Genomic DNA, 458,286 nt, shown 5'->3' on the forward strand with positions numbered 1-458,286 from the left:
TACCCTGCCAACCATTTCCACCGTTCTATCTTGAAATACCCTGGCTGTTAAATTGTACCTAGTATTGCTCTCTCTAATGTCTCGAATATAGCAAGAGCCATCCGTGAATGAATCAATATTTCTCAGCATCGTAGTTAACAAAACTAGCCAATTCATTTTAGATGATGTATTGGAGGATTTGATATGTAAATACTTTCTTTTGGGGTGTAGCTTTGTTCTTTTTAAGTCGCGAATCATTCTGGCTTATTATGCACTTTGCCTGTATAAAGGAATGGAGGAGCGAAATGAGAGATTATCTAGAGAATTTGTCTGTATCGGCGATTCTGTCGTGATTCTCCTTCACCGGCTTTGGCTGGTTTCCATGGGTTATTAATAGGAGGCACGTGACATTTCGTCTAAGCCACATTGAGAGGAGTCTGTGCAAGACATCAAGATCCCATCATCCCTTTGCAACTCATTTGCACGCCCTTTGCACCAATCTTCCATTTTCAACGCTCGTTCTATCCTTACCACTCGCTTTCATTCATAATTTCTATACCAGTGAGAGACCTCATAACCCCCGTCTCTTTTTTGGTGCTGTTAGGCTCTGTCGCTAGGAAAGGGAAAGGGACAGGGACGGGAAGGGCCTTCGTGCGACGACGACGACGGAGCGGGCCAGGTCAAGGTGTTGCGGAAACCAGGAATAGCCGCCAAACGACGACCCGAATATATGTGAAGCACAACAACACCGTTTTACCTCGACTACATCTACATGCGGCTGGGAACTATTGCTCTGAGCTATTAGCAAGGAACCCAATCTAACTCTGAACACTTCATCGACCTTCCTTCTCGTTGATGATTGTGGCGGCTTGAATTGATTTGCAGCTGATCAACAACAACATCAACCACCTCCACTTCTCGATTCAGCCCTCGACTCTTTTCGCTGCAACAACCACACTTGGAGTCAAGTCGGATCTAACTTCTGCCTTCGATCTCGTACTTGGTGTACCTATATTGGACGGATACGGGCGCTTGATACCAAACATCTACAAATATGAGATTCCTGCGATCGCCGCTCCTGGCGGCCGTTGCGGTGTCCTTGCTCGCGATGACCGCTTCTGCAGCGGATACACCTCTCCCCAACCTCTCGACCGATGTAGATACCAAAGCAGATCCTACCCCGACGAACAAGGCGCCCAGTACGAACAAGGCACCCGAGACGAGCAAGGACGCGACGGACAAGGCGGAGACGACCAAGGCACCGGATACTAAAAAGGCTAGCAACACGGCGGCCCCAAAGACGGACGAAAAGACGACGGCAACCACCGACAAACCTACGACGGCTGTCATCACCGGATCCGAGACGCAGGCAACGGACACTAAGCCAATCCCAACCATCACTGGTGATGAGACAACAGGTACAGATGGAGGCCCTCTCCCCACGAATATGCCGAAGCTCGAGGGCGCATTTACAATCGTCCCGGCCTCTGTTCCGCCAACCCATGATGCCCCTTATATGCAGGCTTCAACTCTCCCTGAAGGCACGGTCTTCATTGCCGTTGGTGCCATTCTAGGCTTCATGGCCATGAGCGTGCTGCTATGGCGTGGTCTAGTAGCATGGTCGCTTCACCGATCAGTGAAGCGCGCTGCGCAACAACAGAACATGTCCGACACCAAAGCTTTGTTTAGTACTCCTGCTGCACCCTTCTACAAAGACTACCATGACAGAGAGTCCACCATTTCCCTATCAGGACTCGGGCATCGTCCAAGAAAAGGAAACCGGCCACCAACTTCCAATGGACCTGCGCCCACGAGTTCACTCTTCTTCTCTCCTACTGCTGGGGCGGCCGCTGCTGGGGGACTCGCTAACCAGGGCAATCGGGGCTCAGCCTATCTCCCAGCGGGATACTATGCTGCTGGGGCTGCATCGCCTGGAAACGCCCAATCCCATGTGTCAATTGGTCAGGGTCCTGCTATTTCGATGTCAAATCTTGGACCGGGTGCACCAGGCTACGCTCGAAGGAGTATGGTTAACCCTTCTCCGCCAGATAGCCCTTCATTGCTCGGAAACCGTGGGAACATGGCGAGTAGCAGTACCTTGAACTTGACCTCGGGATACGGAGGGGATCAGCGGGCGCCAAGTGCTGTTTTGGATGATCTATTTGATGCTGAAGGAGCACCACCAGTGCCTGGACACCAACGAGTTCCAAGTGGTGGCCACCACCGATACTAGACTTAATTCATGTAGAAGAGGCTCTTGGACTACATACGACACAGCTCTGGCCTAGAAAGTAGGGGAAGAAATGCATTGTTTATTAGTGAGGTGTTGGTTTTAATTCGGGTTTTCTTGTACACAGCATTTTCTTTTGTAGGTGGATGGATGGATGGCGTTCTTATCCTTGTGAAGAAGTAGGCGAGAAAGACGCAACATTGTATATAATACCTCAAGTGAAGAAAATGGAACACTATTCTAGAAGCCCTCTGTTTCCTCTGCTATTGTGTTTTGCTATCCTATGCCATATGACGATAGGCTTATGGAATCATCACAATCTGCCAAGTGGCCAAATGGTAGCATTATAACAAGTGTTGGTATGAGCCCTAGCCTATCCACCAACCTTCATCGTGGGTTCTCCTAGGAAAGCAGAAAATGAAGAGGAGGGTTATGTTTCGCCTTACTTACCAAGTTATGCATACCCACCCCCACAGCTAGGCCAAAGTCTATTTAAGTGGCGATAGCGAGCAATTGATTTAGCTCTATGAGCACTGTTTCCCCGTAACACGCTTGTATGTAATATTGTAAAATGTGGTACCTTGCAATGCTTATGATTACAAAAACCTGTCGCTGCGATGACTACCAAGAGCTTGGCGTCTTCCCATCCTCCCTCCTGCTGTACTGCAAGAGCTAAGACTGCGGACACCGTATCTTGTTTTAGGATTTGGCTTATACACCATTAGTAGTGATTCTTGAATGCTCAGTGTAGCATCAAGAACACAACCATCCTAGATATTATGCAGTCCTTGATGACATCGGAGTAGTGGAACTCTTACGTGGTGGCTCAGCTGAAGCAAATACTATAAGGACTGAGAAGGCTTTGGCATCCTCGACAACTAGCGGTGACTGTTTCCCTTTGCCGCTCACTGCCGGCCGGCACAACCTAGCTACTATAAAGCGGTAGGTATATATCTTTTAATAAGAAAAGTGCATTTAACGACAACCTAGCTCTTTAAGATGCTCCCCCCAAGCATCACACGACAACTCATATCGGAGAGAAATATAACTAGGTCTAGCGACAACTACGAAACGGCAGAGATTAGTTGGCTGTGGGCAATGAACTCTTTTGCCATTTGAGTTTTTGGCGGGGGCTGCATTTCTTGTTTTGATTTCTTTTCTTTTTTAGATTGTTTTGAAGACCCCTCTTTAGCGAGCGCTGGTCTTAAGTATGGCTTTTTGTGTTGCGAGGCAATTTTATACTGTAGTGAGTGTATTTTCCACAGCTACCAAGTTTCGGCTCTCGGGATTGAAAGCTGATTTTCAGATCTCTATATTCTGGTCGAACACTCCAACTCTGGCGTTTTCAGATGTATCATGGAGCTATCCAGTTGTTGAGAAAGGCGCAACGGTACTTGTTTCAAGCCGAAGTCTTTCAAACTTCCCCCAAAGTCCCATGAATTGTCCTCTTGCCATCGACAACCAATTCTGAACCCTTCCCCAAAGCGACCGAACCACGCACCTCCAAATCTCCTTTAACATAAAGCCTCCCTACAATTTTCAAATTTCCCTTGACTAGGAAGTTCTTCCTAAAATCGCGCATTAGCTCATATTCCATTTTCTGGATCAAAGACAAAGTCAATAAAAAAAAATACTTACTCTGCAATCACATGGCCTTCGATCACGGCGCCATTCCGGCCAGAAACCTTACCCCCAAACCTAACAGTGCCCTCGTCTTGAGACATTGTAGCAGAAACGATATTGAACTTCCCACTGACAGTAACGTCCCCTTCAATCTCTACATTGCCTCGGATGTCCAGATTAGAACTAGTATCGACTTTCCCTTGAACCGATACCGCACCATGGACACCCTGGACACCCTTCTCTTCATCCACGCCGGTCCCATCGAAAGTCAAAGGTCCAGACGCATCAATCTTCCCGCCTATCCAAACACCTCCGTTCCCGCCGATGATATCTATACTACTAGAGCCATCTATTTTCCCTTCAACTCTCACCCCGTCCCGAAGCAGTATTTTACTTGAGGAGTCAATTTTGCCTTGGATGGTGATGTTGTCACTGAGTGTGACGCTGGAGGAGGAACTGCATTTCCCCTGTACAACGATACGGCTTTTGAGGGTGATGGATGAGGACGCGGTGATGGAGCCTTGGACTTCGAGGGGCCCAGTCAGGTTGACTGAGGTTCGGGCGGAGATGGCCTTGGATTGTGGGATGTCGGGGTTTTCTGGTGCTGAAGACGAGGACGAGGCCTCGGGGAGCGGAGTATAAGCTGGTGGTGGTACGCCTAGTACGTCCTCATGGGGATTCGAAGACGAGGCTTCAGCCTCTTTGGATTCTGGCGGCACGACACCCATGGCTGTTTTCAGATATCACTTAGTACAATAATTTCTTCTCTTTGATGATTCTTCGTGGTCGGACTATTTCTGGCTTTTGTGGTGCTTCGGGGAGGTTCGGGGATTGCGGGAATCAGTAGTAATAGTTAAAAGCCGAGCCAAAACTATGCTACTAGGACAGGACAATTGTGAGAAAGAAATCGTTCGAGAAATAATATATATATGGCGTTATTCGTAAGCTTGACAAAGTTACGCGGCAAACGGTCTAGGTGACGTATGTCTCTCTCGTCAGCTTTATATCTCGGATTGCGTACTGTAGTTAGGCTTTCGCTCAGGCCGCGACGAACAAGAAACTCTAAGGACCGTAAGAAACGCGTCAGAGTCTCGAAGGAATCAAAGGAATCGAGCTGACTGTAAGGGCGGGGTAATCTCGCACCGCTGACGACTAGTCACGTGGAAGCTGATATATTAATCCCCCTTAATTATCCAACCGAGAATTGGATTCAAATTATCTATACTGTTTTGGCCCCTTAAACTTTGAATCGCCTAGCTTTTTAGGCAGGGTATTCTACATATTTGTTTTTTAATCGATGTTGTGATAATATAAACTTCTCTTCACACACTTCTTTCTAGTAAGGGTATATTTCATACCGAAAATGGTATATACAAATAAAATGATATGCTGATCTTGACCCAAAACTCCACAGCTAATATGCAATCAGGAACAAAGTATACAGGGAATAAAGACCTCTTATATACACCGCACTATCGAGAACTCCCAAATCCATGAGGGGAGCCATGGTCGCTCGTCGGACTAACCAACGCTCTCGGATCAATTGGTTCTCGACGCTGCTTATTACCAGGCCAAGTTCTCAGGGGTGGGGTTTCAGGAATGGGATCAAGCTCGTCATCCCAAGGGGAGCCCTGGACTTCATAATCATTAAAGCTGCAGGGCGGTTTACTTGCGCTCCTAGTCTTATTCCCACTGCCCATTTCCTTCTCCTCGCTTTCGAAGATGAAGGCTTCTGAGCCGTATAGCTCGGCTGGTGGAGATTTTTCGGCTGGGATTTCCATGTGCTTTGAGGAACTATGTAATTCTCTCTGATCCTTAGGTGGAACCGCCGGTCTGTGGGGTTCATTTGTTGACTTTAGACCTAGGGCGTCATTCCATGTGCCGATATGTGATTCGCTATTTGTAGTACCGAGATTGTCGGAACAGCTGCTATTCGAATTGTTCTTGCGATCGTATGTATAATCGTTGGTAACCCCCCTTTCCTTTTGAGCCGCCGACCGGCGCTTGTATTGCCAGCAGAAGACAAATATTATCGATAGAAGTAGGAACGATCCGGCGACGCTTGAAGTTATGACGCCAATTTTGACTGCTTGGCTGAGGCCGGGTTTACTACTTGAGGTAGGTGAAGAGCTACCTTGGGAGATGGCATTTTGTTGAAAGGTCGTAAACGGCTGGGTGTATATTGGATTGAGTGCGAAGACCATGCCATTGCCACATTCGCCTGATTGTTGCGAGAAGAACCCTGGAAGTGAATGGTCAGCTAGAGGGATTTGATCCGTATTTGTGGACAGTAAACATACATGATGGCCCGATACCGTTCACTTTAAGGGTAAATACGTCGGCGATGTCCCCATGGCCGCCCATGTACCCCGAATCAAACCCTCCTAGAAGTTTCTCGCATGGCTTATCATACGTAGACTGCGTGATCGTGTGGTTGCCGGCTAAGAATTTAAAAATGACTTCATCTCCGATATTGGCGTTTACAGAACTTGGAACGAACGATGGACTAGCTGCCACCATTACCTATAGATTTTAAGAAGCTATCATAGTAAAGAGTCTCGTGAACTCACTGTATGGGCTGAGCAAACAATTGTACCGTTGGGGCCAGGCAAAATACCTGGTGTAGGTCTGACGCCTGGCGCAGCTATTATGCCTGTAGTAGGGGCGCTCGTCACTTGAGCCCCTCCATAAGCGTAGCCATCCAACGGATTTGCATATGCTTTGGCGTTGGTCACAGTCGCTTGGAATGTGGTTATAGTTGCAACGCCTTCATGTCCATAGGAAGTAGCTGTAAAGGGAACCCCCGACGGGAGTGGTGTATAACACGTTCCTCCATATGCCGGCCGATCAGGAAACTGGGTGGTAGTTGGTTGAGCCCAAGTATATCCGCTGTGAAAATCGATATTAATTTTCTCCTGGTATAGAAGTCCATGCCATTCACTTACCTCGGACAACACGCGATGTAATTTGATGCAAATGCCCCCACAGTAGAGTAGTTTTCCGGACAGACGAGTGGATTAAACGCGGGTTGAATAGTGCTGCTTGCAGCTAGGAGATAGCTGGACATAAACTGCGTGGGATAACAATCCGAAAAGGTAGTTCCTGACACTGGAATAGGCGCATTCATCCATATCTCGTTCGATTTATCTGGCAAGATCGTTAAGTGGTTCTCTGTACATGTTGACGCCTTCGGAATGAATGTCGTAGTCAGAGCTGGTGTGGCCATCGCAGACGGAGGCACCGTTGCTACCGACATAGTTGGAGGTGAGGCTGTCACCGACAGTAGAACTGCATTTTCAGATGCGCAAGGAGAGGGGGGCGGTCCACCAGCGGTTCCTGGGCAGAGGGGGAGGAGGAGCTATATCAGCTCCTTCCCTGGCCACGGACGCGAGTAAGGCGCCCATAAAAAGCCCAACAGGAGCCATAGCAGGACTAAGATTCTCCAAAGCTGTGGGGGGACAAGATTAGCCGCACCCAGAAGCCCACTGTTGTACCACTCCGCAGATATAGCTGGAGTAAGTACTTGAGTCGAGCTTGGCGGCCGCGTCTGTGCCTTGTAGGCTTTACGGCTGCTTCTAACATGCGGCGCAGTACTTAGGTCAAGGGCGGAAAGCTCAAAGGAAGGCATGGAGGAGGTAGATGAAGACAAGTTCGGCCATGCCTAACTTCAAGAACGTCCCAATTCTAGATAGCATGAGCACTTTAATACGATATAGCAAAACGGAAATAATGTTTTGCAAGGCAAGAGATAAAATATTAAGACGAAGAGATCCAAAAAAACTAGAGATGGTGACTACACCGATAATGATCCTGATTGCTGGGCATATCGTCTCACACAACTGTATGGAGGATGTAGGTCGCATCGCAGAGAGTGTACGTCAGCTCCGGATTTAGCTGCCGTGCCTGTCGCGCGCGCTTGCCGTGCTTAGATAGGATCGCAGATGTTTCATATGAATCGCCCCCGGATGGTGATTCGCAGAGGGGCGATGAAGCGAGTGGAACGATCCTTTGAAACAGCGCGGCAGTGAGTGCTGCGCAATCCTTCAAATCCTTTTGGACTGTTGGTGTAGGCGTGTCGGGCATATACGGACTGCAGAAGCCATCCTCTACAGCAGCCATTAATTACCCATCACGCCATGGCAATAGGTCGAGATCGAATGTGGCGCATCTGTGGCGATGTAGGAATTAGTTGAAGATGTGAAGGGGAAGTGGTCGTGAATCGTGCTACATAATGGAGGATCTCAGGACGAATGAAGGTTTCGGTTAGGGACACTAAGGGCGGGCGGGCCGCTCTGGTCCGACCATTGTAGCGCTGAGCTGGGCGCCAAAATAGCTTTGCGTCTAATTCTCCCCTTTTTATTTGCACTTGTCCCTTGGTATCCCTCGTCCTTTTTATAAGCTATGTTTCTTATATTTACGTTATTTGCGGCTCCTTCCTAGCGCCGACAATAAATTAATCATGATGCATCTCATTACAACCTTTCAGCCACTGGGACACCGCTCTTCTCATTCTCAACCACAGTGACATCGCTTTTCTCTATACCTTTGTCACTCTCACTGTCCGTGGTATGGTCGCCACTGAAGATATCTAGCTCGGTAGTACGGAAATCGCGTGCGGCGATACCACGTTCGAAGAGAACGTCCATCTCAGCATAGGTGCGCCCCTTGGGCTCGGGCAGTCGGAAATAGACCCAGATGATGCACAGGAAGCAGCTTCCAGCCCAAAAGAAGGCTGACTTGGCGCCCCAGCCCCAGCCGGTCGGAGTGGGAGTGAGTTGGTATGTTGTGAGGATATTGACGACTATTCCGCCAATATTGTACAGGTTTCGCGCAAGCACCACCGTCTTTGCCTTAAGGCGCGTGGAAGAGACTTCGGCAACAAGAGCGTAGCAGATTGGCCCAACTGTCAAGTCATAGATGAAGGTGAAGATCAACAGCATTGATCCAATTGCCCAACGAGAGGGTACGTTCGACGCCGGTGCAATGGCAGTAAATCCGATGATGAGCAGCAGTACGAACAAGACAATAGAACCTCGGAGATATATGGTTCGTCGGCCGGCTCGCGACATCAAGAACCAGCTTCCCACAGTACCGACCATTCCCAATGCGTACTAGTAATACTTGTCAGAGATTTGAACCGTGGCTTGGAGAAATGTTACTTACCTGGCCCATAGATAAGTCAAAGGCGGAGGTGGTTGGCAGGCCGGCTTGTTGGTAGAAATATGTCGAGTAGCCCATGAACGTTGATCCGCACAAGGTCTGAACAAGCCAAGTGATACAGGCAACTTCGGTACGACGGAGATCGATCCCTTTAAAGCAATCAAGGTAAGATGTTCCCTCAGAGATCTGCTTCTCAATTTCATTGGTATGTGTCATCATAGCAATGGTGGCGTCCGCATTGAAAGTAGGGTCCCCGCGAGTGGTAAGACGGAGGAGGGCTTTCTTAGCTTCTTCAGTGCGGTTGTTTCGCACCAGCCACCAAGGAGACTCTGGGGCAAAGATAACACCGATGAGGATGGGAACAGGCCACATCCATTGGAGGGCAAATGGAATACTGGAGTAAATCAGAATCTAAGGCTATATTGGAAAGATGGCATAAAGAACGGCTAAAAGGGATGGAGGGCGATACATACCGGTAAGCCCATTGGTCTTCGCGAGACAAGACTCCACGAAGCACGCCGGAGGCAATAAATTGGCCGATAACCCAGCAAAGGTTAACATATGTGCAAAGATAAGCGCGGAGCGCAACGGGGCACACTTCTGAAGCGTATGCAGTGGTAAGTGTTTGGAAGACACCCCTAGTGGATGTTAGTAAGCTCATAGGGAAATATTGGCCAGTTGTTCGTACCATGGGATACCACAGAGAATCTCTCCAGCAAGCAGTGTTTGAATGTTCTGGGAGAAGAAAGGAATGAAGATGACTGCTATCATCATGGCGAGGGAAGCAATCATGGTCTTGCGGTAGCCATATTTTTCGGAAATGATACCGTTGATAAAAAGACCCAAGATTTCGCCGCAGAGAGCGCCGTTGGATAGGCCCGATTTCCATGGGGCTGGGACGGTATATGTGCCATCGTCCGCGAGAACGCCATATTTCTCGTTGAACTGGGGAAGAGCGTAGAACGAGCCAAGTAGGACGACATCATACCCTTCCATGATGATGGCGGTTGAAAGAAGCATCGACCACCCGACAGCCTTTGGATATAGCTTGAGGGCTTGGATAAAGCCCATATCGTGCTCGTTAGAGGTGGCATCTCGGGCTTCAGCTGAGATACCAGCGAAGCCTGCTACCGCAACTGATGCCTTTCGGATATCGCTGTCTTCAGGATGGGCGGTCTTCTCGGCCACCTTAACTTCCTCAGTGACGGCCATGGTACCGATGGTGATGGCAGTGGGAAATCGGTAGGAAAGACAAAGATGAGAGCTGAGAAAATGTCTCTCTACGATGGCATTGTCTGCGACTGGGGAGGAGTTGGGTTCTTTATATATCGTGGCCGGGGGGAAGTACTTGCACAGGACCAACTATAACTTCCAAAGGTCCAGGGGTCGTAACCTGCGAGCAATTGCTTTAGTTAGGCTTCGATCCTATGGTAGGCAGGCATGTGCTCTCGGAGGAGGGTCCGAGGTTGGCAGGGGTTCCATAGCCTTTGGATTTGGATATGTGGCTGTTGAGAACAGACATAATTGTACAAAAAATTTCTTGTACAGACCGAAGTAACCATTCATAGACCCCGGATGACATGGGGAAGCCCACTAGCCTCAAATCCTCCAGTTCTCTTCGCTGAATCCATAACTTAATACGGTGGAGCTGCACTATACCTTGACGGCTATCCTAGTCTGGGGATGGGAAGGGCAGCCAGCAACTGGGACTAGGAAGACAAAGACATGAAGCACACGCCAACCGGCCCTGGATGCGAACGAGGACATATACTGGGTAGCAAGCAGCAAAGTGTTGCACGGTAATGAGTTGCAGATGGTCTATCCAGAGAGGATGTGACGGACTGTTGTTTGCGGGAACAAGAACGAATCATGGAAAGGCCTATGAGATAGAGCTGTGACGCTGAGAGTTTGGATCATAAATTTTATGGGGAATATCCTTTCCCTCCTTTGTGGTAGGTACGACGTAGAATCATCTCGCTGATGGGATGTCAGGGATGCAATGACTGGGGGTTATCATGGTAACCTTATTGCCATCGCGACAACCGTGGGACGGCCAAATAAAATGCGGCTTCAGCAAGAGTGACCGCGAAGGGATTAGCGGTTGGAGTCCAATACTGTATCGGGTTAGAATTGGAATTGCCAAGGGGGCGAAAGACTGCTGAACTCTGTGTTCGCCAGTTATCGATGACAATCGATGACGTCCCAAGTACTACGAAGTAGAAGCCGTATTCCCCGTGCGGAGCAGAATGGAGCAGTACATATGGAGTACAAAGAGCATGAGGACTTGCACACAGCGAGTTACCACAGCGACCCCCCAGCATCGTGCCAAGGTACGTCGAAGACGCGAAGAATGGGCGAAGAAGCTGCTTAATTTGACCCCAGGGAGCTGTCACTGCTTGGTGGTCTGCAATCCAAAGGCAAAGCAGATGCTGTAGAGCCACACTAGGCCAAACTGTTTATCTGGGATAGATCCTAAAGATTCATGGGCTTTCCCGCCATAATACTACCTTTGGGGGATTGGAGCCCTGGAAGCAGACGGCATAACCATGGAAAGATGGCGAGTCCGTAGCAATCATGCTTTGCGTCCTCCCAGCGACCTAGCGTGCCATAGTATTTCACGGCACGGCAAAATTCTGGGAGAGCAGCGCGCTGGTGGTAATAACGGGATCTTGAAGGATTCGCCGAGCCAGAGATAGCTCGTTGAATACGCTCCGTATCCCCTATCTATACCCCAGATTTCTTGGGTAGGTTTCTGGCCTCTTCCGCTTCAGTGCTTTGCTCTGGGTCTAGACTTTAGACTCTAAACTCTAGAATGTGATTTAACTTCATCCTTCGCCTCTCTCTTTGCGGCGTTGGTCTCTACCCACGTTGCAGGGGATTCGGAAGCGCAGTGTTGGCACGAAGTATTGTTCAGATGCACTTCAAACTGCATTCAGGGGGGAAACAGTTCGTGCTAATTGCGACAATACTGCTGGTACGCCGTCGGCGTAACAAGCAGGCAGTACTTCGAAATATGAATGACTTCGTTCTGATCATTTGGGGAGATTGAGACGTAAAATCGCCAGCACAATGCCGCAATTTGTTTCGCAGGTGGATTGAGAAAGGATGTAGATTATTATTGGGGGATGCGATGCCCAGCTCCCCTCGCTTATCTTATCAGTACTCGCCTGTACGCACTGCAGTACAGTACAGTACGTGCTCGGCTGAGCACGAGATTTTTAGATATAGGATAATAGGACTCTTGGACAGGCGTTTTCACTCTTGGCTATGTCATACCCCTAGTGGTTTACTTCCTACGTCCTGATTGCCCTCCCTCTCCTTTGGGCCCCTGGCCTCTTTGACTGAAGTGGCCAATACTACCACTTTAGCTCTTGGTTGGTAGTTCAATCTCATATAATTGTTTCCTGACTCGTTAATTGGCCTACCGTCATTCTCTTTGGTATGTGTGGCCGTTCATTTCTCGCGAAGTATCTCGTTGAAAATATGTCATCCGCTCTATTTGCCATCCGATCTCATACTTCCAGCATATTTGCTATTTATGAACACAATCACGAAATAGCCGCATTATCACATTCGTTGGTCTTGCAATGCTCTATAACAACCATCCACGGCTCTTGTCCAGGGTCGCATTCTCTGCGAGCATCCTTCTTTACTCATCCTGGGTGTCATAACTATTCCTCAAATATATATGGTGGAAATATGGCATTGCGGAATTATATACCAGGCAAACCCGCCTGGTACAAATATTCCAACGATGGCCTGGACGATATCCCCCGCATCATCCCGAGAACAAACTGCATCAAAGCGATAAATATTGACATTATATGGCTTTCCGCATATGTCAGTCTTCTCAGCATGGCATGGGATACGATATCTCCAATGACGAGTAGCGCATGCACCCTATAGCACGGTTGTGGACATGGAAATATCAGCTGAGGCATGCCACCCTTAGGGAATGGGTGCAATTCCCGACCTCGTCATCAACCATACTCGTATGAGCGAGCCTGGTTCAGGGAATCTCGGAAGTGGAAAGTCCATCCGAAGACGAATTGGGACATATGGTAGCCTGCAGGATGGGCTGCCAATGGGGTATGGATTCTTCCGAGAAGCTGGCGACTTTTCTTCAGTGGCAGCGCGTGGGCGTGGGAGTAGGACGAACAAACGCAAAAATACCATCACTATCTTTTCTCCCACGCCCCCAAACAAACAGCCAGGTCTGAACTAGGATAGCCGTGTCACCCACACCGTCCACAATACTGCCACATTCTGGCCCGGGAACGGGTTCATAGTTGACGCCATAAACGTGTATTCTGATGGAGCCAAGTTGAAAGCTATATCAATCATCGACTACATGCATATCCGGATGGCCTACTTCGGGTCTATTCGGTGATCGACCACGAATTTCTCCGTGAGATAAGCAACAAAATGCGGTTCGAATATGATACCATGACCTGCATATGCAACCCGGGAAGATACTCGCGACAGTGATGTGCGCCTCGGAAGGCCGCTTGTTTCCCCTCACCAGGTCACCAAGCATTCTGATGAGCCGAATATTGATGCACCGGTGGTGTAACCTGGCGGTCCAATGGCAACCTGCCAGTTGTGTGAGCGGTTGGGTGCGTTCATGTCGTCCCAATGAAGAAGTGCCCATTAGATGCTATCGGGGATGCATGAACCCGCCTCAACTTCCAACAGTATTTTGGCACCAGGAACAGCAAACGCTGTGTCAAAACCATCTTGAATGATTAAATCCATGATCCCACAACTGAGGCCGACAAAAATACGATCCCCTGGTCTCATACCAACCAGCGTGGGCAATCAATCAATCAATAAATCCGATCGACGATCATCGAGGCATTCCTTGAGCCACCCCCTTACTCTTCACATTTTCCCGGCACCTAGTTTTCTGATACTCGTATTTTCGAAACTTTATCTTCACCTCCATGCTTTATCTCAACCCGGTCCTACGTTTTTGATAATCATGTACGAAGTTCCCCCGAGACCTCCACGAATTACCATCACGTGGAAGAGCTCTTCGACAAACCTTGTGCTTCGTCGTACATTTCTCGCCTTCTGTACCACTTTACACCTCATCCCTGATCATACCATGATTAGAAACACGTTTTCTAGCGTGTCTAGCTCCAGCTCCAGGACCGGCATCAGCGGAGGAGCCAAAAGTCCGGAACCTTCCGACTCAGCATCTCAGCCGAGCTGTGAGCAGGAAGACTGAGATGCATGGCCGTCACCCAAGTGGAACTTGTGTTCCTTATCTCTACATGCCCTCTCGTCAGATATCGATGACAATGAGGCAGACGTGCCGAAGCTCAAATTACTAGGCATATTGTCTATCAGTTCGGCGGGTCCATCATTACCTCCTTCTAATATTTTCATATGGGAGACGAATTGCAAAGTAACAATAGCATCGGAATGCGGAAAATGGATTTGTAGGCCTAGAGAATCCTGGATCACAGGCAGATACAGAGGGTATTGATATATTTATGGCAGAAGGTACTAGCCCCGAAATATTCTCCTTCTATGTCATCTTTCTGACCCTCATTGGCATAGAGCCCTCAAATGCCTCCGAACCGACCGAAGACGAACCTAGAGAGGAGTCTGCATTACTCATTGCGAAGTCTCTCATCCATCACGAGACAATTGAGTAACTGCACTCATGATTCATGCAACCAAAGTCCAAACTAGCTTGATGATCTCAGTTTGGGGCCGAAACAAATTCTAGAACGTGACAAGACTTCCCATCGGGCTACCCTCAAATTTGCGGAGAAGATAACTGATAAAGATCCCGCTCTGAGCGATTATTGGACCGACAAAGACGAGCTCGCGAGACGACGTCCTCTCACAGCAATACGGGATACAATCGGTGTCTTTTGGATCTACCTCAGACATCGAAAGACGCCTCCATATTCACCATGGAACTTGAACCGAATTACTTATCGACTAACTTGTTTTATACAATCTAGGACGACAAGAAAGAGTATGCTGAGGAGGCATTCAATATGGTTAGCATCTATGCCAACTCTACGCATGCCATTATAGCAGCACCTTCCGGTTCCGATCACAGTGGATTCCTGGACATGGAGGTGGGGGTGCCGCTGCTGTTAGATACCTCGAATGGACCTGGTCCAGAGGCTTGTCTCTATACGCTGCTCCGTAAAATCACTGGCTTCTTTGACTATCCACCAACTCCCAGTGATCTGATAGGTGGCAGATAATGGATGCTCCAGGAATAACACCTCTCTGTCAGATGTGTCGAATTTACATTTTACGACTGACACTGGAAATTTCGGGAGAAAACGGCCTGGGTCTGCGGCCAGACTACATTCAACGACTCCCGCAACGATTCGATTATGTATCACCCTACGATCGTCAAGTTCTACGAATCTTTATTTCCATATCGCCTAGGCACCGATGGCTCAATATCATAGCGAACCATTCCCGTACGAAGCTTCTTAGAATAATTGACATATTATCAACCCTATCGGGTGTTCGCGAGTGGCTTAGGTGTATACTGCAGGACTTTGGAGGTAGGACCTTCCTACAAATCAAAGAGATCCCGATCTCTTATAGTTTTGCGTTGGACCAAACAACCTTCCCCAGGACTAGATTGCTCCAAGTTTCTTATCGACCTCTGTGAGCGGCTCCAGGATGTTTATGCGATGGGAAATTAGTGGGCTTGACTGCAGCGAGGCCGGCTGCAAGATAGAACCGGAGCTATCAGATGAATTAGGTACCATCGCTAGGGAACTCCTCAAGCTCCATGGGCCCTGATCAAGTGCGGTGGAAGCTCCATGTGAGGGAACGGCACTCTAGCCGCCATCCAACAGAATTTACATCTCAAAATCATACTCAACCACCTGGATTGTCCATTGGCCAACTCCCAGGACGCTCGAGAGGCGCCCCATAAAGCAATGCCATCGTCCCACCAGAGTCTATCGATCCGAGCCTCACCGGCGCACACTAGCACCCACTCAAACTTGGAACAGATCAACAACATATCTATTCATGTCCGGCGCTGGCATGATATCCCAGGCCGGGGAATTGTCCGTAGCATAGTAACATACAGAAGTGCACCACCTGCTTTCTTGGACAGTGATGCCATTAGTCTAGCATCACAGAATATGTTGGCACGTCACTTTAACGTCGGCAGGTTTATCGCATCCACGAAGGAGTGACGGTTGCTACAATGTTGTCTCCTACGAGGATGTAATCGCCCACAGTCAACTTGAATGTGGCCAGTTCGTCATTCATAGATCTATACATCACCGACCGTTTAATGCCACGGACACACATGTGGCCCTCTTATTCAAAGGCAAGGGCAAGAGCGGCTGTTTCGGGAGACTCCTGTTGGACAACAGGAAAACAGTCAGGGCTACGCGAGGATTTAGTTACTCGAAATCGGAGTCGTAGAGGATGTTTAGCAGAAGGACCTCTTAAAGCATTATCGCGGTGCCTAAATTTCTGGGTGACCTGTGTCAAGGTCGTCAAAAGATGTCGAGGGCTATTAGGAGGTGGTAGACCGCAATATTAGTGTTGACTAATACGATGGGATTGATCCCATGAGGAGTATTGGTGATGAATGTCAGCATTCAGCATCTGAAGCAACGCAAACCTAGAAGATCCTCACACCCTTTGCAGGGTCTATCACGGAATGGGGCCTATATAGCTTTTCAGGTTGTGGTTCAGAGTTAGCCCAGCTGGCCACGAGACCGAAGGGTGAGTGGCAGCTATCGACTATTCGGAGATTACCGAACCACCATGTAGCTATCCTAAAACGTTGGACAGAGTCTTAAAGCCAAACAAGGCTTGTATGGACCAAAACAAGCTCCACGAACCTGGTACCTAAAGCTTCGTCCACGATTAGAAAACCTTGGGTGGAGAATGACTACCTTCGATCAATCTGTGTTCTTTCATGACAAGGATCAACTCTACATTACGATATATGTAGACGACATTAATTTCTTTGGAGCGGACGAAAAGAAAAGATTGATAAAGAATAGTTTGAGGTGTGAAGCTTCGGAGAATGCTCTTGCTACCTTGGAGTGCAAGTCAAGAGGAACGAGCATGTCTCTGTTCTGTTTCATCAGTCAAGCCTTCTGAAATTCTACAGAGATCGATCAAATAGCTGTAACTACAGCCCTTTCTTCACTCCAAGATCCTGGGAGGCGTTCTTGTCCAATTATCTCATGGATTTGGTGTCGAAAATGATCAAATCAAGCCAAACTGGAACACCAAGACAGGAGATCGACATTTTGTCTGCCTCTTGGGCCGATCTCTGTAGGGCTCAAACAATCTCCCGGAAACAGGCAGCTTGAGATCAGATCAAATATGGCAAAGCTTGGCTATACTTGATTAGGGCTTGACCGATGACGGGGTCTCTAAGGGTTTTGGATGCATACGCCATTATAATTGGGGCTCCGCTAATGGGCGGGTAGGTCATATCGACCTGGTGGGTGTTATGTAGCTGGGGACCCAGGCCTAACGCTTTAATTGCACGACATAAAGCAAGTTAGCGGTACGTGGGTTTGAACAAACCTACGAAATTGAATGCTCTTGCTACCTTTTCTGCCTTGCCACCGTGCAAGGAGGCTGGCTGCCTTCAAATAAAGCCCGAGGATATCAACAGCATTCTTAACCCTGCTTTATACCAAGAAATCAATATCCTGAGCTAAGGATCATTTCTGGCCCTTTACCTTAAATCCAAGGTTAAGGGAAAGGGAGCTTCCCTTCAGTAGATTAATTGACGTTCGATAAGATCTAGTTTGAGAAATGCCCTGAGATACTTGGTAGGCATGTCGAGCACATTTAATGTGGGGGTGACATTGGACGAGGCGTTACCAATAATCCTCCTGGAGCCAGATTTCAAGTTTGCGAATGAGCTTCAGCTGTTTTATCGGCATGATCGGCCCGGGAATAAAAACGACCCAGTGTACTGTATTCGGATTTTCGATAAAGACTAGACAAGTCGCCAAAAAGACTTGTTTCAACCTCCCAGTCAGAAACAGCCTAGTTTCCCCTATGGCTACAGATGCATCTTTATGCTAAAATCGGCACAAAAAGGACTACAGAACCTCCGGGTACCTTCCTTGTTGCTTTATGTCTCTCATCAGGTTCGGAGTTTATTCTAGGGGTGCTAGTGTGGGTGATTCTGGTTAAAGATGATAAGACGAGTCAGAATAAAATACGGGATCGACATGACGAAAAATGTACCCGTTCGAATCTCAGCTGAAGGGACAGAAATCTAATATTAAAGACTCGAATCCTCGGTAATTATTACTCGATTCTCCGCTGCTAAGGATCGCAAATTTCTGTTGCCCATGGAGATCAGGCTCGAGACCAACATCAGAAAGGTCTTTGAGACATTGGACAATCTGAATGCCCAGGAGGTCGAGCTTGTAACCTCGGGGGCAATTGTGCCTTTCGACCCAACCATCCTTCCTAGCCGCACCAAGCCAACTCGAATTGTGCAGCTCAATTGGCTTATGACCATGCAACAAGTGCTCACCGCGAATGACAATGAACATTTCCCGGTTCGGGACGGCGACAAGGAGTATCATGGCTACACCGCGGAAACTGGCACCGCGCTCTGCTATTCGCAAGGTACCACATGAGGGAAAGGGAGGGAGCCGGGCCAAAGGCAAAGATGGTGCCAAGACCCGCAAGGTTACCGCCGCCAAAGACTCACCCTGGATCCCACTATGGATCAGTTCCGGGGCACAGGACGTGCAGGTTGCCGACCAGGAGGTGGATCTCGAGAAAGGCGAAATGACCCAGGCCGGCTTTGACTTTTTCGATGCTCGTGACCGGCTGGAGCATATTCCAGAATAATATCAGAGAGTGGAAAGGATTTCAACCCCCTTAATATGATATCCCTGGTGGCCACCAACCCAGCCTGGTACGAGGAATCACCGAGATCGCCATGAAAATGGCGTGGCTGTTGGATCTCGACAAAACAATTACGACGAAATACGCCAGTGATGGCGCCCTTCACTGGGAATGAGAATACAATCTTGGTACTTTCCACCTTAAAGGCGTATGCACTTTTATTGGTTCACAAGTACTTGATAGGGCAGGCATTTGGTCATTGTTGTGCTTTGCAGATAAATACATCGAGCATCGAATTATGACTGAACGTTGCATTGCTTACCTTCGCCATGGCTCTACGGTGGAGGATAGCTGGACCGCCGTATTTCCTCTACAGGACTATGGATGAAGAAAGTCCGTGGTCCATACTTGTTCAACCACCTAATGCCGTCGACCCCCAAATTAAGGGCAAAAATCCTGCTAGCGGGATGTATATACCTGAGCTGGACCCAACACCTACACGCCACAGCCCTAAAAGGTGCCATCCAAGGATACGGTCAAACTATCCCCATGAGCACCACAATGAGGAACGTAACAACCCCCCGTACTAAAATTATGATCCACTATATCGTCAGTGTGGCAGATCACAGAGTCTAGTTACCCCCACGAGCCAAGGATCGCGAGCATCTCTTTTCCGAGGAAGAGTTGGAAGCACTAGGCGGCGAATATTTATTCGAGTACCCCATCCGTCCGGAGGGAGCTGGGCGGTTTGATACACACACGGAATGGGATGCTACGAGTCAGTTAAGCCTTTATACCTCACTTCCTTCCAAAAATTCAGTCACCAAAGAGAAAGGATACAGACGTCCTTGTTCCTCAAGAGCCATCTCATAGGCTGCTTCTCCAGTCAGGACTGATTAAACTGAAAAATGGCACTGCTAGAGGAATAGACGTCCTTCTGAATGACTCCTTCGGCTTCAACCGAAGAGGTCCGAGCCAGTCACAGAAAACTAGAAGTGCCAATTATTAGTTGTCTAGGAGACTGCATAAGGGATGGAAACGATACCATGCCTGCCTCTGTACTAGTTGTTCTTGAATCCGCAGTCCCTCAAGCGATTACGAAACTCGACTGGGAAGACCCACCCGCTGTGGAAGAAGTTGCCCTTTGGATAAAGGAAGGTAGTGAATATGGAAAAGTTTGGTTCAAGAACACTATGCAAACTATTCGCTTGAGGAGCACACTACACATCGAAATACTGATATTATGCTTTGGGAAGATACAGATCTTCTAGTATACGCCCTCAAGACATTACCCAGCGTCCACAAAACTAGAAATTTTCACGCCTCGCTATTTAACAATAATTTTTTAACTAGAGTATACAAGCAGTATTTCGACAGCTGCATAGCCAATCTAGGCAAATAACTCGGGGATATCCTATAAGCTACGGGGGCAGCCAACTTGCCTATTCGACACCTTGAGCGTTAGTGCCTCCCGCCGGCTTTCTTCTAGCGTGATAGTACGGGTACGAGTAAATATCCCCCGTATTTTCGCGATATCCAGACAGCTATAGGGAGTCTGACCTCACTCTACCTAACGATAAATGAGTATATTAGTATTCCCACTTTTTGATCGGAGCCTACATCAGGCGATTATTCTGTCACCTAATAGAGTCAGCTCCCGACCTGGAAAACCTCTCTCTGGATTTCAAGATAGGTTATTATTTAGGGTTGGCGCTATTCACTGAGGTCCTACCAACCAGAATGCATAAGTTGCACACACTTTTAATACACTTGCCGTACCTGATCACTGGTAACCTACTTCCATACATTCGGGACCATTGAGTGGGTCCTTGGACTCAACACAAGAGAGATGGATCTTTACTAAGTCCAAAGCTACTTTCCACGGCAGGTACAAGGAATCCCTTACGAATCAGAACCGAATACAGGTCCTAGAACTCTCACTCTTCCTTCGGAGCTGAAGAATCCTACATTTACTCGGTCCTGCCATGTCCTGTGCGGAGGACAAACCAACCTAGCCTTGATAGCTACAGCTCCGTCCACCGCACCTATATCACAGACGAGATCAAGAAGATTATATCTACAGAGTGGACTAAGGCTAAGGGTGCTATTGTTATAGCGGATCGAATGATATTGGTGTTTGCAACACCCAGTGGAGTTTTCTTTGCTTGCGGCATACTCATTGTTGCTGTGGGGTTGGTTTAATCGGATCACCAGGATGAACGCCTGTGCAATTGGTATCTTGTGCTTTGTGCGCAGTATACCTACGTCGTGTCGACCTGGGCTATGAGAACGCGTAAATAATATTGGATAGGGGCGGCGCGTCAGGCGCTTGGACCTACAGTAAACAAAACAACGCGAGATCTCGTGTGTACTTCGTACTTCGTAGTGCTAACAAAAAGCATTTCCTTATTTCATTTCTATGTAACGCAGCGCTAAGGTATCATTCGTAATAACATATGCAAAAGGAGCTCGTGAATTCATCTTGGTCGCCGCCCCGCCGTAACAAATTGTGCATGCATATCCCATCTATGTTCCGCGGAACAAAAACTGCATATCCTCGACTGTTAAACTTTCCATTGCAGACTCATCACCATTGATCGTGGAATTGATCATATTGGCCTTTTTTTCCTGCAACAACACCATCCTGCTCTCAATAGAGTCTTCAATACACAGCCGTGTGATGGAACAAGGCCGCGATTGCCCAATTCGGTGACAGCGATCAGCACTTTGCCATTCAGCTGCGGGATTCCACCAGGGGTCGACGATAAACACACGGGAGGCTTCTGTAAGATTAAGAGCCACTCCACCGGCCTTCAGGGAAACCAGAAAACATTCGACGTTTATGTCGGTCATGAAGTGATTAACAGATGCTTGGCGCTGAGCGGGAGTCATAGATCCATCGAGCATGACGGTTGTGATTCCAACGCGGCGGAGTCGCCACTCGACTAATTGCAACATTGTAGTGAATTGGCTGAAAATGATGCATTTATGAGAGCTGTTCATTGATCTGAGTTGCCAGATATCCTGCACGAGCGCTTCGATTTTCGAACTACTCGTCCATTTTTCCATTTTAATCCTGTTGATGATGGAAGATTTCTTGACTTGTTGTTCGTCTTGGTCAATCTCTGGCTGCTCGAGGTCGATGGAGAGCGGAATATGGCAGCGTGGGCAATCGGGGGTCTCTGAGAAAGGTCAGTATCTTTAGATAGAGTCGAGAATAAGACGACATACCCGAGGCTCGGAGATAGTTCTTCGCACAATCACGGCAAAAGTCGTGGTGACAGGAAGACTTAATACCCTCTTCTGCGGTGTCATCGCAAATGCAACAGATTAGTACGTTCTGGCCGCCCTCACTGTTCTTCTTTAGAATTAGGTCTGGATGGTCGGCGGCCTGGCGCATCTGCATAATAAGGCCGAATATGTTTGCGTAATTGTTAAGAAGCACGCCTTGGGCAACATACGTCTCGAACCTCCGAGTGGAGCTATTCATGACGCTCGAAGCAAAATCGTTTTCTACTTCACCGAAGTATTCACGGTCCACCATTATCTCCTTTGACGGGAGTTCCATGGCGCCGGAGTGGTCGACTTTCACTCGGCGAAGCATAACACGATTTGTTAAAAGCCGGAGTTTCCGGAATGCTTCTACTCCCGGGCCCGCATTGCCGAACTTCTGAATAGGATTCAGTAGCTCGTGGTTAAACAGCGAGATATGCTGCATGCCATTGTGTTTGCAACCTCTGCAGCGGTTATCTGCGTCCATGTCCCAGTTGAGACAGGAGCAGGAGCACATCTTGCAGAGGTAGTAGGCAAAAGGACGGATATCGAGAAAGCGAATCAACGAGAAGAATTCACCTATACGGTTCTGAAGGGGCGTACCAGACAAACACCACCTATATTTTGCATTGAGTGCAAAGCAAGCTTTCGCAGACCCGCTGGAACGTTGCTGCAAATGTTAGTTACGAAAACATTTGAACAAAGAGAACATACCTTGATACAGTGTGCTTCATCAAGGATGACACGATGGAATGTTGTCTGATGCATAATACTCGCCTCCTTGTGAGTACCATTCTTGCGTTTGAATCCCTTTTCCTGTTTGCGATACATAGATTCGAGGCTGTTGTAGGACATGAGGATCACATTGTATTTTTGGAGGTCTTTCGCGGTGACGCCTTTGGTTTTCGCATTGGTACCGTGGTAGACAAATGTCTTCAAAGTCCCATCAGTATAAGCGGCGATTTCTTGTTGCCATTGCATTAGAGCCACAGGAGGAACCAAGACGAGTGATGGTTCAGCGGCTGGGAAATCAGACATGATGAGGGCCACAGCTTGAATGGTTTTACCCATACCCATCTCATCACCCAGTAAGCCTCCACGAAATTTAGTTTGTTCCATTTCCATCATCCACGCTACGCCTTCAAGCTGGAACGGCTTGAGTTCACGAGTGATATTCGTCGGCTGCTTTATTTTCAAGGAGCCTATCTCTGGCAGGTTCTCAAGCGTATCCCACATCGTATCGATGCTGGCGTGATTATCTAGAAGACGATTATGGTTCGTTGTACGTACTTTGGTATAGCGCGCTGTCTCCCGGTCGTTCGCTATGTGGCCACCAGCACGACGTACGGAAGCACGTGAAGCGCGTGAAGCACCTACAGAACCAACAGGGGCTGCAGAGGCATCAGAGTCAGCATCAGAACCGGCAGCAGAACCGACATCAGAGTCGGTATCAGAATCATCAAATTCGCTATCGGTGGTGGCTTTAGGCACAATCTTGCGGGATCGTGAACTGTCGGAGCCTCCAAAACCTAAATCTTCCGAGTCGGGTGGCTCAGTAAGGATATCAGAATCGTCGGTCTCCATAACGATATCGGACTCCGGCGCTGGGGAAAATTTAACAGCATTCGAGCCGTTCGAGGAAAGTTCAACGTTGGGTCTCTTGCGACGTGGGACAGTTACCATGTCGACATCGTCGTCGTCGTCAATTTCGCCATCATCAACACTCAAACCGGCCGAGGGAACGTTGTTTGGTAGTTTGGCTCTCAGAAGGATTTTGCGTGGGAGGGGCTTGCGTGGGGCAACCCTGAGTGAAATTCGTGGGCGTGTAGCTCTAGAACTGGAAGAGGGGGACTCGCTATCCATACCGGTCATACCAGTCATGCTGGTATCTGCCGCATCTTCTTGTTGTTGAAGTGCACGAGCAAGCTGAGCGTCGGGAGTGTTGTCTTCGTCAGCATCCTCATCATCCGAATCAGGGACTCGTTTTCGTTTGCTTTTCAACGAGTATTTGCTGTTACGGAGAGCTGCTGCCCTAGCCACGAGGTTGACCTCGGAGCCGGTCGTGGCCATGACTCTAGAGCGTCCTCGGCGAGGGGCTGAGCTAGCTGACAATGACAGAGCCCCTGGAGTTGCAGAGTTGCTCGTTGCTGGGGTTGAATGGTCACTGCTCTCATTGTAGTCAACGGAGGTTGATGCAGACGACAATGAGGCGCGACTCATCGCAATTTGTGCCGCCATTGTGCTGGGATATTCGGCGACCAGCGAAGGGGTTAGAAAGTGGGAGGTGGAGATAGGGGGAGGAGCATCGTCGCCGATAATTGACGAGGGGGCTGAGGTGTTGCTAGTTGTGGCAGAGAGTGAGAGGGCACCCATGGAAAGGCGGGTTGATCTCCTCCTACCGGCGGCTGCATCTAAGCTTGTTAGATGTATGGCTGGCAAACGTACAGCAGATGAACTGTACCCGAGGAGGAATTTACTTACCAGGTGGAGCCGAGTTCGCGGCACCAGTGCTTGGGCTTGAGTCGTCAGCCATTCTGGAAGCACGTCTCGGTCGGCTGGTGGGAGCCATCCCGATATCTCAAGGGAATGGATTTGATAGATGGCTTGCTTGACTAGATCGTAGGCGACAAAGCGTCTATCGAGAGAGGGCGAGAGAGATCGCGCGCGCTGAGGTAATAATCGACAAGAGCGAGGATGAGGGAGATGAGAGGGAGGTATTGTTTGATGAAGGGAGTCAGAGCTTCTGAGGACAGGGTGCTTGGTCGAGAGGGTGGATGAGGGTATGGAGTGCTCGAATGGTATCAAGCGGACGGCGAGCGACAATAGCTAGCCTTTGCTGCGATGGGGTGGTTGATGCTCGTCTGGAGGTCGTGGTCGGCGTATGAGAGTCGATATGCACGATTAAGGGGGGATCAGGGGATGAAGGGGTGGTAGCGGAAATGGGAGATGGTAAATAGGGGTTGAAGGTTGGAGTGGAAGTAGGAGTGGAAGTTGGTGTTGAAGGTTGGAGGATGGAAGATGGAGGTTGAAGGTTGGAGGATGAAGGATGGAGGATGGAAGTTGGAGATGGAGGTCGAGGTCAAGGTCGAGGTAGAAATAGAAAGTTGGCGGCGAGAGGGGGCGGTGAATATTGAGGTTGTAGAAAAGATTGAATAGGATTGTTTATGTTTTCCCTCGAGACACCGCCGGCGTCGTTGAAGATATTCGGACATTCACCTCAATCACCTCGGGGGACGCGTCTGGAAAAACTCGAGCGCGACATCACGTGAGCAGCTGAAGTTTAATTGAAATTTGCGGCGATCAGGCAGCAGCAGGCAGCAACACCCCAGCACAACCGCTATATCGCAACCATGTTTCGCTATTTTGCGCTTGATTGTAGCAACACTTCCTCGGTTTTTCTGTATTCCTTGTATATCTTCGCTACATCCCCCCCTATCCACGCTACGCAGCGCCCACCGACCCCGCCCGCCAATTTCTCCCCCCCGCTCAGCGCGTCTCCCCGAGTCGCCGCCAGACACAACCAGCGGCAGTATTTTATTGCTTCTCTCTGCGCCTTGACGGAGTACTTTGACCTCTTCTTCGTATCCACCACAACCACAATCTCCACCACAACAACACCAACCTCAACCACATCATATAGTCGCATCACAGCAGCGCCGATACTTGACTCACTGCTTACTGCTTACCTGGTAAGGCGAGGGAGACCCGTACGGAATCCTCGGTCACCTGTGCACTCAATAAGTACCTAGGTACCTAAAGGCTCTCGAGGACTCGGATCGTGGACAGCCAGGTCCCAGGAGCACTTCTCGTTTTTGACCCCAAAACAAACCAAAGATCTCAACGCAACAACCACGCAACGCAAAGATGTGAGATCCCCCAGAATACGCAGTTGAAGAACCCCTATAATCTAACTTGGTACCAGGAATCCGCCCAACCAACCCAATCAGCAGCCAAATCCTCCTCTAGGGCCAGGTGCACCCAATGGAGTGAATCCGCCAAATGTGAACCCGCTGCCGAACGCGAACCAGCCGCCGCCGCCTCGCCGAAGGGGACGGTAAGTATCAATCTAAGATTCTATATATGCACACTGCTAATACCACAGTTCACAGCCAGTCTGCTTTGTCCGGCTTTTTAAGTGTATGTTTCTGAATCCACCTCCATGTGTACTACTCCTGTTACTAACGCATCCTTTCTAGACACTACCATCGAATACAACCATAATGCGTAACCAGAATAACGCTAGGAGAGCTGCTGCAGCTGCCGCTTCCCGACCTGCACCGCAAACAGGAGAGGCCACAAGTAATACGTCAGAGGCTGCTTCAGAGCCTGAGACGACCTCAGAGTCGGAGTCTGCTCCAGCCAGGATGGGGGAAACCAAGGCGCAAACGGAGAAACGTCTAAAGCAGGAGGCGGTATGTTATTATATTCTTATTTCTTGTCATTCTGTTCCCACACTACGCCTCGTCGCCGCTCTATAGGCTCTCCTAAGTTCTTACCTTTACCCCGCCCCTTTTGCTCTATCGTATTCCTAAGTATTAACTTAATAAAACCAACAGAAATCTATCGCCAAGATTAAGGCCTCGAGGTCGTTTAAACGCCGTCGCAGACTCCAACACGGTGTGGAGGAGGATGAGGATGATGATGCAAGAGCAGTCTTCCTCGAAACCGTGGCGCCACTGCCAGACCAGACAGCAAACTGCGCAGTTTGTGAGAAGAGATTTGCGGTCACCCCATATACCCGTGCGTCTAAAGAGGGTGGGCTTATATGCCCCAAGTGTGCCAAGGACCTCGACAAAGAAGAGGGCCCAGCCAAAAGGCAAAAGCGGAACAACACAGGTCGCCGACGTAAGGTGCAGAGCGACCTTCTCGATGGCGTGTATCCAGGGATCAAGAACCTAGTGACACTATGTGTGGAAACACTCGCCAAAAACGCTGATGATGCTGAGGAGCTAGGAGATCTGCCAGCTACCATGATTAACAAGGTGGCTGCTATACTTTCGAAGAAGCGGCTCGTGACTTCGGAGACATTGAATATCTTCCTTCGAGCTGGGTCTGACAGTCTAACTGTTTATGATGGTGCGAAGCTCTCATCAAACGACTACATCCGAGTCTTCCAATATATGCCTGTTCTCAAGCATCTCCGCTTTAGGAATGGGATCCAATTCAACAATGTTGTCATGGACCATTTACTCGCTACCACCGTCAACTTGGAAACGTTCAGTATCCACGGGTCCAACTTGGTCACTGATGATAGATGGGATCGTTTCCTTGTGGAGAAGGGATCGCACCTGAAAGCCCTGCAAGTGTACTGGACTGACAACTATTTCGGCAACGAGCAGCTTGCACTCCTGGAGAAGACATCCCCGGGACTTAAGAAGCTTAAGGTGTCTCATAACCAGAAAGTTACGGATGAAGGGCTCGCTCACATTTCTAAACTGCCCAACCTTGAACACATCACACTCCAAATATACCGGCAAACGACCTCACCGCCGTATGTTGAGATCCTAAACTCTGTTGGTACCAACTTAAGAACCTTCTGCCTGAGCGCTGTCCATGTTATTGATGATAGCGTCCTCAACGCTATTCACGATAACTGCCGAAGCCTCAACAAGTTCCGGATTACAGACAACGAGGCGTTAACCGACGCTGGCTTCGTTTCTCTCTTCACCAACTGGGACAATCCCCCGCTTACTTACATCGACCTGCATAAATGCCGGCTTATGGATGCGAGAGATCCGAGTATAAATCCGGAAAACGTCGGCCTCTGCTCCCTTGGTTTCGAAGCCCTGATGCACCACTCAGGCAAGAGCTTGAAATACCTGGACGTTGCCTCCTGTCGCCACATCTCCCGCGATTCATTCTCCCGGGCTTTCGAACCCGGCAAGCTCTATCTCGAGTTGGAGAAGGTTAATGTTAGCTTCTGTCACGGCGTTGATGACTCTGTTGTTGGCTGCATTTTCAAAACCTGTCCCAATCTGAAGATACTTGTTGTATTTGGCAACTTCGACGTTAGAGATGTTCGGGTTCCCAAGGGAAAGATCCTTATCGGGGTTCCCAATGCGCACGGCATACAGATTGAGGGGACGGAGGATGGCGTGGGGAGGGTGGTCTAAATTGTTCTTTGGGGCGGAGGCGTTGGTATGGCGGATATTGTGATACGAGCGTTGGCGTTGAGAATGGGGTGGATCGAAAGCCGCTGCCTTTTGTTTCGTTTTCTTCCTTTTACTTTTTTGTTTTTCTTTTCTGGGCGTTTTCTTCTACGGAAGGAAAAAATGGAGTGTTACGGTGGGGGAAGAAATTTGCAACGCTGACCCATGAAACACGAATCACGATGAAGCGTGTACGATACGAAATGGTAACTGAAGGGGCACATGGCATACAACCACATAGGTTGAGGGGACGATGACAGCCGCCCTTTCTACTCCTAGAGAGAATGAATTAATGCGAGATTTACATGAAGATCTTGCTACTCGCCCGTGAAGAACTACATCTGTCTTGCCCACTCTCTAGATGTAGCTTTTATACTGGCCTACAGCGCAATAAATTAAAAGCTGGCTGTGAAGATTTAGGAGCCGTCGTCACGTTTTGGCAAGGCAAGGGCGTCTCAATCCATCATGTGGAGTGCAAAATCATGAATTGTATGATAGGGTATCATAATTCCATTGGACCACATTATGTACGGGTGTAGTAGCTATGCATGTCTCTACTAAGTATACAACTGCACATCCTCATTCTCGACCACACCATTTCCTCCACATCTAGCAAATACCAAAAGCGCCTGTCCATTTTATTTTCCATCCCACCTCACCAGTCCCCTTCATTATCCCTGGGGTTCGGGTTCGCCCTAATCTCCTTAATCGTCTGCCTGACATGATTATTATTCTCGAAACTAAGATTAATCAAATCCACGACCTCGTCGACCGTGAAATAATAGCTGAGCTCACTCTCGTTCCAGAGGAACTTGATATCCGCCAGGTTGCTCTGCAGGATCTGGTTCAGATAGTTCATCCGGAGCCATTTTTCGACGAATTGGGCTGCGAGGGAAACTTTAGTGGATGCTTCGTCGCGGGAGTGACTGGAGTCGGAGGATTTGGGGTCCGTAGGTTTGATAAAAAGGTCGTCGAGTTCTTCGACTTTGGTGAGAACTGTGGCGATGCTTTCGGCGTCGTCGACGCCGATTGTGGGGAGGTCGAAGATGTCAGCGATGAGTTTTGTGGCGATTGTGTTGACGAGGGACCCCACGGCAGAAGCACAGGCAGACCATGTTAGAATTTGGGACCAAGCTCTGGCTTTGTCGCGGGTTTGTTGGACGATATCACTGATACCGAGAATGATCTCTCTTTTATCTTGCTGGAGGAAGTTCTGAGTATCTGGAAGATTATGTTAGAATTGTACTATGGACAAAGATACGCATCCAGCACTTACCACCTAGCAGATCTATTAATACAGTTCGCTGGTTGATCAACTCGTTGGTATAAGCTCGCTTGCCAAAGCTTTCCAATTTTTTTATCTCTGGGTCTAGCTTGACCAAACCATAAGCACGCTCGGTAAGATCTTTGCGCTGTTTCCACTCGGAGGAAAAATCTCGGAGCCGATCTGCCAGCCACATGGCGTCGTTGTAGAGGTACCTGAAAACAAAAAGTTAATTTCAATATCTCCACGAGTATGAGGTTTCTTACATGTTGCCATTTGGATCACTTGCGTAGTAGTACGGGGATACCGCACGATACATAGCAAGTATAAGGGTTGGAAGATTAAACAGGCCAGGGGCCGCAGGAGCCACAGGTAGCTGTTCGTTCCTGCAATAAATCAGTCAGGCGATTCTCTCATACTCGCACAGGAAGCAGAAAACGAACTCTGGTTTTGTTAACGTGGCGCAATCATCATAGAGCCCAATTACCGTTTGTAGTACAGGCTGTGGTATGGATGATGTCGAGTATTTTTCTGACAACGTCATTTCTCGGACATCTGCTGTGAGCTTTTCATCTGGCAGCCCTCGGCTTGCTACAGCTGGCTCATTCTCAGACTTTGGTGAAATTGGGTTGTTATCGGGAACAGGCTCGGCTTCTGTGGTATCATCGTCGCCCCAACCCCAGGCATCGGCTGCATCGTCGTCGTCATCTTGAGGTTCCTCAAGATTAATATGGGTAGCTATTACGGAATTTCGTCGCTCCTCTTCTACAGAACTGCGGTTTTTACTCAGTTCTGGGCGTCCTGTATCCTCTTCACGAGCTGCCTCCTCTTGCTCGCTATCCCAGGCTGCATCCCAGTCTTCAGTAGCGACAGTCCCCGTTGCAGCTATGTGCTGACCCTCATCCCGTGGTACCATGCGTTTCTCGATTCGCTCTGCGGATCGAGGGGCACCGACTCCTGTAAGAGTTGCGCTGTTAGTATGAGATGCGGTAGGGCCGCTAGGCCATCATAGGAATCCTCTGCTGGGGTGGGGCAAGTTTGGCGGCGGGACTAAAAGGGCATAGAAGAGACTATAAGATACAATTTAATAAGTAGAAAGTTCGCATACCTAATGATAGTTGATGCCTCGTCCAATCTAACGCGGTCTCTCTCCTTTTATTAAGCCATATCTTCGAAACATTGGCGACCCAATCGTGGAAAACACTTGTCCCCGGCCATTGGATATCATCCAGCTTATTGGCAAATTCGCTTACTTGCAGTAGCGCTTTCTGGTAATCAACCATATCATCAAGCGATGATGGCACCGCTGTATCGAGCCATAGCTCTTTGATTCTAGTAGACAGAGTGGGCATCATCACATCCGAGAGTGATTTAATGAGCTCGGGTGGAAGATTGTCGATCAGAAAGCGAATAACCTTTTCAAGGTCAAAGAATAGAGATTTTATTGTGGTATCGGAGTGGTTTTGATTGGCACTGATGGTATTCTAAGGATCTGTTAGCATGCAGATTGAGAGTGTAATTGAATGCATTAAACATGCCTGTTCGATTTGGATGCTGAGTAAGTTGCCAACGTGAAGCTCTGAGCGGGGTTTTAGTATCGCCTGGTCTAGATCCTCCCAGAGCTTTTTAGCTACAGCATCAATTTCTTTATAAGTCTTTAGACCAATCATAGCTTGTTCTAAATTCATCACTTCATCTGTAGACTGTTAGCTAGGCTATAAACCGACTTGATAAAAGATAGCTTGTAGCCTATACCTGGAAGAGTTTTGTTGATTGTCAATACCCGTTTTTCCATGTCAACATGAATTAACAAGTTCCAGACATCTCTGACCTGCTCATGTATCAAACCACGGAGGTCGGCCCATTTCGAATCCAGTATCCTCCAAGCTCGCACCATATTATCGGCAGGAATGGTTGAAATCGCGGCGTAGGAATCTACCCATTTCTTAGCGTGATACTCTTTCGTTGAATGGTTCCCTCGAGCTACCTTCAAGCACCATCATGGCCTGGATAAAGTTCCTCTCCCCGGCAAGTTCTAAGGCCTTATCTAGCTGATCTTTTACTTGCTGTATTGACCGGAGCGTGTCATCAAGTCTCTGATTGAATGCGGCCTCCTTCATCAAAAAAGTCACATAGTTCTCTTGCTCTTCCAACGCCTCCAGCCGCTGCTCATTTGCCTCTGCTTGCCGCACAATACTATTGGCAAGCCGTCTCGACTTTTCGATATCGTCTTGGATGGTCTTTGCATGGGCGATCCATTGTTCGACATCGGGGGCAGCCTCGCGGCTGATCTGTCGGATCTCGGTCTATAATTGGCATTAGACAGCTTCGCATATAGTTCTCGGCGGCCAGACACTCACCTCCAACGCGGATTGAACATCACTCAGGGCTGTCAAAGCACCAGGTAAAACCGAGTCATCAGCATAAGCCGCAGACACCAGCTCATCATCGGGGAATTGGGCATCCCTAGAGAAACCAACTAATGCTTGCCCAAGGGAAGCTTGGATGTCGGAAGAGGCCATGTTGACCGAACTGTCTCTTACTGGAACTTATTAAATGTGATAGAGTCGACAATTACCCAGAGATAGACACCGCATCTTGTGGGCAATGATACATATCACTGGCATGGATTGTAAGTTGAGTAGAGAGTCTGGGATAAGCTATCACTACCACGTAGTACAGATGACAGCTAAACAAACAGCTATACTGCTTACCTAAGGTGCCAAGGGTAGCTGCCCGCCTTGCGCGAGAACGGACGTCTATGCGGCACGTGATCTGGTGACGCTGACTGAAGTTTTCGCGTAGCGCAGCGCAGACACTGTTAATCAGAAAGGCTGTGTGTGTGTTGGCCCGCATCTTCACCTGTCCACCGTTTGTTACTAGGAACTTCATACGTCTCCGGCTTTTGAAAACATCTCAACTGCTAGTACTATCTGCCTGGCACCCGCTCATCCACCGTGAACGGCTTTAGCTGTGGCCTTCCCTATTTTCTTGTGTAACCAGAAAGCTGAAGATCCCTGGATCCTTCGCGAGGCTACAATCTGCCTCGGTTTCTACCTTGAGGTATGTATATGGAAGCTGCAGTCTTACATTTATAATACACGACAACATTCTTCTCCGTCGTGGTTACCCATATCATTTCTACTATTACTACCACCCTTATCTATATTATTCCAACTACTATCCTCATCATATCCTCGCTGTCATCATCCCACTCTCTTAATGTTCATCACTTCTCGCTTTGAGCGGTGACGCTCTTCTAGAATCAGAATCCGCACCATGGCCGGGTTTCCGTCGATCCGTCGGTTTATTTCGCCCGCTATTGTGGTCGGGATCCTCGCTATGCTTTTGTACCAAGTGGTATATCCCAAATGGTACGCCCATATCCTTCTTTGCCCTCGCCCGGCCCTGTCAGCACAGAATGAATAACCCTCCTGTTAATCACGTGATGATTTCACTCGTGCGGTGTCCCCAATCCATTCTGATGGAATTGCACTGTTCGCTGTTTATTCTATCTATCTTGTGTATAGTTAATATGTAATGTACAAGTACCTATCCACTAATACTATCGAAACTTCTCCCTAGGCCTCGATTCTTTTCAGCATTAAAGAAGTCAAAGTTCTTTTACAGCCATACAGCACATCTGTTGCCCACCATGTCTAACCAGACCAAGAAAACCCATTTCCGGACAGTTCAGCGCTTCCAAACGGAGTATGCACCTGTATCTATCTCTCAGTATGTATCTGAGCGAACTGGAATGCATGTTGTCGTTGCAGACCAGAAAGGGCCTAAGGTCGAAGGGTATTTCACTCTAGCCACTGAGATCTTTGACGATTCCGGTTCTCCCCACACTCTAGAGCATCTGATCTTTATGGGTTCCAAAAGCTATCAGTATAAGGGGCTTCTGGATAAACTTGCTTCGCGAGCGTATTCGAATACCAATGCCTGGACTGCAACTGACCATACTGCCTACACTCTGGATACTGCAGGCTGGGAAGGGTTCGCTCAAATCCTCCCCGTTTATCTGGAACACGTCATCCTTCCGACATTAACAGATGAAGCCTGTTATACAGAAGTACATCATATTGACGGTGACGGCAATGACGCCGGTGTGGTTTATTCCGAGATGCAAGGCGTTCAGAACAATGGCGGTGAGATTATGGACATTAGGGCTCGGCGCCTGCTATATCCGGAGAATGTTGGTTTCCGGTATGAGACAGGAGGCTTGATGGAAAATTTAAGGGTTCTAACAGCGGACCGAATCCGGGAGTTTCACAAGGAAATGTATCAGCCCAAGAACTTGTGCTTGGTACTTGTAGGCGAAGTAGACCAAGAAAACCTTCTCCAGATACTGGATGAATTTGAGGACGGTATTCTTAATGACATCCCATCGCCAGATACTCCTTTCAAGCGGTAGGTCCCTTTTTCCACATATAGAACTTTCCTAACTTCAGCAGTCCATGGGTTGAATCCCCGCAACCACCAGTGCTAAAACAAACGATTGTAGAGCCTATTGAATTCCCCGAGGAAGACGAATCTACTGGAGAAATCTCAATCGCCTTTTTAGGCCCCAACTGCAATAATCCTGTTGACACGGCAGCTTTGAACGTCCTTCTCACCTACCTTGCCGGTTCTTCAGTCTCTGTTCTGGAGAATATTATGGTGGAGAAAGAAGCCCTCGCTAGCTCTGTAATCCACCAGGTCGATTGGAGGCCGAACTCGATTATCTGGCTTCAGCCGTCCGGTGTTGCGACCGAGAAGTTGGCCCATGTCGAGCAGCGATTATTCGAAATTCTCAAAGACGTCGCTTCTAACCCCCTTGATATGAGTTATATGTTGGATTGTGTCAAGAGAGAACGCAGACGGATCAAATTTCAAGCCGAAAGCTCTGGAGGCTTCTATGTCGGGGCGATCATCAATGATTTCCTCTTCGGGAAAAGGGACGGCTCGACACTGAAAGACATGTCCACCCTCGCGGAGTACACTCTTCTGGAGAAGTGGACCGATGGACAATGGAGGGAGTTTTTGAGGAAATGGATATCCGATGCCCCTCATATCTCACTCCTTGGTACTCCATCGAAAGAAATGGCCAAGAAGATTACCGAGACCGAGGAGAAACGCATTGCAGCAAGAAAAGAAGAATTAGGGCCCGAAGGTTTAGCGAAGCTAACTGAACAACTAAAGGCTGCCATCGCAAAGAACGACATTGAAATTCCAACTTCACTTCTTCAGAAATGGCCTGTGCCTAGTGTTGAATCTATTCATTTCATCGAATCAAAAACCGCGAGATCTGGCCTTGCAAGAGATTTAGGCACGCCGTCGAATAATATCCAGGACATTATTGGAAAACCAAACCCCGACGTCCCACTCTTCGTCCAATTTGAGCATGTGCCAACCAACTTCGTGCACATTACCATCCTCTTAGGGACCTCCCAGATTGCGACGGAACACCGGCCATTGCTTCCATTGTTCATTGATAATTTCTTCAACACCCCAATTATGCGCGATGGAAAGCAAGTAGGGTTCGAAGAGGTTGTCACACAATTAGAACAAGATACCATTAGTTACTCAATGAATGGCGGAGGCCGTGTCAGCGATGCTGAGGGCCTCGTAATTCAGTTTCAGGTCGAGCCTGAGAAGTATGCCGCTGCGATTGAGTGGATTCGGGCATTGATGTTCGACAGTATCTTCGACGAGACCCGGCTTACAGCAGGCATTGCGAAGATTCTTGCCGACATCCCGGAATCTAAGCGCAGTGGCAACAGCATGATGTATGCCGTGGATTCTATGATCCACTTAGATAATGAGTCGAACGTCAAAGCAAGAGGGACGTTAGTCAAGGCGATCTATATGAAGAGACTTAGGTCACTCCTCATGAAAAACCCCAAGTTGGTGATTTCTTGGCTTGAGGCACTGCGCAAATCGCTCTTCGCTTTCGAGAACATGCGGACGCTAGTTATTGCTAATATAGAGTCGCTTCCTAATCCAGTTGACGCATGGAAGCCCCTCATCGCGAATCTAGGTACTACAAAGCCTCTTTCACCCCTTGTTAAACTCGACCAACGGCTTAGTCCCGATGGGGAAACCCCAGGCAACTACGGTGCAGTCATAGTCCCAATGGCAACCATCGACTCCTCGTTCCTATTAGCCTCCGAAAAGGGGCCAAACTCATACACTGACCCCATACTTCCTGCCCTCATGGTGGCACTATCCTTCCTCGATGCGGTTGAAGGTCCAGTCTGGACCGCTGTCCGCGGAACAGGGCTTGCATATGGTGCAAGCTTCAGAAGGGATATAGATGGGGGCTTTGTGCAGCTTAGCATATACCGATCACCCGATGCGTATAGAGCGTTCGCAGCTACCAAAGCGGTTTTGGAGTCTTATATCGACGGCACTGCGAAATTTGAGCAATATGCTCTTGAGGGCGCTGTGAGCCAGATTGTCACCGGATTTGCGGATGAGCAACCGACAATGGCAGCTGCGGGGCAATTTCACTTTGTTGACGGTGTGGTTCGAGGCGTCGCAGACGACTATAACCAGAAAATGCTGAAGCAGGTCAGAGCTATCACTGTGGACCAGATCAGGGCGGTCATGAAGGATGTTCTGATGCCGATCTTTGTGCCTGGAAAGTCGAATATAGTGGTTACGTGTGCACCAATCATGGAAGAGGTATGTATCAAACCGGTCTTAATCCGAGTAGTTGTGCTACGATAGGTACTGACATTTGATATCAGGGACTTGTGAAGGACTTCACAGACATGGGGTTCAAGACGCAGACGCAACCCCTATCTAGCTTCCACGAGAGCTATGGCCTTGAAGCGGGTGAAGGTGAGGAGGATGACGAAGACAGCGATGGCTCTGATGAGGGAGATGCTGAAATGAGTGACGGGGATGGGTCTGAGTGATTTTGTTGAATATGGCACTTTTTAACTCAAACTAGGTATGAGCCGTAGGCCCCGAATGTGCTAGGAAGACGCACATGCTACACAATATTAAATTGATGAAATACCTATGCTTTGGAAGCCAAGTTGACTGATCCGATATCTGTGCGTCCTATCAAACGAACAAGCCCCAGAAATGGCGAGTTGCTCAACAAGATAGGGGGGCCAGTGGCAAGCGACATGAGGCAGCCTGTCCAAACCCTACCTAGTCCTAGTGTTATGCCTCTAGAATAGTCTCCCTGTAAAATTTCCCTACTTAGCTTCAAACCACTATCACCATGACNCCTCCCCCACCCTGGCCAGAAGTTGTTCCAGCGAAATTGATTGAGGGACAAGCTTGATCGTGAATGATATGACAAAGGAGTGCAGAATGAAAGGTGGGCATCTAATTACTCCTTGAATAAATACACAGAATTAGTGAAAATAACAGTACAGCATTTAAATAACAGGCCCCACCCACACTTAACAAACTACCACTAACTTGACAATAATAGGTTTTTACTTAAACTTGATATATAAGCAAAGAATTTCACAGACTAGGTATTAATTATCTATTACAAGAATAGTACTATGGCGTTATTGAAATTGTTACAAAGACAAGACAGTACATGACAGACACACCAGGACGGCGGCATAGCGGCGATGATTCCAACATTGCATTGTTAGTGGTTTAGAAAGGTTCCTGGAAAGGAGGTCGGCTTTTATACGTCAAATCCTGGACCCACCGGTAGGTGAAACTGTCATAAAATCAAATGAGCCTAGAAATTTGAGATTGACCTTGTTTTCACAAAATGTAACAGTAATGCGGAGGGATGGATGGATATGTACAGCTCACATAGAGCCAGGAGAATTTGGGTATCAAACGATATATTCATCACAGGCTACGAACTATCAGCCCGAGTCACTCCTCTCCCCATATTTATTTGTACCCTCTTATCTTCCCCTCCGCTGACGATTCCAACCTCCTTATCCCAAGCAACTCCGAATACCTTAATACCTTCTCCGGCCACCGGCCGTCTTGACCCTCCTTTTTCAGTTTCTCTCTCAACTACATAGACGGCCTCGCCAACCAATCCGCCTCCTTCATCCTTCGTGCCTTGTCTTGTACTCCTCAGATCCCAAACGCGGCACGTGCCGTCATGACTTCCTGATACAAGTCCGTAATTGCTTTCTGGATCTGGAGATAATGATACAATTTTGTTCGTGTGTCCACGGAGTGTTAAGATTTGTGTCGATAATGCGGATATTCGAGGATCTAAAAGAGTGATATGCCGGGCGCTTGTGCCTGCGGCGAGTAATTGGGTGCTTATGCCAGGTAGCGCAGTGAGAGACAGTAGCGGATGCGACGTTGTCCGGGTATCGACCACGGCCGATGTCGTAAGGTCGATTGTACGGATGGTATGATCTTGGGATGCTGAATATGCCACAGTTGAATCTAGAGGGTTGAAGATTGCGGCCGTGACTGGCGCTGTATGGGAGGAAATAAGGGATAAGGGACCCCGCTGCGGGGTTGAGGTCTGGGTCGTAAGTTTCCTTCGTTTCGCGATTGGAGCAGACATGATAAGAGAAGACGAAGCAGCTGGTGCTAGGGATTTTTGCGTTGTCCACAAGCCAACGGTACCGTCCGACGATGCGGAAAGGACACGGTGTGACGGGCCGTGGACATCGATTGAGTCTATGCTTCCCTTGTGTCCATAAAGCTCTAGACTTGGCCTGAGCTCACCAGAAAACCCATCTGCAGCTTCCGCGTACTTCCATACCCGAATCGTGCGGTCCAGACCCGAAGATGCAATTTGCGTAGGAGAAACGAATTTTGCCGATTTGATACTCGATGTATGTCCACCACCACTTGCCGAGGTTGAAGTCGCAATTGTCTGTCCAGATTTATTCCAAATTCGCAATAACCCGTCATATGAGCCGGATAGTACGCGCTCCTGTCCCGCAGACACTTCGTTGCCATTCCAAGTCCCCGCTATCGAGCTTGCCGAGAGGACGTCCACGCAACTGACCCAGTCATCGTGTTCAAAGCTGGCTTCGTAGAGCGGTGGTATTAAACTTCGCACATACTGCAAAGTCAAGGTAGTTTCGGCGGAAAGTCCTTGTGCAATCAGGTACTCGTCGAGAGTAGTGCGGAGGAACGTGCCGTTAATTAAAAAATCGAATGGAATGGGCGCAGAAGTATCGAGCATAGACTCCGAATTGAGGATTTGCGAGAGGCCATATCTTCGAACGGCTGTGAAAAGTTAGAGATTTGCACTACCAAAAACTCCGGATCTCCGGGAGTATATTCTACTTACAAGTAGGAACACGCAGCTGACGTTTCTCCTCTGGAAGCTCTATGTCAGGAGATGTGGTGGTGAAGTACACTTGCACTTGGCCCTGCCCGGTCGACTGGACCGTAATCTCGTCCATGGCGGATATTGGAGGTGGCAATATCTGTAAGCCAATTGACCAGTTATCAAAATTCGAGATTGAATTTTGATTTTGGGGAGAAGTAGCAGTGAGCGGTGTGTTTTGGAAGTTTCACAGGTGGGAAGTGAGTGATGTTTTCCCACTCGAGGTTCTTCGGCGAAAAAATAAATTTACGGTGGACCACACAGACCAACTGTTCCGCCCTTCACTCCTTCAGCCTCGTGGAACCACGGATTAGTAAGCAAGAGGAACTACGAAGTACAAGTATTGGTGGTGTTCACTTGTTCGCTGTGAACATCCACTTGTACTCAACCACAGTCTTCATGTACAGACGTACACTCCTCAATGTACTTGCCTAGTTAGCGCTACAGCACTATCGTCCTACTGGCACTTTGCCAGATTCTGCAGCTCCCGGCTTCATTGTACCAGTCACCACTTTAGGCCTAAGGTAGGTACTTGTGCTACAAGCTTTTGCAAGCACAACCCGAGTGCAATCATGGACTGTGGCAGTCTTCCAACGGAGCATAATAACATTATGTACCTAGGTACATAGTATAGTTCAGATATCTAGAAAAGAATTCTCCGGATAAATTGGCCAGCGCGCTTGCCCACCGACCGAGCAAAGAAGTTGGGACTAGGGATCTTGCGATGGCTTCCTACAACCGCTACTACAGAGTGCAATTCGAAGAAAGGCTCTCGACGCAATTGTTCGGTTCGCTACACACGGCGAGGTTAGCTTTTTCCTAAAAAGAAGGTTGACATAGCGGTCTCAACTATAAAATTCATCTCTCACAACACCTGAATACCAACCTAGGTACTTTATCCCACGGTCCTGGGAACTGGCAATTACGCAGTGGTCCCTTTACATTGTCATAACTTCCGTTGAGGGGAAGCCTCTATCACAATATCGCACCGCTCCATCGGCTAAGACGGAAGAGATATGTTGGACCCGAATATTAGTAAATTCGATATTGAGAAGAGCTCATCGTGGATTGGCGGGAATATTGATTGAGTTATCGAAATGCCAGTTCAGTTCTCCCGCATTGGAGCCATCACTCAGGACGAATCTGGACTGTGGTCCATCAACAGACGGGCGCCGACCTTTAATATGAATGATTTGGTTGCGTTAGGAAACTATCCTCCTAACGACCTTCCCAAGCAAACTTACTCAACCACCACCGATTCACTTGCAACCCGCCGTGGTGGCTATTATTAGCATTCCCGGGCGGCTGGGAAAGCGAGCTAGCTCGCTTCTTCACTACCTATCTTTCACGGCTTAGGATCTTTCTAGAAGTCCTACGAGAGTGCGAAGATGAAGCAATAGCAAAGGGAACACTTCCCGAGCCCCTTTGCAGAAGCAGGCTTGAGGCGACTACGGGCCCAAACCAGCCGCGTCAGATGCTGAGTAGGACACGCGTCGCCAATCTCTTTGACAGCATCCTTGACGTCCTGGCCGAAGTCCACGACGGGACCCATTGTGGCCAGTCAACATGGCAGTCTTATCTGTAGTATCATTACGAAGTACTGACAAGCAGATTAACTATCATCGTGCGACCGTAGACATCCTGAAGCAAGCCTTTTCCTGTACCATGTGACCCTAGGAGGGCAATTCTTGACTAGAATATAGGTCTTCTCAGGAAATACGTCACTAACCCATGCCGCCTTTGAATTACTCCGGATGCTGCAGAGCTTTCCCAGCTTAGTGGTTTTTGTACTCGTTCAGCTAGTATTTGGACCGCAACATGAAATCCCACGCGAAGTATAGGGTCGGGTTTACGTTTGGCGGATTTCCCCATGCTTCTAGATAGCAGTAATTCGAGTTAGTAAGTGGATGATAACATATAGAAGTGAGCATTTGAATTTAAAGTGCTTACTTCACAACCCTGGCAAGAGCTCAGGATAGGGGCTCGCGGAAGCCATGTTGATATCACGTGTTAGAGGTTGTCGTTGAAGCTTGAATGTCGAATTTAGGATATCTGGAGGCCTATATTTTGCTTGAAGTATTGGGAGACACTTCAAGGTAAGAAGAGGGTAGGACCAGCTTTGAAGAGACTAAGTAGTGACGTTTAATAGTTATTATTGTTGATCTTTCCTGGTCACCGTGTGTTTTGCCACGTGACATGGGCAAACACCGGAGGGGGGAAGCAGGGGAAGCGGGTCCTTGTTCCTGGCCCGAGCTCAGGGAGCTAAGCTCATTTGACCGCCTGGGCGAAACACAAAACACGGCGAGAATATTCGTGGACTTCTTTTGACCTGTCCTTAAGATTCACCGCTTGAACCCTCAAAAACTCCTATTCCGAGTTCAATTGAGGAGAGGCCGATAATGTCGTCAAAACCGCCCGGCCCCAGTGGCATAGAGAGCCAATTCGAGTTCATTGAGACTCCGAAAGCTCCTGCTGCTACTTTTCAGACTCCCGAACCTTGTGGTGTGAGGACAACATCTGTAAGTCACCACATCCCGATCCCTTACGCCATCATATGTTACATATTGTCCGTCGTATCAATCCAATTGTCTGACTCTTTTTAGTATCCATCGATCAAGAATGCTCCTCTCCCTGCTGATGGTGCGGGCGCCGATAGCTTCTCCAATGTTGCTCTCATCGCCATCATCGCAATCGTACCAACATACATGGCATGGAAAATGGGTGGGGGTCTAAAGACCTCCATCTTTTTTGGCCTCATCACGACAGTGCCGATCCTAATGGCTTTCTTTACCTTGTCGTCGATGTTCAGTCCTCGCAAGAACGAGAAGGCTAAATTACCAGGACGCCCAGTTGAACACTACCTTACATTCAAAAACGAAGCCGATAGACTTAAGTACAGCGGAAGGAACAAGATTCCAATGGAGACATTCCATAACATGTACTTCGGTGGCGAAGTTGATTTCAATGGGGATTGTTTGGAGGCCCTGGAGTACAGACATGACTGGGCCAGCTTTACCTTCACCCTCAGCTTGTTCAAATTCATCTTTTTTAGCTTTGCACCAGAAGTTATCATGCACACCCGCTCGCAAGGTACGTGTGCGTCTTCTTGGATACGTGGCCTCTCTAATTAACTGGCCGCAGATGAGGAACAAGTACGCGACCATTACGATCGCGGTGATGACTTTTATGGATGGTTCCTCGGGCCACGTATGATCTACACATCTGGCATCATTTCCGATGTCAACAAGGAAGAAACTCTTGAGGAGCTTCAAGACAACAAGCTCGCTGTCGTCTGCGAAAAGATCGATCTTCAACCTGGCGAGAATCTGTTGGACATTGGTTGTGGTTGGGGTACACTTACCAAGTTTGCCAGTGTCAACTACGGTGCCAAAGCTACCGGTGTTACACTTGGCCGCAACCAGACAGCCTGGGGTAACAATGGGCTTAGAAAAGTTGGCATCCCCGAAGAGCAAAGCAAAATCCTCTGCATGGATTACCGTGACATTCCTATTCCCGAGGGCAATTATGACAAGATCACCTGCCTTGAGATGGCAGAGCACGTCGGCATTCGGCACTTGACTGGCTTCATGAGACAAGTCTATGAGATGCTGAATGATGATGGTGTCTTCTTTATCCAAGTCGCTGGTTTGAGAAAACCTTGGCAATATGAGGATCTCATGTGGGGGCTTTTCATGAACAAGTATATCTTCCCCGGTGCGGATGCCTCCACACCTCTGGGCTTCTACATTGGCTCGTTGGAAGCTGCTGGTTTCGAAGTCAAGAGCATCGATACTATTGGTGTTCATTACTCAGCGACGCTCTGGAGATGGTACCGCAATTGGCTCGGCAACCACGAGAAGGTTGTTGCCAAATATGGCACCAGATGGTATAGAGTAAGTTCACTCCACTGCGCCAATTCAGTCGTTCCGCTGCTAATCATTGTAGATTTGGGAGTTCTTCCTTGCTTACTCCACGATCATCTCTCGTCAAGGTGGCGCAACATGTTATCAAATCACTCTTGTGAAGAACATGAACTCCACTCACCGTGCTGATGGCATCCCAACCCAGTTCGCCCTTTCCAGCGCACTTAATGCAAGCAAGGCCGCTGGCAAGGCCGCCTTCCCAAAGAATGTGCAGTAGAAGCTGGATAGGTGCCAGACAAATCATGGCGTGAGATGTGTTGGGCTATTGGATTGCTTGGTGGGGAGATGATACTAATATATGTAGGATTGGTACATGAAGCGCTTAAAGCGAGATATAAGTAGCCTTGCAAATATGTTCAATTGCGGATTGCTTGAGAACGAGGGTCTGTTCATGTAGCTGTTATGGACTTGTTATGGAAAAGCGGTGCCGACGCGTGGGCACTTTTAGCCACCGGCGTCAAAAATTAGATATTGGGTTCATAACTTTGCCTTTAATAAATGAGCAAACTTTAAATATATCGTTCATTCACGTTCCTCTTTTTAACGACTTAACACCCCGGATTTCTAAATAGGGACCGCCTCGACCACCAAAGCCTCACTTCGCTAAAGCCTGGTATTGGTTTAGCGTCATCATTCTGCCGTATCCACGCGTTACAGCACCAGCACCGACAATAACCTGTTTCCATCACGTCCATCTATTCGCATCTTTTCACATCGAGGTTTTTTAACACACAGAGACAAACCCGACCATGTTCTCCGGGTCGAATTCGTACCTGGGAGGACAGAGTGGTCGGCCTGCCGGAGCGCCGCAGTATGGTTCATTTCAACAGCCTCAGCAGCCGCAACAGCAGCAACAGCAACCTCAAGCTGGCTATCTCAACAGCAATCCAACAGGCTATGGAGCAGCTCCATTGCAGCCAAATTTCACGGGGTATCCCATGCAAAGTCAGCCGACCGGATTCCAGCCTCAGCAGTTGCAACAGCAGCAGACCGGCTTTCCTGGGCAGCAGAACCCATCCCCTTTCAACAATGCTCAAGCTCCGCAACAGCAAAACTTCCAGACTGGAGCCCCCCCGATGCCGCAGATTCCTCAGCAGTTCCAGAATCAAAGCCAACAGCCTCAATCTGCGCCAGTCCAGAATGCGCAACCGACGGGATTTGCTCAGATGGCCGACAGCTTCAAGGCAGCACCGTCCACAGGTTCGGCTAGAGGACGCCGGGCGTCAAAAGCGAAGACTGGCACAAAGATTCCAAGTATAAGGCTCTCTTTCATTACTGTGCAGGACCAGGCGAAGTTTGAGACTCTGTTCAAATCCGCGGTTGGAGACGGGATCACAATTTCTGGCGACAAATCCCGAGATTTGTTGCTCCGATCTAAGCTCGATGGCAATTCGCTGTCCCAAATATGGTGGGTTTGGCAATATTGATTTGGTGTCTAGAGTAGCATGCTGATATTGATGCTAGGTCTTTGGCAGATACTACAAGATCGGGCCAGCTACATTTCCCCGAATTTGCGCTGGCCATGTACCTGTGCAATCTAAAACTTGTTGGCAAGCAGTTGCCCTCTGTCCTCCCAGACAACATAAAGAATGAAGTATCCAGTATGGTGGACATAATTAACTTTGGGGTGGCTGATGATGGACCCGAATCTGCGCCCCAGACAAATGCTCCAGACTTCAATGTTAGAACAAATGCTGCATCACCGCCTACAATTCAACAACCTCAACCAATGCAATCGAACTCGACTCTTTTGACCCAGCAGATGACGGGATTCCCTGGGCAACAAAACTCCTTTTCGGGGGGGTTTCAGGGGCAGCAACCAATGCAAACTGGCTTCAACCAAAATCAACAAGGCGGCCTACAGGCTAACCCGACCGGATTCCAGAACATGTCGAATTTGTCGGCTTCTGGATATACGGGTCCACGCCCTCCCATGCCTCCCATGCCTACTGGGTTCAATCAGAATCAAGGTCTTTCCCCCTCTCAGACCGGAATGGGAGGCATGGCTGCACCGCTGAACACCCAACCTACTGGCAGACCGGGGCAGTGGGGCTTGGTGAATGCTCCTGCGAGCGGCCTACCTAATATTGATTTGCTACAGTCAAGAATGATGCCCCAGCAAGGACGCGAACAAGGTTCTTTTACCACATCTGGATTGCAAGGCAATGCCGTAATCCCTTGGGCTGTTACAAAAGATGAGAAGCAAAGATATGATTCTATATTCAAGGCCTGGGATGGCCTCAACAAAGGTTTCATGAGTGGTGATGTTGCGATTGAAGTTTTCGGGCAAAGCGGTCTGGACAAGCCAGATCTGGAGCGTGTCTGGACACTGGCCGACAATGGCAACAAAGGCCGACTTAATATGGATGAATTTGCGGTTGCTATGCATTTGATTTATCGAAAGCTAAATAATTATCCCCTACCAGCTCAATTGCCCCCCGAGCTTGTGCCGCCATCTACGCGGAATTTCAACGACTCGATCGGTGCCGTTAAATCTCTCCTCCATCAGGAATCAGACTTCCGCAAAAACTCTGGTGCAACTCTATTGCCACAGAAAACTGGAGTTAGCTATCTCAAGAACCATTCATTCAGAGGCGACTCGGGCACGGCACGCGCCGGGCGAAAAGATGCCACAGTTTTCAAGAACAATGATGATGATGTTGGATATAAATCTAGCGCTCGGCGGAGGCTAGGTGGCACCAGTTCCCCACGCCCCTCATCCCCATCCTCCACAACCTCAAATGACGAATTATCGCTCGACCAACTGAGGAAGAAAATCCGAGAGAAACAAATACTCCTTGATGCAATTGACTTCAAGGACGAGAATGCTGCCGAGGAGGATGACGCCCTTGATCGGCGGGATCGCCGCGAAGCCGAGGACTTATACCATCGTATTCGTCGTATTCAGGAGGACATCGATAGCCATCCAGATGCAGCTCTGCGTAACGTCGATTCTGGTGCTGAAACACGTGCTCTCAAACGACAGTTGCAAACCCTGACTGACAAGCTTCCTGAGCTCGCGTCCCAAGTCCGCAGAACGGAACGCAGCATTGCTGATTCTCGACTAGAGTTGTTCCGGCTTAAGGACGCAAAAGCTCATCCAGGAAGCGCCTCAAGCGTTGTTGGGACGGGTCCCGGCGGGGCTGTCACCGAGTCAGATCGCCTAAAGGCAAGAGCAAAAGCAATGATGCAACAACGCACCGCTGCTCTCACTGGCAGGAAAATCGAGACAAATGATGATGACCATGCTGCCCCGAAACGCTTGGAAGAGGAGAATACCCGAATAAGAAACGAGAAAGAAAACAATGAACGGATGGTTAAAGATGTTGAAGATAGCGTACGTGAATTTGCTCGGGGATTGGAGGATAACCTTAAAGAAGGTGGCGAGGACTCAACAAGCGAGCACGAGAGGCGGAGATGGGAAGATGGACTTGGCGTGGAAGATGAGGTCAAAGATTTCATATTTGACCTCCAGAGATCTAGCAGAGCTGCAAGGATCAGAACGGAGGACCGGCGTAATACTCGCGATTCGCCTCGGGCAGATTCATCACGTCGTGAGAGTCCAGCAAGCTCCCTCAGAAACGAAGCGCCTCCTCCCAAGCCTACAGCAGCACCAGCTTCTGGTGGGACATATTCGCAGTACCAAACCGCTGAAGAGCGAGCTACGTATATCAAACAACAGGCTGAGCAGCGCATGGCTGAGCGTCTCGCGAAACTTGGAATCAAAGCACCATCCAAGCCTGGCGAAACTACTCAACAGAGACTGGAACGTGAGAAGAATGAACGGGCAGCTAAATTACGTCAGGCCGAAGAAGAAGATGCTAGACGCGAGGGTGAGAGGCAAGCTAGGATCAATGAAGAGCAAGGTGTTCCACCTCCTCCGCCAGCTGCAGCTGCGAAAAGGCCGCCGCCACCACCTTCCCGGAAAGCAGCCAGGAGCGATGCAAGTGAGCGTAAGGCTGCAGAGGAGCAACGGGTACTAGAAGAGCAGAAAGCACAAATTCTTGCCACGCAGGATCTTGAGTAAGTAACCAGATCCTACATATCTTTCAACATGCTAACCCCAATAGGGATGATGCCAAGGTCCAGGAGGCCGAGCTTGCTAGAGAGCGTGAAGAATCTCAAGCCCGGTTGAAAGCCCTTGAGGAGCAGGTCCAGGCTGGTAAGATTAAGAAAGAAGAGGAGAAGCGAAGAAAGAGAGCCGCCCAAGCTGAGGCAAAGGCGAAGGAAGCCAGGTTGGCTGCTCAGCGTGCGGAGATCGAAGCTGCACAGGCCCGGGAGAGAGAGTTGCAGCGCCAGTTGGAGGCCATCGATGACGAGGATTCATCAGATGACGAAGGTCCGGAACAAGTAACACCACAAGCTTCGACACCAACCCTAGGTAGCCAGGAGCTGGAGAGAAAGGAGCTATCGCCTCCACCTCCACCAGTGCCCGTTGTTGTGCCACCAGCCCCTCCACAGGCCACAACAACTACCCTCCCGGTTACAACCCCACCAACAGATACGGAGACGAGGAACCCATTCTTGAAGAAACTTGCACAAGCTGGAACTGAGGGAACCCCGTCCTCCTCTCAGTCCAATAACCCATTCCACCGACTACCTCAGGAACCTGCGAAGTTGCCAGAGCCTATTGTGACGCAGCCTACCGGCAACAGGCCCTCTCGTGTCCGCCCAGAAGAGGATGAATGGTCCGTAGTGGGCTCCGATAACGAGGATGATTCCTCTGATGAAGAGGGTCCTGGTGCGGGCAACGCTCGCCAACTTGCATCTATTCTCTTTGGCACCATGGCTCCTCCACGTCCTCTGTCGGCTGGTGGCCCCGGATCTACACCAACCAGCCCCGCCCCAGCCAGAGACTCTCCTTCAGCACCCCCACCACCACCACCTATGCCCCAGGGCGGAGCTCCCCCTCCCCCTCCCATGCCAAACATGGCCCCAGGGCCCCCTCCACCGCCAATGCCTCCTTTCGGTGGCCCTGCTCCTCCACCGCCCCCAATGCCTGCCGCCAATGCAGGTGCTCCAGCTGGGGCTGCTCGACCCTCAGCATTGTTGGGTGAGATCCAGATGGGCAGACAACTGAAGAAGACCCAGACAAAAGATAAGAGTGGAGCTGCGGTTGCCGGGCGCGTGCTTGGCTGAGCGACTTTTGACGCCTGATTAGTAGTTCCCGGGAAACGGGCAGATTAATAAGGCCCTTTGACTGTAATGAGGTGCATGAGGACACGATGAGTACGGTGGTGTATTATATTCGTAGTGAGGGAACCGCTAGTGGTTTCCAGATATTCAAATTGATGTTGAACATATTTAGTCTTCTTGAGGATGCTTCATTTTTTACAAAGTATAGCCCCTATCGTATTCAATAAGTGCATGTATCTCAACTATCTTCCTTTTCATTGTTTCCTTATATTCCATTGCTTTAATCACACGGTCTAGTCATGCGTCATTAATACCTCCTGCTACAGTCCACCTAAATTCGCCCTTGGCAACCTCGCCACAGCTGAAAACCAAACTATCTGGATATCTTTAGCTACCTAGTAAAAAGCTACTGAGGTGAGGTACCTAGCAGGTCAACTATCCGATAAATAAAAAGATTGCGGCTTCTTCCGAGATCTTTACTTTCTAGCCAATTACAATTCATCTAACCTATCAGCTTGTCAGTTGGACTCCGCATTTAGCTCGGTTAAGCTTATCCCACACATATATTTCATTAAGCGAAATTTCTTCAATAAAAAGGCAGAGTGCCAGAGTGGTTAATGGGTACGCCTCGAATTTCTTCACGTAAGCGTATGGTTTCGGCCGCGCAGGTTCAAATCCTGCCTCTGTCGGTTATTACTTTTTGGTGATTTTTCACCTTTCTTTTTTTCCTTCCTTTTTTTTGCCCTCGTGTTCAAGCTATGGTAATTACGATCGGCAAGTCTAACGATTGTCGATCGTGGTATGATTGAATTCCTTGGTTTTCTTTTGGTAGCACCAGCGCACCTCATTTGGTTATTTCAAACCCCCCTTTTTGCTTCCAGCTCGCTACACATTTTGCACCTACGGTTCATCCATTGATGTTTGTAACCAAGTACTCGGACCCAAGTCTGCAGAATAGTCTTCAAATTCTAGTATCTGATTCCTTATTTATAAGATTAGATTATCCTGTTCATTTTATCCGTAATTTAATTCATGTTCTATTACTCCTAGGATATTTAAGTGTCTTTGCTAATTGAGGCCTATCAAACTAGAGCACTGGATTGTCTCACGGGCTCCTACTCACAAATATAACCTAGCACTCTTGATCTTTCATGCCTTTCCTCTCGTTTATTCAGGATCAAATAATATTCACAGCTCCAATTCTAGTTAAGGTTTCCCCCAATTTTCGTTGTTACAGAGAGCTTATTCAAAGTCCATTAAGCTCATCTTGTTTTAAGCGTGAGAAGTCATCTCTCGAGATCTCCTTGCCCGTATCGAGGACCGTCAGTAGTAACAATGAAATTAGACTTGTTGAGGTCTCCATGAACGACACCGAAGGAGTAATATGTTGGGGCCAAACGGTCGAAGATTAAAAGCGAGGTCTAGCGGTTTCTGCTCTATAGTTGGTCTGATTTATAACCTCCAAAAACTAGGAGTGATGGTTCCTCTGGACGGAGCAAAAAGTGATCAAGGGCTACTGTGCCGGTAGGGCGCTTTAAACTGTGGCATTTCAAATCAACCGATAAATCAATAACTCTGGGTAGCTGGGTAGCTGGCAATTTCAAAGACACTTGGGGATTTACTTAGTCGAACATCTATAAAATAAGCAATAAAATGAGAATATTTTGCAGTAATGTATTGATCCATCTGAGCATTAATAGATTGGATACTCCAACAAAAAGCTTCAAACATATTCCGACTAGCCAGAGTAGATAGCGAAACCCTTCGTGATCCGCAACATATCAAAATATGAGCCAATGTGTTAGACCCTATAAATCTGCCACTGGGGCTTGTTGAATTCTATGATACAGTCATGATTTGAATAGTCAACTTGGCTAAACCAAACTAGGAGATGGCTAATTTGAATAGCATTTTTGAAATAATTCCCATTGTATAGAAGGGTCACTTTGCTTAAAACCACTCATCGTGGCTACCTGGGTACACGATTTTCCGTAGAAGCTGCCACCTTGCTTTGGTATACTTAGCATTAGGCTTCTAATGTAACATCGTCGCTTACAACAAAGAGAGGAATCATCAGGTTTTACACATCCCCTGGTGCAAGAATATCTTTGTCCCCATGGGATTCACTGGAAAATGTCAATGCCCTTTTCAAATCCCCGGGGAATGCCTCTATCACTCTTCAAAAATAAGTTCCTTTCCCCTGATTTATAGTATTGTGTTATTAAATTAAAATGGCCGCTCTAGTATAACATCTGATGACATTGTGCAACTAAGTAACAAATTGAATCCGTACTTGTACCTGTCCATTTCTAGGATGAGTTGAGAGGTCTAACTTTAGCATGATTGCTAGGACACTGGCTTGTGCCAGACAGCGCCCGGAGGCCGTTTTAATACATTGCAAGCATTCTAGACTACAGAGGCAACTGTTTGTTTCTGACTCCGGCATTGAGGCTATGTCTAGGACATGTTGTGGCCATATTGGCTGCCAGGAAGTATTTGCATTCTTGCTCAAATCAGTGAATCAAATCAATGAAAACTAGGAGACATATGCAGGCTACAACATGCCGCCCTTATATCTAATGATTGGATCATTCTTCAACACTCGTCGAATATAAGGGCGGTATAGAAACCACTGGGAAAATTTGCCAAAGGTGCGTTTGTTGCCTTGGATACAGGCGGTGTCAAAAGCGGCAGCTTTTCGATGGCCAGAATCGCGTTCGACGTCCTTAAATATCTCGCTTCCTCTCTCCTCTCCTCGCTTCCTTTCTCCTACGACAACACCTTATATCACTTGCTTTGGCGGACAGGATACCGTGAAAGACTAGTCCGTAAGACTACATCTCAAGCTCCAGGTAACATCTCTTCTCCCCAACCAACTGTAACTTAACACACAACGACATAAGCTCATAACCTGTTGATAGATCTGTGCCTCTTCTTTCACCACAACGCGTCGAACCAAAGCCAAGCGTGAACGGCTGAAACTGTCATTCAACATGGCGCCTCAGACAGTGAATCTCCATGAGCTACTGAAAGGTAAGTCAAGATCGCCGTGACGCCGGTCATATACTAACATACATACCTACCTAAGCTGCATGCATTCGTATTCTTGAGGGCGATCAGCCATTTATGAGAGGTACCGGCGTCGCTAAAGAGCTTGAGTCCATGGGTCTTGATGAAATTATGAAGGGTAGGTTCAGATCGATATACATGATGGTGATTTATGCTGACATACACCTAAGAGGCATGGGCCAGCATCAAAGGCGACAAACGTTGGGTTGAAGTAATCAAGGCCAATTGCAACATTGGTGACCCCACTATGCCAATCGTTCTCCTCGGCTTGAACGTGTATTTCGACTTTCCGGATCCGGATACAGGAAAGATGGTCCGGAGCAACCAGGGAATCGGCGTTAACGACCAAGGCGTCTCGCCTTTTGGCTTCGAAGGAACAGGCATCACAACCCAGCAGTATCTGACAATGTTGAGAAACGGAGACATCATGGTACTCAGGGACCCGAACGTGTCGGCAGCTGTTGGACCTCTTGGACGTGTTGGACGCGGTAGACGATCGTCAGATTTCCCCGGCATCGAAGCTACTCTGCGTGGCGATACCACCAATCTAGGGCAGGTCACAGCTGGATCACTGGAGGATGAGTTCGATGACCTTGAAGCACCGACCAAGAGAAGTGGTGTTTACGAGATCATGGTAATGCGGTCTGCAGACTACGTTCCCATGGGTTCCGAGGCTTCATCCAAGGCGTCGTCCGAGACTTCGACCACTTGCCATGTGGGTTCCGAGCGTTAAAGCACGAAAGAGGTCGAGTGGAGGACGGCTTAGTGCTCAATGGGGCGCACTTGGTGACGGTACAGAATGTCCGCTCACTCCTCTAACGGCAAGCTGCTTTTTCTTTTGTCTTGCGTGCAGAATTGAGCTGAGCCAGTGGGCTACCAACAGGTTCATCTCTCGATTGCAGGAGGGAAACATACAGGTCATGCTTGCTTTTAGAATATTAGGGGTTACGGAATAATTCATAAAAACACTGCTGCAGGAATCTTGCTCGACTGTGATACTGATATGTGATGAATATAGCGAGCGCTCTCGGGTCATTCGACTGCGAACCCAAATGTAGAGTGCATACCACAAATGTAGAATCCAAGTCCCAAGGAACTACCTCAGTCTTCGGTATCCATCCCCATCGCTTGAACCACGGGATCTTCCACAATCGACTACTGTCGTTCATACAAAATAGTAGATCGAACCCAAAAAGCAACGAGATGGCAACCAGCCGCCATGTACAAATATGCAGCCACTTACTGAACAGCAGCAATAGCGCCTTTAACTAGACCAATAAATATAAATACCACCCCTACACCGTCTCTGCTATTCACATTTTGTTGCACATCGCAAAATCTCGTTCTCGTTCCGACGTATTTTACTAAACGTGAAGAGCATGAGATGTCCAAAGCGAGCCAGCAAGAGAACCCGCCAAGCCCCTTGCACCCTTCATAAACCCCACAGCGACGACGTAGATCTACGTATATACGTAAATACGAAAATACGAAAATACGACGATGCTAGATCCGTATATCGATCCACGTCCTCCCTGACTCGTTCCTAATGCGCGCATATAGACGTGGGGCTGATATACTTCGTACTGGGAGCGATGCGGTGCATATGGCCCCATAGACAAGCATTCTCGCGCAGCCGACCCCACCGCAACACAGCGGTTAAATATCACGAACGATGAACGATGAACGATGAACGATGAACGAGATATACGGAGCTGCCGACGTACCGACGCCACTGCCGAACACGAGAGCGAGAGCGAGGAAGTCCGGCGTGCAACAAAACTTCAATTTCGCCCAATCTGGTGCAGGTGCTTGCGTCCTATTCGTGCAATGGAATTGGGAGGGTTACGTCCACGTGAGTTCTCCTTGGGATTCGAGCAGCGTGTACTTCGTTGCACTGCAGACTCGTTGCAGAGCCGTGCAGCGGTGGATTCATTCGGTGGAGGCGTGGAAACAAAGAGCGGATCGCGACGAAATTAGCGAGGCGGTAACGACCTGATGGGGTCGGATCCGGGACGGGGATAATATAAGATAGTTCAAGGGCTTGCTTTCATCGGAGTTAATGTCCTCCTATTCGAAATAGTATATGCAAACAGCACGAGTAGACAATCCCCACTTGGCATGCTGCTATAAACACTATATGTCGAGAGCTCTGCATGGAAATACTCTCATATACCCGGCATCTATATTCATAATCATGACAATTCTCTTCTATATGCTCAATTTTGCGTCTCTCGTGCACTACGATACGACGCTTTGCAGCCTATCAACCACAATCCAAACAATATGACTACCTCCTCCTATCCCTCTCTCTATAATCCCGCTCTCGCTCTCGCTCCCTCTCCCCTCTATACCCCCCACCACCCCTCTCCTCCCTCCTTTCATCCCTCCTCTCCTTCTCGCTCTTATACTCCGAAACCTTCGGCCGCCTCTCCCTCTCAGCACCACCGCCCCTCCTCTCCTTAAGCCTCTTAGTATCGCTTTTCTGCACCCAGGCTCCTAATTCCTCCGCATCTTTCAACTCCTTAGCTCCAAGCCCAAGTAAATTCTGTCTCCGCTTAACATCCCTCACTTGTCCCTTCTTCTCGCCCTTCCAGCCCATGCCGCGTAACAGTGCAGCCCCGAATTCCTCCACAGGCACGCGTTCATAGTCTTCGAGGGTGGAGGCATCGGGCGCGGCGGCGATGGCGCGTCGGTATGCGTCTGCTTCTGAGAGTGGCTCCTCTACGGTGGAGGTGGCGACTGGAATAACGAGATCGGGGCCCTTCTTCTCGTCCCTATTTCCTAATAATGCAGCGAGGGCTTCTTCATCCGCAGTTTTCGGCTTCTCCTCCGTTGCTTCGGCAGCTTGATCCGTTTTCGCAACCTCCCCAGGTCTCTCAGCAGCCTCCTCAGCGGATCGAGGAACCTCTTCGTTTGCCTCAACCTTAACTTCCCGTTTCCTCACAGTAAGACCCCACTTGATCTCGCCGTCCTTAGAATTAACAACATCCACGCCCTCGGTCTTCACTCCCTCTCCACCATTCCTCCTCCTAGCATCATCCTCCATTTGCCTCTGTACTTCTGGCGGCAATAAATTCTTCTTCCCCTTCTTAGCCTTGATCTCCCCCCTCCAATCCCTATTCGCAATCTTAGGAATCACCAAATCCACAGGCTCCTTCCTTTGTTCATCCCTCCGAGAAATCGCACCGCCCTCCGCGAAGCCAGTTACGACCTCGTGTCTGCCACGGCCGGAATCGCCCTCCAAATCACTTCCACTATCATCGTTGTAGTGGTCTTGGAACGTCGACCGCGGGCGCTTGCCTAGAGAACTTGAGGGTGGCGGTTTGGGTTTTGCGCTTGATTTCGCGGATAGGGAAAACCCTTTTATTGCGAGTTTTGGGCCGGACGACCCTGGTGCGGGTTCCGCTTTTGATGGGGTCATTGAGAGGGTGTGTTTTGGGAGGTCGGAGGGTGTGGAAGAGGATTTGTGAGTGATAGCCAGTTGAGCGTTAAGGCAAGTCGAAGAGTCAACTTTCGGCGCCTTTGCGATGCATAGTGTGCCTTAAATTTCAAGGTTTAAAGGTCTCCACAGTCACATGACGCGCTACCTCCCCCCTTAACTTGCGTACCTTGCTTGGGTCTACTATATCTAAAGCGGATAAATAATTACAATGGGCGTCTGCACAAAGCGCACCAAGTAATGTTTTAACAAGTGGTAATTATTATGTATTTAATGTCTATCTTCTTCACTTGTAGAAGACAGCTATCATTGCAACTCACGGTTGAGCTGCGTAAATCTACTCTATCGTGTAATTCATTTCAGCAATCCCCCCGCATGACCCAAACGCCACACCAGAGTATGTATATCACGCTCTTCCCATCATATCACCGCTACGCCCGAGTAACCCCTACTTCGAACTCTGTACGCTCCCCGAGCTATTTCTATGTGCGTGACCCTGACCCTGTTGGCCATTGCTTGTCACCCCGCCACTTTGAGCTTGAGCTACCGCCATGATATTTGCTGCCTGCCTTGCCTGCTCTGCTTTCTGCTGATTCTCCTGCTGTTGCCGTAACATTTGAGCGTATAATTGTGGACTACTTTCAACTCCAACTGGCATCCTCGGACCTTGTCCATTCATGCCACCCATGGGGGTTCCGGCACCTGCCGCCGCATTCATTGCACTCTGTGCCAGTCCTTGCTTGCTCTGCACGTTCCTCTTCAAAGCATCAGTCATCAGAGCCATGATTTGATCCTGGGTTGCATTCGGATATTGTTTCTTAAAATGTGCCTCCAGACGAGCGATGTGGGTATTTTGAGATTCCTGGGAGTGTGGATGCTGCTGACCTATCCTTGGAGAACCCGCTTGGCCATGGCCTTGATTGGATGATGGGACCACACCGTTGATTGGGGGAGTGGGTATGCCATTTGCGTTTGCGTTGAAGGCCATCATATTTTGCATCTGGAAACCCGGCTGCGGCATTCCATTCATGCGGGGAGGAGAATTGTGGATTTGAGGGGATTGTCCGGGGAGCTTTCCTTGTTGCTGCATTTGAATCATCGCACGCTGCTCTTCGGCCGTGCGAGCTGCCTGGTTGATAAGCCCGACGCTGACAGCTGGATTAGGCATTGGCATTTGGCCTTGCATCGCTTGCATCGGAGAAGGTGACATGCCATTCATCGGGAGTTGAGGTACTCGCAAACCATTAGGCATAGGTTGGCCCATCTGGGGCATAGGACGAGGCTGCCTGTTTTGGCCAGGTACGGTAAGATTTTGCCCAGGTACATTAGGCGTTCCGTTTGGCGCCATTGGGCCGCCGGCAGATGGCATACCACGCGCTTGAGGTCCTCCGGGAGGAATTCCTCCTTGCTGTGGATTTTGGGCAGCATTCCTCTGTGCCTAAATGGTATTAGTAAGAAAGCAATATTTAGATGGAATTTCTGTGGAGGTCACTCATACCCGTTTTTGAGCCTCCTGCCGCTGTTGCATCAGCATCATTCGTTCCCTGAGCTGTTCTTCACGCTCATGCTTGATGCGACTGAAGTCCTGTGGTGTATGGATGGGGCCTCGTTGTGGAGTATGGTTGTTCTCATTAGCCTTCCGTAGCGCAGCCATGCCTGCAGCTTGGGCTTGCTTCTGGATACTAGTCTCACGCTTCTTGGCGAGCTTTCTCATTGCATCAACCAAGGTTAGATGCTTTTGATTACGGCGGCGCTCAACCCTCACGCTGCCAGTCGTCCGCCGTTTTGGCGGCGGCTGAATTTGACCATTTGCGCCGGCTTGGGGTGCTGTGGCTTGGGCGTGAGCTTGAGCCTGAGCCGTAACATTTCGATTGGCTGCTTCGATGCGAGTTGTATACGCCCGGAAATAGTGAGTCTTCTGCATGTCAGGCGGCAAGCCCTCCAGGTGAATCCAGCGCTCAAAGCATTCCCAAGGTGTGCGACGTTCCGCACCGGACGAAAACATAGACTTGCTTGTCAGCATACTTGAAATAAGCGACCAGTTATATGAGTATTCCCGCACGAGGGTCTGGAGCTCGTTGTCTTCGTCCCAGGTCCATTGTGAGGCAACTCTAGTCTCAAAGAAACTCTGAAGCGGCATTGGAAATTCGGATGGGGGCCGGAACTGATGCAATGAGTGCATGCGGTCTAGGATATGTTTATGCTCCGGGTTAAACAATGCAACATCGGTCTGCTCTGGTGGAAGTATGGGCCGCTTATGTCCAGGCTGCCCGAAAACAACCTCGTCATCATCGTCCTCTTCGTCGTCGTACTCGAAACGGCTCCTCTTCTTTGGAGGTGGCTCGGATTTCAGTTCCATTCGGCCTTCGACATATTTGCTTAAGGGAAGAGCAGGTCTCCTCCAGAAGCGATCAGGATCAAGATCCGAAGTCGGCAACTCCGATTGTGGAACTACAAGCGGGGCGCCATACATTGGCAATTCCTCCAGTAACTTGTCAGCCATCGGTGATCTTCGTAGTGCGAAGACCACATCGTCATCCTGCAGACCAAATATTGCTGTTGGGTTCACAGTTTCCATAAGATCCAGGCGAGGTTCCTCATCAAAATCATCTAGTGAAGAGTCGTTTTCTCCTGAATGGATGAGGTCAGGGGTCAAACGGGAAGCGTCTTGACTCGAAGAATTACCCCTTTCGGTGTCTTTTGAAGTGTCTTCTGGTAGAGGTAACTCCGTTGGTGGAGCAGCCTTGACCTGGAGGAATAAACGATCCTCGGGGCTGGCTGAAACCCATTCTGCACAAGCGGATGCCAAGTTGCTAGCCACAGTCATCTTCCATTTCCGCTCCTCTCTAAAATCCGTTCGCATCCATTTCGCTTCTTGTAGCAGAACATCCCAATGTGTGGTGGGTCTGTTCGGTTCAATGGTGCGCTTAGGTTGCCGCAGGGACCATTTATTTGATGACTGCAAGTTGTATATGCGCTTGAGAACCTTTGTTGTTTGGCTTTCAAGTATAGGGACGTAAGCATTAGACGTTGTAATGGTTTTGTGAGCCGAGCCTAATAAGCTGTCCAGAGCTGGGATACCCCTCTTGTCAGTCGTGGCGGTAGCAATAAAAAGCGGCTTTAAATAATCCTCCTTTGGGGCTTTCGCGGCCTGGGAGCCGGCTGGCATCAACGCCGTATCATTTGAACCTGGCTTAAGAGGACGACGAGAGAAAGTCACCGTTGAGAGTTTGCTTCGCTCTCGTTCCTTTGCCTTGTCAATCAGGGTCCGTATCCGAGCTCCTGGGGACTGTGGTGTTGAGCTTCGTGATGGAGATGTAGAATATTCAGTCAAAGCAGAGTCGGTGGCACCTTTTGCGAGGCTCCGGCCCGAAATAGAAGCGGTATTTGGTCTTGGTATTTCTCCCAAAATCTCAGACACGGATTTGTGCCTCATAGCACCTGAGGAAACTCTCGTGGTCATGCGTTCCACGGTAGGAGTTGCACTAGGTGTGGAAGACGCTTTTCGAGGCATGGAAGTAGGTAAGGTATCGGAAGGGATGTTCGAATCAACGACTGGTTTTTCAACTGTTTCAATCTGCTCAGGGGCAGCCGGCGAAGTTGAAGTCTTACTCTCAATGGCTTCACTGCTCTCAAACGAATCTTTGACCGTTGTAGCATCGACTTCTATAGCTTCGGCGGGCATCTGGCTTGCAGCGTCTGAATCGGGTACCTCGGGCTCTTTAGCTTCTGGCTGTTTGGCCTCTGGCTCATTGGGCTCCCCGCTAGGCACCTCCACCCCAGACATAACTACGTCGACATCAGCCGGGGTGTCAGCAGCGGGAGCCGTATCTTCAACAACATCCCGTACAACCTCAGCCGCATCCTTGGTGAGCATATCCGTAGTCTCATGGGCTACCACGGGTTCCGCATCTCCTAGAGCCTCATCTCTCTGCTCATCTGCTGCATTTAGTGATGCAGCATGCTCCTCCATCCGCAACTGGTTATCAGCAGCGGTTGGACTACTGGCAAGAATGTCAGCACGCGCGATCTCAATCTGAGCATCGAGAATTCTGTCGTGTTCCTCTTTTTCGGCAACTTCCTTGGCGGTGGGTTTCAATTCGGGCGGCGTCTGAGGTTCCTCTGCTTTCTCAAGCCTGTCCACATCATACCGGGAGCTCTCATTGTCCGGGCTCGTATCCGTCGAAGCATCATGCAATGCGGGTGTTGTAGCCGACTGTGCCCCGACAGTAGAACCTGGTGAAGACAGAAGTTCAGGTGGTCGGGCACCATCCGGGGAGACATTGATTGCCAGCCTTGCGCGTGCTTTCTCCTTTTCATGGCGAGCCTTTTCCGCATCATTGAGGCGTCGTTCTTGTACTTCCTTTGGAGGGAGATGGGCTGTTACAGCCTTGTGGTTTGGATCAAGAGGTGTTATTCCATTAACAGGCGCCAATAACTGTGCGGAATCATCCGTGGAAATGGGCATCGCTTTCCTGGGGTCAACGCCTGGACTATTAGGTCCGCTCTCCAACACGTCCCGAATTCGATCACTCTCCAGGTCCTTTGGTGACATGACCGTATCTGGCATTTCCGGTTGGGGTTGCTTTGCCTCCTCGAATGTCTCCTCAACAATTTCGTCCAGCACTACAGATGATTCGGCAGGGAGTTCGGTTTGCGAGCCCTTCGAGGCCGATCTCTCCATCGGAGTCTGCATCTCTGCCAGAGCCTTTGCACTCGAATCGATCTCGACTACCGGCGTGGTTCGACCTCCATCACTCCTCGCACCCGGTGTGGAGGCCCGGCTCTTCCTCACCCTAGATCCATCGCGCGATGCTTTCGCCTTCCGCGTCGTCGTGATGGTGCGCCCATCCGGGCTGGGTTTGCGGGAGGGGGATTTTGATTTTTGCTTCAGGGTGTTGGAGCGTAATTGTCGACGCGTAGGGAGGTTCGACTCGTCAAAAAGGCGATCTCTACAGGGCACCGGGTCAGTAAAACAACACGACGTGCACCCTCACCAACCATTTTATCGAATGAAATCGCGATACGCAGATAGATGCAACGTACTTTAATATGTCGCTGACATCGAGGAAGCGCTCCTCAGCGGGGGTGGCGGGGGGCGCGTCGAGATTCAAGCCAGTGAGTTGGGGCAGCGGTCCTTCGGTGTCGCAAACCGCAAAGAACTCGCGAAGCTTCCTCTTGCGCGACGTAACAATTCCACTACCCAAGTTAGCAATGTGCAAATGGCATGCATCGATGCGCGGCTCCGCGCGCATTCGATCGATATAAGTGACAGAATTGATGTACCTGAGTTCGGTGCGTTTTGATCGCAAAAGGCGGGAGCGGTCGGCAGCCCCAACCTCACTCATAATAAAGCGACCGCGACATCCGTTTTTCGAGAAAACGGATGCGAAACCGGGGTTAACGGGTCTGCTGGAGATGGATCCAGCACGGAAATTGATGGAAAGTCGTGGTGTTGTGGTGCAATAATTGAAAATATCAGTTTTGTCGTGCTCAGAGTGGCGGGCTGTTGGACTGCTCTCCCACACAAACGTGCTGCTGGTGGTGCTTGTGCTGGTGCTGGTGGTGCTGGGTTCGCTGTTTTGCCAGGTGCGCGGTCGGCAGGTCGGGGGGTCGGTAGTCGTAGTCGTAGTCGTAGTCGAGGGCGAAGGCGACGCTGGGCGGTGGGAGCGCTGCTAGGCTGCTTCGGGGCGGGCATGGCATGGGCGACGAGGAATTGATTATTACGCAGGGAGAGGGAGAGGGAGAGGGAGAACAGATAGGCATCATATCATCAACTGAACAATGCGAAAATAGTGCCTCTACAATCAAATACTAGCGATAAGAGAGGAGCCACCATTATTACGACATTGATGGACTGGACATAGCGGTGCTTGGATTTACTGGAACTTGTACGTAGCACCGTAGGACTGTCGCCCCTTTTTCAGGTTCCACCTCCACCTCCCTACACCGTAGATAGATACACTGGCAGCCCTGCCGGTGTTTGTCATCGTTCTTTGTTCTGGCCACTCTGTCGATATTAATACTACGTACTAGGTACATGTCTAGTACATAGTTCACTACGTAGCACCCAACCGATGTCGTACAAAGCCCACCACCGGCATCTGGGTTTTGACTTTGCGCATCGGGCCATTGGGCCAACTATCAACGAACCACAATCGACAAGCCCCATTCCAGCTTTCAGCTTCAGCTTCACCTTTAAGAGCCGCGCAATACCTCAATTTCCACTCAAACTGAGTATAATACTTCGTCGCTGCTACCAGGTCGTAATTAGTAGCTTCCCTTCTTCAGGAGCTAAGGAGCCATTTCCGGATACAAATACAATCGGTTAGGTCAGGAGGAAAATGAATAACAAAAGACTACTACAAAAAGGTGGTTAAGTATTACCGGCGAAATATTCAACCCAAAGTGTTCAAATCGATACATTAGAAATGATTTTCCAACTAAGGCTGTCCTTTCCCCTTTCCTCGGAAATCCACAATCGCGAGAAATGGCTTCCTCATTCATTCGTTACAGCTTACAACATTACATATACCGAGGTATTAGCAGAAATTCTGTGGCGGCCATCATCGGGCAATACATTAAATAAACTCTACCAAAGTACTTTAGAAATATAGATCGGTAAGTAGGCCATCTCTGTTTTGCTCTGATACAACTTGGAAGAAGGGGGCAACCGCGTCACGTGCGTCTCATCGCATGCAGGTGGTTTTGTTTTGTCGCATGACCTCATGCCTTTTTTGATTCGCTTCCCGTCGGCTTTGGCCCAGAGAAAACTTTAGTATCACGGGGTTGCTCAGGGGTTGCAACCATCACCTACTACGTCCATATTATTGAAATCAATTATTTGCCCCAGCTCTCCTTTAAGCATGCTACCTTTTAAGTGCAAACCCCTGGAATCAAAAAATCAATTAACAATCCAGGTGATGCGACCATACTTCCAGGTTCATACCACTATGTCCAGACTCCGTAGTAGGAGGTCACTGGGTACCTATTGTGCCTATTACACCCATGATAGCTAGAATGATTGAACTGTAACTTGCAAAATAGCTCCATCCGTGCCAAAAGGGTAGGCGCTTCTAGTAGAATCTGTTCACAATCTGTATCTCTTTTTTAATGAAAAATTTTCATCTCACTTAAGAGGTAAATTACCCATCTCGCTTAGCTAATAAAGGGGCTCCAGGGGGAAGCAACCTCGAGGCAACGTCAACGCAGATCGTGGTTAGGAGGGCTGTGTTAAAAAGAGGCAGCTATGGTTTATATCTAAAGTAAGAAGACAATATTTCCGATATGAATTATATTTTTAACGTGGGTACAGTTAAATAGTAGGTACTCGGATAAGAAGTAAGTTATTAATTAAATGTGGCTGAATATCTTCTAACGATATTATGTGGTGAGCGAGGTGGGTGGAAGATACTAGCATACTGGCAGATTTCGGGTACGCAACCTCTCTCGCTAATGTAACTGGACCTAGAAAAGAGAGGCAAAAATATTCCTCTACAAGCGGGAGATAAACAAGAATGGATCTTGCTCATGGTCAATTCATCTTCAAAGGCAAGCATATACTCCTAGATTACATAGCATCATCTAAGGTACTTACCTACTAGCGGTGGTGTGTCGATATGTCTTGTCAAAAAAAGCTTTTTGGGGCGATCAAACCCCCCTTAAGTATATATGGCCAAATAAGTAAATATCCCTTAACGAGTACAAGGGCGTGGCACTTGGTCAAGTGTGTTCTGGTCAAATTGTACTTTCGTTATCGCCAGGGACGACAGGGGTAAAAAAAGGGAAACAACAACAAAAAGCGACAACAATAAAAATCGACAAGAGATGTAGGCATTCAACACCGGGCCGAACTCTTTTGCTACTTTAAACCTTTTTCTTTTTTTAGAAAAATAAAATACATAGTGTAGGATTAAGTTGAATTTATCTGAGGATAACGTCTTTCTTTTTTGTTGGGGGTTGGTTTGGCGAGGATGGCGAGATAGGCAATTCGTTTGGTGGTCACCGCCTGGAAGGTGACGGTATAATGTGACGATTGTAAAATGGTACGTATCGATATATGCTTAAGTAGCTATCTTGACCAAACGTATCGATGGGTGCTATGGTTATAGACCGATTCTAGAAGTAGAAGAGTTTGGCTTGGTGTCGAATGCTTTCCATAGAGTTTCCCACCTTAACATACTCCACGGACGACTTATACAGATGCATGGCTAGCTTTTGCATTGTAAAATCCAACAAGAACTACCATCATGCACCTCCGTACAGTGTCAAAATTACCCAACCCCTTACCTAGCTCGACTCTGGGACCACCCCCCCCCTCGGAATACTGAACTTATTCACTGCACCTGGGATAACCCCGATGCTGAAGTGTTCCTCGAACACCAAGCTACACGTACAATGTCGCTCTACATTTTGTCAGTGTCCTGCCTATACTTGTGGGTGACATGTGGGCTGCACCTACTAATGGTGACATTTGCTTTACAGAGAAGCATACGTGTTGATCAAAGCTTCCCAATTATAGATTCGAATGAAACCTACGTGAATAACATAGCAAACACTTAGTTGGGATTATAGGTACGGAATCACAACCTAGGTTAAAGGCGCAGCTTGTTGTTTGCGAATGTTAGATGTACAATCCAGCAATTGCTAATTTAGCAGTTGGCGCTGAAGATCTAATTTTGATACAGAGAGTGTTAGACCGGTCGAGAGTTTGTGCCGTTGAGTTTGCAAGTTTGGATCTTGAATTTGCTCTTGTCCATAAAACTGGGGTTCCCCAGCTTGAGGGTGACATCCCTGTTGGAAAGCTAAGCGCTTCCGCAAATTTGATTAATGATATGCTATGCGATTACTAGTCGCCCGCAGCAATGCATATCGATTCTTTGACCTTGCCCAGCTTGTTCTCTGCTGCCAAAAACATCGGGTTCAACCAAGAAGATAACAGGTGGAGAAAACGGCGAATTGAATGAATCAATCAAAACCAAAATGACCCCTACTCGACCTCTAAACACGGCTGTTGTCCTTTAGCGCTATCGGTATATAAATCTGCTATACCATATTGGAAATACGTAGTAGCTTCTATGACGAAAAGGGAACTCGCTCAGGCTGCACCTCGGAAGAACGAAAACAGGTGAATACAAGTGAATCAAAGGCGCCTAAGCGAAGCAGTCACAAGTCAATACCGAAGGAGCTTGCTCTTGACTTGAGAAGTTTGCACCTCTAAGATCAATCTATCAGAATCTCCTGATTGTCAGCTTCCACAACACAATCGCCGCACCTCCTGCCGCACAAGAAGCTCGAAACAAAACAATTCAAGTCACCATGTCGAACAAATGCATCACACAAGAACGCCTGTCAAAAGATATAGCATCTCGTGGCATGGACACTTCGGCAACCACATCGCTTTTTAACATCTTAGCTTCCACAACTAGGAGCTTCCTGATGATTAGCCTGGAAATCGCCCAAAAGGCGATCATTCTTGGGGCACTGTGCTTCGCGTGGACACACAACGCGCTCTTCTTTACACTTCTGGGCGTTCCCATCGTTATCGTTTATTATGTCTGGAGCTTTCTATTTCCACAGAAAAGCAACGTGGGAGATACTCAGCTTGAAGGGATTGGAGTGGAAAGATTTGCTCCGTATATTTGCGATACGGATGACATTTCAGAGTTGGACTTGGAAATGGTTGACGATAACGGTGATAGAAGGCATTCCACGGGCCAACCAGTCTGTACGAAACCTGATATAGATTTAGGGCAAATCGACAAGAATAGCGGTGGCATCGTTAAAAAGAGTCCAAAGCGCCGAAAGAACTACAAGCGTTGCCGAAGCTGTGGGAATTTGAGCAAGAAAGCGGCAGCAATCGACAACGGTAATCCAAAGTCGCCACGGGATCATCAAAGATTGAAGACCACAGCATGCACCTCTCGTCGAGATGCCGACGTATCTGATAGCGACTTGACACCGGAGGAAGGACATCAAGAGGGTGCTCGCAAGGAAGAGAGAGTGCTTGGCGTTGGACGATGGTGAGATGGCATGCGGGATTTGGGTGAAGGACAAGATTCTGGAGTTGCTCGTTCGGAGCAGAGGGATTCTAGATAAATCTCAATGTCAAATCCGAGTCTTTTAATAGAACGCAAGGGGAAGATGAGGGTGGGGTTCAGCGAGTTGGTCGTTGTTAGATGAACGATCGCCTCACGCTATTTATAGATCAAAAGCTGTAGGCATCGTTCATCAGCCATCAATGCGCAGAAATTTCTATTCAAAGACCAGTACAGTAGCACCAGGCGGCGGTGCCTAACTCTAGCGTGCGAATACCACAGGAAAAGCCTGACAATCATAATTTGTTAATAAAATCGCGGTTAGGAGACACACGAAATAGGAGGCTGACGATATAAATATCTTCTTTTATAGTGTCGGTTTGTGTCAAAGCGTTTGGATGGTTGTCTTGTTGCCCTCTGAATGATTCGTACCACCCTACGTTTGTCCTGTTGTTCGAGGATCCACCTTCTGGGGAGGTTTCACATACGGAGTACGAGTACATACGGCTACGTCGTATAATTCTCGTCTAGTTCACGTATTCGGGATGCCATGAGTGGCCATGTTCGAGTATGCACCTTTTCTGCACTTCTTGATGTGGAGAGACAGAGACAGAGACAGGGACAGGGCGACTGAGATTTTAGCGATGGAAAGGGGCAGCAGACGACGATCATCAGGACAGGCGACCAAACTGTCATTTATCTATCCTCACAGTGTCGGTCGCACCCAGGGTTCGGATTACTCAGCCTCGGCGCCGGAGCCGAATTGCGCCGTTCTCACAGCGGAAATAACTTCGCAACTGACCACTGCAGGAAGGCACGGCGGCCAGACTTGGCAAGCCCGACGCACGGAATATCGGACCCTTGTCCCCCGTCCAGTTCCACATCACGTGCAGCACTGGCAGAACATGTGAAGACCCCACGGCCAACCAGGAGGCAGCTTTGTGCAAGGGGGGAAGTATTTGCCAGACACAGGACACCAGACTGGCACGGTCGACCTCAACACCAACCTCAACCCTATTTCTCCACCTCGCCACGATCATTTCAATTCCTTCATTCCCATACTCGGGCCTATGATCATACTTACTCTATTATTTCCACGTTTCTTGTCCTTCGCTTGTTTCCCCTCCACCTTTTGCTCTGGTCTCCCCTGTATAGCAATTCCGCTGCGCCCAACGAAAAAGCACCGCAATTTGACGAGTCCCGAGAAGAGATAGTTCTATATTTTAGACAAGAAGCTATAGTTGGTAGTTGGAAGTATCGAGGTTTCTACTGAAACGGTGGCCTCTGGAATCACTTGGGATTTGACAGAGCTTCCAAGCACTATTTCGTTCAGCAATTACAGACAGACTTAGCTCGTCACCCTGACAGGGCCGTTGAACAAAAATGTCCACCGACGACAGCAGTCCCAAAATCCACCGACCGAAGCCTCTTCGTCCCTTCGAACCTTCACTGTTGTCCCCCGCTCAACCCGATGAGACTCCCTCCCGAACTCACTCAATCCTAAACCTGACCTCCTCCACTCTCCTTGGTATATACTCCCAGACTGGCTACCAATCCGACCGCGATTATACTGAGCCCTCGACGCCCTGGGGAACCGGCGCGGAGACTCCTTCATGCAACAGCCCCGCGCTCGCTGGAATCCGCTCGAAAGTTAGAGTGCCTCCCCCTCCACCGCCTTCCCTCACCTCCACAATTTCGTCCCTGGTTGTGAGAAGCATCCTATTATTTGGGACTGGTATGGGATACGGGGCGCTGGTCCGGCATTTGCATAGCGATAGGAAATTGGCACCTTTCCAGGTACCGGACATCATCAAGCCCCGACATGATTGGAGATACCTTGTATTTTGGGGTCTTGCGGGGGTGGCATTAGGGAGTTTGTTGCCGTGGTTCGATTCATTTTGCGCATCTAGAGAATCAGAAAACTCGAATTCAGATTATTCTGCCGCTGGAGGTCGGAATGCGAGCCCTACAAAACTTGCCCAAGGAGAAGCGGAGGAGTCGAGTAGCATATTCAGTGGGGATTGGACACCGGTGATTAGAAGTGTGGGTGCTTTTGTTGGAATTGCTTTTGCTATTGTAAGCCAATTTCCTCATTCCCAGGGTTAGAAGGGCTTTTGCTAACCATGTCTCGCATCTCAGCGCAAACTCCCCTGGGCATCAAGCCTCCAAGCCTCCCTTACCCTTTTCCTCGTTAATCCAGCTCTATGGTATCTAATCGATCGCTCGACACCCGGATTTGTTCTCTCCAGCGCCGTCGGAGCAACAGGGACAGCATTACTTCTTGCCTCAAACCCAGACATGATGCCAAGCCCCGCATCTTCTCTCCACAAAACCAATACCACCGCTAACCCTAACGATATAATGGGCGGCATGATAGGAATGGGTATTGATGAATACGTCAGCAGAGAGAGCATCGAATGCGGGATATGGATTCTCAGCGTGCTGTTCTGCAGCACTGTATGTTTTGGAAATATCGGTCGCAGATTGGCGCTCAGTGGCGTGGGAGGTCGGCGAGATCGCCGTGGGTGGGGTCAAAAGTCGGCGTGATAAGTTCATCGGATGCGCAGGATTCCAATATCTAATAATTGTTTTTGTGTTGGTGCGGCTATGACGAATTAAATACCCATATAACGTTTAGCATTAATATCAGCTCTCCCCTTTCTAACCAACTCGCCTCAAATGCCTAGTGTGTATTTTATGTTTAGCGGCCTTATAGGGGTTCGTTCGACTTCACCTACCTAAGATCTTCCCGTAGTTAGTTCCAACTCACTAAACCTTCCCTTTCTAAGTAGCAACTAAAAAAACGACAACATTGTTCTGGATATGCCTATGATCATATCTAGGAAGGGCTCATTTATGAAGTTATAGTTTTACAAGTGAGAGACACTAGCCTTCCCCAAAGTGGTACGTGGGCGCTGGCGGTTTACATAGACACGTGCATGCTTTCTTAAAACTACATAAAGAGGAAACTTACTTTATGAACCGGGCATCAACGAAAGTGAAGACTTGCTAGGTGAGCAAAAAGTCGTAGGCAAAATTTTGTAATTTCTTTCTATATAACTCCTCCACCCCATCTTTTCTTCTTCCACAACTCCAAAACACCCATACACCAATTTAGGTACTCTCATCCAACTCCGCAGCCTTCCTATCCCTTCTCAAAACAAGCCACCAACTGCAGAGAATACCGCTAATAGAAACAATCAAAAAACACAAGCAGATAATGTAGGAAACATGATATGACGGTCCAAAAACCGTACTATACACATGCGGTCCCACAATACCGCTAAACTGCGCCATCGCATTGGTAAATCCAATGCCCATTCCTGCTGCGACAGTACCGTCGAGGGCGCGGATCCGTTCGGGCCAGATTACTGGGTATGCGGAGCCGGCACATGAGGTTGCTACTACGAGACATAGGTATTTTACGGTGGAGTTCGGGACTGTGATTAAGAGGATGTAGCAGATTATTGTGGTAAATTCGACTAGGGAGGTGTTAGTATGCGAAGAGAAGAGGAAAGGGTAGGAGAGCTAAGAAGGGAGAGGGGGTAAGTACTTGCAACGGCCGTTGTCCATGGCCTGATCAATCGTTTGTGCAGTAGCCAGCCTAGCGTGTTGAGGAAGAAGAAACATGCAACGAATGGAGGCTATATATCGAAATTAGTAGATGATCAATAAAGAAAGGGAGTGGTGAAACATACTATGTTCATCAACTGAGAGAGGGAAGTCGTGGTGAAGCCGAGCTCATAAATGACAGTCGGCAAAGCATACGAGACACCAAATCCACCAATTCCATGAGCAATCCAGTAAATACTGAAAGTATAGAACGTTGGATCCAAAAACAGAGGCTTAAGTGACTTCCAATCCCAGTTTCCCTTCGCGCCCGATGGCGCCGAGGCCGATAACCGCTGCACGAAGAAAATCTTCTCCTCCGGCGTAAGCATCTTTGAAGTCTGAGGATAATCCGGAAGCCCAAAAAGTGCGACGACGGATAAGAGGATGCAGGGGAGTCCCTCGAGGAGGAAGAGCCATCGCCATCCTGGAAGACCGCCAAGACCGTTCATGAAGCCGATGGCATACGCCAATAGACCGCTGAGCGCGCCAGCTACCTGGCCGATGGAATAAAAGAGCGCGATACGCCATGGCATCTCGGAAGGCCTGTACCAGAAAGACATATGGTACAACACTGCAGGGTAGTAACCAGCTTCCGCCATGCCAATTGCAAAACGTACGACCATCATCCCTTTGAAATCCTGGACGGCTGCAACGCACGCAGCACAAACGCCCCATCCGAGAATGAGGACACACATCCATACCGATGGCCGGAATTTCTTCAAGAGCAGAGTGTTGCTAGGCTCGAAGACCATATAGCTGTAGGAGAAGATGGAGAGTGTCCATGACCATTGTGACGGGGAGAAGTTGAGTTGCGTCTTGATGTTGGTTCCCTGCTCCTTGTTGATGATTGCTGCATTGGAATAGTTGGAGGAATCGATCACCCGGAAGATGTACACCAGGGAGTAGAAACCGACTAGCCAGATATCGGCTTTGCGGAGAGCTCGCTTCTCAAATGCTGCATCATACTCTTGTTCGATTGAGACGTTATCTTCACTGCTGGATACTGGCGTGGTGTCGACGTACGACTTGGCACCTTTCTCCGTCTCCGCCATGTTCTCCGGTAGTTGAAAGAAGTGGGGAAGTTAAGGGGATATGTGTACTAAATATAAAATCGTGGAGGGGAGTGTGTCTGTGACTGTGACCCACGACGAACAGAAGCATTTTGTTCTACCAACCTGTCGGTATATAAATGTATCAATATTATTGCTTCGGGTATCACGAATAAATTGCGTTCAATAACGACATATCAATCTTTGCATCTTGAGTCCATATTCGAAATCCCAATGTGAGGGTATAAGTGGGGATCCGGTATTTTCCCCATGGAGCTCTGCACTTGCATTCTCACTGCTGCTAACTCCGAGGACATGGACGGCCAAGAAACTTGATCTCGGAAGCTAGTTGCTTGCCGCTAGTAGCGTTATCCGACAAAACTGAATGAGAGCGTCGTAATCAAAGACTGGCTTCCACTTGGTTGCCTGGGCTCCAATCAGTATCCATTATGGGAAACTGGATGGAGAACTATTGAACGTGTCGAATAAGCCATCTCTGATAAGGTAGCGTCGGCTAGATGATGGCTTCCATGTGGAAAATCCGAATCAATGCAAACGCCCCTGTTCCTGCCGCCTGAGGACGTATGCTTCGTCCTGGAGAAAACGGTGTTGATATCCGAATTGGCCTGCATCCAGATAAGATATGCAAGAGCTTAAACCACCCACGTCTCCTCGTGGTCCTAGATGAAGTGTCAAGCAAGTAACTTAAGTGGTTATGCTATGTTTAGTTGGATCACGACATTGCTCGATCCACAACTAACTAACAGGAGTGGTTAGCAATGAGCAGAAGAGGGGAGGAACGGCGATTTAAATATTACCGTGTGTGCCCTGATTTCGAATCCACCATCGCGATGATCTTTTGGTTCTGTATTATATAGCTACGCTGATGCCATGTTGAGTTTCGAGCACGACATCTAACAGTCGCGAAGTTAGTAGGTGAGGTGGTTAACGAGGATGACAGGGGGGAGCTCGGCCATTAAAGTATTGCTGACAAACAAAGCACGTAATCTATGCAACAATTGAGAGATGTATCGCGAGTCGACTGAGAAATAATTCCTGATACTATGGGAAATCGAAGGTTGTCGTGGTGTAGGAGGATGGCTATTAAAGCTGGGAGGCAACCCTGCCATTTGGGCATAAAAATCTACATCATTTTCAGCCCTGCTGTGTAACTCTGGTTCAGTTAGGCGACACTCAGCTATTCTAATACCTTTTATTATACCCCTTACGTGTCACACAACTTCCACAATGGCGCCCTCAGCCACTGACACGCAGCCCCAAACCGCAACTACCGACAGAGTTCTGGTCAAGCCATGGAGCCGTCCTGCACCCACGTCCGAGGACCTGGACTGGGCGCCACTCGTTAAGATCGATCTCTCCCGCTTCGACGAGCCAGGCGGAAAGCAGGAACTTGCCAAGCAGCTCTATGATGCAGTCACCAAGGTTGGCTTCTGGGTGGTTGTTAATTCCGGTATTGAAGACGACCGTGTCCTTAAACAATTCAGCCTCGGCAACACATTTTTCAAGGAGCCTCTAGAGGAGAAGAGCAGATTCCCTTGCAACTTCCCCAAGGGAGAGTACTTCGGATACCGCGATGCTTCGCGATGGATTGGTGATACTGGTGTCAAAGAGAATATTGAAATGGTCCGTATATCCTCTTGACTGGGGTATCATATATACCATATGCTGACTGCATTAAGCTCAACATCCCCAAAGCAATCCCCGCCTATAAAGATGAGGGCAGACATGAGATCGTCAAAGCCCACTATGACGAGATCGCAAAGTTTCACCGTGATGTTTGGGAGAAGGTTGCCCGCAAGCTCTTTGTGCTCATTGCGATCATTCTGGAGCTGCCCGAAAACTATCTCGCGGATGCGCACGCATACGATGAGAACTCTGATGACCATCTCCGCTATATGATCTACAACGTAAGGACACAAGACGAATGGGACCGCGCACAGGCCTACTCGAAAGGTGGCCACACCGACTTCGGAAGTCTAACTCTACTCTTCTCGCAACATGTTGCAGGTTTGCAGATTCGCACACCAGAAGGGGCCTGGAAATGGGTCAAGCCAGTTGAAGGTGGCATTACATGCAATGCAGCGGATACCTTAACTTTCCTCACTAAGGGTGAGTGCTGCAATCCCCGGTCAATCCAATATTTGAAACTGTAGCTCATCTCTCCCACAGGTTTCGTAAAGTCTACCGTGCATCGGGTTGTGACACCACCAAAGGACCAGCTCAACATACCCCGTCTCGGTTTGCTCTACTTCAGCCGACCTGGAGATAAGACGCCGATGAAGCCCGTTCCTTCCCCTCTACTCGAGCGCCTCGGGCTCCTCACTGAAGAAGACAAGAATGACAGTACTGAGGCGGTCACCGGCACCCAGTATGTTCGGGCACGGGTCAAGGATGTTCATGACAAGAAAGTGTTGGATAAGCGTGAAGGCACTTCCTTCGAGTTTAAGGGGCTAAAGGTTCAGAATTATTACGAGTAAATGACTGCGGGATTTTGGGTTGGCGCTTGCACAACAGTGCTAGGTTGTATTATTTTAATACAAGAACGGATCAAGGTTTGGAACGCGTTCTGGTTTTTGTGTAGTATATTCGAGTGCGGTGCCCCGTACCTCGTACGGCGGCTAGCATGGGCATATGGCAGGCCACGTGGTCGCTTGGGGAAATTGTGTACATCGCTTGGCGGTTCACCAACGCCCTATTCACTCTCCTTCAAACCCTTTGCATAGCAATCAAGTACACCAATTATACCTCGTTCCTCGTTCTTGATACTGTTGATTCTATAATTTTAATTTGATAATTTGATATACAATTGTCTGAAGGTATACGATTAGGTATAGGGAGAAAGGTGCATATTTTGATATGTATCTTTCAAATCCTAGGGCGAAAATTTGACCCCCACGCCTCCTGGTTTCTCTTATTCTCTACCTTCTGTGGGGGTTTACTGCCCTTTTCTCCTATTCCTTGGCCTATTTAACTACTAATTGCTGGTCTGGAGTACAAGCTTAGGCAATTCTCTGATGAGTCTTTAGCATTGCACTACCACTTCGCGGTTGATCGATGTTAGACTCCGATAGATACCACCAAACTGAGGTTTTTACTTTTCCATGAGCCTTTTCTATAATTATAATCAGGTTAGTTAAAATCCTCAAAACCAGAACTGCTTCTAGAAGTCGCAATCCACTCATCCCCAAACCTCACGATTCCAGGGCCCGTTCCGCCGGTGTCGATCTTTGGCCGGGATCAGCCCTTGCTGCAGACTGAATCTGCCGACACCACGAAATCATATATCCTACCTGAGCCTATTTAGAAAAGCATGTACTCCGTAGTACTTGCCGAGTATAAGCCCTAGATACTTCTCGGATTTATCAACTATGTTGCTAGGGTCGTTGAATATTGACCAATTTACGACATTGGTGGACCTAAATTCCTTGCGGTACATATACGGAGTACCTTGTCAATAACCCCTGAACCCAAGGCTATTTATTACTTATTAAGGGATGATAGGTTCGGGCCCATACTTCCGTTAACCGTTATTCGTAGTAATTCTACGTACAATCCGTGGGGCAACTAACTGCGCTCCACTCTGTTAATAAAGTTGGCCGTGAAACAAGCATTACTCCGTGCTCTAGTAGCGGGCTTCTGGCGTATAACCGGAACCCAGGAGTTAACTTCATCAAAACTTGCGCATACATGCTCATCTGATCAAATCAACTCTATATTACTCAACTTGGCCTATCGAGGGTCAGAGAGCGGGGCCGGTTCGTACGGCAGCTTGACTCTTGAGGCCACTATTGTATTTGTTTTCAGTTCTTGGCGATGATGGAGGAACATCATATTGGCAATGTGTTTGCTGCAATTAGGCCAGTGCTCTTCGCAACTTCGCGATTCTTCGTGAAACTTATTAGTTGAGACACTGCATTACCCTGGGCTCTTATTTACTCTAGACTGCCGGTACTTGGGAATTAAGGCTGCAACTAAGACAACAGGAAGCTCCTGAGGATTCCAAAATGGGTGCTCCATGGCTCGACTACCCGCTCATGCTGCATTCGTCCCGGATGGACATGTGCAAATTGACTGCAGAGCAATGTGCATACCGCAAGGGACATTGGCGATACTGGTCAGTTCTACTGTTCAACATACTAGCCTCTACCAGATCGAATTAACGGATGGTTTAGGTACCAAGCTGACCATATCTACGCGCTGAACACGGTCTACTTCTTCGTTGCTTTCATCACTGTATTTGCGGCTGCTCGTCTTGCAGTGAGATTCTGCCCATCATGGCTGTCAAACAATAGATTATGGCGGAAGGCAGTGAGCGCCTTCCGATTTCTGTCATACCGAGGATTTGAAGTTAAATTTCTTCGCTGGCGGTCACAATCAATCGGGGTCATTCTAGTTGGGGTAGCTGGAGCTATCTTTTTCTTAGGTAAGTCACACTGTGTTCTTTGTGCGATGCTTATCAACGTCATAATGAAACTGATAGAATCCAATTCAATTCAGGCATGACTTTGGGACCTCAACCATACTACTGGCCCAACACCAGAACTCTGAGCTATGGAAATTCGCCACCTATCGCGACACGAACAGGATGGTTGGCTTTAGCCTGCCTCCCGTTCCTAATGTATTCCTCCTTTGACAAACGTTTTCGGAATTTTTCCTAATTGCTGTTTAGGATACTCGGAACTAAGGCCAGCATGATCGCTTCGTTGACTGGCGTATCGCACGAGAGATTAATTGTCTTCCACAATTGGGTCGGGTGGGCCATGATGTTCTTGGGCCTCATTCACACGTTCCCATTCATCATATTCCATGTTTGGAAGGGCGATATGATGCTTCAATGGAGAACAAGTGTGGTTTACTGGACCGGTGTGGTCGCCTTGATTGCTCAGGCCCACCTGACTTTCATGTCAATTCCCATGATACGGTACGATACCCTTCAGAATTGAGAGGAGCGTCAACTTACAGTTGATAGAAACCGCTTTTACGAGTTTTTCAAGACCACGCATTACATAGCGGCGATTGTATTTATGGTTTTCTTCTTTCTGCACTGCGAGTTCCGCCTGACATCTTGGTAACTTGACCCCCCCGTTTATATATACTCCTCCTAATATTTCAAACAGTGATTACTTTATTGCAACTGGCGTTCTATACACTGTATCCTTCCTTTATCGTCACCTTCGAACATATTGCGAACACGGCTTCAAACACCGCGCCCAATTATCCATGGTGTCCGAAGACACCCTCAAAATCACCATCTCAACGAATATGCGGTGGAAATCCGATCAACACATGTTCCTCCGTTTTATGACACTTGGTATCCACTCTTTCACCTCCCATCCTTTCACAATTTGCTCTCTGCCGAGCTCGAAACTGGTCTCCGAACCATCGAAATTGGTATTCCTCGTTTCACCGAGGGGAGGAACCACAGGACGACTTGCGAGCCTTGCCAGAAAACAGCCGAATATTTCTGTTCCGGTCCTGCTTGACGGGCCTTATGGAGGATTAAAAAGCAAACACCTACATGAATTTGATCAAAGTCTTGTCGTGGCTGGAGGAGGTGGTGCTGGATTTACACTACCTTTTATCCTGGATTGGCTTCGTTCCCGTAATAGGACAGTGAGTGGCGAAGACACGAAGCCGAAGAAACAAATGGATGTGGTTATCGCTACCCGGGACTCGCATCTTGTTAAATGGTTCGCCGAGGAGCTTAATGAAATCTTGACAGAATTCCCGGAACAAGCCAATACGGACGGGCTGCGGATCAATGTGTTCTTAACCGGCCCAACAGACGCTTCAGAAAGTAGCACGAATTCACTCGCCATAGAGGAAGAAAAGGGTGCAATCTCTTCAGCGAAGGATACCCCGGAGGTAACATCTCGTATACAACTCAACGTATCAACTGGACGACCAAATCTTCAGTCGATTGTGCAAACAACAACGCAAGACCCGGAGACGACTGTAGGGATATCTGTTTGTGGACCGGCATCAATGTTAGGTGAGGTGCAGAATGAAGCAGCTGCTGCGCAGCTGAGAATTCTGAACTCAAAGGAAGGCTCGAAGGAGGTTTATTTGTACTCGGAGATGTTCTCGTAAGTTCAACCTACTCGTTCTTATTGGATTCTAGCTAAATAAAAATGAATAGGTGGTAGGATATTAATCATCAAGGCCACGTTAATGAGGAGCGAAGACCAGATAATTACCACAATTCAACAACTTCTCCAGAATTTCAATCCTAGGTGAACCTGTTTTGTAAGGTTCACAATGCCGCAACCCAAATCAAGATTTCCAGTCATTGTCGAGGAAGGTTCTGATAGGAGTTCGCATGACGCTAAGTGCCTCGAACAAATTGAGACATTTGAAGCGGCCTTGTAAATCAGTGTATGTGGTAATGCTATACCTAGTTTCAGGGTTCATCTTCCCAAGTGGATGAACTACGTGTTTACATAAATTATGAAGTCTCACAAATGCAGCGTTGAGGACAAATCCATAACTTAGAATGAACCAGCATTCATGAGGGCTAATTTATAAATATAGCATTTATCCACAGTTCGAAACAACTATTCGGGTGGTCTCTCAATCCCGCCATTGTCTCACCTCAATAATCCACCACGCCATCAAATCGTCCCATCACAAAAGCCCCCAAGAATAACCCTCCAAGCACCGACAGAAAGTACCCGACGTTCATAGTCATAACCGCAATCATCCTAATACGAGCTCATTTAATCAGTCGCTCTCAAAATACTAAGGAGACCACGAGCGAAAGAACTGAACTTACAGCAAATAGCCCAAGCCCCCAATAGCAACAATCAAGGCCGCCCTTGGACCATCAATCGCCACCCTCCACGGCCTCGAGGCTCTGGCCCTCTGCAAAACCTGTCCACTTTCGCCTCCCTTCTCGGAGCTTTCCTGGCCCATAGGCGCGCAACACGACCGAGGTGACCAAACCGTAGCATCGAGGTTGCTTTTCAGAGTGATCAAGCCGAATTGAATGACCGCTAGAACGATGAGGAAGATACATGTGCCGACATACTGGCCAGTGGTGGTAGGCACCCAGGAGGAAGAGAATAGGGGAGTATACGTTGAAGTGAAGAAGACCATTTGCATGCCAGGCATGCCCATTGTCATGCCGGACATGCTGGAGGATGAGGTTGGCATTGCCATGGAAGTGCTGCCTCCGGTGGTTGTAGGCATAGGCATATCCATAGACATATCCATGATGAAGTTGGCCAAGGTTTTTGTGTTTGAGAAAGTAGTATGTGATGGTTCAAGATGGAAGACAAAACTATTATTGCGGAAACTAGAGTTGAAGCTCCCAGGACATGCCCACGAAGTATTCAAAGAGAAAATCCCAAGCCCAAGGTAAACCCATAGGCCTCCCACGGATTATACGTCTAGCTACAGTATAGCACCCCCGTGTTTGAATAATAATAAGCTCAAAATGGGGGGCCGTGTGCCGGATTCGGGATCCAATCCCCGTTTCAGCGTCGTGCCACGAACCATGTCATAAGCGCGCGCCGATTAATTATTGGTCCAACGAGATGGTTGTGAGTTTGTTTGAGGCCGTTTTTTCTACGCCTTAACATAACCTTGGCACGCATCACTACTTCGCACGCGTGGTGGGATTTTTCCCTATCTCCCTTACATAGTACCTAGGTACCTACCTAGGTATTTTGTATTTGTATAGACCTTCGTCTACTGGGCCAAGCTGCACTATCCCGCTGATTTACCAATTCTGTATCGTGGTATGCGGGAGTGACTGTGGGACTTCCCGCAGCTCATGCCGGTTGTCGGTATGAAGCATTGGCCGCGTAGCCACGTGGTAATATACCAGCTACCTTATGATGGTGTGCAAGTGCAACCTCGATTTGCCATTATTAAGTACAGTGTAGTAGTGCTTTGCATTGCGTCTTTCATAGCGATCGTAGTTGAAGAGAATTCGATCTTGAGACTCGTCTAAAGAAAGTCCCCAGTGGGGCCCGAACCGATTCCACAGCGATAAGAGAATTAGGTGGCAATTCTTCTAATAAAACTCTTCATCTGTAATGCTCGCTGCGATAAGTTTCGTCTATGAAGCACAAACAAAGAGGAGTTCAAGGGAGTTGGAATAAACCTCAAGCCCCCAAAATTGGCAGAGCCCTAACGCCGAACGGGCGAATCTCCATCTAGATTAGCCCATAAACTACGGCGGATTAAAGTGGAGTGGCTGGTGGCTCGGACCGCAGACGACCCGTAGACCACGTGATTGAGCACAGCCACGTGATTGAGCACAGCCACGTGATTGAGCACAGCCACGTGATTGTAATTTTGTCTCCTTCCAAGCTGAACTCTGCTTATGTACGCCACCACCAGTTTGCTTACGGAGGAGATACATCCCGGCGCGAAATCGACTGCGCCGTGTTATGGATGCCTATTGTGGGTGTAACCTTCGTGGGGTCCGTCTTACAGGTCTGGGTAGCGGATGCGGGGCCATTATTATTGCACATTCCTGCTGACAGCAGTAACCAACTCAGCCACTCTATTTGCTGGTTGAAGCCACCCACTCTCCCGAGTACTTTGCTTTAATTGGCTGGTCGGACCGACCGTAGTCAGCTTTTAGCATAATACTCTGTACAGAGTACGTGCTGTCTGGGGAGCTTTCACGCCATGACAACGGCACCAAACGTGTTGTTTAGATTAGAGAAGGCTGATAGTCCAAGAACATTCGAATCCAATTTGCGAAGGTTGAATAGCAAGATAATCGGTGCTCCTTTCCTGACTTAACGGTGCTTCGGGCTGGAGAGATTGGATGTATATTGCGACCGTCAGCTGAGCCTTGGTTTTCGCAGTGGTGCTTTTAGACATTTCCTTGCAACAGCAACAACAACGCGCTTCGTTGTGCTGCTGTAACCGCAATGAATTCCCCACCAACCATGCCCGGAGGCCATGATATCCCCCTACATCCGCGCGAGATGCCTTCATACTCCCCTGGAATGCCGTTCCCCGGGAGTCATACCGAGTCGGAGCCATTTATTCAGGGTGGACATCACGTTCATTACCCCAGCAAAGTCTATGAAGAGAACGCTGTAAGTACCTCCCGATCGCCACTATGTAACTCGCAGCTAATTCAGGTAACATTTGTTTAGTCTCTTAAGGCAACAATTAGAATCCTGCGATTTGCCGCACGGCTAGCAACTACGGTCATCGCAGCATTGACTGCAGAACAGGAAGCCAGAACCATCTACAATTTTGTTAAAACGCGCGATATCATCCGCGATGGGCGGGGCCCATGGTCTGCAAGCACGTCGCTATGGCCGGCGATATTGCTCCTCGCAGTATCCATCATTACATTCATCACAGGCATTTTCATAATAGGCGCCTACGCTTTCAGCGTCAAGCGCGCCAACGCCATCAGCAATGCTCACTCATGGTTCAGTTATGCAGTTGAAGCAGCTCATGTTATCACATGGATTGTGGTTGCAATTCTGTACCGAGTGGGCAAGACGGGGAATGATCTCTGGGGTTGGGCTTGCTCTCCTCTTGCTGAGCAAATCCAACCTAATTTTGAAGGTGTTGTTAATTTTACCAAAGTTTGCAAACGAGGGGTAAGTTCAGGGCCTCTTTTCCTTGTTACCTCTTCGTGGTAGCTCGTGGTCGCTATAGGTTTAGTGAGACTAACTTTTCTCAGGGCAGATCGTGGAGTCTTGCACTTGCAAGTGCTGGGACTCAACTTTTAGGTTTTGTCATTTTTATCTATATGTTTAGAAGATGGAGGCTCCAAAAGCGAATTGGAAAGCCATGAGAGGATGCGAAAACAAGGGTCTCGAGCGGAATAAGAACCGCTGAGATGGTTTATCTTATATGCAGTGTTATATGGGGGCATTGGAGTTGGGAAGGCATTTGTCGAACTAAATATGGTCGTGGCACCCATCGCTGCGCTTTGTCAGGAATTCCGCATATTAGATATTCGCCCAATGGGAGTTGTACACGTAAATGCAAAGCTCACGTAAATGTGAATTAAACCGGGATTGTTTTGCTATGATCAAAGATTCTGAGTTAGCCACATGCATTTATTAAGAAAGTCTTCGAGCTAGGTTGTCGACGGTGAATTAATTATTATGACAAATCCTGGTTACGTATTATCCTAACAACGTGGCATGGTACTACGTATAGCGGTACGTATTTCGATTACGGAGTAAGCAAAAATAGAGTTTGGTAGCAACAGTAGCAACAGTAGCAACAGTGCTTGATGGCGTGGGAAGGGAACCTTGTACTACGCCCGTATCGATATGGCGCGATACCAGAACCGTACTAATCATGGGTAATCGCCGTGTAAACCGGGCAGCCTTGGCATCGATATGCAGCCTGTTTATCGCCCTAGGAATCGATCGACCTTAATGTCTCACAACCTGTCAACCACAGCTCCTGCATATCGCATGTCGCATGTTCTTTGTTGGATGTTGACGTGACATGGCATCCCCTTGAGACTAGCGCTAGACAGAGTAAGCTCAATTTATCCGGAACAGGGAGACCAATATTACTGTGTGACTGTCGCTTTCCGAGACAATATCTCCCTTCCTCCATTCCTACAACCCATTTTCTATCGTTCCACCTCCCTCTTTAATCGGTCAACTTGCTTGACCTCCTGTACAACTCCGTTCTTTCCCTTCTTCAATTAATTCAATACTTGCCCCGTCCCACTTCCTGATACAGCAACTATGGCATCAGTCAATGGCGCAGAGAGCCTGTCTCCGCCGCAGTCGGAGATCGGGCAAAAGTCTAAGAAGTCCAAGAAGAAATCGTCCAACCCACAGCGTCCCGCAGCATCGAATACGCCCGAAACGAAACTCTTTGAACAACTGGGTCGCAATATGATTGATAATTTGATCGAGGACCTCCAGGCACCACACGACACACCAACACTGCTCGACAGACTGAGAGATCTTGGGGTTATCAGTGTCCAGTCATCCTTGACCGTCACGCCACCGATAATCAAGGCTTCAGTCGAGAAGGGATACCCCCCGGGTTTTCAGCACAACGTCTTCCAGACAGCCAACCCTGACAAAAAACGTGGGACGGTTTCCAGTCCAAAATCTGGGAGCAGCACATCCCCTTCCGTGGACCTCAAAACTCTAAACAAAACCAAAGACGGCCACAGCAATGTGTTCACGCTTGGAGACTTCGCGGCTGTGGAAGCCCTCAGCAACCTCGCCGATGGTTATGGCCGAGTATCACACATGGGAATCCTAGACGGGTCATACAGCTTCTTCGTAACCAAAGCTCTCAATGCGGCGCTCTACTTCAAAGTAAAGGACAATATCTGCCTCGTTGGTGGCGATCCGCTCTGCCCTGAAGAGCTCTATTCAGAGGTGCTGGAACAATTTGCCCAATACCGGCGGAAGCACAACTGGGGAATCATCTTTGTCGGGGCCAGTGATATATTCATCTCCTATGCAAAGGAGCATAAGTGGACGACGATACAGTTTGGCAGCGAGCGTGTGCTCAATCCGGTCACAAACCCCGTGTTGAATGAAGAGACAGCGAAGCGCATCGTCAGCCAAAACCGCCAACTCTTGAACCCGACGAAAGGAGGTGTCACGCTTGGTGTTTACAATCCATCCACGGTCAAGAATATTGAGCTCCAGCAGAAGCTCGTTGCCGTCTATGACGCCTGGCGAGATGCCCGAAACCAGTCCCAAGACCCTCAAGCCTTCATCACAGTCTATGATCCCTTTGCCATTACAGGGCTCATGACTTACGTCTATACTATGGATCGGACTGGTGTTCCTAACGGATTTGCTGCGTTGCGGAGAATTGGTGCAAATAATGGTTTCCACGTTGATCCGTGTGTGGCCGCCCCATCGGCACCCCGGGGAATTAGTGATCTTTTGATCTTTTCTTCAATGGCATTGTTAAACGCAGCCGGCTGCTCATATTTGTCTTTTGGATATGAACCTTTGACACAGTCCGGCGAGATCAGCGGTATGCCGGCATGGATGCAGAGAATAACGAGGAAAACACATAAGTCCGTCTTCGAGGGACTAAAGGTTTCAGGAAAGAAGGGATATCATGATAAGTGGTGTCCGGATGAAGAGCAAAGAACCGGCTTGCACTTGGTGTTTCCGGCTGGTGTGCCCGGACTCCAGGATATTATTGCTGTAATGCATTTTGCAAACATCAGTGTTAGAAGCCTAGCATTTGCGAGATTGAAAAAGATGCTTCGCCCACGAAAAAGGGAGAAGAAGAGCACAGAGGAGAAGGCCTCGACGGAGAAGGCAACGGTAGGGAAGGATGCCGCAGAGAAGCCAGCAAATGAAAACCCTACGAAAGTCAAGGTCCCAGGGGAGGGGAAGCCGAAGGGAAAGACCACAACAAATAATCCCGCAACGGAGAATACGCCGAAAAAGAAGAAGAAGAACAAGAAGATATCACCGATGACAGCGATGATGATGACGATGGAAGATGTGACTCACGAGAATAATGAAGGGGGGACCCCACCTGATAGGCGCAGCGAGAATGGAGTGGTAGACGCAGCACAAGATGGGGCCCAGCAGAATGGAGTGGCGGAGACAGCACAGAGCAGGACCGAGGAAAACGGCACCGCTAACGAGGTACATGAACTACCAAGTGGCGGGAACGATAAGAAGAACGGCAAACCCATCGGCAATCCTAAATCCCGAGCTCAAGATATTGAAATCCGAAGTGGCACTCCACAAACGGTTCTCAAGGAGGTGAACTGAACTGTGCTCAATAAGTTCTTGTCGAAGATGTGGCGAATAGCTGATATAATACCCGCAATCAAATAAATACGAGAGGTTACTGGGACACAATAAGATACACAAGTCTTGGGAGGAGTATGGTAATACACATAGATCTGGGTATGCATGGTTGGCTAGCAAGTAGCTTTGGTGATATGGAGTAATCAGTGGTAAGTATGGTATTCTACCTGGTGTAAGAAAAGGGTGAAGGAAAACAAATTGAGCGAATAATACAATATACCGAAAGGCACACAAAATCAGTATTAGAATGGCTGGTACCTACATTGAATTGTTTGACTTGGATAGCTTAATTTTTTGTACTCCAACGTTAAGTTGTATTTATGTTGGTGTTTTAGCGTTTTGTTTCTTGGGTTTTGAGTCCTTGAGTCCTTGAGTAGGAGGTTAGTAATTATTAGGTAGGGAGTGAGTGAGTCGGGTTGAGAGTACAATTTAATTATCTTAATATGTCAATAAAAATACCATTAATTCTACTAATTATCTTTTATAAATTATATATTTAAACGAATATCTTTAAATATTTAGTAATATTACTTTCCATAAATAAAAGTTCCACAAGAAATAAAGTATTTAAGCCTTCTATGAGTTTTTCTTTTAAAGTTATAGCTTTTAAAAAAATTTAAGTAATTACTTTTCTAATATCATAATATGCCTAAGATTTATCTGCCTTTCAAAATGGACGGCGCTTGTTGTTTGAATTAGCACGAGGCACTATCTGGGTTAAATAACTAGGATCTCGATTCGTGCTCTATCCTCGACAGTATTATTCTGAAAACCTTGTAAGTCGTCAGGTCTTTAACATAGAAGGCCCTTATCTATGTTATTTTGTTGTTGTAATTTCTAGACAACAAATTAGGGGGCATTAGCAGGACCCCGGAGGGCTTAGCCTGCGGTGCGGAAAATGGGTTGTCTTTAATCACATGATTAAATGTGAGTACTTTTTCAAAGTTTACTAAATACTTTGGGGATTATTGTTCGCTATTCAGGAAAAGAGAAAGTTGAAGCAATTAAGACTTTGCCGTTATTGAAGATTCAAATATAAACGACGAAAGTGTTTGCTAAGTCAAGGTGGCTTGAAATACTTTTCACCAATAGACGTTGGATTTGCTCATATGCTAGCATTCGCTGAAGAGAATAGGGAAATATTCCTATGTGATGTGAAGTTTGAGAACTTGGATTGTTATACTATCTAATCTAGGGTCGTGGCGGTGGTGGTGGCGGCGGTGGGCGCCAGAACTGCCGTTCGCGACGAACGTGCTGCGCATTGACGTGACTGAGGGCTGTTTGATTCGTTTCCGAAAGTTGCTGTAGCTCTTGGAGGTTCTTCCCTAAATAATCGAAAATCTCATCTCTCCAATTAACGAATAGCGCCCACCTCATTAAACTGGGCGGAAGCCAAAAACAACGCTCAAAATCTATCACGTATATCGAACCCCCTTCATACGGAAGTATAAAATTGGACTGATGGGGATCGCAATAACAAAGTTTCAAATCCTCACTGGCAAAATTAACGCCGCGGATGCCCTCCGTCTCATGTAAGCTGATTGGGGTAATAAATAAGACATAGCCAGAAGCTTACAATAGTCTCGTCAATGTAGTTTTCAAGGTCTTGTGCCGAGTTGAAATCTCTGGGTGCCATTTCTGGCTCACCATATTCCCCGAAAACCAAATGTGAAAATTTACCGCCGCCAGCAGGCCCAGGAGGCGTGTTTGGTGGTGGCTGGAAGTTGAGTAAGGTGCTAAGAGCGCAAAAAACTTGGCCCCAGAAGCGATCTTTCCTTTCCTCTGTGGTTTCTCTCTCTCGGCACTGTCGAACCGTGTCGCCATGTACATACTCCATCACAACCAACACATAGGGCGGGTCATCGCTTCGAATAATGCGTTTAACGTCGGGGACACGAATAAATTCTAACGATGCCGGTTGCTGATTAAGTGTCTCATAGACGTATGCTTGCGTGGCAGCCTCGCGCTCCAGGCCATCCGGTTCTCCGGTATATTTAACCCAAGCCACTGGCTGACCGTGCTGTAAGATAGGGAAGCCAGTCCCTATATGTGGTGTACCGATTTGCCTTTCTCGTGCGTGCTGTACAGCTGCAGCGATGATTTCGTCATCAGTAGGAAGCAGAGAGTCGTCAGACATAGTACCGGGACGTAAGAGTGTAGCTGATGTGAATGTAGATTGAGAATTGATTCTTCAAGTCGGAAGTGTAGATGGCATAGGCATTAGGATAGGATGATAAGGGAATGGAAGGGAAGTGAACTACGCCCGGGTACTTGAACAAGTTTAGTTAATGCGGATAGTTGGCTACAAAGAAGACCCCGACCTCAATGGTTTGGCTTGGCGAAACCCAGGAGGATCGGGGGGTAGACAACAAATAGGTGGATATCAGGCTGTAATAACGTATTGCTGCTACAGTAGTTATGGCGTGGAGGGACAGTGAATAATTATTGCAAGGTGGTGAGGGCGTGAGGTTGGATGAAGACGAAGACGGGAGTCGAGAAAAGCGGCGATGGGTCCGAAGTTTTCCCGGTGCTGGAAAAAAGTCCAGAAAAGTTAACGACTTTTTGTTTTCAAGACCGTAGCTTTACAAGAACAACGAAACACAGCACAATATCATAACAATGGCAAAGAGAAAGCGTAACACCAATGTCGAGCCGGCTGCAGCTACCGTAGCTCTTCCCAGCAAAAAAATCAAATCAACCCCACAACCACCTCCAAAATCTCCCGGATCTCCCACCACAATTCAGATAATCGCGGGGTCTTACGACCGAGTCCTTCACGGTCTAACAGCAGTCATATCACAGAACGACGATGTCGAATTCGCTGATACGTTTCTCTTCAATGCCCATGCCTCAGCCATCCGCTGCCTCGCCCTCTCCCCGCCCTCTGCACCTGTTCCAAAGCAAACCCAAAAGGTCATCCTCGCGAGCGGCAGCACAGATGAACGCATAAACCTCTACCATATCTCCGCCCACGCACCTTCGTACGTTACCGTCCCCGCCATCGCCGGCCTCTCAGCAAAAGCCGTCATTGAAAACCCGCAAAACAAAGAATTGGGCTCGTTGTTACATCATTCGAGCTCCGTGACTGGCCTATTCTTCCCGAATAGGAGTAAGCTCCTGAGTTCCGCGGAGGATAATACGATTGCGGTGACAAGGACGAGGGATTGGAGTTTGCTGAGCACGATTAAGGCTCCAGTTCCAAAAGCTATGGGAAGACCTAGCGGAGACACGGCGCCGCTGGGAGGCACACCTAGTGGGGTTAATGATTTTGCGGTACATCCGAGTATGAAGCTTATGATTTCCGCTGGCAAGGGAGAGAGGTGTATGCGGTTGTGGAATTTGGTTACCGGCAAGAAGGCTGGAGTGCTCAATTTCGATAGGGAGATATTGGCGGAAGTTGGAGAAGGGAAATTCACAAGCGGCGAGGGGAGAAAGGTAGCATGGGGAGCTACGGATGCAGGAGACGAATTCTGTGTTGGGTTTGATAAGGGCGCGGTGGTATTCGGGATGGACAGCAAGCCGAAGTGCAAGGTGGTTCCCCAGCCAAGGGATACAAAGCAGAAATGGACGAAGATACATCAATTATGCTACGTGCAAGTTGGCCAAGAGGAGGATATTCAGGTGTTGGCCATGTCCACAGAAGATGGCAGAATACTGTTCTATTCTACCCGGCCCGCTGATTTGGTTGCTCAACCCGCCGGGAAGGCGAAAGATGCAGCTCTTCCGGCTGCAAAGTTGATTGCCGTACTCGATGCCAAGGATATCCAAGGCGCGAAGAATGACGAGGGGAAAGGAAAGACTACGAAGTCGGAAGAAAATCTTCCCCGAATCAAAGATTTTGTAGTGCTTAATGTCGGCGAAGGGGCATCGAAATGCCTCATCATCGCAGCAGCACGCAGTGATGGCACATTGATGGTGTTCAAGCTCTCTGCCTCAGACCTGCTTCCCGAGAATGTTGTGGAAGCCAAGCCAGTTGGGAAATTACTGGGGACATATAAGACTGGGAACCGCATCACCTGTTTGAAGGCATTTGTCATGTTACCCCAGCTCAACGACGGAGAGGACTATGGTGATGAAAGTGGGTTTGAGGGCTTTGATGGTATTGAGGAGGGTGGTGAAAGTAGTAGTTCTGATAGCGAGTAAATGATACCCCGAATTACCTCGTGAAATACAGTTTCCAGCTAGCCAGTGTGCTCCGAGTTCGCGTGCATGGCCTTAAGGAAAGTGCTTAATCAATGCCAGCCATGTATAGGTGGTGAAGAAGCACTTGATAATGATAGTGACTAGGTAGATATGATATTGACTGGCCGAACAATGCATGATTTAGATAGAGTTTAATATAGAGCATAGTATACAGAAAGCTATACATCGGGACCTCGATCCCACTCCATTAGGTAAAAGGACTCTGTGTATCTTATCCCGTCCGCCTAAGCTGCGATCAAAACGCTGTGCTAGGTTGGCTGTTTCTGCTCAGTACAAGATAACCTCCAACTCATGCTATTGGCTCAGTAAGTTACATCCTTTGCAACTATAGGCCATCATAGTTCTCCCTATCGATCACTATAGCCTTAGTAGACGCAAAACTTCGGATATTTCGGAAATGGGTACCGTGAGTTTCAATGAGGGTCGAGTCCTTTCGCACCTCCGACACCTCCCACCAGACCGGGCGTGCTCTTCGGGCGACATCGTGGTCTCTGCTTCCCACATCTCAAGATACCAAGAAGCTATCCATTCAAGGGTTCGTCTTCGCTATCTTTTTATCCTCCGTCAGCGCCGTCAACTGGGCCTCCAACTCCGTAATCTCCGCTGGAAGCCAAAAATCCATTAGCATAATCCCCGAAAATTCGAATCTCCAGAAAGCAAACCTAGAGCACTAACCAGACCTCTGCGCCTTAATCTCATCCTTCTCCAGCTTCACCCACGCCCAGTATGCCAATTGATATGTGAAGGTTGCCATGAGGAGGACTTTTGCGACCGGACGGGTGAAGGTTTTGTAGAAGCTTGTCTGGCGAGATCATCAGAAAATTACATTAGGCTTTTGGCAGATAGGGGAAGAATAGGGACGAGATCCATTATATATGGACGAACGTAACGTACGGTGGGAGATGAGGGCTTAGGCTGAGAATCCGTCGAGTTCAGGCGTATGTGAGGAATTCCTCGCCTTGATGGAGTTGAGGTTGTCATGCATATTGGTGCAGCGCGGATGGACGCAGCAAACCGAGACATAGGAAGGAGCCTCATTTTCGTAGTTATTCAGGAACCGGTAGGTGAACAGAAAGTCTCGATGGGTGCCGTGAAGCTTGAAGCTGTCAGACGTGGAATTATTAACTGGCCCCCAAAACCTTAAAAAGCAAATCTAGCCTGGCGTCAGTGTCAGTCAGTGCACGGTGACCCTGGAATGATGTCGGCGCGCGCCGCCTGCAACTGCAACTCTGGCCGAATTGACACCTCCCTAGGGACACATCTTCAACTCCCATGACCGCGACGGTGTCTTGAAATAATTATAAACTCCACGTCTCTTAATAAAACCCAACCTCCATCGTCCTTCCTTCAACTTCAAATACGCCGGATCGCCGTCGCATGCTCATTAGCAAACTGCAAATACAATCATAAATCCTCTATTACTGACACCTTCACATTCACAATGGTATGCACTTGCTCTCGTGGCCCCCCTCCCGTTTCCCACCCCATCGCATACACATATCATCCCATCTATCTTTAACTACAAACAAAGCAATCTGCTAACCATCTCTCCTCCCAACAGGCCCAAACCCCCGAACAACGCAAACGCAATGCTCAATTTGTCAAGGCGCAAGACCAGAAGCGCGGCAAGCCTGCCAGTGAGATCAAGCATAAGCAAGACTTCAAGAGCCCGATCTCTACATTTTGGCTAGGTACGTTTTCCTACATGGCGGTGTAAGGGAGGGGGTTGGGGAAATATGGATGAGAAGAAATGGCAGATTATGAATATTTGGCTGACTGTGTTACCCTCTAGTCGTTCTCGGCTTTGTGGTCTTTGGTGGATTGGGATTCGAACTGCTGAGCCGCTTTTTCTCGTGAGGTATGATGGATTGAAGGAAGGGTGGAGAGGGACGTGGACGAAAAGTACATAGAGCATACATTTATGTGCTCTGGCGATGTTGAGATCGGAAGACATTGCTGAGAGCTTTGGGATAACCCCCCGTTATAGTCACAGACTAGTGTACAAGACAGAAAGTCACAAAGGGGAATAGGGAACGGAGTTTGCTTTGCTTAAGGGTTCTGTTTTTTGATTGAGGAAGACCTATAACATATGACTTGCAAGGCAAAGTAGGAATCAAACAACCATCTCAAAGTATCCCAGCCAATACGCCATCAAGTCAAGAAATTTCCTTTTCATATCTTCTCAACGCTAATAAACTCTTTTCACGCACCGAGACCGCGTCTCTTCCCCTGCCCATCATGCTTCATCTTCATACCAGCCTCATATTGCCTCTCCAACTCACTCTGGACACGTGATATCTCCTCGGCGGATTTCTTGCTCGACTTTTTGGATTTCGCGGCTTCCTCGACCACTCCATTGCTCTTGCCAGCTCCGAGAAGTCGGAGGAACTTTTCCTTGCGGGCAGCATCACCAGAGAGAGCGTCGGGGTTCCATTGTTCAGCGTTTGGCACGTGGCCATTTGTAGGTGGCTCTACAGCTTCCGACTGCCTGTGCTTCTTGCTGGATTTCTTAGTTGTCTCCACCTCCTCGTCCTCCGGTTGCTCTTTGGAGGAGCGCTTTCGCTTTTTGGATTCCTTAGGTTCCTGAGACTCTACCTCCTCCGTTTCCTCAGGTCGCCCACTACGCTTTTTAGCATCCTTGGCCTCCCTGCGCTTGATGCGTTCCGTCTCCTCCTTTGCTTGAACGGCCGCTAATGCCTCCTGGCGCTTCAGATCCTTTCTTGCCTTCTTCTGCTCTTTTATGACTCTCTTCTCAACCTCTTCTGATTTCAAGAGATCCGGTCTCACCTTGGGGACATTCCTATGCTTGTCTTTTATCTTCATCTTCTTGGCTGGGGTGGTCTCGGGTTGCGCAGCTGACTCCGTATTATCAGCCATCTCAACGTCGTCGGACTCGGACTTCGATTTCTTGCTCTTCTTGGCCTTTGGCTCGTCCTCAGCAACTTCATCTTCTGAGCGCTTGGATTTCTTAGACTCGGTAGCTTTGTCTTTGGCATCTTCCGTCTTGGATTTCTCCTTCACATCATCCTCAGAGTCTGAGCTAGAATCAGAGCCAGAGTCCGAATCGGAATCCGAGTCCGAGTCAGAGTCTGAACCAGCCTCCTCACTCATCTCGCCCAAAATTTCCTTCTTCGCCTTCTCAGGATCCCATATGACACCCTGGTTGGCAGCCTGCTTCCTCTTAATCTTCATAGCCTTGTTGAACTTCTGCTGTTCCTTCTGCTGTCTTCTCAAAGCCTTAGCTGCTTGCTTCTTTTTACCCTTAGCCGCAGATAGCCTATGTTGGACATCCTGATCACTTATGTCCCACAGAGCGATAATATTCTCCTCGCCCTCTGGCAGGTCGATACCCTCAGGAAGAACCGGCTTTGGAGGCAATGGCCTCGGTTGTAAGGAAGCCAATTTCTTCTGCTGCTTCTTGCTGATTTTCCGTTGTCCAGGCCTGGCTGGCTCGTGGCCTGTCTGTATCAAAGCTACACGATCTGGATTCACACCCTCTGCATTCATGGCCCCAGTGGGGTTTGACGGCGCTGGCTCCCTCTTCAGTTCGACCCCGGCCTCCTTCGCTTTTCTAACCTCTTCCGCCCTCTTCCAGATCTCCTTATTCTTCACCTTCCCATCTTCCAAGACAATTACCTCCCCGACATTAAATATCTTGCCGCTTGGGTCATGTTTGGCTGCCAGTCTTTCGGCTTGACGAACGGCCTCCATACGGATCTTGTAGCGCTCTTGCTCAATCGCACGGGTCGTGTTGCGGTCTTTGTTCTTCGTATACTTCTCGGGATTTTTTGTCTACAGAATTGTGTCAGTCCTTCTGTAAGTATTGTAATTGAAGAATCCCAAGCTTGGGAGGGAACTCACAGCTCGTCTGTGCATAACAGCATTTTCCTTGCGCTGTTTCTTCGCATCGGACTTGATCTTCTTTTTCTCCTTCTTCGCAGCGAGTCGGATCCGACGGGCAATCTCCTTTCTCTCCTCTATAATTCCTTAATTAGCTCTCATCGCCCGGCGCAGTCCCTGGGAGATATATATACCTTTCGTGCTCCCTACAACTTTTTGTTTTTCTCCGGTATCAAAGTAGGCCGTCTCGCCCACGGCACCAAGCGGAATGAAATTCGCATTTCCCTCCATCGTGGAGTTTCTTGGTGGTCAATTCGTGTTGGAAGGTTTAGATGTGGCTAGTCCCGCGAGAAAGTCAAATGGCGGAGGAGTTGCAAAAAATATTTCTGGAGATCCGATAAGCGATAAGAACATAGTCACGTGAGACCCCCCTAAGAAGAATCATCTATGCCGTACCACATCGTCGTATTTTAGTAGATACTTGAGAACGGTGCAATATACTGCTATCTGAACATGGCGATAGGTGAATGGAAGTCAAACGCCTGGAGTATACCTTACCGATGTAGCTCTGATACCACGTGTCGATGTCCCTTTCCCATAATATCACTTGCGCATCTGGTACGAAAAAGGCGAGCGTGAGATCTTGAATTCGTGGTTAATCGTATAGTAGATTTCTAGATTTTTCCAGCTTTCTGTATGAGAAAGTATTTCTTAAAGTCTTTACAGTATGGTGGCAAAATCACCTAGAAAAGAGATAGAAAGTATTATAGGAATTACCATGTGAGAAACAAAATAATTCCAGCAAGTGCTTTTGATTTGAAGATTTTGTTCCACCCCGAGTCCCTCCACTTTACTATACCCACGAGGACCTAAGGTTTAAGGCAAGTATACCTACTTATTTACCGTGACTACTAAGGTAAGTTGTATTATAAATGTTATAATATAGATATAACTATTGCAAAATGGGCATACTCTACTACCTCGACCTATATTTTCATGTAGTCACTTTTACTACTACAAGATGCTTGAATACTAAGAATCTAAGCTCTTGAATACGCTAAACCAATCAATCCATAATCAAGCTCTAGTCCCGTACCGTCAGCTCTAAACGCCTGAGGAGGCCATCTGGCTCCGCGACTCCCTGGCTGGCAATCGAGTCGGCGCGCTCCTGCGTGTCAGCAACAGCGTAGATGCGCAGTTCATCGGCGTTACCAGATGGACGGAAATGAGCGACATCGCCATTAGCAAAGATGATCCGAACTCCATCGGTATAGTTGATCTGGGCGACTGGAGTAAAGCCGGAATCTGCAGAGAACACAGTCTGGACGTTGCGACGAATCTGGTCAAGCTGCTCGGCGTAAGACTCCTCTGGCAGTTCGCGCGTAGCTCCATCAGCATCGCGAACCATAATAACATGGTCAGGAGAATAATGGACGTCTTGCATCCATGCTTCTGGGGGTGAAAAGCGCTGGATGATTTTCATGCTTGTTGCACGAGGGAAGTTCCGGAGCAAGGCAGCGCGGCTAAAACGGCGGGGCAGCGTCTCGAAGAGTTGGGGCAGCGTGGTCTGGCGGTTGTGGGCCGCGAACAGCGCGCAGAGGAGAGGGAGGAACGCGTCTCTTGTGGGAAGCGCGGTGAGCACGTGACCATTGCGTTCGATGTCCGCGCCTGTCAGAAAGCCGCCGTTGGCCTCCCATCCACAGACGCGCTGACGCCCATTACCAGTCGCCCGCTGCATCCCCGCGATTACATAGGGACTGCCGATTTTGGTCTTTGGTTCGGTAATGGCGGCTATCGGGCCCCGATCGATCGCATCGTTGGTGCTAATTGGGACGACGGCAGCGCCGATGCCCAGAAACTCAGCTACAATCATGCCTAAACGGTCACCGCCAAAGAAACAGAGGGCGTCTCCGTCAGGAGCAATAAGCAGTGGACGATCGCTGTCCCCATCCGTGGATACAATAGCATCGAACTTCTGGCCGGCCTGATCGCACAGCTTTTGGACGGTATCGAGCTGGGCCTGGTCGATGGCTTCGGTATCGATTGGCACGAACGTGTCGCTCCGGCCGGCAGGCGTGACCTGGGCCCCAAGCGCCTGAAAGACCTCAACTAGAAGATCACGACCAACAGCAGAGTGTTGGTATACAAGGAGCTTTACGCCCTGGAGCTGCTCTCCTGCAAAGAAATCCAGGTAGCGCTGGATATAGGCCTTTCTGCCGGCGGCCGTGACGGGGAGCAGGTCGGATTGTGCGTTACGGAAGACGCCTTGGCTATTGAACGGCGAGTCAACGTAGGCCTGTGAGAGCAGCTCTTCGCGAGTGGTTGCAACTGTGTCATTGATCGGCTGTTCGTCCTTCTTCATCAGCTCGCCTTTGGAGGTGTTTAGCTTGTAGCCATTGCGGTCGAAGGGGATGTGGCTGCCCGTGACCATAATGCTGCCCTTGCCATGCTTAAGGGCCCAGTACGTGAGGGCCGGCGTAGGGATCGCACCCAGGTTAATAGGGCGCATGCCTGTGTCCTTCAAGGCCCGCTCGACAGCTTGGCAGAGGGCGCCGCGGCCATTTTCCACGTACGCTGTAGAGCTTGGGCGAAGGTCGTACGCGTAATAAAAGTCGTCGCCGGCATTGATACCGCCTTCGGGTTGCGGGAGCGCTTGGAGGTAACGGATTTCGGCGACAACATTCGTGTAGATTTCGAGCTGAGTCAAATGGATGACTTCGCCACGGCGACCGCTGGTGCCGAATTTCAGAGGTTGTGGTTTGTAGGCAAGGTGGGAACGCAGGGCATCCGTGGCAGCAATGGCGGACATTTTTGATCTTGATCTTGGTCTGGTCACGGTTTAGGATTAGGTTGGTATAGTGGTAGAATCAACCCGACGTCTCTTGGTACCTAGGTACAATGGTACGAGCTACAGCGGCGTGGAGGGAGGATCGAGGGATATCAGTACTGGACCAGTAAAGGAGAGGGAGAGAACATCTGTGTTGATCCGTTGTTGCGGGATCGGGATGTCCGTTCGGCTAACGCTCTACTAGTATATCGCCCCCCTAGCACTTCCCGGGCGCCACAACGAGGGATGCGAGGCCATCATATTTCCCTTGAGCAGCCAGCCTCTACGCTTGGTGCAACGCTCATTATGGGCCGCCTGCTTCTAAACATTCACAAATAGATAACCCGCCTTAAAGTTTTACTCCTCACAGTGAGTAGTCCAGGCCGTAATCTTGATTGTTTTATGAGAAAAAGTGTGCTTATTAGAGCTTCTATGGGAATCTTATGCTGTTCTCATATAGCACTCCGAGCGCCAACCCAAGAGTGTACAATCGCTACAATGCCCTTACGCCGGGGATAATTTTATCCCTCTATGCTCCATTCTCCCCGCTAACAAGAGATTCCTGATGCTCAGAACCCCCCTCCTCCGGCTTAGGTTTCTTCTTCTTCTTTTTTGGTTTCACGACATCCGCCGAAATGGAAGGCTCACCTTGCCCTTCGTCAGTGGCTACCTGCTTCGATTTCTTCTTCTTTGTCGGCACCTTGCCAGCCTCAGCTTCCACAGGTTTAGACTTCTTCTTCTTCTTCTTGACCACGGTTTCAGTCGATACCCCCTGAGCTGCTTGTATCCTCTCATTCGCTCGCTGCATCTCTAACCGTAGCCTCTCCACCTCCTTCATAGCCTTTGCCATTTCCGCTTCTTCCCTCTGTTGACGCTCAAAATCCAAGGCGGAAGCGGCATGGTCGCCTTCCTCAAGGGAGATTGTACCAATATGACTGGAATCTACTTGGAGAAGTGATTTTCCTTTGAGTTTTGGCCTCTGAGGAGCATCGAGGTTGCTTTCCGAATCGTAATTTCCAGGAGACGAGCTTCCACTCACTAAAGTCTCGTCCGCGGCCACCTGAATCCGCTGGCGAGATTTTGGGATAATTGGCTTTTTGGGTGAGGATTGTCCTGTCACTGGTGTATTTGTCCTGTCGAGCTCTAGTTGCATGACTGGTATTTCATCCACGTCGAAATCCGGGCCATTGTTGCTTTGGAGGATGTTATGAAGGGGTGTTGACGATCTAGAGACTGCATCTGTCGGAGCAATGTAGAACGGATCGTCTTTATTCCTCTCCAGCCGCTCTGCACGCCGCCGAGCAAGAATGTCCGGGTCTAGATAGCTCTCCTCACCCCCTTGCTGATATGAATGGACAGCATCTTCAGAGGCACCGCCAAGACGGTTAATGGCAGGTTCACCTGCGGTGGGTGCTGCTGCTGCTGGTGGTTGGTGATAGTAAGTCTCAAAGCCGTCTTCATCTGGCTCATCTAAGGCTGTCATGTCCACAGTACGCAGTAAATTGGTTAGATTTGGATTGATCAGTTCGTCCAAATCCAAATCAGATGGCACAGGAACGTTCCTTTGTGCACCAACAGCAACGGAATTTAACTCCAGTCCGGAAAACAGTGATGGAATGGCCTGTGTAAGCAATAAGGGTGCATCTTGTTGTATCTCATCTGAAGATGGCTCCTGTCCAGACGCCGCTTCGGCGGCTAGTCTTAGAAGTTCTGTAATCTCAACAGCTCTTTCTTGGACCTCCAAATCTGGATGTATAGCCAGTGGTTCAAGCACATGGATTATGCGAGCCATGAGAAGTGACACCATAGTCTTCCTTTCTGGCGTCCATATAACCTGATCGTCACCAGCTATAAAGGCGAACGTCTTCGGTATTGCTTGCAGGAAAATAATGAGTGCCTCTGGAGGGGCCGAACTCCTCGTGATATGGAGGAGGGCTGTCAATGTGCCGTCAGGAGTCTCGAGATTTGACGCATATTCTCCAACAATCCATGCAATCGGGCGCAATGCCCCACTGGCTGGAGTAAGTGGCGATGAGTTATCATTGTATGCGGAAATCAAAATCGCCTCCGCAGCCCTCGTAGCCTGTAACCGGATAGCTCTGACCTTAACGGCCACGCTCCGTAATTCATCTCCGATTCTTCCGGAAACGTCCAAGGCAGGCTCATCTCTGGATCTCGAGTCTGAGTCGTCTAACATGGTCACCGGCCGCACAACAGGCGCCTCCCGGACTAACTGTATCAATATGTCGATATACCAATCGAAATCTACAAGATTTCCATAATTGTTGCTAGAGCACATCTCAAGTACTCGGCTGATGACATCAATCTTATATTCGTCAGGAAGGGGTGGCTCAGATGATGGCTCCCTACTAGGTCTGATAGCGATTTCAGGGGCTTCGTCGTCGGAATCCGCGGCAGGCTCGATGGCCCCTACTGCCGGCCGTTGTCCGCGTTCGTCAGTCGTTGGCGAACGAGAGTTGCGTAGTTGTCGCATTAGACGGCCCACGATAGACATCAGATTCTCGCTGCTGACCATACCCACAACTAGGTCTAAAGCTCGTAGACGGATGGATATGTCAGGGTTGTCTATACAGTCCATGATTACATCCTCCTGCTCCGCAACAAGATATGGGTGGGTTAGGACGATTTTGTTGAATGCAAGCAGAGCCACATATTTCACTATTGTCCGTTAGCCATAAGAGTAGAACTGTATATGTGGACGACTTACGATTCGGATCCCCCTCCACCATTATCATTCCACGAAGTTTACCAACACAAAGAGTCGCAATCTCCTCGCCAGCAGCAGAATCGTCACCATTACCCAAAATACCGCCTTGAATGATGCCGTTTATACACTCATACAATAGTGACATGGCAGGAGTCGTCCGAATAATAGAAGTTAGCGGAGGTAGTAGCTTCTTGACCAATCGGGGCTCCAAAGGAGTCAGTGTAGCAAACTATAATACTAGTTAGAGAAGATCCAAACGTTTCATTCAACATCCAACTGACAAGTTTGATCAGTTTGATAGCCATCCAATTATTACCGCCGTCCACTAGAAGTTCGAATAGTCTCGGCGCAAGAGGTAGGAAGTCGTGGGGTCTTCGCCAACCTAGTTCGCAGACTACATTGACAATTGCAGCCGTCACACTTGGATCCTCGCCTTCATCCATCAACCGGTCTTTAATCTTTGGCCAGGCAGGTCTCAGCGTTTCGGGGTAGACTAGGGCGAGCCTGTATAGTGTCACAATAGTCTTCTTTCGTATAGCCGGGTTCGAATGCGTGAGTCTTGGGAGCAGATCCGAAAGAACCGAGAGCGCCAACGAGGGTGTAATGACGTGCGGAAGTGTCACGATAGGGAGGGACATGGTGATCGCAGAAGTCGAGGTTAAGTCCTAGCCCAATCTCAGTATTTTATCCTTCCGCCAAATTCCCAGGAACCTTTACTTTCTTCAGCAAGTTTGTTGCCAGCATGAGGACTTCTGTGTCCTGTCTGAAACTCTGAACCGCCCCAAGATATCCGACTCGTTTTTGCAAGTATTTAGGGGAGGACATGACTTCGAGGACATGGAAGGATGCCCATGACATATCGTGGCCGAACATTTCGAGGTATATGAGCTTCATAAGCGCAGTGGCCTTCATATCTATAATATGACATCCATTCAGCATGTAACCATACCGAGTTTTGGGGGTTGATCACTAACCCATATCCTGCCCTCTGATTTCTGCTCGACATTCCTTAAGGCTGTTGTAAATATACTCCTTCTCGTTCCCCTTATGGTTCCGCAGACCTCGGATGAGGTCATAGAGAGATTTCTCAAACCTAGCAGGGCATTATTATTATTATCAGATATGGTTTCCCAAGCTCGAGGGTATCGATAGCTCTGAGGAGGGGCGTACATCGTGGCGGTGGGTGACCGAGGTCTTCATTCGCTGCTTGCCAAGGTTCAACTGCCAGCAATGTTTTACGGGTGTAGAGATGGCATGTTGTAGGAATGGACCTTAGACGTTATCATATCTGGTTCAAATATCGGAGTCTAGTGTTGCGTAGAAAGAGATGCGGTGGGCACGAGATAGATGTTTAGGACTGAACCTGGTTGTTCCCCCACTACGGTACGGTCGGTATGGCGGCGCCCGTAATATTACTAACTTATTACGACACTGGTGGTGTACGGCGAGACTTAGGGAGCAACCTTACCCCGACTCTAGACTTCTGGACTGTGGAGAGCTTTTAGATGAGGCGCATGTATTATCGCATTGGTCTCTCTACTCAATCGTTTCCTCCGCAACAACCAACCAACAAATCAACAACCAAGCAACCGCAACAGATAAAATCAATCAACATTAGTGCCCATAATCTACCATCTGTGTCGCCGCCATCATGAGCTCCTCACTGTTGCGCCCCCAGACCCATCTCCCGCCGAGCGTAGCTGTCCAGCTCTCGCAACAAGCTCCATTTATCCTCCGCAACACGCCCTCAGCCATCTCCCCATACTCCCTCAGCTCTCTCTGGTCCGCAGCCGAATCTCCAGAGCTATGGATGACTTACGAAAACCTTATGCTATCATGCCTGCGTACTGGCGATGAGCAATCTGCGCACCTATGCCTGGAAAGACTGACGGAGCGGTTTGGGGCCAGCAACGAACGGCTGATGGCACTCAGGGGGCTATTCCAGGAAGCTACAGCACAGGATGACGCGGCGCTCAAAAAGGTGCTCCAGCAGTATGAGAAGATCCTGGCAGATGACCCGAGTAATATGGTTTGTCTCCCACTTCGTGGCCCAGCTATGGCATGCCAGCTTGCTAACCATGTCAGCCTGTGTCGAAACGTCGAATTACTCTTCTGAAGTCATTGAAAAAGATCCCAGACGCTGTCACGGCCCTCACCCAACTCCTGGACGCGTCTCCCATCGATGCCGAAGCCTGGGCGGAGTTGTCCGATCTTTATTTTTCGCAGGGGATGTATCCGCAGGCGATTTTCGCTTTAGAGGAAGTGTTGTTGATCGCTCCAAATGCGTGGAATGTGAGCTCTTATCCAATTGTTCCAATTTCCGGACTTGTTCTGATACATATAGATGCATGCTCGACTCGGCGAAGTCTTATACGTGGCGGCTGCTGGTAATGAGGGCGGTGCAGACAAGCAGCTTGCAGAATCGATGAGGCGATTCTGCAGAAGCATCGAATTGTGTGACGATTATCTACGTGGATATTATGGGTTAAAGTTGGTATGTGGCCCTATTAGAAAGATGCTGATGGCTCACCTTGCTAAACGAATGGTAGACGACCAGTCGCCTCCTGACGACGCCCCCGGCGAGTTCCAGGCAGTCCAAGGCAGATACCGGGCTCCCGGCGCCAGAAGTCAAGGCGGTAGAGCGTCTGAGTGAGTTGGCCACTGCAAAATTGTCTGAAATAGTGCGACGCAACGTCAATGGGGAAGCCGGATGGGAAGGATACGACAAGGCGGACATTATTGCCGCGCAGGAATTGCTCAATCGGGAGGCGAAGCCAATTACACGGTAACATCTACCGCCGTTTTCACTCAAGAAGCATGCAAGGCACAGTTCAAACAGTATCTAATTCAACCCGATCGGTCTTTGGGCCCAGATCTTGTTCTCAGGGGGGTTGGGTCTGGCCTGTGGCAAGGCTGACGTTTCACTGGGAAATGGCAAGATTGCCCAATATGGATCCATTTTTGTGATGGACAACTGGACAGCTGGACGCCTGCCTGTCTGCGCCTTTTTTTCTTTCTTCCTTGTCATGGTTCGGCCCGCAGCTAGGTCGTGGCTCGACTTAACCACGGTGTTTTGGGGTGTCGGGGACCAATGACAACACATAGGGCGCATCATTTGCCAGGTCAGATTCCTTGGGCAGCAAGCGGGCCTCGGTGGGCTGGCACACGAGGAGCGGTCAACGATCATCAATGATGATATTTTCGGCGGCTGAAACAACGCTGGAATGACTCTTTCGTCCTGGAGGAGGACCATCATACCAGAGCATGGTTGTGGGAACAAGCCAGCCTGGGGGGGGATTGCTGGGGAACACCGTGTACGGTATTATGTATAAATGTAGATTGGCCCTCCAGCGTACAATCAGACTGCCAATTGCCCACCATCGCCTCTTGTCTCATGTTTTCGTGACCCAGCCCAGCACAGCCCAATTGCGTATCAAATGAAAGGAAACCAAGCCGAATCATATCATATCATATCGCTCCTCGCAATCAGCCGTCGCCGCATCTGCAACCGCATCCGCAAGAACCCGCATCCGCAGTCCCAGCAACAGCAACAGCACCAGTACGTACCGGACCTCCATCCAGTCCCTCCAGAAGCTCCAGTTACATACCGTGTACATACCGTACATACTTGTACCGTATTACCCCGTCAAGTCCCTTCAAGAGCATTTCGCATTTCCCCCCCGGCGCCGTGCAACAGTGTCGTAGTCATGCACCTGTACAGTCGCCGCAACAACAAGACCCCGCCTCCACACAAAATCAAGAAACGCATATAAATACAGCACCGAGATACATACCTCACCAACAATAACAATAACAACACCATCGTCCGCAATATCGGCATATATATAATATACCCACCCTCATACTCACACTCACGCTTTTGCCACCCGCAGATAGAGCATTCCGCTGTTAAATCGCAACATACGCCCTCTCCCTCGTCTCACAGCCGCTGTCGCAGCTCGCGAGCGCCGTTTCAGAAGATCCGGATCCCCGTCTGTCACTGACGTCGGACCCCTTTCAGATGGTCGAGTGATCTATTCCAGTCCAAGGTACGTTGCTCTCCCAAAACCGCCTCCTCCGTTTTCGCCCCCGTCCGCTTGAAGGGGGAATCTCGGGGGGCGTTTGACCCCCTGGGGCCCTTCGATCGCCGTCTGCTTTCGTATCCTGGGGCGCTTGGGTCCGGCGACAGGTTCTTGGACTTGGTCTTGGACTGGGCCGGGGACTCTGGGTCTTGGGCCTTGGGTTCTGGGCCGGGCCTGGGTCTCTCTTTAGGCCTTGAGTAGTTGAGTTTAGGCCTTGGGAAGATTAATCCTTCCCTTCCGCCAGCCAGTCAGTGCAGTAGTGGGGAGTGCAGGGCAGTTGCAGTGCCGATTTCACGAGGGATAGTTCCCTATTTACCTAGGTACCTAGGCAGTGAAGTAAAGTGAAGAAAAGCCTGGACGGGGTCAGGGATCAGCTCTTTTTTCTTGTCTCCCCTTCTTCTATTTTGCCTGGGTGGCTTTTTTGCTGTTGCAAGTTGTGTTTGTTCTGGTCTCGGTCTGCGCTGCTCTGCCGGGGCTTTTTTGCCTTTTTCCCCGTGGATGGCCCGCTAACACAACACCCCTCTTCTCGCCTTGCAGAATCCCTCCCTCCCGCTGTCAGCACACTATTGCAATATTGCCCTGCGCTCAGCGCTCGCCCAAACATCAACATCAACATCAACATCAACATCAATATTCGCCGCCGGGACAACGTCGACATTCCTCCCCTCGCTGCCGCATTCTGGCACGCGTGAAGGAGAGAGCGCGCATCGCATCTGCTCTGTGATTATCCTGCGTTTGCGCCTCACCGCAGCCTCACTCAAGGCTCGCCATCCAGTCCTCGATACCAATCGCACACTACTGCCCTCCCTCCGCCCGCATTTCTGCGAGTCAACCACCACCACCATCACTAGTTCACCGCCTCAAATCCCGACCGCTCAGAGGCAGCTCACTTCTGGCACCCTCTCGAATCCCTTTCTCGAGAACCGCTCACCTGACGACCAAATCGTCGCCGGACCCACGCTCACCGAAACAAGGGCGCATCGCACCGCCCTCCCTTCCCACTCCTCAAAAAAACAAAACCGTCTTGGATTATCCTCTCACGACTCTTCTCTGGTAGAAAGTCGTGCTTGAGCGATAAATTCCTAGAGTAGGACCAAGCCCAATGACGTACGTTCCTATTCCTAAATATGCCACTAATTCTTCTTTCTGGGGATCCTGGGGAACTTTTTGCTAACATCGGCTCCGCTTTAGCACAACTATTACAATCGAGGTATGGACCGGCCCTTCCCGCGCACTCTAGTTGAACTCCTAGTTACAACTGCCTTATATTCTGCGATAATTGGCGCTTCGTTTGCAACTATGCTCCCGCCCGAGTGTGCGTTTGGAGGACTCTTGTGAGAAATAGCAAGGTCTATTTTTGCGCCGTAGCTTGAATATCACCCGATAGGGCCCGGGAGGACTAGTGAGGTGCTTGGTTATGTACAGCGAGCCCAGCAAGTCCTCCGAGGGGTATAATTCATGATAATAGCTTGTCGTTCTCTCACAGTGGTGGCGGCTTTGGATAGTCACCATGCCTCTTAATGCCATATTTTTACTCCCTTGGTAACTTTCTAAGTGAAGCATTTACTAATACAGATATCTACCAGCAGTCTCCAACCAACAGCTCCTCCCGCTCTACTTCTCGTTCGGCGGACTCATATACTGACGAAGAAGGGTCAGGAGTTCGTGGTAAGCCGCTTCTCTCACAATTAACTCTTTCTACCAACTAAGAAAGCAATGCTGACCTTGTTATCTCTAGTCCCAAGAGCAAGCTATTCCGACGACGACGATTCCTGGGATCCAATCTACGACGCCGACGAGCTCATCTCACCATCTGAATCGGCATCTCGTCCGGCGTCTCGTCCGCGAACAGGCCAGCGATATCGGACAAGCGAGAGTCGCCCACCTCCCGTTTCTCGCCCTACCCGCAGACACACAACTGCGGAACGACCAACAGCCCATCGACCCTCAACCCGCGTTCATCGGCACCCTGCGCCGGTACCACCATCAAGCGTGGACCCCTTAGAGGACTACCCGGGCTATGGCCGAGGCTACCCTGCCCCGCCGCCTGGGCAATACGGTGGGAGGGGACCTGGGCCTGGCTATGCCCAAAGTTCATTTTCGGGGGCGCCTGGTGGTGGCTATGCGCCACCATTTGGCGGACCCCCTGGGGGAGCGTTAACCCATTATGGAGGAGGTGGTGGATATCCATATGCCCCTCAAAACAATCCATTCTCTCCTCAGCCGCAAACTCCAGGGCCCGGGGGAGCTGGATACTTCAATGCTCCCAGTCCACACCCACAAATGCCTCCTCATAGCGCGGCAGGAGGTTACCCAGGCCATGATCTAATGCCTTATCCGCCGGCACCCGGGTTTGCTGGTTATCCCGGCTATGGTATGCCTCCTGGGATGGGTCAAGGGATGCCTCAACACCAGTACTATCCACAATGGCCGCCAAGCGACCCATCCGTAGTCGCCGACCCTGAGACCGAGAAGAAGCTTCTGGCTGTTGAGGAGCTCATGAAGAGCCAGAAGATCGACTACGAACGAGCCAAAAAGGAGCTGGCTGACAGGGATGCAAAGGAAGCGGCGGAAAAAGCCGCGGCGGAGGCAGCCAAGAAAGCGGCTGAGGAGAAGGCTGAATGGGAGAGGAGAATGGCGGAAGAGAAGGCGTCGCTGGAAAAGAAAGCAGCAGACGAGAAAGCATCGCTGGAAAAGAAAATGGCGGATGATAAAGCAGCATTAGAAAAGCAAATCGCAGATGAAAAGGCAGCATGGGAGAAGAAAGTTGAGGAGGAGAAGAAGACTGCCCTCGCCAAGGGCGCTGAGAACGTGAGGAAGCAGGTTGAAGCGGAAAGGAAGAAAGCTGAGATGGAGGCTGCTGAGGCTGCCGCAAAAGCTGCCGCTGCCGCCGAGTTGAAGAAGCTTAAAGAAGACGCTGCTGCCGAGCACAAGAAACTTAAGGAAGATGCAGCTGCCGAGCACAACAAGCTGAAAGAGGACGCTGCTGCTGAGGCGAAGCAGCTTAAAGAAGAGGCTGCTGCAGAAAATGACAAACTCAAGAAGGAAGCGGAAGCCGCTTTGGCAAAGGCTATGGCCAAACCCGAAGAAGACAAGAAAAAGCCCATCAAGTTTAAGGACGCCGTTGGGCGGAAGTTCAGCTTTCCATTTCATCTGTGTACAACCTGGGTTGTAAGTAAATCGCTTTCTTTTTATATTGGCTAAACTAACTCATCGTCTAGGGAATGGAGGAGCTTATAAGACAAGCATTCGTTCATGTAGATGTGATCGGCCCTCATGTAGCAGATGGACACTATGATTTAATTGGTCCAAACGGAGAGATCATTCTTCCCCAAGTTTGGGAGACAATGATTGAGCCGGATTGGTCAATTACAATGCATATGTGGCCGATGCCTGAGCCCAAGCCAGAACCGATGCCGGGGCCTCCACCTGGCCATCCCCTCCACGAACGACCTCGCAGTCGCCATGACCGTCATGGTGGGGGGAACCCCCGTGGCCCTCCGCAGCCACCCGTTGGTCATAGGGGAGGCCCCCCACCGCCGCCGCCGCCGCCTGGTTGGCCTGGAGGTCCTCCTAGGCATGGGCCGCCTCCTGATAGACACGGTGCGGGTGGCCCACCTATAATGGTCCTTGACCCAAGAGATCCCGGCCCATCAGCAAAACCAAGTAGGAAAAAAGAACCTGCGAAAGGAATGTTAGGGTGGATGGCAGGGAAGCCGTCTAAACCGTCGGGAAAAGGTCAGTCATCTTTACAGCCATCCAAAAGATTTCCTCTAATTTCTGACTTAAGCTAGGTCCAAAAAAAGCTGAACCTGACGCATGTCATATCATGTGAATGATCCATCTATGGAACCAACTGACATACACCAATACCTACAACTCCATCTCGCATCATGGATGTTCCTGGATACAAAGTAAACGAAAGAAGCGAATGAAATTGGATCGGCAATATTTTCCCGATTACCATCATGAGGAACGGATCTGCAAGAGTACCCCGATCTAGATTCACCACATCATTTATCCCATCCGACGTGGATAGGGAGCTGTCAATATATGGGCGGAACACTCTGATATTTATTCTGTTTTTTCTCAAACCCCGCTGCGTATTTTCGGATTATTCCTCATTGGGAGGTGGTTTCTGTGGGTTCTTGGAGTGTGGTGGTTGCGGACGCGGATGGTGTCACTGCATGTTCAGCGAGGCAGCTCTTTTTCCCAGCTCACAAGGCCGGGTTTTGTCTGTTCTCACCAGGGGACGAAGTTAGCGGATGTCCACTTCTCATTTGTACCTCGAGAAATGTTTTTATTTTATTTTATTCCTTTGTTATTTTGGGCGACATATATTGATATTAGCGGCTTTTTCGGATACCTCTCATCTCCTAGTTTTTTTGGGATAAAGTTTTTGAAATTTTGCGGAGCGCCTCCTGTTTTGTTTTGAAAATTGCACTAATGGAGCAAATTGGTCTGGAGAGAGATTGATGCGGATGGGGGCGGGGGGTTGGTGAAATGGGGTGTTATGGTGCGGTATTTCTTGTGAATAGGTGTTATTTTTGGGGGGTGGTCAGGGTGGAGAGGGGATCTAGGGGGAAAGATACATCTAAGATATTAGTTATTTTTGCATTTTTTGCGGATATAAGTATACCTCATAGATCGTGTGTAGCGAGCAATAGCAATATATGCTTCTTTAAAAAAGTCTAAAGAGTACTGTACAACTGAAATACGTGACGTTTGTGGCGATTGTGTACGTGAGCATGTGATAATACATAGGTTTCGGTACTTTGGATTTAGGGATTAGATTGGGACTAGTGAGGGCAGGCGAGCGGAAGCGGAGGTAGGTGGCTTTATGTGCCAGTGTTGTGTGAAGTTGGATATCATGAGGAAGGGCCCTGATATATGATACACCGAGTTCGGGGAGAGGACGAAGTTGGGGGTTACGAGTGATTAGAGTGAGTGATTAGAGTGAGTGATTCAATTTTTGCAAGTTTCATTCAAGGATTAAGTATGGCTTGACTCATAGTTTATTTATCTATTTAAGTCTACTTAATCGGGTAGCTGTCCCGGTATGGTTTCCATGCAGTTCGCTGCGATATCATCCATCTCCCGCATTTATTGTGGCAGGAAGCTATGGAGTTGAGAATATGGTGCTCCGCACAAAGCTTGACGCTTGCCATCTCTATTGCGGGCCTAGCTTGTTCCTCTGCTGTGCTATCTCCGGGCCGGCAGTTATTGCTACTGGATTCTGGAGATGCATTGACCTGGAGGGCGCTGCCATAGCTCCCTAGTTCTTGCTGGCCAGCATTCGAATCGGGACACCGATAGATAGTGCTTGTTGTGCTTCTTGCCGATGAGGATAATCGAGAGTAGATATCCCATTCGCCATGCCATCTTGGCCAGGTGAGCCATGAGACTTTTGGATGGAAAGTCCAATTAGAAGTTTAAACCGTTGAGAGAGTTCCTAGTCTTCAGGGGGTTTGATTCTGTTGCTTTCGGAAGCGGCCTTGGAGCCAGCATCGATACATCTTAAGCTGCTTGGCTCTATTGACAAGCAGCCTCCTGTCGACACCTAGGTCGACGACTTCGAAGGAAGCTCCGGATTCCTCGGCAATCTCTCCGGTCCAAATATCGATAAGCTCGTCTTTCTCAAAGAAATAAACCCTCGTACCATCACCTCTGATATAGAAGTTTTCTTCCAGATAACGGCCCTTCTTGAAGCGCACTTGAGCAAGATCACCACGCCCATAATCTCGAAACAACACCTCGCCACCTGGCTTAAGGACTTTGAAGATGTTGTGGACGGCTTGTTTCCACTGCGACGGTGAAAGCGCTGAGAATATGAAGATCATCAGAACATGGTCAACACTCGCTTCCTCCAGTCCTGGTGGAAGCTCATCACCGGCGACATCCCAAACATCTGCTTGGATGTTTTTGGTATCATAGGATTCGTTCGCACGTATCACTTCCACAGCATTCTTGGAGAAATCGCACGCGTGTATTTTGAGGTTTGGATTATGGTTATGAGCTAAAATTGGGAAGGCAGTATTTCCGGCACCTGCACCGACTTCGAGTAGTGTGACAGGACCAGCATCCGCTTTTGTCATCTCAGAAAGCACGGGAAATTCTTGCTGGAGCCATTTGCGGTCTTTGAAGAAATTCGCCGTGTTATTCTTGTAGAAGTTGTTCCACCATTTTGCAGGATCGGAATTGAATCTAGCTGTAGTAGTTGTTAGTCAAGGCCACTGTAATAAATAGACTTGAACAATTAAAGTTTGATAAAAGTGCATATCAGATAGGAGCGAAAGACATTTGCGAGTTTGTTTCGTTCATAGCCCGAAGGCTTCAGATGAACTATGCGTAATCAAATCATCAGGATGCGGTGGTGGCGCCCTCGTGGCGCCAGGGAGGAAAGAAATAGTATTCTGCTTACTTTTATCAAAGTCTGAGACTGGTGCTTCGCGCTGCTTTGCGAACTGCTGTTCTGCATACTCTTTGTAAATATCATCAGTCTCTACATGATCCCACGCGTTAAACTCGAAGACATTGTCTTTCTCGCTGAGGTGCCGAGACCCAAATTGAAAGGGATCACTCCTTTTCAAATTGGTTTGGGGATCATGAGATAGGTGAGGTGGGAGTAGGACTGATCCAGAATCTGGTGCTTCAACCGATTCCTCGCCAGTCAACGTTAATTTGGAGACGGCCGAAACCAAGACAGGTGCCCCATTGCTATTGCTTTGACTCGAATCCATGGCTCATACATAAAAGAGTGTGAAGTCGAGAGGAAGCTAGAGCAAATGAGTTGTCAAGGCGTCGAATTTGCAACTGAAGTTGCTGTTGTTGTGGGAATGAAGCTGGGAAGAAATTGGCGAACGAAAAAACCGAGAAAAGTAGAGTGGGGCGGTGAGGTATTCTGCCGCCTGGACCCTTGCGCACTTCAGATTTATACCTCGTTGAGGTCTTAATGACCTCAGGCTTGCGAGAAACGACTTCAACTCGGATGGTTTGTTTTGTTATAGTTACAATGGATTATTCGTAGCACTTTCTTTCCTCCGTCGTTCTAATTCTGTGGAATTTATCCTCTCTTTTCTCTTCTACAGTCAGCCACGCCACTGCACATCCTCCAGCTTGTCATACCAAAGACCATGCTTCGAACACTCCGCCCGCAACGCATTCTGCGGCAAACAAAACCTCAAGCTCAGATAATTCGAAGTTTCATAACTCTACCCGGCACCGAGCAACAGAGTCTAGCGGCAACGCGAATCCTTCCCTACAAATCGAACGATCTCTACACTATCATTGCGGACGTCGACAGCTATTCTAGCTTCCTCCCGTATTGCTCCGAGTCTCGAGTGACAAAATGGTCATCCCCTGATCAGAATGGCCAGCGCTGGCCCTCAGAAGCCGACCTGAAAGTAGGCTGGGGGGGTTTTGACGAAACATTCACATCCAGATTATTCTGCGTTCCGGGGTCGGTTGTCGAGGCTCTAGGTGGTGAAGCTATTACCAAGCTTGCAAAGGCAGATCTAGCACATCATTCGGCTACTTTCAATGCCCCAGCAAGAGCAAATAGCATATTTCAGTCGCTGAGCACGCGGTGGACCATCAGACCCTTCCAACCCATACCTCCCCTTGGCCAGCCACAGACGGACAAGGTGGGGCATGACGCTAGGGGCCAAACCGAAGTGCGCTTATCGATTGATTTCCAATTTTCCAATCCCATATATGCCGCACTAAGTAAGGCAGTCGCGCCAAAAGTTGCCGGCATCATGATCGAAGCATTCGAGGTTAGGGCACGAAAGTTGCTCGAGGCTCCTCGAGCCGCTGTTGGGGGAAGGAGTCAACACGCTGGAATGGCAGCTAAGGAAGGTGGTGTATAATATGGCAAAGACATAGAAAGGAGTTGGGTATCAATGTTTCAGCATATAAAAGGAGTTCGTTGTAATAGACATCCGGGCTTAGCTGTAATATTATCTTGGAAAGAACAACAACTGGCATTCTCGTTATTGAAGGCACTTGCACTAGCTAGGCACTTTCGCCGGGATCTGTAAGTCTTCAGCTACTTTTTCTCCTTGCGATTGTGCACTCTGAACCATTTTCGAGAGTTGACTTAAGTTTTGTATTATGCTAGCACTCGACGGAGCGCCCTCGCTCTAATCTAGCCAGCTTTTTACAGATATATAGTTAGTGACGCAGCTGGTCAATCGTTCTTGCTGCTCCGTTTCTTCGACAGTTATTCCTCAAAGTGAGGAACAAGTCGGATATGTCAGACATATCATGCCATCACTAGGCACGAACCACTAAGCCAGCTAGGGGCATTTATCGCAACCGGTATTATGCCTCCGCTCGATTTGCGCCTTGTGGCCACATGATAAATTTGAATGGATATTTGCTTGGGACGAGGAAAACGAACTAAAGCCTGCGACGGTACACAAGGAAGGTGGCCAGGAGGCTGGCGATTTAGCATGTATGAAAGGTTGACCCTCAACTACAGCAAAAAATTCCAGGAGATGAGAGGCATAGGTATACTACTTACGGTTGCTGAATTCTCTGCCTCGGCCGCTCCTATAGCTTTCGATAATGAAAGCCACCAGCTAATGCATTTAATAGTGACGCTCCTTACGCTTCCCGTTCTGGGTTTTAATGTCTCTATTTCGATAAATTATGCTTGATAGGACAACAATTGGAATGCTGCAATCACAGCCAGTCTGACGCTATTATACGCCATTATAGGCCATTTTACGCCATTGTGCTCCACGTAAGGAGGCAAGCCGCAGGCATATTTAGCATGTTAAAGTCTCGTTCGTTTCCGCAATTAAGCAGAAAAATCTAAGAACGGCCATGCATCACCACCCCAAAAACCATCAAATAGTGAGAACCGTGCTCCCTTTTTAGGCTTCTTCCCCTATTGGTTTCTTGATTTTTGAAAAATGCGCGTTGTCTCGATTAGGTAGGTGTTTAAACTTTGCAGGCCACCATTTGAGGAAGCTGTTAAGCCCGGCTGGCCAATTTCTGGAAATAGAGCGAAACATTGATTCGGGCCGGCATATTACCGGCATCCATATTTCCGTCCTTGATTCGTCCTCTCTTTAGCACTTGAAGCTCTTGTGGTCTAGATAAGCTTCTACGCGGTACGGACGTTGTCTTACCCAAAAGCTTGTCACCTACTATTTAACCTTCCCCCCTATCCCTTTATTTTGGCTAATAAGCACAGCCGAGTTTCGCAGCAGTACCAATACTCGGCCGTGGGGACTCTGGGAGAGGCTTCGAGAAGGTCTGCGGCACCATCACGAATGGGCCTGCATAGGCTGGACCTTTATCGTTGGCCCATAATCGTTCGTTTTGCGTAGGGGCATGTTGGGCATCGATCACCCGTCCTCTTCCGTAACTTCTTGCCCCTTCTATCGCTATCCACGATCAAGGCGGTTGCATAGTTAGGCCATAACTAAGAACGAAACGTAAGGAGAAGGGATAGAGGGAATCACGAAACCTCGCGCTTTACGAAGGACTCGGTACAAGTACGCATATTCGGCTACAGCTATTCCGTGAGTTATAAATCCGTGGTACAATATTTGAGCACATGTGCTGTTGTTTGCTTCGTGGGGGTCCGTTGCTGTACTTCGAACGTTGTACGGAGTACGAATGGTGCAATACAACTCCAGCTACAGCTGCCGTCGTAGGTTCCGCGTGAATCTTCAAATACACCCTCAGCTTGGCGATCTGTGGTATCTACCTACCTAAACCAGCACCTTCGCCGGCTTCCGATAGGGTATGAATGGCTTGCATAGTGATGAGGTTTGTCACTTGTGATAGGCAATGCCCACGAGAGCGTGTCGCTTATCCTTGCAGCCATGAATTCGACCAAGAATCAAGCTTTGATCCATCGAGATAAGACTTGGAAATAAGATGTGGCGCCTACTTGGCATTCGTTTCTAGGTCAGAATAACACCTTGGTTTGATGTGCGAGGTTCCTGGCTCTATATAGACTTCTTATAGCTAATACCGACAAGAATTCGAAGATTTTTGGTCAGTAACCCTGCCCCTTGACAAAATGAGGCAAGAGTTGAAACCCTAACTTGTCAGTTGGATATCTGAGAATGCACGCTACCGAAGTAGAAACTGCCCTAGACAGTTTCCACTGTCTAGGCCCGTCGGAAAATATTCTCAATCCGTGCATAGAATTCGGTCATATGGATGCCAGCTCTCCACGCCCGCCTCCTGAGCTGCTTCGATGAGTGTTGTCTCCGATCCACATCAGGGGGTCTGGCGGATTCCGTGGGCAACTACCTGGTTTTCATATTAAATAACCATGCTCACCGTTCACACGATACCTCGAACCCCAATGACACTACCGACCAGACAGGCAAGTGGCCATGTTATGGTACTTCGGGCAGCACCGAGTAGGATCTTTAGGGGGTAGGAGTGAATAGTTCGTGATAGCTAAGCAGAATTGCTCAACTTGCTGCAACGTTGCGTAACTTTCAGGTCAAGTCGAGCTCACTTATAAAAGTAGAGAGATCCCACCATTACATTTCTCTCGAGAGCACTTATTCTTTCGTGTCACATCTTCGCCTTAGTTACTTCCATTCTCCATTCTCAACTATCTTATCGCCAACTTCCAACCACAGTATTAGCCATGAAGCTCTCAGAAGTACTCTTTAGCTATGTTCTGTTTGCTGGTACGGCATTAGCCCATCCCCGCGCTCGCACAACCTTGGAGGAGCGTGTATCCAACAGAGCTTCCGGTCGTCAAACCAGGCCCGCGGACATAATCTCTGAAGCCACCGAGGTCACTGAAACCGGCAATCAGACAAATGTTGCGTACAGCACCAACTGGTCTGGGGCCGTCTTGACTTCCCCACCTGCCGGCACGACTTTCAATGGTGTTTCTGCCACCTTCGTTGTTCCCACTCCCAAAGTTCCTTCGGGCCAGTCCAAGTCGGGTACATATAGTGCTTCAGCATGGGTTGGTATTGATGGTGATACTTACCAAAACGCCATCCTCCAAACTGGTGTCGACTTTACCATTTCAAATGGCGCCGTGTCTTATGATGCCTGGTATGAATGGTATCCCGCCCAAGCATTCGACTTCTCAGGGATCAGCATCTCAGCTGGAGACTCCATCACAGTCTCTGTAACTTCGACTTCGAGCAAGGCCGGCAAGGCTGTCATCACCAACAACAGCAAGGGCAAGACCGTCTCCAAATCGCTGACGTCGTCTGCTGCGCTTGGTGGCCAGAACGCGGAATGGATTGTGGAAGATTTTGAATCGAATGGATCTCTGGTCAATTTCGCCAACTTTGGGACTGTAACTTTCACTAATGCTGTTGCAACAACTGGCAGCGGTTCTGTGGGCGCAAGTGGAGCGGATATTTTAGATATTAAGCAAAGCAACACGGTTCTTACGAGTGCTGCAGAAAGTGGTTCAAGCGTTACTGTAAGCTATACAGGGTAATATCTTGAGAAGAAGGGCCGTGGAAAGAGCATAGGGAATGGGGATGGATGTCTCAGGAAAGTAAAAGAGATGGACTTTGTGCCGGGCGGATTGGTGAAGGGATATCGGACTGCTGTATATAAAGTATTTGTGGACTAATGAAACCGCACTCAACTTGAGTCCAAAGAAACTTTCCTGCAAACTCATGTATTGTAACCAACGAAACGCTTTTACAGCACGCTCTGTACCCAGCTAATGGAATCCATAAGTGCATACCAACCAAGGCTAAAATTCCAACCATGGCCCATCTGTCGAGGTTTAACCAGTGACTTCACAATTGCTCAGAAAAAAGCCATATCAAAAATAAGCGTCGCCACATGAACATTTAAGTTAAGCCAAGAATTTGCAAGAATATCCCAGCGTTTCCGGTGAGCAACTGCTTCACGGTGATTTACAGGGGAGGGCAGCTCAGAGCCATCACTGACACAGCCTAGAAGGCCACACTAGTAGAGTCTCAGTTTAATGAGTTGCTAAATCTGGAGTGGACATGAAACAACATTACAGAACTGAAGCCATGCTAGAGTTTAGTTAGGCAAGTATAAAGAAGTAACAACAAGAACTAATGTTAGGATTAGCCCGAGTTCACTTCTGCTCTGCAAAAGCCTGTTCCGTCAACCACATCCCTGCGTCCATGAACAATTTCTCCGCCAATGGTCTCGCCGCATTCGCTGCCTTCCCTTTCTTTAACCACCAATGTGTAAAACTGTGCTTTACTCCTTTCACCATCGTCCACCGCAGCCTGCCTCCCTCGCTCCTAAAAGCTTCCTTTTCGCTCTCTGTAAGCTCCCGTAGTCCCGCTAGCCCTGCCATCATCCTCCTGGCCTCGTCACACAACATATCATACTCAGCCCCAATTGCATAAACCCATGTTGGTAGTACCTCTCTGTCTGCATATATAATACTAAGTAGCGGATCCCTCTGGTCTGTACCGGCTGTTAAATACACGTTATTTAAAACTGGCGCCACTGCCGCCAACCCATCGATGTCCGTAGGGCGCTGGTATGGCCGCGAGGCCAGCTTGTAAGCATAACCAACGCTCCAGTCAACGGGGGCGTACCACGGGATTGCGGCTTTGATCTTCCCCTGGAGAGCCGGTAGCTGGCATGCGGAAAGGGCGAGATTGCCACCCGCACTGAAGCCGCCGATGGCAACGCGGGAGTGGTCGATGGGAAGGGCGTTATCAGAGAGTATGGCAAGCACGACGGCAGCCACGTCTTGGGTGGGCCCGGGGAAGACGGTCCATGGTGCGAGGGAGTAATCGATGCTGATGACGAGGAGTTTGAAATGATGGGAGAAGAAGATGCAAAACTCGTCGTCGTGTCCAGGGGTGCCGAGGGCGAACCCCCCGCCATGGATATTAATGTATAAGGGGAGAGATTCGCCTGGTTTGTAGGACTTGGGCAGGAAAACTCGGTGTTTGAGCTTTGGTCTGCATGGGTAGACCTTTGAGAATGTTGGTTTACCACTTGATATGGGTGCGTGACCAAACAGGACAAGCAGTCTACGAAATGACCAGCTGACCGCAAGATAAATCTTGATTAAACATATAATAACGAAATATCGAAGCCGTGTGGAATGAGGGAGTGGGGGCCATAAGAGAGGCGCCAGAGTCGACTTGTCCATGTTGAGAAGCGACAGAAGAGGCCACGCACAAAATTGACAACCTAACAATAACAGAAGAAGGAATATTGATTTTGCAACGACAACGAGGATCGCTTAACTAACATATCAACGAAATCAAGATACGAGTATCGATAGCAAGGAATTCCCAACAGTTTTTTTTGTGTCTAAGAGTGGAGCTTGTAGCTGTTATCTGTCTGGGTTCTGCGCGGCCGAGGCACATTTCACATGCCTAAGTCGACATGGACCAAGCCTATGGTGCATTAGTGGCCGAATTTGGTTGCAAAAGTCTTTTCGCCAGTATTATAAGGCCTAACGGCCATTGCCCAGAGATAAGTCGGATTATTCGAATATCTGGCCTGTCGCAAAGTAAAGCTATTCCTAGATCTTTGACCGAAATTGAGGTATTCGAGTCGTGTGAATATCTCAATTCCGGGTACAGCGTTTTGCACCAAATCCACCCAATAATGCGCCATAGGAGCCTTACAAGCCTTACATAAGCCTTGTACACAAAATAAGACCATCTTCTTCTGGATGGGCTGTGCCACATAAGTGACTGACGAGGTAAGCTTCGTAACCTAAGGTAGAGTCGCTTTGTTTTCCGGGTTTTCTGCTTACGATCTATGCTGCTTTGTATTCATATCTCTTTTTCTGCGCCTCATTATGAGATCCCAAGCTATCATTCTTGGCTTTGTTGCTGTCGTTATTGCACTGGTTTATGAGTTCTTTCTTAAAGATATCCTCTTCATCGCAATTGGTATAGGACGAATCATCCAGCCAATTGAGGACTTTCCTTACAGCTGTCGCAAAATCTATGGCTCCGAAAATATACTTGAAAGCTGCGAAGATGTGTGGCTGGACGACGAAGGCCGCACCCTCTATGCAGCATGTGTTGATCTGAAGTCTCGGCATGAATGGAGTCCAGGGTAAGCGTCGATATGGATGCCTGTCCGAGTCGTTAATACTCTATATCCCAATTCCCGGTTTTGACTAACCTCTTGCCAGCGGCGACAAGTTGAACGCATCGGGCAGAACCCCCAATGGCCACTTTGTAGCGCTGAACATTGATTCACCAGGGCCAGACGGCAACTACGGAGCCAGTAGACTTCAAATCACTGGCGACTACCTTGGGCCAGCAGGATCCAGAGCTATCGACCCTAATGGCTTCGATGTGGAGATCCTCCCAAACAATCGTTTGAGGTTTTGGATGACCAATGTTCGTCCGCCCGTGGACGCTGTTTCCGGAGAGTATCTGGATGCCACGAAAGTAGGTGCCAATGGTACCGTCGAGTCGTTTGAATTAATTAGGGGTGGGGATACGCTGAAGTGGACTGGGACGTTTGGCGCGAACGGCGGAGTGGTGCATTCTCCGAACAAAGTTGCGGCGGATTTGAACGGAGGATTTGTGGTGACCAATGATCATAGTACTCCAAGTAGGTCTTAGTCCTCATTGCCTCTCCTTTATAACTCACATCAAAGTGCATGCCGCTAATAATACGCTATAGTTGGTCTGGTATGAAGCTCCCAGACATTGAAATATACTTCTCTATTGGTGGGATCAAAAGATAACCGTCTAATCCACAGCGTCGTTCACTCGATCCCCTTCTCGGAGGCGGCTCCCTCGCCCACTGCACTAGGTCCAACGATTGTAAAATCGCAGTTGATGGTCTCTCCTTCCCCAATGGCCTGGTCCGGGGTCTTGATGGCCTTTTCTACGTTCCTTCGTCCATGACCGGTCGCATTGGTGTCTACTCCCTCTCGTCGACTTCTCTGACTAAAATCGACGAAATTGAAGTCGGGATGCCCATCGATAATCTGTCTATCGACGCAAACGGCGATATTTTCGCGGCGGCCTTCCCAGACCCGCTCAAACTAATCAAAGAAGTGAAGTATGTTACTGGCTTGCCACTGCCGAGCACTGTGTGGCAAATTAGAAAAGTGAGTAGCGAGCGTGATGGGGAAGGAAAGGGAAAGGGAAGAGGCTCCGTGAATTATCGTGTGTGGAAAGTGTTAGAGGATAGCGAGGGAAAGCTGCTGCCGACTGGGACGACGACTGCGGCGCACGATGCTAAAACGGGGAGGATCTTTCTTGGAGGTGTCCTATCTGAACATATGACTGTTTGTGAGCCAATACCCATTGCTAGATAATGGTCCACAGAAGCGTCAAAGCGGGTGAGGCATTGAATGTTCGATTCTGCAATATTAGGGCTCCCAATATAAGGATATGGCTCCAATTGTTTAATACGTCTTGCTAGTCACGGACACATTTCCTTGATGTGTTTCAATAACGAGTCAAGGTAATCTTTGGTGTTTGGAATGTTTAATTAACATCATAAGTGTTGCGTCAAAAGCGAGCCCCAGCTTCGAATCCACGCAACGAGCGACACCTACAATACCATAGAAGAGCTATGGTAGCGTCGATGCTTCCCATTGTGCATGTCTCTCCGTCCTTGCTATTTCTCAAGGACTGCTTTCGCAGCGTCACCGACAACCTCGAACACACTCATCAAAAGCCCCTTGCCGATCTCGAGGAAAGAATATAATGCATCGGTTGTGGAGGTCTCTTGGTTGCACTGCGCAAAGGATGAGGTCGTGGATACAACGCAGCTCACTGATAGCAACTTCTGGAGGAGCTATGGAGGAGTATCTATGATCTCGATGGTGGTCTTTGTTGAATTATCTGGGCCGTCTGTCGCATTCCGGTCGCGGCGGTATCAAGTAGCCACGGTAATTTCGAATACTCTGGAGATGTTGCGTGGCCTAGGATCGATGGTATGGGATGTCGTTGGCTGGCGGGTTTGTATATGAGAATCCAGAGCGCTGTTGTGGAGGTCAGAAAGAACCGTATTATGGACGAGGGGAGATGGAGCTTTATACCCTGGGTTTGAGAAACTATGGCAGTGATTTGCTATAATTCTGCGCCTCACCTTGTGATATTCACGCTTCATGGGATTCACTGTTTTGCTGCTGTTGACCAATGGCTAGCAGATGTTGTAGGACAGCAGGCGCCTCATTATCCCGGATCCATCCCTGCTTTCCTTCGTTGAAGGCGCTCATGAAAAGTCACCATCGGATCCTTTTCGGAAGCATCTTCACGACCGAAGTACTTGTCGATTTACTGAAGGAATATCGGCGAAGGCTGGGCCTCAGGATTTTTGGTTTTTATATATTCCAAGGCAGTCGACGAGTTTGTGCCAGTGCGATGGCATAGATACGTAGTGACTGCGGAGGCCGACCGGTTAACTCCGAGCGCGCAATGGACAAGAATTCGATTTTGAGGGTCCTGGAGCGCCGTGTCGATGAATTCTAGGATCTTTGGGATGTGAAGCGTGATGTCATCCCAGTCGAGCAGTGGGATGCGTAGAATTTCGGGTGGATGGGATGCCATGTTATTAGGTGTCATACACATGTTGAGAACATGTGTGTACTTGGAGTCAATCGTGTCTGGAAAGGATGAAAGATCAAGACCGGGTATGATCTCGACGGCACCGGAAGGCTCCTTCTGCTCCGTCATCTTTCCAAAGTTGAGGAATTGTTATTGTTTTAAATTTGAATAATCTACAAAAAGGAAAGAAGTAGAGAGAGACGACGCCCTACCTATAGGTACCTTGGTACTTTAGGTCTTGAGAAACTTGTTGGGTCCCAAGGTAGGTCCCTAAGGTAGGTGCTAGTAGGTACCTTAGGCACGTACGTGTACAGTACCTAAGTAGGTATACCTGGGTAGAGGAGAACCATAGTACCCCTATCTTGGACCAAACTCGCTACCTGGTGTGTATCCTCGAACTCGAATAACTATCACAAGCCTAGACTCTAGACTCTAGAATAAACTCTAAACTTCTGAAGGGTCTTAACTTCAAGGGGTCTGGGAACTTTGGGCGCCCTGGAGTCGGTCCCATTCCCCAAGACGGGCCCTAAGAGTCTAAGACTAGTGACTGACTCACACCTTGGAAAGGAGTCAGCTTTAGTGCGGTAAGTTGTATGCAGAAAATCTTTATTATTTCATATTCCTATTCCGTCAATAGCGCTATGAGCCTATGCTACTCATCAAGGTACTACTTACTGCTAACCACTTAGTGACTCACGCACCTGTCCATTTACTTAAGATGGCAAGCTGCTGTACGGCGCATCTTTTGTCAGTCTTTTAGCCTTTGTTATCCTCGTAAACTTTTATAGTCGACATCATGGTCTATGGATTTCTTCGAGGAGCTCGAAAACATGGCCGCAAACGCGGCCCAACCAGAAGAGATCTCCGATGAGCTATCTCTGAAGACAATCAAGCAATGGCAGCAATTATTTGGTTACTCACACATGGAGGCTGCGGAGCTTATCAAAGAGCGCCGCGCCGATTTCACACGAAAGCGAGTCTCAGACTCCCACTGGGCCCTGGTCCAATCCCAAATGGAACCCCAGTGGTGTGACCGAGAAGCATACGAGCATATGCTTGAGTTGGGTGGAAAGGCAAAGAAGTCCACAGCTCAAGCCAAGCTCTCACCAGCACAGGCACGGGCTGTCTACATCCTCAAGCTTGAGGGGGCTCTTGATACACCGGCAAAGGTCGAAGCCGCTGGCGGTTTGCGGAAGATCCCCCAGGTCTTCCAAGGCACGGGCGATGATGGAGATGCGGCATTTTGCCAGGTCGACGGAGCCACCAAACTCGAGATTGAAAGCTGGGTTTTGGGGAAGAAGGGCTTGAACTTCAAGCCCACATTTGTTCGCATCACCAAGGCCTTCAAGGAGCTTTCGCCCGGCTCCCTCTACCCAACCCTCGGCCAGGATGCAACTCTTCCACATCACCGCCCTCTACACCTCTTCGAAGCCGCTCCTACTGCCCTCCCAGCACAGGACCAATATCCAGTCTGGTACTTTTTCTACGGGACGCTGGCAGACGTCACAAAACTCGCTTCCGTCCTCTCGCTGCCCGAGGGCTCAACTCCGCTGCTCCACCCCGCCACCATCACCAACGGCAAGATGCAAACCTGGGGTGCGGGCAAGTACAACGCTTTGGTAGATGGGCCAGAGGAATCTCGTGTCACCGGGTCAGCATTCCTCGTCATGACCAAGGAGCATGAAGACTTCCTTCGGCTATACGAGACGGACGCTTACGAGGTCGTTCGGTGCACCATCTCGATGGATTCTGCTCAAGTCCCTGGGTGCACTTTCCGATACATCGGCATGACTGATTGAACATCTTCTCCCTCCCGTTCAAACAGTCTAAAGTTACGGATCCGTGGTTGCTGGACCTGTCGGCCGGCTTGGTGGTCAGGGCTTTTTGTGGTAGTTGGGAAGGGATGGTTGCAGGACTCAGGACTCAGGGGCAAGTGGGGGGAATGGCAGGACCCAGATGTGAGTGGGGAGGAGGACGGCAGGACTACGATAATACGACAGTATGGTAATGCTTCGAATAAATGTTAAATGTTTCATGTCTTGTAAGAAACTGCAAAAGGACGAAATCAAACTATGCCGATTTGTGACAAACCAGAACACAATGCTACATACTTTCCTCCTAAGTTCTAACCTTTGATAGCAGCGAAACTGGGGAAAGTTTGTGGGTCTTTCCCCGGTCACTTGGGCATCAGCGGCATCAGCTATCAGATGTTCCCCGGAAAGCTTCTGCAAAGTTTGAAGTTTATCGGGACTACGAACGAACTTGGAACCAGGGAGGCCATCTAGTATCGTGCTTTCCTATCCCCTTATCTCCCCTATTTAGTTGCATCAATGTTTTATTCTAACTTGAATTTTATGTTCCCGCGATTGACGATGATTTGGTCCTATGGTTTTACGCCTCTTTCCGGCAGATATACTTCTCTTTGTGGCTCGATATTTCAACCCAGATGCTCTTCCTTTTGCTACCCCGGAGCCCGCCTGATCTGCAGCTAGTTTAATGAGTGGCAAGCTTATGTTCTTCATGTAGACGCAAGTTGAAAAGCTGGTTGTATAATGTGTATGAGCATCTAAGGGCCCAAGCCATTGGATCTAGGCGACTTTAAAAATCTCGTCTGGAAAACAATATCTGATGGCTATGAGGAAAGACGATATTACTAGGGAACAATTTGTGGCGCATTGTTTAGAAAACCTGCCTATAGTATGAAAAAGAGGGGACAACTACCTAATTTGGAAAATTAGCCGAGAGAAAAAGGGGGGCATAGTCTGGGAAGTGGAGGGAGCGGAACGAATATAGCACGCAGGGAAGTAAATTAGGTAATAAAGCAGTGCATTTATTTATGTATTTTAAATAACTATCAAAGTATAGGGTTATTCGGAAGTAGTTAGAGATCTTCAGATAGGAGTAGAATAGTAATTGCATTCGTATTCCACGCGATGATAAGAACGAGATAGAGAGCTAATCACAGGTGGGCAGAGCAAGCCTGTACGCACAACTAGTTTCTAGGATAGTCACTTTAAATTTCCCTATTAGTTATTGACCTGCTTAGAAACTTACTCCCGGCTTTGACAAACTATTACACCAAAAACTCCTCGTCACCGCACTAGATTTAAATTCCAATGGAATTTGAAATTTCGATGCTGTATAATTTTCATCTAGATTCTAGCGATGCTCTACTCTATTCACAGGCTGCTTCAACCACAACGTGTGTTGGTTTGAAGAGTTTCCAAGCCATAATCCTCCCCGTCTCCCCCATCGCCACTTTTCCCGACGCTCTCCTTACTTCTTCGGCGCAACATCTAAATAACACAATTAGCACTCTCCTTCCAAAATTCGTCCTCTTCCACCCCTCTCATCTTTCCTAACCATCCCGATCTCCTCCTAACAAAACATCGTTGATAAAGGAGAGTAGGGAACTCACTAAACTGGAAATGAATAATATCCCCGTCCTGCACAGTATACGTCTTCCCCTCCTGTCTATACTTCCCCGCCGCCTTAATCGGCCCCATACTCTTCCCTCCCGCACACAGATCCTTGAAATCCTGGTACGCCACAACTTCGGCTTTGATGAAGCCGCGTTCAAAATCTCCGTGCTAGAGTCAGAATCAGCATCATGTTTTGTTGAGAGAGACAGAAGGGGGTTTAGGGAGGATGGGGGTTAGGAAGCGTACAATTGCGCCAGCGGCTTGGGGTGCGAGACAGCCTTTGGGGATCGTCCAGCAGCGGATTTCTTTCTCGCCGGCCGTGAAGTAATATTGGAGACCGAGTTTGGTGAAGCCTTCTGTTATGATTTTTTCGAGGCGGGATTTCACTTTGATATCTTTTACGAAATCCTCTAACCCGGCTGGATCATCCTTAAAAGAGTAAATCTTCTCTTCGAATTCGATGCTGAACGGGATGATATCGCGGGGGAGACCTAGATAATACGTTAGTGAGAGCTACATGTATATCTATAACAGATCAAGAGTCCATACCGCCGTGCTCGGTTACCCATTTGGCGATTTGGGGGAGGTATTTGGATTTCTGGCGGAGGTAGTCTTTCATGGTGAGATTTACGAGGTAGATTACCGGTTTGGTGGTAATTAATTGGAGCTTTGAGAAGTTCGTCAGTTGTCTATTCTCAAGATGATCACGATGGAGAAACTTACTCGTTCGTTGATGAGTTCGATTTCGGCTGAGGTCCAGGCCCCGTCTCGGACTGGCATATCTTTTTCTAGCATCTAGCGAAAAGGTGAGTAGATGTAATGTGGGAAGAGAGGGGGAATTGGATGCTTTGGGAGACGTACTTCCTTGATTTTCGCTGTGGTGCTTGGGAACAGCGGGTTCATCTTGAATTTCCCGCCTGCTTTTCGGACAATAGCTTCCTCGGCAACGATTTGCTTCTGGAGAATATCTATCACGGTAAATTTAAGTTTTAAGAACGCAAAATAGTGAGGAATTACCTAAGTCCTTCTTGCAAAGCTCGCTTTGGATAGTATCTACAAAATATTAGACCTAGCTTCAACAATCGTCACGCCCACCTGTTTCTGTTCATTTGCTCCGGAAAAAGAAATCACTCACTCAAATCGCGCACAGGGTCAATAGAATCATCAACATGGAGAACTTCATCATTGTCAAAAGCTCGGACGATGTGGTACATTCCGTCTACGGCTTGGATGTGCGATAAGAAGGCGTTTCCTAGACCTTCGCCTTGAGAGGCGCCTTTGATGAGTCCGGCGATGTCGGTCACTTGGAGGTAAGCGGGGTACATGGACGGGGGCTTCCAGAGATCGCAGAGGAAATCCTGAGGAGGTTTGTTAGTAGAACTTTCTGGGTTTTAGGAGATCACTTTGTAGGAGAAGTCCTAATCGCGAGACCGAGGAAAGAGAGAATATGGGAAGAAAATAGTGAAATTTGAATGAACTGAAAGGTAGCTTGGAATATGAGGCAATAAACCATCAGAAGAATGCCAAAAATTCTCATATCTATTTCCGCTTCTAATATGTTCCGCTTGATACACAATAATGGCCCCATTCTTAAACAAAAACAAATCCCCTCCCAAAATTATAAAAAATAAACCACCCTGGGAACAAAAAAAATACATAACTCACATATCTCTCATCTGGCACTGCACACCTCGCCTCATTCGGCTCAATCGTGCAAAACGGATAATTCTCAGCCGCCGCACTCTGCTCCGTCAAAAGATTGAACAGCGAGCTCTTGCCCACATTCGGCAGGCCGACACATCCCATCTTGAGGTTCTTGCGTACGCGCCCAAAGGCTACGACGTTGGACGTTACATCTTCGGTTCCTTTCTTGGGTGCCATTTTGATGGTCGTGAGTAGTTGAAGGGGTTGATGGTGGGATGGAGGGGTTGCGGGGTGGCAGAGGATTATTTTTGTGCACGGCGATGTTTTGCACCTTTTGCCGGTTGTTTTGGGTGCGGTGAGTGAACGTGGACAGCGAGTGGAGCAGGGCAGAATGAGGAAAAACAGGGGAGGCGAAAAGGAGATTTGTTCGGGGTCCGGCACGTGATATTCGTGCAATATTTTTAGAGAGTGCTGTTGCTAATTTTTCTTTACAAAAAGCTCAGATATGTATCGTGGCGAGTATACTCGAAAACTACATCTAGGTAGCTCTGGTTGGTTTATGATTTAAGGAGCCAAATATCACTCTACCAGTAGGGTTATATGTTTATTAATAAAACTGGCTGGAAAGAGCCAGAATCTATGCAGCCCTCTAATTAGATAAGGTGTTTGATACTTCGTACCTACGAAGGTCTTGAAATTACCTATGTTTTGCTATTAGAGTGCACGTGAATTGGAGCTGGTCACGTGGAAATAACCCCCGCCTATACTCGCTTGGGCCTAGCGCTGGTTCAAACCAAGAACCACAAAAGCAGCGGAAATTCTCGCGACTTGCCTTTTCTTTCTTTTCTCTTCATCAAAAAGTAACAGAGCCAGCCACGACCTCCACCTCGAATTCTGCCACAGTGGTGCGTTGCCAGCGCTTGCTTCTGCGAGTGTGAGGCTCTGGAGATGGATAATTTTGCACATGCAAGCTCCTTGATAGGAAGTTTGTCTCCCGTGGGTCCTCTTAACTGAGGGCGAGGGGAGGTGAATGTCGATGACAGGGGACAAACCGAATAGAGACGCGATACTTGGAGAGGAGGCGGTTGCACCAACGCGATGGCGAGTGGGCATGTCGATGGTGGCATAGTCTGCGTCGCCCATGACCCAGGACAAAACCACACAATATGGCTAGGGCACACTGGGTCCCGTTGGGGATGGATTATGCAGATAGCACCGGACCTATCTTGTCTGCCGGTGTGCCATGGTGCTATGGAGTGTCAATTGGGCAATTCAATACTTGTGATGTTGTTGATTTCACCGTCTCTGGTGTTAGATTCTTTCGAAATTTATAAATTTTGCTGATTAATTTTTGTTTATTGTACTGCCTGTGATGCGGTTTCCTGTCCCTGGATCTCTCTCTTTGCTCCTAGTAAGTGTTGTGGCGCTGTCTGGTTAAAAGAAACCACCGTCAGATGCCCCGGTGTGCCATCTACCTCCGTGGTCACCTTCGTCCTCATCGACCAGCAGTACTTCGTAAGAGCGTTGTGTAGGCAGGGCCGGGGTAACGATTGTTGGCTGTCTGCCTATCGGTATTATTCCCCATGTTGCCCTCTCTACTTGTTCTTCCTTCCGCTGGTCCGTATACGACCGGTCATGGCGCCCTCGTGCGAGAGAAGCATACTTCGAATCCTTGAGCGGTGGTATAGGTCTAATCTCATCATCCGAGAAATACTCTAAGGTAGTGGTGGTGGTTGTGGTCTTGGGCCTCCTGAACTCCATCTTGCAGTTTTCACACAGGCCTCCACTATAACTTGCCAATCTCCTGCAAAGTCTGCAGTTGAGCGTTGAAGTTGAGTCTGTGCCGTTTCTGCTAAACATCTCTAGCGGAGATTGCGCGTGTTTATGCTGCCTGCTCTCCAACGCTGCTGTAGCTGCTGCCCTTGCATAATCCCGTTGTTGGTCCTCAGTCAGGCCAATGCAATAGAAAGAATCTATTGAATTCGAAGATGTCTTGCGGCGAAGAGATGAGTGGCCAAGGCGCCCGAATGGAGAGTGGACCTTGATACCGAGGCTTTTTCGAGTGTCATCCAACCTATTTGCGGTAGTCGCGATATACTCTTCGAATATTTTGGATATCGACCTTTTCTTTTGGGCTTTCGTAGTAGCAGTTGGCGATCTAGAGAACTCGTGTAAGCTCCCTTGAGGACTTTGTAGTTCCCGTTTATTCGATGTCTGCCCTGAGGGAGAGATAACACGTTCTAATATTCCGGCTTTCATAGCTCTCTGAAGATTATGTAGTTCTGTAAGGCTCCGTTTCCGCTCTGGTGTACCTAAGTGAAGTTTACTATTCACATTTCCCCTCCACGTCTTTGTAAATTTCGCCGTTCGTGGAACGGTGGCAGTGTGTTGCGATTTCAGTGCTGTGTAGCGACGAGCTGCATCCGCATGCTTCGTCAGTGGTTCGGATCTGTGAGGGGAGCTTACCGCCTGGCAATGAATGAGATACTCATCTCTCTGATTAGGGGGCAGTGATGAAGTACGCGCATTTGTCCTGTGACGTGTTGTTGTTTCCATAGGTGGTCGACTTTCTTCATCTGCCGATGATTCCGAGAAACATGAGCAGTAACTTTTTGTTCTCTTGGTGGTGGAAAGTCGAGCTGTAGTGGACTCATCCCTCCGCGCATCCTCGTATGTTGTATGATAAACCATCATCTTATGATTATTTATCTAGTCCAATCAGCATATTCTTTCTGAACTTTGTAAATGGTGAGAATATCACTCCGTAGTTAATATATGGCGATTGTGAGAGTTCCCAAAATTTGTATAATCATATGTATGACTGAATGATTCTTTTTGCTAGCAGGAACAAGAAATAGCTGGAAGGCAGAAATTACTTATATAGGAGCTTTATCTTGCTGTTGAATGAATAGCCTTGTTCAGAACAACAATCAATATCTTACATTTTCGGAATAGAAGTTTGCGAGGCTCTTTGACTGGTAGCTCCTTTCATTGTTCCACTATCTTTGGTTGTTAATTTTGAGATTATGAAAGAGGAGCTTTATTGGCTTTGTTCATGTATAAAGGGAACCCTGATTTAAAATAACTTATCGACTAAGCCTTCAATTGTGTACTAATAAGCCCTTGTTAGAAACTATTTCCCTCTATTTCCATTGACTACCTGTCGACACCTGATATTGGTCTGAGGGGCATATATCCTATTCGGTGGTCTTGTCAAATTCCTATTTCGCGATTTAGTAGAGGGACAGTTTGTTTGCATTTAACAAGCTACTAGTAAAGTATAACACGGAAATTTCCCACCAACATCCATTCTGGACTTGAGCAGTCGGTACTGTAACCTGGGCGTGTAGATGTAATATTCCCCTACCCCCCTGAAAACCGGGTTTGATTTCCTTGTAGTCTTTATATATGTATGTGTTAAGGTCTCAACTTGCGTGGAAGATATATCGTTAGAGTATACTCTGTAGGCGTACAGTTGGCAACTCCTTCGGAGATAGTTGCCTGCGTGGTGGAAACCGGAATTAGCCCACTTCATCATTGCTCGCATACCTAGCGTATTTAGTCCAAACTTCTATTCTTACTGTTGAGCTAACTTTAAAATACATAGGTAGCTACGGCTTCCCTTCCTCCTTCATCCCACGAGCAGCATTATTTCATAAGGATGTCACAGCCCGACTCCATTATTATCGCGCTTGCAACTTCCGGTGAGGACCTCGTGGCAATCAAACTTCTCTTCTCTTCTTATGTAGCCGCCCTTCCAATCGACATCACGTATCAGAATTTTGCCCACGAACTAGCTACACTTCCCGGGAAATATTCGTGGAGGCGCCTTGTTCACTGCACGGTCGGCCATTCCTGGGAATGCGCTTGGGTGTGTGGCGCTCCGCTCAATTGAACCAGCTGGGTGCTGCGAGATGAAGAGGTTATTTGTACCCAGCGAAGGACGGGGCTTGGGAATTGGGAGGATGCTGCTAGAGAAGGCTATAGAATGGGCAAAAGAATTGGGCTTTAGGGAGATCCGGCTGGATACCCTGCCGAGTATGAGCCCAGCTCGAGCACCCTACCAAGCATTTGGTTTTCAAGAGATTGACGCATACTATCCTACACCTGTCAAAGGGACGATCTTCTTAGGGCTAATTCTTGAGAGCTGAGAGCTGAGAAGTGAGAAGCGTCACAAGTCATAACCGATTCAGCCTTTAGCCTACCTAAGAAACTTAGGGGTAGAAGTCGTGAGGTATTGTAAGGGTGTAACGCACCAGCGACACGCGCCTAGAATATATTGTCGAGGACACAGAGGCAAGCTATCATCATATTCGTAAACTTTTTATATCCGGAGGAAGCGAAGGACAACCCTATGCAAAGGCTTGGTAAGCCCACGAGCAAGGATATATTGATTTTCATGTATTTAGCGGGAGATACAAGCTTGAGAAGTTATGTTTAGGTTTCTACTACGCTGTGTTATTATCTAGCTAAATACTATGGAATATAGAATATATTGTTGACGTTGGGATTCATGTTAGATACCCTGCTGTTGTTCTGCTTTATTGTTTTGCTTCAATCCGTACTTTCATATCATACTATATCATGTCCCTCTCACTTTGAAGACAAACTAAAAAAACGATAGTCAATTATTATAAAACCCCGGCTGTAAAACATAGCCTTTTTCTTCTTTGCCCCAAGGTCGAGTAAGCTAGCCAGTTTTACTTGGGCGCTAATCACCGGCGGATCACCCTCTCCTTACCTAGATCACTTGAGATGCCTGAGGAAACTGGGCAGTCCCTGAGCACCAAGCAGGACCTACCTAGGTCCTTTTTACTCATGAATTTAATCTCTTAACTCCTAGCTAACCAAGCTGGATATAGAGTAGAGCCTTGTTATATTATTTTTGTCAAGTTTTGGCGATAATCTTTAGAAGTCTTAAATATGCCCCCAAGAATCCAAATCCGGTCCCTAGAAATATATAAATTCCTCTAACTACCGACTTGTACCTTATGTATTTCTGCTTTTCAAATAAAACCTAGTTAATATCTTTCGAAAGTAGAAAGATTTCCTTATACCAAGAGACCTAGGGGCGGAAAAATTATAATAAGAAAGCGAGAACGCGCTGAAATCGCTAGTAGTAAACAAGAAGAGCTAGGGGCTGCTTCTTATCGTGACACAATAGCTCAAGGCCTTGAGAAGTAGGAACAGCAGGAAACCTAGGTGGCAGTAGATACACTAGGGAGGAGGGAATTACAAGGGAAGGAGCCGGTAAGAGGAGTAAAAACCCATTCCATTGTGCATCCTTTGAACTTCTGTAAACTAATAAATCGGATATTTCTATCTTTTATCTCCATGTGGCTTGCCTGTGACTTTTGTCCTTGCCTGATGTTGTTTCATCGGCGAGCTGCTCCATGTTTGATTAGGAGTTGAACCGTTGGTTTGTAGGCCAACCGTGAGGCTTCCATCAATGGAGTCCTGTTATTTTTGTCTTTGGCTCCGATATCAGCTCTTGCAGCGAGCAGCGCCGAGACCTCTTCCCCATAACCACTGGAGCATGCTCTGAACAGTGCAGTCCGGTCATTTCTATCTCTAGCCTCCAGATCTGGCCGCTTCTCTAGAATCAGGAGCAATATTTTATATCTTCCGGACGCGGCAGCCTTTATCAAGGCGGTTTCTTCGCTATGGTATGTTTTTGCCTCGATGTTGGCTCCTCTTTCCAGGAGCAACTCGGCTATGTCAACTTGATCATATGCAACTGCTGTAATTAGCGGCGTATCGCCACCGTTGATGTCATCTCGGCTGTCGATGTCCATTCCTTCATCTAGCAGTTGTCGCACCAGGGTAAGGTCGTCTCTACATATAGCACTAAATAGAGTCTGTTTAGTTCCGGACATATGGCTGTTAACCTTCCTCGGTGTTGATATCTTCTTGAATCCGGAATTAGGCTCTCCTTTAGACGAGCTCGGTGTACTTTTGGATTCTCCAGGACCACCATATGCAGTTCCCTGTATTTTCGTGGTTGCAGCAAGTCTTTTAGCAAGATCCATATCCACTTCATTGCGTGAGCTCCTCGGTATTTCTTGTGCTTGATCCTCAACCATGGCTTTTAGAAGAATTGTCTTTATAAAAAGTTGGTCCCGTTTGAAAATCTCCGGTGTTATTCCAACGTCTTGAAGCTCTTTTTGAAACTGCTGCCACATGGTACTTTGATCCTCACGTAAAGGTTGAAGATTTTGCCTCACAAAGATGGACCCCTCGCGATGGCCTCTTCGAGCTTCGCTGATATACTTCTGGAGCATCTCCGTTACACCAGTTTGTGACGAGCTTGAAACATGAATTAGTCGATGATGGCTAAAATGGTGTAGCACCGATGGGGCCATATGTCATTCGCAAGCGATTTTGCCGGCAATCCGCAGATAATAGATGTAAGATTCAGCCAGTAGGCGAATAAAAAGTAGAAAATACGACCTTCTCGACCGGGACTGTCGCTCAACCAAGGAAGTATGCGATGCGGAGAAGGGGGGTGGCTGCTTAATCTTGAAAAGGGCACTATACCTAGTGATATTACTATTTAGATTAGCCAGCAAGTTAATGCTGGCTCTAATCCGCCCTTGAAGTCCACCCGATTCTTCCGTTCTGCGCATTGAGTGATCCCATGTTCTTTGACTTGCTGTTGGGAGATCTCTGTATCTTGTGACCAGAGCTTGCAGATCCAATAAGCAATCCTTGGATGCTGATAGGTTATGCATTACAGATTTGGTCTGTTCGTCATTTACACCATGATCTGCTATGCTCTCTACTATGGCCTCGAGAAGGGCGTAGTAGGCTCCGACATCATGGGCGAGAGAGAGGAAAGCCTCTGAGTGTTTCGTACACACTCGATGTGTGTCGCGTGCAAGCCTTATTGCGACATCTGAAGATATCAGTAGGTGAGCTGGGCTACGAGACCACAACATATGTGATAGCATGTCAATACGATAGCTAAACCGGGACCTACTTATATGGTGGGTGATATCTCTGCTACCTAAATCTTCAGGAGCCTCGTCTAAGACGGTGTCCCAGTCATGGTCATCGTAAGCAGGTGGTTCTGCCAACTCGACCTGAGCCATGGCTGCGATACAATACTCTTATCTAAGGACAGTCACGACGTAAAGAGTGGCACCCGAGGAGCGAGAGCAGAATAATCCAACAGATATCTGAAGAGGTTGAAGAAGAATTGGCTGCTCCGAGCAAAACCCATCGTGAAGTGGGGGTGCGAGTAGCCGAAGTTCGGGAGGATGACTATGAAGTGACGCTAACTAACTACGAGGTAGGAAGTTATATCCCGTACGCCCAATACCTCTTGTGGTTTTGCCTTCCGATTCTCCATTCCATCCCTTTTTTAACCGAGCAACTCTCTTGACATAATAATCACAGACCCCTAGGATTCTCCCCAGGTAGGATTGTGAATTCCAACACCCAACTCATAGCTGAACCCCTACCCCCTAACGCCTACTATTTATCATCAGCCACCAACAAAACGCATGTCAAGTTTGCATCTAAACTTTACCTTCGCTCTAATAAATAAATCTAGTCTTATAAAGCTGCCATTTAAACTACAACCTAATCTAGTTTAAGCCACTAGCCGAGACAAAATGCACTATTATTTCTACACTATTATGTATGCGAGTGAGGGAGTGGTGTATATTCCCCTATTACTAGGTACTGGGGGTTTGAAATTTTTATTGTTAAGGCTTATTTGTTTTGAGCTCGTAATCTTTAGTAAGAGAGAGCCTTCGAAGTTGCAAAGCGTTATGTTGAGAGCTATCCTTGGTGGTCCGATAACGCGGATTATCTCATATGTTTTGTTCAAGAGAGTTCTTGAAGAAGCTATGTCCTTCTTGGGCAAGTCGAAAGATTTGCAATGATAATACAATGACAGAATATTTACTAGTGAATAAGGCAAGGCGGAGAGTTCCAATATGAGATTCCACATGTTGGAGAGAGCCAGCCTCTTGTGGCAGAACTGTGTTCACCGAGGACATGGCAATGGATCAGAACATCCTGTTTGTTCTAGAGGCCTTGCATCTAATTTTCCCACCGCTTTGCTTCTTAAAACAGAAGCTACGAGGCAGAACAGGCTCCGGATGAATCACTTTAAAGGAAGAAGACCAGTTCTCATTCCCCAATGTCTACCAACCAGCTACGCTACTAGATAGGACTCCAGCAATCCGATCTACTCAGCACTTACATCCGATCTTTCTGCACCTCATTGTACTGCTAGATATCATCATCCGACGATACAGCTGTCTCTCAGAATGTCAAGTTGTCTCCTCCCGGTATCCAGCACCCAGGATCTCTCCCTCTCGGAGCGCTTCGCAATCTACGACTACCTAATATCCATCCCGCACGTCATCCACCTGGACCCCATTTTCGGTGGTGGTATGCTCGTTCCTCTTATCTCTGAGTATCCGGAACTAAAAGAAGAAATCTGCACGACATGGCTCAGCATGAGATCTAATATTGTGCTCTCCGATTTTCACGGCCCCATCAACCCAGATATAACAACTTTTGTGTGTCCTGGCTTAACCACACCGTTCTTTCCAGCGCCAAATTCCTGGGAAGTTGTAGCCATGTTTATGAGCTGGCAGAACAGATTAGCTTGGGAACATGAGAATCCCACAGCATTGGACAGGCATCTGAGCATTCAAATGGCGGCAGTGTCGCAGGCTAGGAACGGGGGATGGAATGAGTCTCCTGGAATGATGTGCACATGGGCGCATGAACAGCGGCTGTTGGAATGGAGGGATCACGTCTTATCGGAGGTGGGATTTAGTCAGAAGATGATAAACACACTGTATTGGAGTTTGACGGGGGCTAGAAATAATGTTCTGGGGTTGGCTAATAGGAGGGCCTTGGATGGTTGGGGCGAGGTGGAGACTTCCAGCAGCCGCCATTATTGATCGTTGAAGGACTTCGAAACTGCCGTCGACGTTGGGCCCACGAGTCCACACCAAAATGATGATCGTAACGAGAGTGTTCGAGTCTCCAGGACAAAGTCAAGCTACACTTACTTCTACATCAGCTACACTTTTCGATATTCAAGCAAACCTCCAATCGGCCCTACGAAATCGACATTTCCTTTCAAGACACGCATGTTGGACCTTCTAATTGATGGAGTATATCATCTGGAGCTGAGACTTGGGTTGTGTTTTATAACTGTGTGGTGAATACTGGGAATCAATTTGTACGTACCTTCTCTAATGAGACAAAGGTCTTGTACCTTGTACTAATCATCCATAGACACAAAGAATGCACAATGAAGTCACTCGCCCACTTATATTCTTGGATCGTGTGACATTGAAATAATGTGAGCTGGTTAATGAAGTGACATAGGCAATTAAAATAGCAGGTTCCTCCCTTACTCCCAATTTTACCCCTTTTTAACTGGTGAAATTTAAGCGAGGTCTACCCCTAGCATTACTATTGCTGCCGTATAATTCATAGTAATTTGTAGTCGAACTAAAGAATGTTCTCGTGCCCTACACCATTTTCTCTAATCCCAGGATAAAGTATAGGGGAAACCGTCGGAATTTAGCTTCCGAACTTTAGAGATAACATTACTCGTCGTAGCATGTCCATGTACAGTACATGGAAAATCTCCTTTAATTTAAATAACGGTAAGTGAATTAACACCAAATATACTTACCACGTCTACTTAAGACCTATGTGCAAAAAGTAAACTAGATGATAACTTGCAATTTCAGATCATCTTCTGAAAAATATTCACTTGCCAGATACTACTACCCAAGATGAGCATATGGGCATACCTACTCACCCAACTTCATCCTCTATCTATTCCATCACCCATTCTACATCCCCTTTATTTAGTAGCAACAAAAGCTCTTTGTTCAATAGTAACAAGGACCATTTATCTAGTAGCAACAAAAGGCCTTTATTTAATAGCAACAATATCACCCAAAGCAGATAAAACATCTGGAACCACAATTCAAACAGTGTATCAAGAGCTCTTTCAATCACAGCACTTAGGAAGTATATCCACCCATTGACGGGCTCTACTGTGCAACCGTCACACAACTCTCAATATATAAATTTCTCTCTCTGTCATGTTACCCGTCCCTCTCTCCTGTGGCCCATCACCATCAACTCACAAGCAAACAATTCACGTCTATGTAACCTCACCATTGGCAAAACCCACCTGCCTACCTACCCATCACCACGCAATTTACACTGCCCCCACAAATCAGCACTACCTTTATCAACATTTTTCGTTTTCCAAATCAAGGACATACATAAATAAACAACCAACAAAAACAACTCCCCAATGGCCCCTTACCAAAGATGTCTCGGCTGCAACGACATAATCCGCTTCCGGCGGCCCCAAGGTTGCGCATGCGGCGACCGAATGACGCATACGACTCCCGGGGGGTCGAAGCGTTTCGCTCCTTCAGCCTGGATGTATCGGTCGCGTGCGATCATGGGTTGGATACAGACGCTGCCGGATCAGAAGATGTATAATTTGAGACCGCGGGTTGGTAAACCCTGAAGGCGTTTGAAATATCGTTAGTGGGGTTGGAGGCGGAGTGGAGATTCAATGGGATAGATAGATAGGCTTGGGGAGAAATATTATGGTAATAATTTAGTTATGCTGTGGAGATATGTGTGGATGGGTGATTGGTGTATAGGTACGTAAGGTATGTGTGTATCGGCAGTAGTTGGTTGCCATTGAGCCTGAAAGGTTTGCTTCTCTAGAAGCTGTGAAGCTAGGTGTGGAGAGAAACTTTTCTCGAACTTGAAGACCTTCAGCGAAGCTGTCGGCCGTGCCGCCTGTAATAACTATAGAACTGCAGTTTCTATTCCAACATGATGGGGATAAAGCGAAAGGGGGAGAGAAGAAGATATTCAAAAGAGAATACGCCATCAAGGATCAAGCATTTCGCATTGTTCCTATGTACAGACAAGGTATAGCTACAAGAGCCCAAATCCAAATCCCAATCAATCCCAATCCAACCCAACCTAATCAACTATATCAATTCGCCTATCCTCTGCAACCAACAAAACCCAATCAACCAATCCCTTTCCATATGCCAACAACAGCCAGTAGTAGTCCTAAAAGCCCCATCTCTCTCCACAGTTTATTTAGTCCTCAGGTATCTGAGTGGCATCATTTCATTCCCGGAAATCCCGCCAGGGTGTGAAGCAGCCACAAGTTTCAACACAACAACACCAGTTCCCAGGGCTCCAGATCCAAGTTTCCATGAAGCAGCGAAAAGTAGGGGTATACACAAAAATGAAAGATGGGGCGCCTATATTCACCAGCGCCATTGATGCCCCCCCGAGTGGATAACGTGAGTTAAATTCCCTAGCCCTGTGGAGGGAATAGCCGAATCCTCGTATCTGCAATGGCGAGAAACCGACCCCACGGAACGCCAGACGGCGTTTAAAACACATACAAAGAATTCAAGTTGAGGGAAAGTAATCCAAATCTAGACAATAAGACAGCAGAATAATGTGAAGTGTTTGCAAATTGGTAAAGCCAAAGAACGCCATGAATGCCCATTTATTAATGGTCATGTTTTGAATGCCGATGACTGGAATCCAGTTCCAGCTCTTTCGATAGAGGATCCGGAAATCGCGGTTGCGTAACTTCGTAAACGTGACAGATGCATATTTAATGCGGCGGAGTATTTGCAACAGTGGGGGTAGTGCCGCTACTGTAGCTAACAGTTGAGAGGCGAGGAGAGGATGGGGGAAGCGACTGGTGCTTCGCGATCATAGCCATCTTCTTCCTAAGGGTCGTGAGGCGTGTGCGTATCATGGACGTCACTATGATATGTTAGATTTATTCGAAAGTACAGCAATAATATAGAGGCTGAATGAAGTATTAGAGCAGATGATAGATCTTACCTTTTTGGACAGCCTCCCTGTCCTCCACCTTTATCCCATTAATTGCTGCATCGCTCTCTTGCTGGATGTCTCTTTCACTCCCACCAGATGATCGCCTAATCTGAGGGATAACATCGTCATTCTCAAGAACAGCCTCCAACATCCTGAGGGCGGTGATATATGAGATTTCGCAGCCTGACAGATCTTCATTGGCGATTTCGTTTATGGCAGCTGTCCGACTCATCTCTATCGCACGATCGTACATTAATTTCTCAGCCGATATACCGGAGCTTAAAACAACCCCATCGGTCGACGATGCACCAGCGATCCGAGACGAGCTCGTGTGGTTGCTCGGGTGTCCGGGGTGGTCTTCGGGTAACTGCTTCTGTGCCTCGATGAGTTTTAACCTGACAAACTCTGCCTTCTCTAACACTTCGTTGAAACGGCTTCGAACCCATTGAACAGCGCTGTTAATGCGATTTCCAGCAGCAACGCTGGTAGCGGATTCAGCTCTATGGCTACCACCAACAATTTCGCCTCGGCTTTTGCGGGTCCACCATGCTCCAGCAATGTCCATTGACTTGGCCAACAGAGATAGGGCTTTAACGTATAAGACGAGGGCTTCTTCTGACAATACCACCACAGCTTCGACAGTGAGACCCTCATCCTCGTGTATCGAATCACTAGATTTGTCCGGAGGCCCTCCAAGTCCATGATCCATAGATGGAGCTAATGGAATGAGTTGCTTATACTTTACTTCGGCAAAGCCATACACCACGTCACTTCGTGTTGCAGATTCTTCGATGATATTGACAGCTTTTTGATCCTCATCAACTGGACCACTCGGCCTTCCATCTCCAAGTAGACCGATCGTGCCATGAGGTGCCGGGTAGGCTGGGAAAGGGCTGTAAAGTTGCGGTGGTGACATTCCTTTACCTATAAGATGTGGAGACCATCCAACACCAAATACCCTTACACTGGCGCCATGAAGGGCCTTCGCGATGGCCGAAGTCGCGGAAGGGCTCCCATATGATTTTCCAACCGAGTTACGGCGCGGAACTGCCTCTTGCCGTGGCTTACCCTGTGCTATTTGGACTGCTCTAGAAGGGGATGCCGGGACGGCTCCTGTGGTTGACGAGGGAACGCCTTGGGTTGTGGCTCGTCTTGCAATCTGTCCGCCCTTGGAGGTTGCAGTCTGTCTAGCGCCGCCTTGCAGCCTGGGATTTGCAGCCATTTCATCCGCAAAAGCATTGACCTCAACAGCACGTTTCTCAACCAGAACATACTCGCGAGCATCGCGAACTGCCTGCTCGGCTTCGGCTATGGCTTCTCGAGTTTGAGAGTCCGCTGTTGCTGATTCATGCTTCGGCACATCATCGGTGGAGGATTGTGCTGATAATCCACCTCTCTGGCCTTTTCCAGCAGGATTGAAAGTTCGAGATAACGGACGGCCGGATGGCACATACTCGGGGTTTGGAGCGGTTGCGGACGGTATTATAGAAGGCCGTTTTTGTTCCCGTGGAGTTGGAGGCTGGGGTGCATGGCGAGGTGGTGGTCCTGATACTTGCCGGGTTGGATCTGAAAGAGCGCGTGACGAGGGTACAGTAGGTCGCTCCCGAGGTGATGAGGATGGTGCAGGCACCTCTGTCTTCAGGACTTGTCTACGATCGGTCCTTGTAGACGGCGTCCGACTTATTGAGGCTTCATCTCCCTTGGATGGCGCTCGAATCTCGCTTGGCCGATCATCGCCTACCAAGCCTGGGATGGGCTCCTTCACCACTAGATGGTTAAAGAAATTATCAAACTCGATGCGTTCGACAGGCGTCCGCTTTAATAATGCTTTGATTAGATCCTTCATCCCCGAGCTGACCACGGCTTCCCTTGGAAACCTAATGTGGTCTTCGCTCTGTTCAATCTTGCGTAGGAGCTCAACATGGTTGGTTGCACGAAATGGTGGTCGTCCGGTCATCATCTCGTAGAGTACTGTACCTACGGACCAAAGGTCGGCTTTTGCATCGTATTTTTCGTATCGAAGGATTTCTGGAGCCATATATAAAGGAGAACCGCACAACGTCTCGGCCAGTGAGGTTGAAGGAAGAGATCGAGCAAACCCAAAGTCTGCAATCTTGAGCATCGGCAAGGAGGTGAGGCCAACCATAGGGACCAACGCCTTCTCACTCGCGCTCATTATTAAAGGAGGATCTTTCGACTTCTCTATGTATTGCGGCGAGGGTAATAAAAGAAGGTTTTGTGGCTTAACGTCTCGATGTATAAAATTCCGATCCCGGAGGAATTCCATCGCACTAGCAAGTTGCTTGAGGAAATGTCGGACGATGACCTCGTTCAAACCGCCGGCCGGTGGCATTGGGTACTTTCTGACCATATCCTTTAGAGCTGGATTGTCTGCCAACTTATCCCTCTTCTTGATAAAGTAAGACAAATCACCCAACTCGCAGTACTCCATGACCAAATGTATATGTGATGACGATTCTCGGCAGTCGATGAGAGCAACTATATGGGGGTGGTGGAGGCCCTTGAGGATTTCGATTTCGCAGTAGAGGTTGTCCTTGAGCTTCTTGTTAAGCTTTAATAGGTTGACGGACTTGATTGCCACAAGAGCTCCAGTAGCCTATAGAGATAGCCGTTAGCGAATATGAATATAAATATCCCATTCTCATAAGGAGTCTAAATTGGAGAAAGGGCGTGAAGGGAATCCCGCCAGCGTCAAATGACAGTATAGAAGAGAAACATACCTTGTGGGTTCCCCTATAGACGGTAGCAAAACTGCCTTTGCCTATTTCATCCTCAATAGTGAAGGAGCCGACCACTTTGTCACCCGTCCTCGTCCGCCGGGATGACGAAGACGAGGACGGGGGCGGGAGAGCCGCCATGATGAGGTATCCGGGCTCTGTATATCAGCTCCCTTGAAGCTCCTCTGTTGTTGATAGCCGCTTGTGTTACCGGATGAGGTGGGGATAGAGATTTGAGGTGAGTTCGTTCTGCATGTACACAACGAGCTTGGTGATGAAAGCGGAGGAGTGTCGGAAGCTTTGGCGTCGAGGGCGAAGGCAATGAATGAATGGTATTGTAGTGGTAGGTGAGGTCGGAAGCGAGTTCACTCGGGGAGAGCTTTCGTCGAGTGGAGGAAGTACAAGGCAAACGAAACTTGCAGGACTTGGCTGGTAAAGCTGCCTTACGACGATGGCGAAATGGCGAATAGGTAGCAGAGGTCACAGCCGAACGGCGTGCCTGTTGAGGTGTTGTGGCTGTAGGTAGGCTCCCGCGGAGGCGGCTCGTGTGGGAAGAGCTGCGGATGCTTGTATACGGGGGAGAAGCCGTGACAAGGTCTTGGACTTGCAGGGCTGACTGCTGACTGTTGGCTGTAGAGCTGGAGATGGAACGAATGGGCTGTGGAGAGGAGAGACAGCAGAGAGCAGAGGAGAACAGCGGCGCCGAGGTCAAGTTAATGACTCGACGGAGCGGCGAGGCGAGATGCAGGCGCGGCAATAGATGTGATGCGATACGATGCGGCAGCTTGTGAATACAGAGAGGCGATGAAGTATATAGACCGGGGGGGTGAGCAGGTGAAGGTGACGGATAGATGAAATGTGATAGTTGATAGCTGATACTTTCGTAAGGATGCTGTGGTGCCGTAGTTGTCGTAGAGTTGTAGTGTCGTAGGGGCGATGGAGGACGAGGCCGGGGACCAGGATGGACGATGGATGTGTTTGTGGATGGGGATGGATGGGGAGCGGATTACCGCAGGTGCAGAGTATGATAGATAAGGTTGAGATGGTTATAAGCAGGACAAGGAGGCTAAGAAGCTATAAGAAGGGGACGCGTGAATCTCGTCACCTCTACTAGTAGACGATAGATGATAGACCTTGTACCCTACATCTACATGTACGTCTACCTCTACCTCTACATCTACATCTACATCCAGCGCAGTGCCGTGCACCGTGGCACTCACTTGTTACTCGTGTACTTGCGTGCGCATGAACCATCACGAGTCCCGTCATCTGCGTTGAATCGGGGAGCGAAACAGCGGTGGCCGCCGGCAGAACCAGCTCCCTGCATCATGGGAAGCACCTGGGCATCCTGGATAAAGAAAGGCTTTCAAAGGCGTTCAACTGCTCCAAGACTGTACAGTAACTGCTCAGGCTCAACGGACACAAAACAATAGGCTACGTAATCCTGAAAAGAGGGAATAAGAGGCGTTCGTTGTCTCTCTTTGTCCTCTGCTTGCTCTTTGTCCTTCCTTCGTACTCGGCACCGACTACCGTTGTGCCATCTGCCATCTGCCATCGCCAATCGTCACACCGATAAGGTCAGGACTGTAGGCGCAAGGCACACCCGCACGTGACAGCACCGCAACCGGAAACCCGTCCGCCGCGCCGCGCTACGCGAGTGGTTCGTTCGGCGCTATGCAGGGGATCAGGATTGTCGACTGTAGGCGGATTAGATAGCAAGTGCAATATGTAGTGCAATGGTGTAATGCTGTAATGGCGAAAGAGTCACCTCGCCTCACATCACATCTCATTATCTCACTTTATCACATCACCGCTGACATAAACAGATCCAGATCCCGGGGCACAGCTCCTCGTACTGCAGACCTGGTAACTGCACCGTGTGTCTGTTTTGGGGCTCCACAGGCTGAAATCACTGGTTTTAGGGGGTGATGAAGAGGCAGAGGTTACGGAGTAGTCCTGTAACGACCTAACACGATGCCTGATCCTAGAGGGGTCAACTGGCTGGTAGATACCCTTTAGGCTTTACTGCCGCATTAGGGGTGTCTGTGGGGGCTCTTTCAGTAGGTAGGTAGGTAGGTAGGTAGTCACCCCTAAACAACGCCTAAACGCCCTGCCTACGACTCGGCATGATTATTGAGACGTTAGTGAGTCAAACCACCCCCCTATCAAGCACCGTATCAGCATCAACACTCCTCATGCTCTGCACAAGTAACGCCCTCCATGCCCCAAGAAGCAACCTGCAAGCCAACAACAAACATTCCCCACGTTAAGCAAAGCAGCCACATCGCCGACAACCTTGCTATTTAGCTACTGCAGCATCGACACCCTCCGTGGCTACCTCGGCCAGCTCTTTCAATCTATCTCAGCCTCTAGGAACACGGACCGCGTCCCACGGAAGGAAAAGGTCCCTGCAGGCAGAACCTCACGCAACCCCTCCGACCCTAACGCCCCCTCCCACCACCAACATCACTAGCACTAGGCAGCTCGCAAATCACATACCTCGTAGCAATGGGAGTACGGTACGGGGCAATGTACGTGGCAGATCCTTGGCGATGTGGTGCTTCATTGGCAGGAGAGAGAGAGGAGGCTGTTACGAGGCATGCCTGGAATTAGGTAGCTATCTGGCACGTGCAGGTAGAGAGAGAGATACATTTAATTCTCGATTTGAACGACGATGCTTTGTACAACGAGGGTACTTGAGTACTGCACCCGCGCAAGTAGTCTTTGTATTTGTCTCATCTTTGGTAAGCATACCCATCTAAAGGTATGCATGCAATCTTCATCTCCCCATAATATTGGCCAGCTACGTCTTTTATCCGGTGCTACAGTTGATTAGGCCTGCCTTCAACAAATAGCAAAGCCGAAGTCTATCATCTAAGCCCCTCCTTATAGACACGGTCGATTCCGATTTTCTTTTGCGCTTCCAACTGTACATCCCATACAAGTCATAGCCTTTAAAACCCCAAAAAAAAAAACTCCTCGAGCCAGTCCAATTTATTCACGTCGAATAAATGCGGTGTTTTCTTTCTCAAAGATCGACGTTGATGTGCACGCCTTTCTCACTAGGAGGAATAATCGCTTCCTCTGCCTTTCCCTTTAGGTTGGGAAGCTCGGTGATTCCTTCGCTAATGATGCGCAAGGCCTCCTTAATTTGCTCTTCGGTGATGACTAGTGGGGGTGCGAGTCTAATGATATTCTCGTGTGTAGGTTTGGCCTAGTATTGCGCGTAAGTATAGGCATAAATGTCGTACGAAGTAGTACTTCGGCGCATTGGATTAGGGACTTACCAACAACCCCTTACTCTTCAACAGCATGCACAGATCCCAAGCAGAGTGGCCGCCAGTGTGGGCCTCATCGATCACGATAGCATTCAACAGCCCCTTTCCTCGCACGGTCTTGATCATTGGTGACTTGAGGTCTGCAAGTCCCTGGCGGAACAAATTCCCCAACGTCTCCGCGCGAGCTGTCAGGTTCTCCTCTTCCATGATCTCCAGCGCACGGATAGAGACCGCGCATCCTAGTGGATTCCCTCCGTATGTAGAACCGTGGGTTCCAGGCTCCATCGTAAGCATGACGTCCTTTGATCCAAGAACGCAAGAAACTGGGTACATGCCGCCTGATATGGCCTTGCCAAGAGTAACCAAATCCGGCTTGATGTTGGACCATTCAGAGCACAGCATACGCCCGGTTCGTCCAATGCCCGTCTGGATCTCGTCGCAGATGAGGAGCACGTTGTGCTTTTTGCATAGCTCGTGAGCCTTGCTCAAATAATCATCGTCCGGGACGACAACTCCAGCCTCTCCTTGGATTGGCTCCACGATAAAAGCTGCAGTCTCCTTCCCGTGTGCCTCCAGTACTTCCTCCAGATCAGGGATGCTGTTGAACCTGATCTGTTTCTTTGTGGTAGGGTTGATGGCGCCAACGTTGGGGACATAGGGGCCGTAATTGTCTCGAGAGTCTGGGTCCGTGGACATGGAAATGACTGTCATCTATAATCCCTCTAGGTCAGCAAGCCGGCTCTGCATTGGTTAATCGGCGCGGGGTCTTACCGTTCGGCCATGAAAATTCTCTGCCACCGCGAAAACCAATGCCTTACCTTGTGGCACCTTCTTCACCTTGTAGGCCCACTTCCTCGCAATCTTGATTGCGGTCTCAACCGCTTCGGCGCCCGTGTTCATAGGCAGTACCATATCATATCCAAAAACATCCTTGATCTTCTCCGCCCACCTGGGGAAGACATCGTTGTGGAATGCGCGGGAGGAGAGGGTAAGCCGCTGGGCTTGCTCGCACAGCGCCTTGACAAGCTCCGGATGGCAATGGCCTTGATTGACCGCGCTGTAGGCGGACAGGCAGTCGATATAATGCTTTCCCTCGGGGTCCCAAACACTGCAGCCCTGAGCGCGAGCAAAAACCACCGGCAGCGGGTGGTAATTGTGGGCAGCGTATTTGTTCTCTGCGTCAATTGCCTCTGCGGTCGACGCGGAATGGTATCTGGGGTTCCCTAAAGCTACCACCGGCTGGAATGTTGGCGCGGTGGGTTTGAGGGTGCTGGAATTGGCATCCGTGGTGCCGTCTGCGTGTGGTGACATGGTTGGAGCGAATTGAGACTTATTCTTTTGAAAATGGAATTGGCAGATGGTCTAGTAGTTGGAAGTGACGTTCTATCTTCTAGGTAGCCGCTCTTCCTTTTTTGTGGAGAGTGATGTAAGTGGGGCAGAGTCTGGGAGATATAAGGGGAGCAATGGGGAGGAAGGAAACAAGAGGAACGGAAAAGGTGGAAACGCCACTCTTTGTACTTGCACCAGACGGAAAGGAAGGAAAAAAGATACAGACGATCAGACAGCCACAGCGCTTACCAGCGGGCAGCGCTAGACCCCTAAGTGCAAGTGCTGCGACCTGTTGTTGAGGTTTTCCCAGCGCATGACCGGGTGTTGACTAAAGAGTTGCAAACGCGCCCAAACCTGCCTTTAGGGAACATTTTCATCATCGGTTTTGGCGTTGGCGAAGTTGGCTTCGTGTGATCCTGCGCTTAGGGGATTGGGCCGATCGCGGGGTTGCTGCTGCTCCTCTCGGCCCAGAAAGACGCCGGGGCACGTGAGCGGCGAACGGATAATAGCCAGTCAACAGATCGGGATTACCGATAGGCTTTGTTGCTTCCGTTCCAGAACTGGGTTTGCTGGTGGGTTCTTCCGGCGGTCAGAGTGTGCTACTGAGTAAGAGACCACTTGGCGAGTCCTTGCGCGCAGGAATCCTTATTACAAAAGTACAGAGTACTGTACAATATCAAAGCAAAGGGAAGCTTGGCTTGAGAGGGATTGAACAGTGCTATATACGATATTAGGTAATATTAGACTTCTAAAGTCATATGATGTCCTGAGCATTGCCGCCTTGGGCCCATCTATTCATGCCTAAGGCATTATTTGCCAAACACGGTCCTTAGTAAGAAACACATGCAAGGCCTCAGGCAACTACGTGTTAAATGCCAATTCATTGTGCATCTCCATCCCCCTTTACACTGCTGATTGGCTCCCTTTCCTCGATGTTTCTGTTGTCAATGAGCGTTTCTATGTCCTCTATATAACCCTTTACTTTCCAACATGAGTCCATTCAGCCAAAAGAAGAACAAGGACACCGCGAATCACCAGAGCAAGCCACTGCCTGCTCCAGAGGGAGAAGCACCAATCCATTCCCTTGTCTACGACCAGCGGTGCAAGGACATATGGATCCTCCTTCTCATACTTCGGTGCATCAACGCTCTCTGCGTACGCACCTTTTTCCAACCCGATGAGTACTTTCAAGCTTTAGAGCCGGCCTGGGAATTGGCTTTTGGGTCTCAGAGCGGTGCTTGGATCACGTGGGTATATATAACTTCTCTCACAATACAATCTACCTCCTCTACTCCTTCGTAAATATCTCGTTCCAAGTCCTGACATTCAACAGGAGTGGGAGCATCAGCTCCGGTCCTCTTTGCACCCAGCAATGTTTGCCGCGGCATATTATGTTGCGAACAAGGCCATGGAGCTCGTGAGCTGCTTTCCCCAGTTTCGAGCCATGATCCTCGCAGTTCTGCCCAATCTGATACAGGCCTACTTTGCTGCCATCGGAGACTATTACACATGGCAACTCTCTGAGAATGTTTACGGAAGGGGATCTAAGGCTGGCTGGGCCACCGTATGCTATATAACCACCCTGTTCTACTCGGCAAGGTACTGACTACGATGTAGCTTTTGATGACAATTATCAGTCCCTGGCAGTGGTTCTGCTCCACGAGGACTTTCTTAAATTCTCTCGAGACAAGTTTCACTATCGCCGCGCTAGGCTTTTGGCCTTGGGAGATGTCGGTTGATACTGTCCCCCTTTCTAGCAGTGACCTACCCGGTTCTAGAAAGCCCCAAGTGCCTGCTCCTGTCCCTGCCAAAACCTCCATTTTCAAAAGCCGCTGGTCTATTACAAGGTGAGTTATATTCCTAATATCCACTACCCCGCCTAACTCTCCATTACAGCCTTCGGATTTCTCTTCTTCTTGCAGCTTCCGCATGCATCCTCCGCCCCACCAATGCCATGATATGGTTCTGCATCATGATGCCAACCGTGACTCGGATCTTCTCGCCCACCACCCGAGCAACCCCTTCTGATTATTTCATTTTCTTTCGAGAAGCAGTCCTCTGCGGAACCGTCACCCTCCTCATCTTCGCAATCTCTGATCGGTTGTACTTTGGGGAGTGGACGTTCCCAGCCTATCAATTCATCCATTTCAACGTCAACCAAGACCTGGCCGTGTTCTACGGCCGCAATGATTGGCATTACTACATCTCCCAAGGTCTCCCGTTGCTACTCACCACTTACCTCCCCTTTGGGCTGATCGGACTTTGGAAGTCGGCATCGCTTCCTTCCACCAGCGTTCCCTTCCTTCTCAACATCACAATCTTGGTAACAATTGGCGCACTATCGTTCATTTCCCACAAGGAAGTACGCTTCATCTATCCCCTCCTTCCACTCCTCCACATCCTCGCAGCACCCACCATTGCTGCTTTCTTCACCACAACCAGCACTAAAACAAACCCCTCCACACCCTCCGCTACCAGCTCCAAGACGCAACAAACCACAACTTTCCGTCGGAAACCACTCCTCACCCTCCTCCTTCTGGCCAATATCTTCATCAGCGGCTACACAACCTTCTACCACCAACGTGGTGTCCTCTCCGTCCTGACCTTCCTCCGCTCCGAATACGAAACCCTTTACCTAGACCCCCAAGGTAACCCACTTCAAACCAGCTCTACAACCGACCACGACGCCTTCGCCGCCTTCCTGATGCCCTGCCACAGCACCCCCTGGCGTTCTCGACTCTTCTACCCAAATCTCAAAGCCTGGGCCCTAACCTGTTCCCCGCCCCTCCACCTTGCAGCCCACACCGCAGAACGAGAAGCATACCGCGACGAAGCGGACCGCTTCTTTGACAACCCAATGAAATTCCTCAAAGAGGAGGTTAATACGAGGGAGCGACCGTGGCCACGGTACGTTGTGGGGTTTGAGGGCATTGAAGCGAGTTTAAAGGAGTTCTGTCATGAGGTTATGAAGGGCTGGGCGGTTAAGGAGAAGTGGCGGACGGGGAATACGGATTGGATTGATGATTCGAGACGGAAGGGCGATGTCGTCGTGTGGGAGTTTGTGGATGCTAATAATTCCTAAGGTAGATTCATTCGTTTGTTGGGGAAATTCTATAGGGAAGAATGGGTGGATGGTTTAATATCGGGTTCAACGAAATATTGTAGCTACTTCCTGGCTTGTTAGTGCATCTCACGATTAGAATGAGTAATATATACAGATACCAGTATCTTCCCGTCCGTATTGCATAATTATATTAATCCACAACCCGTGCGCAATGTATATGCTTAGTACATGCCTATCCCGCATGTCATTCTTCACTTCAAACAGAACTCTATGAAAGTCACGCATAAAAAAGGGAGCATTCATGATTTCATAATATTAAATACTCATTAATTCTATCGCTAAGCCTGTTCTATGCTCATGCACAATGCACCTTGGGAGAGAATTTTCATCAATGCAGCTCGGGGAGAGAAACAATCATCTCGAGTCTACCATCATCCACTTTGCGCCTAGCGAGAAAAAAACAAATTAAGAGACAGGTCCACTGAAGCCAGTTCTCAAACCCCCCATTTACCACCAGAGGGGGAATAAAAAACGCCAGAACCACGGTTTCCAGGTTTCCATTATGACGCCAGTTCCTGGGTATTGTTTCGAGAAAAGCATTGAGACCGTTTGATTATGCCCACCCACCCCGCCCGTCCGAACCATATAAATGCTAGAATCGCAGTAGGAATTTCGAATGGAGAAGATGGGGATGACTGTGACGAGGAGTGTCAGAGCAAGATGTTGTTGCAAATGGGGGGTTTGTACATGGCCAGGGGGATGACGGGATAACCCTAGGATTTGGCGTCGGATCAAATAGCTTATCGTTCGATCTGCAACTGCGCAGTTACTGACAATGGAACGAGAGAATAAGCAAAATGATTGGACGTAGGGCAATCGGGTGAGTGCGCTGCGGTTGGTGATAGAATGTTTGTATGTACAGATATGAGGCGATTGCTGGTGGCTAGTGTGATGTGGTGTAGCATGAATGAATGTGTAACAAACACATGAAATGTCTAGTAAACGACCTGATGTCGAACCAGCGAATTCGGAGGAGCGAAGTTCGAGAGTGTGAATTCTATACGAAGGACAGCCATTTCCAGATACTCGTATCCTTTATCAAATAAAAGGAAAGCACTTCGGGCCTCCTGCAGGAGTTGGTGGCCGAAGCAGAGAGTTGACTGGGATGTGGGTGCTCAGCGCGTTGAGCGTCGCTGGGTTTGGCCGAGGCAATCCAGAAAGATTAGCAGAGGAGTTTTGATTCATGTGGGGGAAAAGCGATATGTAGCTGGCAACCACTGGCGATGGACGAGATGAAGACGGAACATGGCTGTTTGGGAGGTTTTGACCAGGATACGGAAGGGTCGTGCGGGAGAATGCCGACTGATGAGAAGAGGCAAGCCCAAAGAAGTTGTTGCGATGGTTGATGACTGACCCAAGGATTCCTGGTGTGGAAGCTCCAGATCCCATGTTTGGGAAATTATTAGGTCGGGGAAGGACTTGATGCTCAGTGCGGTTGCGGAAAGAAGCATACTGCTCATTGTTCATGGACATCATATCAGCTTGATGCAGCTCGAAGTCTTCAGGCTCATCAATGCCACTCTCAAATTCGCCTGTGGCAGCGTTCTGTGAGGTTGGTAGATCCTCTGTAGTGCCATTGGCCGGGTTCTGATCGGATTCCTCCCATTCCCTCTCAATCTTTGGCTTCAGTGCACGCCATCCGCGCTCAGTGCCGCCATCACGGTAAATGCGACAGGCAGCCTTAAATGAAAGCGTCTTTTGTACGAAATCAACGCTAAGATGCGGGAGATCCTCCTGAGCTCGGCGAGTAAATAAAGCGATACGAGATCTTCGAGCTTTATCTCTGGGTATACGTTCCAATTGTCGCTTATTTCTGATAGCAACTTCGATCTTCATGACCTTTGCCATGTGTTCATCATTCTTTGCCTTCTTGGCAGCGAAGAATTCAGAGCGTTTGTCGTCCAACGCATCCATCAGGACCTTGTGCGCGGCGAGAGCAGCTGATTTCTGAGCAGGGGTATGGGTCGGATCGTCCTTGTAAGGCGGCGGGGTCAGGGCCTCGTACTCTTCCATGATTTCGGACAAATCATCAGTTAAGTAACACTTGTAGAGGCGCGGGGGGCCACGGGATCGGGATTCGACATCGTCGATGTAGTCGTGCGGTTTAACGAACGAATCGTGGATTGCTATGGGAATGGACTCTAGCATCTTAACTAGTGTCGTCCTGCTGTAAATGGCCGATAGCCTTTTGAAGATGCGGTCCTCTCTCTCAATACGGTGCTCCCAGCAATCAGAACACCATCGCTTTGCCCAGGACCAATACGTCCGGGTTGCTTTCTTATTGTCGCAGCCTGGTTCCTGGCAACCTTTGCCCCCGAGCAAGTCGCTATATTGTCTCTCCGTCATCCCGGGAGGAGGCGGAGGCATATCCCAACCATAATTCTCCTTGCGACAATTCACAAAGATAGAGTCGAACTTGTCCACCATACCCTTGAATTCTCGGTTGATGAGACGGGCCTTTTTGAGGAATGTGGGTGGGGTGAACTCAAGAATTCGCATCCAGATGTCTTGGCCCAATAGCTCCTTCGCCTATATCGCGTCAGTAGCTACACGCAAAGTGAAGGAAAGGGTGAACTTGCGGATTCGGTCTTGGCCGCCTTTATTGCCATTGAGCCACTTTTGTTGAGTCTCTGCCTCTTGGTACCAGGCTCTCCATCTTCTCTGACCTTGCGCTTTCTTGGAGCCGACTTCTTACGTGGACCTTTCGTTATAGTACTTTGATACTCACCAGAAAGGGAGAAGTCAAGTGTGGTTTGGGAGAAAATGTGGCAGGGAGTCGGTGACGCCGAGGAATTGGAGGTTGAGAGATGCGCGTGGGTAGCTTCTTCTCCAGCCACTGAAGCCGTTTGTTTCCCAAATACAGTTGTATTAGCCATAATGGATGGTCTTAGAGCGTCGTCTGTCCCGAGAGCTGGCAAAGTATTCGATGAGAGCGTACGCGCTTGCGTTAACTGTTTGTTAGCCGAATAGCTGGCTTCGTTTGCCTTATTGACGGGCAGAAAGCCTTTGATAGTATGGAACGGGTTGAACCCTAACCGGGTTGCTTGATTTGAGGCGAGATCGAGAGGCGGTAAAAGGTGATGAGCCGTGGAAGATGGAGGCGGTCGAGAAGCCGACGAAGGGCTTATGGCGGGGAGATCAAGACTAGCAGGCCCAGATGACAGCCGACGAGTCTTAGGAGTCGACGGCAAGGCCGAGGTTGGTGAGTTCCTGAGGGTCTGGGATAAAGTTGACCTAATCAGCGCTGTAGATTCCTCCTCTCCCTCAGTGGTATCCCCAATTGTTTTACTGCGAAGAAACTCGGCCTTGGCGTCGCTTGACCTTTGGTGTTCGATATGATGTGGAAGGTGAGGTTGTGAGGTGTTTTCGGAATCGAGCGACGAAGAGGCAGGTCCTGTGGAAGGCGGTCGGCTCTCGACGGCAAATTGCGTATCAGGATAAGCGTGTCCGTCTCTGTGACATGCTTCCCTAGCATACGAGTGTCCTTGGTGTTGGAGGATTGTTCGGGCGGTGGAGGTGGAGGTGAGAGTGGAAGATGATGCGGAATCTTGGGTTGGATATTAGCCCTGAGCTCGCTTCACTTCTAGCAGCAACATTCACTTGTAGAATGAGAAGGAACTGCTTACAATTTTTATTTGGATACCTCGGGTTGCTTCTGCTATCACCCAGAGTGACACTACCTGCCCGAGCCTCAACCTCGCTCCGTCCCGCGTTTGAAAATGGTGATTCCCGAAAAGCAAGTATCTCCTTGAGATCATCCATGACGGCTGGATTTGAGCCAAACAGTGCATGCGATGTCTGCGAGCTCCTCTCTCCTGGCAGTCTGTGGATGATGCTACCGGAGGATATCTCTGCTCTCTCGAGGAGCGCTTCCACGATGTGCCTCGCAGTTCGCAGTCCCGCGGGATGATTGAACGTCTGATCGAGACTCAACCGGGCGTCGCTCGCACCCGGGACCTCCTCCGAGGGCGCACCATGCCCGGACATTGTTGTTTCTACTCGGGAGAGACTATCGCAGGGCACCTATGGGCTGCAATACTCGTCGAGGGTGGCTGTGAGTGCGGGCAATGGCCGGTGGTCAACCTCGACGAGGACCCCGCCAAGTGACTTGACGTTAAGCCTGGAAGGCTCGCATTCGGTACTTGGTTTGGTGCCCGCTCCTGGCGCATGTACAAGAGTGCAGTCAAGTCTGCGGCAGTGCCTCTGCGACGGCGAGAAGCTGTTTCTGGGAGGTTGTAGATGCTGTCGCGGAGGGCGGTCGTGGTGGTGGGGGATCGGGAGGGAAGGGAAGGGATGTGACGGTCGTCTGGTGGTGTGCGGATGAGGCTGATCTGTGGTTGTTCTCGTGGAGAATGGCACGGTGGCGGACAGAGGAGAGAGATGCGTCGAATGATAGGTAGACGATGGTGTGGTTTGAAGGGCCCGTCCAGGCTCTAGACTCTGTGGGCTAGAGGGCGCTGCTGTTATTATTGCTGTATATTCTGCTAAGTGCTACGTACCACGGTACATGGACATGTACTGGTATCTTGTCGCTATCTTTAGACTGACTGGCTTGCTTGTTTGCGCTTGTGCTCGCTTCTTTTTCGTCGTTCTTCCGAGATTTGCCCCTGCGGGCCTGTAAGGCGGTCAAGGTGGTCTGTAGCCGATGGCAGACGACCAAGAGAAATACAAATACTCTGTGCAAATACTAATCATGCTAATACTTGCACCGTTTCCCTCCCCTTACAACCAGTCCACGGCTTCACGCCTCCGGGTTGGCATCAGTCTAGGCTGGGGCCCGGGAGCTGACGCTTTAACCCTCTAACCCTCTACGAAGTAACTCTCTAACTCAGCGTCCGTCCGTCCCCTTCGCCTTCACGACTGCTGCCATGCCATGCCATGCAACGGCCATCCCGACCGCTCTTAACCGGCTGCAAGCAAACCCATCTCTTGCATGACCGTGAACGCTGAAACCGTTAGTTAGCAAGACATTGCGTAAAGGGATGGAATGTCCTGGATACGTGCATTGCATGCCTCAAATAATGTCCATGGGCGAAGATTATTTATTATTTACCCACGCCCTATTGTTTCGGAGCTTTTGGCCTTTGGAGGCAATCCAATCCTTGCGACAGGAAGTCACTCTACGTGCCCCAAGCTTACCGTGGGCTCGGACTGGCAGATGGTCGTGATAGCTGGCTTTTGTTTTTGACAACTAAGATCTATCTAGGGAACCATTTTATAGAAAAGAACCACTTGAGGAATTGTTAGCTACGCAGATGAGGGCCTGGAAGCTGTCAATCAGAGGTTCTTGCCAGCTCTTGATCACCATCTTCAAGAGTCATGAATGTGCACAACATCACGTGTTGCTATCACATGGCCCATCAGCATTGTCGTTTGCGCTTGGCTAGGGAAGAGGCGTGGTATAATATTTATATATATAATCAGCTAATAAACTAGTTCCAACGGATATGCAGATACTGATACTGATTTGTTTGAGTTGTCGAAGTCGTTCGTGGTATTGTGGTTCTGCAAACACAAACCAGTTACTGGGGATATCCATGTCCAAGATTTGCCTGGAAAATACTCAGGCACCGGTGATCCTCAGTGCCTGCGTAAGGTACCTACCAATAAGATAGGTAGATGGAAGTGGCAATTCCCTAGCTGTTAAAAATGTAAAAACATCAAACCAATATTTGGTATGAGATCAGATTGGCTTTTAATTGCATCAAACAATTCTTGAGTGCCTTACCTAAAGGTACCTAGTGGATCTTCGGTGCCCAGGTTCTCCAGGTAACGTTGGATGGTCTAACCATAGGTATAGATTATCCACAAATAAGATACATCGACACCTGTTAGCAGCCTTCGCCTCTCTGCCTTTGGGCTTGCCTCTGCAACCAACTCGACTTTTCAAGCCTCCCGGACTACTTGTGGCGATTTGCAGTATTAGTTAATTCTTTTATGCTGATACCCGTACTCAGATACTGTCGTCTAGTCCGGGAGACTGCCCCGAAGAGGCTTACGCCAGCGGGTAGCGGACGGCGGCTGACTGTTCTTCTCGCAGCGTACCCGCTCCCCACTGCCGATCGGACTTCCCAGAGCTTAGGGTTACAGTCCTTATAACACACGCGATTCGTGTTGTGCTACTTAGCACTGTAAGTCAAGTTGATTCTTACCCCTCGCCCCCGCAAATTGAGGCAAAACACCTCCGATGTAGGTTCGCTGAATCAGCTAGACGTCGGCGATCAGCAATACCGAGGCGTGCAAGTTCAAGTCCATCCTTGCATTGCTGACCTGAAGGGAAGGTCATTTTCTACTGCAGTGGCCCTCCTCCTAGATCCCTACGCAGTACGCAGGGTCGGGCACGTTATTACTTTACTACTGTACTTCCCCTCGTTTTCTTCAAAATTTACAAGCCTGTCTTTCCAACCCCTCTGGTGTAGCATGTGTTGTGGTGGTTTCTTTTCGCCGCTGGTCTAGAACTGTTGCTATATATAAGCAGAGGAAATTCGCCTCGTCGTAGCTTTTTGAAAGTTTTCAAGCCTTCTACGGGTGCAGTTGCATATCGCCAAGATGTTTGGCAAGAGTAAGTTCACCTGCTGCATTTATTCAACTTCAGCCGCGTTCAAGCTGTGCTTATAGCATCAAGACCCCGTCACTGACACTGTGCAGAGCCCAAGACGGAATCCCATGCCACCTTGGATATTACTACAGAACCGGGCGTCAAGAATGAAGCAAACAACTACTATGACCCCAATTTGGCCATCGAGCAACCCTACCAGTATGACGACTTGAACGTCGTATGTCCACCGCATACCACCGAGAGGAGATTAATGACCAAGATTGATTTCCGCGTCATCCCATTCCTCTGTATACTCTACCTCCTTGCCTTTCTCGACCGAGTCAACATCGCCAACGCGCGCTCCTTTGGCCTAGTCAAGGATCTCAACCTCAAGAAGGTTGAGTACAACACCGCGCTCACGATTTTCTTCGTGCCCTATATCATTTTTGAAATTCCGTCGAATATCTTTATGAAAAAGCTCAGCCCGCGTGTATGGCTTTCCGGTTGCATGTTTATGTTCGGGTTGGCAGCCATCTGCCAAGGGCTGGTGAAGAATTACGCAGGCTTATTGGCAACACGTTTTTTCCTCGGGCTGTTCGAAGCTGGGATGTTTCCCGGCTGTTTCTACTTGATTGGAATGTGGTACAAACGGTCTGAAGCCCAGCGCCGATACAGTTTTTTCTTTAGCTCGACAACTCTAGCTGGCGCTTTTGGCGGTCTGCTCGCCTCAGCTATTGGCAAAATGGACGGCATGCGTGGATTTCAAGGATGGCGATGGATTTTCATCCTCGAAGGAGTCCTCACGTGCGTCGTGGCATTACTATTCTTTTTTATGATCCCCTCCTTCCCGGAGGACGCCACATGGCTCTCATCCGAGGAACGGGAATACGTCAAAGCCCGTCTCCAAGCCGACCAAGGCCTCTCAGCAGCGGAACGAAAGATAACTCTTCGGGACGTTGGCCGAGTATTCAAAGACTACAAGGTATTACTCGGGGGAGTGATGTACTTTGGACTTATCGTTCCTGCGTACGGTTACGCTTTCTTCGCTCCCCAAATTATCAGTACGTTTAAGTACTCGCCGATCCAGACACAGCTACGCAGCGTGCCACCATGGGCATGCGCCTTCGGCTTCGCCATGATCATAGCTTTCCTCTCGGACTACACGCGGCATCGATTCCTTTTCACAATTGCCCCCCTCAGTGTTGCCATCGCTGGCTTCGGCATCCTCATAACCGTACATGACAACGTAAACCTCCAGTACGCGGCCCTATTCCTGGTGGCCATGGGATGCTACTCCGCTATGCCTGTTATTGTGTGTTGGTTCAACATGAATCTCGGCGGGCACCATCGGCGCGCGGTAGGCACGGCGTGGCAAGTGGGCTTTGGCAACATTGGTGGAATTATTGCAACATATGCCTTCCTCGAGGAAGATGCTCCGTACTACAAGAATGGGTATAGCATTTGTCTTGCTTGGTTGTGTTTGAGTGCGGCCAGCTGCTGTGTCTATGCGGTGGCAGTCGTGAGACAGAATAGACAGAGGGATAAGAGCCCAACAGATCTCGGCTTGACGGAATATGAAAAGACTGAGTTGGGTGTAAGTTACACCTCCCCCTTTTATTGATTTATCGGATAATATGCTGACAACCTTTTAGGATATGAGCCCCGATTATCGGTACTTACTCTGAGCTTGTTTACTCTGGAACCTTTACCTTGCAGGGTGGAGAGGAGGGGTGGTTTTCCTCACAAACAACCAAGAAATATAAAAAGAATATGTAAAAATATTATTAAAAATTATAAACAATCAAAATTCTTTAATATAAATATCGCTCAACTATTGAATATTTATCTTGAAGGGACGGCATCACACCCCCTACTCGGCTGCTTGGCACCAACATAAAAACTCTTCTGGATGTGAAAGGCCAACTCAGAGCTGGAGCAAAAGAAAATACAAAAGGATGCAAAAACATACAACAGCAGGTATTCGCTGGTGGTCACCCACCCAACTACTAATCTGCCGATCTGAGGCTTGTGTATGGCAGAGCGGACGGGATGCCCATTTCTCCTCAGTCTATGGTCGTATGTGACAGCTATTTGTCTAACTCATTATATATACGCCTACGTACCTAGGTCGACAACCCAATCCAACCCGGAACTGAATCAGGGTGCCAACTGAAGCCAGACTGGGATTCAATAAGACCAGACTTATTCGCACAATTCTCTCACACAATACATAGAATAAATACATATTCTGGGCGGATTCAAATCGACAACGTTAGGGAGTTCTCTTGACGATAACCGCGGCAGTTATAAGCGCAACACTCATTCTATCTAACTTTCAATCGCTTTACTTTGTACCAGGTACCTTACCCAGCCTGAAGACCAAGAATTTTATCGACTCAGAAGATATTAAATACAACGGTGCGGAACGACGGGTGATAATGTCTTACAAGCTACTACTTCATACGTAGTACAAGAATGGAATACGAAATCAATGTCATACACCAGGGAACGGGTTCCGGCATATAGGAAATCAGCCGCAACCCAAAAGATAATCCCCAATGATAATTACTCATGCACGTAAATATGACCGACTAGCCAGTTGGTGAATCCCTAGCGGTTGAATTGACCGTGTTTATGTGAGGAAGAAAGGGTTTTTCTCACCGCGAAGAATCGCCAATTTTAACCCACCGCCCAGCCCCCTCCCACGTGACGAGGTGCCAGACTAGGATTAGTTCCGATGACTAAACTCGCTAGTTGGAGAGCATATCTCGAGATTTTCGTCCTGCGAATTCTCTTCTTCTTCAACAATATTTCAACAGCGAACTTTGCTTGAAGTTCGTCCGCAAATAATGAGGTTGCCGGACCATGGCTCTTCTGTTGCCAGACTATCACTCCTGTATGAGGGATGCGCTGGTGCTTGATATCATGTCAATGCATCGCACAGCTCAAATCACACTGGCGAATCTCGAGTGGGCTCCGCAAGACCTGTCATTCACGAAGGTTGCAAATAAATTCCCTTTCTATTTCTTTCATTCTCGGCCGCAATGGCGCCATATAAACCACATATTGCCTACCTCCTGTGCCTCTTAATGGACTTGAGCGTCACTTATTTCAATATCGTTCGTGGGATAAAGAACCAACGGCCTAGACAGCCAGTCCCATCCACCCTGCTGGCGTTGACAAAGTGCGCCAGGAGGACTAATCAGGACACACAACTCATTCACCAAAATTCCCCGTTTTAATATGCGATCTCTCAAGTAAACAGTCCAGCATTAGTTATTCTTCAATGCTATCCATCTTACAAATACTCCAAACATGATCAACGTAGACAAATCCCACCATATATATCTGTCGCTCCCATTCGTGAATCGTGATGGTGTTCAATCAACTCTTAATAGGCGGTGACCAATCCGCTGGGAAGAAAGATCTCAAGAACTTAGCTACCAAACGGCCGGTGTTGTTCTTCTTAATAATTTCGGGATCAAACCTATCCCCCATGTCAACCAAAGGGGGGTTCTCTGAGAGCACAATTATTTCGTCATCTATGAGTTTTTAGCGGTGTTGCTTTGGGGACTATTATGTTCTTACATGAGCCACATATCATTTGATATATTGACTGCACCATCCTATCTCCAGGTGGGTCTAATTCCGAACATCCCCCATGCTTGGCAACGCTTCTCAGAGGGTTGAATCCTGGACCTCTCCGCGATCCCCCGTGAGTTCGATATATGTCATGGAACAGCCTCTTAAACTGGAGGAACGGATTATCTTCGAGTATTTGACAAGCTGTCGAACTCTGCCTGCGATTGTACGCCGACTTGGCGCCCTCCTTCTCAATATCGCTCACGACGAATATGTGTGCAGCAATCTCCAACTCTTCCATGCAGAGACAGAGTAATAATAATACACAGAATGATGGCCCCCATGACAAGCGCGATCTCATTGTCCGTTCTAGGCCTTGGAGGACTTTGCGAGTTATTTCTCGACTCAGCTTATCCATGGCATATTTGATTTGTCGGTTGAGCAGCCGTGAGCACGGATAAGCGGTTTGGCTATAATACGGTGGCGAATCTGGTAAACTTGAGTAGACAACACTTGCAGACTCTTCCGATAAAGTCACCAGGGATTTCATGTAGTAGCGGATGGCATGAAGCATCAATACCTGTCGTACGAGGCTCGCCTACGGAGGGGCTGTCAGCATTTCAAACTTAAGCATCATTTTGGATTACTGACTCTTGTGGAGGCATAGTATTGCTGGGCAATATCCAAAATAACATACGGGATCCGACTAGTGTCTCCAGCCGTGACCTGTGCTGCATACCAGCAGCTCTCGATCATTTCTATGATATGATATTCGCACTTTATACTCATATCCGAGGGTGAAACGCCCAGTAGCCCCACGGCTACGCTCTCTTGAAGTACGAGCGGACTATCCGATACCTCTCCATCAACCACTAAACGATGTTGGGTGAGAAGTTCTCTAGACGTTGGTCGGAACACATTGACCAGAAGCCGCATTGGTGTGAAGCATGCTCCCACTCCAATTTCAATTTCCAGAACGGTATCAGTGAACCCGTTGGTGTTCTCGGTGACGAGATCCTCGATCTTTCTCTTCTTGAGGTGCGCATGAAGATACTCTTAATACGTGCTCAGTAAGCTGGTTCATAAACCATGCGGGGCAAGCTTACCTGGATAGAAGACCTCTTGATACTCTTCAAAGTGGGATCTGAAGCACAACTGGGTAGCTGATAGTCCAAATGACCTTTTGCATGTCACGCAAGTTTCGCCGTCGGAACACTGTTAAGCAGTTAGTCAAAGTTTAGCCAAATGGACATTGATGCACTCACAGTCACTTTCTGCATCCAACAATTCCAACAGGCTGTTAACTTGCGCACCTTACGAGCATTCTCCGCAACCTGTGGATCAAGCCTCCCTTTCCGGACACCAGGTCGTTGGCTCTTTGGTTCATCAGGCACCTTCATTAGTTGCACGCCACCTCTGCGAATAATAGAATGATGCTTCCATTCCTGCTCTTTAGTTTTGCGTTTTCTCTTGGTTGCTGTCTGGATCAGCGAGGCTCGCTATCTGAATCCGTTGACCTACCTTCCGAACATACTACTAATGAAGATGCAACGCCATGCCGGAGCTCCTCTGGGTCTTGCTCGGCTGCCGGGCCTGGGGATGGTGCGAACACAGCGTAGCCTGGTTCATGGCTGGGAGCACGACGGGGATGCGTCACAGCAGTCCACGGAGGTTCGGATCCATAATGCAACATGGTAGAAGGTATTGAGGCCTGTGTTTGGGTTCCGGGCGGCACTGCGAGACTCGACATATAGTGGTTGGGTTCCTGCTGCATATACTGATTGGTTTCCTGCCCCATATAAATGTCTTCACTCGCACAAAGGATGGGCCCTGGCAAGTATGGGTTGTACACTTGCATTGGCTCTTCCAGAATCAGCCGGTTGAATGTAATGGACATAATAGTACTTACCTGTCTGAAACATGCTGGAGAGAATCACTTCCTGATCATGAGGCATAGATCGATCATTCTCTTCATCAGCCTCCATTACAACACCACATTCGGTACCGGGAATCCATTCTCCAGATCCCTGACTCGGCACTGAATAGGCCAGATTCTCGGAGCCGTGCCCAGAGGTCTGGTTCGATCCATGGGATCCAGCTCGTACCATCGCCCAACTGCCCATACCAGTCGGTATCATACTCCCAGGCCCAACATCGACGAAGCTCGACGTCTCCACATCCGAACTCTGCTTCTCACTTTCTACCAGCGACATCAAGTACCCCATGCCCTCAGCAAGCCCATCTTCCCACAGCATATCTGCAACCGTACTGGCATAGTTCGACGAGTCCCGGGCGGCAGTCATCTCGGCCGGGTACGTCCCGGCAGGCAAAGGCTGAAAAGGTTGGCATGGGACCTGGAAATCTTCTTGAAAGTCCTTCAGGTGTGGCATTATATGTAAGGCTGAGATATATCTAGGTAGTAGTTTTTCCCGGTGATGGATAAGGCTGCGACTGGGACGGTGACTCGGGACGTTCCTCCTATAAGGCGAGGTGGCAGGGGGTTCAATGCTTGTACAAAGATGATTGTTCTACCCTCCAAGAAGGACTCGCCACCTTGTGTTTATAAGGAGGGAAGATTGACCCTTCCTGGGCCTTTGGCACCAGAGACCGGGCAGAGGCTCTGCGAGTTACCGGTAACGAATCCGTCACCGGTCGCCCGCTGAAGATGCGTTCTGGCAAGGTTGATTACGTATCGATAGTCAAATCAGGCTTCATTGGGCGCCACTGGGCAAGGAAAGGAAAGCGAACCAGTATATAGTGGTTAAATTATATGCATACAGACAACAATCATTTGCGTCTCCTTCCCCATTCCACACCGATACAAAATAGGCTGCCTCAGGAGCTCCATATCGCGAGAACTCGGAGTAAAAATCAAAATCAGCCACGACGCCCGGCTTAGCAGTACTCGCGAGATTCAACCAATAAACCCCCAAAGCAAGAGACAAAGTACAGAGAAACCAGATACATTTCGATATGCAAGTGAAAGCAGAGCTGTACTTCCACAACACACATGGCTGGTAAATTCTCCCATTTGTATGCCCTCGTACCCTTCTTAGCCAGTACTTTCAACATACAGGCAATCCAATAACCTAGCTCCATGTGGTCCGAAGCCTACGGGGTTCTACAGGCGTCTCCCGCATGTGGCAAAATAAACAAGATGCGATCAGTTGTAAATTTAAAACGCTGAAAGTTTTCGGGAAGAAACCCATTGAAGGCTGCAAGATCTCCAGGAAAGGGTCCACTGAAAGATGGAAGTTGGGAGGGCTTCCGGGAATAGGGGTAACAGGTAATAAAGAATCGAGAGCCACTCTAATCCCTGGATAGAACTAGAACCTGTCAGATGGGAAGAACACGATAAAGTGCCTGCCCAAACACTCAGATGTTGAAAATTTTCCCAACACTTGCATGCGCATCTGAAAACCCGTCCATCAAACTGAGAAGGGTCGATCAAGAGTGATACTGGTTTCTCAGCCTTCTCTCGTCAATCTCTTTCTGGGTGTTAATGTATAATTAGTCCAACGATGTCACTGTTCCGCAGTCCTTCAGCTGGATTATGATTACGATCATGAGACACTGCCCACGATCGAGACAATCTAGTCAGCCTCTACCACGACGTGGTATTTTGGCAACATCGGACCGCAAAACATTAGCGAGCGACGTCTTCACCACCCATAGCTAACAAATGGATTCACTCTACCCAGTGTTCTCTATTCAGTGAGCACCGTGACATCTTCAGCTGCTTCAAATCAATTCTCTCTTCTTTTAACCCTTTCTGGTTTGATCAATTGCAACACGTATTGGCCAGTTGCAACGAAGTTGAAGTTTAGAGATCTGAAAGGTAGGCTGGTTGAAACCAGGCTTTTCACCTTCAGCCATCTTCTTGGCTACACATTTGCTAACCTCGAAACGCAGGACCCAGCTTTCACCTTGACTTTCACCTTCGCAACTAGCACAGAACATGGCTTCAAATAGCACCTACGCGTCACGCGCTCAGATTTCTATTCAGTCACCTTGAATTCCAACAGCTTCCTTATCCTTAGTACTATCATCTCTACCATCTCTGCCAGCTCAGCTTTACGGTTCTATCAACATGAGCCTCATCCTAACGGGAGTCCTTCAACACGAGATCATATAGGAACCTGCCTCCGTGCTTCGACGCGACATTCCTTACCTCCCCCGCCAAGTTAATAAGAAATGACTCTATGATCCAACTTGACGTCGGCATCGTCCGAGACGACGTTAAACTATCCGACCGTACCTAGCAAAGGGAGGTTATTTCCTCAAGCTAGAGGAGGACGGCGGCTACGGGTCCTTTTTTCACACCAATCTTATATCTTACGAACGACGAAACTCACCCTCCTCGGAGGCATCCGAATTCCCCCAGGCTAGACCATCCTAACCGGCATCAGGCTTGATCGATAAAGGGCCTATCTTGAGCTGTTACTCCTAAGGGAAACACTCACTCGATCTCAATGCTATAGTGCTCGAAGCGGGATTCTTTGAGATCCCATAATGAAGCAAGGCGAGAAAAGAAAAGGAAAAAAAGACAACATCTACCTCGAGATTAATACGGAAAATTCGTCAAGAGCAAGCAGCTGAATCACCTGAACCTGAGCTTCAACATGTAGGCCCAGTACCAGCCATTGTAGGATCTCTACATATTCTAGCTGCAATCCTAGCAGTGCAAAAACCACTACACTTAGGCAAACGCAAAATGAACGACCCACCACCCGCCCCCGGACCCTTCTATGGCCGTAAACCAGGAAGGCGATACTCACTTAGCTTATTTACACCGCCCTTGACCAGTACCATACTTTGTTCGCTGATTGTGCTACCGCCAAGCTTAGAAGATGGATCATGCCTCGGAAGACAACCCAAAAGCTGCCTCTACTGATACTTGAGATAGATAGATATCAGCAAGAATGGACAAGATCTGGAATTTGTCGCTCGCAATGCTTCTTTCCTACTTACTGAGCGCGCTTTCCTTCTCGGACGAGATTCTTCCCACAACCTCACAACCTCACCATCTCACCATCTCACCTTCTCACCAAACGCATCTCAATTGATATCTGGTACTGGGGGGCACCAGAGAAAAAAAAGCTACCATATTTTTCTTTACTCCGAATCCCCGAAATCGATGCCGCCTATTTCCTCTTGGCAGTATGTCGACATCAAAGCGCTACAAGCCGCTGCCTGATTAGCCATCCGCCACTCCACTAGACCTCAACTAGCTAAATAAGTCTGATTTTGACCTTCAAGGGAAGAAACTCTACACCTTTCTCTGGCTGAATCGGATGGATACCATTATGCGTAGATGGTGCGAATCCCTCAACGAGATTTTAAGCTCGAGTTCGGGGCCTGACTACTTCAAGGAGGGTGGTCATTTGCCTGGCGGACTCCTACTACATCAATTCCTCTTCTAGCTCACCAATTCTAGACAGGGCAAAGTATATCCTGCAAGCCACAATCCATCTAACGCAACCCCGAACCTCAATATCACAGTCAGTACAACAGAAAGATATCTTTATCAGCTCTTTATGCCATCGATCACTACAATAAACAGCTTTCCCGCGAGATAGAAAGGAGTGTACGCTACTGGATCAAGGACGACCTCACTCGGCAGTTAGACTACCCAACGAAGAGAGCGACAGCGTTGCCATATTCATCATCGTGACGTGTAAATGGCTTAAGAATGATAGTCACAACAGCCAACGATACAAAACGTTCACTGGGTTTCTGCTCTCTCCACAATTTACCTCTCAAGCCACCTGCAGATTGCTTGCCATTTATCTCCGCCCAAGGGTCTCTTCAAGCACTTCCGAACATGGAAAGATCTGATGGGTCGCACACCGAGTCTAGATGGCAGCCCGATTGCTTCTGAAAGAACCATGCCTTGATGAGCCCCTCGTCACTTATGCAAACACCAAAATGAGCGGTACCAATCCGAGATAAACTCGTGGCTCTATGGCACAGTTTACCAAATCACGCCCCATCTGTCACGACTGGCTAGGTTCAACGACCGCTTTGCCCTCATATCGACGAGAAGAGGAGACGTATATGTTCTAGAAAAGCATTGCAAGCATCGGTCGATGGTTTGAACTTTGATAGGTCAATAGACTGAGGTGAAGACTTTCTCTACCACTCTCTCTAATACGTATACTATGCATCTGCAGGTCCTTGCGCGGGAGCTCGAGTCAACCAAGGATCTCACAATCTCTTCCGCCTTGAGTTTCGGAGGAGTTTTCGATGCACCCATTACCCTTGGCCAGGCGTCAATAGATGTCGTCAACTCCTCCCCAGAGTATCTTGTGGTTGAGGCAGCATGGAAGGAAGCAAAACGGGATTGCACAGAGAGGTTTGGGAGCGTAGCAGCAGCGCGTCGAGCCAAAGCTACATCGTCTTTACAGAGGGACTATATTTGTGCAGATAACAAGAAACACGCCAGGTAGAACAGGCTTGCTGAGCTAAGGTTCTGTGCATTTTGCGAGAAAGCAATCAACGAACGTGTAGCAGCGAAGCCAAATATGCAGAGCGTTGGGCCTAGTATTTCATGGCTGTTGCAAAAAGGGCCGACTGAATAAGTAGACATCGTCGATTCAGAGGATGAGGAAGCAAGTCAGTCCTCGAATTCTCTCAGTGGCGCAGTTATTGAGGATGTCGGGCATCTTACAGCTGAGCAGACTGCGAGACTCGTCTCTTGTGTGTGTTACCAGAGACGATTTCCGAAGCTTGCAACTGTTAATATTATGGTGCGAACACCGAGACTATCACCGAGGCAATCAACATTACCAACGAGCAGTACATAATGCATTAAATTGGCCAAACTTGAGTTGAATGCTCTTGTAGGATCAGTCGGTCGCACCCAGGCACACCTGTTTTCCTTCGTGCTGCTCAACATTCGTTTGAAAGACTATTATACGTCCACTACGAGCAACGAGAACATACCTTCGGAGGAAGTAGTTCATACTTTCTTAAAGCTTCTATCATCTGAGCGCGGTGCAAAACAGTTGCAGGAGCATAGGAGGCCACCACCAGGAACCCATCACTACATCGTGTGTTTAGAGCTACCTTAAACTAACACAGCCTATTCGCACACCCATGACTATATCAACAAGGCAGGGCATGACTGCGCAAAGATTGATTGGGACGCCTATCTGTCCACTCTTACGGCCAATTGCAGCCGGCAGAGACCACCCCCAAAGGCTGGAGGAGATGGCTTTCAATGCGAAAAGGACATATCTTGCCCCTATCGACCACGGAGCGTTTGTACCATTTCATAAATCACTATAACCATGAAAAGTGCTATTGAGGTTGTTTCACTAAGGAGTTTTCAGATCGTTAGACTGTCGTCAGTCATGCGTACGATGCCCATGGCCTAATAATAGGAGTATATAGCTTGAGGTCGCCGGCTTGTCTGTTCACCTGGTGTCGCTACTGCCGCGACATCATTAAAAAAATTCGCTCTTCCGCTGCGAGGCTTGCACACCTTAAAGAACACGCGGGCGAAGCATTACAGATGGTCAGGGGTAATGGATACGCAGGTGTATTTCTGGGCCAGGTCCGGAAAAGGTGTGGAAGCATCAAGAGTTCATTCCCCGTCAATTCATCTTCTGTTTTCATAACGAGAGTCTTGATATGAAGGGCCTAAACAATACTACTGTAGGCACTCAGAATTTAACTCTTATCTCAGAGATTCACTGTCTTCCTCTTCGGGCATAGCTCCCCACACTGTATCTAGCCTTTCGATCCCTAGAGATCTTACCTCTCCAGAGAGAGCAATACATCCACCTCCACTCTTCTCCTAGCTCTCCGTATTCCTTGACCTCCGATATATCTTATCCGCAAGCTAATCTGTCTCGCAAAGCAATAACCTTTCCCTGTTGAACCGTTCACCCAGTGAAACAATACATTTCAACGCTTATCACACAACAAGTGCAAATGCTTGTACATGTAGCTCTCGTTGAAACCTCATGCTCATGAGGCTGATCATAACCATGTCCACCAAAAAAACTCGTTCCACCGTAATTAAAGTAGCAATACTCGTGCTAGTGAAACGATTTAGTTCAACTGATTCATCGTAGCGCTGGACCGATGGCTAAATTATCAACAGGGTCGCCAACTCGTTTCAATTCCTCAGAGCCCCGAATCGGCGCCGCCAATTCCACCTTGGTGTTGTTGGATAGCTATGCGAAGGCCTTACGTTCCACTGGATCTTGTGCTATATCATCTTGCGGGAGTTGGGCTTTAGCGAATATCGGAAGTCAAGGAATGAGGAGAGGAAGGAGGAGAGAAGAGGAGGATGTATTGAGAGCTCTTTGGAGAGGTAAACTCTCCAAGGATCAAAAGGCTACATACAGTGTGGGGAGCTAAGCCCGAAGAGGAAGACGGTGAATATCTGAGATGATATGTATTGCTTGAGTCGTTTGAATGTCTATGTCAGAAGGAATAGAAGGTTAGAGTTCAAAAGAAGTTTCTGGTGGTATGATCCATTGCTTACATTAGTTATCTCGAAAGGGATAGTATAAAATAGAAGATCTAAAGCCCAAGCATCAGTCCAGCCGTCCAGTGCGTTACGATCCTTCAATCACCACCGCCTATTTCCACACTTCCAACGCCCCAAGCCTGACCTTGGATAGAATGTGAGACACAAGTAACTCCGGTGATACAACTTTCCGACAAGGCCACTTATTGCAATCAAAAGGAATGCTACATCACCAATCTCGAGGAAGAGCTGGAAATTCTCTTTTGGATCTCCCTCTCCGTTTGAACGTATAATTGATCCATATAATCCATTGCATTTGCATCGCGTAACAGTCTGGCCACTTGGATTCCTGCAGATATCAGTTGGAGGATATTCCTGTCGTCCTTCAAGGGGCGAGACTGGTGCTTGGCAGCGTGTCGCATCTCCAAGGAATTCTCCAGGACAGTAATAAATTGTTTGATTTGGCCATTATACAAAACCCTCGCAGGTATGCGCCTTTTGGTGGCCAGTCGCTTCAGAAGGTAAACCCATTCAGTCCATTCGCGGTCTTGGGGGCATTCCACGGGTCTTATTTCTCCGCTGGCTAAAGGTATCGGAAACTGATACTTGGCAACAAAATCAAAGGCACATTGAGACAAACGGTCATTGACCCTAGTGAGGATACTATCCTGCTCGTGGACGAAAAGATTGGTCGGCAGATGTGGCAAATCTCTCTCCTGCTTCGCTATGTATTCTGGAGAGGGGCGTTTCAGAAACTGATGCGGGCCGTCAAACTCATCCCTGTTGGTGGGCCTTCTTTGTGAGGAATTTCCTTTGCCGTCTGGTTTAGACTTGGCAGCTGATTTGTTTGAAGACTCAAGCACATAATCAGTCGGACTTGGGGATGCGGGATAATCATCCAAATATGTTTCAGGCGAGGTCCTGCCTTGGGATTCCCAATTTAAGGCTTGGCTTGGATATGAGCCATATCCGGGGCCTGCAGATCCATAAATGGCTGAAGAGGGTCCTGAATTGTAGCCATTGGTACTGTACATTGGCTCCGTACGGATGGGAGATGGCCCAGAAGTTATGGGCGGAATCGGCGCATAAGTTGAAACGGCCACATTTGCAGTATATGCCGCGCTTCGATTTCGACCTTCAGTGTTTTTGCTTCAAATTCTGGATATAAACGGCCTTACCTGGAGGTGGGGTAGTACGAACCATCATAGCCCGCACGAGTGACATCTGGATACGCAGTAATACTGGGGCTTGTCAGCGCGCATCCCATTGGCGATCGTCAAAACAATTTCAGTACCTTCTCGAGGGATCCGAGATTCCATGGGTCGCGGAACGAACATAGCCATAGTCTGGCTGGACTGGAAGGCTCCTTCTAGACGCCATCATGTCGCGATCCAAAGTTTCCGTGGGGTTGGAGAATGAGAGAGATAGAGGTACAACGGTACAAAAAGGAAATCAAGCAAGTATTTTCTAGGCCGGTTTTTCTCCCTTTGGACTCCTCGGTTGCAGAAGAACTATTCCTGGATCCTCAATAATAATGGCCCTAGCTGGCTGGAAAGATGGGTCCTGTCCGGGATGCCGGGGATAGATAAGGATAAATTCTGGAGAGAGAATAAGGCGGTGAATGAAGGCAAGCTGACCTAAGTACGTCAAGTAACCCTTCGCGACGGTCACGATCTCGTTCCTTAGATGTGAGAGATGAAGCTGTTATTTTATAGACTCTCATTTGGCGCGCAACAGACCCGCTTGTATGGAAACAGGTCGAGCGGTAGTTGGCGGGGACTGTTGAGTGTGTAAGGGACGATCCAAGGAAGGTCTCGAAGCCTTGGCCAAGGATACGGATGAAAATCCAGGAAAATGGACTATACTGAAAAGTTGAGGTTCACGGCCGATTTGCCACTGTGCAAAATCGGGCGTCGCGGGCCAAATCAACAGAAAGAAGGGGTAAAGAAGGGGGTACTCGGCGTTCGAGAGATCTTCAGAGGGATTCCTCACTGAGAATGGTCCTGCAACTTATGCCGACTCTATTGATCGGCATATTGTTTTGTATCGAAATTTTCAGGGACAAGCGCTCAAGCTGGGAAGTCAACGAGCCTGACCGGGACGGCGTGATTGGTGGCCGTGTTCAGGCATCATTGGGCAACTTTGAACCAAGTTGACCAACAAAGAGGCAATACGAAGTACTCGAGTACATGACGAGCTGACGCACTTGGGATTAGTGGCGTTCCAGCGAAAGCGTCGGCGTGGCAGCGTGACAGCATACAAGCATAACAGCGAAGGCACTGGCTCACAGCGCAAGCAGGCCGCGGAGGGGTTCATTTCGGTACGGAGAAGAGAGCCCTGGGGATACAAGGAGAGACCCTGAGCAGTCCCAGTGGCGCGATCTTCGAGTTCATGAAGGCGGTGACGGCGGAAGGACAGTTTGACTGGCGGTAATGGGGCGAGTTGTTGACCGTGGAATACTTCAGTTGGGCAGAAATGAATTGTCTTACTGCCCAATTAACTGTCATGCGTTCGTACACACCGGCCCAGCCTGTACCCGGCGCGTTGCCAGGCAAGATAATCATTGACGCAAGGGCGACGATGACGGCTCTGACAGGTGGGGAAAGCCAGACCCGGGGAGGGGAGGGCAAAGGGGAGGTGGTTCGGTGAAGTTGAAGTTGAAGAGGTTGATGATATGTTGGTTGAAGGGTGAAAGAAGCAGGGGCGAACTCGTTTGGATCATCACAAAATTGGTTAGTTGCCCCTGCCCCGGGCGCCACTGGCATGGCGATCATCGATCTGCTGTGCGAAACGCTATGATAATGCGTACATCATTGCTTCCAACAACAACAGCAATAGCCACAAAACTACGAAGTAGGACACCAGAAACCAACCTTTCTTTTGTTGCTTCCACTCTACTTTAGTATGAAAACGGGGTAGGCGAAGCTATCCGCTATAGCTGGAGCTGGAGCTGCACACTGGTTCAGATTGCCAGATATATCTGAACTCTTCATTGGGAAGTCATCATGAGACTACAATATGCCCCTCCAAGGGCATCTTTCCCTTAAGCTATGTAGGAATATATTCTCTTGCTCCTATTTGGCATGCACTGTAACCTACGTTTTCGTGGCCGGCATACGAGAAATCCTGTACCACTACCCACGAGCTCAATATGGAAACCCGTATTTTGCCTTTATGGGTTTGCAGTGCAGTGATACTGTAACACGCCACAGTCCCGATTATGATTTTGTCTCATCTGGAAAGAAAGTATCTAAACCCCATGTCTAGTGATCTATGTCCACGTAGGTGCGTATGTCAATTATGCAGCAAGACATGGTTGGACTGGTGCTGCTTGTGGTATGTTTGCAGAGCTCCACGAGCCGAACTGCAATGTTTTGGGTGACTTAGTGAGTGCTGATCCGCCTTTCTGTTCTTGTGTTAGAACTCACCTAAACATAGGATTCAAAAACGCCGGTTTCACTCAATGGGTTGGGAGTGAATTAGACCCTCCATCACGCAACCCAACCCCTCTCGATTTCGGGCAGCTTCCCCATAATGGGTGGCCAAGGCCGGTTAATTGCCTCGGGAAAGGGCATCCTGAGTTCAAATACGCCCGGCTTTGCTGTGTTGGATGATCTTTCGATGCATTAGCAGAAACTTTGATATTCTGGACCAAGGGCCATTCTGTCAAAGATACCGGCAAAACAAACCAACCCACGCTCTGACCGTACATGAAGGTAAGATGTCATCATGACCTAATTCCTAAAAGCTCACTCATGAATACCATAGGCAGCGGTCATTCCCAAGACGCCCGAGCATTGAGCAGTTGTGGGGGTTGAGGGGAACTCCTAGTCTAGGGCTTCTGGCTATCCCCTTGACATCTACGGCTCTTGATGCAATTGGCCTTCTACTCGGCATCAGCCGGCAGGTCCAGATGTACAGTACATATCAAAAGGTGGCGGCTGTTGCGGGAAAAGAAACTGCTAGAAGTTTCAGGGCGTCAACAATTGCAGCTAATTTGAATGTAGTTGCCGGGGCTCGGTGAACCTTATAGGACTTGTCATGGATCGCGAGAGTCGCTCAGCGGCTCGGCGGCTCAGCTCCTGTTATACTATCCACAAATATCTTACTCGGCCTACACTCCCTCTTTTATATACGGGTGCTACTTTGTTCAAAGCACCGGTGCTTGGGTCTCGCCCTTACCAGCAAAATTTGCCTACCTCACGCACTTTTGTCAATCCCATGATTCTATGCTCAGGTATTTTCTTATGGCATTAAGCACTATTTTATCGCTATCTCTTATTTCTTTAATTGTACAAGCACAAGTACCTAGTAGATTTGACCAAGAAGTTACCAAACTAAACAATGAGCAAGAAGTCATGCAGATAGCATTCAGACAAAATGAAGACGCCCGATCTTCTTCTTGCCCAGACGGTTTAGTGACATAGCCACCTCGGAGTACCCAACAGACAATAATTCTCCACCGATGCCTTTACGTACGTATATCGATATCAAACTTTTAGAAATAAAACTTTGATTGCGGCTTGAGAAGGGCTCGGGTGTCCAGTGCAATCTGGGGGATAGGTTTCATAGCTTCTACCAAGTCGCATATCCCTTCGTTAAATTTGACGGAATGGCTAACTTCTGTGGTAAGTAAGATGGCAATAGCCTCGATTGTATTCTTCTACCATAAACAAACATATTACTAACTTCTTCAGATTCGCTGGGTGGGCACAATAACCACCATCTTCCCATGTTCGCCTGTCTTTCAGAATACACATCTCGCAATTTCCCCCTCAATACGGTACAACACACGCTAAATTGGCTCACGTCCAGGTCTCACTCGAGCCTTGCGATATTTTCAAGTTCTACTTGACCGTTTGTTAAGGGTAGGGCCCTAATCCGGACGACTTGCAACCTCGCCTTCCTAGGATATATCCTCGGCCTTCAATGATACGACCACAAGGAAGTATATATAGGATAACAAGCGCAGTCTGCAACATTTATAAGACACTTACAACACATGTTGCAAGAGCCACCTCCTGTCCACGTAAGTTCCTACTCAGTCCAAGAACTTAACACGTCCCTACTGGCTATCCCTCCTTCAAATATCTCATTGGGAGAGAGACTTTTTTTATCGAAATACAATAATGACAAATGATAAACTTATGCCCATATCTCAGAGCGGTGGTGCCTTTGTGAAAATGTGATTCGCTCGAATGATTGCTCCTTCCAGCTCTTCGAGGTTTGTTCCTTTTCAAGAAACACAACAGCAAGCTGTGGCTACCTTCCTTGCTCCTAAAATAACCGATTTAGTGGAGAAGGCTATTCCAGTGTCGGACTATCGCGAAGAGTGAGAGTCCTATCATATATTGTGACATCCAATGGACAACAAGTCTTCCATCTCAAGCCAGTCCCAAATTAGACACTTCTAAAAACCAAGATCTTAACACAATAAATTATATTGGACAACGGGATGTAGCCGTGCCCGAAACACTCACCCGGGAACCTGGACGGAAAGATATCTAAGCAACAGGATACCGTCACGAAGACCCATCTGTATCAATCTAAGCCCTAAAGTCAATGAAAGGACTAAAAATAGCCACGGTCAAGCTTCGATGGATTATAGAGCACTATGTCGACGAACCATTAGATGCGAGACATGTAAAATATCAGTTGAAACTATACCCCTTCCACAATAAAACTAAAGACGGATTTAATGAATAACTGTTTGATCGTATATGCTAGAATTGTATTGAAATATAAAATATATTCAATAAAACCAAGTTTCTCAACCTTTTTACTAATGCCTGGGTTCAACCAAAGCCCGTCTATAAACATTGGGTAGTAACTAGTAAGCTTATAGCTGGTTGAAGAGAAAGATGAAATTCTTTCGGGGTACTATTATACTTTTTGGTTACAGAAGGTATATATAAAGGAATTATTTTCTTAAGCTGTGTAGATGGGGCACTTTTTTCAGTAATTCGCACCGATATTTCCTGACTGCATTAGTGATAAGCTACATTTGCAATTTAACGCTCGTTGAGTTTACCAAATATGGATTTAGAGTCATTTGGGGGGAACTTGTGTCCATAGCCTTGCCGCTTTGTGGACAATAATACAGGACTCCGTTTCCAAAACTACACCCTCCATTTGGATGTCCAGGCAAGATAAAAAGTTTCAACCAAGTGTACAGTAAGTAACAGCACAAAGCCATATTTTAGACGACGTTCCATAGCTCCTAGAATATTATTATTAAGTCCTTTTAGGCGGAGCTCCCTTGTACTCGTACGTCTAAATAAGGCCTTCTCCTGCGTTAGCTCGGCTTGCCGGAGTACATATGATGCAAACCAACCCAACCCTCCAATCGACCACCCCCCTCATGCAAAAGAATCAATCAGATCATTCATATATTCAACAACCTCCACATCCCGTCTTAACACTTCTTTGCTCTTTCCAAAGCAGCCTGTAGATGAATACAGCACCATTTGCTGCTCTATGAAACTCCGTTGTTGTGAATTCTGTTAGATACACTTCGTTAGCATCCATTGTATCTGTAGAAGCATTCCACATAATATTGGAATTTCGATTCCATCATTAACTCCTTTAGGGTCTTAATATTTGACGCCCACCAAACCACCAGTACAAAAAGTGATACCCGTACGAGCAACTATTATGATGGGGAAAAGCAGCCAGGCGAACAAAATAACATACCGTCTTCCTACTCGCCCAAAGGCCCTGCATCCATGCCACCCCATCAAACACGGGACTTTGAGAATTCCACTGCCAGCGCATCTGCCGTTCTTGGATCTCATATAGAAATTTGACTGTCGCGGCTAGGAAAGCGTGGAACTCGGTGATGATTTGGTCACATTGCTGCTTCTGAGGCTGCACTGATGAAGGAGTCTGTGGATTGGATGATAAGCATAGTAAAATATAGGCGGTTAAGTGAATGAGGGGTGAGTTATGGGTGGAGTTGAGGAAATGAGCTAGGGATATGGCAGAGAGTGGGAATGGTGGAGGGAAGGGGAGGGACGAGGTACATCTAGGATAGAAGAACCGGAATAATCCAGAGGTTTCTCGAGGGCGATTAAGAGATTAGAACAGAGTAGTCGTAGGGCAGCTGTAGCGGCCTAATAAAAGATATACATTAGCGGAGCTTCGAGGTAATTTAATACACCGAAAATAGGAGGAAGGATGAAGCAGCAAGGGATGTCTCTCTCAACTAACTTCCAAACATAGAGCAAAACCCAACCTAAACTGCATCATCCATCCCCTCAACTTCCTCCAAAAAGCTAGGCCTCTGGAGAAAGGGGAAAGAAAACGGTGCTTACATCTTCAACCTCCTCTCCATCCTCTCCACCACCGAAGACAACCTGCCCATCCCCCACCCCTCCGCCATCCATGAGCCTTACTACGCCCCCTCTAGCATCCATAATCCTTTCCCGGCACTCATCCGTAAGTGTTGTTAGATTTTTTATCGTCTCTAGCGAAACAAGGGCGCTGATCAGGTGATACCATGATGTGCTGAGGATGAGCACAAGTATCGCTGTGGACCGCATGCTTCCTTGCTTTACTATAGGGCGCGATAGATTTTAGGCTACTATAGGGCTTGATGAGGGAAAACTAAGGTGCTTATAAATAAGAGGTGGGTTTTTGTTGTTGACACATTTGTAAGTTGCGATGGAAGTTGGAGGCTGATGCTGATGCCTTGTGAGCGAAGCCCTGTGGTAGGCCAAGCAATCCTATCATGTACGGAGTTCCAGGTGTCATTTTCATTGGCAATGTATTAGCACAGCAGAACACAAATAGTTCATGGAACTTCAGTTATCATATCAGCACGATGTTCTACTATTCTTAAACCTATTGTTCCTGCCGCGAAGCTGCAAGGACAACAAGCTCCCCATATACATCTCCTCAGGCCGTACACATTTTCCACCCTCACAATTTCGACCACCTTCCATCCCAACCCTCATCACCACATACACGACATCAAGATCCGGCCACTCCATATGCAGACTGGGCGACCAGCGATCATGGATCCACTCGAGAAAAGCGTAGCGCCACTATTAATATACTAGAATAATCAAGGCCTCCCCAACAGAATCTGAGAAACACTCCCAGAAGAATCTTTTCACAACGAGGACGGCAACGCTTGCGAGGCAAATGGAGAAAGGAAACAAGGAAAAGCAGACAATAGGCACAACGAAGCAGATGCAGATCGCGAAGCTGCTGTCGTAGGCACGAATATACCCGCCTGTTCATAGTGGCATCTGCCTTCACCCAGCAGTTGGGAGCAAAGACGGAAACAAAAATGAAATGCAGCGAAGGGCATGATTGCGCCAGCCAGTTGTTGGTATAATAAATGACCGCCGTATTCGGGAAGATTAACGCCTATATATCCGAGTCCAAGGAAAATTCTTGTACGCATGCCGGCAAAATTATGCCAAGGATTAGATGAGACCGCAGAGACGAAGGTTTTCTTGGATAATGATGTCTGAAGGAGGAATTAGCTTATTAGTAGAACAAGCAGGAATATGCAGGCTTACCATTGACAGCGGCCATGACGAATCGGATCTGTGTTGTGTCGGTGGCACATGTCAAGTGGGTATAGATTTGTTTTGTTTCATGTTGGTTCAAGCTCACGAATCGGTTCAGGATGTAATCGCAAGCCGCATTGTAGTCATCTCCGCCCTCATAATCGGGGAAGTAGTTCTTCATTGGGCTGACTGGGAGCTTCTCCTTGAAGCGATCGATCTTGTTCAAGAACAAGATAATCGACGTCTTAATGAACCATCTGGAGTTGCAGATCGAGTCGAACAGCGTAAGAGCTTCTTGCATACGGTTGACGGTCTCATCTTCGAAAAGGAGCTGGTCGTATTCGGAGATGGCGACAAGGAAAAGGATGGTGGTGACATTTTCGAAGCAGTGGATCCACTTCTTTCTCTCTGAGCGTTGTCCTCCGACATCAAACATGCGGTATGTGAGGTCGCCGATAATAAAGGTGGTCTCGGTGATACCAGTAGTCTTAACACGCGAGCGCAGGACATCCTGATCGTTTGGCAGATAATCGTGCTCGGCAATGCGGTCGATGTTGTCAAAATAGCTAGAGAGATATATGTTAGTAGTCGCTCATCTGGCGGGGCGGTGGGATTGTGAACTTACTACTTTGCAGAATCATTCAACTGGTACTCTCTGGACCGCTTGAAACAAGACTGGACACCTGCATCTTTCCACAAGGCTGCGATAGCAGTCCCTACCTCAGGCGGAAGGTTGTCGCCCTCGATCTGTGCTGGCTGCATGAAGATGGTTTGGACATGGTACTCAGCTCGCTGGTCGTCTAATGGAAGTCCCAACGACTCCATAGCCTCTAGTATGACCCGCATTGACTGCACAGTGTTGCTGAAAATGATTTCTTTGAAAGACTCTCGCTCGTCGCGTGAGTAACCGCCCTCATGGATGAGCTTCATCTGTTTGATAATGGTCGACTTGCCGGATTCACCAGCTCCTGTTTAGATATTAGAATCGCGGGCGCATTTAGGGGATGGGGAATGATATGGGTTGTACTGACCGAGCAGGAGCATCTTGATCTCGTTGCGCTGCAACATCTTGTCCCGCTTCAACTGATTATCGATCTCCTCATTCCGGGCCTTGCCCTCCTTCTCCTCTGTGCTCATACCACAGCCCATCTTGCCTGATAATGAGAACTCGTGAAATTGAAGGTTGTGTTGTTATGGGATGCGACGGTAAAATGGAGGTTGGTCAGATGTACGAGTTGTGGCCTAAGTCAGTTGAATGTTAGCGCTAGAACTTCAGCTCACAGCCCCCGACCTAAAGATAGGAGAAAGGTCGGCAGACTTCGCGCGGCGGTCGTGATTTGTGATTTGGCGCAGAGCGAAGTGCAAAATGTGAATAGAGGAACGATTGACTTGCAGCGTCGTTGCATGCGCAAGGCGGGCAGTGTGCAAGCCTTCACTGTCGGGGTTGGGGATTGCTGGTGGCTGCGGATGAATGCGAATGGGGGCGTTTCGCATCCGGGTGCTGGATAGTTTCCACTCTGACTGGACCAAAACAAACCGAAAGGCAAGGCAGACGTACCACTATGCGATTGATTTTGATCGCTCGATATCGTACAAGCTCGACCCTCAGCTCCTCGAATAGCACCTCTCGACAGCGACGATATGATTGTGGGGGATGAAGAACGGGAGGTTGGTGATTGCGAAGGAGGATTGGAAAATGGAATCGGGAATAGGAACCTGGAGGTGAGCGTCTTGGGGCGGGCGACGCTAGTGTGTTTTGGGAAATTCGAGTACGGCGAGCAGCAGAGTCAACACCAACTCCTATTTCTAGTGCACCTCAACGACAACACAATAATAATGATTCCTGGAGATATAACAAATGCAAAGAATCGACGACCGAGACAAAAACAACAGCTTGATGGAGCAAAAGGTCGTTGTCGGCAGAACGGGATGGAAGCAGCAATCGAATGGATACGATGGACCGAGTGGGCTCGACGGGCGATTGAGGCGGTAATAATGTTACAGCTACGAAGTACAGTTGATGGCACAAAGAAAGATGGGATGGGATGCGATGGGATATGGCGCCACGGTGGCCGACGCCTGCAGAACAGAGTACCTCGTACAGGCAGTGCTGCAGCTGTCACAATTTGATGGCAAGCAGGCACTCTGGCGCTGACTGCTTCAACGTTCACGACTTCAACCCTCCTGCTCCTCCTCCTGCTTCTCCACCACAGCTGTCCACCGCAGCAAGGGGGCCAGGAAGTACCGTGGTTCGCTCTATGAGCGTGGATGGCGCGGAGCACGGGACGGAACCACGGAGACACTAACTGGATAGTGTCAGGGGGATACTAACTGTAGTACGTGCGAGGAAGCCGATTCGAACCAATATAACCAGAACAGTGAGCACAGATGACAGAGTGGCGTATCAGATCTGCAGAACGCAGAACTCCGAATAATGCCCCCCATCATGAGCCATCAAGCGATCCGGGACCTGGCTCGAGGAAGAAAATTAGGTTCCCTCTGGAGCTCCACAACAAATATTGTCTCGGGAATTGAGATCAGGGGCAGCGTGTCTCTTCCAGAAGCACTCCTTTCCTCACCTCCAACCGCAGATCCGATATCGACACATCTCAAAGGCTTCACCCAATTACGGCCGCCTCCCGAGTGGAGCGTTGCAAACATCTTGTCCCTGGTCTTTGAGTGCTTATCCGTCAAGTCAGGTTGTGTGGAAAATCTGCCAATTTTACTTTCCATACATGCACGGCCCCCAAGTTGAGGCCGGCGCCACCGGACCAGTCTCGCCATTCAGGAGTGAGATTGGCTTTACGGAGTATTCATATTATTCGTGCCTTATTTTTAGTCTCTGAGGACGCTGATGCGGCAAGGGGCAGGATGCAGATGCTTAGGATGAGCCTCCTTTGTCGATACCGTTTCTACTGCAGTAAAGATCGGCGTTTCGATATCTGATAGAATAATCTCCCCCTCAACCTGCAACACACCGACTCCGAGAAAGCGATGGATACCATATCCTCAAGGCTCAAGCGAAGCATCTGTGATTACTGTTGATGACAAGGCTCCTGTGAAACGAGCAGCTATTTTGCCAGCCCCTTTTGCATAACCCCGCTGAAACCAGATTTCATACCGCAAATCGGAGTCTAATTATATAACCCCAATGCGCTAGCCCCTCAGCCTATCAGCGCCTTTATTATCCCATCCAGGGGGTTTCTACTCCAAGTTCTTCCGCTTCGTCTCCGGAAAATCTTCAAACACAAGATCGGCAACGGGAGTGATTATCTTGCGGAGCGGTTACTTCCAGAAGGATGATGGAAGCCCAAGGGTATACGCAGTACAGAAAACTTGATATTAAGGCTTCGGCTCAGAATTTGCCTTCAACTTTAACCACTTCTCCTGCTCTAAGGAGGCCATGTCTCACTTTGCCCATTCGCCATGAGAGAACTAGGTCAAAACGCATCTGCCAACGATGCCATGCTTGCCTGCCACGCGACAGGTGGACCTGAGCCCAAGCGAACTGCCGTAACCGTTACAGGCGATATCAAGTTGCTTTTAATCTCGTTCTAGAATATTAACCACTACCGTAGTACCAGGTGCCAGGGAGTGGCCTCAAGTCCGCAGGTCAGCAGTCGTTCATGATCCTTCACCCCGAGGACTGGGGACAGTCTCGCCTTGTAAAAGTTTCTTTTTATGAAACATCAATTTCTATGAGAGGCGCGAAGGACGGATAACCCAGACACCAACAACAGTTACCCCCTGGATGGTTCATAACACGGTACCACACAGTCGTTCTGTTTTACATATCATGCTCCGTACCATGTATCCCAGTTAGAATTTGGTGCTGGAGCCATCCCCAAGCTGGTGTACATGTTCCCCCCATGAGCATTATTTCGTTCGGTGAGAACCTCCCTTGGCCTCCTATTGTCCGTGTATTGGCAAGCCGAGCCCGAAGCCGTACCTAGTGTACAAACTCATATTATACAATGTTACAACAGGACTCAAAGAGCTCAACTTGTTCTTTTCAAATTCCTAGTTTTGAATCGCCTTATACAATATGGTGGGTGGCCAGTGGCATGTCTGTATGGGGGCGTCGAGAGACTTCTTGTGCCTCACATGGTGGGACCGGATGTTTTTTTACTCCCATCACCCAAGTATTTGAAAAGTCACCCACCCGCTGTTGGTGGAAGCAGCTGAAAATTTTATACTATATGGCCACATCGGAGTGTATTTGCCACTACCCATACCAGAATTGCAATTGCAAAGGACTCGGAAAGAGATATTGCTACCAGCGAGGCAGACTTCACATCGCGGTCCTCGAGTCTAGTAATGGTCCGCAGGGTTGGATTTCTCCTCTGCCTCGATGTGGATAGTAAATTTGTAGTATGTGACTGTTCACTAACCTATTGCTGTCACTTACCTCCATAATATTCTACCATGTCTATATCTCAGGCGCCAGGAAGCCATCTCATCACCCATTATCCGCCCCGTAACTCGCTGTTCTGCGATCTTTGTGTTAGCTAATGATCATTTAATCGAAGCCTTCAAGTACTGCACGCGCATCGTAACTGTTAAATTTTAAACAGACCATCGCCCAGCTATGCAAGCCAACACTGAAACCGCAAATAAATAGCTGCTCTTCGTTATAAGCATACCTATTAGCCTACTTAAGTAAAGTAAGCATTTTAAGTGATAGGATGTGGTTTTGAACCGAATCGAGAACCCCCGACAAAAACCAGACTTCAAGAACCGACCAGATCCCTTTTTGTTTCTGAGCATCGAGCGGGTACTGAGTTGGTGGAATTTTATTATCGCCGCGAACATTTCGAGATGCTTCAAGGACTCCAGCTTCCCTTTCATTTCATTCCAACTTCATCCTAACTTCTGGGCAGGAATATGGACACCTGCACATCGTGGCCCCCAGCCCCCAATCCATAATTAAGCCTCGTATATATATATTTCAAAGCCTCGACGAAATTGTTCGTAGAAGGTAGGAATACGATCAAAATTAAGCGGAATTGCGAATATTCCTTATTGACAAAGCTAAGGCCTCCTTGGCCTTAAAGAAAAGAACCCCTAGATAATCAAGTAAACAGGTTCGCAAAATGTAGAAAGTGGCACATGGAGAACAGCTCGTTTCTTAGTGTTCTGTCCTGCAAGTCAGGGGATTTCTTTACCTTCAACTATCATGTTCTCAGCCACATCGCTACACCAATGCCATCTCGGACGTTCACTAATTAGTGAGTTTGGTAGTGACAAGGAAGAGAGGAGACAATAGAACGATGAGGAGACGAAAGCAGTATACGTTATAGTGACTATTCCCTAACTTGCATTCAAGTAAAAGTGTTAAGACTGAGGTAGACTGGGCAGAATTACTCTTGATTCTTGGCTTCGGAAGGAGCACGAAACAAATTACCAAACGAGAACATATAAATACACTCCGCTACTGACTCTGACAGAGAAGATTGCGCAGGATGGCCTAGCCTTGCTGTGCTAAACAAGGAGACACTCGAAATTTTATGGTATAGAAGACCTTGAAAATTCCTCTTAATCTCAGCAATCAGATTCGTATTTAAAGCATGAAATGAGCATAAACTTCGTCAGATCTGAACTTTGGGAAGCTAAATGTTCTGATGGGGTTGACGTATAACAACAATTACGTTACTGTTCATAGCGAGGGGCCAGAAATTGCAGCATGAAGGGTAAAATATTGATGGGAAAAGGACATCAAAACACAATGCGAAGATAAAACCAAGAATTCATTTGAAATATACAATCAGGCCATGCTTTTTTCACTGTATCGGCTCTTCTTTTTGTTGCCCATGCGCAAGTATCCCGCAACGCAACCCAAGATGACCGCCAAGAATAAACCCTTTTGTAAAATGCTGAAGCCCTGAGCAGACGCGTCATCAGTAATGGGTGCATTGACGACCGGCGTAGGTGATATGGTAGCAGGCCCAGTAGGGGATGATTTCAATGGCTTTTCACTAACCTCCCCCTTGCCGGGTTGGAATTCGGCGCGACCGTACTCATCTGTACATGAGACAGACGAATCAGCGAGTCCATTAAGCAACTCCGGTCGCAAGGAAAGGCACTTTATAGTTCGACGTGAATACCTTCTTCTGGTACTTCAAGTTCCCCGCTCTTGGTGATTTTCAATGCCTTGTTGGGCTTGTCTCCAGAGTCTCTTGGGACGCTCTCCATCTTCTCGGCGATCTCATAGCCCTCGAGGACCTCGCCGAAAACAACGTGCTTTCCGTCCAGGTATCTTGTAGGCATTAGCTATAAAACGTGTACATGTGGGAACAATACTGACCCTGGGGTGGATGTGGTAATGAAAAATTGGGAACCGTTTGTATCTTTTCCAGCGTTGGCCATGCTCAGCTGACCTTTCTTAGAGTGCTTCAGCTTGAAGTTCTCATCAGGGAACTTGTCGCCGTAGACTGCCAATTATTAGCACAAAACTCCGTATTCCCAGTGCGAATCTATATACTTGACTTTCCGCCCCTGCCGTTGCCCTGAGTAAAGTCTCCACCCTGGATCATGAAGTTGGGAATAACACGGTGGAAGACGGACCCCTCATATCCAAATCCCTTCTCGCCGGTCGCTAAGGCTCGGAAGTTCTCAGCGGTCTTCGGAACAGTCTTGCCGTAGAGACCCATCACAATGCGTCCCAATGGTTCATCTCCATGGCTGATATCGAAGTAGACCTTATGGGTAATCTTGGGGCCCTTCACGGCTTCGGCTGTCTGGACGAAGAAGACGAAGGTGACGGTGAGAATCAGTAGTACAGAGAGTACAAAGCGGTGGAGGGTAAACATGCTGGCTACCAATTGAGGAGATTCGGGTGTAGTTGTAGTTGGAGGATCAAAGGTTGCAAGACCTTGATTTATAGTGGGCGGGGAGATCTACAAGTACGAGGAGCTTCAGTTTCGGATAGGTGTCGATAACTTCACCGCCTTTGTCACGTGTCGGCATTAAGGCCAAGGGCCCGTGCGCTGCGAGCTTCAAATGGGGGAAGAAATTCCATCGTCGCCCTATTACGTGTGTTGACCGCAGCGCTCGCGATTGCTTCACCTCCTCCTTTGTCACCATGGTGAGTATAGATTGTATTATATCAATATCGCGTGCTCACATTTTTAGGTCTTCATATTAGGGGTTAACTTCCCAGAACACCGATTGATTAAGGTGCGACTGCTAGCCTCTGCTCACATTTCCACTCCCTTTCCCGCGGCCATGCCACTGACGTTCGCAATCTCGATAGAAAACCCTCGAAACCTTCTATGGAATTGGAGAACAGCACTCGTCTCGTGTCCTGGCTAAGTTCTCCATCTTCCCGAGAGCGAAGGTCGGCACAATTCCCTCTAAGACAATCATGGCGCTCAATGCCGAGCTCTCTTCCATGACCATCGAGACCGACTTGAGAAGGAAAGTGCGCGAGAATATTAAGAGATTAAGAGACATGGGAAGCTATCGGGGAAGGCGGCATGCTATGGGCCTACCTGTGAGAGGACAGAGGACAAGGAGTCAGGTGAGTTTGGGTTCAGTAGTAGCATTTGATTGGGATATACTAACCCTCATCAGATCCTAACTGCGAGAAAATTGAACAGAGTCGAAAGGATTGGATAGACAATAAGCTGGGACGGGATACTTGTAAGAATGGATGGGTGCATTATTGGCGTCGAGGGCACTGGTTTGGGGTTGTAAGATACCTGGTTGGAGGAATATAAAGATCTCCCTGTGGCTTATGGAGTCTTGTCACTGACCTGTTATTTGCATTGCTCTTGAACTTACCTGGTACCTTACCAAAAGCAGTTCCTGGACAGAGTCCGCGCCTAATTTACCCCCATTTCCAACGCCAGTGCTAATACCGCCGTTATATTTGTGTTCCAAATGTTCTTTTCTCATTTCATAACTTTGGAGGGAATATCAATCTTTATCATCTCGAATGCAAGCTACGACAGAATGGGGCTAAAGTTATGGCTACCTGCCTAGGTTCTTAACATTCGCATTTTCAGGAAAATGGTAGACTTGGCCCGGGGATGTCTAGTTTTGAGCGGCCCCACCAATCAAAATGTGCAGCTCGATACAGTCAGCCAGCGATTGCAGTTTTAGCCTCGAAGGCCTCCACGATATCCCAGTACTGTGTCATTAACCTCCACCACCATAACGCTAACATCGTGGGCACAAATCCTGCTATACCCCGGACTGCGACAGAACCCGAGCCCAAGCCCGCACTGTTGCGTTCGTTTGCTTCGGTCTTCATGTCTATCATATGCCCTGAGGGCTCAGCTCTCCTCGCGCTTGGTGACGGCGACGTCGATAATTTGGCTCAGCGTAGCCGAGGAAAATCTCTATCGAAGCGGCGAGTTGATATCCAGTTGCGTTGCAACTTTGTATTCGATAGCCAAATCGCTCACCACGAGCGGTTGGAGATTGTGGGATGGCAAAACGGCACATCTGCGCTATGTGGTGCCTGCACATTTTGCAGTCTCCTTAAAGATGGCTTAGGAAGGACGCTTGATTTGGAATTATGGGAACGGAATTGGAAAATACCTAGACCATTTGTTGGTTTGGTCCCCGGCCAAACTCTTAGCATGGATATCTGTCTCAAGAAACTGGAATATCAGAAAGATCCTACCCCATGGGCCATCGGTCGCAAGAACGTAGCCACTTGGGACTTGTATGAAGTTTTGTTTGGTGGCCATGCAGTACTATCGTTTGACGCCGACAGTGGACCAAATTCATGGAAAATTGGTATCAAGGTTGCATTTGAGTTGTTTGGCGACGAAGATGACCCTGTGGCAAAGGGGCTCAACATCCATCGACGGCCATTGGATTCCTCTCCCCTTTCTGAAAGAAATACTCGAAATATACAGAGCTGGATAAATGAATGTGACAAGAACCACACGAAATGCTGTTTGGATGCTGACCAGCTCTCTTTTCTACCGACCCGACTCCTCGATGTTGGCAATGCGACTAGCGGTGCACAGCCGCGGCTTATACTCTCTCTTGAGACGTTCGGACATCTATCCCCAGAATCGAACAGCCCGACTTATATAGCTTTAAGCTATTGCTGGCCATCTTCTGGTCATGCTCCCTGGCTTCTAAAGACCACACGGGCGACCATCGCCGAAAGACTCCAAGGCATCGGAGTGGATACGATGCCGCAAACTTTCAGAGACGCAGTGACTCTTGCTCGAGTATTGAACATCCAGTATATCTGGATTGACAGTCTGTGTATCGTGCAGGATGACTCACTAGACTGGCAAGTGGAGTCAAGCAAAATGTCGGAGATTTTCAGTAATGCGTATCTCACGGTCATCACTGCTGCAGGGGCATCTTGCTATGATAGTTTCCTTCAGCGAGACCTACCACGTCCAACCTGTATAGTTCCCTTTCAATTCAACCTATCAGGTTATGTCAAAGGTCGATTGGGTTTTCGGTATCGTCATCACTGGGCCACTGACAAAATGGCTGAAATTAGGGTAGGCCGGTGGATTACCCGAGGTTGGACATTTCAAGAGGAGCGACTGGCCAAGCGCGTTCTTATGTTTGGGGAGAGTAAATTTTTCTTCGACTGCAGGACGGTGGAGAGGGTAGAGGATACAATGTTGTGCAAACCGCGCCCAGATTGGGTAGACACTGTTAACGAGATACCTCACACTGGGCCAGAGAATACACTTAGGATTGGAAATGGAGGTGATTACTTGTACCAGCAACGCACACCATTTGACCACTGGCAAACGCTTTGCGGCCACTACTCTAGGAGGCAGTTGACATATTCCAAAGACAAGCTGCCGGCGATCTCAGGCATGGCAAACAAAATTGCGAAGAAGGTGCAGTCGGACTACTTAGCTGGTTTGTGGAGGGATCATCTTATGCACGACTTATTTTGGCTTACAGTTGGGATGGCCAAAAAGCCCGAGAAATACCGCGCCCCATCATGGTCATGGGCTTCTCTTGACGGGCGTGTGAAGTGGCCGACCTGGCGATTCTGTGTAAGGCAGGAGTGCGAGTTATATTGCGAGATATCCGATGCTCAGACTACAGTTGAGGGGCTTGACCATTTTGGAGCTGTTGCAGGTGGATTCCTCAAAATATCTGGGATGTTACTTGAAGTCGAAGTATCCTGGCCCCCGAAGAGTCCGAAAACTGAGTTTCCGTGGCGCGTCTGTGCCAATGGACAACTAGTTGCGCAGGGGAACCTGGATATCGAAAGGGGAGCGGAGGATGCCTCCCATGAGGTGGAAATCAAAACTTGCTGGGCGTTGCTAGTCGCGAAATGCAAGGGAAAGCTCGTAGAACAACCCAAGCCTCGTGGGCTACTTCTTCAAAAAGTGGAACGTGATGGCCACGATGGTATGGATGAATTCCAACGAGTGGGGGTTTTTAGAGTTTTCCCTGATCTCACTGTTGATATAGTGTCTCCTCTCAGTCCATGGGAGAAATTAGAGAGGGAGTCAATCACAATTGTTTGAGAGGGATGTGGGTGGTGCTAGGCACCACAGCCCGATTTGGTCTCGCCGAATCCCAAAACTTTACTCCATCAAGTCAACCAAATATAGTTGCTATAGCCCCCGAACATGGCCACCTCCAGTACTTTATTTCTTGATCCAGTAACCCTTTGGGTTACTTGATTTGGCATAAGTAAAACGATTCCCTGCCGTCTGGGTATTCTGCAGGGTGCTAAAGATATCCTCTGCCCTACTTTCGAGAATCTATCCAGAAAGATATTCAATCTGCGGCCGCTTATCTATCAGTTGAACGATAGCTAGTCAAAACCTATCCTGAAGCTGATTCCCTTGAACTCACTTGGTTAGGATTCTGGTTTTCTTCTTGCCTACTAAAGTTTTCAACGGGGGACACATCTAACTTCTGCATTTACGCTCAGAAATTACAGTTATTCATCGTCTTCTGTTATCGCTAATTAACACAGTGTCATGGATGAAGATCCCCTGCTTTCACATTGTCGCGCTCAATTGTTCGCCTTATCCATTAAAATCTCCCACTAAGGTCAACTAGTCAACCAGCACACATTACTTCGCATGATCCATGATGATTCTGGAAACTTTATGATACATGCGTCGTTGCTTGGGGAATCAATCCTTAGGGCATTAGATAACCCGACTCTAGCTCCCATTATGCACGGGGAAGCCGACTGAGCCAACAACCACCGGGGGGGAACTACTGCAAATGGGAAACTGAGGGGCGTTGACCTGATGAACTTCGAGATTATGGAGTAGTCAGCCCATTATTAGGGCGTCAGTGCTCGGATCTAAAGCTCGTAGTTCTCACCAGAGACCGGGCTTGAGTAACTCTGAACTGCATTCCCACCAAGTGCCTCAGCTAGGCTCTGTGGCAATGCATGGCCTGGAGAAGACCTAATGCAAAGCTAGTTTGGCTTGTTCTGTGAAGCGTTGTTAAGATTTGCTTGATTAAAGATATATATATATATATATTTGCATAGGTATATACAAAACTATGTCGAATTATCAATAGTATGAGGGGTAGTCGTATTTATGGACCCTTATAGCATCTTATAGATTGGTAGCAATCAACTAAATTGGATTTAAATGAACTTCTTCACAAACCATTTAGTTCTCCGGGATGTACAACTAAGATTCAAAAATAATATTTCAAAGGAATAGCGAAATAAGATGAAGTCAGGAGTAATACAGGAGGTTGTAGTCACGTGTTGCGATGATGGTTTATCACCGAAATCTAATCTTATCTACCCCACGATCTCTCCAAAAAAGTTCCTTCGCGACTTCGCATCACAATCCCACCATCCAACCATTGCACCGCACACGCAGAAACCATATTGCACGAGGCCAAAATGAAAGTCCTAACCCTCAATTTCGTAACCTGCGCGGTCAAAGCCTGCAAATCCAGCAGCGCCTCCTTTCCCCTTCACCCAAAAGAATGCGAGCTCGTCTCCGACTCGATCGAGCCTAACCCGAGCCTGCTGGTTAACATACTCCCTCGGGTGGATTGGGATGCTTTGATTGTGACTGCTTCAGAGGTATGTCTTCTTCTTACTATTGCGCGTCTCTACGCTATATCACTTCCTTGTCCCCAAGAAACATACCATTCAAGAAATAAAAAAACTGATTTTGGATGAACCTAATAGCTGGGATTCCCTTCCCTACCACCCACCCCACCAAGCACCGAGACCCTCGAAGCAGACGAGAAGATGCAAAGCGAATTACATACCTTGTTACTAGAAACGCAGATTAGTGAGGGAAGTTTGGTGTGTGGGAATTGTGGACATGAGTATAAGGTTAAGGAAGGGATTGCGAATTTTTTACTGCCAAATCATTTGGTGTGATATTTCATTTTGGCTTGCTGGATGCTGAAGAACAATTCAAAGTAAGACTTGGATGATGCGGGGTTGAGCATATCAAAGGGAACAAAGGGATGTTTGGTCCAACATGGAATACCTATTCACTCCACGAGAGTTCCGGGATAAGTGGCATCCTAGCCGGCTTCTGCAATACCTAGAGCCTGTGCTTGGTAGATGACTGAGCGATACGTCACTTGGTGGTGCTTGGGCGTTATCTATAGATGGTTAAAGGAAAGGAAATGAAAGATTTGCTTGTTTCTTGATATTTGGGAAATGAATGTTCGGTGGTGCGCTAGGTATTCCTGTATCTTTTACCTCACCGAATCATGTTGACCTCTATTTCCTCCGTAGTCCTTGATAACTCACAGTGTATGAAGTTATCTTGAATTGTGTTTGTAGGTAAGGGTTTCCAATACCACAATTTCGTACTAGAATCTAGATGTTGTTAACTTCTTGTTGATTATTAGATCTAGAACCAATTATTTCCGATATTACTCTTCTGAACTACCAGAAATAAGGTGATTCTGGTAACTATAATTGACACGACACAGGATATATCAAGCAGGGCGAGTTTGAAGACAGTATCTACCTACTCTTTGTCGTAGAGGCGAGCTACGAGATTGATCTTACGGGAAAGTTATTAGTGTCCAAGCCCTTAAAGCTATCAGTCAGCATTCTATAAACGAGCAATATAACTACCAAGCGCAATAAGATGGCATTAATTCATATCCATTCGTGCTACTCCAAGTCTATGACAGGATGCAGATAGCAGTAAACGCCTTGATCGCACTTTTGTCAATGTCGTAGCCCTCACGGCCCCAACCATCCCTTCAATCTGCCCCAACCATTTGTGCAGCTCGGCGAGTGGCCGAGCACCAATTTATGGTCATCTTCTGTGCTATTCTCCCTGCTGTCGTAGCCGTGGGTACCGCGGGGGTTCGAAACTTTGGGAGGAAACTGTACTGGGAGGAAGCGAAGCGATGGAGGTACCAATGGGCAGTTATGGTATCATTCTGGAACGACCTGCCGGATTGTGGTATTCTACCTCTTGTAGTACGAGTGCTCGAGTATACCTCTTCTATGTACACCTATTAGCTGATACTTCCTCACACTGTTGCTCCAGATCGTCTCATGGGTTTGGCCGACCAACCTATGCGAATACTTACTGGCTCTGTTGAGCCCTCTGGCGTGGTTGACAACCCGGCCATCTCGCTGTTATTGTTGTTGTCAGGGTAACCTCAGTAATAAATGCAGAGCGTGGAAGACAGTAGCAAGTAGACGGCAGAGGACAGGGAATAAAGAAATCGTTGAGAAGAAAGTCATACAATGCCAGAAACATGTTTCTCGAGGTCTTCTTCTCCCCAACTCAAGGGACCCTGTACCCAATTCCATGTTCTGCTTCGTGCCGCTGATAATGTTTGTCTTAGGACAGAAGAGGGAAGTCATGCCGCTCCAGGAAATAAAAGCTGTTTACCATAAAACACTGAGCAGTATCTCAACCACGGAAAACCATTCGCGATCGGAGTTGTCATACCGGTAGTTGTCTTAAGTATCCCGAGTGCTTATTGATAATGCCTTCAAATGATTGAGGAATGATAGAGGAGATTTATTCGCAGAAGTATCGCTGGTTCATCTGAAGAGGAAGGTAGATAAATCATGGAAATTCCACCAATTCACGGCGTACACTGGGAAGGGACGACGAGGGCTCCTCGGGTTCATAATTTCAACCGGGGCATTTTTGGCTGTGGAAGTTGCGCGTTCTGGAAGAGAAAGGGTTGGAAATGAAAAGTGATTGCATTCAACTATGTACAGTACAAGACTCCAAAATCCGGCCTCCCAAGAACCAATGCCCCCCCCCCCCCCCCCCCCCCCCCCCCCCCCCCCTTCACCTCCACTGTATCCGATCGATGGTTGAGTGTGTTTGGGCTCGACGGCCGGTGAAGATGCGAGACCTAAAAAGCATCAAAGAAAAAGTGTCAGCCGTTGTTGAAAACGACTGAGCAAGATACCACCCAGACAGCAGCTCCCGTACCCGCAACGCACCGGTGCATCGGAAGAGCAATGGCCTCACGCAGCTCCAAGTACCCCAAGGTAGATTCCTAAGCAATGCTGTCTCGAGCCGAAGCTCACTAAACTCGACAAACCGCACCTCAAGGATGTAAGGGCTCCCCGGTGGTTCTTCGACACCAGGTCCAACAGCACCAGCCACAAGTGACCAGTGACGACAGGGCTACCCCAGGTCTACCCATTGAGAGTTGGACCCACCCATTCACCAACCTGAGAGACTACACACCCCAGAGTAGGGGGGATTGCGGCTTGGACATTGGTAGTCTCTGCTGACAGGAAGGGAGTGTGGGTATGCGTGTCGTTGACCACGCACGAGGAGTTTGGCAGGGTTTGGAAGGAAGAACGAGTGTGGAATGTATCTTACCTGTCTGTTGAGAGAAGCGTTCGCAAGCGTTGAAGAATGATGAATGATAAAGTGATGGATTGATGGATTGAGGCAGTGGTGGGATGGGAATGGATCGTTGACGTGTGGTGTGCAGGATGGATGGAGAAAGATGAAGAGAAGAGAAGAGGGTGGGTGGTCGCAGTATTTATATGCCTCGAGGTCGCTTTTCGGTAGCGAAGTGATTGCGAGTAGCGCGGTGATTGCGAGAGACTAGCTCAGCCTTGCGAGAGTTTGCTGGTGTTTGTAGTGCTGCTTTTTCCCTATTGGCCAGAGAGACTGAGAGCTTGTGAATCATAAAATATTACCCAAACGGGAAGCGGTGTGAAGCCATTCAAACCGGAAAGCAAACACTTTGGTACCGAGGGAAAACAGGCGAGCGGGGCGGTGCGAAGCCTCGCGCTGAGACTCATCATCCGTAATAAGACATCAACATGATATCCCCGCCCTACTCGTATACACATTATATTCAGACTGGATAAGGACAAAGGCAGAATTTCAGTGCAAAGTCCAGCCCCAAGGGCCAAGATCTTCAAAGTGTTCTGGCAGTATCACTCGACCTAGGTAAGTGGATGTGGGCGTGTACAAGAAAAATAACCATAAATCTTCTGCTTTCGTAGGACAACTAAAACATAATATGAGGTTGTTGCGGATACAGTAGGAGAGTGATATCTTTTGAATAATTCGAGACCATCTCTCCTTGGAGCAACTAAGACCCTGAGACACTGTGCATAAAACATAGTCCCTGTAACTAAGGCTTTTTGAATACAATGTAAATTGGAGCACTCTATCCGGGTGACGCATGTATGTAGGACATGGCCCTATAGTATCGGTAGATACGTCCTTGGGAATATTCTACTTATTGAGGTGAAAGTCTTGCGGGCCCTCATCATCCTACTTCCAGCTCTCTGGCTCATATAATAAGCAAGTCTTCGCCGAATCTTCATTATAAACTAATGCACTTGGAAATCGACTGCTTGTCGTTGAAGTGAAAATAAGAATTAATATGATACTGTGGGGAATGCGTGGCACGTCCCGATGTTGTCGATCTGATCGCGCCCTTCGTTTAATATGCCAAATTGGTGAATGTGGATGCGATGGCGTACAGAAACTCGCTTGCTGCTTTGAGCAATTTCAGACGACATGCGTTTACGGTGAACATCACACTGTGTAAGACTTCCTCCTGGCATTCCTTTGACTAATTCTTTTAATTCCGTCGAAGCAGTCTTCCGTTACCTATATATCTATGTTGGGTTGAAAATTCACTTTCGAGGTCAAATGGGCACTTCTGGAGCTGTTCCTACCTGCAACGTTTAGTCGCCTTTAGTCACCGTTTTCACCCTAACTATGGGTATTGTTTGCAACCAAGAATAGTTATACAGATACGGCCATAAATGAAATGATGAGGTTGGTATTTCCAGCAGTGACTTGAAATCACATCTTCCAAATGGTTGTATTTGCCCGTTTATTCAACCTGCACACAATCAGGTTAGTTGAGTAAGCATGAGCGCCAAAGAAGAATTCATTACAACTGTCCCAGAATGATTGAAGACTTATTATCCACCAGATTGGTAAAATAATTTCACACTCTCTCTCTCATAATATGGATGCATCCAAATTGCCACATATAATCTTCGGCCTTATCCAGCAGCTTCAATACGAGCTTGATTCCTCCACTGGAAAGTAGTGCCTGGAGCCTCGGCCATGTGCTTCCCTTCTGGGTGTTTGAAAGATAGGATATTGCGCCTAAGAATAAACAACATCGCAAGTCCACATTATATTACAGTCCCTCCATGCTAGCATTGAACTCTGTTTAGCACATGTCGGATATTACTGTTCTTTTCAAACCAACCAGCGTGCTGTTGCATAGCACCGCCATCCAAATGACATAGAATTTCGTCAGTGGTTACGATGCCAATTATACATACAACCTGGATTTATTCGTCTCTTCTTTCCTCGAGAATCTGAAAATGCCGTAGTAGGAATGGGATACGGGCATAGAATTTTGTTGGTGATTTCCGTTGCCTATCTTAGCCACAGCCTCCACTCATCCGCACCTTCCTTAGCTAAGAACTTCACAGCATTGTGGAGGGAAAGAGCCATGCGGCCTCTGGAACCCCATATCTCAGGTCTCGAGTTCCTAATTGTTTCAAATAATTCAAGAGATTGTCGCTACAAGACAGCATCGTTTGCTGCTGATATCGGGCACCTGTATCATTACCACACCGATTCGCCTAATGGCAGATCACTCCACAAAGTGTAAACATCAACACGCGTATATCTGCCACACGTCGCCCCCTTTTGATTCCTTTCACTTTCCTCTTTAGCAGCCCCAATCATCGGTATGTCAACCATACCACTCCGACGTATTCGATTGAGTTCTGACGGTTACTTAGCAGTACACAATCCGCCCAGTTGGCCTTGAAGTAAGATATCCATTCCTACTAGTGGCGCACATATCAGCTGCTAATTGGAGTTTTGATCGCAGTAACAACAATAACAACAAGAACAACAACAATACCATTACCACCTCAATAATAGTGGAAGATCGGGAAGAATATGTCGACAACACCGCCGGCATCCCCTCCGCTGTAAGCAACTTTGTTAACACAATCAGAAAATCACATTTTCCCCTACGGAGTTTGGATAGATACTTCAATCTATAAAGCTTTATCAGCAGCTGGTCAAGGAATACCAACTAACGGGTGCACATAGAAGGAGATATCGAACACGATGCTCGTATTCGGGGAGTGGGAGGACCTCGGGTCCCCTTGTCAGCAGATTGTAACTATAACTGTTCACGGGTGCCTTGTATTTACTAACCGCATTAATTTTATTAGGTGGAGAGACGGGAGCATAGGCTCTATGCCTCAGTAAGACCCTTCCTTTAATATTCTTAACTTGTTTTCTGGTTGTTTAATTATATTGCAAGAATGTCTCAAAAGTTATGAGAGATTATTGCTGTATAAAAATCTCTATTGTTTAGAGACATTATTGATTCTTTGTTCCCCTCTGTTGATTTCCGTTGTATAAATGTCTCAAATGGTTTGAGAGATTGTAGTGGTCGCTAACATTTTAATATATAGCAAAATTATAGAAGGAGGAGTTTCCTCCGAACTTTGCCGATCCGCCCGCGCCCCCACCGGCAGGAGACGCTTCTGGGCTTCTGGCCCATTTTTACTTTGTTCTGCGGCGTAAGTTAGGAATCCTTCTTTACCTGAGTCTCTTATCCCCTCGGCTACATGGATTAGATGCCTGGTTTTTAAACACGAATACTACTTGTGACATTCACTAATCGGATATAAAGCTCTGTGTAGGTTTCGGGATGGGCTTTTTAGCCAAGGAGTTCGGTCCATTTGGACGTTTTGGGTGATCGAAAAACCCCGGGGGTAGGGTCGGGGGGAAGTGGGGTGCCCTTTTTGTTTTGTTTTATTTTTATTCTTTTTTGATTGAGGTGTTTGTTTGCGTTGTCGGCGGGGCCGGTTCCCCAAAAGGAACGGTTATAGATGGAATGTGCTTTTTTTCTTTTCGTTTTCCTTTTTTTATAGGGTAGAATGAAAATTCGTTCCCCGCCGTTTGCAAGCTTATGTGATGTTCAAGGGGTATCAACCATTGCTTCATATTCGACATTAAAATCTCATCGGCTATCATACATACTTACACGTCTCAATTCAATATCCACTTCTCCATATGACTACCGCCACCCAGCTCCAAATCAGCTCAATCATCCATAGGCCTGTCTGTCAAAGTAACACCATGACCAAATTTATCCCCAACACCATCATCATGCCCAACTATACTGCCAACGCTGTCCCTCTTTCCCTGTTCGTGGCTCTGGCTCATCCTTGCCAATCCGGGATTTCTGCGAGCAGGAAACCGGGAGGCAGCAGCAGGTCCTTGTCTCCCTAGGCTATTCCGTTTCTCCACGCCAATCTCGCCCATACCGTCATCCATTCCTGGGATGTACGTTGCGCTGGTCTGGGCTTCTACGGATCCATTCGTAACTGACCCATTTGGTGGCTCGGTGGCTTTAACAGCAGCATCGCTTGGGACTTCTAGGCTTTGTCTTGCAGTGGGCTGCGGCCCAGCGCTTCTCGAAGCTGTGGGAGATGTTTGTATAGGGAACCGGGTCTCTGGTCCTCCAGAGCTGCGATCCCTACGATGGCCACGTGGGGACGGAGCTGGACTTGGGTTTCTGCTGCGTGATCCACCTCCTGCAGCTATGATCGCACGAGCACGCGCTTCCATATTGGCTTTTCGGTTGCTCTCGTCAGTACTAATGGCTCGCGGCCGCGTATCGACGCTAATTGTGTGCGACAGTGAGGAAGCACGCTTAAGTTCACTGAAGATGGCAACTTTGTGAGTGAAGAGATCACGGATGAGCCGGTAAGAATATTTCTCTTCCATGGTCATAGAGGTCTCTACTTTCGGCCGGAGGATGCATGGTGCCAGTGTTGTAGCTAATGCAGCAACGTAAGTTTCATCAGCTGATGTCAACTCGATGAGTCTGGTGAAATGTGTCATAAGTGCATCAAGCGTCGCGATGTTGGCAAGGCGTAGCTGGCTGAGGGTATTTTGTAGAACAGAGATTCGGGTAGAATCCGAACTCTCGGATGCAGGTGTCGAGTAGATTGTTTTCATAATTTCGTAGACATGTGACGAAACCAAGGAATCTACGTAGCGGTTAGCAATAGCTCATAGCGAGTCTGGTTCAAGCATACCTGGAAGTTCTAATAAGTATAATTTGAGCACGCTGGCAATAATAGGAACCTCAAAAGGCTCTAGAGATTCAATACTAAAAGGCTTTCCAGTATTGAGCAATTCTCGTAGTCTGTGCGTTTGAGCAAGAGGCACATCAACCAGCCAAACACTTCGCCGAGCCTCGTCACCTTCAAGGTCTGGATATCGGTTGTCCAAGAACGTAAGTATGGTGGTGATAATAGACGGCACGCGCTTCCTGTCACTTCGGGCCCTTGCCTCTAGATCAACACCAAAGGTCTGTTCGTCCGCAGAGTTGTAGTAGTTCTCGTAGACAGTGACCTTGGGAGCAAAGCCACCGGTGCGGTAATTTTCGAGTAGGTATCGCAGATCTCCAAGTGGTTGAACGGTTTCTTGGTAGAGCATCATGTTATCCACGGTAGATTGCAAGCTTGGGATGACGTTGCTTATGGTGCCCGAAAAGTCTAGAATGATTGTCTTCATGGCCTTCAGCCTGTCGAGCTCACAACGCTCCAGGTATGTAAAGTGTTCGATTATGGCCTCTTCCAGTTGGCAACGGTAGAGGTCCAGCTTTCGGACTCCAGCCTTGTACCGCTCATCCGCCTCTGCTGCCTCTCTCCGAAGTCGGTCGCCCGGTGTCTCGTTTGGATGCGAGGTGTTGAGAGGGTTCCACCCCGCCAAATATTCAGTTACAGTGCCCACCGGAGAATCTAGATTGTCGGTATTGGATGTTATCGAGAAAGTGCGGCTTAGTGGCAGTTTCTTTTCAAGCACACCAGACCATTGAAACGCTTTCGGCTTCCATTGGTAAAACAGCTTGGAGCTGTTAGCGAAAACGTTTCCGACATTTCCAATTAGTCGAAGGAATCCGTGAGTAATAAGATCTTGTCCAAGTCGTTCGGAATGGCTAACGCTGGTCGTACCCATATATTTCTGGAAGTATTCAACGATATCTGCCCCAGCTGTTGTGTTCATGTATGTGCCTAGAATGGGAACTTTTGTCTCGCCGAGCTGTACTGTCTGCAAGATGTGCGCCAGGATCTTCCTAACCTGTTCTGGCTGGTAGATCTCGTCGCCAATATCAAGAGGTTCTTCCTCTTCCTCTTCCTTCTCAGACACCTTGATCTCTGGTATGGCCGGCTTTGGGCTGGTTTCGGGATCTTGGAATGCTAACTTATTCTCCTCCTCGATGTCTTCGACTAGTCGACATTTGTTAAAATAATGGCTTCGCAGTTTCTTAACCGACTCCGCTTGCTTGTCGTGAAGCTTTATTCGTGCCATAAGATCATCCTGTGAATTCTGAATTCGAGATTCATGTGCATCGCACCATCTGCTGAACGGGGCGACAACGAGGTCTCTGATGCTTTGGGCAATCTTGCGATGGTTTTTTGCTGCTTCTTCCATTTCTGTCCGCACTCCATCATAAGCCTGTAAAACTGTAAGCCCCTATTCACAAATAAGCAATACTAATTCGAACCTTTCGAACACTTGCTCCATCGTCGCGGGAGAATCCGCCAGTTATCCTATCCGTTGCAGGGCCAATGTCGCCCAAACGCATGCCATATACATCCTCTGCCTCCGCGCGTAGTCGTGCGATGGTGAGGATCTGCTGGTTCTCCGCGACACCTTGCTGGAGCTTGCCAAAGAGTACGCCGAGGCCTGGGGGTATCCATTAGTGACCAGAGCCGGGTTCGTCCTAAGCTAACTTACCTCCTGCGTAGTCGCCAGAAGTCCAAAAGGAATCTGCGAACCCAGGCATGACTGCGACCGAGCAATGGCTCTTGTAGGGGTGATGTTACTGAAAGCTGGAAGAGCTACGAGCTCGGGACTTTAAAACGCGTCCTCTGCGAGGGCACTATCGTGTATTCGCGAATGAATGGCTGGAAAGAGTGACAGTTGGCAGGTTCAGGAGCTCCAGTTCAGCTGGGATCCCTATCGCTTCTTCTCCGTCAAAATTAAATGAAATCCAGGTCTCGAACTTGAAAATGGCGGATGGGAACCAAGTGCGTAAATGCCACCAACGGAGGTCGGGGAATAGAAGAGAACGGCGAACGAAGGATGGATGAAGGATGAGGTTTTGGTGCTGCTTCGTATTCTGAGTTGGAGACTCCGTGCTGGACGGACGACGCCAAGGAGGAATCTTGAAGGTTCCAGGGTTCCTGACAGCACTGCACACGAGGCTTCCCTAGAATGGACTAGCGTCATATCGGCTCTGATTACGTGACGCCCCTGCACCCCTTCACGGCATCGCCGAAACACTTGATATACACTCCTCATTCATGATGTCTTACTGCCACTACACTGAGGGGGATGCACTGTTGCCGACGAGCAATCGTGCACCAGAAATACCAGCGTCTCAGCCACCAAGCCTGAAGGAGGCATATGAGCCCGAACTCCAGTCGTTTAGAAAGTTAAAGCCTCCGAGAAACTTTATATGGACTGTGATTGGATTATGCGTCATAGTCTCTACAACTGTGTTTATTACCTCTCAAGATTTCTATTCCGAATTTTTTAAGCATTTGAAACCTCTTCCTTCCCCCCGAACTATTGAAGAGCGTGTTAATAAGATATTGACCGAGACACCCCTTATTGGTATGTTATCTATTGCCCTCTAGATTACGAGGCCGTCTCTGATATCAATGTAGATGGGCACAATGATCTTGCCATTTTTATAAGATATTACTATGACAACCACATCTATGATGATAAATTCACCAAGCCCTTCGAGGAGGGTGGAATGCCCCTTCATGTCGACCTACCTCGTCTTAAGGAAGGCAAAAACGGAGGCGCATTTTGGAGCGCATTTGTCCCGTGTCCCGCAGATGGTTCGGATTTCTCTAATGAGAATTATGCTGATTGTATGTTCCGCTTGTTTGATCTATATCAGATGGTATCTTGGTGACCGTGCATTTGAATTTACACAAGGCCAAGATAACTTCATCGTCCCTCTCCTCTTTCCTTATCATCATCTGTAGGTCCTTGTTAGCCCTCATGTACTCACTCTCAACAGCGGTTGCCTTCACCCTCACCCAAATTGATCTACTCGCTCGCCTCCAAGCCGCTTATCCAGCCCACTTCTCCCCACCACTGAATAGCAGCACTGCTCTCTCCGCCTTCAAATCCGGCCAGTTAATTTCTCCTCTTGCCATCGAAGGTCTACATCAAATAGGAAATTCCATCGCCAACCTCCGCCTCTACTACTCCCTAGGCGTCCGTTATGCAACTCTCACCCACAACTGCCATAACATCTATGCCGACGCCGCTCTAACTGAAATCTCTCGCGGTGGGGTGGAAGTATCAAAACCCAAATGGGGTGGTGTTTCTCCTGCAGGCAAAGAGCTAGTCCATGAAATGAACCGCCTTGGCATGATCATCGACCTTGCGCATGTAAGCCAGGACACAATGCGCGACGTTCTAGGCGGCTCCTCAGACTGGGACGGAAGTGCTGCGCCTCCTATATATAGTCATTCCTCCGCCTACGCACTGTGTCCCCATCCAAGAAATGTCCCGGACGATATTCTCCAGCTAGTCAAGAAGAAGAATAGCATTGTGATGGTGAACTTCGCCCCAGATTTCATATCTTGCGTTGCAAATCCATCTAACCCTTCCGGCCTGCCGGATTTCTACCCAACAAACTCAACATTACAGCAGGTGGTGAGACATATCATGCATATTGGGGAGTTAATCGGGTATGATCATGTTGGTATTGGCAGCGACTTTGATGGCATTGGAAGCACACCAACGGGGTTAGATGATGTAAGCAAATACCCCGACTTGGTCGCAGAGCTGCTGCGGGGGGGAGTGAGCAATGAGGATGCGGCAAAGGTGGTGGGCGGAAATATCTTGAGGGTTTGGAGGGACGTGGATAAGGTTGCTGCTAGTATGCAGAAGAATGGCGAGAAGCCACTGGAGGACAAGCTTCCTAAACCCAAATGAAGCCAGCAGTATCATATTCTATACCATATTTAGTTTCCGGAGACTTTTCATCCCGTGGATTACATTACTCCCATTGTTGTCTACTCCAAGTTCAAGTTTGGGAATGCTGTCTCGATCCACGAGAAGGGTCGCTTGACAACCACAAGCCAGTTATAAGAATCAAATCTTGCTATGCCATATGAAAGGATAGAGTTAAAGGTTCGGCGGGGTTGATGCAGTGACCTAGTTATCGAAAATACCCACGATGCTAAACGGACCTCACTGAGTCCTGTCCAAAGCCACCACTTAACACGCAAACCCTGCCATTTTGGATTGAGAAAAACACGGATAAAGGGCTAGATCTTCGAATGATAAAAGCGCAAACTGCTATCGGACAAGTGGAAATATTGAGACAGGTATGCTGAACAGTCAACGCTTTTGTGCACAAGTTAACCTTGTCGTTGGATTTATCTTGGTGAAGGAACGCCCAAAACTGGGACTCACCCCCTGAGTGCAGCAGGTTGCCATGCCCGGAAGGCCCCAAAGACCCCCCGGAGTGGCACTGAGTGCGCTAAACGGTCGGGTAGGCAACGTTAAATCACAGAGCAACAGGTAGAGTATGATCCGAGTTATATTGGACCATATCGCCAACTTCGTACTTAAGTTAACCCCGACTCGGTGATTGTATATCCCAATGCAAACCGCCCACTATTCCATTCCACTGGCACAGCATCTTCCACGCCTGAACATGGCTGAAGAAGCAATTTCAGCCAACCATTCCGACTCAGCCAGACGCACAGCAGCCACTAGCGCCGCTCCAGAACAACGTCTTACAATGTCCGACAAACGAGTTATTTTACTATTCTCACTAGACTTAACCATTAAGGCAGGTTTACGACAAACCAATCGTTATTGCAGTTTCTATAAATGCAATGAGCTATCCTACCGAGAAAATCGAGCGAGACAACGAGATATATACCTCGAAAGATCTATGTGATATCTGTTCAACGATCGAGATTGAAGCGCTGTTTGAAAAGGAGCTTGAATGGTCCGAGAACATCGAATTAGGATCCTTAGACCAAGTATATTCCAAACAGTCACAATGTCCATTCTGCCATCTACTCATCACTGCGATTGACAGCGTGCGACGCTCAACGAACAAAAAGTCAACAGCTGAGACGACCGACCGCGAAAACCTAGACTGCTCCTTGAGTAACAGGATTGCCAGCATCTCTGAAGCTTCCAAGGATAGGTTTGTAAATCGCTTTGGTACTGATTCCCTAATGCGTGGTTTATGGCATTTTCGCATCTCTATCTCGGTGTATGGGTGGGCACAGGACGGCAAGGGGAATAGATTCGAAGATGAGACATTTGCGGAGCTGCAGCAAGTCCAGCCGCCTACTCGACAAGTAGGGCTCTTTGACCCGCTCCCGATTTTTAGCAAGCGGTCTTCAGCTGGGCTTTCAAAGAAGCTCTGTTTCTCCCTTGTGAGAAAGTGGCTCTCGTGGTGTGAACTGAACCATGGAGCGCAATGCGCCCCTGGGCATGAACAGTTGCACATTTCAACACTAAGAGTCATTGATGTTATCAAAAATTGTGTGGTTGATGTCTCTACCGGGTCAAGATACATTACACTCTCATACGTCTGGGGCTCGACACCAATGCTGCGCTTGACCACTGCCAACCGAAAAGAGCTATATCAAGAAGGATCACTAGACCTCAGCACACGACAAATCCCTCAAACCATCCACGACGCCATACTTATAGCCCGAGAGTTAGGCGAGAGATACTTGTGGGTAGATGCAATATGCATCATCCAGGACGACCCACAGGACAGCGAACGATATATTTCAAAGATGGATCATATATATAGCGGCTCCTCGTTGACTCTCGTAGCGGCATCTGGTACTGATGCAAATGCAGGCCTTCCCGGAGTTCGGTCGGGAACCCGGGACATGGAAAATTTCCAGGATATCCTCAAGGTCGACCTCCCTGGTGGGCCACAAGAGCTTGCGGTAGCTAGAGGATTGTTGCTCCCCTTACTCGCCTTCTCGAGGTGGGATACTCGCGGATGGACATACCAAGAACGAGCATTCTCCCATAGGCTCCTCTACTTTACAAGTGAGCAGGTCTATTTCCAATGTCGAAGAAACACCTGGTGTGAGGATACGGTTCTTGAAGTTGATGATCCGCAACTGGAGTATGATGACTTGCCGTTGTACCGATTCGGAATCCCTAGGGAGAAAGAACGTGTGTTCCTCGATTCTTTCGACTCCTCGGATATGGAGATCTCCCTTTTCGAGTTGTATACTAAGGTCGTAGAAGGGTTTAGTCGGCGAGATCTAACCTATGAAGGCGATGTGCTGAAGGCATTTGGAGGACTTGCACGAGAGGTGTATCGAATGGATGGTGAAAGCGGTTGGTTAAATCCTGATCCACATACCCCATACTTCCACTTTGGAATCCCCTCGCCATGGTTTCATCGCGCACTTCTCTGGTCCCCGGCGCAGTCCTCAGGGAGGAACTCTCGGAGGATCCGGTCTCAGACACCTCTCTCCGTTAAGGACTTTCGAAGGAGGGTCGTAGCCCCTGACGATTTGCAAATGCCTAGCTGGTCATGGGCTGGATGGGTTGGCCCTATTGACTATCGATATGTCCTGCACGGGTATCATGAGCGTGACGTTGTATCCCACGTTTCCTACTATATCCCATCTCCAAATAGCGCTCAAAATACGGACCGGAGTATTGACGGAGGCTTACAGCAAATACAACCCACTTCTCCAACAGAGCCCAGAGCGAGATGGTGTCAGAATGACAGGCCGGTTGAGGTATCAGCTGCCTCCAATATGACATCTCCCTCAACATCCCCACCCCCACATCTGTTATTTTTCTATACAAGCCGAGCATTTCTCTCCGTGGTGCCTGATAACGACAGGAGGAGCGATTCTTTAGATATCGTATGGTGTGACCACTTTATCGGTCAACGCTACTCCCACGTCACGAATCGAATCCTCCTCCCTTCAGACTGGCTGACAAGCCCATTTCGTCCGTCGGATGGAAAATACGAATTTATTGCTCTATCAAACAATCGCCACGGTTACATGCATGTCATGTTGATCAGCCATATTGGAGCTGAGCCAGATGCCATTGCCGAACGTGTCAGTGTCGGTGATATCTCTCAGAATGACTGGGACGCAGCGGAGCCTGACTGGGTGTTGGTTAGGCTAGGTTAGCAATTTTAGCAGGCTGGGGGGATATTTGGGCTACAAAAGGTTGAACATCTAGAGCTCTAGTATATTTCATAATCGTACATGGATTTTCGGAGTAAATCAAGTAATATACAGGACACAATAAATATATATCAAGAAGTTCACCACAAGGAAGCGGGTACTTCGTGCTGTTACCCCTAACCCCACAACCCCCTAAGTTCGCCATTACTAACAAATGTGCGAGTACGAGTACGAAGGGCATACCGCGGTTTAACAGGGATTATCTGTACGTACATTGCAGGGTTCAATAATCCAGGAAGTTCAAGCCCTCATTTCTCTCTTCGGCGTGAATTCAAGATTCAAGACAACGGCATCGTGTCGCGGATGGCGCCTCATGTCTCGATCGCACCTAGTATAGCTCCTCTTAGGTGACAAGATCGATACATAACTCATGCTGAGTCCACTGCAGTTCCACCGGCTATGGCCGTTTGTGGCCGGCCTCACCATACTGCTGTTTCTCTCCTTCACCCTTTTCGGACGCGACTTCTCTCAGACAGTAGTGATTCCATGGCGGCGACCCGTCGACCACACTATTGATGCCGTCCCAGGTGCAGATACCAACGATAATAATGTCTATGACGATATTTCATATCAGGACCATGCCAACACTGTGACAGACCCGCCTTTACCGCCTGAAGAAACCATCCCTCTTCCCTCCACAGCCGAAGACAGCCACCCCATCGTCGAACTCCTTCACCATGCGGATGATGATTACCGTGCCCTCCTTAAGAAAGAGACGTACGACCTCGCTAGCGCAGCACAGCGCTACCGTGAGAAACGGGGACGGCATCCGCCTCCTGGGTTTGACAGATGGTGGCAATATGCGCGGGATAACCACGCCATGATTGTGGAGGATTTCTGGGACCCGATATACGACGATGTGAATCCGATGTGGGCGCTTGATCCGCTCGATATGCAGAAAGATGTGCTGGCTCAGAGAGCCATATTTCAAATCAGGGGTGGAAATGTGACATTTGACGACGGCCATTTCTGGATGCCCACTTGGAGGGATATGATCCAATCAGTGGCAGCCCATCTGCCAGATATGGATATAGCTATGAATACTATGGATGAATCCCGCCTGCTGATTCCCTGGGAGAAGATGAAGGAGTACGTGGAGGCAGAGCATAAAGGGAGGAAACTCCCGCCGCCTGACCAGGTGAACCAGACATATAGTGGTAAGATTGTGAGGTTCTGTTTCTTCAGGTGAACATCTAGCTGATTGTGATAATGTGTAGGATTCCCAAAGACAGAAAAGAATCCGGAATTCCCTTGGGATAAGTCACATCCCGTATGGCCGCGAATCATTCAGCCATGTTCACCAAATAGCACTGTGAGAACGGTCGAAACGCATGCCAACTTATCCGAACCTCCCAAACTAGACATCGAGCACATGAAGCCCCATCTGTATAGAGGCTATGTCTCCAATTACAGTCTATCCACATCGGTTTGCCATCAACCCGATCTGCGCGACTTGCACGGTTTCTTCATCGAAGCCATCAGTGTGTCCACATCACCAAAACTCTTTCCAATGTTCGGCAGCAGCAAGCTGGGGGTGAACTCGGAAATTCTTCTCCCAGCCGTAATGTACTACAAATTCGACGAGGAGTATGCCTCGCAGGCGCCTCCTGTACCCTGGGAAAGGAAGAAGGACGCCATGGTGTGGCGCGGTCTGGCTTCTGGAGGTCGCAGTAAAGCCGATAATTGGAAGGGCTTCCATCGACACCGGTTGATCTCCATGTTGAATGGCACACAAGCTCTGAAAATGCATAACTCCTCTTCTTTCATCGACATTGAAAGTTTGCCGCTGGATGAGTGGAACCTTAAAGCTTGGAACTCGTCTATTGAAGAACGCCATGTTGACATAGGAAACTGGCTCAGCAACTTCACCTCCGAGGTCGGCTTCACCAACCTGAAGTGCTTCCCCGACGAACCCGAGGGGCTTTGTTCGTACACCAACTACCTCCTGTCTCCCCTCAAACCGATCATGATGGGCGATCAGCACAATTTTAAATACTTGCCCGATGTGGATGGGAACTCCTTCTCGGGTCGCTACCGGGATTTCCTCATTAGTGGCAGCCTGCCTATCAAGGCGACGATGTTCCGCGAGTGGCATGATAGCCGCTTAATAGCATGGAAACATTTCGTGCCCTTTGACAATCGTTTCTTGGATCTGTATGGCATCATGGAGTTCTTCCTAGGATATCCCGTCGGCACCGGGAGAGATCATTTGGCGCACAAAATTGCGGAGGAGGGTCGCGATTGGGCGAAGAAGGTGCTAAGGCAGGAGGATATGAGAATCTATACCTATAGACTATTACTAGAGTATGCCAGGGTAATGGATGGGAATAGAGACAACTTGGGCTGGGTTGGTGACCTGGGTTAGGACTATGAATGTGGTGTATTAGAGATTTGGATTTCGGCCTGGCGTTGGGGGGGGGGGCTTTGTTACCACGGCATAGCATGTAAATGGATGAGGGGCAAAAATACCGGCATAATCATGTACGATCAGGTTTTACGGCTGCTGAGGTTTGCTGCGTCTTCGAGCTTCTATGCATGCTCGGTATGTTATGCTTATATTTAGAAATACCCTTCCGCATCCACCCATAGCCACAATAGAACAGTATCAAAACAATTCATTATTAGCGCAGTATGACTTTCCAACTTATCAATAAGAGGCCATCGAGGAGGGCTGTATAATTCGCCGCCTTAGCTGAGTCCTAGATGTAAGATATTACGACTTGGAAAAGTAATAGGAGAAAGTAGGTAGATCAAGCGAGGGTTACTTATCAGGCCTTGGATTGGAGGACATAGTAGAAGGAGGACGAGACTACTTGTGTGTATGTGATCATTTGATTCTGTGGTGTATTTCTGTTCGTGTTCATATCTCATAGGTATCATTGCAACATGATTTACTCATGCTTCATATGCTCCTTTTGTAGGCACATATCACTGGTTCCACCGTCATCATTCCTAGCATTGGATTGTGCAGAGCTCAATTCTCAATACTCAATATCCCTTTAACAATGGTATATGGAATAGCTTGACTCTGCTTAGAGCACTTGTGTGACTCTCTGTCACTAAACCGTGACCATTTGCTTTGTCAGTGGCAATTCTATATCCAGAATACTAGCGGAATTTAGCAAATATATCTATACCTCCAAGCAAAGTTACTCACAATTTAGAGTACTTATTTCCATATAAGTAGTAAGTTCTCCTTCATTTACTCCAGCGGCTGACCTGCGAACCCCAGAAAGGGTTGGGCTGGAACGAGGCACGAACATCGGAGCTTTGCTTTTGGTCTCTATCTACGAGAGGAAGCTGATCATCTGCAACTGGAGATGGAACCTTCATTTCTCCTATATCGGACCAGCATATTAGCTAATAGATCCGCAGACGAATGAGTAGAGCAGGGAGCACTTACCGCGACTTATCTCGACCGCAGAGACCAGTGGCAGCAGAAGTAGTAGAAGGGGGAGGAGCTGTCCAAAACTCCATTCCTTCTCGCCTGTATCCCGGAGGGGAACGGAAGGAGATCCAAATGCCTGAGACAGTAGAACGACTCGAACAGCCGCCCCAGCACCGATCCCGACAATTACAAGCAGGCCAACGATTTGAATTAGTTTCAACCACTTGCGTTCCTTGACATGCAGGTACCACACACCAAGCACAAACAATATGCACTGCCCAGCCATGACTGCGATTGTTCCAGCGATAGAAATAGCAGCGTTCGACGGGGCGTCCTTGGATGGAACTTGCCAGACACACGCAATTGGCAGGGTCGCTGGGAAACTCCTCATTACAGCCATGAGGACGAAAACACCCGAGATGCAGGAGAGGACGAGATTCACGAACATGAAGAACTGACGCAGCCACCGCAATACCCAGTCGCGCTTAAAATCATTGACCAGGGCCAACAGCGTGCCAATATGGGTAGCCGTCGAGAGCAACGACAGCATCCAGATGATGAAGAAGTGGTAGGGAACCATGGAGTGCATCTTTGCAAGCCCAACGCTTTGGATACCGATTCCGGTGAGGATTTGCTGATCGCTGAAGGAGAGGAGCAGCTTCCGGATTACTTTTGCTTCGGATTGCCAGTGGACTTCGCGTAGGATGATGATCCCACTCAATAATAGGGACAGGCCGGCTGTAATGATGAAGGAGAGGAGGACCTGGAAGCTCTTTAGCTATCATCATTCTTGCGGAGGATAGATGGATCATACTCCTGCGCCTGCAACGCCCGCGTCGGTGCTAGTCTCACTGGGAGCCAGTGTGCAATTAAGAGGACCTGCCATGTTCATTCGATACAAGAGAAAAGAAGGGAATCAATTGCGAGAAGCCTGGTCAAAAGGGACAATGAAGGAGGAAGGAGGAAGAAAGAAAGGAAGCACGGCTAAAATCATCTCGAGAAGATACCCTACCTATACATTCATATTCACCATTCTTTGCATTAGTTTATCGTCGTCAAATAAGATGGGTTGTGGCAGAGCACTATGCGCTCCCAGGATAAGAGACGAGGTTACCAGGGGGTTGTGGTCGTTACGCGCCGAACTTATTCGCTGGGTTTTTATGTTCTGAAACAAGCCTGTTTCTCGTGATTGAATCTTGGCCTGTTCTATTCGTCGTCACTCGCTGTGTCGACTTCTTGTCTCGAATTTCGCGCTTATTTTGTCCTGGGCCGATTCTTTATCCTTCTTTATGCCTCAGCTTTGCGAAGTCTTTTGTTCTAATACCACAAGCACCACTGCCTCATCTCCGGTGCATCATGGAATCAATATCTAGTAGGCGAAACAGCAACCCCAGAAAACAAGATGGATTTGATAGTAAGCGTGATAGAATTATTACCTACATTACCTACCTACCTAGGTAGGTAATGTAGGTATGCACGAGCGAAAGAGCAAGAACCCTTCCAATACTCGTAATTAGTACAATTTTATGGCCCTACGAGCCAAAGGGTCTGCAACACCGCCATCGCCACTTTTCAAACTCCAGTTCCAAATCAAGCTTAATACCAAATCAAACCCGAAAGCTCTGCGAACAATAGCGACGAGAATGTAACATCACTTTCGCAAGGTGTAGGTGGCCGAAGGAGAAGTCTGTTAATAAACTCGAGGACGAGCGGGGCACCTTTGACATACACTGGCTCTCGTGCAAACGATGCGTTCGTCACAAGGGTTCCATCTGTAATGCGCGTTCCACTCGAGGTATCATAATCCCCATTATCAAGAAGAGTCCCACGCCGGAAGACGACGCATTCTTTAATCATTTCTGGCTGAGGTCTGCGGGACTGTTCCGATCGCAACTCCCAGAGTTCAATCCGCAGTGTCCGGTCAGTATCTTTTATAGATACTATCACAACGTAGGCAGCCGCGCCGTGACTGGCTTGCAGCCACCAGCGTGCATCCAGGCGGAGGCTCTCAAATGACGAAGGATACCCAACCTCGATAATTAACGTTGGGAAGTCATTCGTGTTCGGTCGGGTACAGAACGGTTTAAAGCAATATCCGGCTCCTTTGAGGATATTTGGGGCGCGGAGCTGCTGTATGTAGCTCCCCCACAACATACAAATTCTCGTGGCTGTACTCCCTGACTTCTAAGCTGTATAGCTATCACTTGCCAGAAAAACTAGCACGGTATATGATGTGCTTGGGTTGGTATGATTTTGACAATCAAAATTTGGTCGTTCTCATATATTGTAGCCCGGCAGCTCTTAAGGGGTGGAGACCAATTATTAGCGTTTTCGATCCGGAATAATCGAAATGCGAGATATTGATATCGAGTACCGCCCTGTTCTAAGCTTTCGGTGTGCCCTTTTATAAGATAATCGAGGCCATTGGTGCTGCTGTACGTATACCGATTTTCTTCCGGAATCTTCTCTAGCTCAACGTTATACACTTGAGGTTCCGGCGAGGAGTTCCAGAGGGGGAGCCCGGCAGGTACTGACTCGGAGCCCTCGGCCATTATTGTGAAACCAACAATGGGTTTGGAGGTTGGAAGCGATGTCGTGGCGGGTTATAAGAGTTGGAAATATGGTGTTTCGGATTGGTAAAAAATTCTGAGATGCCGCACCTCGAGTTCCCGATGCCTGGTGAAAGTCGAACAAAACAGATTTTCAGAAAACCTTGGTGCTGTTGCAACTTAGACAGGTATATATATATATATATTACTACGGAATTCGTACAGAAGATAGACTTGAGGTGCGACATGAGGTGGGACAGCAAGGCAGGCGCGGCCAGCCTACCAGGTGTGCCCGTCGTATGAGACCCGACTGGGCTAGTGGAACGGAGAGGCCCGGAGGACTGGAGGACTAGAGGACTAGAGGACTAGAAGCTCTTTATCTATCATGATTCTTTGGGGAGCATGGAAAAGTCATACTGCAGAAACAAAGTGGCAGGAGAGAAATTCATAATTTGACGATATCGGGTGCGATGAGATTGAGCCCCTGCTGGAGGGAAAATCAATACTTCCTATATGGCAAAGGGGATGCTTACATGAAGTCCGTTGCGCCCGTTATGAGGATTTTCAAGGCTGCCACGGTATTGAGATGGGTCATATAGCCTATATAGGTTTGGAAGCAAGGTAGGACGATAGGAACGTTGCCCTATGGAAATGGAAATAGTTGGACTGGAATTTAGAGAATGATGCTCTCCAATATTTGACACTGAGTAGTCGCAACAATCTGGTGGCCACAAGCACCCACCCTCCATTATACACGCCAGATAAGACAAAAAAGAAATGGCATCGGGACAGTTACTCAACTTCGATTACTAAGGCCACGAAAGATCACTAGCAATGGGCCCATCGATGCATGAAAATGCAACATTACCCGGCGTGCAAAAGAAGGAAAATAAAGTGATAAGGAAAATGGAATGCGGAAGTAATGAATAAAAAGGGGGAGAGATCCTGGATGCATGATGTTGCACCAGGCGCAAAAAAAAAGACCTCCTGACTAAACTCCCTTGCCCCATGCACCAGCAAGGCCAACTCCAACGCCAACGCAAGGCTGCAAGCGAGGCGGCTGGAGGAGAACCAAAACATCGAAGCTCGAAAAATCATACAGCAACCACAACTGTTTTCTTGTCGCCACCAACCTTCAACCAAAATGAGTGAGACTGCAACTCCCAATGGAACATCGCGAAAACGAAAGGATATCGATATTTCAGATGAAGGATTTGAGCCTGCGGTGAAACGCCTGAGGATTCACGAAACAACCGCGACTCCGAGCGATCGGGGAGTTGAAGAGGTGGATGGGGAGGAGGAGGAGGAAGTCAATGCCCCAGTAGCCATACGGCAAGAAGCTCCTCCCGAGGGGTTTGACGACCTATATCTCGATACGGTTAATCGGAATGTCCTCGATTTTGATTTCGAAAAGCTCTGTTCTGTTACCCTTTCGAATATCAATGTCTATGCCTGCCTAGTCTGCGGGAAATACTATCAAGGCCGAGGCCCAAAGTCGCACGCATATTTCCACGCGCTCGAGGTCGGGCATCATGTATACATCAATATGCAGACGCAGAAGGTGTACGTTCTACCGGAAGGCTACGAGGTGAAGAACAAGAGCTTAGATGATATCAAGTTCGTCTCTGATCCGAGGTACACAAAAGAGCAGGTCATGGCCCTGGACCGCGAGGCAAAGGTAGCCTGGACCCTTGGAGGGAAGGAATATGCGCCCGGCTTTGTAGGAATGAACAATATTAAGGACAACGACTACTTCAATGTCGTAGTGCAGGCCCTATCACACGTCCCGCCTCTGCGGAATTACTTCCTACTCGAAGACTTCTCAACCAAACCCGAACTGGTCAAACGACTCTCGATCCTCATCCGCAAGATTTGGAACCCCCGAGCCTTCAAATCGCACGTTTCACCGCACGAACTCCTCCAAGAGATCTCTCTTAAATCGAACAAGAAGTTCACCCTAACCGCACAATCCGACCCAGTAGAGTTTTTGTCCTGGTTCCTCAACAATATCCATCTCGCGCTTGGGGGTAGCAAGACCAAGCCAGGAAGCAGCATGGCCCAGCAATGTTTCCAAGGAAAACTAAAGGTTGAAAGCCAGGCCATTACGGCCAAAGCCGACGCAGGCGATCGGTTGCGTTTCGAGGAAGCAGCAGAGGTCAAAATAGACGTCAATCGCTTTCTCCTACTAACGCTCGATCTTCCCTCCGCACCCCTCTTCCAAGATGAACTAGAACGGAATATTATCCCGCAAGTGCCGCTCACCTCAATTCTTTCCAAATATGATGGATTAAAGGCGCAAGAACATCTTAACCAGCGGAAACGCTATCGTCTGCTACACCCTCTGCCACCATACCTTCTCTTCCACGTCAAGCGCTTCTCTAAGAATAAATTTGTCGAAGAGCGCAACCCCACAATCGTCACATTCGACGCTCGGAATTTGGATATGAGTCCCTATGTGGAGCCCAACCCGGCGTTCCATCAGCCTGGGGAGCCAATATGGTATGACCTGGTTGCGAACATTGTGCATGAGGCCGTAAGGGGACGGGAGGATAGTGTCGAGGGCGAAACAGAGAAGCGGACATGGAAGGTGCAGATGAGGGATCGGGGTCGAGACGAGTGGGTGCAGATCCAAGATTTGTTTGTGGAGAAGACACAGAAGGAATTGCTATACCTTGGGGAGACCTACTTGCAGGTTTGGGAGAAGAGGAGGGATGGCAAGGGGAAAGGCAAGGGTAAGGCGCAAAATGGACGGTAGGGATGACGCAACGAAAGTGTTTTCAATATCAGCTCAGGCGGAGATGTAGTTGTATTTTTTATAGTATAGAGCTCAGACGAAGCTCGTCCTGAGTGGCATTGCCCTTATGGACATAATGATACCAGTTCCATGCTGTAGATGACTACCAGTGAACCTAACCTATACGCCTATGCAAGTCATTCAATACCCATTCAATCAATCTTCCTCTGCATGCTCATCTGAGCCACCAACCCCGTTCGTCTTTGGCTTCTGCTCCACTCGTGGTATCTCGAAAACAACAGCCCCGTTCCTCCCTGTGGCCCTTCTCCATCGCCCCATTCGGTGCTCTTTGCCCAGAGCGACTACTACGCACACACCATCTTTACCTCTATCGCCCCTCTCGAAGACAGCGATGTCATTGATGTAACCCTTGGTCGCAGAGTGACCTTCTTCTCGCGATTGAAGACCACCGCTGCCATTAATAAGCCTCGTTGCACCATTGGTGACAGAACGCGAAGTAGACCCAACAGGGCCCAAAGCCTCTAGTTTCTTCTTATCATCGCTGAGCCTCCATGCTCTCAGCTGGCCATCCCAACTCCCACTCAAGATAACATCCGAGTAAGGAATTGTAGCCAGAGCTGTGATCCATCGCGGTTGGGCAGCTGGAACGATGTCTGGGCTCGGATGTGCTTCTGCAGAGGCTTCCTCCGGCGTAAGAGGAGGGTCAACCCCATGAGCCAAGGGTAACGTAAAGATCGGTTTCTTCTTGTGGATGACCCACAGACAGATCGATCCATTGTCGCCACCTGTAACGAAAGTCTCCTCGTCAATCATGGCTACTTTATCCATGCTTCCTTCTAGAACTCTTGGCCCTGATCCCTGTCTTGATTTCTTCTCTCCTCCGCCGCCGCGGAATACCAATTGTGTCTCCTCGACAACCTTCCATAATCTAGCCGTTCGGTCTCTTGCACCAACGCTGATGCAGCGTTCTTGGGCGAGTGCTGCAATATCCACCACCTCGTCCTGATGTCCGAACAAAGTCTCAATATATGCCAGCTCGTCTAAACTCCACACTTTGATGGTTCTGTCTTTTGAGCTAGAGTAAAGTTGGTTTGTGCCTCTCCGGAAAGCAAGTCCCGTAACAGCATCTCGATGATGGGTGAAAACTCGTAAGGGTTTCAATGTTTCCGCTTCCCACACTATTATCCTGCGATCCCTTCCTCCAGTAACCACAAACTTCCCATCTTGCGATGCTGCGACAGCCAGGATAGCGTCAACATGTCCCTCATAGGAATTGTCCTTGGCTTTCCTCTTATCGCCGCGCACGAATGCAACCTGCGTGGGTTTCCGTCGAGGTGGGGGAGGCGGTTTCTTCGATTTCTTTTTCTGTGGGAATTGGTTTGCGGGCAATTCTTGCAGCCTCCACTTAACCAGACATAAATCCTTGGAGACAGTATATGCATGCGGCGGGCATGCAGCAACACTGGTAATCGAATCGCTGTCATTTCGGAACAGGCTATGTGAAGCATCCTCGAAAGATAACGCCTCCGCTAGTTTCCGGTACATGCGTCCTTTCGACTCGGCGGCATCTTCTTGCAATCGCTCGGCAATCAGGTCTCGGTCTATTTCCTCGGCGTCAAATCCGATTTCATCGACCTCGTCTCGGATATTTTCCAGATACCGCTCAGCGAGCCGCAGCCGTCTCTCAGCAGCTGTTTCTTCCTCCCCTTCTCCTACTTCTGAGCCGGAAGTACTTTCATTATCGTCTTCGTCGTCGATAGCCCCTCGACGCTCATCATAGCTTTCCTCGCCGCTATCGCTTCCAGATATGGATTCGTCTCTTTCCGGTTTTCGGGGAGCTCGAGTTTGTTTGGGTTCTCGGCCATTACTTTTAGTTTTTGTAGACGTAGAAGCAAATCGCTTTTTAGGGGGTTCTGTGGTTTCCGGTCGCTTTCTCTTTTTCACTGATGAGGGAATCGTAAAGAAGGAAGACATGGCGGCGTGGCTGTTTGGATGTCAAACAACGATGATAAAATGCTCCGCAGGCCTGAAGTTTCTCACAAAAATAATTCTGCCTCGCACTTGAGAATCTTTGCAGGGGTCCCGCACCGCACCACGTGACCAAGCCTTCTCGCCGACAGGGATTGTTTCTACGAGAGGCAGCACAGCTCCACGCGTGTTGCACAGTTGACGCTGGAAGCTCCAAAGCTTCGAAGCCTTCATCACCGCCCGACTCAATCTAACACCTCAACCGCAACCAACCGCAAATATGTGAGTATTAGTATGGGGTTGTAGCAGCAGCAGCATTTACACAGTCGCAGTGCTAACGTATTCATCTAATTAGGGAGGTACTGCTTGGTATAACCGGGAAGGACTTCACCCTCATAGCTGCGTCGAAAGCCGCTATGAGAGGAGCAACAGTTCTTAAAGCCTCAGACGACAAGACGAGACAGTTAAACAACCATACCTTGATGGCATTCTCGGGAGAATCTGGAGATACAGGTACTTGACAAGATCTTGTCTTTTTGACGCGCGAAGCGCCTGTTGACCTTACTCTTCTTCCAGTGCAATTCGCAGAATACATTCAAGCAAATGCGCAACTCTACTCCATGCGCAACGGCATCGAACTCTCTCCCTCTGCAGTCGCACACTTCGTCCGAGGCGAACTTGCCTCCTCCCTCCGCTCCCGTAAACCATACAACGTCAATCTGCTCCTCGGCGGCGTTGATCCCATCACCCTCAAGCCCTCGTTATACTGGCTCGACTACCTGGCGTCGTTGGCCCCCCTTCCATATGCTGCACACGGTTATGCACAATACTACTGCTTGTCCATTCTCGATAAGCATCATCATCCGGATATTGATTACGAGCAGGGAATCAAAATCTTAAGGATGTGTACGGATGAGTTGAAGAGGAGATTACCGATTGATTTCAAGGGCATGCTGGTCAAGGTTATTACGAAGGATGGGATCAAGGAAATAGAATACTTGGATGATGAGAAGGTGGCTTGTCCCTGAGGAGTGTACTCTGTTTTGGTCTTGTGGTGTCGTGGTTTGATCAAGGATGGCATGGGTGTATTATAGCAGGGCATCAAGAATGGCGATTACGGGTTTCCTGGCTCATGAATGTTTCATCGTTCTGGATTCGCTCCTGGTTATGTGACGCTACCTTCTACTGATAACTATTTTGAGTGTGTGGCAACTGGGGGATTTCCGCAGTTATCCCACCTCAAGAGCCCTGCCAATGTGCTTACAATAAAGGCGTATTTGAACTAAGAGCTACTTTCAACCCGGGTCCTCGTGCCTTGGTCCATCCTTTTTCTACAAGAGTGATTATCCGCCATCCAGGTGGAATCAGGATATGGAGTGCGTTGGCATCACGTGTATAAAAGATACTTACTACTATGTACTTTGAACGAGTTTTCAGTTTCGTAGGCGGCCCGGCCCATGACTATCTTGGGCTGCTCTTACTGGGCCCTGGAAAGTCATATTTTCGCTGTGTTACGACGTGGCTGTATTAATTGCCACCTCCACGAATGGTATTATGTACCTAGGTACCTATGTACCTTGACTGTTCTCGTGCCTTCGCACCGCTATTACTTCGTGCACTGCTCTACGAGAGCGTTACATTATCACCACGTAGACATGCAAAGACAAAACACCCCGTCAGCTCTTTTCCCCCCACGTGTAACCTATTTGTGGCGGTGAGAGCGGCCAACATAATTCTTCTTTTTGCTCAGCCCGATTCGCGATTCGCCCCCTTGTCCCAAAACTGATATCACTAGCGCGAGGTCACAAGCGAGGCGAAAAGGGTTTTTTGAACTGCAGCATCTTTTCGCCCTCGTAATTTATTTCCTCTCTCCTTCAACTCCCTCCATCCCCCATACACACATCCACAACAACCTCTTCTCCCCTCTATTTCCTTTGAAAGTCAGTTGTTCTTTCGGAGGACCTCAGTGCAGCTCAGACTTCGCACGACCCTACGCGTCTTCTCTTTTCCAAGAGATAATCGAGGAAGCCTCAGTCTTTTCTCGTCCTAATCGTCACGATCGCGTTTCGCCCCTATAGATTTTCTTCTTCCGTCTTTCCACACTCTCTTTAGATCCTGCGATCTTGTTCGAGAGCCTGAAAGACCTTAGACTTCAGTCCGTCACTTCCCCGGCGATAATACCCACTCAACACTCGATCTCCCAAAACAAAGCCAACTGTTTCAGCCTTCAGTCAAAGTTCATCTTCGAACCACTACCCAACATGGCGGAACAACTCAACATGAACGGCCTCAGCCTCAGCGAGCAATCAACCTACAAGCCTCCCCACATGCGGGGCAAGGTCCTTTCCCAGGATCCTCGAAACCACCCGGGTCCGGGCCCTGCCATGAACGGTGGCATTGGTGGCAGCGCCTGGGCTCAGGCAGCACCGTAAGTATACCTGCAATTTTTTTCTTTACTCTCTCTCCCATGATACTCGGGATCTTTCATATAGCATGAGCATCAAATGCTAACATTAACTGACAGTAACGGATATGGCGCCGATGCCGGTTCTGGAAACTGGGCCAGCGCCCCTAACTTCACACCCCGCGGCAACGAGCCGCGTCCAGGATGGGATACTGCTACCGTCGCTCCCCCAGCCGCATTCAACCGTCAGGGCTATGGACACCCTGGTGCCGGAGGCGGCTCTTCTGCTCCTCGCGGTGGCGGCGATGGTCGATGGGTTGATGGCAAGCACGTTGCTGGCCCTGCGAATCCTCGCGTGGAGCGCGAGCTCTTCGGCGTTGCCGACGACCCAACCAAGCAACAGACTGGTATCAACTTTGAGAAGTATGATGATATCCCAGTTGAAGCTTCGGGTACAGATGTCCCCGAGCCAGTTCTGAAATTCACCAACCCACCTCTTGACGACCACCTGCTCAAGAACATCGATCTTGCACACTACAAGGTCCCAACACCCGTCCAGAAATACTCTATTCCTATTGTCATGGGTGGTCGCGACTTGATGGCTTGTGCGCAAACCGGTTCCGGAAAGACTGGCGGTTTCCTATTCCCCATCCTGTCGCAAGCATTCATCAACGGCCCTTCCGCTGCCCCAGCCGGTGCCGGCGGAAACTTTGGACGTCAACGCAAGGCATACCCTACATCTCTTATTCTTGCCCCCACACGTGAGCTTGTATCCCAGATCTTCGAGGAGTCCCGCAAGTTTGCATACAGATCATGGGTTCGCCCATGTGTTGTTTATGGTGGTGCAGATATTGGATCTCAACTTCGCCAAATCGAACGTGGATGCGATCTCCTCGTGGCTACTCCAGGTCGTTTGGTCGATTTGATTGAGCGTGGCCGCATTTCTCTCTGCAACATCAAGTACTTGGTCCTTGATGAGGCTGATCGTATGCTGGACATGGGTTTCGAGCCTCAAATCCGCCGAATCGTCGAGGGCGAGGATATGCCAGGCGTCCAGGGCCGCCAGACCCTCATGTTTTCCGCCACCTTCCCCCGTGACATTCAGATGCTCGCTAGGGATTTCCTCAAGGACTACGTCTTCCTGTCTGTTGGCCGTGTTGGTTCAACATCCGAGAACATTACCCAGAAGGTCGAATATGTTGAAGACATGGACAAGAAGTCGGTTCTCCTCGACATCCTCCACACTCATGGCGCTGGCCTTACTCTCATCTTCGTTGAGACCAAGCGCATGGCCGATGCCTTGTCGGACTTCTTGATCAATCAGAATTTCCCAGCCACCTCTATTCATGGCGACCGCACTCAACGCGAGCGTGAGCGCGCCCTTGAGATGTTCCGTAACGGTCGTTGCCCAATTCTTGTTGCCACCGCAGTCGCTGCTCGTATGTATTCCTCCTTTCGTTCCTTCCTCACTTTCTTTCTGTCAAAACATCAATGATATGGCAAGTGCTACACAGGGCCATCCCAGCCCTGGACTTGACATGATGGAATTTCCTTCTTCACACCTGGACATACGGCGACATCTCTCTCGACATCCTCGAACATCTCTCTCGACATCGTCGAACATCCCGCAGACATCGTCGAACATCCCGCAGACATCGTCGAACATCTCTCGCAGACATTGTCGAACATCTCGCAGACATCCTCGAACATCTCACAGACATCTGGAAGCATCAATCACCGCCTACCTCTATGACAACCAATATGGGGCCTGAGACAGATGATATCTCGGTCTTTGTCCTATGGCTGGCTTGGGCCTCTCTGTCTCTCACCAACCGCGCTCTCAAGAACCTCGTTTTCGACACTGTCTTTCCAACCGAGCATGACATGGAGAAAGTCATGCAGTTCTCTCCATGCGAATTTGCTCCTGGCCTGCTGCAGATCATTCGGTCCTGCACGGCTCCTACAATATCCTACTTCAAGACTTTGCCTCTGCATCTCGACAAGCTCTGGGCCGTCTATCTACTGGTACTTGAGAAAGATGGACAGCGTCCGAAGATCTACATAGGCAGTGGCACCGCATCATGTTATGGCGTTAAGGGCAGGATGTCGAGCTATAACAGGAGATCTCTCACCGGGAAACCTGATAATGCCATACCCCACTATGTCGAGACCTCCTTGCAAGATGGATACGCCATCACTCATAAGGGCCTGCTGGCCTGGACTCCTCTACCACTTGCTTCAGAGAGATATGCACTGCGATGTCTCTTCCAAGTACTGGAATGCGGCTTTACTCTCTGTTTCTGGGCTATGAAGAGCCGTACAAAGGACTATTTCATGCCTCCTCTGTGTCCCTGGCCTCGCGATACCCTCACCTATGATGGCTGCTGCACACACTTCTCGATCAATGAACAGGTAGTTGGCCGTGCTCAGAACATTTCACGTGAGGAGATCAACCGTCTCGATGCCGAGAGAAAGATATTCAAAAGTCGACAATACATTGCAAATAAAGGACCAGGCGTACATGCTGCTCAAACAATGGCGTACGGGAACAAAGCATTGGACGACCAGAAATTTCAATGCACTGTCTGTGTTCTCTCATTTCGCTCCAATGCAAAGCTTCTGGAACACAATCAGCGCCCTATACACATTAGAAAGGCCGCTGGAACTTCCACCCGCCAAAGAACCGGCGGCGGTTCTCAATATGCGACCGCGAATAAGACGCATTGGTGCGCAATCTGCAAACATGCTGCTTCCACAGCTGCGAGGCTTCAGGTCCATCTGAAGGGCCCCAGGCATGCCAAGAAGCTCAGACACTTGGCATCGAGCTCTACGCTCGAATAGTGCGCCATTGCCCCGGATTTTTGGACTTTCCTTTCTGTCAAAAATTTCTTTCCGTCAAAACGATCATTTCTAACGTTCAAACATCTTCAATCATCCGCAATCAATGATCCATGTACTAACTCATTATCTTTAGGGGTGTGTTCCATTCCTATCCCACTCCTGTGACAATTGACATTGACTAACATTTGCTAACTTTGCTTTCAAGGGACTTGACATACCGAATGTGACTCACGTCGTGAATTACGATCTTCCCACCGACATTGATGACTACGTCCATCGAATTGGTCGTACCGGCCGTGCAGGAAATACCGGTATTTCCACCGCCTTCTTCAACCGCGGCAACCGCGGTGTTGTTCGGGATCTTATTGATCTCCTGAAGGAAGCTAACCAAGAGGTTCCTGCTTTCCTCGAGAATATCGCTCGAGAGGGTTCTAGCTTTGGTGGCGGTGGTGGACGAGGCGGTGGCCGTTCAGGTGGCCGTGGACGTGGCGCTGGAAGCAACCGTGATTTCCGAAAGGTCGGAGGCGGTGGAGGATTTGGCGGTGCTCCAGGCTATGGCGGGCCACCACAGAGTGGATACGGAGGAGGATACGGCGCCGGTGCCGGTGGTCCTCCCCCAGCTGCCTACGGTGGTGCCCCCTCTTTCGGCGGTGGCGGCGGCGGATACGGTAATGGCAGTTATGGTACGTTACTCCTCTATTTCCTATTATGTTGTCAAGGTCCCGCTCGAAATATCTTCATGGGTGACTCCCAGCTACGAGCTGTGCTGCTCTAGAGTTTCTCGTCCTATTGACATCTGTTGTCGTTATATGTCTAAATACAGCCGCTAACATAAATTATTAGGCAATCCATCCGCTGGCGGACAGTCCTGGTGGTAAATCTCCACCAACGGCGCATCTCGGTTCTTTCGTGGATCTTTTCCTATTATGGTACAATACAACCACTAGAACTGGGACAGAGGCGTCAACGGATATCAACAGGTCTCTGTTGGTAAGATCAATATTCATTTTTTTGCTAATTCAACTCCGATAATACGCTTTGCTTGCGAATCCTTTCCGCGAACTGCGACTTTTCCCGATTTTCTCGTGGCGGCACGACTGCAGCGATGGCTAGCTTTTAGCACGTTTCAGCCATCTTGAACCGTACAAACTAGCCGAGCGTTGTGGTCTTGACCATCGAACGGCATACCATCGAATAGATAGCGTTGTCTTTTGTGCCCGGCTGTCCCCCGTCTCGATACCCAATAGATGTCTCAAGGGAGATAAAGACAGTTGCATGAGATGTCACTTACGGCGTACCGGTCATGATGCTTTTTTACCTGGGAAGGGAAGAGAAACCCTGGGTATACAGAACGCATTATGATGGTCATGTTCCTCGAAATATTCTTGCTCTCCGAGACATTCGACGGTCACTTCCACTCTAGAAGATCGTGCACACCATTTGTTTTCCATTGATTTTATGCTTAGCTGGTTTCGCAATTAGATAAAAAGTGGATCTACTCGGAGTTCTTCGATACCTCGAGCGAAGATACTTCGAGACAAGGCTTTTGCTTTTTCGCCCGATTTTTTGCGCGTGGGCGTCTACGTGCAGGTTTGTCTGTGCTCTTCCTATGGGACGAGGGCCGATACCTGCTCATACGCTGATGGCATACGGAAGTGCTCCTGCCCATCGAGGCCGAGGCACATCTAACATAGCATAGCATAATAAAACTACGCATTCCGTGGTGGAAATATGGGATAGTTTAGTCGTCCTAAATACAAAAAGTCTTACTCCACAATATATGCTCTCTTTAAGTGATTCAGTGCTAGCAGTTAGTAGTTGGCGACGCTCTGTAATTTAATGCGGCTGTTTAATACAATACCTACTTTGCTTAACTTAAACCTATGAAGCGTTGTTCAACTGTTGCTAACCTAGCTAGCACCTGATACTATAGGCGGTACTCGCCCCTATGCTTTATAATCTCTTCATTATCATATCCCAGGGTGTAGGATTTCCACACAATATGTGGGTGTGCACCCCTCACCCTCACAGCCATCAACATCAAATTGTAGCTTATTCGCTATCCGCTTACCCCAATCTTAGCCAAAGCCATACCAAGTTTCACCTGTTACAGTTTGTCACCGCTTTTTCCGCCACCCCCCTTCACTCAACCTAGTAACGCTCTAGAAAATTGAAAGAAGGGTGCTGGCTAGCTTATTTTATTAAGATTATTAAACCCGTTGGATACCTTTTAATTTTATGCCTTTTGGTTAAGAACTACAAAATTGTGGTTCGTCCCCAAGTTGTATAGCGGGTACAAAAGGGCGGTGACTAGGTTTATAGGCAACTGTTGAACATCTCTCCGCAATAACGCAACCTTGCGCCTAAGAATATGGCGCATTCTTGGACGACTTTGGTGCAAAACTCTTTTCGCTGGTATAAGGCCCAATAGCTATTACCTAGATATAAATCTGATATCGCGTAAATATCTTACTAAAATTGAGGTATTCAAGTTATATGAATATCTTACTATAATCAAGGTACTCAAGTTATATAAATACCTCACTAGAATTGAGATACTCAAGTTTATAAATATCCAACCGAGATAAAGGTATTTACGCTATCTAGATTAGTATATAGAAATAGTATAGAAGTTCGATATCGGAGATATATATAGGTAGGTAATAGCTGTAGGTGCCTGATATTTCTAGCGAAAAGAGTTTTGCATCAAATTCGCCCAAGAATGCGCCATATAAGAAAGCCTGGAGGTGCGTCACGTAAGTCTGACGCCCTGTAACAAGATGGTTGGGACTACTCGAAAAGTTTATGTTTCTCGGTACCGCTACTACAGCGGTATTTCTTTTGCTATTTTGATTAATTAATTTTATTATTACTTCTTTTTTCAAACCTGGCATAAACCACCTTCCGCTTAGTAGCTGAGGAGCAACCTCACAGTGGGGCTTTCCCATTTAAAATATTGCTGATTAGATATCTGGACAGCCTTCACTTCCTTCTAGTAACCAACTCCATAGCCCAGAGACTCCATCTCCATGTGGTTCAAACGCTTCACTACCCCCGCTCGGCGATTTGCCGAACAGCTACACCTCCGGCGCCCAGCGCCCACGGATGGATATACCGATATAGAACCGGAGCCTTGGCATTTGACGGATTCTTGAGAATCGGAGAACTATTTGCACGGTGCTGTATGCCGAGGTTTCAATTGATTGTCCTCACATATAAAGGCGGGACAGAATTAAAGTACTTCGTAGATATATTCCAATTCCTCTGTGCAGACTATGGTTGTATAGTATATAATTGACTAGAGTTATCGGAATGCGGAAAGACAGAATGCCCCTAAATAGCATAATTGCAACTGTTAAATTTCGATCATTGACCTTTGGTGGCTACCTTACCTAAGGTACCTACATATATATCGTACTCGTACTCGTACAGCCCAGCGCGTGTTTGCAGGGACGAACTCATGGATTAAACCCCTGTATACGAGTAGTGCCAAACGCCCCCTATGTGGAACTTCGTACCTTGAAGAGTAGTCTCATCAAACGACGAACTTTACACCCCTTACGAAGTAGTACTTTTATACTTACTCGTGTCGCCCTGTGGTTCTAATTGCCATCTTCGATAGTTTGTACGTTTCGGTTTTGTTGGTAGCATGGACGCCGTACTACACCCTCCATAGCTAGATGAATATGGACTACCTCTCCTACCCTTAGGGTTACCCTACCTCGGCATCGATATGAGCGACGATGAGATGCAACGATTTGCGTCTGGAGACTTTGCCTCCCTTGGCCTACCAGCACCATCGTCGATGCCCACTCCAGCAGAGGCCCAGCAAGAAGCTCGGGAACGATCAACGGAGGTTTTATCGCGGTGGATTAATTTGCGCTAGATATTGGAAAGACACGAGGATGTTCTATGGAAGCGCTGGATTAAGAAGACGAAAGTGCAAAGAACAGCCATCCTTTTACGAGCTTGGCCAAACATGTCTTCTACACACCGGCCGGATTATGAAGCCTTACGCAAGGAGGGTCCGCAGTTGAAGTCCCGAGGGACGAGATTTAGAGAAGCATACATTTGGCCTTATATCAACGTTGAAGATTTAGTCAGAGGCAAAACGTTACTCCTTTTTTTGAATTCCAGAGGCCGCCATTCGCCGTCTCTATTCGCTCACACCGATTTCGAAGCCATGAGGCTGGGTAATGTTAGTACTGCTGTCATGCCTGCGTTCCTCAACCTTCATACCATGTTACTTGATGGAGAAACAATCGAAACTTACGGACGCCTTGTTTCTTGGGATGATGACGAAGATGCCATGATGAAGGTTATGTCGCATTTCGGGGGTTATCAACCCGGGGAGGGGCTGCTGATTTTAGAAGCACAGCAGCGGATATTGCTTTTCCTCCTGGAGTGTTGCCACGGCATTCTTCATGACTCCACCCCAAGTGCCTTGACCAGCGAGGGGCCAATCAAACCGGAGCCACCTTTAATCACAGACAGTTCAGAATGGCCGACTTTGGCTTCTATAGCTGTAGAAGCCCCATACCGACTTCCTGCTCAACTTGATTTCGTTCGTCTTAAGGCTCTGGTTGCCGCGAAGTGTACTAGTGCCGAAGATCATATTCGGGGCTTGAGAGAAGACCCAGGTTATTTCGCGGATGTTGTAGGGGATTGGAGCGAGCACAGGCAAGAAAAGTTGCTGGATACGAATAAAGTTCGCCACCCAGTGCTAGACAAACCACTGTTTTGGGATCGAGTTATAGGCAACGTCGTTGTGGATGCCTATGGGGCATTGATCATATGGGATATAATCAGTGAACAACTTACCCATCTAGCCGCTCTCCAAGAAAATTACTCCGATACCATCACTCCACAAAAGATCCTCCCGCCGGAATATATGAAGGCACTGTTGACCTTTCGATACATGCTTGAGCAAACGAAGAATGGGCCGATTTCCCTGCTGAAAACTGGAATTCCCGCCTCCCCCCCCCCCCCCCCCGTTCCCGCTTCTCCCGAGAACCCCATGTCCCAGGGTCTAGCATAATTAGAGTACGAAGCAATACGGGGTCGGACCGGATGTTGTGGCTCTTTGATAGCCTTTGGACAAACCAACAACTTGGCCTACTTGGTCTCCCTAGTCTCATGGACGAGATTGAGCATCTGGCACAGAGCGATCCTAAGGAGAAAGCAAAATTTTCACCTTGGGTTGCGCGGGTCTTTTCTGACCTTGGTTTGATTGCACGTGTCCGTCATGAGTTGGATATATATCAACCGTGGGCTGCTAGTTTCGATTATGAATACGCATTTCATCGAGACGCAATTGAAAAAGACTTTCCCCGTCGGGTTGCTTTACTCTCACAGCTTGAGCGACACTTCAAGGAGCTATCGGTCGCCAAGGTCGGGTCACCAACAGAAAACCGATTCTTCTACCCATCTGACAAACGACGGACCAAACAAACCGCAGAGAGTATGCGAAAGGCAGAATACAATCTAGATTTGTTCTGGGAGAAAGTAGACGGGCACTATCGGCGGAAAACTGGAAAGTCGCTTGATGAGGCTGTACAACATATCTTTACGGAAGCACGCCAATTGGAGCGAACTCCCGAGTGGGTTGAGCCTATCCAAGAGATAAAAGCCACGATCCCAGTTAACAATAAGAATGGCTTGCAAGAACCACTCTCTGTACCACGGTTTGAGCCTACGGACTCTCCCTTAAAATTCGTTTCCCCTCGGCTAAAGATTAAGTCCAAGAAACGAGGCTCTGCCCAAGACTACCTAAGTACCATACAGGATACTCCATTGCTAGAGAAAGACCCGCAACCCATCTTCACACTCAAAACTCGGGCCTTCAAAGTCTTCAAGGCCCTGTTCTACAACTCCTCTCAGTCTGACATACCAGGCGAGATTTCCTGGGCAGATTTCCTCTACGCCATGGCTTCAACGGGGTTTGGGCCGGAGAAGCTGTATGGGTCGGTTTGGCAGTTTACACCTTCAACGCTCGATGTAGAACGCAGCATTCATTTCCATGAACCTCATCCAATAGGTAAAATACCATTGCGGAATGCGAGGCGGATTGGAAGGCGCTTAAGTCGAGCGTATGGATGGCATGCGGGTATGTTCGCAGTCGAGTAGGTCGAAAGATACCATTCGGGGAAGAAACCTCCCCTGGCGCTTTTGGCCGAAGCAGATAGCTTGGCCACGGGGAATTTACCTCTTGGTTGCTGGAGCGACAAGCTGTGGTTTCACGAACTCGACAACTTCTCAGAAGGAGCAAAAGGTAGTTGATGGGAGTGAGTTAATTGAAGTTATGATGAAATACTAAGGTTGTAGACACACTTTCTTGGTCTTGTTTTTCTTACCGTTAGATAGCCCCAACAAAACCGTCCTACCTACTAATAAGGATGGTAACGGCTTGCCACATACTGTCGAATGAGATGGGTGATCATCGAAAGGAGACCATCGAGATTTTACAGCGACAATGTGTTTGGTATACCTTTTTAAGGAAACCATACTAGTCCCTGCTATTTTCATATGCCCCGTGGGCTAGGTCTTGATCTCCTCCCTTAATTTGAATAATATTCACTGCCAGTAGGTTTTCCCAATTTTGCTTTCTCTTTCCTCTGAATGATCAACTCCTAGCACTTCCCTTATCACCTCTATGGCCTGTGATCTGAAATTGCTAAGATCGAATCTCTAAAACAGATCTCACAAGTCGTTGAAGAACAAACTAGAATGTCCTATCTAACGGTCCTTGTCCCATCATATGCGATAGGGGTGGTGTGGCTTTGCACTAAAAACCTGTGTCTGCTCCGTTGTTCTATCCCCCTCCCAAGACGTGGAGGAGATCATTAGGACCGCGGTATGGAGTTTATAACCACCTTGTGATTATGCATACCACGCCGGTTAGTATTGATTGATCTCGGCTATTCAAGTGAAGGCGGATAGCAATGGCAGTAATTCAAGCTCCCACAAAGATCGCGTACAGAGAGTAATTTACACTTTCTTTCTCCACGACAACTACCAAACCAGCACAACAAGCATTAGAATCATCGACATCAGCATGATACACACCATTCCAATGTCCGAGCGACCACTCTACGGCATGCCCATGGCGGTGCTAGCCAGCAACAACCCATACGTTCTCGGTCAACCCAATTTGTTCGGCGATGCGCCGACAAAGTTCACTTTTGTTTCTGATAATCCAGAGTTCACCAAGTGCTGGTACGAGGGCCTACGTGCAGCAGTTCTCCGTAGCACTGAGACACACCTCCCTAAGGGTAAAACCACCTGGATTCTCCACGTCGTGCGTCTCGGATTTGCCAGCCCAAGCGCAGACAAGGAGAAATGTCCTATCGTGCTCCAGCTCATCGTTTATCTTAAAATTGACGATATCAACGAGTTTCCTGATAGCTTAGCAAGCGATTTGGTTGATGACCTGGGCAAGCTGATTATGATGTACTGGGATGGCGAAGAAAAGTAAGCAGAAACAGCTGCCCCGCTCTTGTTCACTCTTCCCTAACCAGCCATACTCTAGGGTCTATGTTGATGTCTGCGGCCGCTACGTATTTCCGGGTAGTAGTGTTGGGAAGGTGTGTAGTGCTTCTGGTCCAGCTGAACGATGCGTCGACCAATCTATGAACTATGCCCGCCTCTACCATGACGGCAACGGACGCCTTCCTCTTCCGGGCTCTTCAATCGGCATTGATGGATTCGTGGGAACATTGACCGGATATGTCAAGCATCGGTTGCCCTCCGGCAAATCTGAGCTCTTTGCTCTGACTTGCCGCCATGTCGGTGATCAGAAAGGCAATATTGGTGAGGGGGGACTTGCAAAGGGCCAGACAATCACAGTGTCCTCTCCCCAACCTGGCGACCATATGGAAACGAAGCATGCAATTGCAATGAGGGTCCAACGACTTAATCAAGAGACCAAGGATCTGGAGACGAAGAAAAAGCCGTCAACAACCTTTGGCTCGATCGTAAATAAAATCGTTTCCGTCATTGCTCCTTCAAACTATGTAGAGCTGTTTTGGTTGGGAGCTCAGAGGGCTGCCGAGAAGTACAAGATCGAGCTTGGTCCTGTATATGCTGCATCTAGTACAAAGACTATTGCTCCTGACTGGCTTCTAGTCTCAATTGATCCAGCCCGGGCAATCAGGCTCAAATTTCTCAACCAGGTTTGGACCCCGTCCGTTTCCCTTTCCAATCGTCTTATCATCACTAACCCTCCTTGTCCAGCATTTCCACAGTACCGAATTCGACCACGGCTCCGGCTTCAAAGACCCATCCGCACGAAGTTGCTTCTCCACCGAAAATCTCATCAGGGTGGATTGGCACTGGGAAGAAATTTTTCCTACCCACCGAACTCTTCATCAGGGGCCGCTTCTAGCCTCCGACATAGTCTTCAAGCAACCCTCTCGGACAACGCAGAAATGGGTCGCTAGCAAGGTAAACGATATCGAATCGATCTTGAAACCGACCAATGAGAGTGATAGGACTATCAGCCAGGTCTGTCTCGTGGCTTTGGACCTCAAGAGTTCACATAGGTTGGCGGGAACGAAGCAAGGAGATGCTGGCGCTATGATTTTTGACGGAGGATTTCATCCTGTAGCAATGATTTCCGGGAGTGGATTGAAGATGGATGCGAACTCGAGTATTACAAATGTGAACTACTTGTCAGAGGTTTATGAGGACATTGAGGAGGTGTTGGGCTGGAAGAGGGGAAGCGTACGCTGGTGCTAAATCAATACCGCAAGAAATGGTGTTTGGGTGTTTGTTGTTTAACCATGGCGTCTCTTGAGAGGGGTTTATAGATAAAGCGATACCCAGGGAGAGTAGATTCGTCTACCTATTACTTAGTCGGATAGTAACAAAGTTCTCTGCATAAAGTGTGAACGGCTTGCGTGATCGTGATGGGGGTTTATTTTTGCATTGGGCTCCAGTGCCCAGAGCCCCGCCAATTTCCAAGAGCGCATTTCAAATTACCCTAGCTGGTTGGATCCGTATATAGAATTTAGCTAATGGTCCGACGCGATCTACGTTTTAGAATATGGTCGAGCGTTGGCTGGTGTGGATGAGGAGGCCAAGAGCGGCATGCTTACTAACCCAATACACCTGGTGCAACCCGATAGGACTGACGACATGCCGTTTAATAATCCCTAAACATCATCGTTCAATTATTATTCCATATAAAAGTCATGCCAAAACTCCCTGCTGGATTGACCCAAATTATCCACTGTTCCCACGTTCGAACATTCCAACGACAAATGTCTTCAAATCTGCGCCAGCGTTCAGTTGTATCTTCATATATTTGTACTCATCCTCTGTCGTCCGAGGGTTTCAAATTTGCGCTCTTTAAGCGCAGCCAGGATGTTTCAACCTACCGGTAAGTCTTAAATTGGTTCTCTTGAGTCTTGGATTTGGGACCAGTTGACTATTGAAGATGAAATCTAGCTAATAATCACATGTCACAGGGGCAAGTGGGCGGTCTGCTCCGGCTCCATCGATCCGAAGGATAAGAGTCCCGAAAGCGCCGCAAAACGTGAAATTTTAGAAGAGACCACATTATCTGATGAAGATATCTCACTTCTGCGCCGTGGCAAGCCGTTTCGTCTCACCGACGAAGGGCTCAAGACAGAATGGACAATCCATCCATTTGCATGGGAGCTAAAAACAGGAGCCAAGTCCATTAAATTCGATTGGGAGCATACCGAATACCGCTTCATCAAGCCAGAGGACTTGGAAAGTTATGATCATGTACCTCAATTGGAGCTTGGTCTTGGGAGGGTGACGGTGAGCACAGAGACGGAGAGGGCATTGGCTGTTTTGAAGGACGACCACGAAAGTGGAGCTCAAGGACTTGCCCTGAAGGCATTGGATCTGTTACTTGAGATGGTGAAAGGAGATGAGCTTTCGCAACTCAAAAGGTCGGATGAGTTCTGGAGGGAGGTGAGGTGGCGGGCGTGGCACTTGGCAAAAAACGGAAGGCCGAGCATGGGTGCTTCTATCGAGGCTGCGCTCTTCAAAGCATTAGATGCGAGCGCAAAGGAGCTTTCCGTCAATGGGGCTGAAGGTGCTGACAAGGTGCCGCTATCAAAGCTCAAGAGCACCGTGGAATCAGCTATCGAGTCAAGGATTACCACCATGCAGCATCGTCTCGATTCACTCGCCCAAAAGTTTGTGCAATTTGTGGAGCAGGATTTAAAAGCGGAGGAAGGCGGAAATTCAAAGCCATCGATAAATATCGTGACCCTCTCAGCCTCGGGAACAATCACACGCTCTCTATCAAGCTTGATTCGGAATTCTGCTAAAAACGGGGTCGATATCAAACTCTTGGTCTTGGAATCGCGCCCAAAATTCGAAGGTGTGGCACTCATCAACACCTTGCTGTCATCATTTAATCAAGATTCCGAGATCCAACCCTTCCTGAAAGTCGAAATTTTCTCGGATGCAAGCATCGCATCAGTTATTCAGGACGCACAATACCTCATATTTGGCGGCGATAAAGTCCTTCCAAACGGGTCTGTTTCCAATAAAATCGGCAGCCTGGCTGCGGCAGCTCTAGCCAAATCTTTAAATCCAGAATGCAAAGTAGTAGCAGTCTATGAGACGGACAAGATCGTCGGCTCGAGTTTTGAGGCTGACCACCACAAGGTTGAATTTAATGATGAGGAAGAGGTGATTGGAAGTTGGCCAAGGAGTGGTGCTGCAGGAATCAAGAACAAGCGCAAAGAGGGCTGGGTGGTGGAGATTAAAAATGCATATTTTGAATGGGTGCCGGAGAAATTAATCGATGTTCATATTTCGGAACAAGGGCTTCTGAACAAAGAGGATATCTTGAAGTTGGGAAATCAGACTGGAGAACTCGAGGAGCGACTCTTTGAGGATTTATAATAGATCTAAAGCGAAATCGAATACCGAAGGTTTTTGACTCTCCTTCACGGTATTTTTTAATCAGGCCCCGAGAATCATAATACAATTTCAAGCTAAGTAGCTGTCTTGAGTTCTATAAACAGTACCCGGGAAAATAACTTGTTATTAGAATTAACTGATATACTCTCTACTTTACTAGTACTACTAACTATACTAGTACTGCTAACTATTTTCTGAGTGTCTTCTTCAGACAATGTTACAGGGGAAGTCTTTGAACCGTTAGAACCTTTAGATTCGTTAGAGTCTGTTGAGCCTTTTGATCCTTCAAATATATTTGACTTATGGGATTTCTTTTTATAATTTCTTTTTTGCGTAATGCTTATATACAATCTATAGGTTTAATATCTATAGGTTAAATCTATATTATAATATAGTTGTACTGATTTATAAAAACTTATATTTCAGTGCAAGCTGTTTATTGGTTTCTATAATTATATTATTTTATTATCTCCTTTTCTACGACTATACTAGGTCGCCGAGCGTGATAGATAACCGAATCCTATCGGAGGCGGTTAGTGGAGCCAGCCCTCTTCGACCTGCCCGCCGACTGCCCGTTTACGAATAGCTCAGCTTTGTCCGCCGCCGAGAAAACAAGGACTGGCGTAACTTGACCTACCTGTCTGTATCAGGCCAGGCCCAATGAGGACGAATGTAGGCCATGGGAAAGTCAGAGCGCCAGCGCGTCTGGTATACATAGAAGCGATCTTTCCAAGTTTCTTGAAGCTAGCCAGGTCGATCATGGATCTGCGGGAGCTCAGGCCTCTCCCCCTTGGCCTCTCCGCATTGTGCAGAAGGTCCGAGTTCACGCCATCTGTGCAGTTCGTGGGGTATGGGGTATCTCCTTGGCAAGATTTTAAAACCAAAAAAGCCCGCTGCACAACCGCTGTTTCGTCACAATTCCAGCCACCGGGATCCGGTTTCCGAACCTTTTGCTAAGTAACAGTAGGGCTGCTCTAGCACAAGAGATTATAAAAGCTTATCATCCTTCTACAGTACTTTACTTTATGCAAATTTATATTGTCGCCATGGTTGTAGCCGCGCATTATCTTGCATTGCACAATGGATCTTACACTCGCGCTTCGTGATGCCCAATATCCTCCTCTACCTGCCAACCGTCGCGGACAGAAATTCTCCAATCTATCGATCGCCTTCATCTGCCTGGCGTTTGCCTTCGTCGTCGCACGCCTTGTAACCCGCCACTTCATGAAAAGGAAACCAGGCTGGGATGACTGGATGATTATCCTTTCCATGGTAAGTAGTATCGCTGTCACTGTAGTACATACCTAATTTAGGACAGGTTCTTGCGATCGGTCTAACCGCAGCATTCAACGGAGCAGTCAAAAATGGACTCGCTCTGTCTACACATGTAGGTCGTGTTCAACACGTTCATTCTTCCAGGGCTAATAATTGCTAGGAAGTGGACCCGAAGCACGTCATGATCACATTCAAGGTGAGACTGCTCTAGGCCACAGGCAACTGTTACTGAGATAGCTAGTACATGTATGCCCAACAATTACTGTACAAAGCAGCTTCATGCTTCACCAAAATCAGCATATTGTTCTTCTATCTGCGAATATTTCAAACCCGGACTTTCAAAATATTAACCTACTCGGTTGGCCTCACTACTGTGGGATACTCTTTGGGAACAATGGTTGCGTCGATACTACAATGCCAGTAAGTTCCCTGCCCTCTATTAAGTACCGGTATCCGTCCGTGTACCATTCACCTAGAAGACATAATAACCGCTCTTTTTTTATAGGCCTATTGCGAGAAGTTGGAATAAAGCTATTCCCGGCAAATGCCTTCCAGTCACGTCCCTGTGGCTCAGTACTAACGTGTTGGCCATAATCACCGATTTGGCGATTATCCTGTTGCCAGTCTACCAACTTCGACGTCTTCAACTTCCCCTGTTCCAGAAGATTGGTCTCTTCGTCCTATTTGGCCTAGGCTTTTTGTAAGATGGCACAGTTCATATTAGATACACAGGAAGTTAACTATACAGTGTCGTTGCTTGTACCCTTGTTCGAATCATCGCTCTCGCGCCTGCAATGACTGCTAAAGATACTTTGTGTATGGCTACTTACTCCTTGGTTAAAGACACCGCTAATTTTATCCAGACTCCCAAGCTACCTCTAGTAGTTGGCTCTTCATTGAAATCGACGTGGGCATTATATGTGCATGTCTACCAGTCTTAAAGGCCGCGGTCACCATGGTCTTCCCGTCGATGAGAAGCCAAAATGCTTCTCATCCTAGCCAGTTCACGGAAACCTTTCCGCGGAAGGGCGCTATGACGAAACATATCTTTTCTACCAACAATCCCCACACACAGCTACACAATGCCAGCGATGAGGAATTCATTCTACATGATGTTAGTGCAGTGAAGAAGACTACGGACATTGCCATCACTTATGAGGAGCCGTCTAAAAAAATAGTGAAAATCCAAAAGCCCAAATGATGGGGACTAAGGCTTGGGAGGGATGATTGTTTACAGGAAGGAAGTCCGTGTGCAAGTCAAGCTCCGGTTCAAGTTATTCGACTACATGACCATAAGCCTATACCACGTCCACCGCTCAATTGATCCCTATACCTTAGCTGCGGTTATTTAGTTGTTTTTATCTATAATTTTTCCTAGCTCCTCTACACTAGCGAAACCTGTGCTTTTCGCTCTGGTTAATAAAAACCCTGCATGTATGCCTATAAATGTGGCCAAGGATAGTGCTCTGCTGGATAAACGGATTGTTTTACCTCTCTATTGACTGTATTGGACATTGAAAGTTCCCAAACTGGTACATGATTTGAATACTCATGGTAGGTAGTGCTAACTATATGCCACACTTTTGGGGAAGGGGAGGTGGGGAGTAATGCCCGGGACGGGGAATGGAGGTGGCCATACGGAAGGTCCTGAAATACGTCCTATCAAATATGAACACCATGCAATACGATAGTTCATCTGTTTAGCGTAGCTAAAATAGGTGAAAACCATGCATAAGTTGTAATTCTGGCATGCTCATCGTGTGACCGACCCCCCTTTTCGTTTCGTTTCAGAGTAGTGGTGCCCCTAAGGGTGCTCCCTACTAGCTAGAAGACCCTCCACGGCTCGGACTACCCAAGGCAAGAAGTGCCAAGCATGGAATGGCATCGAAGGCTAAGGAGCAAGAGCAACAGCAGCGTGTGAATAAACATCGCTACTTTCGCAGCTCATAATGCAGAATAGCATTCGTTCACAGTATTTGCGTTAGAAGATAGCGCGTGCGGCTAAAATTTTGCATTTTTCTGTAACGAACACCTCTTTGACTTCACCATTGGAGCTGGATGTATCATCAGTGGCGGTGTTAGCATGTCGTTTGGTATTAACCCAGAGTATGATACAGAGCTTTTGGGTCCTCTCATGGGAAATATAACAATTCCATTCTTCTCCAGATTCGAGCCAATGTTTTGCGGTACTTCTCCCTCCCCCCCTTCCCAGGTCATTTGCACATTCGAATTCTCGATTTGTAGCTGAGATTCTAGCTCTAGGCCGTAATGACATCCAAGTACGTACTGCTTCTGGCGTCATGACAGCCCTCAAATAACCAACGCTACGACATGGCGAGCATGACCTTTGCAGAGAACAGCTACGTGGAGCAGTATTACCCGCGATTGCCGACTTTTCATTCTTGTTTAAAACCCAAGACTTGTTGTGTCATATCTCAACCACGCCTCGATCATCGTTCGTATGTGATCTTGAGGCCCACAACTGGGATCCAATAGTAAATCCCGCCCAAACGATGCCAGTAACACCCAATTGAAGAGCAAACATGGCGACGAGATTTCCAAACCCAGTGATGCCAAGTCCCGAAACGCTAGACGTTATTGAATAAATATCTTCCACGTCTACACCAGCACTCGCCCGGTACGCCCGCCCGATCACCCTTACCATCAGAGCCTCAAAGGGCATCACGAGAAGGCCCGCAGCAATCTCTCGCAATCCCTCCGTCGCTAGAATTGGCGGTAGCATTGTCAGTCCCGTGACACGGTACCTGGGCTCATCTGATTGCCTGGGTTCATTAGCACTGCGTAATTCTGCTGACCAAGTCCCAAGGGGTCCGAGGGGAGTGTCCACGGCCTCAGTTGCCTCGACATCAAAACTAATGAGTGTGGCATGTGTGATCTCGGCATCTTCCCCAATACTAGAATCTGAGTCTCTTTCGTTTGGACGAGAGTGAGGCTCCATTTGTTCCAACGCTGGAAGTCCTTCAAGTGCTCGTAGTGTAGGTTCATCTTCCGCGCGGTAGCTTGATCTTTCCTCTGGGTGTCGGTCTGGCGTATCGTACTCGGCGGTCGGGGCTGAAACCGACATACCGGCGAACATGCTGTCCCCTGTTGGGCGGGGTAGTAATCTATAGATGTAGTGGTAGAGATCCCGCGAGACAAGGTATTTCACCTTGCCGTGGAGCAAAATCATGAACATCGGGGATGCCGATCGAACTATCGCTGTCACCCATGAGATTAATGAAGTTGGCCTCGATAGAGGGAGTTGGAGTGGTGAAGAGGCCGAAAAGGGAATAAAAGATCGGCGGGTGGGTAGGATGTGAGAAGATGGGACCAGGGCGAGCTGCTGTAGAATGGCGAACATCCGGAAGTGCAAAGTAATGTAGGAGAAGCCGATGTCTAGCCTTTACATTCTGTTAGCAGTGGAAAGGAATATAATTTGCATGGCATCTACGGATGAAACGTACAGCATTTGTAGAGCGAATCTAACCCGTTTCTGCGCCGGTGTCAATGTTAGTAGGGACAGGCCATCTTCATTTTCCTCCTCCCAATATGCATCTAGAACGGTCTCAAAGAAAAATGCAACCCAATCTGCGGCATGATAGGCCAAAACTGCGGGAAGTCCGGCTCCGATCACATGTAGGAGCCCATATCTCGCCTTTTCATACCGTAAAATTTGTAGGAGTCCGAATTTCGCATATGGCTGGTAGAGCTATTGACGGTAAGTCCTGCTGACCCGAAGTAGGCTTCTGTACGATGCTGGAGAGAAAGAACGTAACGACTCACTAAGATGCGCCGTCGTAGACCTAGCACCCCCCAAACCCCTCCGACGAGTACGGCACGTCCAGCCTCCATCAAGCGTAGGCCGGTTATGGTGTCTCTACTCCTGCTGAGAAGGTATTCACTCGCCTTGGTTTTCGCGGCGACCAAGTCCTCTACAACACCCGTCACCTGCATCACCTCATTCGCGGCCCGCACGTGTTCACGCTCTCGCCGTTTGGTTTCGGGATTTCGCGGATGGCCATGCCCATTGTATTGCTGGCCGTTCGGGCGAGCTTCATCGCCTGAGAATCCGACAACTTCATCCTCATATGGCCCTCGACCCTGTATCTCGACATTATTATCGGTGACGCCCAAAATTGGAGTTCGGACGTTTCATAACCACAAACAAAAATAAAATATGGAGACTGGACAACGGGCAAAAATAAATGCATGGAAAACACCCAAATGACGCATACGTACAAGAGCCAGAGCAGTCAAGGATTCAAGTCGTCCCATTTCGGCTAGCGACGTGGATGCTACTGCTTTATATGTCTAACGGTGTTTGCGCTCATATCTAGTCGCCTCTGTCGCTGTGGAAACACGCTTGCTATCCGCTACTTATATTCCTGCGTCTCCAACTAACAATAGATGTGAGCAAATCTGGTGTCAAGATACCGAGATGATGCCAGTCATGTTGGTATTAAATTAGGGGCAATGAGGAAAATGGGAATTAAAGACAGAGCTGGAGGTAGAATTAGGAATCGTCTGAAGCGGGAAATCGAATAGTCACGTGAGCCTATAATCGGTGACCAGCGGCAGAACCAGGGCGCTAACCCCGATGTGGCTTATCGAATATTCAGACTTAATCGCATCCAAAATCTTTTTTCTGGCGAGGAAGAACGGCAGCCGAGCTTCAACACTGCGACAAATGCGAAATAATATTCTAGACCATAGCCACACCAGAATATTGGGGTGCTGTTTAAATTAGAGCATCTGTAACCGGCCGATCTCCCGACAATGGCCAACAAAGCCCCGTACCAGACAACCTTCGAGGTGGAGAACACCATCCAGCCCATCTATACAGGTGGTAGTGTTGCACTCGATCATAGCGGGCGCATTCTAGCTACCACACTGGGCGAAGATGCCTTATTGACTGATTTGAATACGGGGAGGCAACTGGCGAGGATTGACGGGGTATGGGCACTTTTCCTCAACTTGATGACCATTTCATTGGGAACCTACACTGACAGTCGCAAAATCTAGGACGGCGAGCTGATCTCAACCCTTACATGTATGTAGATATATACATCCTACTTCCGCACTATATTTGGGCACTGCTAACCTTTTGCCTGTTTCTAGTAACGCCATCTGCATCTCACTTAATAATATGTTCGAGATCACTTTCCATGCGCATATACACGCTGAGACCTTCCCCATCCGCGACTTTAGAAATCAACTACGAACTTCTACGAACTTTAAAACCCCATTCCACTCCTGTTGTCGTGCTCGCTGTCGATCAAACAAGTACGCTTCTGGCGACGGGCGGAGCGGATGGAACGGTGAAAGTTTGGGATATTGAAGGCGGATATGTGACGCATACATTTCGGACTTCCAACGTGCTCGTCTCCGCCCTGCATTTCTTCGAATTGGTTGCAAATCAAAGGGATGAGGCAATGGGTATCTCGGCAAGAAACCGCAAAAAGTCTGGGCAAAATAATGTCAACCCAGAGGAAGATATGCAAAATGATTCCGGACGAGGATTTCGGCTTGCTTCCGGGAGCCAAGATGGCAAGGTTCGCATTTGGGATTTATACAAGCGTTCTTGTATCTCGACCCTAGATTCGCACGTTTCCGACATTCGTGCATTGGATTACTCGTCGGAAGAAAACGCACTCCTCACTGCTAGCAGAGACAAGACAATCATGTGGTGGGATGCGAGAACCTGGAAAGTCCGCAAAGTAGTCCCGGTTCTCGAGGAAATTGAAACGGCTGGATTCATTGGGCAAGGCCAATTGACGTATACTGGCGGCATAAATGGAAACATTCGAATATGGCAGACTGGTAATGGCCGAGAAGTCACACAGCCGCAGCAACCGAAGACAGAGATAGAGTCAATTGTTGACAGCATCCTCCTTCCTGGATCCCCATTCATTTTATCCATACGATCGGACCACACCATGGTCCTCCATTCCACGTCCTCCTTAGAAGGGGTTGGGGACTCTGATACAATTCCTCCGCTAGAAGAAATGAAACGGATATCAGGGACCCATGACGAAATTATTGACTTGGGATACCTTCTCCCAGATCGGTCGCTTTTGGCTCTAGCCACAAACTCAGAAGAGATCAGAATCATATCTCTAGCTCAATCCGAAAATGACTCTATGTATTTCGGAGCGGATGTTGCTCAACTGAAGGGGCACGATGATATAGTTATTTGCCTGGATATTGATTGGTCAGGACACTGGATTGCAACAGGTGCCAAGGACAATACTGCCCGATTATGGCGAATTGATCCTGAAAACTCATCCTTTGAATGCTACGCAACGTTTACCGGCCACGCAGAATCCCTTGGTGCAATTGGGCTGCCGCATACAGCTCCTCCAGAATCATCTCTCGCATTCAAGTCACCTCTGAACAACCCACCAAAGTATCTCCTCACTGGGTCTCAAGACCGAACAATAAAACGATGGGATATACCTTCTAAGGAAGCTCTTAAGTCTGCTCGAAAGGCACCAAGAGCATTATACACAAGAAAGGCACACGACAAGGATATCAACGCCATAGACATCAATCACAACTCACAATTATTTGCCTCAGCTTCCCAAGACCGTACTGTGAAGATCTGGTCCGTAGAGGAAGGCGAAGTGCAAGGAGTCCTCCGTGGACACCGGCGCGGCGTATGGTCAGTCAAATTCGCTCCAAATGGCACGCCCAATATCGTGGGCGAAAGTGGGCCAGCGGCTGGAAAAGGCCTTATTCTTACTGGTAGCGGTGATAAAACTGTGAAGATCTGGAACCTTTCTGATTACAGCTGCCTGAGGACCTTCGAAGGGCACACAAATAGTGTTTTGAAAGTCGCGTGGCTTAATCCCCCTAAAACGGAAGAACATGGGCGAAAGCATGTGCTCGTCGCAAGTGCTGGCGGTGATGGACTCGTGAAGGTGTGGGATGCGAATACTGGCGAATCAGCGACTACTTTGGATAATCATGAGGATCGCGTGTGGGCTCTGACAGTACATCCTACCACGAATATGATTGTCTCGGGCAGTGGCGACTCCACCGTGACATTTTGGAAAGATACCACGTCGCAAACACAGGCAGCGTCTACTGCTGCTGCGACCGAGTTTGTTGAACAGGAGCAACAGCTTCAAAACTACATTCACGCCGGGTCTTATCGCTCCGCAATTACTCTTGCACTTCAGCTCAACCACCCTGCGCGTCTCCTCGCTCTGTTCACTTCCGTTGTGACCACCAATTCTCCGGAAGAGGGCAGTCTTTGTGGCTTGAAGGCAGTTGATGAAGTTCTCGGATCCCTGTCGGATGATCAAATCTTTAAGTTACTACTCAGGATCAGAGATTGGAATACTAATGCCAGAACTGCACCTGTCGCCCAAAGGGTTCTGTGGACATTGGTAAAGAGCTATCCCGCATCTCGGTTGTCAAATCTGAAGGTCAAGGGAGGGAAAGGGAACAAGAGTCTAAAGGAACTTTTGGATGGGCTGAGAGTATATACGGAGAGACACTACAAGAGGATGGAAGAGCTGGTAGACGAGAGTTACCTAGTGGAGTACACCTTGAGGGAGATGGATGGACTTGGGCTCCTGGAGGATGCTGGTTATACAGCGAATGGCAATATCCTGGATCCTGAACAGGATACCATTATGGTATAATAGGATTGCAAATATCAGCCCGATTTCGAGTTTTATGTTCCTATTTTATAATATTAGTCGAATGCAATGTAGACGCTTCATGACAATCGGCACAACGCAAGTAACCAAGCAAGGTGAATCTGAACTTAGAATACGAGGAATGTCAACTACATATACCAACAGTACCTCCAATTACCATGCAACTGATAGTTATCACTCTTTAGAGAAGACTATAGCCGAGCAAGCAACATCATCAAGGTCGACGAAGACTTGAAAGGATCAAAAGAAAAACAGAATGAAAACTAAACGGAAAACGGGAAGAGAATGCCAATTAATGAGCAGTGGGATATTCACCGTGCCTTAACACCATGGGAGTACTGCAATTATCAAGTTATTTTAACGACAGAATCGACTTTGCTACCTAAACTTACCTTGCGATCATCTCCCAGCTTACCCCTCGCTTAAAAAGGGGTAGGGACAATTAGCGATAAAAGTTACACAACCAAACCGAATACAGCCCAAAAAATAGGTAGCTACTGCCGTACATGGGAGAGAAAAAAATCAGAAGTCAACGTAGCAAATGGTTCGGCTAGATGTCGCTGTCTACATCCTTGCTGGGGGTTTGAGTCGCGCTGGTGAGGCAATCGAAAGTTCAATTACTACCTAGCCAGGTACCTACGTACTTCGCAGGATTTGACACTGCCCCGAGATATTGGGAGGATACCACTACAAGTTACAAGAGCATTGCCGCCGATGTCGCTCTCGAAAAACCAGCCCAAGAGAGAGTTGTTTTCCTCTAAGCCAATGAGTGTAGTAGTTAGGTATAATTTTCCTTATTATATCGCTCTCCAATATTCAAATGCCGGAAAACTCCAACGAATGAGTTTGTGAGGGCGTCCCGGTTCGACTTATTTTTAGAACCGTCGTAAGGCTTATTTCTGACTGCAGATAAATTTTACGTCGTGGGCTTGCTGATTTGATAAGCTATAACAACTTGCCACTAAGAAGGTATCTCAAGGTACAGGTACTTATATGATATATCCTGCCATTCGGCCCGCCCCGCACTTCTGGCCCTAGATCCTTGTCCTTTTCGTGCCCCGCATTCTGTAACGGCTGCCATGAGCCAACAACCTGCTGCTGTTGCCCCTAGCACTAACATCCCGGATCTCGAGACGATATGGTACGAGCCGGACCCTCAAAAATTACGATGCCCGATATGCGAAAAGCAGTTTACACAGAGCGCCCTGATTCGAACTTTTCGAGTCGGGCAGACAGGCGGCCGATCGCTGGAGTCTCTGGGCTGTAGCGGCGTCATCGCGACGCACCTCGACAGGGACATCATACTTTACGACAGACACCTGGACTGCTTGTTGCAGTATGATATCGCATTTACGGGTGTCTCTCATGTCTGGGATCCACAAGTCTGGGTCGCGCAAATGCAGAACCGCCGTTCGCCACAGCCGGCCGACGTCAGACGTCTAGCTATCGAGTCGCCTATTCACGTCTACGAAGGATTGATGCGGGACAAAAGAGACGAGGACGGCGAGGAGCTGTGGCATGACTATTTCAGCGTCCCACAGTGGACCGGCGAGATCAAGACGTGCATCCTGGCCACTATCCACACCATCTTCAGCTCAGCAGCCACGACGCTCTTCTACTTCCACGATCTGAGTGACGACCTTGTGCAGAAGCTTCGGTATGGAAATTCGCCCTTGGAGCATCTGCAGGGCATGACGGGTGTCTGCAATGCTCTGTGGTTTGGGCATATGTGGACCGCTATGGAATTCGTGCGCAGCGGCCGCGTCAGGATGATGACCGCCGACTACCAGCCTTGGGCGAGCCGTCCGATCCCGGTTTCCTAGGAAGATTGAAGGAGGTGTGGGATGAGGAGCTCAAGAAGCACCCGAGCGTGTTTGATCTGGAGCGCAAGGTGGAGATGGGACGAAATCTGGTCCCGTGGAATCTTGGGCCTCTAGGGGAAGTCAAGGCGATGAGGACGACGAATTTCGCAATGGCCTATGCCCTGCTTTCGAAACGAGGATGTCGCGACCAAGGTGATTTCCTTTACGCCGTAAGTGGGATCATTACTGCAAGACCAAAGATGCTGTTTCGAAACGACTTCCTCACGGAGCTTGCCGAACTTGCAAGAGGCTGCATAGAGGCTGGGGACTATAGCCATCCCCTCATCATGCTTGGAAGTGCTGATCCTCGCGCCCATCGAAATTACGCAGTCAATGCCGGCTATAACGATGTCTAGACCTAGGAGTTGGGCGAGCAGACGAGCAATCCGGATTCTATCGAGGCGCCGTCCTTTGATGCCGACCGCCAGACGGTGGCACTGGGGCTCGAGAAGATGTGTACTGTTGCTCTGGCCCGACACGCAAATGGCGGAGTCGAAACGGGCGACGCTATGAAGGATTTCGCGCGCCGCGCCGCGCTGACCTTGGAGCTCACTGGACCAAATCTTAACGACTTCGTCGCATCGCTCGGGACCAGGCTCTACGGCGCAAATCAGGACATCATGATGGAAGCCCTCAAAACAGCCAACAGCCTCGATGCCGTCGAAAAGGCTCTTTGCACTCGTTTTAACAATCCAGAATGCCGGTACGGCTCCTGGCCCCGAAGGCGCAGAGTGGCTTGCCAACGCCTTATCGCTGTCGACCATCACCAGCGACGAGCCTGAAAGTCGACTGGCGTCCAGCCTTGGCCGCTACAACACCATGCACTGCCAGTAATTCAACCACATCGTGGGCAATTACCTGCGCTTCCTGCCACCGCACCGTGCCGTTCCGCGTCGGTGCGTTTGACGCGTCCGCGGCTGACCTGCACCGCGCAAACGCGTACCGGATACCCGGGCTGCAGTACCGTATGTCGATTCCTAATGGTATGGCATTGCTGGAAAAGAATGGGAGAGTCGTAGGTCGTATGATGTGGGCCGCGCCGGCGTGTGGGTGCCGCGAGACTGAGCTGGTCCGGCTGCGTATGCCGGATCTGCCGCCGCTGAGGTCACGGAGTGATTTTCTTTCTGCTGCTGGTCGGCCTGCTTATGATGTGTATTTCGGCGATTTAGAGCGGGGAGATCATGATAATAGTGATTGATGCGTTTATGAATAATAAAGATTAACCCTCAAGTAAGGTTGTGAATCTAATTTAGGTTAGTCAAGAGTTTAAGTCGGTATACTCTACTCGTACTTGCCAACTTGGCAAACATGGACAGAAATCGATTTAGTAGTAACTCCCTGGATATCCTATTTCAGCCCCCTTGTATCGTTCTCAAATTCCTTCTATCGATCGGTAATAGCGGATTTCTTATTAGTAAAGTAAACTACCTAGGTACCTACGTCATAGTGCACTGCTTTTTCGGGTTTAGCGCAACCGCTTCGGGGATGACGCTCGTTTAACCCGAGTCGCTACTTTTGACGACAACTATACTTCATGTTAATCTCTTCGTTCCATATTTAATCTCTCGACTGATTTCAAACTTTCCATTTCACATATATGTACTGATTTTCCAACGGAATCTCAGCTCCGCTCCCTCGTATTACTCTTAGCTTCAGCCTCTAAGCTAGAGTATTACTGAGTCGGCTGATCAGGAACATAGCTCGCATCCGGGTCCTCATGCAGGCACACATTATATGTACAACTTACGATGCGGAGAATATAGTCATTAAACTAATATGATTCCACTATTACTATATTGTCATTTAGATTCCTAACAAGAGCACGTCCTTGCGGACAGATTTCAACTCTAACGTAGTACAGGACTGTCGAGCCAACGAGAAATTACACCATGACTTCCTAGTCTGTATCTGAGGGCTGTTTCTGAGGCGTTAGGCTCGTTTTACCTCCCAAATCCGAGTTAGTGCTATTCGCGACCTTTTCCCCATCCTCAAGATGTTCTGTCGGACCGGTCTCGTTCTCGAGGTGAACTGCAACATGGTTCGTCAAATATCGACTCGAATCGAGGATGAAGAATGCCGCTACAATCGCACACACGCCAAATGGAATCGTGGCCCAAAACACACGCCGATAAGCGTAAGCATACACTTGCCGGAAGGCTTCAGCCGTGGCGGCCTGCACCTCGAGCGTCGCATTTGGAACGGCCGCGAAGGCGCCAGGTGTACCGGCTCCATTGAGCATCACGGCGGGAATCAGGGCGGCCAGATCATCGGCTGGGTAGCCAGCCGCCAGGGCCGCAGCGGACACGCGCCGGGGAAGTTGCTTGCTCACCGCATCATTCAGAATTGTGCTGAAGATGGCGTTTCCAACACTGCCGCCGGCACTGCGGAAGGTACCGATCAGCCCGGAGGCGATGCCGAGATCACGCTGGCGCACATGGAGCCCTGCGGTCAAGTAGCAGAGCAGGGTGACCAGCGGGAAGCAGCCCTGGCCGAAGAATTGAAAGGCCATCCACGCAGGCTTGTTTCCGGGGATGACGGCAGAGTAGAGGCCGATGAAGACGGTCTGGATGATGAGCGCGACGATGATCTGGGTCTTGATATGCTTGATGCGGTGAGAGAGCGAGGGGAGAATGAATCCCGATAGCACCTGGGCGAGACCACCTGGAAGAGAGATGATGCCGATCTCGATGGGATCGTGGGTGTACATGTACAAGGCGCCTTGGGGCAATAGTGCCGACATCGAGTAGAAGCACATTCCCGAGACGAAAACCAAAACCAATAGGACGGTAAATTTGCGAACCTCCGCGAAAAGCCGTAGTGGGAAGAAGGGCATCTTCGCCATTGTAAAATCATACGCAAAACATGCGGCTAGGCCGGCAATGCCTAACACTATTGGCGCGATCACAGATGCGGAGGACCACGGATGCGCTGGGGTACCGGCCCAGGTAAGACCCACGAGGAAGGCAGTCAGACCGCCGGTGTACAGCGAGAGGCCAATGTAGTCCAGTTCTTTGACCTGCTGCCACCGAGTCTTGTCGAAATCACGCTGCGGTCGCCGCGGGGGGAAGTAAAACGCGGTGGTTCCTACGAGTGCAATGGCGCTGTAGATGATAGCAAGGTAGTAGATCCATCGCCAGCTGGCGTGGCTGTTGAGCAGATTGGCTATGATAACGGCGCATCCACCCCAGGGGATCACGATGCAGAACTCGGTTGTACCAAGTCCGAAACCACTATGAAAGGTAAGTCAAAACACATCAGGTTGGATTTCTGATCTGGCGCTTGAGTACTGACCGCCATTTATTAGGAAGCAGCTCCGGAATGCCCGCGTAACCAACGAAAACCAGACCGCAACCAAAGCCCAACAGCGTCTGGGCGGCAATAATCATACCGGCCGATTTTGCCGTGCCTCCCACAATCTACAGTCAACGTGTTAACGCATGTACCGGGCTATCTTCATGTTGCACTCACCGCCCCAACAAGAGAGACTACGTTGCCCGCGATAATCAGGTAGCGACGGCCGAAGATGTCGCTGAGACTGCCAGCGATGGAGAAAGAGACAGACGAGGCAATTGACCAGGCGCCCGCGAACCAGGTGATTGACGATGTATCTCCTAGTTGCACGCCGATTTGCACAATGACGGCCGCCACTAGGGTGAAGCCGATGCCGACGGGAGCCGCGAACGAGATGGCAAGGGACTAGCAGGAGTTATGAGCTGAGTATATTCATCTCCTGGACCTCGAATGGATGGGAGCTTTACCAAAACAGCGAGCGTGGTCACCAACGAAGGCCTTTCAGCGACCTCTGGATTCAGCTCCAAGGCTGCTCGATGCGGATCATCCTCCAGCTGAAACGAGTCGGTCTCCTCGACATGCGAGATCTCTTGCTTGGTGCTCATATTGCCGTCCTGTGTGTATCAATAAGCTCATGAACAGGACCGAACAAAAGGCTGTTGATATGAAGCTCAGAGTACATTTCCTCGCTGCGGGTAGGGAGTGAGCTATATAACAGGGGTCCCAGGTCCCCACTTCGGATGCCATTGGTCCCCCACATTATTCTAGCGAATGCGCTAAAGCGGATCCCTTCCCCCGCATTTTAGCTCCTGGCTTAATCCTTAGTCCTCCCACCTCTTAGCCCTCCCACCTTTTAGGGCGTTTATACTTTGTACTCTGCAAGCGTCGCCCAGGACACCGGGTGCACTTCTCTCAAGCTCATGTTAGGTAGTTGGCGTGCCAATTACAAAGCATGTTATAGTACAGAGTACCCAGGTAGGTTGTCAGAAATATGTTAGGTGACCAGTGATTGAGCTACTACGTATACAAGCGTGGCAACTCGGAGCACTACACACATAGGGTAATAGTACATTGCATTACATGCCATATAAATCAACAAATGCACTTGTTAGGCATACTAATTACACCTAAATCATATAAAGTGTTTCCGCATTGCTATCATATTCCGGTTACTGATAGTAGTAGAGCCTATATTTTCCTCCGCTTCGACTTACGCTACAGAGGAAGTTGATTTTATAATCGAGGAACTATGTACATGTTAAGAAGTCCGATACTTCTTGAGGGCTTCTTTCAATTACTACTCCATTAACGAGAACTCCCTATGCATGTCAAGATGAGGAACCAGACCGCAAGTCGATTATTAAGTGAAGAGGTTAAGAGTGAAAAGAGTGACAAGAGTGAAAAAGGGAAAATAATAAGAATTTATGCTGAGACTATGCAGTACAGACCATCACTAAGGGGTCAAAGCTTAAAGAGCAGAATCCCAATGCTGGCGGATTAGACAGGAGTTGTTGGCTAACTAATAGTCCAAGGCCCAGCTCCTCATTGGACCTCCGTACCAAGCATTCCCCCGCATTCCGTCACGTGGTCAGTGGTACGTGCCTCGAGTCCGCAACGTCGATCGAGACTCCAGCTTGATATTTCAATCCATTGACAATGGTTGGAGCTGAGTAACTCTAGCTCTAGCTCTAGTTCTGGCTCTGGAACGTTTTGTTGAGACATGACTACGTCGAAAGATTGCCCAAGATGTGGCCGGACGTTCTCGAAAACCGAACATCTGAAGCGACACATACGGAGTCGTAGGTCAAATCCTCCTCAAATTACAACCAATCTCCTAACCAGCCTCTAGACACAAAAGAGCGACCGTATGAATGTCAATTTTGCAGGAAGAGCTTCGCTAGGAGGTAGGGAGTAGCCATTGGCCTAGCTGTGCATAGAGATTGGCATATTGACTGATATGTGTACGAGTAGCGATGTTCTCCTCCGTCATTTAAGAAGTCACCGCGCCTATCTCGCCCACTCTCCGCCAGCAGGACTTAACAATCGGTCAGCGTCATATGAACAAGCTACCCAACAACTACAACAGAGACGTGAGATAAATGCCGGAACCTCTCCCGGACAGACACCAAACCAGCTTTTGCACTGTTCAGACCTCGCTGAACTCGTATCGAGGGGGATGCAGCCGTCGCCTTCACAGAATCTCATGATATCCGAGATCGCGATGCTCGAATTCAATAATGTTCCTGGTCACTCTCAACCAGCCCCCAACAACCACTCTAGACTGACCCGACGTAGTCAATGCAGCCAGAATCCAGATTATGCTAATAATGCCGCCACCAATAACATGCCGGACTGTATAGACTTCCCGGCCGGTGTTCTAGAAGAAGCGGCTGCGAGGACACCCTCCGAGCTCAGCCTGCCCACGATCAATGAGAGTGCTGACGCCATGCGGTGGTGGTTGGATCAGTCTGATTTCCGTACCGATAATCTTTTCTCCATGGACATAGGCAACGGCTTGGGAGCCTACGGTGTTGTGCTGGACGATGTCACGTTCGGTTTACCAGTGCAGTTTCAGCCGCCAGTCGAGTCCTCCATCGGCAGCAGAGGCATGTCGGCAGAGCGATGCGATATTCTCCAAGAATGCTGGCCGATGGATCCGAGTCGTGGATATCGCCTCAAATCGGATCTATGGTCGTGCCTCTCCTCCTGTCCGCACGATAACATCTTCTCGCTGCTTCCTAGCCCAACTGCCAACGAGCAACGAGGGGAGCGCCGGGGTTTCGACGAGGCATGCTACTTACGTCTTAGGAAAGAATTCGGATATGATTCTGGGAGCGCTGATGAGCCCAGGTTGGAGCTGCCATCGTCCCATAGACCCAATTTACCCTTCCCACCCGTTGAGCTGCTCGATATCGCGTTGGACCTATATTTTCGCAGCTTCCATCCCACGGTTCCGTTCATTCACACACCCACTTTCGACCCCTGCAGAACGCCGCCACCATTGCTCTTTGCTATTTGTCTCGTCGGCCTTGTCATTCTCGGCACAAGTGGCGCGAGACAGTTCGTGGAAGCTTCTTTTCCAGTAATAAAACGCCCTTCTATTTCTCTTCTCATTGCTAAGATCCACCATCCAGGCATTATTAACGCGTGCATGCTCGGAAATGGCGATCAGTTGTTCTCAGTCCCGACCAGTGGCTGAGCAGCTGTCAATGGTGGCAACGGCATGCCTAACTGTCAACCTGGCAGCGATTACGCAGGTTCGTAAAGCTGTCGTCTCTCACACCCCAGGGCCATATGGGGATGTATCTGACCTTATTGCAGGACCAGTCTAAATTGGCAAGAACACAGTTCCTTTATGCCAATATCTATGCGGTAAATTTCGTCTACCCATTGTGTCAACACTTACTAATAGTCTCGCTAGTTTTCTCAGCAATGTGGTCTCTTTTCTGCCGACGATAGCGAACTAATAAAGAAGATTCTTGACGAAACGGTGGATCCCGGGCAACGGTGGCGAGCGTGGACCCGGATAGAGTCTACTAAACGGTGAGATGAGCACTGGCTTCCTTGTGCCGCGCACCTGCTGATGGGCCGTAGTCTAATAGTTGCGCTCGTAATGTTGGATAACTTCTACTCAAACTATCTTTTTACAGCACCAGCGACCCGGGCCGAAGCGATTCACATATGCTTACCCTGCGACAATATCCTGTTTGAAGCCGACTCCGAAATTAAATGGAGGCAACTCTCACTAGCTGGCCGGGAAATCATACCCCCTTTCATTAGCCCATATGTCCAGGATCCGTGCCTATTCCAGACGGCGAACCGCCTAGATACGTTCAGCATGTATAGCTTGCTGAGTAGCTTTCAACTACGCATATACGAGGCTTATCACCGACTTATCCCGGCAGCGTCTTACACCGGCATGAACGAGGACTTCCTAGCCCCATGCCGAGTCTTTAACAAGGACCTCCGAGCACGCGATCTAATCCCGCTCACCTGCAGTCTACATTTCAAGCAGAGCCCTTGCCAGAACGGTGCGGACCTCAATTGCATGGCTCTCTGGCACCATCTATGCCTTTGTCTCACCTCCAACACCCGCCTATTTGAGTTAGCCGCCGGATGTAAAGGCCAGCCAGACGCTGAGAAGGCACGGGTAGACATAGGTGTATGGGCTAGGACACCGGCTGCTCGCAGAGCCTGCCTGCATGCTGCCCAGGTCTATGCCGTCGTTTCGAACCGACGAATATCCGACGGCGTTCGGGTCCGACTGGACACGATCACGAGTGTCTTCATTTCTGCCCTCGTTCTAGCCTTTTATCTCTACTCGTTACCGGATATCGGCGGGTCCGATTCCACGGAGCAGCGGCTAGAATTGCTCGATCCGATAGATTGGGGCCGCGTCGGCACGATAGGTCTGGACGCTGTAGATGCCGAAGATCCCAACATCCCCCTTCCTACCCAGCAGCTCCGAAATGGATCTGATCTAGCCATCCATTTCATCAGACATGGTGGTCCCGTCTCATTCTCGAGTCACAATGTCTCGGGTGACTACCGCTCAGCACGCCGGGTCTTACTAGACTTTGCCTGTCTCATGGAAGGCATGGGGAAATGGTGTTCGAAATCATCTGCCAAAGTACTGCACGCTATGGCTGATACAATCATGCAGAATGGTGACGGGAGTCTGTAAGAGATGTGGGCTTGTACGATGAATAGGACGATTGCAGGAGAGAGAGTAATATATATTCAGAGTCCACATGATGTCGATTGTCGAACAGGGCCATTTTTCGGCTCTCGTGAGTGATTGCACCTCGGAAATAGCTCTTATTGGCATCGTTGTTGTGCTTAATTTAATGTGCGACACAATGGCTACCCCGTCACTGATGGGAAATTTAGCAGTTTAGATAGCTGACGGTGCGGGAGTCGCCTTACGCATTTTGAAATAGTCCCACCGCCCCAAAAGATGGTACACAGTCGGGGGTCAATCACTCCGCAATCAACCTTGCCGACTTGAAACATTTATCGATGGGCGAAGGGATCTGTGTTGCCCGTTACCTCTTTGCTAGAGCGACCCATGAGATCAGTTGGACGGTTCTTCAACCCTTGCAGCAGAGTATTAAGATTTGGTGCAGCCCAACCCAATAAACCACCTAGATTTGAATTCTATCGGAGATATTGTATCGCCAGGAGGGACTTTGCCCAATCATCCTTCTGTACCTGTTCAGCATGTTTTCTGGTTGCGACTTGTGCAACTGCTGAAGGACTCTATAACCTACTTGATATCACACTGGAACTGTCAGATAAGGGAGCGACTGAACCCATTTTGGTCTGGGCGGTTCACGTTTGGTTGGATATACTGCGAGATAGCTGGCGAAGAGGTCCGGTTGCGTTGCTATTTTGGCTACCACGCATTCACTCTATCTTGAGAAAGGGGTCTACTCAACGGAGCTCTATGAGACCTGATACAAACAATTTGGAGATGGCATGAGACATTTGTCCTCAAACCTAGCGACAACGGAAAGCTTTTTTTGCTCTTCGAAATGTGGTCACTAAATTCATCCTTCCAAATGGCCTTGGCTATCCATTCATCGGAACTATTAGTGGCAACAATATCGACAACATCTGAACAGCTATATAAGCACTGTCACAGGTCCCCATTAGGGTGGTGAACGAATCTCAGCAAGCCATTAAATCACTTAGACAAGTAGCTGAGAGATGAGTTAGCTTAAAAAAGCTTAGATGAAACGCCCGTTGCAGTGATCAGAAAATGTTTACTATAGAAAAATTACTTCAAGATTCTCATTCTCTTTTCTATGTCCTAGCATCAGAGTAGTTCCGAGTTCAAAAGGGTTGGAATCTATCTTTTACTTTCCAAATTCTCCACACGACGACCCAAGTTTGGCCGTAAGAATATTACGGTGCACGACTCCGCATTATAGATTATACATAAGTTCTTACAACACGAACATCATGCAAAACCTTTTTATATCTATATTCAGACGACTAAATCTAAGGGGAGCTATCGAGGAACATATATTCGTTTCTTCATATTCTAAAAATGAATTTTCATACATCTATATTTCCAATTCAGGCATCTGAACCCCCGATTTCCCGTCAAACGGCCGCAGGGCCTCCCGCGCTTCGGCCCCGTCGCGGAGAACAATATCTCGATGTTGGTCGCTTCGCGGTAGAAATCGCGCCTTGAACGGCAAGGGACGCATGTTCTCAGACGTCCCAAAAGCGAAGACATCTAGTTGCTCTTCATTTCCCTATTCAACGCATCCCATCGTTAGTTCGGGTCACGGCGAAAAAACTCCCCTAGATCAAGGATCGGACTTACATTCTCGTCTAGAGCGGGCTTGATCTCAAATGCCCACAGCAGCCGCGCCATAGTCAGAAACAGCCCCTGTTCTGCCAGAGGCTGCCCACTGCATTGCCGGCGACCCCAGCCAAAGGCGCTGTGGCCCTTCTTACTTGGAAAAGGGCGGGCCTCATCGAGAAAGCGTTCTGGTCGAAAGACGTCCGGATCTGGGAAGTCCTTTGGATTGCGGTGGATGCTCCATACGTTGCCGGCGATCCAGGTGCCCTTGGGGATGAGGTAGTTCTCATACACGTCGTCCTGGATGGGGGCATGGGGAATACCGCCGAGGATGGTCACCGTTCGCCACCGAAGGGATTCGCTCACGATGGCCTGGATGTATGGGAGTCGCGACTCATCTGACCAGTCTGGCATTCGATCAGAACCGACGACACGGTCGAGCTCCTCGCGGGCCTTGCGCTGCACGTCTTTGAAGATGCACATGGCGAAGATGAAAGTGATGGTCGTGCTCGCCGTCGTATCAACGCCGCCGCCGATGAGGTTGCCTGTTAGGAAGGCGATCTCCTCATCATTCAGTTTTCCCGCTTCTTTCTCCTTCACCAGCAGCTGGGAGAAGTTGGGCTGTGAGGCCGTGGCACCTTCGTGTGAGACCGATGTGAAGAAATTGACAATCTTACGGCCATTGTTGACGACCTTCGACGCCAACGGGTAGATGAACCGGGGCAGCTGGAGTAGGAACGGGATCGACTCCATGAGGAAGAGCCCGGGGATGACAAGATCGACGCCTTCCATGAACGTGAGCGCCATCTGAGCAACGCTGTCATCGCTCTGATCGACGCGGCGCCCGAAGCCAATACACGACACGACTGAAACCGAGTAGCGCTCGATGGCCTTGACAAACTGCTCGGGAGTCTGGAGGAGGTCACGAATCATGACTTTGACCTCGTTGTCCTGGAACGGCCGGTGAGCGCGAACAGCTTGCATGCCCACCGCATTGTGCATCATACGGCGATGCTGACGCCAGACGTCGCCGTACGGCAAGACCGCCTGGTCGTGTGCCGAAGCGTTGCGAGAGTCGCCCAGCATCACCATCTGCGGCCGTGAAGAGTAAATAGCAGCGCGTTTGTCCAGTACTTCGGAGATTGACCAGGCATCGTGGAAGATTACCATGGGCTGGTGTCCTCGCCATAGGGTGATTAGCGGACTGTCGTACTGCTTCGAGAGCTCGTCCATGTAGTACCAGGGACGTGGCAGCCGGATCTGATAGTGATTGCCCACCAGAGGCCATGGAAATGGGCCTGGCGGCATACTGCGGCGGAGTCGCAGTACACGGATGTAATCGAGCAGAATGTAGAGAGCCAGCATCAGGAGCGGAGCCCAGCACAATGCGAGGAGTGGCAGCGAGCCCGCCCATTTCATGAGCTGTGACATGATCTCGTTGGTCTCGTTGTCCAAGTCAGATTTTCTTCAAGATACTTCAGACTGTTCAGCTCAGCCTTTTGCCAAACATTTATTTGTTTCTTGTATTATGGTCGCCGTGGGGCTTTCCATCGGCGCTCATGATGTCTCAATGCCTAGTTCTAGCTCTCCCACAAGCTCCACCCCCAGGCCGATCAACCAAGCGTCGTTTTCACCTAAGAGATACTTGTAAAATAAATTCCGAGGGATGTCAGAGACGATCGACTACACGGGAAGCTGTCTGTTGTTCGGGTTTATCCACACCCCGCAAAACTACCCCGGATTAGGGATCGTCCCCCCACCTTTTAGCTCGAGATCTATAGACCATACGCGTAACGGCTTAGTAGCCTTTTACCAAACATTTACTTGTATTCCACACTGGTGGTCTAGTCGCTGTAGGGTTTACTGGTATTAACTTTGGTAACATCTAAGTCCAGTACATGTCTAGTTCTAGTTCCCTACAGTACAAGCTTTATTGACCTAGGTAAGTACCTAAAACGTGTAAAAACATAATAACCGCGGCAACCCTAACAAGTGAAGAAAGTTTAGGTCTCCACACCCCGCAATATTATCCCAGCTCCTGGATCTTCCCCAGATTAAGGATCACCCCCGCGTCCACGGCTACTCGTAGGGACCGTCATCGCCTACACAACGAGCATTCGATCATGCTCGGCACTCGTCTACGAGTATGAGTATCGTTGCAACCGCGGCCTCCCACCGGCCCGCCGTGACTACTACCTATCATAGGTTCTTGTGACTTGCATCATGCTCCCAATGAGGTGCCGTGGCGTCAGTACGCTGAATGCTCGAAGACGTACTGTGCTCGTCAACCCAAAGGCGACACCGTCATTAGCAGACACTGGTGGTTTATATAGACCCAGGGCAGCACAACTCAATCAAGGCAATGTTAATTATAATCACTCGGCTACTCTGGGCATTCAATTCCCACTACGCAGTGGAACCATGGCGTGAATTGGCCCTGTTCTGACGGAAAGCCGTCAGTGTGATGTGCTGCAGCAGACGGTCTTCACGGCTTCCAAGCCAGTGCACCGAGTGTCTTGAGCCCGCTCGAACATGTGGCCGGAGTCATAGTAGCAACAGCCACCGAGGAGACAGAAAAGGACACGATAAAAGCCATGCCAATCTCGCGTCAAGTGGTGAGTGTCTATCCAAAAACCGCATCGAGGCAAGCTAGATGTTGGTCGATGCAACAAAGCGCGCACTGGAGTTGCAAGGTATTTCGCCCAAATTGTCTACTTTCTCGAACCTCAAAAATATCGCTCTCCACGGCAAGATCTGTGGCATCTATGTGAGCTAGACAATAGCCCCCCAAGAAACCTCTCATTCAGGTTTCAAAATCCTGCAGCGGCTCAACCAAAACACAGTTCGTCTTCGTTTGGTCACCCACGGTGGGAGAGTAGTGGAAAGCACCATCTAGATTATCGCTATTTCAAGGTTTTGCCTGGTTAGTTCGTGTAGAGCAAGGGGGGTTTCCATGTATCACTGTTGATTTAAATCCTGTAAGCAACCTTTCGGCGGACTGGCCCGTAGCGCTACTCTTCGTCAGGCCTTCGTTCCGGGGAAGGGCTATGGCATCAATGACAGTGAACTCTCTGACGAAGGCCGCGCCCTATATATCAATCGCCTATTTGAGGATCCAGGCAACAATATGCGCATCGCAGCTCATACCAATTCTGTGACCATTATCCCAGAGCTGCAATCTGCCAACCAGCCAGATCGCCTTCTAAAACTTAAGATTGATTCTTTTAGAATACTAAAGTCGCTCTATTTTGATGATGGCAACGCAATTGGCGAACCCCTGGTAGATGGCCACGTCGGAATCGAAGTCCACACTGTTGGCCACAGTTTCCGCAACGTTTTAATCTGTATTAGAACGACAGGTGACAACTATCTGGGGAATAAATGTGGGGGCACAGTCACAAAGGTTGCCTCTGGTGTTCGCCACCTGTCAAAGATTTGGAGGCCTTGAAATCGATGGAACGACTTGATTGATTCTAGTAATAGAGGTGGAGGAGAAGTCCTCAATATATCAGGTAAAAGTAGGTTATATTTGCCACAGTGGGTATACTTCTGAAAACCGTTCAAAAGCCTTGATATTCGACAGTGTCGAACCTCAGCACTCCCCCTCAGGAATCGCGGAATTAGGTAACTGTGAGGCTATCCCTAGATTTCATCCTTGTCTTATTTATTTATCTACTTACCCCGTCCTAACCCCTCTATAATTACTTCGATATAAGGCTTACTAGTGTGAAGGAGTAGAAGTGCTTGTCTACGAATCAAAGTTTTTTGGAGTTGTAACTACCTAGGGAGAGAATACACTACACCGAAGCCTCCTTTATACCCCTATTCCCCCTTGTCGTATACTCACGTGATACCCTACAATTCCACCCCGCCACAATAAGACTTTTGACTAGATCCTTCGTATATGTAAGTTAATTACCTTTATATAAGGTAAAGTACTTTAGCGTAATACTACTAAGTACCTAGGCTTGTACTTTGCTAAGAGGTCTAATATGAGCTTACTAATGTAACTATTGTAGCCAACGCCTACTAATTGGGAATAAGTCCCCCAACCCCCAGTCCTTTAAATACTAACATATTTGTACCTTCTGAAAATCGGCAATTAGATCATTGACTTGCCGCATACTTGTCTGGTCGTATTTATCAAGGATCGGAGAAGCGGGTCCATCCTGTAGAGCAGTACGGCGGCTTAGATTTGTATCCGATGTAATTCCATGATCTCGCTGGTTGGTACTCGAGGTTGAGATCCGATCTAGAATGAGACTTGCGAGTGACCAATACTCCAGAGAATTGCGCAAGAATCCAACCCTTCTCCACATGTTTTCCGGATTAAGGCAGTCGTTGATGAGAACGTGTGGCGGAGTGCTAGAAAGCTCGGTAGAGTAAATTTTCCAGATTCGTATCCAGTTACCTAGAGCATTCCGAATTGATACTACTTGGGCCTCTCCGCCAAAGGAGTTCTGATATTGGAAAATCAGAGCGTGAAGAGCTGTACGACATGTCAATGATTTACTAGATAGACACAAACTCTGAAAATCCTTACCTGATACTATCGCGAATAAATTGAGCGGCCCTAGGCGTGCTAAGTTCCGGTGAGTGTCCTGCACGAGGACCTTTTCGCAGGCATCCTCAACAGCTGTGCGGAGAGTAATGCAGCAAGTTCGACCTAAACCTAACATCCAAGACTGAATTTGTTCATAGCACTCATCTTCTGTGGCCGCTTGGAAGCAAGATTCCGGGAATGCCATGTGCATCTTCATTTCCTTGATAACCATTCGAGGAGGTAGGTTGTAGAATATGGTGAAAGCATGGTCAAGTAAAAATATCCACAAGAATGTCCTATAGAGAAAATCAGAGGCTGAGAAGACAAATCGAGTACTGAGCCTTACCTAATGAGTTCTTCTCTAGCCACAAACTCACCCCAATTGAATTCCTGTTTGGTTTGTTGATTATAGTTGGCGTGCTTCGCACTACCTATACTGATATCCCTAGCAGCCTGTTTAATAATGTAAATTAGACTGCCAAACGGAAGGCTCTAGACTGCTTACAGAAACAACATTGCTGTAGCGATATCGTCGCATACGACGTTTGCTGGCATCAGTGCCTTCCCAATTCTGGTAGAGAACAACCATATAGGCAGCTTGAAGAGCTTCTATCTTTCGCCGATCCCATGGAGGATTGAATGGAGCAGTGTTAGTAGAGAGCGTGTCGCTACAGAAGTCATCATCGATGAAGACCATCTCCTCTACACAATTAAACCAGGTCTTCGCGTCTTCGTTATCTGCAGGGTCGGGTGAAACGCAAGCCCCTGCGACAGTGAGAGAAGAACCAGCAGAGAAGGAGCAACACTTACCAATCAGCGCCATCGACGCAAGCAGGATAGGTTTACAACCCGCTGGATTGAACGTAGGTCGATGCACAAAATTAACATTAGGATGCCAGATCGCCCAATAGAGTTCCAGAAACTTTCGAAGATTCGTTGATGAAAAGAACACAGAACACTTTTCCTCTAATGCTAGTGACCACGTTATTGTTACGGCGCTATTTCGTGGCTTCACCGTTACTACCTCTTTAACAAGAAGGATAATTTCACTCGTCTTCAACGAGAGAGGGTCGTAGGGCCACGAAGATTGTAACAGTGGAATTGTAGCCAGTGGTGTAGCATCTTTTGAATGCCCTGTTCCAAAATCCAGATGCCCTGGCACCAATTGCGAAAGGGCCGGTTCACCCTTGGCTAAAGACCGAAGGACTGCTACTAGAACTCCTTGTCTCTGGATCAAGGATCCACAATCAAAGGAAGAGACGAACCCAGTTCGACTTGTGAAGCTATCCAGGAAAGGAAACGAATACTCATGGCTGTTTGTAGATAAAGCGCGGGTTTCTTGGGGCGGTCGAGTTTCTACCGTCAAGTTTATCAAGTCCAGCCAATTTGCGCTTGGGTAGTCGGAAAGGTCGAAATCTGGGAGTATGCCAAGGGCATCCGCATCAAAGTGCTCAAATGTTACATCATCAAAGTCAAGCGAGATCGAACACCTGTTGTCTGAAAACATTGAAGCTTCATTGCCAAAGAAAGATTGGCTTCCGACCTGGTCGCTGCGCAGAATTGTGTCGTCTTTGGGCAACGCGGTATTCGAAGCAAATGAATATGAGCATAACAACGACCTCTTCTGGCAATTCTGACAAGGCTGACCAGAGCTGCAAGCTTTTTTTTGATGCACGCAGCGATCACATGCTCGTCTTTTGGTAGGAGTTTCAGATGGCCCGTTTGCTTTCCCATCACACGTCCTAAGGTGTCGTTTAAGGGCGTCAGCCCTTTGGAAAGTCCCACTGCACGAGGTGCAGTGGTGTGGACGGTCAGAGCTATGAGAGCTGGTGTGCCGTTGCAAATGCTCTCGCCGTTTGTAGCATTTTAGACAGATGGAGCAGCGATGACGCTCTGAGAAGTTCGACATGTTTAAGGAGACGCTGAGCAGATCAGCCTCTCATTCTTAGATACGAGGAAGTAACTGCAAGACCTTGAAATCTGCATTCAAGGGTCAGTGCGAAGGTGATGAAAATGCGGGGTTGTCACGTGGGTTCGGTTCTTGAGAGCGGGTGTCAGAAATACGTATATGGACTAGCGTTGCTGAGTCAGGCTTGGCGTACGCACGTCCTATATATCCGGTTCCTAGGCCCATACTCTTGTAATTAGATTAATCGTCCTGATCCATACTCTGGATTACCACTTACTTGACTATAACCACTTATTAGTCATCCCTTTTGGGCCTATTCGTAGTTCGTAATCTTGTCAGCGGGTGGTAGAATACGGTCCTCAACGCCTTTGTCTTGGTTGGCAGGCACAGGCATCCGGAAAGATTACCCCTGAACACGCTGAGTGGGTATTCTGAGAGCAGAAGATGCGGCGAGGGGTCGGAGCGCAAAAAAGCTGAAGCTTCAATTATACTGTGTAGGAGTATCTTCATCAAACGCCTGAAATATTCTTCATTTCCAGACTAACACCGCCTTGACTACGCTCCCATCCAAGACCTCCTTTGCAGCTATCTCCATATCCTCTGCTGGGTACTTCTTGATCAAGTCCGTGAATGGGAATTTGCCATCGTGCCAGGCAGTAAGCAGCACCGGGATGAATTCTTGAGGGTAGCAGCTTCCCATAGCGCACCCGACATAAGTTCGGCCAGAGTTGACGGTGTTGAATATATTAGTGGACACTTCTGCAGTAAGCTAAAATCTTATCAGCAGAGGTAGAAGATGCGAGTAAAGGCCATCCCAGGCTTCCGGAGATGCTCACGCTGCCGACACCAACGGTCACTACTACACCTTTCTTGGCCGCAGATTCAAGAAGCTTTCCCACGATTTCAGGACGACCTGTTGTATCTATAGCGCCATCAACTCCCTTGCCTTCCGTAATGGCCATGAGCGTGGCCTTGAGATCTGGATGGTCTTTCGAATTCACCACATCTGTTGCCCCGTACTTTTTCGCAAGCCCAAGACGTTCAGAAACAATGTCAACGACAATAACTTTGCTAGGTTTTGACGGGGCAAGTTTTACAGCCATCAGTGCGGCCAGTCCTACAGCACCAGCTCCTACAATCAGTACCGTTGAACCTGCAGTTGGCTTGACTACATTCAGCATTGCTAATTGCTCCGTTAGAATTTCTGTCCATAAAATTTGGGACCGTACTAGGTGAAACACACCTCCAGCTCCAGTCATGATACCACAGCCCAACGGGGCCAATAAATCTAGTGGTAGATCTTTATCAACTTTGACTACGCTATTCGCTGCAACAACTGCGTACTTGGCAAAGCAACTCTGGCCGAAGAAATGTGACGTGATGGCGGCTCCAGATTTTTCTGCATAGGATTTCGATCCGTCGGCTCTCCCAACACCGAAATTATCGCGCTCCCAGTCATAGCAGTAGGACGTGTCTTTATTGTTGCAGTACTTGCAATTTCCGCAGCACGTATATGTTAAGAGGACGTGGTCACCTGGAGAAGTGGTGCGGACCTTAGAGCCGGTTTTGACGACGATTGCTGCACCTTATTTCAAACCGTCAGCTACAGAAATTTAATATGCTTTTTAATTCCGATAGAACTCTCGTGGAGGATGATTTGGGCGAGAAATGGTCAGTAATCCAATGATAATTGCCGAGAGGGCGACTTTGACAGCAAAGAATGGCTGGCTCACCTTCGTGACCAAAAACTGCAGGAAATAGCCCAGGAACCGTCTTCTCATTACGAAAGTTAAGGTCGGTGTGGCACACGCCTGTGGCCTTCATTTCCACAAGAACTTCATCATCTCGAATGTTATCATCCACATGTACCTCTTGGTACATGAATGGCGAGCCTGGCTCAGCAACCACTAATGCTTCAGTAATCATTATTTAAAACCCAAAGACGAAAATAATTTGCTTGAGGTGTGGTATTTTTGCGGAACTCTGCATTCCTTTTAGACGATTGAAATGTCTCGTCCCATCGCCGGAGCTGCTGACATTTTCCCGTACGATGGTCCGTCGATCTGATCTAGTCGCGCTAAATCACCACACCTTGCTACTGCACCCAATCGGAAGGATTATCAACCCACCGCCACCCCCACCCCCGCACCGCCCCTATACTCTCCCACCCCCGCGTCCGCTCTACTCCACATTGTCTCCGACTATGATGGAGTTGCTCCATGGAACGGAAGAGACCACGGTATCGAAGGGAACCCATGATTTTTGGCATATATAAGGTATCTCCCGATACCATGATTATTTCTGATGTAATTGCTCCTTGATCGAACAAGATGTTGACTTACACCCTTTTAGCACTGGCGGGCCTCGTTGCCATCCTTATGCGACTTCTTTCGATTGGTAGAAGGCCCAAAAATTACCCACCTGGACCTCCAACTCTCCCCTTAATTGGCAACATTCATCAGGTGGGGTCTCCCAGCCAGAGTTCCCACATCTAAATCCTGACGCAAGTGACTATAGATGCCTTTGCGAGACGCCCATCTGCAATTCGAAAAATGGGCTCGAGAATATGGGCCAATATACAGCCTGATACTGGGAACTAAGACTTTGATTGTGCTCTCAAGTGGTAAAGCAGTTAAGGACTTGCTTGATAAGAAGAGCGGTATCTATTCTCACAGGCAAGAGATGTATATTGGCCAGACACTCTGCAGTGGTGATCTCCGGCTCTTGATGATGGTAAGATTATGACCTCTGAAGACTTGTTCGGACAATAGGATGCTAACAAGGCAAAGGGATATGGACCGAGATGGCGTACAGTATGTTTGAATTACCGTGATAGATTCCTATATTATTGAACTGACAACGCAATAGTTTCGCAAAATGGTCCACGGACTTCTCAACGTGTCAGCTGCGAAATCTTATGTCCCATATCAGATGCTAGAAAATAAGCAAATGCTCTACGAAATGCTCAACCAACCAGATCTATTTTTGGAAAGCATCCGACGGTACTCGAACGCGTTGACAACTACCATGGTCTTTGGCTGGCGAACTCCCACGTATGAGGACGATAAGATGAAGCAATTGTTTGACGGCTTCGCTGACTTCGCCGACCTGAACCAAACAGGCACAGCTGCCCTAATCGACTTCTTTCCGTGGCTAAGGCAATTACCAGATTTCCTCTCACCAGCGCAGAAGAAGGCCAAAGGGCTGCATAAGCACGAGAAGGCTTTGTATCTAAGCCACTGGCTCAGGGCTAAAGATGAGTTCCAGAAGGGCCTCATACAGCCATGTTTCTGTGTTGGAATGGCAGAAGCACAGAAAGCAGATGGTTTTAGCGACGACCAGGCAGCTTACATATCTGGCACTCTCCTGGAGGCAGGATCGGACACTACCTCAAGCACACTGTATGCTTTCGTCCAAGCAATGCTCTTATTTCCGGAAGTCCAAAGGAAAGCTCAAAAAGAGCTCGATCGTGTTATAGGCCTCGACCGCATGCCAACCATAGATGACGAGCCGAACTTGCAGTACGTTCGGGCGTGCATGAAAGAGACCCTCCGCTGGATGCCAACCACAATCCTCGGTGCTGTGCCTCATGCGGTTACTCAGGATGACACGTACAGGGGATATTTCATCCCTCAAGGCGCTGGAATTATGAATAACGTATGGGCCATCCACATGGATCCTGAGCGGCATCAGAGCCCTAGGACATTTGACCCAGAACGTTACATCAATGATTACCAAAGTCTTGCAGACGCAGCAGCTAACCCTGACTCGACCAAGCGCGACCAGTTCACATTCGGTGCAGGCCGCCGCATCTGTCCGGGAATTCATGTTGCGGAGCGCAGCTTGTTTCTTGGGATGTCAAGGATGTTGTGGGCATTTGATATTGAGCCGCAAGTTGATGAGCAGGGGAACAAGGTCTTGCCGGACCCGGACAGGCTTACGCAAGGATTTGTATGCATGCCGGAGAAGTTTCCTGCAGTGATTAGGCCGAGATCGAGCGTGAGAGCGGAGAAGGTGGTCAAAGAGTGGGAGGATGCCCAGAGGGAGTGCTTAGATCCGGAGACGAAGCAGTGGCGGCAAGCTCCTGCGAAGTCAGGCATGGCCTCGAAAGTGTGACATTACTTATTGTTGATTTTTGTATCTTGCTTGTATTACACATCTTGTTAACTAATGATGAATGAGAAAACTTCCAATGTCACGAGGAAACCCCACCCAAAATTGCAATGCCTTTTTGGATGCAACACAAGGTAACCTTTTGTCATCTTGTTGGCTTCATCAACAGGGCCCTTGAAGCTGTATACAGGATATGAGCGACCGAAGCTCGATGAAAAGCCTGAGCACCGAGATTAATCCGCTGGAATCTAGTGATTAACGCCCTATTTCGAGCTGCTTTTTCTTGCACGTCCTTCGGCAAGCAGAAGTAGTGGATGGGCTCAAGGGAACGCGGAGCCCGAGCAGGAGAGAAGTTATCGGAGCCCGCTGTATGCACGTGGTTTGCCGGTACAGGAATTGAGTACGCGTATGCGCTTTTTTGGAACCATTACATGCGAGGATGCTCACTTATAATATTCCTATTAGCAGTGCTATGAAAATCAGGAAAAATATCTATATACCTTGTAAAATGAACATAAAGTTAAATACTTTATCGATATATTAGTAGATATAAAAAGATATAAAAAGTTAAAAAGTATAAATTATAAGAGATTTAAAAGGATTAATTATATTAATTAAAAAGTATAATATTATAAAGTAAAAGCTTTCTATATATAAGTAAATAAATATACAAGTTAAATAACCAAATAAAATAAGTCTAGTAATATCCGAGTAGTAACCTAGTATCTCTATTATGATATACTATAATAATTAGTATACGGAATAATATTAGCTGAGTATTTAGCTTATTATAGATATTTGTATATAATTTCTCTATAGTGGGGGAGAAGTGGCAAGTTGGGTGCCGAGGGCCTAAAGTGGTACTTTCAGCTTGGCAGGGGACCTCCTATAACTCCCATATTCTGACATGAAGCTTGTCCGCTTAGGAAGGGTTAAGAAGGCACTCTTAGGTTACATCATGTTAGTTATCGCAGATCGAGGACTCGTTCCCACTCATGCAAACTAGGAAGCATATTGAAAAGATCGTTTTGGAGCTACAAAAGGGCCAGCTCCTAGTAAGTCAACGGCTACCAACAACCCAGCCTCCCTAACTAACTTTCTCCCGAGCTATGCCAAAAGCTCCAAGCGGCATTATATTGCCAAGAAATGCCTCGTACCTCCTCGCGGGTGGTGTCGGTGGAATAGGGCGAAGTATATCAGATTGGGTGGTCTCGAGTGGGGTTCGGAATCTGATATACGTCTCCCACTCTGGTGACGCGCGTCCAGATGCCAACAAGTTTATGGATGGCCTACGAGCCAATAGAGTTCGCGGGGAAGTTATCAGTTGCGATACGTTCAGACGATGAAAGGCCGTCAAGGGCCCTGGCTTCCAATGAAGACTATGCCACCTATTCGGGGTGTGATTCAAGGGGCTATTGTCCTCAACGAGCATATGTTTCTTAACACTATCGGCCCTGAGGTCCACATAGACACCCTTAATCAACCACATGATTTCTTAGTTTTTGTATCTTCAGGATCTGGTTTCAACTTGGCGTATGGTGAGAAGTCGACTGGATTCATCGTCGTCGACTAGCCCCCTGAGCAACTTCGGCACCGCTCTTTTCACGGCGTCCCAGAGCCGAGCGGTCTCGCTGTCCGATCATGACACGACCACATTCTCGTCTAGGGAGGAGGCCCCTGATTCAAAACCACTCGAACGGCTTTAGGACGTCTATAGCAGAGCGATCCAATTCGCTGGCATTCTTTGGTTTCGTACAGACCTAAGGTGTAATAGCCCCGTGGTTCAGAAGAAGCGCGACCATATCTGACATCCCCAACAGCACTGCCGCCTGGAGTGCAGTGCCATGTTCTCCGCCTTGGGTATTAACATTGGCCCCGTGCTCGAGAAGTATCCCGACTATATCTGCCCAGCCGTACGCAGTTGCAGCCTGGAGTGCAGTACTATATTCTCCGCCTTGGGTATTGACATTGGCCCCTTGCTCGAGAAGTATCCTGACTATACTTTTCCGGCCTTCCGCAGCTGCAGGCTGGAGTGCAGTGCCATGGTATCCGCCTTCGGTATTAACATCAGACCCATGCCCAAGAAGTAAAGCTTGGACAAGGTAATCGCAACCCTGATAAGACGCCTTGTAAAGTAGCTGTGCTCCTTTGAAACTTTGACTCGATTTTTTGGCATCCACTTCCAATGGCCGCAAAAACTCATGATTCCCACTCTTTTCAAGCCGCTGGAGGAGAGAGACCTGGGAGATTCCTCCCGCTTGAGCATTTTCGGCATGGCCGAGAAGGTACATTGAAGAATATCTAAGCATCGGATTTGCCTCCCTCGATACATCTGAGAAGCTACCTGAAGATGTGCCTATTGCGAGTGATTCAATCTCCTCTTGCATAATATAAACGATACAGCAAGACGCCAAGCGAGCATGACTAGCACCGACAGGATTGGGGTTAAGTGTCGGATCCAGCTTAACAAGCCTTTGATTCCGGGTGAGGAAGTCAATTACGGACTGGTGTATAAACTGGACGATATCTTGACTCGGAGCTTCGCCCCTGAGGTCGTTGTGACTTGAGACAATTTCGACTAAACCTCGGGAAGCAGTAGTAATAAATCGCTTGATGGTCCCGACGCCAACTCGGGATCGATCCCAGGCAGCTATATCCTCTGGATCCGTTCCTGCTAGCACAGCGAGGTAAAGTTCTGTTGGACTAAGTGGCTCAACCGAGAATAACACCCATTGGAAAACCAGAATAGCTGTCTTCTTATCATCTTCGGAGTCCTCCTTTTCCAAAAGTTTTGAGAACAGCTCATCGAGATCACTCGGTATCTCGTTTAGTTTCTTCCACATTGCGTTCATTTTGCCTTTGTTGAACTCTATATTCAGAAGTTCAACAACTAGGACAACCCATATAAAAATATGTCGTGCCTTTTCGAGAATTGCCTTCTGGAGATCCTCGGTTGTTGCTTTCAGTTTGCTCTGGACATACTTGACGATATCTTGATCATGCCCAGCTTGCCGCTCTACAACCAGCTGGACTTTCTTCTTCATATCGATATTTGGGTAATGGCAGCTGGATAAACATATCCTGAGACCCGAACCAGATTGTATCGCATTTTCGCTAAGATCTCCGAGGAAATCCACAACCTTTTCAACATCTGAATCGTTGCATTCGTCTAGGGCATCGATGAGGAGTAAAGTGTTTTTGCACTCGCGCTGTTTAAATGCTAGTAGGAGAAATTCCTGAAGCTCTCCAATCTCCCATGCCCATTCCGATTTTTCATGCCTTATTTTCTTCTTCAGAAAGTTCGGAATGACCTGTTTCTGCAGGAAGGAGTCGTCCTGTTCCAGTAACTGAACCACCAGCGAGCGTAGCATACCTAGCGGACTTTTCTCAAGAGAACCACCACGAGCGTTGAAGAAGTAAAACGCGATGTGATAGTCCTTGAATTTGTCTTGGCAGTGAAGTAGCGTATGCTTCATCAAAGTCGATTTCCCGACTCCAGGGTGGCCCTTAATCCAGAGAACTCCGTTATTGCTTTGGAGATCAGTCCCATGTTTCCAGTTCATAAATGACGGGGTTTCGAACAGCCAGCCGCAGGTGTCTTGGTGGGCTAGGCTTATATTGTTTCGACGACTGGTGATGCCCTTAAAGCTCAGCGACCGTATGCAATCTGCAGGAAGCCAAATTAGCCTTGCACTGGACATAGGGACAAAACTAACCTGACAGGTCCTGTTTCAAGTATACATTCTGAGAATCACTTGCATCTATAAACATCAATTCTGGTTAGCCGCCCTGCATATATAAGGAATGCAAGATAAACAAACGCATACTTGATATTGGGTTACTTGTTCTCTACCAATATTATCTAATTAGAAGTATGTCAATATTAATTTTTTATAGCTAAGCTATGTTGCCAAATACAACTCACCAACTGGACTTGGCCCATCCCCGGCGGAGGCGGGCTTACAAATTTGCCCAATACACGTATTGGTTAGGTTTTGAACATCAGCTCTTTCGAGAAATGTCTGAGTCACATTCGCCACCTTTTCTTTCTCCTTCGATTCTTCTAGCCCGACATCCGCAAGTCCATGAAATACATTGAAACGATAGAGTCGATTATGGACGAACATGGCTTGGTGAGCCCGGAAGAAGTCATTGTCTGTTCTTTCGGTTTCAGTAACAATCTTTTTCATCCCGTCGATAATTTTCTTTAGGTTTCCTTTGAAAGCACCTCCAGGGGCGCTACCCGTCCCAATACTGACAATCACGGCACTTTCCATACAACCCGGCCATATCGCCGAAGCCTCCCGTTCGACTGGTTGTATGGGATTATTGTAGAGAACCCCACCATCCGCAAATTGTTGGCCATATTTTCCGATCTTTATGGGGTCGAAAAAGGTTGTAGCGGCCGAGGTCGCTCGACATGCTTCCCATATTTTGCACTCATCGAAAAGAAGCTTGGGCTCCGTTGTGTCATACGATCTCAAGATCGCAACCTCCGTATTCCCGGTCCGGGTTGCACAAACGAACCTAAAATAGGTCAGCCTGGAGATGGGAGGTCAAAATTAAGCTAAGAGATGACTGATTTCATGGATCTTGTGGCCCGAGTCGGACTTACACACTGCACTGAGGAACTGGATCTTTTAAAAGTGTCGACTCGTCATACCCAGGCTTCTGGGCAATGATATCCTTGATAGCTTTCTCAAGTACCTTGTAATCAAACTTCCCATCTGCCTGCAGAAACTCTTTGGCGCGCCATGGATTGATCTTTGATCGCTTCGGGGTAAAGATTCGTTCAGAAAGCTCGAGGTACGCGTCTTCGCATTCGTTAAGGGTCATTCGAAGTCGTCCCAGCATAATAGCTATAAGGCTGTATTTCATGTTAGCGTTAAGTACATTTAATTTGGCTGAGTAACCTAACCCGCCGGTACTTGTTCCCGCTATCATATCAAACTCCTCCCAAGGTTGTACACAATGACCCCGCTTTCTGCTGACGTTTTCCATGAGGTGACGTAGAATTATGATACTGGAGAGGCCCCGTACCCCCCCTCCATCTATGTGCTGTCAGTGATTGTAAAGGGATAGTGCATGGTGCAGGCGGAACGAACCTAGAGAGAGGAGGCGCCGTGGTCGGTCCACGTTAGATGTAGACATGTTGCGCTCTCGATACCTCCAGACAGTCTCGTACGAAAAGCCTGTACAGAGTAGTTAAGACAGCCTCCGAAGCTCTAGAGTCAGGTTGGCAAACAATCATGAGAAAGGCGGAGTAGCGTTGATATGCTGTTCGCCTCAGCCTTGCCGGATCAAAGTGTTGGGCGCTTCGAGGGCGCCATAGCATCCACTGGCTAGGTTAACGTACGAATGGAATATCGCATGCAAATATATTAGCGACATACACAAGTAAAATTTGAGTAGCCCTTCAGATTCAAGTCAAGTAGCTATAAAGCAGGAAATTTCCCTACCTCGCGCCTCATTCAACCACCGTTGCTTACTCCAGCTTAGTGCCGAAAAGCAAAGATAGTAGGAAGGATACATATATATATTTGTGAGGTATATATCGATCCCCTAGCGAACAACATTTTTAAGCATTGAGTAGTAGATAGTTCTACGATATTATTGGGGTGGGACAACCTGCAGGAATGGTAACTATGTAAGATGCAAAAAGGATGTAAAAGGGGCGATCGTCAGACGGACAGGATAGACCCCTGTATCCCCCCTTTGGAGCCCGCCGACGGCGCGGCAAATAGTAACAAATATTATATAAATGAAGGAACTCTCACCTGGTGTGGTGATTGATGAAACCGCCAAGTGTTGCTATCCGTCTACCTTACAGTATTTTTTGCTCAGACAAGCAGATGATACTCGAATCTAGCCTCAGATTAGGGTTCCTATCAACGTAACTTCTGAGTCAGTCAAAGATATTTACTCTACACAGAATAGCCTCGTGTCTGTGGTAAAGCGATTCAATCTTTGAAGGTAGGAGATTTCCGTCGTGTTGTAACAAATAGCAACTGAAACACAAGTAAAGGTATTGTAGATGGGTGGCCGTGAAATATGAAAGCAGGAGTGTGGCTCTTTATACTATTTCCTTAGCTCACCTATGGGCATCCAATGTCGCGGTGTAATATGAGTCCCCCCTACCAGAGGTCGAGGTGGCCGTAATTACATGATTGAGGTAGTTGCCGCGGCGTTCTACCTACTAGGCTGGCTAGAACCGATTTGACTATTTTCTGCTGAAAGCCTCAGTTAGGTATGTTAGCAGTTGGGTGAGTGCCCACCAAAGCATACCTGCTGTGGTGTGTGTTTCTTTTGCATTTTGGTCATGAGGGCTAGCAGAAACCGCCTATTTAATCCTCGACACTTTAAGAACTCCACCAATCTCTGAATACGCCTAATGTCCATTGCTAGTCGTTGAGACATTCCAGTTCTGATGAGGTTATTTTCGTCATCGGATGACCCTCGATAATGGTTTGCGGATCAAGTTCCTATAAGACGTCGTCGGTGTCCAGATATGCCATGTACCCCACAACTTCAGAACAAGTGTGTACGTGTTGCTATAAACACACATGTAGCACGCGTGTTACAGCATTGGCACATGTAATCTTCTGAGTCGAGTAGCTGTAATCCATGAACCTAAGCTAGCTCGATTCCTCTTTTGCTATCGCCATATTCTCAGTTTTCACAAGCTTTTCTACGATCCAGTATCGCTTCGGAAATCTTGATATTGTTGATGGCATTTGTATGTAGGGTAGGCACATGGTCGTAGCTAAACTGGCCTTGGACCTCAAGTTGAGGGTGTCCGTACCCGCCCCTGCAAGGTTGTCCAGCCTCCGTACAGTGACAGATCGGAAGGCCGTAGCCAGCACAAATGCAAGGTCTCTGGCGCCGCTGGCATGGGGAAAGAAAGCTGCTGCTATTCCAAGGGCTCCGACTTGACCCATCAGGTCCCGACCGCGGGCGAATTCCTGGATGGCAAAGACGTAGGACCGGATGTCTGCTTGGCTAACAGATGATTATAGCCCAGTACAAACTAAGTCCAGAAAGCGAATCCTCGTGGAGAATGCTGAAAATTCGAGGTTGTATCTGCAGAAATGGTGCTAGGAAGGTCAGCTTTACCTGGGGCATTGCATGATCGAAATTGGCCACCGCCGATCCGTCCCTTGAACACAACCCCCCCAGCAACGACATATGCGTCTAAATCGGGAGTCCAGGTATGGGTGAAATTGATGAGCGCCTTAAAATCGTGCAGGAATGCGCTCAAGGTATAAATGTGAGCCCTCCCCATATCTGGGCCCGAGGAAAGGGTTTTCATATCAAAAGAGGCCATGGTTCCAAGGTTGGATTTGATTATGGATTGGCCCACGCAATCTCGCCAGATGCCAAGCCAACTTTTCAATTGACGATATCACAGCACACAAAGCCCTCTAGCCAGAGGCTGGTAGGAAAGTCCACTTGGGCCGTACCATGAGTATCTACCTAGGCAAGGAGAGGCCCAAGGCGCCAAAGAAGCTACACTCCAGGTGGCCAGATGCAAAAACTAACCACAGCGCGCACGGAGGGTCGCATACGAAGTACACATCTTCCGCGGTTCGCTCGCTCCGGTGTGGCCGATTATGGGTTTTGGAGATCACCTACGAAAGATTTGGAGGTCGATGGCAATCCCACGATTGATCTTTGCGGCTCATGCCCCAGGGCGTCGAATTGCGATTCTGGCACGCCCGCGGTGTATGAAGCCACTCGATGAAGCCAGGTTGGAATTCATTCTCAGTGGCTGCCAAAAGCAAAAACCGCCCCGTTCGTCCTTGCTCTTGAGGGGCAATCCTATTGTCGCGCATGCTGGGTAACTTTCAGATATGATTAGCCGGTGATCAACTGGGTAGTAAACAACGGCAACGGCGGGAGGTGTTGGAAATAGAGAATTAACCTTCCCTTACTGGTACTTCGAATTGGCTTTTACTTGAGGAAAAGCGGCCCGCGATGCAAGGGATACGAAAACGCTACCGTGGTTTCCATGGTCCACAGCATGCAAGCCCAATCCAGGGCAGCTTGTGTGCGGTGCAGGTCGTGGCGGTAATCCCAAAGAGCATAGGGACGGAGTCATGTCACGAAGTATATGTTTGGAGTTAAAGGCAAACAGGTCGGTGACTCGGGTTGGCGAGAGTGTCAGGGGTAAAGCCTAAATCAAGAGCTTATCATCCCAGACTATCGACTATCGACTATCCAACTCCAGCTCAACTCCAATCCATTAAGCATAAACTCGATAGCGCAGCCCCAACTATGCCAACCAAAGTCCTAGAACCCTGGGGCATTGCGCTTTGATAAAAGTGGACATATAACAACAGTCTTAGTGATATTTAAGCCGAATTATATCATCTGACCCCCAGATACGCGATCTTGTGGGCGTCTTTGGGCTTAGATGCTCGAGGACCCCTAATCGAGTTTATGCGGTACAACCTCGTCCGACGGCTACTTCTTGGTAACTCACTCTCCTTGGCGAAGCACGATACAACGGAGTGTGTACCTACGTGCGGCGTGCTGTTTCTAATTATTATGCTTCGCCGTTTTATCCGGTCTCCACGCCTCCTCACCACATTCATCCACCAATTGACGCCGCAAATGGACACCACCGCCAAACCTTCCCAATATGGAGAGCACATTCGACGTATTATTTATATATCCCATGGTTCATATGCGTACGGCTGACTACAGGAGTAACAGTTTACCACGCACAGCTCTAGCAGGATAGAATCCTTTCCAGTGGTCAGAACCCGAGGATGCCGACAGGACCCGAACTAAAAGCCAGCGAACGAGAGCGAGAGAGCGAGATATCGGGGATTTGTATGTTGCCGGGCCGCACACCTACGTATCCTTGGTATACAACTACTTTCAGCGAAAGAAGACGTTGTGCATGCATTGCCCGGGTCAGCATATTGGGCGTTAACAATCGGGAAAGGCCTGGCCCACAGCGCGCTGGCTCAACACAATCCCGGCTAACTTTCCCACGGGCTGTGGCAAGGCACATCAAGTTGCCATCCATCGAGGCTGGTCGGGAAGCTGAATGCGCTCTGTGCTTCGTAGGATCTGGGCCCTGCGCCTTATACTGGGAATTTAGGTGGCTGCGTGATACGTGGTCCGCGCATGGCTGACCGGGATTTTAGAGTACCTACGGTAGTTAGATCGACTACTTAACGCCTTATCCTTACTCGAGTAGCTATCTACAACTAGGAGATTAATGAAATAGATATAATTATAGCTTTTCTCTACTCTAATATCTAGGAACGTAGTTATATCCAATTACTTTATAACTAGTAGTTTAAGATTAAATCAAAGATAATAAATAAAATAATAAAACTTTGATGAATAAAACAATAAATTTTAAATAGAATATATAGGTACTTTTAAAACTTTTCGATAAGAGTTTTGTGCCTGATTTGCCAGGTGTTAACAGTATACCCTACTAATAAATCCAACACCTTCGGCAGATTCCTCAGGTGGATTCCTCAGGCAGACAAAGCAGACAAAGCAGACGTCAAGCCGTAATCGTTTCCTAGAGTAACAACCTTTTAATTAAGTAGTCATCAATCCAACACCCAATAACGCTTTGGAGTATGTCAAAAGCTCTCTGGGGTAATCGTTCATTCGTAACGGAGTGCCCATTCCTATTCTGACGTGCTGAGGAGTACGTTGAACGGAGATATTCTCGACACCCAAATCTCCAACAACTATACTCAACAATTCTATTATTCGACTCAGTACACACCAACTAAGTGTGTAGTCCCAAGAAAATCCAATTAGTCCGCTTACTACTCATATGCGTATACTAATTCCCGGCATCTTCAAAATCCTACTCTGAGAACCCGAGGCTGACCTGCCATAGTTTGAGTTATCGAAAGACGGACTTCCCTCTTAGCGTAATCAAAATATTAAGTCTTTAAGCGTGAACTCGATAGAACAACAGTTTAGGTTCGCCGGCATTCACCGCAAATGGACAAAGCAGAGTCGCCATCATTTCCAGCCAACCGCGAACAAAACCTCCTTGTCGCGAAGCGCAAGGCCCCCGAAGAACCAATTACCCTCTCTACTACCAAAAGAATCAAAAGCTCTCATGATGGGTCTACAGAACCAAATGTTAAGCCTCCAGCTATAGCCTGGAGGGTTCCTTTCCCAGAGAAGGTATGCCAGGACCTTTAAATGTCAGGAAACATTCTAACTGAGTTAAAGCCTGCAGTCTTAGAAGAAAGAAATGGTGAGATCGAATTCAGAGTTGTTAATAATGATGGCGCCAGAGAGAGTTGGATTATTCTCACGGGTCTCAAATGCTTATTCCAAAAGCAACTTCCGAAAATGCCCAAGGATTATATCGCACGTCTCGTTTATGATCGTACTCATTTATCCATCGCCATCATCAAAAGGCCTCTAGAGGTTATCGGCGGAATATCATTCCGAGAATTCCGAGACCGCAAATTTGCTGAAATCGTTTTTTGCGCCGTCTCATCTGATCAGCAGGTGAAAGGATACGGAGCACACCTTATGGGCCATTTGAAAGATTACGTCAAAGCTACTTCCCCAGTAATGCATTTTCTAACTTACGCTGATAATTATGCTACTGGGTACTTTCAAAAACAAGGCTTTACTAAAGATATCACCCTCAAGAAGTCCCTCTGGATGGGGTATATCAAGGATTACGAAGGAGGGACAATTATGCAATGCTCTATGCTTCCCCGAATACGTTATCTTGAGGCTGGTCGTATGCTTCTCAAGCAGAAGGAAACTGTACTAGCCAAAATTCGTGCCGTGAGCAAAAGCCACATTGTCCATCGACCGCTTACCCAATGGGCCAATAGCGTTATTACTCCAATCGATCCACTCTCTATCCCTGCCATCCGGGCAACTGGCTGGTCTCCAGATATGGACAAATTAGCACGGGAACCACGCCGCGGACCTCATTTCAATCAACTTCGACGTTTTCTAGGTCAACTTCAAAACCACAAACAAGCATGGCCCTTCCTCAATCCAGTCAACAGAGACGAAGTTCCTGATTATTACAATTTCATTATATCACCAATGGATCTGTCAATGGCGGAGGAAAGATTGCACCAGGATCAATATCTTACCCCAAAAAACCTCGTCGACGATCTCAAATTAATTTTTAGCAACTGTCGGAAGTATAATGACGAAACAACGGTATACACCAAGTGTGCGGTCAGACTGGAGAAGTACATGTGGAGTCTCATTAAGGAGATTCCTGAGTGGCATGATTTACTTGAAGAATGAATTAGTATCAATACATCCCTTTCTTTGGAGTTTGGTTAGTTGTTAAATGAATTGGGGATTTGGTATGGTTGGAGTTGCTTATGACAGCGTGGTTCGGCAACCCTAGTGACCCTTGTATAGACCTGGGGCTTCGTGTGGAATGCTGTTCTTGTTCTTAAAATACAATACATGCCTAAGCCTGAACCTGTAGAAGCAAAGGATATTGGCTAATCACGTGAAAAAATGACGCCAGGACTTGGAAAGTTCCCCCTCTCTCAAGCCTAATAACCTTCGGATGCAACTTTTTGACAAATTGAAAGCATTTATTTTATTAAATAGAGCGTTTTGCCAGCATTATAGTATCAATAGAAATCTCTGCTGTGATATTAGTATCAAATGATCCGGTATGGGATACAGGATATAGAGTGCTATGATAGGAATTTATACGGAATTAATTATACATAGTCGAATTCTATATAGAGTAAGGGATAATGAAGGATAATTCTATCGCTTTTGTACCTCCCGGTTATTTTAATATTTCAGAAACCATTAATAAACTAAGTCTTTCTATACATACTGTGACGGCAGTTGCTGCTCGACAGCAGTAGGATAATTGGCGTATATTGAAAAGAAAATCTAAAAGTGCCAAATATAAGAGCACAAGGAGAACTCGAGACTATATATATAGGTAGAGGTTATACCGTAAGTTATACTAATAGAATATAGCGGTCGAAAGGCACATGTATCTTTGATAGCTGTTGTGACGCTGTCCCTATTGTTGGCGTTTAATTTTGATTTATAATGAGACATATCTATTTGCAAGTTGGCTGAATTATCAATGAGAAACAGAACTCTCAGGATAACAGCACCCTGACACTTTTTCAGCAAGACGTTCAAAAATATGGTTGTTGATAGTTCTAGATTTATATATTTAACTTCCAAACGGCTATTAGATACATCGATACCTAGCCGCTGGCGTGTTGCAAGATCAATTCTCAAGATTTCATTACACCATTATTCATTCCACAAAGTTCCAGCTTGGCTGCCCCGTGAGCGGCATTTCACAAGATAATATTGTGATCCCCAATTCATGTCTATTTTTTATTGCTTTGCGGCCTCATCGCACCGCCATTTCCGATGCCATCTCGGATTTGTCTTCTAATACTGCACTGACGCCTTCGATATCTGTGAAATGCTTGATATCTCCGAGATCTGATCACTAGCCGTAGAATTCGTAATAGTGGGTTTCAGGCCCAACATCTCCTTGCGAGAAGAATGGGTATCCGTAACTAGTCTGCCGTAAGCTGCATCGGAAAGCTCGTACGCCTGGCTGTTATATATATTCGGATTTGAGTCACGATATGAGTCGCGTGGTGGTAGCCTCTCTTGGCTATAGCCTGAGCTCCTGTTCTCTGCGCTCCTGATTTCTGCAGAGTTGGGGAATTTCGAGCGGAGGGCTGTGTAGAAATTTGACTTGGAGATGATATTAATCCAAAGCGAGGCCATTGCAGGTGCGCAGCTGACGATGATGGTCACAAACCCCTCTGCAAATCTAGTCCAGCCGACAGTCAGTCCTTGTAATCCCCTATCATTGAATTTGTAAAATTCATATACACAACAGCCAGCAGGAGTGTAAAATCAGTTATACTCACGTAGTTATAGTGACAAGAGATCCATTCCAGAGGGCATCATCCCCAGTATAAGTGCTCACGCGGTAATGGAGAGACACCGCGCTGGCAACCACAGCCCTACACCATGTTAGTATATACGGTCGCAGCGAAGGTAGGTTGAACGTACAGAAAGCCTGCCAAAAATACTACCATCACACCAACCTTCTTCCCAAAAGGAAGAGTCAGGCCACACATACTAGGGAGAGGTAGTATGAGAATAAAAAGATCAGCGGCAAGACCGACAGCGCCCTGAATAGGACCCATCATCGCGAGCTTGGAACAGCTGGTCAAGATCCGGTCATCCCAAGGGTCTCCATTGTGTGGGACGCAGAACACGCCAGCCAGCGGGGTATTGGCCCAGTAAAATAGGAACATGGTGACGAGAGCAATGATTGATGTCCATCGCATCCAAATCTTACTCTCGAATAGCTGTATGTACAGCGCGAGTATAGTGGCCTTTGAAGACCAGAGAGTTGGGCCGATGATGAAATTCTCAGCAGCGATTTTCTGGTTGGAGATACTGTAATCAGCTAATGTCGTCCCCGGCATCTGATATATGAAAAGATTGAGCTTACTTTGAGATAGGAAGGAGTCAAGACACTTAGAGGAACATCCCACGTATGCCTCGCTGTATTAACCACTGGCTCTACCGTTAGCATTGTATCCACTCAGATAGCAGAGGGGGGGTTCTCACAGCTTGCAATCAAGGCATAGTAACATATCATTAGAGTAAGTGCCAAAATACAAAGGTCTAAGATTATTGTCAACTAGGAGTGCAACAAGGGCGGCAAGGTCCGTCGTACAGTCGGCAAGAACAAGCTTGCGATTAATCTTCAAATTTGTGGCCAGGCGCAGAACAACGAAAATGGTGGTAACGATCCCCAACACCAAACCAACCCAGAACACAGAGTCTGCCAAAGAGGGAGGGTTGGCAAAATTCGGCGGGGCACCACTCGGGTTGGCCGCGAGAGGTGTGTTGGAAGGGTCAAGCCGTTGCCTCACCGGCTGAGACATTGTTGATTAAATGACCGCCGCACGAAAGTTGGACTTTCCAACAGAAAAACGAGGTTCAACCCTTCCATTACAAGCATGTCTAGAAGGGGGGACAGCGGATAAGATAGCAATCCCTAAGAATAAGGGAAAATGCACTATCCCAGTGGGGTGGCGGGATCCCTAACCATGACAATTGGCACGAGGTTCATGCATGCATATGCGCAATCCATCAAGAACCTTGTTTGGTGTATTCAATGGTCGGAATACGGAAACTGGTAAGAAGTACGTACTGGTTTAAATAGTCTGATAAAGTACCGCTGGGTATATGGACGTTATCGACTTTGAAAAGAATCGCTCCGTAAAATAAACATAATGGCTGCAGGATAAATGGCCACAGAACGGTGCCTTTGCAAAGCAAGACTGGCGCTGACAATGGGAAGCAGACTTGCCTGCGGCATACAACTATCATGTCGAAGCAGTGTGATTAGGGATGTTATGCCTGCAAAAACAGACAGTACGAGATACCCGGAGATAGTCAGTCACTCCATGGGCAGATAAGGACCGGAAGTTGGTGGAGGAAGAGGGGGGGGGCCAAGGGAAACGTCTCTTGCGGACACAACATGGCAGTGAGGATGTCCCTATAGCGGTCTCCCTGGGCGCTTTACCCGGGAACTGGCCCTGGAACTGGTACCTCTGCGTCGCACCTATTCAGGCTCCGGGTACTCGCACCAGTTGCAGTGCTTACCAGCGAAATTCAAGTGAAGAATGATATTATTCGGAACGGATATTCATTTGTCCGCAAGGTAACCAGTTCAGATGTGGCTTTTGGCTTGCATGTATCCAGTCCAACCAACTAAGGAAATGTCGTGAGCGAAGTTAGTAATGCGGTGCAACACACTCCGTCTCCGTCTTGAAATCAACCCAGCTCCGCGCCTTTGCAGTCACCCATCAGATTCAGCGCCATGCACTCAGAGTCAAATATAGCGAGAGCACCAAGCCACTCCTACAGGCACAAGCGCAGGTACGTAAAGATGCCCACGAAGCACAGACACATCCTACGAGCTCGGGCTGATGGCTCGAGTGCCCGGGAAGCAATGGAATCTGATACCACCTCGAGCAGTGACCCTAACGAAGCGCGCCGTGGGACCTGAGTAGAGAGTATCGCTGGCTGCCTACTATGCATGTTTTCTAGCTTTCCAGTTTCCCGGGATTTCCGGAGCTTTTGATACATGTTCTGGGAGGTTGGAATTAATTGCTGGTTCTTTCAGGGGGCGCTTCCCGCGTCTTGTTCTGAAAATAGCGTCAAATAGCCATACTGAGAATCAGGATGAAGGGCGGGGATCAGCCTCGCGAACCTCATTACCAGCCGCAATCAACTAGCCACCTCCTCTGATATCAGCCCACAAACCCGTTGTATCCACAGGCCAGCTAACCTATTACGCCACCACCAACCGGCATTCGGGGATTCCAACTGCATTCGGAGGTGCTGGAGCTTACTATCGTTCCTTCACAATATACCTCCAACCCAGAGATTGGGTGACCAATGGTCATATATCTTGGGTCCAATCGTTGGTCTACAGCCATGGACCCCGGGGCTGGGCCCGGGCACCATCGGTGCCACCAACATCTGGAGAACCCATGCTCCCCAGATTTATATCTCTGCGTTGCATTATAAGGGAAATGATATGTGAGAGGATTTATTCTTACAAGAGAAGAGAAATGCCAGTTCTTTGCCTTTGAAAGTGTCTGTCTCACATGTAGTCCAACTAGATATTTCAGGAACGCTGCCAGTCATCATTTCCCCATACTATCATGTTGTCACCGTACCTGGATTTGGATGGCAGAGCGAGCTTGACTCTCTGTTTTCTCGCCGTGAGCTTGGTGGCTATATCTAGGAACAGCAAGACGACTCCCATCGTATGGAAATTCTGCCCTATAGCTACATAAACCACTGACGGCTATGTTTATACTGTTTCTCACCTCGCCTCCTGTACGCTTAGTGTGTGGACTGCTATCCACAATCGATGGAGGGCGTGGGTGTTTCTGCTTAATGGCCCTGCCATCATTCAGGAGGGATACGATAAGGTAGGACATGCTATGGATCCACCTGTATTAGGGCGTTGATCTGACTTCACGCTTAGGCAAGAGGGCAACCTTATGAGATTCTTGCTCCAGATGCCCGCTATGTCTTTGTTTCTACAGAGGAACACATCAAGGAAGTAGACTCTGCGCCCGACACAGTGCTCTCCCTCCAGGCAGCATCGAAACAGGTAAGCGACTAATTGGTATATTGATACGATATGATATCTAACTTGCGATAGATGCTTCAACCTAAATACACCATGGTAGGCTTTAGTTGGTTCGATCGGAGGGGAACCGAGGGTGTTGGTTTTGTTCGTGCTCTTCGGACACTCTTGACAAACAACCTACCAGAAGTTCTCCCACAACTTCGAATTTCCATTTCGACTCTGATAGACGAGATGCACGATTCTCATCCAGTTGTCAATGGTAAGCTGTTATTCCATTGATACGAACGGTTGCTAAAAGATTTCATCAGGTGTTAAGAGCTCGCCACTGCTCCCTATGGTTCTGAGACTCACTGCTATCACCAACGCACGAGCCTTTTTTGGAAGTGAGCTGTGTAAGTAAAAGGAAACGCCTTCTTTGCTTACGATATTTAATGTTAACCTCGATGTTTAGGTCGAAATGAAGATTTCATGCGCTCCGCAGTCAGGTTTATCGAAGAAACTCTGGCATTAGCAGAGCTAATACGCTTGCTACCAACCGCTATTGCTCCGTATGTTTGACTTGACACATCCTATGGTACTATCTGACATAACTAGGATGGTTGGGCGAGTTATGGCAAAACAATTGACCTCTCAGCGGGAGATATACAAGGCCATGATGCCCATCGCTGAAGAACGAATCCTCGAGAAGGCTCAAAAGCAGTTGGGCCACAAAGTACCAATTCATGTAAGCTACTGAGGTGATGGGCTTGGTTTTTGTACTGACAGAACTACAGCATGACTGTATCCAATGGATTATGGAGACGGCACCACGGCAGGCTCCGTGGTCGGCTGAAAGAATCGTGCATGAATTAATGGCTATTTGGTTCGGATCAGTTCATGTTTTGTCCACGGTAAGCCTAAGGTAACATGTGCTATTCTGCAACCATGTTATTGACTATATTATTAGACCGTCTCATTTGCAATGCATGATCTCTGTCTCCACCCAGAGTACCTAGAGCCTCTTCGGAATGAGCTCCAAAGTCTAGCTTATGCGGAATTCGAACGAGTGGGTAAAGGCCTCCCGCTTATGGATAGTTTTATCAAGGAGTCTATGCGTATGACGCCTGTTGAGTCAAGTAAGTCATATCCTAGTTATTATACTCCAACGGACGCCAATTCAAGACGCTGATTACTGTTCTCTCATAGTGAGTACACGGCGCATGGCAATCCAGCCATTTGAATTCTCGAACGGCACGAAGCTCGAGGTTGGCGACTGGACGTGTACACCCCTCCGTGCAATGTTGCATGATGAGCAGCACTTTACCGACCCATTACAGTTCAATGGCTTCCGATTTGCGGACAGGGACTTACTTGCCAATCTCACGAACTCGAGCTTTGGATCTCATAAATCCCAAGAGCCATCCCAGCTCACGGATGTTAATAAACACTGGCATGTCTGGGGAACTGGACGTATGGCATGGTACGTTAGTCGCTATGTGACCACATGTTTGCGTGCTAACTTATGATATAGCCCTGGGAGATTTTATGCTGCTGCCGTTATGAAGATGATTGTCGGACAGTTTATCTTGAAGTATGACTGCGAGCTCGTGGATAAAGATGCTTCTCGCTGGTTCTCTTGGCGTTCGTTTATCTACCCTAGATCGAAGACTCTTGTCGTTTTCCGCCCTGTTTCTGTTCAGTCCACGGAGAAGATTTGAGAGGATGTAATTTGTCCTGTGGAGAGGATGTAAACCATTCGTAGGATTTGTTTACTTCCTCTTAGACCGCGGTTAAAAGTTGACTGTTTGTATAATATGAAGAGCACTAAAGAATGTTAGATAGCTAGGCAATATTGGTATTATCACCAGCATTATGGGAATATAGACTATGTTAATGTTTTTACATAAGATTTTACTTCTATCAAAACTACCGGCGTTAGGTGAGTAAGCTAGGGAGTATGAAATAGTTGAACTGAGATACTTACTAATTCAGGGTTGAAGTCGTCGTCTTATAGGCCACTTGGAACAAGGCAGCTAGGTGTTCAATTTAAGGAGAGAAAGGCGTGCATGGTGGCCATCCATATAGAGCCATTCGATTATAAGTTATGGTAATAATCGCAAGGCTTGCTACATATGAATCATTCACTGCGCTACACGGTGTTAAAGAACCACGTACACAGGCAATTGTTACACAACCCCGCACCATTTAATACACAACTTCTCCCATCGATTACCTTTTCCAACCAAATCCGATCTCTACCTCCCTCTCCCATCAGTCAAAAAGCCACAACCATCACTTAACTCGGAGAACATACCGAACCTCCTACTAGGTCATCAAATCTCTATCACCGACTACCTAAACGATGCGTATCTTCACCCCTGCTTTCGCACTTGCGGTCCTCTGCCTCCTTGACTCTGCCACTGCAGGTCCCGTGGGATACGGCGTCTGTCAAGCAGGATGCGCGGCAGTAGTCACGGCATGCTACGGAGCAGCCGGTTTTACTTGGGGTGCGACTCTAGGAGCCACGGCTCCGGCCTCGATCATCGCTTGCAATGCGGCATTTGGAACATGTCAGGCTGCTTGTGCGGCCGTCTTGTTGACACCGACACCTTGAATCCGAACCTCGAAGGCCTGCTCTGCTGCATACTTGTGTAGGGTAGACGGGCGGAAAACTTTCACGCCTCGGAGCGATGAAGGAATTAGGCAGATGGGTATTATATCGTTTGACTTAGGGACATGAATACAATGACGTCGCGCCATTTACCAACCTTCCCATACCCCCCTACCTATGTAGTGATGTCTTGAACGTTTTCGTCCCCTGAGAACCTTAGACCTACTCCCTTCCTTTATAACCCAACCCATGGGCACCCCATGGTGCCTAGCATTTAAAAGATTTAATTCTCCGAAAATAAAACGTTCTCCATTGAATAGAAATTTGATGCCATTTGTCGTTTTCAGAATGCTAATTACTGCTCCGAAACGGATAATGTTACTATCAATATATTAAAGCGTCTTAGTCTCAAACTGTGTAGCTATCCGATTAAACAACTCAAACTACAGGCGCTCGGCACCCTTGGGGCCCTTAAGTATATTACCAACCATGTCTGAACCGAAGGTGGAATCGTGTTCAAATATAGGCTCCCCAGCACCCCCCATGTTCGTTAACACGGCCTGTCTAAAATGCCATCTGAGATGCTGATCTACTGGCCTTTGAGGATCATCCAGAAGCCATGTCGGTGTTTCAAAGGCTCCTTGAGCGATGCATCCTCATCTGAAATCTCAACATACACCTGAGCCTTTTTGGCGAATTCAAATGCCCGCTTCATCCATAGGTCTCGGGCTTTTTCATGCCCCTTTGTCAGGTCACGTACGTCCGCGATGACAGGACTGAAGTCCCGCGATCTTGTTGTCATAACGACATTTTTTCCCTTCTGTGTCAGTAAATCCGGTCTGCCGATTTCTGACGTGAGTCCAGTGTATAGCGCATTATTGGGCGAATATCTCAATTTGGTGAGATATTCGCACGATATCGGATTTATATCTGGGTAATGGCCGTTGGGCCATATAATACTGACGAAAAGAGGTTTGCACCAAATTCGCCTAAGAATGCGCCATACCTAGTCGTCCAGAGTATGGCTGGCAGCTTGGAACGCTTGACCGACCACTTCACCTCCATCATTTTACCTCCTTGGGACCCTCACTGCGCCAGCTTTCTGCCGGCTAAGCTAGCTGACAAGCTGTATACCGCCTGTGAGCTATCTGTTGCATCGTCGGATGCGCCTGAGTTGCCTGCTGCCTTTGAAACTCCCGCTGCTGCTTCGGTTTCTGAGGCTGCCACACCTGAACCTGCGGCTGCGCCTGATCGCTTTACTGCTTTGGCTGGCGATCCTCCGGCCAGTCTGAAAGTTCAGAAGAAGAAGGTGGTGGGTCAAGCGTTCCAAGCTGCCAGCCATACTCTGGACGACCGCCAGGAGGTGATTGGCGATTTCAGCTTGTCGAACAAGGCGGTTCTCTAGAGAAACTCTGGTGTTGTTATTATCTTCCCGAATTTGGTCCAAGGCACCAATAGGAATATGTGGGTGTTTCAGAGCCTCCGAAAATTCGTTCATATGCTAGCGGAAATATATGCCCGGCCGTCTTCATTCTGCACAGTGAATCCGCCACCATTCTCGAATATGATGATAATTTCTATCATAGAGTACAAGTTGGACTTCGTAACCCCGGGTGTGATAATCATGCCACTAATTGGGTGCTGGGTTTGCGTGCGTCGAATATGTACATATTGCGACCTAGGGAGCGGCTGCTACCTGGCATGGTCGCGTAGTCTTGGTGCAGTGGGAGAACTTCTTCGGAGTGCGAGAAAATACCCTCAGGCTTCGAGGCTATGTCCGAGTGTGGGAGGGTGTGGGAGAGTGTCAGAGTGTGAGGGGCTGGAGTACGAGGAAGAGTTGGCGTGAGCAGAAGACGACATCTTGGCGATTTAGATAGAGTTGAACAAAGATGGCAGGCACGTTGCAGGCGCACTTGAAAGTCAGCAAGAGCTTTTTGAATAATCGAATAATCGAATACGTTACTGAAAGAGGTATTAGTCGCGTTGTTCATCAAGGTATCGGTCGTGTTGTCTATCGAATAATCGGTCATACTATTAGAAGAGGAATTAGTCGCGTTGTTAGCTACATACAGATCCACTGTTATAATCAATAGGTTCTTGACTTACTCGATTAGATAGCCGCTAAATTAGACTGATACTTGTCTGCAAGTACAAGGTTCCTTGGCTAGATAGAGTGGTACCCACCTAGGTAGGTATTACCTATATCGAGATGATATGTTGCAACGATGCATAGTGCTAAAGGTAAGAGGTAACCTACCTGTCTTGCCACTTCTGCTGTTTACACCTAAAATTGTATGGCGACAGCAGAATCGCCGAGAAGAGAAGGCAAATCCCTTAGAACCCCTAAATCGTGGAAATTTGATGTGATTCGCCGACAGGCTGCAAAGTTGATGCGATCCGCTAACAGGCTACAAATTTCATACGGATTCGCGCTAGAGGTTGCAAAAATGAGGGACATAGGCCAAAATGGCGATTCGTCAATTTGATCAAAACAATGCCTTACGAAAACGCCGATGGAGTGCAATTTCAGGGGCCATGTCGGGTTATTTCGAGTCCCTGGCACAAAAGGTAGGTAGGGAATGATGCCTTGTACCGTGCGTGTAGAGTCAAATCATGACAGAACTCACTGTATGGTAGCTCATAAAACCTGATTCAATAGGGCGGATATCACCGTGATAATGATGTATATGAATCCTGTGTAATCATTCCATTCTCAAAAACGCCCAACTTATGTACACACCCTCCTCCAATATCCATCCATCCAGCATAATTTATTCATCCGTACTCAGTCATCGTATCCCGAAATTGGTTTTCTTGGGCCAGAAGGAACTGTGGCAGCGTGCAATTGTTAGCTCTCCGTGGCCCTATGTAATCGGCAATTTTCGGGGACGTACTTGGATATGTGAACGGAATGTGCGGTCTCTTAGGATCACCAAATCTCTCTCGCAGCGGCGGCACTACGGCGATCATCACAGGCCCAAGAGTCCCAATTGCTATTGAAAAGAAGATTGCGGGCTTCTCGTGGACTGCCCATCGGAGGTACCGAATAGGTTGCGAGAAGAAGAGTGGGCGGACAGACATGTTGTATCTGGGGGGTTAGCACAAAGCCAGGAATTGAGGAGCATATAGACCTACTTATTTAACCAGGTACCGAGTTGCGCCCTGAAATCCTTGGTGGTGGTAAGTCAATTGCACGCTGGGGAACTCAATCTCATGCTTGAGGTGAGGTTGAAGTTGTGGTTCAAAGCTTGGACACGGTCGGAGAAACAATAATCCACCTCCAAGTCTTGGCATTGAATTGCATACGTTTCCTATTCACAAGCCGCGCTGTAACATCGAGGAAATCACACAACAACAAGCACGAAAATGCGGTGGATTCTTTCATTCTGTCTGCTGGCGCTAGCTGCCATCGTGCAGGCGGCGAGTTCCAGTGGTAATAAATTATTGGTTGTGCTTGAAGAGCTGGCCGAGAAGTCGAAATATACAACATACTTAGGGGATCTTGAAGGTGCGAATTGGCGGGCTTGCTAGTCCAATCCCCCATTTTCTTTTGGGATAGCGATACTGAATTCATGGTGTTATAGCTAGAGGCTTCAAAATCACAATCGATTCGCCAAAGAACGAGAAAGTCGCGCTGTTCGAATTGGGCGAGAGAGCTTATGACCACCTACTCCTTCTACCTTCGAAATCGAAAGGTATGCATAGTTCAAAGCTTTCCAGACGTAGGGTTTATAACTGACCATTCTTCTTAGGTCTTGGGCCCCAATTTACACCGAAGCTTCTTCTTGACTTTGTCAATGCGGGTGGGAACATCCTCTTGACGCTCTCCGCCTCAAATCCAACACCAACCACCGTCGTATCTCTACTCCTCGAGCTCGATATCCATCTCCCCACCGATCGTACAGCGCTAGTAGTTGATCACTTCAATTATGATACGTTGAGTGCTGCTGAGGCACACGATGTTGTCCTTGTCCCACGACCAGATTCCATCCGGCCAGCTGTCAAGAACTTCTTTAAGGGTGACGGAAAGGGCGGAGAAGTTATTGCCTTCCCCCGTGGCGTTGGACAAACTCTTGGGAATGCCAGTCCTCTGTTGACACCTATCCTCCGAGCTCCTCGAACTGCGTATTCATACAACCCGAAGGAGGACGTCGAGGGTGTTGAGGATCCATTTGCCGTCGGCCAGCAATTGTCTTTAATCACGACGATGCAAGCCAGAAACTCGGCGCGTTTTACCGTTATTGGTTCCGCAGAAATGTTGGAGAATACTTGGTTTGATGCCAAGGTTAAGCGGAGCGCAGGTTTGGGTGATGTTGCTGCCGGTGCGAAGAAGGTTCAGACCTCCAATCGAGAGTTTGTCAAGGAGGTGACCGGCTGGACATTCAAAGAGCTTGGAGTTTTGAAGGTTGGAGCCATTGAACACCACTTGATTGAAGGCGTGGCCGATGACAGCATTATCAACCCGAAGATCTACCGAGTTAAGAACGAGGTGGTAAGTTGTATTCGCCTAACCCAATTGTTATAGGGAACTAAATATTTTCTAGACGTACTCAATCGAGCTTTCGGAATACTCCTGGGACCATTGGGTGCCATTTACCCCTCCAGCGGACGATGTAGTCCAGCTCGAATTCTCCATGCTCTCACCATTCCACCGCCTTCCTCTCACACCCTCAACCACCACCGCAAACTCCACAATCTACACCACAAGTTTCAAACTCCCAGACCAACATGGAATATTCAACTTCAAGATCAACTACAAGCGACCGTTCCTTACCAACCTTGAAGAGAAGAACACCGTCACAGTTAGACATTTCGCCCACGACGAGTGGCCGAGGAGTTGGGCCATCAGCGGAGCCTGGCCTTGGCTCACCGGAATCGGGGTTACTGTTACGGGATGGGTGGCTTTTGTTGCGTTATGGCTGTGGAGTAAGCCTGTGCCATTGAAGCTAACAACGAGTGGGAAGAAGATACAGTGATTTTTTAAGCAAGGAATGGCTAAGGCAGGGGATTTGTATGATAAAATTAAAAGTGTATAGCGAAATCTGGGTCTCTTTATTCACTCAAGCGAAAGTTCCTGTGTGCTGTCGAATAGACCTCGTTCCATTTTGCTCAATCACTACCTAAGTAGTTATCAATATCACAGTCGACTAAACTATGCTAAAGCTGCCCCCTAACCCTTGTTTAATGTACTCGACGAATGGTTCTTCGGCTCGTCTGGCCCGTCTAATTTTAATCGGTGTTAAAATGATGCTAGAAATAGATACATATGTTGTCGGGTGGGATTTGATATTGTTTCCAAATGAGGTTGGGCAGTTGTTGGCTCTGCTAGCTTCAACGATTTTAACCAAGTGCCACAAGAACGGGCATTCGGCCCTTTTCACTTCTGGAGACATCACAAAAGCTCTGCTAGCCGTGAGGTAGTTTAGTGCTTCCCCCACTATGAGGAACCAGGCAAGGGAAGACGTAAACAACATCGATATGTGTCTGCCCTAGCTATTCATGTGGCTTTGTATTTGGTGTTGCCCGAAGCTTTAGCTTGTCGTCTTTGAAAATATGCATGGTGGCTGATAATTCTAATATCTAACTGGAGTCAACGGAGAGCTATTTTTGATAGATTCCTAATCTAGTAAGCGGTTTTGAACGAGGGATGAGGCTCTAGCTTACGGGGTATACCCGGTAGACATACATGCAACTAACCAAGCAAGGAGACTATATAATATTTAGGTTTAAAAGACAAACCCAAACCAGAGTTTAAGCTTCCAAGTTCCTACGCCGGCGGGATGTAGTGGAACACGGACCGCACCGCCGCCGAGCAAATGGGAAAATGAGAATGCGAGTCCTCGACATACGAGGCTACTGCGCCGCTGTATAAATCAATATCTTGGTACCTATGGGTGTACGAAGTACTTAGTACGTAAACGCCGATTTACTTCGGAGGAATCGAATAGGTCATCCCTCATAAAGGGAGCGATTCGCACAATGCAACGGAGTGGTTCGCCAAGAGTCGCCAGATATATGGGAGAGGCTCCAAAGAGACATACGAAGTACAGCGTCGGCGAGAACGACGGCGTACATATGCTGTACCACTGCACTAGACACGAAGAAAATAGAGCTACGCCGCGCTTATTGAGGATTACTTCAATAATACTTCTTCGCCGCCTTACTTGTACTTTATAGAAAAAGAAAACAAGCTTAAATCGTATATCCGACCTATCCGACATATCCGACGGGGTTCCACGAGGTACAAGGTTGTATCCAGCTCGGGTAGCAAGCGAACGCGAAGTCTTCAGCCCGGACCTCTAAACACTCCGAGATCTAGTCTACCTACAGTAGTCTCGGGGCAAAATCTTCCCGCAAGTTCGTTCGCACCCCCAACGTCGCTATCCATGGCTATTTGCAAACAAATCTGCCAACGCCCTGCAGTGTTTCGTATGGAATATGGAATTTGTAAACAAATCCCGTCAATAAATTCCGCTATGACACGCACTCTCCCCACTCTCCGTAAGCTACTAGTAGGCCCATTGCCGTTCGCTTCGCCTCTCTTTTTATCCGCTTATCCTCCTTCCTCTTGTTCTTCCTCTCATATCTTGTCTTCTGTTTGTCTTTTAATTTCTGGCCTTTCTTTCACACTATTTTTTTGTTTAATTCTTCTATCCCGACTTGCCTAAACGAGGTGGGTGGTATCCTCGAGGCTTTCAGCCAAACCAAAGGGCTGTGCAAATAAAGGCCTCGGCCTGCCCTCTTAATACCCTTCGAAGTCGAAAGCTTCACCAAATCCTATATCATATCAAGAAGCACCGCATGGCATCTCTCGTGAGCTCGGCCATCCAGCTGGTCGGCCGCGGAACGCTGCGCGACAAATATGCTGAGTGTACATTGGACACCTGCCCCCTCTGGACCTCCTACTACTTCTACCGCGTCAACCTGGCCGCAAATGCGACATTCATCTCCCTCTTCGCCATCTCTCTCATCGGTTTCGTCGTTACATTTGCTCTTACCCGTCGAGCCAACGCTTTCTCCGCCGCTATGATCAGCGGGACGGTATTGGAGGTTCTTGGGTATTACGGCCGCATCGCAAGTTGGAAGAACCAGTGGGCTGAGACGGGCTTCTTGATGCAGATTGTATGCTTGACCATTGCGCCTGCGTTCATGGCCGGGGGGATATATCTTTGTTTAAGGAGAATTGTATATGCGTTTGGACCAGAGAACTCCCGGATCGCTCCAGAATCATATACCAGGATTGTGCGCTTACATTTATTTCCTTACCCCACTACTTCTGCCCCTATGGAAATCGCAAAATGCTAACTCTAGAACTCTCAATATAGTTCATCCCCTGCGATCTCCTCTCCCTCCTCCTACAAGCAGCTGGCGGCGGCATTGCCTCGTCCGCCTCTCATAGCGGGCATGATCCCACCGTAGGAAACAACATCATGATAGCTGGGCTCGCCTTCCAGGTAGCCACACTCTTCACGTTCATGGGCTTCTGCATCGACTTCACGATCCGCACGCGGAAGCGCTACAAGTCTATGGGGGAGCAAGCATTCGACCAGAACCCGCTCTTCATCGAACTCCGCAGGTCCCTCAAATTCAAAGGTTTCCTCGCCGCGTTGACGCTCGCCACCATTTGCATCTTCTGGAGAAGCGTGTACCGTGTTGCTGAACTGGCGGAAGGTTGGACGGGCCACTTGATCAAGCAGCAGTGGTTGTTCGTCGGATTTGAGGGCGTTATGGTCATTGTTGCTTGTCTGGCGTTGAACGCGTTTAACCCCGCCTACACATTTAAGGAGGCCATGGAGGGGCTAGGTGGATTGGGCAGTAAGAAGAAAGCCAAGAAACAGGAGACGAGGAGTCCGAGCAGCAGTGATGTAGAAGGGGTTAAGACGGAGAATGCTTAGATCTTTTGCCGGCGCGGGGGTTTTATGGTGTAACGATGATGTCTCATATTTTTATAACATATAGAAGTTCCATCTAATCTGCTATTAAGCTCTCATCTCTTCCGAAGCTGATGATCCTTAAGCCACGACCGTGAAACTATTTTCCGCAGGTGCAAGTTCTACTATTCCCTTCGGCGCAAAACCACCTTACCAGTATCTTATTACCAGTCTCTAACCAACGTACTTGAAGAAACCTTAACGCAAATAAAGCCTTAGTATAAACTATTATTAAAAACACAACACCAAATTGCCCCAGTGAGTCGACATTCTCGACCGCCTACCCCGTTATCAAGGTTTATATTTCTAGTAGTTGTCGTTTTCATCACGTGGAGATGTCACCTGGTCGACTAGCTAAGTCACGAGGTTTTGTTGCACATCGCATCAAAGTGCACTTTGCGGGAGTCTAGGGTCAGCCGAGGTTTGGCCGGTGCCTTGGCTGGTTAGCTGAGGTCAGCAGCCGACCTACAACCTGACTTTGGAAAGCACTTTGAGGTTGCACACGCTTAGTCAGTCATACCAGACGAAGTACACCTTCTGCCTACGGACTACCACAATCTCGCCCAACATCTAATGCCCTATTCAATAGGTAGGAAATGCACATTCATTCCATTTCCTATATCATTGCATAAACCCTTCTTTATCTAAAGCATCCACCACCACCGCCAGCATCACCTCCCGAACGCCATACCCATATCCATGCATATTTAATCATTTCATCAAGTCATTCATATATATTCTACCACCCACACATACATACTCATTCTGTCTTTCCCCATTTTTCTACATATATCCCCATCTATTGAACCCTCAGCGCTGAATTCCTCCAAATCTATCTTTCTCTACGGACTAGATCCCATTGATACTGCAACGAAAACACCTGTTAGTGAAGTTCGTGGGAAGCTTAGTGGGGATATACGGAAGTCATAGGGGACGGGGTTAAAGAGATAAGAAATGAGAAAAACTAACCACTCTCCCATCTTCATCCCCCGTATAAAGCACCTGCGCCATCGGCGCAATGCACGTAATAGCGGCATCGGAGCCAAAACTTCTATTATTCACGCCGCCCACAGCAGTACCGACGACATTATCGCCCTTCCTCCTGTCATCACCCTGCTCCAATCTCTTAACGAGCTCCAAGCTCCATCCTGCGGCTTTCCCTCTCCCAACGACTTTCTTCCACACATTCACAACACCTCGACGGTGTCCTGTGAAGAGCAGTGTGTTTTCCAGCCATTCATTGCCCGTGCCTTCGTACCAAGCACAGGAAGAGATATAGTCTTCGTGATCACTGCATACGTTCTGCTCGAGGATGAATTCGCCATTGAGTGTGTAGAGAATGACTTTTTGGCCGCGGCAGAGGAGAATGTCGCCGGAGACGTCGTTGATTCGGGCGCATTCTACTGGTCTTCCGTGGGCTAACTTGCGCACGAATTCTAGTCGGTTTAGGTCCCATAGTAGGACTACGCCATCGGATGATGCAGACAAGAGAGTAGAGAAGGATCTTGAAACGGCGAGAGTGGTAACGGGGGTTTTGTGCCCGAAGAGAGAGGATCGAGGTTGCAGCTCCACGGGTTTAGAGGGCGATGTAACGATTGTATGTGCTGAGAGCACGCAATCCTCACCGGCCGTGATGAGCGTCTGTAATGAAGCGAATATGACGCAGGATATCTGGCCTTGATGGAGGTTTTCAAAAAGCCCTGCGAGCTTTTTGCTGTCGCTAAAATAAAACCGGATGCTGTTGTCAGCGAAGCCCCATTCTAGAGTTTTATCGTACTGCGGAGGGAGATTCAGCTTGAATGTCGTAGTGCAGAGAAGACGGTCTAGCTTAGATGAGTAAACGAGCGAAGCAACACGCTCATTACTCTCTAGGAGCGGGAACGGAAGTCGAGTCAGTGCTTCGGCGGAGGTATCGAGTCTCTTGATACGGTTACGGATTTCGTCGCGAGCTTGATGTGGTCGGGAGTATACTTGATAAGGCGTCTGTCCAAAGTTGTGGATGATGCTGATAGTACGCTTCCTATCCTCCTCATCTGATATATTATCAAGATTCGTGGCGCCGTGGTAAGAAAGGTGATGGAAGACGTTGACACTTTCAATAGCCGCTTCGCCACGCTGCTTGCAGCCAAATATGAGATCGATCCATTGATGAAGATGTTTGCTGACATATGGACTCTCTAGCGCTTCTCTGTGCTTAGCAATAAACACCTTCGGATCACCTTTGGCCCATGGCGGGAGTTGGACAGTATCCACGGATCCGCCATCGCTTTGCCTAAGCCCGAAATTAAAGTCGTTGTGATTGGTGAGGAACTCTGGCAAGTAGAAGAATTCAGGAATCAATTCCCGGACATCTGTCATATTGTCCTTGGAAGCAGACTGCCAAGCTTTCGGAATCGAATAAAACATTCGGTCTGCATGGTCGAAATTACCTCCTTGGAGTAACAAGAATGACTTCACAAATGGCTGCAGCCTGATGAGATATGAGGTAACGATCATAGCTGACGAGTAATGAGTACCATAATGGAACGCTGGCGTGTTCTGATCACCCATATCCGCAAACGTCTTATACCGTTCTACGAAATCCGCCGATCGAGAATTATGCTGCGCACCCATCGGTTTCGACAGATCTCTGAAAGACGCCGGATTATCCAAATCCAACTCCTCACTGGTATAATCAGCCAGGACCCACGGGAACACTGGATATTGAGTGAGATCATTGAAAGTCCGACCAGCCATAGTATTGACCAGCATCAAATAATGGAAATTCGAAATCTCCCCTTTGGCCCATCGCCTCATCGCGGGATTCCAAGCCGAAGAATTGAATATGCTTCCAAATTTCGACCCAAGGGACGCAGGGCCGTCTTCAGAGACCCTCAAAGCTTCAAGCCGCCATCCATCCTCTGGGTTGGGAAGGCTTGAACTTCCATTAGAATGAGGTGCTTTGGATGTGAGCTTTGCATAAAGATCATCTCTGACCGGAGGCGAAATAGCAGTTAAAAGATAGCTTCGACCATCAGTGAAGAATACCTCCACCGCAACATCTCGAAAGAGGAATCGGCGTTTCGAGATACTAATCACATCATTCCATTTCCAACTCCTAGATTCCTGTTCCGCCCTAATCGGTTGATTCGTCCGTTTCGGTGCAGCCTTGGTACCAGGCTGACCAGCAATTATCTGCAGGTATGGATCTCTGTCTTCTGGGGGAGCTTGAGAGACATTTACGATTTCTCCGTCCGATCTCTGAAAGACATTGTCGATGAGATAGAGTGAATCCTTGCCGAGGATTAATAACCCTTCACAAGCCTCGAGCCCTATGATTCGCGAGATATTGAAGACTTGTTGCACCTGATCGCCTCGTTGAAGACTCCGCATAACCTTCCGGTTTTTATCCTCGTAGCCTTCATCACCTTCTCCATTTTCATTGGGTGGCCCTTCAACGAACTCGAAATCTTCTTCGGGAAGAACAGTCCCTTCAGGCCCAGTCTTTGCATCTTGTTGCACATTCAAGAGAGCACCAGGCAGCACATCCTCCTGGCCGTCAAACCCAACAGGCGGGGCTGCAGAAGCTGGGGTCGTCCCAACCAAAGCCAAGGTCGGCGTAGAAAGTTTCGTATCTAGTTTAAGAGCCCCATTCCTCGCCGTATCCGTGGTCCTTCGCTTCGGCTGATAATCATACGCGGGCGCCGTCCGGTCGGGCAACATACGAAGACGCATCCGATTGCGGCCTTCGGTCCTATCCAACTTCCACTTTGTGGCACTTCCATTATCAAACACAGCACAAGGTCTATGAAGCTCCCGATCCATCTTCGCAAACGTAGACGCTATGAAGCTAAAATTATCCTGCTGATCCTGCTGCGATCGTTGATGCTTGAGATGTTCTGACGCGTAGATATTCTTCATCCAAGAGGAGGTCGTAAGATCATGCTGGAAAAGGCTTTTTTCATCATTGAGATCTTCGGTATGCCATTGTCTCAGCCGCTCTCGCCGTTTTGCAACTCGTGTCTTAGCTGTCTCTTCAGTTCGTAGGTTTTCTGTGCTGACGAAGTCTTCCCATGCTTTAGACATTGCTCCGAAGAACAGGGCGTCTAATTCCGCGCGTTGCTCATCGACCCACGCCACAAATGTCTCGTTGTCCAGCTCCGTAAGCTTTTTGAAGTCGGACGTCAAATGCTTATGCTCATTAGACATCGATTGCCTAAACAGCGCCGAAGTCTCTTCAGGCTTCTGAACAAGCATGATACGCCAAAGGTTGGACGCTGCAAGGCGTACACTTTCCCGCGAATCAACCAACTTGACATACAGTTGATAACATATGAGATTAAGGTATTGCTCCTCGTCGCCATTAGAAGACAGCATGACAGTCTGCCAATAGAGAAGCTTGTCCATGAATTCCAGAACCTCAATCTCAGAAACTTGCGCACTATCCAGCTCCGAGAGCCTTAAAAGCACAACTCGCAGGAAGACGCTCTTGATAGAGAGGACAGCCTGACTGCAAAGCCTCACACTCTTAATTTTCGAGATTTCAGGACGCTGGAGATATTCCAGGATCGTCCCTGCGAAGTCTAGTAAAGGCTCCGCACCGCTCAAGAACCATCCTTCAAAAATAGCCTCGCCCATGTGGCTAGCAAAACGAGCCATGTTTTGGAGCAGTCTCGGTTCCCATAGAGACTTTTGATCTAGCTGTATCGTGTTGCCAAGCTGCGACATGGTGTTGCGAAGCAAGTATGATTCGAAGTAGGCTTGGTGCTCTTGGAAGCCCGGAGGCACCTTTAAGAAGAGGCCAAACCCCGGGAATTCTTTTCGGGCGATAACCTGATCAATAAAGACGTTGATCACAAGCTCGAGTAACCCCTCAACGAGAGCATTACTAACTTTCTGAGTGGTGAGTTTTTTCTTCGGCGACATGACAAGGTTCAGTCTCGCAGATGAAGGGCTAAATTCTGATGGTCTGGAAGTGAGCAGAATGAACGAAGATCCTCTCCGTAGCGGCGTTGCTCTTGGTGCGGTCGGGCTTGGAGGAAGCATTGTTTCTACAGTTGAAGTTCGGACAATTGGCGTAGGAGTGGTGGTCGCCCGGGAGATAGGTCGAATGATAACATCATCGCCCTCGAATGTTAAGGCTGAGTCTCGAGAATTCAATTCAGTCTCAGGACTAACGGCGTCGGCGCTGACGATGACTGGGAACAGCACTGCGACCAGAAGCCTTACGTATTCGGAAGATACTGCAAATTCTCGAAATTCCGACGACTTGGAATGCAGGTCTGCGAAAAAGCGGATGACTGTATGTAAAACTGTAGCTTGTCCGCCAATACGAACCTGCCTGGTTTGTTGTGTTTCTGGAGAAGGGTTAGTGATTATTCCACAATTTCAATATATAGATGGTCTTACGGCGGGATTCCAATTCCTTAGTCAACGACATGGACCTACGACGGGAACCACCATTTGGCACACCAAGACTCGACGTCGGGCTTTGCGGGGTGCTCCGGTCCTTTAGAGGCGAGTCCGGGTCATCCTGGTGACGAAGGACATCATTGAGGCCATGCTGCAGCATAGACATAATCACAGGCAGCACGCCCGGATACACGACCTTGCAGTTGCTGAAAGTTTCAAGAAGGCTGAACAACTCAAACGGCCTTTCGAAATCGATATCTGCGACATCTCGAGCCAACAGGATACTGAAGCAGATCGGCCATAGCGTGGAAATATCCCACCATCTTCGTAATCTATACCGCATGATAGCAAACCCCCCCGTCTGCGTCGCAAATTTCGTGACGTAGCCTGAACCATGGACTACGAGGAGCCGGGCTAAGATTTTCGTTCCGAGGACTACGACTTCGGGATCATCCTCTGTTAAGAGGTGGAGCAGCCACTGTTGATGTTAGAAAATATGTCATTATAGGATATGAGGTCAAATATACCTTATTCGTCACAGTCCTAGCAAACTTCTTGATATTGGCGGTGCTACCCTTTTCACACAGAAGATCTGCATACATTTCAAGCACTCTACTTCCGACTTCTCGTTTAGTCATATAAGCAGAGACCACATCCTTCCCATCGAATAAGACACTGATGGTGGGCCGTTTAGCATCATTCATCATCGAGCCAGATCGAGCTGGTAAGGTACCATACTGGGATTTCGGTGTCCTCGATGCGGAGCTTGCGGGTTGGTGATACGCGTAAGTGATGAATAGAGCAAGCGACCGGAACACTTCAGCGGTCATATTGCATTTTACTAGGCTTTTAAACGCTTCTATGAAGGAAGGGAAAACATCACGAGGAAAGGTTTCCGCTTTGAGAGCATCGAGGAATCGTTTGACAACGCCTAGTTTTGTCAGCGGTCTCCCCTACAGCCTATGGTGTTCGAAAACTTACGCATTCGAAAAAGCCTCCGAGAGTTGAATTGGTGGAATTTACTGTTCACGCCAAACGTGATGAACTGTTTATAGTACAGTTTTTGCGTAATTGGAGCAGTCTTCCTCCACATGTCAAAATCAACAAGCAGAATGCGATATGCCAAGGGGTTAATAATGAACGACTCCTCGGGTTTCTCGTGATTATAGCCAACGAAATCCAGCACCAGACTGAGTAGCTGAAATCCGAGCTGCTCTCGATCATCGGTGGTCATAGGGGAGGGATCTATACGGCCTCCTCTTGATGAGATAACCGTCCCAGCGCCCAGTTTACCGCGGAGCAAAGCGCCAAGAATAGCGTATCCATTTTCGCGCTCCATGGCTTCGCTGTTCCGCCAGCTGCCTTTGATGCTCTCGAACAAGATATCAACAGCTCGTACAATACCTTCTTTGGTAGTGGCGTCCTCGACTAGTTTCAAGGCAATACCAGCTAAACCCCCGAGGCGCCATAGGGTATGGTCCAGCGATTGGGGAACAACAATAACCGGGTCACCAGTCAGCACCGCGGCCCCTTGAGACCGGACTAAGGCTTCATTGATGGAGGGAACAGCGGCGTTGATAGCCAAAGAAGTGCCAGTGTTATGCGTCAGCTGGAACAGGTTGTTGGACGCTGTTCGATTCAAGCCACGAAGTAATTGCGATTCATGTAAGGGATGATGGGTCCCATCCACAAGAACAGCTGAAGGAAGGATACTGAGCAAGATGCGACTTTCTGGGACCAGATTGCTGGCCTTCTCACGGATGGCACTAATAATATCCGATTTCTCATCCTTTCCTGGGTGCATGAGCTCATTGCGCATGCCCAGTGCAGCAGAAGCCTCATAAGTTTGGAACGAACCGAGACAGTCTTGGAAATTACCATTATATCGTGGCCCAAGCCGAAAGTAAACCGCAACGAGGTCATCGCTAAGCACATCTTCAAAAAGATGTGCCGATGCTAATGACCAGCGGGAGAACACAACACCTGGTCCTAGGCGGGTTGATAGGTCTTGCGGGGTACCAATAAATGCCTGGACAGGGTTGGTCTTCGCAGCGGCGGTGGTGAAGGAGGCAAAAGTATCATTGCTAGTGCTGGAGGGAGGGGGTTGTGCAGGGTATTGGCACTTGACCTGCTCGACGAACTCTCCATCAACATACAGAGCTGCCTTGCTTGAAGTCATAGTTTTCGGTCGTCGATGAACAATTGCAATATGGTACCACCGTTGCTCAACGAAAGTAGTAGATTTGAATCTCACACTTGGCCTAGACGATGTAACAGATGTCTGTAGGATAAAGTTGTGGGTATCTTTTTCGAGGTACGCAAGAACAAAGCAGGTTTGTGTTGAATCAAACGCTCCAAAGACCGTTGTATGAGAATTCGGATCAAAATGATCTACGTGGATCCACGCCGCGAATGTATACCCGGCGGCATTGGATGGAGGAAATGACCGGCCCAGGGTCGGGAGCTCTACGGATGCATAGCCATTTAAAGAGAGATCAAACTGGAGATACGCAGGTTTATGGGACTCCTTTAAAGACTGCAGAAGAAAATCTGCCGCCGTGGATGATTTGCTACCAACCAGATATTGGGCATCGCTTAAAGTGCTAACCCCGAGGGACATGAGCGAGCTGCAAAGACGCTCTACAGAGCGTCTCTCGGGAGCCGCAAGAGGTGAATCGGAATCGAACGCCAGTGGGAGGAGCGTTGAAACGATTCCCGTGCTATGCAGGGCCAACAGGTTGTGGCTGGACACGGAGGCAATCCTAGTCAAGGACAGAATGACAACCAGAGCAGCCGGATTCACAGATGTTCCGGGCACTCGAGGGATGGTCTTCCAAAAATCTATGATGATCGGCACCACGTCTGCATTATAAAGCAAGGCCCTTTCTTGCACAATTCCTTGGAGATTGGAAGCCAGCAAGGCTAGAGCGGCCTCATCCTTCGCCTCACAGCCGGATGACGAGGTTCCTTTTATTTGTTCGGCGCTCCGGCCAAAATAATCGGCACCCTTATTTCTTATGGGGCTACCAGGCTGTTTCGCAGAGGTGTGTAGTTCGGCGGCGCTCTGGCAGAGGATCTCGAACCGTTTGTCATCCAGGGCAAATGCGAGCAGCCGGCCAAAGAGCTGACCCTCGGCCCAAATATCGGATTCGCTGCCGCCAATGCCAATACTGGCTATGGTCTGCTCCAAGGCGGCCCAGCCACCGCCCTCGACCCTTCGTTGGAAATACCTCCGATTCCCATAGTGCTCCCGAAATGTCTGCGCCAGAACCCCAAGAATAGCCCCTAAGAGATCAAATAGTTGAGCCTTCTCTTTCAATTCTCGATTCGTTGGGTGGTAGAAGCCGGAGAAAGCACGGAGGGTATCCAGGAGGACCTGGAACCCGTTGAGACGTCGAAAGTCATCGTTGGCTCGCGAAGGCGCCGCGGAGGCAATCAGGTACTGGCGGATGGACTGGACTTGGTCGATCAGCACGGGTAGGTCCGGGTATGCACCGGCTGGAGGTTCTTGGGATATGCAAAGGGTGTTGGAGAGGTCGTCGAGGAGGAGTTGGAGCTCTGCGGTCGCCTTGGTGGTCTCTGGTGGGGATGATGCAACTGTTGATGAGCGATGGCGCCGCGCTCGAGTCGACATGCTTCTGTTTTTATTTCAAACCCCTCCAGCCCGAACTCCCAGATGACTTCTAAGTGCTCGTATCGGCCCTCATGAGTAGCATTGACGTAGCTGTGCCGGCGCAGGGTGCAGTGCAGGAAGCCGGACAGAGGTTTATAGAGTGGATTCACATCCAGCGGGGGAGAGGCGAGACGGAGAGCTCTCGGAAACGACGGGGAAGGGAAGGGCGATAGTAGGGTTCCCTGCGTCTTGGGGTATAAAATGATGGAATAGGATTACACGAACGGGGTATATTGGAGCTGTTGGTGAAGTGTCAACACGGTGCTTCGGGAGTGATTTAGTTGTTGGCGTCAGTTGGGTCAGTTTGGGTGGTGGCCTTGCGAGGTTTCCAGCTGCAGGGCTGTGTTTCTGGTGGACTCCGGACTTTCGTAAGCGGGCGAGGCAGCAGAGGCTGAGCTCTATCTCGATAGTAGATAGATACTACTGTACTGTAGATACGGACTCCGTAGGCATGTTGGTATCTCTTCAAAAGGACTGCTATCTACCTCGGTGCATACCCCGATACTACAGTGCTACTCGTATGGAGTACACATGCTGCACCCGATCAAGAGTGAAGAGTCAAGAGACGAGGTGCACATGAGTGCTCTGTCGAAGAGACCCGCGGCCTTGTCAGAGCACCCAGGTTCCAGCTGGAGCTCCAGGCCCAGCTCCAGCTCCAGCTCCAGGTTCAAGGCTGCATTCGGTGATTCAGCGACTCAGCGGCAGGTTTCAGCCGAAGGGGGAAATGTTTCACGTGAGGGGGATATTACTAAGCAGCCAGGCCCTTCCTTGATTCTTGGTTTAGCCAGCCGGGTGACCGCCTGACCATGTGCCTACTCTGTCTGTACTTCTGGGGATGAAGTAGGTACTGGCTGCCAGTATGTATCTACAGCTACTCCGTGCTCGAGGACTGTTCTTTATTGTTAGCTGTAGTGGTTCTAGGTTCTAGGTTCTAGGCCTCGACGTATGCGTATGCGTATGCGTTGGAAGTGTATGTACATAGGCGGTCTGCGATGTACAGTACACCTGTGCTGTACAGAGAGTACTCTGTACGGAGGGCAGTACAGGACGCCGGTCGCAGTGCTTATCTCCATATCTCCGACTCCGCAGATACCCATAAAGTACTGTAGTAAATGTACAACTAAACTACACCGTCTACCGTACACTATGACAGACAGCGAACTACAGCGAACTACACTACACTCAGCCGCCTACAACAACTCCGCAACCGGGATGTAGATCGTACAGTGGTACGTACATAGGACGTCGTTCGCCGTAGTCGACCCGACGACGCCATCGCCACGGTCAGTCACGCTCACGCGCACGCCTGAACGGTGCCTGGTTGGTACCTTGTAGCACTGACTTTCGTACCTGTGCGAGGGCTTACGTCGTACGCAGTGTGGTGTACTCGTACCTAGAGCCTGCGCGGTGCCATTCTGCGTGAGACACAGGCAAGTGCTCTGTACTCTGTACGTACTGTAACTCCCATAATAACAAAGCAGCTACATGCCCAGTACAGTATCAATCCCCTCCGATAGCTGTTATCTAAGGTGCCGCCTTAGTCCAGTCTACCTACAGTAGTCTCCCTTAGCTATCAGTAGTAAGTAATAGACATGCGCCGAGGGCCGTCCGCATCCGCATGATCAATCCCCCAATCTGATAAGCAGCGCAGTCCAGTCCAGTCCAACCCAACCCATTCCAGTCCAATCCGGGAGGCAGGCGGTGGCTCACGAACCCACCGACAGCTCCGCCCCCCGTTCCGCCCCCCCAATCGATGACTGTCACTGGCCCAAGCTCGCCCTTAACTACCCTGTGGCCCTGCTGCCCCGTTGCCCCATCGCCCGCCATCCTCAACCTACCTCCTCCTCCTCCTCCTCATCCTCATCATCCTCTCCTCCTGCTCCTCTTCCCTATCATCATCATCATCATCATCACAACAGCAACAACAATCACCTACATCCCCTCCGGAGACAGCACCGCAAACTGTCTTCGTCTTCCCCTTCATCCGTTTCTTCATCTCCATCTTCAGCATCCATATCGACAACTCACAAGCTACTCCGCCCTTCATTTGTTTATCCCCCAAGGCGTCGCAGGTAGACCAACAACCACCAGCTCCAACTCCAGCTCCCAGCTCTCCCCCCCCCCCAACCCTTCCTTCATCATGCGTGGGCTCATCGCCTTGTCGCTATTGCCGCTGCTGGCTTCAACGGCCCCAACCTTCAACACAGACACCATCCATGATGGCGCGGCTCCGCTGCTCTCCTCGTCCAATGCCGAGGCCGTCCCGGATTCCTACATCGTCGTCTTCAAGAAGCACGTCGACGCAGCCTCCGCTTCCCACCACCAGACCTGGGTGCAAGACGCCCATCTCACCAATGAGAATGTCCGCACCGAGCTGAGAAAGCGGTCGGAGTCCACCACCGCCACGGACATCTTCGCTGGCCTGAAACACACATACAACATCGCCGGCGGCTTCTTGGGCTACTCCGGCCATTTCGATGACGAGGTCATCGAGAAGGTGCGAAGGCATCCTGATGTAAGTACACTGTCCCCAAATCATGCCTTGCCCGTCATCTGCCGCCATCATCTATGAAATGCCCACGGTGAGAGGGTGATGGGCCACCATTCGGCTCTGAGTCATCTCCAGAGTTGTTCCCAATCCATGCCCAGCTTTCCCTTATCTATATTCGCCACTACACTAGACACCAAAATGCTAACTTCCCTTCTCAGGTCGACTACATCGAGAGAGACTCGGTCGTCCACGCCTTAGGTGATGAATCTGATGACTCGGGGAAGCTCGAGAAGAACGCCCCATGGGGTCTTGCTCGTATCTCCCACAGAGATAGCCTTGGCTTCAGCACCTTCAACAAGTACCTCTACGCCGCTGACGCAGGCGAGGGCGTCGATGTCTACGTGATCGACACCGGAACCAACGTTAACCACGTTGACTTCGAAGGCCGAGCACACTGGGGAAAGACTATCCCTCTCAATGATCCCGATGAGGATGGAAACGGCCACGGCACTCACTGCTCTGGTACCGTCGGTGGCAAGAAGTATGGTGTTGCCAAGAAGGCCAACATCTACGCCGTTAAGGTTCTCAAGTCCAACGGTTCAGGAACCATGGCCGACGTCGTGAAGGGTGTCGAGTGGGCAGCCAACGCTCACACCGCGAAGGTCAAGAAGGGAAAGAAGGGCTTCAAGGGATCCGCTGCCAACATGAGTCTTGGTGGAGGCAAGTCCCCAGCTCTTGATCGTGCTGTCAACGGCGCTGTCGCCGCTGGTGTCCATTTCGCCGTGGCCGCCGGAAATGACAATGCCGACTCCTGCAGCTACTCCCCAGCCGCTGCTGAGAATGCCATCACCGTCGGTGCCTCGGCTCTTGATGACTCCCGCGCATACTTCTCCAACTTCGGCCCATGTAATGACATCTTCGCCCCTGGCTTGAACATCCAATCCACCTGGATTGGCAGCAACACTGCCATCAATACCATCTCCGGTACCTCGATGGCCTCGCCCCATATTGCTGGTCTTTTGGCCTACTACCTGTCTCTCCAGCCCGCTTCTGATTCTGCCTACGCCGTTGCGGATATCACCCCCAAGAAGCTCAAGGATAACCTCATCAGCATTGCCACCGAGGGTGCCTTGTCTGATGTTCCTTCCGACACCAAGAACATCTTGGCGTGGAACGGCGGTGGATCTTCCAACTACAGCTCCATCATCAAGGCCGGCGGATACGCGGTAAAGAATGTCAAGACGCCTGCCGCGAAGCTGCCAACCACCATCGAGCTTATGGAGGAGGCTATCGAGAAGGACTTCAACATGTTGTCAGGAGAGGTCGTCAAGGGCGCCGAGTCTGTGGCATCCCACGCCGAGAAGCTCTCCAAGAAGATCAAGCAGTTCGTGGATGAGGAACTCGAGGAGTTCTTTGAGGAACTTGACATGTGAATAGCATGACATGATATGTTAAGATCTATCAGCATTGAATGATGCATTTTAGGGGCCTGACTTCCCTTGTGCTTTTGTTTTACAGTTTGGGCATTGTCACGGATTTGGAGCTGGATGGTGGTGGTTCGGTTTCCTACTGTATGCATTTTATTTGAATTACAGGTTTCCTTGCGTCACAACTCTCCTTGGTTCATGTTCTTAGAACATACAATAGAACAAATACTCGGAATTTGTAGCAACCATTATTTTACAGTGACTCTCATGGGTGACAGTATAATCGCCTTCGTTCTTCGGACATATCTATGCATTCCTTGCAAGTGCTTGATGGGTTAACGGGAAGGTGCCCACAACTCCATGCTAGATAGTTCCTTCTCCAGCTTTCATATTCCTCCCCCTCTACAAAGGTTTGCACCTTCCATTCAGCATGTCTGCTATAGCTAGGGCTTTATGGCGAGATATCTCACGACAACATTCTACAACTCCATGCTCAACTTTTTGGTTAATATTTACGTCAAGCGGAGCATCACCAGAAGCTATTATTGCATTCCATCAGACTCATCTCAGTTACTCTTTTCTGAGCACCCATCACCAAGATGCTTCGACGCAAGAGGTCTAAACGGCTCAGTCGGAGCAAGTCAACAGCATCAATTCAAAGCAAGTCTGACACCATGGACCCAGACATGGCTCGCCGCCATGCATACGCAGCAGCAACGTTAGCTTTTGCACGAGCACAGGAGAGAAGCAGTGCTGATATGGGCTACAGCCACGGTAACCCGAGATCGAGGCAAAACACGTCGAGTCAATCTGAGCAGACTTCGTTTTCTCAGTCAACAACTACTTGTTCGAACAAGGGCGAACCTACTCTTCACCGCCAAACTAGTGTTCGCTTTGCTGGTCCAAATGCCGTACCAAGAAAGCGGTCTGTCACGAGAAGAACGTCGAGTTCACTACAGTCAAAAGCTAGTTCATCTGCTTTAAGGCCAGTCGCCATCACCACCGACGCTTCTGTCCCAGGGGCATATCGCCCACCAGATCGTTCATCTTCAATCGGGAAAGCGAACACAGGGAGCTTCGTTACAACCCTCTCAGCATATGACGAATACTACAGGCACGAGGATGAAATCCCATCGACTCCATCATCATACCGTCGTATCCGCAAGTCCAAATCGACCTTCGGTTTATTCAAGCCTCCTAGCATTTTCTATTCGACTGGAAGTCCCAACGGGTACTCATCCGCATATAACCGACGTCGAAGCAGCCTCTCTGGCTCTCGGACACCTCAGAGTCAACAATACCAGGCCCCGTTACGTGCCCCAAAATCCATGAGCTTCCTCAGGGGCGGGAGGACAAGTACTCTGCGGCAATCAAACGACGAGGCGGTTCAAATGGCACGCGACAGGTTCTTCCAGGAAGCAACCCAAGAGCGCCTTCGAGAACAACCATCTTTTCTGTTCAGATCTAGGGCCCAGAGACAAGAGAAGCCATTTCGGAAGTCTCTTCGAAGCAGCAGCATGAATAGCAGTGCTTTGCCCGTTGCGTCGGCCAATCAACAAGTGACTTCGAAGGAACCAAGTTTAAGAGATAAAGCTCGGCAGGCTTCGAAAAGCATCAGAAGCAAAATCAAGCGGGTTTTTGGGTTTTCCAAGGACAAGCCGGTGACTGTTCCTAACCAGCAAGTTGACGCACGCGACACACACGTTCAAGATTATTTTCCCGGTCCAAATTCAGTTCAAGGGGCCTACTCTGATATCCCATATCCAGACGATGCTCAGCGCTCGCGTGCGGCTTCTCGGACGTCGTTGCGTGGTCCTACTTCGAGTGAGAACCTCAGATCACGCCCCAGCAGCCTCAGAAGTGGTCGAAGTGCTAGGAGCCTTAGGTCAGAGCATAGCGGCGATGCTTCCCGTGTTACCAGCTGGACCAGCACAGCCGCCAATACCATTACAAGTCAGGGCGCGCGGATACTTTCTGCGAAAGAGCAGCAGCGCCTTTCCATAATCAGAGAACATGGGACGCATATTCCCTCGTCCAACTTCAAACGCCTCCCTTCCACGAATCAAATTTCAGTCAATCCCATGACCCGGCACACAGGGAGAAGCTCTAGGGACGCACCACCTCCGGTTCTAAGGCTTGTTAATAGCGCCAGAGTCTATTCGGCTCTGATGAAACGGTTGGATGAAAACAGTCCAAATCAAATCCTTCCGGAGTCCTGCAGGGGCAGTCTGGAAAATATCTCTACCCCAAGAAACGTCCAGGGTCCTAGCAGCTCTGTCGACAGTGGCCGTGGTAATCAGACAGGAACCACGATCAGACAGGTACAAGAAGAAGGCACTACCAGCCATACCACCAACGTTGAAGGGTCAATCAGGCGCGGTCATCAGTGGCCACACCCCAGTTCGATTCCCGCTGCCCAGACAGGAGCTGTGCCTGGGTACACGGGGGCGCGACCACACCAATGGAGAACATCTGATCTTGCTCATGGGGCACACGTGAGAAATGATGATGATGTTTTCGCCCAGGGCTTTGCTCCAGATGCGCAACATCGAGGACAGAGTTCATCTAATACCTCTACATTAATTATTTCTCGACAATCCAACACTAAGCCCTCGTGCTACGCCATCCCTGGGGGTTCAGTCCACACCCCCCAAGAAATTGCGCTGCGGAATGAGCCAGTTATCCAGGAGCGTAGGCTTCGTCGAGAATCAAGATCAGCGTTCTTTGGCGGATCACAAGTCACAATTTCGAGGAATACAAGTCCGTTTCGAAGGGCAATGGCTGAAAGTGAACACAATCCTGCAGCGGTTTATGGCGGTGCTCCGGGCTATTCTCCGGGTGGAAATAGCCTTTTTCAAGAGCCGGAACAGATTACAGACGAGGCTGAGAATATCGACAATGAGAACTCACCTTGCGCTTATAGCGCGAGTTTATATTCACGAACTACAGGGGGACAAACGCTAGGCCCTGCCAATAGCAATATATCGTTACTCGTGGACGAACAGCATACTCCAGATCCGCTACCGCATAACATGAGTACCGGAGATGTTGTTATTATAGATAGAGCTACCTACCGTCCATCGATGCCAAATAGCTATGGCAATCACGTCACCGTATCAGCAGGCTCCCACGAGTGGAAGAGGTGGATGTCCTCGGAGGTTGCGAAACTCGAAAGATCCAAAGAGAATAAACCGAGCAACTCTTATGTCAATTATGCGTTACCTACAATGCCCAAGTCCCTTCACACTAAACATACCCTTGAAAGCGCCCAGACAGACGGAGCAGACGACCGGATCGTTGTGCAGCAGGCCATAGTTGTGGAGCAGCCTTTAGGAGTTATTTCTCACCAGAACCCTAACATCTCAAATCTTTCCTTCCCGAGACCTATATTGAAGAACAGGTCTCAGGTCTCACTTGTCGAAAATGCAGAGCCAACGAGCGGCAGCATATCCTCTACCCCAATTCCCGTCCCGCCACCACCTCCACCTCCAATTCCTATTCGCTCTCCTCTTCGGTCCCCTAAATCAAAAACCCCTTGCCGCTCTGCCAATGGTTACAACCCAACAAGCAGTATCTCAAGTATGGATGGAACGCGTTCCCTTCACAACAGGCATGGTCCGAGAGGTACCCTTCGAAGCGTAAGAAGCTTCGAGACGCCAGTAAACGTGTTGAAGAATTATAGTCGACGTTTCCCACCCGTACCCAGCCTTGGCGAAAGCCTCAACTCAGCAGTCGAGAAACAGTTTAGTTCCCTTTCTACGAGATCGCGAACTCCAGCCCGTTCTACGAGTCGAGAGAACGGGAAGTCGAATATGACCTTGACCGGAGGAACTGATGATATTTATGGGACGGATGGGGCTGGGTTGATGGGACCTGATGTCGGTGAACAGAGTGAAAGGGCTGCGCAGGTTATGGGTAGTAAGAGGATGGTGGAGCTTTTTCTTAGCAGCCGGAGGAAGAGGATCACGGGAGGGAGCGGGGATAGTGGAGTTTTTCTTTAACGCCCAGACTGGTGAAAAATGAGGTTGCATTGGCGTTTGATGGATGGGTGGTTTTAAGATATGATACAGGAGTTAATCATAAAGATGGGGATATGCATTACTGCAAGAGGTATTGCTAGGCATCATATGTGTGTTAGCGGTTATTAAACCTGACGAAACATGAGGATGCTTAGACAACAGGAAAGGCATGCATTGTATTAGGCCTTGGTATTAAATAGGTTAAACGTTCGAGTGTTTAAAGTAGAGAGACGGGGGCTTAAAGTCGATACTGGCAGTCAATAAAATAAAATACATGTTAATACAATTCGTTAAATGGGTTTGGTGTGTGTGTATTACTTTAAATAGATGGGCTTGAGAGAATAGGATTGAGGGATATGGGTTTGAAGGAATGGGTTTGAGAGATGCTGGTGAGATGAGCTGGATATCCGGGAGAAGTTCAAAGGGGAGTAGGGGGAGCTGAAGGGTTGGTTTATTATGCATCTCACTGCAAGATCTCTCGTTTTTCATTTTCATGTTCTATTTTAAATTTTCATTTCAGTCTCACTTATAATTCATTTTGATGTTTTTTTTTCTTCAAGTCCTTCAAAATGTTGTCTAGGAAGGGTGAGGACCGTAAATATAATAAAACTCTACGGGGTTTATAAATTGAGGTATTATTTGAATTTCCTCGGGCTGGCTATAGGGAGGACGTAGGTGGGCGCGCTTGTATGTGCTGAAAAATGAGAGGTCATGATAAGAGAGGGATGGATGGATGGATGGATGATACGATGTAAAGAAATATTAGGTGGCGTACGTAGCGTGGAGTGTATTATGATAAAGAACTAGTTGGTTTTATGCGGGGTAAAACAGATGCACGGGAGGAAATCAGATGTATGTACCTTATGGAAAGGTAGTATAGTAGTATGAAACGAGATATATAAAAAAGTCCAGGAGGCTAAAGGCGCTATATACCTAGGTATGCAATCATTTCACAGCCGTTACGTTCGTTTCTCATCTCATCTGATCTCATCTCGTCAAGTTTGCTCGTCACAGATTGCCACTCCCCGTCCAATTTCTTACCAACCCCCACGATGACTTCTCGGAGGTAGTCTCCGACCACCGGAATCATAGATGATCTCGCGCTCGATGATACGTTCATCGTCGAAGACGGTCTCGCTGCCATCGCGGCGATCACGTTCTCTCCTCCGCTCAGCGCGCTCCCACTCTACCCTTTCACGCGCTCGCTTTTCGAAGCGCTCGCGCTCCCGCTCGATTTCGCGGATCCGGTGTTGTCGTTCCCGTCGGATGTGCTCCGAGATCTTAACGAGTTCTAGGACGTCCTCCTGTGTGGTGTGTTAGTTATATGTTGTGGGGTCAAGGGGGAAGTGGGGCGGTATACATAGCGCAGGTATTGGATGATGTAGTAGAAGTATTCCGTCTCCTCGAAGTCATATCCCATTTGTTCGATGGCTTCTCGTACGACGAGATCTTTGGTGATCTCTGTCCAGAGATCTCCGGTGCGGTTCTTGGGGGGAGGGCGAGGCATGCCGACCCGTCGATCGCTGGTCTCTTCGATCCTCTCGTATTCTCGTTCTCGTTCGTAAACAGGGCCATGATCGTGGCGACGGTTGTTGGAGGTGGAAATCTCTATCTCGAGGTTGCTGGTCTCTCGGTTGGTTTCCTCGCGTACATCAATTTTCTCTCGTCGGGGTTCCTCGCGCTCCCGTATTTCGACCCGGTCTCGTTCGCGCTCAGGGATGAACTTGCTCCGACGAACGCCATTATATCGTTGCCATGTAATGTCCTGGCTTGCTCCACCTACACCATCCATACGGACTCGTTCTGTTCCAGGCGGGACGTCCACAATCGCCCAGTCCTTCGTGGCCCCATTGTATGCTTCTCCGATGAATGCTCGTTCCGCTACCTTTCGCTGATAGTACTCAGCCTCGTCATCGTCATCATGGAGGTGGTCATGATGATGGTGTCCGAAGTCCTCTCGGATATCAACCTTGACCATGTCCCGGTCCCTAGTGTCTGGTCGAGCACTTACGCTGCGTCGTCTATCGATGTCTACTCTTGTATCACGAACTCGCAGTTTGTCTCGCTCTTGATCGTAGATGTCACTGTCATCGAAGAAATCGTTCCGTCGCGGCCTTGAGGCTGGCTGTGGTGTTCTAGATCGAGACTTGCTCCGAGTAATGTCGATTTCGGTGTTGTCACGGGAGGTATGAATGTCGATATCTGTTTCTCGGGTTTCTTTGCTACGGCGAGGTGGTGGGGGCGGAGATGGAACACGCACCCGTTCGAAGCCTTGTCAAATGTCAGCAGTTACGTTACTTAAAAGAGCGAGGTGAACTTTGGACATACCATGGTCGATGTGCCTATGGTGAGTGATGATTTCCTGGTGGATGGGGGGTGCACGAATAGATCTGGGGGGTGAGGGGGATGGAGAAGGGGAAGGGGAAGGCCGTCTACTCTCACGCTGTTCGATATCGATATTGCGGATGCGAACCGAGGTGTCGAGTCGTGGGGGCGAAGGAGTGCGCTGCCTTTCTCTCTCTATGAATCTCTCCCGAATTCGCACTGGCGATGGAGAGCGTTCTCTCACCCGCTCTCGAGTCTCCGTCACTCGTGCGCGCAACCTGTCCGGTGGCGGCGATGGAGAGCGTTGCCGTACTCTCTCGACGAATCTCTCTTGAACTCGCACTGGCGATGGAGAGCGTTCTCTCACCCTCTCTCTTGTTTCAGTCACCCGAGCTCGCAGCCTGTCCGGCGGACTTGGAGATCTGTGGAAGATCCTCTCTCGCTCGCGGACTCGAACTGGAGATGGCGATCGCGGTCTTCGCTCAAGAGGCCGACTCGTAGTATAGCTCTCTGTATCGTGTTCCCTTATGACCAGCTGTCCTGGCTCTTGTCTGCCGAAGTCATCTCGCAGAAAGGCTGGTCGGCTGTCTCGTTCATCCCGCCTGGAATAGACATCGGTCTCCTCGTACTCCCTTTCGCGTTCTCTGGTTCGGACGGGGAGCGGGCCTTGCCGTGAATAATAATCGTGCTCCTCGTAAACCGCATCTCCGCGCCGCGACATGGCTTCTGTGAGGTGGACTTGGTGGGGGAGTGTCACAGCGGGAAGCGATTGTTATCGCTATCGAAGCTCGGATCTTGGGTGACGATTGCGGGGTCAGATTGATGTCGATGGAGGATCTACGTAGAGATGTGATCACAGAGACCGGATTGACTGCGAGAGTAAGACGTAAGCTACAGTGGCATAAGGCTGGGAGGCTGAGACAGGTGGTACTGTACCAAGTGAGCAATGGTGCAGTGCAGTATTTCTGGACTGGGCGAGATGACGGCCTACGCTTGGTATTGGGCGAACCTGCGATAATAATGGAGAGGTTGGCAGTGGCTGGGCTGGACTGGGCTGAGCGTCTCCTCTCCGAGTCTCCAGTAGGTTGTGATGAGCAAGTGAGAGATGCGTCTTGTCACAAGCTCAGATCATGGCAGCAGGCAACCCACATCGGTCACTGGTCCAGTTGGTAGTCGAAGCGCTCCACCATGTACAGGTACGAAACCCTCCGTGAGGTGCGTTGGTGTGTGGGTTCTACAACTGATGTAATGCTGCAGGTGGTAGCCAGAGACCAGAAGCCAGCAACAAAGCAGAGCCAAGTCTTAAAGGGCCAGATATATACTACGTAGTTGAGACTCGATAATACGGAGTAGTATATGGCACTGGTACCAGCTATCCAGTCCCTAGTTCTGGTGTTGTTGCTTCTAACAGCGGGTGTTCCTGGACTGGGCCGGCTTCAAGGTTGTTTGATCGCCGCCTAAATCGTAAGCGGCACTGCCAAAGCTCCACGGTATTTAGGGTATCACGAAGAATTACTAGAATCACTAAAAACATTTTTGATGCGCAAACTCCTATAGACTATAAAATTTCTTGATACAAAGTGAGTGCCTTCCTTTCCATAAAATTGCAAGACGCAGCCTTCCGCGTACTAACACCTACAGCCGACTCACTCTGTCGACTGAGTTACCCATGGCATATTTGCATTGGTTTTCTTTTCTCGCTATTCTCCAACCTTTTGGGTTTTTGAGGGCATCTCATCTATGCCCTAGAACTTTCACTCCCTTATTAAAGCAGGGCTCTGGGTCCTTGGGATAACTGATTAGAGCGGGATGGTTATAGCTTCTAGTTTTTTACAGATGCAGAATCCGGAGCTGAATTAGATACCATATATCCAGGTATTGACACTGTTGAGTAGTGAGCACCTCGAAACTCGGTACAAATGTCTTCGAGATCTCGAGAAACCATCCGTCCTGTCTCCAAAATAGGATTCTGCGGATTTTTTACACTAGGAAATTACACCAGGAAATTAGGCCGCTGAAAATAAACCTCTAATGGATTATAAATATTTTTTTAATACGACGTTCTCTGAAAGCTTCGCTGGAAGGCCCATTGTATATAGTTGGTGTTATATCTCAACAGCCCTCATGATCAAAGTCAGAGATTATTACTTCTACTAGCTTTGTAGCAGCTCAGGCTTTGGCAGGTTTAGCTAACACAGTATCTATCTTAACATCTTATCACTTTTTAAAATTATACGCAAGGCGTTAAATGAGTTGTAGGTCGAATTAACTTGCAAAGTGCTCCGTCAGGCTTTTGTTTTAACAAAAACGCAAATCTAACATGTTATATATAGATGAAGAAGTAATAGTGATAAACGGCTTAAACGCGACAACACATCTTAAGCTGAGTACACCTCATGTAGTCCGTCAACACCTGCACAAAACGTATCCTCGCCTGGCATTCTAGTTACCAGCCTGTTTCCGTCAGCACCAGACACACGCAGTCTTTCTTTGGAGTACCGGCGTGGCGGCGGCTGCACGACCAGCTAAGCTGTTGGTGGGACCCTTGGTTCTATTATAAAGAAATGGTCTCCCAGGATTAGCACGAGCCGTCTGTTAAATACAGCCAAAGGCGGTTAATGACAACATAAAGAACGGCTGCCATGCGAAGTGACTGTTTCCAGGATTTTGTAACATTGATTTAGTAAATTTGAGATTTGTGTTAAGTTATTGGGTGCAAAATTAGAATTTAGGATGTTTTGAATGCGAGTGTTGTGTTAAGACACTCGGTACAAAAGTAGATGTGGATATAAAAGTTGAGTGGGCAGCTGAAAAAAAGTCACATATGTTGTAGATCTTGATGAACTAAACAACAAGGTAAAGTAACATGAAATAATAGAAGGCATCCAAAGGGCACAATGGAGATTTCAACTTCGTGGCCCGAAATTGAAATAAATAAACGCGGCCATCCCCATATATCTCTGAGATCTGAGATTGTGGATATGGGATGCTATTCTTGAGAACATTCGCGTATTATTGCTTTGCGCTTTCACATCGGGGAATCATATCCCACTATTCCACGTACGCTCTTGTCTTTTGACCCCTAAAGGAAACTTCCTTTGCTTTAGATAGAACTGGAAATATTTCTCCTCTTGCCAAGTACATCCCGAAGTCCGGGATAAGTGGGGGTATTTCTCAAGAGACGATATTTTCCCTTTTCCATTAAATGTGTTTCTGGCCAACTTGAGTCTGGAGTCAAATAACGCCCTCGGCTCTATCTCTCTACCTGTACTTTGTACGAAGCAGCAAATAGATCCTGTCTCTATAGCGCATCGGAAGCCGCCCGGACCCGTGAATCTGCCCAGTAATTTTGCGGCTTGCAGGGTCTACGGGCGCTGGGGACCCTGTGCTTTTTGATAGTTTTGAAGCACAATGCCGTCATCGTCGACTTCATCCCAACCTTGGAATGCCCGGTCTTTTGCTATCGTGAAATCTCCATTGCCAATTTCCGACTTGATTTCCGACCCGACGATTGGCCCTGCTGCAAGAGTTGATGTCTTGCAGTGTGTAAGTGGCTTTCCGCCACACCTTGTAGGACGTGTGCGATGTAAAGTGGTCGAATTGCTTCGAGTGTGATACAGTGGTGGCGGGGTGCATAATAAGGTCGGCACTTGGACTGTGACGGGGTGTGGCTTGGGGTTGACAGTTCCTGATTCACCGCAAAACCTGCTATGATATCAAGGTCTGTACGAAGTACTGTATAAGCAAAGCCTATCGCGAGTCGCGACTACCGCATTCCAGTTCTCTTCCGACCCAACCACTTTTATTGACCCATCGCAGCATTCCACAACTTTGCATTCCGCGACGAGGACATCGCGAAAACCACATCCTCACCACTGAGACACTCTCCAAATTCTCAATCAAATAACTTTGCGCCCTCTCAGACACACCAGCAAAAATGCGCGTCAAAACTGGCTTCGAGATGACACTCTCTTACATCCTCCACTCGATATTCCGCTTCCTCCAGCTAGTTCTCGCGCTTACGGTCTGCGGCCTCTATGGCGTGGATCTGAATAAGGCGAATAAACTGCACGGCCATTCCGATGGGAAATGGGTTCGTCTACTCATCCGTCCTGTGTTATGCTTAACAATATGTGCTAACAAATGATATCTAAACAGGTCTACGCAGTAGTTGTCGGCTCCTTCTCAGCCGTGACCGCCGTTGTCTACCTCGTCCCCTTCGTCTCCCGGATCGCCATCCTCTTCGTCTGGGACAGCATCCTCTTCATCCTGTGGATCACCCTCTTCGGTGTATTCGGTAATATGTATATCCACGAGAAAGCCGAAGGAGATTCTGGGGTGCAGCGCATGAAAAATGCGGTGTGGGTTGACTTAACGAATGCGCTATTGTGGTTGATAAGCGCCGTGGGGATGGTGGTGTTTTGGCTAAAGCATAGAAATGGTAGGTCGCAGTGGACTGGGCGGGCTATAGTTTGAGGGGTTGGCCGGGAAGAAGAGAACTGAGGAAAGGGGTTAAAACGTTTTAATGATTAGCAGGAGGGTATAGTTAATATTTTGCGTGGTACTTTTGCAGAAGGCCCCTCATCCGCCGAGCTTTCACAAGTAGTGGCCTCCACTTTGTTTGGGGTTTCCATTATCCATATACCACTTGCAGCGTTTCCTTGCGTACAAGAGATACCATTATCGATCACTTCATGTTGTACCTACCTAAATAGAGGCATATCTCGCCCAGGACCTTCCGAATTACTCTGCCGTATGACGCTCTTAAGCTGCCTCCTTTAGAACACCTGTTAATGTTATCGATCCATTTAAAGTGCTACCCGAGTGTAGAGATAAGCTCCATAAGGCCACGGGCATACCATGAGGCGCAAATATAAAGTACACTGCTAAACTGGAGGAAAAGATTCCCGAGACGTCGCCGGAATCAACACTCTCCTTCAGCGGGGTAATATTGCCATCAATGACGAGTTCGGGAATTGTGGGGAATAAGTATATAGCGCAAAAGATATGTGGAGAGACGCAAGGGGCTTCGAAGTACATAACGAAGCACATGTAAGAGGAAGTCGTCGATTTGTCATTTTAAAGCTACCAGAGTCTAGGGTGAACTGAATATTACCGTAGCACGGCGACGCCTCACTACCCGGTACGAATACGGGTGATCATTACTACCCTCAGAAAGGGGTTCCGTCAGTTCTAAATTTAGGAAATTGTTCCGTATTTGCAAAAGCCAAGGTGCAAAAGTAGACATTCTAACAGAGACACGAGCTCAAGAAATTCCTGTTCGTCCTATACAGGTGGGGGTATGTTGCAAAGTATGTTGTCTTTTTTGAGACACTCGTGTTTGAAATGTGACGATGTCGTCATCATACAGCACCGAGCAACAATGACAGATGCCAGGAAGGACCCTGAGTAAATTCTTCGCTGCCGCCACTGCCGTGCCCTAAGAAAGGGGATCTGCGGATTATCTTGCCATTCGTTAGAGACATCCCATGCGTTAATCTTTTCAGATGAAAGCTGTGATGAAGGCAATTTAGTTGTGCGGTATGTAACGGGTTTCTTGGTCTAGGGGAAGGATCTTGGCCAGGGCAAATTTCTTAAGCTTAGTATTCGTAATAGAATACGGAGGCTTCCTGTTTTCTCCATCCTGTCATTGTGGGGTGGAAATCAATAACTGTACTAATAACCCTCCGTAACATAAAGGTAGAGGCACACACTCAAACTTCAAAGAGGGGGCGGCCCGTAATGTTAGAGGCTTAAAGCATAGGACCCTAACCGCTCGGCAGCGCAGCTATATATCGAGAGGGAAAGTATCGGCAGCACTAGCAGGAGAGAAGCTCAGTATATGTAAACTCTACACATTGTGTAACCTTTGTCAATAGACATCGTTCGCATAATCATAAAGGTGCTTGAGAGGTATTGAGGCGAAATGAAGGCGTAAAGGAGGCCACTCCTACGTAGTGCACCACGTACGCCTTGCAAAGCAGTCCTCTTTAGACGGGGCGGCTTGAAGACACTTCGTCTGCCAAGAACATAATGTTGGGCTCATTACGAGTAGTAGCAAGCCCGCGCAAGCACCAATGACAAGCGACTTGATCCCGGTTGCACGGCATATTGGAGGTTTCGCGTCGACCTTGTATGGCTTTGGCTTTGGCTTTGCAACCCGATCGTCACTAGGAGCCAGCGACTCCGGCGCCGAATTCCGAAATTCACCTCTCACACTGGCCAGTTGGGCAAACCCGACTTTCTTATGTACCTAGTTCATCCCTCGTCCTCGAAACAGTCGCCATCAGCCAGACAATCTCGTCAATCTGAACCCCTCCTCGAAACCTGTGAATCTGAACCTGGGAGCGTTGTCACGAAACAAGTCTTCACGATTTATGACTCTAACCCATATGCATATCTATCGCCACAGCTCGCACGCCAACTTCAACCCCCATCACACTAAGAGCAAACAACTTCAACTTCAGCTTCGACCTCGATTTCTACGTCGACTTTGACATTCGATTTCGATTTCTTCGCAGACTAGCAGTTGCCCAATGCCCCAAGCTCCCTAGTATAGCCACAACACAAGGCTGCCCCAAAGGGATACTTGTTTCCCTAAACTGCCGGGCGTTGAAAATGAGTAGTCGATCCTTCAAGTCAGCGTCTTACTTCGCTTCCGCCGCCGCCCAGCAAAAGGGACCCCGGAGCCCTCGACCACCGTTCGTACGCACCACTTCAACGTCCGCTCCAACTTCGTCCATGGCTTCGACGAAGGGCGACGACGCCTTCCTCTCGTCATTTCGATCTTTGAATACCGGCGGCGATATCAAGGAGGCGGCCGTGGTAGGAGACAGGAAGACTGTAGGTGGTGGCGGGGCAAGTTCACGCCGTGACCCCTCTGGTAAGCCTTCTCCGTCGTGCCGTGGAAGCGTGGGATGGAATGTGGAGTGTAGTACTGCGCTACAAAGCCCACTACTGTAATACCCACTTCGCCCGGCAGCCACGCACCCATTTGTGGTTCTTGTCTTAGTCCTTATATTTACGAGTTATAGGTGATAATAGCCCTCCTGGTCCACAACTCAAACCCGAAGCTTCACCATCGCGGAAGAGAAGCACTCCCATCGCAATCGAGTTACCTCACAGAAGCGCCCCTATTGCGTATACCCCTTTGACAGGACGAGGGGACTTGATCGGGTAAGTTATGTCTCTTAAATGTTTAAATCCACAAGCACCAATCAAATCTTGACGCTAGAGTGTCTTCGTGCTGTACAATACGTACTGACTAGTTGGTACAGAGGTTACTTCCCGGACCACGACGAAGGATCCTTCAAACCTCATCCGTTTGGGCCACACCAGAGATCTGGAACCTCAACTCCCGGCTCGCCATCCAACATGTCAGCTTCGTCATCCCATTCGTCGCCTGGCTCAGATATCACGCCTCGGGGCCCTCCTACAGTCCTCACCCCCATCGTCAGCAACAATAGTCCTACGTTCCCAACCACTGATGCCCTTGGCATCCCACTTGGAAAATATTATCCCTCAAACTATATGCCACCCGTTACAGCAGCAGCCTCCACGTCCCGCATGCCTACCTCAGCCCCTCCCACTTACTTGTCCATTCCGCAAGTCGCCAGTTCCAGGAATAAGAAGACCCCAGGACACGAGAGACACAACAGCGACATAAAGCGCAAGCTTCAACAATACCAACGGGATATGATCGCACAGGCAAGGGTGGCGTCTGCCTCCACTGCTTCCCACGCCCTCACGGTGCCCAAGCCGGTTGGTCCGAGATTAGCACCGTGTGGAAGCCCAGGACCTATCACTCCACTGGAGTTGGAGGAGAGCGATAGTTATCTTGCTGCTGGTGCTCGAGCTAGGGGAAACGGCTCGATTGGGACCGAACTTGAGAAGCAGAGGCAACTGGCGCAGGCCGCGGTGGGCATCGAAAACCAGAGACCTAGGACGGCAGATGCCCTTGGTATCCTGAATTAAGCAAAGATGACTTGTCGGACGGAGTCGGCCCAGGTTGTACAACCTCTTAAAACCTATATCATTCCCGTAATGAATGGATCCATGGCTATCTGGTTCCTACGGCATCGACCAAATATTCCCGCAAACGGCCAACTCCCCTCGTTCGCTAGGTCTCAATCCAGCCACTAAACTCCTTATTTATTTCGACCAAAAATGACCCGAATTACCGCTTTGTTTTACCAGCCCCAGCATGTACTACAGAACGCTGCACCCAGAGGCAATCAACCCACCTCAAAAAGCGAAATCATCATCATGCTAGCATTAACCGGACCGGGAGCCCCATGCCAAGTGCTGGTGTGGACTCTATTTATTTTGCATTGGTTTCGGTCTTTTTTTCCATTTGCGTTGCTGGCGTGGGAGATACCTCTTGTTTTTTATGGGATTGCGAATTAGATACCAAATAGATGCCAAGTGATGGTCGTCCGACATGGGATAAGATTGCCATTAAGGGACAGTAGACCGCATTAAACAAAGTCAAAAATGCCACAGACCCCTTAAAACTTCCTATTTTGATTCTCTCTACCCCTTGTTTGCCTTTACAGTCTAATATGCCGCCAACCACCCCTAAACTCGTCCTTCTATGCACTTAAAAATGGAATTCGATAAAAGTATCTACTATCCGCTTAGTAGCAAGGGATATGTTGGTCCTCTATCTATCTTTCCTAAATCGATTCTCGAATTACACAGGATATGTGAGATCTCACCTTCGGCTACTCTAGCCTCTCAACTGGGTTTCCCTAACAAGCTCGTTTTAACCGAGTTCTAAATTAATCTCCTCTAATCCCCCAAAAAGGAGATCAAAGGAAAAAATAGCAAAAGAAAGAAATACCGCCCTTTTAGTGGGATTTAGCGGTGCCGAGAAGCCCAATTTTTTGTGTTATCTCTGGCAGAGTGTCCTGGGTCCTCCTTGGCAGTGGGTTATGGCGGCCTAAACGCTGACCGGTACGACCGTCTTTCCATGTCACCAGTCTCTAATTGTTAACCTAAAATCGCTTATTGGTTTTATATACCTATCCAGAGGGACAGGCTACGCGCCGGTATTGCCGGTATTAGCCCGGTGGTTTCCCTCCGCGCTTCATGATTAGCTTTTGGATTGCCTGATTTTACAAGCAATATTTGATATATATCTGTTGGATAGGCATTTAAACGCCTATTCTCCTCTATATTGCATCTACTTCTGTCTTAGGCTAGCCTTGAGCCTTGAGGGCTAGTAAATGGATTTTTGTTACCTTTTGTAGGCTAAATGATGATCGATAGAGCTTTATATATAGCATACTCGAGCACCTTTATAAACTAGGTCTAGAAATAGCAGTTATCTATTGGAGTTGCACGTTATCTTCTGCTGTCTAGGAACGTATAAGGTTCAAGATAAACTCCCAACCAATTTCCATCCATCTTGTTCTTCAGCATCGCGTTATTTACCTGCTCTTACCCCCACTTCGTATTCAAAGCATTATATTTATCCTGGGGAATCCCAACAACACTACCATGCCTCAAATTACTTGGAAATGAGCTCCGATCCGCATCCGTCCATGAATTAGCATTCAAGTTAGTCGACGTAAATGGCCTATACCCATCTCCCCCAAAATAATCCAACAATAATATAACCCGCCCCTGTACCTGGTTGTCCATATACGCGTAAGGGCCCTCAACACCACTTCTGATGTAAGATGTGGCTCCGCCTGGCCGTGTCCATGTACCAAAGAGGCCGGTGTCGGATCGCTCCATGTAGACGTTTGTCGCTGATTCGTTTTTGATGAAGCGCGCGAAGCTGTTGTCGCCTAGTTGGAGAATGGAGAGGTCGATTATCGAGGAGGAGGCGGAAATAAATGTCTGGGGTGTAGTGAAGGTTTTGAAGTCGCTGGTGTAGGCGTAGCGGATTTGATCAGGGCCAGGATTGCCAGTATGCCCTGAGTCTGAGGCGGAGTACTGGTATTTGATATTAGTGGACGGAGAGATAGGCATTGGTGTGCAATCAGCTTACGAATTTTGACGCCCAGTGAACTAGATACATGCCTATAGACAGTCAGCATTGGTAAAATACTAATCCAGATGATGTAACAAAAAGAAAGATTCTACCTTTACTCGGGTCCCAAATGGCATCTGGCGCCCAGACCATCCCTGCATTATCATTCTCGACTTTTACAAGTCGTTCAGCGCCCCAATTGATCATATCCGTGCTCTCCCATATATAGATACTCAAGGATCCCTTCCGTTGAGCTTTATCCCACGTCGTCTATTCCACGCCCACATTTCAGCACCGTGGACCATCTAGTCAAATATTCCATAACAAAATCTACTCACTTTCCCAATATCCAAATTCGTACCGATAATATACCATTTCTTTCCGGCTTCTGCTCCAGCTCCACTGATAATCGAGGGGTCACGCACCCCTCCCGTCCCGCTAGATGGTTTGAGTATCGGCTGGCCTTTGTTCAATCCTTTGAAAGAAAGTGCATTGTTGCCATTACTGAGGTAGAAATATATATTTGGTGCATTTCCGAGGAAGAATATCCCAAGATAGCCTACAAGGCTAGAGTCGGCGCGCTGGGCAATCTCAGCGGACTCGGTGGTTTCGGTTGGCAGAGCTAGGACAACAGCGCTTGCGACGAGGATGGTGGGAAGGAGATGGGAGAACTTCATTATGCATAAATGAAATAAAGGAAGACTTTCGAAATGAAAATTTAAAGAAATCAGCTTTAGCAAACTTTAGGGAAGATATTCGGTGATGTGCGGGGAAGTTCTTTCCTCAAGACGTTCCCGAATTGGCACCAAGAATCTTGGGTACACAAAATTATGTCCCTCGTTCGTGGATTATTTAGCACGTTTTCCAGCTTTGCCTGAAATAATGGGAAATGCGTGTAAAGGAGGATAAATTGAGTAGTCCCGGTTCTCAGCCTAGCCATGGAACCCACCCGGTCGGTGGAAGGGGTACGAATTTCCTTACCTCCAGGTAATAACTATATTGACGCTTAATGTTGTCAAACACGTCTGTCGTGAATGGTGCGCATATGAAGATTAAAGTAGGCAGGGACCACAAGGTCAAGTTTGTGGAATTTGTGGGGTAGCGTTAGGGGTACTAGAAAGGGGTGACAGGGCTCAACAAGCGAACCCCTGAATATATTATTTCTGATAAGCATCATTTCGATTCTTAGATCAAGACTAATGCAGCCTTTAGTTTTACTTTATTCTTTCTTTTCTAGAGCTGCGCAGTATGTTATTGAGATATGCATACTGAGTTTCAGCAATATAAGATGCCGAGAGTGGATTTGTCTTAATTAATCTCCTTGGCATTAGTTTAGAAGTTCTAACCTATCCTTAATGCTTTATCTAAGTGGAATGGATTGTTATGATTTGTACCTTATTTTTCTTTCAAGTATATATCATATCATTACACCACTCCAGCACTACACACCTTGCTCCATTGGCAAAGCGCGCTCAACCTCTCTACTGAGAGGATGGGGGCCTATTCGTTAGCGAAGATCTAGGTTCCTTTTTTCATCCAAAGGATTATTACTGCTCTAACTCTCCGAGATCGCGGTCGCGATAGCGCTTCATTGCTTACGTATTTTTTGTTGGGATGAGGGGAGCAATTAGTACTTTTAAAAGGATGCTTTTCTTTTGATTTGGAAGGTGGATAGGACAAAGGCCGTGCCTGGTTTTGTTAACGTCTAGAGCTCTAGAGCCAAACAAAGGGAATCCTGTTCTAGGGGGAAGGTGAGCTCTTTCATCTCCACTGAACACAATAACCTTGTTACTTGGTTTTAGCGACGAGAACAGAAATAAGTTGAGTTCTATATATCTCCAAATTTGAACTTTCGTTACATTTACTCCCAACTTCTCGTGTACATCCTTAACTAATATCTTGAGTGTTGCAATAACCGTTACGTACAAAAGTAGCGCAATACAAATTATAAGGTAGCTTCTTCGAAATCATGTTCGGCTACACAGGCAGAAGCAGTGGATCGAAAAGACCGGCGCCGTATGCTGATGAGGACGATGACGATGACGATGACGATGAGTCGGATACTATTAGCGTCGCAGAAGCCGAATGGAATGGCTTCAAACCCTTCGTGACTCGCAAGCAACTCACCAGTTTTTTAATCAACGTTGTGCACAACGGGGTAGATAAGGAGTTCGCGGCCAGAGGGCGAAGGCGTACTGACGGTAGTCCAAGCTCCGGGCCCTCATCGAGGGAGCCCTACGGTTCATCCAGTAATGGGCGGACACAGTTCTCACCTGATAATGAGCCCAACTATCGCTCGAGTTCTCGAGGGCCTGAGGCTGGTAATAATACGTATGGGAGAGATAGAAATCAAGGAGGCCGACCTAGGGCAGCTTCGCATCGATCCTACGGTCCGTCCAGTGCTCGTGATATACCTTCCTATGATCGGGCAACACCACCACCGATGTTCAGCCAATCGTATTTTAGCACTCATTTTCCTCCTCCTCCACCTCATAGTAGACACGAATCATACGAAGAATGGAGAAATAGGAGTTGCCGTCCTCCTCGCGCCGGACCTCCACCGCCTCAGCGGAGCCAGTCTTACACAGAGCATAGATCTCGTGAACCTTCAGCACCGCCTAGATCCAGGGACAGCTATGAACCTTCTGATGATGGTGGTTTCGGGGTTAGAACTATAAGGATAGGAGGTCGAGTCTTTGAGGTTCGCAGGACTCGGTGCTGAGCAAGCTGAAAGATATGCCAACAGATATACTGCAGATAGCCGGCGCCGCCATGAAGAATCGCATTGATAATAGCTGAAAGTTACTGCCCTAGTATCGATGTTGATATTCGAGGATGCCATGCAGGATATGGACTCCACCGTCTGTCATTTCTCGGATTGGTCAGTCGAACAGAAGAGTTAACTGGATACCCAGGTAGAACTTCGTACAAAATACCCCATGGAAATAGAATTATAGAATCAAAACATTTCCAAAACGAATTGCAAGTCCACTCAAGTAACTACTAATTATACTCTAATGAATCGAGTTGTTTCCATATGCCGGATCCACGTGTGAATTCAGACTACCCTAATCAAGATAATTACGGCCTACTATTGCGCCTATTAAATAATACCAACCCCTTTGTACTTGTAACAATAATCTTTTTATAAAACACTTTAATACCCAGGCAGCTTGCACTCTCACAAATGTATATTATACTAAATGATACAAAAGAAGATATCTAGGCTACTCACAACTCCTATTTACTGCACATATTTAGCCTTTAACACGAGTAATTATACTCTTGTTTTAAGGGACAAGTATCACAACCACGCACATTGGTTTACCAAATTACAATTATCTGTTGACCCCTATCTATTTCTTCGGTCTTTGTTCTAATTTCCGTAGCTACCTAATAACCTCTTTATTTCAAACCAACCGAAAAGCTTCTCTTATTCTGTCTTCTTTATTCTAGATAATGGCGATGATAATAATCAGGGTGTTTCAGTAAACTTGACCTTGTTCCTTTGTGCTTATCTCTTTGTAGCTCCTCAACTTGATTTTTAACTGGGTACATAAACATTGGCAGCATATCCATACTTTCTTCATACTCCATCTTCTCAGCCACCATCACTTTTCTGTACTCCTCTAGAAGGGACAAGATTATACACCGCACCGCAATCATGTCGGCCGCTGGCAACTATTTCGACTACTCCACCTCTACCACCAATGGCGTATACCCCTTTGATATTGATAATGGCCGTCCTGATATTGATCGGGCGCGCCGATACATGATTCGACACCTTGTGGAAAAACGCAATTTCACCAAGCAAAGTGCTACTGATCTAACACAGGCGTATTGCGATAGCTGTTTAGGCGATATCCCGCGCCGGCTATGCCTTTTGCACTACATCCTAGTTCGAGATTTCATGGAAATACAGGGCTATTCTCAACAGGACGCTGAGCGCAGAGCCAAAGCTACTTTCAAGCGCTGGCCAGTGGGCATCATCGACGTGCTTGCGACAGCGCTATTGCGCATGCATGGAGACATCATGAAATCCGCTTTCTCCGATGGCTGCACCAAAAACGGAGTTCGCAAATGGTTTATGAGTGACAGTCGCCAGATAATATATGGAATGTTAGCATATTTTATGACTGAAACCCGCGAAATACTAAACATGGCACATACCATGAACTACGGGCTCTTTCCACATGGATTGAACAAAAATCCATCCCAACTAAGCCCATGCCCTCATACGTTTGAACCTGCATTTATCCAATTTGCAAATTCATATGGCCCAGCATACGAGAACGGAAACATGGGGTACCCTAGTACAACGCCCGGCGAAAGAGAGGGCAACAGCAGAGTCCCTCATAATTTTAGATCCGCATTTGACCGCTTTATGCTTCCAATTTGCCAATCAAGGGAGGATAAGAATATGGAGACTCTTAGTACAAAATTCAAAAGAGAGGATGGAAAAATCCTAGTCCCTCATGATTTTATAGCTACTGCATATGCCCGTTTTACACTTGCATATGGCGAATTAAACGATAATGAGAAACTGGAGACTCCTAGAATAACATCCGATGAAGAAGAGGATGGCAATGAAGGAAAAGTTTGCCTGGACGGTCTTGATATTTCGTCTACACTCCACAGGTGGCTCTTTCCACAAGGATTAAACGATCGAACCAAACTAAACATACGCGTTAATGATACTGCATCTGTATTAATCCGGTTAAATTATGCACTTGTACGTGGCGAATTAGACTAGAATGACGAGGATATGGAAGCACCTAGTACAACATCCGACGAGAGGGAGGATGGCGAACAGCGAGGGGCTAGCCTGGATGGGAGCCTCCCCAATCAATCCCATCTTGAAGTCTCCTCTTCGCTTCAAAAGTCTTCCCTTTACAGAACAATCTAGCGGCAACGAGATCATTGAAAAATCCAAGGGCTCTTTGTAGATTATCACTACTCACTAGCCTTTTGACCATAGAATTCCAAACTGCTTTTCTTTTGTTTGTTAGCGAGTTGATACTTGCCAGGAGAACTGGAGGAATTCCTAACATTGTAATAGGTGTTTATATATAGGCCAGGCACACCTAGCGAACTACTTCAACTAATATAGTTATTTCCTAAATATTCCAATTTGAACCACGTGGGTGTGTTGATGAATACCCTTGAAATGTGTTGCCTTGTGCCGCTCGGTTGCCAATTTGCCATGATGGGCGTCGAGTAAGAACAGCACCAAAGTAATAATTAATACCAAGACTAATGTAGGGGTGGAATAATTGCGAAGCCATGAAATTCGCCAATGTATAGAACAGAGACAAGGAAAATAACGGGGGAAAGGGGCATACTTCACTTGAGAAGACTTGCAATTTCAAACCTTTTTCAGAGAAGCTTTGTAGTGACCGAGTTATCTATTGTCGGTATGTGTTAGTCCTCGATAGGTGATCGTAATCGAGGTATAGGTTAACTGTGGTTGCAAGTGTGCCCTCATGGGTGTGTGTTTCGGCCTCGTAAAATCGAACTTAACTTCCTAACATAAACAACATCACTTCTGACATCACCGAGCAAAAGAATTGTGAATCGTCGAGGCCCCTTTAGACTTCACCTTGTTGAAGACTTCAATTCGAAGAGTTGTTCACGTCTCACTTTTGTGGGAAATAACGATCGGGGGTATACTTCCTCATCGCTTTAGTGATCGTGGGGATTGCAAGGTAGGTGGACGACCAACTCACATTTGTGGAGTGTCCTGTTCATTTGTCCTGGAATAACCATAGCTTATAATCTATTAACTAGTTCAGCTACAATTAAGGTCTGCAACTGTGCCACCTCTAGCATAGTATATACTGTATATGGTGCCAAAATAAGACCTTTCTGCGCTTCATACCAAGGCAACAAAACTGTCATTACAATAGTGGTTGCCATTCTACGACGTGGTAGTATAGGAACCAGGTATTACAGTCGATCAGAAGGACACAGTCGTTCCTCCCCATCCTTTACTCTACCTAAGCCATAACACTCATTATTATCAATATGTGCGTTGCTAGAGTTCATTAGAACTTGGCACTTGTTCCAAGCTGGTTGCCTCCTTCATTTCAAATTCCTTGTCGCGGTACCCGTCAACAGTACTTAGTTTCCAGCCACCTTCAAGTCGAAGAATTTAGAGACCAACTTCAACTCGAACTTCTGGTCGTTAAGAACAGATGCACCAGCGGATATAGACCGATATGGTTGTCCTCCATTTCATCCAGCTGTTATGAGAGTCCTTTGCCCGCTCGCTCCCCACCCTGAGGTTTTGATAAAGCTACAGAACGTCAGAATATCTCTAATAAGTTGGTGGCACCGACACCAATGGAGGGGCGTGTTCATATTGCTACACCAGAAGCCGAGGCCCTCCAATTGACTAGAAGAAATACGAAGGTAGCGTTGCGGTTGAGCTTTCAGCTACCAAATCCAAAAAAAGCACTCGTGCCCTAGAAAGCTTGCCATTCACATCCACCTCGCCACCCACTTCTTCATCCTCTTCGATTAAAACCGCAGCAACAACATATACCACCGAGAAACCCAATCCAGCCCCTGCCACCGCTCAATCCTCGTCGTCCGATTCCAGAGTCAGTTCAAGGTACGGTAATCAGACTGACAGTTTGTTTTGGAGATATTTTCCTTACCATTATTATAAGCGCGACCCTTAGTATTCCCTACCGCCGGCGGCGGCAAAAGGCCAAATTGATGAAGGGTAAAGTGGTCTTAGTCTGACCACAGTCAGATTAAAGGAGCCAAATGGAACTTCAAAAAAGTATCACCTAGTGGCATTGGACATAGAAAACAGACCGACAAAGTTGAGGCCGAAACATACTTGAATGCAATGTGGCTTAATATCAGAAGGATAACTTTAAGGATAAACTCAAACCCAGGGATCGGGCATCTAATAATAGGTATAAGGGATACTGTCTTTCAAAAGCTATTGGCGAAGAGTTTGGGAGCCACTTAGCCCGATGGCAGAGTTGTATGAAGTGAGATCCCCTCGACTAGCTCAGATGAGTAGGGATAATTTATCGATCCCTAGATTCTATGCCGAGGTTGAAAATTGTGCTCAAACGGCAAGTTAATGTTGCCACCAGCTACGGACCTGTTGCAACTAGACGGAATAGAAGGAGGAAAGTATATCAACGGGTCTCATCTTAGGGAGGTATTTTGATCTCTGCTACTATGTCTCCAGCAATTGGCAAATCTTCGTACGTATTTTTACCATATTATAGAGCACTAACTATCCCGGTTGAAAAGGGAGGAATAAAAGTAGACAGCTATGTGTATGTTTTGTCAACGGTTCAAGCAGGAACTACACTATTGCTTGATATGGACAAAATTCCCTCTATCTCCAAGGAATAATGCTATACTTTTAGACGGAATCCATAAAGTACCAAACTAATACTACACAATCTTGAAGGTTAATTTCTGCTGAGGTGGGCCTCACACTATCGCCGTACGGATTAGATCGCCCCCGTAGCATTCAAATTTGAGGAAACTGACAACCTTATTCTCTTTCTGAAGCCTAGTAATATTATCTAAACGTGTACTTTCCTACGGCCCTCGCTCTGTATCCGACCTAACTCATCTCAGGATGAAGTCCACTTGGATTTGTTCCTCTCCTCTAGATCAACACGTCCAAGACAATGTTTGTATACAACCCGGGCCAATCAGCCTCTCCAGCATATCATCGTGCCCCCTAGCCCCAGAGTTAAGTGTCTAAATCTTACTATCTAGTATTTGCACGTTGTAGTCTTTAGAGCCTACGTAGGCATATCACGTACACACCAGAAGAAAAGAAATTCCTCTCGTGTATAAAATCTACTATTTATAAGATCAAAAACATAATTTCTTTTTTAAATAAGCCATTCTTGCACTACACGCCGCGGAACCTAATAGCAAAGAAAGGGAGGGCATGAGTGCAAGGCGTCGGAGCATCTATAAAACAATCATTTCATTTTTTCCGTTCGTTTAGTCCTTCTCCTCCCTAACTCGTTAAAAGAAAATACACCTATATCTAAAGTATCCCTCAAAGCACTATCTTATGATTAAACCGCAAGAAAAATAACAAATAGCTAAAGCGGAAAAGAACAAGGTCGATCTAAACAGGCCCAGCGTATGTAGCTCATAGAGAGGCGATCCATCTTTTTGCAAGATATATATTCATCAAACAAGAGCAAGGAAGCAAGTAGCCAAAATGAAAATCAAACAGCTAAGCATTCTTTCATTTGTTCAAAAGGCGCGCGCGATGCAAAAAAGAAGCACATAATCAACCCCTGATGTTGTTCTCGCAGTAATAGTAGCTCAGCTCTCTGTTATGTATATAAAGCCTCCCTTCCGCCTAGTCCCCCACCCGCAATATATAGCGCCGCCCCAGTCCATCCCACGCCTATGAGAATTTCTACACAAGGAGAGTCATATTTGCTTTGTAAAAAGTAATCATAATAGTCATTTCGACATGATGTCAAAAGCGAGCGTGGGGTGCAGATGTCAATATGTAGATGAGGGAAAGGAGATAAGAGCGAGAGAAAGAGCAAAAGAAAATAAGAGGTGTTTTCCCTCTCCACCCCAAATCCGATTTCCCCCACACGGTTATTATTTTTGGCAGTTTTTCCATAGATTCATTGAAAGGGTTCCATAGTGTTCTACGCGCATCTAAATTCTTGCCCGTGTTTGGTTTATCCGGCTGTGGAGAAAAGAGGCGAAAATGATATGCATGTGTATGCACAGATAGAAAATGCGCTTGCTTTCTTGTGCTTCGCCCTTGTATCCAGTCCCGGATGATAGCCGTGGAAAATGGAGAATATCGAGATGGTCATTCATCTCTTCTTCACCTCAAACGCCCAACCCTCGATTCCTTCGCCTTTAGACCCAACTTCCAGCCCATCGATCTTCATACCTACCATACCCGGTGTATCTTGAAGCCACTCCACGCCCGCCATGCCGCCAGCATTGGCTCGTTTCTCTGGTGTTAATTCGAGCATCGGGGTGAGGAAGGCCGCAACCCGCTTCGCCTCATCCTCCTTAAAATGGTATTTCTCTTTGAGGACGTCGGGAAGTGCCCAGTGACGTAGTCGGTGGATGTTGCGAAGCTCCCCCTTGCGGTTGAAGATTTCTTGGCTCCACTTGCCAGAGGTACAGAGAGACTTGGGAAAGGGGCCGAGGAGTTCGATGATTTGGGCGATATGATCATCATCTTTGCCGTATTTGGTGCCTGATTGGGGGTCGAAAAGGTAGTCACCAGTTATAAGTTCGAACACCTGTTTTGTATCTCATCAGTTCAAATCCTTTGCGCTGGTCGAGCAACAAGGCACCAGCAGCTGCCCGCGGGATCAACATACCATTGCAGCCATGCTCCAAACATCGGTACTAGCGCCCCATTTTGCACCTAGAATAACTTCGGGGGACCGGTATTGCCGTGTCTGGATATCGTTTGTGAAATGGTGACCTGTCCAACATGCGTTGCCCAAATCTGCTATCTTAACCGATATTATATCACCAGCAACCGCATCTTCGGCCTTCTTCTTTTCACTCGTCTTGTCCAGAGATATGCCGGAAACTTCTCGAGTCAGGAGATCACTACTTCAAGGTTAGTCTCTGGCAGGAGAAGTGTTGGGGACGATATCTACTCACGCGGTCTTTTCTCGTTGGCCATGCTTCTCCTCGTCCTCTTTCTCCTTCTTGGGCGATGCGTCTTTCGAGCCTCCTATTGCACCACTCATTACGACTTCGTCCAAAACAGCAGTTTGTTTGTCTTTGGTAGGAGATTCATTACCTTCATGCATCATCTGATTGAGACTCGTATGAGAGCTTGCGGTGCTTCCAGGAAACCTCATCAGATCCGCTTGACTAAAGCTAGCATTCAGCGGGCTCGGTAATGGCTGGCTGCCTGTAATCAAAGTCCGGCGTCTTCTCCGTCCATTGCGGTTATCCTCCTTATCATCCTTCTTAACATTGTCCTTCACAAATGTCTTGACGATCTGCTCCACATCCCCAATCTCTATCAACACATTCTCCGGCTTTAGATCGGTGTGTATGATGCCACATTCTCTATGTAGATAGTCTAGACCCAGAAGAACTTGCTTTGTGATCTGCTTGACGAGCGGCATTGGTATCCCACGGTGGTTCCAGCGCTTAATCAATCCCAGTAGATTCTCGCCCAAGACCTCGAACACCATGCAGACGTGAGTGCCATTCGGACCCTTATGCTCGAACGAGTCCAGTAAGCTCACGACGTGTTTCCGGCCGGGGTGGTCTGGCTTGGCGGCTACGATCTTGTTGAGCAGCTTGATCTCGTCTATGGCGGTCTCCGTGTAATGGGCCGCCGACCGTACCACCTTCAATGCAACGTGCTTGCCATTGACGTTATCCCGGGAGAGCCATACGGTGGAAAAATGACCCCAACCCAGCTTGCGGACCACCGTGTATCTCCCATCCTTAAAGTGCTCGCCGACGGTGACGGGGTGATACCCGCCTTTGCAGTAATCTTCGGAGTCTTCTTCATCGGCGGTTGTTTCGGCAGCGTCTTCGCGGGAGGAGGAGGAGGAAGGGGAGCGGTTGGCAGTAGATTTGGGGTGGAGGTTCGAATTTGAGGCGCCGGCGGATCTGTGGGGATGGTTATTTGTGGTCAGCAAATGTTTGAGTAGCGAAGTCATGATGCTGATGTTGATGTTGGTGTTGATGGGTATGCAAATGGAAGTGGAAGCGGAATGCGAGATGCGGGAGGTGGGATGTTGATCGCGGGATGGATCGGGATCATGATCATCTTCGTGCTAAATTGCTGCGAGCGCAGAGGGGAGGTGAAGTGAGGTGGAGTGAAGTGATAATGATGTTGAGGTGAGGTGAGGTGGTGAGCTGTTTCGCGCAAAGCAGCAACCAAGCCGACAAGCACACCGCGGATTCGATTCCTCCAAGGTGGGGGAATGCGGACGAGCGCTTGCATTGAGTGTTGATGCAGAAACGGAAACGAAAACGAACTGGAAGGGGAGAAAACAAACACAACAACACGCGGCGCAACTGGACTTACCCTGCACCCGCTGGGTTCGACGATGCCATACTGGAGGCGCTCTGAGCATCTTGTTGGAGGCCCTCGGCCTCGGTGGTGATAATGGGCTTCAATTCCTTCTTCCGCTTCTTAGTGGTGCCGCCATTGGAAGCGGTATTGGCGACCTGCTTGGCCTTCTGGATCGCCGCTTGCTTGATATGGGATCCGTTCATCGTCGCGGATCGTCGCAGGTCGCGATGCAAGGAGGCGGTGGGATGGAGATGGATTGCGCTGCTTCCGGTGGGGGGATTTCAACGTCGTAGAAGGTTGTGATGCTGATGCTGATGCCGATGCGGATCCTAATGCTGATGCTGATGCTGATTCTGATTCTGATTCTCAGATTCTCTGGTGCCGACTATGACGCGGGCAGGGCGGCGGCGGGGGGGAAGGGACTCGAAGAACTTTGCGCTGGAGGTGGGAGTGGTAGTGGTAGTGGCAATATGAATGCAGTGAATAGTTGTCGGTATGTATTCTAGAACTCTTTGCCTGGACTTCCCTTTGAATTCCTTTGGACTTTGCACTCTCCACTCTGCACTTTTTTCACGCAACGACGCTGGCCATGCGCCCACACACACTCGCACTCACACACGTACGTGGATGCGATCAACAGCGACAGCGACAGCTGGGTTCGGGTAACGGGCAGGGCGAGACGCGCATCGATATGGCTATGGCCGCCAGCTCAGGCGGACAGCAGCCGGGCAATTCGTCGAGGAAGATTGGATTGATTAGACTTGTTTCGCTGCTAGCCGCTGCGCAAGAACAGGAGCTCGGACTGGCGAGGCGGAACTGTTATGATAATAATAACAAATACTCGAGTAATGAGATCCAAGGTGCGTGTGTGTGTGTCTAGTGTCGTGTACCTGATCTGGGGCTGCTCTCAACGGCGTGTTTCAAGGGCACTGAGCAGCGCAGGGATCGAGGACCAGAGGCAGAAGCATCAATCAATAAATACGATCAACCAGCCAGATAATGGGGTTTGGAGCTTGGAGCTTGGGAGCAATCGATGCTGGCGGCGGCAACCGGGGATAAATATAATACACAGAAGCACCAGCACCAGCACAGCCCATAAATCCGCCGCGCCAGAGCCAATGATGACGGATGGATCTATTCGCCCAGAATGCGAGATCTTTGGGCAGCGTGAACTCAGAGCTGCTCCACCAGCTCTCACTAACGAGTTGCTACTGTAGTAGGGTGGGTTTGGCAGCAATGCAGTACGTAGAGGGGAGTTCTGATGCTACGGTACTGTCTCTGTACTTTCTGGGTACGCTGTACATTCTGTATACATAATCTGCACTTTGTACTGCCTTGGGAATGAATCCCACGGTTGATTATGTATTGCATCTTGAATCTTGCGTCTTGCGTCTTGCATCCTGAAGGCATGATCCCTTGTCCTGGGTCCTGGTGGTGTGTGTGGCTATATCTATCTCTCCATGCTCTATGCTCTACGCCCTAAGGTGCCTACTCTAGGGATGCTATGCTCTATGCCATGAATCATTCCCCGCCGAGTGGCACATTGACCATGGATTTGCACATGGGAGCTACACATGATGGGTTTGATAGGCAGGGGTACATTCTCCGTCTCCTGGTCAGATGCCGATCTGCTGGTATGTAACCGCCCCGTGGACATACAGTAATGCTCCGTTGAGCCTCGAAACGCGACCCTGGGCCTGGCTTCCGTGTGGAATAGCAAGGGAAGGCAACCTATCAAACAGGAAGATAACATGGGACCTAGAACAGATATCCTGCTCTATTCAGAATTCCCATTCCTAGAGGTAATAATGTACAACGTTACGATGTTAGGTTATGGACTATGTCTGATATGCATCGTCCCCCGTGATTTCCATGAAACAGGGCGTCATCGATAACAAATAAATCCACCCATCGCTATTCTTCAACCCCGCAATCAAACAGCTAAATTAAATACAAGCCACACCGTAATGAGGTCATCATTTGGCTGAGATTGCCGCCATCCATTTATCCTGGTCCTTTCTATAATTGATGTCAGCGGCCATTGAAATACTGAAAACGCCCTGGGAAAACTTACTTGTCGAAACGTAGCAACTGCCCAAGAACCGTCTTGACCAAGTCGGCCTGTCTCTTCTTGTCTTTCTGTTCTAGAAACTGGAGGAGGATGGTCTTCAAGTAGACATAATCCATCTGTCCTGCTTGCTGCCTTGCCGCACCATTGACAGGACTCCCCGCCCTGCCACTGTCAATCGATGATCGGGACGAAACGTCGTTCATCCGCGACTGTTTAGCTTGAAGCGTCTTGAACTCTTTTTGAAGTTTCTCGTATCGTTGATTGGCTTCTTCTAAGAGTCGACGTAGATCCGTTCGCTGCTTTTCAGCTTCTCGAACTTGCTTCTCGCTGCCGTCAAGAGCATTGCGAAGCTCGCCCATAGTTGACCGTATCTCATTAACTTCCTGGGCAGCTTTCTCGGACACTCCTTCAAGAGTATCACGCTTCCGCTTCCATTCTTTCTCGGCCTGTTGCAGCTCATCCCGGTCGTCTTGAGCTCGCTTCAGATCCCGTTCGAAATCTCGAATTTTAGTCTTGAGCTCATCCACTTCGCGAGCTCTTCGTCGGCCGTTTGTGCTCGCCTCGTCCTCCGCACGGTCTCGCTCTTCAATAGCAGCCTCCATACGTTCTCTCATTTCCCTTATCTTAGCTTCAGCCCGGTCATCAACGTCCGCTAGAAGTCTACGCATGGTCTCGCCCTCACGAGTGCGTTCACTCAGTAATTTTTGGATCTCTGCTAGTTCGTCTTCAAGGCTTTCGGATTGCTCTTTGGCCTCCTTCAGTTGCATGGCCATCTCCGAACTTTGATCTCTCATGCTGCCTAACAGTCCCTGAGCATTGTTGTATTGCGAGCCACGTAGCTCAACTTCCTCTCGGAGCCCTTTAGATTCGCTCGTGAGCTTGGAAACTTGATCTTCAAGATCCCGAACCTTAACCTTCAGTTTACCAGCTTCTTCTTGGACCTTTTCAAGCTCTGATGCCGATTTTTCTCCCGAAGCAGCAAGTTTGATCTTCTCTGCTTCGGACTTCCTCATATCGCGCTGCGCGACGCGAACCTGGTCCTCAGCTCGAAGCCGGCCGTTCGTCTCCTGAGTTACCTGCTCGTTCAGTTCCCTGATCTTGTTCTCCCGATCCGCGGCTTGCTTCTTGAAGCTTGCAACATCAGATTTCAGGTCTTTTTCTCGAGCCTCCAACCTTCTCAAATCCGCTGTACGGGTGGCAAGTTCGTCCTTGGTGGCTTTCAAGTTGCCATTCTCGGCGCGTAGTGTTTTGAGCTCAGGCTGAGCCTGTTGTAAGACGTCCCGGAGATCCGTCAAATCTCTATAGCGTGATGTCGCAAGTTGCTGGGCCGCTCCAAGGTCCGTCTGTAGTGTAGCAGATTTCAATTTGAGATCTTCGTATTCTGCCGTCAAGGATTTGAAATCAGCTCCAACCTTATCCGCACCCTTCGATTGGTTCTTATAGGTTTCAATCTCTCCCTCTAGTTTGCTGATTCTCTCTTGAAGGGCTGTCTTCTCGGTTTGAAGCTCCTTGATTTTATCCTTGGCTTCGACATGCTCCTGGCCAATATTAAGGAAGTTGTCTTGCATATGCTCAAGCTCTTCTCGTAGATCTTCCTCGGTCTTTCGCTTCGTTTGTAACTTTGCTATCTGGGTATCTCGGTCCGCCACTTCATCCTTGAGCCTAGATATCTCAGCTTGCAAATCGGTGGTGGCCGGAGTGCTGGGGAGTGATTCCTGGTCCTTCTCCACTGGAGCCTCCTTGACAGCGCTAGCTGCAGCATTGCCGGCCTTCTTCTTCTTCCTGTTCTTTTTCTTACCACCTCCTGCGCCTGTTGCTGCGCCAGCTGTTGTTTCCGTGGGCTGACTAGCAGGTGTTACGCTCTTGCCCTCACTGCCGTCAACTTCCTGTGTCGTCTTCTCTTTAACTTGATTCTCAAGCAGCTTCTTCGACTCGACGAGCTCTGAAATGCGCTTTGTATCACCAACCCGTGACTTCTCCAAATCCTTAATTTGAGTATCTAGCATTTGGCGAGCGCTTTCTGCTTCCTTCCTAGCATCTATCTCCGATTGAAGCTTTCCATTTGCAGTTTTCTTCTGGTTTGCAATGTCACCCTCCAACAAGGCGATCTTTTCGGTTGATTCTTTCTTGTGGTTTGCGAGGCCAGTCTCCAGATCTGCAAGCTGCTTCTCCTTCGTCTGTAAAGTCTGCTTCAGGCTTTCAAGTTCCTTGGTCTGTGCCTCGAGCTCTTTAAGTCGGGATTGGCCATCTACTGCAGCTTCCTTGGACTCGTTGAGTTCTCGTGTCGCCTTTTCTAGACTCTCAACCAGGCCAGAACTTGATTCTTGGGCCACAGCAAGATCCTTTCCTAAGCTGTCAACTTTCGACTTCAACTCCTCGATTTCAGCGGTTTTGTCTTTAACTTCTTGTTGAAGTTTAGGCACCTCATCGTCATACGAAAAGAATTCCTCGCTGACGTCTTTATTTTCAGACGTTGCTTGTGGCTTTTGCTTGGGTGAAAAAATCCCCAACACTGAGGACACAGGGGATTTCACGGAAGCTGTTGGCGTATCAATGCTCATAGTTTCCGCCTTTTCATGCGCGCCGGTCGTAGTTGCATCGCTTTGCGTGGCGGATTTGAGAGCCTCAAGCTCATTCTGTGCCGATAAGGCTTTCTTTTCAGATTCGTCCAATTTCTTCTTATAGTCATCACGGTCGGCGGATACGCGCTTCAGCTCATCCATCACCATATCACCTTTCAAATTGAGCTGATTTACATATTCGATCAAAGCATCGGGGTCTGCGATGGTTGCTAGAGGAGTATTTTCCTTCAGAGCCTTCTCAAATGGCTCTATTGATATAGCGCGGGAATGTGCAATTCGGTAGGACCGTAGGAGATCTATCGAAGAAGTCAAGCTTGGTCACGATTAAGATAACATATTGTCCTACCTTTATATCTCGACTCTAGAGTCTCCAATTTCCGCAACTTTGCACGCACTTCTGCAGGTAATCCGGCAGGCTTTGGCGGCGTGGCCGCAGCGTTTTCTATCCCTTTGTCGCCGACATCCCCAGATGCGTTATCCGCCGGGGTCACAGTAGTGTCCGTCATTGTAGGGGGCTTCTCGTCGGTTGCTGGTGTCACTCCGTTGGATATATCTTCCGAATCATCCTCTATAGCAAAAGCACTCTCGAATTCGGACGGATCTGGGCCGCGAGCTGGTGCTCCGTCGGTTTCTTTTGGTTTGGCCCTTCGAGGCCGTGTGGACGGCGACGCAGTTCGAGAGGTAGGGCGCCGAGCAGAATTTGATCTCGATACAGGAGTAGCCGTAGTAGCCTGCTGGCGGGCTTGTTCTTCGGCGATGCGGGAATCTATTGCGCCTTTAAGTCGCTATAAACAAGTCAGTGGATGGTGATCTGCCTGCAAGGCTACGACATGTTTGGTGGATAGTTACCTGGAACATTGTGGCCACGTCTTCCGGCGATATCTATTGATTCAATAGCTCACTAGCTGTCCTTACAACCACCTAATAGGAAACAGTCATAATGCGACAACGTATGTATTAAGTGGATGCCTCCAAAGCAAATACCTGTCAACAAGCTGGACCCTGACAGACATCAGGAGTACGAAGCAGGAGTGAGACTAGGCTTGCTGGCCTGTGCGCCGGCTGACAGGGAAGCTGTTCAATTCCTGTAGCTAATTGCGTACAAAGTACTACGTAGACACTCGACTAAGGATACAGTACTCAATCCACGCGACCACGACCTCAACAACATGACATTGCGCGGTGAATCCTAGGTAGCAGCGCCAGCCAGCCCGAAGATGGTCTCACTATGGCCTTGGAAGGTGAGTCCGCCTCTTCGTTTCTATGATCCACACTGACCATACAATCCAAGGGCGAGGACACATCCCCAGCCTCGTTCGAAAAGGCTTTGTCGGCACTCGCCACTAAAATATCCAAGTCGCAGGCCCAACTCGACTCCTTGCGACAGCGTGGGCGTCGTCTCAAGGGACTATGGACGCTTTATGCTGTCTTTGCCTACCTACTCTGCTTTATTATCCTCTTCATAGTGGTAGGGTGGAGGAACTGGACGGCAGTGGAATATACAGCTGTTGCGGGAAGCCCTTTACTGTACGTACTGTTGCATGCGGCAGAGGTTGAATAGACTCCTCTAACATTTGCCAGGATTTACGTCGTTCGAAAAGGGATCACTTCTTATTACAATTTAAGAGTCGATAACGCTACACATCGGCTGGAGGACCAACAAGCAGAAAGGGCGAAGACTATTGAGAGACTCAAGGCAGCTACGAAATACAACTCAACGCAAGAGCTGCTAGAAAAATATGCCGCTACTCCCGCGCCACCGAAGCCAAAGAAACCCCGAAATACATCTAAGAGTCCCAAAGGCAGAAGTCCTCAGCTAGGAAGGATACGAGCGGGGCCACCGCCTCCAACGGCGAATATACAGCGACCTGGTCAAATTCAGGGGCCACTCTCAAGTCAACCATCTACTCCGCAGCCACAACCTCGTAAAGATATTCCACTCCAGTTTAGCCCAGCCCCTGTCCAAGCATCACCACAAGGGGGAAATGCCGAATTTGCTCCTAATGCTTTTCCTTCTCCACCACAATATGCCCACGGCGGGGAATCCAATGCTGGAGGACATTGGTATGATAGAGTGCTTGATTTACTGCTTGGAGATGATGAGACGTCGCCGAAAAATCGCATGGCCCTCATCTGCTCTAATTGCAGACTGGTAAACGGACAAGCGCCCCCTGGGACGAAGAGCCCTGCGGAGTTGGGGAAGTGGAGATGTTTTGGGTGCGGGGCCTGGAATGGCGAAGAAGATGAAGCTGTAAAGGTCGTTCAAGAAATGAAGGAAAGAATTGAAAAGGACCGGCCTGGATCTGTCGATGGAGCGACAAGCTCAGGGGATGAACGCCCACATGAGCGCGATGTCGCCGAGGAGGATATCAAAGAAAAAAATTCTGATGAGGCCGGAGAAGTCGAATCTTCAGAGGAGAGTATTAAGGCCAAGCCAAAACGTGGCCGGCCGAAACGCGGCAAGGGAAGCTCCTAGTCTCAATACCATATTATTCTCGATATACTGCTACTCAATACTCATTTTCTCGGAGCAAACGGCAACTCGTCATCAGAATCCTGTTCATCATAGCGATATCTAGGCATCCGGAGGCGTTGTAGACGTTGCGAGGTTGCGTGGCTCTCAGACTCGTTTGAAGTTTGGGAGATATTCTTCTCCTGATGCTTGTCCGTTTGATTTGAGTGCTTTTGTGACACTTTCTCCTGGTGTTCCTGCTTGACTTGGCTTGATTTTTGCGTCTGTTTTGTAAACTTTTGCCTGGGTGCCTTTGCCTCGGCGGACTGTCGCTCCTCCTTCAGAAAGCCAGATTCCTCACCCCCCTTTCTAGACTTATGCTTGGAGCTTTTTCCGTCTTCGGCGAAATCTCGATTCACTGGCCGGAACCGTAAATGTGGCGGCAGCGTAGGATTGAACATGCTCAAGTCCTCCAGTCTCCTGTTGACTTCCTCGTCGTTCAAACTCCCGAAGCCTGTTGTTGGTTTAGAAGGAGGTCTGTCCTTCTTTGCCTTCCAACCCCTCATTATTTCTTCCTTCCTTCTAATCGCCTCCTCTGTGAGCTCAGGCGAGAATACTATACTCTCATCCAGTTCCTCTTCTTCACACTGTACCTTTGTCGTTCCTCTACCACCCCTATCCTCTCTCTTGCCCAGTTGATTTTCCTTGACATACGGCCACAGTGGCTGGAACAGATCCCTCGACATGGCATCCTTCAGCTCCTCAGCAACACGGTTTTCAGATTCTGGCGAGATTCGAATCTTTGCGGGGAAGATATGGGCAGACCCGTCAAGCTCCTCTGAGCTTTTTGGTAACTCCATTTCCGGCGATAATGAAAATTGCCTCCTCTCTGTCATTTCCGGCCCCAGATGTGATTCTGGGCTTGGGGGTGGGGATGGCGCTTCTTGATCTACCCCTTCTTGAACTTCTAACTCCTTCAAAGGGCCAATTTTCTGCCGAACCCATTGCACACCTTGTCGGGCAATAGGCTGTATTGATGTAGGTGCCATGTTGATTGCCATATCAATTGTTTCGTGGTTTGGGATAGGCAGTTTGTCCATTGTGTTTTCGTGGTTGATGCAAGATCGTCTTTGAGTAATTTCGGCGTCCTGGTACCTGTGAGAGGTGTCAGCGTTGAACTGTTAAAATCCTCCTTGTTGTTCTCGTTAGCTCTGATCGAATAAGACTAACTGTTTACAGGCTTGTATTGATGTTAACTATCACAGCGCGAGCCAACTCCCCGAAGCACAAGATTGAAAGACCAAGGTATCCCTTACCTATTTTTAATTCAGAATATCTAGTAATATATGTGGCCAAAATGCAAGTCACTGTGGTATAGGGAAAAGACGATAGACGCGAGATGTCGATGTCGAGAGGTTACAACCCAAGTTCAGTACCTTTCCAACCCAAATTTATTCATCCACCATCACCAGTAAGTCGACAAGCCGCCGCAGCCTTGACGCGTGGCTTGAATACCACAATCGTCGACGGTGCAATATATCTCTGTCGTTATGGCTGCTACAAATCATTGTGTTAATCCAGGAATCAATATTAGAATTCCTAATGACGAGTCCCAATATACACCAAGTATTTAGTAGCGACTCAGAAAACCCTAGGGGTCCAACTGTGGGGTACATAGGTATTCAATTAGAGGTCATCAAGGTGGTGATGCTCTTCTAACTATGTACTTAGTGTTCCCGCTCCCGCGATGGCTAGGCTCCTAGACACATTCAAACAAACCATAATATTAGAATTATAACGTTATTATAATGTTGGAGTGCATGAAAACCTACCGTGGGGCTTTTGTCAATATAAGAAGCTCTTTGGTATATAAAAAGTCTGCTTTGGTTTCGTTTGTCTTCCATTTCGTTTGCTGCCTTCACACTGTCTGTCGTATTACAATCTTTTGAGCTATGGTCTACCATAAATTTTCCAACGTTGCTATGTCCAATCTCTGAAACCACCTTCAGACTTTGCAAGCTCTAAACCTTCACAAATTAGACGGGGCAATGGGTGGCGTTTCCTTTGTATTGCGGTTATGGTATTACAATGCCAAACCAGTAAACCTGTGACCATTATATTGCTATTCTGTCTGTGTATATACTTACCCGCGTTGTTCATCGTCCAAATAGTGTGATGCAAAGTGGCTTTGTGTACCAGTTCGATATGCAAGTGGCTTAACGATACGGCTCTTTGTTACGCTTGCTATAACATGGCGGGGACTACTAATGAAACATCAGAACCAGATATCTCTCGATCTAAAGACCCAAACCATGCATAAGCTCTTCGAGTAACCCGCTTAATATCTCCAACCCGCGTCCTAGAATCAGTGAAACGTTGACGACAAAAAAGTCACTTAACAGCCCTCAAAAAAGTGAAAAGGGAGAGGGGAAATTATATAATAATTTTAACTGCTTCAAAAGCAAAAGCAAAAAAGAGTTCAGCCCGTTGTCGAATGCCTACATCTCTTGCCGATTTTTGTCGTTTTCGTGTTTTGTCGATTTTGTCCCTACGGTCCTCTAGCGCGAGGCAATTTGACCTGAATCACTTAGCCAAGAGGCCGCCTTTTGCCTACCCTAACACAAAATTGTGTATTTTGATTTATATATGCCATAGATTAGGGATCAAAGCCGAGAGTCATGTGATAGGTATATGACCATCTTTATATGGTCTATATAAGCTAGAGTCACTTGGCAGTGGAAGATAAGTAAGTAAGTAGAGGTAACATATGCCCGTTGGCTAGCCAACAGGTATAGCGCACTCCTCCTGGAGACCTCAATTATTAAGCGGTTTTACGCTGGCGCTCTATGTAGCGTTCTATCCTCTTACCTTAGTAACAATTTGTCCAGTTAGGTTTTCAAGTGGTAAATGAACTTTTATCACAGTATCCAGCGGACTCATTTTGCAATAACCACTAGCAACGCCCAGAATTTACATCACTTAATTTTGAGGCACACGTATTTGAATTCGTCTGCATGTATAATTCATTGAATTCCATAATGCCACCCTCAAATGCATGCGTCAATTTGTACACGCTACCGACCCATAGATGCACCCCATTCCCCGATTTCCGTTACAAGAACCAAACAAACGCCCATTTTCGCTACCTAGTTAATACATTTCTGCCTTACTCGGACTCCTATTCCCCTTACTAGGGCTTCTCGACCCTTTACTGGGACTCCTCTGACCCGGCGTCTGACTCGGCATGATTGCCTGGAAACTCTGTCCAGTCCACGGATCATATCCAGTATTATGTTGCGGCGTCTGTGGCGGTGCTCCCCATTGGAAGCTCTGCTGGGGTGGTGGAGGATAATAGGACTGTGCAGTGGGCATACCCGGGTGTTTCGACCTAAACATCCCAAAGGCGAGATTATTCGCCACGATGCATGCTGTAACGATAAGAACGACAAAGATCTAACCGGAGTTAGTGCCATATCACAACTCGATAGAAGATGTGGAAGGAGAAAGGAAGACATACCATCGCTTTGTAACTAATAGGCTCGATGAAGCTGTTGAATATTTGCGCGAACGTATGAGCGCTCACTTTCGCCCTTCCTATCGCATTCGGATCGCGATGCATGCAGAGCTCCCAGGCATTGCAAACGGTCTCCAGAGCGGGTAGTCGCATATCCCTCCCGCATTTGTTATCCACGTAATCGCGGGTGCACTTTGTCATCTCGGCCATAACCTCTGCGCGGGCATCTTCAGATGCTTTATCCACATCCGCACGTACGGCCGTCCAGAATGTGTAAATGCCGAAGATGGTAAGACCTAGTAGAAAGAAGTTCAGGCCCAGTTGCGTATAATATGAGAGAACATGGGGCAGGTTAGGCCTCGATTCAATGCCACTTAGAAGTGATGCGAACCAGCCAGGCTCCTTCTCTGCCTTCCCTTTGCCGGACTTGCTCCTCGGTCTTGACTCTCCGGATTCCGAGTCCGAGTCTGACTCTCCACGTAATGCCCTGGCTAAAGAATAGTCTCGCTCTATCCTCTTGCGCTTCCGGACTTTGTTCACTATTGTATTTGCGTATTTGCCTCTCCGTTGCTCGCCCCGCCCTGGGCTATTCCCTAGGAATCCTGCGCCGTACCGCCCGAACAATGGCTTCTTGTCTGAATTTCCATTGAAAACAGCCATGGTTGTGCTTGATTTTTGCGGTTCTGGGGTGTCTTCTGCATCAGCATTATCGGCGGGGGACGATTCGGCTCCTGATGCTTCGGAGAACAGGTCGGGGTCGAATGGCTTTCGTGGTGTAGTGAACGAAGGATTTCGGAACTGTGGCGCGGGTGTAGAAGAAGTTGTCGCAAAAGAGCTTGAGGGTGCTGGTGATTTAAAATTTGCTGTCTTTGGATCAGCTGCCAGCTTTCAAATGTTTAGGGGGGAGGGTGTTGAACTTACGTTTATGTCCCTGCTGGGGCTTGAACTGAGGAAATGGAGAGTTAGGATCAGCGGGTCCTTTTGTCTGCCATTCGAAGTCCATAGGGCTTTCATGCGTACGTCTCTGGCCCTGAATATTGGAAAACATATTGGAGGGTCAGAATTTGGTGTTCTGAAGGGAGGAAGGACCGACGGTGAATGAAAAGCGATGAAGGTGAGATTTCGGCCAAAGTAAACAAAACAAGCTTGTTGCCCCGGATTTAAGGATTTGACGCTAAGCTTTTTACGTCCCTGCTATCAAGAACAACTTCAACATCAATCTCAGCTCCTACGTCGCCACGACACATTCCGGCGTCAATATTTATGAAAACGCGTTGATTCATCCCCTGGGAACCTAAATTACCACGCCGTCTATCCCGTATACAGATTCATCACTTCCAGAGCTCTAAGGCTCTGCTTTTTCTTTGATCACTTTCCGCCCTCACCTTCACAATTATGTCCGATTCCGACCACGATTCGCGGCCCACCACGCCGCTGCCAGAAGCTGGCAATGATGCCGGAGATCCTAATAGACCAATGTCAGAAGAAAGAGACACGCCTCCTCCTCCCATCGCCAACCCTGACCTGGACATGGACAACGACGAGAACATGGACCATGACTCGCTGGATGACCTCTCCGAAGTCGATGAAGCTGAATTCGCCGACTTCGATCCTACAACAGTCGCCCTTGAGGATAGGCCGTTGGTTGACATTGATGAGGATATTGCGCGAACGTTAAAGGCAGGCAAGCGGCAGCGGGCTGATAAGGCTGGCGAAGGAAAGAAGCCTAAAGAAGGCAAACGGGACAAGAAGAAGCGGCGCCGGGATGAGGATGAGGATCCGGATGGAGAGCGTATTGAGGGGAAGAGAATCAGAAAACCAAAGGCTGATGGGGAGAGGAAGAGTAGAGATGCGCCTCGAGAGAAGAGAGTGGCAACACCTGAGAATGATGAGAATTTGACACCAGAGGAGAGGCGCAGACGGGCGCTGGACAAGGCGATGGATGCTGCTCTAAAGAATCCGAATAAGCGGAGACGCAAGAGGGATGAAGTGGTATGTCCCATTCAACCCGTCTTATTTGATTGTACTAACCTTGTTGAAGGACCTTGAAGAAGCATTCGATGAAGAAATCGCAAACCTTAAAATCCGCATGGAGCAGGCCTGCGAAGCCGACAATCAAGCCCGCGAAAATGGACAACCCGCCATTCACAAGCTGAAGATGCTCCCAGAGGTTGTTAGCCTTCTTAATCGAAACACGGTCCAACATTCCATCGTCGACCCCGATACCAACTTCCTCCAGTCCGTCAAGTATTTCCTTGAGCCATTGTCTGATGGAAGTCTCCCAGCATATAACATCCAACGAGATCTCTTTGCGGCGCTTACGCGACTGCCTATCGAGAAAGAAGCATTATTGAGCAGCGGCATTGGCAAGATTGTGCTTTTCTATACCAAGAGCAAGAAGCCGGAGATTGGAGTGAAGAGAACTGCTGAGAAACTACTGGGAGATTGGTCGAGGCCGATTCTAAAGCGAAGTGATGACTACAAACAACGTAAAGTGGTCACGAGAGAATTCGATTATCAGTATGTGTTTCCATCCCCCCATCGTTCAAGATCTTGACTAATGCAATTCCAGCGCTGCGCAACTCGCCCTCCGTCCCGGAGCTTCACAAGCCTCCCAGTCGACCTCATCTCAGCGACCAGGTCTCTCCCAGCGTGAGCTTGACCGCCAACGCATTCTTGCTCAGCCGATCAGGAGTAACAGGGCAAGAATGGAATCTTCCAACACGAGTTACACTGTGGCACCCAAAAGCACCTTTGATCCAACCAAGGGTTTGGATCCTTTGGCAAGACCTATCGGTGCTGGTGGTATGGAGGCGTTTAGGAAGATGACTGCGAAGCAGGTGAAGAAAAGGAATTAGTGACTTGATCTTGGGGAATCGAGACCTGTGTGTTTTGCTAGGGCGACCGGGAGAGAGCTTCATAAAAGCCAAGTTTATCGGGGGTGCCGGTTCTAGGCATCGGTAAGTTTCACTATCGTACGGGACTTCTCGTACACAATGCATTATGGAGCGAGGAGTTCGATCTGGGAACCAATAAATTCAAAAGATTCGATGGCTACTTCAGCCATATCCAATGATTGTTTCGTGATTAGCTATCCGTGGGGAAATTCTGCGATGTTTTGCTTTTGCCGACTCTTGTTGACTTGGCAGTCGTCCGATAAAGAAAGTCACCGCCGTCAACTCTAATACCATCTAATAATAGCAGCAGGTCCCTTTTTTGCGCCACCTCCAACCTGCGTCCAAAGCTCGGTCCATGGATAGATAAAAACAATACAAAACCAGTAGAATCTACTATTACCCCTCCAAATCACAGCCCCAGGCTGCCAAAGAGCTGGTCTAGAAGGTCGGCGGTACAACCGCTCTCGTTCTTTGGGGATGCAGGCCCGTCGAGGGCCTAGATTTTCGAGGGCCCAGATCATCGTGAGTCCAAATCATCCAGAGAGCCCAGATCATCGAATCCCTTGGAAAAGAAACACTGCATGTCGAGAAGTGGAAGCTAAAGGGGATCCCGACACGTAGGGCTGTAAATTATAGGTTTTGTGGCTGGTGTTGATAAGGTATGCAGAGAATTACTTGAGAGCAGGTACCTCGGTATTTTCGAGGACTACCCCATATTGTCCTCTGCCAGGACTTACCAAACGGGGTTCACCCAAGCGCCCCAGCCAGCTTCGACGTGTCAAAGTTACCGGCAACTAGAGGCGGCATTTGGCCTTTGGGCTTTGATACTGGCAGCGCCACCGGATAATTGAGGGATTCGCAGAGCAAGTTAAACCCCTTTTTTTTCCAAATGCGAAACCAAATGCCGTGCCAGAATCTGCCAGAATCTGCCATCTGAAATTTCAGAAGGCGATCCAACCCGCGAGAAAGAGCGCGAGTTTGCGAGAAAGCTGCTGATGGTGGAGTGACCAAGAGCGCGTTCTAGACCTTCATCATGCCAGCCAAGGTTCGCTTGCGATTCGCGTTGCGGGCGTTTCCGCAGTCTTGCCACGTGCAGCGCATCGCTGAGTGCCGGAGGAGAGGTCCGGGCAGTGGTTTATTGGTTTATTGGTTACGAGGAGGAGGAGGAGGAGGAGGAAGTGGCAATATCACAGGTTGATAGGTAGAGAAGGTTGAGAAGGGTTAATAGGTAGTCGGGTATTATTCCACAATAGACCGGTCTGCAATAATGGGCAAACATAAGCCTCGGAAGAAAGAGAGAGTATCTTGCTACTGTATCGATAGTTTTGCATGCACGAAGAATAGAGGCACCCAAGGGATACATGCCTTGGCTGGTACGTCATGTGCCTTAGCAGAGCCTGGGCGGGTTGGAGGACCGATGATAGCTATCCTGCCGTTCACGGAATCCCAAGTGCCTAGGCATTGTTTGTATTGGTCCTATCGATCGTGAGAGAGCCGTTTGCAACAGCCGGCCGCTTTTAATAGTAATTACACTGGGATCTATAGGCACGTTGAGCAATTAAAGCTAGGAAATATGAAAACGGCGTGAAAGGTAATAATACACATGCGTCGAAGATGCGCGAGTTGAGTGGCTTTGAGTAAGTTAGCACCCCTACGAACTAGAAGGCATCTAGGCATCTTTCTTCAAAAGTAGAGCTGCCTATGGAGTACTCCAGCATGGCAGAATAGCAGAAAATTCGTTCCCCTCACAGTGCTTATAGGTGCCGTACCTAGTGCTGGCGATCTTACGTAGGTACCTTAGGTAGATACTGTACTGTACTGAATAATGTTGCGCCGGTTCAAGTAGTAGTCGAAGAAGAGGGGATCCCCAATGCTCTCCCCTCTCCATCATGCAGCTTCCAAGGAAGAGAATTCTTCGTCAATAATCCCAATGCATGCTCTGTACTCTGCAGGCGGCCCAGCCATGTGCCAAGGAGCGTACGCTTGCCCTTTCGCCCCTTTTCCTTGGTGGTGATGCAGAGTATGGGGCCTATTAGGCGACTGGCACTCGATTTGCGGGCGCCGAGGAGCTGGATTTGCAGCACAAGCGGCGACGAAAATACACCGAGTGATGATAACAAGATAGAAAGGAAGGAAGAAAAACGAGAGAGATACAGAGAATAGCAGCAAGGCAACAACCACCACCACCTCCTCCGATACCACCGCCGGCCTCACACCCGGGCGACTGGACGATTGGCGTTCCTCTGGTTGATATAGCAATATCCGTGTTCCCGAGACGTCCGACAGACACACGCTCCAAAGGAGGAGCGCCGAGCAAAAGCCCAGGCGTTGGCCTCTGGACGCTGGTCGCTGGTCGCTGGGCCGCGGAGGTCGCCGCCAGATTCACATCTGCTCCTGTCGCCGTCCAAACTGAGCGTCTAGAATCGCCAACGCCTCACGTCATACCGTCCTGATGCTCGTATGACAGCGCGAGGATGAACCGGCCCTGCGACGGCGCCCCGGTCGGCTGCGCGTTTGGGGGCGCCCCGGCCTTCCGCTGCTGCTCGCAAGTAAATACTTTATTCTGAGAGGCACAAGCTATTTAATGAGTTATAGCTGTCTCACCCCGTCTCTTCCGCTCCCATTTCACCCCAATCCACAATGACGCCAACAGCTAATAACCTGAGCTTCACCCCCCCCTCAACCTGACATTACCAGTTCACCATATCCAGCATCCAACATCCAACATCCAACATCCAACAAACATCCAACAATATCTGGAGATCCCAAATATCCCAATCACCAATTCCGACACGCCACCCTTAGGCCTAATCCAAGCTCCTCTCACTCACTCACTCGCTCCACCCCTGCACCCGGCATCGAGCCTCGACATTTCCAAAGCTCAATCAAAGTACTTTAGGAAAAAACCAATCCAATTAGCCTCCATCGTCCTCTCTGCTGCAAACGGCATAGCTGCCAGCACAATTGTCCATTTAGAGACGCACTTCAAGAAGTCAGAACTCCCAATGGCAAGCAGTATTATAAGCCATCAGAGACCAACGGCGGTAGGTCCGGATCCCTTCTCGCTCAACAGACAACGAATTCATGTACGTCCAATTACCACATTTAGCTCCATCCAAAAACATTTACGCCCTTTACTATATGTCATCCACCATTGAATATTAACTGACATACTTCCCCTTAGCAGAACGATACCTCAATTGCACCCGCATTTTCTTGGGACTCCAACCCTTATAACGACCCGGCGCTCGTGAGTTCAGACTCATGTGAGTCGACGTTACCGTCACCAACCTCGCCCAGCCCCATCATCTATCCAGGCAATCCGTACTCGTTACCCAAAGACGATAGCAAGTCGGAGCAGGCATTCAACTTCGATTCCTTTGAGGATTGGATGCGGTGGGACGACCCAAGCGACCCGACAATTGCCCAAGCAACCAACTTCTTCCCCGATATCAAGGCCGAACCATCATCTCCTACCATGGAGGAATTGGAACTCCAAGGCAGTGGGATTGGAAGTTTCGGGACATGTATCAATTCCGCGGACGAATGCGTCGTGTTTGGCGGAGATGCCTTCTCGGAGGAACCATTATTCGAGAGCCCAACCGCCTTGATCCAACCTCCAGTCACAGACCTTCCCCCAAGAGAGAATCTATATTCCACACCCCTTTCTTGGTCGCGTCCGTTGCCAACCGCTGTAAACCCCAACTCCTACAGCGGCCGACTCTCTCCACAACAAGAATCACGCCTCCGCGAAATTGCCATGCCTTCTCGATCCCCGTCCAATAAGATGGAATACCCGGCATCACCCTCTTTGGCATCCTCACCGGAGCCCTGCACCAACAACCGAAGGAAGAGAAAGACCAGCATTGACGAGGATGCGGAGGATAGCCCAACCGAAGCTGTCGGAAACAAGAGGCATCCACCGGTCAAGAAGACGGCCCACAACATGATCGAGAAACGGTACCGGACAAATCTGAATGACAAGATTGCCGCACTCCGCGACTCGGTCCCCTCATTAAGAGTCATGAGCAAGAAAAACTCCCGAGGAGAGGAAATAGAGGAGGATCTCCAGGGCCTTACACCGGCGCACAAGCTCAATAAGGTGAGCCTAATCTCTCCAACTCATTAACATTCGGTTACTAACTATAATTGAAGGCCACCGTTCTCTCGAAAGCAACGGAATACATCGCACACCTCGAGAAGCGCAACAAATATCTAGCGAAAGAGAACTCGGCGCTTAAAGCCCGTGTCGATGCATTTGAGATTCTCGTGATGTCGAGGCAACAAGCAGTTAGCCAGCAACGGCCACGGGGATCCATGTCAAATATGCCAGGAGAGTCGCCCATATTCAACATGGATGGCATGGTATCTTGAAATCCGACAGATCTGAAACGAGCCAACATTAATTGACCATTCGGTCACCACACCCTCACGATTACATATCTATCATTCAGACAAATGTTTTTGTATACTATAATAATTGCAACCCACCCGACTATCTGAGGGGGAAACGGCGTTTTTGGGACGGGGATTCATAAAAAAAGGGCGATCAAGGAATCGGGAAATACCCATGCTGAATGACACGTCTTGACTTGTCACATTATGACGAGCAACCTACGGTGTCGAATATGGGAGAAAGGGGGAAAAAGCCATGATAACGGCGTCTTTGTTTATCACTCAACTCGATCTAAGGTTTAGGGAAACCCAAAATCAAATCCCTGAGCATTCATATCAATGCTGTAAATTAAAAAAAAAACCATTATCAGAGCGCGCTACTAATGCTGCTGCTGATGCTGCTACTGCCGCTACGGCGAGATTTTGAGCGTACATATATATATATATATATTTATATACATACAGCATTCTACTGCTCCTCTACATTATATAATCACATGTGATTTCTGAATTTGCCATTGCGTTTTTCAACAAAAATTAAAAAGGGGTACAGTAAAAGGACCAGGTCGCCAAATTGGATGCCCCCTTCTCCTATTTCCATAAGCGAGTGCAACGGAGCAGGATCGCTTTTTGGATGAATTCTATGGGTTTAACAAATCGCAAATAATTTTTTGAAGTACGGTACGGAAGCATCCATGCCGTACCTAGGTGTATTATCAACCAGCATAGCATCTTGCACTGCTTCACTGCTTCCGGTACCTTGACATGAAGCCGGAGATCCGTTGTTATCGGAGACGCAAACGGCGGGAATACGGGGAAGCGATGTCGCTGCGTTCGGAATCTCGGGATCTGATTAGGAAATCAAGTCAACAAGGTTCGTCCACCAATCCACAAGCGTCACCAGCGTGTCGGCTCTGGGGCTTCCTATTCGACCAGCGTTGATGCGAGTCGATGAATACAATATATGCGTTATGGCGAGCCTCATGATGGCTATCTATTAATTACAGCCAAACAAACATACATACGTCAGCGGCCCCGTCCGCTGAGAGGTTCTTCTTTGTCTTGGCTTCGACTGCCGCGTTCTATATCATGGTTGTCGTGAGACCCGAGTCGTTAGGTTATGGTTTCTCCCGTTTTTAGTGCAAAAGGACGCGAATCCCATGTCCGTTATCTACGGAAATAACTCCATATCGAGGAAAGACTTGACTCTTACTGCTATCTGGGCCAGGACAATGGAATGGGTATAATACGAGGACTACCCCAGGCACAAACCTTTCAACCAAGATCATGTCCGAGTAGGTGTGTAGGAAGCTGGTGAAAGAAAGCGGACATGCTCCGGTGCTTGTTCCTCGCCGCCGCCACCGCCGCGCGCATTGCGGCGGCGGGTTCGCTCAAGGATATCAAACATGTTGTTTTGTTTATGCAAGAAAATCGGGCTTTCGATCACGTGGGTACCATATATATCTCCTTTCCAAGAACGGGAGTGACACTTGATTTGCCTTGAAGGAGATCTGACACATATATAAGTATTTTGGAACCATGCCTGGTGTCCGTGGCTTTGCGGACCCAAATGTACAAATCAACCCGGATGGAAGAACCACGTTCCAGCAGTAAGCTTTTTTTTTTTATCAGTCAGGTTCTCTCCATTTGTTCAGTAATACTAACCTGCTTGGCGATTTTAGATTACTTACCCCTAAGCAAACCAAGTTGGCTACACAGTTAACTCCATGGCACATAAATTATCTCGGTGGGACTTGGCCGCAAGCGACGCAATGTTTGAGCGCCGGCGAGAATAGCTGGGAGGCCATGCATCTTGCTCTCAACGGCGGATTGACAAATAAATGGGCAATCACTAATACCCCTTATAGCTGGAGCTACCTCAACCGAAGCGATATCCCGGTGCATTTTGATATCGCTGAAGGTTGGACGGTGGGCGATATGTATCAAGTACGCCATACCCCGATCTTTGCAAGAGCTCCCTTTCTAATGATATCGCGCAGGAGGGAGTCCTTGGAGCAACGTCTCCAAATCGTGTGCTCTGGATGAGCGGTACATTGAACAACCCAGGCACACCTAATAATATCGATGGTGAGGGTGATATGATTCTGGACAACCATTCATCGCCAGGTTAGTGAAATTTTTAACTGTAGCAAACCCTACCAAGTACAGAACTTATGACTGCCATAGGCTGTGAGAGACCGCATCTAAACTGCTTTCCATTCACCTGGAAGACACTTCCGGAGTATTGGCAAGATGCAGGCGTGACTTGGCAGGTCTATCAAGACGCAGACAATTTCGAGGATAATCCGCTCGCGTACTTTGATCAGTACCAGAGAGCAAATGAAGATTCGCCACTTAACTTGCATGGCAATTCTTACATTGGGCTGGACCAATTTTATGAAGATGCTGCTAATGGCACCTTGCCGCAAATTAGCATCATTATTGGGCCTGCAGAATTATCGGAGCATTCACCATATTTGCCAGGTGATGGGGCATGGCTGCAAAAGCAGGTTGTCGAGGCTGTTGTAAACGGACCTGCATATCATGAAACCGCGTTGATTATCAGTTATGATGGTAAGAAGGCAGCCCATTTCTTCAAATATTATATCACAAGCTGATCTAGATGCTCTGGTAGAGGTTGGAGGATATGGAGATCATGTCACCCCTTTTCATGCCCCCAAAGGCACTCCGGGCGAATGGATCGATGATCCATATGGCCTAGTAGGAGAAACGCCAATCGGCCCAGGTAAATCGATTCCGCCAAGTTATGAATGTACCTTAACAAACCTTCAGGTTTCCGTCTTCCATTTTATATCATCTCGCCGTGGACTCGAGGGGGTCACGTTTTCACAGAGCATGCAGATCATAATTCCCAGATCCTCTTCATCGAAGAATGGCTTGAGGCTACAGGGAAGAAGAATATCCGAAGCAAGGAGATGTCTCCGTGGCGACGAGAGCACATGTCGAATCTTCTTTATGCATTCGATTTCGAGCATGTAAGGAACCCCGTATATTCCAACAAGCAGAGCGAAACCTAACCTCCCTTCCAGCCCGATTACTCCATCCCGCATATCGCACACGTCGATTCCCCTCTAACCTATGGAAGCCCCAACACCAGGCCCTCCGGCCGCCTCGGCTCAACAAGCAGCAACTACATCGGCGCCGCAATGTGCCAGGCAAAACACCGCACCAGCAAACCCCCCGTTCCCTACGGCCCGCAAAACGCCAACGCCAATCCCGCAAAGCTCGTCGAGGAAGGCTTCAAACAAGTCCGTGGCTCCCTAACAGAAGGCCGCTATATAACCTTCGAGATGAACGGTTTCGCGCTCACAAACGCCGGTTGGAGCGCTATGCACGTAACTAGTACGCCCACGTCACCGAGGCATGACAGTGTATACCAGCGCTGGGTTGCCCATCTCGTTGGTGATGCAGGAGGGGATTTGTTTGTGCTGCGGAGTGCGTTTGATTGGCGGTATATATCGCGTTCGCAGCAGCTTACGGATTTTGTGGACATGGCGGAGGTATTTAGGATTGTGGATTTAGGGGCCGGGAAGGGGTATGCTTTGATGCCCAGGGGAGTTTCCCAAGATGGTCTGACGCTTAATGGACAGCGGAAGGGTAGGATGGGTGGGGGACTTGCGCTGGGTGTCAGTCGCGAGGGAGAGATTTTTGTTACGGTGCCGAAGGAGGGGTTTATGGTGTTCAGTGTTACATATCACTCTTAAACCTTCGTAAATCGGAGGGTGGCGGGGTATGAACGAGCAGGTGTTGCGGTTTTATAGCAGTTTTTATATACCCCTTTGAGTTTAATAGATATTGCTAGATTGCTAGATTGCTAGATTGCTAGATTGCTAGATTGCTAGATTGCTTAAATAGAAAACATCTATGCCAGGAAAGACTAGTGCGGTATGTATGTATTGACCGAATAGCCTATTATACATGAACAAGCAGAACGATGATTTCTAGGTTCGTAATTACTTGTTCAATCTTACTACCCTAATTATATCTTCTCTAGTTTCGACAGCTATAAGCCTAGGTTATATGTCCCACACGGCCTACACCTTGTACCTCTTCACATAGTTTCTAGTCTTACAGCGGATCGAAGTTCATAATTTGACCTCCTGCCAGGCATCCAAACTAACCCAAGCAAGATAATCCACTCCAAGCACACTAACGCTGTATTCAATTACGGTGTTCTTGAATCCTGTGTTCCTCCAAAGCTAAAATCTTATGTTTTGAGGATAGAATGGTGGAATGCTTTTATATATAATACTAGATTTGGACCACTTAAATCGAAACATTAGCTATTGAGTTACCAATTAACAATCAAGTATTTAATTTCCTCTTAAAAATACAACTGCACAAGGTATCGTATTCACCAGATTCTATTCTGAAAAGGAATGAGTTTTGGCCGCGATGTCGCACGAGGATGCCGTACGACGCCCTATCGAATCACGATACGAGTCATGGGAGGAGCGAAGACGGAGAGAGGAGTCCATTTCATGCATGCTTTCGAACTATATTCTATTTTCCCCATGCCCATCCTCCAGTTTATTAAGCCTTATTATCTTTAAGTTGCGGTAGCTGCTCCTACTATTCTAAGCTTTTGGATATGACAACTGGTTCTCGGATTGACAACAGCGCCTGGATTGGCAGCAAGCTGGTTTATTGACAAAGTGACAAATTGGCAATAATGTATTTTGAATATAATTTCATCATAATACTGATTTACATATTTTCCCCCACTTTAGCTTGAGTCTCGTCATCACTCTAATCTTCGTCTACGAATGCATTTTGCTTTCCCCAAGACTCGAGTGTTTCTAATCAGTATATCAGTTCGTCACTGTGTTTAATTGTGCGACCAGATATAGTTTCCTGCGACTATACGACTTATAAACCCGATAACTACAATGCCCCAGATAAATTGGGACACTACCAAGCTTCCGATAGTATCTAGCGCTTTCCCGCTTGATTTAGCTGCGATTTCCCTCAAATTTCCTGGCCTGATAACTCAGCTTATAGTATTTTTTCGATAGCTTCCATAGGTGAAAGTTGATCTGCGTTGATTATATTCGAAATACATAAACAGTCCGTCATCTCTTTCAGGAATTTTGAGATGAGATGTGACAAATCAAGTCATCGAAAGTTGTCCTCCCTGCGTAGAGCTCCACTGCATCAGGCATGTCATTGGGATAAAAACCGATGGAACGACACGCTCGGTAGATCGCTATATATGTCGGGCATTCGTCGTGTTTCATGCTTCTATCMTAAGTTTATGTTCCAAGCTATCGTCTTACAGTAGGGATTGTTCATCTCTGTTTAATACCCTCTGGCCAAAGTTCCCCAGGCACCATCATTCGGTACTTCAATTTGGGTAGATTTTGTTACTGATTTTATATACGCAGTTCTAATGGGATGTAAAATGCTCCACGTGCCGGAGTCCACTTGCCTACTACTAGGAATCCTTTTGGCAACCTAGCTAGAAAAAGGCGGGTCGAAAGTGAGGATGCAGGTCAAGTACTCATAGCACCTGGGATGGAGGCACTTGCGTATGATATGGTCGACATGAGCAACGGGGACAATAGTTCCGAAATACAATAGTGACCAACTGATCCCTCACTATCACATTGATCTTATCAAGTTATTTCATAGTGTATTGCTAGTGGTTTACAATTTAAAAACCCAGTGGCTATGTGCCAGGTTCTCCTCTAATATATGCTCGCTTGCTAGTTCAACGAGGTCAAACCCATCCGATGCTGCGCCAGTGTCTACCACAAAAAGGTATATCTCTCCATCAAAGCCAGCCATAACTCCACCGAAAAGCCACCGGTGACGGGTATCGTTGTAATGTAAAAAGTAAAAGAGCCGAATTCAATCTCCCACACCTTCATTTCGCCATCCATGTAACTACCTCTGCAACAAACTCCAATACAAATCTGAGTTCCAAATACTACAAGCAAGGTTCACTAAAAGCCAGTTCAAATAGAAGTCTTGCACTTGCACTTGCACTTGGCTCCACACAGAGCAGACTTGGTCATCATAACAAACGGTACTGTAACAGAAATAAATCATCCGGTGCCAACTCCAAACAGGAAGGCCAGTTGCTGCGCATCGAGCCGACCGAGGGACTTATTAGCGCCTTCATCAAGGGCAGCGTTCACAAGTTCCCGCTTCTTGTCCTGTAGCTCAATGATACGATCTTCAACAGTAGACTTGATCAAGATGCGGTGAACCTCAACCTCTCGCTGTTGGCCGATGCGATAAGCCCGATCAACAGCCTGCATCTCGATGAAAGGGTTCCAGAAGGGGTCCAGGATGATCACTCGGGAGGCCGCCACCAAGTTAAGACCCGAGTTGCCGGCTTTGAGGGAAATCAACATCATTTTACAACTTGGCTTGTCGGTAAATCTAGTGATCGCATCGTTCCGAGCTTCTGCAGACATGCTTCCATCGTATCGTTCGCATTCCCAGCCATTTTGTTCGATGGGGACATGAAGAAGATCAAGGAGCGAGACAAACTGACTGAACACGATGGTCTTCTGGCCATCTCTCTGGAACTTCTCTAGCAGCTCAACGCACTTGGTGACTTTTGCTGAGGGTTGCCAGTTCTTGCGGAGATATCGAGTGTAGCGTCGACGTCCTTCTGCAGAGTGCGATGCCCCTTTCTTGAGCATAGCGAGCGATAAATGCTGCTTCTCTTTTCCCTTCCCCTTTCCTTTCTTGTCTTTCTTGTTCTTGCTGCGTTTCTCCTTCTTCCCTTTGCTTTTGCGCTTAGATTTCTTTGGCAGCGCTTTAGCTTCGCCATTATCATCATCATCCTTGATCGGATCGATATCGGCCTCGGACTTCTCATCAATATCATCTGGAACAATAAAATCTCTCAAATCCCCATCGCTGTTTGCATCACTCTCCGAACCCGAATCCGAATCTGAATCGGTGTCGCTGCTATCATCATCGATATCATTGTCAATATCCCCCGAGTTCTCTTCATATTTGGCGTCTGGGTTTGGCATGTGAACACTTTTGAACGTGGCATAATCAATGACCTTGTTCATCTCGATCTTTCCGCGACAAGTCGGACACTTGGATGTGCCGCCAGCCTCGTTGCCTGCGGCAACGTTCTGCTGAACCGCCTGATCCGAAATTTTTGACAGACATTCTGCACAAGTATCATGGCCGCATGGAATGACAATACTGGGATTCTCAACACCATCGTAGCAGACAGGACACTGAAGATTGTTAGTCGACGGTTTACAGGAGGGTGAACAATTCACTCACTTCAAATCCTTCCGCAATGAGCAATCGACCCACAACATCTGGTGCGAGGCTTTTGGCAAGCTCAATCATAACCTCGGCCGACTGTTGAACTCCCGCTTGAGGCACCTCCTCGAAATCGGTAATGAGATGTGGGTGGCAGCAGCATTGTCGGAGACGCAAAAGTAGGACCAGAATGTTGGAATAGTTTTTGCCGACCGTATTGGCTTTCATATACTTGTTGAATTGTATTTGGGTTTTGGTTTCTAGAGCATTATAGAATTCTTGTTCGTCTTCACTGAATACAACATGTTGAATTTCCTCAGTTTTTGGTGGCAGTTCAATGATTGGCTTGCCATCAAGCTTCGTAGTCTTAGTGCGGCGGAGGAGAATAGCTTTGATGACCGCCTGAAGTTTTCGCATGGCGCTTTGGGTTTCACGCTTGCTTGCGACCCCTTTAGATAGTAGGCCAAAATCCTATATCTCCAGTTAGAAGGTTCCCAAGCGTGGAGTTTGCCAGAGGTGGAAGAAATATAAGGTGGAAGGGAAAGGATGGTCAGAGAGGGGAAAGAAGGTGGCAGGTCAAACCGGAGGACGGGGATTCAGGGAAAGAAGACAACGAGTTGCGTACCTCTGAAAATCTGGGCCAGGCATTGTAGGGTTTGATCCTGAGGAAGTGTATCAACGAGTACAGCTCCCCGACATTATTCATCATCGGTGTTCCAGTGAGACAGAACCGAAATTGAGATTTGAGACTGCATGCCGCCTGGGCTCCAACGGTATTCTTGTTCTTGATGCATTGAGCTTCATCGAGGATGACACGGTAGAAGAGACTTTTCGGGCCTAGAAGAGGAAATAGCTTCCTCATGGGAGTCTGATCCATTTGATTGTTGCCCTTGTGCTTCTCCGTGTAAGCCTGGAGGCGCCGGAATTCCGCTCCAAGGGTTCCATAAGTAGTCAGCACAATATCGAAGTTACGAAGTTGGTCCCAATCAAGTCTTTTGCCTTGGCCATGAATCATATGTGTGCTGAGCCTGTGGCTAACATTGATCTTCATTCGGATTTCTCTCTCCCACTGCCGAACCAAGGCTACAGGGCCGACAATAAGGGTAGTCTGCTCGATGTTAGATTATTTAAAGGGATGGAGAAGGCTGAGCACCCACCTTTCGCACACGGTCATCAGCTGGGCGACTGAGGATAAGTGCCAGAGCACTGATTGTCTTTCCCAGTCCCATATCATCGGCGAGAATACCACCCTTGTTGCTACCATCCTCCATCGATTTCAGCCAAGTCAGAGCAACTTTCTGATGCTCGTACTAAGCAGGGGTTAGTATTTGCTTGTCCAATTTCTCACTCGGGAGCTACTCACTAGAGGGTATTTAAGGCCTTCTGGAGTCCCTTCTCTATTTTCGGCCGATAGATCCATATCAGGCTGGATATTCTCGAGAAGCTCCTTTATCTCCGCGTTCGTTTTCCGTGGGTCATTCATGATGTAATCGTACCGGTCAACCAGATCCTGGTTAAAATCACGGCGGGGGTATGCTGATAGGTCGAAATTTTGGCTACCGGTAATATCAATTATATCTGAGAATGGACTTCCATACCCGTTACTCGAAAGCGAGTTCGGTCCTGGTAGTCCACGTCCTGCTGGCAGGAATGCGGTTCCAGAGTAACTAGACATGGTACTAGCACGCCCTAGGTGGTTTGAATTTCCAAAGGTCGCGTTGCCAGCAGTCATAGCGCCATTGCCGAAGGAATGGTTAGGATAATCAAACTGTCCAGTACCAGCGCCATACATCCCCATGCCAGGTTGGGCAGAGGAGGAATGCATCGAGCCCCAAGACATTGACGGTTGGTCATCTTCAGATGAGGTCATCCATTTCGGAACCGGCTGCTTTCCATACATTGCCAGGCGCAAAGCATCCGTACTGGGAGACCCAGATGCAGACGAAAAGCTAGGGCGTTTGCTGTTCTGCGATCCTCCGTTAGCCGCTGGGGGTGTGCTTGACCAAGTCGAGGCTCCAGGTACCTGGCGTCGACCATTATCACGAAACTGCGAAGGAGCGATTATCTCTATCTCAGAGTCGCTGGAAAGGTCATCTATAAAAGAGCCAGGCATGTTCCGAACATCTTTACCGGCCACCATGAACTTCGTAGCACCATCTCGGCTGCTGCTGAAGCTCAGCTCGGTTCTTGTTGCAGAGGCCATGGAGTGTGGTTCGGGCTTCACTGAGGCAGCAGCATTCCAGATCGGTGGCAATTTCCTGGATGATGAAGGCAGACTAGCCTGTATTGTGCTGGATGATGGGAGTGTTGACGAGGCTGAAGCTGAAGGTCGTATTCCAGAGATTCGATCGAAAGCTGAGGGGCCCGAGGAAGTGGGTTGAACTATAGCAGGAAGATCTAGCGGTTCATCTTGGATACTGCGAGCGAACTCCGCATCCAGTTTCTCACGTTCAATCCTCTCCTCCTCGGCCTTTTGCTGTTGAAAGAATTCTCTATCGAAGAGCTCCAATGCCTCATCCCTAAAAGGCCAAAGTTAGCTCCTGGTTTAGCTAGAATGTAGGAACATCGGGTGAAACTGGTAGTAAGGGGGAAGCAAGTTGTAGACAAACAAGGTGAGGTAAAAGTAACTACCAGCAAGGAGAGGATCTTCTTACCCTGAGCTCATCGGAGAGGGGGCTGTAAAGCGAGGACTGGGAGATGTGCGTTGAGACTTGCTCACCCTCCCTGGAGTAAAGCCCGTATTGAGATTGTCGGGATGAGATCGCTTTCGTCTAGGGATGAGAAATCGAGGAGGGGTCATGATTGCAGAAGGCGATCCCGCAGAGTTGGGGGTGGACGCAGTTGAATCGTCTGCTCCTTGAGCTCGCTCGCCGCCTTGATCTGTGATATGTGTTAAAGTGTGTACTGTAGGTTGGTTGCAAAACTGAGAGCTGCGAATTTATACGAAGCCACATCAGGTCATGAGGAAAAAGCAAAAGCGAAACTCACATTGATTGCCGTTCATCGATGCCGTGGACGCACCAGTGTCCGCAGAAGAATTCCCTGAAGAAGGGCTATTCGAGTGATCAGGTTGAGAAGATTGAGGGGCAGAGGAGCTGGAGGTGGTGGCCGTCGCGCGCCTGAGAGATTTCAATTGTGTTTCCAGGTTCTTGATTTCCTGACGCACTTCGTGCTCCGCAGACGCTCGATTGCCTACTGTATCATCAATGGACGACAAAAGAACCCTTTGAAAAGTGATCTCGCTGATAAGGTCTGCCATTGCCTGTTGGGAGGCGGCCGATGTGGCCGGGTGAGATTCTGCCATCTTGGTGTGGCGACAGGCTGCGGCTTCACGAGGCTCCGTAGGCAAGGCGTCAATTTATCGACGAACGGGAGGGCGGATGTTTTGCTGAAATGGCTCTGCATGAAAAAGGCCTATGAAACAGTCGGTGACATAGAAAATTTGAACCATTGCACTGCTTTAAGAAAGCGAGGCTGAAAGTGAAGTTCTGTGAATAATCGAAAGCTGAGAACTTAGTGCCCGCGAGGCGCCGACGAGACAAACATTCGCGCTTCGCGTCGTTAATCCAGGTACGCAGTCAGGTGACTCCCAGCTACGTCAGAGTAGGACAGGGGTGGAGCCTGAATGGGTTGGATATATATACCTAGGCACCTCCTACCTATAATGATGGTTTAATATCATCTAGTTGCATTTGCAAAATGTAAAGATTCTTAAAAAGACCGACCGCTTGTGCTTGTGCTTGTGCTTGACTTATAATATAAAATCCGTTCGTCTTTTCCAATAGGCGGCTACTAGGTGAAGCAGTTTGTACTTTGCAGGGCTACTAGTAGCAAGCGCATAGCATTGTTTGTGCCTATCTTACCTACATTTTGTGTTCTTGGTATAAACTTTCTCCAAAAGTAATTATACGGCCTTAAAACATTATTTGGATTTTCTACCTAACATCTAGATCAGGCAGGACGTAGTAACTAAAGCCTGCGGTATAATGCATTCGTTCTATACACGATAATACATCCAGTCTTATTAGCTACCTATATTGTACTAAAAGGGGGGTATTCGTAGGCGAGAGATAAGCTTTTAGGCAGTGCGTACAGTACAAGTACCCATAGGTAGGCAGTACAGAGTATGACCGCGATGATTAGGTGCTACATACCTAGGTACAGTACGTACTAGGAGTAGGAGCCAAGTTAACAGGGACGAGTAGAGCCTATCGCGATTGTTGGTATGGCAACTCGACTCCCTGGTGGAGTTCGCTCCCCAGAATCATTCTGGGTTCTTGATAAGAAGAAAAACGCACGTTGCCAGATTCCGAAAGAAAGATGGAACAATGCATCATATTACAACAAGTACCGCAAACCCGAAACTATTGTGACCGACTCCGGCTACTTTTTGGAAGAACTCGACCTGAGCGACTTCGATGCAGGTTGATTCCACTTGTCTAAAACGGAACTCGATAGACTCGATCCACAACAAATAGGTCTTCTTGAAGTAACCTGGGAGTGTCTGGAAAGCGCCGGCTAGACTAACTGGCGAGGGAAGAACATTGGCTGCTATGTTGGGACATTTGGAGAAGTCTGGCTCGATATCCAAATCCGAGATCCCCAAGACATGGGCCTATACAGAATCACCGGTCATGGGGATTACGTCGAACACAACCGCGTATCATATGAATTCGACTTCAAAGGGCCCAGGCAGGCAACTTCTTCCGCGCCAGATGCCAACATACTGATGGATACTGTGACAGCTTGGCAATCAACACCGAATGCTCTTCGAGCCTGATCGCGATCCATACGGCATGCGCGGCAACTAGAAATAGGGATTGTGAAGGCGCAGTTGTCGGCGGCACAAATATACTCATGTCGCCTACAATGCCAAGTGCCATGACAGCAAGGAGTTGTGTCGCCAACAAGAACTTCTAAATCAATCGATGCCAATGCGGATGGGTCTGCACGGGGTGAGGCTATCAATGCAATTTTCATCAAGAAACTAAGCGACGCTGTCATCTGTGGTTCCGCGACCAACAGCGATGGGAAAACACCAGTAATATCCTTTCCAAATACTGAAGCTCATAAAGCCGTCATTCGGAGGGCCTATCAAGAAGCGGGTATCGATGACTTCTCTCGCACTGCAATGGTGGAATGTCGTAAGTCACCATATCCTGCCTCGGTTCTCCTGAATATACAAGCCGATAACTCACACTTTCGCTTCTTCTAGACGGGACTGGCACTCCTGTGGGCAACCGTCTCGAGGCTGGTGCTGTTGCCCGAGTGTTTGGGAACGATGAGTGATCATTGGCTCAGTAAGTCTGGTGTCTCTATCTGCCCCCTATCCAAATACCTATCCCATGAACGTACTTACCCTACCGCCCCCCGCCCCGCCCGGTCTTGTGCGAAAAACAGCTCGGCTGATTATAGAATAGGCGAAACCTAACGTTGGCCACGGAGGAGGTATATATTACAACTGTCAAGTAATCCATAAGAAAACAAACTGACTCCGAGATATTGATACAGGAGCTTGGGGGTTGACTAGCACCATGAAAATGGTTTTGGCCCTGGAGAAATATACCATCCCTCCGCATATGCTGTTTATTACTCCAAATCCAAAGATTCCATGGGAGACTGCTAAACTTTCAGTTGCCATGGCAGCGAGCCCATGGCCCGCCTCTGCTAGAGAAAGAGTTAGGGTGAACTCATTCAGCATTTCGGGCGCAAATGCAGTAAGTAACAATATCTAGCTTCAGCAAAATATGTAAACTAATAAGTGGATAGCATCTCATTATGGATTCTGCGGCATCCTTCAATGTTGGCGGCTCCACCACCCCAAGGGCTACTGCATCGTGCCCGGAATTGCTTGTTTTTTTCAGCCCATCACCCGAGTCGCTCAGGAGAACCACAAAAAACTATAAGATGTACATTGATACAACGTATGTATCACTGGGCGACCTTGCTTACACTGTAAGCTCATGAAGAAGCCATCTGCCATATCGTTCATTCGCTGTCATAGACGGAACAGATTCTATGGAATTCCCATCTCCGACAAAGAGTGGGGCTTCTCCGTTGCTAATCTGGGTCTTCACAGGCCAAGGTGCCCAGTGGGCTGGTACGGGGCAGGAGTTGTTCGGAAATTACTCTTCCTACTGCGATGATATTCGTGCTATGGACGCAGTATTAGCCAATTGCCCTCACCCTCCGGCATGGAATATCGAAGGCAGGTTGGTTTGGTTGCCCCTAACTTTATTTATGCTAACCAAAATAGACGGATTGCTTAAGACGTAGAAGCTGAGTTCGCCTGACAAAGCAGAGTTTGCGCAGCCACTACGCACTGCGGTCCAGATTAGTATCGTCAATCTGTTGCGCTCTTGGAATGTTACACCTCTTTGTGTTATCGGCCATTCAAGGTGAGTCGCACTCTCCATAATTGTGAACGACATACCGAAATTCCAACCAGTGGTGAGATTGCTGCAGCTTATGCAGCCAACGCAATCACAGTAGAAGAAGCAATTCTCATTGCGTATTACCGTGGCCAAGTCACAAAGAAGCAGACCCGATCCGGAGAATGGCAGCTATTGGTCTTGGTCGTGAAACTGTTTCCCCATATCTAACCACCGGCGTTGTAATCGCAGGCGAAATCAGTCCAGAAAGTGTCACTCTATCTGGCGATACAAACAAGCTCACCGAGGTTATAGCTGCTCTGAAAGGAAATAAACCCGATGTATTCAATCGTCTTCTTCGTGTCGAAAAGGTATATCATTCGCGGAATTGTTTCAATGACACTGTATAAAGAACTCGCTGCAGTATTAGATCATATGCAAGAGTCTGAAGAAGAGTACCAAAACCTCCCCCAACACAAGGTTACTAGCCGTAAACGGACAATACCAATGATATCAAGTGTTACTGGAAAACCAATCACGGAAGCCGGCAAACTCGACGCAGCTTACTGGAAATCAAATTTGGAATCTCCAGTATTTTTCTACATGGCTATGAAGAACGTCATAAATCCCAGTATACAGACGTGTGTCATTTTGGAGATCGGACCACACGCCAATAGCCTATTCTTGGGCGACTTTAGTATAAAACTCTTTTCGCTAGTATTATAAGGCCCAATAGCTATTACCTAGATATAAATCTAATATCGTGAAAATATTTTACTAAAATTGAGGTATTCAAGTTATAGGAATATCTTAGTAGAATTAAGGTATTCAAGCTGTATGAATATCTCAATAATTATAGACGTTATACATTGATGTGTATAGTGCAATTATACTGGCAGCGATAACTACGAAGTGACAGTACGATGTGTATTATAAGCCGATATTCTTAAACTGGGCGAGTTCGCAGTATTGCGATTATATCGCGGATATTATATCCCTAGCCTCAAAAATCGAAATGTCAAGATAGAGCAGTAGCTCGCGGGCCCGCTCAAGACTATTGAAAGAATTGGCCGTCTTGCATATCGGATCGAGTTACCTTCTACGATGAGAATATATCCGGTCATCAGTATTGCGCACCTTGAACCTACTCCCAATCCTGCAGATAATCCATTCATGAGACTTTCCCACAGACAATGTTACAAGAGCCTGTTGCTGAAAAGATCTTACGAGTCCGGCGATTGCGAAGAGCACATAGAAGTGAGTTCGTTCAATACTTGATACGATTTCAAGGATTCTCGGCGGAATATGATAGATGGATGAAGAGCACAGAAGTGGCACAAGAATTGATCATAGCTTTTGAAAGGAGTCTGCAATTGAGGTATTCAAGCTGTATGAATATTAATACAAGGTCGCTGGCACAAGCATTATCTCAAGCATTCCCCGAAGCCGTATACCCTCAAGCCGTAAATGCCCAATAATACACCTGATGTACGAAGCTATAACAAACTGGTCCTAGAGAGAAAGAAAACACAGCTGCCTTGCTAGTTAGCACTTGTCTAATAGAGTGTTCATTTTGCTTACTAGACATCCACTCCAATCGATCTTATTTAGACTTTAACGATGTCTCTCGAACAGTAGGCTATAAAAGTGTTACCTTAGCACATAGTTAAGGACAATAGAGAGTATACCGACGTTCGATAACCCATTTCACGAACCATATAATGCCCGCCACTAGCATCATAAACCATATTTCCACCATCCTAGCCATCTTGGCGTTGTATGCACTAGCTTGTCCCGGGGAAGACCTCGGTGGACAACCCAGCCATCTCGACACCCAGCTTCGCGTTTTCTTATGTTGGGTGATAACCTAGCTATAGCTCTAGAACTTGCGATCTTCCTTATTACTATATGATTCTCGAGACGGCGACTATGATCTGTTGCTGGAGGCAGTGGCGGCTGACTGGATTTTTGCGGTTGACAGCGGCAGTTGAAATTTTTCGTCCTCCGTGATGGCCCAAGATGAGAAGTGGTGTTTTCTCGGTAGTTAATGGCGATTCTGATGAGGATGTTGATACGAGGAGCGACGATGTTGATGCTGAAGAGGATGAGGATGTGCTGGACGCCTTTGATCTCGAGGAAGATGTATTTGCGGTGGTTACGGAAGGAACCTGTAGCTAAGGTAAGAAGGTTTTATTAAATTGGAAGGCATACCTACAAGGCATAATCCGTCTCTGAAGCCCCCGGTGGGTTGGCATGTGACCTATATCCCAGCCCTCTCTTAATGGTTTGAGGGAGGTTTACTAACTTCGCACCTTTCTACCGCATGTGACGAGGCACTACTATACCTCCACCCATGCCATTCATTTGTAGTTCAAAGATATGTTTGACAGGCTCGATTTGGCTATCTCCCTCAGTCGTGGAGATTCTTTGTTGGTGATATTGAGTAGACGTGAAGATCCTGTGTGAAACAGCACAGTGAAGCCGAGAATTTGGATCCTCCAGCTTTAATGGTCCAGTCACAAGGCATGCAACCCCAAATGAGAGAATTTGCCATCGTTGCCCATCCTCATGTGTGTGGCGGAAGCGCTGAAAGGCTTTTCTGTACGACTCGATATTCCGAACCATATGGACGAGCTTGGTGAGGCTCCTCGTCATTTGTTCGCTGTACAACCTCCGACCTCTTAGTCCGGAAAATTGTGGATTAATATCAACAAGGCAATAGTTGGGTTTGCATCCACCGGAAGGATCTGAGATGTTTCTCTGTCCGACGACCAACTTTAGGCTTCTTAAGTTTGGGAGTCCCGTGGATAGAGGAAGCCAGGCAGAAGGTAAAATAATGTCGTCTCCATTTGGGCCTGACTTTTCGACGCCAAGTGCCAAATGCCGGATACTGCTAAAATCCACAAATGCAGAGAAGTCTGTGTAATCAGAGAAATCCACGGATACCGTGTCGATATCGAGATTGGCCATAACATGTAGATCGCCCGGATGGTCACACATTGGATTGAAGAACCCAAACCAGACATCAAACCTCTTTCGTAAGAGTGGCTCGATAGTCGCCCTAAGAACTTCCAGTGACTCGAAATTTGAAGCCCGTATCAGGCGGGGAGTGCTAGAGATGATCCATTTATCAAGGCGACGATTATTGGGAAGAGGGGACCCTTGCCGCTTGTTATCAATCCGAATAACCCGCGCCTCGGATTCGTCGAAGAAGGCGAATTCCCAAATAGCCAATCGGAGCTCCACCGGCAGTTGTTGAAACAATGTAAAACTTGATAATTTGACAGGTGGGCTTGGAGCTTTTGCTGGCGTAGCTCCCGTGAGGGGTTCTGAGGGCGCTTTAGTGACTGACTTTGAGCCTTGGCATCCAGCCTGGTCCTCCAGCGAGGACAGCATCTCCGAGAGGGCTATTTTAAAGCTAGGGCCGATGGTCAAAGGTAAATTGGCGATGTAGTCTTGAGAGGGCTGGATAAAATTGTATGGGATTTAGTGTTGTTGAATTGATGAAGGTACGGAGGAAAGAGAGGAGCAGATTATTCAATATATAACGAGATAGGAAGTAGTTGCATTAAGAAGCCATGACCAAAATATGACGCAATTATGCTATCATTAAGAGTCAGGTATTGAAGTCGTGCGAATATCTCAATTTCGGTCAGATATTCGCGCGACCTGAATATCTCAATTTAAACCCTCTTTCGTCTTTAGAGTCGCTTGTGGAGGCTGAACGTCTTTTGCGAATGACGATCCTTTGATTTTGCCTCGGGAGATATCGTCAAGATCATTAAGACATAAGCGGCCTATTTTGGGATACGCTTGGCCGCAACCGCTGCGAACTCACCCAGCTAACTGCCCGGGTATTAGGGTGGCCAGAGCGGTGTCAATCATAGCTTTACCATTTTTCATTAGTCCTTTAAGCCATAATTAGTTCGCACGACCCCTATAGAGGATGTATAACAAATCGAGCTTTAAGCAGCATGTAATTTTGTTTTATAGCTCGGGGTGGTGTTCGATCAGTCATTAGACCCTTTGCATAAGTCGGCTTTCCCAGTAAGGTATCCACCACAACCCAAGTACATATATAGATATATCTCTATATATGGCGCTTAATGCAGAAGAATTGGCGCACCGTCTGATTAGACGGTGCGCGGAAGGGCTTGCAGATAGCCCCAAACTGTGCAATAATATGACGCTTGACATGCTAGTTGATTTGCCCGTTTTCCGGACGGACAAGCCGTGGGACCCTTCACCGGTATAGGGGCCCTTTCTCAACCATATCAAGAACTAAATACCGTATACTCATGGGTAATCCCGGGGCAGGCAGCGAATCGTTCATTCCCCTATCACATATGTACAGCCTTCGGGACCAATCCAAACCTCATGTGTCCGCCCTGCATCAACGTCAATTCGGTCGCCAACACCATAGGTTTTCTTTTCGGCATCTTTATCTTGCGGATGGGTAATGGTAAGTTGGCCTTTGAGTATCAAATGGGTCGTGAGGCCATTGTGAGAGTGTGGGGGATAATGGGCGTTTCTGCGGGGGAACAATTAGCTTTGTGCAAGGTAGCGTTTATTTCAACTTACGGCCTATCAGTCCAGGTAAAGACATGTCCAAATCCCCAGGATCGGACTTCCGATTCATAGTCATGCTGCGACGTTGACGCCATTGTTCTCTAATAATGGTGACGATGTAGTTGTAATTTATAGTTTGTAGCTGTCCACGCCACAAGGCGAACAGGTTTGGGGATAATGATGTACTTGGCGGTAGAACCTCGGCTCGACCCGCCCCATCCCCATGGGCGCCCAAGGCCATATTAAAGACCAATATCAACATCACAAAATTAAAATATGGCGAACCGGCATAATATTTCATAATTGTGGCCCCGTCTAGTGTCACATCAATCAAGATTGCCATTCTAGAAATCGCCGTTCGCTCGCAAAGGGGTTGCTTGGCTCAGCACAGCACAGCCCGGCCAACATGAGCTTTCTCAGCCCTGGTGGACCACAGCTGAACGACAGCCTCACCAAACATGTGCAGTCGTAGCAGCCTGCCATGTCTGCCAGCAATCCATCTTTGTCACCACTTTCCCTCTGCTTAACAGCATTATGGTCCTCCACGGTTGTTACTGTTTCTCCTGGCCCTCATGAATCTGGTTTCCAATTATCCATCTAAAGGTATGTCCAGCTCCTCTGTCAAACCCACGTCAGCCTCCTCAGCGTCAGATCAGCGACACTAGCTCAGACAAAACAAGAATGACATGCGTTGCTGATTTTCAACTCTACTCCTACTCTCCCCGCAGCTTGCCATGAAGCTGAAATTGACTCAAGTCGCTGACCCTTACAATAGTACCTTAAGACTGCGATAGCTGAGCGATGCCAATACTCACACCGTCCGGCAAGCAATTCTCGCTCCACAAGCTGATGGCCATGTCGACAATGCTATCTCCCAGCCACAATGCACATTTCAAACCCCTAGTGCAAGCTGGTGGAGGGGAGGTCGCTGAGAGTCCCCAGCATCAACTCTATCTGTCTCACGACACCCAGGAACATTTACGACGTGTCTATGATGGCTTGCGAGACGGGGAAGAATATCTGTCCCGGGTCAGATTCGATGCGTGGCTCACTGCTGTGCAAAACCACTCAATCCCCGACCTTGATAAAGACGAATACAAGTTCGAGCAATTTTTGGAGGCGGTCTACTATAGTTGGGGTTTTGAGGTTACGAAGCCCCCCAAGCGCGATGAGAAGGACACGACCAAGCCGATCAGTAATTACTATATCAGCAGCAGCCACAATACATATCTGATGGGGAATCAATTATCCTCTAAGAGCTCTACGGAGGCATATAAAAATGTAAGCTATTCCACGAGCTGTCCATGGTACATGCCAAGACTTAGCTTTCAATAGGTCCTTATCCGTGGATGCCGCTGCATCGAGATCGATGTACACAATGGAGAACCCCTAGAATCAAAGACCCCCGAAATTGGTTCTCCTCCCAAGAACGACCATAAACGGCACATCTCGGGCAGCACATTATCCAGCAAAGCGGCACATGCTCTAGAACGAGCCGAGGAGAAATATGATAGTACGAAGCAAAAAATTAAGGAGAAGACTGGGTTGGGAAAAGAGAATCCAGCTGCAGAAGAACGGGGACGAGCCTTAACAACGGATTTATTGACCGCTGAACAATCGGAGGAGCGATCGGCTTCTGTACGATCTGCAAGGAGTGGAGAACCTCTCGTCTTGCATGGCTGGACCCTGACGGCCCCTGTTGGTTTCCGAGCAGTATGCAAATCCATTCGAGAGACTGCCTTCTTGACGAGCAACCTGCCAATAATCATCAGCCTCGAAGTTCACGCGGATCGGGACCAGCAGGAGTTAATGGTCAGTATAATGAAGGAGGAATGGGCTGGGTTACTCGTTGAAGAGCCACATGAGACATGCAATCCAGTTGACAGAGTGCCGCGTCTCGAAGAACTTCTCAATAAAATTCTCATCAAAGTCAAACGAGCCGCTGCGAGCAAGCAGGACACATCTTCAAGCGGTGCAACTCTTTCTCCTATGCCGACCCGAAATGCAGGTGATTCTGGTCAATCTGGCTCAGAAGACGAGAAAAGTAGCACAAAGAAAAAGGTCAAAATTTGCGAAGCCCTCAGCGACCTAGGTATCTATACTCACAGCGAGCATTTCTCCAGCTTCGAGGCGAAGTCGGCCACGAGCCCATCGCACATCTATTCTATCGGCGAAAAACAGATCTTGGAACTCCACGAAACCAAGAACACGGAAATGTTTGGCCATAACCGGGACTACTTCATGCGTGCCTATCCCGCTGGGTTCCGTATCGATTCATCAAATCTCGACCCGTCTGTGTTCTGGCGAAAGGGCGTCCAGATGGTTGCTCTCAACTGGCAGAAATTAGATGAGGGAATGATGCTCAACGAAGGCATGTTCGCTGGCGAGCATGGATGGGTATTGAAACCTCCGGGATATCGCAGCGATCCTTCGGAACCAATACAGTTCAAGACCCTAGACTTGAAGATCACAGTCTATGCGGGCCAGCATATTCCACTGCCCCCTGAGCAGAGCAGCAGTGGCTTCCATCCGTACGTGAAGTGCGAACTTCATGTAGAAAAGCAAGACGAGGACGCCATCGAAGGAGGTAGCCGTGCCAAGGAAGGAGAGTACAAACAAAGGACCCCCTATATGAAAGGCGATCATCCTGATTTTGGGCATGAAGGCATCGTGCTCTCGTTCCCGGCAATTCCCAAGGTCGTTGAGCAGTTGAGCTTTGTTAGGTGAGTCCCTATTTCCTATGTGACATGGAAGAATATCTCAACATTATTTCCCCGGGCCTACTTAACGTCTCACTATCCTGATATATGCGGTTGCACCAGTCATGCACGAGTAGTGCAGGGGCCATGAATAAGGGTCTCACCGCCTCGGAACCCGAGGACCTGGTTATGATTCTCGTGGAGACTTTCGTCCCAGCTACCCGTTAACGGATGCGTTGGCGTGCAACCACGCAGCGTTGCAGGGAACGGGTGTTTGCTGCTCAATGACAAACTAGTACCCGCCCGATCTCGGCGTCGAGACTTTTCACTACAAACTCGCATTTAGACACGCTACTTAATGATCTTCTTACTAACGTGTTGTCGTTTTAGGTTTAAAGTCGCGGATGCGAAATATGGGAAAGATGACCTGGCAGCCTGGGCATGTATCCGATTAGACCGCATCCAGCAAGGTTACCGTTTCATCCACCTATTCGATACCAAGGGACAGGCGACGGCTGGTATGCTCATGGTGAAGATTGAGAAGGAATTAAAGTAGGACCCAAGGATGTAATGCTTGTCAGGTATATTTTGGTACCGTACTACGTAATTCTGGACGAAATTGTTCTAGTGAGTTTTTGGTGCAGGAATTTTATACGGGCGATTAGGAAGGTATGTAAGGATACCCATTGAGTAGCGTCTGGTTGCATAGATGATTGTCGGTCCAGTCCAATTGGGTCAGCAAAGAGTATTTAGAACAGGGTATAACTTAGGAAAACATATAACGAAAATAGGGATTAGGTAACACATAGTAAAAATAGTTGACACGTAGTAGAACGGCATAGAGACTTCATTCTGTTTGTATAATCTTCCAAATCATTAAATGATATCAGGTTTCGTTCCAGATTTAGATTTACGAGCAAACACCCTCGAATTGCGAAGCAACAAAACGGGGGAGATAAACTGGGCATATCGGCCTAACAAACCAACTCGCTGAAGTTTCGGAGGGGAGATAAACCTGATCCCGGGGGAGAACTTAATCTCCCTAATGAAAAGGCATTCTCTCCCGGCGAGTAAAGCAATTCCACCGAGAGTTCTTGCGAATGCAGCCAACCGCTTTGAATCCTGTGGAAAAAAAGGGATTTCCCGAACATTGACGGCATAACGTATAACGTAGGGCGCGCAGAGGAGAGGGCAAATATCGGGATGGTGAGTACGGAGGAGTAGTTCTATGACAATTAAAAGATATGCGGATGGATAGTTGAGGTTGTCATTTGGTTTGGCGCTCACGGGATCCGACGGTTAAGGGAGGGCGGGAAGAGGTACATTCACAAATGTACATGCGTCTTAGTATTAGCTGTTGGCAGTACATTAGTAGATGTACATTTTCGGTTGGTTGTCGCTAAGAAAGGGTCGGATTTGATGTAACTGAACTCGAGAACAGAGTTCGTAGGTAGTGCTACGTAGCACCAACACTGGGACAGGGGCCCTTGTCATATGCACGGCAAGGGTCGTGGCCATGGGACCGAAAAAGACTCATGACTTTTGTAGCACAAGATCTAGGATCGGGTTGCTACCGACACTCGGGGACGCGGGATGCTATAACGCGATGTTTGGGTCGTTGGCAGAAGAATAGACGAATAGGGGAGCTAGAAACCTAGCCCGGCTTTTGATAGAGCGTGGCGACTCTCAGCGCTTGAAATAACTTGGCCAATTGGGCCGCAGTAGCTTGGTTACAACAGCAAATACTCGCGCTGAGCACGAAGGTCCTGTTGCACGTCCCGCTTGGTGATCTTCTCCTCGCTATCCCCGGGAAAACGAATGTTGATATTTGGGCTCGGGAGCCTGGATGGCTTGGAGATGTTGGGGGCCCCCAATATCTCTGCGCTTCGTGGCTGGCTGCGTGTTTGGGAACTTGTAATTAGAGACCAAACTCAACGGGTATTGATCTGTCAACCGGGTGCCCGCGTTGCGCCCCATGAAGTCGCAGCGCGAATTGTATGTGTCGAGTTGCCGTTTGCTGTTAGGCGGCGCTATTTGGAGGTTGCGAAGGAAAGTTCAGCGACAGTCCTGCCATTATTCAGTTTACATTGCACTTTGAAGTTCAAAGTCTGAGGAGGCACATTTCTGGATCCGTTGGAAAGGCCATGTATTAGAAATAAGGCTTGCATGGGAGACTCCCGGAAATGCAAGTCGCATATGGAGATCTTTCGCAGCCTACGGGAGCAGTTGTCCGATGAGATCTTGTTCCAAAGATATCGTGCTGATGAGTGATCCGGAATCTGGGTTCGCTTGCCAAGGCTTCCCGCTATTGGTTTCCTTCCCTGACATGGGTTACCTGGGTATCAAATACTGGAAGGCGTGAGTGGGAAAAAGCCACCATAATCGCCACAAGCCAGCCAGTCTGGCCAACCACGAACTTTGGAAGAGGTACGGCTTCGGCAAGGTATAGCCGTGGCTTACAGCATCTTGCCGGACATCTCCAGATATCGGATGATGAGGCTTGTGTTTGGCAGCTTGTTCCAAAACCGGTCAAGTAGTAGCAAAGGATGCTCTGCACAGTTGCAAATTCCTCGAACACAAGGCTCCAGTGATGGCCAAAACAATAGTGCCGTGCCGCATGCCAAACACTTTTGCGTGAGGTAAATGAGACTGGAGGAAATCTGGCCAAAGCGCACCCTGCTTGGCTATTGGGCGGAAAAGCAATATTCGGTGCTCCGAACGTACTCCGTGGTACTTCGTAGATCCTCCGGACTTTGCTGGCCCCACACTCTCGATTACGGAGGTCTTTCTCCTGCGTGGGAACTGGGATGACCTGGAGTGCCGGAACAGAATTTTGGTGCTTCTCGCAACATCATTGGGTGACTGGACCCTGAGTACATAGCCCGCATATTTGGCTTGAGAAACCGAGCTAGATAGTACTCATGGTAGACGTCCCGACTGGCACCTGGCCGAATTTGACGAGTCTTGTTCCACAATAATGCACAAGCCTTATGACGGTAGTAGCAGTGGTCCTGGCGCGAATGCTGGCTTAAGGGTCCACCACCCTGGGATTTGTTGACGAGTTGACATATCGTATCCGGTATGAACCAGTCTGACTTTGACCTCCAATCTGTAGCAGTAGTCAGGTTCTCTCGATACCGGCTCACCCTTGCTATGTACGTCCGGTTGTTGACCTCCGCGACCCGCAGGTATCCGAACGGGTACGCTCATCATTGTCCCCACTCTCCACCTTAGACTTCTTGGGTGTTATGGCCATCGCCTCGTGTCTGAGTAGTATTGAGAGGCACGACCCTCTGTCAGAAGCATGTAGCCTTCCACCTGTAATTTCCAGCATCTGGAGCTATCATAGCACTGTCAGATATTCATCATGCTTGCCTGCAGACGGTAGGATACAAGCAACTTGTTAAAGTCACGAGGCGAACCGTTTATGCAGAGATCGGCGGGCATACCTAAGCAAGCAATTACTTTTCGTGCTTCTACATAGAGCTTGTTCCCGATCTCAGCAGTATAGAAGGGCCACTTCCCCCGAAGTCTGGAGTCAATCCTCAATCGTTTCCATCCAACTCCCAAGATTTCTCAGGAGTCTCACTTCATCAGCACATTCCACACATCTTGCACTTGCCAAAGAGCCCAGCCCAGCAATAAAACCACGATCATGGTTTGCAATTCGAGGCCATGTAGAGTCGGATGTCCAGAGGCAGCTCAAAACATTATTCGCCGAGGGGGGACAGCGCCAACGACAAATCCGAGCGTGAAAGTAGCTCCGGTCAGATAACTCAAGATCCGTTGCGGAAACGTCAATATAGAGCTGACAGATTCATAGATGAGTGGAGTGAAATGTCCAACTTGTGCCTCCAATGGGCAGGAGAGCTGGGTTATTCCAGGAAAATATTGCGGCTACTGCGGTACAGCATGCTAGATTTGCAGGTATGGTGATGACCGTTCTCATGCTAACAATGAAAGTTAACTCGTGGAGTAAGCTAGTCGAAATCCAAACTATCCCTCCAAACTCATGACTATTCGGGGTTCTCCTAAGAAGGAGAAGAGGCGAGGGGGAGAGCAAGATCAAAGAAGAAGTGTCAAGCGAATTTGAAATCTCTGAGACATTAGAACGGCACCAGCAGGTCTTCGGCGTAATGATAGATTTTGGTTTGTTTGGGTTTTGTTGTTTCTCTGCTTTCTGGCCAATATTTATCTATATGGGGGTGTTAGTAAAAGTGTTTGAATATCAAAACTTGTTTTTTTGGGGCATACTATTGGTGCTCTTTTCTCTCTCAAGACGCTGTGTAATGGTATATGTCGTTTTCTAGGATCCTGATTCTAGTGACTTGTTGGAGACTTGTTGGACGTGCAACACAGGTCCTTATTGACTCCTGACTCGTTCACACCAATGTCGGTCATGCGGCCTATGCATGGGATATTCCGAGGACTATTTGCAATCATGTCGTGTAACGTCAAGCTGGACAGCAAACCGATTGAGTGCATCCGCCGTGTGTTGGAGACGCCCGGATGGCATCACCCACCAAACTGGGTTAGGTTTATTATGATCAATGGAGGAAGTCAAATCGGGAGGTCAATGATAAAAGAATGGCATGAACCCGTCTTTATATATATGCCCTTAGAACCCTCCAATGGATAATACAACACGCCGCAGCTGCGAGTAATCGGTTTAAGATGTATGACGCGGGTCAAGACGTAATTTTGCTAGGCCATTACCTCAAAATCCGGCCCACTAGGCATCTTTGCGGCTGGATACCGCGTCCTCTGGCCCCTCAAACGTTATTCTTGAGAGAGTGCGGGGGCACAGGACTGATGCAGCAAGGGACAGTGTGGTCATGTCTCCAACTTTGTGGCCCTCAGACTCTCACTTAGGTGGTGCAACCTAGTTGTACCTGGATGCCTATATCGATCGTCGATTGCTAGATCATCGGGTTATACAGCCCATAGACAGATCAAAATTGCAGTTAAAAGAGTTGAGGATGCCGAATACACGAAAAGGATGAAGTAGTTGAAGGAAGCATGGTGAACCAACAAAGTACCTAGGTAGGATTACATAAGAAGGCAATAGTCTATCTACCTGGTACGTAGCTCCAGCAGAACCACCGCAGACTCACGTGACCATAGTTATCTCTATCCAGCCTGGCATTCCAAGGCTATGAGCTCTCAATATGCCTACTTAGTATTCATATTATGTAGATGTTTTTCAAGCTCCGTACGGAACAGTATACCGTTTAAGGAATAGCCATAACCACCCAACGCCTTGCTCTAATCAGTCGCCAACTCCAAATCCCACAATCACAAACCAACTAATATGGTACATACTTTGTACACACCCCGAAGCCCATTACCTTCCATTTCCACCTTCTTCTTTCCCTTTCCCACTGCTTGACAGACCCCCCCACCACTCTTTCACCTGATCAACTTTTCCCGAGAACCAATCCCAGAAGTCTTTCTCTTCTTGCGTCATCTCCTTCTCACCCCCTACTATAGTGCTTGGATCTGCGGGAGGATCTACACCTATCTTTTGCGGTGGGGCCGCATCAGAGTCTGCAGCAGAGCTTGCCTCGACTGGTGAGACGGTAATAACTGCATCGGCGCCAGCATCGGAGGACGTGGCGGTTGAAGGTGGAGAAACTTGGGATGCAGAAGCAGGCTGAGATGGAGGGTCATTGGGTTCCTCTAGCGTCGTTTCAGGAGAATGGAGACCGACTGTCTTGAGTGGCAGCCGAAGAGTCCCGTTATTGGGTTTCGGTACGATATTCAGAGAATCGCAGATGATATTGTAGACCTCGGTATTTTCTATAATGCGGTTAGCGAACAAATTTAAATAGATCATCGAAGCTCGACTTACGAAATGGCTCTACACGGCTGTTTGGCTCGTGCGGGAAGGCTGGGCCTCTAGCTACGAAGAGAGCTCTCATTAATGGGTGTTCGTGATCATAGCCATGCAGGCCCCTAGGGTGGTAGACGATACTCTTCTCCTTTGCGTCTGCCACATCAAACTCGGCTTTGGTGACGATAGCCCAGCCTGTCTTGGGAATAACCCATAACGGCGCAATACGATGGTTGTTTGAGAAATGGTAGCGTTCAGGCATGTCTTTATCGCGGAGATAGACATCAAAGTTCGGATTATTTGGGGCATCTTTTAGGGTATCATATAGCTGTTGTAGTTGCGAAGAATTTTTTGGACGAAGACCATATAGGGGCCATCCATCCATATGCTCTATCAGGCTTGTGTCGATGATGTCCTCTAGCTGGATCAAGCGATCTGTGTCTGTCGTTGCCATTCCATGATCAGAAACGACAACTACGTTGACAATGTTTGTCAGATTCCTGGTATTTAGCCCTTCAAAAAGTTGAGCGAGCATGCTGTCGACATTGTTGATCGTCGTGTTAATTTCCGTGCTGTTCGGACCATATAGGTGACCATCCTGATCCACGTTGGGGACATACGCTGCGATGAGTTGAGGTCTCATGTCAACTACTTCGGCCAATTTGTTCTCTTGGCCTGGTTTATCCAGCAGCTCAAGGACGCGATCAACCTTCCTTGCTAATAACTCTTTGCCGTTATACTTGTCCAGAAAAGCCGGCTCCACTGCCATAATATGAGCCTCGCTGCCCGGCCACATATGAATGGCAGTTCGGATCCCTTGGTTTTCTGCTGTGACCCAAAGGGGCTCACCACCCCACCATTTTGGTAGCATGGCTAGCGGGTTTGTGTAAAAGAATTCTTCCTGAAGCTCGTCATCCCAAAAAGTGTTTCCGACAATACCATGCGATTCGGGATACAGTCCGGTGACTAAGGTATAGTGATTCGGGAAAGTGACGGAAGGGAAGCTCGGCGACATATAAACTGGCGAAACACCTTCTTTCACAAAGGCGTTAAGTGTCGGTGTGATGCCTCGCCGCAAGAAGTCGGCTCTGAATCCATCCAAACTTATCAAAATCGTGGTGGGCGCAAACAATGCCGTTCCATTGCTCAGCATCTTCTGATCCATCTTCATGCCTTTCCGATTCAGCGACAGCTTCCATGCCAATAGAACAAGTATCGAGAACCCAATGGCGATTAATAGGTGTATAAAACACCACTTTCTCCACTTCCGCCTCCTTTGTACTTTCTCATCCTGTAGACCACGTAACCCTCGCCGATCAATCTCGTCGCTACCTTCCGCCTCGCTGCTGCTTCCAGTCGAACTACCTTCCTTCAGGCCACCTTCCTCCATCTCGTACATCAACCCTCCGTCCTCGCCATCATGCGCTTCACTCATCAACTTCCCTCGTTTCTTGGACCTCCTATCTTTCCGCCGTCTCCGCCCTTCCCTTCTATCACCCCTATCCTCTTTTCCTTCTCCCATCTCGATGCCTGCGTCTACTCCAGGCAACTCGGTATAACTTTTCGTAAATAACTTCTTCAAGGGTCCTGGCAATGATATGGCGCTTCCTCTACGGCCGCGTTTCAAGCTCTCTTCCAGCAACCTATCACGCTCCTCCTCCTCGATCAGTACGCTCCGGTCGTGCTCGCGGATATCTGCGCTCGTGCGCGCCCCCATCAGGACTTCATCATCTTCGCTGTCAGTATCTTGGTCACTACGCTCGCTGTGGATACTCGAAGCGTCGTCATCGAAATTGGTTGGGGAGAGGAATGCTGATGAGGTGTCCCGAGCCGGCGGCATGATGAGGAATGCGGATAGGCGATTGCTTAAAGCATGGGGAGGGAAAATATATAGAAATGTGATGGCTTGAGAATGTGGTGGGTGGTCTCCATGCTTAACTTGAGTAGGAGTGTCGTCCTTTCAAGGAAACTCCGATAGCATCGTAGCCGTGCCACTAGGATACTATATTTAGGCTGTGGCTCAGCGACCCGTCACAGCCTGAACTTCTTAATAAACCTCACCAGAGTGCTCGTCCTTCTTCAAACCACGCTACCTAAAGGTACTTATGGCATGAGGGCAGTTCTTGTGCCAATACAACTCTATTCTCCATACGGACTATGATACGTTGGAGCAAAGGCCAAAGACTCCTTCGGTCTATCACCTCGTACGACCGGGTTTTTCATTCTTGTGGAAGCACAGTACAGCTTCGCCAACTCGTTGGCAGCTTTTAGTCACGCTATATTTATTACGATGGGAGTCGAGCTGACATTCCTTTATTACATCTCGGTTATCTAGGCATCGCGCGGTATACAACAGAGTATCTCAAATTGGACGAAATCGGGATCAAGCAACTCCTCAAGATTAATATTTAAAGCTAGATCAAACATCTACCTGATCCTGTCCTTCGGCGGAGAAGGCCCCTAGGTCGACATTTCTGTCTGGGAGACTTGGCCCAACACTCCCTGAAGATGCCTCAACGCCTTTCACGGCCATGTTTCTTCCAAGCATATGGTGCTAGGGTCCTATTAGTTTTCACTATATTTACAGCTTCCTCCGGATCATACCTCGATGTTAATTACAGGGCCCTTGAACCATCTGTGAGCAGACATAATTCACCAGACGATTACCGTCAACATACTACCTTGTTTCAGCATATCACCTTTTGGTACAAGGATAGACTACTCACGGCACACCATAGACGGCAATAGTCCAGTTCATAAGCTCCGCTGTGAGATGGTTTCCTCGAACTGACGGGAGGCATAGAATGGGTATCATAGCAAGAATAAAGGCGCAAGCCGCAACGCCAATCGGCTTGCTGAACCTGCCCAAATGCCATGGCCCTCGACGGAAACGATTCCCGACGAAGAACACACGTATAAAAATAGGAATCGTGAACGCAACATACGCTGCAATTGCTCCGACAGAGAAAATAGTTCCAATAGCAACACTACCACCGAATATCAAAAGCAGCAATAGGACCCCAATAGTGGTGTTGAACCATACAGCGTTTACTGGGGTGTATGTGTGTCTGTTGACGCTTTTGATCCACCACGGCCCAGGGAAACACCCATCGCAGGCATATGCAAATGTTACCCTCGAAGCGGCAACCATGCACCCTTGTCCCATGGAGAAACCGCACACAATTGTGAGACCCAGAATAGAGAGAGTAGTCTCTTGCGGCATAACCTGAACGAGATAAGATGCCCATGGTTGGCCGAGATCAGACTCGATAATGGAAGGATGTCTATAACTGTATATGCCACGACCAATTGCAATGCCCATCCTACTAGCCCTCCGAACACACTCGTCATAACAATGGCACGGGGGGATGCAACGTTCGCATTGCTACACTCCTCGGAAAGATGGAAAGGCGCATCATAGCCAGACATAGTCCAAATGATAGCAATGAAGCTCATAAGCACTGCAATCCCATCTGGCCAATCAGTTCCATTTTGGATTGACCAAACGTCTTTCGAAGGGAAGAACTTCGGGGTCGTCTCGGTTCCAGTGACTGATGCGGGAATCATGATGATGACGATCAACAATCCAATCATATTCAGCGTCGATCCATAGGTGTTGAAATTCGCGATCGAGAGCGTCGGCATACTGGAAATGCACGCGTGGATAATCATGAGGAGAACAGTTAGGAGGAAAGTCTGGTAATCGGTCGGCACGTAGTTGGGGTTGGCAATGGAAGCTGCTGCCAGCGCCATGGCTGAGAGAGCATAGTCGAGTGATGGCGCTGCTGTCACTTGGACTATCCAATTCGACCAACCTGTTATCCAAGCTGCGAATGGGCCCCATCCTGGAGGAGCTAACACTGCTGCAACATAGTACAATCCACCGCTGTTGTGGAATTTAGCTTCACCGCTATCAAATATCCACTGTTATTATTCATACCTGGTTGGCATACTAGAACACAGCTCTGCCATACCCATAGCAACACATTGGATGAAGGCCCAACTTATGAGCCAACCCCAGATCATTCCTCCTGTGCCAGCATATCCCATTCCGTAACATAGGGTGCTCGCAAAGCTGGGTAACAGTCCCAAGACAGCAAAAGAGACACAAAAAGGTTGACCAAAGCGAAAACTCTCTCTTGAATTCTTGCTTGTACCCTAGGGCTATGAGAGTAGCCTCATCGACGCTAGGCCTTCAGAGTCGGGAACATCGCCGTCTGGCACAATGGTTGCCACAGAGGGTTTGCGGTCATTGCATTGCAGATGCGACGAGCATCGAGTGCTCCTTTCATTGACGTGAGGGGCCATGCTGCCTTATGGTCTCATCGTGGTCCAAGGTTATTCGGCTACCCCGATTATACGGGAGTGGAGGGCGTGGTGTCCTTATATTCCAGCAACGACAGTGGTATGTACCAAAGGAAGGGTGCACAGAAGGGGTTTATCGCATCCTGTGAAGATCACCATCAGCTATCCGAGGACCACAGGCATCACGAGCCTATCACTACCTAGGTAGGTAGATTAGGCAAGTGAACACAAACTGAATCCCCAGGTCCTATGGCACTACATGTGTATCTTTCTGAGTCTTCACCCAGCCATAGTCGAATACAACTTGGATTGCTCTCTTGTAACGAGAAGAAGATGAGTATAGTATTTCCTTTTTTTCTGTTGGTCTTTGTCTTGGTCTTGCTTTGCGCTACGCTCTGGACAATTTCGCCTGCGCACCATAACTATTTCCACTTTACATAGCCAAGCGATAGGCGGCTAGGCCCTCAACTGCAACGTTACACCTAGGTCGACTCCCCTATGTGATATTGATATGTGTTTATCCCATCTCCTGATTCTCAAGCCAGGAGATTTAGTCGGTCTTTGTGTTTCGAAGGTCTGAAATCCCGAACCGGGGTACGACGGCTTGCTCCACAATGCCCGAGAGCTTATCTCTCGCCTACCGCCCCTTTTTGGTTCTACGCAGCCAATGATATGGCGCATTGTAGGGGAATTTGTGCAGAACTCTTTCGCTAGAAATACCAGGCACCCACGGTCATTACCCATATATGTCTCCCATATCGAGCTTCTAAACTGTTTCTATTCCTAGATCTCTGCCAAGCCTTCGTACTCCACGAGCTCTCGTGTTTCGTCCTTCGTGGTGCGATGATCTGCCCTCTAGAATTTTCTCAAAATTCTCAAGAACTCGGAACAGAGATTCACCCACTGCTGCGCCATCTGTGGTTTGTGTTTGGTTATAGGCGCTACAGAGTATCGATGCGCTCCATTCGAACACTCTGGTCCAGGTTCGCGAGTTCACCAACGTCTGGAACCAGTGGGTACTTACCACTAAGAATACGCAGCTTTTGCTCCTCGACCCGCAACATAAACTTTCCGAAGCGCTGCTCATCAGCTTTGTAATTGCCACCAGTTGGCGTTCGCTTGTTACATAGGTCAGCTTCTCGTTAAGCATATGATCAGCGCGAACACTCTTGAACACTTTCATCAAGTTCTTTTCTTCCAAGAAATCAATATCGGGCTTCCACTCGAGTTCAACAGCTGCGTGAGGATCGGCATCTGCAGGTGCATTTCCTTCCACGGGAGAGAGCCTCAATCCCTTGAGTTGAAGGACTGTTTTGCCATCTACTGTTCCAAAAGCATCACCAGTAACCCTAGAAGGAGAAAGACTAGTCATCATCTCTAGTTCTCTCGACTCTGGGAATACCATGGCCTGGAGTAGTTTGAGTTGGTAGTGCATGATCAAGAGGTTTTATGGCTTTGATTAAGGGCCGCAGGGAACGTTTGTGGAAGCGCATGAGAAAGAACATGTCCAAGTGTCCACTTACTACACTAATCGTCACATTCCTAACAGTATAATCCTCCGAACTAGTAAGTTGTCGAATGGCCTCTCCTACCGTGGCAATATAGCCGGCACCGGGGAATACGATATCTATGTGTAGTTTGTGGTCTTCAATCCAGTGAACATTTTACAGATTGGTAATGTTTTGCCAAGTAGGCTCGAACCCATTGGTCATAGCCACTCAAGATCTAAGTATATCATAATCAGAGAACTCTTTCATGCGGTAGACTTTGGAAATACGACTCTTTTCCCAATACTACCCCTCATGGTGCCAGGCATAAGTTGGTAGGTTAGTTAGCACGGTTCGGCTCGGGTGTATTTTCAGGAAGTTCACTTCATATGAAAGACAGTGACGGTGCCCAATTGCTGAGAGGAGAGCTTTCGATCCTTTTGAATTTCTTTGGAGCGTAGGGGTATAGTTGGGGTTTACGCTTGTAGTTTTGAAAATCTGTCGAAGGTCGCCGTTTTATGCATCCTCAGGACATAGTAGCAATGAATCATCATATGTATTTTGTTAGCTTTACTATATCTCTACTCTCGATTTCCAGTTCCTTAATTCCCATTTTCTGATATCTATTCCTCCATACTTCCATGCGTTTATTTAAAGAGCCATGAATAGCTGCTCTTTACTGCTGCCCTTAGCATATGAAACTCATATGACGCTTTAGAATCGCTTAGCAAGCAGTCAGACCCCGCCCCCCAACCCCCCCAATAGGCTCACTTCGTTCTCTGCTGTGCGCAGCACCTGGTATAATTAGGCATGTTTCACAATGCTTACAGTAAAATAACTTATCTTACAGCTTCTGCCTAATGCTTCCATTACAATAACATCCTGTCACGGAAAACCTATGATTCCAGATAAAGGGATGCCTTCAAATGCTCAAAAAACAGTGTTGTCCACTCCAGACCTCCTTATCTCCATTCTATCTCAGCTGCCTCACTCCTCGTTACTCAAAGCCAAACTTGTCAATAAAACATGGGCAAGCCTTTTCAAACACGTCGAAATCAAAGCTGCTTTATTTGAGCGCCCTCGGCCTAAAGGATCGGCTTTGTACACAGAAACATATTCTGATGTATTGATGAATAAGTTCTCAACTTTTTGGCCAATCAACGGAGAGGCATCAGACAGAGTGGGTATTCCAGAGAGTAATGTCGAGAAGAAACTTCGTTCCAAGGAAAGCAACGAAATGCCTGTCGATGTACCGAAAATTTATGATCCGTCAGAGATACATCTACAGGAAACAATGGCTCTTCAACCACGGCCACACGGACACATAGACAAGTGCCGCAATTGGCAATGGCGACAACTTCTTGTCTGTCAACCAGCTGTCGAAGTTCTAGAGATTGTTCAATATGTCAATCGACGTGTAGGCTGTGACTTAGAATTCCGAACTATTATCCCTCGTTCTAACGGCTTGCGGATGGGGTTTCTTTATGATGCTGTAAGGCATTGGTTTAAAGTCGAACGAAGCTTTGAGGTTAACCTGCTCTGGAATAGGAAAACCGGGGACCTTATCAACAACTTTGATACTTATGAAGGTGGTCCTAGTTACAAGACGGCTGAAGACAAGCCTTGCGTAACTATATGGGGAATGACAAGTGTAGGATGTGGACAATGGGGCGGGGTTACATTCGAGAAGTATTGTGGTGGATCCGGAGTAGATCCAAGAGCTCAGGTTATAAAAAGTGGTGATGAGGAGGTAGAGTATTCCATGTCGGAACCCAAAGTACATGGCGTTGATGACGGGTTACTCAGTGATTATCTGGAAGAATTTTGGCATGCAAGAAGTTTGAGAGTGTAAGGCAAAACTGGCTTAGTTACTCGCGTTTAAACAAACGAAATATCAAAACTTCAGAAGTGCTTTCATTACGGCTGGATATATAGATCACAAATATATATGGTTTTCAATTATATAATTTGATAGCTCTACATAAAATACACCCATATCTTAAATAGTACTAGTGGGTAAAAGCCGTAAAAGCCGTTCTTATGTAGGGCACAGAACATCTCTAGGTCCAAAATAGAACTTAAAATCGTCTTAGAAGTTAAAGAATGAAGGTGCACAGCTCATATTTCCTTCCGTAGCCTAAAAATTTGGGAGCAACAAGCCAGTGGAGAAATGACTAGTCGCCATACGGAGCAGCCAGTCTCCGCTGGTCCTGAGGGGACCTCTCCAAATGTTCCGCTATTCGTATCACCATTGCCTTCAGCAGGCTCAGTTTCATGCGGAAACTGTGTAGAAAGTACCTAGCTTCTACAAAAACGGCGATGCTCATATCTCCGACTACTTTGGACAGTACTTCGTATCGCGTTGCCCTGCGACCAAGACCAAGGTTCAAGAATTCTTCAATACAAAATTTATGCAAACAACGCAGCTCTAAGAGCGTTGAAACCAGACGGACAGTTTGTCCGATCCCTTTGGACATTCGAGCTGCAGCTCTGAGGCAATCGGAATGTCATCAATCTCAGCAGCATACTGTTTACTACCCTCTACAGCGGTTTCTCCTGCGGGGGTGATTGATAGATAGCCTTGTATGCAGCAGAAAAATCTACGAAGAGGGCAGGCTCGTCGAGTTGTATCCAGAGCGATGGTGTTGACAGCGTGACCTGCTACCTGAAAGGTAGTTGGGCAAGTCCGATATTGAGGAGAGCTACAGTGTCGACCACTGGCTGTTCTCCCGTCTGGGTGGCTCGGGAATCGAGAGGCGAAACGTACGAGTAGGGCGGTATCTGCTCCGTACGTGGTAAACGCAGACGACCCGGTCCCGCAAGCGCTAGAGGCCTTCGCAGGTCCGAGGGGGGGGCATTGGAGATGGAGGCATACGGTCGGCAGAGACACCCGAGGGCGAGGTCCAATGTACGGAAGGCAGCAAGACGCTCTCGTTTGGGTGGTAACATAGTCGCTTAGGTGCCTTTGACATGACCCGAAACTGGTAATCTATCTCTGTCCTTCAGTTGGTGACGATGATTCCAAGGCTAGAGCGCTGTTCTAGGGGAACTTCTAACCAATCTAGCCAACTCCACTTGCCATAGAGCCGGCCGTGGGTTCGTGGCCCTTGGAAGCCGTCATGAAGGCGAAAGTAGAGATTGGATGTTATGAAAGATGCAGCACGACCTATCCCTCGCAGTACAGACCAGCTCAGAAGAGACAGAATAATAGCGGCGGGGCTTACCAATCACATTTCGAAGGTGATTCTTCAAACTTGGGTTTCCTGGGAAGTCCCGGAGCACTGCGATGAGGTCGCCAACAGTAAATTCGTGTGCCTTTTGTACGAGAACCTCCTGCATCTCAATAGCACTTGTAGACTGGTCTGATACGCGCTCAAGCCTCGCAAACAGGGCCTCTAGATCCTGTGCCCGACCTTTCATGGCACTCAGACTCCACTACGGGAATCCTGGCCTGGTTATTACAGACCCGTCGCGAAATATTTTTGGCCCAATACTTCAGATATAAGTCGTATGTGGTTTTCCATCCTCTTCGTCGCGGAGCATGTCAGCTCCTTCATAGGGGACATTTGAGATCGTCCGATTGTTCGTCAAATCCAGGGCTTACACTCCCTGCGCTAGTAAGTAAAGGGCATGACGGATGCTATGCTAACAACTCATCCATTTGCCCAGGTACTTTAACGAATCCCCATTAGCCTCTGGGCGCCCTCAGCCTCATCTCGCAGGTGGGGAGCTAGGGAGTTAGGTATCAGCTCCGAAATCCTTTCTATGGTTATAGGGTATTCAAAAGTATAGGACTCACATTATCCTAGCATAATACGCCTCCGCTGGGGATTAAAATCCTTGATGTCGTTCTTGAGATCTCCATCAATACGAACATACATCACGGCCATACGACACGCAACATTGCCTTCCCAACGTAGCAGGATTAGTGTTAGAAAGAGTGCACTGCTTCTCCACGCTGGATGATCGGCAATATCTACACCAAGCATTACAAGGAAATCCTGCCTTTGCCCGACCATGTCCTTAAGCTTTCCAAGCTCGCTTTCCTCCGGTGATAGTCTTGGATACCTACTGTTGCCAAAGTGAACTTTGATGTGTGTGTAGGACTCCCATTTTGGCAAACCGTGTCGGTTGCGTTGCGGGGGTGACCAAAGAAGGGGTAGTTGGAGTATGATGCCGTCGATGAGAAGGAGACCCCGTTTTTCGGCGTCCGGGAATTGCGTCAAGTCGACATCGTCGGTCCTCGCTGGAAGCTTCCACATGTCCGACAAGACGAAGTTCCAGCTTCGGAAGTCATAGCTCTCCAACTTTGACGCCTCTGGCGAGAAAAGCTTGACGGGTTGTTGGTCTTGAATCTTCCAGATATGCACCACCGGCTGCGGATTGTCCACTCCATGTTTTTCGAGGCCACAGAGACCGTGCAATAATGGGCCCTGCCATCCAGCCCAGGACCAGCTTGGAAACTCTTGTCGACGACGATTGCAATAGCTTTCTTCCTGCCACATAAGAGCCCAAGGCATGATGGCTATAGGAATGCCATAGAAAATCTCCGAGCCCGACTTTTGTCGGAACTTCTGAAGTATGGCGCCAAATGCTTCAATGGCATCGGAGTCATGGCTCAGGTCTCGACCAGAATATTGCTCTAAAAGAGAATCATAAAGATATGTCTGATCAAATAGCTTAACGTTGGCCGTCACACTTCCGTCTTCTTTTTCTGGCGCATTGAATGGATTTATAAAGGATCCAGTAGGATAATCCGTCATAAGCGTAAATACCATTGAACCTCCCTCAGAGACTACTTTGGAAGCTTGCGAATCTCCCTTAATAGGAAAAATAGGGTTGTCAGAGTCATCGAGCGACTCACAACATTGAATGATATTGCATTGAAAGTATACTTGATCACAGCTGAAAAACAAGCATCGAGGAGAAAGCAGGGCTTCCTGTAAAGTCCAGCCTCTGTATCGCCAACGAGACTTATGGATCTGCTGGTCAAGCGTGGGGAGAACTGTAACATATTCTTCGTCATTAATGCTTCTCAGTACTTGTCGGCACCTGCTTTGGTGATGTTTTTCATCCTCAGCATGCGTCGAATTTATACCACTGACCTGGACTCTGCAAAGCCCAAAATCTGCATCACTCCTAGACAACGCCACAAGGGTGGTACGAGCACCACCGTAGATACTGGACATTATATTGATCTGGCTCTGTTTGTGGGAGCCGCTTGTTTGATTGATGCAGATGCTGTCTACCCAAAGGAACCGTTCACCAAGTCGTTTTGTCACGGTAATAGCATCCTCAATTGTTGGGGGAACTTGGCCAATGTCTGCGCCCAGATTGTAACTTGGCTGGGTAGTATTTCCCCACATGTAGCTAAGAGCCAAGTAGCTACAATAGCCATTATCAGGATAACTTACTACCTGCCGCATGTCCACATCGATTAGGCGTATGTTTCTAAGTGCATCGTTCCGCTCAGGTGCGCAGCGTTGTCCGTGATGCTTCTCACACCGACTGAGCCAGCTCTTGATGAGGTCAAAGTTGACCCCTTCCTCGGGGACAACCTGTCCACCCAGTATCTTCGATTGTGATGTCTGGCCATTGTGAATGCGGCTAATGGCATTTTGCGCACGGCTGCAGAGTGCGGGATCTATTGTATATACCTGAATAGTAGTATACAAGCATTCAGTCCATTTCATATCATTTTGCTCCAGAACTGTAGGTGTAAATCGAGATTTGCCAATTCGATTGAGAGTAAATGCCATTATGACGACGAGATCTTTTTCCTGATGCTCCACAGGATTCGGTGTTATTTCGAAAAGCAGGACGCATAATGGGCAATGTTTTTGAAAGACAGCCCCTTCCGCCGGTCCAAGATTTGCGCAAACCTTATCCCGTTGTTCCATGCCGGCAGCCCACGGTCGTCCTTTGCCTACTGCTGACCAGGAAAGCCCGATTGCTCTGCACCTTTTGCATAATTTTGACTTCTTGCTGGTAGGTCTCCACCAGGGAAGCTTCTTGCCTGATACCTGCTCTCTGACTGATGCATTTGGACTTGCCCGTGATGTCGTGCAGTCGGCAACAATGTGTCCTGATGCTCGACACCGAAGACACATGAAACGTTCTGCTTTTGACGGCATTGTCTAACTATAGGAATCACCTAGTTGCTCCCTATTGGCCGCTGGTGTCTTTTATGGAAAGTTTCAGACGTTCAGATGTGACGTCTCCGTAAGCTTTTGAAGTCGCTGGGCTCAGAGGGTGTGAAGCCGTTAACTCCTTGGGATGGTTTTTTGCTTCATTTCCGTTTCCTCGGTCCGTGGAAAGCTAACTTCTTAATAAATTTAATGAAAAGCCAGCTTGACAGAATAACAATGGGAAAGTGAACGTTCCTTTTTGCTAGCGATGTCGTTCACTTGGTGGCTTGGTGGGCTATGTTTCATGCCTAATATGTAAGGCACTATATTGGGTATCGAAGGTGGGTGCAGAGCTTTACGGAATTCATAATCGTACTCCCTATGGAGCTCAGTAGTCTAAATTTTCCATTGGTATCTTTGATGACTTGAAGAACCCTTGAGACGACATAGTACAGTTCTCACCCTAAACTAATCTCACAATTTTCCCGAAATCCCAAACTCCGCGCTATCATATAAAAAGTCCCTTCACAACTTAATGCCGCCCCCTTCCTCCATGGGCCCGACTTCTGCTTCGGCTCCTATCATCATAGCTGCTATAGCTACTATAGCTCGGGCTCCTTCTTCTTCTGCCAGCATTTCGTCCCGGGCTATCCCGTCGACCGCCCCGTCGTCTTGGTGGAGAGCGAGATCGAGAAGAGTATGACCTGGAACGAGTTCTATGACGCCTAGGAGACCGCGAGCGTGATAAGGATCTTGGTCTATAGGTGTCGAAATTCCTCTCCGGCCTTCCGTAGGCTGGGGGTGGGGAACGGCGACGAGGTGGTGGTGGCCCCCGAAAGTTCGATGGGATGGGAGGTCCACGTGGATCAATGTTTGCGCCCCTTCTTGCGAGAGGTGGTGATGGGGAGAATTTCCGACGAGGGAGGACGATCGATACGTTGATGACTGCTCCGTCGATCTGCGCTTCGTGCATGTGGGCAATTGCTGCTTCGGCATCGGCTTCGGAGGTATAGAGGATATAAGCTGTGCCACGGTTTGTGTTGACTGTAAGGTCAGTAGTTGTAAATGAACCGAGGCTGGGGACCTTACATTGCCTATTCATGGGAATATCTAGATCTCGAATCTGACCATAAGTGCTAAAGATTTCTCGAAGGTGATCCTCATTGACATTTTTGGTAAGTTTCTCAACCACCACCTGTAAAAGTTAGAGTGAGCCGTATAACTAGAAAGGAATATTTGCCTTTGTGCTCCTCACTGGGCTTGGACTTCTGCCACGGCTAACGCTGCGGGTTTCGCTCCTGTATCTGCCATTGCGCCGCGGAGTGCGACTGCGACTGCGACTGGGGCTCACCGAGCGAGGGGAGATCGAGCGACCGGGCCTAGAAACTGATCTTGATTCGGGTCGTTGAACATCTGGATGGGGCGAGCGCGTCCGCGCCCTACCTCTTGATGGCGACCTAGAACGCATCATGGAGTTGAGTTGAGATTGCAAGGATGGTTTGATGCCGGACGCGTTGGTTGTAATAAACGCGAGCCTTTACGAAGCACTACGTAGATTTTGGAGATTAGGCGGTTAATGCCTAAGGCGATAACATGCTGCAAACGGACGCACGTGCCTAAATTAATACTAAATATATTTAATTAAACAAATTTAATCACAAAACAGCCCGCATAGCTCAATGGTAGAGCGCGTCACTAGTAACATTAATACAATGACATGACGAGGTTGCCGGTTCGATTCCGTCTGTGGGCAATTCAAAAAATCATATGATTTATCTAATTTTTCTTTTTTTCCTACTTGGTGCTACCTTGTTAAGATTTGTTTTGTGATCTCCACGCCTTCTTGTCTGCTATCGCACAGTTTTTCCCCACTCATATCCGAGGGCAAGTCACAATTACAAACAAGGGCACTATTCCATTTGCTTACATGTTTTTATTTTACCCTTTCTCCCTTGTATCTCATCTTAGTGGGCTCCTTACCAATATTAGATTGTGTTGGCATACGTGCAGTTGTTTGCGATAGCAAATATTAACAGGAGTAGACAACATGCGAAAATATTCACCACTGGCAACAAACAAATTCCAGTCAGTTTAACTAAAACGATTAGACAGCGCCTGTACTCTGTAAGTTAGGAGGTAAGTGGCATTATTGTAATTTTCATAGCTCCAGCGCTTTATTTGATTGATACTCTAGGGGGTTCTTTATCGTGTCACTTTAAATAGAAGACGGTATTCTTTGTTAGTCCACTGTCAGGTGCTCGTATAAATAATACACTGACGGACAACCTTTAAAAGTCCCGTTTGGAGAATCCCAAGTGGTGTTCTCAAATTAACCCGGCACTCCATACCTACCTACCTACCTTACCTGTGGTAGATGTTCTCGCCCCAAAATCGTTCATGTTCAAAATGTACCGAAATCATGCCGAATCGAAATCTGTCCGCCTTCCCCGCAAAACAAAGTCTTAGCTTGCCCCTTCGGAGTCATAGCTTATCCCTTTGGAACTAGAACTGTTATATTAAATTTCCGGTTTCTTTTGGCACCCGGTTATTGGTGCGATCTATGGCAGGAGATCTTGTAATTCTCAAATTGACACTGCGCTACTCATTCACCCTTGTGCTACCCACTTGCTCTTGTACTACTCACTAATGTACTGCTGACCTTAATGTTGCTTGGTATAGAACTGCCCCGGGGTTGTATTTGCCAAGTACCAGCAATGCTAAGGTATAAAGCAGTTAATGGAGGCACACTTACCTACTTTGATGAATAATTCCATATCGGGTCATTTCTCTAGTATACTCCGCATTGAGGCTTCGCAGATCTACCCCGCCAGCCTTGTTTCCTCCACACTCCTGTCCCGGCTTCTTTGCCATCTCCCGGTTGTTATATTGTCCACCTACTGCTTCTATTATTCCTTCAAACTTCCTCCTATACAACTCAGATCTTGTCGAACGTCAGTCATGGCCATCCTACTTATCCTAGGAATTAGTGCCCTCGCGGGTCTTGCCTACATATTCCTTTTTGTCGGCAGACGAGCTTGCAATCTACCCCCTGGTGTGTATAAACAATGTCTGATTGTAATGACTTTTCTCACTCATAGCTATCAGGTCCACCAACTATACCTCTTCTCGGAAACCTCCATCAGATACCACCCAAAAATGCGCACTTGAAGTATTCCACTCTCCCCAAGTCACAAACCAAGTGCTGACCGATCAGGTTCACAGAATGGGCAAAAGTATACGGCGGGATGTATTCCCTCAAGCTAGGCCCAGGAACAATGGTCGTCCTGACAGACAAGCGACTCGTCAAGCAGCTTATCGACAAAAAGTCGTCGATCTATAGCAGCCGACCAGCCTCATACGTCGGGAATGGCCTAATCACCGGTGGCGACCATCTGCTCGTGATGGATTACGGGAACACCTGGCGAGCGTTCCGGAAGGTCATCCATCAGCACTTCATGGAGAGTATGGTTGTAAATCATCATACAAAGCTGGTGGATGCTGAAGCGGTGCAAATGCTGCGAGACTTTTTGATTATGCCGGGTAAGCATATGGACCACCCGAAGCGATTCAGTAACTCTGTTGTTATGAGCTTGTGTAAGTTTTCCGGTTCCTCCAAACCAAGATAGGAAGTAGCTAATGATCAAAGTGTTTGGTATACGGACTCCAACTACAGAAACCCCACATATGACGAAATTATACGCCATGATGGAAAACTGGTCCAAAGTGATGGAAACAGGGAATACACCTCCAGTGGATTTACTTCCATTCCTTCATTATGTTCCCGAGAAACTGCTTGGAAATTGGAAGTCCCGCGCTAAAAATGTCAACAAGGAGATGAACGAATTATACTCGCAGTATCTTGACATTACCATTAAACGCCGGGAAGAAGGGATTGACAATGGGTCCTTCATGGATAAAGTTCTCGACCAGCGTGATAAGTTGCAGTTCAATCGACATCAGCTGTATTTCCTTGGTGGAGTCATGATGGAGGGTGGCAGTGACACTAGTTCCTCGGTCATCATTGCATTTATTCACGCCATGACGAAATGGCCAGAAGTGATGAAGAAGGCACAGGCAGAAATTGATTCCGTAGTTGGAGAGGACCGTACTCCTGTCTGGGACGACTACGAGAAGCTGCCTTATGTGGCCGCAACCGTAAAGGAGGCTATGAGATGGAGACCTGTTGTACCGTTGGCGTTCCCACACGCCGCCTCGGAAGGTAGGATAGTGCCTCCTTAGTGAAACTATATTGAATTCTGTATTAATATCCCGCAGATGATTGGATTGACGGCAAGCTCATCCCAAAAGGAACGACAGTTCTTATTAATGGATGGGGCTTGCACCACGACGAAAAATCCTTCAAGAACCCCGGGATCTTCGACCCAGATCACTATAAAGGCGTCACAAAACTCGCTCCTGAGCTTGCAGCATCTGCGGACTATGAAGCACGGGATCATTATGGCTACGGCTCAGGAAGGAGGTTATGTCCCGGCATCCATCTTGCGGAGAGAAATCTCTTCCTCGGTATGGCGAAATTACTTTGGGCTTTTAACTTCAAGCGTGGGAAGGGCGCAAATGGTGAGGAGATCGAGCCAGATGTGGATCCAGTGACGGCTTATAGTGAAGGTTTTCTCGTTTGTGCTCACCCTTTTCCGTGTGAAATCGAGATCAGGAGCGAGAGTAGGAAGGACACTATATTTGACGAGTTTGCGAAGGCGGAGAAGGAAGTTTTCTGTAAGTATACCTAATTAAACAACTATTAATGCCTTATCATGATTAATACAAGGTTATGGCACTCCTGGAGTATCAAAAATAAACAAATCATGACATAAAACTCTCGACGTCCGCTTGTACATGAAATCTCTCTGATATGAACACCGATGACCTAAAGACACTACCTAAAGTAGCTGAACCGTGGTTTAGTAAATTGGTATAGATGAAGAGTTGGCGATAATAGGTTAACCATCGCCATACTACCTCATGTAGTGTAAAATATATGTTGCATAGGGGCTGTAATTCGTGATGGGTAGTAGCACCATTCACCTGCGTATTTAGAATAGATATTCCACCAACTACAAAATTTTCATGGGTACTTCTAGATCGCCGGTTCGTCATGACAAAAAGCACCGCGCGCTGCTTCTTGAGCGTGCCCCTCACTGTCGGTGGCTTTTCTTTCCCCTTGGTGGCTCTGGGCACGTTATGGATCGTCTATAATAGCAACATATTGACTCCCGTCGCATACGTCGTGATATCGTATGCTGTCTCGGGCTAGGATATCATCTCAATATGATAACAGCTAGGTATATGGCAGCAGTCGACTAGATGGTGATTGTTTCACCCCAGACTTGTCACAGAGTCGTTTTCTCTGATTAAAAAATAAAGAAGAAAGGAATACATTATTAGGAAGCAAGACGCTCAGCTTCTGGGCTCTTCTTTTAAACGTGATATAATAGATATATGGGTTCTCAACCCTTTCATTTACCATGGCCATCAACTTGGCCAAATCCGCCTCCAGAAGGAGAAAACTAGAGTTGCTTCGACACTATAGGAAAGCGTTAACTGTGGGGGTTGCATAGACGGAACAATTACTACCAGTCTCTACTATATCCACCTTGTAGGGATCCGGATGCCGATTGATTGTGGCAAGCCAGGTAAAATATAGGACGGTACCAGGAACGACGATTAAAGTTCCCAGGCATGACCCATACGCTCCTCTTGGAGAGACAAGGGACAGTATAGTAGACTCAGTGCACCAATTTCTGCAGGCGACAATCATCGGAGTTGCTGCAAGCAACACTTAGAGTTTGACTAATGCCGGCTTAGATGGTTTCATCCTAGTCCTGTACCCTAACGGGTAATCGATGTCCAAAAATTTGTGAATGCGTAGATGGCCGTCGCGAAAGAACAGAAAAAGCCCCGGCATAATCTCAGCATTCCCTCTCGAAAGAGAGGTAAGTAGGTAAGGAAAAGCAATGGACACAGAGAAAGATCCCCGATGTTATTTGTATTTTGTAGAATGGCGCTAAGCCAACGAGGTAGAAGTGCAAGCACTTGGTGAGGTATCTGAAAAGCTTGAGGGCATAAGGCAAGCAAGGGCTAAACCATGGTAAAACGATCTACCCGAATAGTGAATTCTGACTGTCGCTCACTTATATGTCCGTGCTTAAGTAATATTCTTACTCTACACAATCCCCCTGTCGCGAGGCTTTCTATAATTAATTTGGGATCATTAACAAGTCCATTTGTACAATCTACCGGAGGAGATGTTTCGCTATGTTCGGCCGGTTGTTTTTATAGGGCCAAATCTTCATAATAAGATAATTTAAAGGAAAGGGCTGGTTTGAGCATAGGATAGAGAGAACATGGAGGGAGTGCATATCGGTATTGAAAGGACTGCATACAAGCCCTTAAGCAAATCAAATAACTTACCTGATTTGTATAATCCAATACATCTTGGAAAGGGGCGTAACCCGAAAGTCGTTCGGCAATAGTTAATTCTACCAGCCATTCCATCACTTGACGTTCTGACCCATTTACCATCTCAACTAGTTTCGCAGGGATAATATGTAGAGGCCAGAATCACGTTGGGAACTAGTGATTGAAGTCTTATTCTTTGATGTTATATACATGCAGTTCCTAGAAAATACCCTCAACGACTCCCAATATCCCGGGATGTCTTAAGGGCCATGGTGTGAATAGATCTGGTGTTTCCGGAGGTGCACGGGAGTTTCGTTTTTAGGTGTGTCTGGTATGACTTTTTCAAGTTTCTGCACAATCAAGGGCGTTAGCAAGAGCTACCATTCCTGATATTCCGGATATGATTGGGGGACTGACCAGATTCTCAAAGACACATTTGTTGAGGTTCCATTCGTGTGGTCGGCATTGCCACAGTTGTTGATTGTTGTTGTCCAGACAGGTCCAATGCTTTCGGAATTCAGTAAGGCAGTGCTTATTCACGTCTTCTATCCTGTAATGGCAATGGAAAATCAGCATCATGCTCTTGAGTCTACTAAGGAACACCACATCCTCCTCTCAAACTCGTAGTAGTTTCCGCAGCGCAATGCATGGGACTATCCCATTGCATCTCCGCCCCAATTCTTATATATGGGGTCCCCATTGAATACTGCTTTAAGTCTCCAGGGTGTACTTACACGCTCTTGGCACATCTGGTGACCCTTCTACCCTCCTTCAAACAGTCCAGTTCTCCTCTGCCCGGATTCTGGTCCTTGCATTGCATGAAATCATCATTGTAGGGCCTGCATCTTGCTCCGATAAAGAAGCTGGCAGACAACAAAGGTGCTGAACTTGTTCCAATCTCGGTGACGGGCGGGATGTCTGCTGGGAGGGGGGTCGTATCGATCAGAGTCGTCTGACTGAATCTGTTTTATGGTGTGTTAGCGGATGCGCCTCAAGTATCGACCACTATAGAAGTATATATCTTACTTTGGCTGTCTTCCCGACATTGTAGAAGCTTTACCCAGGGGTCAAGAGGTTTGTGGCAGACTCAATTGATAGTTCGAGGTTCGGAGCTGGTTGACGTGAGGTCAGCTTAGCAGGAACGCGGCTCCGCTGATTGGAGGTTTCAAGCGACGGATTTTTTGGGAACGCGCGAGCCCAGAGCTTCACCTTCGCGACAACAAATCGAGGAGCGACTTCACATCAACAACAACCACGCCTTGTCCTCAGTTTTGCAACCTACCAACTTACAACATCCCTTTCAGCATTGCTTTCTTACCTATCGTATTTGCGTCATGATATAGCTACGAAATATCTTGCTCTCCAGATAACGATCCTGGAAATCCTCCAAGATTCGACCGCGGTTCTTCAACGAAACCTAGCAACGCAGCGAAATACCTTCCAACTTACGAAATCCGGAATAAACTGCAGATCTCACACATCCATCAGAATATCGCATCTCGACTTGCGGCTTGTCTGCAAGAGTCGGGCCACCGCATATCAAGATGTCATTATTTGGACCTACAACCGGGGGTCAACAAGCGGGTGGGGGCTTATTTGGTGGACTTGGACAGAATAACCAAAACCAACAGCAGACTGGTGGCTTGTTTGGTAGTTCCACTCAAGCTAACCCTCAGCAAACGGGCGGTTTATTCGGTGGATTGGGCCAGAGTACGCAGCAGCAACAACCGCAAGGTGGAGGATTGTTCGGTGGGCTAGGCCAGAAACCGCCACAGCAACAGCAGCAAGGCGGAGGATTGTTTGGTGGCCTGGGCCAGAGTACACAGCAACAACAGCCGCAAGGCGGAGGATTGTTCGGCGGACTAGGTCAGAATACACAACAGCAACAGCCGCAAGGTGGAGGATTGTTTGGTGGCATGGGTCAGAGTCAACAACAAAATCCGCCTCAGCAAACTGGAGGATTATTCGGTAACCTGTCTGGCAATCAACCAAATCAGCAACAAGGCCCCGGTCTATTCTCCCAATCAGCGCAGCAAACTCTACCTCCGCTTGGCCAAAGTCAACTTGGCGGGTCTTTATGGCAGCCTAATGCTGCAGTAAATCCTCGTAAGACGCTTTTTCCCCTTCGTATATTTCTTAACTAATTCAATCAAAGGTGAAAAGAGCGTAACAGACCAAATCGCAACCGTTATCCAAAAATGGGATACTGCTAGCCCGCACTGTGCCTTCCAGTATTATTTCTACAACAAAGTCGATGACAGAATGGTACCTTTCTATCGACCGGGTCCTAATGAAGACCCTAAAGTCTGGGATGAGGCGCTATCAAAGAAGCCTGGGCCTGGATTCATCCCAGTTCTCTGTGTTGGCTTCGCTCAGCTGGGAGAGAGGATAAAGAATCAACAGCGGAATTTGGCACACTACAATGCTCGACTTCATGAAATCAACAACTCTCTATCAATGATGCTGCAAAATCATGATACGAAAACAAGCATAAGAGCTATGGATGCAAGAAGGAAACATGGAGTACTCAAGCAGAGATGTCTAGCGTTAGCCGCAAGAGTCCAGCTATTGCGGAATAGAGGGTATGCACTAGGAGGGGATGAAGAGGACCTGAAGACAAAATTGCAAGCCCTTGAAAAAGGTGCTAGCGACCCGGGACTCGGTGCAAGAGGCGAAGAGATCTGGGCGCGAATGCTTACTGTTCAAGAGCGAGCCAAATTGTTAAAGGCCGAAATAGAAAAGAGCAGCTCAGACAGCGTACATGGCTTGGACGAGGAAATGACTCGACAGGCGAAGAAGGTATGGAAATATCACCCTAAGGCTCGGGCGCTGCTAACCGCCTCCAGATTATTGAGGATTATCAGACCCAGTTGAATCATCTGAAGCGAGAATTGGAGGCCATACAAAAGGTCTATGTGGAGTGGGAGACGCAGCAGGCGCCTCTGCAGCCGGCGAAGAATGCTAAGACAGAGGCGGAGAGGAGAGCTAAAGCTGCTTTCGCGACGAGTACACGCCCCGCGACCCCGGGATATGTCTCATACTCGTGAGTCGGGTATTGACAAGGCCGGTCTGAGAGTGCAAGAATTAGCTGCAACGAGAATGTATTTTCTAAAAGTCTTGAGGAGGGCGTTAGGTTGGCGTGCAGAGGAGTAGGTCGCTCAGCTCCGATGAGACCAGAGGCCGGGATTCCCACCTACAGGCGCCCAGATCCTAGTCCCAAGTACCGCACAGGACTAGCTAATGTGTTTCCGTTCCCGGGAAAAGTACGAAGTAAATAACATGTTTCAGTTTCCGGGCAAAGTAAATTAAGCAAAAGTAAAAGGAACCCCCGTGTCGGTATCTCGAAGCCATCCCCCTCCAAAGCATCAGCTTTCATGGCAACAACGACCCGACCCGTGGTTTCAGGAGGAAGGACCATCTCTGGGTCTACAAACATGCTGCTTGCCTGTCTTCTTCTTCCTCTTCCTCTTCCTCTTCCTCTTCCTCTTCCTCTTCTTCTTCCTCTTCTTCTTCCTCTTCCCCTCCGACTACTTCCTCTTCCTCTTCTTGCTCTTCGTCTTCTTCCTCTTCTTGATGATCGCCACCACTGCCGCAGCACCACATGGCGGTTGCATAACGGAGTATCGACCAGGTCAAGGAGACCGCCGCCCCTAAAACCAACTTCTCACCTCCTCACAAGCGGCAGAAGCGTTTGTGTCTCGAAGTCTCCGAGTGAGTAATATCCAAATTCTACTAGAGCTCCACTAACGATAATTTAGGCCGCGTAGGGCTAGAAGTTATCGAACCCGGTCTAGCTTGTGCGTCAACTTTAAAATCCATGTTACCAAAGCTTGGATCTCTCGTCAAGTTATCCTTATCAATATCACCTCCCCTACAGTGAGTCAAAGCCAGCACGAAAAAAGTATCAACTGCTAATACCTTCCCTTTTCAGGGTTCATGTCCACCATCCTATGACGTCTACACCGCATATCATGGAACCCGCAGAAAGTTCTCAGGCCTTGGAACTTCTTGTAGTAGGTGGTATACGGGAAATCGTAGATGCGATTAGGCAAGATGCGCCAGAGCTAAAGACCTTCGACCCTTCCAACACAACATGGAATATCGTCCTCGCCACAGCATCCCAGGTGCTTCAGCCCCTGGAGAAAGAAATTATGATCTTACCACCGATAACGAAAGCACATCAGGAAGGTCTTAAGAAGTTCCTTCAGCAACTGCCGGTGGAGCTTCGATTGGCTATTTGAGAATTCGCCTTCTTCGACCAATCCGAGGCGCGGGTTATTAGATTTCTCTTAGAGCGTCCTAGTTTTTCAGCCAGACCAGCCGCTAAGTCATCTATTACTGCTGAAGGGCGGCCGATTAGAACATCATTCGCAAAAGTCGTTGAGCCTCCACATGCGACTCTAGAGACGAAAGAGGGCTTAAATTGAGGTATTCAAGTCACGCGAATATCTCACTAGAATTAAGGTATTCAAGCTATATGAATAGCTCACTAGAATTGAGATATTCAAGTTGTATGAATGTCTCAGTAGAATTGAGATATTCAAGTTGTATGAATATCTCACTAGAATTGAGATATCCGACCCGACTATCGAGCGGATCAAACGCAAGGCCTCCCTACCAGACATCTCGCCCAGAGCAAAGCACCGCCTCCGGTTCGAATCCCAGGCTAAAGACGATATGACACTAGCATAGTATCAGGAGCACGTTATGCATGCTTGTTCTCGCCAGGATCTGATGGTAATTCAAATTCCCGCTGTAATTACTGAAAGATTTCTCCCCGTGGTGTCGGGCTCCCTACGTCTCGCCGGCGTTGATGGGGATCCGAGTGATCTCCCGCAGAACTTTGCCGAATATCTCGAAAACCCACCACACGATCCATACCGGAATGAGTCCGGCACAATGGTCCAGCTGGATGCGTATGTGGCCTTCTCAAATTCGGAATTCCGTTTCAATGCCGTTTTTACAGTCGTCCCCGTGCGATCTGGCATCGTCCTAGGCCTGAGTGGATTCATCAATCGAATGGTGCATACCGAGATACCTTACGTGGTTTTAAAACATAATGGAGAAGACATCGAAGAGAATGAGTGGGGTATTATCAATATTTCACAGTGGCTCGACCTAGATAAGCAGCTGCACCAGGTTTAAGAAGCTGTCTGGTTGTGACCCTCATGGATATAATAGAATGACTTATCTCTGTTTTGAGTACTTACGATAGGGACAAAGGCGGACAGTATCACGTGATTAGTCTCCCTCCACCAGGAGCCAGCATGATACAAAGTACTTTTGTACAATATATCTACATCAGAAGACCAGGAATTTGCGGTGGACATTCTCATCCTTTTCAACATGATGGAAATTTACAACTTCATTGAATTCCCCCGCCGTTGCTAATCTCTGCACCTAATGACTCACCCCCTGAGTCCGTGACACTATTCGTATTCCCTTCCAGTATAAATCCTTACCACTTCACTCTCAAATATATTTTCCTAAATCCTATCTACATCCACGGAAGTCTTCAACATGTCACAATCACAACCCGTGGGACCCGTTACATCCAGTAGCCCAGCCCTAGCACCTAATGCCGCATCACCAAGCGCGATCCTCCACGGCAAGCACGTAACCCTTCGTCCCCTCTCGCCCTCCGACGCGCCATTGCTCTTTAAGTGTCTCTGCGGTCCACCAGACGATGCACTTTGGACGTACATGCATGGGGGTCCGTATCCAGATCTCGAATCTTTCACAAGCTATATCAGCAGCCTCTGCAACGGGGGGGCCATCTTCCCACTTGTAATCCTCCTCCGTCCGGAAGACGGAACTGCGGATGGAGTCCCTGTGGGGATCACAACCCTCCTCGCCATCGTCCCCGCTCATCGCAGCATAGAAATCGGATATGTAACCTACGCTCGGCAGCTTCAGCGTACCACCGCTGCCACGGAGGCTGTGTTCTTACTGCTACAGTATTCGTTTGACGTGCTGGGGTATTCGAGGGTCGAGTGGAAGTGTAATGCCTTGAATGGCCCTAGCAAGGCGGCGGCGAAGAGGTTGGGGTTCGTGGCCGAGGGGGAGTTCAGGAAACAGTAAGTTTTGCATTTCTTTTAGTCAAGTGTGGTTTTTTGCCTTTAGGACTGAGGCTGGTGGATGGGTGGAAAAGCATCTTAGCGGTCACCCAGAAACCCAATCGCTAGGAAACCACATCATTGCCGAACGGAACAGACAGACATAGACAGATCGCCACGGAATGAACTTGCGTGCTGATCTCTGATATCTACGTAGCATGATCGTAAAAGGTCGACGAAGAGATACAGCTTGGTTCAGTATCCTGGATGATGAGTGGCAGGCTGGTGTTAAAAAGGCACTTGTAGAGTGGCTAGATGAGGGGAACTTTGATAGCCACGGGATTCAGAAGAGGAAGTTGGAGGAGATTAGGCAGGAAACTATCAAAGATTAAAATGGCCTAGATTGGAGGATGGGTTATATGGGTTATAAAATCATAGCTACAGGAGCCTTCTGCCCTTTACGGACTATCAAATTCTAATTAAACTTTTGTGCATTTCGTTAGATGCCTATTTTCCCATGTATATCTCACTTAATAATATAAACCCACGAGCCTTACCCAGAGAATAGATAGCGTAAATATCTTCATTTCAGTTAGATATTTACACGACTTGAATATCTCAAATTCTAGTAAGATATTAATACGATATCAGATTTATACCTATGTAATAGCCATTCGGCCTTACAGTACTGCCGAAAAGAGGTTTACACCAAAATCTGCCATTTGAATTCTGAGGACAGGATTTTGACAAAGTGTAGCAATTTCATTACACATTCCATTCATTCCTATCTAATAATGGCAGTTGAAGCCATGCACACAGCTCTAATAACGCCACGCTCGAAACGTCCATGGGATTCCTGGCAAACCCACCAAAAGCTTTCGCCCATCGCCTTCTAATGTTGAAATTATGCTAAACCTAGCTAGCTATCTAACGAGCTAATCTTCTATTGTACGTGCAATTGAGCAAATGCAGATGCATGTTAGCGCCAGGATAAAGCGATGTTTTAAATGCCATGAACGCCATCCTCAATGCTGTCTACCGGGCTACAGGTGCAGAAGAGATTCAAGTCGCCGTATGCTATAGGAAGGGTTAAAATAAGTTATCAGGTGAAGGGACTGAGACGGGGACTTACTATCATCCAGCCTTGTAACGCTAGGCCAGAATTTCTTCTCCTTCAGCCATGGCAATGGATACGCAGCTTGTTCCCTGGTGTATGTGCGATTCCATTCGCCAATCAAGAGATCCTTCTGGGAATGGGGCGCCATCGTCAGAACATTACCATCCCTCGGAGCAGTGCCGTCTTCCACGGCTTGTATCTCTTTTCGAATCGAGATCAGGGAGTTTATGAAGCGATCTAATTCCTCTTTGCTCTCGGATTCGGTAGGCTCAATCATGAGCGTGTTGGCCACAGGCCAGCTCATAGTTGGGGCGTGGAAACCGTAGTCTTGAAGACGCTTCGCTATATCGATGGCTTCAATCCCTGAGGTCGCTTTGAAACCTCGGACATCGAGGATGAACTCATGGGCACAGCGGGAGTTGTCGTTGGTGTATAGGATTGGGTAGTATGGACGGAGGCGGGACATGATGTAGTTTGCGTTCAGGAGGGTGATTTTGGTGGCATGAGTTAATCCTCGTCCACCTAGAAGGCATTAGCAGATTGGAAATATACATATATGTAGGAGTCACTTACCCATCATCTTGATGTAAGCCCAGCTGATAGGCAGGATGTTTGCACTTCCCCAGGGAGCGGCACTCACAGGCGGGATGGCCTTGTCGCCCCCAGTCGCGATAAGAGGATGGCCTGGAAGGAATGGTGCCAGGTGTGACTTAACACCGATTGGGCCAACTCCTGGTCCTCCACCGCCATGCGGAATACAAAACGTCTTGTGGAGATTCAAATGGCACACATCAGCGCCAATTTCACCAGGTGAACATAAACCAATCTGTGCGTTCATATTGGCACCATCCATATAAACCTGGCCGCCGTGTTGATGGACTACATCGCATACAGCCTTGACCTCAGGTTCGAAGACGCCGAAGGTGCTAGGATATGTGATCATTATCGCACCCAACTCCTCGCTATACTTCTTACACTTGGCGGTTAGATCCTCCATATCAAGATTTCCAGATTTTGTATCGCATTTGACAGTCACCACCCGCATACCAGCCATGGCCGCTGAAGCTGGGTTTGTTCCATGAGCAGAAACTGGAATCAAACAGATGTCTCGTCTCTTCCCCGGCTGCTGGTCCAGATACTTCCGAATGACGCGGAGCCCCGCAAACTCGCCTTGCGCTCCAGAGTTCGGCTGGACGGATACAGCATCAAACCCAGTAATCGTAGCCAGATCAGCCTCCAACTCATCGATCATAATCTTGTAGCCCTTGGCTTGGTCAGCAGGAGCGAAAGGATGAATAGATGAGAATTCTGGCCAGGTAATAGGCGCCATCTCTGTCGTAGCGTTAAGTTTCATGGTGCATGATCCTAGGGGGATCATAGAGTGTGTGAGCGACAGATCTTTGGATTGTAGATGATGGATATAGCGGAGAAGCTCGGTCTCTGAGTGATGGGAGTTGAAAACAGGATGAGTGAGATATTTGGAGGTTCTTTTGAATGGGCCCGGGATTGTAATTTCCCCCTTTCCAGGCAGAGACTCAATGATTTGATCGATAGCGATACCCTCATGGTTCATCTCACTGGGGGCAAAGTGCCTGAAAATCGTTATGATATCTTCGAGGTCTTGGGCATCGACCGTCTCGTCAATGGTGATCGCCACCCGAGAGTTATCAAGCAGCCGCAAGTTGATACCGTACTTCACTGCCGAAAACTCCATGATGGCACCCGCCAATTTTTCGCCGACATTAACAACCACAGTATCGAAAAGCACTCTTCCATCTTCTCCTTTCCCTCTGGAGCCAGTATCATATCCGTATCCCCTCACACGTTCCTCGACGATTCGTGCCCCAAGAATGGCTCTCTCTGCAATACTCTTAAGCCCTTGAGGGCCATGGTAAACAGCATAGAAAGCGCTCATATTTGCAAGCAATGCCTGTGCAGTACAAACGTTGCTAGTAGCCTTTTCTCTTCGGATATGTTGCTCTCGAGTTTGAAGGGCCAACCTCATTGCATCATCTCCCAATCTGTCTTTCGACACTCCAATAAGACGTCCCGGTATTTTCCTCTTGTGTTTTTCGCTCACGGCGAAGAATGCAGCATGAGGGCCTCCATATCCGAAGGGCACACCAAACCGCTGAGAATTTCCAAAGGCAATATCGGCACCAAACTCGCCGGGTGGGGTTAGGACGGTTAGAGCTAAAAGATCAGTAGCAACGCTGAATGTTGCACCTTGCTCGTGGATAATATCAGCCAGACCTCTGAAATCCTCAACTCCTCCCTCAGTATCTGGATATTGAACAAGGACTCCAAGGAGATCGTTCCCAAGCTCCTTCACACGCCTGCCTCCATCTGCAAGGACATCTCCTATTTCAATTTTGATACCAAATCCATCTGCTCGGCTTTGTAGTACAGCCTTAGTTTGAGGATGAACCAAATGACTGACGAAAAATGTCTTGTTCTCGCTCTTTTGCCTGGACGCTGGAAGTGCAGCTAGGGACAGAGTCATCGCCTCAGCAGCAGCAGTTCCCTCGTCCAGCAATGAAGCATTAGCAATTGGCAGGGCGGTAAGATCGCAGACAAGTGTCTGGAAATTCAACAACGATTCCAACCGGCCCTGGCTGATCTCTGGCTGATAGGGGGTGTAACTGGTATACCACCCCGGACTTTCCAGCACATTTCTCTTTATAACTTCTGGTACTCGTGTGCCCGCGTATCCACAGCCAATATAACTCCGCATAATTTTGTTGTTTGAGGCAATTGATCGAAGCCGTGCCAGCAATTCCGACTCGGTGAAACCTTCCTGTCCGCCGGTTGTCGCGGCTTGGATACTGAGATCTGCGGAAGACAAAATGCTGCTAGGCAGAACCTGCTTGACAAATTCGTCCAGGCTCTTCACCGGGGGATCCAAAGCCTTCAGCATCTGCTCGGTCGAATCAGGTGTAGGACCTATGTGCCGGCGCGGGAAAGTATCTAGGGGAGCATAGGCAGAATGAGAAACTGCCACGGAGGGTGTCGTATTCGTCTCATCCTTGGGAGAGCTGGTGTAGTAAGTACGACTTCCAATTCTCAACGATCCAGAGGTCATCGCAGACCTCGACGGCTGGCGGGGAAGCCATGGCCGCGCGAGCCGGGACGGGCATTGAAGTGCTGGACTTCTACCCTGTGTCGCTGCCTTTCGAAGCTGAACTCGAAGAGCAAGCGACAAAGCCGCCATTGTGTTGGATCTGGCAAGTTGAAGCGTTAATATGGTAGAAAAAGTCGGTGTATGGCCGATCTGCGGAATGAAGTGTTTGTACTTGGTACACAGACAAGGTGGGGTTCGGGCAGTTTAGGAGCAACGTAATAAGCAGGCCCTCATCGTGGTATGTTACAAGCCCGATCAATTTAGGAGATTGCAGAAATATTTAAATAACTGCAGGCTGAAGATGTCAGGATTGAGGGGGGAATAATTGTGTTTCTAGCTAAGATTCTGAGATTCCCGAAACCGCCCCAGGTATTCGTGATTGTCCGATTCTGGGAGGTGAGTTATCAAAAAAGTTCAGAGCTTTGATAGCCGAATCATCCAATCACAACGCGCGGAAGTGCCGACCCCAACGCCACCAGGTCGAAAACAGGGGTCTACATTACTATGACCTAATCGAGTAAAAGCGGCACTATCAAATTCTGTTACGGAATATCTTTACTCAAGTAGATCAAAAGATCAAAAGGGCTAAAACAAAAACACTAATTATCCCAAAAGGACTAATCTCTATATGGAAACTAGAAAGTAAACAATACTGGAAAGTAAACAAACCTCTCTAAAGCAGAAACAACCATGTAGGCAAGTGACTTTCGGTATGCCGCTTTTAGCCGCCCCTTACACACGCTAACGGGGGCGGTCTCGGTCGGCTTATCCCGATGATGGCGAAAAATAACGTCGCGACTTTCTCCTGTCCAAGATATATACAAATACACGCAGCGCTACGAAGTACTCTATCCCCACATCAACATCAACACCACAAACATGTTCGGAGGACGTGAGTATTCCTTCAATTACCGCCCGCGATCACCCACGATGGAAAATAAGCTTATCTGGAATCTAACCGCGCCACAGCACCACCCCAACTCACCGCCGCCGAATTGAAGGCCCAAGAGCTAGAGGCCAGCCTCACAATCCAAAAAGTCCTTGTTGGAGCTGTGTTGCTGTATCTATGTACGTCCATCTAGGTCTATATACATTGTATAGCTAGCTAACATACATCGCAGCCCCGTTCGCCGTTAGCGCAGTCAAGCAGCTCATATAAAAGGAGACGAAAATTTTGCAGCACGGAGACGGAAGACATGTCCAGCACATCGATATAACCTGTATAATAGCCTAGGATGGCGAGGATGCAAATGCAACCATGGATGGAATGCTAGTGCAATATTGGGTCTTGGGAGTCTGGGTAGATTGGGGCTTTCAGATGGAGTCTGTACGATAAACAACCTATATCAATCGCTTTTGCAAATCCAGGCGTTGCCCGTTGGTCGTTTACGGCCTGATCCCAAATGTCCCAGTTACAGAGACCCCGCAGCGACGAGATGGCGATGGATTATTCGACCTCGCACATATATTGGAGCTTAAAGCCACCCATCCAAGCAGGTAAACTACATTGGCCCAGTCCGGGTTATAGTGGGTTGTCTAGGTGTTCCATGCCTGTTTAAAAACGCCATATATGTTCGAATCATACAAACCCGAACTGCATCCTCCTTAATATTTCACTTGAGTTTTCCCGAATTGGTCTAGCCGTTTGATTTTCCGGGTTGCCATACTGCTCTTCCGTAAAATGCTTGCACTTCTACTAACAGACAAAACATTAAATTCGACCTAGTCCCTACGCTTGCCAGAAGCCAAACATATAAAAGTAGGTAGGTATCTGCCGGCGGCCACGCTTCTAGCAGCTATTCCACACCAGCAAGCAAATCTCTCAGCTACGTCTTGCCGCTTTCTAAACCGGGGCACGTCGTCCACCATCCGTGCGGAGGCCCGGATAGACATTCTTCTTGGTTCCAATCTTATTCTCTGCCAGTATCTGCCCATATAGAAGAAGCATTTCATCGGGTCTGGGATCCTAACCGCAAATCTGGAAATATGCTTCTGTGGTTAAGCAGTCATGGAAACCATATAACAGGGGCGACACCCGTTTGTCTCCTAGAGAAGCTCCATATTTGCCTGCATTTAATCAGCTATGCGTACCGAATGACGTGATGGGCAATCGGCTTTACTAGAAAAGTGATTAATACTCTTTCTTGTGAGTCTAGGCGCATCGTTGATTCCATCAACACTCAAGATACGGTCCTTGTACTTCTCTGGCCGAATGTATGGATGGCATATACTGGCGGCTATGAAAACCAAGCCCGTGAGTGGCGGGTTCATATTCTCTAGCACTGCTTTGTGAGATAATACCGCGGCGAAGTTCCCCCTAGCTGATGTGCCACCAAGGATAAAAACTTTATGGAGGTCTGTTTGAGATTTGCTATCCCGTCCGCGGTTGTGGCCTGGATGACTTAGTATAGTTGCTACTGGGGGCACAGAAATTACTCACCTAACGCAGAACGTCCTGGCAATCTTCCAGACCGCAAGGAAATGGATGCTCAGGTGCCAATCGGTACTCCACGTTCACCACGCTCGCCTTTAAAGTTCGAGACATCGCTCGACAAGTCCCGTCATCTAATTCCCGTTTTGTTTCAACGCTATATTCCGGTTTCAGGGAAATGGTGGCGAACCGTTCTCAAGGCCCCTGAACACGTATCCACTGCCCTGCATATATGTGATCAGAGGAAGCCCGGATTCCGCGGTTGGAATATAAGACTAGGTGGTTATAGAGTGCTTCGCTCGAGATTAAACTGAAAATTCCACAATATCAAGACCTTCTTCAGGGGTGATTGGATCACGCTCCCTTTTCATCCCACAGATTTTAGTTCCTAGGGGGTGGTTGTAGACTGTAGCTAATGAGGGTTAGCAGGTGAACTAACATTTAACCATTGAGGATCTAGATTTGCTAGATATCTGTGTTCCGCCATCTTGGGTGAACTTCGAATCAAAGATTTCCGGCTGCTTATAGAGAAGTGGATTTTATTGCGGACACGAGGCACTCGATCAAATGTATCAACTTTTCTTGGTAAGTTAAATGTGGGAAAAGCGCTTAAGATATTTTTTAGTTATGAGGCTTTTAAAACACCTCCTATCTACATCTTAAACATAACTTATTTAGGAATTATAAAGCAGCCAACGTAGCGCCCTCCTTGTAACTCTAATGTTGTTGGCTGTCTTCCTCCGCCCCAACATGGTATTCTCGCTATACCCGGTATACCCACTCCCTCGCAGCTTCACTAACCCAGAACGTCTATTAAGTGCGAAGTCAAGAGCCAACACGAACAGAGAGTGGGTCCTTGCCATGCAAAAGCTACGGGGCATACCTTATCAGATATAAAAGATTAGACTATCACGGAACAAAACCCACTTTAGTTCGAGCGGCTACGGTCCACCTCACTTGGCATGCGACTCGGTAAGACGACGTGAACTTAGTCGTAGACCACTTAGTATTCTATAACATAAAAAATATATATATTCGAAGCAGTTGGTTTCCCGGACTTCCTTGGATACAGCATTCAATGCCTGCTTGAAGGTATCTGGTTGGCCATGGCGTTGAACTTCCTCATAGTTGTCTAACTTTCCATGTGGGCATGTGGACTTCACCAGATATACCCATGGTTGATCGACATCGAAATGTTCGTGGACAGCATGTTTCCGGGTCGCTGGGCTATTTTGAAAAAAATACTTGGACTCAGATTTGGCATCGAGTGGGCCTTTAAAGCAGAGCTTTGCTCCCTCGTGGCCTTGAGGGCACATCCTGCACCCTTTAGACGCTCTCACACGCGACTTGCCTCCCCGAGAACCATTTCTCCACAGCCCATCCGGCATCGTACCGCTGTGCTGGAAGCACAGCTCCCGAGCACTGGCAAAGCGCCGAAGCTCGATGCTTGAGTACGCTACGGGCGATTGGTTTTATCTATACGGAACCTGGCTCCTAAAGATATGTCTGCTGATATACTCAGCAGTCCAACTGTGGGATAGCGGTATTATCTGTGGAAACATTTGAGTAGAAGAATACAACTGATGTTGTTATGTATCTCTATATATATAAAGATTCTCGTAACTATGTCTAGGAGCTAGAATATTACACTTCATGTGCATTTCTCATTGCCGAAGATCTCGTAACTACCAGAGGAGGAGAACTCGGAGGGGTGGGAAGCCTCTATTCGCAAGCACTTTACGTGGTACGATATTGAAGATTATCTTATAACAAACATCCTAGCACCTCCGAATACCACACTAAGGTCGGAAAGTGGAACAGTCATTATAGACCTGGGAGAGATTGATGATACAACATCAATTCAATAGTTTGAAATAACAATAATATTTCAAAAAGCTCGCGCTAGGAAATGTGCAGAGTGTCCTACATTTGCTAAACGTGCACACGTCCCGCCAGGATCTTCATCTTGCCGACTGGGTATATAAGTAGAGCACTCCAAACAACTGGAGGCACTGAAAACAGGTAGAAAGAGTTGATTGATTCTAGTAATAGAGGTGGAGGAGAAGTTCTTATTATATACGGGCAAAAGTAGGCTATTTTTGCTACATGTAGCGCGCACCTGAAACTCCTGATTTTCGGCATTGCCGAAACTCAATATCCTCCCTTATGCCGTGTGTCAAAAATAATTACTTTGGTTTTTTCGTTATAATATTATAAAAGTGCGCTTGGACAGTTTCTGCGATGATAATATATAGCAAGCCTAGAAAACTTAAAGTCGCAACGGGGCGGCCGTCATAGTGATGTATTCCGTCCTGTGGGTTTGGCTTGAAGTTGCGATTTAGTAAAAGCGAAGCAGCGCCTACAGCTGTCCTCCTGCAATTCTCGATCCCAACAGCTTATAATCAACACACCAAAACCTTTATTCACGAGGTATTAAGAAAGAATATAATCTGTCTAGAAGCCAACTTTAATCGCTAGTTATCTCTCCAGGTTGCCGACTACACCATGCAGATGAAAACTTAAAAATCAAAATCGTCGTGCTGCAGGGTCACATTTCTTGAGGGTTAAGGCCAAAGTCTGGTGCTGAGATCGCTAGAACACTGCTGTACTTGAGTCGAGTTCACCCATTGTGTCAAGTACCTTCACACTGCCAATGCCCTTCATACTGTCAAGAACCTTCACACTGTCAAGAGACCTCACTATATCTTATATACACAACACATCCCTTCTAAACCACTTATCCCCCGTAAACTAAGCAATCCTATCATGATTATAGTATATAATCATCTAAGCACTTGCATAAAGCTTCTTATCGAGACGTTCTACCAAAGGGTGGCATATTCCACTTTAATTTGAAATGCAATTTGAAATGGTAGTGAATAAGAAAACACCAAGCAATAAGGCTAGAGCAGGTTGATAGATGGGGAAAGATGATACCTCCGGGGGGAAACTGGAAACACATGTTCGGACACTATCTCTCCCTTGCATCCGCAATACCAGACATGATGGCACGCCAACCCGTAGATGGCACCCTTGATGACAGCCTTGGGAGTTTTGGGTTCAACATATTGTTCCCCTGCCATTCTGCAGATGATTTTGTTGTGGAACTTGTGGAAAGCGTTGGGACTATAGCACGGCATCGGAGGTTGAATAGAGACGCATTTACTACCGTAGAAGGAGAGACATGATCGAGGAGTCTACACCAGCTTCCCCATTTGAATCCCACCCGGGAAATCCCCAAAACCGTTGGACGCGCAAATCTCCACGTAAGTCGTAGCCCAAGCCTGCCAAGTCCCGGTATCATATCAACAAAATGCATCGATCAACAGTACCTCCTCGCCCAGCCTAGCACAGCCCAGCGCACTCAGCCGTCCAGATCTTGGCAAAGACATACAATCTTTTCGCGCGTACGTGGTACAGCCGCGCCAAGACCCGAGGTTAAGTGAAGATCGCCAGGCATGCGATGAGGGTCTTGGTTCGGCATCTTGGCAGGAAACGGTGCTGGTGATTCTCCGTGATGGGTAGGGAATGAGATTTGCTTGGAGTGAGATGTTTGTATGAGGTGTTTGGTTTTGTTTTGCATGTCGGTGGTATTAGAGATAGGAGATATTTGTTTGGCGGGCGGGAAGAAGGGGAGCGGCGGAATGTCAGGAACAAAGTTTTTTCATGTCGATGGTAGGATATATTTCCTGATGAAGACTCGAGAGTTCTCGCTAGCAGCTGTTGTTTAAAAATAATAATATAGTATCCCCCTATAATTCGACGACGCCAATAAACATTTATGGAAATGATCAACTAAGACAATGCCATTCGGCCTAGTAGACCGTACTTACTAGACATATGGCCGCTTCATCAACATCTTGAAGTCCAAATCCTGAAGTTACGAACACGGAGGATGTGCAACACGCACAACATCTCGAGGAATTCGGAGGATTTGATACTCTTGGCATTGTCTGACATAAACCAGTCAGAATGTCAAGCTGGACGTACATCCCTCAAATACCCGATTACTGTGCAGTATAACACATGGACACAACACATCGTGCTCCTTGATATATCACTGGATAGTATAAACTTGGGTTGTCCCGAGAGAGGATGTGCGGATAGGTCTCCAGGAGGCCCTGCAGCGTAATCAAGCAAACGCACACAGTCGTGGGACGCTGTGGACCTCCCGCACTTGCGGCTCGAAGGATTCCAACAATGCCCGGCACTTGCTCCCCGAATCCCCGTATCATCCATATGAGGTTTCATCATGCAACTCTGCACCATGGCCTATGAGATGGGAATTTAGATATTGTATAACCCGACGCGAGGTCTTGAGCTGGGCGGGCCAATAACAATACGGAGTACTGGTGGTGAACGGGAAATGGGGGAAAGATCCAACAGCTCAGGAATTCCCTGTCCATAAGCAGCAGCCGTTGACTCCCGGGTCATGAAGCTACATGTACATGTACATGTACATACGAAGTATTTCAGATTAACGCCGATTCGTGAGCGCGGGAGGCTGCAGAGAAATAAAAATAGATTTGCACTTCCTAAATCTCATCGGTCGAAGGCTTAGGGGATTCCCACCATAAAGCGATAGCTGGACGTAAGCCCGAGGCAGAGTGAAAAGTCGGAGTATCGAGGCCCAACACCTTCACCAATAAGAAACGTCTTAAGCCGTGGTACGGAGAGCGCCAAAAACAGCCAACGGGCACACGAGCGGCGTGCAGCTTTTCAAGTCGTGCTTCGTAGTTATGCAGCTGCGCAAGGCTGTTGCGCATCTGTCTTTCTCGGGATTCGTGGGCGGAGATGAGCCGAAGATTGAAACTCACCGCTGCTTCTGTTATTGGCCCGATCATTTGGGTGCCGGAGATGCTGGGAGGTTAATAATAATAAAAGGCGTGTGTGCGTGTGCGGCTGCATTCGCTCTGCACTGTCGGCGTAAATGCCGCAAGAGATCAGCGCGTGATGTTGAGCAGTTGAGGGTTTGGGCGCCAGCCAGAGCCAGAGCTGGAAGTCGTGGGGTGGAAGAGTGGGAGTGGAAGTTTGGGGGTTGAAGGCGATATCCGCTCCTCAGGTGCCAGCTGGACGCCGCTGGGTGGAAGGACAGTATCAGAGTATTGTGCTGCACTGTACATGTACGAATGCAAGTACTGCAAAGGAGTGAATGGGAACACAACAGCAGAACGACAGCCAAAAAATATCAGCATAGCATAGCTAGCTCAGGCGAATCTAGAGTTTAGGGGACCCGGAAAAGTCGGAACGCCCAAGGAGGTCTTTGCGATGTCAACACATTATGGGAGTGCCTCCTGCATGGCTTATGCACAATCCACGATCCCGTCTGCATCAAGCAGGGTGCAGCAAAACGTACCTACATCTGAAAGGCCCAAATTGCAGCTTTTGCAGCACTCGCGTGGATGGACAAGCTTTTCTGGATTTTTGGAGATCTCCGCCACCAAATGTCTTTGCATGCTGCTGAACGGGAAGTTCCCGGAGCAGGAGGCCATAAATGGTCGTTCTCAAGGTTGTTGATGCGGTTGCAGCGTGGTAGCAAAGCTTGAGCCTGGAGCATTTGAGCTTGGGGTTGACATTAAAAAAAAATGGAGACTCCACGATCCAACAGCTTCGAGGAGTTGGGGCAAGCCCTTTGCCGTATTGGGACTTCCCCAATGGCGCCATCCATGAACCGTGGCATCCTGGACCCAATTTGGATACAAATAGCAATTAGGGATGGGCTTTGGAGCGCGCCGACTATCGGGGGCGTTTGATGTCTCTCAATAATCTGCCTATGATAAATTCCGTATTGTTGATAGGCGGCCCGCGCTCGCCTCAGGACGTGGGACAAACCGAGGACCACAGGAGGAAATGAATAATAAACGCCGTGGTACGCAGTACGGTGGTCGGTCTTCAAGGCAGTTAGTTTCGCTTTGCACTACTTTTGATGCATTTCCCGGAGATAAAAGAATGGAGTCGTTTCGTACACCAGGTAGTTTCAGATATTAGTCTCGTAACCCCCTACTACTCGGGATTCCGCACTGGGACCATTACGCGGGACGGGACACCAGGTCGCATCTGGAGCTGTCCTGCCGCGTAGCTAGCACATAAATCGCTGAAATGATAGTGACCCGGAGGCTTTGACACATTTGAAGGTGTCGTCGAGTCGTGAGTCGCTGGAGATTGCAACTATTGAATCAGGCCCTGAAATAACCCCAGGGTCCGCTGCCAGCCATGATTGAGACATTCCTGCTCTGTTTAGAACTCTAGAGTCTCCTCGACATCAGATGCTCTGGATCATCCTGATGGCTTGCAGGTCGAGTTCCCTTGAGATGTCGTCCGGAGTCCGGAATCTCCCATGGACACAATGCAGTGTACAGTCCATACACTGTGTTGCGTGAGAGTTACAGGCAGATTGGTATTTGCAACGGCCAGCCAATACTAAACGGTATTTGCAGCACGTGTAGCAGCGGTGAGTTTGGGTGGAGAGCGTGGTGATGCGTATGGAACCCTTTTTGATCGTGACTTGCTTGGCCTGAAGCTTCAATTCAGAGACGCCAGAGAAATCAGGGGAGGGTCAGCCGATCGCTATGAGCGTTGAGGGTTGGCGTTGAGTCGCTACGCTGTAGGCGCTGTACAGTAATAATACGTACTTCGTACAGTGGCATACGGTGCCTTGGGGGAAAGGGGGGGGGGGTTTACGTGGGGGGCGAGTTGGTTGTTGCATGGGAACCGGGAATTCAAATAATCGCAATTAGATTGGATCGCTAGAGTTGCAGGGTCTTTCAGTGGCTGGCAGGCCTTGGATGCCACGATGACGGCATCACGCCGCTTTCGTATCGAGTCGTATATCGTATAGCGCGGTTGCGTACATGTACAGTAGTTGCAATAGTGTCCGAGACGTTGCAGCGCCCTACCGTAGTCCCTCGGCCCTCGATCCCTCGTGTTCCTGCACCGTTCCGGCCTTCGTGCGTGTCTACTCTACACTCTGTAACTTGACATATCCGCACAAAGTAGCTGGATGACCCGACCCGCTACGGATGAACTACTGAACTGTCATAGTAGTCTTGCGTCGTGGAGACACCTGAAACATACGCCAGAGGTGGAAAGGTGGAAAATAGCTATCTCCTTAGTATAGCACGAGCTTCCTTTTCTTGATTGCGGCTGCACGTCATTCGTTGTTATTGGCCCCTTCTAGCATCAGGCTTTCGGACTACCCCGGCAGAGGGTAGATCGATCGCCCAGGTAGCAGTACATCGCACTTGGTAGCAGCCGTAGGCTCGAACGGAGTACTTGGTACCTGAGTACGTACCGCCGGAGCACTTCTTACCTGTTATCTGATAACCTCGTCCCCTCTCTCCTCTTCTCTGCGATGTCATGTCATGTCATCCTTAGTCGTGAATTCGTTGATCCTGGAGCCTTCCTGGCTCGGCGTATGCAACCTATTCTTGTGTTGGTGAGGGGAGATGAGGGGAGGCGATCCATCCCAACGATACGTTGTAGAGATCTGAAAGGCAGTGCTACCTACACTAACGAACGAGGAAGCTGTATGAGGACCCCCCCAAGAGCCGGTTATGCGAAGGCTTATTATGTGCTGCCTGGAAGCTTCTCTTGGCGGCTTCCATCCTATATTCCGTGCTTCCTTTCATGTTGTCATCCCATCCAAGGATCATGGAAGATTCCTCGTCCCTGCCAAGCGGATCGTCGTTTATCTTTCTCGAAAGGCATTGTACAACATTGATCGCACTGCGCAACTCCGAGCACTTCCACGCCTCAGCGGTTTCTCCCATCCATCGTCGGCTGTGAGGAGTAATGAGGAGTGAGGATCCCCTTTCGATGGCGATGGCGATGGCTGGTGCGCCTACAGTACGGGCCAAACTTCGGTGGATCGGTGGAGCACCTGGAGTCGAGCCAGTCAAGGGCTATCTGGCAATTAGATTGTCGCATCCCACTCATGTCCCGCCCACGAAGGTTTGAACGAAAACATCTTCGCGTCCTCGGTGGCAACAAAAACAGGACCGAAAAGCGTGTGGAGGGCTGAGGCTGCTAATTGGATGAGAAGAACAATGGAGATAAGTAAGACGCAGCATCATATGGGTAGAAGGAAATAAAAGCCACGGAGGGGGAATGATTGAACGAAACGGACAGGATGCTTTTGCAGCCGTGGGTAACGAGAGTAACAGATGAAGGGGCCCAGTTTGAGGTCTATAAACATTCTTGTGAAGTGCTCCCTGGTGGTCCCTATTCACTATTCACTGGAACGGGAGTTGTCAATTGACAATTATTGATACTTGATATGCTGCTTCGCTCGGAGTAATAATACGTATTCGTAGGCGCATGGGGCGGATAACGGCTCAAACTCGCATCGGGGAATCCGCTGGCGCCGACGCCGATGGGGGCGCGGGGTGCGGGGCGCAACCAGAGGTGGCTGAGTGGGAGAATTTAATCCGATTTATGAAAATCGATTGCAGAGAGGGCGGAAAGGAGAGCGGAAAGGGGGGCGGAGGGACGCGGCGGAGCAGGAGGAACTTTAGTCAGTCAATTGCTAATGGCTGCCCGTACTTCGCACCGCAGCAGTATAAAGTACGTACAACCTACGTGGTCCTCCGTAGCCCTACGTACTACCGCGGAGAAGCAAAACCCCGGCCACCGTACGCAGTCCCACGTACTAGGAAGCAGCCGGCTACTCGGCAACTACGACAGCCCAGATCCGCCACTCGGACGGATTGTGCAGCTTTCCTCGATCTGGGCACGGGTTCCGCATTCGTCGTCATTATTATTAGGGTATGCCACTGTGGACCTGTAGACTATGCTGGTACAATACTCCTAGTACTCGACGGAGCACGGTCATTCTCTCTCGTCCTCGCTCTCATCCTCATCCTCATCCTCCCCATCTCTCCATCCCTGCTCTATCAACACCAACCTGAATCGCATCGGCCCTGCCCTACTCCCTCCCCCTACATCCTCCGGGCGTGCTGTCGGTACGTACGTACTCTACCTGATATTACGATGTTCGACATGCTCCGACAATGTCTTATGGCCAACACGAACATGGAAGAGGGAGCCTAGCCACGGATGCCACGTCCAAGACAACCACCACCTCTCAATTAACTGATCATTCCCACGGCCTCTTGGCCTGAAGATATCCGTCCAGCACCAGCACCCGCCAAGCCAGCCCAGAGTGCGGTGCTGTATCGACAAAGGACGTTTGTACGTACATCCCCGAGACTCGTTCCCTTGGACCGTTACATCCATTCTCCGCACGACGCCCATACGAAGTGCTTCTGTACGGAGCCAACTGCGGACCGAGTAGTACAGTACAGTAAGAAAGACATACTGCGAACAGTATTGAGCGAGACCGAGTCGCCATCACCACCGGTTTGGGGGTCCCTCTACAGTATTTTAATATTCCCACTACAACCAACCACTATCACCCCTCGGGAATCGCTTTTGGCCGGACCCGCTGGAAATATCGCTGCCCCGTTCGGCGTAGCGCCGCCCTCGACGATCCAGCGGCAACAGCGGCGCCAAGTTCAACGACGAGCAGGCAGCCCGAGTCCCCAAGTGACCCAAGTAATCCAAGGTGGTGCAGTACTCACTACGCGCTACTCGAGTGCTCTGCTCGACTCTCCTCCGGTCTCTGGTCTCTGCAATCTGCACTGCACTCTGCACCCTGCACCCCCCCCGACAGGGACAGGCTCCCCACATCGAAACCGTAGCAGTGGTGGAACTTGCACTGCGGCCCTCGTCAACCAGGCCAAGAGGCGCTCATCCCCCCCTTCAAATCCCGCCCAGCTCCCCCAAGTCCCCACAACCACGACCGCAAACCACCAACCTTTCCTTCCAGTCTCCCCGTGGAAAGCTGGGCAAACCAACATATCTTTGGTCAACAATCGCTATTTATGCCCTCCATCCTCCCCCCGCCCAAATGTCGCCGTAAAGGAGCGTTTACAAGACTCCGCCGAACGCTGGATATAACCTATAGATCCGACGACGCCATAATACAACGCCGAGGACTGAACAGTACTGCAGAGCCGTCTCTACCCCAAGATAAGCCGTGAGGGTTTGCTCGGATATTGCCTTCACAAGCAATCGGCTTCCTACCATCGCACTATAGAAGAATCACAGCATTTGCAATTACCCGTATTCCTCCGAGGCCATGTCGACAACCGCGATGACCCCGCCCTCAACCGCGCCCTCCTTCAATTCAATCTCCTACGAAAACGCCAAGCGTGATCCCCTCCCAAAATTACAGACCGACTGCTCCTCGTCGAGTACAAGTCACACATCGTCGCCCGAATCCCGCCCAGTAGATCTGCAAAGCCCCATTCCCGAGGAGGAAGAGGACGAGACCAGCAGTGAGACGGCCAACGAACCTGTTACACCTACAGACGGGCATCAACCTCACATGTTTCAAGATAGGATAAACGGAGCCACCAAGCACGACCAAGACTCCCCTCATACGCTACGTCTGATGGGAGAAGCCCCTCCTTTAATACTCAACACCCAAGCCACCCCCCCGCCTTCCGTGCCTTCGAAGAAGGGGAATACCTCCCCAGCCGAGCCCCAAACACCTAAAACTCCCATTCAAAGGAGACCGACTTCGTCCTCCAAAGACTCCCATATAAAACGTGCAATGTCGGGGTTATTTAGAAGATCGAACTCGCATGGTGCCCATCTAGAAGTGAGACCGCTCTCCAGCTTGGATGGAAACGTGGTAGCGAATAGCTCGGATCCCGTGTTCGGGCGGGAACAGCATCGTCTGTCAATAAGGCGGATGTCAGCGGCTAATTCAGTGTCCAATTCGCCATCCACCACTTTATCAAATACACCACAGTCACCGGGGTCACCGGTGGAGACCGAGCAGCCGAAATCTCGAGCACAACTACTCCAGGTCCAAGAGCCTTCCAAGGACGAATTTTTCAGCGGCCGAAAAAAGAACCGCGCATCAACAGGCTTCAGTCTTCGGGATAGACTGTCGAGGCACAAGATTTCCTCCAGTGACAAAGATGGGAAACGTGATCATGAACGCCATCGCGCGACGAGCGTTGATCTTGATAGCCCTAGTCACCACCCACATCGTTTGCGTCACCAAGACCAACGTAATGACTCCAACGCCAAACTCCCCGAGAGGGCTGTCTGGGCGCTCCCCGCAGAGACTGGTATTGGCCTGAAATCGCGCCGCATGAGTTTAAGTCTCCCCGACGATTTTACAGTTGACGTAGCAGAGCTATACTCTGAGTACACGGATCAAAGTAAATTGGTGGGTCGACGTGGGAAGAGTATTGGTAAAGGCGCCACGTCGAAAGTTAAGCTTATGTACCGAAGAGGTACTCCTGGCGAGGTATATGCTGTTAAGGAATTCCGTGGCAAATCATCGAATGAGAAGGCGGAAGATTACGAACAAAAAGTGAAATCTGAATACTCAATCGCTAAAAGCGTACATCACCCGAATATCGTGGAATCATTCCGCTTGTGTACGCACAATGGCCGCTGGAATCACGTTATGGAGTACTGCGAGCACGGGGATTTGTTTAATATCGTCTCTCAGAAATACCTTTCAAGGGACGAACGGCTGAATGACCGTCTTTGTCTGTTCAAGCAGTTATTGCAGGGGATTCATTATCTTCACGGCAATGGCATCGCTCATCGCGATGTTAAGTTGGAGAATCTCCTCGTTACGAAGGACAGCAAACTGAAAATCACCGACTTCGGCGTCTCAGAAGTTTTTGCCGGCATCCACCCTGGGCTTAGGGCTGCTGGGGGACAATGTGGAAAAGATATGGGAGAAATCCGACTCTGTGCCCCGGGCATGTGTGGCAGCCCTCCATACGTTGCCCCTGAGGTCTTGGGAAAGAAGGGTAAGACTAGTCACTAGCATATTTTTGTTACCAGTATTAATTATTGTTTTCTAGGCGAGTACGATCCGCGTCCTCTAGACGTCTGGGGTGCTGCTATCGTCATGCTCACCATGACCTCCAATGGTTGCCTATGGAGCGAAGCCAAACCTGGTAGCTCGCCATTGTATGACGACCTAGTCCGGGGCTGGAACAAATGGAACGATAAACACGCAGATGAGGTTGATCCTGTCATCACGGAGACTGATTACCCTCATGTGGCTTTCTTTGATCAGATGATCAATCCTCCGGCGTTGCGGCGTATCCTGCTTACCATGCTCAACCCGGACCCATCAAAGCGAGCCACCATAGCATCAATAGCAAAGAACCGCTGGGTGAAGAACATCGAATGCTGTCAAATCGACAGCTACGACGATCCCACCACCATGATCGATGCCTCAGTTAGCTCCTGTACGAAAAACATGAACAAGGTGGTATGGCACAACCATCTTCCTCCTAGCACCCGTCTGGGCCACAAACTCGTCCGTCTTCCGGGCGCTAATGACATGTAACGGAGCCTCAGCCTGAATTTTTTTGATTGCCCTGCGGTGCGGCATTGCATGGTTTATTTAGCGGGTGTATTTAGGGAACAGTGTCCATATGGGTGGCTTCAAAGGTCAAATATCTGGCAGGCGCAAGCATTCTTTCGTGATCGTTATTGGGATGCGAGACTATAAAACGGGTGGTTTATTTCTATGATTTCCTGCGGGCGAAGTTAAGAAATTGCATTTGTTACTTGTGTTTGTACTCGGGTCTGCCGGGTGCTTCAATGGGTTGGCTGAAGGGTGATGTCCAGGTTATGACTGCGGTGGTCTGGGGAGGAGGAAGATAGACAGACCATGGATATGGAAATGCCAATCAATAGGCCTCGTTCATTGTTTGCTTATGTGGAGTATATTAGATCGAATTTGGATACGAAGTACTTACTATATACGTATCCTAATATATCGGACTTTCAAGAGTCCTAGACGTAATATTTCTACCTAATACCAACACATAGGTCTCATTCCTCGCTCAAATCCACCGTACTGTAAGAATTGTAGAACAGCAGTTCCTGCTATTCTAACGTATTTACCATACACCTTCCCAACCCCAAACTTTTAGATAGCAAAACGTAGCTCCCAACATGTGAAATCTGTTACCATCCCAAGTAGCTCCTACGATTGTCCCTGCTCGAAGCCTCCACGAGATCGAGCCAGCAGCGCCACTTTCAAGGTTGGTTCCACAAGCCCTGTCGTTCTACCCCATGAAATAGCTAGTTCACACTGTGCACAGGCTGGAGGGCGGTTCGTGATTGGTATCAAAATGTTCGCCACTGCACCGTTATCTCTTTTGCCGATTTTCTTGAGATGTCAGAGACAGGGGGTGTACAGAAAAGTGTTACAAGGGGAGATTTTTGTGTTTGTGTGCTGGCAATGAATGAGAGATCAGCTGTGGCGAATAGTGCAATATACCTACCTATAGCAAGGTAGAGAGAGGTGTTAGCGTTAGGGGAATGTGAATCAATTGCTAATTCCTTTTCGTGAGTTAAATTGTAGCTTGAGCATTTTCTTTTTTCGACGCAGAAATACTGTCTCTGCTGGACCTTAGGTTCGTACCTTGTATCGGCTTGGCAATGGCGTATCCAAATCTAGAGCGCTGCATGGCTTGAGGATAAAGATAATTCGTTCGCAGATTTAGCAGCAAAGCAGACATCAGCAGCAGACATCAGTAGTGTGGCCCAGATGCAGACTGAATGAGTTCGAGAGCCGGCAGCTCCCCAAACTCAATTCCAACGCCTGATATCACCTCACTCATCCCCAACCAAAAAGCTCCCGGAGCCCAACACCACCAACCACCACCACCGCCGCCGACGACCGCAGACAACGAGCTCTCCCTGAGCTCTGCGTGCGCGCCTAAGCTGACCTGAGCTTCTAGGTTGGTGGCCCAGCGCGAATCAAACAAATATCAATTAAATGGCTATTGGAGATCTAAAGACCCGATTACGCGCCAAGTTCTCTCGCCGATCATCCACGGCGTCGTCGCTGTCCAGCGTTGATGTAGATGGCGAAGTTTCGGACCAGACTCACAACAATTCTCCAAGTCACAAGCTCCTCACCGCAACACCTCGCGCGCGCTCCATCAGGTCTCGTGGCAGTCCGACACAGGGAAAACGACCGGCTTCGACGCTCGGGGGAATCACAATTGATGAGGGCACTGAAGATGCGGGTTTAGGAGAGGGGGAACAGCTCCAGTTATATGGTGAGGACGGGGGCGTGCCTCTGAACGCTGGCAGCGGCAGCGATCATCTGCGCGAGTCAATGACAACGACATCTACTACAGCAGCAGCAGCAGCAACGACGCCAATCTCAAAATCAAAACCCCCACCGGCGTGCGACAGGAAATCCCCGGACGAGCAGAACAAGCACGATAGCACGTCGACGGATTTTCCAACGCCGAATACTGATATCGGCATCCCTGCTGTTCCTGAAGAAGATAGCGAGGAGGCCGATAACACCAATAACAACAAGGAAACGCAGCAGCAGCAACGCAAGGGATCCCATATCGATTTCACATTCAGCAGAGCTTCCACAAGCCCGTCTGCTGCGTGCCAACCCTTGCCCTTGCCCTCGCCCTCGCCCTCGCGCCCTACAGAGCTCCCCCGACGACAGAGCTTGCTGCCGCACCAGCAAACGCGCCTGATCAAAACGCTGCTGGAGACGGAATTGCCCCCGACGGCGAGAGCTTCGAATAACCACCACGACTACTTTGCACACATCGGCCCCTCGACCATCAGCGCGAATATGGTTAGCAGGAAGATCTGGGTGAAGCGGCCGGGGGCGTCGGCTACGCTCGTTACCATACATGAAGATGATTTGGTCGATGATGTGAAGGATATGATCTTGAAGAAATATGCAAATTCGATGGGCAGGAATTTCGACGCGCCTGATTTGACCCTGAGGATATGTCCGCGGGAGCAGATGCAGGAGAGGACTTTGGGCCCTGAGGAACCGATGGGCAGGACTCTTGATGCGTATTTTCCTGGTGGTCAGACTGTGGATGAGGCGCTTGTTATTGATGTGCCCCTGAGGAGGACACCAAAGCCTTCACCGCAGGCAGGTAGGGGACATTATGATGATGGAAGACCGTTAGAGGGTGGTTCGGATTATTTCCCTCCCATGCCAGCCGCAGTTCCTGCTATCCCTTCGCCACTTGTTGCAAACAGCGTGCCTGTTAATGGGCAAGGCAGCTCCCATCATTCTAGTTTGACCACACATTCTATGTCTGTCTTGTCAACCGGTCATGTCCCCGCATTGCCATCGCCTGGAAGTAGGAGATCGCATACACACCATAGACCGGATAGGCCACGAATAGGTCGGCAGCACACTTCTTCACCCGTTATCTTGGGTAGCCAAGCTACGGGAAGCAATGGTAAGTGAGCTTGCCTCCAAGTACCATTATCAAGTGCTGACTCCAGTGCTTCAGAACAGTCAAGCATCCCATCTGCTCCATCTCCACTTCCCACACCACCCCCAGCTCCACAACCCGAATTGGCACAGATCCAACGTGTCGCCACTCCTCCCCCACGAGTCTCATCTCCTCGGCCTCGAAATGTCGGCCGCAAGAGGAGTAGGAAAGTAAATGGAGAACACCCATCCTTACCAACAGGCATGCTCAACGGCGCCGTCCCACCAATCAACGTCCTAATAGTCGAAGACAACATCATCAACCTCAAGCTCCTAGAGGCATTCATGAAACGCCTCAAAGTGCGCTGGCAAACCGCCATGAACGGCAAAGAAGCCGTGACGAAATGGCGTGCAGGTGGCTTCCATCTCGTGCTCATGGATATCCAACTCCCCATCATGAGCGGTCTGGAAGCTACGAAGGAGATCAGACGTTTGGAGAGTTTGAATAGCATTGGCGTTTTTAGCAGCTCGGCGTCTTCGTCTGCGCCCTCGCAAGGGGAAAGTCTAGATGAGCCCGAGGGAGAGGATAAGCTGCCTTCTACGGTGCATTTTAAATCGCCTGTTATCATTGTAGCGCTTACAGCGTCGTCACTTCAATCTGATAGACATGAAGCTCTTGCAGCAGGCTGCAATGATTTCCTCACTAAGGTAAATAAATCACCACACACATCCGCACATAAATTACAGTTATAGAATGCTAACTACTTTCTCACAGCCCGTCAACTTCGTCTGGCTCGAGCGTAAAGTCATGGAATGGGGTTGCATGCAAGCGCTAATCGACTTCGACGGCTGGCGCAAATGGAAGGATTTCAGCCAGAAGAAAACCGCCGAGGCTGAAGCTGGCGAGGATAAGAAGAGTGCCTTGGGCGCCGGTGGTAAGGGGAAGGGAAAGAAGGGTAATAGAGTCCATTCGAGGACTCCTTCGGGGGCTAATGGTGGTGGTGGTGACAATAGGGTGAAGGAGAAGGGGGAGAAAGCATGACCTGATTAAATTTTGTTGTTGTTTTCTGTGTGGTTTTTGAGCGTGCATCTCTTCTCCCTCCCCTCTCCTCCATTCCTTCTCTCAACAACCGCGTTGCATACCGTTAGCGTTTTCCATCCTTCGCTTTTACATTCCTTCGTCTTATCTGGGTGGGAATAAAAAGCACATAGCGCTTAAGCCAGGAGCGCTTAGCTGGCCTTTTTTTTTGTACAGGAGCGGCATTTACTTGGTGTACTGGGAATGTTTTTACTTTGCTTCTTTTGCGTTAGGGCGGTTGCTGGAGATGAGGAAGGGGAAGGGGGATATGATGATGTATATTGGATTGGACTGGATTGGATTGGTTGTGGAATATATGGTTTGGTGACCATGCTAGAGCAGAACCGATGAATAGAAACATAAATAATATACACGTGAAATCTAGTAGGATACTGAGCTACGGCAAATCTATACGAAGCACTGAAGGCTTTTTATGTATGGATTTTTAGGATTTATTAGATAGACATCATGGTGTTCTATTGATATTAATTGTATTCTATGCTTTCCTTCTTTAAAACCAACACCCCCTGTTTTCCGCTTTCATCTCTCTTCGTATGGACAATACTTTGAAAAACGTTCAGATATATACATACATGCATGCAATGCGCTCTTTTGCTTTGCCCCAATTAAATAATAATGAAAAAGCGCCCGCCCGGATTTGCCCCCTAAAATTTGCGCTCTTCCCTAGTGGTACGAAAGTGGGTTTGAAGAGGAATGAATACATAATGCGAAAGAAAAGGCAAGATCAACTCGACTATGCGAGAGGCTTCCGTGCGACCATCAGGTACATGGGAGTGAAGAGATCTTCCTTTGCGCCAGCAACCAAGCAATCAGCAGCCAGGGCCATGCTGTCGGCTGTCTTTTGCGAACCGGTGGGGGCAATGCCAATGGTCTCAAGGGCGCCGACAAATTTATGGGCGATGCCACGGCCAATCTTCGTCATGCGGACGATTCTTGGGAAGTCTGCGATCGAGCCCATCATAGACATATCGCCGGCAATGGGGTAATACCATGGGCGGGGATCGGGTCGCTTTGCGAGATCCTCGTGCAGCATCATTTCGAAGCCAGCAGCCTTGATGGCTGCAATACCTTCAGAAATTTTTACCATGTTGGAGATACCGTCGCCCTGCTCGATGCCGAGACGGATCTCGCGGTGGCGCTCGTTCGTGTTGTCGTAGTTGTCTGTCATGAGCCATTCGTAGACGCCGAAAACGCCACCGGGCTTCAGGACCCGGAAAATTTGGGAGTAGACACCTTCCAGGCTGGGTGCGTGGACAGTGGCTTCAATGGCGTAGACAGCGTCAAAGCTGTTGGCTGGGAACGACATTTGCTGCAAAATTTGTTAACAGTGTGGAATAACAAGACCAAGGGGGCTACTAACCATGAAATCACCCTTCACAAATTTCAGCTGATGTGATAGACCTTCCAGCTGAGCATATTTTGTTGCGCGCTCAATTTGGTAGTCGTTGTTGTTCAACCCGGTGATGTGTGCTCCGGTGAACTTTGCGATCTCTCGAGCTGGTCCGCCGACACCACATCCAACGTCCAAAACCTTGTCTCCATCTTTGATGCCAATCTTAGCAGCAAGGTAGTGCTCGTGGCGGGCAATGGCTTGCTGGAACTGCTCGCCGTATGCGAAGCGACAGAAATGGAAGGACTGCCCCCAGCCGTACTCGTAGAAATCGGTGACGAGATTGTAGTAACTAAGAATACGATGAGTATTGTATATATACAGGAGGGAGATGAGCCTTACTGTCTTGTGAGGGTGGCATATTCGGCTTTTCGTGCCTGAAAAGGAAGTTAGCCATTGCGACTGAGATTAAGGGGGGAAGGGGCAATGAAAATGTACGTACATCTCTGTCTGCAAGAGTCTCGTCCTTTGCAGTCTTGTCATCCCAATGCTTGAAATACTCATCGACAGCGGCCTTTTGGGCAGTCTTGTCCTTCTTCATCAACGCGGAGAGACCGCCCTGGGCATTGGACGAGTCCTTGTGCATGGCCTTGTTGAAGGCGGCATCGCGAGTATGGTCCTCGGTTTCAAGGTTTGCAGGAGCCATTGTGAAGGAAGAAGTAGAGATGTGTTGCGGTGGAGGGGAGAGGGGAGAGAGTGTATGTGAAAGTAGTGATTGACAAGTGAGGAGGATGAAGTTCAGAGGCTTTCAGCGTGTTTATGTATTTTCTGAGCTGGGGGATTATTGTTCCTAATCTAGAATCGCAGGGATAATTTAAAGTCGGCTCGTTTTCGTATTACTTCTGGCCTAGCGCCCCTAATCACATGCTTGGGTGTGGCGTATTCGTACTCGTTGCTGGTGGCTGGGGGGCCCTGATTACATAATCCACCAGGTTTTTTGCCTTCAGCCTCATCTGACGGAACCAGAGCCAAAATCGACTCCCGCTTATCTAACAACGGATAACAACATTTCTTCGCCCATCGTTAACATCACCGTTGATCGCCCATTCTGTCTCTGCACCAGGATACTAGGAGATTAAGATGCCGCCCCAAATCAAGCAGGATCTAAACCGCTCGGGATGGGAGACAACGGACTTCCCTTCGGTTTGCGAGAGCTGTCTTCCAGAAAATCCCTATGTTCAAATGATTAAGCAGGACTATGGCGAAGAATGCAAGGCAAGTGACAAACTCCACCTCAACCCCACGTCTTGAAGAATACTAACTTTTGAGTCTATAGATATGCACAAGACCCTTTACAGTATTCAGATGGAAGGCCGACCGGACAGCACGCACCAAACGCACCAACATCTGCCTCACTTGCGCCCGCCTCAAGAACTGCTGCCAGTGCTGCATGCTCGATCTGTCCTTCGGTCTGCCCATCGTGGTCCGTGATGCCGCATTGAAAATGATAGCGCCCGGCCCACAGAGCGAAGTAAACAGGGAATATTATGCCCAGGAACACGAGAAGGAAATTGAGGAAGGACGAGGCGGAGTAGAGGGTTATGAGAAGACCGACGAAAAGGCTAGAGAGCTTCTCAGGAGATTAGCCAACAGCGAACCTTACTACAAGAAACAGCGGCGAATTGCTCCTGCAGATGGCGAAGCTGCTGGTGGGGAAGGGTCGAGTTCGGTTTCCACTGCGTTGGCGACGAATGGCCCCGGTCCGATACGAACACGAGATAGCAGGGGTGGGGTGTCATCGCGGGGAGCAGGACGGGGTGGGAGAGGTGGCAGAGGGGGAAGGACATTCCCCAGTGCAGCTCAGTTGCCTCCTTCACAACAGGATATACTACCACCGGCTGATCACACCATCACGTCTTTATTCGTCACTGGCGTCGAGGATGATCTTCCTGAATACAAGATCAGGGAGTTCTTCACTCCTTACGGAAAGATTCGATCACTTGTCTGCTCGCATATGTCGCATTGCGCTTTCATCAACTATGCTACGAGAGAAGCTGCAGAAGCTGCTGCTGAGGCGCTGCAAGGAAGGGCTGTTATTGCTGGGTGTCCCTTACGAGTGCAATGGGGAAGGCCAAGACCTATTGGGACTATGGATAAGGACGAGAGGATGGCTACCGGCAGAGAAGGACGTCATGCTTTTGCAACTCCCTCAGCGAGAAGCATTGAAGGTGGAAATAGGCAAGGGGGAGCTCAAGCGCCACCTGAAGATGATCTGGCAAAGATGACCGCGGTTGCTCCTCCACCTGGCGCGGGCGATGTGCAATATGCTAGTTTAGCTGGGAACTAATACATTAAGGTGTAAAATGGCGAAGGAGTTCGGCGTTTGAAAGATGGATGTTATGGCGTTGGGCCGCCTCCATTGTATAGTACAGTAGCTAGTGGTACACTCATAAATCTAAAAGAACGTCAAGCAATATGTCACTCCCCCGAAATCTCCCCATAGTACACTCTAACAGTCTCCACGGGCACAAAAAACAACCAGCTCCTTGTAATCCCTGCCAAGCCCTCTAAAACAACATGTCACAACTTCAAGGTGAAGATTCTTAGAACATCGTCCATAAGCCTTCCGGGAGGAGGATGGCCTTATGTACTCCGCCGATGACCCTATTATTTATCCCCACATGTCTTCCCATCAATAACAACTGTCTTCCCATTCGGCATCTTAATGGTATCATTGTCTCCTCGCTCAGTACGGTCATGCATCCGCAATTCTACATATCACGTAAGTATATCTCCATCTCCAGTGCTTTTCAAGTAGATGTAGCAGAGCCAACTCACTGTACATGTTATCCCCTTTATGTTCCCCTTGCACCACATTTTCCATCAAGATTTTAGCAACATCCTCAGCATGTGCTATGGCAGGTGCCAGAGCTGGATCTTCAGGGCTTAGATTTGAGTTCTTGCGGAACCCATTGCGGGCTTCTTGACGCGCTGCGTGGAGGAGTGGGAGGTCGCCTATAATATGAGTGAGCGGTTGGTTTCATAGATAGGTCCTGAATTCAGATATGAGATTCCACAGGTGCATAGTCTCACTAGGTATGGAAAATAGAAGTAGGAAACCTAAAAGTACAAGCCCGGATACAACTATGATCTAGCCTTAACGAAAGACAGCTTTTCTCGACGATAAAGGTTAAGGGGCATACTATCCCCAGTATCTTGGAAACACTGTTTGGCTCTTGGGGTAGCTAGTAACCTCTCGAAATCTTCAAAAGAGTCTATGGCAAGGTTTTGTACTTTTACAGCTCTACTTTTATTGCACATAGCGAGTCTGGTGAGGTAGCGTTACGAGGAGTATTGGATAAGCGGGCCAGAAGACGCTTTCAAGTGATGAGGAAAACACGTACCTTGAAAGGCTATCCTCGCCGAGCGTAGCAGGTGCCGGTAAGCTGCTAGAGCCATTGTTGTTCACTTTCTGCGGGGGTACACGCCGTCAGCATATCTCCTCTTGAGCGACTTCTCAGACACAATATCACGAAAAAGAAACGCAAAACCGCAAACAGTGAACGAGTTGTCAACAAGGCAGAACTTCATCAAAATAAACGTGTATAAAGGATTATATCAAGCAAGAACCAAGGCCATGGAGCAGGGAGAATCACAAACACCTGGAGACGGTGCCAACTATGGCAACCCATCAGCGCGAATGGAAGGTGGCGAGGTGCCTCGACGACATCACCGACGCACTCGAAGCGAAGGTATGGCCGCAGATATGAGCTGTGAGGGCGGCTTTGACGCAAACTATACACGTGAGCTAGAGGAAAGCCGGCAGGCCACCCTCAGTTGTTTCGAGGACATGCTAGTTGTTCATCAAGCCCAAGAAGCACAGCTTAGGGAGTCGCAACTCAAATCCCGGCTAAAAGATTCCCGAATCCAAGCCCTCCAGTATGACTTGCGGCGAAAGGAGACACAGTTGGAAAAGGAGGCCACGGTTGTCAGGCAACTTCAGACTCGTTTTGAATCAGGCGCGCAAGAGCTAGACGCGAGGGGCTCTGTTGCTAAACAGCTGTGGAATGATGTAATGCAAATGAAAGACCAAAACCAACAGGCCGAGGTCGATTTAGAGAAGAAAAGGGCGGAGCTCAACAAACTGCGATCTACCCTTCAGTCGCTTGAAGATAGATGTCAAAAGGGGGAAAGGATTACGGCGGAGCAACAAGCGACTATTGACCGACTCCGTTCAAAAGACAACGAAAGGTACGCCAAGATACAGACGCTGTTCAATAAGACGCAGGAACAGGAAGACCAAATCAAGGAACGTGACGCTGAGGTCAGGAAGCTCAACATTGATTTAAATAAAAGCAAGGAAGACCTGAGCGAACTCCAATCCCTCATCAGAAACCTTCAAGACATCCGCGACAGAGACGAGAAGATTATGAAGGAGCAACAGTGCGCTATTGACGAGCACCTTTCAGCCCATGAAAAGAAGGACACGGAGATACAGCAGCTACAGAACACTTCGCAGCAAATGGAAGACCAAATCAAAGAACAGGTCGCCAAGAATCAGCAAGTCGAAGCCGGTTTAAGGGAAAGCAATGAGCAAATCGCAAAATTGAAAGCCACCATTCAAACGTCCGAAGAAAAGCGACAGCGGGAGCAAAAGGTGACGAAGCAGCAGCAGCATTCACAGATGACTAAAGTTCAGCAGCTTGAGGCTATTTCACACCAAGCTAAAATAGACATTAAGGATAGGGACGCCACCATTGCACAACTCAGAGAGAGTCGCAAAAGCAACAAGAAGACCAGGGAGGACCAAGATGCTGTCATAAAGACACAGAAGGACAAAATCCGCCAAAACGAGTCTACTATTAAGACCCTCAAGGATGATGTTCGAAACAGAAACTCTGCGATCAAAAGCCTTCAGAGTGATCTGAAGGAGAATAAATCAACTATTAAAACTCTGCAGGCTGATGTCGACGGGTTCGATAATATGGTGACGTCCTTCCGGCTCGGTTTTGACGCCAAGGATGCAACTATCAGCGAGCTCAATGCAACTATCAGAACGCTCACTACCTGTATTGAACAGAACAGTGCTATGCTCGAAACGGTTCAGCGTAAATTTGAAAGGTTGAGATCAGCTCCCAAGCAACTTCAAAGTGGCCTCCTCGAGGTAAATCAGTCCGTCACTAACGAACCCGAGGGCAGATTAAGAGAATCGCCAACAAACGTAACTGAGCAAACAATCATGGAGCCACTAGGCACGCCTGGGGCTCGTAGTGCAGCACACGCAGATATTATTGACAATCTTGAAAAGCCTGAAAACAGCAGCCCAGAGCAACAAGAACGGCTTGATACGCCTAAGAACTACGTCCCAGCACGACCGGAACCTCAAGATGCATCCGTAGCAGCTTCGGCATCGACTTCCGCTTCGCCTTCCGCTTCGGCCAGGAACGAAATCGAGACAACGAGACCTCCAGAGGCTATCGAGGCTGCTGAAGCATTACTGGGACTAGGATTGGTGGGGATGGATACGTGGGGAGTACCATGGGAATCCAATTTTTCCCGTTTCCCCCGGCATCCAGACGACATTGACGAAACCAATTCAGAGAGCACGATCAAAAGCATAGGAGACAGAAGATACGCACCTTATGAAGACTTTCTAACACCCTCGACCATCCACCGTAAGCTATCCTTTTTCCTGGTTCTGTATTAAGCTTTTCCCTTTTCCTCGAAGCTTTTGATATATTGGAGGCAAATGCAATTTGGCGGAAGTTGCGATATCACATGACTCGCATCTCGCCCTGTGTATTTTAGTTATTGAATTTAATTACGCTAGCGCTTGCCCCTGTTTATGCTCGGACTCGCAGCCTTGTCACCATCGGTCGCTAAACATTTTTTCTCCAGAAGAAGATCTTGGACTCGTTCCTTTCCTTCCAGATCCCCCTCCTCTCCATCGACCACCTCAAACTCCCACAATGACTACGCACGCCCAAGCTGGTCTCCCACTCCCTGTCCTTCCTGAGGGTTGGGCTGGAGAAAAGGATTTCAAAGCAGTTGCTCATCTGTCTCCCGCAACCCAGCGCACAATCGAACCCGTTGGGCCTCACTTTCTTGCCCACGCTCGACGCGCCCGCCACAAGCGCACTTTCTCTGAAGATGACCGCATTCAAGCTCAAGAGAATGCCAAGAAAGTTGAAGATGACGACTCCGGGGATATCAGTGAGCCGGAGGATCCAATGATGCTGTCGCGTGATGCCAAAGACTGGAAGGTATGTTTCACAAGGATATTAAGCTTGGAGTCCTGCTAACGTCTTATAGAGTCAAGATCATTACGCAGTTCTTGGCCTCACGAAATATCGCTTCAAGGCCACCGAGGACCAAATTAAGCGCGCCCATCGCAAGAAGGTCCTCCGTCACCATCCTGATAAGAAAGCCGCAGCTGGTAGCACCGAAGATGATAGCTTCTTCAAATGTATCCAGAAAGCCACCGAAGTCCTCCTCGATCCTGTTAAGCGCCGCCAATTCGACTCCGTGGACGAGCATGCCGATGTCGAGCCCCCATCCAAGAAACAAGCCAAGGGTGACAAGTTTTACAAGCTGTGGGCCCATGTCTTCAAGTCAGAAGGCCGATTTTCTCGTATTCAACCTGTTCCCAAGTTCGGAGATGAGGATAGCACAAAGGAGGACGTCGATGCTTTCTACAACTTCTTCTACAACTTCGACTCATGGCGATCGTTCGAGTACCAAGACGAGGATGTTCCCGATGATAATGAAAACCGTGATCAGAAGCGCCATATGGAGCGAAAGAACAACAATGCTCGCAAGAAGAAGAAGCAGGAGGATACTGCTCGCCTTCGCAAGCTGGTAGATGAAGCAATGGCTGGTGATGAGCGTATCAAGCGATTCCGGACAGAAGCCAACGCGGCCAAGAATAAGAAGCGCCTCGATAAGGAGGCAGCTGAGAAGAAGGCCAAGGATGACGCCGAGGCTGCGAAGGAGGCCGCCGCGAAGGCGGCTAAAGAGGCGGAGGAAAAGGCCAAGGCCGACAAGGAGCAGGGCAAGAAGGCCAAGGAGGCAGCGAAGGCTGCGGTCAAGAAGAACCGCCGTGTCATGAAGGGAAGCGTCAAGGAAGCCAACTACTTTGTCAGTGGCGATGCTTCCGCTGCGACAATCGATGCGGTCTTGAACGATGTCGACCTCATCCAGGGGAAAATTGACGCGGACGAAACGGCGGCTTTGGCCGGCAAGCTCAATGGGCTGAAGATTGCAGACGAGATTAAGTCCGTCTGGTCTGAGGAGGCGAAGAGACTTGTTGATGCGGGCAAGGTCAAGGCAGGCGATATCAAGGTCCTTGCTTAGACTAGCGCTTTGCCTCTGAGTTCTCTGGTGCAGTGTTTACATTAGACTTAGATAGATTGGGGGAAGACCCCCACCTAGGTATGAATCCTAGAGTAATGAGTTGTCTTAAGTGCTTTTGTTCCCTTCCATAATGTGCAATCACCAACCAAACATTTTCCTGCAACAGCGAGGTAGAAAATAACAGCCTAGAAATTTGAAAGGGGGATATTTTACAGCTGAAGTGACTCGCTATATCTGCGACAGGAAAGGTCCTTTAATGTATATAATTGAATTTCCTATGTTTTTCGTACGCATGTGTAAGATAATACCGCTGTACTTCGTAGGCTGAGAGAAATGGCTCAGGGCTGGGCTAGTTTGTCAACGGAGCGGCCCGCACCGGAGTACAAAATATTTATTGTACCAGCACCCTACACTCTTCGGCTTTATCGAAATCCAAACCACCCGCCATCAAGAATTTAAAAGATATTTAGTCATGAGGGCTGCAAGAAGCTAAAGCGTTGATCGCGTTGCCCGCTCTCTCGAGGAAATACAGGGGTGGTTCGAAATTCGAAACACTCGGAACGTCAACAATGCAGTCGGTCTTTGTAGCAGACCTTTGATATGGCGAGAACGCTGCCCCTCCTTCGCGGAAACATCACGCTGGATAGAGCTCTTAATGACGACGGCAACGTGCCAATTGAACTGAGATATCCTCGACAAAAACAAGAATTTTGGAAATACTTGTCCGCCAGGAAGGATGAGATCGAGGCTCTTGTGTCGTTTCATCTTGGCGTAAGCAGATGTCGAGTTGACGATGAAAGTGTTTGGCTATCTAGTCGCTTCAACGTGTGCATTCCTGTCCATATTAATACGCCCTCCAGTGCAAGGGTGGTCCTCGTCAGAATTCCACTACCCTACAAGGTTGGGGAGGCACTATGTCCTGGCAATGTTGACGAGAAGCTTCGGTGTGAGGTTGCCACATATATACGGATGCAAGAAATGTGTCCAGATATCCCAATACCTTTTTTATTTGGCTTTGGATTCCCAGATGGGCAGATGGTATGTTTAGCCAATTCTATTCTGTATTTTGCTTACGTTCGTCCTAGTTTACAACCCCAGAAAATGCTTCTTTTCTATCACGATTAGTGTGGTACGCGCGACGCACCTTACGGGCCTTCCTTCGACTCCCTAACCCATGTCGTTATGTTGGTCGAAGGCGCCCAGATGCTTTGAAAACAGGCTACATGATTATAAGTTGGGTTTCGCAGGGAACTATGCTTTCAAAATCATGGGATACTCTCTGCCACGACAAGGCTCGCCGCTCAAATCTTTTCCACGGCCTGGCTCGGATCATGCTTTCACTAAATAGGTCTCATTTACCACGAATTGGCTCCTTTACTCTGGATAATCAAGGCTTTACGACCTTAACTAATCGCCCTCTAACTTTACGACTTCACCGCTTGGAGAACGAAGGTATCCCAAGATCAATCGGCAGGACTTCTACATATTCAGCCACTGATCTGTACCTCCTTGACCTTCTAGGCTCTCATGATAATCGCATTTGCCATCAACCAAATTCCATTCACAGCAAAGCAGACGGCGAGCAACAACTTGCCGCATTAACTATGATGCGCGCTACTCTTCAACATTTCACTCGTCCTGGCTATCGTTACGGACCTTTTGTCTTTAGCCTTACGAATCTCCACCAAAGTAACATCTTCGTTGACGATAAATGGAATATCACCAGTCTTATCGACCTCGAATGGGCATGTTCACTACCGATAGAAATGCAATGCCCTCCATACTGGCTCTCAGGGCGAGCTGTAGACTCTATCGAACCCGGTGAACACCTGGAGACTTTTCGTCAAATCATCACTGAGTACTTTGACGCTTTCGAGCAAGAAGAAAGGGACATCACAGGAGAGGAGCCCCTATATCAAACTCCTATCATGAGAAAATGCTGGGATACTGGAAGCTTCTGGTATTTCCATGCAGCGAATAGTCCCAAGGGACTATACCGGCTCTTTAATGAGCATATCCAACCATTGTTCCATCCAGAACACAGCGAAATGCCCATATTCGACGAGGTTGTAGCCCCATATTGGGATGTTGGTGCAGCTGATATGATCGAGAGGAAGATTAAAGAAAAGGAAGAGTATAAGGATCGGCTCCGAGAATTGTTTGAAGCTCCCGAAGTTTCCTTGTCTATGTCTTGAATATCCATTCTTGTATTGCCACATAGACATTTATATCAAGATTTCAAACAATCACACGTAATTTTTCACCTTGGCACAGAATTTCTAAGTGAATTAGCAAGTGGCGACTTCTGCCAGACGGAAATCTTGCGGTAATAGTTCTGTTTTCTGTGCCGACCGAGATAAATTTAGTACAGGCTACTGAGTGAACTTCGGTGACTATTGGCAATAAGTCGATAACCTGCTAGAGAAAGTGCCTCTTTACGCATGGGTAGCAGACGCTAGGTGTAGGGACTTTGCTAGGTGTAATATACCTAGCGTGATAGGATGAGGATCGAGGCTGTTTGCACGCAGCGCAGATATGCTCTATGATTTTAGCGCTAGCTAGGTAGAAGGATGGGTGTACGTAAGAAGGGAGTATCCCAATTATTTGAACTTGCCTGGTTCTGGAAAAGCTATATTCACGAAACACATGCAAACAGGAATGGCTATCAAGAATGAATGTGATACTTTGGAATTAAAATATTATTGTGATGTTGCTAGCCCAAGTATGTTAAGCTTCACTTAATCAAGCCGCTGATGCATCCCAATAAATCACCCGATGAAGTACAGCTGCCTTGCTGGTTAGTACCTGTCTGCTAGAGTGGTCATTGATAGCGTTGATGTAGCATAGCTAATCTCGCCCTGATGAGTTGAAGATAACTATAATGTAGATACCACATCATCTCACCTACACACAACACTTTAATACATTCTCCATTGTCAAATCCAACTACTTTACAATGACGACTGCTGGTTTTGAATCATGTCCAATTTTGTCCACGTCCTTCTTCGAAGCCACCAATGCGCCCTTAGATGCCCAAGAGGGACGCCTATGAAGTAGATAGTCCTTACTTCGTATCGCCCACCATATGCCAACAAATCCCGCGAATGGCCACGAGGAAGCCAGCCTCTGAATCCACGAAGCACTTTTCGTCTTATACTTCCCAAATCAACCTTCACTTTATCGAAGACCGTGGGCAGAGTTGTAGCCGAGTACCGTTGTCTCAGGTCATCATACCACTTTCGATCATACAATTGCCAGAACTCTGGCTCCGTATAGTACGTTTGAGAGTATAGCACTTTCCGCCTACCAATCTCTGTCAGCTTGCTTTCTAATCGCCGGTTTTGCTGGAAAATCGTGTCCATGTCTGTTGACGCCGGCCTCCAGAGGCCGATATTCAACATTGGCTTCGAAAAGTCGCCGGGACCTGGCTGTGTTGTGTGTGGGTGGAACGTAGGTGGATCCATCTGGCGTAACGGGCATAGCCATAGCGGCCAGATATCCAGTTCCTCTCCTGTGTAACCAACAAATTCTTCGGCAGTGGAATAGGGCAGTGAGAGATCTTGAATAATGTTGCCGAATTGTCTATTGCTAGCGTGCATGGCTCGATATAGCATTCGAGTGTGTACAAAATCATCCAGGAACCACCGCGTCAGTCGGTTGAATGGCATGAATCCAAAGTATCGAAACGCCTCAAGACCAACCCAGAAGCCGCCTCGATCGTATCGGAAAAGGTATTCGGCCAGAGGAATGTAATCGGTGACTGGCGAAGAAGGGGACTCAAAGAGTGTCTTCTCTTTTACGTGAAGGTAGAACCAAGGATCCCAAGGTTTGCTGAACGTCTGGGGTTTGGCAGACTCCGGTTTGTGGTCTGTCAACTTACCACTAATTACAACTCCGTGAGTTTTGGAGAAGATAATACCGTCGACGTAGTCGTTGGAAGGGTTCTCTGTTTCTTTCCGAATGGCCTGGATAGTATCATGTATATTCCCCGTCTAGTGATAAGTCGTCTTCACAAATTTCTTAGCTTGGACAAGCTGTAATTCGATCAAAGTGGTGATTCCCAGAGTGCCAAGAGCTCCCGCTGCGCCCTTGAACAAGTCTGGGTGTTCAGTTTTGGACGCAGTAATAACCTCCCCGTTTCCCAAGACCATCTCCACCGAGCTGACGGTCTGGTCAAAATAACCATACTTGAAAGAGCTACTCTCTCCCGCAGAGCCTGCGTAGCCTCCTCCAACTGTAATCCCGGGAAACTCCATAACAACTGGCGGTATTAACTGGTGTTCGAGGGTTGCCTCTACTAATTTATCCATGGGCACATTGGGCTCTACCAATGCCGTTTTGGATGCAGTATCAATTTTGACCACACTTGACATGGCCCTAATATCAACCACTCGACCTTGTTGAACTGGTCTGGTGCTGTTCGTCGAGCCGTGAAATATACGGTAGGGTTCTTTGCAATCATAGAAAGCCTGTACCACTGCCGCAATTCGGTTGATGGTCGTTTCATGGGATCCCATCTTGGTGATTGGGGCCATCGCAGCAAGCACTGAGAGATTGTTTGACTTCGTTGTTTCTTAATATATCTATCGCAGATTGGCATATAAAGCTTCTTAGCTGAGGACCTGAGGTGCTTTGAAAAGTGAACTTGTGTTTCACCTCCTGTTGTACAGCCAACGGCCAACAGAACAAAGACCTTGGGTTGCACGCGTCACACCCTTTGTTCTTATATTACTCCCCAAACCCATAAATAGCTCAAATAGGTTTCAGTTAAGCTCAAGTTATGCAGTTGTAACTAGTTTGCTTGCACAGCTAATTGCCGTATTAAAATCCTGCCCGTTTCTGCAAGACGGAATTGTCCCAGGCTCCTAATCATCGAGCCCGACAACTGTCCAGCGCTTACTTCATGGCCCAGTATCTACTCGGCACACATGCCAGCAAGTTCTAGGTATAGGGATCGACGTGATCGCGCTGTGGAGGTCTATTCCTGTCCTGGAATTTTGTTTCATACTATGATAGTATCTAGGTATGTTTTGTAGGATAAGACACTTCAAAATAACTGTTTGTTCGTTTGTTTCTTGGTTTGCTAGAACGACGGGTTCTCACCCACTCCATGGAGGCTCGGGGGAGATGGGGAGGGGTCATCGTTGGTATTTGTTGGTGTTGTTGGTATTGTTGGTGTTTGATGGCAAGCTCGAGCATACGAAGGCATCAATTGGCAAGCCATTTGTTTTATGGGTACTCACTACGGCCCGCGTTCCATTGGGCGTTCCTCAATAAACCGGGTGAGTTCAAAAGGAGCGAATTCTAGCTTCTCGTCTCCTATCTGTCCACTATGATTTGTTCGTCATAGTCATAGTGTGGTCCATATAACGACAGAATATTACCGCCAACGATTCCTTTCTCTAAGGATTTCATCTAGGCCCTAGATAGATGTCGACGGGAGATTCACATAGCACCGTAGACATCCTATATAGCAGCTTGAGCACTATCTACCTCTGCACTTCGACCTCGCTATGTTTCAACCTCCTACGGCCGGGGCCTAGCGCACGTAGCTGGCGGTTCCTGCTGCGCAAATTCCGTGGACAGCTTTTCGCAATCTTTTTTTCTGGAGTAGCTGTTGCTACAGTAGTAGAACAATGGCTCTTAGCGCGGCACTCTGCCTAAAAACTTAGAAATCTCGGTGACCATGAGTGAACGATGCGCCTGGCTTCTTCGTAGATATAGGTGGGCTACGGGTCGTGCCGGTTAGCGCCCCGTTCTTGATTGACAGCCAACGGTTAGCGTGTTTAGTGGAGCATAACCACCTCGGATGTTTGCCAGCTCGCTCGATGGTTTTAGTTGGGTCCATTACAAGCTTGAGAGCGCTCCCAGCGGTGCTGCGATGATATGTCAAGATATTAACTGGTCCACTTTCTTACCTCTATAATAATTAGATGGATTTGTAAAGAATCGTAGTGATTTAGATACGGCAATGCGAGAAAATGACTTGAGGCTTCATGGTTCTAACGAGGTATTAATTGAATTGTCTAGGGAAAATGTGTAGACAACTAAATCCTTGGGGTGGGGTGGTTTCTAAATGAATATTGACCACTGTATTTTAACGAAGCAAGCAAACGGGAAGGTATTTGGATATTGTACATGTAATTATTAAAATCTAGAAGCAGAAGTGAGAAAACTTTGTAAATATGACTGTTCTAAGTGTGTAAAGAAGTTCGAGGGCTGGTGTGTAGAAATATGAGCCATAGCGGGAAGATAATTCTCATAACCTTCTGGAGCAGTATTACTCCCCCGTCCGGCCTACTATGAGGGTCTGCCATATCCCTCACTGCATGGTAAAGACGATATGTTGAAGGTGATGATGAACGTCCAATGAACTCCCAAGGGATACAGAGCTGATGGTATCCATTCATCGAGTATTCCGAGTGGTGAGAGAGAACGAGAATCCAGTGACATAGCTGGGTGAGGTTGCTCTGACTTGTTAACTGGTCAATCAGATCAATCTCCGGATTCATCGGACTCTTCACTGAGTGATGAGCCAGAATCATCTGGTTCTAAATTGAGCAACTTTTCAAAATCAATCTCGGGGGATGGAATATTCTCGTCCCCATCATCTCCATTTTTATGGGCTCCTTCTTGTTGCTCCTGAGCCGGATCGCACCAGGCAGCCTTGAGTTTGATAAATGCACCTACTACTTCCTGTTGCAATTCCAACCTCTGTGCTCCTGTTGCGGTTTCCTCCTCCATTCGTTCCTCATCGAAGCTGTTCTTCTCTACCAAATCGACAAACTCATCAGCGATTCGCTCCGTCTCTGGATTGGTGACTTTATCGAACTTTCCTGGAAGGCATTGCCAAAGTTGCTTGAAAACATGTTGAATTTCTTGGCTGCAATCCCGGTACATTGCATGCGCTGACTGATTAATATATATCTCATGGGTCATACGGTTGCGTCTAAAATGACCAAGGCCTGAAAAAGTCGTGCCAATTAGCACGGCTCTTCAACAATATGACCGGGATACTACTAACCAAATTCGGCAGCGCATTGCTCATAAACTGGCCTCCAGGTCTCTAAAACTTTTGGCGTAACCGTTCGATGGGCTAGGCTGGCAAACTCTGGTATTGTTTTTTTGAATATTGACCGAGACTTCCTCTGGATTTGGGGTGGGGCTCTAAGGACACTATCTTGCCAGTCACAAATTGCCTCAGATAACTCCGGGCAAATGTTCAAGGTAGAACTCTTTGTAGCTTCAATGAACTCCTCGATGGATTTGACAACCACATTGTTATAGGTACCACGTCCTTTTGACAACTTCTTGTGGATTGTTCCGCTCCACAGGTCAACTAGCGAATCCAGGTAGAGTCCAGCCCTGTGAAGAATTAACGAAAGAACGCGGCGAGGCTATAGAGGAATACTAACAAGTCTTCGTTCCAGTTATATTCAGCCCCGTTACCTGCCCTGTGGACTCCGTTGCCTCTATTGGTTGCTTTATGTGTGGACCAGTAGACGGGACGTCGTGCCCAGGCACGCACCGTCCTGATGGATTTTCGGGCGGCTGCTGTCTCATTCGCCGCCATCACCAAAAATATCTTCTTTTCAACGATATCTTTGAATTCTTGAATGGTGTCTGAACGGGCCTGAGCTAAATTCTAGTATGCGGTAATCAGCTTTATCTGTAGATGTGACCTGGTTATCGGAGCGTGAGCCAGCACATTTTTCATTCCACGATCTTGATGTGAATGTTCCGGATACCACTTGGTAGTTGAGAGATGGGAGTTCTTGCCTTTCTTTCGAAACTTTATAAGCCCGGGGGAATGTATTCTTACCTCTAGCAAAACTTCAAAATTTAGAGTGAAAGCATCTTCAACCGCCTCTGCCTGAGAAGCAGACATTTTGAATTCAGAGCAAGTTTTGAGCCATGGTGCTATAGAGAACTCGAGGCTCTCGATATCCTTTAGAAATGATGTTGCACTGCGATGCCGAGGTCTCAAAGTTGTCTCTGCAAGCCATTTAGCCAGCTGAGGAATTCCCGTATCTCTGAGCCTTAGGAAGCCAGGAACCAAACCAGCATTCTTTTTTAATTCCGAAAAGGCAAGCGCAGAGACACAAAATACCTGGAGCGGCTTCTGATTAGCCTCTGGGAGCATATTTGCGGCAGCATCATAGTCTTTTCTTAGTTCAGCTGCTGACACTGCATTTCTGTTTTGAATGCAAGCAGCTCGTTGTCGAGATGTTGAGAGCTCGACCAAAGCTTCAGCCTTTTTAATATTATCTGCTGCCTTATTCTGGACAGCATGTATGGTGATAATATCATCTTGGGCGGCTCTGATCTTCTGCTTCAGCTCGCTTTCTTTTTGATTGTTCAACTCCTCTTCAGCCGTAAGAGGACCAAATGCCCCCTGGGCACTAGGGTTCAGCTCCTCTTCATCTGGAATACGCTTGCGCTTCCTGGCCTTTTGAGGGTGAGACTTCTTTATGAGCTTTTGGAGTTGTTTGAGTTCCTTTTTGAGTTCTTTTAGGACTGTTTCCCCCGCCCTTTTTTTCACCTTGAGCACTCTATCATTTTCCTTTAATTTATTCATGGTCTCTTTCAGCTTGCCCTGGAGAGCAAACTCCGGCGCAAGAAGCTCTTCCACATTAAGATGAGTGCTAATATATCGAGGTACGCTAATGGACGAATCTGTTTTCGAAACAACAAAGCACAAGGTATCGCTGGAAAAACGACCATCCAACTGTAGCGAACGCTGGGTAATTTTTCCAAGTAAATCTTGGGCCTGACATTCGTTAGCGGAGGAAACTTTTTAGACCACTTGAACTGTAAGATGGGATATGTTACCGGTTTATCAGAAGCTGCACGCTGCGTAGGCGCAATGACGCAAGTGACGGCAAGATTCTCTTGATATTTTCCCGCAATCGCGCCACGAGCGACATTACTATCCATAGTGCCTGGAAGGTCGACCAGAACAACTCCATTACGCAGAATAGCAGACTTTATACGTAAGCGCACAAGCTTTACCAACGGCCACTGTGCAAATGAGCTTCGTCCGTTCTTAACTCTGCCGCTCTCGATGAAGGGCTTAACCCGCTCTGCAAATCGGTCTTGAGAATGATCAAAAATTGATGCGCTCTCTCCTAGAATATCCTTGACATTTGGGTCATCTATGAGTTCTGAGACTGTATATTGCGAAAGGTCATCGATAGTCCCAATGTGTGGATAGACACACTTGAGCTTATGAAATGCAGCCTTGATCCGCGCCTCCCTTTCCGGGTCCTGTGTATCATCATCGTCGTCATCGCCATCGCCGCCGCTATCGGCCTCACCGTCCTCACTATCCCCACCACCCTCGTCGTCCTCATTATCCTCGTCGTGCTCGACTTCGGCTTCATAGCTACCCGTTTCGGATGCCTCCTCGCTACCATTAGGGCCATGACTTAGTTTCAAGTCTTGAAAGAGACTTTCAATCTCAGTGCGCCAATCCTCTTCGCTTATTCTTTCGACTGTTGCTAGATATGCCCTTTCTGGGTCGTTCACCGGGTTCCATGAAATTTCAACGCAAACTGCGGTACAAGCTTTCTCATCATCGGCTGGAAGAAGATCATCATGTTCAAGTAAGGTATTGATAAGGCTTGACTTTCCAGCACCAGATGCTCCGATAAATCCAATGAGAACTGGGCATTCTATCTTGCTATCAGAAATTGTTTCGATTAGGATGTCAGCAATGTACCATGGACTTGCTATTGTGATAGCAATAGAAAGGCTAAAAAACTTACTCAACCTCCGGATCCACTTCTCGCAGCTGGGAAGGTCTGACAAATGGCGTTTCAGGCTGGACGCCAACTCTTCAAGACATTTGAAGCCATCCTTGGCTGCTTTCTCATGAATCTTAACTTGATGCAAGAGTTCTAGATTCTCACAGTTGTGCCATGCTGGGCCCGGCTGGTTCTGAATCTTTTCGCCGGAGTAGAGAACCGGTTCCGGACACTTGTCTGATTGCGGTTCAAGTTTAATCGGGATTCCAGCCATTGTTAAGTTGTAGTGTAGGTTATTGTAATAGTGAGAGCTTGAACCGCTGATATATGTATTTAGATCGATGGTATGGTTGTTGTGGCAAGATAATGAAATGGCTAGAACGGTTAGCAGTAATCGAACCATCGCTTCAATTCAATGGCGACGTACCAAGAAGTATGCTGATTACTACTCTAAGGAAGTAGTAGCCTGAGATGGACGATCAAGGTAGCACAAGGTATTTCTGTCGAGGTCGACCGGCCAAGCTGTCTGAGGTAAAGTTTGTTCTTAAGAGGAGAATTGAAGCCTGTGCGGATCGAAAGGGATCTTCTCGCTATTTGCAATTTTCCGACTAGAGGCTAAGATGAGAAAAGGAAACAAGGTGATAAGGTGAGACTTGTTAAGATGTAGGAAGCGAAGAGGTTATTGATAGTTTTCATTGAAGAAAGGCTTGCTATTAGTTATGTGAGAATGATGAGTATCATCGACTTTACTGGATGATTGGGAGATAAAAGAGAACGGTATCGCAGAGGGCAGAGGAATTGTAAAAGAAGCTAGTAGCAGGTAGAGTCAAGCAAACTGGAATAGATCGAGACTAGGTTGCGTTGGGGAAAGAGGGATGGAATATATCCATAATCAAAACATTGGAAGGCGACTTCAACGAACGTCCTGGACCAGCACAACAACTGTTCACCTATGCCACTATTACTTTTGGACTATCTAGATGTTGGATTTCACCTGCTAGCTGCATATTGCTGGGGTTTCCACTTTACTCTCACTCGGTCCTGTTTTCTCCGCCTTGCCATTACTAGCTGATATCCTTGATTTTCAGCTTTAATATTTGTATTACCAGAAGCGAACCTTCGGACGCAATGACAGAAATGGTCGAAGTGCAACCGAGAAAGTGGGACAACAACAGTAGGAACGAGGTAGCAATTACGACCAAGTGATTGCGAGAATACCTTTCAACAACTGCTCAAGAAATAAGTTACATGGGGGAGATAGGTGAGTGACGACAGTTGGCGGAGAAAGGAAATAGATGCTGAAGAGCCGTGGTATGTAGCAGAAATCTGCCCTGAGTCCTCCGTGTTGATGGTGCCTTCTTCACCATCCCGTTACCTCTTACGCCCTCACGCCCCGTCGTTCGGATGACTACGGGATCCAGACATAGCTTCTGGGATACGTTGTCGTCCGAAGCGGCCATCGCTACTCCTGAACCGAACAAAACCGACTTCTTGTCGGCCAGGCCTTCACTCCCTTCTCTTTTTCAATTCGGCCTATTGAGCCTCTCCTCCCGTCGTCATTGGGATCGATCTCTCCGCATCATCTGATAATCTTCGGCTAAGTCGGTATCTCCGAAGTGCAATACGATAAATCAATAGGCCTAAGAGTCCCGGAATATGAGTATTTACTCTCAAATCCACGCGGTCATATCTCTGCATGTCGCTTCACATGCGTTTCATTTCATCCACGAAACAGAGCAAAGGAGAAATTTAGCACCTGAATTCTCGCTTCAAAGGGCCAAATGGCCATTGATGCCATTTAAATACCAAATCAAAAACAAGGAGGGGATTGCTCGGGCTTCATTTTGTCAGCATGGAGTCTATGGTGCTGACGGTCCATGTATAGTCGAGGGAGCTGAGTGGCCGTCGAGAATCGGCAGGCAGCGTAGTAAATGCAGCGACGCGGTGTATATATTGTAGTGGGCGGCAGACGAAGAAAATGCCCATGTCGTCGATTAGATTTAGGACCTCGACGTGGGTGAGAGAGTCAAGGTAGTGTAAGGGCTGGAGGAAGAGAAGGATTCCTATGTCGTCGATGAAATTGATTATGTGCATTGATGGAAACAGAGGTGTTTTCAATGGTTGTGATCTGGTCTTCTGCCTGTAAAGGGGAATGGAGTGAAGAAAAAAGAAAGACAAGAGATCGAACAGTAGCAGAGCTCCTTTTATTACCTGGTCTCTTCGTCTCGTCGTGCCCATCGCGGACGATGCCATGCCATGGCATACCCGATACTATGACCAGATTCATGTTGTACTCGGTACTACGTACTCATACCTGAAGGTCAATGCCACTCTCGTGACAATGATTCAGGCACATTACGTAGGATTAACGAGCGACTCGACGCAGTCGTAGATACGTGGTTGGGAGTGGAGCGGTGGAAAGGTTGGGCTAGGCCATAATTTGTTTTGTTTTATTTAGCTCGTTTGCCAGCGAGACAATGTCTGCTGGATGTGACACGAACCGGCTCCTCATTGCTCAGTCTTGCTCAACGACAACGCCAACAATCAAGCCCCCCTATTCAGCAGCACTCACGTCCTCCCACTTCACCTCGTCGTCCTTTTGCTCCTCACTCGCTCATACACTGGATATCGAATCGTATGTCGAAGATGATTGTGCACCAAGGACAGCCGCCATCCGTCTACTGAGTGCTATGCGCCGAACCTTACCTCGGCCATTATTTCGTCGCAACTTCGCCCGCCCTTCGAGCCGCATGCACACGACAGCTACAGCTCCATACAAAGATATCTTGATCTCGAAATTGGTAGGGTTGTAGCCAGCCGGTTGGCGATACAGCGATACCTGGAGGACCTCAGAGTTACAAGCCGTAACTTCCCCGACCCTGATGGTTGACCTATCACCGCCGACATCTCTGTGTTCTTGAAGCCATAATAATGTCCAAACACCCCTCCGACTCCTTCCTCTCCTCAGGTGCAGTTGACACTCCTTGGAGCACCTTCAATCCACGACCGGGCTCAGGTATCTCTGCTGCCGCCGGCATCCCTCGCACCGTCCCAGAAGCCACCTTCGTTCCCTCTGCGCATTCTAACTCCAACAGCGACGCTTCAACATCGCCCACGGCAATCATGCAGTCACGATCTCCAAATGGCCAACCTATCTCCCCACCCAAGACAAGGAGTTGCAGTGCCGACGATAATATCGCAGCCTTGATAGAAGATTGGAGGGTCTACACACAAAACCTACGAAGCCAGCATGAGGGGGAGAAAGCGCATATGATAGCCGACAGGACGCGGATGGAGGAGGTCATGGCTGAGGAGCGGACTCTTTGGGACCTAGAACGAGAGAATTTGAAGGCACAGATCAGGATGTTGGAAGCGGCAACAGCAAGGGAGGGAGGAGAGAGTGCTTTTAGCCCACCAGTGATAGGCTATAAATCACCACCACATGGAAGGAATCATGCTCTCAGTATTGCCAGCATGAGCTCGAATGCCATATCTGTGTCTGGGAGCGTCGACAGCAGCTCACGCGCCATAGCACAAGAATCAGGACGAAATGCAGATGGAACGCCGTTCTATGCCCCAGCCCCAAGAAATCCCAGCCGTACATTCAGCTCCTCTGAGACGTCTGAGCTACGTGTTGATTCTATTACTTCACCGCGAGAGAGTGCCATCCGGGTCACGAGCAAAGAACTGAAATCCTCTGATTTTGGGGTGCAGTCTCCACTAGCGAGTGGAGAGTTAGAGTTGATACCAGAGATACCCCAAGAGACGATTGATATCTCACATATCCAACCAGACCTCGAAGGTGTCCAGATTAAAGCCTCGGCTGTGAGCCCCACGTTTGCAGCCAGGGTACTCAGTCCGGACTATTCTCCTAGTAGGCTGTCACCGAATTCGCATTCCAAATCAAATAGAACAGATGGCAGCCCTCCAAGCGGAAGTAGGAGCAGGAGTCCAGAGGAGATAGCTGCGGAGAAAGAGATGAAAACACTAGAGATCGTGTCTGAGCCATTCCATAGGAGGCTAACCATGCATGCGGGCCACACTCCCAATCATTCGATAACAAAATTTGAATTCTTGGGTGGAAGTGGAAGTGGAGGTGGCGAGAGTGGGAATGAAACGCCCAGGGGAAATCCGGCTACAGATCATCTCCATCATCCGTCTCTCGCGACCGGCCTTGACGAGGATGGCTCAGTCAATGTCGATGTTGACGATGAAGATCAAGGAGATCGAGAGTTGACTGGCCCGTTAGGGCTCACAAACGACAGCATAATGGATGACTCCTTTTTGGCGCAACTAATTCCGAAGCTAGAAGAAGCAAGGAAGACATCCAGTGCCAGTCCTAGCACGGAATCGGCATCAGGCAGTAGCGTTTCGGCGGAGAATACGAGCCGTCGGAGCAGCAGGCTGAGCGACGATGAGGATGACTTGAAAGATGATGGGCCCGTCCTGCGCCTGAAGCCGAGCTTCAACTTTGGAAGGCCGATGGGAAGCTTTTGATTGAATTATGGTTCGTTGGCGCATTTGGAATGGGAGCGGGAATTACGTTTCATGGGAAAGCTTTGTGCCATGGATTCCCCTCCAGGATAGAGAGATACCCTTTTCATCACCACTCAATTTGTCATTCATTTACGTATCGAAATCCTCCCGGTCGAGCACCGCCAACTTGTCTTTGTCTTTGTGCAATAACCCGAGGGATGCTTTGAGAAGGCATATACAGGTTCATCTGGACTCTCGTGTTGGCTAAAGCCAACCAAAAGGGCATCTGCAGATCCGTGGTTGGAAAGTCGAAAAAAGAAAATTGCATATTCGATGGGTTGGGAAACACAAAAGAGATACCATGGGAAAATTTATATAGATTACAGGATCACTACCTCCACCTTGCTGGGATAGGGGTGGGGTGCTACATCCGCGCTTCATAATTCGTTTTCTTTTGTTTTCTTCTATTTAACGTTCTACGATACCTGGCTTGGTGCATACTGGAAAGGAGGGCAAGTGTTTTGTTTGGAGTAAGAAGGATATTCTGGGTTAGAACATGGCATCGGCTGTGTGGCATAGGGACAGGGTATTTTACATGCGTGGTAGTGCGTGGAGGGGAGACAGAGGAGGATAGATAGATACCTACCTGTACAAGGTGGATAGGATGGCTTCGGTGGAGCCGGGGGAGGTGTGCTAGAAAATGAGAAAAAGGGCCCTTGAATGCCTGCTATGTTCTGATGCATGGCTATGCTATTGGTATACACGTTCCTCTGAGCTGAGCAGTCTACCTGGAGTCTTAACCCCCAACTAGTGCCTACTAGCCACAAGGATCTGCATTACCAGCACATCAACAGCTGCTTTGGTTAGGCACGTTAGGGAATCATATCTTTAGACCGCACTGTATGCAATCACCAACTGTAAAAATTCAAAGTTTCATGGTGCAGAAATGCCGGAGAATATTATTATGCGTATGTTTCGATGTAAAGGTATCTGTAAGGAAACGCTAAGGAGAAACCCTGAGCAGTATTGCTCCGCTAAGCGTAGTGCGATGTCTATTTATACCATGTCCCACCTATCCTTTGAAGGCCAGCCTAACTCCCATTATTGCCGTAGCGCAGCACACGGTCCCCCTATCCTCGGAGGTTGTTGATAGGAATCCTAAGACCCTCCATGAGAAGATGAATGTATCTATGAGGCGTGGTGGTTAGATTGTCCGTCAAGTGGAACTTCGGGCTATTGAGACTGGTAGCCAGGTTTGGAGGGGAGCTGAATTAACTCACTAGGCACGAAGAAATAAGGTTCTGCTCTAGAAATAGGCGTTTCGAAGAGGGAGCAATTATGTTAAAGTCTAGAAAGGATAAGGGTAGTGCTGTAAATAAATGTATGATACTGTGTTGTGACCTTGAAATTGATCGTGCCAAAGGATCATCAAGGAACTGGTCGCGGCGTCTTGGCATACGGGCCGGACCTCAAGGAAAAATAATCTCAGCATATCGAATCTTTGTGGGTGTTCGAGGGTTGTTGTGCTCACAAGTAATCTCGCTCAAACTCGGCATCTAGATGAACTGGCACCCGTTCCTCCTCCACATTGCGTTCTCGATCTTTGTTACTGTGCTGCTGAACCAGTTGTAACAGAAGCTTGTTGTTTTGCGATACAAGCAATTCGATCTTGTCGACTTTGTTCTCGAGTGTTCGTAATCGCGCATCATTGCCCATAATATCTCTCCAATCCTCTTTCGTCAGGCTACCTTCTACCACAACTCTCTTGGGCGGCTCTGGTGGAGGGGGGAGCACATATTGTGGTGTAGGTTGCGCTTGCTGCTGCTGCGCTTGCCATTGCTCCTGCTGGATCTGCGCATGTAACTCTTGGGTGAGAGCCCGCTCATTCATGCGTCTCCTTTTACTTGGTCTATAACCATTCATTTCGCCCTGTTCTCCAGGCTCGTGCCGCATCACTTCTCCTCCGGTTACTGGCGGTGGTGGCGGCGGCGGAGGTTGTTGTTGTTGTTGTTGTTGCTGTTGTTGCTGTTGCTGTGGTTGCTCTTGCTCGTGCTGTTGTCCCATATCTGCGGGAGGCGGTGGCCTGGAAATCACTCTCACGCCAGGAGTTTGAGCATGTGCCAGCTGTTCCGCTGCGATTGCTTTTCTTCTGGCCTCCTTCCTAGCCTCTTCTATCTTCCTTCGCGCATCAACCTGTCGCATCCGCTCTGCTTCAGCATCTCCATCTTCAACTCTTAGAAACTCCATCCATTGATCTACCCTGTCATATAGCTCCCCAGTAGGTTTCTGCGGTATTACTCCATTCTCCCAATCCGCTATTTGCCGCCTTCTCGTTTCAACTAACCTGCCAACCGTCGCGCTCATCTGCGCGAGGATTTTCCCCGTCTCCGTTTGAAATGCTTGGTTCACGCCAGTCCAGAACTGAGCCTTGGTGCCTTCCTTATAGTGTTCGCGCTGCTCATAGCAATGCTTTACCATCAGGATATGATCCCGCTCGTCGAGATTCTGCCGCGGTTTGCGCGAGCTGCCACCAGAGTTCGATATTGCTGAGCTTTCGCGCACATCTCGTGCCGGAGTTACAAAGGATCTCGGTAGAGGTGGAGGATTCATGCGCGACTCAGGTGTGGGCGTCGAGGTCGCAGGATCGTGGTTCTGATTGTGGTTCATGTTTGGATTTTGCGAACGTTCATTAGAGTGAACCGGAGGGGGGAGAATAGGGTTCGAGGAGATTCGTGTGGTGGCAGGCGCCATCACTCAAATCGAGGGACTCAGCTTAGATGTGTAGCCGTGACGGTTCTGTCGAGGGGGAGCGGGCAATCTGATTGTTGGGTTGAGTTGGTCGAGTTCAAGTCCGACTGTCTGCGTCTGAGGCCAAACGCGAGCTGATCCCGTTTGGTCCTAGTTCGACATCGTGAGTACAGCCAGGGGCCAGCGCCAACTTTTACAACTTCCAAGGTCACCTCAAAAACCATGAACCATTGCCCTTTATCAATATGGGGAAAATGAGCCGAACTCTTTCGAGATAGACGGTCTGATGCCTCTTTCAGTCCAACTACGCAAGCACCGGTGAAACCCCTCTGAATTTTCCCATGCTGTATCCCGTTTCCAATTCTGCTCTACCTCGTATCCGAGATTTGCCTTATTGCGCTCTGCCGCTCTTCATGATTCATGATATTATTTACACTTCAATTTTCCTTACCTAGAAGTCTGCAATCACCACCAGCAGCAAGTTGCAATCTCATGGCGCCTTGGCCACGCTACTGCCCGGTTCCCTGTGCACCTTTCACCATAAGATTTGAGGCTTAGCCAATATATAGCCTTTGGTTAAGTCTCGTTGTTATCGCACTGCTCCTATCTCTTGATACTTGGCTTGAAACTGAAGTCGAGGCCGCGGCCGCGGAAGTCCGCAATCAGCAAAAGGTCTTAGTGAGGCTAAAGAGGTGTAGTATCCTAGGTCACTCAGGACCGTGGCTCTTCTAGCATATTGTCCCGCTCTTCAAACGGTCTTGCAGTTCATTTCATAGCCGTCTCTAACCCCCTTATCTTTCCTTAAAAAAGGTGGTTTCGGTCAATACATACACGGCCAGAATGCTGGTAGCTAGTGCAATCCAAAGAACGGACGCCGGAACTGTTGCGGATCCCACAGCATGGCATTTTAAGCAGCGTCATTTGGCCGGCACTGATGTTCAAAAAGCGTGTCCAGATGGGCCCCATACAATTTTCTACGCCGAGCCTCACCAAATCCTACCTCCAGACAAAATTTTGGCAATATGCCCTGGCCTTTCGCCTCATTTGCTGATGCAGGCTAGCCCCTTGCGGCGACAGGGACATGGCCTGCGGCCAAATCTAGATCACCGAGTCGATGGGGCCCATATCTTGTCAAACATCGACCGGCGGACCACAACGGTACGACACACCAAAATACATGGTTTAGACAGCACTACGTACGTACTCCGTAGGCTTTTCAAGTCTACTACGAGGGGGTGGTTATAGCATGGACCGAGGACCATGCTACGTTCCTTGTCGGATGTCCATTTAGTGTTGAATCTTCTCTGTTAGACTGGACCCCTAGCTCGGCATACAGTCGTGAGCCTGACTCTATCACGTACAGCGCAAACATTTCTTTTTTCCTAGCTGGAGTATTCAGCGGGGCACATCGCTGACATCGATGGGGCCCCACAAGCTGAGCGATACGGATCGTGTTGGGGACGAGGAAGTTCTCCGCGACTCATGGGGGGAGCGTGGGGTTTGGATGGATTGCAGAGCCTGGGGATCTCCAGCACGTCAATATTCCCCGAATGGAGAAGTGCCTATAGAGTAGTTAGACGGAAAGGCATTTGAACTTCGTCATGGACACGTTAAAATATCACCCATCTTGTTCATTTCGACCACAACCTCTCAATCGTCTCTTGAGACTTGATGACAGCCAAAGCAAAAGCCAAAGCGAAAGCCAAGCCACGACCACGCACCGCCATCATCCTCCTCCTTGAACAATCGTAGGATGCGGATGACTACCCCACTACGGAGAAAGAGTTACCTAGGATCGCATGGCTACCTAGCCCAGGCAGCGCGTGTTCCACCCATGAGACTAGGGACTTTATCGGATCGGCCGAACCCACCAACAGGGAGGGAAAAAGACGGCCAACAAGTGAGCTAGAGAGAGGACGACGAATTGGCTCCCACCACCGGGCGTGTTTATACGGGAGATAGATAAGCCGGCCTCTGCCAAGTGTGACCTCGAGGGCCTAGCAGCAATCATTCCGCTCCCCACAGGGACCAACAACCAGGGACAGGGTACGCTAAGGGCCAAGTAGACGCAACTAGAGCCACTAGGCGCAAGCTACAGCAGTAAGACGTGCGTCCCAGCCGCCATTATTAATGGGAACCTTAAACTCTGACCACTGACGTCATTGCACTCCAGGTTTTATCTAATGCCCGACTCCAGCACAACTCCAACAAGGTACAGGAGAGGGCAGAACCTTCCCTCGCCCGACCCTAAGAATCCCCGTCATCCTTCCCTCACCACCCGCCACATTTGGACATGAGGGCTCGAGGAGTTCTGGTTTTCCCTCGTAAGCGATTGGAGAAGAGATTTCACGTTAAGATTGCCGTGGTGCAGATCTCAGCATGCTTCAGCCATATAACAACGGGGTGGTCGCCTGCTTCCTCAGGGCAATGCTAGACCCGAGTACTATGTCCCGATAGCCCATCTTTGGCGACCCTCAATCCCGATCTAACAATCCCCACCATATCGCAGCCATGAGTTCCGACAGATTGGAAGAGAAACACGGCGTCGGCAAAGAGCCTTCCCCATACGGTACGGACGTGCAGCCAGGAGAGATCGCCGATAATGCAGACCAACTTCATCGCTCCCTCGGAAACCGCCAGATTCAATTGATCGCAATTGGAGGCTCCATCGGCACGGCCCTCTTCGTGAGTATTGGAGGCGCCCTCAACAAGGGCGGCCCGGGCAGCTTGCTCCTGGCCTACCTCATCTATAGCTTCCTCCTGGCCATGGTCAACAATTCCATTGCCGAAATGTCCACCCTGATGCCCGTCAGCGGCGGATTCATTCGCCTGGCGGGCAAATGGGTAGACGACGCCTTCGGCTTCATGGCCGGGTGGAATTTCTTCTTCTACGAGGCACTGCTGATCCCCTTTGAGATTACTGCTCTTAACCTCGTGCTCTCGTTCTGGCGAGATGATATTCCCACAGCTGCTGTGTGCGCTGCTTGTATCGTGCTCTATGCGTGAGATTCCCTAATGCGCCGTTGCCGCTGCCTTCGCGACTGAACTCAACGTTAAACATATATCTAGTCTATTGAACATTCTTGCCGTCAAAGCGTACGGTGAGGCCGAATTCTGGCTTTCGGGAGGGAAGGTATTCCTCATTACCATCCTGTTCTCGTTCACCTTCTTCACCATGGTGGGAGCGAACCCTAAACACGACCATTACGGATTCCGTAACTGGAACAGCCCTGGCGCCTTTGCAGAATTTCATACCACCGGCAACCTTGGTCGTTTCGAAGGCTTCCTGGCCGCGCTCTGGTCCGCTTCCTTTACGGTCGTTGGCCCCGAGTATATATCTATGGTGGCCGCCGAATCTAAACGCCCACGCGTCTATATCAAAAATGCCTTCAAAACTGTCTACTGGCGGTTCGGCATCTTCTTCATTTGCGGTGCTCTATGTGTCGGCATTGTCCTCCCATCCAACGACCCGACCCTGGTTGAAATCCTCGGTGGTTCATCAGGCGGCGCCGGCACCGCAGCTGCTTCCCCCTATGTCATTGCGATGAATAACCTTGGAATCGGCGTTCTACCCCATATTACCAATGCTCTCATGGTGACTTCTATCTTCTCTGCTGGTAATACCTACACCTACTGCGCCACCCGAAGTCTATACAGCTTGGCTCTAGAAGGCCGCGCCCCGAAATTCTTAAGACGCTGCACTCGAAAGGGTGTACCTATTTATTGCTTCGTTGTGGTCATGCTGTTCCCACTGCTCTCCTTCCTACAGGTATCGAGCAGCTCTTCTCAAGTACTGACATGGCTCGTGAACCTCATCACTGCTGGCGGTGTTATCGATTACTTCGTGATGTGCGTCACCTACATCTTCTTCTATAATGCTACCAAAGCGCAAAATATTGACCGCAAAACGTTCCCATACTGTGGATACTTCCAGCCTTACTCGGCCTGGATCGGCGCCACCGGAACGGGCCTTGTTGTCTTATTCTACGGATACTCGAGCTTTACTCCCTGGAGTAATGACGAATTCTGGTCCCATTACACTATGGTTATCGTGGCCCCCATTCTCTTCGTGGGATGGAAGCTTATCAAACGTACCAAGTTTGTTAGCGCGACCGAGGCAGATCTTGTGTGGGAGCGCCCAATCATCGATGCGTACGAGGCATCGTTCATGGACCCACCTATGAGCTTCTGGACCGAGATGATGCAGCTGATTGGTTTAAGGAGACACTTGAATGATGAAAAGCGAGTGGAAGCCATGGTGGAAAATTGATATTCCTACAGGCTTTGGAGGATATATTTCGCTCTCAGGCGTTAGATTGATTTAGGAAAATCAAGGACTGCGCAAAGATACTAGATACCCAGAGAATGCATACGAAACTCAAAACATCTCCGATAGCCAGTTAGTGAGACCCCTAATTATGTCAGCAACAGCGTACAAAACGGTAATAAACCCCGTCCTCTGAGTTACTATTCGCACTCTAGAGCATAATCGACTTACTTTCCAAGTATTATGCTGTAAAGAGAATGATTTAAGAAATATCTTTAGCTTAGTATTAGTTTGTCCAAACTATACGCACAAGATATTACGCTCCAGGGCAATCTTGATTAGTATCTATCATCGTCAATACCAAACAAGCACCAGTCTACTTTATAATATGTCTAGAATCCATATTCCAAAACAAAACGTGTTGCCAAAGCTTCTCCCACCGATTTCTAAAACTTCAAGTATTAACCATTTTATTGTAGTGCTTGAATGTATCACAGCGTTTGACATAAATTCACATGATGAAAGCACCGTTCTGTTGACCAACCCCGCAAATCCCAGGGTCATCTACGGTCCATACTCACTAATCAATAGATCATCAATAAAATACTTGGCCACAACATCCGGCATCTGTACCCCCCTAGTACACACCCAAACCAACCTAGTCTCCCAACCCTGAGCCTGGAACCTCAGCGTCTTCTGGGCCCAGGTCGCGGTCGCACTCACTGAGCCTTGGGAAGCAAGATATGTTGATTTCGAGAAATCATTGTTGGCGACATATTGGCGGCAACTGAGATTCACCAGGCTAGCTGTTGGGGAGCGGATCCAGAAGGTTATGAGATAGCGAATAGGAGCGGTGACGGCAATGGGGATATCGAGATAAAGGGTTGTGGTTATTGGGCCAGCGGGCATGGAAATAGCAAGGTAGTTTGTGCCGTTGTATGCGGCGTCTGTGGAATCGGTTTGGGCGACGGCTACAGTGCCGTTGGTACCAGTTGTAAGGGCTGGATTCGTATCTAGATACCAGGGCGCCGCTGAGATTTCGGAGTCCTCTAGACCGCCGTTGATCACAATAGGACCACGATCTTGGATACGGTAAATCTCGATACTGTCAATATACGTGTAGGTAGCAACCCCGTTCGGAGCACCACCGTTCAAGGCACGGCCGCAATAGAGTGCGACCCCGGTTTCGGCAGCAGTTGCTTTGAAAGTATTTATCTGATTTGACCACGGAGCATTTGGAGTTAGGTTGCCTGAAGTAATGAGACCAGGCCCACCCACAACTGATAGTGTGCAACTGAATCCAGCACTGTCGGCGGTTTGCGTGAGTTTACGGAACCAGACAGAGACTACATAGGTTGCTCCGATGTCGGTGGATTGAAACGGTTGCATAACGTATATGCCTTCACCGGCATTATTGCAGGTGACGATGGCAAAATGAGTGCCGTTGACTGCGTCGGCAGACTCAACGATGTCCCAGGTACAACCGGTTGTACTGTTGGAGGGAACAGCCCATGGGGCTCCGCCGTTGTCTGTGGATTCGAAACCACCATTCAGGATCCAGGTTGGTGTTGGGGCGGCTGATGAGGTAGTAGAAGTTGTTGTCACGGTTACTACAGACGATGAGCTTGACTCGGACCCTGTGGAGCTTACTGAAGTTGATAAAGGATTAATAGATGAGCTAGCAGTGGTTATCTCAGGCGGGGAAACGCTCGAAGAGCTTGATTCGAACTCGGTCGAGCTGACTGAAGTTGATGAAGAGTCGAGAGACGAGCTTGTGCTGGTTATCTCGGGCGTGCCGATTGGAGGATCCGTTACAGTCGATGTCGAAAACGATGAAGACTCCGATGAGCTGGACTGTGAAGATAAGGAGTCGGTAAAAGATGTCGATTGGGTAGTTTCGCTGCTAGTAGTTGATTCTACAATCGATGTTGAAGTACTTGAGTCTGTCGTCGTGCTGGGTGCGATAGTGCAGTCCGATTTTGGTACATCTGACGAGGATATTGACACAGACGAGGGTTTCGAAGCTGTAAGGGTGGTGGATTCCGAGGAAGAGGATTCCGTGGAGCTCGATTCCGTAAGTGTGGACAATGGTGAGGAAGTCGTCTCGGTGGGAATCGTGGGGTCGATAATTGTAGAAACTGAGGGAACAGCTTCCGAGGAACTAGTGTACGTAGCATCAGAAGTCACGGTTGAGAGGCTCGATTCGGTCTTGCTGCCCACGGAGGGGCGTGGTACGTTAACTGAGGACGAGAGCGAGGTGGCCAGTGTAGAACTATACGAAGGTGTAGAAACGGAAGTACTATGTACAGAACTCGAGACTGAAATCAATGAAGATGTCCTAACGCAGGTGGTGGTATAAGTGGTCTGGGTAACGGTGACGATTCTGCAGATAGGAAGTCCCTCGTCTGTCGCATTGCTAAACCTGTATGAAGATACGATTGTATATTTGTCTGTTCCTGAATGGTATCCGGTATTTGTTGCATATGAGTTGTCCCAGGATTGGCTGTACAGCGCGCAATGCTAGATTATGTCAGGACTATTAACATCTGAATTAAACAGAGGCGTTGGTTACCTGTTGGTAATTGACACCATTCTTATAAAGCAAATATGTGTTAAAGAACTGGCACGTTTTTGGCTTTCCTGTGGCTGGTGGATGGCGGAGGTTATAGGCTGATTGAGCAGTGCAGGCTGCAGCGCATCTTTCTATATCAAGAGTGTCGACTGTATAGCTCTTGACGCCCATATATGTGTTTGCGCCGTTACAATCCAACGGCGCATTGATACTGGCATTTTCAAGACATTCTCCAGGCGAGTAGCCGATAGGCGTGTTGATAGTTGGTGCAGCAAATACAAGGGATGCGAAAAGAAGAATGAGAGACCACATCATGATTTACAAGACGGCAAAGGGTGAAACGAATAGATGAGCAGATGCTCAAGTATATAACCCATCTCCATCAATAGAGGTGACTCCATAAAAAGAGCAGATCGGGACCGTGACCTCTGTCAATAATACAATATCGCGACCCAGAAACGGGATGGTTTTAAAGAATCAACAAGCTTTCCAGCTGAAAGTCTAGGCGTTCCCAATTCCCAAAGCGTTGGGTGGATTCTGAACAAGTAAACATGACTGGTTCATAAATCTAGAGTGCAAACCCAGAAGAATCAACAAGCTTTCTAGCCGAAAATCTAGACGGCCCTTATTCCCAAAGCGTTGGGTGGATTCTGAACGAGTTAACATGACTGGTTAATAAATCTAGAAGTGGTAGATTTTAGTTCGCTTAACTCAGGGGCAAATATTGAACTAGGTAATTTTAACACGCTGACATCCACCCACATGGCAGCACGCTATCTTTCGATATTCTCAAGCATAACAACCTACGGAGTAGACGTTGCCGAGGCTCCGAGATGCCATTTGCATGGCGTAGTGCAAATGCAAGCGATTACCATAGAATCTGGATTACAAGCCCGGAGAGTGTTTAATACATTCAAGAGTCCGAAAGATGTAAAAAGGTAACTAGGAACAGATTGAGATGATAGGTGTATGCATATAATCCAATTGTACGCTATAAATCCATTCCCATTTTGAGTTACTCGAGATATTTTAATTAGATTAATCTTCCTTGTCTATTACTCTAAGTCTCTAATAAAACGAGGGGCAATTTACTAATTCACCGATTCTTATGACTATTGAAAGTGCAGCTGGTGCCCATCACACGCTGGCTACAGCGCCTAAATCTCTTTGCCGGACTATGATGGCCTCTTTCATAAATGGACTGCGAGCTCTGATCTCTTTGCCCCATTTGATGACCAAGAAGGGAGTAGTAACGAGCGTTAAAGACATGAGTCCGAGAAGTGTGCTAGCCCAGTGAAACCCGAGGTTGCTGTACATGGCTGATGTGGCAATGGGAAGAAAAGCAATGGATACATTCTCAACTAAGCCAACAGCCGCAAGAGCGCTCGCCGCATACTTGCTGTATGCATCGATGAGATAGTTTGCAATGCTAATCACGACAGCAGTAGTTCCAAACCCCACCATAATCAAGCCGACGGTGATGATCGTCCAATGTATGTTAGGGTATGCTGCCCAACCGTACACAAACATTCCGCCCGTAACGCCAAAAAACCCTCCAATGATGGCTGAATAGAGCCGAGCCTCAGGGATAGGTGTACCCGGGACTTCGGTATTTCGAGCAGCAGAAGCATAGTACCAGTGGTTGGTGGAGAGGGAAAGGCAGGTTCCGAGGATCTCACCGATGACAATAGCACTTTGGACGTATCCCGCCTGGACAGAATTCCAACCGTAGAGCTGTCCATATACCTGTCCGACAGACTCGGTGAATAGATAGATCGTCCCAAGGCTGAAGGCAGCCCAAATGGTAGCGACAAAGACCACCGACTCTGTGAAGAACATGTAGATTGGTCGTTGCAAGCTCTTTAGGAGGACCTGGTGCAAAGGTGTACGATCAGACTCCTCCGCTGTATATGCCTTCTTTCCCTCCTTGCGCATTCGTTTGGCCTTGGCTCGCAGAATGGCCAAACCACGAGTTTCATGGAGACCAAGGAAAAGAGCGGGGAAAGTGGCGGCAGTGAAAATTAATTCGATGTGACTAATCCAGCGCCAATCCAGGAATTGAAGTATTGAGGCACCGATCACTGGACCTAGACTTGTTGCGCCAAGATATATTATAACGTAAAGACATACTGGTACACTCCTGGCTCGATCTCCGTGGAACACATTCGATGTAATGCTGGCGACGGCATCGCTCATGAGTGGAACGCAGCCGCCAGTAAAGAACCGAACCGCAACGAGTGTTTCGAAGTTTTGGGCCAGACTAACTGGAATGAGAAGGCATGTGAAACAGAAATAGGTACTGAGAACCACGGGTCGAACTCCCCAATCCTCCATAAGAGGAAACAGGATAAGAGGGAAAATCGCGGCTCCTACTCCCCAGGACGTGGTGATCCAATAGTGATTAGGAAAAGGCTCATCAGAAATCCCGAATTCTTCAGAGATTGACTTGTGAGCAACCGAGAGGATAGTACCGTTCATAGAACAGACGAAGCTTGCGAGAAGGCCAAGCCCGACCGCCCACCATTTCTTCCGTAAAGACCAATTGAATGGATCTTGTGGGTCGTCTGGTCCATCCCAGGTGACAATCATAACGTTTGGGTCATGACATAGTCCTGTGTTGCGCTATTAGTCGAAGCTGGTTTAATAGTTCGTAGGCGCGTGTACCAACCTTCAATGGAAGAGTGTAGAGCTGAGTGATCAGTAGTTTTGAACTCGTCCATCACAACAGGCACGTTCCCAAAGGGATTTGTCGAGGCACCTGTTGTCATTGCATCCTCTCGACGAGAACTCCGCGAGCGTGGCACATCGGCGGCCGTTGCGACGACAGGAACCATGGCAGAGCTCAATTAGGGGGGAGAAGAGGTTGAGAATGAGGTATGAAGACGATACAAATAACATGCTGCATGAACGAAAGGCGGAGGTGAAGGATACTTTATAATTCCAATTAGAGATGGGAACTCAGCTGTTATACGGAGAACATGGATGTCAAGATTATACGTTACGAATAGGCCCAATTAGTAACTAGAAGTAGGGTATAGTCAAAGTAAGTAGTAACTCAAAGCATAGATTAGGACGAGTAATCTAATTATATATATAAGAGTATAGGCTCAGGGGACTGGTTATATAGGACGTTCTTACGTCAAGCCTAACTCAGCAACAGTCCGTATACGTATTTCTGACAACAGAGCACGGTTATTCAAATCACACACAGCGATCCCACCGACAGCCAATGGTTGGGCGGGTATTAGAAGTGGAGACGACTAAAAAGGCAATTGAGTGGATTAGGCAGGAAGCCAAACTAGGTAGTTACTGTAATTGGCAAGGCCCGCCAATGTTAGGCGCTAATACGCGCGAGGTTCCTAACACCCGGCCATGCCTTTATTTCCGTCTTCCACAGCGACAGCCTTAATCCGGACATTGCGATAGATCGAGTATCTAACACCTAAGTGATGCCTGAAATGCAGCTGTCCTGGCAGCAGGGGTTTTCCCTGTCAACAAAGCCCGCCAAAAGGCGAGCACCACGCCGGAACAGACAAGAGCGATTCGAGTTCGTCGTGGAGCATCCCCAGAGAGCTCATCGCGCAAGACGTTCCCCACCAGTCACCACCTTTACGCATTCAGGGTCTCTCTCTAACTCTATCATAGTAGACACACACAGAGCTTATTTTCAAAGTGAAGCTGTCGAGGAAAATGTACCTCACATTGACCCGTCACTGGAGACCGTGAATGACGAACGAACGATTAGTGGAACGACCTCACCTCACCTAAACTCGTGCAACAGTGAAGATCAATCTACATCCTTGCGTTCACCCGAGCCCACGACCTGTGAGCGTAATGTTGCTAGCCCAGTGCCAAATGCCGCGGCGGTTTCGGCTATGACCAACATTCCATTTCCTCTTTTCACCTCTAAACCACGGACTATAGAATACAGTAGCCTTACTCAACGGTTCAAGCCGATACTCAACAGATGTATGCATTTTGTGCACACATTCTCTCCTCCCAACTCTGAGTAACAACTTTTAGACAACAGCGAGTTTTGCACAATCCCATTAACGTTCCGCCTACGGATAAATCCGTTTCGATACCGTACAGACATCGACCCGGAACCGACCTTTCTGGTCCACGCTGTGATGGCTTTGGCGGGTCACCATGTCAACAGTACCTTAACCTTAAGTCATCGCCATGCAGCACTTCAACTACTTCGCCATAGTCTCAACGCATTCAGTGATGCGGAAACTATGTATTCCGTGCTTGACACGATCGTAATTCTATTCTCGCTAGATGTTAGTCAAACTTCCGTGTACCTTAGACTAAGTCCAGACTGATGGTGGATACTAGGAAACTCAGTCCATCCTCGGAAATTGGACCACACATCTCATGGGAGCATATGGTCTCCTTGAAGCTTGCGGTGGTATCAAAACATTAGCCATGTCCTCTAGGGTCGAGGCTCAGATAGCAATACTCACTTGGTACGCGAAGCCTACTTTCTGATCGTCTCTTAGTTCTAGCTAACTTGCCAGGTGGGATGCTATAACCAGTCTCCTGTCCAGGGAAGACTGCGTGTTCCCTTACGCATACTTCGATGCCGTACTAAAGAACCAGCATAAACGAGAGTGGGATTTTTTTGGACTATGCGGGTGTCCGACGAGTCTCGCAAAGATTATAATGCAGGTAGCGCGCCTTAGCGCAGAGAGGCAAAAATCGTCTTTGACGCTGGATTTCGCATTTGACAATACTGTTATCTCGGAAATTGAGCAATCGCTTGAGTCCTGGCGTCACATCCCCGCTGGAACAGCTTTCCGAGACGAAGACTACATGCACCAAGATCAGGATGTCATGCATTGCTCTGAGGCATGGAGAAATGGACTTCTTCTTTATATATTCAGAGTTTTTCAGTGGGAACCTGGAAGTAGCGTCCCGACGCGTATCTTGCACCGCGCAAGGGTCATTGTGGACCACGTAGTCTCGTGTCGCGACGTAAACATGATGTCCAGGCAAGCCTTGTTGCCACTTTTCCTTGCAGGCTGCGAGTTGCGAGATCGATCAAAGCAAACAGAGATTATAAAATTCTGCTCTATTTGGGACGAGAGGACTAGGTATCATGTGTTTCGCAGCACAATACCTCTGCTCGAAGAAGTATGGGCCGAGCAGGAGACGAAGGGTTTCGAGAACGTGTGGTGGGGCCAGGTCGTGGATAAGCAGCACACGTTCAAGGCTCATCCTTTGAAAATGCGACTTTGCTTTGGCTAATGATACTGAGGCTTGTGTATGGCAGAGCGGACGGGATGCCTATTTCTCCTCAGTCAATGGTCGTATGTGACAGCTAATTGCTTAAGTAGATACTTGTACTAGACGAACGTTCTAGCCTATTCGTAATTGTATATCCTCTCGCATCGACAAGATAATATAATCGATTTAGGCCAGCTTTGAAAATGAACGAAAGTGCAATCTCTCGTGCTTATCTCCAATTATAGCCTACCAACTATATCTACCTATCTTACAATGTTTCGAGAAATATTTGGTATATCTAGCGAGCGCATGTAGCAAGCTTATAAAGCGAACCCTCATGGAGACGACATTAGAACACCTCACAAAACGGTCTCTCTCCTCATTTGCAAGAGCTGTCAAAGTACGTGTGTAGAAACCCCCCCTTATTTGTATAGACAGTTGTTTTCAAGGATGGCATTATAGCTTTCCCGCGCGATGGAATTTGCGTCATAAGCCAAATAGTTGGAAAAGTTAAGCTTAGATAACCTAAAATGTGAGCTTATTAAACACCATTCGTGGCCTACAACCACATTAAACCGTAATTCTGATAATATACCAGCTCGTTTTATCCTAGAGAATAAGACCTCCAAGTGTGGAGTGACCTCCCTAGAATAGAAGCTTCTCCTCAGATAGAAGTAGCATGTGAGGTATCTCAAAATGGGCTATAAAAAGTCGAAACCGGTCGTGGCTACTATAGCGAGAAGTAACTTGTGCCAGAGCGGATCAAGTATTAGATTTGAAGAGAGAAACGCACGGCGCTGTATGAATGAGGCGTTATATATGTATGCAGGGGGAGTATTTCATAGTAGGCTTGTTTACTTCTGCTAGGAGGCGCAACACCTAGGATTGAATAGCCTTCCACCGGGCGGACAACCACCTAGAATGCAGTAATTAGGCGGGCAAACCTTGCTTCGTTGCCTGCTGTAACTATGAAGGGATTCTAAGTATGGAGGGGTAGTTAAGCAAAGTAGGCAAGAATACAGCTTAGTGCTTTATCTTAGCATACGAAATAGATCACGAATGCAAGGTGTAAAGGCATGAGGGAAAAGTTTCGATATCCATATCGAGTCATAAAAGCTAAATACAGTGAAGCGAAGAGCACTTCCCTAGCTATGATGCAATGACGGACGAACCGATAGTTACAGCATCCCGCGAACGAGATAGCTGGAGAATAGCAAAAGCAGATTTAACACCACCCATAGGTGCTATATCTACTGCGGCATGACATGTGCAAGTTATCGTGATGGAAGGTGGCGTGTTCGGAGACAGGTTGCCAGGATGCAGACCAGCACCCTGACGACAAACCACCTACCAACATCACATGTGTGAGAAGATAGGCAGCACTGCCAGAGCTCATCAAAGGTCCCAAGCATCAAGACATCCGAGAACGTTTCCTTATCTAAGACTTGATAATGCTAGCCTTCACTGTAGCTTCGCCCTTGGGAACGAAGACATTCTTATCGAAGGAGCCCTTGTAGTTTCCTAATACACCTCGTTAGTTTCAAGACGGAGCCTTTAGAGATACTCAACTTACCAGGGGGGAAATAGTTGCAGACGGTGTAGACGCTCTCGTAGGTGTTGGCGGTTCCGGCATCACAACGCTGAACTGCACATCCAACGGACACGGTGTCCTTCCAGATAACCTGAGTGAAATGGAGCCAAGGGTCGGCAGGGTGGACTGCTCCAGGAGCGGTTGGGGTCACCGGGTTAGAGTCACCATACTTGCTGAAGGTCGGGAGCTCGCCATTGTACCAGCCTTCGGTGATGGCGTTGGCAACCACCGAGTTGATGTCGATGGACGAAGGGAATGGTGCCTGGCCCCAGATGTTAAGGTTCTGGCCAAATCCGCAGCCACCAGATCCGCAGCTAAATTCACCATCAGTTATTTTTACATTTAGATTGGTCAGGTGCGCTGAACTTACTCGTCATGTGCAAACACACACTTGGCGGCATTGGCAGCGGCGGAGGTAGCAAGAGTGGCGTTCCAGCTTAGGCCGCCCACGCTATGGTTACCGCGGTGAACTCCATGCGCATTGATAGAAGCGAGTTGGAAGGGAGTAAGACCGTTGGTGTCGGCAGCCGGAGCGCTGACGACAGGTGCAACTGGAGCAGGAGCTGCAACCACAACAGGAGCAGCAGCTTTGGATGGGGTTGGGGCGGGTTGCTCCTTTTGGACGAAGACAGCTGCTGGGGCGGATGGAACAACCTTGACGGGAGCAGGGGAAGCCTTGACGGGAGCATCGTAGACAGTGTTCTGAACAAGAACAGTGGTCACAGCGGCGACGTTGGCCTCGAGAGGAGTAGGGAGTGGAGCACCTTCGGTGATGGTGACATATTTGGTCTCGACCACGACGTCCATTTCAGTGACATAGGCCTTCTTGTGGTGCATGTGATTGAGGGGCTTGGCGATGGCCAAAGCAGCGAAGAGTGAGGCAATTGGGATTGAGGAACGCATCTTGAAGATCGGCGTTGAGGGTGTTTGGAGGTTGGATGGAGAAGGTTTTGTTTTGTCTGGGAAGTTTGTTGTTTACCTGAGAAGGCGACTTTCAAGTGATGACCGGGGCGGTGAAAGTGAAAGTGAATTCAACTGGTAGTGAATTGGCAGCACAGCTGGACTCGATTCTTTCGAAGAATCGAGGAGAGGACAAGTTGAACAGTTGTGAAGTGAAGGGATGAGTGTGAACACGCGCAGCCACAGGAATGTGCTGTTGATGAGGCTGGTTTTAGTGCGGAAGATCAACTCAAGACGACACAAAGCAGAACTGAAAGGAGCGAGGGCAGGCTGGCTGAAGCTATCAAAGCAGCGCGTGAAGTTGAAGGTCTCAAGGAGTGTAAGTGTCGCGAACGACGGTGAAAGGAGCGTGAGGCGGATGGACCGGCGAAGAGAATGAAGGTGAAGGCGGAGGGATGGTAGGTGGAGGAGGAAAGGAGAGAAGAGGTCGAAGAAGGCCGCTGGGTTTTGAGTTCGTCGAGGTCACGATGCGGGCGGCGAGGGGGCCTACGCGAGATGGAGAACCGCCTGCTTGGGGAATAGCGCCCAGTGGACTCCCGGTACCTTATTTACTTCGAAACGGTGGCTTTTTCCGCATTTCTCGCCATCAATCTACACAACAAACAGAAACAGAACAACCCCACAGAGTCCACATCTCAGTCACGTCACAGCAGAGAGCATCTGTCGAGTCTCGTTTTCAGGCTTCGCGCGAGTCCAGACTCCACCCTCCATACCGGTGATGGCTACCATGGTGAAGGAAGCCCCCATTGCAATGGCCACGATCCTCCTCCGCCCATCTATTACTCCGTAGTAGGCTTGGTGGAATGGAGATGACATTCCGCCGCTGGGATCCCTCGTCTCGAGCATGCTCAGACGAAAATACTCTCCCGCCCTGCCGGGGGCAAACCTCCAATCTATGTAAAATGAGTGGAGGATGCTGACTGCGGCGGTTTACCCGCCCCTATTTTCCGACCATTGGACGAGTACAACGTAGCTACGTACGACGTTCAAACAACTCCGGACGTGCTACTTACCACAACACACTAAAATTGACAATTCAAAAGCCAATTATCCTCAGACACAGCAGCCAGCCAGCCACGTCGCACAGAACAGCAAACACCGGACCAAGCGACCCATGGACTCGGATCATTACAGCGCAATTAAAGAACAAACAGCACTGACGGCCAAGCAAACTCCTCCGGACCCACAGATCGGTACTGTAAGTGCCTGGTATCGATAGATTATCGCAGGCTTTGGGAGTGAAAATTGGCCCAGAGCCACAGAGCGTCTTGAGCCGTCAGGGTTATGTTAATCTTACAGGAACAAGAGGATTTGAGGATTTGTGCGCCCGGTCCCTTTGCGGCGTCGGGCCAAGCCGATTCCATTTTAAGCCCCGACAAACAAAAGCAGGCGAAGTATTCATGAGGAGCCTTCCTGCTGGGTATCATCCCGATAATCTGGTCTGGGAGTGACGTTTGGAGGCCGCACAAATGAATTACGAAGTACTTCTCGTCCAAAGTACCGTCCCTCGTACCTGGGCGTTGAGTCTGGAGTCCGGTTTGGCGGCACGCCACGCCTGTCAGGGCCCGGTGAATTGATAGGCCACGCTCAACGGGAACGATAATTAGATTATTATCGCGGGGAAGCACGACTCTAGCGTATCGTGTCATGTTTCGTCGTTTCAAGGGCAACCTTGCAATCCTGGGAAGACCCTGCATTCCGTCGTGATTCGTCACCTCGAAGCACCAAAACAACGAAAGACGTTGCAACTTGCAGGACACTTTGTCTTGGGCTGGCGGCTGTCGAGAGACCACTCGCTGAGTCGCTGGGAAGACCGAAATGCTCAAGACATAATAATGCACGGATATGAGGCTTTGTGCTGGTCTCTACGGCCCCGATGTTGCAACGAGCGGCTTACGATTCCGGTCAAGGGATCCCTGCTGCAAATCTACTTCGAAAATCCGCCAATCTCCCGCTGCGAACCTGCTCGAAGACTGGGGTTTGAATCATTCTCAGGGGCGTGAGACTTAGGTAATCTCGTCTGTATGTTCTCTCCCAGCACCAGAGATTGTGTACGGGGCTACGGATATCACACAAAACAATGCAACAATTTGCCAGAGTTCCTCTACTCGACCAACCCACCTGGGGTTGTAATTCGCATCCGGGTTGCAAAACAATTCTGGTATCGTATGTACATACGATCTGGCGGCTCCGTTCCTGAAAATGTTTGTTTCTTCGGGCTTCGACGGTGGTTTCACCAGTCTGAAATTCTCTATCGTCCAATACTTGGGATGACAGCCAGCCGTAGCGCTTGAGCAAAGTCGCGACCCGCCAGACCCAGAGTTTCGAAACACCAGTCGCACGGCCGAAACCTCCACAGCCTAGTTCCCGGGAACAGACGCCATGTTATCTCCACCTGGTGGGCCATAAACGGGTCCAGACCATTAAGTGCTACTTGGTACAAAATACTCCGTACCCCATTATGAAGTATGCTTTCACTCAGGAGAGAGTCGTCATCATCATTAACGGAGCACAGGCTCTTGCCAATGTTCATAGCTTTTATCTACTATCCACCTCCCTATCAACAAAGCATAATAAACCTATCGCAGCCCTTGCAAATCTAGAAAGTAAACTATGATGCGGACATTCCCCAAGTCTGCTTTGAGGATATATGTATCTCTTGGCGAAGCCTTCGCTACGAAATGTATTGCATACCTATGGTTGATTGATTGATTGGTTATTCTTTTTAATGTACTGTGTAAGTCGAAGACTATAGTAGGACGACCTCTTCCTCAGAGGAGAGCAGGTCGGATGGGAGTTTTATATACATACTCATATATCGCGTATGGTAAGAAGAGGGTGCAACAAGTTTCCAGATCAATCATTGAGCTGGTACAGTGGCAGAGCCTTCAAAGTGTATGCCCCATCCACTCACCAACGCCATTGTTGTTCCTGGAATTAAGAAATTAGAACCTGATCCTCCGTTGCTGCAGCAGGACTTTGGTTTAATAACTATATGTTGGCATGGCAAATGTGTGCTATGTCCCGTATGCACTGGTTGGCGTGGACATGCTATGAAAACTAAACCTCATGTTTAAAAAAAGGGGGTTGGTGGGCCCCTACGAGTATACATATATAGGGCCAAATAAGCAAATATCACCTAACAAAGTACAAGGGCGTGGCACTTGGCTAAGTGTGTTCTGGTCAAATTGTACTTTCGTTATCGCTAGGGACAATAGGGGGGAAAACGGGAAACAACAACAAAAACCGACAAGAGATGTAGGTATTCGACACCGGGCCGAACTCTTTTGCCATTTTAAATCTTCTCTTTTAGAAAAATAGAATACGCGATGTAGGATTAAATTGAATTTATTTTGGGATTCTACGTTTTTTTGTGGTTGTGTTGATTTGGCGAGGATCTGAATGGCAGAATTGGCCGGTGAGTAGCCGCCGACTGGAGAGTGATGTAACGAATTGCCAAATACTACACATCGATCTATACCAGAGGGGAAATCCTGACTAACCGTATCGATAATATGTGCTACGATTATAGATAAGTAATATCTAAGTCTACTTCTCAGTCTTAGCTTCTTAAGGTGTTTCACCAAGCATTTGTATCTTTTTCCTTCGCGGATGAGCTAAATCATTCCCAGAGGGGCATCGTCAAAATAGGCAATTCCTTCCTATATTTTTAGGTATTGAGGTAACCAGGGCTGAAAAATAAGGTAAGACCAGGTAGTGTATTCGTCATGTTTCACAACCCGGACCTTAGAGACTCTTCGCAAAGGTGAAAGATCTGTCCCTCTACCACTATTCCTTTCCGTTACTGCCTGTCCGCTAGAGAGGATAGGATCGGTTGAGGGCAGGCGGTAGAAAAACAGGAGAAGAGGTTTGAGGAGTCAGGGGTTGAAGATGATCGGATA

At 48.4% G+C, this 458,286-nt stretch overlaps 136 protein-coding genes across 136 annotated transcripts; 71 read left to right on the forward strand and 65 right to left on the reverse strand.

Annotated features, from left to right (window-relative positions):
- Nucleotides 1-1,033: 1,033 nt before the first annotated feature.
- On the forward strand, nt 1,034-2,212 carry BP5553_01343 (uncharacterized protein; the record flags this gene model as incomplete). The annotated part of the gene is made up of 1 exon (XM_032009966.1): nt 1,034-2,212. One exon carries the CDS (start codon nt 1,034-1,036, stop codon nt 2,210-2,212), a length of 1,179 nt encoding a protein of 392 aa, XP_031874020.1.
- A 1,411-nt stretch (nt 2,213-3,623) lies between these two features.
- On the reverse strand, nt 3,624-4,560 carry BP5553_01344 (uncharacterized protein; the record flags this gene model as incomplete). The annotated part of the gene is made up of 2 exons (XM_032009967.1): nt 3,624-3,777; nt 3,848-4,560. The coding sequence occupies 2 exons, from the start codon at nt 4,558-4,560 to the stop codon at nt 3,624-3,626; spliced, it is 867 nt and encodes a 288-aa protein (XP_031874021.1).
- A 744-nt stretch (nt 4,561-5,304) lies between these two features.
- Nucleotides 5,305-7,088, reverse strand: BP5553_01345 (uncharacterized protein; the record flags this gene model as incomplete). The annotated part of the gene is made up of 4 exons (XM_032009968.1): nt 5,305-6,074; nt 6,133-6,355; nt 6,403-6,721; nt 6,778-7,088. 4 exons carry the CDS (start codon nt 7,086-7,088, stop codon nt 5,305-5,307), a joined length of 1,623 nt encoding a protein of 540 aa, XP_031874022.1.
- Nucleotides 7,089-8,304: 1,216 nt separating this feature from the next.
- Nucleotides 8,305-10,204, reverse strand: BP5553_01346 (putative transporter (Major facilitator superfamily); the record flags this gene model as incomplete). Its single annotated transcript, XM_032009969.1, has 4 exons — nt 8,305-8,943; nt 8,996-9,386; nt 9,466-9,630; nt 9,681-10,204. 4 exons carry the CDS (start codon nt 10,202-10,204, stop codon nt 8,305-8,307), a joined length of 1,719 nt encoding a protein of 572 aa, XP_031874023.1.
- Nucleotides 10,205-13,973: 3,769 nt separating this feature from the next.
- BP5553_01347 (uncharacterized protein) lies at nt 13,974-15,222 on the forward strand (the record flags this gene model as incomplete). The annotated part of the gene is made up of 4 exons (XM_032009970.1): nt 13,974-14,205; nt 14,441-14,651; nt 14,707-14,872; nt 14,971-15,222. The coding sequence occupies 4 exons, from the start codon at nt 13,974-13,976 to the stop codon at nt 15,220-15,222; spliced, it is 861 nt and encodes a 286-aa protein (XP_031874024.1).
- A 3,295-nt stretch (nt 15,223-18,517) lies between these two features.
- BP5553_01348 (uncharacterized protein) lies at nt 18,518-18,835 on the forward strand (the record flags this gene model as incomplete). The annotated part of the gene is made up of 1 exon (XM_032009971.1): nt 18,518-18,835. The coding sequence occupies one exon, from the start codon at nt 18,518-18,520 to the stop codon at nt 18,833-18,835; it is 318 nt and encodes a 105-aa protein (XP_031874025.1).
- Nucleotides 18,836-21,358: 2,523 nt separating this feature from the next.
- BP5553_01349 (putative dna repair protein rad16 protein) lies at nt 21,359-24,638 on the reverse strand (the record flags this gene model as incomplete). Its single annotated transcript, XM_032009972.1, has 4 exons — nt 21,359-22,014; nt 22,064-22,775; nt 22,820-24,516; nt 24,587-24,638. 4 exons carry the CDS (start codon nt 24,636-24,638, stop codon nt 21,359-21,361), a joined length of 3,117 nt encoding a protein of 1,038 aa, XP_031874026.1.
- Nucleotides 24,639-25,455: 817 nt separating this feature from the next.
- Nucleotides 25,456-28,218, forward strand: BP5553_01350 (Uncharacterized protein; the record flags this gene model as incomplete). The annotated part of the gene is made up of 6 exons (XM_032009973.1): nt 25,456-25,794; nt 25,855-25,971; nt 26,028-26,159; nt 26,219-26,242; nt 26,302-26,517; nt 26,662-28,218. The coding sequence occupies 6 exons, from the start codon at nt 25,456-25,458 to the stop codon at nt 28,216-28,218; spliced, it is 2,385 nt and encodes a 794-aa protein (XP_031874027.1).
- A 691-nt stretch (nt 28,219-28,909) lies between these two features.
- Nucleotides 28,910-32,040, reverse strand: BP5553_01351 (Uncharacterized protein; the record flags this gene model as incomplete). The annotated part of the gene is made up of 9 exons (XM_032009974.1): nt 28,910-29,475; nt 29,531-29,733; nt 29,785-29,904; nt 29,962-30,475; nt 30,627-31,002; nt 31,090-31,214; nt 31,274-31,453; nt 31,506-31,824; nt 31,879-32,040. The coding sequence occupies 9 exons, from the start codon at nt 32,038-32,040 to the stop codon at nt 28,910-28,912; spliced, it is 2,565 nt and encodes an 854-aa protein (XP_031874028.1).
- Nucleotides 32,041-33,173: 1,133 nt separating this feature from the next.
- On the forward strand, nt 33,174-36,423 carry BP5553_01352 (Zinc metalloprotease-like protein; the record flags this gene model as incomplete). The annotated part of the gene is made up of 3 exons (XM_032009975.1): nt 33,174-33,931; nt 33,976-36,187; nt 36,253-36,423. The coding sequence occupies 3 exons, from the start codon at nt 33,174-33,176 to the stop codon at nt 36,421-36,423; spliced, it is 3,141 nt and encodes a 1,046-aa protein (XP_031874029.1).
- Nucleotides 36,424-37,340: 917 nt separating this feature from the next.
- Nucleotides 37,341-38,871, reverse strand: BP5553_01353 (Ribosome biogenesis protein YTM1; the record flags this gene model as incomplete). The annotated part of the gene is made up of 2 exons (XM_032009976.1): nt 37,341-38,692; nt 38,757-38,871. The coding sequence occupies 2 exons, from the start codon at nt 38,869-38,871 to the stop codon at nt 37,341-37,343; spliced, it is 1,467 nt and encodes a 488-aa protein (XP_031874030.1).
- Nucleotides 38,872-41,194: 2,323 nt separating this feature from the next.
- Nucleotides 41,195-42,935, forward strand: BP5553_01354 (Uncharacterized protein; the record flags this gene model as incomplete). The annotated part of the gene is made up of 4 exons (XM_032009977.1): nt 41,195-41,314; nt 41,399-41,885; nt 41,937-42,688; nt 42,741-42,935. 4 exons carry the CDS (start codon nt 41,195-41,197, stop codon nt 42,933-42,935), a joined length of 1,554 nt encoding a protein of 517 aa, XP_031874031.1.
- A 532-nt stretch (nt 42,936-43,467) lies between these two features.
- On the forward strand, nt 43,468-47,857 carry BP5553_01355 (Uncharacterized protein; the record flags this gene model as incomplete). Its single annotated transcript, XM_032009978.1, has 3 exons — nt 43,468-44,126; nt 44,183-46,741; nt 46,789-47,857. 3 exons carry the CDS (start codon nt 43,468-43,470, stop codon nt 47,855-47,857), a joined length of 4,287 nt encoding a protein of 1,428 aa, XP_031874032.1.
- Nucleotides 47,858-50,847: 2,990 nt separating this feature from the next.
- Nucleotides 50,848-51,656, forward strand: BP5553_01356 (uncharacterized protein; the record flags this gene model as incomplete). Its single annotated transcript, XM_032009979.1, has 3 exons — nt 50,848-50,887; nt 50,943-51,041; nt 51,094-51,656. The coding sequence occupies 3 exons, from the start codon at nt 50,848-50,850 to the stop codon at nt 51,654-51,656; spliced, it is 702 nt and encodes a 233-aa protein (XP_031874033.1).
- A 1,554-nt stretch (nt 51,657-53,210) lies between these two features.
- BP5553_01357 (Uncharacterized protein) lies at nt 53,211-54,344 on the reverse strand (the record flags this gene model as incomplete). Its single annotated transcript, XM_032009980.1, has 1 exon — nt 53,211-54,344. The coding sequence occupies one exon, from the start codon at nt 54,342-54,344 to the stop codon at nt 53,211-53,213; it is 1,134 nt and encodes a 377-aa protein (XP_031874034.1).
- A 466-nt stretch (nt 54,345-54,810) lies between these two features.
- Nucleotides 54,811-60,060, reverse strand: BP5553_01358 (uncharacterized protein; the record flags this gene model as incomplete). The annotated part of the gene is made up of 4 exons (XM_032009981.1): nt 54,811-55,800; nt 55,861-59,314; nt 59,409-59,774; nt 59,891-60,060. 4 exons carry the CDS (start codon nt 60,058-60,060, stop codon nt 54,811-54,813), a joined length of 4,980 nt encoding a protein of 1,659 aa, XP_031874035.1.
- A 3,620-nt stretch (nt 60,061-63,680) lies between these two features.
- Nucleotides 63,681-64,388, forward strand: BP5553_01359 (uncharacterized protein; the record flags this gene model as incomplete). The annotated part of the gene is made up of 1 exon (XM_032009982.1): nt 63,681-64,388. The coding sequence occupies one exon, from the start codon at nt 63,681-63,683 to the stop codon at nt 64,386-64,388; it is 708 nt and encodes a 235-aa protein (XP_031874036.1).
- A 1,394-nt stretch (nt 64,389-65,782) lies between these two features.
- On the forward strand, nt 65,783-66,946 carry BP5553_01360 (Uncharacterized protein; the record flags this gene model as incomplete). The annotated part of the gene is made up of 2 exons (XM_032009983.1): nt 65,783-66,475; nt 66,539-66,946. The coding sequence occupies 2 exons, from the start codon at nt 65,783-65,785 to the stop codon at nt 66,944-66,946; spliced, it is 1,101 nt and encodes a 366-aa protein (XP_031874037.1).
- Nucleotides 66,947-67,513: 567 nt separating this feature from the next.
- Nucleotides 67,514-69,063, reverse strand: BP5553_01361 (MFS general substrate transporter; the record flags this gene model as incomplete). Its single annotated transcript, XM_032009984.1, has 3 exons — nt 67,514-67,881; nt 67,953-68,043; nt 68,098-69,063. 3 exons carry the CDS (start codon nt 69,061-69,063, stop codon nt 67,514-67,516), a joined length of 1,425 nt encoding a protein of 474 aa, XP_031874038.1.
- A 1,245-nt stretch (nt 69,064-70,308) lies between these two features.
- BP5553_01362 (Gibberellin 2-oxidase) lies at nt 70,309-71,558 on the forward strand (the record flags this gene model as incomplete). The annotated part of the gene is made up of 3 exons (XM_032009985.1): nt 70,309-70,704; nt 70,761-71,190; nt 71,251-71,558. 3 exons carry the CDS (start codon nt 70,309-70,311, stop codon nt 71,556-71,558), a joined length of 1,134 nt encoding a protein of 377 aa, XP_031874039.1.
- A 1,527-nt stretch (nt 71,559-73,085) lies between these two features.
- On the forward strand, nt 73,086-75,171 carry BP5553_01363 (uncharacterized protein; the record flags this gene model as incomplete). The annotated part of the gene is made up of 5 exons (XM_032009986.1): nt 73,086-73,195; nt 73,254-73,504; nt 73,579-73,669; nt 73,751-74,002; nt 74,199-75,171. 5 exons carry the CDS (start codon nt 73,086-73,088, stop codon nt 75,169-75,171), a joined length of 1,677 nt encoding a protein of 558 aa, XP_031874040.1.
- Nucleotides 75,172-75,849: 678 nt separating this feature from the next.
- BP5553_01364 (uncharacterized protein) lies at nt 75,850-76,293 on the reverse strand (the record flags this gene model as incomplete). Its single annotated transcript, XM_032009987.1, has 1 exon — nt 75,850-76,293. The coding sequence occupies one exon, from the start codon at nt 76,291-76,293 to the stop codon at nt 75,850-75,852; it is 444 nt and encodes a 147-aa protein (XP_031874041.1).
- A 1,694-nt stretch (nt 76,294-77,987) lies between these two features.
- Nucleotides 77,988-78,856, forward strand: BP5553_01365 (uncharacterized protein; the record flags this gene model as incomplete). The annotated part of the gene is made up of 3 exons (XM_032009988.1): nt 77,988-78,140; nt 78,201-78,659; nt 78,743-78,856. 3 exons carry the CDS (start codon nt 77,988-77,990, stop codon nt 78,854-78,856), a joined length of 726 nt encoding a protein of 241 aa, XP_031874042.1.
- Nucleotides 78,857-79,772: 916 nt separating this feature from the next.
- BP5553_01366 (Uncharacterized protein) lies at nt 79,773-81,794 on the forward strand (the record flags this gene model as incomplete). Its single annotated transcript, XM_032009989.1, has 1 exon — nt 79,773-81,794. The coding sequence occupies one exon, from the start codon at nt 79,773-79,775 to the stop codon at nt 81,792-81,794; it is 2,022 nt and encodes a 673-aa protein (XP_031874043.1).
- Nucleotides 81,795-83,024: 1,230 nt separating this feature from the next.
- Nucleotides 83,025-83,970, reverse strand: BP5553_01367 (uncharacterized protein; the record flags this gene model as incomplete). The annotated part of the gene is made up of 2 exons (XM_032009990.1): nt 83,025-83,135; nt 83,410-83,970. 2 exons carry the CDS (start codon nt 83,968-83,970, stop codon nt 83,025-83,027), a joined length of 672 nt encoding a protein of 223 aa, XP_031874044.1.
- A 482-nt stretch (nt 83,971-84,452) lies between these two features.
- On the forward strand, nt 84,453-85,976 carry BP5553_01368 (putative isomerase YbhE; the record flags this gene model as incomplete). Its single annotated transcript, XM_032009991.1, has 1 exon — nt 84,453-85,976. One exon carries the CDS (start codon nt 84,453-84,455, stop codon nt 85,974-85,976), a length of 1,524 nt encoding a protein of 507 aa, XP_031874045.1.
- A 589-nt stretch (nt 85,977-86,565) lies between these two features.
- On the reverse strand, nt 86,566-87,074 carry BP5553_01369 (uncharacterized protein; the record flags this gene model as incomplete). Its single annotated transcript, XM_032009992.1, has 3 exons — nt 86,566-86,639; nt 86,712-86,838; nt 86,931-87,074. 3 exons carry the CDS (start codon nt 87,072-87,074, stop codon nt 86,566-86,568), a joined length of 345 nt encoding a protein of 114 aa, XP_031874046.1.
- Nucleotides 87,075-88,238: 1,164 nt separating this feature from the next.
- BP5553_01370 (uncharacterized protein) lies at nt 88,239-90,167 on the reverse strand (the record flags this gene model as incomplete). Its single annotated transcript, XM_032009993.1, has 3 exons — nt 88,239-89,828; nt 89,898-90,013; nt 90,071-90,167. 3 exons carry the CDS (start codon nt 90,165-90,167, stop codon nt 88,239-88,241), a joined length of 1,803 nt encoding a protein of 600 aa, XP_031874047.1.
- A 793-nt stretch (nt 90,168-90,960) lies between these two features.
- On the reverse strand, nt 90,961-92,685 carry BP5553_01371 (putative phosphomannomutase; the record flags this gene model as incomplete). Its single annotated transcript, XM_032009994.1, has 1 exon — nt 90,961-92,685. One exon carries the CDS (start codon nt 92,683-92,685, stop codon nt 90,961-90,963), a length of 1,725 nt encoding a protein of 574 aa, XP_031874048.1.
- A 547-nt stretch (nt 92,686-93,232) lies between these two features.
- On the reverse strand, nt 93,233-96,343 carry BP5553_01372 (AP-3 complex subunit delta; the record flags this gene model as incomplete). The annotated part of the gene is made up of 4 exons (XM_032009995.1): nt 93,233-95,382; nt 95,432-95,660; nt 95,713-96,096; nt 96,149-96,343. The coding sequence occupies 4 exons, from the start codon at nt 96,341-96,343 to the stop codon at nt 93,233-93,235; spliced, it is 2,958 nt and encodes a 985-aa protein (XP_031874049.1).
- Nucleotides 96,344-97,082: 739 nt separating this feature from the next.
- BP5553_01373 (Uncharacterized protein) lies at nt 97,083-98,220 on the forward strand (the record flags this gene model as incomplete). Its single annotated transcript, XM_032009996.1, has 4 exons — nt 97,083-97,460; nt 97,517-97,723; nt 97,776-97,925; nt 97,981-98,220. The coding sequence occupies 4 exons, from the start codon at nt 97,083-97,085 to the stop codon at nt 98,218-98,220; spliced, it is 975 nt and encodes a 324-aa protein (XP_031874050.1).
- Nucleotides 98,221-101,033: 2,813 nt separating this feature from the next.
- BP5553_01374 (putative kinetoplast-associated protein KAP) lies at nt 101,034-103,348 on the forward strand (the record flags this gene model as incomplete). The annotated part of the gene is made up of 4 exons (XM_032009997.1): nt 101,034-101,181; nt 101,252-102,684; nt 102,735-103,251; nt 103,308-103,348. 4 exons carry the CDS (start codon nt 101,034-101,036, stop codon nt 103,346-103,348), a joined length of 2,139 nt encoding a protein of 712 aa, XP_031874051.1.
- A 1,624-nt stretch (nt 103,349-104,972) lies between these two features.
- Nucleotides 104,973-106,253, reverse strand: BP5553_01375 (S-adenosyl-L-methionine-dependent methyltransferase; the record flags this gene model as incomplete). Its single annotated transcript, XM_032009998.1, has 2 exons — nt 104,973-105,721; nt 105,935-106,253. 2 exons carry the CDS (start codon nt 106,251-106,253, stop codon nt 104,973-104,975), a joined length of 1,068 nt encoding a protein of 355 aa, XP_031874052.1.
- Nucleotides 106,254-106,646: 393 nt separating this feature from the next.
- On the forward strand, nt 106,647-107,381 carry BP5553_01376 (Uncharacterized protein; the record flags this gene model as incomplete). The annotated part of the gene is made up of 1 exon (XM_032009999.1): nt 106,647-107,381. The coding sequence occupies one exon, from the start codon at nt 106,647-106,649 to the stop codon at nt 107,379-107,381; it is 735 nt and encodes a 244-aa protein (XP_031874053.1).
- Nucleotides 107,382-110,137: 2,756 nt separating this feature from the next.
- BP5553_01377 (Uncharacterized protein) lies at nt 110,138-110,956 on the forward strand (the record flags this gene model as incomplete). Its single annotated transcript, XM_032010000.1, has 1 exon — nt 110,138-110,956. The coding sequence occupies one exon, from the start codon at nt 110,138-110,140 to the stop codon at nt 110,954-110,956; it is 819 nt and encodes a 272-aa protein (XP_031874054.1).
- A 621-nt stretch (nt 110,957-111,577) lies between these two features.
- BP5553_01378 (Uncharacterized protein) lies at nt 111,578-112,618 on the reverse strand (the record flags this gene model as incomplete). Its single annotated transcript, XM_032010001.1, has 1 exon — nt 111,578-112,618. One exon carries the CDS (start codon nt 112,616-112,618, stop codon nt 111,578-111,580), a length of 1,041 nt encoding a protein of 346 aa, XP_031874055.1.
- A 660-nt stretch (nt 112,619-113,278) lies between these two features.
- On the forward strand, nt 113,279-114,763 carry BP5553_01379 (Uncharacterized protein; the record flags this gene model as incomplete). Its single annotated transcript, XM_032010002.1, has 4 exons — nt 113,279-113,541; nt 113,621-114,048; nt 114,121-114,128; nt 114,200-114,763. 4 exons carry the CDS (start codon nt 113,279-113,281, stop codon nt 114,761-114,763), a joined length of 1,263 nt encoding a protein of 420 aa, XP_031874056.1.
- Nucleotides 114,764-115,730: 967 nt separating this feature from the next.
- Nucleotides 115,731-116,129, reverse strand: BP5553_01380 (Uncharacterized protein; the record flags this gene model as incomplete). Its single annotated transcript, XM_032010003.1, has 1 exon — nt 115,731-116,129. The coding sequence occupies one exon, from the start codon at nt 116,127-116,129 to the stop codon at nt 115,731-115,733; it is 399 nt and encodes a 132-aa protein (XP_031874057.1).
- Nucleotides 116,130-116,830: 701 nt separating this feature from the next.
- Nucleotides 116,831-117,799, forward strand: BP5553_01381 (uncharacterized protein; the record flags this gene model as incomplete). Its single annotated transcript, XM_032010004.1, has 1 exon — nt 116,831-117,799. One exon carries the CDS (start codon nt 116,831-116,833, stop codon nt 117,797-117,799), a length of 969 nt encoding a protein of 322 aa, XP_031874058.1.
- Nucleotides 117,800-119,276: 1,477 nt separating this feature from the next.
- On the reverse strand, nt 119,277-121,303 carry BP5553_01382 (GTP-binding protein YchF; the record flags this gene model as incomplete). Its single annotated transcript, XM_032010005.1, has 9 exons — nt 119,277-119,296; nt 119,419-119,590; nt 119,669-119,913; nt 119,972-120,089; nt 120,146-120,217; nt 120,284-120,390; nt 120,440-120,475; nt 120,558-120,780; nt 121,088-121,303. 9 exons carry the CDS (start codon nt 121,301-121,303, stop codon nt 119,277-119,279), a joined length of 1,209 nt encoding a protein of 402 aa, XP_031874059.1.
- A 1,197-nt stretch (nt 121,304-122,500) lies between these two features.
- Nucleotides 122,501-123,760, reverse strand: BP5553_01383 (uncharacterized protein; the record flags this gene model as incomplete). Its single annotated transcript, XM_032010006.1, has 1 exon — nt 122,501-123,760. The coding sequence occupies one exon, from the start codon at nt 123,758-123,760 to the stop codon at nt 122,501-122,503; it is 1,260 nt and encodes a 419-aa protein (XP_031874060.1).
- A 2,681-nt stretch (nt 123,761-126,441) lies between these two features.
- On the reverse strand, nt 126,442-128,157 carry BP5553_01384 (uncharacterized protein; the record flags this gene model as incomplete). Its single annotated transcript, XM_032010007.1, has 3 exons — nt 126,442-127,372; nt 127,604-127,961; nt 128,046-128,157. 3 exons carry the CDS (start codon nt 128,155-128,157, stop codon nt 126,442-126,444), a joined length of 1,401 nt encoding a protein of 466 aa, XP_031874061.1.
- Nucleotides 128,158-132,719: 4,562 nt separating this feature from the next.
- On the reverse strand, nt 132,720-135,825 carry BP5553_01385 (Pkinase-domain-containing protein; the record flags this gene model as incomplete). Its single annotated transcript, XM_032010008.1, has 3 exons — nt 132,720-132,874; nt 132,956-135,563; nt 135,688-135,825. 3 exons carry the CDS (start codon nt 135,823-135,825, stop codon nt 132,720-132,722), a joined length of 2,901 nt encoding a protein of 966 aa, XP_031874062.1.
- Nucleotides 135,826-138,712: 2,887 nt separating this feature from the next.
- Nucleotides 138,713-140,273, reverse strand: BP5553_01386 (Ornithine aminotransferase; the record flags this gene model as incomplete). Its single annotated transcript, XM_032010009.1, has 3 exons — nt 138,713-138,898; nt 138,972-139,673; nt 139,734-140,273. The coding sequence occupies 3 exons, from the start codon at nt 140,271-140,273 to the stop codon at nt 138,713-138,715; spliced, it is 1,428 nt and encodes a 475-aa protein (XP_031874063.1).
- A 1,008-nt stretch (nt 140,274-141,281) lies between these two features.
- On the forward strand, nt 141,282-143,373 carry BP5553_01387 (Mannosyltransferase; the record flags this gene model as incomplete). Its single annotated transcript, XM_032010010.1, has 4 exons — nt 141,282-141,542; nt 141,625-141,855; nt 141,909-142,138; nt 142,188-143,373. The coding sequence occupies 4 exons, from the start codon at nt 141,282-141,284 to the stop codon at nt 143,371-143,373; spliced, it is 1,908 nt and encodes a 635-aa protein (XP_031874064.1).
- Nucleotides 143,374-144,453: 1,080 nt separating this feature from the next.
- Nucleotides 144,454-147,402, reverse strand: BP5553_01388 (uncharacterized protein; the record flags this gene model as incomplete). The annotated part of the gene is made up of 3 exons (XM_032010011.1): nt 144,454-145,944; nt 146,082-146,962; nt 147,042-147,402. The coding sequence occupies 3 exons, from the start codon at nt 147,400-147,402 to the stop codon at nt 144,454-144,456; spliced, it is 2,733 nt and encodes a 910-aa protein (XP_031874065.1).
- Nucleotides 147,403-149,964: 2,562 nt separating this feature from the next.
- BP5553_01389 (MFS general substrate transporter) lies at nt 149,965-151,638 on the forward strand (the record flags this gene model as incomplete). Its single annotated transcript, XM_032010012.1, has 3 exons — nt 149,965-149,977; nt 150,064-151,547; nt 151,606-151,638. 3 exons carry the CDS (start codon nt 149,965-149,967, stop codon nt 151,636-151,638), a joined length of 1,530 nt encoding a protein of 509 aa, XP_031874066.1.
- A 1,699-nt stretch (nt 151,639-153,337) lies between these two features.
- BP5553_01390 (uncharacterized protein) lies at nt 153,338-155,838 on the reverse strand (the record flags this gene model as incomplete). The annotated part of the gene is made up of 7 exons (XM_032010013.1): nt 153,338-153,495; nt 153,542-154,133; nt 154,187-154,590; nt 154,642-154,750; nt 154,801-155,012; nt 155,057-155,398; nt 155,445-155,838. The coding sequence occupies 7 exons, from the start codon at nt 155,836-155,838 to the stop codon at nt 153,338-153,340; spliced, it is 2,211 nt and encodes a 736-aa protein (XP_031874067.1).
- Nucleotides 155,839-159,696: 3,858 nt separating this feature from the next.
- On the forward strand, nt 159,697-159,984 carry BP5553_01391 (uncharacterized protein; the record flags this gene model as incomplete). The annotated part of the gene is made up of 1 exon (XM_032010014.1): nt 159,697-159,984. One exon carries the CDS (start codon nt 159,697-159,699, stop codon nt 159,982-159,984), a length of 288 nt encoding a protein of 95 aa, XP_031874068.1.
- A 2,257-nt stretch (nt 159,985-162,241) lies between these two features.
- On the reverse strand, nt 162,242-163,397 carry BP5553_01392 (Uncharacterized protein; the record flags this gene model as incomplete). Its single annotated transcript, XM_032010015.1, has 3 exons — nt 162,242-163,139; nt 163,196-163,258; nt 163,312-163,397. The coding sequence occupies 3 exons, from the start codon at nt 163,395-163,397 to the stop codon at nt 162,242-162,244; spliced, it is 1,047 nt and encodes a 348-aa protein (XP_031874069.1).
- Nucleotides 163,398-164,329: 932 nt separating this feature from the next.
- On the reverse strand, nt 164,330-164,791 carry BP5553_01393 (uncharacterized protein; the record flags this gene model as incomplete). The annotated part of the gene is made up of 1 exon (XM_032010016.1): nt 164,330-164,791. The coding sequence occupies one exon, from the start codon at nt 164,789-164,791 to the stop codon at nt 164,330-164,332; it is 462 nt and encodes a 153-aa protein (XP_031874070.1).
- A 5,658-nt stretch (nt 164,792-170,449) lies between these two features.
- On the reverse strand, nt 170,450-171,685 carry BP5553_01394 (Guanine nucleotide-binding protein alpha subunit; the record flags this gene model as incomplete). Its single annotated transcript, XM_032010017.1, has 4 exons — nt 170,450-170,493; nt 170,546-171,102; nt 171,162-171,504; nt 171,568-171,685. The coding sequence occupies 4 exons, from the start codon at nt 171,683-171,685 to the stop codon at nt 170,450-170,452; spliced, it is 1,062 nt and encodes a 353-aa protein (XP_031874071.1).
- Nucleotides 171,686-176,300: 4,615 nt separating this feature from the next.
- On the reverse strand, nt 176,301-177,345 carry BP5553_01395 (Peptidyl-prolyl cis-trans isomerase; the record flags this gene model as incomplete). Its single annotated transcript, XM_032010018.1, has 4 exons — nt 176,301-176,557; nt 176,641-176,792; nt 176,841-176,967; nt 177,018-177,345. The coding sequence occupies 4 exons, from the start codon at nt 177,343-177,345 to the stop codon at nt 176,301-176,303; spliced, it is 864 nt and encodes a 287-aa protein (XP_031874072.1).
- A 554-nt stretch (nt 177,346-177,899) lies between these two features.
- Nucleotides 177,900-181,005, forward strand: BP5553_01396 (uncharacterized protein; the record flags this gene model as incomplete). Its single annotated transcript, XM_032010019.1, has 2 exons — nt 177,900-178,055; nt 178,543-181,005. 2 exons carry the CDS (start codon nt 177,900-177,902, stop codon nt 181,003-181,005), a joined length of 2,619 nt encoding a protein of 872 aa, XP_031874073.1.
- An 8,034-nt stretch (nt 181,006-189,039) lies between these two features.
- On the reverse strand, nt 189,040-191,797 carry BP5553_01397 (GTPase activation, GAP; the record flags this gene model as incomplete). Its single annotated transcript, XM_032010020.1, has 4 exons — nt 189,040-189,992; nt 190,041-191,466; nt 191,516-191,697; nt 191,749-191,797. 4 exons carry the CDS (start codon nt 191,795-191,797, stop codon nt 189,040-189,042), a joined length of 2,610 nt encoding a protein of 869 aa, XP_031874074.1.
- Nucleotides 191,798-192,320: 523 nt separating this feature from the next.
- Nucleotides 192,321-193,974, forward strand: BP5553_01398 (Dipeptidase; the record flags this gene model as incomplete). Its single annotated transcript, XM_032010021.1, has 3 exons — nt 192,321-192,630; nt 192,684-192,896; nt 193,049-193,974. 3 exons carry the CDS (start codon nt 192,321-192,323, stop codon nt 193,972-193,974), a joined length of 1,449 nt encoding a protein of 482 aa, XP_031874075.1.
- A 727-nt stretch (nt 193,975-194,701) lies between these two features.
- BP5553_01399 (uncharacterized protein) lies at nt 194,702-199,608 on the forward strand (the record flags this gene model as incomplete). The annotated part of the gene is made up of 5 exons (XM_032010022.1): nt 194,702-194,803; nt 194,844-197,167; nt 197,320-197,448; nt 197,622-198,400; nt 198,461-199,608. The coding sequence occupies 5 exons, from the start codon at nt 194,702-194,704 to the stop codon at nt 199,606-199,608; spliced, it is 4,482 nt and encodes a 1,493-aa protein (XP_031874076.1).
- A 623-nt stretch (nt 199,609-200,231) lies between these two features.
- BP5553_01400 (Uncharacterized protein) lies at nt 200,232-201,517 on the reverse strand (the record flags this gene model as incomplete). Its single annotated transcript, XM_032010023.1, has 4 exons — nt 200,232-200,351; nt 200,463-200,581; nt 200,647-201,394; nt 201,446-201,517. 4 exons carry the CDS (start codon nt 201,515-201,517, stop codon nt 200,232-200,234), a joined length of 1,059 nt encoding a protein of 352 aa, XP_031874077.1.
- Nucleotides 201,518-204,324: 2,807 nt separating this feature from the next.
- BP5553_01401 (Cysteine proteinase) lies at nt 204,325-205,935 on the forward strand (the record flags this gene model as incomplete). The annotated part of the gene is made up of 1 exon (XM_032010024.1): nt 204,325-205,935. The coding sequence occupies one exon, from the start codon at nt 204,325-204,327 to the stop codon at nt 205,933-205,935; it is 1,611 nt and encodes a 536-aa protein (XP_031874078.1).
- Nucleotides 205,936-206,130: 195 nt separating this feature from the next.
- BP5553_01402 (Uncharacterized protein) lies at nt 206,131-207,909 on the reverse strand (the record flags this gene model as incomplete). The annotated part of the gene is made up of 1 exon (XM_032010025.1): nt 206,131-207,909. One exon carries the CDS (start codon nt 207,907-207,909, stop codon nt 206,131-206,133), a length of 1,779 nt encoding a protein of 592 aa, XP_031874079.1.
- Nucleotides 207,910-208,319: 410 nt separating this feature from the next.
- On the forward strand, nt 208,320-208,931 carry BP5553_01403 (Proteasome subunit beta type; the record flags this gene model as incomplete). The annotated part of the gene is made up of 2 exons (XM_032010026.1): nt 208,320-208,416; nt 208,480-208,931. 2 exons carry the CDS (start codon nt 208,320-208,322, stop codon nt 208,929-208,931), a joined length of 549 nt encoding a protein of 182 aa, XP_031874080.1.
- A 1,233-nt stretch (nt 208,932-210,164) lies between these two features.
- Nucleotides 210,165-214,026, forward strand: BP5553_01404 (Uncharacterized protein; the record flags this gene model as incomplete). Its single annotated transcript, XM_032010027.1, has 5 exons — nt 210,165-210,331; nt 210,428-211,746; nt 211,983-213,079; nt 213,354-213,831; nt 213,992-214,026. The coding sequence occupies 5 exons, from the start codon at nt 210,165-210,167 to the stop codon at nt 214,024-214,026; spliced, it is 3,096 nt and encodes a 1,031-aa protein (XP_031874081.1).
- A 2,855-nt stretch (nt 214,027-216,881) lies between these two features.
- On the forward strand, nt 216,882-218,186 carry BP5553_01405 (uncharacterized protein; the record flags this gene model as incomplete). Its single annotated transcript, XM_032010028.1, has 2 exons — nt 216,882-217,004; nt 217,035-218,186. The coding sequence occupies 2 exons, from the start codon at nt 216,882-216,884 to the stop codon at nt 218,184-218,186; spliced, it is 1,275 nt and encodes a 424-aa protein (XP_031874082.1).
- A 98-nt stretch (nt 218,187-218,284) lies between these two features.
- On the forward strand, nt 218,285-219,274 carry BP5553_01406 (uncharacterized protein; the record flags this gene model as incomplete). The annotated part of the gene is made up of 1 exon (XM_032010029.1): nt 218,285-219,274. The coding sequence occupies one exon, from the start codon at nt 218,285-218,287 to the stop codon at nt 219,272-219,274; it is 990 nt and encodes a 329-aa protein (XP_031874083.1).
- Nucleotides 219,275-220,220: 946 nt separating this feature from the next.
- Nucleotides 220,221-221,884, forward strand: BP5553_01407 (uncharacterized protein; the record flags this gene model as incomplete). The annotated part of the gene is made up of 3 exons (XM_032010030.1): nt 220,221-220,618; nt 220,677-221,319; nt 221,381-221,884. 3 exons carry the CDS (start codon nt 220,221-220,223, stop codon nt 221,882-221,884), a joined length of 1,545 nt encoding a protein of 514 aa, XP_031874084.1.
- Nucleotides 221,885-222,408: 524 nt separating this feature from the next.
- Nucleotides 222,409-224,035, forward strand: BP5553_01408 (Nagb transferase-like protein; the record flags this gene model as incomplete). Its single annotated transcript, XM_032010031.1, has 2 exons — nt 222,409-222,527; nt 222,616-224,035. The coding sequence occupies 2 exons, from the start codon at nt 222,409-222,411 to the stop codon at nt 224,033-224,035; spliced, it is 1,539 nt and encodes a 512-aa protein (XP_031874085.1).
- Nucleotides 224,036-225,133: 1,098 nt separating this feature from the next.
- On the forward strand, nt 225,134-226,529 carry BP5553_01409 (uncharacterized protein; the record flags this gene model as incomplete). Its single annotated transcript, XM_032010032.1, has 7 exons — nt 225,134-225,325; nt 225,372-225,440; nt 225,489-225,524; nt 225,570-225,748; nt 225,834-226,028; nt 226,077-226,144; nt 226,192-226,529. The coding sequence occupies 7 exons, from the start codon at nt 225,134-225,136 to the stop codon at nt 226,527-226,529; spliced, it is 1,077 nt and encodes a 358-aa protein (XP_031874086.1).
- A 1,227-nt stretch (nt 226,530-227,756) lies between these two features.
- On the reverse strand, nt 227,757-229,603 carry BP5553_01410 (uncharacterized protein; the record flags this gene model as incomplete). The annotated part of the gene is made up of 5 exons (XM_032010033.1): nt 227,757-228,433; nt 228,498-228,724; nt 228,793-229,037; nt 229,112-229,429; nt 229,568-229,603. The coding sequence occupies 5 exons, from the start codon at nt 229,601-229,603 to the stop codon at nt 227,757-227,759; spliced, it is 1,503 nt and encodes a 500-aa protein (XP_031874087.1).
- A 501-nt stretch (nt 229,604-230,104) lies between these two features.
- Nucleotides 230,105-232,977, forward strand: BP5553_01411 (WD40 repeat-like protein; the record flags this gene model as incomplete). The annotated part of the gene is made up of 3 exons (XM_032010034.1): nt 230,105-230,281; nt 230,351-230,378; nt 230,447-232,977. The coding sequence occupies 3 exons, from the start codon at nt 230,105-230,107 to the stop codon at nt 232,975-232,977; spliced, it is 2,736 nt and encodes a 911-aa protein (XP_031874088.1).
- A 1,097-nt stretch (nt 232,978-234,074) lies between these two features.
- Nucleotides 234,075-235,639, forward strand: BP5553_01412 (uncharacterized protein; the record flags this gene model as incomplete). Its single annotated transcript, XM_032010035.1, has 3 exons — nt 234,075-234,695; nt 234,752-235,186; nt 235,220-235,639. 3 exons carry the CDS (start codon nt 234,075-234,077, stop codon nt 235,637-235,639), a joined length of 1,476 nt encoding a protein of 491 aa, XP_031874089.1.
- A 1,115-nt stretch (nt 235,640-236,754) lies between these two features.
- BP5553_01413 (uncharacterized protein) lies at nt 236,755-238,753 on the reverse strand (the record flags this gene model as incomplete). The annotated part of the gene is made up of 4 exons (XM_032010036.1): nt 236,755-238,087; nt 238,149-238,273; nt 238,326-238,553; nt 238,616-238,753. The coding sequence occupies 4 exons, from the start codon at nt 238,751-238,753 to the stop codon at nt 236,755-236,757; spliced, it is 1,824 nt and encodes a 607-aa protein (XP_031874090.1).
- A 1,141-nt stretch (nt 238,754-239,894) lies between these two features.
- On the forward strand, nt 239,895-242,832 carry BP5553_01414 (uncharacterized protein; the record flags this gene model as incomplete). The annotated part of the gene is made up of 6 exons (XM_032010037.1): nt 239,895-239,947; nt 240,120-241,230; nt 241,283-241,405; nt 241,470-241,520; nt 241,570-241,691; nt 241,743-242,832. The coding sequence occupies 6 exons, from the start codon at nt 239,895-239,897 to the stop codon at nt 242,830-242,832; spliced, it is 2,550 nt and encodes an 849-aa protein (XP_031874091.1).
- Nucleotides 242,833-244,216: 1,384 nt separating this feature from the next.
- BP5553_01415 (Uncharacterized protein) lies at nt 244,217-245,892 on the reverse strand (the record flags this gene model as incomplete). The annotated part of the gene is made up of 2 exons (XM_032010038.1): nt 244,217-244,411; nt 244,483-245,892. The coding sequence occupies 2 exons, from the start codon at nt 245,890-245,892 to the stop codon at nt 244,217-244,219; spliced, it is 1,605 nt and encodes a 534-aa protein (XP_031874092.1).
- A 2,639-nt stretch (nt 245,893-248,531) lies between these two features.
- Nucleotides 248,532-250,511, reverse strand: BP5553_01416 (uncharacterized protein; the record flags this gene model as incomplete). Its single annotated transcript, XM_032010039.1, has 5 exons — nt 248,532-248,950; nt 249,005-249,300; nt 249,351-249,457; nt 249,510-249,769; nt 249,815-250,511. 5 exons carry the CDS (start codon nt 250,509-250,511, stop codon nt 248,532-248,534), a joined length of 1,779 nt encoding a protein of 592 aa, XP_031874093.1.
- Nucleotides 250,512-251,442: 931 nt separating this feature from the next.
- On the reverse strand, nt 251,443-252,839 carry BP5553_01417 (uncharacterized protein; the record flags this gene model as incomplete). The annotated part of the gene is made up of 4 exons (XM_032010040.1): nt 251,443-251,682; nt 251,750-252,096; nt 252,157-252,498; nt 252,647-252,839. 4 exons carry the CDS (start codon nt 252,837-252,839, stop codon nt 251,443-251,445), a joined length of 1,122 nt encoding a protein of 373 aa, XP_031874094.1.
- Nucleotides 252,840-253,243: 404 nt separating this feature from the next.
- BP5553_01418 (uncharacterized protein) lies at nt 253,244-255,029 on the forward strand (the record flags this gene model as incomplete). Its single annotated transcript, XM_032010041.1, has 4 exons — nt 253,244-253,375; nt 253,431-253,646; nt 253,703-253,726; nt 253,782-255,029. The coding sequence occupies 4 exons, from the start codon at nt 253,244-253,246 to the stop codon at nt 255,027-255,029; spliced, it is 1,620 nt and encodes a 539-aa protein (XP_031874095.1).
- A 1,757-nt stretch (nt 255,030-256,786) lies between these two features.
- Nucleotides 256,787-260,027, reverse strand: BP5553_01419 (uncharacterized protein; the record flags this gene model as incomplete). The annotated part of the gene is made up of 5 exons (XM_032010042.1): nt 256,787-258,693; nt 258,743-258,787; nt 258,952-259,553; nt 259,642-259,893; nt 259,945-260,027. The coding sequence occupies 5 exons, from the start codon at nt 260,025-260,027 to the stop codon at nt 256,787-256,789; spliced, it is 2,889 nt and encodes a 962-aa protein (XP_031874096.1).
- A 1,634-nt stretch (nt 260,028-261,661) lies between these two features.
- Nucleotides 261,662-262,350, reverse strand: BP5553_01420 (uncharacterized protein; the record flags this gene model as incomplete). Its single annotated transcript, XM_032010043.1, has 2 exons — nt 261,662-262,025; nt 262,055-262,350. The coding sequence occupies 2 exons, from the start codon at nt 262,348-262,350 to the stop codon at nt 261,662-261,664; spliced, it is 660 nt and encodes a 219-aa protein (XP_031874097.1).
- Nucleotides 262,351-265,007: 2,657 nt separating this feature from the next.
- Nucleotides 265,008-266,297, forward strand: BP5553_01421 (putative histone acetyltransferase GCN5; the record flags this gene model as incomplete). The annotated part of the gene is made up of 2 exons (XM_032010044.1): nt 265,008-265,196; nt 265,245-266,297. 2 exons carry the CDS (start codon nt 265,008-265,010, stop codon nt 266,295-266,297), a joined length of 1,242 nt encoding a protein of 413 aa, XP_031874098.1.
- A 1,137-nt stretch (nt 266,298-267,434) lies between these two features.
- Nucleotides 267,435-268,960, reverse strand: BP5553_01422 (uncharacterized protein; the record flags this gene model as incomplete). The annotated part of the gene is made up of 6 exons (XM_032010045.1): nt 267,435-267,861; nt 267,929-268,024; nt 268,074-268,453; nt 268,522-268,586; nt 268,641-268,697; nt 268,750-268,960. 6 exons carry the CDS (start codon nt 268,958-268,960, stop codon nt 267,435-267,437), a joined length of 1,236 nt encoding a protein of 411 aa, XP_031874099.1.
- Nucleotides 268,961-271,036: 2,076 nt separating this feature from the next.
- BP5553_01423 (Cytochrome P450) lies at nt 271,037-272,885 on the forward strand (the record flags this gene model as incomplete). Its single annotated transcript, XM_032010046.1, has 10 exons — nt 271,037-271,048; nt 271,081-271,209; nt 271,261-271,447; nt 271,497-271,580; nt 271,640-271,736; nt 271,783-271,912; nt 271,962-272,078; nt 272,135-272,303; nt 272,374-272,647; nt 272,699-272,885. 10 exons carry the CDS (start codon nt 271,037-271,039, stop codon nt 272,883-272,885), a joined length of 1,386 nt encoding a protein of 461 aa, XP_031874100.1.
- Nucleotides 272,886-273,529: 644 nt separating this feature from the next.
- Nucleotides 273,530-273,781, forward strand: BP5553_01424 (Uncharacterized protein; the record flags this gene model as incomplete). The annotated part of the gene is made up of 1 exon (XM_032010047.1): nt 273,530-273,781. The coding sequence occupies one exon, from the start codon at nt 273,530-273,532 to the stop codon at nt 273,779-273,781; it is 252 nt and encodes an 83-aa protein (XP_031874101.1).
- A 934-nt stretch (nt 273,782-274,715) lies between these two features.
- On the forward strand, nt 274,716-275,183 carry BP5553_01425 (uncharacterized protein; the record flags this gene model as incomplete). Its single annotated transcript, XM_032010048.1, has 1 exon — nt 274,716-275,183. The coding sequence occupies one exon, from the start codon at nt 274,716-274,718 to the stop codon at nt 275,181-275,183; it is 468 nt and encodes a 155-aa protein (XP_031874102.1).
- Nucleotides 275,184-277,144: 1,961 nt separating this feature from the next.
- On the forward strand, nt 277,145-278,754 carry BP5553_01426 (Dolichyl-diphosphooligosaccharide--protein glycosyltransferase subunit WBP1; the record flags this gene model as incomplete). The annotated part of the gene is made up of 4 exons (XM_032010049.1): nt 277,145-277,286; nt 277,363-277,473; nt 277,531-278,270; nt 278,323-278,754. 4 exons carry the CDS (start codon nt 277,145-277,147, stop codon nt 278,752-278,754), a joined length of 1,425 nt encoding a protein of 474 aa, XP_031874103.1.
- Nucleotides 278,755-280,579: 1,825 nt separating this feature from the next.
- On the forward strand, nt 280,580-281,673 carry BP5553_01427 (uncharacterized protein; the record flags this gene model as incomplete). Its single annotated transcript, XM_032010050.1, has 2 exons — nt 280,580-280,900; nt 281,104-281,673. The coding sequence occupies 2 exons, from the start codon at nt 280,580-280,582 to the stop codon at nt 281,671-281,673; spliced, it is 891 nt and encodes a 296-aa protein (XP_031874104.1).
- Nucleotides 281,674-282,541: 868 nt separating this feature from the next.
- On the reverse strand, nt 282,542-290,734 carry BP5553_01428 (BEACH protein; the record flags this gene model as incomplete). Its single annotated transcript, XM_032010051.1, has 5 exons — nt 282,542-282,589; nt 282,679-287,045; nt 287,098-287,578; nt 287,628-288,031; nt 288,082-290,734. 5 exons carry the CDS (start codon nt 290,732-290,734, stop codon nt 282,542-282,544), a joined length of 7,953 nt encoding a protein of 2,650 aa, XP_031874105.1.
- A 1,792-nt stretch (nt 290,735-292,526) lies between these two features.
- BP5553_01429 (Serine protease) lies at nt 292,527-294,697 on the forward strand (the record flags this gene model as incomplete). The annotated part of the gene is made up of 2 exons (XM_032010052.1): nt 292,527-293,288; nt 293,483-294,697. The coding sequence occupies 2 exons, from the start codon at nt 292,527-292,529 to the stop codon at nt 294,695-294,697; spliced, it is 1,977 nt and encodes a 658-aa protein (XP_031874106.1).
- A 593-nt stretch (nt 294,698-295,290) lies between these two features.
- BP5553_01430 (uncharacterized protein) lies at nt 295,291-298,692 on the forward strand (the record flags this gene model as incomplete). Its single annotated transcript, XM_032010053.1, has 1 exon — nt 295,291-298,692. The coding sequence occupies one exon, from the start codon at nt 295,291-295,293 to the stop codon at nt 298,690-298,692; it is 3,402 nt and encodes a 1,133-aa protein (XP_031874107.1).
- Nucleotides 298,693-299,747: 1,055 nt separating this feature from the next.
- On the reverse strand, nt 299,748-301,756 carry BP5553_01431 (Conserved glutamic acid rich protein; the record flags this gene model as incomplete). Its single annotated transcript, XM_032010054.1, has 3 exons — nt 299,748-300,014; nt 300,071-300,981; nt 301,039-301,756. The coding sequence occupies 3 exons, from the start codon at nt 301,754-301,756 to the stop codon at nt 299,748-299,750; spliced, it is 1,896 nt and encodes a 631-aa protein (XP_031874108.1).
- Nucleotides 301,757-307,112: 5,356 nt separating this feature from the next.
- On the forward strand, nt 307,113-309,009 carry BP5553_01432 (uncharacterized protein; the record flags this gene model as incomplete). The annotated part of the gene is made up of 4 exons (XM_032010055.1): nt 307,113-307,284; nt 307,448-307,918; nt 308,070-308,211; nt 308,313-309,009. The coding sequence occupies 4 exons, from the start codon at nt 307,113-307,115 to the stop codon at nt 309,007-309,009; spliced, it is 1,482 nt and encodes a 493-aa protein (XP_031874109.1).
- Nucleotides 309,010-310,476: 1,467 nt separating this feature from the next.
- BP5553_01433 (uncharacterized protein) lies at nt 310,477-311,691 on the reverse strand (the record flags this gene model as incomplete). The annotated part of the gene is made up of 4 exons (XM_032010056.1): nt 310,477-310,977; nt 311,033-311,064; nt 311,128-311,284; nt 311,353-311,691. The coding sequence occupies 4 exons, from the start codon at nt 311,689-311,691 to the stop codon at nt 310,477-310,479; spliced, it is 1,029 nt and encodes a 342-aa protein (XP_031874110.1).
- A 1,292-nt stretch (nt 311,692-312,983) lies between these two features.
- Nucleotides 312,984-313,736, forward strand: BP5553_01434 (uncharacterized protein; the record flags this gene model as incomplete). Its single annotated transcript, XM_032010057.1, has 1 exon — nt 312,984-313,736. One exon carries the CDS (start codon nt 312,984-312,986, stop codon nt 313,734-313,736), a length of 753 nt encoding a protein of 250 aa, XP_031874111.1.
- A 942-nt stretch (nt 313,737-314,678) lies between these two features.
- Nucleotides 314,679-315,767, forward strand: BP5553_01435 (uncharacterized protein; the record flags this gene model as incomplete). The annotated part of the gene is made up of 1 exon (XM_032010058.1): nt 314,679-315,767. The coding sequence occupies one exon, from the start codon at nt 314,679-314,681 to the stop codon at nt 315,765-315,767; it is 1,089 nt and encodes a 362-aa protein (XP_031874112.1).
- A 4,084-nt stretch (nt 315,768-319,851) lies between these two features.
- On the reverse strand, nt 319,852-322,249 carry BP5553_01436 (putative dis1-suppressing protein kinase dsk1; the record flags this gene model as incomplete). The annotated part of the gene is made up of 4 exons (XM_032010059.1): nt 319,852-320,292; nt 320,374-320,611; nt 320,666-321,637; nt 322,059-322,249. 4 exons carry the CDS (start codon nt 322,247-322,249, stop codon nt 319,852-319,854), a joined length of 1,842 nt encoding a protein of 613 aa, XP_031874113.1.
- A 1,773-nt stretch (nt 322,250-324,022) lies between these two features.
- BP5553_01437 (uncharacterized protein) lies at nt 324,023-327,557 on the reverse strand (the record flags this gene model as incomplete). Its single annotated transcript, XM_032010060.1, has 4 exons — nt 324,023-324,065; nt 324,121-326,995; nt 327,046-327,484; nt 327,549-327,557. 4 exons carry the CDS (start codon nt 327,555-327,557, stop codon nt 324,023-324,025), a joined length of 3,366 nt encoding a protein of 1,121 aa, XP_031874114.1.
- Nucleotides 327,558-327,916: 359 nt separating this feature from the next.
- Nucleotides 327,917-329,175, forward strand: BP5553_01438 (Uncharacterized protein; the record flags this gene model as incomplete). Its single annotated transcript, XM_032010061.1, has 3 exons — nt 327,917-327,940; nt 327,991-328,226; nt 328,281-329,175. The coding sequence occupies 3 exons, from the start codon at nt 327,917-327,919 to the stop codon at nt 329,173-329,175; spliced, it is 1,155 nt and encodes a 384-aa protein (XP_031874115.1).
- Nucleotides 329,176-329,216: 41 nt separating this feature from the next.
- Nucleotides 329,217-330,251, reverse strand: BP5553_01439 (uncharacterized protein; the record flags this gene model as incomplete). Its single annotated transcript, XM_032010062.1, has 1 exon — nt 329,217-330,251. The coding sequence occupies one exon, from the start codon at nt 330,249-330,251 to the stop codon at nt 329,217-329,219; it is 1,035 nt and encodes a 344-aa protein (XP_031874116.1).
- A 2,050-nt stretch (nt 330,252-332,301) lies between these two features.
- On the reverse strand, nt 332,302-333,713 carry BP5553_01440 (Uncharacterized protein; the record flags this gene model as incomplete). The annotated part of the gene is made up of 3 exons (XM_032010063.1): nt 332,302-332,604; nt 332,669-333,528; nt 333,587-333,713. 3 exons carry the CDS (start codon nt 333,711-333,713, stop codon nt 332,302-332,304), a joined length of 1,290 nt encoding a protein of 429 aa, XP_031874117.1.
- A 347-nt stretch (nt 333,714-334,060) lies between these two features.
- BP5553_01441 (putative SPN1 Protein is Spt6-interacting putative elongation factor) lies at nt 334,061-335,523 on the forward strand (the record flags this gene model as incomplete). The annotated part of the gene is made up of 3 exons (XM_032010064.1): nt 334,061-334,657; nt 334,707-335,185; nt 335,238-335,523. 3 exons carry the CDS (start codon nt 334,061-334,063, stop codon nt 335,521-335,523), a joined length of 1,362 nt encoding a protein of 453 aa, XP_031874118.1.
- A 1,973-nt stretch (nt 335,524-337,496) lies between these two features.
- Nucleotides 337,497-339,936, forward strand: BP5553_01442 (uncharacterized protein; the record flags this gene model as incomplete). The annotated part of the gene is made up of 6 exons (XM_032010065.1): nt 337,497-337,582; nt 337,688-338,000; nt 338,030-338,111; nt 338,260-338,648; nt 338,750-339,664; nt 339,718-339,936. The coding sequence occupies 6 exons, from the start codon at nt 337,497-337,499 to the stop codon at nt 339,934-339,936; spliced, it is 2,004 nt and encodes a 667-aa protein (XP_031874119.1).
- A 1,560-nt stretch (nt 339,937-341,496) lies between these two features.
- BP5553_01443 (putative Non-hemolytic phospholipase C) lies at nt 341,497-343,682 on the forward strand (the record flags this gene model as incomplete). Its single annotated transcript, XM_032010066.1, has 7 exons — nt 341,497-341,567; nt 341,640-341,904; nt 341,958-342,084; nt 342,145-342,531; nt 342,593-342,703; nt 342,751-342,953; nt 343,008-343,682. The coding sequence occupies 7 exons, from the start codon at nt 341,497-341,499 to the stop codon at nt 343,680-343,682; spliced, it is 1,839 nt and encodes a 612-aa protein (XP_031874120.1).
- A 2,343-nt stretch (nt 343,683-346,025) lies between these two features.
- Nucleotides 346,026-350,521, reverse strand: BP5553_01444 (uncharacterized protein; the record flags this gene model as incomplete). Its single annotated transcript, XM_032010067.1, has 7 exons — nt 346,026-347,186; nt 347,236-347,688; nt 347,843-348,325; nt 348,375-348,527; nt 348,581-349,736; nt 349,872-350,097; nt 350,206-350,521. 7 exons carry the CDS (start codon nt 350,519-350,521, stop codon nt 346,026-346,028), a joined length of 3,948 nt encoding a protein of 1,315 aa, XP_031874121.1.
- A 1,305-nt stretch (nt 350,522-351,826) lies between these two features.
- Nucleotides 351,827-352,506, forward strand: BP5553_01445 (uncharacterized protein; the record flags this gene model as incomplete). The annotated part of the gene is made up of 3 exons (XM_032010068.1): nt 351,827-351,955; nt 352,106-352,361; nt 352,433-352,506. 3 exons carry the CDS (start codon nt 351,827-351,829, stop codon nt 352,504-352,506), a joined length of 459 nt encoding a protein of 152 aa, XP_031874122.1.
- A 245-nt stretch (nt 352,507-352,751) lies between these two features.
- Nucleotides 352,752-353,486, forward strand: BP5553_01446 (uncharacterized protein; the record flags this gene model as incomplete). Its single annotated transcript, XM_032010069.1, has 4 exons — nt 352,752-352,934; nt 352,987-353,141; nt 353,190-353,429; nt 353,474-353,486. 4 exons carry the CDS (start codon nt 352,752-352,754, stop codon nt 353,484-353,486), a joined length of 591 nt encoding a protein of 196 aa, XP_031874123.1.
- Nucleotides 353,487-355,904: 2,418 nt separating this feature from the next.
- Nucleotides 355,905-356,984, reverse strand: BP5553_01447 (uncharacterized protein; the record flags this gene model as incomplete). Its single annotated transcript, XM_032010070.1, has 1 exon — nt 355,905-356,984. The coding sequence occupies one exon, from the start codon at nt 356,982-356,984 to the stop codon at nt 355,905-355,907; it is 1,080 nt and encodes a 359-aa protein (XP_031874124.1).
- Nucleotides 356,985-357,917: 933 nt separating this feature from the next.
- Nucleotides 357,918-358,252, reverse strand: BP5553_01448 (RmlC-like cupin; the record flags this gene model as incomplete). The annotated part of the gene is made up of 2 exons (XM_032010071.1): nt 357,918-358,119; nt 358,170-358,252. 2 exons carry the CDS (start codon nt 358,250-358,252, stop codon nt 357,918-357,920), a joined length of 285 nt encoding a protein of 94 aa, XP_031874125.1.
- A 706-nt stretch (nt 358,253-358,958) lies between these two features.
- On the forward strand, nt 358,959-361,412 carry BP5553_01449 (Phosphoinositide phospholipase C; the record flags this gene model as incomplete). Its single annotated transcript, XM_032010072.1, has 3 exons — nt 358,959-359,438; nt 359,493-360,880; nt 361,247-361,412. The coding sequence occupies 3 exons, from the start codon at nt 358,959-358,961 to the stop codon at nt 361,410-361,412; spliced, it is 2,034 nt and encodes a 677-aa protein (XP_031874126.1).
- Nucleotides 361,413-366,200: 4,788 nt separating this feature from the next.
- Nucleotides 366,201-368,529, reverse strand: BP5553_01450 (Alkaline phosphatase-like protein; the record flags this gene model as incomplete). Its single annotated transcript, XM_032010073.1, has 2 exons — nt 366,201-366,655; nt 366,708-368,529. The coding sequence occupies 2 exons, from the start codon at nt 368,527-368,529 to the stop codon at nt 366,201-366,203; spliced, it is 2,277 nt and encodes a 758-aa protein (XP_031874127.1).
- Nucleotides 368,530-369,108: 579 nt separating this feature from the next.
- BP5553_01451 (Amino acid transporter) lies at nt 369,109-370,739 on the reverse strand (the record flags this gene model as incomplete). Its single annotated transcript, XM_032010074.1, has 5 exons — nt 369,109-369,243; nt 369,294-369,324; nt 369,416-369,973; nt 370,030-370,575; nt 370,630-370,739. 5 exons carry the CDS (start codon nt 370,737-370,739, stop codon nt 369,109-369,111), a joined length of 1,380 nt encoding a protein of 459 aa, XP_031874128.1.
- A 1,196-nt stretch (nt 370,740-371,935) lies between these two features.
- Nucleotides 371,936-372,399, reverse strand: BP5553_01452 (uncharacterized protein; the record flags this gene model as incomplete). Its single annotated transcript, XM_032010075.1, has 2 exons — nt 371,936-372,112; nt 372,160-372,399. The coding sequence occupies 2 exons, from the start codon at nt 372,397-372,399 to the stop codon at nt 371,936-371,938; spliced, it is 417 nt and encodes a 138-aa protein (XP_031874129.1).
- Nucleotides 372,400-373,379: 980 nt separating this feature from the next.
- BP5553_01453 (Uncharacterized protein) lies at nt 373,380-374,783 on the forward strand (the record flags this gene model as incomplete). Its single annotated transcript, XM_032010076.1, has 2 exons — nt 373,380-374,329; nt 374,618-374,783. 2 exons carry the CDS (start codon nt 373,380-373,382, stop codon nt 374,781-374,783), a joined length of 1,116 nt encoding a protein of 371 aa, XP_031874130.1.
- A 1,498-nt stretch (nt 374,784-376,281) lies between these two features.
- Nucleotides 376,282-378,615, reverse strand: BP5553_01454 (uncharacterized protein; the record flags this gene model as incomplete). Its single annotated transcript, XM_032010077.1, has 1 exon — nt 376,282-378,615. One exon carries the CDS (start codon nt 378,613-378,615, stop codon nt 376,282-376,284), a length of 2,334 nt encoding a protein of 777 aa, XP_031874131.1.
- Nucleotides 378,616-379,134: 519 nt separating this feature from the next.
- BP5553_01455 (uncharacterized protein) lies at nt 379,135-379,920 on the reverse strand (the record flags this gene model as incomplete). Its single annotated transcript, XM_032010078.1, has 4 exons — nt 379,135-379,367; nt 379,420-379,653; nt 379,699-379,804; nt 379,876-379,920. The coding sequence occupies 4 exons, from the start codon at nt 379,918-379,920 to the stop codon at nt 379,135-379,137; spliced, it is 618 nt and encodes a 205-aa protein (XP_031874132.1).
- Nucleotides 379,921-381,884: 1,964 nt separating this feature from the next.
- On the forward strand, nt 381,885-383,436 carry BP5553_01456 (putative cytochrome P450; the record flags this gene model as incomplete). The annotated part of the gene is made up of 4 exons (XM_032010079.1): nt 381,885-382,203; nt 382,256-382,828; nt 382,885-383,343; nt 383,396-383,436. 4 exons carry the CDS (start codon nt 381,885-381,887, stop codon nt 383,434-383,436), a joined length of 1,392 nt encoding a protein of 463 aa, XP_031874133.1.
- Nucleotides 383,437-385,618: 2,182 nt separating this feature from the next.
- BP5553_01457 (uncharacterized protein) lies at nt 385,619-386,072 on the reverse strand (the record flags this gene model as incomplete). Its single annotated transcript, XM_032010080.1, has 3 exons — nt 385,619-385,706; nt 385,761-385,988; nt 386,053-386,072. 3 exons carry the CDS (start codon nt 386,070-386,072, stop codon nt 385,619-385,621), a joined length of 336 nt encoding a protein of 111 aa, XP_031874134.1.
- A 498-nt stretch (nt 386,073-386,570) lies between these two features.
- On the forward strand, nt 386,571-389,267 carry BP5553_01458 (uncharacterized protein; the record flags this gene model as incomplete). Its single annotated transcript, XM_032010081.1, has 7 exons — nt 386,571-387,132; nt 387,182-387,825; nt 387,873-388,069; nt 388,142-388,296; nt 388,343-388,657; nt 388,785-388,902; nt 388,958-389,267. 7 exons carry the CDS (start codon nt 386,571-386,573, stop codon nt 389,265-389,267), a joined length of 2,301 nt encoding a protein of 766 aa, XP_031874135.1.
- Nucleotides 389,268-389,733: 466 nt separating this feature from the next.
- BP5553_01459 (uncharacterized protein) lies at nt 389,734-390,171 on the forward strand (the record flags this gene model as incomplete). Its single annotated transcript, XM_032010082.1, has 1 exon — nt 389,734-390,171. One exon carries the CDS (start codon nt 389,734-389,736, stop codon nt 390,169-390,171), a length of 438 nt encoding a protein of 145 aa, XP_031874136.1.
- A 375-nt stretch (nt 390,172-390,546) lies between these two features.
- On the forward strand, nt 390,547-391,474 carry BP5553_01460 (uncharacterized protein; the record flags this gene model as incomplete). Its single annotated transcript, XM_032010083.1, has 2 exons — nt 390,547-391,103; nt 391,300-391,474. 2 exons carry the CDS (start codon nt 390,547-390,549, stop codon nt 391,472-391,474), a joined length of 732 nt encoding a protein of 243 aa, XP_031874137.1.
- Nucleotides 391,475-392,085: 611 nt separating this feature from the next.
- On the reverse strand, nt 392,086-395,410 carry BP5553_01461 (Uncharacterized protein; the record flags this gene model as incomplete). The annotated part of the gene is made up of 3 exons (XM_032010084.1): nt 392,086-392,159; nt 392,215-392,721; nt 392,773-395,410. The coding sequence occupies 3 exons, from the start codon at nt 395,408-395,410 to the stop codon at nt 392,086-392,088; spliced, it is 3,219 nt and encodes a 1,072-aa protein (XP_031874138.1).
- A 10,868-nt stretch (nt 395,411-406,278) lies between these two features.
- Nucleotides 406,279-407,708, forward strand: BP5553_01462 (uncharacterized protein; the record flags this gene model as incomplete). The annotated part of the gene is made up of 4 exons (XM_032010085.1): nt 406,279-406,313; nt 406,343-406,514; nt 406,561-406,711; nt 407,077-407,708. 4 exons carry the CDS (start codon nt 406,279-406,281, stop codon nt 407,706-407,708), a joined length of 990 nt encoding a protein of 329 aa, XP_031874139.1.
- A 181-nt stretch (nt 407,709-407,889) lies between these two features.
- Nucleotides 407,890-410,139, forward strand: BP5553_01463 (Protein kinase-like (PK-like); the record flags this gene model as incomplete). Its single annotated transcript, XM_032010086.1, has 2 exons — nt 407,890-409,591; nt 409,646-410,139. The coding sequence occupies 2 exons, from the start codon at nt 407,890-407,892 to the stop codon at nt 410,137-410,139; spliced, it is 2,196 nt and encodes a 731-aa protein (XP_031874140.1).
- Nucleotides 410,140-411,582: 1,443 nt separating this feature from the next.
- BP5553_01464 (uncharacterized protein) lies at nt 411,583-414,055 on the forward strand (the record flags this gene model as incomplete). The annotated part of the gene is made up of 3 exons (XM_032010087.1): nt 411,583-413,038; nt 413,093-413,721; nt 413,789-414,055. The coding sequence occupies 3 exons, from the start codon at nt 411,583-411,585 to the stop codon at nt 414,053-414,055; spliced, it is 2,352 nt and encodes a 783-aa protein (XP_031874141.1).
- A 790-nt stretch (nt 414,056-414,845) lies between these two features.
- Nucleotides 414,846-416,148, reverse strand: BP5553_01465 (Sterol 24-C-methyltransferase; the record flags this gene model as incomplete). The annotated part of the gene is made up of 4 exons (XM_032010088.1): nt 414,846-415,421; nt 415,473-415,794; nt 415,845-415,879; nt 415,945-416,148. The coding sequence occupies 4 exons, from the start codon at nt 416,146-416,148 to the stop codon at nt 414,846-414,848; spliced, it is 1,137 nt and encodes a 378-aa protein (XP_031874142.1).
- Nucleotides 416,149-416,582: 434 nt separating this feature from the next.
- On the forward strand, nt 416,583-417,789 carry BP5553_01466 (Uncharacterized protein; the record flags this gene model as incomplete). Its single annotated transcript, XM_032010089.1, has 2 exons — nt 416,583-416,721; nt 416,801-417,789. The coding sequence occupies 2 exons, from the start codon at nt 416,583-416,585 to the stop codon at nt 417,787-417,789; spliced, it is 1,128 nt and encodes a 375-aa protein (XP_031874143.1).
- A 320-nt stretch (nt 417,790-418,109) lies between these two features.
- BP5553_01467 (Uncharacterized protein) lies at nt 418,110-418,901 on the reverse strand (the record flags this gene model as incomplete). Its single annotated transcript, XM_032010090.1, has 3 exons — nt 418,110-418,213; nt 418,281-418,457; nt 418,847-418,901. The coding sequence occupies 3 exons, from the start codon at nt 418,899-418,901 to the stop codon at nt 418,110-418,112; spliced, it is 336 nt and encodes a 111-aa protein (XP_031874144.1).
- A 178-nt stretch (nt 418,902-419,079) lies between these two features.
- On the forward strand, nt 419,080-422,795 carry BP5553_01468 (uncharacterized protein; the record flags this gene model as incomplete). Its single annotated transcript, XM_032010091.1, has 3 exons — nt 419,080-421,117; nt 421,341-421,705; nt 421,755-422,795. The coding sequence occupies 3 exons, from the start codon at nt 419,080-419,082 to the stop codon at nt 422,793-422,795; spliced, it is 3,444 nt and encodes a 1,147-aa protein (XP_031874145.1).
- A 600-nt stretch (nt 422,796-423,395) lies between these two features.
- On the forward strand, nt 423,396-424,990 carry BP5553_01469 (Uncharacterized protein; the record flags this gene model as incomplete). The annotated part of the gene is made up of 2 exons (XM_032010092.1): nt 423,396-423,833; nt 423,881-424,990. 2 exons carry the CDS (start codon nt 423,396-423,398, stop codon nt 424,988-424,990), a joined length of 1,548 nt encoding a protein of 515 aa, XP_031874146.1.
- A 756-nt stretch (nt 424,991-425,746) lies between these two features.
- On the reverse strand, nt 425,747-427,330 carry BP5553_01470 (FAD-binding-containing protein; the record flags this gene model as incomplete). Its single annotated transcript, XM_032010093.1, has 2 exons — nt 425,747-426,760; nt 426,809-427,330. 2 exons carry the CDS (start codon nt 427,328-427,330, stop codon nt 425,747-425,749), a joined length of 1,536 nt encoding a protein of 511 aa, XP_031874147.1.
- A 1,960-nt stretch (nt 427,331-429,290) lies between these two features.
- On the reverse strand, nt 429,291-432,815 carry BP5553_01471 (uncharacterized protein; the record flags this gene model as incomplete). Its single annotated transcript, XM_032010094.1, has 6 exons — nt 429,291-429,760; nt 429,820-430,160; nt 430,211-430,440; nt 430,618-431,565; nt 431,628-432,469; nt 432,563-432,815. 6 exons carry the CDS (start codon nt 432,813-432,815, stop codon nt 429,291-429,293), a joined length of 3,084 nt encoding a protein of 1,027 aa, XP_031874148.1.
- Nucleotides 432,816-435,472: 2,657 nt separating this feature from the next.
- BP5553_01472 (uncharacterized protein) lies at nt 435,473-437,038 on the forward strand (the record flags this gene model as incomplete). The annotated part of the gene is made up of 1 exon (XM_032010095.1): nt 435,473-437,038. One exon carries the CDS (start codon nt 435,473-435,475, stop codon nt 437,036-437,038), a length of 1,566 nt encoding a protein of 521 aa, XP_031874149.1.
- A 1,506-nt stretch (nt 437,039-438,544) lies between these two features.
- On the reverse strand, nt 438,545-439,684 carry BP5553_01473 (Uncharacterized protein; the record flags this gene model as incomplete). The annotated part of the gene is made up of 1 exon (XM_032010096.1): nt 438,545-439,684. The coding sequence occupies one exon, from the start codon at nt 439,682-439,684 to the stop codon at nt 438,545-438,547; it is 1,140 nt and encodes a 379-aa protein (XP_031874150.1).
- Nucleotides 439,685-442,276: 2,592 nt separating this feature from the next.
- BP5553_01474 (uncharacterized protein) lies at nt 442,277-444,035 on the forward strand (the record flags this gene model as incomplete). The annotated part of the gene is made up of 2 exons (XM_032010097.1): nt 442,277-442,767; nt 442,835-444,035. The coding sequence occupies 2 exons, from the start codon at nt 442,277-442,279 to the stop codon at nt 444,033-444,035; spliced, it is 1,692 nt and encodes a 563-aa protein (XP_031874151.1).
- A 561-nt stretch (nt 444,036-444,596) lies between these two features.
- BP5553_01475 (uncharacterized protein) lies at nt 444,597-446,916 on the reverse strand (the record flags this gene model as incomplete). The annotated part of the gene is made up of 2 exons (XM_032010098.1): nt 444,597-446,552; nt 446,605-446,916. 2 exons carry the CDS (start codon nt 446,914-446,916, stop codon nt 444,597-444,599), a joined length of 2,268 nt encoding a protein of 755 aa, XP_031874152.1.
- Nucleotides 446,917-447,741: 825 nt separating this feature from the next.
- Nucleotides 447,742-449,438, reverse strand: BP5553_01476 (Sucrose symporter, plant; the record flags this gene model as incomplete). Its single annotated transcript, XM_032010099.1, has 2 exons — nt 447,742-449,216; nt 449,273-449,438. The coding sequence occupies 2 exons, from the start codon at nt 449,436-449,438 to the stop codon at nt 447,742-447,744; spliced, it is 1,641 nt and encodes a 546-aa protein (XP_031874153.1).
- Nucleotides 449,439-450,062: 624 nt separating this feature from the next.
- On the forward strand, nt 450,063-451,854 carry BP5553_01477 (Uncharacterized protein; the record flags this gene model as incomplete). The annotated part of the gene is made up of 4 exons (XM_032010100.1): nt 450,063-450,573; nt 450,628-450,887; nt 450,943-451,073; nt 451,125-451,854. The coding sequence occupies 4 exons, from the start codon at nt 450,063-450,065 to the stop codon at nt 451,852-451,854; spliced, it is 1,632 nt and encodes a 543-aa protein (XP_031874154.1).
- A 1,417-nt stretch (nt 451,855-453,271) lies between these two features.
- Nucleotides 453,272-454,327, reverse strand: BP5553_01478 (uncharacterized protein; the record flags this gene model as incomplete). The annotated part of the gene is made up of 3 exons (XM_032010101.1): nt 453,272-453,354; nt 453,407-453,738; nt 453,795-454,327. 3 exons carry the CDS (start codon nt 454,325-454,327, stop codon nt 453,272-453,274), a joined length of 948 nt encoding a protein of 315 aa, XP_031874155.1.
- Between the last annotated feature and the right edge of the window lie 3,959 nt (nt 454,328-458,286).

The sequence above is a fragment of the Venustampulla echinocandica genome, assembly GCF_003357145.1.
Source record: "Venustampulla echinocandica strain BP 5553 chromosome Unknown scaffold_0, whole genome shotgun sequence".
Classification (NCBI taxonomy): domain Eukaryota; kingdom Fungi; phylum Ascomycota; class Leotiomycetes; order Helotiales; family Pleuroascaceae; genus Venustampulla; species Venustampulla echinocandica.